At 56.8% G+C, this 564,194-nt stretch overlaps 9 protein-coding genes and 3 long non-coding RNA genes across 24 annotated transcripts; 5 read left to right on the top strand and 7 right to left on the bottom strand.

The window, feature by feature from the left end:
• Nucleotides 1-13,350: 13,350 nt before the first annotated feature.
• Nucleotides 13,351-23,058, bottom strand: LOC114805476. The gene is made up of 3 exons (XR_003753450.1): nt 22,867-23,058; nt 19,437-19,563; nt 13,351-13,573 (listed from the first exon to the last, which is right to left on the bottom strand). It is a non-coding gene; the product is annotated as an uncharacterized LOC114805476 (long non-coding RNA).
• A 170-nt stretch (nt 23,059-23,228) lies between these two features.
• SLC5A9 (solute carrier family 5 member 9) lies at nt 23,229-35,491 on the top strand. Its single transcript, XM_039914714.1, has 14 exons — nt 23,229-23,452; nt 24,195-24,266; nt 25,339-25,443; nt 25,792-25,956; nt 26,039-26,144; nt 27,013-27,093; nt 29,112-29,317; nt 29,882-30,017; nt 30,952-31,059; nt 31,460-31,613; nt 33,480-33,648; nt 34,360-34,575; nt 34,954-35,107; nt 35,343-35,491. The coding sequence occupies exons 1-14, from the start codon at nt 23,321-23,323 to the stop codon at nt 35,489-35,491; spliced, it is 1,953 nt and encodes a 650-aa protein (XP_039770648.1). The 5' UTR covers nt 23,229-23,320.
• Nucleotides 35,492-38,414: 2,923 nt separating this feature from the next.
• SPATA6 (spermatogenesis associated 6) lies at nt 38,415-52,475 on the bottom strand. Of its 2 annotated transcripts, XM_029082939.2 has the most exons (13): nt 52,384-52,475; nt 50,005-50,142; nt 49,144-49,192; nt 47,832-47,873; nt 46,974-47,098; nt 45,543-45,623; nt 44,783-45,052; nt 43,365-43,461; nt 42,752-42,792; nt 41,345-41,511; nt 40,569-40,674; nt 39,648-39,736; nt 38,415-38,631 (listed from the first exon to the last, which is right to left on the bottom strand). In XM_029082939.2, the coding sequence occupies exons 1-13, from the start codon at nt 52,432-52,434 to the stop codon at nt 38,448-38,450; spliced, it is 1,440 nt and encodes a 479-aa protein (XP_028938772.1). In that variant the 5' UTR covers nt 52,435-52,475; the 3' UTR covers nt 38,415-38,447. The 2 variants fall into 2 exon arrangements, with proteins under 2 accessions (XP_028938772.1, XP_039770622.1); XM_039914688.1 differs by lacking the exons at nt 38,415-38,631; nt 39,648-39,736; nt 40,569-40,674 and adding an exon at nt 40,710-40,799.
• An 8,208-nt stretch (nt 52,476-60,683) lies between these two features.
• LOC120638990 (cytosolic carboxypeptidase 6-like) lies at nt 60,684-80,973 on the bottom strand. The gene is made up of 8 exons (XM_039914713.1): nt 80,964-80,973; nt 80,337-80,426; nt 78,517-78,631; nt 75,031-75,142; nt 67,565-67,717; nt 67,206-67,368; nt 64,224-64,308; nt 60,684-60,953 (listed from the first exon to the last, which is right to left on the bottom strand). The coding sequence occupies exons 1-8, from the start codon at nt 80,971-80,973 to the stop codon at nt 60,854-60,856; spliced, it is 828 nt and encodes a 275-aa protein (XP_039770647.1). The 3' UTR covers nt 60,684-60,853.
• An 8,297-nt stretch (nt 80,974-89,270) lies between these two features.
• On the bottom strand, nt 89,271-203,010 carry BEND5 (BEN domain containing 5). 3 transcript variants are annotated; one of them, XM_029046571.2, is made up of 11 exons: nt 202,924-203,010; nt 194,992-195,114; nt 179,742-179,866; nt 147,963-148,057; nt 131,245-131,461; nt 112,982-113,021; nt 97,058-97,191; nt 96,456-96,846; nt 92,636-92,778; nt 90,112-90,325; nt 89,271-89,448 (listed from the first exon to the last, which is right to left on the bottom strand). In XM_029046571.2, exons 1-11 carry the CDS (start codon nt 202,955-202,957, stop codon nt 89,291-89,293), a joined length of 1,674 nt encoding a protein of 557 aa, XP_028902404.1. In that variant the 5' UTR covers nt 202,958-203,010; the 3' UTR covers nt 89,271-89,290. The 3 variants fall into 3 exon arrangements, with proteins under 3 accessions (XP_028902404.1, XP_028902405.1, XP_028902406.1); XM_029046572.1 differs by lacking the exons at nt 112,982-113,021; nt 131,245-131,461; nt 147,963-148,057; ... (1 more) ...; nt 194,992-195,114; nt 202,924-203,010 and adding an exon at nt 104,724-105,059; XM_029046573.2 differs by lacking the exons at nt 112,982-113,021; nt 131,245-131,461; nt 147,963-148,057; ... (1 more) ...; nt 194,992-195,114; nt 202,924-203,010 and adding an exon at nt 97,314-97,558.
• Nucleotides 203,011-215,296: 12,286 nt separating this feature from the next.
• On the top strand, nt 215,297-272,799 carry ELAVL4 (ELAV like RNA binding protein 4). 5 transcript variants are annotated; one of them, XM_029046604.2, is made up of 10 exons: nt 215,297-215,393; nt 224,138-224,316; nt 224,564-224,618; nt 250,173-250,413; nt 263,581-263,684; nt 266,469-266,622; nt 266,940-267,165; nt 267,766-267,804; nt 270,060-270,225; nt 272,570-272,799. In XM_029046604.2, exons 2-10 carry the CDS (start codon nt 224,195-224,197, stop codon nt 272,636-272,638), a joined length of 1,176 nt encoding a protein of 391 aa, XP_028902437.1. In that variant the 5' UTR covers nt 215,297-215,393; nt 224,138-224,194; the 3' UTR covers nt 272,639-272,799. The 5 variants fall into 5 exon arrangements, with proteins under 5 accessions (XP_028902437.1, XP_028902436.1, XP_028902439.1 ...); XM_029046603.2 differs by lacking the exon at nt 272,570-272,799 and having other exon boundaries at nt 215,298-215,393; nt 270,060-271,723; XM_029046606.2 differs by lacking the exons at nt 224,138-224,316; nt 224,564-224,618; nt 272,570-272,799 and having other exon boundaries at nt 215,299-215,393; nt 270,060-271,723.
• A 54,672-nt stretch (nt 272,800-327,471) lies between these two features.
• DMRTA2 (DMRT like family A2) lies at nt 327,472-330,607 on the bottom strand. Its single transcript, XM_029046617.2, has 4 exons — nt 330,421-330,607; nt 329,108-329,700; nt 328,211-328,532; nt 327,472-328,180 (listed from the first exon to the last, which is right to left on the bottom strand). Exons 2-4 carry the CDS (start codon nt 329,673-329,675, stop codon nt 327,478-327,480), a joined length of 1,593 nt encoding a protein of 530 aa, XP_028902450.1. The 5' UTR covers nt 329,676-329,700; nt 330,421-330,607; the 3' UTR covers nt 327,472-327,477.
• A 12,031-nt stretch (nt 330,608-342,638) lies between these two features.
• On the bottom strand, nt 342,639-480,790 carry FAF1 (Fas associated factor 1). Of its 2 annotated transcripts, none has more exons than XM_029083128.2 (19): nt 480,587-480,790; nt 465,560-465,628; nt 453,937-453,983; nt 447,920-448,173; nt 444,011-444,102; nt 443,262-443,353; nt 434,773-434,878; nt 406,125-406,211; nt 388,880-388,975; nt 387,032-387,158; nt 386,303-386,366; nt 384,541-384,622; nt 379,836-379,990; nt 366,633-366,769; nt 363,643-363,731; nt 353,490-353,570; nt 352,116-352,193; nt 347,874-348,089; nt 342,639-342,895 (listed from the first exon to the last, which is right to left on the bottom strand). In XM_029083128.2, exons 1-19 carry the CDS (start codon nt 480,773-480,775, stop codon nt 342,812-342,814), a joined length of 2,145 nt encoding a protein of 714 aa, XP_028938961.2. In that variant the 5' UTR covers nt 480,776-480,790; the 3' UTR covers nt 342,639-342,811. The 2 variants fall into 2 exon arrangements, with proteins under 2 accessions (XP_028938961.2, XP_039770663.1); XM_039914729.1 differs by having other exon boundaries at nt 387,032-387,155.
• A 3,263-nt stretch (nt 480,791-484,053) lies between these two features.
• LOC120638981 lies at nt 484,054-490,323 on the top strand. Its single transcript, XR_005661053.1, has 4 exons — nt 484,054-484,148; nt 488,026-488,171; nt 488,294-488,403; nt 490,110-490,323. It is a non-coding gene; the product is annotated as an uncharacterized LOC120638981 (long non-coding RNA).
• Nucleotides 490,324-491,648: 1,325 nt separating this feature from the next.
• Nucleotides 491,649-498,608, top strand: CDKN2C (cyclin dependent kinase inhibitor 2C). 2 transcript variants are annotated; one of them, XM_029046611.1, is made up of 3 exons: nt 491,649-491,710; nt 492,133-492,272; nt 497,070-498,606. In XM_029046611.1, the coding sequence occupies exons 2-3, from the start codon at nt 492,144-492,146 to the stop codon at nt 497,433-497,435; spliced, it is 495 nt and encodes a 164-aa protein (XP_028902444.1). In that variant the 5' UTR covers nt 491,649-491,710; nt 492,133-492,143; the 3' UTR covers nt 497,436-498,606. The 2 variants fall into 2 exon arrangements, with proteins under 2 accessions (XP_028902444.1, XP_028902443.1); XM_029046610.2 differs by lacking the exon at nt 491,649-491,710 and having other exon boundaries at nt 491,839-492,272; nt 497,070-498,608.
• A 3,080-nt stretch (nt 498,609-501,688) lies between these two features.
• On the top strand, nt 501,689-563,414 carry C18H1orf185 (chromosome 18 C1orf185 homolog). 4 transcript variants are annotated; one of them, XM_029046435.2, is made up of 9 exons: nt 501,689-501,727; nt 506,009-506,043; nt 506,360-506,519; nt 539,292-539,536; nt 539,979-540,057; nt 550,020-550,125; nt 555,406-555,535; nt 556,361-556,394; nt 562,438-563,414. In XM_029046435.2, the coding sequence occupies exons 3-9, from the start codon at nt 506,417-506,419 to the stop codon at nt 562,752-562,754; spliced, it is 1,014 nt and encodes a 337-aa protein (XP_028902268.1). In that variant the 5' UTR covers nt 501,689-501,727; nt 506,009-506,043; nt 506,360-506,416; the 3' UTR covers nt 562,755-563,414. The 4 variants fall into 4 exon arrangements, with proteins under 4 accessions (XP_028902268.1, XP_028902269.1, XP_028902271.1 ...); XM_029046436.2 differs by lacking the exon at nt 501,689-501,727 and having other exon boundaries at nt 505,992-506,043; XM_029046438.1 differs by lacking the exons at nt 501,689-501,727; nt 506,009-506,043; nt 506,360-506,519 and adding an exon at nt 524,348-524,440.
• On the bottom strand, nt 518,240-527,028 carry LOC103170167. The gene is made up of 2 exons (XR_485997.3): nt 526,973-527,028; nt 518,240-518,997 (listed from the first exon to the last, which is right to left on the bottom strand). It is a non-coding gene; the product is annotated as an uncharacterized LOC103170167 (long non-coding RNA).
• Nucleotides 563,415-564,194: the final 780 nt, after the last annotated feature.

The following is a 564,194-nucleotide window of genomic DNA, read 5'->3' as shown; positions in this document are numbered from 1 at the left end:
GAAAAGCCCCAAGAATTTGACTTTAATTGTTTTTTTAATAACCCCAAACAGCAAAGAGTGCCCCCGTCTTCCACGGTCTATAAAATGAACGCCGAGAGCCAAAAGAGCTCTTGGTTATCCCCCCAACCCTCCCCAGCCTCCCCCTGCCCCCCGCCCCCCCCAAGGAAGCCCAGCCCCCAGCCTTGTGGGAGGGGTGAAGCTGACTACAGGCCTCGTGGGTGGCCCAGAGTCAGCAGGGCTGGGGCTAGGAGGGCACCCTGCCCTTGCCCCCCACCCTTCTCCACCCTCAGAAGCCTATCTCTAGCTCTGGGCCTCACTTGGCTCCGTGTCTCCCTTTGCCTCTGTGTCTCTCTCTGCCTCTATGTCTCCCTGCCTCCCTGTCTCTGATCTCTGTCTCCCCCTCTAGATTCTAAGCTCATTCTCTGACTTAATAATGCCTGTCTCCCCCTCCACGCTGTAAGCTCGTGGTGGGCAGGGAACGTGTCTACTAACTCTGTTGTACCGTTTTATGCCCTTAGTGTTCATTCAATAGTATTTATTGAGCGCTTACTGCGGGTAGAACTCTGTACCAAGCGCTTGGGAGAGTACAGTGTAATAATAGACGGACACATTCCCCGCCTGCAATGAGCTTAGAGTCTAGAGGGGGAGACAGACATTGTTTCAGTGCTCTGCACATAGTAAGCACTCGATAAATACCATCGATGACGGTGAACTCTCAACACACCTCCTTGTCTTTTTGTCTCTGTCCATCTCTGTGCCTCTCTGTCTCAGGGTCTCTCCATTCATTCATTCAATCAATAGTATTCACTGAGCGCTTACTATGTGCAGAGCACTGTACTAAGGGCTTGGAATGGACAATTCGGCAACGGATAGAGACAAACCCTGCCCATTGATCTCTGTCTCTGTATGTGTCTTCCGCTCTCTCCCACCCTGAGGTACTACGACCCAGCCCGCGCATTTCGCTCCCCGAATGTTAACCTTCTCGGTCATTCATTCGCTCGCATTTATTGAGCGCTTATTGGGTGCAGAGCACTGTATTAAGCGCTTGGAATGCACAATTTGGCAACAGAAACAATCTCGGCCCAACAGCGGGCTCACAGTTGTACCTCGTTCTCGTGAATCTCGCCACTGACGTCTAGCCCACATGAGAAGCAGCGTGGCTCAGTGGAAAGAGCACGGGCTTTGGAGTCAGAGGTCATGGGTTCGAATCCCAGCTCGGCCGCTTGTCAGCTGTGTGACTGTGGGCAAGTCACTTAACTTCACTGTGCCTCAGTTACCTCATCTGTAAAATGGGGATTAAGACTGTGAGCCCCACGTGGGACAACCTGATTCCCCTGTGTCTACCCCAGCGCTTAGAACAGTGCTCTGCACATAGTAAGCGCTTAACAAATACCAACATTATTATCCTGCCTCTGGCCTGGAACGCCCTCCCTCCTCAAATCCTACATACAATGACTCTCCCACCCTTCAGAGCCTTACGGAAGCCACATCTCCTCCAGGAAGCCTTCCCTGACTAAGCCCTCCTTTCCTCTTCTCCCCCTCCCTTCTGCGTCACCCTGACTTGCTCCCTTTATTCATCCCCCCTCCTAGTCCCACAACACTTACCTCCATATCTGTAATTTATTTATTTATATTAACGTCTGTCTCCCCCCTCTAGACTGTAAACTCATCGTGGGCACGGAATGTCTGTTTAATCTTGTATTGTACTCTCCCAAGCGTTTAGTACAGTTCTCTGAACTCCGTAAGTACTCCATAGATACGACTGACTGATGAGAATATTAATAATGGTATTTGTCAAGCGCTTACTACGTGCCAAGCCCTGTTCTAAGTGCTGGGGTAGATACAAGGTAATCAGGTTGCCCCCGGGGTCTTTAATCCCCATTTTACAGATGAGGGAGCCGAGGACCAGAGGAGTTAAGTGACTTGCCCGAGGTCACTCGGCAGACAAGTGCCTGAGACGGGATTAGAACCCACATCCTCTGACTCCCAAACCCTAAAGCCATGCTGAGAAGCCGGAGCTGAGAGCTTCCTGAGGAAAGAGGAGTAGGGAGGGAAATTGCATCAAAATGGCTCTCCTGCCCTCTCACTTTCATTATTTAATTGACTCATTCAATCGTATTTATTGAGTGCTATGTGCAGAGCACTGTACTAAGCACTTGGGAGAGTACAATATCACAATAAACAGACCCATTCCCTGCCCACGGTGAATTTAGTCGAGAGGGGGAGATAGATATTAATATAAATTAATAAATTAACCATCCACTCCAGCCAGAGTGAAGGAGTTGGTCTTACTCCCCTTCTTCCTGCGCCCCCTCCTCCCCAAAACCGCTCCTTCCCAGCTTAACATCTCCCCCCGAAAGCCTTTCCCTGCCCAGGAAGCCATTAACCTGACAGGCATCTTGCGGTCGGAGAATTCGAAACAAAATTGCTCCGTTTCTCAAAGCTGTTGTCATTTCCATAATGACTTTTTCCTCCTCTTAAATAAACCTGGTCGACTCCCAAGGAGTGCGGTCGGTCGCTAGCCCGAGGAAAGAAGAGATGGAGGCTCGGGCAGGGAAGATTTGCACTCATCGTATCAACTGGAGCGAAATGACGAGCCAAAGCGGGGGGCTGAAATTAAGGGGACCTCGGATTTGCCGGGAATAACTCGGAGCGGGAGTGACCGTCAGTGGAATTTACCTGTTATAGGTCCTTGGGTGAGTCACTTGCTCAGGTCAATCAGCGTGGCCTAAGGGATACAGATCTGTAAAATGGGAATTAACCGTGAGCCTCACGTGGGACAACCTGATTACCCCGTATCTACCCCGCGCTTAGAACAGTGCTCTGCACATAGTAAGCGCTTAACAAATACCAACATTTTTATTACAGTACGGGCCTGGGAGTCAGAGGACCTGGGTTCTAATTGTGGCTCTGCCATTTGTCTGCTGTGTGACCCTGGGCAGGTCACTTCACTTCTCTGGACCTCAGTTACCTCATCTATAAAATGGGGATTGAGACTGGGAGTCCCAAGTGGGACTGGGACTGTGTCCAACCCGATTATCGTGTATCTACCCCTGAGCTGTACTGACCCCAGCCTGGCACATAGTAAGCACTTAACAAATACAAAATTATTGCTATGAGTGTTACTTAAATTCTCTGTGACTCAGTTTCTTCATCTGTAAAATGGGGATTAGATATCTGTTCCCTCTCCCGCTTACACTGTGAGCCCCACATGGGACCTGATCATCTTGTGTCTACCTCAGGGTCTAGTACAATGCTTAGCACACAGCAAGTGCTTAACTGCAAGCTCCTATTTTCTGGTATTTGTTAAGCGCTTACTGTGTCTAGCAGTGCACGGAGGTAGATGAAAGCTTTATTAGGTTGGACGCAGTCCCTGTCCCATATTTCCCACAGTTTAAATAGGAGGGAGTAGGATTTAATCCCCATTTCACAGTGGAGGAAACTGAGGCACAGAGAAGTTAAGTGACTTGCCCAAGGTCACACAGCAAGAAATTGGTAGAGCTGGGATTAGAACCCAGGTCCTCGTATTCATTCATTCATTCAACCATATTTATTGAGCGCCTATTGCGGGCAGAACACCGTTCTAAGCGCTTGGGAGAGTTCAGGGCAATAATAGAGGCGTTCCCTGCCCGCAACGAGTTTACAGTCTAGAGGGTCAGAGCAAATAGCAGGAAACATTTCTTCCCCCAGCAGGGGTGAACGCGGGAAAGACTGAAGTGCCATCCCACACCTGCTCCGCTCTCCCGGACCAGTGCCCGGCCGGGTCCTCGAGAACCACAGCTGCGTCTGGCGGCCGGCCACTACCCGCCTCGACTGGCCAACCTCATCGTCTCGGAGCCCCCGGGGCCCATCGAAAATAATTCACCTCGGCTCCTCGTTCCTCCAACGTGTGTACCTTGGCCAGAGCACGGGCGGGGGCCTCTCCCTCCACCGCCTCGTGTCACGGAGGCTTGTTTGATTTATTGATCTTGCGACCTTATCTTGGTGCCTTTGTTTGATTGCAAAATTGGGTACCAGTTCCCAGAATCACCCCGGCCCCCGACAGGGAGGCGAGATCAAATGCAAAGATTTCGAGGCCAACAACGATGGAGAGATGCCACGTTCGGCCGCCCGGCCTTTTGGAGATCATGGGTTTAGGGGCGGATGAGAGAGGAATTTTCCCGTCCACAGGGTCCTGGCGCTCCTGAGAGCAGGGTCGCGGCCCGCCCTATCCACCCTACTGTGTGCTTACTACGTGCCGGGCACTGTACTGAACGCTGGGGTGGATACGAGCAAACCGAGTGGGACACAGTCCCCGTCCCACGTGGAGCTCGCAGTCTCAGTCCCCATTTTCAGATGAGGTAACTGAGGCCCAGCGAACTCAAGTGACCTGTCCAAGGTCACACAGAGCAGACAAGTGGCGGAGCTGGGATTAGAACCCATGACTTTTTGGCTCCCGGGCCTGAGCTCTATCCACTAGGCCACGGTGGTGTTGACCGACCGATGGGCCCCGCCAGCCCGCCTGCGGCGGCCCCTCGGGACTCCATCCAAGCCCTCGCCCCAGGCCTGTGGCCTGCACTGGTCACCCACGACCCCGATGAGCCACCAACCCGATCATCAGCGACAAACCCTAATTAGTGGTTTCCAGAGGCAGCGTGTAATTTTGGACAATAAAGTCACCAGTCTTCCCGAGGACCCGCGGCTTCCGCTGGCTAATGGATGGAAAATCGTCTGGATCCCAGGAGGAGGAGCACGAATCTTCCAGGATGGAGGAGAGGGAGACGAGCTTCCCGGAGGAGAGGAGAGGGGCACTGCAGACCCCTACCCCAGACGGTCTTCCGGGAAGAGGATGTTCATTTTAAGAGCAGGGGGCTGGTCTTTTATCCCTCCCCACACCAATTATCCCTAACCAGAAGCTCATGGTCTAGTGGATTGAGCCTGAATCTGGGAATCAGAAGACCTGGGTTCTAATCCTGGCTCCGCCACTTGCTGCTGTGTGAGCTTGGGAAAGCCACTTCACTTCTCTGAGCCTCAATTACCTCAACTGTACGATGGGGATTAAGACTGTGAGGCCCATGTGGAAAGGGACTGTGTTCCATATTCATTCATTCATTCAATAGTATTTATTGAGCGCTTACTATGTGCAGAGCACTGTACTAAGCGCTTGGAACATACAAATCGGTAACAGATAGGGACGGTCCCTGCCCTGTGACGGGCTTACAGTCTAATCGGGGGAGACAGACAGACAAGAACAATAGCAATAAATAGAATCGAGGAGCAATAAACAGAATCGATATGATTAGCTTGAATCTACCCCAGTGTTTAGTACAGTGCCTGGCACCTAATAAGCACTATATCAAATACCATAAGGGGAAAAAAATCCTAATAGTCTAATGATAACATGGAGCAGCCCGGTGTAATCCCAGGGGATTCGGTGGTGGCAGGCAGGAAGCAGAAGAGTGGAGGAGGAGAAGGAGGAAGTGGTGGAAAAACAAGAAGGGTGGGAAGAGGAAGTGTGGAGAGAAGATAAATTACGAGTGGTGGGGGCTGGGAATGATTTAAAAAAACTCCCGTTTTCCCCAATAGAACCTGGAAAACCGAACTCGGCAAAATCCAACAGCCAGGCCTCTATTGGGGTTCAACCGGAGGCTGGGCTGGTGGATGAGGTGGAGGATGAGATGGAGGCTGGGCTGGAGGCTGAGGCGGAGGATGAGGCGGAGGTGGACTGGAGGAGGAGGTGGAGGCTGGGCTGAAGGTTGAGCTGGAGGTTGTTCTGGAGACTGGACTGGAGGCTGAGCTGCTGACTGTACTCCTGGAGGTGAAACTGGAGGCTAGACCGAAGCCCCTCTCCGCCGGGACGTGGCCTTCAGGCTTTTTGGAAACCCATAGCGTGCAGGGCACTGTACTGGGTGTCTACTCTTTGCAGAGTGACTGAAAAGGGCATTTAGTGCATATAGAGTGTTGTGCTGAGCACCGCTGCTGTCCTGACAGTTGCCGTGTCTGGCCCCCACTCTCTTGGCCCGGGTGCTGCAGGAAGCAGTTTCCACGGTGATTATCCATCTTGTCAGTCGGGTGGCGAGTTGACAACAGCCAAGGTGTTTAATGACTCGATGACAGTTCGCATGTGGGAGAAGCTGGAGGGGTTTTTCTTCTCTTCCGTCACGAAATTAAAATTCTTCCCAAATCTCAAGATGCCCTCTTCGGGCCCCCAGGCTGCCGGGGGTGGACCCCTCCCCCACAAGTTCAGCATGGGGAAGCCCACCCAGGGGCAGTTTTCCCTCACTAAACCCTCCTTTCCTCTTTTCATACTCCATTCTGCATCGCCCTTGCTGCTTTTATTCACCCTCCCTCCCAGCCCCCCAGCATTTATGTCCATGTCCATAATTCATTTATTTATCTTAATGCCTGTCTCCCCCGTCTAGACTGTAAGCTCATCGTGGGCAGGAAATGTATCTGTTATAATGCCATATTGTACTCTCCCCCAGCTCTTAGTACACTGTTCTGCACACAGAAGGCACTCAATAAATATGATTGAATGACTGAGTCTCCTGTCTCTGTGCCAAGATGGGGAAGCCATGGCATCCGAGAGCCACGTAAACTCGTTGTGGGCAGGGAATGTGTCCGTTTATTGTTGTATTATACTCTCCCAAGTGCAGAGTGCAGTGATCTGCACACAGTAAGCGCTCAGTAAATACAATTGAATGAATGAACTGGCCCATCTCTCTGGATGTTGAAGTTGGAGGATGAGGTGGAGGGGGAGAGCGGGATTGGCAGCGTGGAAGCAACGTGGCCTAGTGGAGAGAGCAGCGGCCTCAGACTCGGAAGAATCCGGGTCCTAATCCCTACTCCATCACTTGTCTGCTCTGTGACCTTGGGCAAGTCGCTTCACTTCTCTAGGCCTCAGTTACCTCACCTGTAAAATGGGGATTAAGACTGGGAGCCCCATATGGGACATGGACTATGTCCGATCTGATTATCTTGTATACAATCTAGGACTTAGTACATAGTAAGCACTTAACAAATACCATGAAAAAACAAATGTTTCCTGTCTGAAAGGAGCTTAAAGTCTTGGCGAGGGGAAGGCACCCAATACGGCACTAAGGACACACTAGGCGCCCAGAACAGCACTCTGCAAACAGAAGGTGCTCAGTATAGCATCCTGCAAATAGTAGGGGCCCAGGGTAGAACTCTACACTCAGTAGTTCCTCACTACAGTGCTCTGCACACAGTAGACGCCTAGTACAGCACTCTGGTCGATGCATCTGGTTAATGGATTGTGTTTCACCGGTTATGAAACAAAACATAATAATGTCACTTGCAGAGCACTTTCCAGGGTGTTTTCTGGGTGCAGAGTGTGGTGCTGGGTGCCTAGAGCGTGCAGAGCACTGTGCTAGGCACAGAGCACTGTCAGCCTCCTCTACCTTCAAATCCCTGCCCAAATCCTACCCTCCAGCTATGGGGGCAGGTTCCTCGGGGGGGGATTCAAGCCCTGGAGTCCATTCTGCAGGGAAACGTCTGAATGTCTTCCAACTCCGGCCCGATGGCTTCTTGGATTCCTGATCCCTTCTGGCCTTCCATTTTCTCCCCGTTACCCAAGCCAGGGCACTCGGCAAGTTCCTCCTCCTCGGCACGGGCCGGGATGCCTTTCTGCTCTCCTCTGTCCTTCTCCCCTGATGGGTCTCTGTCCCCTGAATCTGCCTGAACCCAGGTCTGTCTGTCCTCCCTCCCCAACCGCCCTCCACCCCCACCAAGCCCTCTGGCCCCCGGGCTCAGGAATAGCCACCTCCAAGCCCCAGAGCAGCGTTGGCAGGGGGTTGAGATCAGCGAGGGGCCGGCGGGGAGGTTGGAATTCCTCTTTCCAAAGTGCGGTAGGTGTGACTTTCCCCAGCCCGGCCCAGTGCCAGGGCTCGTGTTTGCACACCTGGCCGCAGCCCCCCGAAAAAGTGGGCTGTGGGCATAAATCTCCACCGGTTCCCTTTAGGGCAGATAGAGCACAGTTCTGGAAATCAGAAGGACCTGGGTTCTGATCCCAGCTCCGCTACTTGTCTGCTGTCTGACCTTGGGCAAGTCACTTCACTTCTCTGGACCTCAGTTACCTCATCAGTAAAATGGGGATTAAGACCGTGAGCCCCATGTGGGACGGGGACTGGGTCTAACCCGATTAACTTGTACCCTAACCCTAGTGCTTAGTACAGTGCCTGGCACATTAGGGGGCAACGCCGGGGAGAAGCTGGGTCACAGACTTGCCTGGGGGCCACCTGCCCAGTGATTCGGAAAGAGCTCAGGCCTGGGAGTCCGATGATCTGGATTCTAATCTCAGCTCTGTCACTGCCTGCTGTTGCCACCTTGGCCAAGTCACTGAATTTCTCTTTGCCTCCGTTTCCACCGCCTGTAACGTGGGGATTTAATACCTGTTCTCTCTCCTCCTGTGACTGTGGGCCCCAGGGACCATATCCAACCTGATCGTCTTGCATCGACAGTAGGAGAAGGTGTCAACAGAAATCCTGAAGTCCTATCAAGACCCTAGCTCCAGCCAGCAATCAATCTATCAGTACTATTTACTGAGCGCCTTCTATTCACAAAGTATTGCACTGAGTCGTTGGGAGAGTACAATACAGCAAGCAGACGTGATCTCTGCCCTCAAGGAGCTCACAGTCTAGCGGATGAGGAGGCAGATAACATATTTTATTACCGTTAATAATATTAATAACGACAATAATTATTTTGGTATTTGTTAAGCACTTGCTATGCGTAAAGCTCTATACCAACCTCTGGGACAGATATATGATAATTAGGTTGGATACAGTCTCTGTCCCACGTGGGGTCCACAGTCTAACTGGAAGGGACAACAGGTATTGAACATCCATTTTATAGATGAAGAAACTGAGGCACAGAAACACAGGTCACACAGCAGACATAGGGGTAGAGCCGGGTTTGGAACCCAGGTGTCCTGACTCCTGGGCGTAAACCGAAAAAAACAACGAAATGGACGATTGAATACACCCTGATTCTGTGCCTGTGAAGGTTTTCTAAATAGCAGAATCCCAGTTCTCCTAGTTCTCCTAATTCTCCTACGGAGCATGGGCCCGGGAGTCAGGAAGGCCTGGGTTCTAATCCTGGCTCTGCCACTTGTGTGCTGTGTGTCCTTGGACACGTCACTTCACTTCTCTGTGCCTCATTTACTTCATCTGTAAATTGGAGGTTCAGATTCCGAGCCCCACATGGGACAGGGGCTGTGTCCAATCTGATTAGCTTGTATCTACCTCGGCCCTTAGAAAAGTGCTTGAGACATAGTAAGCACCTAACAAATACCATTATTATTATTTTTATTATTAATAATTCATTCACGAAGTAGAATTTATTGAGCGCATACTGTGTGCACAGCACTGTCCTAAGTGCTTGGGAAAGTACAACACAACGATAAAGGGACACATTCCCTGCCCACAAAGAGCTTACAGTCTAGAGTGGGGAGAGGGACATCAATACAAATAAATAAAATGCAGATAATAATAATAACGGTGGTATTTGTTAAGCGATTACTATGAGCAAAGCACTGTTCTAAGCGCTCGGAAGGGGATACAAGGTGATCAGGTTGTCCCACGTGGGGCTCATAGTCTTCATCTCCGTTTTAATAATAATAATAATGTTGGTATTTGTTAAGCGCTTACTATGTGCAGCGCACTGGTCTAAGCGCTGGGTAGATCCAGGGTAATCAGGTTGCCCCACGTGAGGCTCACAGTCTTCATCCCCATTTTACCGAAGAGGTAACTGAGGCCCGGAGAAGTGAAGTGACTTGCCCACACTCACACAACTGAGGAGTGGCGGAGCCAGGATCACAACCCCTGATCTCTGAGTCCCAAGCCCGGGTTCTTTCCACTGAGCCACACCGCTTCTATATGTACGTGCTGTTATTGTTATGATTATCTCCCAGGTCCCCAGTTCTCCCAGTTCTCCCAGTTCTCCCAGTGGGGGCAGAATTCCTGGTGAGGGCGCAGCGGCCCCGGGAGCCGCATTCCCCGTCTGATCTCCCCGAGCCCGCGGCCTGAGAGCATCGGGGCGGGTTATTTATACATCCTGTCGCGCCGTTAGGGTGTGCATTATCAACTCCTGATTTGTGTATCATAAACACGGCCCCGAGATATCTGCGGCTAACGTACACAGAGAAGGAGGCCCACGCTCTCTCTGCGGGACCCCTGGACTCGCTGCAATTAGCTAGTGATTCACTCCCCACTGGCCCAGGGCCCAGGGGTTGGGGTGGGGGCACATTCCTTCTGTCTGGCTCAAAGATGGGGAGGGGACGCAGGGGACGAGGGAGTCTCGCGTTCCTCCCCTGCAGAAGGTCCAGCCCCCGGAGGGGCCGCTGCAGAGGGGAGCAGCCTGGAGGCAGGGGCAAGGCCTCGGTGACCCCCGTCCCCCTGGGTAGAGTCAGGTCTCCCATCGGTGTGTTGGCACCTGTGGTCAACGGCGGATGGCGGGACCGGGGCGAAGCCAGGGCGGGGGCCGGAGCTTCCAGGTGGAACTGGGGGGACGGGCCAGAAAACGGGGTGCTTAGCTGAACTCAGGTGCTCCACCCTGGAGACGCAGAGGAGGAGGCGTTGGATGGCTCTCCCGGTAGGAGCTTCCCCGGTCTGACGAGACCAGAATTCACATGGGAACGGCCGCCGTCCACCACGGTTTCGATGGCGTTTAGTAAACGCTACGGGCCCAACACTGTGCTGAGTCCTGGGGTTCAAGTGGGAGAAGCAGATCGGACACAGTCCCTGCCCCACTTGGGGCTCACAGTCGAAAGGTGAGGGGGAGCCGTTATTTCTTCCCCATTTTATAGGTGAGGGAACTGAGGCCGGGAAAAGTGAAGTGATTCGCCCAAGTTCGCGGAGCGGGAAAATAGTGGAGCTGGGATTAGAACCCAGGTTCCCGGTACGCTTTCTGCCAGGCCACGCTGCTTCGAAGCTGGCGATTTCTCCTCCCGAGGAGGGGACTGGGGCAGGAGGGGAGAAGGCCCTGGTGTTTGCCCTGGGCTGGAGGTCAGAAGCTAGAGCCTCTCGCCCCTTCCGTCTCCCCGTGGTTCCCCCTAGGCTCCCGGGGCAGTGCAGAGATGGAGCTGGAGGGGGGGGGGGCGATCAGGAGGGGCAGATCTGCTCTGAGTTGAGCTGAACGGACCCAGCAGTTTCTCCCCCAGTCCTACCTCTGACCTGGAACACCCTCCCTCTTCATATCTGACAGATGATCACCCTCCCAACCTTCAGAGCTTTACTGAAGGCACATCTCCTCTAAGAGGCCTTCCCTGACTAAGCCAGGGACTAATTCAAATCAATCATCTTTATTGAGTGCTTACTGCGTGCAGAGCACCTTACCAAGCCCTTGGGACAGCACAATATAACAATATAACAGATACGTTCCCTGCCCACGACGAGTTTAAAATCTAGAGGACTGTAGAGTCATGACTGTAGGGCATAGAGTCAGACACAAAGGCTGCTCTGGCTCCATCCCACCCCACCCCTCCCTTCTCCTGCCATCCTGGTGGAAACCAGGGATGTTGTTTTTGGCTTCCTGCTTTCCTCCGGTCACAGCTCGCCTGGCCCGTTTGGGAAAAATGGCTCTCTCACGTCCAAAAGGAGGGAAAAAAAATCCTCAGAAGAATAATAACGCTGATCAGCACCTCTTGGCACAGCCTCGGTGGGGGACTTTAATATGTCTTTCTTACCCCTCACCTCCCACCCACCTCTCACTCTCATCTCAACCCCCACAACCCTCTGTCTCCCTCTGGCTCTTTCCCCATCTCTGTCTCTTTTTTCCTGACTTTTTCTCTCGGCCTCTCCCCCTCTATCTCTTCCTGTCTCTCTGTCTCTGTGTCTTTTCCCCTGACTTGTTCTCTCTGTCGCTCTCGTTCTTTCTCTCTCCCTTCCTGTCTTTCTCTTTCTGTCCCTCTCTTAGTCTCTGCCTCTTTTCCCCTGACTTTTTCTCTCTGCCTCTCTCACACTCTTTCTCTGTCTCTGTTTCTTCTCTCCTGACTTTTTCTCTGTCTGACTCTTCTCGTTGCTCTAGCTGTCTCTGTCTGGCTCTTCCTCTCTCTCAGGCTCTCTCTCTCTCTCCTCGTCACCGTCCCCATCTCTCTCTGCCCTCTGAACTGGAATGATGCCTGGTGGAGTGGAGAGAAGGGGGTTAAGGACGTTAAGCCCTAAACGATTCAATCAATCAATTGTATTTATTGAGGCCTTAGTAGATCCTTCACCAAAATGGTCAAACCTTCGGAATTGCAGCCTCCCCGACCTCCCGCCCCCTCCGCCTCCCCAGGAAACGTGCCAGCTTCTCAGAGAGGGAGTGACAGAAACCACTTGGTCCCCCTGCCCCGGGGGAATTCCAGTTCCTGGGTCCTGGGAGGGGAGAGTTGGGGGGAGTGGGAGAGGCTTTTAAAGAACCAGCATGGCCTAGTCGATAGAGCTCGGACCTGGGAGTCAGAAGGACCCGGATTCTAATCCTGACCTCCGCCACTCGTCTGCTGTGTGACCTCGGGCGAGTCGTTTCACCAAAATAAGCCAGTAGCATTTATTGAGCGCTGACGGTGCGCAGAGCATTGTTCTAAGGGCTTGGGAGTGTACAGTATGACAGAGAAGCAGAGCGCTAGTAGATAAGAGCCCGGATCTGGTAGTCAGTAGGATTTGGGGTCTAATCCCAGCTCTGCCACTTGTGTGACAAGTCACTCGACTTCTCTGTGCCTCAGTTCCCTCATCTGTAAAATGGGGATTAAGGCTGTGAGTCCCATGTGGAGCAGGGACTGTGTCCAACCTGATTGGTTTGTATCTACCCCAGCGCATAGTACAGTGCCTGGCACGTAGCGCTTAATAAATACCATTTTAAAAAAATTGGGGAGAGAGGCAGGCACAGAGTGTGGGAGCCACAGTGCTCTCCCAGACGAACATAAGCAGAAGCTGGAGACTGGTGGGAGGGGTGTTGGGGGTCTGCAGCTACGGCAGCTCTGGTGGGAGGGTCTGGGCGGGAGCAGGGCCAGCGCTGCAGTCACAGGAGGGGAAAAAAGGCCAGAAAAGAGGCTTGAGACAGGCAGGGCTTGAAATCTTCATCAATCAATCAATCAAGCAATCAAGCAATCAGAGAGCGGTGTGGTCTAGTGGTTAGAGCCCATGCCTGGGAGTCCGAGAACCTGGGTTCTACGCCCGGCTCCGCCACTTGCTTGCGGCGCGATCTTGGACAGGTCGCTTAACTTTTTGGTGCCTCGGTTACCTCGTCTGTAAAATGGGGATTAAGAGTGATTCCCACGTGGGACAGGGACTGTGTCCAACCCGATTAGCTTGTATCTATTCCAGCGCTAAATCCAGTGCCTGGCACAATGCAAGCACTTAGCTACCATTAAAATAAAGCCAGTGGTATTTATTGAGCACTTACTGTGCGCAGAGCTTGGGAGAGTACAATACAACGGAGTCAGGAGACACGTCCCTGTCATCTCACAGGGAAACCGGGTATGAATCTGGAAAAAGTCTGGAGCTGGTGGCTTCCCAGGGAGGGATTTCTCTCCCGCTTTTAAACAAACAGTCTTCTCCAAGAAAACGATTTGTGTCTGAGACAGTAAATCCATGTTCTGCAAAGCAAACAGGGTTGTAATTAGCTCTATCCGGGAAGAAAATTAACTCTGTTTATCTTGGGCTAATTAATCATTGACCGGTAGAGTTTACAGCCCAGGGTTATAGGATATACAATGATGAGACATTATGACACCCATAGATCTCTCCTCTCTGCTTAAGAGAGGGGCGGGGGGTGAATTATGGGAGATAATATCCCAGGCCAAAGAGTTAGGGGGCTGGGTCGGGCTTGCTACTTGGGGAAGCAATAAATAAGGCCTGAGAGCTTGTCCTAAACTTGCTTCGCAGAGGAGGCAGTGTGCCTCAGAGAGAGGCGAGAGACCCTGGTTCTAATCCCAGCTATGCCCCCCCCGCTCCCCCAGGCTGCTGTGTGATCTTGGGTGAGTCGCTTCACCTCTCTGGGCCCCCATCTCCTCCTCCGTACAACGTCTTGTTTTGTTTTTGTCCGACTCTCACCCCCAGTTAGACTGTAAGCCGGTCACTGGGCAGGGATTGTCTCTATCTGCTGCCGAATCGTACATTCCAAGCGCTTAGTACAGTGCTCTGCACACAGTAAGCGCTCAGTAAATACTACTGACTGAATGAACGAATAATGGGGATGAAATACCGGTCCTCAGACCGTGAGCCCGTGGGGGACAGGGACTGGGTCCGTCCTGATTATCCTGCGCCCACCCCTCAGGTGAGCCCAGTGCTTGGCTCAGAGTGGGTCCCCTTCCAAGTACAGATTCACTGTGCCCACACAGTCCAGATCTCCGTGGGCAGTCCGTGTCTAGCCCGGTGCCCGACTCAGCTCTCCGGGGGCGGTGTCTAATCCAGTGTCCAGCCCAGCACCCAGTCCAGTTCCCCTTGGGCAGCCGGTGTCTAGATCGCTTTCCAACTCGGTTCCCGTAGGCGGTCAGCGTCTAGCCCAGTGTCCAGCCCAGCGACCAGTCCATCTCCCCGGAGGCAGCAGGTGTCCAGCTGCAATGACCACCCTCCACACCTGAGAGTCAACTTGACCCATAGAACCCACTGCCAGCAGGCCCTGAGGGGTCGGGGCGCCCAGGCCACCGAAGCCCAATCCGGGGTGCCTCCCCAGAGGAGGTGGCACCCGGGGAGGGCCACGGGGTGGGAGTTCTGCGGGTGCAGACGGCCACCCGGAACCCCCCCGCCGAGTTCTCAGAATGGGGGGGCAGGCCGTCCGGGAGGTCCGGGGGCCGCGGTGGTGGCGGGGCTCGGGCCGGGTTGCCGGGGACGTTGTGAAATCTTCCCTGGGGCCAGAAGAAAACTGAAAAGAAAGGCCAGAAATGGGAAAACTTCACACCGACCAACGGACGTCGCCTGGACGTGAGCCAACTAGAAGCAAATGCGTACAGGGAGGGAAACGGCCAGGCACGCACACAGGCGAGCCACGGGGAGGGAGCCCCACTCGGCGGGAGTCGGGGCGGTGGGTGGCCAAGAGGCCCGGAGTCCTGGGGGACAGGCCAGAGCCTCGCGGGGGAGTGGACGGTCGAGTGGACAGATGGGACTGTAATTTATTTATTTCTATTAATGCCTGACTCCCCCTCTAGACTGTCAGCTTGTTGTGGGGAAGGAATGTGTTATATTGTATTCTCCCAAGCGCTTAGTACAGTGCTTTTGCAGGTAGCAAGCGCTCAATAAATATGATTGAGTGAATGAATGAATGAATAAACGACCGTCCCCACACACAAACCCAAAGTCCGTGACAGAAGCTGCGAAATGGTGGCCCAGAAGACAGAGCCCGGGGCTGGGAGTCAGGACAGCAGAGTTCTAATCCTGGCCTGGCCTGACCTGCCCTGTGAACTTGGGCAAGTCACCTACACTCTCTGACCCTCACTCCCCGTCAATCAGTGGTATTTATTGAGCACTTACTACGTGCAGGACGCTGCGCTCAGCACAGCAGAGCTGGTAGACACGGTCCCTGACCGTGATAAGCTTACAGACAAGTCTTCCCCTTCCCGAATCCCCCCAGGTGTTTATCGCAAGGGGCTGACCCCAGTTTGGGCTCACGTTATCTGGGTCTCTGATGCCAGTCAGTCAACCGATCAATGGTATTTATTGAGCACTTACTGTGTGCAGAGTACTGTACTAAGCGCTTGGGAGAGTACACTCTAACACAGTCGATAAACACATTCCCTGCCCACAGTGAGCTTACGATCGATGAGAAGCAGCGTGGCACGGTGGGTGGAACATGGGTCTGGGAGTCAAAGGTCCTGGGTTCTAATCCCGGCTTGGCCCCTTGTCTGCTGTGTGATCTTGGGCAAATCACTTCACTTCTCTGGGCCTCGGTTTCCTCCTCTGCAAAATGGGAATTGAGACTGTGAGCCCCTTGTGGGACAGACTGTGTCCAACCTGATTTGCTGGTATCCGCCCCAGCACTTGCAGGAATCACATCTATTAACTCCCCTGTACTCTCCCACCTGTTCGGTACAGTGCTCTGCACACGGAGGGCAGGGACCACGTCTACTAATTGGATTATACTCTCTCGAGTGCCCCTACAGTGCTCTGCGCGGGGAAAGCATTCGACGAATACCACTGACGAGGGCGTGATTGATTCTCCCCAGAGAGAGGGAGACGGGGGCCACTGAGGAAAGGGCCCGGGGGAGGGGGGAATCCCGTCATCTTCTCCAACAGAACACGCCAACTCTTGGAGCCCGGCCTTGTTTTTCTGTTTTGAAGCCAGGTGACTTGGATGGGTTTTCTTCATACACTGGCTCCTTTATGAAGAGCCTGAATTAACGGCCGCTGCAAGGTCCCCGATGAGGAGAAGACGGGCTCGTTTTTCTGCCTCAGCTCCTTCCTTTTTTTCTTTCCTTGGACTCCCCATCTTTTATGGGCCGGGAAAGGGGCTTTCCCCGTCATTGGCTGCATCGCGGGCCTGGAGTCGTCCCCCCTAGCCCACTCCCCAACCCAATGCTGCTCTCTCGATCCTACCAGGCCTGGCAAAAGATAATTCCTTCTCTTCCTCCTCCTCCTCACCCTCCTTGTCCTTCTCCTCCTCCCCTTCTCTTCTTCCTCCTCCCACTCGTCCAACATCACTCTCCACCTGCTGGCTGCCCATTCCCTTACCCATCCCTTTGGGGCCTAAACCATCCTGCCTCACAGTGAGGTAGCAAAACTGCCAGGAATGAGCTGACGACTTTGCGTCTACCCTGGATTTTAGCACGGTACTTGGGGACCGTGTCTAATTCCCACCTGCGCATTCCGCCCCAGAGCTCAGTGCAGCCACCTGTCTGCTGTGTGACCCTGGGCAAGTCACTCGAGTTCTCTGTGCCTCACCTGTAAAATGGGGATTAAGACTGTAACCCCCATGTGGGACAGGGACCGTGTCCAAGCTGATTAGCCGGTATCCACCCCAGCGTTTAGAACAGGGCTTGGCACGTAGTAAGTCGGATCACGTTTGCAGGTCAGAAGGTTGGGGTGTCTGCTGCACCCTCCTTTATCCACCTATCAAGGAGGGCTCCCCTCTGGTCCAAATCCCCTGAAAGGACTCACCACCCCTGCCTGTTTTTGATTTAGGGGGTCTCTCTGGTCGGTACTTTTTCAATTAGTCCCGGGCTATTATTTACATCTGTTCTCTCACTCTGTGGTATAGCTGTCCATCCTAGGGCTCCTACCGATCTTATTAGGCAATGAGTAGTAAGAATATCAATAACTGGTTTTTTATGGTATTTGTTAAGTGCTTACTATGTGCCAGGCACTGTACTAAGCACAGGGATAGATACAAGCTGACCAGGTTGGATGCAGCTCCTGTCCCCCGGGGGGCCCATTTTACAGATAACTGAGGCCCAGAGAGGTGAAGAGACTTTCCCACGGTTCCTCAGCACACAAGTGGCAGAGCTGGGGTTAGAAACCAGGTCCCTGTGACTCCCAGGCCCTTGCTCTATCCACTAGGCCACGCCGCTTCCCGTGCTTGTCAGGTGCTGACTGTGTGCTACGCACTGTACTTACCACTGGGCTAGATACCAGATAATCAGGTTGGACACAGTCCTTGCCTCACATGGGGCTCAGAGTGCAAAGGGGAGGCAGACGGGGACCAAATTCCTATTTTACAGATGAGGAAATAGAGGCTTAGAGGAATTAAGGACTCACCAGCAGACCCTGGTCTCCTGACTCCCAGACTCACATGCTTTTCCCTGGGCCACACTGCCTCCCCTCAGTTATTTTGATTAATAAAATAACTGTCTCCCCCTCTGGACTGTGAGCTTGCTGTGGGCAGGGGATGTGTCTGCTATACTGTACGCTCCCAAGCGCTTAATACAATGCTCTGCACACAGTGAGCGCTCAGTAAATGCGATTCACTGCCCATGCGAAGACTCCCGTCCCTCTTCACCTCCCTCCCCATCACCCCCGCATCCTTCCCCAGAGCGTCTCCCAGTCCAGCCCACCCCTCTCCCGACTCAGCTCCCCTCCAATCCTCCCCCGACCCCCGTCCCGGGCTCCCAGAACCCACTAGGGGCGGCCCAGTAACAGCTGCACAAACACGACTTATTGCGGTGAATCTCCCCCGTTGGAATCGGGCGGCCAGTGACCGAGGGAAAGCAAACACGGGCCCAGCTTGTGCGTGGCCTTTCACGGGGAATCGGCCCGACGCGGGGAGAGGGCCGCCCGGAACACCGGGAGGGGGGCGGCCAGAGAGGGGCCCCACCCCGTCGCCGCCCCCCCCCCAGACCCTCTCGGCCGCGTCGGCTCCTGTAAGGGAGGCAGGGCGGCCCGGTGGGTGAGGCGGGCGGCTGGAAGTTGGGAGACTTGGGTTCCAGTTCCAGCTCTGCCCCCGGACTGCCGGGAGTCCTCGGGGAGGGAAACAGACACCTACACCACGGGGGAGGTATACGCACACACGCCCACAAATGCACACTGTGGTTATGTCAATCACACCACGGGGTAGGCACATACACACAGGCACGCACAGAGATACACACTGTGGATGTGTCAATCACACCACAGGGGGAGAGACACACGCACACGCAGGCACGCCGTTGGTGTGTCAATCACATCACAGGAAAGAACCGCAGACACCCAGGCCCACTCAGACCTGCAAACACACATGCAACCCCCGTGTACACATGCGCGGTGTCATCGCGTCACCCATACCGTGGGACAGTGTCGCACAAATACAGAGACAGAGACACACGCGCTGACAGTGAGTCACCCAGCGCAAGGAAGGATCTCACCAAGGTGCACACACCGATGCACACATACAGGCTCAAGCGCGTGCGCACACGGACACGCAGACGTATTCGGTGCTGAGCTGAGCAGGCCTGGCAGCCCCAAGATGGAGGAAGGGAGGGAGGAAGGGAAGGGGCTACTGGGGCCGGGCAGGTGGCTCCCTATTGCAGGCCTCCGTCAGTCAACCCCGCTACTGACTCTCCGCCCCATCCTGGGTCCACCTCCGCTCCATAACCACTGGTGTCCACCCTCCGCTGCCGCTCTGCCCCATCCTGTTCTCGCTCACTCCCACCACCGCCTGTGCTCCCGATCCAATCCCTGGTTCATCTCCCGGTCTCGATTCCGGTCCACGTCCAACTCTGGCCTTCAAAACCCCTCCCCTACTATCGCTTCCCCTGACTCGCCCCCAGTGACCCATCACAGACCGTCCCACATCCCTGATGCTCCCCTCTCCCTCCCCGCTTCTCTCCGGTGATCCGGCATGGACCGTCCAACGCCCTGACTCTCTCCCAGAGACCCAGCACGGATGCTCACCCGCCGATCTGTCCAAAACCCCTTGACCTGCGGGTGTTTCTGGTTGCCCGGCTCCCTGCGTGAACGGTTTCCCTGCGCTCACCCCCACTGGGGGAAGACAGGTTTCCTCTTGTTGGTTGTGACCCTCCCCGGCTCCAGCCGTAGTGGGGAGCCCCTTACCTGGACAGGGAGGAATTGGGGGAACGGCAACGCTCCATTCATCCTGTCTCCCCCCTTTCTGGTTCTGTCCCCCTCGTCCTGTGTCTGTGCAGGCCTCAGTCATCAGTCCCGAAGCCGTTCCAGCACCCTGTAAGAAGAATAATAATAATTATGGTACTTGTTAAGCACTTACTATGTGCCAGGCGCTGTTCTAAGCGCTGGGGTAGATACAAGTACATCAGGTTGGACACGGTCCCTGTCCCACATGGGGTTCAGTCTCAACCCCCATTTTACGGATGAGGTAACTGAGCCCCAGAGAAGTGCAGTGACTTGCCCAAGGTCACGCAACAGAAAAGTGGCAGAGCCGGGATTAGAGCACACGTCCTTCTGACTCCCAGCCCCGTGCTCTAAGAGAAGCAGCGTGGCTCAGCGGATAGAGCCCGGGCTTGGGAGCCAGCGGTCGTGGGTTCTAATCCCAGCCCTGCCGCTTGTCAGCTGTGTGACTTTGGGCAAGTCACTCAGCTTCTCTGCGCCTCAGTTCCCTCCTCTGTAGTAAAATGGGGATGAAGACCGTGAGCCCTATGTGGGACAACCTGATGACCTTGTATCTACCCCAGCGGTTGGAACAGTGCTTGGCACATAGTAAGCGCTTAACAAATACCAACACCGTTATTGTTATTATCCATCGGACCACGCCGCTTCCTCCGTACCCTCTGGTAGCCCTGCTGGCCCCCACTCTGGTCTGGCCTGTCCATCTCGAGCTGCGGCGGCACTGCCTGGAGCGGGCGCGGTGACAGCACTGTGCTCATTTGTATATATTTTGATTACCCTCTTTATTTTGTTAATAATAATAACGTTGGTATCTGTTAAGCGCTCACTATGTGCAGAGCACCGTTCTAAGCGCTGGGGGAGATACAGCGTAATCAGGTTGTCCCACGTGAGGCTCCCTGTCTTCCTCCCCATTTGACCGATAAGGTAGCTGAGGCCCAGAGAAGCGAAGTCACCCAGCTGACAAGTGGCAGACCGGGGATTCGAACCCATGACCCCTGACTCCCAGGCCCGTGCACATCCCCTTGATTCTATTTATCGTGATTAGGTTGTCTTGTTTCTGTCCGTGTCTCCTCGGATTAGACTGTGAGCCCGTCGTTGGGCGGGGATGGTCTCTATCCGCAGCCGAATCGTCCGTTCCGAGCGCTTAGTCCAGTGCTCTGCACAGAGTAAGCGCTCAATCAGTACTACTGAGTGAATGGATGATCCCAGGTGGGCAGGGCCGCAGGGGGTGGGTGAAGGCCGGAGGGCAGGTGGTTGCAAGGCGAACCCGGCTCTGCCACTTGTCAGCTGTGTGACCGTGGGCAAGTCACTTTGCTTCTCTGCTGCTGAGAAGCAGCGTGGCTCAGTGGAAAGAGCACGGGCTTTGGAGTCAGAGTTCACGGGTTCGAATCCCGGCTCGGCCACTTGTCAGCTGTGTGACTTTGGGCGAGTCACTTCGCTTCCTCTGTGCCTCGGTTCCCTCCTCTGTAAAATGGGGATGAAGACTGGGAGCCCCACGTGGGACAACCTGATTCCCCTGTGTCTACCCCAGCGCTTAGAACGGTGCTCGGCACATAGTAAGCGCTTAACAAATACCAACATTATTCTCTGTGCCTCGGTGACCTCATCTGGAAAATGGGGATGAAGACTGGGAGCCTCACGTGGGACAACCTGATGACCCTGGAACTCCCCCGGCGCTTAGAACAGTGCTCTGCACATAGTAAGCGCTTAACAGATACCAACATTATTATTATTATTACCCATTTGGCCCTAGACATTGTGCTTTCCGTGCTGTTGGATGGTCATCTCCCGCCCCCTGGTGGCCATCCCCCACATCGCTCCGGCCCGCCAGTCCTCCTCTCCTGGGCTTCGTCCCGTGGTATTTGTTCAGGGCTCCCTAACGGACACTGTACTAAACGCTGGGCTGGATCGAAGCAGATGGGGTTGGCCCCAGTCCCCGTCCCACGTGGGGCTCAGAGTTTCAACCCTCCTTTTCCAGATGAGCTACCCGAGGCCCAGAGGAGCCAAGCGATTCGCCCGGGGTCCCACAGCGCACCAGTGGCGGAGGCCGGATTGGAACCCGGGGCCTCGGCCTCTCGGGTCCGCGCTCTTTCCACCAGGCCACGCGGGGGCTTGGGTGGGGTACTTGGGGAGGGCAGGGGCGAAGAGGGCAACGGGGAGGGGGTCAGAGGGAGAGGTCACAGTGACTGCAGCACAGAAGGATCCAGCGGGCCCTGGTAGCCGCCGTGGTCTTCACAAAATGCACAGGCCAGCCATTTTCCAGGATTCCCTCCGGGTCCGTCCGTCTCGCGGGGCACCCTGAGAGCTTCTGGGTGAGGACCCCGGCCCCCACAACCCTCGGCCCCCCGTAAGCGCCGTGTCCTTTTTTCCCCCCAACAAGCTGCCTGCTTCCGACCCCTGCCTTCCCGCCAAGCTCTGGGAGGGAATATCCCGATCCCACCACGTTCCCGGAAGGAGTTTCACTCCAAGGATCACCGGTCTGTTGCCCCTCCTGTTTCTGCTGGGCTGGGGGTGGGTGCCGATGGCAGAGTCGGGATCCCAGAGCGCAGGCGGAAGCTGGGGCCCCGAGAGGTTAAGGAACTGGCCCGGGGTTGCACAGCGTGTTGGCAGGCCCCGGGGTGAGAGCTGGCAATGGCAAAGTCATTCCTGGCATCGTACTTTCCCCGGCCCTGTCCTCGTCCTCCTCTTCCTCCTCCCATCCAGATAACTCCCCGGGGTTTTTAATCCCGGCTCTGTCACGTGTCTGCCGTGTGACCCTGAGTAAGTCACTTCACCTCCCCGTGCCTCAGTTACCTCATCTGTAAAATGAGAATCGAGACTGTGAGCCCCGCACGCGTCCAACCCGATTTGCTCATATCCACCCCGGCACTTACTACAGTGGCTGGCGCATAGTAAGCACTTACAAATACCACAATTATTATAATCGCCCTTATAATTACCAGTGGAAGACCGTCAGACCGGTCACAAGCCAAACCCTCCGCTCGACTCCTTCCAGAGGGTCTCTGAAGCCCCGGGTCCCTCTCCTCCGGGCCGGCCTCTTGGATTCCCGCCGTCCCGCGCTGCCGTTCCAGGAAGCCGTTCCCTCTTCCGCCTCCTCGGGGGCTGGCTATGTTCCCCGGGCTCATTCGTCTCCCTCCTTTATCTAATCTTTGCCATCTTATCACTCCTCCTATCTCCCTGAGCAAAACCCCCAGTCCTCCCGGAAACCATCCTGGGGGCGGGGAGGGTGACGGGGGGGGGGGGGGGGGGGGGGGGGGGGGACGACGACGACTTGGGGCCACGTCCAGGTGGAAAGCCAATACGATTCCCAGTCGATTGTATCTATCGAGCGCTTACTGTGTGCAGAGCACTGTACTAAGAGCTTGGGAGAGTACAGTATAGCGGTAGACAAATTCCTTACCCACGGTGCCCCCGCGCCCCTTCCAGGCCGGTGGCCCATTCTGTCCTCGTAGTAGCCCCGCGGGGCAGCAGACACCTTGTCGTCGATGTACAGAGGAGGAAACGGAGGCCCAGAGAGGGTAAGTGGCGGGCCTGAGATTGCACCGCGGGGAGGGGCAGAGCGGGGACTCGAACCCGGTTCCCCGACTCCCTGCAGAGGAAATTCGGGCGGTGTGGACGAAGCCCTCATCCGCCTCCGCCCCGCCTGCCTCCCGGCCCCTCCCGGCCCCTCCCTGCCCAAACGGACCTGTTCCAATTACCCGGCGGCATTGGACCGGACTGGCGGGTTTAATAATTAAAGGAGCAGCAGGAAAAGGCGGAGGGCACCTCAAAGTCCAGTTTGACAGGCCGCCCGCCGGAACACCGAGCACCCGGCCCACCCAGATCCTGGAGTCCGGAGCCCAGACGCCCGCACGATGAGCTGGGGACCAGCGGGCAGGGTGGCGGAGCCCCCGGCCGCTCCACAGGGGCCCAAGGCCATCCTGGGCGTCTACGACATCGTAGTGGTTGTCGTCTATTTCATCTTCGTCCTCGGCGTTGGCGTCTGGGTGAGCCCGGGGCCCGGCGGGGCGGGGAGGAGGCGAGGGAGGGGAAGATGCAGAGGGGACGGTAGGGGAGGGGAGGACAGGACACCGGCCGGGTTCGCCACACGTGCAGGCTCCCCCTGCAACGGGAGGGATTCCGGGGAGACAGGCAGCAGGGAGCCTGGGGCACCCGGGCGGGTGGAGGGGAAGGAGAGGAAGCGGGGAGTGCCATCGGGCCCCTGGGTTAGCTCTGCCGAGCACTGATAACGTTTCTGCTCCGAATGGGATGTGGGGAAGGGGGAGAGGGGGAGGGATGACCTGCCAGATTGGAGAAAGGGGGATGGACGAGTCAACTCTCCTGTTAATTCCCGAGGACCTCCCGGCGGAGCCAAGCCCCAGAGAGAACAAGGCGGAGCGTGGGCTCTCTGAGCCTACTGGGGCGAGGGTCTGCTATCCTCATGGCTGGGACAGGGATCGTCCCATCCTGCAGGATGGACAGACGGGGGTCGTTCGGTCCCTCAGGCCAGACGAGGGTCCATCGGGAACCCCCGGCGCCCCCCCGACCCTAGGTTCTGGGGCTCACAGCACCGCTGGGGTGGAGCTGGAGGCCGCGGGAGGAGGTGGGGAAGCCTCGGAAGGGTCTCGGAGGCCCCACGCTGCTTCCCCGGGGCATCCGCAAAGGCTCAGAGGGCTGGGGTCGGGTCAGAGGTCGGGGTTCAGGGGTCGGGGAGGAGTAAACGTCTCCTCGTGGTCACTTCCTTCCCAGTCGTCTCTGCGGGCCAGCCGGGGGACCGTCGGGGGCTACTTTCTGGCTGGCAGATCCATGACCTGGTGGCCCGTAAGTCGAGGGTCGGGGTAAAATGGGCTGGGAGGGTTCCTCGCTCTTGCTCCCCATCAGGCAGAGCACATCCAGGGGTAGGCGGCCATCCCCCTGGGCAGACCCCTCCCCAGTGGGCCCCAGGTAAAGCACTCTGCATATAATAGACACTCAGTACAGTGCTCTGCACATGGCAGGCACCCAGTTCAGTCTTATTTATTCTGCATTTTCTGTGTCAACACTGTCCTAAGCGCTCGGGAGACTACAGTAGCACTGTACCCGCAGTAGGTGTCCAGTACAGTTCTTTAGACCGAAAGCTCGTAGTGGGCAGGGACTGCGTCTACCAACTCTATTAGATTGTACTCTCCCAAATGCCGACTAGAGCGCACGCAGCAAAGCAGCGCGGTCTAGTGGTTAGAGCACCGGCCTGGAAGTGGCTCTGCCACTCGTCCGTTGTGTGACCTTGGGCAAGTCACTTCTCTGTGCCTTAATTACCTCATCTATGAAATGGGGATTAAGACTGTGAGCCCCACGTGGAAACGTGGACTGCGTCCAACCTGATCAACTCGTGTCTAACCCAGTGCTTAGTACAGTGCCTTGCACATAGTAAGCACCTAACAAATACCTCTTTTTTTTAAAAAAAGGAAACTCTCAATAAGTACAATCCATCGATCGATTGATTGAAGAGCTCAGCACACACTAGGCGCCCAATAAATACTACCGAGTAAATGAATGACTCTGCCTCCAGGACTTACCTGTACCCTGGGCAGCAGGTCAGGCACTTTGCACTAAACACTAGAGAACCGTTTAGCACCCGTAGGCGAAATATCTTCCAAATGTAGTACCCTTATCCCTCTTCCCCTGCTGGGGTCTAAGTCCCTACTTTAGGTACGCGCAGAATTGGGATGTCCAAGAAAAACTATCCCAACTCCCAGCCCGGGCAGAGTCCAAAAGGGAGGCAAGATTTCCAGATTCCTCCCCCCGCAACGCCTCCCGAGCCCGGCCCCCGTCTCCCGCCCCCGTCCTACCCCCGTGCCCTCCCTCGCAGTCCGATCGGTGCTGACCCGGTGTCCCCCCGACCCCGACCCTGCAGATCGGAGCATCCCTGATGTCCAGTAATGTGGGCAGCGGCTTGTTCATCGGCCTGGCGGGCACTGGGGCTGCAGGGGGCATCGCTGTCGGTGGCTTCGAGTGGAACGTGAGGACCGTCCCCCCCCACGGGCCACGCCTGTGGGCAGCGGGAAGGCGGGGTGGCCGCTGCGCCCAGGCTAGTGGGAGGTTTGGACCCAGGACCCCAGGCCTCCTCCCAGCCCCAACTCCAGGCACCCAGATCCAGACCCCAGGAGCGCAGAGTGAGGGGCGTGGGGTTAGGGGAAACCGGGGACACAGGGACAACCACCCGCTGCCAGCCCCGAAGTCGACATCCCTGAGCTCCGGGCCACTTCGGGCCTCCAGACCCACTCCCCGAGCGGCTTTCTGCGGAGGTCTGGGCCGGGCCCGGTCTCCCGGGTCCACCCCTCCCAAGTCGCCGGGCTCCCGCCTCCAGGCCACGTGGTTGCTGCTGGCGCTCGGCTGGATATTCGTGCCAGTCTACATCGCCGCGGGCGTGGTCACGATGCCCGAGTACCTGAGAAAGCGGTTCGGGGGCCACAGGATCCAGATCTACATGTCCGTCCTGTCCCTCGCGCTCTACATCTTCACCAAGATCTCCGTGAGTAGCCGCCCCCTTCGGGGGGCACTTGAGGCGGGGGTGGTCAGAGCGGTCAGGTGGTAACGGGCGCATCTGTCTGCAGACGGACATTTTCTCCGGAGCCCTGTTCATCCAGGTGTCCCTGGGCTGGGACCTGTACCTGTCCACAGTCATCCTACTGGTGGTGACCGCCGTCTACACTGTGGCCGGTGAGTGAGGGTCGGGCCGGGCTCCGGCCTCGGGGGAGCCACCCCGGCCCATCTGTCCGTCTGTCCGCTTGCTCCCCTCCCTCCTGGGAGCCTCAGTGGAAGATCTAGAGGCTCAAGGTCAAGATCGGCTAGACGCTCCAATTGACCGCCAACTCCTCAAGGACAGGGATTGCGATTATACTTTCGTGTGTGTCACATACGCTTCCTCCCTCCCCCCCCGCCGACTTGGTGTCTAGCACAGCGCTCTGCACACAGTATTGCCATTGTCCTTGTCTGTCCGTCTCCCCCGATTAGACCGTGCGCCGGTCCAAGGGCGGGGACTGTCTCTGTTACCGATCTGTACATTCCAAGCGCTTAGTACGGTGGCCTGCACATAGTAAGCGCTCAATAAATACTATTGAATGAATGAATGGACACCCAGCATAGAGCTTTCCACACAGCAGAGGCCCAGGTATAACACCGAGCACACATTATACACTCAGCAGAGCACCGAGCGCACAGTAGGAACTCGGCACGGTGCCGACCGCACAGTGTTCTGCACATAGCGGATGCCCAGCGCAGCACTCTACCTCAGGAGGCACCCAGCACAGTAATCTGCCCGGGCAACGCCGGGGACAACGATTTTCCCAGAGCTCACGCCCTCTCCCCCCCGGAGCAGGGCACAGCCCCTCACAGACCCAGCGGACGCCGGCGGGGATGGTCCGGGACCCCCGTAATCGGCCGCTTCCTGTGACCCCCGGAGTGAGCGGGGGAGCCCCCGGCTAGCAAGGAGACAGGAAGTCCAGGCTCTGGACCCCACATCACATAAGGGGGGGGGTCCCCCCAAGTGGCCCCGGCCTGTTGTCCCAGCCGGTCACCGCTGTTGCAGGAGGGCTGACCGCGGTCATCTACACCGACGCCCTGCAGACGGTCATCATGGTGGGAGGAGCCCTCGTTCTCACCTTTCTGGGTAAGGAAGGACGCCCTCCAGCCCCGACCCCTGTTCCTCGACCCAATCAATTGTATTCACTGGGCGCCTACTATGTACTAAGCGCTTGGGAGAGGATAAGACAACAGAGTTGGTAGACACAGTCCTGCCCACAATGAGCTCACGGTGTAGAGGAGAAGTCGGGGCTGGAGAGGGAGATTGGGGAATCACCTGCGCAGACGGTGGTCGAAGCAGTGGGAGCGAATGAGTTCGCGTAGACGGAGAATAGGAGACCCAGAACTGACCCTTTAGGGACACCCACAGTCAATGTTGGTATTTGTTAAGCGCTCACTATGTGCCGAGCACCGTTCTAAGCGCTGGGGTAGACACAGGGGAATCAGGTTGTCCCACGTGGCGCTCGCGGTCTTAATCCCCGTTTTACAGAGAACTGAGGCACCGAGAAGTTGAGTGACTTGCCCGAAGTCACACAGCTGACAAGTGGCCGAGCCGGGATTCGAACCCATGACCTCTGAGTCATGGGTTCACAGTTACGGGGCGGGAGGCCGAGGGGGAGCCTAGAAAAGGAATGACCGGAGGGCCGGGAGGAGAAGCGGGAGAGCACGGTGTCAGGGAAGCCGAGGTTGGATAACGTTTCCGGGAGAAGGGGGTGGTCCACAGTGACGGAGGCGGCTGAGAGGTCGAGGAGGATTAGGAGGGAGTAGAGGCCGTTGGATTTTTTTTTTACGGTATCTGTTAAGCGCCTACCAAGTGCCAGCCCCCGTTCTAAGCACTGGGGTAGATGCAAGCTAATCAGGTTGGACACAGTCCCTGTCCCACGTGGGGCTGACAGGCTTAATCCCCATGTTACAGATGAGGGAACTGAGGCACAGAGAAGTGAAGTGACTTACCCCAGGTCACAGAGCAGACAAGTGGCGGAGCTGGGATCAGAACCCAGGTCCTTCTGACTCCCCTATCCATGTTCTATGCACTAGGCGACGCTTCTCGGGCAAGAGGAGATCATCGGTGAGCTTAGAGAGGGCGGCTTCCGGGGAGCGGAAGATGAAGAAGCCAGATTGGAGAGGGTCGAGGAGAGAGTTGGAGAAGAGGAAGCGGACGCATCGGGTGAAGATCAGACACTCGAGGAGTTTGGAGAGGAACGGAAGGAGGGAGATAGGGTGAAAACTGGAAGGAGCCTAGGGATCAAGGGAGGATTTTTTTAGGAGAGGGGAGACGTGAGAAGCAGCGCATAGAGCCTGGGAGTCAGAAGGACCTGGGCCCTAAACCCTGTTCTGCCACTTGTCTGCTCTGTGACCTTGGGCAAGTCACATCACTTCCCTGGGCCTCAGTTACCTCTTCTGTAAAATGGGGATTAAGACTGTGAGCCCCATGTGAGACCGGGACTCTGTCCAATTTAACCTGTATTTATCCTACCACTTAGTAGGGTGCCTGGAACATAATAAGTGCTTAACAAATACGCTAAAAAAACCCAAAAACCCCAACACTTGAGCATGTTTGAAAGCAGTGGGGAAGGAGTCACCCGAGAGCGAGCGGTTGAAAATGGGGGAAGCAGCTAGTTCAGAGGAGGTCGGCACAGCATGGGGTGGGGCAAGGAGGGATGGGGCTCTGTCAATCCCAGTCCAGCATTCCCAGACGTCCCTCTGCCGATGGCCGGCCCTGGTGGGCTCTCACTCCATTCCTTCAGTCATATCTGAAGGAGCAGCGTGGCTCAGTGGAAAGAGCCTGGGCTCTGGAGTCAGGGCTCATGAGTTCGAATCCCAGCTCTGCCACTTGTCGGCTGTGTGACCGTGGGCGAGTCACTTCACTTCTCTGGGCCTCAGTTCCCTCATCTGTAAAATGGGGATTAAGACCGTGAGCCCCACGTGGGACAAGCTGATTCCCCTATGTCTACCCCAGCGCTTAGAACAGTGCTCGGCACATAGTAAGCGCTTAACAAATACCAACATTATTATTATTATTATATCTACCGAGCGCTTACCGGGTGCATAGCAGCGTACTGAGCATTCTCTCCGCCTCTCTGTCGGTCTTCCCGCGTGGGGCAGGATTCCGTGAGGTGGGCGGGTATCCCGGGCTCCAGGAAAGGTACAGGATGGCGGTCCCCAACGTGACGGTCCCCAACACCACCTGCCACGTGCCCCGCCCGGACGCCTTCCACATGCTGCGGGACCCCCTCCACGCCGACATCCCCTGGCCGGGCCTCATCTTCGGGCTCAGCGTGCTGGCCACCTGGTGCTGGTGCACTGACCAGGTACCCGCCCCCGCCCTTCCAACTCCGCACGCTACGGAGAGCGGACACCGTCCCGGCCCTCCGGCTCCGCCTTGCCCCCTCTGGACCGTGAGGTCGCCGTGGGCGGGGAGCGTGGCTGCTTACTGTACTCCCCGTAGCACTTGGTACCGGGCTCTGCACACAGCGAGCACTCGGCACGGCGCGGTGGATAGAGCACGGTGGTGGGTTCTAATCCCGGCCCCGCCGCTTGTCGGCTGTGTGACCGTGGGCAGGTCGCTTGGCTTCTCTGTGCCTGTTACCTCATCTGTAAAATGGGGGTTGACCGTGAGTCTGGCATGGGAGGGAGACTGGGTCCGACCCCATTTGCTGGCATCCACCCCAGCGCTTAGTCCAGTGCCTCACACATAGCGAGTGCTTAACAGATACCGCTATTAAATACGACCGACTGACGGAAGCTGCCGGTCCACTGTGTGCAGAGCACTGGACTGGGCACTAGGGAGTGAGCGGCGAAGCGAGCAGACGCACCCGCCCGCTGAGCCCGCCTCGTGGCTGCCCCGGGGGGGCCTTTCCCTGCCCCTCCGCCAGGTCATCGTCCAGAGGTCGCTGTCTGCCAAGAACCTCTCTCACGCCAAGGGTGGCTCGGTGCTGGGAGGCTACTTGAAGATCCTGCCCATGTTCTTTATCGTCATGCCGGGCATGATCAGCCGGGCCCTCTACCCAGGTCTGGACCGCCTTGGGCGCGGGGGCTCCGGGTGGAGGTGGGGTGGTCGGTGGGGGCGGACGGGGATGACCGGATGGGGCGCGGGCCCCGGGAGTCGGGAGGACCTCTGTTCTCATCCTTCCCCCGCCACTCGTCTGTCGCTGTGTGGCCTTGGGCAATCACTTCACTGCGACCAACCTGATCGGGTTCTATCTGCCCCGGTGTTTGGAACGGGGCTCGACACCCAGTATAACAAACGCCGTCATTGTTACTCTCCGGGCCTCAGTTCCCTCCTCTGTGAAATGGGGATTGAGACTGTGAGCCCCACGGGGGACAGAGACTGTCTCCAACTGGATTATAACCCAGCGCTTGCAACATAGTAAAAGCTAAACAAATACCTTCGTATTATTACTCTTATTATCATTATCGCCCCATCTGCAGAGCCCTTGGCCAGGCTGACGGAAGTCAGCCCGCAATCCGCTGGGCCTGAGGGAAACGAGGGGGCGGGAAGAGGGGAGTGAGGATGATTCAGTGCAGCCCAGCCCCACTGCACCAGAAGTACAAGACTTATGGGCGGTGGTAGGAGCCGGCATCAGAACCCAGATCCTTCTGCCAGGCCCCAGCTCTGCCCACTAGGCCACGCCGCTTCTCCCAGTCATCACCTCCCTCTGCCCTTACGAGTTAATGAGAGACGGGGACTCATCTGCCCATTTAGCAGATGAGGACCGGAGGCCCAGAGGGGCCTGGCGATTTTCCCGAGGTCACCCCGCAGGCCGGGGCGGAGGCGGGACTCCAACCCCCATCTCCGAACCGGTGGCCCTGTGCTCCGCCCCCGGTCCCGCTACCCATGGAGGGAGGGGAGGATGGGGGACGGGGGCCCCTGGGGAACGGGTGGTGGCCGGGGGAGCGGGGAAGGGCCTCCCCCGACCCCCTCCGTGCCCCTCCGTCCCCGCAGACGAGGTGGGCTGCGTGGACCCCGAGATCTGCGCCGAGGTCTGCGGCGCCCGCGTCGGCTGCTCCAACGTGGCCTACCCCAAGTTGGTCATGGGACTCATGCCCACCGGTGAGACGCTTTCCCCGCTGGGTGGGCGGGGGCTGGAGGTCCCGGGGCGGGGGGGCAGCGTGAGCCCCTTTCCCGGGCCGGGGAGCCGGGGCGAGGGGGCGCGGGGGCCAGACGACCCAGGCGTGCCGTCGTCCCAAGAGCCCGGGCCTGGGAGTCAGAGGTCATGGGTTTGAATCCCGGCTGTGCCACTTGTCAGCTGTGTGACTGTGGGCGAGTCACTTCACTTCTCTGGGCCTCAGTTCCCTCATCTGTAAAATGGGGATTAAGACCGGGAGCCTCACGTGGGACGACCCGATGACCCTGTATCTCCCCCGGCGCTTAGAACGGTGCTCCGCACAGAGTAAGCGCTTAGCAAATACCGACGTTATTAACATCATTATCGTCCGGTCTTTGCCCGCAGGTCTCCGGGGGCTGATGGTGGCGGTGATCATGGCGGCGCTGATGAGCTCGCTCACCTCCATCTTCAACAGCAGCGCGACGCTCTTCGCCATCGACATCTGGCAGCATTGCCGCCGTCGCCGGGCCTCCGAGCGGGAGCTGATGATCGTGGGCAGGTGGGCCCGGCCTCGGGCGGGGAGCTGGGGACCCCACCCTGACCGGAGCCCCCTCCCCACGCTTCTCAAACCGGGGTCGGCTCACCGGGGGGGTGGCGGACCGTCCCCCGGGCGGTCCCTGCAGTCTGCTCGGTCCCTCTTAGGGGGGAGTCGGCAGCAGGGGGGAGAGGCTGGAGGCCAGCCTGGGCGGCAGGGGCTGACTGCGTGGTCTAAGCCCTCCATTCGGGACCAAGACCCTGTGCTAAACGCCGGGAGAGTACAACCGAATCCAAGACACCCGGAGTCCCACTCCGGGAACCCCGATCCCAGCCTTCACCGGGTGAACTGGCCAGTTCCCGCTCTTTAGGCCAATCGATCGATCAGTAGAATTTATGGAGCGCTTACTGTGTACTGTAGTGCTTGGGATCAGAAGAACAACTGTGGTATCTGTTAAGCACTTACTACGTGCCAAGCACTGTTTTAAACGCCGGAGTAGATACAAGATGATCAGGTCGGACAGAGTCCCTGACCCCCGTGGGGCTCACAGTCTTAGTCCCCATTTTACAGATGAGGTAACTGAGGCCCAGAGAAGTAAAACGGCTCGCGCAAGGTCACACAGAAGACACGCGGCAGAGCCGGGATTAGAACCCACATCCCGTGACTCCCGGGCCCGTGTTCTCCCCACAGGGCCGCGCCGCTAGGAGATACGATAGAGCAGGGTTGGTCAAGACATTCCCCGCCCGCAAGAAGTTTACGGTTTAGGGGATTCCTACGGTCTAGACCGGGCATCCCCCGGCACCTTGGTGTAGACGGGAAGCCCCCGCGGTGAATCCCGGACAGCCCCCGGGGTGTAGACCGGGCAGTCCCCACGGTGTGGATGAGGAGGTGCCGGCGGTGCGGACCGGACGGCCCCCGCGGTGCAGACGGTGATCTGAAATGGGTTCACGGTGCCCGCGCTGCAGACGGCGATCGGAAATGGGTTGGCCTTTCGTTATTTCAGTTCCCTCGTCCGTAAAATGGGGATTAACTGGGAGCCTCACGTGGGACAACCTGATGACCCTGTATCTCCCCCAGCGCTTGGAACAGTGCTCTGCCCATAGTAAGCGCTTAACAGACACCCACGTCATTATTATTATTATTTTCTTCCTCGAACCCAGTGCCAACTTCCGGACGGCGCCGTTATTTGCACGTGGCTCCGGCCCCGGGACCCACGGACCGATGCGGGTGGGGGTGGGAGGCAGGCGGACAGACCCACAGCAGTGGTTCGACCGTACCCACGCGGGATGAGGAGGCTCATCGCTCCCCCTTCCCCCCCCCCCCCCAACTCTTTTCTTCCGCGATATGGAGTTCCAGACCCGCAGATCCACAAGATAAAAGCAGGGACGCTTGAGAAAGTCCGCTGGCCCCTGTGTCCGGCAGTGCCTCCGGGATACTTGGAGGAACCGTGTGCCGGCCGCCCTTCTGTGCACCCACCCTCGGGGTTGGGGGGCACCATCCCATCCCCCGGGCTGTCCCCTCGCCACCCCTGACTCCTCAGCGATCCAGGCCGGACTGACACCCGTGACTCCCTCCATCCCCGACTCTCCCCTCGTGACCCAGCACAATCAGTCGTACTTACTTTGTGCAGAGCGCTGTACTAAGCATTCGGGAGAGTATTATATACCAGACACACTCCCCGCCCACAAGAAGCTTACAGTCTAGAGGGGGGAGACAGACATCAAGACCGCCCGACACCCCCCCCGGCCCGATTCCCCCTTCTCCATCCCCGTCACCTCCAGTCACCCCACGCTGTCCCCCCCGCCCTTCCGACCGGACCCTCCCCGCGAGGCGACCCAGCCCGGACCGCTCCTCGTCCCCCGCGGCCGAGACCCGCGTTTGCTCTCTCAGGGTGTTCGTGCTGGTCCTGGTGGTGGTCAGCATCCTCTGGATTCCCATCATACAGAGCGCCAACAGCGGACAGCTCTTCGACTACATCCAGTCCATCACCAGCTACCTGGCACCGCCCATCACGGCCCTCTTCCTCCTGGCCATCTTCTCCACCAGGGTCACTGAGCCGGTCGGTAACGGGTCGGGAGGGGCACCGAGCCGGAGAGAGCTGGTCGGCGGCCCCGCGGCGGCGGCGGCCCGACTCCGACCTCGCTCCCCCGGGCTTCTGATGGGACCCGAGTTTCCAACCGGGAAAGGACCCAGATGGCAGCCCTCTGGCCTATTTGCTCACTTAAGCCCGCCCCCTCCCGCTTCTGGGTGCTTCGTTCCCCAGGACTTTCTTTCTCATCATTCATCTCACCCAGCCGCGTGGCTTAATGGATAGAAGAGGGGGCTGGGCTTCAGCAGGACCCGGGTTCCAATCCCGGCTCCGCCGCATCTGCTGCGTGACCTGGGGCAAGGCACTTCACTTCTCTGGGCCTCAGTTACCTCATCTGTAAAATGGGGATCGATTGTGAGCCCCTTGTGGGACAGGGATTGTGTCCAACCCGACTCCGCTGTATTTACCCCGGCACTCGGAACAGTGCTTGGCACACAGTAAGCACCGAACGAGTACCACGTTTATGACTGCTATTATTATTCATCCTCACAACATCCGAAAGAGGCAGGGAGAATTCTCCCCGTTCCGCAGACGCGGAAACCGAGGCCCGGGGAGATTCCGTGACTTACCACAGATGCCGGGGATGGTCGGGGTGGGGCGGGGGAGGCGGGGTAGACCCCACCGGAGGGGCGGCCCAAGACAGGGTGGAGGGAGATGCCGTGGCCTTGATTTGCCCCGCAGGGAGCGTTCTGGGGCCTCATGTCCGGGCTGGCGGCCGGCCTGATCCGCATGGTTCTGGAGTTCTCGTACCCGGTGCCCGCCTGCGGGGAGGAGGACGTCCGGCCGGCCGTGCTCAGGGACGTCCATTATCTGTACTTCGCCCTGCTCCTCTGCGCCCTCACGGCCATCGTGATCGTCGCCATCAGCCTCTGCACCCCGCCCATCCCAGAGGAAAAGGTCAGGGGTCGCACGGTCCGGGCGGTGGGGGGGGGGGGGTCATTCATTCGGTTGTACTTTTTGAGCGCTCACTGCACGCAGGGCACTGTACTAAGTGCTTGGGAGAGTACGATGTAACAGTAAACAGACATTCCCTGTTCAAAGGTTTACAGTCCTGGCCCACCCCGGCTCCGGAGGCGGCCGTTGGGGGGAGGAGTCCCGGAGCCCCCGGCCGGCCTCCCCTCAGACCCGGCCTCTCACTCAGTCGTATTTATTGAGCACCTGCTTTGTGCAAAGCACTGTAATAAGCGCTTGGGAGAGTACAATACGACGACAGACACATTCCCCGCCCACCACGAGCTCACAGTCCCCCCCCCCCTCCCCGGCCTTGGCATCCAGCTGGCCCGCCTGACGTGGTGGACGCGGCACCGCCCAGTTCCCGCCGCCGAGCCGGAGAGCTACGGACCCGGCGGACCCTCGACAGGCGACCCCCACGTCGGGGCCGGGGAGGACGGGACCGAGGGAGACGGCGGGCGGAGACCGGCGGCGGGAGGTGAGGCCCCGGGCAGGAAAAGGGACAGGGGCGGGCAGGGGCCGGACTGGGCAGATAGTGGGGCCGGCCGCGTGGGCGTTCACAATTCTCTCCTTTCTCCCCTCTCCCGCCCACTCTCCTCGGGGCCGCCCCTTCCCCCGCATCTCCGGGACGCCCACGGGCTGGGTCCCGGCAGCCGGCCCTCGGCGCCGCTGCGGGGCTCTCTGCTCGTGGCTCTGCGGGCTTCCGGGGCCAGCGGGCCCGCGGCCGGACCCGGCGGCGAAGGCGGAGCTGGCCGAGAGACTCACCAGCATCGAGGAGCGGCCGCCGTGGAGGGTGGTGTGCAACATCCAGGCCGTGATCCTGCTGGCCATCAACGTCTTCCTCTGGGGATACTTTGCCTGACGGCGGGGTCCGGGCCGCCCGCCGGGGTCCCTCGGAACCGCGCCGGGAGAAGGGGGACCTCACACGCAGTCTCCGGGACGAGACCGACCGATCAGTCGACCGTACTTATTGAGCACCTACCGTGTGCGGAACACTACACCGGGCGCCTACCGCCCGCAGAGCACCGTAATGGGTACCTACCGAGTGCAGAGTGGTGTATTGGGCTCCTCCCACGGACAGAGGGCCGGACCCAGAGCCTGAAACCACGTCCTCGAGGAGTTCTCCACCCGGCGGGGGAGATGGTCACAAAGCCAACCTTTCGGTTTTGGCCCGGTGGGCTCTTGCCAAGACAGGGCCACCTCACCTCAAAGGACATTTGAGGTGTTGGACCACTCGGCGGTCCCGAAGACTGGCCCGGACCCTGGGGAACGGGCAGAGGGCCCCCACCCTCTCGGTTGGCTCGCCAGCCGCGGACTCCCTACATCCCCCAGCTCCTGGAGTCCCCACGGCCAGGATGGAGGGCATTTCCCTGATGGACACAGACAGGATCCCACTTGGGGCCAGAGAGCGTGGTGGAATCTTCCGGAAAAGAGACTGACCCGGGCTGCCCGGCGAGGCCCCACATCTTTGGCCCGAGGCTCGGTGGCCGGGGGGCAACGGGAGATCTGTGGAGGAAGCCCCCGGGTGATGTCTCTTCAACCTCTCCACGGAGAGATTACCGCCAGCGTCTCTTCTTTTCCCGGGGCGGGCACTTGCGGGACCGTGAAGCTCTTTTACGTATCTGTGTACACGCATCTGACCCGGTGGAGCAGGGGGTCAGGGACAGATTGGCCAGAAAGCAGACCGCGGGCCACAGGGTCCCAGGAGGGTGACCGCGCCCGCTCACTCCACCGACAACCCCCACGTCGGCATCACTTCTCCCATCATCTCTGACCCATCCGTCCACCAGTCCTGCCGCCTGGGCTCCGTTCCCACCTCCCGGGGCCCAGCCGGTGGTGACCACGGCAGGAGCCCCTCGGAGACCCCAGCGGCGGCCGGTCGGGGACATCCGGACCGGGCCGAGACGTCCGAGCTTCAGGAGGGATCCGCGGCGCTCCGGCAGGACACCCGGTTCCCGGAGACGACGGTCATTAAAACCCATCTCCGCCTGCCCGGGGCATCCACGCCGTGTTTCCCAGACGGGTCCCCCGGAGGGCCGATCCAAGCCAGGGAAGAGAAGGGGTGAGCCTCGTGCGAACGGCCCTGAGACCACGGCCTCTGTCCACGGCAGAGGACTGTGGGTCAACACCCGGAGCGAGGGAGCAGGCGGTGGGGGAGGGAGGGAAGCTGGCCTTCCGTCAACTGCTCCCTGCTCTGGCACCGAGTAAGACAGTCAGTTCAGTCATCAGTGCCCGGCCCCAGGTCTGGTCCAAACCCAATTCCCGGGCTGCCCGCAGGTCAGCAGGTGCCATCACCGGGGCCTTGCCTGTGCCCAAGCCTCCCCAGACCCCATGCCATAAACCCCCTCCTCCCCCCGACTCCTCACCATTGGCTTTGAGGTCCTCACTCAGCTCACCCCCTCCTACCTCACCTCACTACTCTCCCTACTCCAACCCAGCCCATTTGCTTCACTCCTTTAAGACCAACCTTCTCAATTCGTCCATCTCACTGCTGAGCCCTTGCCCACGTCCCGCCTCTGGCCTGGAACCTCCTCCCTCTTCGTATCCAGCAGACAATTACTCTCCCCAACTTCAGAGCCTTATCGAAGGCACATCTCCTCTACAAGGCCTTCCCCAAATAAGCACTCCTCTCCTCTTCACCCACTCCTTCCTGCGTCACCCTGAATCGCTCCCTTTATTCATCCCCTCTCCCGGCCCCACGCCATTTAGGTTCATAGATGTAATTTTATTTATGTATATTAATGTCCATCTCCCCCTTTGAGCTCGTTGCGGGCAGGAATGCGTCCATTATACCGTACCCTCCCAAGCGCTTCGTACGGTGCTGTGCACGCGGTAAGCGCTCAATAAATACGATCGAATGACTGACCTCCACCCATCACCCCAAGGCTACAAAATCTGTCGCTCACTCTCCTGCCGGGCTTCTCGCTTAACCTTCCCATCCACCCGTCAGAAGCGCCTCTCTCGAGCGCTCAAGACGGCACTCTGAACACAGCAGACGAAGCTTCTTGAGGGCAGGGAGCATGCCCGCTAAATTTACTGTACTCTCCCCAGCGCTTGCTACAGGGCTGTGCACACAGCAGGCGCTTCGTGAAATGCTCTGCACTCAGTACACGTTCCCGACTGCTTGGCGGGCCAGGTCTGGCCCTGCAAGAAGGTGTCCGGGCGGAGGGGCAGAGGAGAGGGTCCCCAGGACACATACTGAGCCGACCACCTGGGAGCTACGACCTCGGGTTGGGTCGGGGAGGCAGGAACTCGTCTCCTAAGAAATGCTATACCTCAGAAACTGGAAGGGAGTGAGAGTGGGATGACCGACTCGGGAGGGGCTGGGATGGACAGGGCCAGCGGGGGATGGCCGGGGCTGGACCGCCCGGCCCTCCCGCTGACCTCCCCGGGACCGGGGCCCGAGCCGCCGGCCAGAACCGGTGAACAGAGTATGATTTCTCCTCCTCGAAGCGAGAGCGGAGCAGAGGCGGAAACGGATTCCAGGTGAGACGACCGCTTCGCTACCCGGCCGCTGGAGCCGGGGGTTGGGAGACGGGAGGGGAGCCAAGGGGGCTCCTGCCCTCTCCGGATAGGAGAGCTGGGGCTTCCTGTCCTTCGCCCGCCCCGGGGCTCATTTCAGAGTGAGCGTTAACCTCCCCCTTCCGGCAGGGCGATCAGTGACAGACCTGTTATCCGCAGAGTCCCGGAGACCCCCTTCGCGGTCCTCTTCCTCCGCATCCCCCCCGGCTGGGCCGGGCAGGCCCAAGGCAGGCCGCCGGCAGGAAGAAAGGAGCCCACGCGGGTGGTCGACCACCGGATTCTTCATTGAGGGGCTCTCAGCAGGTGGCCTGCCTCACGGGACGCGTGGCGGAGGCGTTTCTGAACATATGGCCGTAGATCCTCCCCATGTTGTCTGCAAACACGGCTCGGTGGGCCTTCTTTTGGTGGGTGGCCTCCCGGCTGGTCTGCCACTCACTGCCGCCGTCCTGGGAGACGGCCGCCCACGGCCGCAGGGGAGAGCTGGACGGGGAGAAGGCGAGACGACAGAGAGGGAGAGACAGAGATGGAGCAGAGAGGGACAGAGGGAAAGAGGAAGAGATGAGGGTGGGACTGAAGATGTTTGAAAGCCAAGACCCCGGCTGCGGGGTCTCCAGGTGAGGGAGCGTGGGCCGGGTTAATAATAATGATAATTGTGATATCTGCCAGGCACTCTGTGCCAAGCACTGGGGTCGATAGTGTCTGAGACCGTAAGCCCCATTTGGGACAGACTGTGTCTGAGCTGATTACCTTGGATCCACCCCAGCGCTCAGTACGCCGCTTGGCATATAGTGAGCACTTAACAGAGGCACAATTGTTGTTATTATTTTTATGATACGAGATAATCAGTTTGGACACAGTCCCCCGTCCCCATGGGAGGGTCAGTGGAGTGGGGAACCTGGAATCCACGCGAAACAGGCCAGAAGGTGGCTCGGAGGCGGGGAGAACACCGTTGCCGGCTTCCGGCTGCTTCCGGCCCGGCTCACCCTGCCCGGGAGGACGGCACAGAGTGGGCGGGAAATGTGTCTGTGTCTATATGGTTATACTGTACTCGCCCAAGCGCTCAGTCCAGTGCTCTGCACACGGTAAGCGCTCGGTAAATACAACTGAATGAATGAAAGGTGACACGGACCATCTCGGGTTGAACACGCTGGACTCGTGGGAGAAGACCAAGTCTCCTGACTTTTGCCTCAAAGTGGGCTTTCGTTGCCCGAGGGAGACCCGGCCGAGGTGTCCGGCGAGAGACCCGCCAGGCGGCCGGTGGCCGAAACTGGGGGAGAGCCCCCGCCGCGGTGGCCGGGACTCGTCCGGGCCGGGAGAGTTCCGCGGAGCCCCGGCGGGGAGAAAACGGTCCCGGCTCGGAACCCGGGAAATGAATCATTTGGGCAGCCATCTGCTCCCACCCGCCTCAGCTTCACACACCTCGGCCTGACCCTCCGAACCGTTCGGGGGTGGGCGGGCCCGGGGACCCCTCCCGGGGAGGGAGCCGAGGTCCTTACCCGGATTCCGGGTACCCCGACCAGGAGGCACCCTTCTGCCCAACGCCACTGTTCAGGCCCAATTCCTCCTTCCCGGAGAGACTCTCATCCTGAAAGGATATCAGACTCCACTGAACTACTTTCTCGTCTCCAAAAGACCCCAGGATCCAAAACACAGTGATCGCACGTTCACCTCTGCCCGCCCCTCTCCGCATCGAACCGAAATTCCTCACCGTCGGCTTCGAGGCCCTCGGTCGGCTCGCCCGCTACAACCCGGGCTGCACTCCTCTGACGCCAACCGACTCACTGCACCTCAACCTCACCTATCTCGCTGCCGACCTCTCGCCCGCATCCGGCCTCTAGCCCGGAAGGCCGTAAGCCCTCCGTGACCCTCGGCGCTTAGCACGTGGCAAGCGTTTAACAGATGTTACTATTGTTATATGACAGACCACTGCTCTTCCCACCTTCAAAGCCTTATTAAGGCGCATCTCTTCCAAGAGGCCTTCCCTGGCTAAACCCTCCTCTTCTCCCACCCCCTTCTGCGTCGCCACGACTCGCTCCCTTTATCCTTCCCCCCTCCCAGCCCCGTAGCACTTAGGTACATATCTGTAATTTATTTCGATTAATGTCTGTCTCCTCCTCAAGACCGTAAGCTCGCTGCAGGCGGGGAACGTGTCTGTCGTTTCATCGTATTCACCCAAGCGCTTAGAGAGGTACTCTCCACCCAGTAAGCGCGCAATAAATACGCCCGATTGAATAAATGAACGAAAATCCCATCTCCTCCAAGAGGGCTTCCCCACCCCATTTGCCCTCCCGTCCATGTGGTCTAGGTGCTCGGACCTGCACCCCTTGAGCCTTTAGATACCCCATCCCCAACGCCACAGCGCTCGTGCCCACCACCTAACACCCTGGCCCTGCCCCCATCTGACGGCGGAAACTCACAGAGGCCGTCGTCGGCTTCTGCCACGCCCGGTGACGCCTCAGAACGCGTTGGATTCGCCGGTGGATCTCATCCGAGTTGGCGGGACCGGCTGAATGCGACAAGAACCTGCAGCCGGGGGACGCGGGGTGGCCGGCTTTGGGGAGGTGGCCGAACCCGCCGGCCGCCGCCACCTCTCCCCTCCCGGCGGTTCGCCGGCTCTCACCCTTGACCGAGTCACTCAGTTTCCTCCTCTGAGAAATGGGAGGAAGATCATCCCCGCTGACCCCGCTTCTTAGACCGGGAGCCCCGGGCGAGCCGGGGGCCGTGTCGGTCTGATTGGTCGGTCTCTGTCACGCAGCGCTTGGCTCAGAGTGAGAGCCGACCGCCCGCCGCCATCACTGTCATCCCCATTCCGGAGAGACAAGACGGGAACCATGATACGGAGGCCCGTTCCCTCACCGTGAGCAACTGACCTGGTGGGCTAGACACCGCGATCCACCTTTTTCTTTTTTTAATGGCATTTGTTAAGCACTTACCACGTGCCAGGCGGGGGAATGGCTGAACGGATCTCACTCCGATCACTGCCCTTCTCGGGGTGGACCCTCTCCCGCCGCCCTCAGCCCCGGCTGCCGAGCCCCCGCCCCTCTGCCAGCCTTCAGCTGGGACCCCCGGCTCGCGGAGCGGAGCGGCGAGACCCCAGTGACGCGGACCCTCTCCCGGGCTCCGCCCTCCCTCCGAACCTGCCCCCTGCCCCGGCGCCCGCCCCGCCCCACCCGCCTCTGGCAGACGGAGCTACCTCTCCCTGAGAGAAGAGCGATGGAGCACGGGACTCTGCGCGGGCTCCTGGGCCGCTGACCGACGGCCCGCTCCCGGCTGAGGAGCTGGGCTCGAGGTCCAGGGCTCCTCCCACCTTCTGTCGCAGAGGGTGGGACAAGGCTCGCCACCCCACGACGACCGGCGCGTCTGCGAGGGAGATAGACCACGTCAGAGATCAAGGCCGAAGGCAGTGCGGCCTAGCGCCGAGTGCCCTTCGGGGGAAGCTGCGTGGCCCAGTGGAAAGAGCACGGGCTTGGGGGTCAGAGGTCCCGTCCCGGGTCAGCTGTGTGACCGTGGGCAAGTCACTTCATTCTCTGTGCCTCAGTTCCCTCATCTGGAAAACGGGGATGAAGACTGCGAGCCCCACGTGGGACAACCCGATCACCTTGCATCCCTCCCAGCGCTCAGAACAGCGCTCTGCACATGGTAAGCGCTTAACAAATGCCATTATTATTATTATAGTGCAAAGAGGCCAGGCACGAGAGTCAGAGGACCAGGGTGTCAGAGGACCCAGGCTCCGATCCCAGCTCCACCACTTTGCTTATCTCACACCCTCTCTATTCATTCATTCAATAGTATTTATCGAGCGCTTACTATGTGCAGAGCACCGTACTAAGCTCTCTAGACTGTACGGTCATCGGGGGCAGTGAAAGTGTCCATTACATTGTTATACTGTACTTTCCCAAGCGCTTAGCAGGGTGTTCTGCACAAAGTAAGCGCTCAATAAATACGCCTGACCGCCCGACTGACTTCACTTCTCTGTTCCCCCCGTTTCCTCCTCTGTAAAATGAGGACTCAATCCTCGTCCTCCCTCCCACTTAGGCCGTGAGCCCTGCATGGACAGGGGCTGCGCCCAACCCGATGAACTCATATCTACCGCAGCGTTTAATGCAGTGCTGGGCGCATAGGAGGCACGAGTAGGAGTAACAGAGTTCCCTGGCAGCTCTTGCACCCGGCCCAGGTCGCCGATCCTCGCTGGCAGGGAGGGGATGCGGGTGGGAAGCGACTCGGCACGGTCACGGTCCTACTTGGAGAGGGCTCCGGTGGGCCCCCCCCCGGATGCCCTCTGGCTAGTCCCTCCTCACCCCCCCGGCCTGGCCGACAGTCTACGACGGCGGCGCGATTTTTTACGACGGCACTTGTTGAGCGCTCACCAGTGTGCCCGGCACGGTTCGGAGCACCGGGGGGAGACGCAAGTCAATCAGGTCGGACACAGTCCCCGTCCCCCACGGGGCTCACACTCTTCATCCCAATTTTACAGGTGAGGGAACTGAGGGCCGGACAAATTGAGTGAGTCGCCTAAGGTCGCAGAGCAGACACGTGGCTGAGCCGGGATTAGAACCCCAGGCCCGGTCACCCTCGGGCCGAAGCCGCCTCACTCGCTCACCCCGGCCTGCTTCGGTCGGTAGCCGTCCAGGAGGAAAGGGTCTGAAAAAGGAGACGAAAATGACTGCAATTAGGATGACTACCGATCCGTGGCGTTCACTGAGTGCATAATGATAATAATTATAGTATTTAAGCACTTCGTCATTCATTCAATAGTATTTGTTGAGCGCTTACTATGTGCAGAGCACTGTACTAAGCACTTGGAATGGACAAATCGGTAACAGGTCGAGACAGTCCCTGCCCTTCGAAGGGCTTACTTACTCTGTGCCAAGCACTGTTCTAAGCACTGGGGTAGATACAAGGTAATGAGGTTGTCCCACGTGGGGCTCGCACTCCTAATCCCCATTTTACAGCCGAGGGAACCGAGGAACAGAGAAGTGAAGTGGCTCGCCGGGGTCACGCAGCTGCCGAGTGACGGAGCCGGGATTGGAACTCACATCCTCTGGCGAACAAGCCTGTGCTCTTTCCAGACGTGGAGACGGAGGGAGTTCCAGGCTGGGAATCTCAGGCGGGAAAAGGACTGTGCCGAATCTATCTTGCAGCTACCCCAGTGCTTGGAAAAGTGCCTGACGAAGCCCGGGCTCCCCCGAGGGAAGACAAAATTTCCCACTCACCCCGGGAGGGTCCAGACGTGCAGTCTCTCGCGCTGTCTCTGGCGCCGTCTCTGGCGGGGGCGGCGAGAAAGTCGGCCGCGGGACTGGGCGGCTGCACCTAAAATCAATCAGTTCACGGTATTTCCGGAGCGCTTACTACGTGTGCAGCACCGGGCTGAGCGCTCGGTAGGGTACGAAACCAGGGAATCAGGAGACACGTTCCCCGCCCCAAACGAGCTTGCAGTCTAGAGATGAGCTTACAGTCTAGAAAGAAGGCATTTTTCTTCGGAGGGTAGTACAGCACGGCATAGTGCACAGAGCACGGACCTGGGTTCTAATCCCGGCTCCACCACCTGTCTGCTGTGTGGCTTTGGGCAAGTCGCTTCACTTCTCTGGGCCTCAGTTTACCTCATGTGGGGATTAAGACTAAGAGCCCCACATGGGCCAGGGACCGTGTCCAATCTGATGAGCTTATATAATAATAATGTTGGTATCTGTTAAGCGCTTACTATGTGCCGAGCACTGTCCTAAGCACTGGCGGAGCCACAGGGTCATCGGGTCGTCCCACGTGAGGCTCCCGGTCTTCGTCCCCGTTTTACAGATGAGATCACTGAGGCCCAGAGAAGTGACTTGCCCAGAGTCACACAGCTGACAAGTGGCAGAGCCGGAATTCGAACCCATGACCTTCTACTCCCAAGCCCGCGCTCTTTCCACCGAGCCACGCTGCTTCCCTACCCCGGTGTAGTGCCTGACAGGCAAGAAGCACTTAATACCGTAACAATAATAATAATGATAATGATCCGGACTCTGCCTTGTGTCCGCCGTGTGACCTCGCGCAAGTCATTTCATTTATCGGTGTCTCAGTCTCCTCATCTGCGGAATGGGAATTCAGTACCCGTTCTCCCTCCTACGTACAACATGAGCCCTTTCGGGGCAGAGACTGTGTCTGACCTCATTATCCTGTTTCTTCCCCAGCGCTCAGAACAGAGCTTGACACTTTTTACAGACGAGGTAACTGAAGTCCAGAGGAGTGAAATACCAGCCCAAGGTCACAGAGCAGACGAGCTGGCGGAGCAGGGAGGATGAGAACCCAAGCTTCTGACCTCCAGGCCCGGGCTCTTTCCATATTTGTAATTCTATTCACATTAATGTCCGTCTGCCCCTCGAGAATTTCAGCTAGCTGCGGGCAGGGGACGGGTCTGTTACAGTGTACTCTCCCAGGCGCTCGGTACAGTGCTCTGCACACAGTAAGCGCTCGATAAATACAACTGATTGACTTTCTACCAGGCAGCGTCGCTGCTCCAGCTGACCGCGGCGCCGGCAGCTGGCCAGGGGATCGGAAGGGTGGGCAGCCGGTCTAAGCTGGGAATCGGGGGGGCTCGGGTCCGGTGGGGAGGAGAGGGTGGGAGACCGAGGGGCGGAGGGGGCGGCCCGCTTACGTGTCTGACGACAAAGGGCGGCCGGGCGCTGTCCCGCTTGAACTCGAAGGGCCCCAGGTGGAGGTGTGCCAGCCGCCGGCCCGTCTCCTCTGCCAGCGCGCACATGCGGCGCCTCGTGTAGGGAGAGGGCGACCGCGACACCGAGGCCAGGGTGGGCCGCTCGTAGCCCCTCAGGGGCGACGGGGGCCGGCCGGGGGGGCCGGCCGCGGGGCCTGAGGGCGATCTCGCCCCGGCGGCTCCGAGAGGCGTCCGAGGGCGCGGCCACCGGTCCTGGAAGAGGGAGCGAGAATGACGGGGCCGCTGGTGGCCCAGAGACCCCCGAGGGCGGGCCCCGGGAGAAGCAGAAACCCCCCACCATCAGCTTCACGACCCTCCAGCCAGCTTTCCCGATTCTACCCATCCCCGCTCCTCTCCCACCGTACCCCAGCTTACGCACTTTGCTCTTCCCAAGCCGACCTTCTCACTGGGTCTGGTTCTTCTCTCTCGCCATCAACACCTCGCCCTCATCCTCCCTCCTCCTTCACATCCAACAGACCACCCGCTCTCCCCACCTCCGAAGCCCTCCTAAAATCCCCTCCCCTCCAAGGAGCCTCGTGTCGTGTCATTCAGGCACTCGGTGCAGTGCTCTGCACGTGGCAGCGCCCGATCAGTACCACGGATCGATCGATCGATCGATCGGGTCCTCTGGGGAGAGGAGGGTTTGGCGGGGGGGTAGGAGGCGAGGGAAGGGGGCCGGGCTCCCGGGACGGGCCCCTCTCACCTGGGCCGGGACCCTCCACGGCTCCATCGGGCATTCGCCGATGCTGGAGGTGGTGCGGAATTCCAGCTTCGGCTCCGCACCCTGGGGGAGGACGCAGAGCCGAGCGTCACGCGGAAGGTGAGGGCGGGGTCCGCCCGGGTCGAGGTCCGCGCTCCGCCCCGGCGATGACGGCAATAGTGATGACAAAAACGAAGACGGTCTTGGCTCGGCGCTTAGTAGGCGCCGAGCGTTGGGTCAGTCGGTGCGACTGATTGCTTACTGTGCGCGGGGCACTGTATCAAGCGCTTGGGAGAGTGCGGTAAAACCATAAAACGGACACATGACCTGGCCACGACGAGCTTACGGTCTAGAGGGGGAGACGGATATAAACATAAACTATAAATAGAAGTACTGAACTGGGTGCTGGGGTAGTTAATCAGCTGGGACACAACCCCCGCCCGGCGTGGACTTGGCAGCCTGAGCGGGGTGGACTGGCTTTGAAGCCCTGTTTTAAAGAGAAGTTAAGTGACTTGTCCAAGGTCACACGGCAGGGAAGGGGCAGAGCTGGAATTAGAAGGCGCCGTCCTCTGACTCCCAGGCCTGGGTTCTTTCCCCGAGGCCATGGAGCTGGAACAGAGGAGGTGGGAGACCGGGTTTCTTGTATCTACCCCAGCGCTTAATACTTACTAAGCGCTTAAGAAATAGCATTTCAGAAAAACCACCGGTGCTTTCGGCGGTTCGATAACATTCGACGATACGGCTTCGGTGGAAAGCTAGTTCTGCACTTCCCATCTGTCGGCAAACACGCGGAAGATTTTGACATCACTCCCCGGTAAAAATGTGCCTCGCTTCGGAGACGTCCCCGGTCTGATGGATTTCTACAACTTCAGGTTCGTTAACGACAAGCAGCCAAGAGATTCCTATTTGCTGAAAATTCATTTCTAATTGTTTACGACGAATCCGTTCATAGATCGTTGCCAGGCCTTGGCGGTTCCACCGTTTTCTCTATCAGTCGGGGCGATCCGTTTAAGGAGGAAAACGGAGAGCAGTAGCGTGACTAGGGGAAAGAGCACGGGCCTGGAAGAAAGCGGACCTGGGTTCGAATGCCGGATCTGCCGGTTGCTTGCTGGGTGACCTTGGGCAAGTCACGTCACTTCTCTGGGCATCAGTTTCCTCAAATGTAAAATGGGACACCTCTTCTCCCTCCTACTTAGGCCTTCCTTCAGCCCTCCTTTCCTCTTCTCTCCCGCCCTTCTGTGTCGCCCTGATTTGCTCCCTTCTGTCATCCCCTCTCCCAGCCCTCGAATTTACTGATTTATCTCCAGCCCCTTCTAGACTATAAACTCACCGTGGGTTACACCGTACTCCGCTGCTTAGTACAGTGCCCTGCACACGGTAAGCGCTCAGTAAACCCGACCGACTGGCTGGTTCCGGGGACCCCTAGGCCCTCACCCGTACGCCGGGGATCCTGGTCATGTGAACCTCCCGGGGGGCGTCACGCGGGCCGGATGGGGGCCTCGGCCCCGGGAACAGGAAGTCTTTCGTGTTCTCCGTGTACGTGGACAGGGTTTCTCCATCTGCAAGAAACAGCGGGCTCCGCGGGGGACACCGATCCAAGTCGCGCCCTTTCCACGGTGCTGGGCCCCCTCCTACGGGGAGCCACCCGCTCCCACGGGGCCCCGGTCTTTCCGAAGGAGAGCTCGTCCTCTGCTGTTTGGGGAAGGCGGGGGGGGGGGGGGTCACGCTCTCCACGTAGCCCCGTGGGACTCTGCGGATTCTCCTGAGCGCTTAGTACAGTGCTCCGCACACGGTCAGCGCTACCTAAATACGACCGACTGGATGGGGAGGGCCACGCGGGCCACGAGGCTCTCCGTGGGGGGCAAGGACCAGCCCGCGGAGCAGGGGAAAATACCTCTTTTCCCCTTTTCCCTCCTCTGCTCCTCTGCCCCCGCCCTCCACCTCCCCTCAGCTAAGCCCCCTTTTCCCCCCCTTTCCCTCTGCTCCTCCCCCCTCCCTTCCCCTCGGCGCTGTGCTCGTCCGCTCGATTATATATATTTTTATTACCCTATTTATTTTGTTCATGAGATGTCCATCCCCCTGATTCTATTGATTGCTACTGTTTTAATGAGATGTCCATCCCCTTGATTCTATTGATTGCTATTGTTTCTGTCCATCTGTCTCCCCCGACTGGACCGTCAGCCCGCCAGCGGGCAGGGACTGTATCTGTTGCCGAACTGTCCGTTCCGAGCGCCCAGCACAGCGCTCGGCACATAGTGAGCGCTCAATAAATACTACTGAATGAATGAATACCTGGAGGAACCAGCTGGACCAACTCGAACACAGCGGAATCATCTGGAAAGGGAAGAGACCGTTGGGTTCTCACGTGGACACGTCACGCGCGCCTCTCCCGGGCCTCCGGGCCGATCCTGCTCCCGCCCGGCCCCGGGGCTATCGGGGTAGTAGGCTAGACGGTGTCCGCTCGTTGGCCCAAGCCCTCGGCAGGCGGCGGGGGGACCCCGCGCCGAACCGGACGTCGCCGTTCCCGTCTGGGGGGCCGGGCTGGGAAGCTCGGGATCTAGGGTGCTGGGCCGGACACCTCCCAAGGGCAGTGCGCCAGACCGGGCACCCGGTCCGGGCAACGTGCCGTCCTGGACGTTTGAGAAGCAGCGGGGCTCGGTGGAAAGAGCCCGGGCTTGGGGGTCGGAGGTCGTGGGTTCGAATCCCCGGCCCTGCCGCTTATCAGCTGTGTGACTTCGGGCAAGTCACTTCACTTCTCTGGGCCTCAGTGACCTCCTCTGGAAAATGGGGATTAAGACCGCGAGCCCCACGGGGGAAAACCTAATTGCCGTGTATCTGCCCAGCGCTTAGAACGGTGTTTGGCACATAGCAAGCGCTTAACAGATACCAAATTATTAGGTGGTATTTAGTATTCTGTTGCCGATTGGTACATTCCAAGCACTCAGTACAGCGGTCTGCACACAGTAAGCGCTCAATAAATACTACTGAATGAAATGCTATCGAATGAATTTGGAAACTCTGGCTAGAAGGAACAGTCCCAGCGTGCTCAAGGGGCTCAGTCTCACAGAAGATGCATTAACGCCGACGGCAAACCCCTGAATTTCCGCAGCGACGTCTCACGCGCGAGGTTAATAGAAATAATAATAATTATTAATCATTAAAGTATTACTACGTAGCGGGATAGACCCAAGATCACTGGGTTGGACGCAGTCCCCGTCCCACAAGGAGCTCACGGTCAATCCCCATTCTGCGGACGAGGGAACCGAGGCTCGGAAAAGTCGAGCGAGTCGCCCAAGGTCACGCGGCGGCCCGGCGGCGGAGCCAGGATTAGAAGCCAGGTCCTCTGACTCCCGGGCCTGTGCTCTTTCCACTGGGCCACACCGCTTCTCAGTCAAAGCTCCCCCGCTCTCGCGGGTTCAGGGATTCGTTCAATCCTATTTATTGAGCGCTTACCGCGTGCCGAGCGGTGGACTGAGCGCTTGGGAGAGAACGACAGGACGATAACCGGACCCACTCCCTGCCCGCAATAAGCTTAGGGTCTAGGGACCCCAGCCCGGGGCCCATCACCGTCGGGGCGAAACGACCCCGGCTGCCGAGCTCTTACCTTCGAGTCGTGCGACCACGTCTCCGGGATCCCCGGCTTCCGGGAAGGCCTGGAAAGGGGAAATAAGTCACCGGAAGGATGGAGAGCGGAGCGGCCGGATCCCGGCCGGGAGCGCCGGGAAGGGGGCGGGATTCCCAGAGCCGCGGACCGGACAGCTGCCGCTCCGGGTCTCCTCGGCCCCACGTGGAAAGGGTCGGGTCTCTCCCGCCTACCTTGCCGATTTCCTTCTACGACTCGATCCGCACTTGGCTCCTCTCCTGCCAACCTGCTCCTCGTCCCTCAATCTCATCCCTCTGACCGCCGACCCCCTGCCCCCGTCCTCCCTCGGGCCCGGAACCCCCTCCCCTTTTATCTCACGGTCCGTCCCTCTCCCCACCTTCAATCGATCGGTGGTATCCAAGCGCTTAGCACAGTGCTCTGCACATAATAAGAATAACGTCGGTATCTGTTAAGCGCTCACTACGTGCAGAACACCGTTCGAAGCGCTGGGGGAGATACGGGGCGATCAGGTCGTCCCGCGTGAGGCTCACAGTTAATCCCCATTTTACAGACGAGGTCACCGAGGCACAGAGAAGCGAAGTGACTCGCCCACGGTCACGCAGCTGACGGGCGGCAGGGCCGGGAGTCGAACCCGTGACCCCTGACGCCGAAGCCCAGGCTCTTTCCACTGAGCCGCGCCGCTTCCCGTGCTCGCGCGGTAAGTGCTCAATAAATACTATCGAACGTAGGAATTTCTGCCCACTCCGGGTCCCCGCGGGTCATCCCGTCCCACCCGAGGGACGGGTCCCCGGGTCCCCCCGGGGTTTGGAAACCCGGCGGCCCCCCACCCCTAGCCCTGGGGGAGGTGCCCCGACCTCTGACCTTTTCAAACACCATCTCCGCGTTGAAGAGCAGGGGGAAGGCAGCGGGGACGCATCTTGTCTTCTGACATTGGCCGAGCAGGCGCACGATAAGACACAGCTCCTCTGGGCCCCTCAGCCTCGCGCCGGGGCAGGACACCTGCAGGGGAAAGGCCCGCCGAGCTGCAAACCTGGCGGGGGGGTGCTCGGCGCACACTACCGGGAGCTGCGTGGCTCGGTGGGAAGAGCCTGGGCTTTGGAGTCAGGGGTCACGAGTTCGAATCCCGGCTCTGCCACTTAGCTGTGTGACGGTGGGCAAGTCACTTCACTTCTCTGGGCCTCGGTGACCTCGTCTGGAAAACGGGGATTAAGACTGTGAGCCCCACGTGGGACAGCCTGATTCCCCTGTGTCTACCCCAGCGCTTACCACAGTGCTCTGCACATAGTAGGCGCTTAATAACTTTTTTTTAAAAAAAACTGGGAGAGCTTGGGGGGGGCCCCTGGGCGATCGCTCGCTGCCCCTTCGAAGCCTTATTAAAGGCCCATCTCCTCCAAGAGGCCTTCCCTGACTACGCCCTCCTTTCCTCTTCTCCCTCCTGACTTTTCCCCTTCGTAACATCGCCCGCCTCCCCGCCCCACAGCAGTTACGTCCATATCCGTGATGTTTTAATTTCTATTAATGTCTCTCTCCCCCTCCAGACCGTCAGCTCGCCGCGGGCAGGGAACGGGTCTGTTACGTTGTCCCCTCGCAGGCGCTCAGTTCAGTGCTCCGCACGCAGTGAGTGCTCAATAAAAAAATAATATTTATTTATTGTTATAATAAATAAGCACAGAAAGCGCTCGGTGAATGGATGAAAGCGGGGGAGAGTCTGGGGGCAGGGAGCCTGGGGGACCCTGTCGGGGGGAGGGGGGCACAAGGTGGGGCAGACGGCTCAGGAAGCAGCGCGGCTCAGTGGGAAGAGTCAGAGGTCATGGGTTCGACTCCCGGCTCTGCCACTCGTCAGCTGCGTGACCGTGGGCGAGTCGCTTTACTTCTCTGTGCCCCAGTGACCTCATCTGGAAAATGGGGATTCACCGGGAGCCTCGCGTGGGACGACCCGATGACCCTGTACCTCCCCCAGCGCTTAGGACAGTGCTCTGCACATAGTAGGCGCTTAACAAATATGAATATCATCAACACGGGCCCGGGAGTCAGAAGGACGTGGGTTCTAATCCCGGCTCCATCACGTGCCTGTTGCGTGACCCTGGGCAAGTCACTTCACTGGGCCCCAATTACCTTCTCTGTAGAATGGGGATTACGCCTGTGAGCTCGGGGACTGTGTCCAACCTGATGATTGTATCTACCCCAGCGCTCAGGACGGTGGTTGGCTCATAATAAGCGCTTAACAAATACCATTAGTATTATTAATGATGATAATCCTGGAGGGGAGGGGACACTGGGGGGGAGAGAACAAGGGGGTGGGGTGCCTGGAGGGGCTGGGGGAATAGTACAGTGGGGGGGGAAAGCCAGGGAGTGGGGGGTGGGCCTGGACGGGGGAGCACGGTGGGGAAGAGGGACACAGTGGAGGGGGAGCTTGGGGGGGTCCCGGGGAGGGGGACACAGTCGGGGGGGGCTTGGGGGGTCCCGGGGAGAGGGACACAGTGGCGGGGGGAGCTTGGGGGGTCCCGGGGAGAGGGACACGGGAGGGGGCTTGGGGGGGTCCAGGGGAGAGGGACACAGTGGCGGGGGGAGCTTGGGGGGTCCCGGGGAGAGGGACACAGTGGGGGGGGGGCTTTGGGGGGGTTCAGGGAAGAGGGACACAGTGGGGGGGGGAACTTGGGGGTCCCGGGGAGAGGGACACAGTGGAGGGGTGGGCCTGGGGGCCTGGGGGAGAGGGGGACTTTGGGGGACTCCCGGGGAGAGCGACACAGGGCGGGGGGACGCTCGGGGGGGGTCCGGGGAGAGGGACACGGTGGGGGGATGGGCCTGGGGGCCTGGGGGAGAGGGACACGGTCGGGGGGGACCTTGGGGGGTCCCGGGGAGGGCGACACAGTGCGAGGGGAGCTTGGGGGAGTCCGGGGGAGAGGGACACAGTCAGGGGGGTGGGCCTGGGGGCCTGGGGGGGAGGGACACGGTTGGGAGGGGGAGCTTGGGGGGGCCCGGGGAGAGGGACACAGTGGGGGAGGGGGACAGGTCGGGAGGAGGGAGCCTGGGGGTCCCGGGGGAGCACAGCGGGGGGAAGGACAAGCTGGGGGGGGGGAGAACAGTGGGGAGGAGGGGGTCCGGGGGTCGCCCGGGGGGGGGGGGGAGGGCCGGTGGAAGAGGGAGGGGGCTGTCGGAGAGGGGGAGCGATGACGAAAGGGGACCGGGCCGGGGGGGGGGGGGGGTCCGGGGGGTCCCCCGGGGGTCCGGGCTACTCACGCAGCGGATGTCCAGCAGCAGGACCAGGCGGAGCGCCTTCACCTTCCGCATAGCGCTGCGGTCCCGTCGTCACGGTCACCCGGCCCGGCGGCCACGTGATCCGGGCGGGGCTGGAGGGCTGGGAGGGCGGAGCCGGACCCCAGGCCTGGGACGCAGAAGGGCCTGGCTGCTGGGTCGATAAATAATAATGACGCTGGTATTTGTTAAGCGCTTCCTACGTGCCGACCGCTGTTCGAAGCGCTGGGGGAGAGACAGGGTCATCCGGGGGGGTCCCCACGTGAGGCTCCCAGTTAATCCCCATTTTGCAGATGAGGTCCCTGAGACCCAGAGAAGTGCAGTGACTCGCCCACGGTCCCCCAGCTGACGAGGGGCAGGGCCCGGCTTCGAACTCATGACCTCTGACTCCCAAGCCCGTGAGCTCTTTCCACTGAGCCACGCTGCTTCTCTATGGGGGGGGGGGGGTTCCAAGCCCCCCCCCCCTCCGCCACTGCGTGCCGGGTGACCTGCGGGTCACTTCTCCGACCCTCACTTTCCTTCTCCGTAAAATGGGGATGAAGACTTGTGAGGCCCGGATCGGGTCCCACCCGGTAAACCCGGATCTCCCCTAGCGCTCAGCACAGTGCCTGGCACCTACCGCCTGTCAGCCGTGTGACTGTGGGCCAGTCACTTCGCTTCTCTGGGCCTCAGTGACCTCATCTGAAAAATGGGGATGAAGGCCGTGAGCCCCACGTGGGACGACCTGATTCCCCTGTGTCCACCCCAGCGCTTAGAACGGTGCTCTGCGCGTAGTGAGCGCTTAACAAATACCAACATATACCAACACCTAGTAAGCGCTTCACAGATAGCACAGAACCAGAAAGGGGGCAACTAGAGGGTCACAGGCCGGGTGATCCAGGGTCATCAGATGGTCCCACGTGAGGCTCCCGGTCTTAAACCCCATTTCCCAGATGAGGTCACTGAGGCCCGGAGAAGCGAAGCCAACTGGCCCACGGTCCCACGGCTGCCAGGCGGCAGAGCCGGGATTCGAACCCTTGACCTCTGACTCCGAAGCCCGGGCTCTTTCCGCTGAGAATCGCTGCTCTCGATTCTATTTATTGCCGTCGTTCCTGTCCGTCCGTCCGTCCGTCCCCCCCCCGCTTCGACCGTCAAAGGGCAGGGACTGTCCCTATCTGTTACCGATCTGTCCATTCCGAGCGCTCGGCACAGTGCTCTGCACACAGTAAGCGCTCCATAAATGAGAGGACGGGTGACCACGGGTGAGTCGCTTCACCTCTCTGTGCCTCGGCGTCCCCCGCTGCAAAATGGGGATTTAGTACCTCGTCTCCTTCCCGCCTCGACCGTGAGCCCCGCGCGGCCCAGGGACCGTGTCTGACCCCATTCGCTCGCGCCTAATCCGGGGCCTAGGATAGTGTTTGGCACAGGGTTTAGCGAATCCCATGAGAAGATGTGGTTCCGCTCGGTCCGTCCCTGAGATTCCCCGGATCGGAGGCTGTGGGAGAGGCCTCCTCCCCTTCCCGGCCACTTGGCCTCTCCGAGTGTTCTCGGATCACCTCACCGACGGCCGGTCCGTGAGGAAATAGGGATGATGTTATTTGTTAAGCGCTTACTGTGTGCAGAGCACGGCTCTAAGCGCCGGGGGAGATGCGGGGTCATCAGGTTGCCCCACGTGAGGCTCACGGTCCCCATTTTCCAGATGAGGTAACTGAGGCCCAGAGAAGTGAAGTGACCTGCCCACAGTCACGCAGCTGGGATTCGAACCCATGACCTCTGACCCCCAAGCCCGGGCTCTTTCCACTGAGCCAGGCCGGATCCGTCGGATCACAACCGGCGGCCACGCCGCGTTGGCCGCGTCCCTTCCAACGGATACCGAAAGCCCCCAGTCCCCCGTCTCCCCTCCCCGGCCACGCTCCGACCCCAGACCGAAATTCCTGAAGCCTCGTTATCCCGCTCCGGAAATAGGGCCTTTTAATGGAAAGTCTGGCGGCCCCTTTCCGGATGCCTAGTGAATGGCACCGCCATAATTAATGATATTGCGGAAAGATTTATGGTCCTTAGGCATAGATAAAACAGAAATATCATTGCTTCTTTGCCTCCCCTCATTTTATCCTCTATGAAATTTTATGTGAAATAAGTCAAATGAAAAATGTAAGCTCTTAATCTTTTCCAGGAACCCTCGCTCGCCGGACGCGTTGGGGAGGAATGGATGAGCCTGTTTTATGTTTCGTTTTTGGGTTGGGCTGGAGGGGCAGGGGCGGGGATTAAAGGGGTCGGGCAGAATGGTCAAGGAGCCCCTGTGGTCTGAGGGATGGACAGACGCCCCGTCCAGCCTCACCCCATGGGGGCAACTGGTGGAGAAGGGGGCAAGTCGTCTCCTCGCAAGGGGTGTGGCTCCTGCGAGAAAAGGGCAGCTTGGACCATGGCACGGGAAAACCACATAGGCGAGAAGCGGGTGCCCCCAGGTAATCCAAAGAATTTAATAATAGTAATTAAGAAGAAGAAGAAGAATTATTATTATTATGGTATTTATTAAGCGCTTAACTATGTGCCAGGCACTATGCTAAGCGCTGGGGTGGATGCAGGCAGATTGGCCCCAGTCCCTGTCTCAGGTGGGGCTCACAAGTCTCAATGCCCATTTTAATAATAATAATGTTGGTATCCGTTAAGCGCTTACTCTGTGCCGAGCACTGTTCTAAGCGCTGGGGGAGATACAGGGTCATCAGTTGGTCCCACGTGAGGCTCCCAGTCTTCCTCCCCATTTTCCAGATGAGGTCACCGAGGCCCAGAGAAGTGAAGTGACTTGCCCACAGTCAGCTGCCAAGTGGCGGAGCCGGCATTCGAACCCATGACCTCTGACTCCCCCAGCCCGGCCTCTTGCCACTGAGCCATGCTGCTTCTCAGATGAGGGAACTGAGGCCCAGGGAAGTGAAGTGACTTGCCCGAGGTCACACAGCAGACAAATGGCAGAGGCGGGATTAGAACCCGGGCCCTCCGACTCCCAGGCCCGGGCTCCTTCCACTGGGCCACGCTGGCTCAGTGGAAATAATAATAATAATAATAATAATAATAATTATGTCGGTATCTGTTAAGCGCTTACTAGGTGCAGAGCACTGTTCTAAGCGCCGGGGGAGATACAGGGTCATCGGGTTGTCCCACGTGAGGCTCCCAGTCTTCATCCCCATTTTCCAGAGGGGGGAACTGAGGCACAGAGAAGTGAAGTGACTCGCCCACAGTCAAGAGCCCGGGCTTGGGAGTCAGAAGTCATGGGTTCGAATGCCGGCTCTGCCACTTGGCAGCTGTGTGACCGTGGGCGGGTCACTTCACTTCTCTGGGCCTCAGTGACCTCATCTGTCAAATGGGGATGAAGACTGGGAGCCTCCCGTGGGACGACCTGATGACCCTGTATCTCCCCCAGCGCTTAGAACAGTGCCCTGCACCTAGTAAGCGCTTAACAAATACCAACATTATTATGAAAAGCCCCCCCCCCCAAAATCAGCTCGCGTTCTGGGCCCTGGCACCGGGTGGGAAAGGAGACCCCCCCCCCCAGTTCTTAAGGAGCCCCCTCGTCCCCCGGGGACACAGATGGGCTTTCCGAAGGTAGCGAGCGGTGCCCGAGACGTTCGACATCTGCCGGAGAATCCGCCCACTTGCCCATTTCCCCCTCCTCTCTCCCCTGAAACTGAGTCACGATTCCCGCCGTGTTTCTCTGTGACTTCAAAACCATTCTGCTTAATGAGGTTCTAAGTCTTTATAATTAGGCCCGGAGGGGTACAGGGCCATGCCCTGAAGAGCAATAATTATTTCGGTTATTTATGGTCATAAAAAATTGAAAATAGGAAATTCTTCCCCAGAACGTGACTATTTATTCTTTTACATATTGCCCACCAGGCAATTACCCTATTAAGGCAGCGTTTTGTCGCTAAAGACATTAATTGAAATGTAAATTAAATGTAAATCGGCTAATTAAATTGATACGGAATGAACTTGTCAGGCAGGCCTCTGGGATCAGACGCATTTGGCTAATAAACAGTATTCCAGAGTCTTCCCGGATCGCTTCCGGCGTAAAGGTTTTCTGAAGGGCGACGTCCCAGATCCCGGCGTTCTGGGGTCCGCGAGGTGTCCCGGAGATTCAGGAAACAGCCACCCGCGTGGCCCCAAACCAGAGGCTCCACGGAATCCTCGTCTAGGTCCACGGAATCCCCGTCTGGAACATCCCCTTTTGTTCCTGGGGTCTGTAAATCCCCGTTCTTGACCAATCTAAGAATGGCACCTCCCGGGCCTATTTAGAAATTGCTCGCCATGGGCACCGCATGTGTCTGTTTCTTGTTATATTTTACTCTCCCAAGTGTTTAGGACAGTGCTCTGCACGCAGTGAGCCCTCAGTAAATACGATTAGCTGACCGACTATTAGAGATCACTCGTTTATTCGTATTCACATCTGTCTCCCCCTCTTGACCGTAGGCTCTCCATGGGCAGGGAACCTCTAATTCTGTTGTATTGTACCCTCCCAAGCACTTAGTACAGTGCTCTGCACGTAGTAAGTACTCATTAAATACCATGGATTGATTGGCCTCGCACTCCCCACCCCCGGAAAATCCAGAGTGGACCTTCCCAGGCTCAGAGAAGCAGCGTCCGTGGCCTGGTGGATGGAGCGTGGGCCTGGAGTCAGAAGGACCGGGTTCTAATCCTGTCTCCGCCACCTCCCCCTGCCGCCTGTCCCGCTGTGTGACCTGGGACAAGTCACCTCACTGCTCTGGGCCTCAGTTACCTCGTCTGTAAAATGGGGATGAAGATTGTGGAGCCCCCATGGGGGACGGGGACCTTATCCAACCCGAATAACTCATATCTACCCCGTGATTAGAGCAGTGTCTGGCACATAGTAAGCAACTAATAAATACCATAATCATTCATTCAATAGTATTTTCATTCAATAGTATTTATTGAGCGCTTACTATGTGCAGAGCACTGTACTAAGCGCTTGGAATGAACAAGTCGGCAATGAATAATAATAATAATTATTATTATTATTATTAATAACACTTCCCTTGCCTAAAATCTTTCGAGGTTAACACTTCCCCGGTCTAGAACCCCCCCTCCCCGGGTTAAAGCAACCCCAGTCTAGAACCTTCCCTGGCTTGCAGAGAAGCAGCGTGGCTCAGTGGAAAGAGCCCGGGCTGGGGAGTCAGAGGTCATGGGTTCGAATCCCGGCTCTGCCACTTGTCAGCTGGGTGACTGTGGGCAAGTCACTTCACTTCTCTGGGCCTCGGTGACCTCATCTGGAAAATGGGGAGGAAGACTGGGAGCCTCCCGTGGGACGACCTGCTGACCCCTGTATCTCCCCCAGCGCTTAGAACGGCGCTCGGCACAGAGTAAGCGCTTAACAAATACCAACACTATTGTTATTAAGAACATCCCTGATCTAGAACATCCCCGGAGTTGGAATCTTCCTGGTCTAGAACCCGGAAACAGCCCGGGACTGGGAGCCGGGAGACCTGGGTCCTAATCGCAGCTCTGTCACTTGGTTGCTGTGTGACCTGGGGCGAGTCACTTCACTTCTCTAAGCCTCAGTTTCCTCTTCTGAAAAATGAGGATTCAATACCTGTTGCCCCTCTTAGACCATGAGCCCTCGGTGGGACAGGGACTGTTTCTGACGGTGTCCAACCCAATTACCCTGTTACCGTTTATCTACCCCAGGCCTTAGAAGAGTGCCTGGCACATAGTAAGCACTTAAGAAATACCATAATAATTATCAGATTATCATCAGATCATCTTTTCTCCACCCCAGCCCTTAATACAGTGTTGAATTCTGGGGCGGGGGGGGGGGGGGCAGGTAGGGAGGCGACGGTTCCCGGGGTCGCTGAGGCCCAGAAGCAGTTTGCCAGCTCCGGGCTGAGGGGAGGAGGGGTCACCGCCTCGCCGGTCCTCGCTGGGTTTCTATGGTTTCACCGCATCGTCCTGTTTTCCACCGCTTGTGAAATACAACGGAATCGGCAGGCGGGTTCCCTGCCCCCCGACGAACCTCCAGGCAAGAGGTGGAGACGGACGTGAATGCGAATAAACGAGCGATTTCTAAGAGTCGGTCAGTTAATCGTATTTATTGAGGGCTTACTGTTTTCTACCACTTGCGGGGCTGATTGGCGTCAGCCACCGTCTGGGCTTCTGTGGGCCTATCCTGGCCCTGTCGCCCTCCTGGAAATAATAATAATATTGGTATCTGTTAAGCGCTTACTATGTGCAGAGCACTGATCTAAGCGCTGGGGGAGATACAGGGTCATCAGCTCGTCCCACGGGAGGCTCCCGGTTAATCCCCCTTTTACAGATGAGGTCGCTGAGGCACAGAGAAGCCAAGTGATTCGCTCACCGTCACACAGCTGACGAGTGGCAGAGCCGGGAGTCGAACCCGTGACCTCTGACTCCGAAGCCCGGGCTCTTTCCACTGAGCCACGAGCCACCCCCTCTGCCCCGACAGGCTCCAGGGACCCCTCCCGGGCCTGGTCATCCCAGTGAACCGCCCCCCAGCACCCCTGGGGCACCTGTTTATTCATTCTTCTCACTCAGAAGCTCTTGTTTTGGCTTTCCCCTGTTACAGTAATATTTTTCCTCCTGCTTTTTTTTTTCAAATGGTATTTATTAAGCCTTCACTATGTGCCAGACACTACACTCAGCGCTGGGGTGGATACAAGATAGGCACGAGCTTATCGGATGGGACTCAGTCCATGTCCCACCTGGGGCTCACAGTCTTCATCCCCATTTTACAGATGAGGGAATCGAGGCACAGAAAAGTGAACTGATCTGCTCATGGTCGCACAGCAGACAAGTGGCGTAGGTGGAATTAGAACCCAGGTCCTTCTGACTTCCAGGCGCGGACTCTATCCTCTAGGCCGTGCTGCTTTTCTATCCTTCCTGTTCCCCCTGCAAGGAGTCGAAAGGAGTCTGCCCTTCTCCCACGTGAAAGCTGCTCGAGGGGAGGGGCTATGTCTATTTCCTTCGTAGAAGGACAGCAACAATAATAACAATAATGATGTTGGTATTTGTTAAGCGCTTACTACGTGCAGAGCACTGTTCTAAACGCTGGGGTAGGTACAGGGTGATTAGGTTGTCCCACCTGGGGCTCACAGTTTTAATCCCCATTTTACAGATGAGGTAACCGAGGCACAGAGAAGTGAAGTGACTTGCCCAGAGTCGCACAGCCGACAAGTGGCAGAGCCGGGATTCGAATCCGTGACCCCCGACTCCCCGGCCCGGGCTCTTTCCACTGAGCCACGCTGCTTCTCTTGCTGTGTCCTCTGGGAGATTCATCTCTTAATAATAATAACGATGAGGGTATTCGTTAAGCGCTAGTAGGCTCCTAGTACATCTCTCTGCACGTAGGTGCCCAGTACAGTGCTCTGCCCATTGTCAGTGGCCAGCACAGCACTCTGCACCCAGTCGGTGCCCAGCACAGTGCCCAGAACCTATGCTGACCTCCACACTGCGCCTTCCTGGGCTCTCGAGGCCAACGACCTCCCTCCGGCCCACGAGAAGGAGGGAAGTAGGAGGAAGGAGGGCAGCAGGAACGCACCACGTGGACCGTGTTGTATTGTTATTTTGTCCTCTCCCGAGCGCTCGGTACAGTGCTCTACACCCAACAAGCGCTCGTTGTGGGCAGGGAATGTGCCTATTACTATACTGTACGATCGCAAGCGCTTAGCAAAGTGCTCTGCTCACAGTAAGTGCTCCAGAAGTATGATTGAAAGAATGAATAAATGTGATTGACAAACATGGGGAAGGCCTAGACGGGGGTAGTCCGGGGCAGTTGGTCTCTGTGCCTCCCCAGTGTTTCCCCTCCTTAATAATAATAACTGTGGTATTTCTTAAGCGCTTTCTATGCTGCCGGGGTACAGGGTAATCAGGTTGGACACAGTTCCCGTCCCACACGGGGCTCAAAGTCTTAATCCCCATTTTACGGATGAGGTAACAGGCACAGAGAAGTTAAAGTGACTCGCCCAAGGTCACACAGCAGACGTGTGGCAGAGCTGGGATTAGAACCCACGTCCCCCGACTTCCAGGCCCGTGCTCTTTCCGCTAGGCCTCGCTGCTTGTCCTCCTTCCCCGCTCCTCCCTCTCCACCCTTTCTCCTTCCACCCCGTCCCTCAGCTCCGGAGGGCCGTGGGGCGGTGCCGGCGGTCCGAGAGGATGGGGGGCATCCGGGAGGGCCCGGCTGCCTCCCGCATCGTTTCATCCCCGGATCCCGGGGGTCAGGCCAGGAGACCCGGGGCGGGGGGTGCTGCCGACGAGGCCGGGGGATCTTCAAGGACAACGCGCAGGGGAGATGTGAGTCTTTATTTTAGGGGGGGAACGAACCTCAGAATGCGTGAGACATGCGCGGGAGCTGCAGACCCGGGTAGGGAACCGACGAGGAGACGGGACGTCGGGGAGGCAGGGGGTTGACGGAGAAGGGACCCGCAGAGCCGGCCGGGCCTCCGGTCCGGCCCTAGGAGGGAGCGGATGGGTCTTGGCGGGTGGCCGAGCTCCTGCAGCCGCACCAGCGTCCGGGGGCCCCGGGGTGCGAGGGGCCGGGTGCCCGGTCCTGCCTGTCGACGGGAGAAGGAGACGGGGTGACACCTCACCGGCCGGAAGGATCCACCGACCCCCGCCGATCTGCCCCCCGGAAAGGGGAGGGCTCGATCCCGGCGAGGCGGGGTGGCTTGGCAGATAGGACACCGGGCGGGGAGTCGGGTGACCCGGGTCCCGGCTCTGCCCCGGGCCTGCCGGGCGACCTCGAGCAAGACGCTGAAGCTTGCTGGGCCTCAGCGGGCGCCTCTGGTAAATGGGGAGAAAATCCAATACCTGTCATCCTCCTCATCACGTTCAGGCCACGTTTCCGCTCCTCGAGGACCTCCAGTGGTTGCCCATCCACCTCCGCATCCATCGGAAACTCCTCTCCGTCGGCTTTAAGGCCCTCAACCGCCCTGTCCCCTCCTAGTTCGCCTCGCTGCTCTTCTACTACAACCCAGCCAGCACACTTGACTTCTCTAATGCCAAACTACTCACTGCATCTAAACCTCCTCCATCTCTTCGCCGACCTTTCGCCCGCATCCCGCCTCTGGCCCGGAGCGCCCTCCCTCCTCATATCCGACAATCCCTCTCCCCTATTTCCAAGCCTTTTTGAATTCACATCTCCAAGAGACCCTCCCAAGAGGCCTACACCCTCTCTGCCTTTTCTTTAATTGCCTTGGCCTCGCCCTGACTGGTTCCCTTCATTCATCCTCCCTCCCAGCCCCACGGCACTTCCGTACATATCTGTAATTTATTTCTCTCAGCCTCTGTCTCCCGCTCTAGGCTCTCTGTGGGCAGGGAATGTATCTGTTTATTGGTATATCGCACCGTCTCAAGCGCTTGGCACAGCGCTCAGTGAGCGTGATCGACCGACTCGCCGGTTGTTCCTCTTTCCCATCTATGAGTTCCTCTCTTCCTCCTCCCTGCGTCTCCGGGGTCGGTGCAGGGGGTCCCTCCTCTCTCCCGGTTGACGCTGCCTCCCCCTCGTCCCTTCCATCCCGCGCCCTGCCTCCAACCCCGGTGGTTCCTCAGGCCGGTGTACGGTGACCGGCAGCGGCCACGGAGCGGAATCCCAGTCTGGAGGTGCCACGGCAATTTGACAGAGCCACGAAATTCTGGCCGTGCGGACCAAGCACGCCCACCTTTACCCCGCTTGGCCCCTCGGGGTGTGCCCGCCTTCAGCTAGACCGTGAGAAGCGGCGTGGCATAACGGATAGAGCGTGGGCCTGGGACTCAGAAGCTCACGGGCGCTAATTCTGGCTCTTCCGCTTGTCTGCTGTGTGACCTTGGCCAAGTCACTTCACTTCTCTGGGCCTCGGTTCCCTCATCTGTAAAATGGGGATTGCGACTGTGACCCCCCCCCCCCCCCACATGGGACGCCTTCCAGGCAGGAATCGACCGTGTCTGCCAACTCTGTTGTACTCTCCCAAGTGCTCAGTACAGTGTTCCGCACAAACTGGTGCCGCTTGTACTGCTCTGCACCCATAAAACTACTGATCGAGTCCCGAAGCGAGACATGCTCCCCCAAGGCCCCCGTGGGAAGGAAGAACAGAAGAGACAGAAACTGGACCAACTCCACGGAGGAAGCGTTCTGGCCCCCACTTCCGTCCGAATCTAGCCTGAATTCTCCGGTCCAACACCCAGACGCCGATGTTTTGGTTTAATAACTTCATTAAAAAGTTTCCGGTCGGCGGATATAACAGTTAATTAACCTGAATCTATTAAACGGTTTAGAAGCTCTATCGTCCAGCTAATTGAACGATTTTTCCAACAGGCCGCGGATTTTCACGGCCCCTCGGCCGTTCGGGGTGCAGCGGGATGGCCGAAAGAACCGTCAGTCTCGTCGCCCTTCCTGCCGGGGGCACGGTGGGGAGAACGGAATTCTGTCTGGAGAAGCTTCCCGGCCCTCCTCCCTCCCCGGAGCTCAGCTAAGCCAGCGTGGCTCAGTGGAAAGAGCACGGGCTTTGGAGTCAGAGGTCATGGGTTCGAATGCCGGCTCCGCCACTTGTCAGCTGGGTGACTGCGGGCAAGTCACTTCACTTCTCGGTACCTCAGTCCCCTCATCTGTAAAATGGGGATGAAGACCGGGAGCCCCACGCGGGACGACCTGATTCCCTTGTGTCTACCCCAGCGCTTAGAACGGTGCTCCGCCCATAGTAAGCGCTTAACAAATACCAACGTTATTATTAAGGTACCTGACCCCTCACCTGGAGCTGGGAAGGAGCTCCCGCTGCTGCCTTCATGACCCTATCCCCTTCTGGGCCTATCGCTGTTTTCCGATCTGCCTCCGGGTCTCCCGGCCTTCCCGCAACCGGTTTCCCGGTCGGTACAATTTATAGAGCACCTACTGTGTGCAGAGTGCCGAACCGGGCACTCTCACGTGCAGAACGCTGTACTGGGCACCTTCCGGGTGCTGAGCACATCTCTTCCGAGAGGTCTTCCCGGACGAAGCCCTCCTTTCCTCTTCTCCCACTCCCTTCTGCGTCGCCCTGACTTGCTCCCTTTATTCATCCCCCCTCCCAGCCCCACAGCTCTTAGGTCCATAGCTGTCATTTATTTATTTCCATTAATGCCTGTCTCCCCCTCTAGACTGTAAGCTCACCGTGGGTGGGGTATGTGTACGTTGATTGTTATACTGTACTCTCCCAAGTGCCTAGTTCAGTTCTCCGCACACAATAAGTGCTCAATAAATACGACGGCTTGACCGCCCGGCAGAGCACTTCACCGGGTGCCTTATTAAGTGCTTGATGTGAGCAGAGCACCGTACTGACTGCTTGGGAAAGGACAATACGAGAATCAACGACGACATTCCCTGCCCGCAGTGGGCTCACGCTGTGGGCAGAGCACTGTACCGAGTGCCAACTGAGTCCCACGGCGGGCTCTGACCGTGGCCCTGGCGCGAAGACCTGGGACCCGGCTCAGAAAGCCCGGCCGGCTTCCCCGGCGGGGTCGCCGCCTCTGGATTCCCCTCACCGTCCAGCGGCCGGACGGGCTGCTCTCACTCACACAGGTCTGCCGGTGGAGATGCGCGCGGAGGACGGAGGGCCGCTGGGCCCAGGGAAGCCGTGTGTGGAGAACAGACGGCAGAAGAGAGCCGGGCAGCTGCCGGGGGCCCTTTGCGGAGGATGGACGGGAGCCAAGACCCGCGCGGCTGCCTGGCGGGGAACTGAGAGGACCACCTGCCCGCTGGAGGACAGAACGGATGCCAGACCGACCCCGCGAAGCCCCGCCCGGCCCGGCCTCGACGGGCAGAGCAGGAGATGGGGCGGCGAGGGACAGGCGAGGTGGGCGGCACTCAGACCTACCGGAAGGAGGGCGTCTCGGCCCGCGGCGGGGGCAGGCGGTAGTAATCGAAGAAGGTCTTGGCCACGTTCCTCCCCAGCCTCATGTCTGCCCGGCGCAGCTAAGGAGCCACTCGGGATTGTGTTGTGGGGCTGTCCGTGTGTCCGACTGCCCGCCTCCCAGGCCCGGAGGGCCCCGACCCACATCCAAAATCCCGAATGTGGGACCCTCTAGACCGTCAGCTCGTTGTGGACGGGGAATGGGCCTGTTTATTGCTTTATTGTACTCTCCCAAGTGCTTAATACAGTGCTCTGCACACAGTAAGTGCTCAATAAATACGATTGCAAGTGGGAGTGTGTGCAGGGCACCGTATTAAGCACTTGGGAGAGTACAATAGAACAGTACACAGACACTTTCCTGGCCCATAATGAGTTTTGAACCCTGTGGTGGGGGGGGGGCAAATTAAACCCTTGTGGTGGGGGGGGGTGTCCCTTGACCCTATGGGGGGGGGGTCCCCCGTCGGCCCCCCAGGATCCTGGTTCCGCAGGCCGCTCGGTCCTGTGGAGCCGGTCCATAACGGCGAGATTTATGGCGCAGCGAGCAGCGGGGCTCGGCAAATTCCCGTTATTTATCTCTCCTCTGGCGGCGGCGGAGAAAGCCTCCGCCTCCAGATTATTTACTGCAAATGGTCCAGGCGGGGAGCGGGGAGAGGGGAGGGGAGCCAGGGAGGAGGAAAATAGATTGATTGAAAATTTCCAATTAAAACGAGCTGTCTCTTAAAGAGATTTAGGGTCTTTGGAAGTAGAGCAAGCTAAGTCTGGTGGCCCAGACCCTTTTAAACCGGGGGCAGGGAGGAGATGCCAAAGCAGGAAAAGGAAAGAACGTTTCGCTCTGCTAAAATAACCTCTGTTCACAAGAGGCACCCATTACAGAGCTCTGTACGCAGTAGGTACCCAGCACAGCGCTCCGCGCACAGTAGGCACTCAGTATAACACACGGCGCACGTAGGTGTCCATTACAATGCTCCGCACACAGGAGTCGCCTAGTATAACACTGTGCGCCCAGTAGGTGTCCAGTACAGTTGCCTCAACTGTAAAATGGGAATTAAGACTGCGAGCCCTAGGTGGGACATGGACTGTGTCCAACCTGATTAGCTTGTATCTCCCCCAGCGCTTAGTACGGTGAGGAGCAGCAGCGCGGTTTCGTGGAAAGGGCCCGGGCTTGGGACTCGGAGGACCTGGGTTCTAATCCCGGCTCTGCCACTTGTCTGCCGTGTGACCTTGGGCAAGCCACTTAACTTCTCTGGGCCTCGGCTACCTCATCTGTGAAATGGGGATTAAGCCCGGACAACCCGATTATCTTGTAACTGTCCCAGTGCTCGGAACAGTGCTTGGCACTGAGGGACGACGGGTTTCCTGCTATCTGTTTTGACCCTGCCCCTCGCTGGCTCCAGCAGGGACCCCTTGCCTGGGTGAAGAGGGGGAAACTGGATATCGAATTTTGTAGCTCCAGGGTACTCTCCCAGGTGCTTTCACTCAGCAAAGCACTCTGCACAGAGTAGGTGCTCGCCGCTGTGCTCTGCACAGATGCTCAGTCGATGGGATTGACTGACGGATTGAACCGGGCTGAAGGGTGCCTCCCATTTTGCTTGCTTGCCCCTTCCTGGTGCCCCCAGGGTGGCTGCTGAGGTCCTGCCTGGTGTGGGACCCCACCCCTCGGGACCCTCGGGGGGTCCCGACCCTCCCCCCCGCCCGCCACAACCGAGAGCTCCGCCTAGACCCCTCCCATCCGGATACCATGGCGGTGAACCAAATCCAAGGCTGCCGGGGAGGTGATTTTAGGGTTCCGATTTAGTTTCTCCGTCAGTTGACCCGGGCACTTTTTACCACTGCAAGGAACTGTAAGATGTAAATTTGGACGTAGCTTATGGGGAACTCTCAGCTGTCAATCACAGCGTGGGCCGTCGGACCCCCAGGGAAGGGGGAGAGCGAGACCAGTGGAGCATGAGAGGCGAGAGGGCAGCAGCTGAAGAGGGCCGCGCCTTTCACCTCGCCACTCCCTAAAAGCCGCACGAGTTTGGGACCGAGAACAGGTGAGACCCTCCACCACGGTCGTAAGCTCTTGCTCAACGGATTCCCGTGGGCAGGGATCTAAAACTCTAGCACCCTCTCCCAAGGGCTCAGTACAGTGTCCTGTACGCGATACCCTGCTCCTTGAGGTCAGGCACGGTGTCTACTAACTCTACCGTCTTCCTCCAAGCGCTCAGTGCGGTGCTCTGCACACAGTAGGTGGTCCATAAATGCCACTGATTATTATCACTCGGGCATCGGGGCCGCCGTATCTCTCGGGTCTGCCCCTTGGGAGAGACGAGGGAGGGGAGCGGTCCAGGGTGGTGTCGGGGGGTGTTCCGTGACCCGAGGGGACTCTCTCCACCACCTGACACCCGAACCTCTCCCAAATCCAGTCGGCCCCTCCGAAGGCGGCGCCGGCAACACCTCAGGGCCGCCAAGACGGCAGCAAGGCGCACACCCTCGTGCGGCGGGTTCCCCGCTCCCCCGCGAAGGGCCGGCCCGCGCCGGCAGCCGCTCCGCCGGGAATCGGCACTGTGGCCTCGCGGATCGAGCCCGGGCCTGGCGATCGGACGGCCTGACTTCTAATCCCAGCTCTGCCGCTTGCCCGCTGGTGACTTTAGGCGAGTCACTTTACCTCCCTGGGCCTCAGTTACCTCGTCTGTCGAATGGAGATTAATACTATGATGAGCCTCATGTCCAACCCGATCACCTCGTATCCACCCCGGGGCCACGTACGGTGCCTGGCACGTGTTGAGTGCTTAACAGATACCATAAAAAACGAAAAATCAAAGCGACCCACGAATGGCAGAGCATCTGGGGTGGGCATCAATGGGTGCATCTGGGCTGGGAACCCTGGCGCTGCGGGCCCGGACTCCGGCCACCCCTGTGGGGAGGTTCCCTGGGCCCTCATCCCCACGGGGCAGAGAAGGATACAGGTGTCCTCGGTGTAGGGCACGGTCTCCCCGCTGCCCTCGGCCGCGTAGCCGCAGAAGGACACCTCCAGCGTGTAGCAGAGGGACATCTCGTCCAGGAGCCCGGCCAGGGACCGGCGGCCGGTGCCGGCCTTGGCCGCGTCGCGGTTGAAGGACGTGCCGGACTGGGAGAGGCAAGGCCAGGACGGGGAGGGCGGACGGTGGACACCATCCACGCGGACTCCGGGGGCCGGACCCGCCTGCCCCTCCGTGTCCCCGACGGAGGGATAGGGATAGAGGGACGCGGAGGGCGAGGGAGTTGGGGACACGGCAGTTGGTGGTGGGGGGGGCCGGGGGAGGCGAGGGGGGGCGGCCACTCACATAGGAGAAGTCTGGCGCGTTCTGGCAGAGGAGTCTGGGAAACAGGAGCTGCCTCTGGCATCGTCTCTCATCCTCGAAGACGTTCCCGTACATGAAGCTGTTTATCTTGGTGGAGTGGGCGTGGATGTCGATATAAAACTGCAGGCTCGTGTGCTGGGGGCGAGGGGAGGCAGGCGGGGGTCAGCACGGGGGGCACCGCCTCTCCTCCCGCCTCTCTAGATGTTGTACTGGGAAGGGGGGGGAGATAGGAGGACCAGAACCGGGAGCGAGCGCTGTCTCTGCTGAGGTTTCTGCTTTAATAATAATAATAATAATAATAATAATGTTGGTATTTGTTAAGCGCTTACTATGTGCCGAGGACTGTTCTAAGCCCTGGGGTAGACACAGGGGAATCAGGTCGTCCCACGTGGGGCTCACAGTCTTCATCCCCATTTGACAGATGAGGGAACCGAGGCACCGAGAAGTGAAGCGACTTGCCCAAAGTCACACAGCTGACAAGGGGCCGAGCTGGGATTTGAACCCATGACCTCTGACTCCAAAGCCCGTGCTCTTTCCACTGAGCCACGCTGCTTCTCTTTTCTGCTCTGCTTGGGTCACCCCACCCCCCCGACCCCCCAGGTGGGGAGCACTGGACCAACGGTGCTCTCCCAGTCATCACTCCAGAACCCACTTGTCTGCTGGGGGACCTCGGGGAAGTCACCTAACTTCTCTGTGCCTCAGTTTCCTCAGGTGTACAATGGGGATTAAGACTGTGAGCCTCACGTGGGACGGGGACTTTGTCTAACCTGATTAGCCTGTACCTACCCCAGCGCTTAGTACAGACATAAGCTCGTTGTGGGCAGGGAATGTGTCTGTTTATTGCTATATTGTACGCTCCCAAGTGCTTAATACAGTGCCCTGCACATACTAAGCACTTAATAAATACCACTGACAGATCAGTTGACTGAAGCTCATTGAAACCCACCCTCTGCCTGCTCCTGGTTCCCCACTAATCAGTCAATCAGTCAATCGTAATTCTGGACCACTTACTGGGTGCTAAATTCATTCGATCATATTTGGTGAGCGCATACTGTGTGCAGAGCGCCGTACAAAGTGCTTGGTAGAGTACAGCGGAAATTTAACGGCCTCATTGGCCCCACTTCTTCCTCCCATCCCAGTCCTGGTACCCACATCTCCACACGGCGCTTTTCACTTGAATTTAGAGCCAGTCTTCGGATCAGGAAGCCCGGCTGGCTGCATGGAGACATCTCCATTTCGGCCGACAGAGAGACAGACCGAGGGAGAGAGAGAGAGATGGACACACAAAGAGAGAGGAGGAGAGACAGACGAGAGCGAAAGAGAAAGGGGAGAGGGATAGAGAGAGACAGAGGAAGAGAGGAAAAGGGATTCGAGTTACCTAATTTGCCATTTTTAACGGCATTCTACCTGGTCAGACGTGAAAAGTCAAAATTTACATTTAAATGGAGGTAGTCAGACATTCCCTCTCCAAACCTGCGGCCCTCAGAAAGGCCCAGATTCCCATTTCCGCCCGGCTGGGGTCAGTTCTTGGACGCTGGCATCTGCGGCGGTGAGGAGAACCCGGCGTGGGGCGTTGGGGAAGCGGAGGAGATAATCTGACATCCACTTCGCCTCCCCCTCTTAAACTGTGAGCTCATCAAGGGCAGGGCCTGTGTCTAGTAATCCCTGGATGCTCCTTTTACAGGGATTATTACCCATCACACTGTCAACTCTTGGAGGGGTGGGATCGTGTTTTCTAACTCTCCCAACCACCCCGTAAAGTGCTTTGCACGTCGTAGGCACTCAATAAATACCACGCATCGATCAGTTGAAAGCTACCCTGATTCTACTGTAAACGCGTCGCGGGCCGGGAGCGTTCATGCATTTACTCATCCAGTCGTATTAATAAATGCTTACCGCGGGCAGGGCACTGTACTAAGTGCTTGGGAAAGTGGAATACGACAATAAACGGTGACCTTCCCTGCCCACAGTGAGCTCACAGTCTGGGGGCGGTGGGGGTGGGGAGACAGACATCAATACAAATGAATAAGATTACAGATAATAATAATGATAACAATAGTAGTGTTGGTATTTGTCAAGCGCTACCCTGTGCAGAGCACTGTTCTAAGCGCTGGGGGAGATACAGGGTGATCGGAGTGTCCCACGTGAGGCTCACGGTCTTCATCCCCATTTTACAGATGAGGTAACTGAGGCACAGAGCAGTGAAGTGACTCGCCCACGGTCGCACAGCTGACAAGTGGCAGATCTGGGATATATGCATAAGTTTTGTATAACAGGAAATGTGTCTGTTATATTCTCATATCGTAATAATAATAATACTTGTGGAACTATTACTAATGATAACTGTGGTATTTGTTAAGCGCTCACTACATGCCAGGCGCTGTACTAAGAGCTGGGTTAGATACAAGCAAATCGGGTTGGACACAGTCCCTGTCCCGCATGGGGTTCACAGTCCTAATCCCCACTTGACAGTTAAGGGAACTGAAGTACAGAGAAGTGAAATGACGTGCCCAAGGTCACGCAGCAGGGAGGTGGCGGGGCCAGGATTAGAACCCAGGTCCTGCTGACTCCCGGGCCCACGTTCTTTCCACTAGGCCACAGTTATTCAGGTCGGTCACAGTCCCTGTCCCACGCGGGGCTCACAGTCTTGATCCCCATTTTACAGATGAGGTAAGTGAGACCCAGAGAAGTTAAGTGACTTGCCCAAGGTCACGCAGTTGACACGAAGGGGAGCCGGGATTAGAACCCGGGTCCTTCTGACCCCCGGGCCCGGGGTCTATCCGCTCTCCACTGTACTCTCCCAAATGCTCTGTCCAGTGCCCTGCACAGAGTCAGCGCTCAATAAATACGATCCACGGATAGATTGATTTAGGTAACTGAGGTACAGAGAAGGTAAGTGACTCGTCCGAGGTCCCACAGTGTTACCGGCTGACTCTGTCCTCTTGCGACTCATTCCATAGTATTTACTGAGCGCCTACTCTGTGCAGAGCACTGTACCAAGAGCTTGGAATGGACAATTGGGCAACAGACAGAGACCATCCCCGCCCACTGACGGGCTCACGGTCTAAGCGGGGGAGACGGACGGACCAAAACAAGACAACTTAATCACGATAAAATAAATGAAGGAGGAGGGAAGGCGGGCTCCCCCGGCCTTGCTTGACCTCATTCATTCATTCAGGGGTATTTACTGAGCGCTTACTATGCGCAGAGCACCTCGGGGTGCGGACACCGGGAGCCCCCCACCCCGGGGAAGGTCTGTCCCCTTGAGAAGACCAAGGAGGAGAAACATCTGGCTCAAGGTCGGTCACGTCCTCCCTCCTGCCCGTCGCCTACTCCTCCATCCTCCCCGGCGGACCGCTCTGGCTCGGGGCTCCGGGGCCGGGCCGCACAGATTCTGATCTCCGCGATGACAGCGCTGCGCTCTATTGAGTTCCGTACGGTTGGCTAACATCTGCAACGCAGGATTTTATATAACACCTCCTCCGCCGCTCGCCCCCCCCGTGTCGTCGTTAACTGGCCCCTGGCCACCCCCCAAACCCCCCCCCCGGGTGGGGGGGGATTGTAAACTCCCTGTGGGAAGGCAACGTAGCTACCACCTCGGTTCTGTTGTAATAATAATGATAATAATGATGTTGGTATTTGTTAAGCGCTTACCACGTGCCAGGCACTGTTTTAAGCGCTGGGGTAGTTACGGGGTAATAGTAATAATCATGGTATTTGTTAAGCGCTTACTATGTGCAGAGCACCGTTTAAAGCCCTGAGGTAGATTCAGGGTAATAATAATCATAAGTATGGTGTTTGTTAAGCGCTTACTAGGTGCAGAGCACTGTTCTAAGCGCTGGGGGAGATACAGGGTCATCAGATCGTCCCATGCGGGGCTCGCATTTTTCAATCCCCATTTTTACAGATGAGGTAACTGAGGCCCAGAGAAGTTAACTGACCCGCCCCTAATATCGGCACCGAGAAGTTAAGTGACTCGCCCACAGTCACACGGCTGACAAGTGGCGGAGTCGGGATTAGAACCCACGACCCCTGACGCCCAAGCCCGGGCTCTCTCCACCGAGCCACGCTGCTTCTCCTATGTTGAAATCAAAAAGGGTGGCGTAGCCCGCTGTGTGACCTTGCGCAACTCACTTACCATCCCCGTGCCTCTAGCTTCCTCATCTGTAAAATGGGGATTCGATACCCATTGCCTCTCAGACCGTGAGCCCCGTGTGGGACAGGGACTCTGTCGGGTCCGATTATCCTCTATCTCCCCCAGCATTTAGTACAGTGCTTGGTACCTAATAAGTGCCTAACAAATACCACAGTTATCATTCTTCTTCTTCCCATCATTTACTTATTACATGTATTCTTTTTATATTTATATACTTTCATGTATTTTATTTATTTTTATATTTATGATACTTATTCATTATCATTTTAATGATGAGGATGATGGTATTTGTTAAGCGCTCACTCTGTGTCCCACACTGGTCTAAAGCCCTGGGGTACACACGGGCTAGTCGGATCGGAGACGGTCTAACCCCCGCATGGGGCTCACAGGCTGAATTCCCATTTTAATAATAATAATAATAATGATAACGTTGGTATTTGTTAAGCGCTTACTATGTGCTGGGGGAGATCCAGGGTCATCAGGTTGTCCCAGGTGAGGCTCCCAGTCTCCGTCCCCATTTCACAGATGAGGTCACTGAGGCCCAGAGAGGTGAACTGACTCGCCCGCCGTCACCCGGCTGCCCAGTGGCGGGGCCGGGATTCGAACCCACGACCTCGGACTCCCAAGCCCGGGCTCTTTCCACCGAGCCGTAACTGAGGCCCAGAGAAGCGAAGCGACTTGCCCCAGGGCCACACGGCAGACAAGCGGCCGAGCCGGGATCGGAACCATTTAGAACACGGGGCTGGGGATGAAGGTCAGGGGAGCCGGGTTCCGATCCTGGCTCTGCTCCTGGCCTGCTGAGAGACCTCGAGAGAGTCGTTCGTCCTTTCCGGGACTTAGTTCCCTCATCTGTGAAACGGGGGTTCAATCCCTGCTCGCCCTCCCTCCCTCTTTGACCGTGAGCTCCATGTGGAGAAGGGACTGTGTCTGATTCGATTATCCTCTATATGCCCCCGGGCTTAGCACAGTGTGGGTTCCGGCCCAGGGATACGGCTAATTGGGACAATCCAGGCCGGTTCGGATCCCCGTTGAACGGCCGTGCCTCTATTTCCCCTCCCTCAGCCCCACCCCAACTGCCGGAGCTGGGAACGGCCGGTGCCGAGGTGACCCGACCCGGGGCTGCGCCATTGCCCCGCACGATTGCCCCGCACGATCGCCCCACGCTCGGAGCCAGGCTTCCCCGACCCAGCTCGGCCGCTTCCCGTTCATTCCTCCTGGCACCGCTTCGTCCGGCCCGGCCCGGCCCATCCCGAGGCAGAGGCCGGGAGCCCGGCACCGGGGACGGGGGGCTGGGGGGGGATGGAGAATCGGGACGGTGTCGGTGAAGCGGACGCCCGGCGCGGACCATCCCACGCCCCTGGTTCTCCCCTCTCCATCCTTGACTCCATCCTCTCCGTCCCCGGACGGGTAGCGTGGCGCAGTGGTTAGAGCACGGGCCTGGGAGTCAGAGGGTCACGGGTTCTAATCCCGGCTCTGCCCCTTGGATGCCGGGTGACTTTCACTCCTCCGTGCCTCGGTGACCTCGGACTGTGAGGCCCGGGAACGCGTCCAACCCGCTCCACCCCAGCACTTAGTACGGTGCCCGGCGCAGAGTAAGCGCCTAACAGGCACCGTAATTATTCGTATCACTCTCCACGCTGTAGAGAAGCGGCGTGGCCCAGTGGGAAGAGGCCGGGCTTGGGAGTCGGAGGTCGTGGGTTCTAATCCTGGCCCTGCCACTTGTCAGCTGTGTGACTTTGGACTTCACCTCTCTGGGCCTCAGTTACCTCCTCTGTAAAATGGGGATGAAGACTGTGAGGGACAACCTGATCACCCTGTATCCCCCCAGTGCTTAGAACAGCGCTCTGCCCATAGTAAGCGCTTAACGAATACCAACGTCATTATTATTATTATCGTTAGCCCCGACTCCCCCTTCCCGCCCATCCCGGACCATCCCACACCTGACTCTCCCCTCTCCTTCCCTGACTCTCCCCTCTCGGTCCCTGACCCCCGGGATCGGTGGAGGGAGACGGACAGGTGGGGAGGGGTGGAAACGTCTGTTTCCCGTTCTCCTCGGCGCTGTTATGGCGGCTAATTTTCCTTAAATGATTTAAGGAGAGGGATTCGGCTAAGAGAACCGCGGTCCAGTTGTTATAGCAACCCCAGGCGGCTCTCTCGGCCGCGGTCCTTCCCTTAAAGGGGAAACGGGCCTGGCAGGCCGGGCCCACTCCCACCTCCCGCTCCGGGAGGCAGCTCCCCCATCCCCGGGGGTCTCTGTCCACGAGAGGGAGGCCAGGCAGGCAGAGACAGGCCCGGAGGTCACGAGGACCCGGGTTCTAATCCCGGCTCCGCCACTTTGTACGCCTCGTGACCTCGGGTAGGTCACTCACTTCGCCTCTCTCGGTTACCTCATCTGTAAAAGGGGGATTAAGGCCGCCGAGCCCTGTGTGGGACAGATCTCTGTCCAGCCTGGTTAACTTGGATCTACCCCAGTGCTTTGGAGCGTGTCTAGCTCATAGTAGGCGCTTAACAAAACCATAAACTCCCCCCCCCCCCCATAAATCTCAGGCCAAGATTCTGCACCTCCTCTTGGCGCCGTCTGAGAGCAGAGGACAGTGCCGAACCGGCCGGTGACAGAGACGCTCTTCGTTTGGAGCGGGGGAGCCGGGGGGGGGACGGGCGGACCCCGCCCTCTGTGGTATTCGGTATTTGTTAGCTGGTATTTGGTAAGCGCTTACTATGTGCACAGCACTGTTCCAAGCGCTGGGGGAGATCCAGGGTCATCAAGGTCGTCCCGCGTGAGGCTCACGGTTAATCCCCATTTGACGGATGAGGTCACTGAGGCCCAGAGGAGTGAAGTGACTCGCCCACGGTCACCCAGCTGCCAGGACCCGAACCCACGACCACCGACCCCCAAGCCCGGGCTCTTCCCGCTGAGCCGGTAATCAGGTCGCCCCATATGGGGCCCGCGGTTCTTAATCCCCGTTTTACAGATGAGATGACTGAGGCGCAGAAAAGTGAAACGATAACAGTAACGTTAGCATGTGTTAAGCGCTTACTACGCGCAGAGCACTGTTCTAAGCGCTGGCGTAGATGCAGGGTCATCAGGTGGTCCCCCGCGAGGCTCACGGCCTCAACCCCCATTTTCAGATGAGGCGACAGGCACAGAAAATGACTCTCCCAAGGTCACGCGGCAGACAGGCGGCGGAGACGGCATTGGAACCCACGACCTCCGTCTGGAATGATGAATGAGTGGATTAAATACCAGGGAACAAATAGCGATAAATACCCGCTCCCCGTACCGACCGCTCACCGGGTCTTTGGTCATGTGAACGATCTGCTGCTTGATGTAGTGCAGCGTAGGGTGGGCCCAGGGGGATGGATCCAGCCAGTGGCGATTCAGGTCAAACCCCATCAGGGAGGACCTGAAGAGACAGCGAGAGACGGCGAGAGACAGCGAGAGACATCGAGAGTCAGCGAGGGACAGGCCGGAGGACCATCCGCGGACCGAGGGTCTCTCTCCCCCCGGGCTCCGCCCGACCGAGGAGGGGATGATAATGTCGGTAGTTGCTAAGCGCTTACTAATGACGACGGCACTCGTTAAGCGCTCGCTACGTGCCGAGCACTGTTCTAAGCGCTGGGGAGGAGACAAGGCGATCGGGCGGTCCCACGTGGGCTCACGGTCTTCGTCCCCATTTGACGGATGGGGTAACTGAGGCACCGAGAAGTGAAGGGACCGGCCCACGGTCACCCAGCTGACGGGCGGCAGGGCCGGGATTCGAACCCGTGACCGCTGACGCCCAGGCCCGGGTTCTTGGCACTGAGCCAGAGGATCCCTCCCAGCCCCCCACCCCACCCCGCAAGTGCCTGTTGTTGCGTTATCCTCTCCCAAGCGTTTAGTACAGTGCACTGCACACAGGAAGTGCTCAATAAATACAACCGATCGATCGACTGATTGTTCCTGGCCGGATGCCAGTCCGCGTGGGGCTGTGGGGTCGTGGAAAGTCACAGGTCATGGGTTCAAATCCCGGCTCGGCCGCTTGTCGGCTGTGTTGACTTTGGGCAAGTCGCTGCCCTTCTCTGGGCCTCAGTGACCTCATCTGTCAAATGGGGATGAAGACTGGGAGCCCCGCGGGGGACAACTGATCACCTTGTATCCTCCCCAACGCTTAGAACAGTGCTTGGCAACATAGTGAGCGCTTAAAAAATGCCATCATTCATTCATCGTGACCCCTTGGGGCAGAGCCCAGCGAGGGGAGGAGGAGCTCAGACAGAAGAGAAGCAGCGGGGCGTAGTGGGTAGAGAATGGGCCCGGGAGTCAGAAGGTCATGGGTTCTAATCCTGGCCACTTGTCAGCTGTGTGACCTTGAGCAAGCCAATTCACTTCTCTGTGCCTCAGTTACCTCAACTGTAAAATGGGGATTAAGATGGTGAGCCTCTCGTGGGACGACCTGATCGGCTCGTATCCCCCCCCCCCCAGTGCTTAGAACTGGGCTCGGCACATAGTAAGCGCTTAACGGATACCGTTATTATTATTATAATTTTTAAGAGCGCGGGGCCCAGAGCCAGGAAAACCGAGTTCGAGTCCCGCTTCTGCTCCCAGCCCGCCGTGGGACCTAGGGCCAGCTCCTTGAGCCTCCATTTCCTCATCTGTAAAACGGGGACAAGATAGACGGCAAAAACGCCGTCGTCGCGACGGTTACTGGAGGGGAGGGGGTTTAGGGATTCTTTTCCTGAGGTCTTTGGACTTCTCTTCTTTCAGCTCTCCTGTTGCAGGACCCTGCGACCCCCCTCTCTGCCCCCGGGACCCCACTGCCTCCAGAAGGGGTCCAGTACAGTGCTCTACACACAGTAACCCCCCGATAGATAACCTTACTTTCTCAATCGAAGATGCCCCTCACGCCCCAGTCCTCCCCAAGAGCCCTGCCGGCCCCGGTAGGGGAAGAGGCGAGGGGGACCTCAAAGCCCCCGGCCCACCCTCTGCCACCCCCCCCACCGGCCACGTTGTGCTTTCCAAGCGCTTAGCACAGTGCTCTGCACGCAGCGAGCGCTAGATAAATAGGACTGAATGACTCCGGTGGCCCCCGCGGCTTGGGGAGCGGGGAGGACGATAGGGAGCCACTCGAGACTCATTTCTATGGCAACGAAAAGTGACTGTCATTAAATACCGGTTCCGCAGAGGCTGTACCTGGTAATTATAGATTTTCTTTACGCCCAGAAACATAAATAAATAAAAAATAAATGTATTCCGGGGTCCCTGTTTGTTTACATCGGGGCGGTTCCGCAGACTGCATCGTGACAAACGGCCGATTAGGGAAGTGTAAAAACCCTCGGCAGAGCTGGCTTGTGACCCCCACACCCGCCATTCCCCCGGATGCCAGGGAAATTCTGGAATCTCTGGGTTGGGGCTGGGAGGGACCGAGGGGACCCCCCCCCCCCCCATCTCCCACTGGGGCCCAGAGAGGTTGAGTGGCTCGCTTAAAGTCACCCAGCAGGCAGATGGCGGAGCAGGGATTAGGACTTCTGAAAGAGCACAGGCCTGGGAGGCCGAGGACGTGGGTTCTAATCCCCACTCTGCCACACGTGTGCAGGGCGACCTTAGACGAGTCCCTTCGCTTCTCTGGGCCTCAGTTCCCTCATCTGTAAAATGGGGATCAAGGCTGTGAATCCCGTGCGGGACACCGGTGGCGTCCACTCCGCTGATCTCGTATCTATGCCGGCGCTTACAACGGGGCCTGGCGCGTAGTAAGCCCTTAACGAAGATCACAATCATTATCATTTTCACTAGGCTCAGCACAGGGCTCGGCACAACATGGCCGGGGGGGAGGCAAGGACAGCGTGGACCAGGTCGCCGAGGCTCCGGGACCCTCCGGGCCCGGCTGGAGGGGAATAACCACAGCTCCGGAGAGCCCCCCCGGTCTTCCCGCCGCCTCATCGATCCTCCCCTCCAGCCACAGAATTCGGAAAATGCTTTCGCCCCATCCCCTCCCTCCTTCCCCCTCCTCCCACCATCCTCACTCTCCCCCTCCGGTTTCCCCACCCTTCCCGCCTGCCACATCCACCGGCCCGCCCGCCCCCCCCGCAAGCTGCATTTCATGAAAGACTAGAATGATAATGAACCATCGGCTTGGCAATTAAAACCAGAAGTGACAGGTTCTTTAATTAAACCTTCCTCTCTCCCAGTGGGCCCGAAACAACTCCAAACAAACCCACCGGCCCCGGCAGGGCACTGAGTCCCGGGGCGGCTCCCAACGCAATCCCACAACCGACGGGAACGGGGATGAGGTTCCGGGGGGGGGGGAGGGACGCGGGGCCGTCGCTCCCGGAACCGGGAAAAGGGGCGAGAAAATCTAGCTCCTCGGGCCAGAAGCAGCACGGCACCAGTGGACAGACCACAGGCCTGGCAGTCAGAAGGACCTGGGTCCTCCCACCTGTCTGCTGTGTGACCTCGGGCAAATGGCTCCACCTCCCTGGGCTTCGGTTACCTCATCTGTAAAACGGGGATAAGAGCGTGAGCCCCATGTGGGCCAGGAACGGCGTCCAGGCTGATCAGCTTGTATCCACGTCAGCTCTCAGAAGAGCGTCTGGCCCAGCGTAAGGGCTTAACAAGTACCTTAACGAATTAGTCAGGGTCAGCCCAGCGTGGGACGGGTTCTGTGACCGACCCGATTTGCTTGTAACCACCTCAGCGCTCAGTACAGTCCCTGGCACATAGTAAGGCTTAACAGATACCACAGTGATTATTATCACTTCAGTAAGTACTCAATAAATACGATCAGATGAAGGAATGAATGAATACCGGTAGTTGCCAAGGCAGACGCCATCCGGGTTGAGCATAGGGGCGATCTTGAAGACCAGCCGGTCTCTGAGGGCCTTGGCCACGGGGTGCTGGCCGACCAGGAAATCGATGATCCCTGGGGAGGCGGGAAACTTTCATTCAGTAGTATTTATTGAGCGCTTACTATGTGCGGAGCACTGTACCAAGCGCTTGGAACGAACAAGTCGGCACCAGATAGAGACGGTCCCTGCCGTTGGACGGGCTTACGGTCTGATCCGGGGGAGACGGACGGACAGGAACGATGGCGATGAATAGGGTCGAGGGGAAGAACGTCTCGTAAAAACAATGGCGACTAAATAGAATGGAGGCCATGTCCATTTCGTTAACAAAATAAATAGACAGAGTAATAAATATATACGGTTGACTTCTCGGCTCCAGTCTGGGCAGACTCCAACAACTCGGTGTGGGGAAGGCGGGTGGAGCCCGGATGTTCCCGCTGGGGAGTCCCGGGGCCGGGGTGGCTCACTCTAGGCTTCAAGGCTCTCCATCACCTCGCCCCTTCCTACCTCTCCTCCCTTCTCTCTTTCTACCGCCCACCCCGCACGCTCCGCTCCTCCGCCGCCCACCTCCTCGCCGTCCCTCGGTCTCGCCTATCCCGCCGTCGACCCCCGGGTCACGTCCTCCCGCGGTCCCGGAACGCCCTCCCTCCTCACCTCCGCCAAACTGATTCTCTTTCCCTCTTCAAAACCTTACTTAAAAATCACCTCCTCCGAGAGGCCTTCCCAGACTGAGCTCCTCTTCCCCCTCTACTCCCTCTGCCATCCCCCCTTTACCTCTCCGCAGCTAAAGCCTCATTTTCCCCTTTTCCCTCTGCTCCTCCACCTCTCCCTTCCCATCCCCACAGCACTGTACCCGTCCGCTCGACTGTATATATTTTCGTTACCCTATTTATTTTGTTAACGAATTGTACATCGCCTCGATTCTATTTAGTTGCCATCGGTTTTTACGAGATGTTCTTCCCCTTGACGCTGTTTAGTGCCATCGTTCTCGTCTGTCCGTCTCCCCCGATTAGACCGTAAGCCCGTCAAACGGCAGGGACTGTCTCTATCTGTTGCCGACTTGTTCATCCCAAGCGCTTAGTACAGTGCTCTGCACATAGTAAGCGCTCAATAAATACTATTGAATGAATGAATGAATGGATTGGGAGAACCAAATCATCGGGCGGACCCCTGCCCCCTTCACCCCCACACCTCTGGGGCGGGGAAGGAAGAGGAGACTCCCGCTCTGGCCACCCCCAGAGTGACTCTGTGGCCCACGGGGGCCGGGAGGGGCCCGGCAACCAGGCCCCACCACCTCCCACCTCCCTGTCAAATCAGTCCACCCCTCCAAGGACTTACGGAATGCTTGCTCCGGGTAGAGCACCCCACCTCCCTCCCCTGCCTGCCCCACGCTCCCCTCTTTCAGCCTCCCTCACCCCTCACCCCTTTCCCCAGCCCCCGGTCCCCCCGCACAGACGACTCGTCGCCTCCCCGTGAGGCCGCTGTGGGCAGGGGACGGGTCTGTTCCACTGCTTTGTCATACCCTCCCCAGCACTTAGTCCGGCGCTCCGCACCCTGTGAGCGCTCAGTAAATAGGACTGATCGATTTCAAGCTTCTAATGGGTCCCGACCGCCCCCGCGGGACCGGTCTGACAGGCGGAGTTGGGGCCCGAGGTGTTATCCGCTGCCGAGGACCCAGGAGGGCCCGGGCCTCGGGAGGCCGGAGGGGAGACCGGACGGTTCCGGCCCCCGCCGCTGCGTTGGGTCCCCTCCGGCCGGGCCGGAGCGGAGGGGACAACCCACCTTGGCAGACGAAGGAGGACGGGGTCTCCCCAGGATGGACCCGCGCCGTGATCAGCACCACCTTCCGCTCCTTGCCGGGATGTAGGTTTTCTGCCGGGAACAGGAGGGAACCGGTCAGACGGGGCCAGACTCGGCCGAGACGTCCCCCCGACCCCATCCATTTCTTCAGCGCTTCCCGTGTGCGGCACGCCGTGCTAAGCACTTGGGAGAGTATCGCACAACAGAGTGGTCGACATTCCCTGCCCACAGTGGGCTTACAGTCCAGAGGCACGGACTGTGTCCATTCTGACCCGCCCATCTCCCCCACAGGGCCGAGGGCTGAGCAGAGAATAAGCACGGAATCTGTTGGCTTTATCATTTTTATTTTTCATTCCTCCCCAAGGAGGAGACTCTTTCGGAAGCATTTCTGAAGATTCCTCCTCTCCTTTCGGAGCGGACTAGCTCTCTGCCCACCTCTTCTCCACCGAGCCCCGAACCTCATGTTTTATTGTTTGTTTTAATGGTATTTGTTAAACGCTTACTACGTGCCAGGCGCCGTACTAGGCACCGCGGGCGATACAGGCTGATCAGGTCAGACGCAGTCCACGGACCGCATGGGGCTCCCAGGCCGTGCACGACCCGATTTGCCTGTATCCATCCCGCCGCTTAAAACGGTCCCTGGCACATAGTGAGGGCTTACAAATGCCACCCTTATGATTATTATTAGTATTATTATTAATACCGTCTTAATCCCCGTTCTACAGATGAGGGAACCGAAGCCCAGGGAAGTGAATTGACTCGCCCAAGGTCACACACACAAAACAACGGCGGAGCCGGAATCAGAACCCAGGTCCTTCGGACGCCCGGGCCTGCACACTCTCCACTAGTCCGAGCCGCTTCTCTTAGGCCACGCTGTTTCTCTAATCAACTTTTCCGCTGACCGTAGCGGAATGCAAATCGGGCATTATATTTGCACGCTAATTTTATGGGGCCCTGGGTCTTCATAAACGTTAAAGTCCGGGCTACTAAAAATAAAACGTTTCTGAGGCTGCCCTTCTGAGCAGATGCTTCGGCCGGTGGGTAGAACAATCGGCGTGTCGCCGAGAAAGTGGGAAGGAGCGCTCAATAAATGCGACTGATGGATTAATTGATCGACTGATCTCTGGATCCCGTGGATCGGAAGCCGGGCCGCGGCTTGTGGCTTTCATTTGCAAAATCAATTTACTGCAGCAGATAGTTTCCCGGCTGGAGTGACATGAAATTAGCCCAGCGGCAAAGTGCCCCCCGGCCCCGGCCCCCTCCCTCCGTTTTTTAGGGTATTTGTTAAACCCTCGCTATGTGCCGGGCACTGTTCTAAGCACTGGGGCAGATACAAACTAATCAGGTTGAAAGCGGTTCATGTCCCACACCGGGGCTCCCCGTCTTAATCCCTATTTTGCAGATGAGGTAACGGAGGCCCACAAAAGTGAAGTGACTTGCCCAGGGTCACACAGCAGACAAGTGACCAAGCGGGGATCAGAACCCAAGTCCTTCTTATTTCCGGGCCCGGGCTCTAGCTGCTGAGGACTCCATCGACTGCCCTAAAAATATGGCTTTTAATTCCAAATCCCTCCTGGCATTTTCGCAAAAGTGCTGGAAATGCTACCGGGCTTTAGAGATTTCATTTAATGAAGGAGAAGTATTTCTATTAGAGTAGGCAATTTTTTTTTTTTAAAAATACGGCATCTTTTGGGGAGGGGGGGAAAGTGGATTGTTTTGAGGGAAAGAAGCCGGGGGTCTGGTGAGTTAGTGGGATTCTGGCCCCCCCCCCCCCGGTCCTCCAGACCCTCAGCCCCCAGAGCCCGAAACAGGAGGGAGAACAAAACCTCCTGGGAAGAACCACGGGCCTAGGGGTCAGAAGACCTGGGTTCTAATTCCGCCTCCACCGCCTGTCTGCTGTGCGACCTCGGGCAAGTCACTTAACTTCTCTGGGCCTCGGTTCCCTCCTCTGGAAAATGGGGATGAAATCCTACCCCCTCCTTCCTAATTCGTTCAGTCATTCATTCGTGCATTCAGTCGGATCTCCTGAGCGCTGACCGTGTGCGGAGCACCGTGCTGAGAATTTGGGAGAACGCAGTGGAACAATAAACAGAAACGTTCCCTGCCCACGAGAAGTCTACCGCCTAGAGGGACCCAGACTGTGAGTCCAACGTGGGACAGGGACCGTGTCCAGACTGATAGCCTCGAATCTCCCCCAAGCGTAGTAAGCTCTTAACAGGTACCACGATAAAATACCAGAATATCCTACTCGCGGCTCCTCAAACTCTGCCAACGTCCTCCCCGCTCACCCTTTCACAGCCCCCAGGCTACTGCTGTCCCCATCTTCCACTAAAAATTAAAAAATCCATCTCCTCCAGGAGGCCTTCCCTGATTAATCATTTATCTACATATCTTTACACTCTGTTGCTCCCTCTTACCTGAGATTCCTCTTCACGCCTGTCTTTCCTCGAGACTGTAATCTCTTTGAAGGCAGCGATCATGTTTTTCTAATTCTAGTATACTCCCACGAGTGCTCGGTACACAGTACTCACAGCGGGTACTTAATAAACACCATCGACTGCCTCGGGGACAGGAGCCCGGCAAGGGTTCCGGTGGCCCCCAACCCCCAGAAGTAACCCTGGAAGGGCGGGATTTTTGAGCGAAAGGCAATTCGCCTGTGTTTTTATAATTGCTATTTTTGCACCTAGTAAATGAAATAAATGATTGTTCAACCCCATTAAAGAATTTCCTAGCCGTGCAGCCTTAATGCGTTCATTACTCAGGTTTAATCTGCTATTCGGTACCAAGAGAGATTGTAAAATATAATTTAATTTGGAGGTCACGTGTCCCAAGCCGGGGCCACCGTATTTCACACGTTTAAGAGGAAGCCGGGTGCGGTCTCGAGAAGTAGGGCCGCTCGGGGAGTTGGACGTCTCTGTCTGGTGAGACTGGGGGTGGGGGGTGAGGAGGGGTCTCGGACCTGCCTGCCTCGTAACCTTGGCCAGCTGAAGAGTTTCTCTGGGCCTCCATTTCCTCCTTTGTCAAATGGGATAAAATCCCTGCTCTCCCTCCTTCACGGACTACAAGCCCCCTGTGGGAGCGGGACTCTGTCCGATCTAGATAGCCGTCGCCCCCCCCTCCTCCTGAAATGCTAACGTTGCTATCTGTTAAGCGCTGACTACGTGCAGAGCACCGTTCTAAGCGCCGGGGGAGATACAGGGTCATCGGGTCGTCCCACGTGAGGCTCGCGGTCTTCACCCCCATTGTACAGATGGGGGAACTGAGGCCCGGAGAAGTTAATAATAATGATGTTGGTATCTGCTAAGCGCTGACTACGTGCAGAGCACCGTTCTAAGCGCCGGGTCATCGGGTCGTCCCACGTGAGGCTCGCGGTCTTCACCCCCATTGTACAGATGGGGGAGCTGAGGCACAGAGAAGTGACTTGCCCACAGTCACCCAGCGGACAAGTGGCTGAGTCAGGATTCGAACCCATGACCTAACAATGATACTAGTAATGATAATAACGATGGTATTTGTTAAGCGCTTACTATGTGCCAAGCGCTCTTCTAAGCGCGGGGCTAGATCCGAGGTAATCGGGTCGTCCCACGTGGGACTCGCAGTCTTAATCCCCGTTTTACAGAAGAGGAAACCGAGGCGCAAAGCAGCCAAGTGACTTGCCCCACGTCACACAGCTGACAAGTGGCAGAGGCAGGATTAGAACCCACGACCTCTGACGCCCAAGCCCGGGCTCTTTCCACGGAGCCGCGCTGATAATCGTAATCGTAGAAATGATCGTAATTTCGACGATAGTATTTGTGGGGAACCTGCCAAGTGTCAATCGCTGTATTAAGCGCCGAGGTAGATACAGGCTAATCAGGTCCCACACGGGGCCCCGAGTCTAAATAGGAGGAAGAACAGGAACCGAACCCCCACTTCGCAGACGGGGGAACCGGGGCACGGAGGAGTGAAGTGACTCGCTCAGGGTCGCACGGCAGGTGAGCGGCAGAGGTGACATTAGAACCCGGGTCCCCCGACTCCAGGGCCGGGGCTCTTTCCACTAGGCCCCCCTCCTCCTGACAGTCCCGCCGCTGGACGGCCCCGCCCCGAGTGAGGCTGGTGGACCGGGACATGGCACCTGTGGGGGACAGGAGGGTCCGGGCCTAAAAGGTGGGACGACGGGACGGCCCCCTAGACAACAATAATAATAATTGTGGTATTTATTAAGCACTTACTACGTGTCAAACACTGTACTAAGCGCCGGGGGGGGGGGGGAATACGAGCAAATTGGATTGGACACAGTCCTTCCTCACGACGGACTCACAGTCTCAATCCCCATTTCAGAAGAGGAAACGGAGGCGCAGAGACGTGACCTGCCCCAGGTGACACGGCAGACGCACGGCAGAGCCGAGATCAGAACCCAGGTCCTTCCGACCCCCCGGGCCCGGGCTCCATCCACGAGGCCGCGCTGCCTCTCGGTCCTTTAGGGTGGCCCGGAGCCTGGCACCGTGCCGCCAACGCATGTTTGACGGCACCCCAGAGAACAGAGCGGCCTTCTTGATCCCCCTTTCCATCTCCTTGTCGGTCGGAGGGTGCTCGATCAGCCTGCCGCCTACTCAGTGGACGTCGGCGACGATCTTCGGCTGTGTAATGCCCACAGGGACACGGTTTGTTTTTTTGGCTTGCCCGGGGCAAGCTGATCGATCACCTCAGGCTGTTGGGGCTGGGTCTGTACTAAGGACCCGGGACTGTACTAAGCACCTGGGCGAGTAAAGCAGAGTTAGTAGACACGATCCCCGCCCTCGACGGGCTCAGGTCGTGGCGCCCGGCTGACCCGGTGAAGAGGTTTGCTGTCAGTCGCGGGTCTTCCCAGGTGTGGGCAAAGTCACCAGCGAAGTGTATATATATACTGCATATATTTTCATTACCCTATTTATTTTGTTAACGAAATGTACGCCGCCTTGATTCTATTTATTTGCTGTGGTTTTAATGAGCTGTCCATCCCCCCTTGACTCTATTTACTGCTATCGTCCTCGTCCGTCCGTCTCCCCCGATGAGACCGCGAGCCCGCCGAAGGGCAGGGACCGTCTCTATCTGTTACCGACTTGTCCGTTCCAAGCGCTTAGTACAGTGCTCTGCACCTAGTAAGCGCTCAATAAATACCACTGAAGTAATTCTTGAGTGACAGGAGCCTCCACGTCCGTTTCATAACGTCGGTATTTGTCAAGCGGTTTAATCCGTTCAGCGGGCGGCCTTCCCCGGGGGTGCAGAGCGAGCAGATCCTCCCTCCCCGGTCACGGCCTGTTAGCGCATCCTCCAGCGTGGCCGCGTCGGACGGGTTGGCCGGTCAGCACAGCGCCTGGCACGTAGTAAGCGCTTCGACAGATACCATAAAAAAAGGGTCGGGTCGCCGGGGGAAAGGCAGGGATGGGGAGAGGCACGGGTGTGGAATGGTCCGTGCTGGGTCACCGGGGGGGAGTCGGGGACGGAGGGGGGGGGGGGGTGGGATGGTTTACGCCGCGCCACTGCGGAGGGTCGGGGGCGTTGCTTCACGGCTGCGGCCATCAGACGGGCCGTAAGGAGCCGCGGAGGTCGTCGGCCTCCGGGGGGTCAACCCGCCTCGTGGCGGACGAAGGGCGGCGTTGGCGGGGTCGAGGGGTCACTTGCGGTCAGACGCCGGGCAGCCGGCGGTCGACGAGGCCCACCGGCTGGGCCTTGGGGCCACGGGGAGGGGCCGGCTCGGGGACAGGCCCCGTCCCAGCCGCTTTGGCTCCGCCGCCGCCGGCCCCGCCGTCGCCCTGGTCAGCCGGGAGTAACGGAGGGCGGTCCGGGGCGGGGGGGGGGCTCGTGGCCCAGCGTGCATGCTGATCGTTAGCTGTCGGTGCTGCCGCACGGGTTGCCCGTGGAAACTCCGCTATGGGAAGCTTCGTTCTCGCGCACCGCGATGGAGGCCCGAAGCTGAGGAGGGGCTGGGGGAGAAGGGAGAGAGGGGGGAGGAGGAGGAGGAGGAGGAGAGAAACGGGGGAACGGGAGGAGGGACGGTGGAGAGGAGGAGAAGAGGGAGGAGAGGGAGGAAGGGAGAGAGGGAGAGGAAAGGAGGAGGGAGGGAGAAGAGGAGGAGGAGGAAGGGAGGAGAGGAGCAGGGAGGGAGGAGGAAGAGGGGGCGATAACCGGAGGGTGCCATGGGGGTCACGGGAGGGGTTTCGTGGGGGTTTTTTTTAGGACAGAGGAGACGTGGGCAGGTCTGAGCCCCTGTGCTCATCTCCTGGGCGACAACTACGGGGTTAGTAGACGTGTTCCCTGCCCTCCAGGAGTTCAAAGTCTATTGCGTGCAAAGCACTCTACTAAGCACTTGGGAGAGTAAAATAGAGTCAGTAGACGCGGTCCCGGCCCTCAGTGGGCTGACGGACTACTCTAGGTACTGTACTGAGCACTTGAGAGAGTACAGGAGAGTTAGGAGACAGGATCCCTTACTCCCCAGGGTGATTCCCAGATCTTTCCCAGAAGGCAGTCTCGGGGAACCGGCCGGTGCCGGTTGTCCGGTTCCCCGATCGGCTTCGTCCCGGCCGTCGCGGAGGAGGAAGCGGGGAGAGACGGAGGGAGAACGCGGCATCTCTCCCCGTCTAGAGTCCTTCCCACGGGGGTTGGGACTTGAGCTTTCAGAGAGGGAAGGGGGAGAGGCGCGGGAAGCCACCATCCCCGGTCCTCGCCCCCGTCCCGGGCGGCCCCCGGGGCCGCGGGGTCCGGGGGACCACCCTCCTCCGGACACGGACTCTCCCGACGGCTCCGGGCGGTGCCTTCATCCGTTCGTTCATTCAACGGTATTTATCGAGCGCTTACTGTGGGCAGACCACCGTAGTAAGCGCTTGGAATGGACAATTCGGCCACAGACAGAGACCATCCCGGCCCAACGGCGGGCTCACGGTCTAAACGGGGGAGACAGGCGGCAGAGCGAGACAGAACCAAACAAGACAACGCCGTCGAGATAAATCGAATCAAGGGGATGTGCACCTCGTTAACAAAATAAATAGGATAATAAATAATATATACAGATGAGCACGGTGCCGAGGGGAAGGGGGAGCAGAGCCTCGACCCGGTCCCTCAGCCGTCCTATTCCCATCACCGCCGAGAAGCCGCGCAGTCGGTCAGTCGTATTTATCGAACGCTTACCGCCCGCGGAGCACTGCGCTAAGCGCTCGGGAGAATGCACTGTAACACACGTTCCCTGCCTACGGCGAGCTTACCGCCTACGGCGGGAGACGGACCTCATTATAAATAATCACAGATACGGACATGAGCGGTGTGGGACTCGGTTCAGGTAGAGCGAGGCCTGGGAGCCGGACCCGCCTCCGCCCCCGACCCGCCGGGTGGCCTTGGCCAAGTCACCTGACTTCTCCGAGCCTTGTTTCGTCCTCTGTAAAATGGGGACCCAATTCCCGTCCCCTCTCCTCCTCGGACCGCGTCCCATCCGATCATCCTGTCTGCGCCCCGGCGCTTAGCACCCGGCATCAGTCAACCGATGGTATTTACCGAGCGCTTGCTGAGGGCAGAGCACTGTACTAAGCGTCCGGGAGGGTACAGTACGAGTTGAAAGACACGATCCCCGTCCAGGAGGGGCTTACGGTCTAGAAGGGGAGGCAGACCTTAAAAATGCAGGTCGGGGAATGAGTAGAGCGCCAGGATCCGTACATGAGTGCCGCGAGGCTGGGGCGCCAAGCGCGTGGGCGACGCAGAGCGGGCGGCGGATTGCAGAAATGAGGGATTAGTAGTCAGGGAAGGCCTCCTGGGGGGGATGGGGGGGGGTGGGTCTGAGGAGGGTTTTGAAGGAGGTAGACCGCTGGATGTGAAGGGGGAGTCCCAGGCCAGAGGCAGGACACGGGTGAGAGGTCGGCGGCAAGAGAGACGAGATCGAGGTGCCGAGAGCGGGTCGGCGTGACAGGGGCCGAGTGTGCGGCCCGGGTCGGAGAAACGCGACCGGGGAGGTAAGATGGGGGGGGGGGGGGGCGTCGATCGAGTGCCTCAAAGCCAAGGGCCGGGAGTTTCTGTTGGCCCGAAATATATAGTTTATAGTTAAAAGCGTACTATTAACTTCCCCATTCCTAGGAATTCGAGCATCCTACACAGACCCCCATCCCCTGGATCTCACTCGGCACAACAACACGGCGAACGCCTGAACCCCGGGTCCGACGCACGTCTCCGCCAGGACCACCCCCGGCTCCCACTCCAGGGCCGGCGAGACCTCCCGGTCCCACGGAAGGCGCGCCCCGCCCGACAACCGACGCTCGCTGGCTGCCGCCGCCCCTCCAACCCCCCCCCCGGTCCCGCCGGGGCGTCGGCCGGATGTCCGCTGTGATCGCCCCCCGGGTGACCCGGGCTCCCCGTCCTCGCCACGGCGGAGGAACGCGCGCGTCCCCGCCGCCCCCCGCGCGGACAACGGTCACCGTCACTTTGGTATTTGTCGCCGGGCACCGTACTGATCACGGGGGCGGAGACGGGCAAATCGGATCGGACGCGGTCCCCGTCCCACGTGGGGTTCACAATCTTAAGCCCCCGTTTTACAGATGAGGTAACAGGCACAGAGACGTGACTCGTCCGCGGTCACCGACGGACAAGTGGCAGAGCCGGGATCGGAACCCGGGTCCTTCTGACTTCCAGACCCCACTCCTTCTCGGGGTTCAGGGAGGATATCGACCGGGGGGGACTCCCCCTTCGCGAAGCCACACGCCTCCCGAGCCCAGCTCGGGACAGACGGACGGAAAGAGGAAGAGGGCCCCCGGCCCGGGGGCGAGGCCGGCACGTCGTCCGGCCGGCAGCGCGCGCGCGGGCCCCAGTGGGTTTCGGGTCCCCAGGAGAGACGGAGAGAGACGGACGTGCGAGACGCAGAGCCCCACCGGCCGACCCTCCCTGCGGCTCGAGCGGCACTCAAGGAAGACGCCCAGCCTCTATGAAAAATCCAGAGTTTATTGCAAATTGTACTTTGCTTCCCTCCTTTCTTCATTTTTGCAGGATTTATTGATATCCATGATTTTTTCACAGATGTACTTGTTGACTTTGGAGAGTCTCTGTGCAATCTCCGTCTCGTCCACAGTTTCTTGTGCTATTCTGTCGTACAAACATTCTAGGAGGGGAGAGAAGAAGAGGAGGGCTTAAGGACAAAAGGCCAGACGGAGCGGCTTCTACAACGGGCCCCGGCAGCCGGGCTCTCTGGGATGGGCATCTGTTACGTTTTCCCCACCGCGCCGCCCTAGGCGCCTTCTCCTCCCTCCTGGAGACGGGTGAGAGGGTCCCCGGGTGGCGGGTAAGAGATCGCATCGCCCCTTAAGTCACGCAGCGGGCCGGCGGCAGAGCCGGGATCAGAACCCAGGTCCCCCGACTCCCGGGCCCGGGTTCTTTCCGCTAGGCCACGCTCTCCCGGACGCTCAGTACGGTGCCCCGCACGCGGCGGGCGTTCGGGTTATCCTACGGGTCGGCCGGCCCACCGCCAGAGCGCCCGGCCACCGGCGCCCGTGGCGGGTGCGCCGAGCCGTCGCCGAATCGGCGGGGGCGAAGGCCGACCCCGCGGGCCAGTGGGGTGGACTGAACTGAGCGCCCGCGGGGCGATTCCCCCGCCTCCCCTCGCTTCCCTTCCGTAAAATGCGGGCAGGGGAGCGGAGCCGAGTCCTCCCAACTCTGCCCTCCAACCTGCCGCCCCCGAAACCCGAGCGCCGGCTGCTGGGGACCGGGGCGGGGGGGGGGGGGGGGGGGGGGGAGAAAGGGGACCACCCCCAGGCCCGTGACCCACCTCTGACGATGCTCAGCTTGTGAGGGGACAGCGGGGGTTTGGGGACGGCGTCTTTCTTCTTCTTGGTGGCCACCCCGGTGACGCTCCTGTTTTTGAGCACGTCCGTCCCCCAGATCATGACGGCCAGGTTCTTCGTGTACTTGGAGTCGCCCTGGGTCACCTGCAGCTGGTGCCACTTCTCCTCGTCGACCCAGATCCCGCTCCCGAGGTGCACCTGGGACACAGGAGGGGCGGCGAGTCACGGGCACGGCTGCCCGGGGCCCGCCTTCCCGGAGACTCAGATTTCAGAGTCACAATGATGCCAACGTCTAGATTTTAAGCTCACCGTGGGCAGGGAAGGCGTCTGCTTTACCGTGACACCCTACCCTCCCGAGAGCTTAGCGCACAGGAGGCGCTCGATAAATACAACCGATGGACTGATTTCCCCATTCGGGGTTATTTTCAAAGGACGCCACCGGACAGGATGAGAGGAAGTGAGTGGATTCCAAACTGGGCCGCCACCCGGCTGTTGTTCTTGCCTGCTGGCCAGGCCAGAGGGCTGTCACGCAGTCGGCGGGGTGTGGGGGTGTGTGGTGTGTGTGTGTGGGGGGGTCTCTCTCTCTCTCTCTCTCTCCCGTGTCCGATTCCATCTCTTGCCTCGGTGGGTCCAATTCTCTCTCTCAGTCCACCTCCCCGTTTCTGTTTCTCTCTGCATCTCTCACAGTGTGTCACTTTCCGGCTGTCAGCTCTGCCCGTCTCACTAGATCGTCTCTCTTCCGGCCCCTCCACCTTTCTGTTTCTCTACCTCCCTCTTCGTCTCACCCACCTCCCTCTTCTCTCTCCACCTCTCCATACGTCTCTGCCTTAATCTGTTTTTCTTCCTCCACGTCCCCGCTACTAACTCTTCCCCAGCTCTGGCCGTGCCCGACTCACATCTGTCTCCCCGCCCGTCCTGGTGTCCACCGCCCTCTCTCCTTGCTTGTCTTTCCCTGCTTCTCCGCTTGCCTTTCCCGACTCCACCTCTCTCTTTTGTCTCTGTCACCTCTGCCATTTCTGTCCGTCTCTCCCCTTCCCTCCTCCATCTCCGCCTATTTCTGTCTCTCTGTCCGTCTCGAGCCTGTCCTCTCCCGTCTCTCGATGCCTCTCTGATCCACGTTTCCCTCCATCTGTTTCGCACTCTCTCCATCCTTCTGTATTTTTTTATCTCTGCCCGTCTTCCTGTAATTCCATATCTCCCTCTCTCACGGTCTCTCTCGCTTCGTCTCTCTCTAGCCCTATCTCTCTCTCGGTCTGTCACCCGCCTAAACCCCTCTTGCCCTCCCTCTCTCTCCTTCCGCCCAACTCTTTCCTTCGGTCGCTCGGCGTCCGACATCTCTTTTCCCACCTCCCCCTTCCTCCGTCTCCCGCTGCCTAGGTCGCTTTGGCATTTTTGGGCCAATCTCCCAATCTCTCCCTCTCTGTCACCTCTCTCCTCTCCCACAGGGTCTGTCTTCTGGGTCGCTGCAGGCCTCCCTTTTTCCTTCACTCCCTGTCTTGCTTTTGCCATCTCTCCTCTCATTCTTTCCCTGTCGTTCTATCCCCCTGTCTGGCCATCATCACTTTCTATACGTCCTCTCTCTCCCCTCCTCTGTCCATTTATCTTCTGATTCTGCGGTCCTCTCTCCCCATCTTCAACTCCGCCTCTCTTCGTCTCCACCTCTGCCCTCAGTCTGTCTCTGCGTGCCCCGCCCTCGCCCCGCAACCTGACCCACTGGGCCTTTTCGTTCTTACGAGGCTTTGGTCACCGACTAGGAAGAAGACCGTCCCCGTTGCGGGCGCCGCGGCTGGGGGACGTGCCCCTGGGGAAATAAGGCCAAACTCTCCCTTTCGCAGGCCACAGAGGGGCCCGCGGTCACGAGGGGCAGGGTGCCCCCCCCCCCCCCCAGCCCCTACTCAAACCGCCCCCAAACGCTGTCTCGGCTAAAAGGAAGCCCTCCCCAAGACCAACTTCTAACTCGATCGTACCCTCCGAGGTGCTCGGTACAGCGCTCAGGGCTCCTCGGGGGCCGGGAGCGTGTCTACGCACTCTATCTGACTCTCGACACAACCGCCCGGCCCTAAATCCAGACACCCCCCCCCACCCCGGCAGGGGTGTGTGACTCGTAGCCTCGGCAAAACCTGGGGATCAGGTGTTCCCGTCTGTCTGCCGCGTGACCTCGGGAAAGTCGCTTCGCTTCTCTGGGTCCCGGTAAGATGGGGATCGAGACCGTGAGCCCCGTGTGGGACAGAGACCGGGTCCCACCCGATTTGCTCGTATCCACCCCAGCGTTCGGTACAGTGCCCGATACACAGTAAGCGCCCGATGACCATAATTATGACTCTGATACCGCCCCTGAGGTCAATTTAAGCCTGTCACCGTGGCCGCTTCGAAGAACCGCGGGCAGGGGGACTCGGTCCGCGGCCCGGCCCGGCCCCGTTTCCTCGGGGGCTCCGTCCTTCACCGGGACGCCCGGGGTGGGGGGGATGTCGGACGCTTCCGTGCGCACGAGATCCGAGCCCCCGGTACCTTGCCGTTCTCTAGAATATACTTGTCCATGACGGGGACGGGAGCGGGGTAATAGGATGAGGTGTTGGCCTCGTCGCCGAACGTCTTCCGGAGGTCGGGCTCCAGGGATTCCGACTTGACTTTTTCCAGCTCGAGGGCGGGACCTGGGCAGTGGACAGAAGAGAGCCGCTGGGCTGCCGCCCCACCCCGACCTCACGGCAACCGTCCGTCCCCGTCGGCCCGCGGCGGAGGCCCGCGGCTTCCTCCGGCCCCGGATGGGACGGGAGAAGACCCCGGCCCCAGGCGGACCCACCCGCCGACCGAGGCGAGCGTAGACTTCGACGGGGAAGGAGGTGGCTCACGTCTCCCCGTCGGAGCGGCCGGGGTCGCCGGAGCTCAGCTCTGACCGCCTGACTGAGAAAAGGCCGAAAACCCGGGGAATACCGGGAAAGAACGGTACGGAACAACGGTCGCTTGGATTTAGCGACCGCGGCCCGCCCCCCCCCCCCCCGCCCCACCCGACTGGCGGTCGGAGAGGAAAGGGGCGGGGAAGACCGGGAACGGGAGGGATAACAATCGCGGTATTTGTTTAGCGCTTACCGCGTGCCGAGCACCGTGCTAACTGCCGGGGTAGATCATCGGGTCAGACCCGGTCCCTGTCCCACTTGGGGCTCGTAGTCTTAGGAGGAGGGAAAACAGGTACCGAACCCCCGTTCTACAGAGGAGGAAAGCGAGGTCCAGAGAAGCGAGTACAGTGCCCGGCGTGGAGTAAGCGCTTAAATACCATTCGGAAACCAAAGCGAGAGAACCAACAAAGGCGAAATGACCGGGCCGAGGTCACACAGCGCAGCGGGCCCGTGCTCCGTCCCGTAGGCTGTGCCGCTTTGAGAATTTCGAACATCCACCCCCGTGGACGCTGGGCGGGCTCCCCAGGGTCCGAGGACGGTCCCGCTCCCTGGGGACTCGATTCCCGTTCTGCGTAACGGTGACGACGACGCCGACGGCATACGTCGAGCGTCTACTCTATGCCAAGCACCGGACCGATCCCTGGGGTGGCCGCAAGATAATCCAGTTCCCCGTGGGGCTCACCATCTGAGTTGTGGGAGGGAGAACAGATCTTGAAGCCCCATTTTGCAGATGAGGGCACCGGGGCCCAGAGGAAGTCACACCGCAGGGAAGTGGCAGAGCCGGCGATCAGAAGTCAGGGTTTCTGATTCCCGGGCCCCGGTGGAAGGAGCGCGGGCCAGGGAGGCGGAGGGCCCGGATTCTAATCCTGGCTCCACCGCCTGTCTGCTGCGTGACCCTCGGGCAGGTGGCTTGACTCCTCTGGGCCTCGGTCCCCTCATCTGCCGACGGGGGATTCGACACCCGTGCGCCCTCCTACTTAGAAGGGGGGCCCCACGTGGGACTTGGCTATCTCGTATCCACCCCGGCGCTCAGTACGGTGCTGGGCACATCCCGAGCACTTACCAAAGATCACCATTATTATAACGGCACAGGTAAGGGCCGAACAGAAATCCTCCGTTGGGGCATTTCAGTGATCGTCGTGATTACTCCCGAGAAGAGAGCAGGTAGCCCCGTGGACAAGGCATTCTGGACTTGGACGTTGGTAGAGCTGGGGGGCCGGCTAAAGGAGCCCGGCTCCCCCCCCGTCGGCGCCCATCCCGCCACCTCAGCTCCGGCTCACGCCTTCCCGGACGCAAACTCCCCCGGACGCTGCCGAACTATCGGGGGGGCGCGACCGAGCCTCGCTGGTGCCGGGAGCTCCAAGCACGTCTAACGCCGCCCCGGGGCGGCCAGCGCAAACCCGGGAGGTCTCAGGGACCCCGGGAGGGGCGTCCCCACCCCCACCCCACCCGGCCGGCATCCATGGCTTCCGAGCGGCTGCCATCGCACGCGGAGCCTGCGCCGGTCCCTAAACGGGGCAGAAATCCAATCGGCTGCCGTTTCCCGGAGACCCCTACGAGGCCAACCGGGCGTAGATCACGGGGCAGATGGGCTGGGCGGGGAGTCGGGGGGGCCGGAAAGCTAGAGCTAGGGGTCCGCGCTGATCCCCGGGGATCCCACGCACCCCTCGCCCAGGGGGCATCGGTGCCCGGGGCCCGTTCCGTCGGGCGCGGGCCCTCCGGCCGCGGCCCGCCGATTCAGCGTTTCGCGGCCACCGGGCCCGGCTCCGCCCGGGGTGGGAGGTCAGGGGAGGCGGCCCTCTGGATTGAAAGCTTCTTACGGGCAGCGAGTGCGTCCGCGTACTCTCTCGAGTGTACGGCGCTCTGCGCGTCATAACTGCTCAATCAACACCGCTGATCGACGCACCGGTTTTCCCTCAGCCCAGAGCCGCAGCCCCGTCCCGCCATCGGAGGCCCAGCCCAGTGCGAGGACTTGGCCTCGCACGACCCCCCCGGTGCAGGGAAAAGTCACCGGCACGTGACCGGGGGGGGGGGGGCCGGGGGAGAGAGGGGGCTTCCCCGTGGCCAGAGGACGGAGCAGACTAAAATCGGCCCTAAGGTGTCGTGAGGTCGCTGCGGCCCCCGGGCCTCGGAGAGAAACCGGGGAAGGGAGAGGAGTCGGGAAGGCCCTCGCCCCCCCGTCTCTCGGCGGCCCCGGGGGCGTCTCCTCACCGGTCACGAGCTTCCTCTCCCCTCTTCCTTCCCGGGCCCTCGTCCCGGCCCCCTCAGCCACGAAACGGCGCCGAGCCCTCTCGGGAACGCCACGCTGCGGGCTCCCTTCCCGGGGTGCCGAGACCGGCCCCCGCACGGGATACGCCCCCATCCGCGCGCTCACTACCGACGAGCCGGGGCGGCTGCCAAAAGAAACAACGGAGTCCACCGCTGGAGCCCGAGGGCCGGGGGCCCCGGGCACGATCCCCAGCCCCCCGCGTTCCCCGCTGACCTCTGACCGCCCCGCCCGGCAGCCGCCGCGGCACTCGCGCGGGGCCGGGGTCTTCCCACTCCGACACTCCCTGCCAGGGGACGGTCCGTCTCCCCCGCTGGCCTGGCGGGCTCCTCGGGGCCGGGGGTCGGGCGTACCACGCGCCAAGCCCCGGCACCGGGTCAGACGGAAGGCTTTCGCGTCGGATCGGGTCCCCGACAAGGGTACGAGGCTCGCGGCCCAGGAGGGGGGAAGAAAAGGCGTCGCGTCCCCACTTCACGGGCGACCGGGGAGCTCCCGGGACCTGCCCAGAGCCACCAGGCAGGCTAGACCAGGCCCCTCTGGACTGGAAGCTCCCGGCGGGCAGGGGACGTGCCTACCAACTCTTTCTTTTAACGATATCTGTTGAGCATTTACTACGTGCCGGGCGCCGTTCTAAGCACCGGGAGCTCGGCGGGCTGGACGCGGTCCCCGTTCCACCGGGGGTTTCACAGTCTTACTCCCCATTTCAAATAATGATAACGTCGGTATCTGTTAAGCGCTTACTAGGCGCCGAGCACCGTCCTAGGCGCCGGGGGAGATACGGGGTCAGCAGGACGGCCCACGGGAGGCTCAGGGTCTGAATCCCCGTTCTACAGACGAGGGAACCGAGGCGCAGAGAAGCGAAGTGACTCGCCCAGAGGGAACCGGGGTCCCAGGGTCACACGGCGGACGGGCGGCGGAGCGGGATTATAACCCGGGTCCTTCGCACGCCCAGGCCCACCGTCTGCCTGCCAGGTCACGCCGCTTCCGACACATCGGACTCTCCCGAGCGGTCGGCACGGCCCTCCGCCCGCGGCAGGCGCTCAGCAGATGGCGTCCGTCGCCCGCGGCGCGACGCCGCGCACGCCGGAGTAGGGGCGGCACCCCGCACGCCACCGACGGGGGGGACCGACCGGCCGACGGGACGCCGGGAAGCGGGCCCGGCCCTTACCGCTGCCCAGGCGCAGGAGGAGCACGTCCTGCAGGCGGCGGTTGAGGTCCCTCAGCTCCTTCATCTCGGCCACGAGCGCCCCGTACTCCTTCAGCTTCTTGGCCTGCTGCACCAGCTGCCGCCGCGTCCGCTCCAGCTCCTGCTGGATGTGCCGCATCTCCTCCTGCTGCTGCTGGTAGCTCCTCACCAGCTCCTCGTACAGGCCCCGCGGCACCGCCGGGCCCCCGGCGCCCCCCTCCTCGGGCCCGGCCGGGTCCCCGCCCGCCGCCTCCATCGAGGCGTCCTCCGGGCCCGACCCGCCGAGGCTCAGCCCGTTCTGCTTCTCCAGGCGGGCCACCACCGCCTCGATGCTCTTCTGGGGCCCGTCGCCCTGCTTCCGCCCGTCCCGCCTCTGTGGGAACGCAAGCACGGGCCCCCGTCAGCGGACTCTCCCGGACCCGGTGAGAGCCCCCGGTCCGTTTCCGTCTCTGCCCCCCGCGCCGGAGGGGGAGCTCCCCGCGGGCCGGGAAGGGGTCGCTCCGCCGCCCCGGGCCTCCCACGTGTCCCCTCCGGGGCCCCGCGCGGGGAAGGGGCCGCGGGGGCCCGAGGCGAGACTCCGATACCTTGCCGTGCCTAAGTTCCGTATCGTCTTCCCCGTAATCTTTCGCCTCCCCTTCATCGTCCGTGTGATCGAAGGCGAGTTTGGGGATTTTAATTTTCTTCTGCATCACGCTGTTCTCGAGGTCGGTTTTGTCTTCTACAAGGGACGGAGAGAACAGGGGCGCGTCACGGGGTCCCCCGCCGGGCCCGCCGCCGCCCCCCGCCCCGCCCCCCCCGCCCCCCGCCGGCTCAGGCAAAGACCGGTTAAAAAATAACCACCTGCTCTCTCTCCCCCGGAGGGCGCGTGGCACGTCCGGGCGGGGCCCTGACACTCGACGCGGCGGTCTGCCCGCTCTCGGGGCTCCGCCGCCGGGAGACGCTCGGGGCCGGCTCCTTTTTAACCGGGCTCTCGCTTCGTCCTAAAAACCACGGCCGCCAACCGCCGCCTGTCCCTCCGCCGGGGCCGAGACCACAGAACGGCGGGCGGTCTCCTCCTCCTCCTCGCCGGGAGAACCTGGTCCGGGGCATCAAGTGAACTGACCCGGTGTGGGAGAGAGTAAGTCCCAGGGGGTACCGAGCGAGGGACCCGAGACCGGGGGCGGGGGGGGGTGGGGGTGGGGGTCAGAGGGCGGCGGGCATCCCCAGAGCCGCGGGAAGGCTGAAGGGGAACAGACGGGTACTCGACGTCGGCCGACGCGTCCGCTTGGCGATCTCCCCGAGGCCCCGATCCGAGGAACTCGGGCGAACTCGGACGGGCGGGGCGGCGGGTTCCGCTGCCTCCCTCGCCCGGCGTGGCGACCCGAAACGGTTCGGTGACACGGAAGACTCCGGATTCTCCCCCTGGGCTTCGAGAAGGAATCGGGGCGTTCCCCGGGAGAGCCCGGAAGAGGTGTGGGAGGGAGGGAGGAGGAAGGGAGGCGGGGAGGCGGGGGCCCGGCGGTCAACGGCCGAGCCGCTCGGACGGATACCTCTCCGCCCCGTCCGCGCTCTCCTCCTCCTCCGTCCCCTTCCCGACTTCCGACGGCGGGCCCCGGCCCCTCCCACGCTCCTACTACGGCGCCCCGCGCACGGAAAACGCTCGGTATCCACGACCGGCTGACCAGGTGCACGCGGCCACTCGCCCGGATGCGGCGAGAGGCCCGAGCCGTCCCGGGGAGGGGGCTCCCGGCCCGCCCGCACCCCATCGCCTCCGGGCGCCCGTCGGGCCTCGGCCGGGGGGGCTTCCGAGGACCCGACGGGCCCCGTTTCCCACGGCCCCGAAGATCGGGAACACGGGCAGGAGGACAGGCCGGGGAGAGCGACTTGAAGGCGCCGGGAAAATCCCGCCGAACGTCTCCCAGGGGAGGAATCGACGACCACGGGCCGTTCCGGCCCACCTCTCCGGGCCCGGGAGAGGGGTGGAGAGAGAGGGAGGAGGCGCCGACGAGGAAAAGGATCGGGCGTGTTCTCGGGCGGTCCGGGAACCGACGGGCTTCCCCACGAGCGCCGCGCGGGACCCCTCGGCCGCCGCCGGGGCGGGTTTGGAGGGACGCGGGGGGATCGCGACGGGACCGGGGGCCGGGAATCCGGTTTGGAAGAGGAGACCCGGACGTCGGGCGGCGGCACCCGAACCCGGCTCACGTTCCCGTCGGGGCCCCCACCGCTCCCCCTCACGCCCCGGAGGCTGCCGTCCGAGGAGGCTCCGGCGCCCTCCGTCCCGCCGGGCGACCGAGGCCGCCCCGCCGAGCCTCCCCGGCCTCCGTTTCCCCTTCCGTGAGGTGGGTGGAAAAGGCCCCGCCTCCTCCGACGCCTCGACCCGTCGCGCAAGCGGGAGGGGCCGAGCGACGGCAAAGGGCTCTGGGATGACGGGCGGTGCCCGTCGGCCGAAGGAACGGGCTGGGATCGGCCAGCCGAGAGATCGTAGTCCCGTCCAGAACGAGGATCTTATCGCATAAGCAGACAGGAGAGCGAGCGGCAGTGGCACCCTTCAACCGCCCCACCCCCCCCCCGGGGCGCCGGGACGCCGGGAGGGACCGGGCCCCCGTGGTCCTCCTGGGCGGCCCACAACACCGCCAAACGCCTGAAGCTCTCCCCCGGTCTCCCTCGGGAGAGCCCGGCCCGTGAGCCGGCCGGGCGGGCCGGGACCGGAGCCTCGGGCGGTTTGAGGCCGGGGCTTGGACGTTACCCGTAGAAGGACCCGGGAGGACGGCGGCGTCCGGGCCGGGCCTCCCTTCCGGACCGCCCCCGGCGGGTGCCGGGACGGCGGCCGGCAGCCGCCGAGGGCAAACCGGAGGGCGCCGGGGAGGCTCCCTGACGGTCCCGGACGTCTTCAATACCCCCAGGGCCAATTCGCTCCAAGTACCGGACGACGGCCAACCCGCCGCCCGTCACCCACCTACTCGGCGAGCCCAGAAACCCCTCCGGGCGCCTCCGGGTCGTGACTGGGGAGGAGGGCTGGGGAGACGGCACGAGGAGCCTTTTGGCACCCAAAACCACCCGCCGCCCCCCCCCGGACGCGCTGACTGACTCCGGCCCCTCCTCGACCATCCCCGCGCGAGGGTTAGGGCCCGGCCCCGCTTGCGCGGCCCCGCCGCGGGTGTCCGGTCTCCCCCGGCCGCCCCCCCGGCCCGTGCCCGGCAACCCCGGGGGATCGGAAGGAGCCCATCTCCCCAAAGGCCGGCGGAAGGCCCCTCCCGACGGGCCAGACGAAGGAGGAAGGATGTCTTTTACAGGGTGAGGAAGCCCGACGCGGCACGCGGCAAATGCAGTTGGGCGGTTAGTCGGGCGAGAGGTCGGGGCCGGTTCTGGGCCTCCGGCTCCCGAGAAGACGGGGCCGGGCGGGTGGCGGGAGCTTTCCGGGCCCCGCCCGGAGAACCCCGGGGCGGGGGGGGGGGCCGGGGCGCCCCGACGTCAGACGGCGGGGAGGAACCGGGGCCCGGCCACCGGGGTCACCGCCGGGCAGGGAGGCGGAGCCGAGGCGGAGTCCGCCGACCCTCATTCCGGCCCCGCTCGGCCTCACGCCCCATTATCCCTTCTGAGCGATTCTAAACAGGGTGAGGTGGCTTGTGACGAAAGACGGCTGGACCCCGCGGAACCGGGGAACACGGACTCGTTTTTCCACAGGGTTGTTTCTTTTCGGGGAGACCGAGAACGAGGAGGTGACAGCCAGCTGTCTCCGAGGAAAGTTAAAGGGGCGGAACGGAGACGGAAAGTGTTTTGGGGGGGGGGGGGTCTCGGATAAAGATAAGGGGACGCCTCCCCTTTCCCAAACCGGCCTTGAGGTTTCGGGGAAACGCCCCCGTCTGACTCCACCCCAAGGGGCCGCGCCCCGTCCCTCGCCCGTGGTCGCCGGGCGCGGGGGGCGCGTCGCGGCTCCGCTCCGAATCCGCGGGGGGCATCTCCCAACCCGGCGCGAGGGCGCTTCGAAGAGCGACGCCGGCCCGCGGCGCGGCGGGGGCCCCGGAGACCGCCTCGAGACCGGAGGCGCTGGGGCCGGGAAGGGATCGACCGCTCCCGACGGGTTCGGCGACCGCAGGCCCCAGCCCCGCCTCCCCGCGTCGCCCAGTTCATCTCCTCGGGGCCCGGGAAAGAGGCGCATCCCGCCAGGCGAGACGGGCGGACGGCGACGTCTTCGCCGGCCGCCCGCCGCCGCCTACCCCCGGCTCCCCGCCCCGGCGAAACGCTGAAAAACGCCTCCGTGCCCGACCCCCTCTCCGCCTCCCCCAACTCCTCCGGACCGGGCCCGCCGGTTTCCAAGCGATAGACCCCGGGGGCTCATCGGAGCCGAATCCATCTCCCCCTCTCATCTCGGGATCGGCGGGGCGGGGGGGACCGGAGCTGGCCGAATCCACCCCCGGGCGATAGAGATCTCGTTCGTCGGCCCAGGTCGGGGCGATGGGGACGCGGAGCCGTTCGGGGTTTTTCCCGGAACGCCCGGGAGAGGGCCCGAGCGCGTCTTCCCCGTGCCCCGGCGCCCGGTCCGGCGCCCGGCGGCTCCCCTGACGAATACCGTTTAACTCTTCTTCCTCCTCTTCCCCCGGGGGGGACACCGGACCCCTCCGTCGTGGGCCCCCGGTGCCGGGAGGAGGAGGACCGGGGCGACCCCCAAACCTCTCCTCGGCTCAAGCGCCCACCGGCGGCGCGGTGAAACCGGGACCCCGCATCCCGTCTCCGGTCGCCGCGAGGAAAACCGCGCCCGGCTGCCCGTCCCGAGCGCTCAGTCCGGCGCCCTGCGCGTAGGAAGCGCTCGACGACGAGTGAACGGAACTCTCCGGACCCTTCCCCCGGGGGCCGAGGGGCGGCGCGGGTCTCGCGCCCGTCACGGCGGCGGCTCGACGGTCCCTACCGAGCGCTTACTCTGTGCAGAGCGCTCATTCGCTCGATAATATCTATCGAGCGCTCGCGCTGTGTTCGTTAAGCGCCCGCTTCCGATCCTTCACTCGACGGTCCCTACCGAGCGCTGACTCCGTGCGGGGCATTCGTTCATTCCACAGTATTTATCGAGCGCTTACTCTGCGCAGAGCATTCATCCGACAGCATCTATTGAGCGCTCACGCTGCATCCGTTAAGCGCCCGCTTGCGACCGTTCCAACTACCGGGCGCCGACTCTGTGCAGAGCACTCGATAGTATCTACTGAGCGCTTACACCGTACCAAGCGCTTGGAATGGACAATTCGGCCACAGACAGAGACCATCCCTGCCCGGCCCGCCGGGGACCAAGCACCGATCTAAGCGCTGGGCGCTCTGCAACGCCGCCGGACCTGGCTGAGCGCTCACTGTGTGCCGAGCGCTCTTCAACGCCGCCGGACTTGGCTGAGCGCTCACTACGTGCCGAGCCCCGATCCGAGCGCCGTGTCCCGATCTAAGCCCCGAGCGCCGTTGAATGACGATGGGCCCCGTCGACTGCTTCCTAGGCGCCGAGCGCCGATCGAAGCGCTCGGCGCTGTTAAAGGACGACGGCATTTGCTAAACGCTTCCTAGGTGCCGAGCGCCGACCTAAGCGCGGAGCGCCGTTAAATGCCGAGGGGATGTAAGCGCTCGCGACGTGCCGAGCACCGATCTAAACGCCGAGCGCCGTTAAATCACGATGGGATTCGTTAAGCGCTCACTACGTCCCCAGCACTGATCGAAGCGCCGAGCGCCGTTACGTCACGACGGGATTTAAGCGCTCGCTGTGTGCCGAGCACCGATCCGAGCGCCGTTAAATCACGACGGGATTTAAGCGCTCGCTCCGTGCCGAGCACCGATCCGAGCGCCGTTACGTCACGATGGGATTTAAGCGCTCGCTCCGTGCCGAGCACCGATCCGAGCACCGTTACATCACGACGGGATTTAAGCGATCACTACGTGCCGAACACCGATCCGAGCGCCGTTACGTCACGACGGGATTTAAGCGCTCGCTCCGTGCCGAGCACCGATCCGAGCGCCGTCACGTCACGACGGGATTTAAGCGCTCGCTCCGTGCCGAGCACCGAGCCGAGCGCCGTCACGTCGCGACGGCCCCCGTCGAGCGCTTCCAACGCGCCCGGCGCCGCGCCGGTCCCCGCCGCGCGCCCGCCACGTGCCCGGCGCCGAGCCGAGCGCCGCGGGACGGTCCTCGTTCGGCCTTCACCGGGTGACGGGCGCTCACCGTGGCGCTGGCACGGGTTCGAATCCCCCTTGGCGGCTGCGGGCAAGTCACTTCCCTTCTCTGGGCCTCAGTCACCTCGTCTGTAAAAGGGGGATTAAGGCCGGGAGCCTCGCGCGGGACCACCCGGTGACCCCGGGTCTCCCCCCGGCGCTTAGAACGAATACCAACGTCACCGTGACGCCGGTCCTCGCCGAGCGCCGCCGACGTGCCCGGCCCCGCCGCGCCGGTCCCCGCTCGGCCCTTTCCGGTGCCAGGCGCTCACTCCGCGACAAGCGCTCGGGCCCGTCCCCGGGCGGGGCGGACCCCTCTCTGCCGCCCAACTGTCCCTTCCAGGCGCTCCGCCCGGTGCTCGGCACGCAGTCGGCGCCGGCCGGGCCCCGATGCAGGAGCGCTGTGCCCTCGCCGTGGGGTCCCTTAGGGGTGCCAAGCACCGCGCTAAACGGAGCGCTGTGCCCTCGTCGCGGGAGCCCTGAGGGGCGCCCGGCGCCGCGCCAGACGCTGTGCCAGCGCCGTGGGATCCCGTAGGGGTGCCAAGCACCGCGCTAGGGGGAGCGCTGTGCCATCGCCGTGAGGTCCCTCAGGGGTGCCAAGCACCGTGCCAGGCGCTGTGCCATCGCCGTGGGATCCCTCAGAGGTGCCCGGAACCGTGCTAGGCGCTGTGCCATCGCCGTGGGATCCCTCAGGGGCGCCCGGCACCGTGCCAGGCGCTGTGCCATCGCCGTGGGATCCCTCAGGGGCGCCCGGCACCGTGCCAGGTGCTGTGCCATCGCCGTGGGATCCCTCAGGGGTGCCAAGCACCGTGCTAAGCTCTGTGCCATCGCCGTGGGATCCCTTAGGGGCGCCCGGCACCGCGCCAGGCGCTGTGCCATCGCCGTGGGATCCCTCAGGGGCGCCCAGCACCACGCCAGGCCCTGTGCCATCGCCGGGGGATCCCTTAGGGGTGCCGAGCACCGTGCTAAGAACTGTGCCATCGCCGTGGGATCCCTTAGGGGTGCCAAGCATTGTGCTAAGCTCTGTGCCCATCGCCGTGGGATCCCTTAGGGGCGCCCAGCACCGCGCCAGGCGCCGTGCCATCACCGTGGATCCCTCAGGGGCGTCCAAGCACCATCACCAGGCCCCTGTGCCATCGCCGGGGGATCCCTTAGGGGTGCCGAGCACCGTGCTAAGAACTGTGCCATCGCCGTGGGATCCCTTAGGGGTGCCAAGCATTGTGCTAAGCTCTGTGCCATCGCCGTGGGATCCCTTAGGGGCGCCCAGCACCGCGCCAGGCGCCGTGCCATCACCGTGGGATCCCTCAGGGGCGCCCAGCACCACGCCAGGCCCTGTGCCATCGCCGGGGGATCCCTTAGGGGTGCCGAGCACCGTGCTAAGAACTGTGCCATCGCCATGGGATCCCTTAGGGGTGCCCAGCACCGCGCCAGGCGCTGTGCCATCACCGTGGGATCCCTTAGGGGTGCCGAGCACCGTGCCAGGAACTGTGCCATCGCCGGGGGATCCCTTAGGGGTGCCCGGCACCGTGCCAGGCGCTGTGCCATCGCCGTGGGATCCCTTAAGGGTGCCCAGCACCGCGCTAAGCGCTGTGCCATCGCCGTGGGATCCCGCAGGGGTGCCCAGCACTGCGCTAGGCGGAATGCTGTGCCCTCGTCGTGGGAGTCCTTAGGGGTGCCAAACACTGTGCTAAGTGGAGCGCTGTGCCATCGCCGTGAGGTCCCTTAGGGGTGCCAAGCACCGTGCCAGGCGCTGTGCCACCGCCGGGGGATCCCTCAGGGGCGCCCAGCACCACGCCAGGCCCTGTGCCATCGCCGGGGGATCCCTCAGGGGTGCCGAGCACCGTGCTAAGCTCTGTGCCATCGTCGTGGGATCCCTTAGGGGTGCCCAACACTGTGCCAGGCGCTGTGCCACCGCCGTGGGAGCCCTCAGGGGCGCCCAGCACCGCGCTAAGCGCTGGGGGCGGAGAGAGGTTTTTAACTGGTCTGGCCTTTGCGCAGCCCCTCCCCCCGCAGCCCGGCGGGTGGGGGGGTCGGTCCTCCCAACTGGACGCCCCCCGCCCCTCCCCCCCACCCCCCCACCCCCCCTCCGACCTGCCAGCGCCAGGATCTGGGCCTTGCGCAGGAGCAGGGCTCCCCAGCCGGGGGGGGCCCCGGCCCCCCACTCCTCCTCCTCCTCCTCCTGCTCCTGCTCCTCCTGCTGCTGCTGCTGCTGCTGCTCGGGGCGCGGGTGCGAATCCTGCCGCCGCCCGGGGCGGGGCCCGTCGGGGAGGCGGTAGACGGCGTACACCTTCTGGTTGTCGAAGTCGAGGCGGGAGCGGGGGCGGAAGCCCGGCACGCACGACACGGGCAGGGCGTAGCACACGTTGTCGTCCAGGAAGCGCACGAAGGCGTACATGGCGGGGCGCCTCCCCTCCCCCTCCCCCTCCCCCTCCCCCCCGCGCTCATTGTTCCCGGCCGCTCCCGCTCGGCGCATCGGCTGCTCCGGCCTGGCCCGGCCCGGCCCGGGGGCGGGGCCGGCGCGCAGGCGCGACCAATCGAAGGCCGGCGCCGCCCGCCGCTCCCCGCGCCGCCCGCCCGCCCGCGCTCCGCCCCGCCTCGGCCGGCGGCTGCTCCGGTCTGGAGCGGGACTCGGCCGCGCCCCGGGCGCCCGCCAGGCGCGACCCATCGACCGCCGAGCCCAGCGGGGCACCTGCCCGGCCCCGCCGGCCCGTCTTCCTTCGTTCGTTCGTTCGTTCCTTCGTTCGCTCGTTCGTTCGTTCATTCATTCATTCATTCATTCATTCCTTCCTTCCTTCCTTCCTTCCTTCGTCCGTTCGTTCATTCACTCGTTCCCTCATCCATCCATCCATCCATCCATCCATCCATCCATCCATCCATTCATTCATTCATTCATTCATTCATTCCTTCCTTCCTTCCTTCCTTCGTCCGTTCGTTCATTCACTCGTTCCCTCATCCATCCATCCATCCATCCATCCATCCATCCATCCATCCATCCATTCATTCATTCATTCATTCATTCATCCATTCCTTCCTTCCTTCCTTCCTTCGTCCGTTCGTTCATTCACTCGTTCCCTCATCCATCCATCCATCCATCCATCCATCCATCCATTCATTCATTCATTCTTTCATTCTTTCATTCCTTCCTTCCTTCATTCATTCATTCGTCCGTCCGTTCGTTCATTCACTCGTTCCCTCCTTCCTTCCTTCCTTCCTTCCTTCCTTCCTTCCTTCCTTCCTTCCTTCCTTCCTTCCTTCCTTCCTTCCTTCCTTCCTCCGTCCATTCACTCGTTCGCTCATTCATTCATTCATTCATTCTTTCATTCCTTCCTTCCTTCCTTCCTTCATTCATTCATTCGTCCGTCCGTTCGTTCATTCACTCGCTCCTTCCTTCCTTCCTTCCTTCCTTCCTTCCTTCCTTCCTTCCTTCCTTCCTTCCTTCCTTCCTTCCTTCCTTCCTTCCTTCCTTCCTTCCTTCCTTCCTTCCTTCCTCCCTCCGTCCATTCACTCGTTCGCTTATTCATTCATTCATTCTTTCATTCCTTCCTTCCTTCATTCATTCGTCCGTCCGTTCGTTCATTCACTCGTTCCCTCATTCATTCATTCATTCGTTCACTCCTTCATTTACTCATTCAGTCATGCATTCGTTCAGTCCTTCGTTCACTCGTTCCTTTGCTCCTTCATTCCTTCGTTCACTCATTCCTTCACTCATTCGTTCATTCGCTCGTTCCTTCGCTCCTTCATCCAGTCGTTCACTCATTCCTTCGTTCACTCGCTCAGTCGTTCATTCACTCATTCATTCCTTCACTCATTCATTCGTTCACTCATTCGTTCATTCACTCATTCACTCATTCCTTCGCTCATTCAGTCATTCGTTCACTCACTCATTCATTCATTCGTTCACTCAGCCATTCACTCATTCATTCATTTATTCACTCACTCATTCATTCATTCGTTCATTTATTCATTCGCTCGTTCACTCCTTCATTCATTCGTTCACTCATTCATTCATTCACTCATTCCTTCATGCATTTATTCATTCACTCATTCATTCATTCACTTGGTCATTCGTTCATTCACTCACTCGTTCGTTTGTTCGTTCGTTCATTCACTCACTCATTCATTCATTTACTCATTCGTTTGTTCATTTATTCATTCACTCACTCATTCATTCATTCACTCACTCGTTCATTCATTTCACTTGTTCATTCATTCACTCGTTCGTTCATTCATTCACTCGTTGATTCGTTCATATATTCATTTGTTTGTTCATTCACTCGTTCATTCATCCACTCATTCACTCAATAGTATTTATTGAGCGCTTACTACTTGCAGAGCACTGTACCGAGCGCTTGGAAAGGACGAATCGGTAATAGATAGGGACAGTCCCTCCCCAATGACGGGCTTACGGTCTAATCGGGGGAGACGGACGGACAAGAACAATAGCGATAAATAGAATAGAATTAAAAATTGAATCGATGCCTCCGTGTATTCATTCATTAGTTCGTTCGTTCATTCATTCACTCACTCATTCATTCACTCATTCATTCGTTCATTCCCTTGTTCATTCATTCACTCATTCATTCGTTCGTTCATTCAGTCATTCATTTATTCGTTCATTCATTCACACACTCATTCGTTCATCCGTTCATTCACTCACTCATTCATTCGTTCATTCACTCATTCATTCGTTCATTCACTCATTCATTCATTCATTCGTTCATTCACTCATTCATTCGTTCACTCATTCATTCGTCCACTCGTTCATTCATTCGTTCATTCAGTCATTCATTCACTCATTCATTCATCCGCTCATTCATTCATTCACTATTCATTCGTTCGTTCATTCACTCATTCATTCACTTGCTCATTCATTCATCGTTCATTCATTCCTTCCTTCCTTCATTCATGTATTCGTTCATTTGTTCATTCATTCATTTGTTCATTCATTCGTTCGTTGCTCATTCACTTGTTCATTCATTCGTTCATTCATTCAATAGTATTGATTGAGCACTGGACTAAGCGCTTGGAATGGACAATCGGGCCACCGAGAGAGACCCTCCCTGCCCGGTGACCGACGGGCTCACGGTCTAAGAGGGGGAGACAGGCAGCAGAGCAAAAGAGAACAAAACCGAAAAGAAGACAACATCATCGAGATCGATAGGATCAAGGGGATGGACCCCCCCCCCCCCCCCCATGAACAAAATTAATAGAGTAATAAATAAGTTATGCAAATGAGCACAGTGCTGAGGGGAGGGGAAGGGGGAAGAGCGGAGAAGGGAAAGGGAGGGATCGGTCTGGGAAGGCCTCCTGGAGGAGGTGAGCTCTTTTGCAACCGCACAGCGGCCCCGACCCAACGGCTCCGCCCGCCCGCCGCCGCCTCCGGGCCGTCCCCCGGGCCGTCCCCTCGCCCTTCCCCTAGTCCGTCCTCCGGGCCGCGCACCAGGACGCCTCCCGTCCCATCCCCCGAGCCGACCCCGAAGCCGTCCTCCCGGCTGTCCCGGCTCCACTAATAATAATAATAAAACGGTTGGTATTTGTTAAGCGCTTACTATGGGGCCCAGCACTGTTCTAAGCGCCGGGGCAGATACGGGGTCATCGGGGGGGGGGGGGGTCCCATCCCCAAGACGCGTGAGGCCCAGGGGCCGCCTGGCAGAGCTGGCCGAGTCAGCTTCGGAGCCAACTGGCCCTTTTTTCTTTTTAAGGGTATTTGTCCAGCGCTCACTATGCGCCAGGCACTGTATGAAGCGCTGGGGTAGACAGAGGCTAATCAGGTCGGACACGGTCCACGACGCACAAGGGGCTCCCGGTCGTAATCCCCGTTTGGCAGAGGAGGGAACCGAGGCCCGGAGGAGCAGAGTGACCCGTCCGAGGTCACACGGCAGACCGGCGGCGGAGCGGGGATCAGAACCCGGGCCTCCGGGACTCCCGGGCCCGCGCTCTCTCCACCGGGCCACGCCGCTTCGCGGGAACCCCAGTGACTTGAGCGTTAAAAAAGAAAGAGATTTCCCGTTTTTTCACGAGAAATTACGGAAATTGTTTCTGACAGCAAATTGCCCCTAATTAATTTACGGGCCCTGCTGGGAGAATGCACCGTATTGTTGATTTCTACATTCTCCGGGCTTAATTAGAAAAACTAAATTTTCACAAACTCTTCACTCCGGGGCTTCCCAAACCGGAGCACGGGAGAGACCTGGGTGGAAGGGGGCAGGGGACGGGGCGGGGCGACCGGTCTCCGGAGGGGGCGCGGTCTTCATCCCCATTTTACAGACGAGGTCACTGAGGCCCAGAGAAGCAAAGTGCCCAAAGTCACGCAGCCGACAAGTGGCGGAGCCGGGATTCGAACCCGCGCTCCGCCCGGCCCGGGGGCCTGATACAACGACAAGGAGGAGGCGCATCCCCTGCCCACGGCGAGCTTCCGGTCTAGACGCTGGGAGACGGGCATCGACCGAAATAAACGCCGTGACGCGGGCGTTCCCCAGCCCGAGTGCGCTCTAGAGGTCGATAATAATGAGGTTGGCGTTTGTTAAGCGCTTACCCTGTGCAGAGCACCGTTCTAAGCGCTGGGGGAGATCCGGGGTCGTCGGGTCGTCCCACGTGAGGCTCACGGTCCGAAGCCCCATTCGCCAGATGAGGGAACGGAGGCCCAGAGGTGTGAAGTGACTCGCCCACGGTCACCCAGCCGACAAGCGGCAGAGCCGGGAGTCGAACCCGTGACCTCGGACTCCGAAGCCCGGGCCCTTTCCACCGAGCCACGCCGCCTCTCTCCCGGTCCGACACCCTGTCCCCGCGGGGAGACCGGGAGGCAGGAGGGGCCGAGTGCCCCTACTCGGCGGTGGGTGCAAACGGGCCGGGCCCCGTCCGCGAAGAGCCCGGGCTCGGGAGTCAGAGGTGGTGGGTTCGAATCGCGGCTCCGCCACTTGTCAGCTGGGTGACTGTGAGCGAGTCACTTCTCTGGGCCTCAGTGACCTCCTCCGTGAAATGGGGGTGAAGACCGGGAGCCTCACGAGGGACAACCTGATGACCCTGGATCTCCCCCAGCGCTTAGAACGTAGTTATTATTATTACAGTCCTTTCCACCGGTGGCCCCGGGGGCGTTGCCTCGCTCGCGGGGAGGCAGGGGAGTCTAACGGGCAGAGCGTGGGGTTTTCGTTTTTGCTTCTTCCTCGTTAATATCGAAAGACAAACGGCTCGTCCCCCAGACGGCCCGGGAGCGGGTCTGAGCCAGCGGGCGGGGAATGCGTCTACCGAGACTGTTGTCCCGAAGTCTTCCGAGCCCTTAGTACAGAGCCCTGCGCCCGCTAAGTGCTCGATAAATAATAACGTCGGCATCTGTTAAGCGCTTACTATGCGCCGAGCGCCGTTCTGAGCGCTGGGGGAGATCCCGGCTCATCGGGTCGTCCCCCGTGGGGCTCCCGGTCTTCATCCCCATTTTCCAGGTGAGGGAGCGGAGGCCCAGGGAAGCCAAGTGACTCGCCCACAGTCACCCGGCCGAGCCGGGATTCGAACCCACGACCCCTGACTCCCAAGCCCGGGCTCTCGCCGCCGAGCCACGCGGCTGACCGAGTCCCGGGTCCTCGCTCGCCGGGGGCAGGGAATGCGTCTACCGACTCTGTCGTACCGGGCTCGTCCCCGGAGCTCGGTACGGCGCTCCGCGCGCGGTCAGTGCCGAATAAATACCGTCGATTGACTGGGACCTGGGTTCTCGCTCACTGGGGGCAGGGAGTGTCTCTACCTGTTGCCGAATGGCACGTTCCAAGCGCTCTGCACATAGCGAGCGCTCAATAAATACCACCGAGTGAACGAATGAACGTCGCTTGACCCCCCCCCCGCCCCCACGCAACGGGGTCTGCTACGGCTCCTCGGGCTGCGTGGAGAATTTCCCGCTTCGTCTGGCCGCTGGACGCCCCCCCCCCCAGCCGGCTCAGCCCGTCCCTCCCCGGCGCTTCGGAAGACGAGCCGTCTGTCTTCCGACATTAACGAGGAAAAGCGAAAAACCAAACCCTCTCTCCCCACCCTGCCCCGGTTCTGCCCCGGGGAGAGGCAACGCGAACGGAGAGTTTCCCGGGCGCGGGTGACGGAGGTTGGGCCCCGGCCAATCCCGCGCAGATTCTCCATTCTAAATCGATCCCGAATTCTAGTCCCGCAGCTTCATTTTTCCAGTCCGGTCTGGGGGCTGACTCCGGAAAGTAACTTAATCAACGGCGGGTTCGCCGAGCAATTAGGAGGAGGCAGACGTGGGAGCTCGGAGAGCGAGGGAGGAGGTGGCTGCCATCTTCCCTCGCATCCGAGGTTCCCCTCCCGCCGGGGGATCCTCCGTCTCGGCCGGTCGCCGATATTTATCGAGCGCTTCCTGTCACCGTACCGAGCGCTGGGGAGGGTGCGCGTAGACGATATGACAAGACGCGTTCCCTGCCCACAGGGAGCTTACGGTCTGGGGGGCGGGGGGGCAGACGTTAATGGAAATGAATCAGCCGCTCCATCTCAGATCCTGAAAGCTCGCTGTGGGCAGGGAACGTGTCCGTTTACGGTTCGGCTGTCCTCTCCCAAGCGCCCAGTCCAGTGCTCTGAACACGGTAAGCGCTCGACGAGTACGATGGGACGAAAGCCGGCTCCGCGGGAGGACCGGGCAGACGCGGTCGGGGCCGCGTCCCCGGGCGTCCCCGGGCCACGGTCCTGGCCTCCCCCGGGCGACACCTCCCGGCGGCCGCTCTGCCCCTCCACCCCCTCGCCGTCGCCTCTCTGCCCGCCGGTTGAGGCCGGCGAGGGCTCTCCGGACCTGACGAGACCATCAGTTACGGTGCGGGAAGAGACGCCGTCTCTTTAAAGGTTACCGGAAGGTTGATGGCTCTCTTACTGTCACATCCCGCACGTCCCCCTCAGCCTCGGAAATGCGTTTGACCTGTCTACCGATCCGGCGAGAAGCACGGACAGAAATGGATCGAGCTCGGCGGTGTGCGGCCTCCACCGGCTCCCCCCGTGCCCGCCCCCCGCGGGCGCCCGGACCCCACCGCCCTCCCGCCGGCCGGGGCTGGACCCCAGACGGGTTCGGGGAGGGCCGGGGGGGGGGCGGGGTGTCTCCCCCCCCCCCCCCCGGTGCCGACCCCCGGGCCGCCCCCGACCCGACGAAGGCACGGGGGCGAGGAGTCGACCGTCGATTCCGGACCGCGAGCTCGTCGTGGGCGGCGAACGGGTCCGTTACACCGTTGTACCGTGCTCTCCCGACCCCCTCAGTACGGTGCTCTGCGTATAGTCAGCGCTTGAGAAATACGACCGCCCGGCGAGGCCAGGCGACCCGTTCCCGTCCAAGGGGACGTGACGATAAAAACACTAGCGACGGCGGGATCGGCGCGGCTCTTACTCCGTGCCGAGCCCTGGACTGAGCCCCCGGAGGGATCCAGATTAACGGGGGTGGACGCGGTCCCCGTCCCGCAAGGGGTTCACGGAACGAGAGCGGGGGAGAGCAGGGATCGGGGGCAGAATGTCCGACGCCCCCGTCTCTCCCCTCTCCCTCCCCGACTCTCCCCGGTGACCCGGAACCGACCACTCCTCACCGCTGACTCTCCCCTCCCCGTCCCCGCCTCTCCCCCAGTGACCCGGCACGGACCACTCATCCATGGATCTAGCAACCGGTCTGCCCATTTTCCGAGACCGCCGGGCCGGGCGCCCGGCGCCTCCACCGGCCCCCGGCTCAGGCCCGATGGGGGGCCTCGGAGGAGCCAGATGCCGGTCGCCCTCCCGGCCTTCCGGAGCCCGGCGCCGTTAGGAGCCCGGCAGAAACGGCCTCGGGAGTTTTCCTCCCCCAATCCCCGACGGAGGAACGGCGATTAGGCCCGGGCCCGGGCCGGGACCACGGAGCCTTGCCTCGATCCCAGTCGACGGAGGATTAATCAGCGCGGACCGTCCGGCCCGGCCAGAGCCCAGCTGTTAACACCGAGGCGCCCCCGTCCGGGGCTCCCTACCGTCTCCCCTCCTCCTGCCCCCGGTCCCCTCCGCGGGAGATCGCGCCCCGGTCTCCGCCTCTGCCTCTCTCCAGGCGCCCAGCCCACCCTGGGATGGCCACGAGGGCGGAGTCGATCCACCCGTGGGTATTTATCGGGCCCCGGCTCCGCGTCGCGCCCGCTTGGGCCGTCCACCCATCCCGCCGGCGATGACCCTTCACGGGCCCCTCACCGGGTCACACAGCCACCGGGCCGAACGGTCACCGGGCCACCCGGCCACCGGATCACACGGTCCCGGGGCCTCCCGGCCCCTTCCTCCCACCCCCGCCGGCCCCCCGGCCGCTCGCCGCCCCCCCGCCCCCGCCGCCTCCCGCCGCGGAAGAAGGAGGGACGCGGGCTCGGCTCACTCACCGGGGCTGGTGATGGTCAGGAGGTCAAACGGCCGCTGTTGCTGGAAAACAAAACCGCAGGGGTCAGAGGTCACAGCGATTTGGACGGGAGCGCCGACGCTCGGACGGGCGGAGGCACAATCGCCGCGGGAGCCGGCGGCGGCGGCCGGGCCCGCGGAACACGTGGAACGGCCCGGCGGGCGGATGGGGGGGGCACAGCTGGAGGGGTGGGAGGGGGCACGCTGGGCGGGATGGGCGGCGGCGATCCCCCATCCCAGCAACCCACCGGTAATAATGCTATGCGTTAGACGCTCGCTACGCGCTAGCCGCGGCTCGGCTACGACGCAGTCAGCTCGGACGCGGTCCCCGTCCCACACGGGGCCCGCGGTGGGAGCGACAACGGGCGTTTGGGCCCCATTTTACAGATGAGGGAACTGAGGCCCGGGGAAGTGACTTGCCCGGGGGTCACGCGGCGGGCAAGCGGCGGAGCCGGGGTCAGAGCCCCGGCGCCCCGACGCCCAGGCGCGCGCTCCTTCGGCCGGGCCGCGCCGCTCCTCTGCACCGGAACCCCGTCCACGTGGGCCGGAGGGAAGGGCCGGGGCAGGGAGGAGACGGGGCGGGCCGGTGGGCCAGCGGTCCCGTCACCGGCCCCGCGCCCCCGAGGACGGGGGGCTGGGGGACGGCGGTCCCGGGACGCGGGGGGTCCCCGGAGGGCCGGGGCGGGAGGAGGCGAGGGAGCGCCGAGGGTGGAACTAGGCCGCGCTTCGACTCAACATATGGAACACGAAAGGACGGGGCGAGGCAGGCGCTCAGGCACGTTCCGCTCGATCCGCAGTGGAACGGGCGGTTGCTATGGCGACGGCAGGCGACGGCACGGGAACGGGGGCTGTGGCGTCCGGGCCGCCCGCTCCCCGGGAGCCGGCCGGGCGGCCGGGGCCCGGGGGGGTTGGGCCGGCGGGAGACCGGACCCACCTCCCGGCCCCGAGCGGCCCGGACCGGGGTCGGCCGGCCGGGAACGGGGCGGACGGAGCCCGCGTGGAATTGCCAAGTCCCCCCGCCGCAGCCGGGGCGGGGCGGGGTCAGGACCACCGGCGGGAGATCCGTCTTCCCTCGGTGGGGGAGCGAGCGCAGGGAATCCGTTCCCAAGGGGAGCCGGGAAACGGGAAAATCTGGAAGGTCCTGGGGGGCCGACGTCCGCGCCGGGGAGAGTCACGGGTGCGGGATGGTCCGTAGCGGGTCACCGGGGGAGAGTCGGGGGTGGCGAGGGGAGGCCGGTGTGGGATGGGCCTCGCTGGGTCCCCGCGGGGCCGGCCGGGGCGGGGAGAGGGGAGTCAGGGGTGCGAGACGGTCCGCGCTGCGACACTGGGGGAGGATCGGGACGGAGAGGAGAGGAGAGAGTCGGGGACGTTCTTCATCTGCCTCCCGATCCCCCGATCTCATTTTCCCAGAGAAGCAGCGTGGAGCCCGGGCTTCGGAGTCGTAGGTCACGGGTTCGCAGCCCCACCCTACCGCTCGTCAGCTGCGGGACCGTGGGCGAGTCGCTTGACTTCTCTGGGCCTCAGGTCCCTCATCTGTCAAATGGGGATGAGGACTGGGAGCCTCACGTGGGCCGACCCGATGCCCACGTCATTATCATCATCATCATTCTCCGAGACGGAGTGAGGAGCGGGACGGCTGGGGAATGAGAGGTGGGGCCGGGAAGCCCTTCCGTCACCGGCCGTGAAAACCCGGAGCTCGGCCCCGCTCGGACCGGCCGGTTCGGGCCCAGCCCGGGGCGGGGAGGCGGAGGCTCCCAGCCTCCTCTCCACGTTCCTCTTTTCCCGCCACTCCCAGCTCACGCTCTCGCTTCGCCGCCCCGACATTGGGCCCGGCCGATTCCAGCCGGGGGTGGGGCCTCGTAACAGTGATAATGACGGCTACGGTTTCTGTTGAGCGCTTCCTGGGTGCCGGGCACCCTACTGAGCGCCGGGGCGGACGCGAGCAGGCGGGGTTGGACGTGGGGGCTCCCGGTCTCGATCCCCGTTTTCCAGATGAGGTAACTGAGGCACGGAAGAGAAGTGACCCCCCCCCCCGCCAAGGTCACGGAGCAAACAGGCGGATCGGGACTCCCGGGCCCGTTCTCTACCCTCTGGGCCTTCGGTGCCAAGCACCGCGCTAAGCGCTGGGTCGGACGCAAGAGGATCGGGTCCCACCCGGGGCTCTGGCTGGGCTAGAGTGTAAACCTCGTGAAGGCAGGGGACTTTTGGCCCGGGTTCTCTTCTCTGAGCACCGGGTACGATCCCGAACGGCAAACCCCACCGGTCACCGGCCACCTTGGGAATGCCTTGGGCGAGTCGCTTCACTATGCCTCGGTTTCCTCCTGCTAGCCCCGGGTTTGACCTGATCATCGCGGACCTGCCCCGCCGCCAGTACGAGGCTTGGCGGTACCAAATCCCGTTTTCCTGTCTGTTAGCGGCATGGCCTGGTGGTTAGGACCCGGGCCCGGGGATCGCGAGGTCGCGGGTTCCAATCCGGCTCTGTTTTGTCTTCCGTGTGACCTTGGGCAAGTCACTCAGTTACCTCACCTGTAAAAATGGGGATTAAAGAAAAAAATGCGAGCCCCACGTGGGACAGACTCATCACCCTGTATCTACCCCAGCGCTTAGAGCAGTGCTGGGCACATAGAGAAGCAGCGCGGCTCAGTGGAAAGAGCCCGGGCTTGGGAGTCGGAGGTCATGGGTTTGAATCCCGGCTCTGCCACTTGTCAGCTGGGTGACCGTGGGCGAGTCACTTAACTTCTCTGGGCCTCAGTGACTTCATCTGTAAAATGGTGAGACCGCGAGCCTCACGAGGGACAACCTGATGACCCCGTATCTCCCTCAGCGCTTAGAACAGTGCTCTGCACCTAGTAAGCGCTTAACAAATGCCAACATTATTATTATTATTCTCTGTGCCTCAGTTACCTCATCTGTAAAAATGGGGATTAAAAAGAAAAGAGCCCCACGTGAGATAAACTCATTACCCCGTACCTACCCCAGCGCTTAGAGCAGTGCTCTGCACATAGTGAGCGCTTAACAAATACCATCATTATTATTATCATCTGTAAAATGGGGATTGAGACTGTGAGCCCCATGTGGGACAGGGACTGTGTCTAACCCGATTTGCTTTGTATCCACCCCGGCGCTGAGTACAGTGCCTGGCACATAGTAATAATAATAATGTTGGTATTTGTTAAGCGCTTACTCGGTGCAGAGCACCGTTCTAAGCACAGGAGAATCAGGTCGTCCCACGTGGGGCTCCCAGTCTTCATCCCCATTTTACAGATGAGGGAACTGAGGCCCAGAGAAGCGAAGTGACTCGCCCACAGTCACCCAGCTGACAAGGGCCAGAGCCGGGATTCGAGCCCATGACCTCTGACTCCAAAGCCCGGGCTCTTTCCACTGAGCCACGCTGCTTCTCATAGTAAGCGCTTAATAATAATAATAATAATAATAATAATAATAATGATGTTGGTATTTGTTAAGCGCTTACTATGTGCAGAGCGCTGTTCTAAGCGCTGGGGTACACAGAGGGGAATCAGGTTGTCCCACGTGGGGCTCACAGTCTTCATCCCCATTTTCCAGATGAGGTCACTGAGGCCCAGAGAAGTGAAGTGACTTGCCCACAGTCACCCAGCTGACAAGTGACCCTGTATCTCCCCCGGCGCTTAGAACAGTGCTCTGCACATAGCAAGCGCTTAACAAACACCAACATTATTAAGTGGTGGAGCCGGGATTCGAACTCATGACCTCTGACTCCAAAGCCCGTGCTCTTTTCACTGAGCCACACTGTTTAACAAATACCATCATCATATCATCATCATCATCCTTATTATTATTATTGTTGTTGCTATTATTGTTATTATTATTATTATTACCACCTCCAAATAACGGTAGACAGTTAACACCGGTCCCATTTGACCACCGCCCAGCTGCAACCCCGACCACCGCCACCAGGGGGTGCTCCTCGCTGTGACCGCGGACGCACATCGGCCATTCGCCCATGCGGCCAGCAGGGGGCGTGGGGTGGCGCTGCGCGCCCACCCCTCATTCATTCATTCATTCATTCATTCAATTCATTCAATCCTATTTATTGGTAGTCGGTATTTGTTAAGCGCTTACTCTGTGCAGAGCACTGTTCTAAGCGCTGGGGGAGATCCAGGGTCCTCAGGTTGTCCCACGGGAGGCTCCCAGTTAACCCCCGTTTTACAGATGAGGTCACTGAGGCCCAGAGGAAGTGAAGTTGGTATTTGGTATTTGTTAAACGCTTACTCTGTGCAGAGCACTGTTCTAAGCGCTGGGGTAGATACAGGGTCATCGGGTTGTCCCACGTGGGGCTCCCAGTCTTCATCCCCATTTTACAGATGAGGGAACTGAGGCCCAGAGAAGTGAAGTGACCTGCCCACAGTCACACAGCTGACAAGTGGCAGAGCCGGGAGTCGAACCCATGACCTCCGACTCCCAAGCCCGGGCTCTTTCCACTGAGCCGCGCTACTTCCGATATTAAGCGGTTACTCTGTGAAAAGCACTGGACTGAACGCTTGGAAAGGACGGCAATAAAGAGAGGCACCTCCTTGCCCACAGCGGGCCTACGGTCTAGACGGGGGGCGGGGGGAGACAGACAACCTCAAAACAAGTAAACGGGCGTCAATAATATAAAAATAAAATGAATGGTGGTATTCGTTAAGCGCTTACTATGTGCAAAGCACTGTTCTAAGCGCTGGGGGATACAGGAGATCAGGTTGTCCCAGGTGGGGCTCGCAGTTTTAACCCCCATTTTACAGATGAGGCCACTGAGGCACAGAGAAGTGAAGTGACTCGCCCCGAGTCACCCGGCTGGCGAGCGGCGGAGCCGGGATTCGAACCCATGAACTCCGACTCCCAAACCCGGGCTCTTTCCACTGTACCACGCTGCTTCTCTAATCATCATAAGGCTGGTATTTGTTGAGCGCTTACTAGAAATAAAAATATAAATAACTAGAATTATTTATAAATATAAATAAATGATAACGATGACGACGATGGCCTTCGTTAAGCGCTTACTGTGTGCGGAGCGCTGTTCTAAGCGCTGGGGGGGATACAAGGTGATCAGGTGGTCCCCCGTGGGGCTCCCAGCCTTCACCCCCATTTTCCAGACGAGGGAACCGAGGCTCAGAGAAGTGAAGTGACTTGCCCAAAGTCACCCAGCTAACATTATTATTAGTCTCTGTGCCTCAGTTACTTCATCTGTAAAACGGGCATTAAGACCGTGAGCCTCGCGTGGGACAACCCGATGACCCTGTATCTCCCCCAGCGCTTAGAACGGTGCTCGGCCCGTAGTAGGCGCTTAACCAATACCAACGTTACTATTACCTCGCACCGCAGTAGATACGAAATACCCGGGACGGACACCGGCCCGGCCGCGACGATCTGCGTCTCCGTGTGGGCACGGTGCGGAGCGGGCCTCGGACCCCGGTTGGCCCGACCAGCCGCCCGGCCCCAAACCTGCGGCATCATCTGCACCATCTTCGAGGCAAAAGACTACACACGAGGCACAACACACACACACACACACACACACACACAAACGCGCCTCAGAACCAGTCGGGCGTCAGCCGAACCTCGGGGCAATTTGCTTAAGGAAGCAGAGAAATAAGCCGAGCGAGTGCCGCGAGGAGAGCGCCGGGCCGGGAGCCGGCTGTGCGTAGGGCACTGTGCTGGGCGCTTGGTCGAGTCAGAGGAAGAGCGTGGCCCAGGGGACGGAGCACGGGTCCGGGAGTCAGAAAGACCTGGGATCTAATCCCCGCTCCGCCGCATGTCTGCCGTGTGACCTTGGGCGAGCCACTTCACTTCTCTGTGCCTCAGTTACCTCATCTGCAAGATGGGGATTAGGACTGTGAGCCCCATGTGGGTTAGGGACTTTAATAATAATAATAATAATGTTGGCTAAGCGCTTACTATGTGCCGAGCACTGTTCTAAGCTCTAGACACAGGGGAATCAGGTCGCCTCCCTTGGGGCTCACAGTCTTAATCCCCATTTTACGGATGAGGGAACTGAGGCGCCGAGAAGCGAAGCGACTTGCCCAAAGTCACGCGGCTGACAAGTGGCTGAGCCGGGATTCGAACCCGTGACCTCTGACTCCAAAGCCCCTGCCCTTTCCACTGAGCCAGGCTGCCTCTTTCTCCAACCCGATTGGCTCGCATCTAACCCGGTACGTAGTACGGTGCCTGGCACGTAGTAAGCGCGTTACCAAAGGCCACAGCTATTATTATTATTATCGTTGTTATTAGAAGGGATGTGGAAGACATCTCGGGGCTATCTGGTAGGCGGCCGATCCAGTCCCACCACGTCCCTCCCTCCGCCGGGATTTCGCCAACGATTCGTCCAGGCCAACGAGGCGGACACCCGGTGAGGCTGCCGGCCCCGGCCCCCGATTGCCGGGTGGGGGCGGGGGGGGCCCCCCCAGACACAGAACGGGGGGCGCGCCCGCCCACCCGTGGCCTCGGGGGGGGCGCGGAAAGACACCGCTCCCTCTCCGCGAGGATTGGCTCCCGGCTTCTTTCACGGGTCGCCGAGGAAATCTCTCCCTTAATGAGCGGCGGCGCTGATTTCGTCGCAGGGAAAGGCTGCTCGGAACGCACAGTCTGACGGAGGCGCCTGATGCGACCCGAGTGAGCAGGAGAGGAGCGAGAGACTGAGTGTGCGAGAGAGGCCGTACCTACAAAAACGTTCAGACCGGGTTTCCCCACTCCTCAGGAGCCTCCAGCGGTTGCCCATCCACCTCCACGTCAAACAGAAATGCCTCACCTTTGGCCTTAAACCACCCGAGCCCCTTTCCCCGTCCTACCTCACCTCACTACTCTCCTAACTCATCGCGGCTCACGCACTCTGCTCCTCCGATTCCAACCTTCTCACCGTCCCACGATCTCATCTACTTCACCGCCGACCCCTTGCCCGCGTCCCGCCTCTAGCCCGGGACCCCCCTCCCTCCCCATATCCAAGAGACGGTGACTCTCCCCCCTTCCAAAGCCTTCTTGAAGGCCCATCTCCTCCGAGAAGGCCTCCCCGACTAAGCCCTTCTTTCCTCCCCTCCCACTCCCCGATCTGCTCCTCTTATTCATCCCCACCCCCAGCCCCGCAGCACTTACGTACATATCTGTAAATTATTTAATCATTTATACGGATTAATGTCGTCCCCTCTAGTCTGTAAGCTCACTGTGAGCAGAGAATGTCCGTTTACTGTTATACCGTGCTCCCCCAAGCGCTTAGTACGCTGCTCCGCCCGCAATAAGGGCTCAGTAAAGACGACCGAACGCACGAATGAGGCTGACGCAGTAGTTAAAGCGGAATAGGGTGAGAGCCCGGATTAGCGCGGGGGCGGTTTGGCTGGAGACGAAAGGGTGGATCTTGGCAATGTTGTGAAGGTTGGTGACAGATTGAATCTGTGGGTTGAATAAGAGAGATGAATCAAGGATAACGTCAAGGTCACGGGCTCGCGAGACAGGGAGGGTGGTGGTTCCGTCTACAGTGACGGGAAAGTCCCGGGGAGGACGGGGCTCGGCTGGGAAGATGAGAAGTTCTGTTCTGGACGCGTTCAGTTCGAGGGGTTGGCGGGACTTCCAAGTGGAGACGTCCTGAAGGCCAGAATGAACGCGAGACCGCAGAGGAGGTGTCGATCTGGGAATCATCTCCGAGCAGAGGAGGTAGTTGAAGCCGTGGGATCGAAGGAGTTCTCCAAGGGCGCAGGTCTACAGGGAGACGAGGAGGGGACCCAGAGCCGGGCCTTGAGGGGACGCCACTTTCAGAGGGCGGGAGGCAGAGGAGGAACCCGCACGCCGAATGCGGCACTGGGTGGGTACCGTGGGCAGAACGGTAAAGGCAGACACCAAGTTCCCGCCGAGGTGGGAGCGGGAGGAAGCTTCGGGGCCGAACGGGGGCCGAGCGAGGGCGTCCGGGAGACGGAGCCGAAGAAACAGTCGAAAGGATGACCGGGAGTTGGCCGGAAGGCGAGGGCCGAGGAGGGAGAAGCGGGCAGGGGCGCGCTGCCGGGAAACACGGCACAGAAGCTGGGGGCTGGGGGGAAACCGAGGCCCAAGGTACCGAGGCAGCGGTGGTTCCCTAGCAACCGGCCGGAGGCGGGTCCCGGCAACCGTGCCTCTTGCTCCGTGTTGCGTGAACGGCCAATCGATCGCTCCTGTCGAACTCTCGCTTAGACGGGACAGGGACTGGGTCCAACCTGATCACCTCATATCTGCCCTAGCGCTCAGTATAGTGCTTGGCACGGAGGGGCCGCTCAGCCGGTAGCAGAATTATGACTCCTCAATCCACCGATGGTATTTATTGAGCGCTTACTACGGGAAGAGCACTAAACAAAGCGCTTGGGAGGGTGCAAAAGAATTAGTAGACACGCTCCCTGCCCGTAACTAGATCTATCTTCATCACCCTATTTATTTTGTTCAACGAGACGTACATCACCCTGATTCTATTTATTTGTTTTTATGAGATGTTCTTCCCCTCGACTCTATTTATCGCCATCGTCCTCGTCCGCCCGTCTCCCCCGATCAGACCGTAAGCCCGTCGGAGGGCAGGGACCGTCTCTATCTGTTGCCGATTTGTCCATTCCAAGCGCTTAGTCCAGTGCTCTGCACATGGTGAGCGCTCAATAAATACTGTTGAATGAATGAATGAATAACGAGCTTACAGTCTAGGGACGAGCTTATTAATCCATCGGCCTATCGGTCAATCCGTCGCATTTACTGGGTGCCCCTCGGGTGCGGAGCACCGTACCGACCGCCTGGAAGGGTACAACGCAATGGGAGACGAGTTGCCTGCCCGCAGTGAGCTTACAGTCTAGAGGGGAGACGGACATTAATATAAATACGTTAAATTCCAGATACCCCATCCATCAGGCGGCCCCGAAGAGAGGCGGTGATGGAGGTGGGACCCGCCCGGGGGAAGGAGGTGGGACGGGGTCCGGGATGGGGGGGGGTCCGGGGACGACTGGCCTGACGGGGAGCCCCCCTCCCCGACCCAGAGGCCGGCTCCCATCCTGCCGCAGGTCCCCCCGGAAGGTGTAGGGAGGCCGACCCCTCCCCCCTCCACACCACCTGCCTTTCAACCCACTCCCTTCTGCGTCGCCCTTGCTCTTCGACTCAGTCCCTTTCTTCAGTCGTCCCTCAAGTCCGTAGAAGTCCAGAGAAGCAGTCAAGTCCAGAGGAGCAGCGGGGCTCAGTGGAAAGAGCCCGGGCTTGGCAGCCCGAGGTCATGGGTTCGACTCCCGGCTGTCAGCTGGGTGACTGTGGGCGAGTCACTTCACTTCTCTGGGCCTCGGTTCCCTTATCTGTAAAATGGGGATTAACCGTGAACCTCACGTGGGACAACCTTATGACCCTGCATCTACCCCAGCGCTTAGAACGGTGCCCCGCACAGAGTAAGCGCTTAACAGATACCAACGTTATTAACGTTATTATTAGATCCCTCATCTTCTGTCTCTCCTGCTAGACGGTAAACTCTTCGGCTACCGACTCTGCTGTACAGTTGAGAGAAGCAGCGGGGCTCAGCGGGAAGAGCCCGGGCTTGGGAGTCAGAGGTCATGGGTTCAAATCCCTGCTCAGCCACTTGGCTGGGTGACTTGGGGCAGGTCACTTCACTCCTCTGGGCCTCAGTTACCCCATCTGTAAAATGGGGATTGAGACCGTGAGCCCCACGGGGACAACCTGATCACCTTGTACCCTCTTCAGCACTCAGGACGGTGCTTTGCACGTAGTAAGGGCTTAACAAATATCGTCATCATTATTATTACCGTACTTTCCTGAGCACCTAGTAGTGCTCTGCACGCAGAGAGAAGCAGCACGGCTTAGTGGAAAGATCACGGGCTTGGAAGTCGGAGGTCACGGGTTCTAATCCCGGCTCTGCCCCTTATCAGCTGTGTGACTTTGGGCAAGTCACTTCACTTCTCGGTGCCTCAGTTCCCTCATCCGGAAAATGGGGATGAAGACTGTGAGCCGCACGCGGGACAACCTGACCGCCCTGTGTACCCCAGCGCTTAGGACAGCGCTCGGCACGTAGTAAGTGCTTAACCAATACCATTATCATCATTATTAATAAATACGACTGATCGAGAAAGCTCCAGGCTGATGATAAGCTGTCCGGGCCCGCGTTGGGGGATGCCGGGCCTGGGCTGGGGGTCACCGGACCCACGGCGGGGTCACCGGGACGGTGTTGGGGGACACCACCCTCTCCCCGGCCCCCCTCGCACACGCACCGGAGCCGTAGCCCAGACGACAACGCAGCAACATCGCGGGGCTGGAAGCAATGTGTGGGTGCCGGGCCCGAGGCCTCCGAGGTCGACGTCCTTAATTGGACCAGGCGTGGGAAGGGCCGAGTTCCTCGTCGCGGGTTGCTAAGAGCCCCCGGGCCCTCGGCCGCTTCATCCGGTCCGCGTGGCGGTCGTCGCACGGTGCCGGGTCCCCGCTCCGTCCCTCCCGCCGGCCCTCAGTGTCGCGGGTCTCCCCGGCAACGTCTAAGCCTGCCCGGTGGCACGGCAGGAAGCTGGTCCGCCCGCGACGGCTCCATTTCTTCTCCCCGCGGGCCGGAACCCCTCTACGTGGGACAGTTAACTACTGTATTGTACCGAGCGGCTACTGCATGCGGAGTCCTACGCTGGGCATCTACCGCGTGCAGAGCACCGTGCTGTGCACCGACTGCGCTCAGAGGGCTGGACCGGGCCCCCGCTGTGTGGAGAGCGCGGTCCCCCTCCAGGGCCACTTACTGAGAGCCCCGCAGTCTGGGCTTCTCACCCTCTCCGCCCGGAAGCGCCCGGTCCGGTGCCGGATCCGGCCCCCGGGCAGCTCTCCGGCAACGGCGGGGCCGGGCCGGGAGCCGGAAGTGACCCCGGCGCCGGGCGGCTGGATCTCGGCCCGCCGGCGGGCGGTTAATTAAACCGAGCGTTAATCAAGACGGACCGCCGCCCCCTGCCCGACCCAGACCCCCAACTTTATCATCTCTAAATATGTTTCTCATCCTTTCCCTGCAAATTAGTTTTTGAAAGTGAATTTCAAGGTCTGGTGACTCAAAGGTTCACTAACTCAGTTTTCATTAAGTTTTCACAAATGATCTACTGTAGCATTATTCTTTTATAGTCCAGATTTAAGGCCCAGTATGAAAAGCAATTATGCTGTCAGAAAAGTGTATTTTGACTTATTAAAAAATCTGAAAGGTTTCAGAAAACTATTTATTTAGGTCCTCGTTGGGAGTGGCGGGAGAAAACGCTCTGCTGTCGGGCTTCCCGGTTCTCCAGCCGTTCTGCCAACGCCTTCCAGTTGCCTTTGCCCCCTCCTCAGAAACGTCCGGGGGTCGCCCATCCGCCTCTCCTACGAACGGAAACTCCCCGCTGTCGGCTTTAAGGCCCTCAATCAGCTCACCTCCTCTCCCCTCACAACTCACTGGTCTCCTACAACCCGGCCCGCACGCTTCGCCGCTCTAACGCCAACCTACTTCGCTGCGCCTCGATCTCGTCTTCTTCGCCTCCTGCCTCACGCCCACGTCCTGCCTCTGGCCTGGAACTCCCTCCTTCCTCATATCTGACAGACGGTGACTCTCCCCCGCTTCCAAGCCTTCTTGAAGGAGCATCTCCTCCCTGAGGCCTTCCCTGACTAAAACCCTCCTTTCCTCTTCTCCCGCTCCCTTCCGCGCCGCCCGACTTGCTCCCTTCATTCATCCCCCCCCGCCCCCCGTCCCAGCCCCACCCCCGTTATGTCCGTATCTGTCACTTATTTATATTAACGTCTGTCTCTCCCCCTAGACCAAAATCTCATTGTGAGCAGGGAATGTGCCTCTTATATCGTTATCTTGCACTCTCCCAAGCGTCCAGCACAGTGGTCCGCGCACGTGAGAACTCGATAAATACGACCGTTACATTGTTAGATTGAACTCTCCCAAGTCCTTAGTACAGTGCTCTGCACACAGTGAGCGCTCAATAAACACGATTGTTATACGGTGCTCTCCCAAGTGCTCGGCACGGTGCTCTGCACCCAGTCGGCGCTCAATAAATAGGATCGACCGCCTGACTGACCGACTTTCCAAGCTGCCCCATCCAAAGAAGCCTCTGACACGTTTCTGCAGAAGAGGAGACGAGGTCAACGGGGGTGGGCGGCCCGGCCAAGCGGCCCCCCCAACCCTCGCTCCCTCCTCCGAGGGCTTGGGCCCAGGTGGACGGATGGTCCGGATGGCCCCGGCTTCCAGAGAGCCCGGCGGCTGCATCCTCGGCCCGCCTCCTCGGACGGGCAACCCCCGGCCCCCGCCGCGGATGCACGGGAAATGTTTGCTTTGCATCCCGAGTCTGCGGGCATTAGATCGTCAATAAATCAAAATCATCTCAAAATAGGTTTGCATGATCCATATTATTACAACAGGGAGATAATTAAGCCGAAAAGTAATTATCGCATCATCGCTGTTTTCCACCCCGGCACCCGGGGCTGACAGAAGCCAGGCAGATCTGGGGTGGAGTCGGAAATAGACTCCGGGAAGAGGGGGGCTGGGGGGCGAGCCGGTGGGTGAGGGAGTGGGCTTCCCTCCAGCCCCAATTACGGCAGAAAATGCTGAGAGGCTGCTTTCTGCTTCTGCTATTGTTTTTTCCCTAATTATGTTCACCTTAAACGGTTACACAAGCTAAAAATACGCCCGGCGGGGAGGTGATCCGAAAGTGTTTAAAGAAGAAATTCAATACCTCCTCCGTAGATCCACCGAAACCTCGCTTCGCGTGAGGCATCTGTGACGCAGCCGCTACGGCAGGGCGGGCTGGGGTCCAGCCCGCCCCCGCCCGACCCCCTCACCCGGTCCGGCGCCCGCGGGCCTTGGGGGGGGGGGGGGAGAGGCAGCGTGGCCTACAGTTCGGAGCACCGGCCCAGGAGCCAGAAGGACCCGGCTCCGCCACTCGTCCGCTGCGTGACCTCGGGCGGGTCGCTTCGCAAAGAAGTGACTTCTTTGCGCCTCGGTTTCCTCATCTGTAAAATGGCGTTGAAGACTGTGAGCCCCCTGTGGGACACGGACTGTGTCCAACCCGATTACTTTATATCTACCCAACCGCTTAGTACAGAGCCTGGCACATAGTAAGTGTTTAACAAATACCATAAAACCCAAAACTTCGTCCTGGATGCCTGGAGCCGCTCCCAGGCCCCGTCCACCCGACAACAGGAGACCCCCGAGGGGGGGGGGTGGGTGCCAAGTCCTGGGTCGAAAAGAGCGGAAGAGTCCTTGGGTTTTGGGGGAGGGAGAACCCCCAACCCCCCCCTCCACCACCCCGGGGCAGGGCCCGGAGCTGGGAGATCTGAGTTCCCGGCCCGACCTCACCCCCGGCCTGCCGTGTGACCTCGGGCGGGCCGCTTGACCTCTCCGGGCCTTCGACCTCTCATCTGCGAAAAGGGGATAATTTTCTCTATCTCCCTCAGACTGTGAAGCCTCTCGTTCGCAGGAAGGACAAACGGAGCCTGATCTGTCCGTCGCGTGTCTACGCCGGCACCAAGTGCTTCGTAAAATAATAATAATAGTCATGGCATCTGTTACTATGTGTCGGGCACTGTACTCAGTGCAGGGGACGAGGAATACAATATAATTGGGCTGGGCGCGGTCCCCGTCCCACCCAGGGCTCCCAGTCTCAATCCCCATTTTACAGAAGAGGTAACTGAGGCACAGAGCAGTGAAGTGACTTGCCCCAGGTCACACAGCGGACCGGTGGCAGGGCCGGGATTAGAACCCAGGTGCTTCTGACTCTCAGGCCTGCTCTCTATCCACTAGGCCATGCTGCTTCTCGAATAAAACCTATGATCGTTATCACGAATATACGCTGCCTTGTTTGCAAACCGTGAGCTGCACTCGCCGTGCCTTCTACGGACGGCGAAAACGGAAAAGAAAAATGTCCAGTGGCTGAAATGTTTCAGGCAGCTGAGATTAAAGAGAAGAGCGAGCCTTGTTTTGTTGCGCCCAGTGCGGTCGGCGAAAGGTCTCTGGGAGAAGTCTGCCTGCCTTCCTGGAAAATAGCCAAAGAAACGCTGACCGGAAGGCTCGGTTAAAGGAGAATAATCGTGCCGTCTGTTCATCCCTTACTCTCAATCCATCCATCCATCCATGGTATTTGGCCAGTGCTTCCAGCGTGCAGAGCACTGGACTGAGCGCCTGGGAAAGTACAACACAACCGAGTCGGTGGACACGATCCCAACTGTGTGCCAAGCACTGAGCAAAGTGCCATGATAGGTACGAGATAACCGGGTCAGGCACCCACCCTGGCAGTCGGTAAGTCGGTCGATCATATTTAACGAGCGCTCAGTGGGTGCTGAGCACTGTACCGAGCACTTGGGAGAGTACACCGTAACAACGTAACAGTCACATTCCCTGCCCACAACAAGCTTACAGTCTAGAGGGGGAGAGAGATATTAATATAAATCCGTAAATGACAGATACGGACATAAGGGATGTGGGACTCGGGGCGGGGGGGACGAATGAAGGGAGCAAGTCGGGCGGCGCGGAAGGGAGTGGGAGAAGAGGAGAGGAGGGTTTTAGTCAGGGAAGGCCTCTTGGAGGAGATGGGCCTTCAAAAAGACTTTAAAGGCGGGGAGAGTCACCGTCGGATATGATGAGGGAGGGCGTTCCAGGCCAGAGGCAGGACTTGGGCAAGAGGTCGGTGGCGAGGTAGTGAGAAGAGAGCGGGGCATTATACTAAGTACTTGGAAAGTACAATTCAGCAATAAAGAGAGACAATCCCCGCCCACAGTGAGCTTTCAGCCTAGATGCGGGAGGCAGACATCAGAACAAGTAAACAGCCATCAATAGCATCGGTATAAATAAACAGACTTATAGATCTGCCTACCATGTGACCTTGAACCAGTCATTTAACTTCTCTGTGCCTGTTTCTGCATCTGTAAAATGGGGATTCACAACCGGTTCTCGCTGCTTTTTAGAGTGGGAGTCCCGTGTGGGACAGGGACCGGGTCCGACCTGATGATCTTTAACGCTCAGGACCGTCAACCCCTCCACGGCTAGCCCTGCGCGGACCCCAGAAGCCCTTCCGCTGCCGACACCCCCGCTCCGGCCAGACTTCGGGTCTGGACCGTGGCCGGCACCGCCTCGGACAGGCTGCCCCGGGGGAGCCGAGGGAGGGCTGACCCCTTTGGGCGCACCGGGGCTCGGGCCCGTGCGGGCTCGGCGGGGCAGTCGGCGGGCCACGGGGTCGGGGGGGGGGGGGGGGGGGTGTGGTGGGGACTCTGCCGGGCACCGTTGACCCCAGTCCGGAGCCGAGAATGGTCCCTTCTGGGGTTCTGGTTTCCCAGACCCGGGGATGTGGCCCAGCACTATGACCCAGCCCCACCCACGGCACCGATTCATTCATTCCATCATATTTATTAAGCGCTTACTGTGTGCAGAGCACTGTACCAAGCCGATCCTCTAAGACCACCTGTCCGGGAGCCCCCGTAGACCCAACCGACCCTCTCCCTCCTGGGTTTTCCCAGGTGGGAAGACCAGCCTCCTTGAGCCGGGCAGCGTCGCAAGCGGAGGACACTAAAATCCGCCAGGTTTAGGCTTCCACGCCGAAAGGTGCGATTTTTCTCTTTGGATTTCCATCGGCGCCTCCTATTTAATCTGTTATTTATTCTGCTAAAGTCCCGGATTCTTTAAGAGCAAAAGGATTAATGGTTTCCAATTCCAGTTTGGTGACCTTTATTCTACATTAAAATGCTTATTTGAGCACTGTGCCGAGCAGCCAGTAAGGGGTTTTCTGAGGAATATGGAAGGAAATAGAAAGTTTAACCCCCACTTTGCTCCGAGAGCCAGGAGCGTTCAAAATAGGTCTGGGCGCGGTATCGCACTGAGCACTTGGGAGACTACGACAGAGTCAGCAGACACGACCCCCGCCCTCAAAGGGCTTCCGATCTTGTGTGTGCGGAGCACTGTACCGAGTGCTTGGGAGAGTATAATAGAGCCGGGAGAAATGGAATTGACTTTATGCCGAACACTGCACTCCACGCTCAGGAGAAGGCAACAGAGTCAGTGACCCTTGCCCTCAAAGAGCATCTAATCTTCTGTGTGCAGGGCACTGTACTGAGTGCTTGGGAGAGTACAACAGAGTCAGTAGATACGACCCCTCCCCTAGAGTGCCGCCCTTGTAAGGGTGACCTGTTTCTCCCCAAGGGATAATTTTCCTCTGGAAGTTTCCCCATCGCCTTCTCACCACAGCTCAAAGGCCGGTAGCTGTTAAACAGTTGACTGTTCAGCCGTGGTCATTTTAGGGCGAGTCTCTGTGCCAGCTATTTTGCTTTAAAAAAGAAAAAAAGAACAAATCAACTCCCCCCTTCTGAGAGAGAAAATGTGACATTTGTTTAAATTTGAAGAAGAGCGATTCCCCTTCCTTTCCCCTTCACGACAAACACTCGAGGTAATTAAGGTTGGGAATTTTTATTTTGGCTTTGTTTTTAATTAACGTTTGTCATTCAGGATAGGATTATGTGACGTTTAATGGCAAACAGAAAATGATTTCTGGGCAATTAACAAAGTTACTCCAGGAGAAATCAACCTTTCTCTAAAAGGATGGAATTTCACGGTGCGTGGCCCGGAGTTTGCTCACCCAGGACGTTGTGCGGCTGAGAAAACCCGCACGACCCGGGTGGGATCGGATGAATTTGTGGATGAGCAGTTCGTGATGTGAAACGGCCATAAGATCTCTGCCCTCCTTCTCTTTTAAACTGCCCTGTGGAGCACAGACTGTATAGCACAGTGCCTGGCACGTAGTATGTGCTTAACAAATACCACAGTTACTATTATTATTATTATCATATACGTCTCCTGCACCCCAGGTCAAAGTCTCCTTTAACGCGACCTCCACACATTGAGTATTTAGTCCCCACATAGGGCGCCCCGGAATCCCCACACAGTAATGGGGAGGGAGAGAGGTGGGAAATGAACTGTGCCCAACCCGATTTGTTTGTATCCACCCTAGCGCTTAGTACAACGCCTGCCACGCAGTAAGTGCTTAACAACACCAGAATTATTATTGATAAGTGGGTGACGGCCGGTCACGTGCTCTCAACCCAGAGGTGGCCGCTCCCCGCTCCCACCAAAAGAGTCATCCCTACTCCCGCAGCGGGAGGCCAGGCGCGTCCCAGAGGGCCGAAGTGGCGGCCGGGCACTATCCCGCTGGTACTGACGCCACCGCCGATTCCTCCTCGAACACCGACAGGATTCGGACCAAAAACCAATTCCAAAGCCACGTCCATCCCCGACGAGCCCCCAGTCCCTCCCGGTCTCGGGAAGACCCGGTGCTGGGGGATTCTGCCTGTGCTCCCTGCCGGCCTCGTGAGAGAATCGAGTCCGTCTGTCGACTGTATTTATTGAGTGCTTACCGTGCGCAGAGCACTGTACTAAGCGCTTGGGAGAGCACAATATAACAGACATACCCCCTGCCCACGGTAAGCTTATAGGCTAGAGAGGGAGATGGGCTGTTTGGAGTGGGACTCTGGGAAAACGGGTCAGGTCGTTGGCCGAGAAAGAGGCTTCCGCTTCCCGGGCTAGGGCGGCGGGTTGGTGAATGAAAAATGTAACGTTCCCAAGTGCCTGTCTTGCTTCCTGTGCCTCCTCCCAAGCGCTCAGCACAGTGCTCCCGCTCAGGAGGACGGACTGGCACATGCCAATCCGGATGGCCAGCTGGCCGGATGACCATTTGCTCTTCCGAATGCCCCGTTGGGTCACTCCACACTCATTCTGCACCAGCGGACACGGGGGGGGGGGGGGGGGCACTCTGGCTAACGGCTCCGGTTCCCCAGTCCAAACCATCTGACTCTCTTCACCGCTACCAGGGGGGCCTGCATGGCCCGGGTGACGCGGTTCGGGGGGGGGGTCGGCCCGGCCCGTGGAGCGGGGGCCGGACCCCGGACAGGTAGCGGCGCCTGGTCCCCATCCCCCTCCCCGCTGGCCCGCACCAACAGCCTCCGCGGACCCCCGGTCCCACCGGCTCCCCTGGCTCCAAACCCCAGCTGGACCCTCCCGCTGAACCCACGGACCTGACCCGTGGACTGTATCGGAGTCCGCCCCCGGGGAGAAAAGGGGAACCGATCCCCCCAAAGGCCTTACAATTGTCCACCCCCGCTCTCCCACCGCCCCCCAAAATGCTCCCGGGAGCCGACGGCCGGGCAGGAGTTGCGGTGCACCCAAGTGGGACCGGGCCGGGGACGTCCCGCCGCGCCCTGCCCGCTTCTGCTGCGCCTCGCCCGCCCCAGCCCCGCCGGGCCCGTCGCCGCTCACCACGCTGAGGCCGAGCTGCTCGCACGTGACGTGGGGCAGACCCCTCCTCTGCAGCCCTTCCAGGCAGCGCCGAAGCCGCGTGTGCGTGTAGGGATAGCAGTACGCAAACTGGTACACGTCGTCGACCCGGTCGAAGCAGAAGGCAAAGGACAGGACGTAGTTCCCCCGGTGCCTCGGGCAGCGGTAATAGTAGACGGTTTTGAGCGGCAGCCTCTGCCTGGAAGAAATCACACCGGACACGGGGACATCAGTGGCTCTTCGGTAGAATCCCTCGAGCACCCATTGCCTGCAGAGCGCTGTACCGAGCACTTGGGAGAGTACGACACAGCCACGTAACAGACACACTTCCTGCCCACGATGAGCTTCCAGTCTAGAGGAGCCGAAGGCGAGAGACTCCTTGGCAATTCCCAGAGGAACTGACCGGACGTTGAGCCGGCGAGGGAAGCCCCGTGGGTCGGGTGGAAAGAGCCCAGGATTGGGAGTCGGGGAGTTCTAATCCCGGCTCCGTCACTTGCCTGCTGCGTGACCTCGGGCAAGTCACTTCGCTTCTCTGGGCCTCGGTTCCTCCTCTGTAAAACGGGGGTTTGACGCCCCTTCTCCCTCCCGCTTAATCCGAGAGCCTCGCGGGGGGCAGGGACGGTGTCTGGTCTGATTGCACCGTACCTACCTCGGCGCTCAGCACAGCGCTCGGTACGTAGTAAGCACTTCACAAATACCACAGTTATTAGAACTGTTATTATTCCAGTCCTCCTGGAAGCAGGGATTCATGAAACAAATTTCACCAGCCGTTTTAAAGTGACTTTGTGAACTTTATTTGTTTAAGGATTTAAGTACCCTTGAATCCTGCTTCAGACTTCTTTTCATCCGAAGCGGCACACATCTTAAACCCGAGGGGACCGTTCTGTTCACTGCGGATATCCGAATGAAGAGATTCTCCCCAAAGCCTCTGGACTGTAATCTCGCTGTGGGCAGGGGACGTGTCTACCAACTCTGTTCCACTGTGCTCTCCCCAGTTGGTTTTGGTTTGTTTATTTTTTAAAATGGCATTTAAGTTCTTACTACGTGCCAGGCACTGTACTAAGTGCTGGGCAAGATACAAGCTTGTCAGGTTGGACACGGTCCCTGTCCCGCCTGGGGCTCCCGGTCTTGATCCCCGTTTTACAGACGAGGTAACTGAAGCACGGACAAGTTAGGTGACTTGCCCAAGGTCACAAAGCAGACAAGTGGCAGAGCTGGGATTAGAACCTAGGTCCTTCTGATTCCCAGGCCCATACTCTTATAATCAGGTTGGTATTTGTTAAAGCGCTTACTATGTGCAGAGCGCCGTTCTAGGCACTGGGGCAGATACGGGGTCATCGGACTGTCCCTCGTGGGGCTCACCGTAAATCCCCATTTTACAGATGAGGTAACCGAGGCCCAGAGAAGTGAAGTGACTCGCCCACAGTCACCCAGCTGACAAGTGGCAGAGCCGGGATTCGAACCCATGACCTCTGACTCCCAAGCCCGGGCTCTTTCCACTGAGCCACGCTGCTCTGCGCCGCTACGGTGCTCCACACCCGGCAAGCGCTCAACAAATACTCTGACTGCTTGACCGATTCAAGGCTCGTGGTGAGTTTGTAATTGCCCATCCAATCCTTAAAAACCTCGGGCTCCTTCCTGCCCCCTAAGATTTCACGGCCGGCATTCCAGGAGCTTGCGGCATCCTAGCGAGTTATCGTGTGCGGAAACCTCTTCTCATGGCGTCTCTAAAACAATTAGAATTTCATTATGATATTGGAAATTTTAATACAGTCACTGTAATGTCAAAGGGGGCTATATTAATATTAATATTCTCGCGATCGGGCCGGAGCTTTTATAACGGTCCCGGAAAAAATGGTTTTAATCAATTATTGAATTCACTCGTGAACTACCTACCGGCCCCCAAACACATGGGAAATTAAAAACAAACTACTCATTTGAAACCCAAAGGTTCCGGACTCACGCGGCTTCGCGGCCGACTGGACGATTCGAGATCGTCGGGGGCCCCGGTGGGGACGGGGAGGGGCGTGGTGGCCGATGACCAAGCCAACCCTCGGCCCCCTCGGCTGCCCGACTCGCTGGGAGTCCCTCCGGCTGAGCCCCTTTCATTATTATCTCCTCCTTTCTTGGGAGGCGGCCGCGCGGCCTAGCGGGTGGAGCCCGGGGCCGGGAGGCAGGAGTCCCGGCTCTGCCACTGGCCCTCTGGATGACCTCTCTGGGGCCTCGTCTACCCAGCTGTAAAATGGAATCCTAACGGTTGCTTTCCGGGGATGTTGTGGGACTAGAAACGCGTGGAGGTGGCTGAGAAAGACCCCCGGGAGAGTACGACAAGAGCTCAGTACAGTGCTCCGCAAGGAGTAAGCGCTCAATGACCGTCGCCGATGGATGGACCGGTTCTCTCTCCACCGAACCGGGACGGCCGACTCTCCCCGTGGTCTCGGGGCCCGGTCCGGTCGGCAGTCCCTCCATGTTCCCGACGGAACGGGGCCCCGCGCCGGGCTCGGTCCCGTCCCACGGAACGGAGGCGGCCCCCGCCCCCTGGGCCCCCTGGCTGCCTGCGTTCCCACCTCGGGGAGGGGGGGGGAAATTAAATCAGCTCGTAAACAGTGGCAGAAATTCCAACCGAACGGTATTTTTAATATAAATCATTATCCCCCCCGGGCCGTCCGGATAGTCGCGGCAGCGCTGCTGTATTTATATTTTTTCATTAAAAATAAAATGATTAATCTCACAAGTTAATTTGCTTTACCCGTCACTACAGCAAAATTGAAATTAAATATTCGAGTGCTTGGAGATATTAAAGACTCGTTTATTGAGGGAAGCTTGTCATTTTGGGGCTGCTCTCCGGGTAACACGGGCCGGCGGCCGCCATTGCTGGGGTTCCTCCAGAAAGTGGCAAGGTTTGATTGGACCAATCGGTGGGCAGGGCCGTTGGGGTCCCGGTCCCTGGGCGGTCACCAGCCGATGATCCCGGGACATCCGCCCTGAGGGTGGGTGCTTCGTGGTGGGCCAACTGACACCCCCGCCCCTCCTCTCCCCAGCCCCGACTCTCCCCGGTGACCCAGTACAGACTCACGTGGGGCAACCTGATTACCCTGTATCTACCCCAGTGCTTAGAACCGTGCTCTGCACATAGTAAGCGCTTAACAAATCCCAACATTATTACTACAGACTCTCGGACACCCCGATTCTCCCCTCTACAACTCTGACTCTTCTCGGGGAGCCGGCACAGACCCTCCAACACCCCGACTCTCCCCCTCCATCTCGGACTCTCCCCCAGAAACACAGGATGGACCGTCCAACCTCCCTGATTCTCCCCACTCCACCTCTGCCTCTCCGAAGTGACCCAGCACAGACCATCAGGACCCCCTGACTCTCCCCTCTCCATCACTGACTCTCTCCCCGATGACCCAAGATGGACCATCCAACATCCCTGATTCTCTCCCAGTGACCCAGCACGGATCATCCAACACCTCTGACTCTCCCCTCTCCATTTCTGACTCTCCTCAGTGACCCGGGATGGACCATCAGGCCCATATGACTCTCTCCCTCTCCTTCTCTGACCCCGCAGCAATCTCTCCAGGCTCTGACCGTGACCTGCTACAGCGCTGACCCCGGGTTGGAACCGATCTGGACACTGGTCTACAGGGCGGAGAGCACCGTACTGAGCACTGAGGAGAAGACGGCCGAGGGGGGAAGTGAACTGTGACCTAATTTTCAGGAGGGAGGAGGTGATGGGGCACAGGGGCCCCGGCAAGGAGCAGCGAAGACCCAGAAGCCGTGACCCTCGCACGCTCGCCCATGCACGCGTGCCCGGGCACACAAGCCCCTGCCCACAGAGCCTCGGCAGCTCAGTCACGTTTCCGATCCGTCCGGGTTTGCGCCGACCCCGACGGGTAATGACCGCTCGCTCCCCGGTGGGGGAAGGGCCTGGTGCTTCTTTGTTCAATAAAGAATTCAGCGGCGGTGACGACGGCGAGCCCAGAGGGTGGAGGAGAAGGGATGGGTGGAGAGAGGGGGAAAGGGGACTGGGTTCAAGGGACGGGCAGGACTTGGGGGGCGGGGGGGCCATGGTGGAACTGAGGGAGAGGGGATGGGCGGGATTCAGGGGGATGGACAGGGCTTGGAAAAAAGGGGTGGGATCAGGGGGATTGATCCGGTCGATTGCATTTATTGAGCGCCTACTGGGTGCACAGCACTGAACTAAGCGCTCGGGAGAGTACAATGTAAGGAGCTTAGAAACTAGAGATAAATTTACAGTCTAGAGGCAATAAGGGAGAATCCGAGGGGCGACGAAGAGGGGCTTGTGGGGAGAGCGTGGATTTGGGGGCAGGGCAAGGCGGTCCAGAGCACCGTGAACAAGGAATATGGGGTGGACAGAGCAAGGCGCCGCTAAAAGGAATAACTGCGGCAGAAGTTGTGCGGCGAGATGCGGCGTAGCCTGGCGGAAAGGGCGCGGGCCTGGGAGTCAAAGCTCTCCATCGATCAAAACTATCTACCGAATGCTTACTGCGTGCAGAGCACTGTACCAAGTGCTTGACAGAGTACAACACGACATAGTCGGCAGACACGTCTCGGTGCTTCAGTTTCCGCGTCTGTTAAACGGGGATTTGGTGCCTGTTCTCCCTCCTCTTGGACTGTGAGACCCCCGTGGGACGGGGACTGTGTCCGACCCGACGACCTTTTGTATCTACCCCAGGTCTTGGCCTGAATTACACACTTAACAAACCCCCAAACCACTGGTTTGACTCAGCAGTCCCGGGTGCGAGTGGCTGTACCGGGCGCCCGAAGACCGAGACGCGTTCGCGGCCCGCGGAGAGCTCGGAAACATCCGAATTGCCCGCCCAGGTCCTGTTTGGGTTCGAATCCCTCAGATACAGCCCCCCGGTAACGAGCCATCCCAATTGACTGCATCTCGTGGACTTTAAAAGTGTCAGAGCAATTTACCCTTTAAAGAACTCCATAAAATATTTTATCACATCTCTGTCTTGGTAACTTTAATAAACTGCGGGGCCTTCGGGGACCGGCCTCCTTCTAAATGAACTGCCTTCAACTCGCAGCGCCGGGTCTTTATCTCTCGTCAGCTTAATTACGTCTTTAATTTTATTTTTACCATTTCTCAAAATGACCCACGCCAAGAATAGCGGCGATTGTTTAATTAAACCAACGAGCCGGGGCCTCTCCGGCACAACCGGAGCCCCGTCCCGTCCCGCCCGGCGTCCGAAGGGGAGCCGGCCGCTCTGGGGTTCCCGGGACTGACTCCCGGGGGTGGCCGGGGCAGATGCCAAGGGCTCTCGGGGCTGCCCCCCGGGGCTGACCCAGGTTTCCCAGGGCAGATTCCGGGGGGCTCTCGGGCCCGACCTTTGGGCCGGACCGGGGGTTTCCTGGGACCGACCCTCGGGCCGACCCAGGAGTCCCCGGGGCAGACGCCGAGGAGCTCTCGGAGGTGACCCTCAAGGCCGACCCAAGAGGAATCCGACATTGACCCAGCCACCGCCTGGCCGCGGGGAAGGGGGAAGGTTGAGGCTGACCCCGGCCGGGCTGACCCAACAGGTGAGAAGGCGCTACCGGGCCCGAGTCCCTGAACTCCCGGGCTGGAGAAGCCCCCAGGTGACCCCTCTCCTCAGGGTGGAGAGGTGAGGGGGATTTGGGGGCCTCCGCCCTAGCCTCACAGCATGTATCTATACAGACGATAAAGTAAAAAACAGATGGGGAAGGGCGGAGTGCAGGGATACATAGATATAAATATGTATAGCTGTATACGGTCGGCCATACACATACACACATATCAGGATGGACCGTCCAACATCCCTGATTCTCCCCACTCCACCTCTGACTCTCCGAAGTGACCCAGCATAGACCACCAGGACCCCCTGACTCTTCAATTGCAATTTTTTCTAGTTAGCTAGCTAGATGTATCCTTAGACTCGGCCGCTTCCCCATCTGTAATTTATTTTATTGTCTGTTCCCCCCCCCCCCCCCGCCTAGACAGGAAGCTCCCTGAGGGCAGGGATTCCGACCAGCTATATCGCACTGTACTTTCCCGAGCGCTCAGCACAGTGCTCTGCCCACCGTAAGTAAATATCCCCGACTGACTGACTGATCTCCGCGTGTGAGCCCAGCTCTCGGCGTGGGGCCGCGTCCGGAAGCCGAGCTGGGGGTCGGGGGTGTGGGGCGCGAGCGTGCCGAGTCCCCATCTCGCCCCCCCCCCCCCCGGCCCCCCGCCCCACAGTCTGCCCCCACACCGCCATCCCCACTCCCCACGTCTGCCTCCGGGTCTATTTTCGAAGACTCGTCACTGTACCGATCAACACTTCGCAACAAGAAAGGCGCGGGCAGACATATGTTCCCCAAGGCCCTGCCCCCCAAGTCTCTCCGACGGCTGCTACAGGCCACAAACGGGGCCGGGACCCCCGGACCCCGTCCCCCGTTCCCCCAGCCACTCCCCGGGACCCCCCGCCCCTCCCTGCCCCTCCCCGGGCCCAGGTTGATGCTACGGCAGGACCGGCTTCTCGCCTTATGGTGCTGCTCCCGGACAACCACAGCAGCCCGGCCTAGGCATCCAGCACAGAGCTTCGCATGCAGTGGGCGCCCAGGAAGCGGTGTGGCCTATTGGCTAGAGCACGGGCCTGGGAGCCAGAGGACCTGGGTTCGAATCCCCGATCCACCACTTATCTGCTTTGTGATCTTGTTTAAGTCATTTAACTTCTCTGTGCCTCAGTTACCTCATGTGTCAAATGGGGATTAAGCCCGCGAGCCCCGTGTGAGACCTGATTACTCTGTATCTACCCCGACGCTTTCTTTTTCTCTTTGCGGTATTTGTTAAGCGCTTACTATGTGCCCGGAACTGTACTAAGTACTGGGGTAGAGACAAGGCAGATGGGTTAGTGATGTTGGTATTTGTTAAGCGCTTACTGTGTGCGGAGCACTGTTCTAAGCGCTGGGGTAGACACGAGGGAATCAGGTTGCCCCACGTGGGGCTCACAGTCTTAATCCCCATTTTACAGATGAGGTCACTGAGGCCCAGAGAAGTGAAGTGGCGGAGCCGCAATTCGAACTCATGACCCCGGACTCCAAAGCCCGGGCACTTTCCACTGAGCCGCGCTGCTTCTGTTGAATGCGGTCTCACCCGGGGCTCATAGTCTTAATCCCCATTTTACCGATGAGGTGACTGAGGCTCAGAGAAGTGCAGTGACTTGCCCAAGGTCACACAGCAGACAAGTGGTGGAGGCAGAATTAGAACCCAGGTCCTCCTGACTCCCAGGCTCATGCTCTATCCACTAGGCGCTCAGAACAGTGCCTGGTACATAGTCAGCACTTGACAAATAAGCGCTCAATAAGTACTCTTGAATGAATGAAATACCATTAAAAAAAAAAAAAAGGACCCCGCTCGGCACACGGGAGGTGTCCAGAACGGTGCTCTGCAGGTAAAAGGTGCTCGATACACCCATTCATTCATTCAATTGTATCTAGTGAGTGCTTCCTTCGGGCAAAGCCCTGCACTAAGTGCTTGGGAGGGTATAATAACGCAACAAACAGACGCATTACCTGCCTACAACAAAGTCACGGCCTAGAGGACGCGTGCTCTGCACGGGGAAGCGAGTAGCGGCTCAATACAGTGCCCCGCATCAACTAAGGTGTTCCGCAAGTCCCGATGCCGAGACGACGGTGGTCTTGGGGAACTGTGGACCTCTAGACGCAGCCGCCATCAGAAAGGTGATCTAAATGTCTAACTGGCCCCTCTGCCGCGGTGGAACCCGGATTGTTCCCTCTCCTCTAAGACGATGAGAACCACCTATCTAATTTAGGCTTCGGTGGAATAGGCAGAGAGCCCATTTTCCCAAATTTCAGGAGAACCCTCTCCGTCATCATCGTTCCTCAGGTGAAAACAGAGTCTCTCTCATTCCAGATCCAGCAGAGGGAGAGCCGCCTGAATCTCTGTGGAGGAGCCGGACCCCGGTTCCCTCCTGGGACCCCCTCCCTCCGCCAGACTGCGCGGGGCAGGGGGAAGGGAGAGGGAGGGGACCCCTGGGCCGCCTCTCCTCTCCGACACTTGACCTCAGTTCTCATGCCGGGAAGGAAAATCGACCAGCAGGAGCTTGGAGAAAGGCGGAGAAAAGGAGCTGGGAGAAGCGGACGTGGGGCTGGAGGGGCCTGGGGGAAAGGTTTCGGGGCGGTCCCTGACCGGAGGGGTCAGGAGTCCCTGAAAGGAGGGACGGGGACGGTCCCGGGAAAGAGGGGCCGGGGCAGGTGTTGAGGGGGGCCTGGGAGGGGTTGCAGGGTCCCAGGAGGGAAGGGGCTTTTGGGAGGCGGGGGGGTGTCCCGGGAGGAAGCTGTTGTGGGCAGAGAATGTGTCTGTTGATTGTTATACTTTCCCAAGCACTTAGTTCAGTGTTTTGCACACAGCAAGTGCTCGATCAGTACAATTAAATGAATGGATGAGGGGTGAGGGAGTTCCAGGGAGAAGGCTGGCGGGTGGTGGGTCCCTGGGCCCGACGGGGCGGGGGTCTCAGATGGGAGGGGAGGAGCGTCCAGACCACCCTCTTCTCGCCAGATGTCGTCCCCGCTACCCGCAGCCACCCTGACCACCCCCAGCGGGGAGAGGAAACGCACTTCCGCGGCCAGGACCGCAGCAGGCAGGGAGGACGGAGGGTGGACCGGAGCCTCCCTGCGCTGCCGTCGGCTGGCCTGGCAATTGGAGGTTTGGCCGAGCGACTGAGATATTCATCTCTCAGGGAGGATGCGTAAAAGGTGAGAATGAGACGCCCGACTTTTCGGTCCGGAGCGGACCCGCACAAAGGGAATTCTCAGATTAAAGCGCTTTCCTTTTTTCAAGACGCTGCAGCCTTTTCTAAGCTTTATTAGAAAATTATCATGCCAGCTGTCTCTTTTTCCTGACTGTTATTCACACAATATGCCTCTCTCTGGTTTCTTTTCAGCTTTCCGTACATGTATACTAATGAGTTTTCTAGAACGGAAAACCCAGCGGAATATTAAAATTGCAAAGAGTGGCTCTTCGAGTTAATTTCGCCAAAGTGCATCACAACACAATATACTGTTGTAAGAATGAATATTCTAACAGGAACTCATTCATGGAAAAATTAATTAAAGAAACTATATGGCTAATAGAGGGCTTTTCTATCGACACATGGTAATCTAATCAGAATAACGACGAGGGTATTCATTAAGCGCTTACCGTGTGCCGAGCCTGTGCTCAGCTCTGAGAGGCAATCGTGACGCCCAGATGGGACCTGGTCCGAGCCCCCGTCGGAGCTTACGGCCTACTGATAAATGTTAATAATTACGGTACTCGTCAAGTGCTTACTACGTGTCTGTTCTGTGCGCTGGGGTGGATACAAGTTAATCAGGTAGGACACACGGTCCCTGTCCCACGTGGGGTTCACACTCAATCCCCATTGTACAAATGAGGGCAATGAGGACCAGAGAAGTTTAGTGGCTGCCCAAGGTCACCCAGCAGACTGAATTAAAATCCAGTTCCTTTTGACTCCCAGGCCCGTGCTCTATCCACTGAGCCACACCGCCGCTAAGAAAGAAGGGCACAGCAGGGATCATATCCCCACTCTACACGTGAGGAAACGGAGGCTCGGTGATCTTCCCGAGGGCCCACGGCAGGCCGGGGCAGAGCCGGGCCTCACGACCGCCGAGCCCGCGTCCTGCCTGCCGGGCTCCGTTGCTTTTGTTGGCGACGGCCGGAGTTGGACGAGGGCGGAGGCGAAAGGTCGAAAAGCATCTCCTCAGATCAGGACCCCAAAGCCGCCTGGGAAGAACGGTGCTTGGAACGGTGCCTGGCACATAGTAGGCGCTTAACGGATACCATAAAAAAAGAGAGAGAGAGTGATGCTGCCTGATCCCAATCAGGCTGGGGCACTTAGGTGTGAACTGTCGTTCTCCCCGCCTCTCCCTCCCTGCTTTCCTCCCCCTCTCCCTCTCACTTGAGCATAGTGGGAAGGGAAGAAAGCATCCTTTCGTGGTCCTAAACCTTCCTAGGAGCTTAGAACAGTTGCGGGGGGGGGGTGTGCAGGGAAGCACCCCCTTAGGGAAGCAGCGCGGCTCAGTGGAAAGAGCCCGGGGTTGGGAGTCGGAGGTCACGGGTCATGGGTTCTGATCCCAGCTCCGCCGCTTGTCAGCTGTGTGACTTTGGGCAAGTCACTTGGCTTCTCTGGGCCTCGGTGACCGCATCTGGAAAATGGGGATTAAGACTGTGAGCCCCACGTGGGACGACCTGATCACCTTGTATCACCCCCAGCGCTTAGAACAGTGTTTTGCACATAGTGAGCGCTTAACAAATGCCATCGTTATTATCACTGGGGGGGAGGGGGGGGCGGGATACGGTGCGGTGCAGTGCATCCAGCGGGGTCTCAGTAAGGACCCCTGAAGACACTGCTGGTGACTGCTTGTTCCTCGAGGGCAGCGGGCACGGGCCCAGCTTCTGGTGGACTCGAGGAATCGCTTTAGGGTACGGCCCTCCGAACTGGGGAGGCATCCAGTCCATAGCTGACCCTCCCGCATGCGGCTACCATCGGCCCCTCCCTCCTTCTGCTTCCTCGAAGGAATAAGAGCTGAGCGAGGCCCGGCCTCGGGGCCTAGTGATAGACCACGGGCCCGGGAGTCAGAAGGACCTGGGTTCTCATCTCGGCTCCTCCACTTGGTGACCCTGGGCAAGTCACTTCACTTTCTCTACGCCTTGGTTACCTCGTCGGCAAAATAGGGATTAAGATGTGAGCTCTATGTGGGACGTGGACTGTGTCCCACCCGATAAGCTTGTACTCGCCCCAGCGCTTATTACAGTGCCTGGCACAGAGTAAGCCATTTATGAATACCATAAAAAAAACCCCAAGATAAAGGGCACCTCTCAGACAAACACACAGACAGAGAGGCAAGCTCTTCTCCTCCCGTGAGGCCCGCGAAACTGATGTTCCGGATGCTCAAGAAATGGGGGACGGGAGGGCGATCCATCGGACCGCCCTGCCCCCTGACGAGACCCGGCCCGGCTTCCACTCGGGGGTGAATTTTTATCAATCCCGCCGATCTGGAAAAAAAGTCACCGGTTTGATTCATCAGAGTCAAGGAGGATTGCGTCAGCCTTGTCTCATTTGCCCTTAATTAACAGCCGTCGAATCCCCATATTAATTAGCAGAGCTGCTGGAGAGTTCATGCCGATCCCAGCGATGGCGGGTAATTAAAAGCCCCATTAATGATGGTGGTCTGCGGCGTTTGCCTAAACCCGTCCGGAGACCACGCCAAGGGGTTCCCTGGCATCTACGGTCCGTGTTCCTCAGTGGAGTGGGTGGGATGGACCCTGCGGGGAGCAGGGACGGGGAGCGAGAGGACAGAAACCGAGGCTGGCAGTTCCCAGGCAGGGTTGCGGGGGACGGGTGGGGGGGCGGCCAGCCCACTCTGATGGGGACGGGGCACTCCGGGGGAGAGGAATAACGGTAACAACAATAACCGCGGCATGGTTAAGTGCTTAATATGTGCCAGGCACTGTACTAAGCGCTAGAGTAGATGCAAGGTAATCGGGCTGGACACAGTCCCTGTCCCTCACGGGTTTCACAGTCTTAACCCCCATTTTACAGAGGAGGAAACGAAGGCACAGAAGTTAAGCGACTTGCCCAAGGTCACAGAGCAGTCGGTCAATTGTACGTATTGAGCCCTTATGGTGCGCACGCCGTACTAAGCGCTTGGGAGAGCGCACCACAACGGCAGGGAGACACATTCCCTGCCGACAACAAGCTTACAGTCTAGAGCCGACAAGCGGCGGAGCCGGGATTAGAACCCAGGTCCTCTGACCGCCGGGCCCGGGCTGTTTCCACTAGGCCTCGCTGCTTCGCGAGGAGCCGGAAGCCGGACTGACACGGCGCGGCTGGGACCGTAGCGACGCAGACACGATCCTCTCCGGTGACGCCACAATTTAGCAGAACCTCCTCCGGGGAGAGGGGTCCCAGCCTAGAGAGGCAGGATGCCCCGAAGGACCAAGATCGCCGGCAGGAACGTCTGTCAGGGCCAGGGCGGAAGAACGCGCTCTCCCTGCGGGGAATTTGGGCCCGGGCCTCACATCACCGAGGTAAGAAACGTGGTCTCGAGCAGGGCGGGAGGAACGGAGCCGTCTTCTCGGCCCAGTTCTCGAGCAGCCAGACGGGCTGAGTGAAAATCAATGAGCTAAACATAGGCGGACAGGGCCGGTGGAAGGCACCGGGGAAAGGCGGAGGGTCGAAGCCGCGTTCTCCGCCAAGGAAGGATGAGATGCCGGCCCTTCCCGACCGGGAAACGGGAGAGGTCGCTTCCCGACGGTTGCCCTCGCTGTAAATTTTGAGGGAGGACGGAAGCGGAGGCCAAGGTCAGTTGTTGGAGGACGGTTCTATCCCGAGGGCGGGGTCAAGCCCAAGAGACAGTGAGGCCCAGCGGACAGACCCTGGGCCTGGGAATCGGAGGACCTGGGTTCTGATCCCGGCTCTGCCGACTGCTTGGTGTGTGACCTGGGGCAAGTCTGGGACTCAGTTATCTCAACTTTAAACTGGGGGTTCAAAACCTGTTCACCCTCCTAATTAGACTGTGTGCCCCATGTGGGACAGGGACTGTGTCCAACCCGATTAACCGTCCCAGGGCTCAGAACAGTGCTTAACCCATAGTAAGCACTTAACGGATACCATAAAAAAAAAATATCACAGAGCTCACTGCTTGTTTTCTGTCCTTTAGACTTGACTACAGTTCTCTAGACTGTACACTTGGCACATAATAAGCACATAATAAGCGCTTAACAAGTACCACGATCATCGTTATCATCGGGGCCTCCGTCTCCCCATCTGGAAAACGGGAATGAGACTCGTGTGCCCCATCCCTGCTGGCCCGGGAGCCCCGTGGAAACGGGGGCCATCCGCTCTGCCGGCCTGCGTCTCCCCGGCTCTCGCCAGCTGGCATCCCCCCGGCAGGCCGCCGGCACCGCCCCCCACCACTCTCCGTGGTTCCCGGATGGGAACTCCCGGACCCGTCCGGGTCGGGGCACGACCCCGTGGGCACGGCGTGGCACAGACCAACCCGACGGCCAGAGTTGCTCCGTGCCCTGAGGCGAGGACCCGTGCCCTGGCAGCCCGTCCGTCCTTCTAACCCTTCTTCGGCCAGGCCGGGGCCCCGGGGACGTCGGTGCCAGGCGTAGGGGGCGTCGGCCCCACGTGCAGGGCCTGAGCCGTTCAGACCTTCATCGCCTGAGCCTTGCGACCCCTCCGACCTCAGTTTCTCCCCTCCAACTGGTGCACCTCATCTCCCCGTGCCCCATCTCCCTGGGGCTCCCAGCAGGCACCCGCCCGGCCCACTGCTCCGTCTACACCAGGCATCCGCCTGACCCGCCGCTTGGCACACAGCTGGCGCTTGCCCAGCCCACCGCTCTGCCCGATAGGCACCCATCTGGCCCACTGTTCCGTAGCCAGCGGGAGCCTGCCAGACCCCCCCCCCCGCCCCCGTCCTCCCACGATGGGCGCCTGCCCGACCCGCTGCTCTGCACGTAATGGGCACCCTCCCGGCCCACCGCTCCGCGAATGGTGGGCATCCCCCCGGGCCACGCTCCGCAAACAGCGGGTACCCATCTGGTCCGGCGCTCCCTGCCCCGCCCACCGCTTTGCACACAAGTGTCTAATACAGCAGGCTTGGGGCTGGTGATTCCCTTTCCCTGCCAAGGACCCCATCCCCATTTTACAGCTTAGGAAGCCGTGACCGGAGAGGCTCGGTGACTGGCCCGAGGTCACACCGCAGGGCCGGGCTGAGCTGGACCTCCTTTCCTTGGAGGTCCTTTCCTGTTAGTTCTCCAGCGGGCCTCCGTTTTCGAAGCTTCATCGCCAACGGGGAGAACCCCTCCGTAGGGGGCGGGGGGAGTGGGGCCGGACCCTTCCTCCAGAGCCGTGTGGCCGGCAGGGGGGATCCTCGTTGACCGGCCATCTCCGGCCTGCACCGGGCCCGTCTCTGCTCTCCGGTGACCTCCTGGTGTCCCGGTCTTCTTCGCGAAGCCCCCGCTGGAGGGAGCGGTGGCCGCCTGCCACTCGTCACCCACCCGCCGGGCTGGCCCGTCCGCGGCGGCGGTCTCTCCGCGGTTCACCGCTCGGCTGCCGTGTCCTAGACGCGGCGTCGCCGAGTCCTCCTGTTCCCCCTCCTGCTTCCTCCTCCTCCCCCGCTCACGGAGGCCTGACGCATGTCTCTCTCTTTCTCTCTCATTAGGCTTTAAATAAGACCCGCTTTAAATTTTAATTACCGCCGGGAGCCCTTCGGGCCCGGCGATGAGGTTTTTATTGACCGCGTTTGCTTGTCTCGGTCCGGTCCCCGGTCCCGAATCAAAGGACGGCGGATGGGGCCGAGACACCGGGAAAGGCCCAAAGGGGTGACCCGGTCCTGCCCGCCCTCTCCCCCCGTGGAGGGACGGTGCCCCTTGTCGTCCTCCCTCCCAAACTCAGGCCGAAACCCGGGCTCTAGCGCCAGAGAGATCACCTTCCATTTATACACGTCGGGGAAGGAGGGCAGGCGGCCCGGGGCTTTTCCAGCGCGACCTAATGGAAAGCACACAGGACCGGGAGCCAGGAGTCCTGGGTCCTAATCCCAGCCCCGCCGCTGGTCTGCCGGGCGACCTTGGGGAAGTCACTTCTCCGTGCTGCGGTTTCTCCATCAACGCACTGGGGATTCGATACCCGTCCTCCCTCCTACTAAGAACCCCGCGTGGGACAGGGTCAGGGTCACATCTACCCCGTAACCATGGCTTAAGAGAAGCCTAGTGGATAGAGCCGAGTCTGGGGGTCAGAAGCAAGACCTTGGGCGAGTCGCTCCGCTTCTCCGTCCTTCGGTGACCTCATCTATAAAGTGGGGATTACGACCGTGAGCCCCATGAGGGACAGGGACCACGTCCGACCCGATCAACTTGTATCTACCCCAGCGCTCACCAGGGCGTCTGCTACACGGCGAGCGCTTAACAAATATCGTTAAAAAAACACCATTCCCCCCGACTCCCTCTGGTCTGCCCATCCCCGGCCGGCGTCCGCCCTGTGGCGCGGGCGCCGATCCCCGAGGTCGCCGGTCCCTCCGGCCAGAGTCCGGCAGCCTCGGCCGTGGAAGACGCGCGCGCGCTTCCGACGTTTCCGACTTCCGCGGGGCCGGAAAACCGGGATCGAGACTGTCGGCCGCTCGGAGCAGTGGGGGGGGTGATTCCTCCCGGGACTGATCTGACCTTTCGATCTGAGCCCAACGGCCGACGCTCCGGCACCCGCTCGCTCCGCCCGGGTTTCCGGTGAGCGCCCTGAGCCGGCGCACGCGTACACGCACGCGTTCGCGCACGCCGCCCCTGCTGCACACCGGTGCGTGGGTATGTCCCTGCAAGAAGAGGAGCTGCACCGAGAAATAAAAAGCTCTCCATCTGAAAGAGCCCGGCCGCGAGCTATCATTTCCTACTCCATATAATAAATGCATTGAATACGTTAATACGGGTAGCTGAGTATTTTCTGCAGGACCACCCCTGACCCGGCTGGCTGGGCCTTTGTCGTGAGGGCCGAGGCCCCGTCGATCAGAATCAGATCGAAAGGGGAAGCGGGAAGGATTTCCCCCCCGCCGGCCCCGGCCCCCCCCCCGGGCCCAGGCTGGCCAAGGAACGGGGCAGGGAGGGGAAGTGCGGTAGCAATAAGGGAAAAGGACGATGATAACGATGAGAGCGAGGAAGCGGCGTGGCCTAGTGGAAAGGGCCCTGGCCTGGGAGTCGGAGGGCTCGGGTTCTAATCCAAGCTCTGCCTTTTGTCAGCGGTGTGACCTTGGGCGAGTCCCGTCAATTCTCTGGGCCTCAGCTTTCTCCTTTGTAAAATGGAGACGGAGACTGTGAGCCCAGAGTCGGGCAGGGGCTGCGTCCAACCCGATCACCTAGCACTTGCGACAGTGTCCGGCACACAGTGAGCGCTTAATTATCATCGAAAGCAAAAAGACATCCACCACCACCTCCCAGTCAAACCCTCTGGCGGGTTTCTGACCCCAGGTTATAAAGTCAAGCGAGGCGGCCGAGGTCTCCCCCCAGGCGGTGGCGAAAGCCGGAGGAGCGAGCAGCCACGAGGGCCAGGACTCCCCAGTCTCGGTCTCCGGGTCGATTCCTCCTTCCCCCTCCCCGGATGTCACCCCTTCCCGGAAGCAGACGCAAGGGCCTGGAGAGGCAGCGGGGTCTAGCGGATGGAGCACGGGCCTGGGAGTCGGAGGACCTGGGTTCTGATCCCGGCTCTCCCACTCTGCTGTGTGACCTTGGGCAAGTCACTTCACCTCGCTGTGCCTCAGTTCTCCCTCCCGCCTCAGTTACCTCATCTGTGAAACGGGGGTTGAGACCGTGATTCCCCACTTGGGGCAGGGGCTGTGGCCAACTCGATTTGCTCGTATCCACCCCAGCGCTCAGTACAGTGCCCGGAACATAGTCGGGGCTTAACAAATACCACACGAAATGCCGTACGAAGTTACTCAGAACCCCGGGCGGGACGGGGACCGTGTCCGACCGAATTTGCTCGTATCTACCCCAGCGCTTAGAACGGTGTTTGACGCACAGCCCCGAAGAACACCATCGAAAGAAAACAACGGCAGAATAAAATCAAGCCTCCCCGTCTTGATCTCCGGGTGGATTCCCACCCCACCCTCGATGTCCCCGGCTTCCGGGAGTGGGCCCGAGGGCCGGGACTCACCACTTTGGTCTGCTGCTGGATTTCACCACCGGCGTCATCCCCTCCCGATAGAGGCTCTTCATCTTGCTGAAGTTGACGATGTTGAAAATGACCCTCTGGAAAACAGAGACGAGGCGCGCCTTCGCTACAACACCCTTCGGCCCACCCCCGCCCCGGCTCCCCCGGCTCTTCCAGGGGAACTTCCGGCACGGAGTCCCGGACTCGATCCGCGCCTGGCGTTTCAAAGCCCCCCTCCCTCCCCGGCACGGCCCACCCCCCGGCCCTCGACCGACCCGCCGACCTAACGGACTGAGCGGCTGCGGTAGGCGGAGTGCTGTACTGAACGGCTCGGGCGAGGCCCAACCAGATTAAAGCTGCAGAGCCTTTGCCCTATTCCAGCACGTTGCTCGGTCGATCGGAGCCACTTCCTGCGCGCGGGCAGGCGGTGGGCTGGATGGGCGGGATGGAGAGGGCCAGCCGGGGGTTTGGGAAAGTGGTAGGTCTTGGAGGTGACGGTGGAAGGGAAGGATGGGATAGAGAAGCAACGCGGCCTAGTGGATAGAGCCCAGGCCTGGGAGTCAGAAGGACCCGGGTCCTAATCCCGGCTCCGCCACGTGACTGCCGAGTGACCTTGGGCAAGTCACTTCACTTCTCTGGGCCTCATTTACCTCATCTGTAAAGTGGGGATTGAGACTGTGAACCCCACGCGGGACAGGGCCTCAACTCGTATCCACCCCAGCCCTTAGTACAGGGCCCGGCGCATAGTGAGTTCTTAACGAATACCACAGGGATTATTAAGACAGATAGGGCCCACCCAGTCCCGGTCCCACGGCAGGGCTCCCACCCCCGTTTTACAGAGGGGGATACGGAGCCTCGGGAAGGCGGAGGAGCTTCCCCTCCGAGGGAACGGACACCGTGGTCCGGTTGCCGGCAATCCCCGCCCCAACACCGGGCCAGTTTGCCGGGGGGGGGGGGTCCCAATCCCACTCCCTTCTTCATCTCCCTGTCTTGCTCCGTCATTCATCCCCGCTCCCAGCCCCTCAGTACATACGTCCAGATCCGTCATTTATTTATTTCTATTAATTATCTATCTCCCTCTCTAGACTGTCAGCCGATTGCGGGCAGGGAACGTGTCCATCGTCGCATCGTACTCTCCCAAGCGCTCGGTACAGTGCTCCGCACACGGTGAGCGCTCAATAAATACAATCGACCGGCCGTCCGCGGTGACGGACGGGAGGGCGGCTTCCCACCGCCTTCCCCGCGGAGGCGCTCGGCTGCTGGCTGTAAGGCGAATCGCTCATCCCTTTCCGCGCAACGCGCCGAAGGAGCAGCGGTGGCTCCGCCGAAGCCGACGCTGCAATTATTTCAGCACTTAACTTTGTACTGACATCTGTAAGGGAGAGAGCTCCGCAGATTGATTAACAGTGATATTGCTTCCTACTTTCCCTCTGCCGTTGCTACAGTCATCGCCGTGCGGGCCATTTTGACGAAAACACGCCACTTCCGTACCCCGCCTCGGGTTTTGCTGAAAGAAAATATTCGATTCTCTTCCTCGGGACGATCGCTCGGCACTTAGCGGCGAGCGATACCCTGTCATTAGCCCGCTCGGTGTCTCTGCCGACGGGAGGGGGAAATGGAGGAGGAAGGGGCAAGGGGAGGGGATCGGGGTCTCCCCGGGGGTCGAGCCTCCCGGAGTCGGCGACCCAGATCTCACGCGTCCGTAAGGTCCAGCGCCGAGCTCCGGGGCCTGAGGACGTGGAGCGGGGCCAGGGGAGGCTGGACCCCCACGACCCGCCGCTTCTGCCTTCCGCCCGGAGCCTGGACTCCTGGCGAAGGCTTACGGGCAGACAGGCAGACATCTCCCCGTTCCAGGCCGGCCCACGGAGCCAAGGCACCGTCTGGCCTTCTCTAAAGGCCCCCCAGGCCCCCCCCAAACACTTCCACCGACGCCCTTTACGGACCGGATTCCACATCAGACAGCCAGATGGGAGCACCTTCCACCCCCGCTGATGATGCCCCGGCATCAGAGCTCTGCTGGCCGCACCACGCTGCCCCAGGTGGGGCGGGAAGAGGAGACTGGGCCCCAGCGGGATACCGGTGGGCCGCCCCAATGGGGTGGAGAGATGGACCGGAGCTGACCGAGAGCCAGGAGGGAGAGGGAAATGCTCGCATGGAGACACGGCAGAGTCAAGCCTCGGGCCACGCTACAACCCGGCTAGAAGCCGCGAGGCCATTCCCGAGGGCGGACCGGACCGGACTGGCTCGACAAGCTGCCGCCTTGGAAGGGAGCGGCTTTTCTCCGGCACAAGCTTTGTGAGGATCGGGACATGAGGAGGCAGAGGGGGAGGCGCCTCTGGGGGCTGCCCACGAGCACAGTGGCACAACAGGGGTGAAGGTACTTGCCAGTCATTCGATAGTATTTACTGAGCACTTACTGTGTGCGGAGCACTGGGGATGAAGACTGTGAGCCCTGTCTGGAACGGGGACTGTATCCAACCTGATTACCTTGTATCCAACCCAGAGCTTAGAACCGTGTCTGGCACACGGGAAGCGCTTAAGAAATACCACACACACACCCCCCCAAAAATCTGATTACACTGTATCTGCCCCAGTGCTCAGCTCACTGTGCTTGGCACCAAGTAAGAGCTTTCCAAGCAGCACAATTACTAACGGGCCACAGCGGCCCACAGGTGGGCACAGAAGGGGTCCGATGATGCCACGGGGAGACGGGAAGGACAGGGTTGTTCAGAAACATCAGCTGGGAGACCAGAGAGCCCGCTGGCACCAGCTCACACCATTGACTTTCTAGGCCACGGAGGTTCTCCCGGGAGGAGGGTCCTGGCCCACCGCACAGGCCCTCGGGCCCAGTCGGGGCCTCTGGGTCAATCACAGTTCTTGAAAGGGCTACGGAGACATCGAATAAGGGATACACCTAGAGTCCCTGGGACCGTGAGAGACAGAGAAAAAGAGACAGAAACAAACAGCGACATGGGGGAGGGCAGGGAAAGGTGGGAGGGCAGGAAAGAGGGAAGGGGATCAGGAAAGAGAGTGCGAGAGTCGGGAGAAAAGAGTGCGAGAGGCAGGGAAAGAGTGCCAGGGCAGGGAAGTGATAGAAAGACACAGAGACAGTCAGCCAGAGAGGCAGAGAAACGCATGTACAGCAAGAAACAGAGATTAAAAAAAAACTCAGGGACCCCAAGAGAGAAAGGGGGAGACTCGGGGGGTGGAGGGAAGACCCAGAGACCCAGAAACAGTGTCACCTCCCCAGAAACTCCCTCAGTCTTAATAATAATAATGATGGTATTTGTTAAACACTTATAGTGTGCCAGGCTCTGTACTGAGCGCTGGGGTGGATACAGGCAAATTGAGTTGGACACAGACCACGTCCCATGCAGGGCTCAGAGTCTCCATCCCCATTTTACAGATGAAGTAACTGAGGCCCAGACAAGCGAAGCGACTTGCCCAAGGTCACACAGAGGACAAGTGGCAGAGCCGGGATGAGAACCCACGACGGGAGTGGCTCGTGGCCAGAGCAGAGGAGAGCTCCGCAGAGCCCCTACTTCCTCCTCGAACGGCAATTCTGGGTTTGGTGCGGGCAGCGGGTCCAGGCGGGGACCACGAGATAAGCCCTCCAACAGCTGGAGGTGGAGAACTCCGCTCGGGCCAAGTCCTTGGACGGATCATCAGATCGTCGGATCCCGGCGGCAGTCCCGGCCGAGCTCCCCGGCTCCCTCAGAGATCCTGGAAATGCAATCCGCACAGCCGCCGACGGCGGGACGTTACGTTTCTATATCAGGTAAATTACGAGGGAGAAGGCGTGATGCAAAATTAAAAAGGACTTGGCTCCGCTTAACCGTTTAGTCCTCCGGGAAAGTTCCCAAGGCGGTCCGGGCCCGGGGTGGGGGGTCGGGGGGGGGGGGGGTCACGTTTTATGGACCCGACGGGGCTGGGGGAGAATTCTTCCAGCTCAGCGGACGTTGTTCCGGTTTGCGGGAGATGTCCATCCTGGTTGGGGGCGGGGAGGGAGGCCGGCGAGCCACTGGAACGCGGCCCCGTCTGCGGCCGTCGTGATGGATGGAAAACGGAGATAAAAGTCGCCCCGCTGCCCCGTCTGGAGATTGCAATCAAAGACGCATCGATCACCGGCTTCCTTTTAAAAGGAAGCTACGCAGGGGCTCAGATGCGGGAGAGGCTGCATTATTCTTAGCCGGTCAATTGCTCCTGTTTGGTTACGGCCAAGGCGTCTGAATTATTTACGGGGACGTTGGCGATGCGGGAGAGAGGGTGAGCCTAACTGTCGAGCAGGGAAAGTTCTGGGGAAACCGGAGGAGGAGAGCTTCGGCTCAGAGGGCGGGGCGGAAGGGGACGGGTGACGAGGAGCTCCACCTCCGGACCGGAAGCTCCTTGTGGGCAGAGAACGTGTCTGTTTATTGTTATTTTGTGCTCTCCCGAGAGCTCAGTACAGTACTTTGCACGTCATAAGCGCTCATTAAGCACGCCTGAACGCACGCCTGAACGAACGGGCGGGAAAGAAGTCCGACCCGTGGCTGGGTCGGGGTGGCTAGCTGCCGTCACCGGCGGTTCTCGCGACGGGCCGACGCCAGGCGGCTCCGGCTCCTGGTGACCTTGGCGCCTGACGTGCTTCCGTCTCTGGGCCTCGGTTTCCCCAACAGGTCAACGGGTCCGAACCTGGCTCTCTGGGCGCCCCCTCCCAGCTTCCCCAGGCCGATGGAGGGAGTGGACTGGGGCCGGGACAGTGGAAGCTGCTTGGGGAGGTGGGGGCTTGGGGTTTTAGGGACTGTGACGCATCTAGATCTCTCAGGGGGCCCAGCATGGACCTTCCCACACCCTGACTCTCCCCTCTCTGTCCCTGACTTTCCCCAGGGACCCGGCAGGAACCAACCCACCCCGACTCTCCCCTCTCCATCCCTAGAGTGACCCAGCCCAAATGGCGGCTAGGCGGAAGCTGGGCCTCTCCCTCCGGCCGGTGGCCCCCCTCCCCACCGCCCCGCCGGGTCCGCTGTACGTTCCGGCCCCTCGGAGCTCTCTCCTCCAGCCCTCCGCCTGCACGGCCTATTCCTGACGCGGCCTCGGCAGCCCCCACCGACGGCCCCCGTCGTCTCGATCGAAGGCAGCAGTGCGGCCTGGTGGAACGAACCTGGGCCCGGGAGCCAGAGGACCCGGGTCCTGAGCCCGGCTCCACCGCACAGCTGCTGCGTGAACCTGGGCAAGTCGCTTCACTTCTCTGGGCCTCCGTTCCCTCATCCGCAAAACGGGGGTTCAGTTAGGGTTCTCCCTCCTACTTACCCCATGTGGGAACTGATGATCTTGTATACTAATGATGGTATTTGTTAAGTGCTTATTATGCGCCAAGCACTGTTCTGAACCCTAATCGAGCGTTTAGTAAACGCTTAACAAATACCAATACCGCAGATGCGATCCTTTGCATCTGACTGGTCTTCCCAAAGTATTCTTTGCCCCCGGGGCCGTGCCGGGCCCCACGGACGACGGCCTCCTGATGCGGTCCGACCCAGCTCCCGCCCCGGCCTGCCCCGCAGGGTCTCTTGGGAAGTGACCTCGGAGCAGGAGGGAGAACAGTCTTAGCCGGAGCCCCCCACCCCTCAAAACGGCCTGGGCCACCCACCAGCAGAGAAGGGGGGGGTAGGATGGAAGCAAAGAAGCAGCATGGCCTAGTGGATACAGCACGACCCTAGGAGTCAGAAGGACCTGGGTCCTTATCCTGGCTCCGCCACTCGCCTGCCGTGTGACCTTGGACAACTCATTTCACTTCTCTGGGCCTCAGGTCCCTCAGCCGTAAAACGGGGATGGAGATTGCGACCCCTGTGTGAAATAGGGACTGCATTCAATCTGATTACCTTGTATCTACCCCGGCGCTTAGAACAGTGCCTGGCACATAGTGAGCACTTAACAAATGCATTCAAAAAAAATAGAAGGTAGGACCCTGGCCCTCTTGGGCAGCACAAAACCGGCAGACCCTGCAGTCTCTCCTCGCACAGCTGTGGCCATTCCGGTCACCAGGCCCGTCCTGGCAGTCGACCCCTTTCCGCTCGGAACTCGAGCGGCGGGCAGGGCTCGCCGGCCATGTCTGCGCCACGGTGACCATTGCTATTCGGCCATTCAGGTTTTGGAGAATCCCAGTGCCCCCTTGTAAGAGACCCAGCCTCATTTCTGCCGCACCTCGTGTCCAGTCTGATTATCTTTCTCGGCACCTAGTAAGGGCTTAATCCACGCCAAAACGAGTAGTACAGTGGTCTGTCGGGAAAGCCGTTTCCAGCAGCGGACGGGACACGAGGCAGCGCGATCGGTCCTTCATTGACAACGCAGAGGGAAACCGTTGCAAATATTTAGAATTCGCCGTCTACGGAACAGCGGGTTTGTGCAGTGCAAACTGGTTCCCGTGAGGTGCTGACGATCGCTGGCAACCGTGAGGAGATGGAGTGGCCTGAGGATGATCACTTCACGGGATCTTCCGGGGGAAGGAGCAGCGGTCTAGAGTGAGGAGAATCCGGTCCTGGGAGTCAGAGGACCTGGTTTCTAATCCTTGGTTTGCCACTCCTCCACCGACCTGCCGTGTGACCTTGGGTGAGTCACTTGAAATCTCCGGGATTCCTCATGTGGAAACCGGGGATGAGAGAGTGTGAGCCCCTTGTGAGGAGGGGACTGTGAGCGATCCAAATCCTGGATATCTGTCCTTAGTAATTCGCGTAGACTGTAGTAAGCCCGTCAACGCGCAGGGATTGTCTCTATCTGTTGCCAAATTGTCCGTTCCAAGCGCCTAGTTCGGTGCTCTGCACATCGTAAGCGCTCAATAAATACTATTGAATGGATGAACGGAGTAAGCGCTTGATAAACACCTTCCGCGATTCCCTCAGTAGAGGGAATTCCACTCCTGGATGGCTACTGCCAATACTCTGATGTCTGATTCCTCGTTGAAAGCAGGGAAGTTGTGTGGCCTAAGGTAAACAGCACAGGCCCGGGAGTCGGAGGACATGGGTTCTAATCCCAGCTCCGCCACTTGTCTGCTGCGTGACCTTGGTCAAGTCGCTTCACTTCTCTGGGCGCCATTTCCCTCATCTGTACGTTGGGGATTAGGACTGTGAGCCCCGTGTGGGACAGGGATTGTGTCCAGCCCGCTTATCTTGTATCTACTCCAGAACTTAGAACGGTGCTTGGCACACCATTATTATTATTACTACTATTAATAATAATAACTTTTGAACGCCAAATACCTGCTCCAGAGCGGAGACACAAGAGAAAGTGTCTGGAGCCCCATGTGGGACAGGGACCGTGTCTGAGCTGATTTGCTTGTACCCGCCCCAGCACTTAGTACAGTGGCTGGCACATAATAAGCACTTAACAAATACCACAATTATTATGATTATTATTATTATTATTAAAACACCCACTGGAACGGTTGCTATCCGCTGTCGGTATTCCCCCCGCAATATACGCACACGCCCAAAATTGCCTCTCCGTTCTTATCTAGTAATTGTATGTACCCTGAGAGTCTAAAACTGCATGAGCACAGAACTCTCAGTGGGCGTGGGAGCCAGAACCGTCCCGACCGTCACGAATGACACACTGTATTCTCTCTGAAAACCCTCCTGATTTATTACATTTACTTAGGGGCTGTCACAGCTGATTTTTACTAGACATTTTTTTTTTTTAACTTTCCATCAAGTCTGGGCTCTGCGGAGCAAACTGATAGGACGCAGTGACACGCTCCCCCAACCTGTCATTATTCCAAATGATTTCTTCTGCTCAGGTTGTTTTCATTTAGTCAAATAATTTGATTTTTCTATGTCTGCCCACATTCTATTCACAGGAGGCAGAGGGAACTCAAAACAATGTCTCCTCCATTTAATATGCAAGGAGAATGCCTAATAGAATCGTTTGCGGGATAATTAAAAGCCTGCTGATACATCTTATGGAAGTGTGAAACCCAGAAAGAACTGCATACGCCAAATGGCAATTGCTTATTTCTGTAGAATGAGTGCGGAGTAGGAAGGGTCATAATAGCCGTTTTGCATAGGGAAAACAGTTAACGGGGTTTTCTGAGATGAATAGCCTTCAGTGAGGCTGAAGTAAACTGGTTCTAAGCCACAATTAGCGCAGTAATAGTGAAAATTGCCGTATCTGTTAAGCGCTTACTAGGTGCCGGGAACTGTACTAAGCGCCGGGGTTGATACAGGACAACGAGGTCAGGCACAGTCCCTCCCCCACACGACGCTCCCAGTCAGAGCGGGAGTGAGAACGGGGACCGAATCCCCCTTTTACAGATGACGAAACCGAGGCCCAGAGAATATTTTTTTTGAAACGCTATTTGTTAAGCGCTCGCTGTGTTCCAGGCCCTGGTCTAAGGCTGGGGTAGAGTCAAGGTAATCCGGTTGGACACAGTCCCTGTCCCACAAGAGGTTCACAGTCTTAATAATAATTAAATGATATTAAATAAAGAAATAGTAATAATGTCGTATCTGTTAAGCGCTTACTATATGCTGGGGTAGGTACAAGGTAATCGGGCCAGTCACAATCCCTGTCCCACGTGAGGTTCGCAGTCTTCATCCCCGTTTTACAGATGAGAGAATTGAGGCACAGAGGAGCGAAGGCACTTGCCCGAGGTCATTCGGCAGACATATAAGCTTGGTACGGGCAAGGAACGAGCCTGCTAATTCTGTTGTATTTTATGCTCCCAAGCCCTCAGGACGGTGCTCTGCCCATAGTAAGCTCTCAATAAAAATGATTGATGAGGTGGAGCCGGGATTAAAACCCACATCCTCTCCCCCGGGTCACTCGGGAGGCAAGTGGTGAAGCTGGGAATGAGACCCAGGTCCCCTGATCCCGGACGTGCCCTCGGTGCCCTGGGCCACGCTGCTTCACTCAGCCCTCCCTCCGTCCAGGGCTCCAGCCGGGGTCGGGGGCGGGTGGTCCCAGCCTCCCGGGGGCCCCGTCGGGGAAACAAAAGGATCGCGGGGCTCTGCGCCTCAGGCCACGTGTCAGCGGCCTCGCCGTTGGGGCTCAGACGCCCCGTCCCGGCCGCGGCATCCTCGGGCGGCGCTCGGTGCCGGGCCCGTGGTATTCTGGGCCCTGCGGGCGCTGAGGGGTGTTGCTCCCGGACCCCTGCCACGTCCCCTCTCCCACCCCCCGAGCCTCCCGGGCCCCCTGAGAGGAGCGGGTCCTGTGGGCGGTGAACCACCGAACACCGCCTTGGCCTTCCGGCTCCGGACTCTCCAGACGTTAGGTCCCGGACTGCGGCCCCGGGGAAGGCCAACCCTCGGCCCACATACTGGCTCGTCGGGGCGGCGGGAGGGGTTTCTACCAAATCCTTCTCCCTCTCCTCTCCTCAAGAACTTCCAGTTGTTGCCCATCCACCTCCGCATCGGACAGAAACTCCTCACCGATGGCTTTAAAGCGCTCACTCACCTTGCCCCCTCCTAACCTCCTCTCGCTGCTCTCCTCCTCCTCCTACTAATAATAATGTTGGTATTTGTTAAGCGCTTACTCTGTGCAGAGCACTGTTCTAAGCGCCGGGGGAGATCCAGGGTCATCAGGTTGTCCCACGGGAGGCTCCCAGTTAATCCCCGTTTTACAGATGAACCCGGCCCGCACACTTGGCTCCTCTAATGCCAGCCTTCTCGCTGTACCTCCATCCCGTCTTGAGGGGGAGACGGACATTAATATAAATAAACCAGTAATCACAGCGATTACCACGGTTATAATAATAATAATAATGGTATTTATTAACCGCTTACCATGTGCCAAGCACTGGGGTAGATACGAGGTATTCAGGCTGTCCCACGTGGGGTTCACGGACTTAATCCCCATTTTACAGATGAGGTCACTGAGGCACAGGGAAGTTAAGCGACTCGCTCGGAGTCACACAGCCGTCGAGGAGCGGGGCCGGGATTAGAACCCAAGACCTCTGGCTCCCAAGCCTGGGCTCTTTCCACTGAGCCACGCTGCTTCTCATTAGAGTGCTCTGCACACAGTAGACCGGACTCTCCTTGAGGGATCACGTCTACTAACTCTCCCGAGCGCTCACTACAGGAAGCTCCTCGAGGGCGAGGCCCGAGTCAACTAACTCGTACTCTCCCGAGCACTCAGCACAGTGCTCTGCACACTCTGTAAGCACTCAGTAAATATCACCTCTCGATGCATTGGCTAATGGACTCCTGCTACAAGGCTACGGGGCTGCGCTCAGCCCAGCTGGGGCTAAGCTCAGCTGACCCTGGAAGTTTTCCAATACGCTTTTACCGCTTCGATAATTGGGTTAAATCTTACTTAACTTGACTCGCCTCCTTTTTGATGATATCATAGTTCCGAATGGAATGCTGCCAGTGCAGTAAATTGATCATTTAAAATAAGAATGATGTGTTTATACGAACGAGATGGGTCTTTTAGGTTTCAAACAGCCTTGCAACTAAGTTCCAAAATTTACTCTTAGCTCACCGTCCCTCAAAGGATATTCCTGTTTGGACATGTATGTGTGTATATATGCATACACATATATACGTGTATACATATATACACATATATATGTGTACGTGTGTGCGTATATATGTAGAGATAGAGAGAGAGAGAGAGAGAGAGAGAGAGGGATGGATGGATGGATAGATAGATAGATAGATAGATAGATAGATAGATAGATAGATAGATAGATAGATAGATAGATAGATAGATGTCTATATGGATGGATGGATAGATAGATAGATAGATAGATAGATAGATAGATAGATAGATAGATAGATAGATAGATAGATAGATAGATAGATAGATAGATGTCTATATGGATGGATAGATAGAGAGAGAGATGATAGATCAATAGATCGATCGATCGATAGATGATAGATAGATAGAATAGATAGATAGATAGATAGATAGATAGATAGATAGATAGATAGATAGATGATAGAGATAGATGATAGAGAGAGAGAAATAGACAGATAGATAGATAGATAGATAGATAGATAGATAGATAGATAGATAGATAGATAGATAGATAGAGATAGATGATAGAGAGAGAGAGAGAGAGACAGACAGACAGGTAGATAGATAGATAAATAGATGATAGATAATCTGCCTATATACACCTATATATCTATATCTCTAGATACATATATGCCTCTGGACTTGGGAATCAGAGGGCCTGGATCCTAATCTCAGCTCTTCCACCTGCCTCCTATTCAACGTTGGGCAAGTCACTTCACTTCTCTGTGCCTCAGCTATCTCATCTGTCAAATGGGGATTAATCGGCAAGCCCCACGGACTGTGACCAACCAGATTACCTTCAGAGCTGAGAACACTGCCAGTCACATAGTAAGCGTTTAACAAACAACATTTAAAAAAAAAAAACCCACTCCCAAAAATAGCAAGCTTTTCAGAAAAGATGAGCCTTAAGTGCCTGGACCGGATTAAAACTCTTAACGAATTATCCTTAGGAGACTGTTAATGGTTTTTTTTTCCACTTTGTTGGATCGCTAAAAATATCTATTAAAGGTTCCATACCTTAATAGCAGTTCAAGGTTCTACAGGATAATCAATTTTCCAATTTTCTGTTCCCAATTTTCTATTAGAAATCAATGGAAGTCCGCCGCCAGGCTCGGCTGGACTGGAGAATGCGCCTCGAGGAGGGACGGCGGAGGGCAGCTGGGGGGCATGGAGGAAGGCGCCCGGACGAAGGGAGGTGAGAAGCGGCGTGGCGTAGCGGAAGAAGCCCGGGCCTGGGAGTTGTCAGCCCTGAGTTCTAATCCCAGCATTACCACTGGCCTGTGACTTTGGGTAAATCACTTCACCTCATTTCCCTTGTCTCAATCACTCAATCAATGGCACTGTGTGCAGAGCACTGTACTAAGCACTTGGGAGAGTACAATATAAGAGGTGATGGACGCGTTCCCTGCCCACAACGAGCTTAGTCTAGAGGGGAGAGACAGACATTGATGTTCGTAAATTATAGCTACAGACAAGTACCGTGGCTTCGAGGTTGGGGTAATAAAGGATACAAAATGGGGATTCACTACATGTTCTCCCTCTAACCTAGACTGTTAGCCCCACTTGGGATGGGGCGCTGTCCGGCCCGTTTATCACGTATTCACTCCAGGGCTTAGCAGAGTGCTTGGCACACAGTATGTGCTTAACAAATAGTATTCTCATTTATCATTATTATTAGTAATAATTCGGTTTCCAAGATCTGCCAAAAAAGTCACCTCCTTTGGGAAGTCCTCCCCATCTCTCCCCAACTAACAAACCCATACACGATCTTCCCTCCTCCCCCGCTGCCCACCACTCCGATTATCCTATCCCCTCAGATTTTTCCCACTCGCTTTCCTGTTAGTGATATGTCGATTCACTTTCTGACCCTTTCTGGTGAATTTATGACTGCCCATCTCCCTCCCTACACCGTGAGCTCCCGGAGGTTCGGGATCGTATCGGTTATGGGATTTACTAAGCGCTCCCTACGTGTCCAGTACTGTGCTAAGCACACTGGGGCAAGTCGAGATCTCGTCAGACACAATCCCACGTCCCACTGGGGATCGTGGTCCACGTAAGTGGGGGAAAAGGCATTGAATCTCTGTTTTACAGATGAGGAAATAGAGGCCCAGAGTAGTTAAGTGACTCGCCCGAGGTCACACGGCAGGCAAGTGGCAGAGCCAGGAATAGGATCCAGGTCCCTCGATTCCCAGGGTTCTTTCCACAAAACTGCCCTGCTGCTTCAAGCAGCGTGGCTCAGTGGAAAGGGCCCGGGCTTGGGAGTCAGAGGTCATGAGTTTGAATCCCGGCTCTGCCAGCTGTGTGACTGCGGACAGGTCACTTCACTTCTCTGTGCCTCAGTTACCTCATCTGTAAAATGGGGATTAACTGGGAGCCTCACGTGGGACAACCCGATGACCCTGTATCTCCCCCAGCGCTTAGAACAGTGCTCGGCACATAGTGAGCGCTTAACAGATACCAACATTATTATCATTTAAAATAATAATAATCGCCGTATTTGTTATGTGTTTCCTTTGCATCAAGCACTGTACTAAGCACTAGAGTAGATACAAACTAATCGGGTCCCACATGGGGCTCACAGTCTGAGTAGGAGGGAAAGCAGGCATTGACTCCCCATTCTGCAGATGAAGGAACTGAGGGCTGGAGAAGTGAAATGACTCGCCCAGGGTCACTCAGAAGGCAAGTGGCGGAGCCAGGGATTAGAACCCAGGTCGTCTGACTTTCAGGCTCAGACTCTTTCCACTAGGCTGTGCTTCTTTTCAGGGTGAGCCACCCCCGCCCTTCCCCATCCTCTCCCAACAAATGGTCTAATGAGTAACCTGCAAACCACAGGCCCTTGGCTGATGACGTTCTTAGAGATCTCTGCCTCTGGGTCTTCCTTATCCATTTACACGCATGTGCACAAACACGCACACACCCACACGCAGGTACACGCACTCCATGCGGAAGGAGGAAAGTGTGCTGACAACACAGCCTACTTAGCATTCTTCCAAACGCTCCTTTAGCGACTGCCCTTTCCCAACCGGGGAAGTTTACCATGCTGGAAAATTTACTTTGAAAATTACGGCAAATAGAGGTCTGGAATTGTTCAAACCCACGGTTCCGTGGTTTGATTTACGACCGATCTGCCTGGGTTCGCTTGATAAAACATCTCTCCGTTGGCCTCCCGCCTCGGAGGACATTTGGTTTCGGATTTAATAAATTCGGATACCCCCGGCTAAGGTCCCCTTGGGGTGCGAATACGAACCCCCTGGGTCCCCGCTGGGGCGCGTCTGGGAAGGGTCGGGGAGTGGGGGTGGTCAAAGGGGAGGCCTGAAGCAGAGCAGTTGGGTGAACAGAGCCCGGGCCTGGGAGGCGGGGGACTTGGGTTCTAATCCTGACTCCACCGCTGGCCTGCTGCGTGACCTCAGGTGAGTCGCTTAGCTTCTCTGAGCCTCAGTTCCCTCATCTGGAAAATGGGGATCGAGGCTGTGATCCCCAGGTGGGAGAGGGAACGTGTCCAACCCGATTAGCCGTACCTACCCCAGCGCTCAGAACGGTGCCTGGCACATAGAAAGCTCTTAACGAATACCACAATTATTATTATTCTCTGGGCCTCGGTTCCCCCCCACGGGTAAAATGAGGGTCGACTATCTGTTCTCTTTGCGTCCGATGGGATTATCTTCAATCGACCCCGGTGCTTGATCCTTGGCAAACCCATAACGAATGCCACGACTATCATCTCCCCGCCCCGGCCGAGCCTCCGGTCGTCTCCACCGCCGGTGGGCTCGGCCTGCACCTACGGGGCCGTCCGGAGGTGCCCGCGTCCAATCCCCGGCCCGCCGCCGGCTCCCCCGAGACCGTCCGCACCCGGGGTCCGGGGGAACCGTCCCGCAGCCGGCGGGCGCCCGGCACGCTCATTAACGCGACGGATCGGATGGCTCCCTGGGAACTAAAAATAACCGGCGTGATTAGGTGAGATCAGCTCTCCCCAGGGCTCGCCTGTGTCTGGACTAATTGTGTCACCCGTGCGGGTCCCGCCCCACGGGGTGGGGAGAGGCAGCAGGCTCTCTCCAGAGGAGGAGGGTTGGAGATCTCCCCCAATCGCAAATCAGAGCTTTCTTGGAACGGCACCCGCTCCCTCTTGGGAGACCACCCCACCCCCCAGCCAGGGAATTGTTGTATCGTACTTGTATTTTCCTGTCCCAAGCCTTGGTACCGTGCTGTGCACACAATAAGTGCTCATTAAATACGACTGAATGAACTGCCCAACGGACGACAACTCTCCCCCCTCTTCAGAGCCTCAGTGAAGGCGCATCTCCTTCCAGACGCGTTCCCTGGCTTTACTCTCCTTTCCTCTTCTCCCACTCCCTTCTGCGTCACCCTGACTTGCTCCCTTTCTCCACCCCCCCCCCCAGCCCCACGGCGCTTATGTTCATATCCGTCATTTATTTATTTCTATTAATGTCTGCCTCCCCCTCTAGACTGTAAGCTCACTGTAGGCAAGGAATGTGTCTGTTTACTGTTATATTGTACAGTGCTCTGCACCCAGTGAGCGCTCAATAAATACGGCCGAATGGGCGAATGAATGAATCGGGATCCGAGGGGCGTCGAAGGCTCCGCTCTCGCGGGCGCTTTCCATTTTCCATCGAGCAGTGGGCTCTGCCCAGAGCGAGCCCTCGAGGAGCACGCCACCGACGGACCCATCGGTCGGCTCTCTGAGGCGGGTGGATTCGTCCCTGCCTGCCCCCGTCCCCAGAGGACGCTGTGAGGATACAGCGAGACTGTGGCCGGGGAAGGATAATCGCGCTCCAGAAATAGAAGGGATGGCTATTACTGCTAATGCCCACCATCCCAATCGAGGCACCGCGCTCATTTAAGAACCAAGAAGCGTTCCATCTCGTGTTTAAGCAAATTTCTACCCCGCAATTAAGGCTTCAGGCGGTGTGTGTGCTGATGTGCCGAGGTGCTGACGGGAGATGAGGGAGGAAAAACTGCGTTCGGTTCGGCTGAAACGCGACGACGCGCGGCGAGGCCGCGTCGCCGCAGAGGTTGGGGGGGGGGGATTCGATTGCGGGGAACCTCAGCGCTCCGGTCGCTCAACGCCTCCGTAACGAAGGCGGAGGTGTCCGTCTGCCCTAGTGTTGCCGGATACGAGACGTACTGTGGGGATCTGATACACACAGACACGTGTGTGTGTGTGCGCGCGCGCGTGTGTATGTAGGTATACCAATATGTGACCGGAAAAGCTAATGCGGGAGCCCTCGGTCCCAACCGTACTGTATACGCACACGCACACACCCCTGTTGTCTCCAGTTGCGTCTGCAGCCTGCACTGTCTGGCGCTGTTTTCGCCTCCCAGCCTTCTTGAATTTCCTGCTCACGATGAGCTTCTCCTTTCAGGTTCCTTGGCTCCCCCTCGGGCCTACTGCCCCCTGCCAAGCAGGCAGTGCCCTCTGCGAGGAGCGCGCGCCAGCCAGGCGATGGCTAGGTGGCTGAGCGTGACCAGGGCGGAGGCTTAAACTTCGCCTTCCGCAGGTTGAGCGTGACCTGGGCCGCGCCGCTGCGGCTGTGGTCCGTGGCAGGGCGGCCCGCTGTGAGAACGGCCCGCCGGGAGGGCAGCTGTCGGGCAGGGGCTGCACTTTTCACCGGCCCGCGTGCCCGCTCTCTGACCCGGGCCCCACCTGCCTCCACGGGTCCCTCGGCTTCGGGCCCAGGAAGCCTTCCCTCCTCCGGGGAAACTCTGGGTGACCGGACCCCAGTCTTGGGCGGCCAGGAGAGGCTCTCTGGCCAGGAGCGCGGGGACGTTTCCCCGGAGAGATCGAGGGCCGGGGCGTGGGCAGAGAGCCCTGTCAATCGGAGAGATCGGGGGCACGGTGACCCGTCGGCGGCAGAGATCGGAGGCGCAGGTCCCTGTTGTGGGCGGGGGCTAGAGAGCAGAGGGCCAGCCACCTCCCGGCAGCCAAAAAAAGCACTATCAGCCTCCTCGTTGACCTCCCTGCCTCCCGTCCCTCCCCACTCCGGTCCATACTTCTCCTCCTGAAGCCTTACCGAAGGTCCATCTCCTCCCAGAGACCTTCCCTAAGCCCTCCTTTCCTCCTCTCACTCCCTTCTGCGTCACCTTGACCTGCTCCCTTTATTCATCTCCCCGTCCCAGCCCTACAGCGCTTACGTCCGTATCCGTCATTTATTTATTTCCATTAACGCCTGCCTCCCCCTCTGGACGGTGAGTTCACTGTGGGCAGGGAATGCGTCCGTTACACCGTCATATCGTACGCAGTAAATAGGAGGAGGAGGACCCGACCCCCCGGGCTCCGGACCACGGCTTTGGTCTCGCGTCACTGCCGGCCAGCCGGCGTCCGGGGCGAACGAGTCAGAGGGCGGTTACGGCGGCCCGGCCGGGCAAGAGCTCGCCGTCTGGCCGGAGGCAGACGCGTAATCACAAGGCGATTACCGCCTCCCCGCCATCATCCCTGGCCTTCCAGCCGTCCGGCTCGTATACCGCGGGGGGGGAACGACGTTGTTCGCCCTCGTCTGGTTACGTCGAGTTTATTCTTGGCCTATCGGTGAATCCAGCTGTGCTCTGAGGCGGGCCTGGCCGGCTCACCTGGTGCCGGGCTGGGGACAGGGAATGTATCTGTCATATTACCGTACCGTACTCTCTCAAGCTCAAGGACAGTGCTCTGCACGAATTTTACCCCACTGCCTGAATTACCTCTGACTGAATCGGCAATTAGAGCGACTCGGCCTGGATGGAGATGGCCAGGGGACACACGCCAATGCCATACCTGCTCACCCCACAGGTACTCACTCATTCGCTCGCCGACACACCGCCGCGCGCCGACCGTACGCGCCGGCCTGCCGCCGCCCGCCGGAACCCCCCGGCCGGTGGCCGAGACTGACCGGCCGTTCGATCCCAGACCGGGGCGCCCCCTCCCCGTGTCCTCGCCCTTCGGGCCTCTCCAGAACCGCCCCCCGAGGCAGTCCGCGGACCCCTGGCCCGGGACCACCGGTCCCGCGGGGCCTGATGGGAGCGGCGCGCCCGCCGCTCCGCCTCCGAGGTTTTCCCCTCGACAGTCACGGTTTCATCGCTATCTTCGGAGCGTGAGTCAGCTGACTAAAAATAACGCTCCGCCACGTTAACGTATTTCCTTCCCCAGCGGCCTCCCTCCCCCGCGTCTCCCGACCGGCACGTGCCCCTGGGGGCTCAGGAGAGGGGCGCCCCCCCCCCCCCCGCGGCGCCCTGCAAACTTCCAGATGTGGGCCATCCCAGTGGTCACACGAGGTCTGACCAGCTGGCTGCCCCCATCCCTCCCTCCCTCCCTCCTTCCCCGGCTAACTCCCTCCCAGAACGGCGGCAGAATGGGAAGCAGCGTGGCTCAGTGGAAAGAGCCCGGGCTTCGGAGTCAGAGGTCACGGGTTCGACTCCCGGCCCTGCCACTCGTCAGCTGTGTGACGGTGGGCGAGTCGCTTCACTTCTCTGTGCCTCAGTTACCTCATCTGTAAAAGGGGGATTAACTGTGAGCCTCACGTGGGAAGACCTGATTACCCCGTACCTACCCCAGCGCTTAGAACGGTGCTCTGCACCTGGTAAGTGCTTAACAAATACCAACATTATAATTATTATTATTATGTCCCAGTAGCCCGCCTCCTGCCGATGGGCTGCCTCCCAGATTTCCCTGGATTTCTCCCCGCTGGTGGTTGGCATAGAGTGGGAGGTCGCGTCGAGGCCCACGAGCGGGCAACGTAGTCACCTGCAAACGGGCCACGTAGACGCCCGCGAGCAGGTCGTGTGGATGCCTGCGAGCAGGCTGCGTAGAAACTCACGAGCGGGCCGCGCGGATGTCCACGAGTAGACCGTGCAGATGCCCGCGAGTCAGTCAACCGTATTTATCGAGCACCCTCTGGGTGCGGAGCACTGTACTAAGCACTTGGGAGAGTACGGTGTAACAATATAACAGGCACATTCCCTTCCCACAGCGAGCTGACAGTCTAGAGGGGGAGAGAGACATTAATATAAATCAAGAAATTATAGATACGGACGTAAGTGCGCCAGGGCCGGACGGGGAGATGAATAAAGGGCGCCAGTCAGGGAGATGCGGAAGGAAGTGGGAGAAGAGGAAAGGAGGGCTCAGTCAGGGAAGACGTCTTGGAGGAGATGGGCCTTCAATAAGGCTCGGAAGTGGGGGAGAGTCATTGCCTGTCAGATATTCATTCATTTGTTCAGTCGTATTTATTAAGCACTTACTGGGTGCAGAGCATCGTACCAAGCGCTTGGGAGAGTGCAGTACAACAGTAAACGGACACCTTCCCCGCCCACAGCGAGTTTACAGTCTAGAAGGGGGGAGACAGACGTCAGTACAAATATAATCTGTACCGAACCCAGATGTGAGGAGGGAGGGCGGTCCAGGCCGGAGGCAGGACGTAGGCGAGAGGTCGACAGCGAGCAGGCCTTGTAGACGCCTGCCGGCCGGGCGAATTCCGATTCAGTGGAATTGGGCCAGGAAGGTGTGAAGAGGCCCTTGCCTCTCCCTCCTTGCCCCCACCTCCCCCGCCGCCTCTCCGCCTCCCCGCCCCCAGAGGAGCTGGATCGACGGAAGGGGAAATTAGACTTTAATCGAATCCCTTCAACGGTGGCGGATCGGTCCCCTTCATCTCCCTCCACTCCCGCGTGCCTGCAGTGGGCAGGAGAGTTTCCTCCGTGGCGATAATCGAAACCGGCTTTCATCGTTCGCCTAAATCCCTTTTAATTAATAAAGAGACTCTAAGTGCCTCTCCGCCGGCACCGCCGAACTACAACCTAATCCTCACAGATCCACAAGCTCCGTGGCCGGGGGAGAAAATCGGCGTGGCAACACTGCTTAACCGCTCACCCTGAACCAACCGCTGGGCTGGGCGCTAGACGCTCACCGTGGGCAGGGAACGTGGCCGTATCATCGTTGTACCGTACTCTCCCGAGCGCTCAGTACAGCGCTCTGCACACGGTGAGCACTCAATAGATACAAGCGACCGACTGACTGCAGCGCTGGCCCGAGCGTTTGGCACCGCGCCGCGGAAATAAGACTGCAAGGGGCTTACGATCTGGCGAAGAAGGGCGGGCAAGTCAGGTGTGAGGAAACGACTCCCCGGATTCCTCTGTCCTCACCTCCCGCTTGAAGAGCCGCGAGAGGCACGCCGGCGAATGAACCGTCGTTTTCATCTTGTAATTCGAAAACCACCACCCGATTGCAGAAAGATTGATTGGGTAATTGTTTGCTGGACGAGGCTCTGCTCATTGAGACGGCTGTCACATAATGTTTATAATTAAAAATTCCATTTTCTTCACACCCATTGCAAAGGAAAGCGAAATGTTTAATGTCTGGGAAAAGATGTCGTGTGAAGATCAAGAACCGAAACTCGGGCCCATTTCATGCCGTCCCCCCCCCCCCCGCCGCCCCCACCATATTGGCAGATCTTTGGAGTCGGCAGGTGTTCCCACTGCCGCATTGTTTGCTAATTATTTTTCAAAATTCTAGCGAGCAAAACTAATTGAAACTGTGCGAGGAAACGGAATCTGCTAATGTTTCATTTGCATCGCCCTGATGCTCCTCTTCCTCGGCAACGCGTTTTCCCTTCTGTCCCGAAAGAGACCGGAGAGTCTCCCTCGGCCGCACCGGTGCCGAAGCCCCGCGTGGGAACGAGATCGGTGAGACGGCGCCGAGGCTCAGCTCGCCTCCCCCGGGGGGACGCCGGGGTGAGCGGGGACCACGGACGCCAGCGGGAGACCCAGGCTGCTGCTCTCCGGCCAACTGGGACGGGGCCACCGACACCCCGGGGGGGGACACGCCGGCCGGGAGAGCCCGCGGCATCGCGGCGGATTGCCGGGAGCCGCCGGCGGCAGGCGGACCAGCCTGGCTCACCGCGGTCCGCCGGGAGAGCCGGGAGACCCTGGTGGCCGACGGGCCAGCCGGCCTCACGGAAGTAGCATTTGCAACCCAGCAATCAATCAGTCGGTCGTATTTGTTGAGTGCTCGCTGTGTCCAGAATGCGGTACTAAATGCTTCGGGAGAGGACGAGTGACGGAGTTGGTAGACACGTTCCCTGCCCACGAGGAGCTTACTGTCTGGAACTACGGTCTACAGCCTGTTTTGTGAACAGAAAAGGTCTGTGAAGAGTGAGGGTCAAGCAGGCCAAAGCCAGAACGGCACCAGACGCTGCAAATAGAATCCTCCCACGGCCACCGATTTTTTTAAGGGTATTTCTTAAGCACTTCTTACGCGCCAGGCACTGTTCTGAGCTGTCAGGCCCTCACAACCTCCCAGAGCACTGAGCGATAATAACCACGTGCTGTGCTATTCGTTAAGGGCCTTCTATACTAATTCTGGAATTTGTTCAGCGCTTAATATATGCCAAGGGCTGTACTAAGCACTTGGGGAGACAAAATCAGGTCCCAGAGTAGAAGTAGGAGGGAGTACGGGTATTGAATCCCCACTTTGCACACGAGGGTACGGAGGCACAGAGAAGCAGCGTAGCCTGGGAGTCGGAAGATCTGGGTTCTAATCCTGGCTTCGCCATCTGTCTGCTGTGTGACCTCGGGCAAGTCACTCCACTGCTCTGTGCCTCCGTTACCTCATCTGTAAAATGGGGATTAGGACTGTGAGCCTTCTGGGGGACAGGGACCGTGTCCAACCTGATTGTCCTGTGGCAACCCCAGTGCTTAGTACGGTGCCTGGCCCATAGTAAGGGCTTAACAAATGCCATTTAAAAAAAAAAGAGATAGAAGTTAAGTGACTTGCCCAAGGTCACACAGCGGGTAAGTGGTGAAGCCTGGATTAGAACCCAGGTCCTCTGACTCCCAAGCCCGTGCTCCTTCCACTAGGCCGAGTTGCATCTTGCGTCAAGCGGTGTACTAGGCTCTGGGTTAGGCACAAGATAAGTAGGTGGGACACAATCCCCGTCCCACGTGGGGCAGAGCTTGCATTGGATCCCCATCTAACTGATTCATTCGACAGTATTTATTGAGCGCTGACTACGTGCAGAGCACTGTACTAAGCGCTTGGAACGTACGATCTCATTCTATTCCCTCCTTTTGGAACTCCCTCCCTCCCCGACATCACCTGATGGAACAGACCGCTCCCCGAACCGCTGGGATCCTGGACCAGCCGGACAGACCCTCCCCCCCCGCCCCCAGCCCCCCACCTCCCGAGGAAGCTGCGCCGTGTGGCCTCTACCGAAATTTAAACCGGGACCGTGCCCCGGGACAGGGGAGGGAAGGTGAAAACGGCAAAACTGAATTAAGCAAAACATTAGATCAATTAAGACTAAACGGTGGTATAAAACATTAAGGTAAAACATGCATTAGTGTGACATTTGCATTTTTATGAAGTATGAATCACCAAGACATAATATATGCGGCTAAGTTTCAGCCAACTCCCTTTTAGAAGTCCCGTTGCCATGACGATGCTGAGATTACGAGGATGGAAGATATGGATTTTTTTTTTCATTTCTTTAAAAGCAGTTTACGTAAAAATGACCCCTTTCCATTTCCCTAATGGGACCCGGACCCCCGAAATCAAACTCGGCCACCCACAGTCAATCGTATTTACCGAGCGCTTCCTATGAGCAGAGCACTGTCCTACGCGCTGGGGAGAGTGTGCTCGACGCGTTCCCTGCCCACCGTGAGCTTACAGCCCAGAGGGGGAGACAAACGTTAATATGAATAAATAAATTACGGATACGCACGGAAGATCTGCGGGGCTGAGGAAGGGGGTGGATAAGAAGGTGTCGACCTGATGGCGAGGGACGCGGCGGGGAGTGGGAGAAGAGGAGACGGGGGCTTAGTCGGGGAAGGCCTCTTGGAGGAGGTGTGTTTTTAATAGGGATTTGAAGTGGGGAGAGATATCAGTCGGATACAAAGGGGGAGGGTATGCCAGGCCAGAGGCAGGAGGTCAGCAGCGAGATAGACAAGATCGCGGTACCGGGAGTAGGTTGGCATTAGAAGAGCGAAGCAGGAGAACAGCGAGGTGAGTTGGAGGGGCCAAGGTGACTGAGGACTTTAAAGCCGACGCTGAGAAGTTTCCGTTCGACGCGGAGGGGGATGGGTAACCAGCGGAGGTCCTTGAGGAGCGGGACTGAACGTCTTTGTAGAGAAACGATCGGGGCGACGGAGTGGAGTACGGACCGGAGTCGGGGGAGGCAGGAGGCTGGGAGGTCAGCGAGGAGGCCGATGCAGTGATCAAGGCAGGAGAGGATAAGAGCTTGGATTAACGCTGCAGCGGTTGGGATGGAGGGGAGAGGGCGGATTTTAGCGATGTCGGGGAGGTTGAACCGACAGGATCCGGTAACAGATTGAAGATGTGGGCCGAATGAGAGAGATGAGCCGAGGATCACGCCAAGGTTACGGGCTTGTGAAACAGAGAGGGCGGTGGTGCCGTCTAAAGTGAGGGGAAAGGCACGGGAAGGACAGGGTTTGGACGGGAAGATGAGGAACGCTGTTTCCGTTTCACGTGTCCCAGGGAAAGCCCCCCCTGGAGAAGGTGGCTCTTCAGAAGGCCGTAGAGGGGTGGGGGGGGGGGGCGGGGGACTTGGCAAAGCTGAGGGTGGTGATGCTTGTTTTATTATACGTTGCCTTATTATACTTTCCCGAGTGCTTAGTACAGTGCTCTGCACACAGTAAGTGCTCAGTAAATACAGTTAACTAACGCAAAGGTTCGAGCCCCGTCCGGGGGGCAGTTACCCACTTTCCGCCCCCAACCCGACCCGCGGCCCGGCCCCTAGAGCGAGGAGCGCCGTTCTGGTTCCCATAAAAGCCCCCGATATAGACACCGAATGAGCGAGAGGAACAGGCACGGGAAAAGCTGTCTCGGAGGACACGGCTGGGGTCGCTCAACCTGCAGCCGGGAAGGTGTCTTGGAACGGACAGGATGCGGGAGGGGGGCGGTGGCCGGTCGGCCCTTCCACGGCGGCTTCCGGAGGAGCTGGTGGCTGGGGGGCTGGGGAGCGGGGGAGGCGGAACAGAGACGACAGGCGGGAGCACAGGCTGGGTCGGGGTGCGAAGCGCGTGAAGTGCCACGGCGAGGAGCCCGAGCTGCATCGGCCTGCCGGGGCCCGGGCAGGTGCCTCCCTGCCCTCCCTGCCCCAGACGACCCGCCCAGCCTGCCCTCGTCCAAACCGAGTCCAGGGGGCACGTGGGGGGAGGAGCGGGGGCCGAGCGACCCGAGGATCCCAGACCGTCCCAGGAGCGGGCGGGACCGGGAATCGCCAGTCGACGACCCGAAGGGTCCGCCCTCCCCGCTCCCCTCTCCCTCTGCCCTGGCCGCCCTCGGGGAGACCGTGTGCTCCATCCAGGTTCATTTTATGTCTTAAATGCTTATCGCCTTGGCAACTGGGTGCTTGCGCGAGAACGGCACCTGAAGCTCTCGGGAAACCGGCCCCAGACACGTCCTCCTAAACGGAGCTCACTTCGACTGCGCCGCTAAAAACCGCCCCGCAGCCCGACCGAGCGTGAATCCGAGGGGACCGTCGAAGACCATTAGCCTCCCCGTCCCCAGTGGCCGCTCGACACCCACCAGGGTGCAGAGCGCCGGACCGAGCACCCACCGTGTGCACGGCACGGGGCTGAGCACCTGTAGAGCAACGTTCAGGTCACTCGCCAGGTGCAGGGTCCTGTACTGAACAGTTTGTCTGAGAGAGAGAGAGAGAGACACGCCGGGGGTGAGATCTCAGATCTGGGAGTGAAACCCTGGCTTGGAGAGCTCCTCTACGCGGGTGGGAGCGGCCGACCAGGTGGACGGGCGCTTGACGTTCCGTTCCGTCGGCCAGATGCCGTTCCGGCCCGTCAGGATGGACCACCGATGAGCCGGAGGGACCATCGGAAGACTGCACCGCCATCCCCGCCGGCCCCAGTCCGTCCTGGCACACACGGAGGCCCCCAGGGGTTCTGCCGGGCCGTCCCGTGGCGAGGAGGCCCCCGAGGAGGCGGTGCTCAGCCAACGCCGTCGCTAACAACCGACAACAGCGGCCCAGTCGATCCTCGGAGTCAGAAGGATCTGCGTTCTCATCCCCGTCCGCCACTTGTCTGCTGTGTGACCTCGGGCGAGCCACGTCACTTCTCTGTGCCTCGGTTCCCTCCTCTGGAAAATGGGGAATAAAGTCTACGAGCCCCGTGCGGGACGGGGCTGGTGTCCAACTCGATTAGCTGGTATCCACCCCAGGGCTTAGTACAGTGCCTGTCACCTAGTAAGCGCTTAACTAAAAACTGGAAGGGGAAAGGACAGAGGCAGCCCGCCCGCTGCCCGAGCGTGTCCACGGAGGGTGGCCGCTCGGCGCGGGAACCCTCTCCTTAACCATAATTCCTTCGGCAACCCCAGCTCCAGACAACCCCTTCTCCCCACTCCCGGGGTCCCTGACTGCCTCAGTTCCCCCCTCCCCCTCACCCCGTGACTCGGTGACCAGGGCGGGGTCGCGGTAACAGGGACGGTCCGAGGTCCCCCGCGGCCAGGACCCGGACCCTTCAGGGGTTCGCCGAGGCCAGGCGCAATCCTCAATTCCTCTCCCGGAGGGTGGGCGGGATCCGAGCCGGGGAGGAGGCGGCGGGGGGGAGGCTCGGGAGAGACTCAGGGGCTGCGAGGATATTCCTTCTCAATCCATAAATTAGTCATTTGCCATTGAAGAAGCAGCTCCGCCGGAATCTTTAACCACGAGAGCCTCGCTGGGGCAAGAGGCTAATGGAGTCTAATGTCCCCGTTTTTATCACACGAAGAAAAAGGAATAAAACCGTGGCTCTTCATAATGCAGGGGCTCATACCGCCGGCCGTGGCCAGAGGGGGTGACAGCACTGGCCCCGAGGGGACACAGAGGCAGAAGATACCACCGGCCGCGGCCTCAGGGGCTCAACAGTGACTAAGACCACCGGCCACGACCTCGGGGGGTCAAATAAGGGGCCCAGAAAGCGTTTAACAAATACCATGAAAAAAAGAAAGCCCGGGAGTGAAATGTGGCGACGGGTCCCCGCCCTCACCCTCTGTCTGAAGAAGAAGAAGAATTACCGGCGTTGCCGTCTTTGTTGAGTATATACATGTACACAGAATACAAGATAATCAGGTCAGAGGCTGTCCCTGTCCCACACAGGGCTCTGGAGTCTAAGGCGAAGAGAGAACAGGTAATAATAATAATAATGATGATGGCATTTGTTGAGCCCTTACTACGTACGAAGCTCCGTTCTAAGCACTGGGGGGGGGGATACGAGGTGATCAGGTTGTCCCAGGTGGGGCTCACAGTCTTCATCCCCATTTTACACGTGAGGAAACCGAGGCCCACAGAGGTGAAGGAAATCACTCCAGGTCCCACACCAGGCGATAACGACAATAACTGTGGGGTCTGTGAGAAGCAGCACGGCTTAGTGGAAAGAGCCCGGGCTTGGGAGTCGGAGGTCATGGGTTCTAATTCCGGCCCCGCCGCTTGTCATCTGTGTGACTTTGGGCAAGTCACTTAGCTTCTCTGTGCCTCAGTTACGTCATCCGTAAAACGGGGGTTAAGACTGTGAGTCCCACGTGGGACAACCCGATTACCTGCTATCTACCCCGATGCTTAGAGCAGTGCATGGCACATAGTAAGCGCTTAACAAATGCCATCATTATTATTATTAAGCACTTACTTTATGTCAAGCACTGTACTAAGCGCTGGGGTAGGTACAAGATAATCAGGACCCCCACATGAGGTTCACAGAGTAGATAGCGGGGAGAACAGATACAGAATTCCCATTTTACAGATGAAGGAGCCAAGGACCCAGAGAAGCGAAGCGACTCGCTCACAGTTACGCAGCGGGCAGGTGGCGGAGCCGGAATTAGAACCCAGGTCCCCTGACTCCCAGGCCTGGACTCTTTCCGCTGGGCCGTACCGCTTCTCAGAACAACCGGGGGCTTCCCGTACAGAAGGAATCTCCGGGGGTCTCCAGCCTGTCTCGGGACCCCGAGTTAGGCCAGGGGTCCGGTCCTTCCCAGAGATCAACCCAGGTCCCCGTGGCAAGGAGAGACTTCTCCCCCTTGCATCCGCCTCGGTTTCCCAAGTGCCCTCCATCTCTTCTAAGTCAAACACGAGTATTGATCCGCGGCAACTTCATACGCTTTCGGAGCGGCCGGCGGCCCGGAGAGGTCATCGCTTTTATAAATCTAATTTTATACCTGGCCGACAACAGCCATCACTTCCCCAAACTGCGAAATGACTTTCGGGTTGCGGGGGGGATTTTCTTTTTCTTCCCCGCCCCTCCGCGACGGCGGAGCGCTGACTCTTTTTTCCTTCCTCAAACGTCGGCGGCGTGAGCAAGCTACAGGATGTCGCTGGGCCCGAGCTCAGGTCCTTCTGACTCCCGGGCCCCTGCTCTGTCCACTGAGCCGTACTGCCTCTACTCAATAAATGCTACTACTAATATCCCCGTCGCTACTATTAATAATGTTGGTATTTGTTAAGCGCTTACTATGTGCCGAGCACCGCTCTGAGCGCTGGGGTAGATACAAGGGTTATCAGGTTGTCCCGCGTGGGGTTCACAGTCTTCACCCCCATTTTCCAGATGAGGTAACTGAGGCACCGAGAAGTCAAGGGACTTGCCCAAAGTCACCCAGCCGACAGGAGGCGGAGCCGGGATTAGAACCCACGACCCCTGACTCCTCAGCCCGTGCTCTTTCCACCGAGCTGCGCTGCTTCTCTACTACCGTCCCAAATCGGCGGCTGCAAGAAGGCCGGGAGACCAGAGGCGGGTCGGAGACCAGTGCCTGGCATGGCAGGGGGCCTAAAAGAACAGTCCAGCGCAGGGCGCCCTCCGCGGGCCCCTGGGGCGGGACGGGGTGCCCTCCCTGCCCCGGCCGCACGGGGCGGGGGGCTGGATCTCGCCACGAGATGCCCCGTCTCCGACCACGGGACCGCGAGGGGACCACCAGCCGCCCCCCGGCCCGCCTCGGCAACGCCGTTAGGGGAGCCGCCCGCCATCTATTATCATTCCGGGATGCTTCTCCCCGTCCCGGCGACGCGTCCTCTGCCGTGGGCCTAGAGGGGCGGGCTGATGCCGCCCGGGAAACGCGGGATTGATGAATTGTGAGAAATTGTCAAGGTAATGAATGGCTCTGTCTTGGAGTTCCTCGATACCGCCGAAACGCAATTAACTGAGGGAGGGAAGGAGATCCACCAGCCGGCGTGAGGAGAGCTGGGCCCGGTGGGGGTTGGAAAACAAAAGGGGGGGGGGCGGATAAAGCGAACAGGGACTTTATTCCAAACCGACGCGGAAATCTACGTCCGGGAGAGGGAGAGGCCGACGAGGAAGGGCGTCGTGGAGGAGAGTGAGCCACCGGAGAGCTCTCCATGCCACCTACCCCTCCCAGCCCCACAGCACTTAGGTCCCTATCTGTCATTTAATTATTTCTATTAACGTCTCTCTCCCCGTCTAGAACGTCAGCTCACCGCGGGCAGGGAATGCGTCTGCTGTATCGTTATACTGTCCTCTCCCAAGCGCTTAGGACGTTGTTCTGCACACAGTAAGCGCTCAAGAAATATAATCGAATGGATGGATTGAACGAACGAATGAATCCCCCCAGCTGGCCGTGCTCGCCGAGATGAAGGGGGGGCTGATCTTTCCTCGTCCCATCCCCGGGCCGCGCGTTCTGTTTCCAGGCCGGGGGGAACGGCCCCTTCCCCTCACGTGTCCCACGTGCGAGGTCTTCATTCGGGGGTCACTGACCCTCCTGCGTGAAACCGACTGAAGCGGGGGGCCTGGGGAGAGAGGGTTGGCCGGCCCCCGCCTCTCCCGCCGCGGCTACCGGAGGCGGCAACCGGAATCCGGAGAATCGGCGGTCGGCCCGGTGCCCCCGACCTCCTCCGTCCGACGGAGCCGGCCCGCCGGGGGGGACCGCCCGCCCCCGTCTGCTGCGGGCGAGAACCCAGGGGGGCCCCGGACGAGACGACGGCCGCGGAGGGGCGGAAATTGGAGAGATGAGAAAAGATGATGGGAAGGGAATGAACGTTCTGATGCCGCGCCTCCCCCTCCCGGCTCCGTCGGGCCGCCAGCCTCTTGGAAGCCAATATCCGGGAAGCTCTCGCTCCGCCTCGTATCTCGCCCGTAGATCTCCCAGCTGTCCGGAGATGCGCTCTGGTCCCTTTCTTGGCCCGGTGACGGGGTTAGGGTGGGATCCGGGGGTGGGGCCGGGCAGAGGGCCCGATGAGGTCACTCGGGGGAGATGGGGGAGCCAACGCTTCCGCCTCCGATTTCCCAAACCGACGGGCCACTGGATCGCTTCAATGGAGCGCATACCGTGGGCCCGGCACCGGTCTGAGCGCTTAGTAGACCCGCTCCCCACCCTCAAGGAGGTTACCGGGTACAGGACGCTGGACTGAGCGCCTAAGAGGAGACAGTAGAGTCAGTAGACAGGATCCCCGCCCTCGAGGAGCTTCTAGTACTTCACGCGGAGCAGTGGACTGAGCGCTTCGGGGAGAACTACAGAATTCACGATCCCTCAAAAGATTAACAGTCTGGTGGGGGAGGCAGAGGCTAAAATCAATACAGACGGGATGAAGCAACATACACATACACACGTGCAACGATAAGGGGGTGTCCCCAAACGCTCAGGTGGCGGGGGAGAGCTGGCAAGGCCTCTCCGGGGGCGCAGGGTGGGGAGGGGAGAGATCGATCAGAGAAAGCTTCCTGGAGGGCGCCAAGTTCTCCGGTGCGGAGCTGGCGCTTCCACCCCCCCACCCGTCCGTGGGCGGCCCGTGACCGCCGAATGGTCTAGGTCGGGGGGGGGGGGTGTCGCCCCTCACCTCCCCGGGCCAGAGGCGGGAGCCCGGCCCTCGGCTGTCCGGCCAGCCGGAGGGCCGAGCTCTGGCAGGGTCCACGTGTGGACCACACGGGTCCGGACGGGCGGCGAGAACGACGGCCGAGGCTCGGGTCCCGGAGCCGCCCGACGCACCCCTCGGTTTACGTAAGGTCCTATTCCAACGCAGCCCCCACGTTTCGTTCCTCCGATGCCAACCTTCTCACTGTCCCTCCACGTCGACGAGCTCACTGGCGAGCCCTCGCTCATATCCGGCCTCTGGCCTGGAAACGCCCTCCCCCCTCATATCCGGCACATAATGACTGTCTCCCTCTTCGAATCCTTTTTGAAGACCCAACTCCTCCAAGAGGCCTTCCCTGACTAAGCCCTCCTTTCTTCTTCTCCCACTCCCTCCCGAGTGGCCGTGACCCGCTCCCTTTATTCGTCTCCCCTCCCCACCCCACGGGACTTATAATCATACCCGTAATTTACTTATTTCCATCGACGTCTGTCGCCCTCTTTAGACCGGGAGCTTGCCGAGGGCAGAGAATGTGTCCGTTTGCCGTCATAATAATAGGAATGCTGGGATTTGTTAAGCGCTCACTATGTGCCGAGCACTGTTCTAAGCGCTGGGGTGGATACAGGGTCATCGGGCTGTCCCACGTGAGGCTCACAGTGAATCCCCATTTTACAGATGAGGGAACTGAGGCCCAGAGAAGTGAAGTGACTCACCCACGGTCACCCGGCTGACGAGTGGCAGAGCCGGGAGTCGGACCCGTGACCTCCGGCTCCCAAGCCCGGGCTCTTTCCACCGAGCCGCGCCGCTTCTCATATCCTGCTCTCTCAAGTGCTTAGTACATTGCTCTACACACGGCAAGCGCTCAGTGAATACGATCTATTGACTGACCGAGCGGATGCCCGGACTCGCCCGGCCCGGGCCTCGGACGGACCCGGAGAGCCGCGACCTCAGTGCTCTGAGAACTGGGCCGGCGCCTGACGCGCCCCACTGGGCCGACAGCTCGGCTCGGGGCCGGGTCCCGCGCCTGGCGGACGCTCAGCGGGCCCATCGGCACCTGAGCCCAGCTTCCCACACACCCTCTCTTCCCCCGGCGGTCGCTCGGTAAACCCACGGGCGCCTGGGCCCGGCCCCTCGCACGGAGAAGCAGCGTGGCTCAGTGGAAAGAGCCCGGGCTTGGGAGCCAGAGGTCTCATGGGTTCGACTCCCGGCTCTGCCACTCGTCAGCCGTGTGACCGTGGGCGGGTCACTTCACTTCTCTGGGCCTCAGTTCCCTCATCTGTAAAATGGGGATTCACTGTGAGCCTCACGTGGGACGACCTGATGACCCCGTATCTCCCCCAGCGCTTAGAACAGCGCTCTGCACATAGTAAGCGCTTAACAGATACCGACATTGTTATCATTATTATTATACTCTCCCTCCGGCCGTCGGCTTGCGGCTTTCTGCTGCTGTTCAGATCAACAGCCCCTGAGCAGCAGAGCCTCCACCGTGCCCCGGGCACGACCTATTTGACACCGGCCCTCGGAGAAGCAGCGTGGCTCGGTGGAAAGAGCCCGGGCTTCGGAGTCAGAGGTCATGAGTTCGACTCCCGGCTCTGCCACTCGTCAGCTGGGTGACTGTGGGCGAGTCACTTCACTTCTCTGGGCCTCAGTTCCCTCATCTGTAAAATAAGGATTAAAAGTGTGTGAGCCCCACGTGGGACAACCCGATGACCCCGTATCTCCCCCAGCGCTTAGAACAGTGCTCGGCACCTAGTGAGCGCTTACCAAATACCAACGTTGTTATTATTATTATAAAGGCAACCTGGCCCCTCTGGCAGAGATGCCCCTGACTCCGAGGCCCGGTAATAATGTTGGTATTCGTTAAGCGCTTACTATGTGCAGAGCACTGTTCTAAGCACTGGAGTAGATACAGGGTAATCAGGCTGTCCCACGTGAGGCTCACAGTCTTAATTCCCATTTTACAGATGAGGTAACTGAGGCGCAGAGAAGTTAAGCGACTTGCCCACAGTCACACAGCCATTTCCCTCCGCTCCTCCCCCTCTCCCTTCCCCTCCCCTCGGCACCGTACCCGCCCGCTCAACTGTATATATTTTCATCACCCTGTTTATTTTGTTAATGAAACGGACATCGCCTCGATTCTGTTCAGTCGCCATCGTTTTTACGAGATGTTCTTCCCCTCGACTCTATTTATCGCCATTGCCCTTGTCTGTCCGTCTCCCCCGACGAGACCGTAAGCCCGTCATACGGCAGGGACCGTCTCTATCTGCTGCCGACTCGTTCATTCCAAGCGCTTAGTACAGTGCTCTGCACACAGTAAGCGCTCGATATGAACGAATGACAAGTGGCAGAGCCGGGATTCGAAGCCCTGACCCCCGACTCCCAAGCCCGGGCTCTTTCCACTAAGCCACGCTGCTTCTCGGTGGAAAGGCCAAGGGGGTGACGGACCTCTGGACCGGAGAGTTCTTCCTCTTCCTCCCCCTCCACCTCGTCCTCTCCTTCCACCCAGACGGTCCCGCCTCACCTGGGACGCCTTTACGTTCTCCACGGTGAAGTTGAACCAGACGCAGAAGCGGGGGTTGCAGGTGTCGGGACGGATGAACAGGTCGTACTCGAACTCGGAGACGTGGTCCACCCGGCCCAGGTTACCTAGGGGAGGAAGACCGATGGGGTCGGCGGGGGTGGGGGGGTGGCGGCGGCTCGGTAGGACGGAGGAGGTGGCCCGCGTCAACGCGGAGACTCGAAGACCGCGGAGAATCGGCCCGCTCGCCACCCCTTCCCGCCGTGGGGCCAGGTGGCATCCCCGATGGCGTCGTGGTCCGGGCACACTCGCTGTCCTCCGCAAGTCGGGTTAAAAGTGGAGGCGACGGGGGATGCCTGGCTGTGTTGGAGCACTAGAGTGCTCGGACCAAGGCATCGGGCACTCAACCAAAAGAGCCCCGGCACGAGGGCGTCGGGCACTTGATCGCTAGAGTGCCCACACCGGGGCATTGCGCATGCGATCGTCAGAGCGCAAGGGCTTTGAGCACCTGTTCACCAATAATAATAACTGCGGTATCCGTTTAGCGTTTACAGCGTGCCAGGCACCGTACTAAGCCCCGGGGAAGATACGAAGGAATCAGATCGGAGGCAGCCCATGACCCACGTGGGGCTCATAGTCTTAATCTCCACCTGACAGACGAGGGAGCTGAGGCACAGAGAGGTGAAGCGACTTGCCCGAGGTCACCCAGCAGACGGGCGGCAGAGCGCTCACTCTGTGCAGAGCACTGTACTGAGTTCATTCGATTCGTTCAATAGTATTTATTGAGCGCTTACTACGTGCGGAGCGCTGTACCGAGGGCTTGGAACGGACAAGTCGGCCACAGGCTCGGGAGACCACACTAGAGCAATGAACGGACACGTTCTCTGTCCACAGTGGCCGGGGGGAGGGGAGCGTGGGGGAGGGCGGCCGGAAAGGCGACGGCCATCGACTTGGGCGCCGGCAGGGAGGTGGGGAGGCGCGCGGGAAAACGGCGGGGACGGCAGGACCCACCAGCCCGACCCCGAAGCCCTGGGACCCCTCCACCGCACCTCCAGGAAGCGCAGCTCGGGGTGTCACCAAAGAGCCCGGACCCGCTGTGGGCTCCGGGAGGCGGGCGGGAGGCAACCGTCTTTCAGGAAGCCCCGTGAAGACGATGATGGTGGTGGGATCTGTTCGGCGCTTACCACGCGGCAAGCACCGGTCTAAGGGCTGGAGGAGATACGAGCCAACGAGACTGGTCCCGGACCCCCATGGGGCTCACGCTCTTAATCCCCGTTTCGCAGACGAGGTAACTGAGGCCCGGAGAAGTGAAGCGACTCGCCCGAGGTCACACAGCAGAGAAGCGGAGGAGCTGGGATCAGAATCCAGGTCCTTCCGACTCCCAGGTCCGGGCTCTAGGCCACGCTGCTTCCCCGGGGGCGGGGAGGGGATTGGTTTCCCGTCTCGAGTGCCCCTCGAGCAGCTTTCCATCTGACGACGAGGGTGGGTGACGGGAGTCAGAGAGGAGAAGTGGATTTCAAAGGAGCAAGGCGCAAGCAGAGAGCCACTCCGGTGGACTCTACAATCCACTCAATCCTGAGACGGGAAGCGGGAAAACAAACGCTTCTGAGGCGTATCGTTTGGCGGGGGATTCCTACGGTTCCGGCGTCCGCTAAGCATTCGCTGATTCCACCACTCGCCTTCTGTGTGACCTTGGGCAAATCTCTTGAATCCTCTGTGCCTCAGTCTCCTCACCTATAAAACGGGGATTCACTCCTACTCCCTCCTACTACAGCGGTGAGTTCCCCGAGGGGCAGGGACTGGGTCCAACCTGATGACAAATAATAAATCGCTTGAGAAATTCCATTAAATGAATGATCGAATGATGATCTTGAGTCTTCCCCAGCGCTTAGCACTGTGCTTGGCACAAGTACCATTTTTGAAAGGAAAGGTGGACTGGAGTAGACACGAGAGAATCAGAGAGGACACAACTACAGTCCCACGTGGGGCTCGGGGTCTAAGAGGGAGGGCGAGCTGGGATATTCTCCCCATTCGACAGATGGGGAAGCAGAGGTGTGACATCACAGGTCAGGGGCCCAGCTGGGGCCCACACCGCTCTCTCCCCCGACTCCTGCCCCGGCTCCCGCCGCTTGTCCGCTGTGTAACCTTCGGCACGTCACTTCGCCTCTCCGGGCCCCCGTTCCCTCATCTGTGAAATGGGGATTGAGACTGTGAGCCCCGTGTGGGACGAGGACTGCGTTGGATCCACCCCGGTGCCTAGTACGGTGCCTGGCACGCAGTGAGCGCTTCACAGACACCGCAATTATCATTACCGTAAGAGGCTCGCCATCCGCCCTCTCTTCGCCCCAAACCAGTCCCCCGGCCCAGGCCCCGCCGATCTGCTAGGGCGAGGTGGATACGGGGCTGGGGGGGGGGGTCAGGGCAGTAATGATAGGGGAGCAATTGAGTCTCCCCAAAAACCCCTTCGGTTCCCTGCTGGATTTAAACAAACCCAGACTCGTACACCCTCTATCCCTCCCCAAGGGTGACCAGTAACCTCGATCTGGGCCAGCACAGCCCTCCCGCGAAGGCTTGGCCAGAATGGTTTCCGACGGACTGTCGGGGCCTTGAACGGAGAAAGCTTCTCGATGGGAAAGACGGTCCATTACGGGTGAGGACATTTACCGAGCGATATTTAAGAGGGGCGTATTTTTATCTCGATGTACAGGAATCGGTGCCCCAAGAAACCAAGCGCCGTCATCTTTCCTTGAAATGGATCGGGGCCTATTAAGCAACAACCAGCCATTGATTGGGTGATGAATATTTGATGTCTTCTAGCCCATCCTTCCGTCGAGCACACAGAGAGAGGGAACCCGTAACGCCGAAAGTCACTTCTCTGTGGGCGGTTAGGAGGTGCTTTCTGAACCTCTTTACATCCTCTGATTTACTTTTCCGGTCAAAAGAGAGAGGTGAAGAAATAGCGGTCTTCTTCAAAAGACATATCTTGTTTCAATTTTTCTATTTCGGGAAATTCCGTGGTTTGGGGTTTTCTCTGGTATCCGTTAAGTGCTTATTACGTGTCAGGCACTGTACTAAGCGCTGGGGTGAATACGAGGGAGTCGGATCGGACACGGTCCCTGTCCCACACTGGGCTCCCAGTCTTAATCCCCGTTTTACAGATGAGGTGACTGAGGCCCAGAGAAGCGAATTGACTCGCCCAAGGTCCCCCAACGGACAAATGGCGGAGCCGGGATTAGAACCCCGGGCCCTCTGACTCCCAGGTCCGTGTTTTAACCACTCGGCCACGCTGCTTTTCTCAGGTTCTTAGAGATTGTCCCTCTAGATTGTAAGCTTGTCTGGGGCAGGGAACACGTCCTCCAACTCTGTTAAAATGTACTCTCCCAAGCGCTTAGTACAGGGTACCACACATAGTGAAGCCTCAGTAAATAAGATGGACCGACTGGCTGTTAGAGTGTACGCTCCCAATCACTTAGTATAGTGCCCTGCACTCTGCACAAGTGCTCAATGAATACCACCGATTGACTGACTTATTGGAAATCACCTCTGTCTTTTCCATCTGCTTCTGCGAAATGGACAAATTTGCCGATGGACATAAATGAAGGAAGCTTCACGGGCGATAGGAGACGTAATGAGGGTTCAGTTGGACTCCTAGAAGAGGGGTCCACGCTGGATCCCTGGAGGGAGAATCTGGGATGAAGAGTGAAGAGTTGGGTGGTCCCCGGGGGAGAGTCTAGTACAGCGCAACGGATGGGATCCCCGCCCTTAAGGATCTTAAAGTCTACCGCGTGCAGAGCGCTGGATTGAGCATTCGGGTGAGGACAACAAAGTCAGGAGACACGCGCCCTGGACTCAAGGAGCTTCCAGTCTACTACGTGCAGGGCACTGTTCTGAGCACCTGGGAAAACACAATCGATCGTCGATCCGATCTCTTACCTCAGAGAGCTTTTAATATAATAATAACGACGGCATTTGTTGAGCGCTTGCTATGCGCCGACCACCGTTCTAAGCGCTGGGGTAGATGCAAGGTAATCAGGTTGTCCCCCGTGGGGCTCCCAGTCTTCATCCCCATTTTACAGATGAGGGAACTGAGGCACGGAGAAGTTAAGCGGTTCGTCCAAGGGACCCGGCGGACGAGCGGCGGAGCCGGGATTAGAACCCACGTCCGCTCTGGACCTGGAATCGTCCCCGGTGGAAGTCGGCGGTCCCGGGCGCCAGCCATGGTCAGCTGAGGGGGCGCGACTGCCGCGGGCACTCCTTATCCCGGGACACGGGGAAGGCAGCAGATGGGCAGCACGGCCCGGTGGCACGGCTCGGGGCTGAGAGTCAGAACCACCTGGTTCTGGTCACGGGTTTGCCGCTCACCCGCCGTCCTGTGGCCCGGGGCAAGTCCCCAAGCCTCTCCGGGCCCGGGCCTCGGCCTCCTCCTCTGTGACCCGCAGAGAGGCTCCGGGCTCCCTCTCTCTCTCCCCACGGGGGCCGGAGGCGGTGTCCGGCCCGACGATCCCGGCCTACCGCAGGGCTTGGCGACGTGCCCGGTGGGAGCGAGCGCTGAATCGGCACCACGGCTAATCACCTATCGTTCCCGCCGACTCGGGCGCCCGGGCCGGGCCCCCGGAGCGGCGCGGAGCCACCGGACCAGAGCGAGGGCACGAGCCCGGAGCCGTGGCGGAAAAACCCCAGCCGCGGCCTCCTGGAAGGGCATTTCTGGTCATTCGTGGGGTCGGTCACGTGGGGACCACGGGCTCGGGCAGAGAGGAAGACTCCCGGGCGGTGACAGGGCCAGGGCCGCGGGAGCCAGGACCGGAGCGGCCTCCGATCTGGCCGCAGCTAGGCCCGTGGGCGGGCGTGGATGCGCGGATATCGGTCGGTCAGTCGATAGCATTTATCGAGCGCTTACTGTGTGCAGAGCCCGTATTAAGCGCTCGGAAAAGTACAACAGCCGACGGTCTGGGGCCCGGGGGGAAACGGAAATCCAAACCAATTAGTGAATTCGGATACGTACGTAAGTGCGGTGGGGCTGGGAGGGGGGATAACAAAGGGAGCGGGTCAAGGTGACACAGAAGGGAGCGGGAGAAGAGAAAAAGGGGGGTTTAGATTGGGAAGGCCTCATGGAGGAGATGGGTCTTCGGTAAGGTTTTGAAGGGGGGGGAAGAGTAAGTGTCTGTCGTCTGACCTCGGTCCTCTCATCTGTAAAATGGAGATGAAACAATAATAACGTCGGTATTTGTTAAGCGCTTGCTACGTGCCGAGCACCGTTCTAAGCGCTGGGGGAGTTACGGGGTCACCAGGTCGTCCCACGTGAGGCTCGCAGGTAATCCCCACTTTACAGATGAGCTAACTGAGGCCCAGGGAAGTGAAGTGACTTGCCCGCGGTCACGCAGCTGACGAGGGGCAGAGCCGGGATTCGAACCCATGACCTCTGACTCCCAAGCCCGGGCTCTTCCCACTGAGCCACGCTGCTTCTCTGGAAGACCGTGAGTCCCACCTGGGACGGGGACTGTATCCAAACTGATCGGCTTGTATCTTCCCCAGCACTTAGTTCAGTGCCCGGCACATAGTCGGCGCTTAAAAACATCATCATTACCCCCAGGGGAGCGAGCAGGGGCCGGGCAGCTGTTTCAACCGGTCCTGCCCCTTGCTTCTGTTCCCTGCCACCTGTCCAGAGGCCACGGCCCAGAGTACGGACGCTGATGTCAAAGCACGATTCTGCCGCTCCGGGAAACGCTTTTAACTCAACGGGCTGAGAGCACCATCGAAAGTCCTCGAATCACTTCGCTCCTACGCTTCACGACCGCCCACCAGGAGCCCACGCTCAAGAACTCACGCAAATGACTCGAACCGCTCCGGGAACCAGCCAAGCGCCGTGGACCTTCAGCTGGGCCGGAGGAAGGCGAGTCCGCTTGTCCACCCCTCTGGCCGGGCGGAAGATTCTCCGTCGGAAGCACAGAGGGAAGCGAGGCCGCCGGGTTCCGCCAGCTAAGCGGCCTACTGCCCCATCGCCTCCCAGATGGACGACGAAGAGGAAGGAGAAGTGGTGTGGCCTGGGAGTCAGAAAGGTGTGAATTCCAATCCCGGCTCCGCCACTCGTCACCTTGGGTAAGTCGCTTTTTTATGCCTCAGTTCCCCCATCTCTAAAATGGGGATTGAGACGGATAGCCCCACGCGGGGCAGGGACTCTGTTCAATCTAATTTCCTTGTATCTACCCCAGGGCTTAGAACAGTGCCCGGCACATAGGAAGCGCTTAGCAGATACCAGGAAAAGAAAGAAGCGGGCGAATCAAGGAGGCGGGCGTGCCCTCGGAGGGGCGGGCAAGGAGCCGACACCGAGGTCCCACTGAAGGTCTAGAAAGTCATTTTGGCCTCCGATCTTCCAAAGGGCTGGTGGCTTCTGCACCACTTCCTCTATCACCGGCTACTTTCTGGCGGGAGAAGATCACCAACAGTCAGATCCCGGGCTGAGGTTAGAGCGGAACCTGGGCCACTGTCACACTGGCATTGGCTACTTCCTGATCACCCACAGGGGAGCCCTGGCTTGCGGTCAGGATGCTGGCGTCGCAGCCGGACTTCCCAGGGTGGCTGCGGGAGGAGACTGGACGGCAGCATTAGCCCCCCCCCCCCGCGCACACACACATCGCCTCAGCCCCGGCTCTGCTGCTCTAGGAGGAGTTGAAGGGGTGATCGGGGCGGTCAGAGTGGGGCGACCCCCTGGAAGCCGGCCGCTGGAGGCAGCCGGCCCCAGACCGCTCGCTGAGGGGGACCGGGGAGAGCCGGACGCCAGGCCGGGGGACACGAAACGGCGCCGGGCGCCGCGGGAACCGGCCCAGCGAAGGAGGATCTTTCCGGGCTCCCTGGAGGAGGGGAAGAGGAGGGGGCCGACTCAGTCAAGGAGCTAAATGGACACGAGACCCGCACCGCGGGCCCGGGTGGCCCGCGGTGCCCGGGGGACGTGGAAGGGCATGTGTGTTCTCCCCAGGCAGAGCTGCTCGGGCCCGGGGCGACCCGGTAAACACAGCCTCCGACGGCGCCTCATCCCCGGCCGGGACCTAAGGGCCAGCGGCCACCCGCGCAGAGGCCTGAGGGAGGCGATCAGCTGGGGAGCGGCTCTGCGTGAGGGCCACGAGACGGGGAGGAGAAAGCAGAAAACGGAAATCAACCGGGATGGTCCACGCTTCGGCGGGGTCCGGCCAGCACAGCGAGACCTGCCTCCGCTCTCACGTACACACTCTCCTCGTATCTGACAGTGACTCCTGAAGGCACGACTCCTCCACGGGGCCTTCCCTGATTGAGCCCTCCTTTCCTCTCCTCCCATTCCCTTCTGCGTCACCCTGACTTGGTCCCTTCATTCACCCCCCCCCCCGCCTCCCAGCCCCACGGCACTTACGTCCGTATCTGTAATTTATTGATTGATTTTAACGTCAGGCTCTAGACCGTAAGCTTGCTGTGGGCAGGGAATGTGACGGCTTATTTTTATATCGTACTCTCCCAAGCGCTTAGTACAGTGCTTCGCAACCAGTAAGCACTCAACAGACGCGATCGAATTTCACCGTCGGAGCATCTTTGAGGACGGAGGGGCGCCAGGGGCACCCGCCCGCCCAGCCAACCGGCCAATCCGGCAGCCACGTCGGGCGGGCCCGGGTTTCCGTCCCGCTCCGGCGCCGCCTGGCAACTCAATATTGACATTCCGAGCGGAAGTGGGATGCTCTCTGTTTAATATGACAATTAGGGCATTACCGTCAAGAGCCCGGGTCCCCTTTGCTTATTTAATTTCGCCAAATCGGAAAGCGGGGCTTCATTGATTTCGAAGAACCTCGGTGCTTTTCTCCCTAAATTAAACATGAATCTTTTCTCTGCAAATGTCAAGTGATATCGAAATGGCCTGTGGCAGATAAATGATAATTCATAGCGTTCTCTAAAGTCCCACCCCTTAGCCCCGTCTCTGACATTTGAGGGAAGGGGACGTCCCCGTGGTGCGGAGGGGCCGTGCCAGAATCGCAGGCCCGGTCCACCCGTGGGCGTACAGCTGGGGTTCCCCGTGGGGTCCGTCGATGAGTGACCGGCTTGAGGATGCTCATTTTCACCGAAATCTGCCCGTCTTTTTTTTTTTTTTAATAGCATCTGTTAAGCGTCTACTATGTGCCGGGCACTGTTCTAAGCGCTGGGGGTAGACACGAGTGGACATAGTTCCCGTCCCACTTGGGGCTCACGGTCTTAATCCCCGTTTTCCAGATGAGGTAACCGAGGAGCGGAAAAGTGAAATGGGGACTGCGAACTCCGTGTGAGACGGGGACCGTGTCATTAACTCGTACAGTGCTTAGTACAGTGCTTTGCCTTAACGAAAACCGTCGTCACCCTTCGAAGACTAGCATTTTCTAACGGATTGGCTGATGCTTGTAAATCAGAGTGAGTTTTCCATCTTGCTCACCCTCAAGGTGAAAATGTTGGCTTTTAATTCTCGGGACAGCCGGGCTCTGGGAACCTGAGCGGCTCTCCACACCTCTCCTCGTTAGGGATGGACCGAGGAGAGTCGGGGGGGGGGGGCGGACGGTCCGTGCTGAGTCTCGGAGGGGGAGACAGGGATGGAGAGGGGTGAGTCGGGGGGGGGGGTCGGGTGGTCCGCGCTGGGTCACCGGGGGAGAGAGGGGGTGGAGAGGAGAAAGTTAGGGGCGTTGGGTGGTTCGTGCTGGGCTCCTGGAGAGAATCACGGTTGGAGTGGGGACAGTCAGGGACGTGGAATGGTCTTTGCTGGGTCACTGGAGGAGAGCTGGGGGGGGGGGGTGGGATGGTCCGTGATGGCTGACTCTGGGGAGAGTCAGGGGGGTGGGATGGTCTGTGCTTGGACACTTGGGGAGAGGCAGCGATGGAGAGGAAGAGCAAGGCGTGTTGGAGGGTCCGTGCTGGGTGCCGTTACATGGCTACGTTGTACTCTCCCAACTACTTTGTAATAATAATAATAATGTGCAGAGCACTGTTCTAAGCGCTGGGGGAGACCCGGGGGGATCGGGTTGTCCCACGCGGGGCTCACAGTCTTCATCCCCATTTTGCAGCTGAGGTGACTGAGGCCCAGAGAAGTGAAGCGACTCGCCCACAGTCACCCAGCTGACGAGTGGCAGAGCCGGCATTCGAACTCATGACCTCTGCCTCCAAAGCCCGCGCCCTTTCCACTGAGCCACGCTGCTTCTCACGGTGCTCTGCAGATGGTAAGTGCTCAGTAAAGAGCACCAGCTAGCCTTTAACGAAGGCATCTCCACTGAAGCCAGCACTGTGCTGAGCGCCGCGGGGAGGGGCGGCCGGTCCGCAGGAGGGGCTGGTGCGATGGGTGTCTGGGACAAGCCCGTAGGGCAGCAGTCTGCACGCATAAGGCATCCACTGCAGTGCTTCGCCCACTACGAGCACCCGGTGCTCTCTACCCACAAGGTGGCCGTTCTGGCGCTCCGCACCTCACGGGGGCTCAGTCCAGTGCTCAGGACCCCACGGGGGCCCGGGACGGTGCTCTTCGCCCCACAGGATGCCAGATTAGCGTTCTGCACCCCACAAGGGCCCAGGACAGGGCTCCGCACCCCAAGGCAGCTCCGGACGGTACTCCGCCTCCTGCCGGGGCCCAGGCCAGTGCTCTGCAGCTGCCTAGGACGGTGCTCTGAGCGGAGTTGGCACTGAGTCGACACCGTTTTTTGACAGCTTAGTCTCAACCCCGTTCGATCCTAAAGACACCTCCGGTGGGGGCCGCAAGAGGAAGGGAGCTCACACACCTACTGCCGCAAATCCCCTTTTGCCCCCCTCGTCGCGCCCCATCCTTGAGGCCAGGCTACGGCTATCAGGCTCCATTTCCCAGCATCTCCCTCCAGCCCCCCCCCCGGACCGGGCGGGCGATATGCACCATCTAGGCTTCCGTGCAGCCATGATGAATGGGAGGCTTACTTCTGTCCTTGCTCTCAGCAAAATTCTTTCTCGTTGCGAATGGAAGTACGCAACCGTGTCCAGGAGCGGATTAATTCCGGAGCAAGGACCGGGCCCCGAGTGGCCGAACCCGGTCAGAAAACTCCGCAGCCCGGTCAAAGTCCTCCCGACACAGTCGCGTGAGCCTCTTCCACCGCCCTCAATCCCAGGGGTGCCATTTGTTTTCAGGTTCCCTCTCTGGACACGTGCGCTCAGTCCATCGGCCAAAAGGCAGAGCTTACTGAGCGCCCACCCTGGGAGGAGCACCGCTCTAAGCACCTGAGAGAGTGCAGGAGTTGGTCGACACGATCTCCGCCCACGGGGCGGTTTACGGTCGACTGTGTGCGGGGCACTTGGGAGAGCCCAGCGTGGCTCGGTGGCAAGAACGCGGGCCTGCAAGTCGGAGGGGGTGGGTTCTAATCCCGCCTCCGCCACTTATCATCTGGTGTGACTTTGGGCGAGTCACTTAACTTCTCTGTGCCTCAGTTCCCTCATCTCTAAAAAGGGTATCGAGACTGTGAGCCCCACGTAGGACAACCTGATTTCCGTCTCTCTCCCCCAGCACTTAGACTGGTGCTTGGCCCGTAGTAAGCGCTTAACCCTCATTATTATTATTCTCTGCACCTCGGTCCCTTCCTCTATAAAATTCAATCGTCCAATTTAGTCCGTGAGCTCTACGCGGGTCAGAGATGATGAGCTTATACTTACCGCCGTGTCGAGAACAGTGCTTTACACGCGCTGAGCTCTTAATGAGGACCACGATAAAAAAAAAAGTGGATTAAAAGGTGGCCGAAGCCCCATTTAGCCATCGAGGGAAACCCTCCCAGACCGGGGGGTGGGAAAACGAGAGCAAACCCCTCCCGAGCCCCTCAGATCACCAAGCCCTCGCCCTACTGGTCGTCGGCATCCGGACGTTATCTGCCGGATCACTCCCTTCTCCGCTTCCCGTTTAGCCGCAGGAGAGGTTAACTTTCACAGTGCTGACCCAGCGAGAAAGAAATTCATTTACATTAGTGCGGTAACATCAATTTCCCACGTAACTTTAGTAATGCATTTACTGGAAGGAGATTAATATCAATTGTATAAATCATTCACAGGCATTTTCCAGGGCGGGAGGCATCTGGGTAATGTCATATATGTTAGCTGATATCACTCTGGGCCTTCTGCATCCATTAATCTGGGCCCAAGGTTGTCAGGAGGAAAGAAAAAACGAAAACCTTCCAAAAAAATCAATCTCCCCGCTCTTGGTTTCTCCGGACTCCTGACCCAGAGCGAGGTGGAGGGCTGCTCTTCCGGTCACCCCCACCCCGCCGGAAGGTGACATTTTTGGAGACGGAAGCGGGCGGGGGAGGTCAGCGGGCAAAGGGGTCGCTAAGGGAATTTGCTAAGCGCTCACTACGCGCCGGGCGCTGCGCTAAGCACCGGGGTGGACCCGAGCGAAGCGGGTTGGACGCCGTCCCTGTCCCACGTGGAGCTCACGGTCTTCATCCCCATTTGACAGAGGAGGGAACTGAGGCTCAGAGAGGCGAAGCGTCTTGCTCGAGGTCTCCCGGCGGACAAGTGGCAGAGTGGGAATTAGAACCCAGGTCCTCCTGACTCCCTGGCCCGTGCTCTACCCGCTAGGCCATCTGGCTTCCGAGGCCCCCCCGCGGGCCCCACGGTCTCAGGGTGCTAGGGCAACCTCGGGCCAGGAACCGATGGAGGTCCAGGATCCCGGGCCTCCGGGCCTGCGGCCTCGCGAACTGGGCTCCAGGTCCCCACTCACCCACCCCGTCGGACGGCGGGCCGCGTCCGGGGCGCAGACCGTGTCTCCCTTGGCCGTCTCGTCTCTCATTCGTTCATTCAGTAGTATTTACCGAGCGCTCACTATGTGCAGAACACTGTACTAAGCGCTTGGAACGGACAATTCGGCAACAGAGAGAGACCGTCCCTGCCCACCGACGGCCTCAAAGTCTACTCCGGGGAGACGGACGGACGAAAAACAAGACAACTTGACGGCGATAAATAGAATCAAGGGGATGGATGGACACCTCGTTAGCAAAATTAATAGGGTAATAAAAATATGTACAGATGAGCACCGTGCTGAGGGGAGGGGAAGGGAGAGGGGGAGGAGTAGAGGGAAAATGGGGAAAGGGGGCTCTCCACAACGCTGAGCCCGGAGCAGAATGTTGGTATTTATTAAGCGCTTACTATGTGCAGAGCACTGTTCTAAGCGCCGGGGTAGACACGGGGGAAATCGGGTCGTCCCACGTGGGGCTCCCAGTCTTCATTCCCATTTTACAGATGAGGCAACCGAGGCACCGAGAAGTGAAGTGACTCGCCCACAGTCACCCAGCCGACAAGTGGCAGGGCCGGGATTCGAACCCATGACCTCCGAGTCCAAAGCCCGTGCTCTTTCCACTGAGCCACACTGCTTCCGTGTGTGCCTCACCAACGCCATGAGGAGAATGACAATCAGCATGGCTGACTGGACAGAGCTTAACAAATACCACAATTATAATATTAATGATACTAATGACCCAATGATTTTGCATTTACCCCGCTGCTTAGAGCAGTGCCCGGCACAGAGCAAGTGCTTAACAGATACCATCGTAATCATCGGCATGTTGACTATAATCATCGTCGCTATTATTATTAATAAGCGGATGACCTTGTATCGATCCCAGCGCTTAGAACAACGCCTGGCGAATAGCGCTTAAGGAACGCCCCAATTTTTCAATCATTATCATGAGTAATTATTTTCTTATTGATATACTATTACCGATAATAATGATTATAAAATTGTGATATTCGTTAAGCACCATTATTATACCAATAAGGACGCTGATGATTAAAAACACGCTATAATGTGATGTTAAAAGATATTAACGATAGCCTGATGACCCCGCATCGACCCCGGTGCACCGAACAGCGCCTGGTGCAGAGTAAGCACTTAACAAATACCACAGTTATTATTACTATTATCACTATCATTAACCCGATTACCTTCTATCTACCCCAGCACTTAGATCGGTGCCTGGCGCATAGTAAGTGCTTATCACTGTGGGCGGGGAACGGGTCTGTCTACCGTCGCATTGCAATAATAATGATAGTATCTGTTAGGCGCCTACTATGTTGCCAAGCACTCCAAGGGCTTAGCACAGTGCTCGGCACAGAGTAAGTGCTCAATAAATACGACTGAATGAATGAACGGGAGGCCGGGAAAAGAAAGAAAAACAGAGGGCTGAGGGCAGCCCCCCAAGGCCGGGCTGGGTCTCCACCTGCAGGGCCTCCCCCGTGGAGGCGTCGCTCAGCGGACCACCTTCCGAAAAGGCGACGCGCCCGATCCCGCCGATCCCGAAGTGGGATTACACCCTCGGTCTAACGATCCCCGTCGCTGCCTCTCAACCTGTCGGGTCCGGCGCCGCCGACCCCTTTCGGTAGCGAAAGCAGTCGAACGCGACGGAATGAATTTCTCGGCTTCGCCCATCGATTGGTTCCGTAAATTACGCTGCTGCCCCGTCTCGGAGCCGAGTTACGCAAAATCACAACAATCGTTAAACAGCAGTTAGAAATACCGATCGAAGCCAATCGCAGAAAAATATTTCACGCTGTGGGGCTTCAGGGTCTTCTTTAAAAGCCGGAAAGGACGCCTTCCCTTCTCTCTCCGTGGTATGGCTTTGCTGCCTCTTTATTTATTTTTTTTTTTGGCTGGTATTTTTAAGCGCTCGCAATACTAATGAGAATGGCAATAGCAATAATTTTGGTATTCGTTAAGCATTTACCATGCGCCAGGCACCGTACCAGGCGATGGGGTAGCTACGTGCTAATCAGGTTGGACACAGATTAGACGCGTGGCGTGGCTCAGTGGAAAGAGCACGGGCTTTGGAGTCCGAGGTCATGGGTTCGACTCCCGGCCCGGCCACTTGTCGGCTGTGTGACTGTGGGCGAGTCACTTCGCTTCTCTGTGCCTCGGTTACCTCCTCTGTAAAATGGGGATGAAGACCGCGAGCCCCGCGTGGGACGACCCGATTCCCCTGTGTCTACCCCGGCGCTTAGAACGGTGCTCTGCACATAGTAAGCGCTTAACAAATACCGACATTACTTAATTAGACCGATTAGACCGTGCGCCCGTCAGAGGGCAGGGACCGTCTCTATCTGTTGCCCATTTGTCCATTCCAACCGCTTAGTACGGTGCTCTGCACAAGGTAAGCGCTCAGTGAATACTATTGAATGAAAATTCAAATAAATCCTATCGAATGAACGTAGGGCTCACGGCTTTCGCCCCCATTTTCCAGATGACGGCACTGAGGCCCAGAGAAGCGAAGTGACTTGCCTAGGGTCACACAGCGGGCAAGTGGCGGGGCCGGGAGGAGAATCCGGGTCCTCTGACTCCCACGTCCGGGCTCTCCACGCCGCTATTTGATAAGCCAATCAAGGATGTCCAGCGCCGCGACCGTCAGTTTCTCTATTTGCAGCGTCACAGACCGGGACTGAACTCCCTCCTCCGCAGAATCTCCCTTTGTCCGGGGCCGAAGTGGGCGTTGGTTTCGCCGTCAGGAATCTGCCACCTTCGGCTGTGCTCGTCTCTCGGGAGAAGCAGCGCGCGAGAGGCAGCGCGGCGTAAGTGGATCGAGCCCAGACCTGGGAGTCAGAAGGTCACGGGTTCTAATTCCGGCTGCGCCACTTGTCTGCTGGGTGACCTTGGGCATATCGCTTTACTTCTCTGGGCCTCAGTTACCCCGTCTGTAAAACGGGGACCGAGACCGTGAGCCCCACATGGGACAGGGACTGTGGCCAACTCGATTAGCTTCCATCCACCCCGGCGCTTAGTACAGTGCCTGGCACATAGTAAGCACTTAGATACCATCACCATCACTATGATTATCATTATTACGGCCTAGTAGACAGAGCACTAGGATAGAGCTTATAGAGCTTGAGAAGCAGCGTGGCGCAGCGGAAAGAGCCCGGGCTTTGGAGTCCGGGCTCGTGGGTTCGAATCCCAGCTCTGCCACTTGTCGGCTGTGTGACTGTGGGCGAGTCGCTTAACCTCTCCGTGCCTCAGTTCCCTCATCTGTAAAATGGGGATGAAGACCGCGAGCCCCACGTGGGACGACCTGATTCCCCTGGGTCTACCCCGGCGCTTAGAACGGTGCTCGGCACATAGTAAGCGCTTAACAAATACCAACGTTGTTATTATTAGCTTACACCGTCAGCTCCTCGCGGGCAGGAAACGCGTCCACCAACTCCGTCCGGTCGCCCCTCTCCCGAGCGCTTAGCGCAGCGCTCCGCACCGGCGGCAGGCACTCCACAGACGGGACCGATCGATCGCGGGACTCACCGCTCTCGAAGGAGGCGTCGAAGACAAGCTGTCCCCTCCTGGGGGGCCCGGACCAGCCGGAGGGAAGGGCGGCGAATCTGCTCACGTTCCCGGTGACTATTCCTCCGTATCCCGCGGCCCTGCCTGGGAACGGAGAGGTGATTTCTCAGGTGTCCTCGTTCAGCGGAAGCCCAGGGGCACCGGCCACTCCACCTCACCCGCGGCCCCACAGCTCTCCCGTTGTCTCTTCATCTACGTTAACATCCAGCACCCGCCGCTAGAATAGAAGCCCCTCGGCTCCCCGGGCCCGCTCCCTCGGGCGGACCGGACGCTCGGCACGGCGTCCCCGCACAGAAGGGACCGGAAGCTCCTTGAGGGCGCGAATGCAGACGACTTCAGCTCGGCAAGGCCGGGCCCGCTCCCTCCAAGCGCACAGCGGGAAAACGGAGTGGCGATTCCCAGCCCCGGCGGGTCGCCGCCCCCCGTTGTCTGGGCACGAGGCCGTTGGAGCGGGGACGGCGGCCGTGACGCGCCGAGGAGCGAGGCTGGGGTTTGTAGAGTGCTCACTACGCGTCAAGCGCCGAGCAAAGCACCGGGGTCGATACGGATTAATCAGGTTGGACGCAGTCCAAACGGCGACCGATAAAAACGAGCATCACACGGCGGGGGGATCGGAGAGAGCCCGTCTCTGGCTGCGGCAGGCCCCCGATCAAATAACGCGATGATGAGACCTCGTTTCCCTCCGATCAGTCGCCCCGCCGCCGAGACGGCCGGGAGCGGGCTGGGGGAACGTGAGGGGCTTCGACGCCGAAACCGGCTCCGCCGCCGACGGACGGGGCACGAGGCCCCGGCTGTGGGCTTTCTCTCCCGAAGACGCCTCCTCCGAGAGGGCCGGCGGATTGCCGGAGGATATAACGCGGAGGAGCGACGTGCTCCCCGCCCGCAAGCGGCTTCCTCTCTACCGAGGGGAATATTTACCGGCAGACCGGCACGTCGGCGACGGGCTGGAGTCAAGAGGACCTGGGTTCTAATCCCGCCACTTGTCTGCCGCGCGAGCTCGGGCGAGGCGCTTCGTCTCGCGGGCCTCAGTTCCCTCGTCTGATAAATAGGGATTAGGACTGGACCGTGTCCGAGCTGATCATCTCGTACCTACCCCGGCGGTCAGAACAGCGCCTGGTACATCGTAAGCGCTTTAGGAATGCCATAAAAAAGCGGGGTGCCGTGGCCCTCCAGAGAGGGGGCGGGCATAAAAACGGGGGATGCCGAAGGGCTCACGTGGCGAGGCGGGGGCAGATTCGCTGGCGCCGTTGGCCGCTCCTCCGCGGGAGGGGGTCCCGAGCCCGAAATCCCCGGGCCGAGGCTCGATGACGGGAGACCCCAGGGACCGCCCCCCCCCCCCCCCAGCCACCGAGGGAGCACACACACGAGCGCGCGCCCTCCGCCATCTCCAGGAAGGAGGGTCGCGTCCCAGTAGGCCCGCTCCCAGAAGATCGGGTCCGCCGCTGCAGCTCGCTCCGCCCGCTCCCTTCCTCCTTCCATCCGCCACCTCCGCGGATTATTTTTAGACGCCTCGACAAAGGCCGAGAAACCGACCGGGAGTCGGAAACGCAATTCGACTGGGCTCAGACCCACAAGGGCCGGGGAGGTGGGGGGCCGGGGGGGGGGGGAAGAGGAAGGCGTCCGTGACCCCTGACCCCGGCCGGCCCCCCCCCCCCCGGCCGCCCTCCTTCGGGAGGGATCCGCACCCGGCAGCGGCCGTGCGATTCCACGTGACGGGGCGGTCGCCTTATAGCATCCGTTAAGCGCGGACTATGTGTCGAACGCTGTTCTCGGCGCGGGGGTGGGCGTAGGTTAATTAGGTCGGACACAGTCCCTGTCCCACGTGGGGGCTCGTGGTCTTAAGTAGGAGGGAGAACAGTCGCTCCGTTAACTATTCTCTCGGATGGGAGATCACGTTCCAGGCCGGCACGAAATACGTACAGATTGCAAGCGCGGTGACTCGGGCGAAATGATTGGAATTAGCAAAAATCTAGTTTCCGTCACGTTAAAGCACACCGGCCCGGAGGAAAGAGCCCGCACCTGGGAGTCAGAGGACCCGTGTTCTAATCCCAGCTCCGCAGCTCTTTCGGTGATCACGATTCCTACGATATCTGTTGAGCGCTTGCTATGTGCCAGGCACCGTACTAAGCGCTGGGTGGATACAAGTCATTCAGGCCGGCAACGGTCCCCGTCCCACACGGGACTCCCAGTTTTAAAGCCCATTTTACCGACGTGGTGACTGAGGCACAGAGAAGTGCCTTGCCCAAGGTCACACAGTAATAATAATAATGTTGGTATTTGTTAAGCGCTTACTATGCGCAGAGAACTGTGCTAAGCGCCGGGGGAGATGCAGCGTTGTCCCACGTGAGGCGCACAGTCTCAATCCCCATTTTACAGATGAGGGAACTGAGGCACAGAGAAGTGAAGTGACCTGCCCACAGTCACACAGCTGACACGTGGCGGAGCCGGGATTCGAACCCATGACCTCTGACTCCCCAGCCCGGCCTCTTCCCCCTGGACCGCGCTGCTTCTCTTAAGACAAGTGGCGGAGCCAGGATTAACGAGAGCCCTCCCAGAGCGGTGCTCTTTCCCCTAGCCACACTATTTCTCCAATTTCCTTGCCTGCCAAGTGTCGGTCGATCGTATTTTAATGTTGGCATCTGTTAAGCGCTTACTATGTGCAGAGCACTGTTCTAAGCGCCGGGGGAGATACAGGGTCATCGGGTGGTCCCACGTGAGGCTCCCGGTTAATCCCCCTTTTACAGATGAGGTGACCGAGGCACAGAGAAGTGAAGTGACTCGCCCACAGTCACACAGCTGAGAAGCGGCCGAGCCGGGATTCGAACCCATGACCTCTGACGCCCAAGCCGGTGCTCTTTCCACCGTGCCACGCTGCTTCTCTGCCAGTCAGTCGTATTTATTGAGCGCCCGCTGGGTGTAGACCACTGCACTAAGCGCTTAAGCGAGTACAACGTAACAATGTAACAGACACACTCCCGGCCTCGCCTAGTCATTTCGCTTCTCTGGGCCTCAGTTTTCTCCTCTGTAAAATGGGGATCCAACACTTGTTCTCTCTCCATCTCAGCCTGGGAGCCCCACTGGGACGGGGACCGTGTCCGACCCGGTTACCCCGGATGTATCTCGGCGTCGAGTGCAGTGCTCAGCGCGGTGCAAGCCCTTAACTACTTCAGCTGTGATTATTTTTCCAGGGTGTCGAGTTTACCGTCCTGGGGGCTTAGGCCAGCGTCCGGCCCTGCAGATGCCCTGCACGTCTTCCCGACGATGGCGGGGATGATGATCAGAAGAGACAGCACAGCGTGGTGGAAAGAGCCCCGGGAGTCAGAAGGACCTGGATTCTAATCCCAGTCCTTCTACTCGTCCGGCTCTGGGACCTTGGACGGATCACTTCACCTCTCTGGGCCTCGGCCTCCGCATCGGTAAAACGGGGATTTTACCGATCCCTGAGATCCCTCGGGGATCCCCGGGGATCCCCGAGCCCCACGTGGGATGTGGACCGCGTCCAACCCGATTGCCTCGTCTAACCCAGGGCCGAGAGCCGTGCCCGGCACGTGGTAAGCAGTTAACGGATAGGATTTTGAAAAATGCAGTTGATGTCCCTGGGGGGCCAGTAGCCATCTTAGCTGGCTATTTAGGGCTCCCGTCTTTATCTTAAGGAGCATTTGACAACGAAGCTCTCGAATTAGACTTCCGAGGAAGCCTCTTCCACGTGAAACAGAAACTCTTCGCATCTGACAAGGACACCCCACACCTTCGAAGCCTTATCGAAAGCACACTTCCCCCAAAAGGCCTTCCCCAACTGAGCCCTCGTTTCCTCTTCTCCCACCCCCGTCTGTGTCGCCCTTGCTCTCGGATCCGTACCTTTCATTCGCCCGTCCCTCGGCCCCGCGGCACTTCCGTCCACATCCGTCATTTACTTATTTATATCGGTGCCCGTGGCCGGCCCTCGCCCAGACCCCGATCCCGGGACGGCCGGTCTGTGCTCAGACTCCGATCTTGGGATCACCGGTCCGTACCCAAACGCCGATCCTAGAATCGCTGGTCTGTGCCCGAGCTCTGGTTTTAGGATCCTCGGTCTGTAGCTGAAGCTCCGATCCCAGGATGGCCGGGCCACGCCTGAAGTTCCGGCCCTTCGGATCTGGTTCCGATCGCCGGTCCGCACCCTAAAGTCCCTACTCCCCCAAGGTCCCCCCCGGCCTTCCTGCCTCCATCCTCACCCCCTGCCCCCCGCCCACGCTTCGCCCACACTGTGAAGATAATAACGATAAGAACCGCGGTACGTGCCGAGCAGTGATCTGAGCGCTGGGGGAAGATACGAGATCATCGGGTCCCACATGGAGCTCAGAGTCCCAGCAGGAGGGAGAACGGGGTTTGAATCCCCATTTTGAAGGCGAGGGAACTGAGGCGTGGAGGGACGAAGTGATTTGCCCAAGGTCACGCAACAGGTAAGCGAAAACCCGGGTCATCTGACTCCCAGGAGTGTGCTCTTTCCGCTAGGCCACGCCGCTTCTCTCCGGGGACGTTTCGCCAGCATCTTCACTGGACTCTTTGCTGCTCTGGCGGTTTTTCGAACAAATTAGGAGAGAAAAAATATAACGGAGATTCAGGGTCTGAGTGAGAATATGCCCTATTTCCAGTTACTTCAGAAGAGGGTTTAAAAATACAAACCTTGGATTGAGTAAAAATAGCTTTACCTGGTTCCCTAATTATTCTTTAATCAAGGACACCTCTGTAATCAAGCTTTAATTTCCCCATTTATCTAGTGTTTCCAAATCCCATTTTCCAACGGGCCGAGGTTACGTTTTACTGTATTAGGCAAAAGCAAGATGAAGAGCCCTCTGAGGGAACGTGATCAATCGTCTGTCTTCTTCCATTTTCCCTCCCCTTCGGCGGGGGCAGGGTGGCGCCCTGGGACCACCCGCTTTCAAGGCCGGACGGCGGCGTCCGATTTCCGGGCGGGCCCGCCACTCGCCGTGGCGGGCGGACCCGGCCAGGGGTGGGGAAGCTCAAGGGGGCCCTCGGCAGCCTCCGGATCCCCCCCGGGGCCCCGGGGCCTGGACCCCAAGACCCCCAGGCGGTAGCCTGGAGACACCCAGCTCAGCGAAGCAAAGCAGGAGAATGTATTATTGCTATCGTGGCACTTGATAAGTGCTCGCTGAGCACTGTACTGAGCGCCGGGGTAGACACAAGATAATGGGGTTGAACATCATCCCTGCCCACAAGGGGCTCACGTTTTAATAGACGCGAGTGGGATTTAATCCCCATTTTACAGGAGAAGCAGCAGAGGCACAGCAAAGTTGTTGTTATTGTTGTTACTATTCATTCGATAGTATTTACGGAGCGCTCACTATGTGCAGAGCACTGCACTAAGCGCTTGGAATGGACAAATCGGTAACGGATAGAGACGGTCCCTGCCCTTGGACGGTATGGATCTGCTAAATAATGATAACAATAACGATAACGTCGGTATTTGTAAAGCGCTTACTCTGTGCCGAGCACCGTCCTAAGCTGCTGGGGTAGACACGGGGGAATCGGGTTGTCCCACGTGGGGCTCACAGCCTTCGTCCCCATTTTACAAGTGGCCGAGCCGGGATTCGAACCCGTGACCTCTGACTCCAAAGCCCGGGCTCCTTCCACTGAGCCACGCTGCTTACTACGGGCTGAGCGCTGCGCTGAGGGCTGGGGTGGTTAGGAGATAATCAGGTCAGAGAGTCCCTGCCCCACACGGGGCTCCCGGTCTCTAAAGGAGGGAGAACGGGGTACCGAGTCCCCATTTCAAGGACGAGGAAACTGAGGCACAGAGAGGTAAAGTGACTTCCTCCAGGCCACACCGCAGGCAAGTTGTGAGGGTCCTCTGGCTCCAAGGCCTGGGAGGAAGGTAAGGGAGGCTGCGAGCGGGGAATGGGTCGTGTCTCCCACCTCACAACAGCGCTCCGCACGCCGCGGACCGGAAGCTCCTGAGGGCAGGGACCACGTCTATTCACCCCTCTGCGCCCTCGACAGCTCTCGGTACGGAGCCCGGCACACAGTTAGCCTTCGGTAACGTCCACCGACGGGCCGTTATTTTCAAAAGCCAAGCTCCCGCATCCCCAGCCCCTCCGGCCAAAGCGGGCCGGGGACAGATTTTACCGAGGAATTCGACCGTCCCCGGGAGAGTAAAGGGTCCTGGGGTCTCACTCGGAAAAGACCCCTGGCTCCAACGGCCGCGAAACGTTCCTCTCTGAGAGCTCTGCGCCCGGGGACGCGCCGTCCTCTAGGCTGTAAACGCGTTTGGGCCGGGATCGTGTCCCTTAATGTGGTTATGTCGTACTCTCCCGAGCGCTCGACACCGTACTCCGCGCCCAGTCGGCGCTCGATAAATACAACCGACCGGCCGACCGACCGACGGGGACGTGATGCCGATTTAAGCACCTGCTTCGGGCCGAGAACAGGACCGGGGTAGATGGCGCTCGGCGCGTAGCGTTTAACGGATGCCGTTAGCATTTTTTTAGTATTATTAATAGCAGATAATCAGATCAGACGCCCTCCCTGCCCCACGAGTCTAAGAGGGAGGGTCGGCGGGGATCTCTTCCCATTTTACGGGTGAGGAAAGAGGCCCGGAGAGGTTAGATGAGCTGCGCGAGGTCGCGCAGGAGGGCAGCGACGGAGTCCGGCCGCCCGCTTTCCCGTCCCCGGCCCGGTATGCCACCCGTAGCCCGGGGGCCACGGTGCTGACGGTGCCCAGGGACAACACCTGGGTCAGGTGAACGCCCGGCGAGCCCGTCTGCCCCCTCCCACTCTTACCTCCCTTCCCTCCCACGCCCCAGACACGGAGATCTCGCCCCCGACCCTCCCTGACCCCTTTCCTCAGTGCGCCCCGGAAGCCCCCCGCCGGTCTGGCAGCGTGGCTCGGCGGAAAGCTCCCGGGCTCGGGAGTCAGAGGTCGTGGGTTCTAATCCCGACTCCGCAGCTGCGTGACCGTGGGCGAGTCACTTCGCTTCGCCGTGCCTCAGTTCCCTCATCTGTAAAATGGGGAATAAGACCGTGAGCCTCGCGTGGGGCAACCTGATCACCCTGCATGCAGCCCAGCGCTTAGAACGGTGCTCTGCACCTAGCAAGCGCTTAACAAATACCGACGTTATTAATCCCGGCTCCGCCACCCGTCAGCTGTGTCGAGTCACTTCACTTCTCCGTGCCTCGGTTCCCCTCATCTGTAAAACGGGGATGAGGACCGTGAGCCCCACGTGGGACATCCCGATTCCCCCCGGGCCTACACCCCAGCGCTTCGAACGGCGCTCTGCCCACAGTAAGCGCTTAACGGACGCCGACGTTATTATCGGTATCTGTGAAATGGGAATGAAGAGCGTGATTCCCCAGTCCTGTATCTATCCCTGCGCTTCGAGCGGCGCTCGGCCCACGCTACGCCCACTGTCCGGCGCTTAGAACGGTGCTTGGCGCATAGGAAGCGTTAGAACAGATACCCTTTTAAAAACCCCCCAACTATCCTCACTGTCGTTATCGTTACTATCAGTTCCCCAGTCCCACTCCTCAACCGGCCTGACCCTTGACCTTCCCTGACCCCTTTCCGCCTCGCCCCCCGCAACAAGGCTCTGACTTTCCCCGGGCCCTCTCTCCGACGCCCCCGGGTCCCTCGACGGGTTCGGATCCCCGACCGCCCCCCCGCCCCCCCGGGAAGCCCCCCTCTAAGGGGGCTCTGCCCTTCCCCCTCCCCATCCCCGCCCCTGACTTTGGCCGCCCCCCATCCCCGGCTGCCTCTCTCCATCCTTCGGCCAGGCCCGCTCCCTGACCCGACCGTCCCCGCCCTCGACCCTGTGGGTCCCCTGGACGCCCCGGGTCCATCCAGGAGGGACCCCGAGGGTCCCCGGCCCCTGTCCCCGCCTCCCCGGGGGGACGGACCTGGCTGGGCCGCAGCCCGGCTCCTCTCTGCCATGTTCCCCGAGGCCCCTCTCGGCCTCGCTCCGCTCCGGTCCCGGGCCCGGAGACGCCGCCGGCGTTGCCAGGCAACGGGAGATGTCACGGGGGCGGGATGGGGCTTTCGGCTCCTCCCCTGCCCCCTCCCCCCCCCCCCACTCGATCCTATCAATTAATAAGAATGTTGGTATCCGTTAAGCGCTTACTATGCGCAGAGCACCGTTGTAAGCGCCGGGGTAGACACGGGGTCATCAGGTTGCCCCGCGTGAGGCTTAATCCCCATCTTCCAGATGAGGTGACCGAGGCACCGAGAAGGGCAGTGACCCGCCCACGGTCCCACAGCTGCCAGGAATCGAACCCACGACAAGTCCGGGCTCTTGCCGCTGAGCCCCTTCGAGCTCTTGCTGGGTGCAGAGCACTGTACTGAGCGCTTGGGAGAAGCAGCAGCGTGGCTCAGCGCCAAGAGCTCTGCTCTGCCACTTAGCTGGGTGACCGTGGGCAAGTCGTTTCGCTTCCTCCGGGCCTCGGTTCCCTCGTCGGGAAAACGGGGAGGAAGACTGTGAGCCTCACGTGGGACAATCTGATGACCCTGTATCTACCCCAGCGCTTAGAACGGTGCCCGGCACATAGTAAGCGCTTACCGGATACCAACAGTATTAAAGGGGGGAGACGGACATCAATCCAGATAAATAAAATGACAACTAAGGACGTGAGGGCTGTGGGGCTGGGAGGGTGGGAAGCGATAAATAATAATATCATTATATTATTACCTAATAATATATAATGATATATAACATATATATTATAGTATGATTTATAATTACATTAATAATAACAACGGCTATTGTTCTTGTCTGTCCGTCTCCCCCGATTAGCCCGTAAGCCCGTCAAAGGGCAGGGACTGTCTCTATCGGTTACCGCTTTGTCCACTCCAAGCGCTTAGTACAGTGCTCTGCACGTAGGGAGCGCTCCATAAATACGACCGAAGAAGAAGAAGAAGAAGAATGTTGGCATTTGTTAAGCGCTCACTACGTGCAGAGCACCGTTCTGAGCACTGGGGGAGATACGGGGGAGTGAGAACGACGGCAGCTGTTAAGCGCTTACTGTGTGCCCAGCGCCGTTCTAAGCGCTGGGGCAGATACAGGGTTGTCCCGGGTGGGGCTGACCGCCTTAATCCCCATTTTACAGATGAGGGAACCGAGGCCCAGAGAAGTGAGGTGACTCGCCCCAAGTCACACAGCTGACAAGGGGCCGAGTGGGGATTAGAACACAGCGCTCGGCACGTGATAAGCGCTCAACGAATAAATACCAACATTATTATCGTTATTATATTTATGGAGTGCCTACTGTGTGCGCTTGGAAGAGAACAATACAACAATAAAGAGACGCATTCCCTGCCCACCACGAGCTTAGCGAGGGAGACGGGCATTAATAGAAATAAATAAATGACAGATGTGGACATGAGTGGTGTGGGAATGAAGGGAGCGAGTCAGGGCGATGCAGAAGGGAGTGGGAGAAGAGGAAATGGCGGGGGGATTAGACAGGGAAGGCTTCTTGGAGGAGGGAGGGGAAAAGAACAGGATGCTGACCTGGATCGGAGGGACGCGGACCAACCGGCAGCACAGCCCAGTGGAGGTCAGCGACCCGGGTTCTAACTGCGACGGCGCCACTTCTCCGCTGCGCGACAATGGGGAAATCGCTTCGCTTCTCTCTGCCTCAGTTTCCTCACCCGTAAAATGGGGATTAAATGCCCCTTCTCCCTCCTACTTCCACTGCGAATCCCACAGTCCGGGTCCGACCTGATTAACCCGTAACTAGCCCAGGACGGGGAACAGGATTTGAAATACGGTAAGCGCTTACATACCAAGAGAAAACCAAAAAAAATCCCCGGTGCGGTCGGGGGTTCGAAAGGGTAGAGACGCGGTGCGGTCTAGCGGGAAGACCTCGGTCCTGGGGGGGGGGGGGGGGGGGGGGGAAGGTCACGGGTTCTAATCCCAGTTCCACCACGCGTCTGTTGTGTGACCTTGGACAAGTCACTCGACTGCTCCGGGCCTCGGTTACCTCGTCTGTAAAGTGGGGATTGAGACTGTGAGCCCCACGTGGGACGGGGACCGTGTCCAACCCGATTGGCTTGTATCCATCCCAGTGCTTAGGACGGCGCCTGGCACGTCGTAAGGACTTAACGATACCATTACTGGTATCGTTAATAATCCCGCGTCCACTACCGGCCTGCTGCGTGACCCGGGACAGGTCACATGCTCTGCACCTCGGTTCCCTCCTCTGTAAAATGGGGCTCGGGTACTTTTTCTCCCTCCTACCCGTGACGGGGGTGGGGACCGAGTCCGATCTTAATAACAGTCCATCCACCCCGGCGCTCGCTACGGCGCTGGGCCCAGAGCGGGCGCCTCACGAACGAACGAACGGAACGATTAGCCGTAATACGAGACGGTTCGGTTCGCATCCCCGCCTAAATGCCCGAGTGCCACCCGGGGGGGCTGGCAACCCCGGGACAAAGGGAGGCGGGAAGGAGCAGGGGACACCGGAGGAGGGGCGCGGGAGGCTGCGGCCGGCCGGGAATCGGAAGTTGTGTATGTAACCCTGCCTCAGTGGGCTCGGGGGCCCCTGGGTGTCTCTGCACCTGTTCCTCGCCGCGGCCCTGCCCCCACCACGCACCAGCCGCCCGCTCTCGCCGCCTCGGGTTCCCTCGGTCAGTCGTGCTTACTGGGCGCTTACTGTGTGCGGACCACTGTGCTAACCGCTTGGGAGAGGACAGTAACCCAGCCCACACGCTTGGCCCTTCTAGAATAGCGTATTTCCATCTCGTCTCTCTCGCTGCCGAGACCCGCACCCACGTCCTGGCTCTGGCCTGCAACGCCCTCCCTCCTCAAATCTGACGGACGATGACTCTTCCCCCGCTTCCAAGTCGGCCCACCTCCCCCGAGAGGCCCTCCCAGACTAAACCCCACTTTTCCTCATCTCCCACTCCCTTCTCCGTCACCCTGACTCGCTCCCTTGGCCCTTTCCCCCTCCTCCCGCCCCCTCGGCCTACATCTGTAATCTTATTTATCTGTATTAATGTCCGTCCTCCCCCCTCTAGAATATAAGCTTGCCGGGCGGGGAATGTCACTGTATGTTGTTACATCGCACTTTCCCGAGCGCTTCGTATAGATCTGTAATCTTATTTATCGGTATTAATGCCCGTCCTCCCCCCTCTAGAATATAAGCTTGCTGTGCGGGGAATGTCACTGTTTATTTCCCAAGCGCTTCGTGCAGTGCTCTGCACACAGTGAGCGTCCAATAAATACGACCGAATGAGGGGATGAACCCAGGTCCGAGTTCTATCCACTAGGCCACGCTGCTCCTCTTAATAATAATAATAATAATAATTATTACGGTATTTGTTCGGCGCTGACTACGTGCCAAGTAGAGAAGCGGCGTGGCTCAGTGGAAAGAGCCGGGGCTTGGGAGTCGGAGGTCATGGGTCCGAATCCCCACTCCGCCCCTTGGCAGCTGTGTGACCGCGGGCGAGTCACTTCACTTCTCCGTGTCTCAGTTCCCTCATCTGTAAAATGGGGGTGAAGACTGTGAGCCTCACGTGGGCCGACCTCATTCCCCGGTATCTACCCCAACGCTTACAACAGCGCTCTGCACGTAGCAAGCGCTGAACAAATACTAACGTTATTATCATTATCAGATACGAGGGTAGATACAAGGTAATCGGGTGGTCCCCCGTGGGGTTCACAGGCGCAATCCCCCTTTTACAGATGAGGTAACTGAGACACGGAGAAATTAGGTGAGGTCACCCAGCTGACAGGTGGCGGAGCCGGGATTAGAACCCACGACCTCTGACTCCCAAGCCCGTGATCTTTCCACTGAGTCACGCCGCTTCTCCTCTGAGTGCTCCTCGCCCCCGCCCCCCTGCCCTCACGTCCGGGGCAGTCGCCAGGCCCTCCCGCCTCACAGCCGGCTCCCCGAGGTCCCACCCCGGGCCCCCCACTCCTCCCCACCCCAGCAGCCTCGGGGACCTCCCCACCCCGGGATCCCAGTGAGGGGAGGGGGACGCCCGGTCCCAGACGTTACGGGCTTCTGACCTACTGTCTGAGCGCTCCCGGGGCACATCGCTCGGCTGGGCGGCCAGGTTCAGCGAAAAGCCCCCTCCCTCCGGATGAGAAGCAGCGTGGCCCCGTGGAAAGAGCCCAGAAGGACCTTGGTTTTAATCCCAGCTCCGCCTCCTGTCTGCTCTGTGATCTCTGTCTCCCCCCATTAATAATGTTGGTATTGGTTAAGCGCTTACTATGTGCCCGAGCACTGTTCTAAGCGCCGGGGTAGACACAGGGGAATCAGGTTGTCCCACGTGGGGCTCACAGTCTTCATCCCCATTTTACAGAGGAGGTCACTGAGGCACCGAGAAGTGAAATGACTCGCCCAGAGTCACACAGCTGACAAGTGGCAGAGCCGGAGTTCGAGCCCATGACCTCGGACTCCGAAGCCCGGGCTCTTTCCAGTGAGCCACGCCGCTTCCCCGTAGATTAGTCCATAAACCCGTCAGCGGGCAGGGACCGTCTCTATCTGTTACCGCTTTGTCCATTCCAAGCGCTCAGTCCAGTGCTCTGCACATAGTAAGCGCTCAATAAATACTACTGAAGGAATGAAAGTCACTTCACTTCTCTGGGCCTCGGTTTCCTCCCCTGGAAGATGGGGATTAAAGGCTGCGAACCCCTTGTAGGACACGGCCGGTGTCCGGCACGATTACCTTATATTTAACTCTGTGCTTAGTACAGTTTCTCGCACACAGTAAGCGCTTCGCACATATCGCGGTGATCAATTGTCCTCCTCCCCACTCCCCCCCAGGTGAATGACAGGTCCCCCCATCCATCCGTCCAACTCCTGGCCTGGCCCCGGCTCCCGGCGGGGGTCTCGGGACCAGGTGGCTCCTCCCGGGGAAGACCCCCCAGGGGCCAAACCCAGCTTCCTGCTGTGAATGGAAGAAAGACCTTCCCCAGGAGTCCTTGTTTCGTCGGCAGGTGCAGCCCGGCGCCCCACCCCCCGGCCCTCCCTCCCCGACAGACCCCCCCCCCCCCCCCAGGGTCGCCCGGCATCACGCAACAAGCGGGGATCGGGCGAGGCCGGCGGGTTCGAGTGGCTTGTTCTTAGGCCCTCGCCCACGGGCCGGGTCCTCTCAGAGAGGGCACCTTCCTCTCGGTTCGCGGTGACGGGAGGGCGGGGAGGGGCAGGGAGGCTGTCGTCGACGTGCCCGGTCTGGGCACAGATCGGTGTGGGGGGGGGGGGGGGCGCAGGGGACGGAGGATTCGCTCTGTGGACCGAAAAACCCAAGCGCCCCCCTCGCCGCGGCGCGCTCCGAGGACGCCCTCGGCCCGGGCCTACGGATCCAGACCCCGAGACGCCCGGCCTCGCTGCCCCGACAGGGTGAGTCGCCTCATTCTCACTAATTCTCTTCGGTGGGAGGGAGTGAACAAAGGGACGGGCACCCGCTGCGATCGCCGCCCCCCACCCCCCGATATCTCAGATAGCGAGTAAACGATGGAGAGGAAATCGGGGCCCCGGGGGACGGAGCGGGCCCTGGGGCAGAAGAGGAATCGGGGTGAACGGGCTAGGTTTCTCCGCAGAATGCTCCTTAATCAGAGGGGAATTCGATCTTGGCGAGGAGATGTTCCTTCGGTAACAGTTCCCCACCTCTGGGCTTCTGACCCTCTGCGAACTGAATACCGCGCGGTAGATCCGAAAGGAATTACAAAGCGTGTGCGTGTGCGTAAGGTCCTTATGAGCGGGGAACAGGTCTACCAACTTTGTTTCGCTGTACTCTCCCAAGTGTTCAGTACAGTGCCCTGCGTAGAGTAAGCGCTCAATAAAGACCCCGATTGTGTACGTGTGTGTGTGTGTGTGTAGACTGTGAGCGCTCTAGGTGGGCTATCGGTCTTCACGAGAGCCGATAAATCCGAAAACCACACAAAGGCAGAAGAGCTTCCACTCAGTGTAACGCCGGCAAAAATCCTTGATTTTGCCCTGAAGGACGCCGGGCTGGAAGGCTCGCGGGGACGGGATTGCGGAGAGCGGCTTTCCGAAGACGGGATACCCTTTCCCGAACGCAAACTGTCGGCGGAGACGCCGGAGTGCTTCTCGCAGATAAAGGGTTGAGGGGCTCAGAACGCGCGCCCTCCCCCAGTTCTCCCCGGAGGAAGCATCTCACCCGCTTCGGCCGACGGGCGAAACCGCGCGGCTGTAGGCCTCGGCTTAAACCCGGCCCGCTGAAATGACAGAAGAAGGGAACCCCGTCAAAAACCAAGTTTATTCAAATGGGAGCAAATGTCGGCTTGCTTTGCCAGGCCCGCAGTTCCAAAATATCCACTAGCTTGGAGAACTGCGAGATTCCCCAAGACTGTAAGCTCGCTGCGGGCAGGGAAAGTATCTACTAATTCTGCTGTGCTCTCCCAGGGGCTTAGGAGAGCGCTCAGTAAGTACTGATAATCGTGGTATTTGCTAAACGCTACGTGCCAGGCTCCGTACGAAGCGTCGGGGCGGATACAAGCAAGTCGGGTTGGACGCGGTCCCTGTCCCACATAGGGCTCACAGTCTTTACCCCCATTTTACAGACGAGGTAGCTGAGCCACAGAGTTGTAAAGTGACTTGCCCGAGGTCACGCAGCAGGCAAGGGGCAGAGCCGGGATTAGAACTCGGGTCCTCCGACTCCCAGGCCCGGCCTCTTTCCACTAGGCCGTGCTGCTCCGTCACGGAAGAGCTCGTTCACAGCCTCAGTCGCTCCCAAGGGACCAGGGCGCACGCCAGGAGCGTGAGAAGCGGCGTGGCTCAGCGGAAAGAGCACGGGCCTTGGAGTCGGAAGGCATGGGTTCGAATCCCCGCTCTGCCGCTTGTCAGCTGTGTGACCGTGGGCGAGTCACTTAACTTCTCTGTGCCTCCGTTACCTCATCCGTAAAATGGGGATTAACCGTGAGCCTCGGGTGGGACAACCTGATTACCTTAGAACAGCGCTCTGCATATAGTAAGCGCTTAACAAATACCAACATTATTATTATTACCGTGGCATGTTAGAAGTGGCTACTATGTGCCAAGCCCTGTACTAGGTGCTGGGTTCTTAGAGGAATATAGTTGGTAGACGTAGTCCCTGCCCACAACGAGCTTACGCTCTAGAGGGGGAGGCAGATACAAGTATAAATAAATTACAGATACGGGCATAAATACTTTTTTTATTGTACTCCCAAGTGCCTGGGACAGTGACCGGCCACACTAGGTGCTTATCACAGCACGCTGCCACTCAGCCACACAGCCTTCACCGAACTCCCCCGGAACCAAACGCTCGGGGAAGGCAAAACAAAGGAGCGACCGGCTCCCTGCCCACAATAAACTCTACTGGAGAAGGCAGCCAGAAAAATATTTACTGAAAGAATAATCGAAATAAATCACCGAACGTACAGTTGAGCAAACATGTTCGCAGAAGTGCCGAGGGGAAGCGTAAATATTTACAGGAGTGCAAGAGATCCCGACGGGTTTCTAAGCCTCAGGACACCGGGAAAGGAAGAGGGAAGGCAGGCTGGAGGAGGTGGGCTCTCGGGAGGGGCGTGTGGTCTGTCGGATTTGGGGGAGGCGGAAGTGGCGCTGAGCGAAGGGACGGGGGTGGGAGAGGGGAGCGTGGTGGAGGGTGAAGAGAGGGGATGTGTGAGAGGAGTGGGTGGAGAACCGCGCTTAGCGAAGGGGTTGATCCAGCGGTGGAATCAATAATAATAACAATAATAACGTCGGTATTCGTTAAGCGCTTACCATGTGCACTGTTCTAAGCGCTGGGGGGAGATCCGGGGTCATCAGGTCGTCCCACGTGAGGCTCCCGGTGAATCCCCACTTGACAGATGAGGTCACCGAGGCACAGAGCAGGGAAGTGACTTGCCAAGTGGCAGAGCCGGGATTCGAACCCACGATCTCTGACTCCCAAGCCCGGGCTCTTCCCACTGAGCCACGCTATCGCAGGCCGGGTAGTCGGGGATGGCGTCCAGGACGGTGCTACAGGGCTCCGTCCGCAGTAGGGACCCAATACCGAGCTCTGCCCACAGCGGGTACAGTGAGAAGCCGCGGGGCCCAGGGGAGGGAGTACGGGCCTGGGAGTCAGAAGGACCCGGGTTCTAATCCCAGCTCCTCCGCTTGCTCGCTGCGTAACCTCGGGCAAGTCGTTTCACTTCTCTGTGCCTCGGTTGCCTCGTCTGTAACATGAGGATTGAGGCTGTGAGCCCCATGGGGGACAAGGACTCTGTCTCACCCCCTTGTCTTGTATCCACCCTAGCTCTTAGTACAGTGAGGGGCAAATGATACGTTCTAATCATCATCAGTTCACGGGTTCGAATCCCGGCTCTGCCGCTTGTCAGCTGTGTGACTTTGGGCAGATCACTTCACTTCTCTGTGCCTCAGTTGCCTCAACTGTAAAATGGGGGCTAAGACTGTGAGCCCCACGTGGGACAACCTGATCCCCTTGTATCCTCCCCAGCGCTCAGAACAGTGCTTCGCACATAGCAAGCCCTTAGCAAATGCCACCATTATCAAATAATAAGCACTTTAAAAATGCCCCAGTTATGAATACGGTGCCCCGCTCCAAACACGTACCCGGCACAGTGCTCAACACCAACTAGAGAAGCAGCGTGGCTGAGTGGAAAGAGCCCGGGCTTGGGAGTCAGAGGTCATGGGTTCGAATCCCTGATCCGCCGCTTGTCGGCTGTGTGACTGTGACCAAGTCACTTCACTTCTCTGGGCCTCGGTGACCTCATCTGTAAAATGGGGATTAAGACCGTGAGCCTCACGTGGGGCAACCTGATGACCCCGTATCTCCCCCGGCGCTTAGGACAGTGCTCTGCACATAGTCAGTGCTTAACAGATACCAACATTATTATTATTAGGTACCCGGAACGGTGCTCTGCCTAAAGTGGGCACGCAGTAAAGCACTGTGCCTACAGTAGGTGCCCAATTCAGTGCTCTGCCCACAGAATAATGATAATAATGTTGGTATTTGGCACCCCACAGAAGGCGCCCCATAGAGCACTCCGCCCACAGTAAGCGTCCAGAACAGTGCTCTGTGTTCAGTAGGCGCCCAGCAGATACCGCTGAGTGAAAAAGGGTAGCAATAAACGCCTAACACGGCATTTCCAAGGCAGTCCACTATCAGGGGGAAGAGGGCAGGAGGAGCAGAAGCGGGCTGGGGAGATGAAGGAAGAGGTTTCCGGCTAAGGGGGTTCCTCCAAGGCCCCTCCCTCACCAGGCCACCGAGGCGGGAAAACTAATTCTCTTCCCCTCTTCGAAACCCTACTTAAAACTCCCCTACTCCAAGAGGTCTTCCCAGACTGAGCTCCCCTTCTCCCTCTACTCCCTCCACCGCCCCCCCTTCACCTCTCCGCAGCTTAACCCTCTTTCCCCCCCACCTCCCTCCGCTCCTCCCTCTCCCTTCCCCTCCCCTCGGCACCGTACCCGTCCGCTCGACTGTATATATTTTCATTGCCCTATTTATTCGGTTAATGAGCTGTACATCGCCTCGGTTCTATTTGGTTGCCATCGGTTTTTACGCGATGTTCTTCCCCTCGACTCTATTTATCGCCATCGTTCTCGTCCGTCCGTCTCCCCCGATTAGACCGTGAGCCCTTCAAGGGTAGGTCCCGTCTCTATCTGTTGCCGACTTGTTCATTCCAAGCGCTTAGTAGGGCGCTCTGCACATAGTAAGGGCTCGATAAATACTACTGAATGAATGAGAACCCCGGGCCACGCTCCCTGTCCCCTCACCCATTCTGTCATTTTATCCACTCAGTCGATGAATCGGTACAATCCCTCATCAGTTCCCGAGTGGAACCTCCTTTCTGACCTCCCACCCTCCTGTCCCTCCCCACTTCAGTCTACCCTTCACTCTGCTGCCCGGATTCTCTACGGAAAGGCTCTGAGCGCGTCACCCCCCTCCTCCAAAATCTCCCGTGGTTGCCTTTCCACCTCCGTATCCAACCAAAACTCTCCACTCTTGGCTTCCGAGCCGTCCATCCCCCGGCCCCCGCCTTCCTCACCTCCCTTCTCCCCTTCCCCATCGCGGCCCGCACGCTCCGCTCCTCCGCCGCCGCTCCCCTTCTCCCTGGGCCTCCTTCTCGCCCGGCCCACGTCCCACCTCCGGCCCGGAACGCCCCCCTTCAAAGCCTCACCTCCTCCAGGAGGCCTTCCCAGACTGAGCCCCCCTTTTCCTCCGCTCCCCCTCCCCGTCGCCCCAGCCCGCTCCCTCTGCTCTATCCTCCTTTCCCACCGCGCTTGTGTATGTCTGTGCGTATTTGTACTTATAATTCTATTTATTTTTATTAACGATGTGTAGAAATCTATGATTCTATTTATTTCTAATGATCCTGCCGACGCCTGTTTATGTCCGTCTCCCCCTTTCTAGACTGTGAGCCCACTGTGGGCGGGGAGCGTCTCGATCTGTTGCTGAATTGTACCTCCCAAGTCCTCGGCACAGTGCTCTGCGCGCAGTAAGCGCTTAACAAATACCAACATTATTATCATTGACTGAGCGCTTGCTCTGTGCAGAGCACAGTACTAAACGCTCGGGAGGGTACGCTGCAACGATAAAGACACATTCCCTGTCCACGGTGAGTTTATGGGGGGGACGGAGGAGTGCGGGCTGGGTTGTAGGAGAGTAGCGAGGTGACAGCTCGTTGTGGGCGGGGATTATCGCTCCCGATTGCCGCACTGGACCTTCCCAAGCGCTTAGTGCAGCGCTCTGCACGCGGAAACCGCTTAACAAATCCGACTGAATGAATAAAGGAAAGGTAAGCGCGGGCAAGGCGACCGGGTGCTTGGGTGGGGAGTTCCTGTTGGATGCTGGCTCAGTGGAAAGAGCCCGGGCTTGGGAGTCGGAGGTCATGGGTTCGAATCCCGGCTGGGCCGCTCGTCAGCTGGGTGACTGTGGCCGGGTCACTTCACTTCTCTGGGCCTCAGTGGCCTCATCCGCAAAATGGGGGTGAAGACTGTGAGCCCCACGTGGGACAACCTGATTCCCCTGTGTCTACCCCAGCGCTTAGAACAGTGCTAGGCACATAGTAAGCGCTTAACAAATAGCAACATTCATTAAAATGGGGATTAACGGTGAGCCTCACGTGGGCCAACTTGATGACCCTGGATCTCCCCCAGCTCTTAGAACAGCGCTCTGCACATGGTAAGCGCTTAACACACACCGACATTATTATTATTATGATGAGGGGGTGGATGGGACACCACTGGAGTTTGTTGAGGAGGGAGGGAAACACGTCCTCAACGTTTGGGCGGGGAAAATGATGCGTGGGGTGGAGAGGAGAGGGCAGATTTGAGGATATTCCGCGAAGCCCTCGACGCGAAAGGGACCATGTTTTGCCAGGCCTCAAATCTGAGGGCGGGGCCGGGAGGGAGGAGGGAGGAGGAGGGAGGCGGGGCAACCTCAGGCCACGCCCCTTCCCACTGCGCGTGCGCCCTCCCCATCCCCGCCCCCTCCTCTTCGGCCCCGCCCTCGCGTAGCCGCCCTGTAGGGGGCGTGGCTTCCTCAGGCCCCGCCCACGTCACCCTGCGCGTGCGCTCTCCCCCATAGTGCTGCCCGTTGGGGGCGGGGGCGGGGAGGGAGGGGGTGGAGCAACCACAGGCCCCGCCCATGTACCACTGCGCGTGCGCTCCCCCCCGGGGTGACTCGAGGGCGGGGCCAGGAGGGAGGGGAGGAGCAACCACAGGCCCCGCCCATCCCACTGCGCGTGCGCTCTCCCCCATAGTGCTGCCACCTGAGGGCGGGGCCGGGGGGGTATGGGGCGGATCAACTACAGGCCCCGCCCACATAGAGCTGCGCATGCGCCCTCCCGTAGGGCGGTCACCTGGGGGCGGGACCGGGGGGAGGGGGCGGAGCAACCATAGGCCCCGCCCACACTGCACTGCGCGTGCGCTCTCCCGTAGGGCGGTCACCTGAGGGCGGGGCGGGGGGGGCGGAGCAACTACCGGCCCCGCCCATATCTCTACTGCGCATGCGCTCTCCCGGTAGGCCGGCCACCTGGGGGGGCGGGGGCCGGGGAGGGAGGGGGGCGGAGTAACCACAGGCCCCGCCCATATCTCTACTGCGCGTGCGCCCTCTTCGGGGGCGGGGGGGCCGGGGAAGGGAGGGGGCGGAGCGAGCCTGGGTCCCTCCCGCCGCGCGTGCGCCATCCCCCACGGGGGCGTGGCCCCGTCGGTCCCCGCCCCCCTTCGCACGTGCGTGACGTCACGGGCCGGGCACGTTGGCTCCGACGGCGAGGCGGCCTCGCCCTGCCCCCCCCCCCCCCTCCCGCCCCCCGGCGCCCCGGGCTCGGCCGCCACGCGGTGGAGGAGCGGCCCGGCCTTCGTCGTCGTCGTCGTCCTCCTCCTCCTCCCGTCCGACCGTCGTCCCCCCGCCCCCGCGGAAAATGCGCCTTCAAGGCCAGGTAAAGACACCACGCCGCCGCCCTGCCCGGCCGGTCCTCGTGCGGCGCACGCGGCCCGGCGGGGGGAAGCGGGGCCGTTGCAGCGCGGCCTAGGCACCCGCGCCTAAACGGGCTGCATCCCGGCCTTGCAAACCCCCCCCCCCCGGTCGGACACACCCGCCTCCTGTCCTGGAGGGAGCACAGCAGGCATCGCGATGATGGCATCTGTTGAGCCCCTCCCCGGGTGCCGAGCACTGTGCTAAGCGCCGGGAGGGAGACGAGCTCGTCCTCCCCCCCCCCCCCGCCGTGGGGCTCCCCGTTTTCATCCCCGTTTTGCAGATGAGGCCCGGAGAAGTGAAGCGACTCGCCCCAAGTCACCTAGTTGACGAGGGGCCGAGGCGGGATCCGAACCCACGACCTCTGACTCCCAAGCCCGGGCTCTTGCCACGGAGCCCCGCCGCTTCTCAGTCCCCATTTGGCAGGTGAAGTCCCCGAGGCCCGGAGAAGTGAAGCGACTCGCCCCAAGTCACCCAGTTGACGAGGGGCCGAGGCGGGATCCGAACCCACGACCCCTGACTCCCAAGCGCCGCTTCTCAATCCCCATTTTGCGGGTGAAGTCCCCGAGGCCCGGAGAAGTGAAGCGACTGGCCCCAAGTCACCCAACTGACCAGCAGTGGAGTCAGGATTAGAACCCACGACCTCTGACTCCCAAACCCGGGCTCTTTCCACGGAGCCACGCCGCTTCACTCTTAATCCCCATTTTGCGGGTGAAGTCCCCGAGGCCCGGAGAAGTGAAGCGACTCGCCCAATGTCACCTAGTTGACGAGTGGCCGAGGGGGGGATCAGAACCCACGACCTCTGACTCCCAAACCCGGGCTCTTTCCACGGAGCCACGCCGCTTCACTCTTAATCCCCATTTTCCAGATGAAGTCACCGAGGCCCAGAGAAGTGAAGCGACTGGCCCCAAGTCACCCAACTGACAGGCAGCGGGGTCGAGATTAGAACCCACGACCTCCGACTCCCAAACCCGGGCTCTTGCCACGGAGCCGCGCTGCCTCTCTCCTAATCCCCATTTTCCAGACGGAGTCCCTGAGGCCCAGAGAAGTGAAGCGACTGGCCCAAAGTCACCCAGTTGGGTGGCCGAGTCGGGATTAGAACCCACGACCTCCGACTCCCAAGCCGGGGCTCTTTCCACTGAGCCGCGTTGCTTCTCTCGACACCTGCTTCGGGTCCCCGCTGCAGCTGCGGGGAGGGTCTTGATCCCCGTTTTCCAGACGAAGCCACTGAGGCCCAGAGCACTGAAGCGACTGGCTCCCAGCTGACACGGGGCCGAGTGGGGATTCGAACCCACGACCTCCGACTCCCAAGGCCGGGGCTCTTTCCACTGAGCCGCGTTGCCTCTCTGAACACCTGCCTCGGGTCCTTGCTGCAGCTGGGGGGGGGGGGGGGGATCGGCAGCACCTGCCCCGGGGGGTGAGGGGGGACGACACCCACCTGCTTCAGCCTCTCGCTCCATCATGGGGGGGGCCACTACGTAACACCTGCTTCCTGGCCTTGATGCAACGGGGAGGCGACACCTGCTGCGGGTTTTTTTGCTGCATGTGGGGAGGGAGACGCGACACCTGCGGCGCGGCCCTGCCGCGACTCGGGGGGGAGGCGGGGAGACGCGACACCTGCGGCGGGTCCCTGCCGCGACTCGGGGGATGGCGGGGAGACGCGACACCTGCGGCGTGTCCTCGCTGCAGCTTGGGGAGGGGCTCCCCTTGCCCCATCTCGGCGCCGAGGAGGGGACCGATTTGCCCAAAAAGGCGCCCCGAGAGAGGCTTCCCTGCCTCCCCTCCCTTTTCCTCCCTTCTCCCGCACCCCCTCGCCCCTCTCCCGGCCCCTGCCCCTTGGGGACCGAGGGTCCCGGAACGGGGACCGACTGTGGCCACCCTTTCCGGCCCCTCGAAACCAACCTCCTGAGAGGCCGGGGCCCGGGGAGATCGAACGCTCAGAACGGTGCTTGGCACGTAGTAAGCGCCTAACAGATACCATCGTGATCATCTCACCCGGCGGCCCGAGGGCCGGGGGGGCGCGGACGGCTCGGGGTGCGGGAGTGGGGCTAGGAGGAAACGGCGTCGTTCTTGTCCGTCTCCCCCGAATCGACCGTAAGCCCACCTGTTACCGATCTGTACGTTCCGAGCGCTTGGCACAGTGCTCTGCACGTAGTAGGCGCTCAGTAAATACCAGCGAATGAATCAAAAAAAGCCCCCACGGGGGAGGCCCCGGGTTTTCGGGAACCGAAAGCGCAAGCCGCGCACAGCGGCAGGGTCTCGAGGGTAGAGGGGATCGGACACGCCCCTGGTCGGGGCAGGGCGGCCCCCGGATTTACGGCGGCCTGAGTCTCTCCACGGATGAAATTAGGTTTCCCAAGTCATCGCCCAAGCTCCTCGGGCGCGCGCGGGGCGGGTCCGGGTTCGGGAGCCGCCCGGGAGAGCGGCTGCGCGGCTCGGTGGAAAGAGCCCGGGTTTGGGAGTCGGGGGTCGCGGGTTCGAATCCCGGCTCTGCCACTCGTCGGCCGTGGGGCTGTGGGCGAGTCGCTTCACTGCTCTGGGCCTCGCTTCCCTCATCTGTAAAATGGGGATGGAGACTGTGAGCCTCACGTGGGGACAACCCGATCACCCTGTATCCACCCCAGCGCTTAGAGCAGTGCTCTGCACCTAGTGAGCGCTTAACCAATACCAGCGTCATTATTATCATCACAAGGCAGGCGCAACCCCTGCCCCCGAGGGCTTCCAATCTAACGACCGACGGCGTCTCCTGAACTCCTGCTGGGTCCCGAGCGCCCGCCCAAGCGCTTGGGCGAGCGGAGCTCCTCGTCCTTGAGGCCCTTCTGATCATTCGGTAGCATTTATCGAGCGCTTACTATGTGCAGGGCGCTAGGGACGTGTAATCAGATGGGGGAATCCGTGGATCGGGTAGCGTTTACCGGGTGCCTTTACCAGGAGAACTCTTCGGACCCGCTGCGGGAAACGCTCGCAGGTGGGAGCGGGGGGAGGCGTGTCCGTGGGTCGGAGACGACCCGACAGCACGGGACGGCCACAAAAGCGCGCGCGGAGCGCCGTACCAGCCGCTACGACGCGGGTCGAGGGCCCGGATGCGAAAGGACGGCGTCCGGCACTCAGTAGGCGCTCAGAAAATACAGAGGCGGACGCCGGCGTCGCTCAGAGGGTAGGATATGACCGGGAGAGGCAACGAGGGACGCCGGCAGACCCGAGCCATCCCCTAAACGACGCCGGGGCGCGGTCACTGATAATGATGATAATGTTGGTATTCGTTAAGCGCTTACTCTGTGCGGGGCACCGTTCTCAGCGCTGGGGGAGACACAGGGTCATCAGGTCGTCCCACCTGAGGCTCCCAGTCTTCATCCCCATTTGACGGATGCGGTCACTGAGGCCCGGAGAAGCGAAGTGACTCGCCCACAGTCACCCAGCTGACAGAGCGGGGATTCGAACTCCCGACCTCTGACTCCAAAGCCCGGGCCCCTTCCACTGAGCCGCGCTGCTTCTCAGCTGCTGGACGAAGGCCTCCTGGATGACGTTGGCCCAGTCGCTTAACCTCGGGGGGCGCCTCGGTCTCCTTCTCCGTAAAATGGGGAGAAGAAGCAGCGGGGCGGAGCGGATGGAGCCCAGGCCTGGGAGTCAGAAGGGCAAGCGGTCTGATCCCTGCCCCGCCGCATATCCGCTCGGTGACCTTGGGCAGGTCCCTTGACTTCCCCGGGCCTCGGTCACCTCGTCTGTAAAATGGGGGTTGGGACGGGGACCGTGTCCAACCCGATTTCGAATTGGAGTTCGAATCCCGGCTGTGCCACTCGTCAGCGGTGTGACTGTGGGCGAGTCGCTTCTCTGGGCCTCGGTCCCCTCGTCTGTAAAATGGGGGCGAAGAGGGCGAGCCCCACGTGGGACGACCTGATTCCCCCCGTGTCAACCGCAGCGCTTAGAACGGTGCTCGGCACAGAGTAAGCGCGTAACAGATACCAACATCATCATCATCATTTGCCCGTATCGACCGCGGCGCGTAGTATAGTGCTCGGAGGGACTGCCAGCGTGGCGTAGCGGCAGGAGCGCGGGCTTGGGAGTCGGAGGACGTGGGTTCTAATCCCTCCTCGGCCCTCTGTTGCCGCTGCCTGCTGCTGAAGTCGCTTTTACCTTCTCGGTGCCCTCAGCGACCCCATCCGTAAAATGGGGGTTTAGTCCGTGAGCCCCGCGTGGGACAACCTGATTCCCTTGGATCTACCCAGGCGCTTAGAGCAGGGCTTGGCGCGCCGTCGGCCCTTGACAGGGACCGTGATTATCGGCTCCGCGGAGAGAGCCCGGGCGTGGGAGTCCGCGGTCGTGGGTTCGAATCGCGGCTCCGCCGCTCGGCGGCGGTGTGACCGCGGGCGAGTCGCCTGACTTCTCTGGGCCTCGGTTCCCTCGTCTGTAAAACGGGGGTGAAGACTGTGAGCCTCACGTGGGGCGACCTGATGACCCCGTGTCTCCCCCGGCGCTTAGAACGGCGCTCCGCGCGTAGTAAGCGCTTAACAGATACCAACGTTATTATTGTCGGTAATAATAATAATGTTGTTATTATTATTATTATTACCTAATGTTGGTATCTGTTAAGCGCTTACTCTGTGCCGAGCGCCGGGCCAAGCGCCGGGGTAGACACGGGGGAATCGGGTTGTCCCACGTGGGGCTCGCCGCCTTCATCCCCATTTTGCAGACGGGGGGAACTGAGGCACCGAGAAGCGAAGCGACCTGCCCCGAGTCACGCAGCCGCCAAGTGGCCGGGATTCGAACCCGCGACCTCTGACTCCAAAGCCCGGGCCCCTTCCACTGAGCCGCGCTGCTACTCTAGATTCCCCCCCCCCCCGGGAACAGGGTCTTTTCCTCAGCCGGGTACTTTTTCACCCTGAGCGAAAATGACGTTCTCCATTCGCGTTTTAGACCTCCGGTAAGTGTGCAAATGACTTTCTTAAATCTACTTGGAAACAGGTGGGGACTTCCCCCTCCTCCTCTCTCTCTCCTCCGTCCCTCCTCCTTCCCTCTGCCCCTCTGTCCCCCCGCCCTGGAAAGCCGTGATCTCGTTCCCATTTCTCAGAGACAGAAAATGAGGCACGGCGAGGTTACGTCCTGGCTCGGGGTCACCCTAGAGTTCATTCAGGAGTATTTATTGAGCGCTTACTATGTGCAGAGCACCGTACTAAGCGTTCCTCTCCCCCCGCCGGAGGGCCAAACCATTTGAGAGCGGCTTGCGCCTGCCGGGATCGCGTCCTCATCCTCCGTGACTGCCCGGCCGCCTTCATTCCCGCCTCTGCCGCTTGTCAGCCGGGTGACTGTGGGCGAGTCACTTCTCTGGGCCTCAGTGACCTCATCTGGAAAATGGGGATGAAGACTGTGAGCCTCACGCGGGACAACCGCATTCCCCTGGATCTACCCAGCGCTTAGAACAGTGCTCTGCACGTAGTAAGCGCTCACGTTATTATTATTATTCAACACTGTGGACCACCCCCTTCTCCTGGAAGCGTCCTGGGCTTCGCTGACTCTGTCCCCTCCTGGTTCTCCCCTTATCTTTCGGGCCGTTGGTTCTCAGTCTCCTTCGCGGGCTCCTCCTCTGCCTCCCACCCCCTAACTGGGGGGGGGGGGGGGGAGGGGCTCCTTCAAGGTTCAAATCTGGGTCCCCGTCCGTTCTCCATCCCCACCCCCTCCCTTGGAGAATTTGTTGGCTCCCGGGGCTTCGACTACCTCCTCCCTGCGGGTGAGGCCCAAATCTACGTCTCCGGCCTTCATCTCTCTCCAGTCTCGCGTCTCCTGCCTTCGAGACGCCTCCACGGGGATGGCCTCCCGTCACCTCAGACTTATCACGTCCAACACCGAGCTCCTCGTTTTCCCACCCGAACCCCGTCCGCCTCCCGGCTTTCCCAACCCTGTGGACGGCACCCCCATCCTTCCCGTCTCCGTCCGAGCCCGGAACCCTGGCGTTATCCTTGACTCCTCTTGGCCATCCCACCCGCATATTGGATCCGTCGCCAAATCCCGTCGGTCCCACCTTGAGAAGATTGCTAAAATCTGCCCTTTCCTCTCCATCCAGACCGCTCTCACGTCAATACACTCACTCGTCCTTTCCCGCCTGGATGACTGCGTCGGCCTCCTCGCCGACCTCCCAGCCTCCCGTCTCTCCCACCCTTCACACTTGACTCCGCTGCCCGCATCATTTTTCAAGAAAAACGTTCGGGACCCGTCACCCCCCCCCCCCCCCGCCTCGGGAACCTCCAGTGGTTTCCCGTCCACCTCCATCTCGAACACTAACTCCTAAGCCCTCCCCCACCTCGCCCCTTCCTACCTCACCTCGCTTCTCTCCTACAACCCAACCCACAGACCTCCCTCCTCCGGTGCTGCTAACCTTCCCGACCGGGCCCCCGGCGGTTTCCCCAAAAACAAAATCGGCGGTGAGATGTCGGAAATCAGCGGGCCGCGTCGCGCTACTCTGTTAGATGACGAGATCCTACCTTGTCTTTCTTCCTGGCCCCGGCATCTGTGCTTTTCCTTGTAGGTTTCCCGCTTTGCTTCCCATTTTAATTTTTTTCCACACGTCTACGGAGGAGGTGATTTTCTTCTCAGGAAGGACAGGGACCGGAATCCGAGCGTCCGTTCGGTTTTTCCCTTCCGCCTCCAGAGACGATCAGTTGTATAGAATGAGCGCTTACCGCGTCCAGGGCGCTGTACGAAGCACTTGGGAGAGTACAGTGTGACGGAGTCGGAGGACACGTTTCCTGTACACAAGGAGCTTACGGTCCAGAAGGGGACTGTAAGGGAACCGATCGTGCGTTCACGGGGTGGGTGGGCGGGGACCGACGGCCGCTGGTGCGGGGGACGGGGACGCCGGTTCCCGGGGCCGGGAGGGGAGCGGGGAAGGAGGAGCAAGCAGCCGACCCCCAGGAGGACGAGTCGGGGTCCGGGCGGAGGGAGGGGGCGGACGTGTCCCGCCCGGGCCGCCGGACCCCGAGGGGCCATCGGAAGGAATCAGTCGATGGATGGCAGTGAGCGCTCACTGCGGGCCGAGCGCTTGGGAGAGTACGATACGGAGGTAGAACGGGAGACGGTCCCGGAATGCGGTCGGCCGACGGGGTCCGGGTCCCGCTTTCGTCTTGGCTCGGGACCGGGGGCGGGCAGAGAGGCGGAGGGGTGTCAACCGAGGGATGGCCACGGTGCCGTTTTCTCAGTTCTTTCTGAAAAGCCTTCAAAGCCTTATTGAAGGCACGTCTCCTCCCGGAGGTCTTCCCCGACTAAGCCTTCTCTTCCTTCCCTTTAACCCCCTGCAGCGTCACCGTGGTTTGCCCCCTTGATTCATCCCCGCCCCAGCCCCACAGCATTTATGGGCACGTAGTCATTCAGTAGTATTTATTGAGCGCTTACTACGTGCAGAGCCCCGTACTAAGCGCTTGGAATGTACAGATGGGCAACAGATAGAGACGGTCCCTGCCCTCTGACGGGCGCACGGTCCGGGCGATATAGCGTATTGATTTATGGTAACGTCCGTCTCCCCCCCTGGACCGTAAGCTCGCCGTGGGCAGGGAACGGGTCAGTTATATTGTCATACTGTACTCTCCCAAGAGCGCTCTGCACGCAGTAAGCGCTCAGTAGATAGAGTTGACTTACCGACAGGCTGCCGATACTCGGGCCGGACCGCGCGGTCCTCAGGGAGAGAGGCGCCCGGGGCGTGTCCGTCGGCCGGAGCCTCGTCGGGGCCGGAAGAAGCGGAGCAGAGACTTGGGAGTTTCCCGGGGTCGGGCCGCGTCCTCTGGGAGCGGGCCACGGGAGGCACGGCGGGCACCCCGGAGCGCCGGGGCGAGCCCATAGGGTGGTGGGGCCGACTCCTCACCGGGCGGAGAGCAGCCGAAGCCGCCGTGTGCCATGAAGGGGGGCGGGCGGGGTCCGGGCGGAACCCCTCAGGTTGGCTCCCACACGTGGAGCGCGGGCGGAGGGGAGTACCGGCCGCCCCGCGATCCTCGAGCCTCGAGAAGGCGATCCACGGCGAGAGAGAGCCGGGGGCCCGGCGGTCCACGGATGAAGAGAACCGGGGCCCGGCGGTCCACGGCGAGAGAAAGATGGGGCCCGGCGGTCCGCGGAGAGAGGGTCGGGGCCCGGCGGTCCCGGGCGGGAGAGGACCGGGCGGGCCGCAGGGAGAGAGAACCGGGGCCCGGCGGTCCGCGGCGAGAGACGGATGGGGCCCGGTCGGCCCCGGAGAGAGCCGGGGACCCCGCGGTCCGCGCCGTGAGGGAGCCGCGGTCCGGGCTCCCGCGTCCCCCTCCCGGCCGACTCCCGCCGATGGAGTTGCCGTCACCGCGGCCGTGCAAACGGCGCGGCCGGCCTAGCCCTCGGACCGCTTCCGCGTCGGGCCGGCCGTCCGGGGCGGTCTCCCCTCGAAGGCGACTGGCGGGAACGGCGAGGCGGCCCGACGCCCCTGGGCCTCGAACGCCGTACCCGGGAGGGGCGGGGCGGGGCGGCTCCCCCACCCCGCGCCCACGCCCGCCGGAGCGCCCCTCCGTAGAGCCCCGGGAGCGTGACCCGCCGTTGCTCCGAGACTTCGGATCTGGGTCTCTCAGAGGGGGGCGAGGAAGAAAATGACGGCGATGATGATAATGCGGGCGCGCGCGTGTGAGTGTGTGTGTCGTTTCTTCAGCTGCGCCTTAATTACTAGACACAAGAAGCAGTTCAGAAATCTGGTCTCTGTTGTTGTAGAGGTCACCGAATCATTAACATCGTCAATCTGGCGGGAGCTAATTTCAATAGCACCTGATGTTGCAACGCCTCCCTCGACTTCCCCGGCCAATGGGATCCCGGCTCCGGCTGACAGATGGTCCCCATAAATGGATGCGAAAAGGAGAAGCCGCAAGCCAATTTCAGCAGAGCTCTGTTCGGTTGGTCTTCTCTTCTCCATCCTAGAACCGGGGGGCTTTGACACCGAGCCTTGGGTTTTTTTTTTTTCCTTCCTCCCCCCCCCTTTTTTTTTTTTCCAATTGGTTCGCTGCCCGAACGCCCGCCCTGTGCTCCGTGGATCGTTTGAAAAAAAAAAAAAAAATCATAACGATAATACAAACGAGAGGTTTTTTTTGATTTTTTTTTTTTTTTTTTTAAATCCCGAAACCACCTTCGCCGGTCTCAAAGAGGAGAAGAGTCAAAAGCCCGTGACAGCCACTATCTGCCGACGAGAATGGTGATGGTGGGTATCCGGAGATCTGCGGTCCTGTCGCCGGGGTGGACGCCCTTCGGGCCGGGTCGGGGGGGGCGGGGGGGTTCGGCCGTGTGTGTGTGTGTGCGAGATCGTGTCGGGTGTACGTGAGCGTGCGAGGGGGGCGGACGGACGGACGGACCGGCGCGCGCCCGGATCCACGCTCGGCCGCGCCGGGGTGGAGTCGGGGGGTCGCGGCCCGAGGGGCCGGGGCTTCGGGGGTCGCGGCCGGCGCGGCTCGGGGCTTCGGGGGGCCGCGGCGGGGGCGGGTCCCACCGTCGACCGTGTCTTTGTGCGGCCGGCGGCCTGCGGTTCCTTTAACGGCAGGCAGAGGGGCCAGCCGCACTTTGTCATTTTAAGGTCATCGTCGTTCTCCTTCAAACGGAAGGCTCCGCGATGGGGGCGTCGGGGCGGGGTGGGGGGGCGGCATCCCGGCGGGGGGTCGCGCCGGGGCGGGGGGAGGAGAAGGGCGCGCTCGGGGAGGGGGGAGCGGGCCGGCCCCGCCGGCCGTGCCCACGCGGCGGCGGGCGGGGGGCGGGGGCGGCGGCGGACTGCGCAGTTGGCGCGGCCGTCTCCCCGGACCCGTCAAGCCGGGCCCGCCGCCGCGCATCGCGCCTCCGAGCGTTCCCCGTCGTGACCTCACAGAGAGAGGCGGCGGCCCGCGCGAGCGTGTGGCGGTGTGTGTCTGTGTGTCCGGGGTGTGCGTGCGCGCGCGTGGCAGTCCGTGGCCGGTCCCCAGCGGCGGGGCTGGAAGGAGGGATGTCGGCTTTTACATAACGCTCCTTTCGCATCCGCCACGGCGCGTGGGGGCGGGGGGGGGGGACGACCGGCAGGGTCCGTCCCGAGGCCCCCAGATGGAATGGAGAGGCTTGAAGATGGTAAGCGGGCGCGGCCGCGGGCGGGAGGGGACGGGAGGAGCGGGCTCCGGCCGCGGGCCCCGGCGGGGGCGAGGGGGTGCCCGGCGGGGCGGCGGGCGGGTGGGTGGGTGTGGCGGGGGCCGGGGGGGGGGGGGGAGGGGGACGTAAAATCATAAATATCATCGCCGGCCATTAATCTTGTCACACGCCAGTTCCTCCTCCTCCTCCTCCTCCTCCTCCTCCTCCTCCAGCCGTCTCCGCGCGTGATGTCGGATGTTCCCTCTCCCGTTCTCCATTAAACGCCCGCCCCAGCCAGGTCGGTCCCTTCTGGCGGATCCCGGGTGCGGTGTCGTGTCCCGTCCCCCCCCCCCGCCGTGTCCCCCCTCCCCCCCCGGGCCCGGCCGCCCGCCGCAAGCTCCACGAGTTCGATCCACATCCCCTCCTCCTCCTCCTCCTCCTCCTCCTCCTCCCCCCCCGCCGCGGGTGCCGGTGACAATGGGGACCCCGCCGCCCGACGGAGAAACCGGAACGCCCTTTCTGCGAAAGCCGAGATCCTATTTTTAGGTGATCTTTCCCATCTCGCACCCCGACCCCCGGCCCCGGAACGGGGACGGAGACGTTGACCCCCGTCCTCTCCCGTTCACCTTGAGATTGGCGCAGAGCGGGCCCGGGAGCCGGAAGGAAGCGGCGCCGGCTCGGAAGGGATGCCGAGCGCGGGGGATACGGGGAGGGGTCTTGCGGCGGTGATGGTGGGGCGGCGGCGGGGGGCGGGGTGGGAGGCAGAACGCGGGGAATCCGGAGAGCCCCCCCGTCCCCTCCCTCCGCGGCACGGCCCCACCCCGGCCGACCGCCGACCCCGGGGTCCGGGGACCGGCCGGAGACAAAGCCGGGCCTCGGCCCCCCGTCCTCGCGGGCCCGTCTTTGTCTGAACGCTTGTCCCGCCGGCTGTAAAACAAATAAGATCACACCGAGGGGCCGGACGGAAAGAGAGCGCTCGCGGGAACAGCCGGTGAAAGGTTGTCAGGGAAACGGGCCGCGAGGAAGCGGAGAGGAGCAGGTGGCGGGGAGGTGGGGGCGCCGCAAACAGTGTAAAATAAAATAAAAAAAAAAAATAGCAAAAGGGGAGGGGGCCCGATCATCTCCGCCGCTCTTTGTGGCGGTCACAACTTTAATTATTTTTTATAAATAGGTGTTAATTACATCGCTGACTCCGGCTCACCGCGATTCCTCGGGAGCTATCTTTAAACATCTGTTCGGTCTCTCCTCCTCTGGAAGAGGGGGGCGGGGTGGGGACGGGGGGCTGGGGAGGTGATCTTTTCTCTTCCCTTTTTCCTTTCTTCTCCTCCCGCTGGGAGATTGTGCCCGTCAAGCAGGGCGTGCAATCCGCCGAGGCGATTTGGGGCCGGGGGGGGGGGGGGGGGGGGCGCGCGCGGCGGGGGCCGGGCGGAGGGAGGACGTAGATCGCATCGAACCAAGTTGACGGAACGGCGGAGCGTCCGCCGGCTCCCTCCTCCCAATTTTCCGGCGAGGGGCCGATTCGGACGGGGTGACTGGTTCTCCTTTCTCGATGGGATCGGCCCCCCCCCCCCCCCCCCCCGGCGGACCGGCCGGGGACCCCGGGCGGCCGCCGGCCCGGGCCTCGGCCGGAAAGGAAGGGAGCGCGGACATTCCCCCCCGTCCCCGCCGCTCCCCCCTCACCCCCCCCCGGCGGACCGACGGGCCTCCGCGGGGCCACGGTCCCGTCGGTCGACTGGTTTCTCGGCCGAGCGTCCACCGAGATGTCCGCCCCCACGCCCCCGCCCGGGCACCCACACCCGTTCACGTGTGCGCACCGGGGGCGGCTCCGGCCCCGGGCCGCGACGGCCGGGCAGAGGGAAGGCCCGGCCCTCGGGGGGGGCGGGGGCGAGGGGGAGACCCGGCCCCGTCGGCCCCCTCCTCGAGGAGGGGGACCGGGACGGGTGCCGGTCGGCCCCGGCGGGAGGTCGAGGTCAGGGCGTGGCGCCGACCCCCGGGGGTCCGCCGCCCCGCGCCGGCCCCCTCCCCTCTCTCGTCGGATGCCGCGCCTCCCCTCGGCGGCAGAGGGTGGGGTGTGGCCGCCGCCGGGCTCGGGGTGGACGACGTGACCTCCCGAGTCGGAGCGGTCACCTTGCCCTCCCTTCCGGAGAGAAAGCGGCAGAAGCCCTTCGTCGCCCGCCCCGTCCTCCGGGTAGGGGTGGGCACGCCCGGAGGGGCGTCGACGATTCTTTTCCGACATCCTTTCATTTGGGAGGCCGGGGGTGCGTCTTCCGGGGAGAAATCACCGCGCGTCCATTTGTAACAAAGACACGTGTTTCTGCGGCCGGTCTGTCTCTCTCCCCCTCTCCCTCTCTTTGTCTTAAAGATCTTATTGCGTCGCTTGTGCCGGCGGAGGGTGGGGGCGGGGCGGGGGGGGGGGGGGGGGCGCTCCGAGATCCCGGCCCCCCCTCGGCTCTCCGGGGCGAAAGCCCGGTCGGCGGCGTCGCCACGGCGATGGCTTTTGGAGACGCCCGAGATCGGCGGCGTTAGCGCGGTCCCGGCTCCGGGAGGCGGATCCCCGGCGCCGCGAGCCGGAGGAGAGCGCTCGGCGGAGATGCCCAGATGGGAAGACCTAGCCGGAGGTGAGGGCGGCCGGCGGACGGGAGAGGGGAGGAGATTTTTTTCATATACAATTTAAAAGGAAAGGGAAGGAGATTTGAAAGGAAAGGGCAGGGTCCCCGCCCGCCCCTCCCTTCTCTGTCTTCTCTCTCCATCCCTCCTCCCTCCCCGCGGGCCTCCCGGGCTCGATGCTCGAGTGGCGCCCTTCGGGCGCCCAGGGAGCGTCCGCCATCCTCCCCGCCCGCCGGCCCCGGTGGCCTTGGGCGGCGGGGGCCGACCGGCTCGGGTTCGGGCTCGGCTCGACGGGGCCCGCCGGGGGGATCGTCCACGTCCTCCCGGGGGCGGCTCTCGCTGCCGCACCCCGGGGCGGGGCGGGGGGTGGTCCTCGAAGCGTGGGGGCCCGGCTCGGCGGTCTTCAGGCCGCCGGGGTCACGGGGAGACTTCCCGCCCCCGTCTGCGCCATCGCGCGGGGCGGCCTCTCCGCCCCCACCGGCGGCCCGGCGGGGCGGCCCGGCCTCCCCCCGCCGACCGCCGGGCGGGGCGGTCCGTCCTTCCCCCGCCGGCCGACGAGTGGACCCGGCCCGCCTCCCTCGCCGGGCGCCATCCGGCCGTCCTCCCGCGCCGGCCGCCACGAGGAGCGGCCCCTCCTCCCCCACCGGCCGCCGGGCCGGGCCGTCCATCCTTCCCCGCCGGCCGCCGGGCGGGCCGGTCCGGCCTCGCTCTCAGGCCGCCGGGCGGGGCGGTCCGCCCTCATCCCCCCCACCCCCCCCCCGTCGTAGGGGGCGGTCCATCCTCCTCCCCCTCCCGAACCTGGCCGTCGGGTGCCGTCCCCTTCCCTTCGGCGGCGCTTTCGGCCGCCACGGGGGGAGCGTCCGACCGACCCCGGCAACCCGGCGGGGCGGGGGCGCGGGGCCGGCCGCGGCCGGGGCACCCCTCCGCCCGGGCGGCCGGCCCGGCCGCGGCTGCGCGGCGGCGCGCGGGGCGGCCGGCACCTCCGAGCCCCCGGGGCCCCTGCGAATGGTGCATTGCAGCATTTTGTTCAATGTCACATTCAGGGGTTGGGGGGGGGGGGAGGTGGGGCCGGGGGGGCGGGGCGCGGCCAGCCCCGGACCACGGGACGGGCCGAGGGACGCTGCGGTGGACCGTCGGTGGGCCCCCTCCGGCCCCGGGCCGGCCGGGGCGCCTCGCCGTCCCTCCGCCCCCGGCCCCGGCGTCACCCGGCGACTCTCGGCCCACCCCCAGACCGACTCCCAGAGAGGATGGTCTCGGGCTGGAGATGGGGGGGGCTCCTCTCAGCCAGAAGACCTCCCCCACTCCACCCGGCGGCCAGGGGGCTGTAGACGTCAGATCCGGAGGGGCCCGGAGCGTGATGTCGCATCCCCCGAACCCCAGAAATTTCCCCTCCGGCGGGCCGAGGTCGGCCGGTCCCCCTTTCCCCCCGGGCCGTGCGGCCACCCGGGGAGCGCGTAGATGGGCGGGGCGGGCACGGGGACGAGGGGCCCGCCCCCGGGCCTCCTCCCGCGGCCTTCCCTCGGTCCCCAGAGCCACCCGGGTGGCGGACGACGACAGCCGGTGGGAGGGGGGAAGGGGCGCGCCTGCGAGGTCACGGCTGCTCCGCGGGGGAGAGGGGACCGAGCGACGGGTCGGGGGTCGGAGGCGTCGAAGGGTCTCGTGAGCGGGCGGCGGTCTAGAATTAGCCCTCTGACGTGCGGAGCGGGCCCGCGCGCCGCGGAGAGCCCGGGGGGCCCGGAGCGGAGCCGGAGACACGGCGGCCAAGGCCGCGGTCCGCCGGGGCGCGGCCGCCGGGCCTCGGGGACGGGGAGGAAGCGGAGCCCGGATCTCCGCTGCCCCCAAACCCCCCGAGACTCCTCTGGCGGGGTCGTGTCCGGGGACCGGGGGCCCAAACGGCCCTCGGCCCGGTCGGCCCGAGCCCGGAGAGGAAGGTCGCAGCGAGGGGAGCCGTTAGGAGGTCGGACTGAGGATCGGCCGCGGGAACCCGATCCAGGGGCGGGCTCGGACGCGTTCCCCAAGACACCCCCAGAAACCTCCGGTCTCCGGGGCGCCGCGGACTGGTTCGGGGCCCGGCCTCGGGGAAGAAATCTCGGCTCGGTCTAGTGGTGTCGACGGGCCTGTGAAGCCCGAGGCCCCGGGGGGGACAAGGGGAGGCGTCCTGCGTGGGGTGAGGGGCGGCGTGGGGACCGGGCGTCGACGGGATCTGGGCCTTCCCGCTTCGAAAGCACACGCCGTCTTTGCCCACTGGGATCACTTGCAGACGTGGGGGGATCCCCTCACCCACACGTCGGGCCGGGAGGCGCCCGGAGGAAGCGAGTCGGGGGAGATAATTGCTCCGAGGAAAGAGAGAGAGAGAGAGAGAGAGAGAGAGAGAGAGAGAGAGAATCCCTTCCCAAGGGAACCTTGTACCCCACGGGCTCCGGAGGGGTTGGGGGTTGGAAGCGGCGGAGCCTAACGCAAGGAGCCCAGGCCTGGAGTCAAAGGACCCGCGTTCTCGTCCCGGCCCCACCTCTTGTCTGCCGTGTGACCTTGGGCAGGTCACTTCACTTCTCTGGGCTTCGGTTCCCCCGTCTAAGAAATGGGGGTGAGGCGCCCGTTCTCCCTCCCCTTTAGACCGTGAGCCTCATGTGGGACGGGGACTGCGTCCCCGCGGATTTTCTTGTATCCACCCGGGGCTTAGGACGTGAGAAGCGCTTGACGAATCCCACGCTTGCCGGTCCTCGGACGAGAGGGAAGGGTAGAGTGGTTGGACGGTCCGTTCCGGATCACGGGAGGAGAGTCAGAGATGGAGAGGGGAGAGTCGGGTGTGGCGCGGTCCGTTCCGAGTCACCGGGGGAGAGTCGGGAGCGTCGGGCGGTCCGTATCGGGTCACCGGAGGGGAGAGAGAGAGAGAGAGAGGGAAGTGTCACGGGTGTGAGATGGCCCGGGCCGTGTCGCTGGGGGAGGGTCAGGGGTGTCGGGTGGCTCGTGCTGGGTCACCGAGGCAGGAGTCGGGGGTGTTAAGTGGTCCGACCTGGGTCCCCGGAGTAGAGGCGGGGGGGGGGGGGGGACTTATCCCCAGTCCCTACTGGGCCTCAGGCGGCGGGATCTGGGCGTGGTCATTCCCAGGGTGGGTGGCGCCGGTCGGGCCGACCCCAGCGAGGGCGGCCTGGGGCCCTCAAGGGCAGAGCCGTTCAACCCTCCCTCTCTGAACTCCGTGGGGAGAGCGGAGAGTCGGGGAACCAGGCTTGGCCCGGGATCCCGGCCGGAAGCCGTCCGCCGCAGCCCGGCGGGGCCGGGGCCCTCCGGACGATCGGCTTAGCCCCGGGACCCGTCAGATGGTTGTTCTGGCGCCCGGCAGTAGTTGTTCTATCGTCCTCCTTCATCTCCGTCCCCTAAATAGATCGCCCGAGCCGGGGCTCCTTCTCGGACTGCGGGGAAAGTGGTGACTCAGGGGAAGAAAACACGGTTATCATCCTCGGTGATGTTTACCGAGCACCATCTGGGTTCCCGGTGTGGGCAGGATGCTGGCCTGGCCACCCGCTGTGGGCGGGATGCCGACCCGGGCGTCGACCGTGGGCAGAGCGCCGGCCCGAGCATCCACCGGATACACGACGCCGGCCTGGGGGTCCACTGGACGCGCGGCGCCGGCTTGGGCGTCTACTGGGCGCAGAGGGTGACGGGTCGGATCGTGAACCCGTGTCCCGGTCGGTTTCCGTAGCGGCGTGTGCGGTTCTCGGGGGGCGGAGGGGAGCGCCCGGGAGTGGATTAAGAGAGATCTGCGCCCGGGCTGTAGCTTCCTAGTCCACACTGTAAGTCTGAGCAACTAGTCCAGTGTGGCCAAACTCCCCCGGGCCGGTAGCCTGGCCGATGGGGGCTCGTACCCGATCTCGGAGCCGGGTCCCGGACGCCTCCTCTCGCCGGGTGGGGTTGTGGAAGGGCCGCGGGGTGAGCGTAACGTGAGTTCCGGCGGCGAAGGCGCGATCGACTGACTCCCTGTTCCCCGCTCTGGTTGTGAAGGCTCCTCGTGCCTGGCGCGATGGTTGGCACGAGTGGGGGAGAGGGGGTCCCGGGCCGTCCGCAAGACGGGCGACAAATGGAGGTGATGGGGGATGCCAGACTGCCTCAGACCAGTAGGGCGCTCGCACCAGGGCATCGTACGCTCAGTCGCAAGAGCCCTGGCACGAGGGCGCTGAGCACTCGATCACCAGAGCGTGCGCACCGGGGCATCGTGCCGTAGATCATTAGAGAGCTGGCACGAGGGCATCGAGCACTTAATTGCTACCACTGATGATAAAGGTATTCGTTAAGGGCTTACTCTGTGTCGGGCACTAAGCCCCGGGGCGAACACAAGCAGATTGGGCCGGGCACAGTCCCCGTCCCCTGTAGGGCTCCCGGTTTTAATCCCCATTTTCCAGAGGAGGTAACGGAGGCACAGAGAAGCGAAGCGACTTTCCCAAGGTCAAACAGCGGACGAGGGGCCGAGCCGGGGTTAGAACCCGCCGTCTTCCGGCTGGCGGGCCTGTGCTCTGCCCACTCCACCGTGGCACCGTACTAAGCGCTGGCGTAGACCGCAGGTAATCGGATTGCACACAGTCCGCGTCCCGCTGGGACTCGCAGTCGTGATCCCCGTTTTACAGATGAGGTAGCGGGGGACAGGGAGAAGTGACGCGACTTGCCGCGGGTCCCGCAGCAGAAGAGCGGTGGGTCGGGGATTAGAACCCAGGTCCTCCTGACTCCCAGGCCCAAGCTCTACCCACTAGGCCAGGCCCTGGCACAAGGGCGTCGAGCGCTCAACGGCCCGAGCAGTGGCACGAGGGCATTGAGAAGCGGAGCGCCGGGGCACGGGGTGCTGGCACACTGGCTCGAGGGGATTAAAGTCATTTCTCCTCCAAGGGGCCTTCCTCGATTAGACCCTCTTTTCCCCAGCTCCCTCTCCCTTCTGCGTCATCTCTGCCCTTGGGCTGCGACCTTGGGGACATTTGCTATTCGCCCCAGTCCTCAACCCCACAGCACTCCCGTGCGTGTCTTTAAGCGACGCATTGGGAGTTGTTTACATTACCGTCCGTCTCCCCCTTCCAGACTGTAAGCTCGTCGTGGGCAGGGATTGTGTCTGTTTAGTGTTATGTCGTACTCTCCCAAACGCTTCGTCCGATGCTGTGCCCGTAGTAAGCGCGCAAGAAATATCGCCGATCGATCGAGGGTTCGTTCAGTAGAGCCCCGGCCCGGGGGGATTGAGCGCCCGGCCGCGTAATGATGCTGGCGCGAGGACACCGGACGCTAGGAGCTCCTGCACCAGGGCACCAACCGTCTGATCACGCTAGAGTCTCTGCACAGGAACGGCAACCGCTTGCCAAAAAGACGCTTCCGGTCAGAGCCCGGGACTAGGGGCTACCAGCCCGTGCGGGCGGGCGGGGCGGCCAGGCCGGTCCCTCGGGGGCGGAGAGGGGAGGACCCAGCGACGGCTTGGCATCGAGGGAGTCGCCGTGAGATGGCCGGTGAAATTCCGCGTCTCCCGTCTGAGGCCCGGGCTCCCCCCCCCCCCCCCCGGACAAGGTGGATCGGAGTCGGTCTCTCTGGGGACCCGCCTCCGAGGGTGCTCGTTGGCTCCGGGTGGACCCCCCGGGCCCCGTTGGGCCGGGGCGGGGTGGGGGGGCCCCACTTCGGAAGAGCCGGGGTCGGATCTGGGAGCCCCCCTGCCACAACCCAGCCCGCACACGTCGTTCCTCTAATACTGACCTCCTCACTGTACCTCGATCTCATCCGTGTCGCCACCGTGGCTCAGTGGAAAGAGCACGGGCTTTGGAGTCAGGGCTCATGAGTTCGAATCCCAGCTCTGCCACTTGTCGGCTGTGTGACTGTGGGCAAGTCACTTAACTTCTCTGTGCCTCAGTTCCCTCATCTGTAAAATGGGGATTAAGACTGTGAGCCCCACGTGGGACAACCTGATTCCCCTATGTCTACCCCAGCGCTTAGAACAGTGCTCGGCACATAGTAAGCGCTTAACAAATACCAACATTATTATTACCCCTGGCCTGGAACGCCCTCCCTCCTCAAATCGGACGGATAACTGCTCTCCCCGCCTTCAAGGCCTCATCGAAGGCACATCTCCTCCAAGAAGCCTTCCCTGACTACGTCCTCCTCCCTTCTACGTCGCCCTGACCTGCTCCCTTCGTTCATCCTTCCTCCCGTCCCCACAGCACATATAATAATGTCGGTATCTGTTAAGCGCTTACTCTGTGCAGAGCACTGTTGTAAGCGCTGGGGGGAGATCCAGGGTCATCGGGTCGTCCCACGTGAGGCTCACAGTGAATCCCCATTTGACAGATGAGGTCACCGAGGCACAGAGAAGTTAGGTGACTTGCCCGCAGTCACGCAGCTGACAAGTGGCGGAGCCGTGACCTCTGACTCCCAAGCCCGGGCTCTTTCCACTGAGCCACGCTGCTCCCCGATGCTTCACGTATGTCTTTATCTGTCACTTCTCTAGGTACGTGTATTAATGTCCGTCTCCCCCTCTAGACTGTGAGCTCACTGTGGGCGGGGAGGGTGTCTGTTGTTGTACTCCCCCAATCGCTTAGTACAGTGCTTGGCACACGGTAAGCGCTCAATAGATACAGTTGAATGAATGTGCGGCCAGAGGGGAGGAGTAAGAGGAAAGTGAGCGGTGAGATGGTGGGGGGCGGGAGCGGATTTCGGGGCCGGGCACCGGAGAGGTCGGCGGAAGGCCGGAAAAGCGGCGGAGCTGGCCTCGGGGGAGGCGTCCAGCTGCGGGAGGGCACGGCAGGGACACCCAAGCTATTCCTGGGAGAATGGCAAAAGCGCCATACGGAACCAGGTTCCGCTTTTTTCAGCACACGATTGTTAGTTTTCGGAAAATCCCGATTTTTGTATTTCACGGTCCCACCCACCGCCCATTTTGCTTTAGCTCCCGATTTGATGTAGGCTCCCGGCGAGAGGTCATTTCAGCGGCTGGAGGCACCCGTCGGCACCAGGGGAGACATCCCAACCTGCAAAGCCACAAGACCGAGAGGGGGCCCGAGTGGGACGGGGTCGGAACACACGGCAGGAAACGCTCCTCTCCCCGCCCCCCCCCCCCCCCCGGGGGCGAGCACAGGGAATCCGTCCACACCGGGAGTGGGGCAACCGGGGACCCCGGCAGGTCCAGCAGAGCTTGGACAGATCCGTGGACGAGCGTTCGTCTCGGGTCGGAGGGGCGGAATCGGGGCGGTCGGATGGCCCGTTGCTCGTTCGCGGCGGGGAGAGTCGGGGGGGTCGGATGGTCCGTGCTGGGTCACTGGGGAAGAATCAGGGATGGAGAGGGGAGAGTAGGGTGTGGGAGGGTCCAGGCTGGATCACTGAGGAGAATTGGGGATGGAGAGGGGAGGGTCAGGAACGTTGGATGGTTTGCGCCGGGTCACTAGGGGAGAGTCAGGGATGGAGGGAGGCGAGTCAGGGATGTGGAGCGGTCCACCCCGAAGCGTCGAAGCGGGCAGCCGGATCCCAGTTCGGCTCGGCGGCCCAGTTCCGCCGTCGGGGTCGGAGTCCCGCCGGCGGCGGCGGTCCTTGCGTTCCTCCGGCCTGGCCCGGCCGCCCCTCCCTCGGTGGGTCCCGGCTTCTGCCCGACTGCCGCCCCTTTCCGCTTTCAGTTTCCCTCTGCAGTCGGGGGGCTTCTCTCCCGCCCCGTGAGGAAGAGCCGGCCCCGTCCGGTCAGATGAGGCTCGGGCGGCGGCTAGCCAGCTGGAGGGAGGTGGGAGTCCCTGTGGCCGGGCGGGGCTCGGGCTGCGGCCGGCCCGCCGGCGAGAGGCGGGGGTCTGGCCGGCCCTCGCAGTCCCGGACCGCCTGGACAAGGCTCGGGCTTACCCTGCTGGCAAGAGGTTGGGTTCGCCCGGCCCTCGGCGGCCCTGTCCGGGCAGACGCGTCTTGGCCCGCTGCTGGCAGGCGTCGGGGTCCGGCCGGCCCTCCCCGTCCCCGGGAGCTTCAGGTTGGACCCACTTGCCCTTCAGGCCGCCTGAGGGGTCTGCTCTTCGTGCTGATTTTGCTGGGATAGGGGCTTCTGGATTAACGATAACAATAATAATAACTGTAGTATCTGTAAGTCCTTACTGTGTGCTCGTCACATAGTGCTGGTGTACGGGGTAATCTGGTCGGTCACAGTCCCTGTCCTCTACGGGGCTCGCAGTCCAAGGGAGAGGGAGAACGGGTGTTCAGCCCCATTTTACAGGTGAAAAAACTGAAGCGGAGAGAAGGTGAACGACCCTTGGCCACCCAGCAGGCCATTTCATTCATTCATCCGTTCAACAGTATTTATTGAGCGCTTACTGCGTGCACAGCCTTGCGCACGGCAGATCTAGGACCCGGGTTCTCAAGTTCCCAGGCCTGTCCTCTTTCCTGGAGGCTGAGGCGGAATGAAGGAGAATTTATGTTTTAAGTAGTCCATTCTGGCATCTGAGTTTGGGCAGGTGCTGTGAGGATCTGGGGGAGGAGGGCAAGGGAGAGGGGAGCGAGTGTGCGTGTCCGTGTCCGGCCGTCTTTCTGCTCCTCAGAGAGCAAGGTGCCGCCCTCTCCCACGGGCACAGAGGGTCGGGCCCACAGTCCGGCCGCCCCGTTCACCATACGGAGCCTCCCCACCGCTCTCTGCCCGCCCAAGGTTACAGCACCCGGGGCGGGTTTAGCCTGAGTGCGGACGCTGGCCCGGAGGGCCACCGCGGCCCTGCCTCAAGCAGGGCCAGCTCCCCGGCCAGGGTTTCTGCGGCGTGGGCCGCTGGCGTCCGGCGGGCGAGGGCCGGGGGGCCGCGGTCTCGGCGCGGCAGTCCGGCATCCCGGGTTGCGGAAGAGCGGTCGCCGGGCGTCCGGCTGCCCTGCCGGGACCGACTGACTCCTTCCCCCGCCTCCGCGCCCGCTGCTGCCTGGCCCCAGCCGCGTCCAGCCCCACTCGGTGGATGACCGCGGGCCGCAGGTTGGCCCGGAGAGGTCCGCCAGACGGTCCCCCCGCGACACGTCTGCCCCGACCCGCGTCCCGCGGGCTGCCCCGGACAGACGAGACCGAGCCTCTCCCCTCCCCGGGCTTCCACTCCAGCCGGACGAACTGAGCGACAGAGAGTGTGCCCAGGCCCATCAAGAACCCAGAGACCGGGGCAAGGCTGAGCAGGTGGCGATGGACCGGGGAGGGCTTCCTGGAGGGGGAGGCCTCTCCCCGGCCGTAGGGACGGGGTGGAACCCAAAGGCAGAGCGGCCTAACTGAGCCTGGGAATCAGAAGGACCCTCGGTCGTGATCCCACTTTGCCTCTTGTCCGCTGGACGACCTGGGACAGAGTCACTTCTCTGGTGCCTCCGTTCTCTCATCTGTAAAATGGGGATTCAGTACCTGTTCTTCCACCTGTTCAGACTGGGCGACCTGAGGATCTTGGATCAGCCGTAGTGCTCAGTACAGTGCTTGGGGCGTAGGGCTTAAGTATCCCATTATTACTATAATTATCACTCCAGAAAATGGATGTCAGGATGGGATGACTTGGCTGGCAAATGTGCTTCCTCTCTCTCTCTGGCACACACATACACAACTACCAACTCCTTTTTCTTGAAAATTCAGAAACTTCATTCTAGTCATCTGATATCCTTCCCTGGAGGGAAGATTAATTAGTGAGTGATAGTGAGGCTTCTGACAACGGGCACAAGTGAGTCTGCTGCTAGTGATAAGTGGCGGGGCTTTTATTTTAAGTGCTCTTTCCTTCTGGAAATTGCATTTCAGCAAGGAAATCTGGTTCACAGTCGCCTGTTGGAATGGAAGCCGAGTGTCAGCATGTTCAAAATCCAGGGCGTTTCTCCCCCGCCCAACACGCCGTTCCACCCGTGGTTATCGATCGGTGGTATTAGTCGAACACTTCCCGTGTGCAGAGCACTCTGCTGAGCTCGTGGGAGAATCCAATACCAAAGAATTAGCAGACACCTTCCCTATCCGTAACGAGCTTCCGGTCCAGAGGTTCGTCGTTTCGCACATTGCTTGCACCCTGGGCGTCTTCCGTGCGGTTTACGTACACCTCACTGGCGCACCGGAGTCTGGTACGTGGTCGGCACGTGTCCCGCCATCACACTGGGCCTCCTGCACGTGGTCCGCGGACTTCCCTCTCGCCCACCGGGTGTTTCGCTCGGTGTTTCGCTCCCCCAGTCGACCAGGCGAAGGTCTGGGGGCCCGGAGCCCCGTGACTGCGGGTAGAGGTTGGCTAGGGCCGGGAGCGTTTTCAGAGAGCCAGCGTGGCCTAGCGGACGGGGCACAGGCCCGGGAGTCAGAAGGACCTGGGTTCTAATCCCGGCTCCACCGCTTGTCCGCTGGGTGACCTTGGGCAAGTCACTTCATTTCCCTGTGCCTCCGTTCCCTCGCCTGTAAAGCGGGGATTCGGCCCCGCGTGGAACAGGGACTGTGTCCAACCCGATTGGCTTGTATCCACCTCTGTGCTTGGCACATAGTAAACGCCCAACGAACACCACTATTCCTATTGTTATCATTTGGGGGGGTGAGAAATCCGCCCCAGGGAGAGCAGGCCCGGGGGCTCGGCTCCGCGCGGGATCGTGCCCGGAGGCAGGCGTCCCGGAGCCTAGAGCGGCCGCCCGTCTTCTGCCAGTTTCCGCTTGAGGGGGGCGCGTCCGTCGCCCGGTTCGGAGGCTTCCCAGCTGGCGTGGCTTCCCGCTCCTCCCTCGGGGGACCAGGAAGCTGGCAGGGGGAGGGACACGGATGCCCGGGGGCTGAGGCGGCGCGGCCCATTTAGAGGGCAGAACTGTGCCGAGACCCGGTTGCCTCCAGCACGCACCGCCTGGCACACCCCACCGCTTTAGCGCCCACCCCCACAGCCGTGTTTGATTTCTCTTCTCCAATCAGGCCGTTATCTCAGCGTCTCTCTCACTCTCCCCCCGCTGGACTTGAAACTCCTCGAAGGCAGGGAGCGTGACGTCTGCCTATTGCCTCTCCCAGGCACTTTGCCCTCTTCCAGAGAAGCAGCGTAACCCAGTGGATAAGCCTGGGCACCACAAAGACCTGAGTTCTAATCCCGGCTCGACCTTGGGCAAGTCACTTCCCGGGGCCTCAGTCACCTCATCTACGTGACGGGGATGGAGACTGTGAGGCCGCACGCGGACCGAGACCGCGTCCAGTCCGATGGCCTCGTATCTGCCCTGGCGCTTAGGGAAGTGCTTGGCGGGTAGTAAGCGCTTGACGGATACCACGATTATTATTACTATTGTTATCATTGGTTCGGTGCTCAGAAAGAGCTCAGCGAATACTGCAGATTTTTGACATTTCTTATGTTCACGTAGTATTTTAATAACAGCAGCGACCCCTGGAACCCACCCGGCCCTTTCATTTCTCCAAAAGCGCTTTCACCTTCCCGGTGTCGCTTTTTTTTCCTCGCACAGCTCCCCGGTGAGGTGAGGAGGGGCCGGTATCATTACGCCCTTTCTAAAGATGAGGAAACCAAGCGCTTAAGTGACCGGTTTAACCCTGAGGTTGGGCTCCCAGAGCAGGCCAGGGGCACAGCCGGGACTCGAATCCGGGCTCCCCGCCTCCTCATCGCCCCCCACCCGGCCCCCCGACTTCCCCGTCGCTGTAGACGACACCACTGTCCTCCCTGTCTCACAAGCCCAAAACCTCGGCATCGTCTTCGGCTCGTCTCTCTCATTTTCAACCCATGTCATTCGGCTTGTCACCGAATCCTGGCCATTCTACCTTCCCGACATCTCCAGAATCCACCCTCTCTTCCCCCTCCAGACCGCTACCGTGCCGATCCAAGCCCTCACCCTCTCCCACCGGGATAACCGCATCAGCCTCCCCGCCGACCTCCCCGCCTCCCGATTCTCCCCTCTCCCGTCCGTATTTCACTCTGGCGCCCGGATCCTTTCTCTAAAATGACCCCTCGGTTCCGTATTTTCCCACTCTTCCGAAATCTCCAGTGGCCGCCCGTCCATCTCCGCCTCGGTCAGAAATCCCTCACCGTTGGCTTTAAAGGGCTCGGTCGGCTTGCCCCCCCCCCTTCCTCACCTGGCTGCTCTCCTACTACAGCCCAGCACGCTCACTCGGCTCCTCCAACGCCTACCTGCCCGCTGTATCTCGAGCTTACCTGTCTCGCCGCCGACCCCTTTCCCACGTGCTCCTTCAGGTCTGGAACTCCCTCTCCTTTCAAATCTGACAGACCTCCCTCCTCCCCCTCCCCCCCCCCTTCCAGGCCCTTCGAAAAATCACGTTTCCAAGAGGTCTTCCCTGACCGAGCCCTCATTTCCCCCCCCGCGTCGACGCCACACTTGGCTGTGAACCCCTTACGTACTTTGATACTCGCCCCAGCCCCCGCCGCGCAAATATCCATCTCCTTAGACTCTGTCATTTCCCCACTCTGTAATTTATCGTAATGTCCGTCTCCTCCTGTAGATTCTAAGCTGCTTAAGGGCAAGGAGCTTGTCTTCCAACTTTTTTGTATGGTTCGTCCCCAGTCGGTCCATCAGTGGTATATATTGAGCGATTACTGTTTGCAGAGCACTGTACTAAGCACTTGGGAGATTGCGACAGATTTCAGGGGGCCGACGGGATTAAGTTGTCTTGTTTTTCGTCCGTCCGTCTCCCCCGATTAGACCGTGAGGCCGTCAGTGGGCAGGGATGGTCTCTATCTGTTGCCGAATTGTCCATTCCAAGCGCTTAGTACGGTGCTGTGCACATAGTAAGCGCTCAATAAGTACTGTAGAATGAATGAATGAATCGGGCGTGTTCCTGGACCTTACCTCTAGACCCTGCCCTCCCCTAGCGCTTAGTACAGTGAGCCGACGGCGGCGGTGACACACCTTGGTCGGAGAATCCAAAGACCCTGCGGCCGGCAGGTGGAGGTGGCAAATCTGGGGGGGGGATAGAGGAGCCCCGGGAGTTTGTTTGCCCCGCCGGGTCCTGATGAACCTGGAACGCACCTTTTCCTCCACTTGTCAGTGGGTCAGTCAGGGGTATTTACTGAGCGCCACTGTTTTGGAGGCACCGTGTTGAGTGCCAGGGAGGGCACTATACTGTTAATGGCGTGTACATCGCCTTGATTCTCTTTGCCGTTGTTTTAATGAGACGTCCATCCCCTCGATTCGATTTATTGCCATTGTTCTCGTCCGTCCGTCTCCCCCGCTTCGACCGTGCGCCCGTCAGAGGGCGGGGACCGTCGCTATCTGTTACCGATTTGTCCGTTCCAAGCGCTTAGTCCAGTGCTCCGCACCTAGTAAGCGCTCAGTAAGTACTGTTGAATGAATGAATGAACGAGCGCCGAGGAGGACGCCACAGAGTCGTCCCTCTCACCAGAAGGCCTGAGGAGATTCGAAAAGCGTTCTTCCGCTCTGGCAGCTAAGGACGGGTTTGGGGAGGGGGGTTCTCGGTCGCTGCAGGGGGGCGGGGAGGAAGTAATTCCAGCTTTCCCCAGCTCTGGTTTCCCGGTGTCTGGGTGAAACCCTCCCCCCAAGAGACCCTCCCTTTCCCTACCCGCGGCGGTGTCCGCTCATTGCTAGAATGGAAGCTCCTCGAAGGCAGGGATCACGTTTACTCGGTCCACTGCCCCGCGGGCAGCGGCCTGGAAGCTCCCCGAGGGCCGGGACCTCGCGTACTTTCTCCGCCGTATCCTCCCGAGCGTTGGGCACAGCGCTCGTCCCACCGTCAATGCCGGTGACCATCAGCCGTGTGACTCCGGGGAGGTCGCTTGACCTCTCTGCGCCTCCGTTACCTCGCCTGCAAAACGGGGGTCGGGACCGCGAGCCCCACGGGGGACAACCTGATCTGCTCCAGTGCTTAGAACGGCGCTTGGCACGTAGTAAGCGCTTAGCAACTGCTATCGCCGCCGTCATCCACCAGCCTTATTCACCCTGCTAACTTGCCCTAGTCGGCAGGGGCTCGAAATACCGCAGGGCGGGGTGGGGCTGGAGAGCCGCGACTGTCTGACCCCGGGACTTGGGCCCCTTGTGGCTGGAGCCGGGCAGAGGACACCGGGAAATCTCGAGTTTCGAGTATTTATCTCTCAAGAGGAGGGCTTCGCTCCTAAAGAGGATTGTGCTGGAAAATCTGACTAATAAAAAAAAAAGAACAAGGACGGGAGCCCGTGGCCTGTAAGACACTAAGCGGCGCGGGGTTGCCGGCTCAGCATCTGCCGCCACAGGCGCCCCGAGCGCCTGGCGGGTGCCGTGAGCACCTGTACGCGGCACCGGCGCGGCGCGCGGACGCCGAAGCCCCGATCCCTGACGTCTAGGGGCAGAGAGCCTGCTGGGTGACCTTGGCCCAGTCACTTCACCTCTCGGAGCGTCAGATTGTCCTCATCTGTCAGATGGGAATCACCCATTCTCCCTCTCCCTTAGACCGTGATCACCCTGTCGACCCGATTATCCTGGATTTACTCCAGTGCTTAGCGCGGTGCTTGGCCCCGAGTAGGCGCCTACCGAATGGCACAGTTATTACTATTGTTGTTGATACCGTTATGGTGGTCCAGTTATGGGGGCTGGCGACACCCTTTCTGAAGATAATCATGTTGGTATTTGTTAAGCGCTTACTATGTGCAGAGCACTGTTCTGAGCGCTGGGGTAGATACCGGGTAATCAGATGGTCCCACGTGAGGCTCACAGTCTTAATCCCCATTTTACAGATGAGGTAACTGAGGCACAGAGAAGTTAAGTGACTCGCCCACAGTCACACCGCTGAGAAGCGGCAGAGCCGGGATGCGAACCCATGACCGCTGACTCCCAAGCCCGGGCTCTTTCCCCTGAGCCACGCTGAAGATGTAACGCCCCGCCTCCCCCCTCACTCCTCGCCGGACGGCATGGCGTAGTGGAGAGAGCACGAGCCCGAGAGTCAGGAGGTCGTGGGTTCTAATCCCGGCTCCGCCACTGGTCTGCTGCTTGACCTAGGGCAAGTCACCTCACCTCCCTGGGCCTCAGTTACCTCATACGGAAAATGGGGTTTAACCGGGAGCCCCATGTGGGACAGGGACTGTGTCAAGTGAACGCCGAGTGAGTGAAGCTTTCGGGTTGGGGGGAGGGGGCCGGGGGGTGACCTTTGGGGACCAGGAAGCTTCCGATCGATCCCGATCCGAGCGTTCGGTCCAGTGTTCTGCACACAGTAAATCCTCAGCCAGGGGATTAGCATTTACAACCTCCGCCTCCCGGGTCTACGCTCCTCCCACCGGGCCACGCTGCTTCTCAGGCTCTGTGGGATCTTTCAGCTCGAATGGAGCGGAGGAGCGTTAAGTCTTGGGGTCTTGGGTGGGTTCTTTTTCCCTCTTCGGTGGGTTTTTCAGGGGGAGACAAAGGATTTGAGTTTAACCCGAAATTTCTTTCGATGCCCGTCTGACCCCGCTAGACTGTAAGCTCACCCCGGGCAGGGAACGTCTACCCAGTCTGTCGTTCTCTCCCAGGTGTGGAGTGCGGTTGCTCTGCACACAGTAAGCGTTCAGTAAGTACCATCGAGCGAGTGGGGAGACGAGGACTGCGCTTTTTCGAGGAAAATGATTCGGGCAGCAGAGTGAAGTGTGGACTTCACACCTCGTCCGGGAGGCGGGGAGATCAGCGAGGGGGCCGATGCGCCGGTCCAGGCCGGATGGGAGTCGAGCTCGGTTCGGCACGGTGGCCGTTGGGATGAAGAGGGAAGGGCGGATTCTGGAGATGTCGCAAAGGTCGAAGTGACAGGATTCGGTGACCGATCGGATAGGCGGTTGAATGAGAGAGAGGAGGCGAGGAAAACGGCAAGGTTGGAGGCTCGTGACAGTGTCATCTACAGTGGCGGGAAGGGTTTAGGGGGGAAAGATGAGGAATACTCTTCGGGGCGTGTTCGGTTTGCGGCGCCAGCGGGACATCCAGATGAAGACGTCCCAATATTAAGAAGAGGTTGAGCTTCCTCTGGGTCCCCGCTCTGGAAGACGGGGTCCCCACCCCGGGAGTCGGCCCGTCTCGGGTGCAGCGTCACCCCCTTATCTCGGTCACTCCGGTCGGCTCTTCCTGGCCACAGGGGCGCCGGGGTCTCTGCCCTGCCCGTCCCGGTGGACCCGGGGACCCCATTCGGCTGGCCCGGCGGCGATCTTGGGGTCCCCGTTTGGCCGGTTCTGAAGGTGCCCAGCAGGGAGGCGTGGGTACCTGGATCCCCTTCTCCCAAGCCCAGAGAAAAAGCCTGGGCAAGCCCGTGAACTGCCCCCCCCCCCCCCCCGAGCCCCTCAGCGCCCTCGCCCCTGGCAGCTGAAGGCTCTTCAGGGGTGTTAGCCACTCAGCTCCACCCCCACCCTCCCGTCCCCGCTGTCGTCGGACCCAGACCTGTCGTGTGTGAGGAGCTCACCGTTCTCCCTGGCGTTTTCTCCTCGAGGCCCATCTCTTGAAATACAACGAGGGGAACGTGAGAGGCTGAATGCGGTGCGGGCGGCCCCTCCGTCCCCCCTCCGTGACGCCCGGGCTCCGGACCTCTGGGCGGAGCCGGCGCCAAGAGCAGGACTGCCACAGACGTCCAAGTGCCCCGGCGGGAACACGCACAGGTGTACGTGTGATCGAGCGACCTCAAGTACGCACACAGACGCACTCAACGGGGGCAGGCGCTCCCTTGTGAGTCAGTCAGTCCTATTTAGCGGGCACTTACTGTGCGCAGAGCACTCTTTAAGCTCTTGAGAGGGGGCAATATAACAATATAGCAAACACACGTCCTGCCCACAACAGGCTTACGGTCTAGGGGGCAGTTTCGCTGCCAGCTCTGTGCCCGGAGTCGGGAGCGCGGTGGCAGGCAGGTCGAGTGGAGTCCCCGCCCTCGGTGCGGATCCGCCGGGGCCACCGGCGTCATGCCGAGCCTTGGCAGGCGGAAACCACGGCGGGGTGGACGGGGCCAGAATCCCAGAAGCACCGCCGTGGTGCCCGGCCGGGGCCACTTGCGCTCCGTGACTCGCTGCAATGGCAGGAGCTGCCAGTGGTCCGGCCAGTCGGTCATTCGATGGTATTTATCGATCATTTTCTGCGTCCCGAGCACTGGCCCGGGCCCTTGGGAGAGTACAGTAGAGTCAGTAGACCTGATCCCTGCCTGCGCGGAGCACTGTATTGAGCACTTGGGAGGGTAAGAAAAAACCAGACACGATTCCTGCCCTCGAAGAGTTTAGCGGTTACTGTTTGTGCAGAGACCATACCAGAGTAGAGCAGACACGGCCAAGAGAAAGAGTGCTGGGAGTTGGCGGATCTTGATTCTCTTCCGAGCTCTCCCATTTGCCTCCTTGGATAAACCACTTATTCACTCTTGGCCTCAGTTTCCTCATCTGGAAAATGGGGGTGAAAAGCCTGTTCCCCTTACCCCGTAGACTTTGAGCCCCACGGTAGGACTGATTATTCTCTGTGGGCCCCGATGCTTAGTTCAGTGCTTGGCCCAAAGCGAGCACCTGACATATACCGCGGTTACTGTTACTGTTACTCTACGGCCTTCACTCCCTGCTTTAGAGTCGTGGGCACGTGGACACCACGAGCAGCGGGTCACCGTCCCCCACCGCCGGCCCGTCCAGCCCAGGACCGCGCCTCCGTAGGGGCAGCAGGACACCGAGAGGGACCGCGTCCCGGTCGCCCTCCGGGATAACTGCTCACGTGGTCCGGGATCTTTCCAAACCACGCCAGGGTTTCCGCCCGCCCAGCGCCCTGTGGGAACGGATTCCCCACGCCTGCCCCACCGCGGGGGAAGACGGGTTCCCTGTTGTTTGTTCTGACCCTGCCCCGTTCCCACTCTAGAGGCAGAGGGGATTTTCGCGGTGGCCCTCTCCACTCCCTTCCTTCGGGACGGTTGACTGTCGGCCTTCGTTAGATTGAGTCTAACTCCATTGCGGTTTTCTAGGCGCTTGAGTACAGCGCTCTGCCCTCAGTGAGTGCTCAATAAATATCATCGATGGACTGATTTTTCTGAAAGAGGAGGAGGAGGAAGGGCTTGGGGGTTGGACGTTGCCTGAACTGGCCGAGTCGGGGCCGGTGACCTGCGGGGAACACGGGATGAGCCCGCCCGGGGCTCCCCGATTGGGTTGGAATGTGGCCGGTCACCTAGGAAACTGTGGGGGACGGGGAGGGGCGGTCCAGCTTCTCTTCTGTTCCGGCCACGGGCCGGTTTGGACCGTCCCCCCGTCCCGTCCCCCCCCCGCCCCCTCTTCATGGAGCCAGACACTCTCCCCCGCAAGGAAGGTCGCGAGCGGGCCGGATCTGTGACCCGGACTTGTCGGGAATCCCTAAACGGGCCGGGGCCGCCCGGTTACATGGTCGGCGAGCATCGGGGAGCCCCGGGGTGGGGCCGAGAAGCACCCGGCGGGGGTCGTTCTGCCACGGGCGTGTCTCCCGGTGGGTGGGGGTTGGCCCGTTTGACGGTGGGGGGGGTGGGGGGCGCCCGGCCGCAGTCGGAGCGAGAAGGGACTTGAGCTGAGTAGTTAGGATGTCGATTGCGGTAGCCGATAAGCGCTCGCTATACGCTCGGCGCGGGGATAGCTACGAGCCGGTCAGATGGGACCCGCTCCCCGTCCCCTGCTCACAGCCCAAGAGGCGACCGGGAGTCCCGAGAGCAAAGGCCGGGTGTGCGCTCCCTTCTCTCACTTCACCCCACCTCTCCCTCCTTGCCCTCCCACGGCGCTGTGCACGCGAGAGACGCCCGTTGGGGTGCTCTACCTACTGTAGTGTATACCCCGTATGTAATAATTGTAATAATAATGATAATTGTAATTATCGTTGTAGTGTTTGTAAGGCATTTACTTTGTAACAGGCACTGTATGAAGCGCTGAGGTTGATACAGTCAGACGCTGTCGCTCGCCCACACGGGGTTTACAGTCCAAGGGGGACGAACCGGGGATTCAATCCCCAAATTACAGATGAGAAAAAGCGAAGCCCAGAGAAGTTAAGTAGCTTCCCCAAGGTCATACGGCAGGCAGGAGGCAATGCCAGGATCCATCGATGGATCGACGGAATTTATTGAGCGCTTACTGTGAGGAGAGCCCTATACTAAGCCCTAGGGAGCCAACGATACAGTGGAGCTGGTAGACGTGATCCCCGCCCACAGCGAGTTTACAGATTAGAGGATGAGATTCACCCGTCCTCACGGTCTGGAATCCCGTCCAGACGCTCCCCGGACCCGCCCGTGTTCAATCACATTAAAGTAAATCACCGACGGGTACGTGCATAAGCGTGTGGGGCCGGGGGAGGGCTGATTATCGGAGGGCTTTAGGACTACGGACCCGAGTGCCCAGGTGACGCAGGAGGGAGGGCCAAGAGGGGGAAGGGAGGGTGTGGGAAGGGAAGGCCTCTTGGAGGAGGTGTGACTTCAGTCGGGCCCCGACGGTGGGTAGAGGAGCGCTCTGAGTGCCAGGCCAGAGGGAGGAGACGGGCGGGGGTCGGCACCAAGACGGGAGCGATGGAGGTACAGAGAGTAGGTTGGCATCGGAGGATTGTAGTAAGCGGGCCGGGTCGTCGTAGATCAGCGAGATGAGGAAGGATGGGGAGAGCTGGTTGAGGGCCTTAAAGTGGATGGAGCGGAGTTTCTGCTTGATGCGGTGATGGTTGGCCGGCCACCGGAGGTTCCTGCGGAGAAGGGGAGGAGTGTGAACTGAGGAGTGTTCTAGAACGGATGACCCGGACAGCAGACCGGACAGGGGAGAGACAGGAGCCAGGGTTACGATGAGTGCTCGGAACGACCCGCTGGCCGTTGGGACGGAGGGGAGGGGGGCAGATGCCAGAGATGTGGCCGAGAGAGAACCGACGAGATTCGGTGGCAGACTGGGTCGAAGGAGAGGGGCGAGCGAAGGATAATGCCAAGGTTATGGGCTTTTGAGACCGGAAGGATGGCGGTGGTGTCTACAGTTGTGGGGAGGTCTTGGGGAGGATAGGGTCTGGGCGAGAAGATGAGGAGTTCTGTCTGGGACACGTTCGGTGCGAGGAATTGATGGGACATCTAAGGAGAGATGTCCTAAAGGCAGGAGGGAATGCGAAAGAAGGAGAGAGGGAGGTCAGAAGAAGAGAGGTTAATTGCCACCACGTTAGACGAAGCACTCATCCTCTCCCGCCCCGATTACCGTATCGGCCTCGTTGCTGACCTCCCTGCCTCCTGCCTCTCCACACCCCAGTCCGTACTTCACCCTGCCGCTCGGATCTTTCTTCTTCCAAAATGCCAATCAAGATCTTCACCGTAGCTCGACTTGGTGCATCTCGCCGCCAGCCTCTCGCCCACATCCTGCCTCTGGGCTGGAACGCCCTCCCTCTTTATTATCCGACAGTTTATTCTCCCCACCTTCGACGCCTTACCGAAGGCCCGTCTCCTCCAAGGGGCTTTCCCCGACCGAGCCCTAATTTCCCCTTCTCCCACACCCTTGTCTGCCACGCTGACTCGCTCCTTCTTCTCACTCCCCCTTCGGCTCCGAAGCACCGATGTCCATACCTGTAATTTATTCATTTATATTAAACGTCTCTCCGCCCCTCTAGGCTGTAAGCTCACTGGGCGGCAGAGAATGTGTTTTACCAATTCGGTTATTCCGTACTCTCCCAAGCGCGTAGTACGGTGATGTGCACGCAGGCTCTCAACCGATTGATTAAGTTAGGGCTGGGGAGGCAGGTTTAGGAATCAACCCCCTAGAGATGATAGTTGAAGCCGGGGATTCGAATGAGTTCTCCAAGGGAGTGGGTGTAGACGGAGAATAGAAGGGGACCCAGACCCGAGCCTTGAGGCTCCCGCTGTTAGGGGGTGGGAGGCAGAGGAGGAGCCGGCGAAAGAGACTGAGGGCGAGCGGCCAGAGAGATGGGAGGAGAACCGGGAGAGCACGGGAGCAGCGAAGCCAAGGTTGGATCGTGTTTCCAGGAGGAGGGGGTGGTCGACGGGCAGCGGAGAAGTCAAGGAGGATTAGAAGGGAGTAGAGGCTTTGACAAGGAGGAGATCGTTGATGACCTTAGAGAGGGCCGTTGCCGTGCAGCGAAGGAGGCGGAAGCTAGATTGCAGGGGTTCAAGGACAGAATTGGAGAAGAGGAAGTGGAGGCGGCGGGTGGAGGCGACTCGCTCGAGGTGAGACAGAGCAATAGCTTGAGGGTGCCAAGGGGACGAGGGAGGGCTTTTTTTGTTCTTGTTTTAGGATGGGAGAAACGGGCGTGCTTGAAAACCCTAGGGTTAGACCCCGTGTCCCCCGACTCCCAGTCTTTTGCTCTGCTCATCAGGCCGCACGGCTTCTTGTCTCTATTATAATATCCGTTAAGCACTTAGTGTGGGTCGAGCACTGTCCTGAACTCTGGGGCAGATACAGATTAATCAGATTGCACACAGTCCCCGCCCCACAGTCTCGGTAGAAGGGGGAACAGGTATTGAATCCCCGTTTTACAGTTGAGGAAACTGAGGCACAGACAAGTTAAATGACGCACAGCGAACAAGCCGCAGAGCCGGAATTAGAACCCAGGTCCCCGGTTCCCGGGCCCAGGCCTTTTCCACTAGGCCACGGGTGGTATCGGGTGTCTCCTTGGGGCGGGGGTTGGTGCTTTGCCCACACCCGGGGCCTCGGACCGTTCCGCGTGGAAGATCCGCCCCCGTGCCGCTCCTCCCCCGGCCCCGCGGCACTCGGCTCCGTCGTGTTCCCGAAAGCATGATTTTCTCCCCAACTATTAGGACTTTCTGTTTTAATTACCATTTGGGCAGCGGGAATGGAGCGTACGGCCCTGAGAAGGGACCGTGTCCCGAAAGCGGGAATTAGCTCTTCATTAACCAGATGACGGGAGCGAGCCCCGCCAGTCAGTCGGTCAGTCAGGCGGGCCTATTAATTGAGCGCTTACCGTGTGCAGAGCCCCGTACTAAGCACTCGGAAACGGACGCATCCCCTGCCCACGGTGAGCTTACAGTCTAGAGGGGGAGACGGACGTTCGTCTAAATAAATCAGTTATAGACGTGGACACGTCTGCCGAATCCTCTGTCTCGATCACGGCCCGGGGGGGTGAGTTGGGGGCGTTTGATGTCGGCGTGTTTCTAGGCCTGAGGGTCTCCGGGGTGGGAGCTCAGGGGGTGAGGGGTTGACTGCAGTGAAGCTCTACGGCCGTGGTATCTCAGCCTCTCTCTCCCTCTCTCTCTCTGTCGCTGTCTGTTCAGATAATTAGCACCATGGAGCCTCAAGTGTCCAATGGCCCCACGTCCAATACGGCCAACGGCCCGTCCAGCAACAGCCGGAACTGCCCCTCCCCGATGCAGACCGGCGCGGCCACCGACGACAGCAAAACCAACCTCATCGTCAACTACCTGCCCCAGAACATGACGCAGGAGGAGTTCCGCAGCCTGTTCGGCAGCATCGGCGAGATCGAGTCCTGCAAGCTGGTGCGGGACAAGATCACAGGTAGGCCCGCCCCTCTGCCCGCGGGCGCTGGGGGGAGGGGAGGCGCGGGGCCCCGACGTTCGACCTCGGATGTCAGGAGGGGACGTGGCCTCCTCTCTCTAACCATAACAGTAATCCCTGTGAATCCCGTGGGGCCGAGCGCTGGGGTAGAGACGGAGTGATCGGAGCTGGATAGGGTCCCTGTCCCACACGGGGCTCACAGTCTAATTGGGAGGGAGAACGGGTACTGAGTGCCCATTTTGTAGGGGAGGAAATGGAGGCACAGAGAAGCTAAGTGACTCCCCTAAGGTCACACACGGCAGGCGAGGGGCAGAGCCGGGGTTAGGACCACGGTCTTCTGACTCCCAGATCTGGCCTCCTTCTACTCGGCCCCGCTGCGTCCACCCCGCTGACCCTCACCCCCCGCCTTGCTCCTGGACAAAGACCCTAGATTCTTACCAAGGTCTGCGGACCCACGTACACCTCCCAGGCTAAGATTTGGTTTGTCACATCCCGCTTCCTCTTCTTCCGGTCAGGATAGCGGTTAAGCCGCTGAACTCCGTGCGGAGCGCCGGGGTAGAGACGGGGTAATCTGGTCAGACGCGGGACCCCCGCGGGGCTCGTGGGGGTCTATGACGACGAAGAGCAAGGATCTTCTGCCCATTTCGCAGATGAGGAAAGGAAGGCCCAGAGAGGTTTTATTTAGGGGGAGGGGGGTTTTTAATGGTATTTGCTAAGCTCTTACTATATGCCGAGGACTGTACTAAGCACTGGTTACAAGGCTGAACAAGCTAATCAGGTTCGGGGAGGTGGACCCAGTCCACGTGGGGCCCAAAGTCTTCATCCCCGTTGCACAGATGAGGTCACTGAGGCGCAGAGCAGCGAAGTGACTCGCCCAAGGTCACGTAGCTGACAAGTGGCGGAGTCGGGATTAGAACCCGGGTCCTCTGACTGCTAGGCCCAGGCTCCCTCCACTAGGCCGTGCTGCTTCTCACTGAGGGACTTGCCCATTGACATCCAGCAAACCAGTAGCCCCACAAGAGCCCCTGCTAGTAGCGGTCAATCAATTAATGAATCATATTTATCGAGTGCTCCCCGTGTGCAGAGCACTTTACCGAGCACTGTAACAGAGTAACAGCAGTTCCGTCCGTGGTCCCAGACCTCCTCAGGGTGGGAGTCTTGGATGAGCCTTTTCCCCGGTGCAGCTAATCCCGGGACCGGTCCACGGGTCCGACTCTGCCCGCTTCCGACCCGTGGCCCCCGGGGGGGGGTTCAACGGGCTGGGTGGGCCAGGACCCCTGACCCGCCCCACCCAGCAAGGTCCTCGGGCAATCAGGGCACCGCCTCCCCCACCCCCCGGCACAGCGGGGCCCTTGGGAGATGGGGACCGTCCCCCCGCTCCTTCTGAGTGTCTGTGAGGTCCACAGAACCATCACAGAGAAGCAGGGCCTTATGCTGATTTCGGGAAGTTGCCCCTCATTTTGCCAAAAACCCGCGTAAGCGAGGCCGGATGCTCTCACCGCCCAATGTACCCACTGGGGAGTTCTCTACGTGTCTCCCACTCGGGACTGCAAGCTCCCGAGGGCAAGGAATGTGTCCGTCTGCCGTCGCATCGTGGTCTCCCAAGCGCTCTGCACGCAGTAAGCGCTCAATAAATCCAGTCGATTGACCGGCCCGACAGGGCTGCTGCCAGCCCCGGGGACGGCCCCTATTCCGGTCCCCAGAGCTCGTGACGTCCAGCGGGGGATGGGAGACCCACCCCCGGGCGCTCGGTCCCGGCCGCGGCGTCCGATTGGACCCCGGGTGCCGGGGGCGGGGGTCCAGGCGGGAAGCAAGGCTCGGGCGCGGGTTGCGTCCGGGCGCGGGCCCGGCCCTTTCCTTCTTCCCGGAATGGAAGCTCCGGGCCCAGACTTCCGGGAAGCCGACCGGAGAGATGGCGAGGGGCGGCGGATGCCCGCCTGTCTGCCCGTCCGCCTCCTTGCCCGCCCGCCCGCCGGCTGTGTTTAAGAAAGGCAGAGCCGCCGGTTGTAAAGCGTGCTTATTAAATTCTTCATTTACCCTGCCTAATTAATTCTAGCTCTTTAAATTAACAATGAAACTGGTCCCTCCTGTCCCATTCCACGGATACAGAGAATTCCGTCTGCCGGTCCAGGCGTCGAGTTGCACACCGGGGCCGGGGAGGTGGTTGGGCGAGTCGCTGGGTGTGGAGGTCGAAAGGGGCAACAGTGGGGGGGGGGGGGCGAGGGGGCTTGGGGCGGAAGTCGGTCTCGCCTGCTAAACGCCCCCCCCGGGGGGCAAGAGAGGTGGTCTCTCAAGGCGAGAATTCTCCCCGGGCAACGGGGAACGGGCGATATCGCGGGTCCGGTTTTGGAGGTCTGATTCCGGCCCTTCTCCTTTTCCCCTCTCACATCCCTCGGCCGGCCCTCACCCCCGGGGGTGAAATGGGATTCTGAGAAGCTGGGGGTGGAGGAGGGTGGCCGGAGAGGGAGAGGAGCAGGAAGCCTGGAGAGGAGTAGGGGGAGACCAGAAAGTGAGACAGGAGGAAGAGAGGTGGTGATGATAAATAATCATGCCAGTGCTATTTCCCCCTCCCGCCACATCTGACAGACCACCGCTCTCCCCACTTCCAGAGCCTTTCGAAAATCACACCTCCTCCGAGAGGCCTTCCTCGACTACTCCCTCTTCCTCCCGCACCGCCTGTGCATTTGGATCCGTTCCCTTTAAGCGCTTTCTGTTCACCCCGCGGACTCCGTAATTCGTCTGTTTATATCACCGTCCGTGCCCGCCTTTAATAATCACCGTGGTACTTGTTAAGCGCTTGCTGTGTGCCGGGCACCGCACTAAGCACCGGGGGGGGATGCAAGCGAACCGGGCCGGACCCAGTCCCCGTCGCTCATGGGGCTCGCGGTCTCAATCCCCGTCTACCCAGATGAGGCGACTGAGGCACAGAGAAGCGAAGAAACCTGCCCCGGGTCCCACAGCGGACAAGTGGCAGATCCGGGATCAGAACCCGGGACCTTCCGACGCCCGGGCCCGGGCTCTGTCCACTGCGGCGCGCGGCTGACTCTCGAGACACTCTTGAATTGTACCCTCCCGAGGGCTTGGGATAAACTCTCCGTACAGCAGGCGCTCGGTATAGACCATGGATTGATCGATTGGTGTCGGTCGGTTAAGCGATCGAATGGATCAAGCACCGCGGTGAGATACATAATCATCAGAACAGGCACAATCCCCCTCCCCCCAGGGGCTCGGGGCCCGAGCGGGAGCAGAAACAGCTACTGCATCCCCATTTTACAGATGAGGAAACCCAGGTCCAGAGAAGTTCCGTGAGTTTCCCGAGATCACCCAGCCGGCCAGTGGCGGGGCCAGGATTCAAACCCCAGTCTCCCGACTCCCAGGCCCCGGGCTCTTTCTAGAGAAGCGGCGTGAGGTCAGAGGTCACGGGTTCGAATCCCGGCCCCCGCGTCTCCGGGCGAGTCGCTTTCCTTCTCCGTGCCTCGGTTACGTCATCTGTAAAATGGGGGTGAAGACTGTGAGCCTCACGTGGGACAAACCCGACGACCCTGTGTCTCCCCCAGCGCTTCGAACGGTGCTCCGCACCTCGTAAGCGCTTAACAGATACCAACGTCATTATTATTTCCGTTAGGCTAAGCTGCCCCACTAAGCTGGAAGCAGGAGGGAGGAGGAGGAAGCGATGAGGGTGAGAGAGGTGAAGCCGCGGGAACTAGTCATCCGCTGCGGCAGCCCGGGCACTGCTGAGGGGTGACTTGCCCGGAGCTGGCTCCGTGCCCGGCCCCTCGGGGTGCCTCGTCTGCCCCGCCATCCCAGCGGGCCAGCTGCCGCCCCCACAAACCGTCCATCTGAAATGCCCCACCCGGGCCGAGGCGTCACCACGGTCAGCCCCCGCCTAGCTGGTGGGCAGAGTTCACGCTGAAGGTGACAGATCCGTGGGTGCCCGGGGGCGGGTTGGCGGGGGAGTGAGAAGCAGTACGGTCCAGTGGAAGGAGCCCGGGATCGTGGGTTCTGGGTTCTAATCCCAGCTGTCCGCCACTTGCCCGCTGGGTCACCTTGGGCAAATCTCCTCATTTCCCTGGGCCTCAGTTTCTTCGGTTGCAAAATGGGTATTCAAACGCCTGTCCTCCCTTTCATTCAGTAGTATCTATTAAGCGCTTACTGTGTGCTGAGCGCTTGGAATGTACAAATGGGTGACAGAGAGAGACAGTCCCTGCCCTCTGACGGGCTTACGGTCTAATCGGGGGAGACGGACGGACGAGAACAGCGGCAGTAGGTAGAATCGAGGGGAAGAACATCTCATTGAAACGATAGCAAATAAATAGAATCAAGGTGACGCACGAGCCCCATTTGGGACGGGGATCGGGTCCGACCCGGCTATCGCGGATCGACCCCCGGGGCGCGGTGCGGTGCTCGGCGCGGAGGAGGAGCAGCCCTATCCCTGCCCGCGGCCTGCCAGGCCTGTCTGTCGGCAGCCGGCGTCTCCCACCTGCTCTCGACCGGCACTGTGTCCACCCGGGCTTCAGGGTGTGGCCGGGTCATCGGTCCCGCCCTCGCCGCCGGCCCGGCTCGGCGCAAACGGCGACTGCCCACGCAACCTGCCGTAGTCCGGTCTCCGAACGAGGGGCCCCGCCCAGCGGGCCCGGGAAGCCACCCGCGGCCCAGAGCGGCGGGGTCGCCGACCCCCGTCCCGCCGACTGTTGGCGAGCGGGCCGAGGCGGCCCCGCCGGCTGGATAGATGTGTCTCCCCGGTCGGGGCCGGGTCTTGCAGCTAAACAGAAAGGTGGGCGCCGCGCTGCTCTAGACCGTCAATGCCGCCTAGAGCCGGGTCGCCCATCCTCACCACGCTCCGCGGGCCACGCGGGTTCTCCTCCTGCCGGTGCCCAGGCGGAGTTTTTGGGTGGCGCGCGGGGCTCCGATGCCGGCCGGGCAGTCTGGCCGTGCCCCACGTGGGCCCCGGGACCCCGGAGTCCACCGGGCCTCTCGTATGGGGCGGGGCGGGAGGGAGCTGCCTCGGTGGCCCTCCGCGCCGCGTGAGCCGCCAAAGCTGGATGAGTTTCCGTCAGGCGGTCCTATCTACTGAGCGCGGAACGCTAGACTGAGCGCTTGGGAGAGTAGAGTGTGAGAATAGAACGGATACGTTCCCCGCCCACAGTGAGTTTACAGTCTAGAGGAAGGGCTTCCGACCCCATCCCCACCCCGGTTGCCGCCTCTACCCTCTGGACCCACAATGTGGTGGACAGAACCGGTGTCATTTCCTGCCCCCCGCCACGGACCGTTGTGGGAGAGGAGTGGACGGGCGCCTTTGGCTCTGACCGCTCCCCGGGACGGACTCGGCCCGCCCCTCCCGGCTTCACCCTGCCCGAGATGGCGGGGGGCAGGCGGGCACCTTGGGCTCCGACCGGCACTTGGTTGGCACCCGCTAGTCGTGTTGGTGCCCAGGGCCCCCGGGACGTGTGGGAAACAACAGGGTGGTATTCCAGCCGCGGGGCTGGACTAAGGAGGGTCCTCGGCCCCTGGGAGGGCGGCCGAGTGACCTCCCGGAAACACGCGCTCGGAGTCAGAGTTGAAGTGGGAGCAGGAGTTGGTTTGGAAACGTGTAATCAGGTCCTGGCCGGCCTCCTTCAGAGCACAGGTCTCTGCCTTAATTAATGCGGCACTAAATGGAAAAACTTCATTACCGCGGACATCAGAGCGATGGCTTGCGAGAGCCCGGGCGTCCGGAAGCCGGCCCTGAATTAAGGGAATTAACTCCGCCCGGAGGAGGGAGTGGGGGAGAGGGGAGGAGGGGAGACGGCCGCCCCCCTCCCCCCGGGACGCGTGAGCGGGCCACGGGCCCGCGGACCCCGGACAGGAGGCGGACGAGCCCCCGGACACGCCGGTGGCCCCCGATAAGGGAGCGGGGAAATTAGAGTCACCTGGTTTTGGATGGTTTTTAAAGTGGTTTTGTGGGGAGGCAGTGAGGCCCGGAAGAAAGAGAACGGGGCCGGGAGCCAGAGGACCCGGACTTGGCGTTGCGGCTCTGCCCCCAGCCCCCCCCCCCCCCCGTGGCTTTGGTTCACCTCTCTGGGCCTCATTTGCCCCCTTTATTAAATGGGGAGAAGTTCCCCACTCTCCCTCCCTCCCTGCGTGGGTCAGGGACCGGGCCTGATCTGAATGTCTAATACGTGCTGTAGTGCTCAGTGCATAGTAAGTCCTTAATAAATGCCTCGGTTATTAACAAGAGTGATGAATCAGTGAATATAAAATTCAAAATAGAGTCAGGCGAATTAGCTCTGATTGGAGCCGCCTCCCCCCAGCAAGCGTCGTGGTAGCCATTCGGGCCAGGGCACGGTCGGGGTTGCCGGGGGGACTTTTTTCCGAGGCCATGGCGGGGCTGTCGTGCAGGCTGGCGTTTTTCGAGCACGGTTTTGCCTTCCGTCCCCGGGGCAGCGGGAGATCACGGCTGCGACCCGCGACCCCGTAGGGACACCGGCCAGTTCGAGTGAACAGGCTCGGGCCCGAAACCCCAGAGTCCGAGGCCCCGTGCCGTTCCGGTCCGGCGCGACCGCGGACCGGGAATGTTGCCTCTCTGGGCCTCTGTCTCCTCGTCTGCGAAATGGGAATAATCACACCACCCTCCCTCAGCGTGGCCTCGTGGAAAGAGCGTGAGCTTGGGAGTCGGAGGACCCGGGTGCTAATTCTGGCTCCGCCCCCTCCGAGCTGTGTGACCCGGTGCAAAGTATTTCACTTCTCTGGGCCTCGGTTTTCTCGGCTGCAAAATGGGGGGGGGGGGGTCGATCCCTGTTCTCCCTCTCCCTTAGACTATGAGCCCCTGGTGGGGCGGAGACCGTGTCCCACCCGATTATCTCCTATCTACCCCGGTGCCTAATACGGTGCTTGGCATACAGTGCTGGGAATGTCACTGTTAATTGACGCTGTTAATTAGAACAGTGCTCCGCACACAGTAAGCGCATAATAAATATGATTGAATGAATGAATGAATGAGTGCTTAACGAATACCGTAATTACGGCTCAGTGGAAAGAGCCCGGGCTTCGGAGTCAGAGGTCACGGGTTCGATTCCCAGCTCTGCCACTTGTCAGCTGTGTGACTGTGGGCGAGTCACTTCCCTTCTCTGTGCCTCAGTTACCTCATCTGTAAAATGGGGATTAACCGTGAGCCTCACGTGGGACGACCCGATTACCCCGTATCTCCCCCAGCGCTCAGAACAGTGCTCTGCACAGAGTAAGCGCTTAACAAATACCAACATTATTATTATTACTATTAAACCAGTGACGCGAAAGCGCTTTGGAAAAGCGGGAGTGCCGGACAATCAATCAGTGGTATTTATGGAGCGCAGAGTATGCGCAGAACACTGTACCGACCGCTGGAAGGAGTCCAGTACGACACTTTCCCTGCCCTTAACGAGCTTACAGTCCAGAGGGGGAGACAGATGTTAACGGACAGGCAGGTCGAGAGTGCGTCCCGAGCACCGACCGTGAGCCGGGCGCTGGACGGAGCGCTCGAGAGAGTACGGAAGTGAGTAGAAACGACCCCTGCTCTCAAGGAGCTGACAGTCTTCTGTGGGCCAAGCACTGGACTGTCAGCTGGTTGACTGTCACCTTATTGAAAGCACACCTCCTCCCAGAGGCCTGCCCTGACTGAGCCCTATTTCCTCTCGTCCCGCAGCGCTTAAATCCACATCGGTAATTTCTCTCTTTCTATCATCATCTGTCTCCCCCTCTAGACTGTAAGCTCGTGGCGGGCAGGGAGCGTATCTACCGGCGCTGTTATTTCGTAACTCTCCCGAGAGCCGAGTAGAGTGCCCTTCCCGCTCTTAAAGAAAATAAATGGTGGTATTTGTTAAGCGCTTACTGTGTGCAAAGCACTGTTCTGAGCGCTGGGGGATACAAGGTGATCGGGTTGTCCCACGTGGGGCTCACAGTTTTAATCCCCATTTTCCAGATGGGGTATCTGAGGCACAGAGAAGGGACTCGCCCGAAGTCACACAGCTGGCAAGCGGCAGAGCCGGGATTAGAACCCACAACCTCTGACTCCCAAGCCCGGGCTCTTGGCACTGGGCCCCGCCGCTCCCCCCGAGCGCTCAATAAATACCATCGACGGACTGTCGACTTCCCAGACGCAACCCCTGCCCTCGAGTCTGCGGGGTACTGCGTGCGGCACACTGTACTGAGCGCTCGGGAGAGGAGGAGCGGAGTCGGTGGACAGCATTCCAGCTGCCTCCGAGGCGCTCACAGGGTAGCCAGGGGAGAAAGTTGCCTGGCTTATCCGTTTATCTTCCAGATGCTCCGAGTGGTGATCTCCATAAATCCAACTAACGGCGGATTAACTCGTGCGGCCTCGGGGCTCGATCCTAGCAGGGTGGGGGGGGCCCCGGGGGAGGCCGATCGGATTAAAACCCCGCAGACGGCACCCGAGCTAATAGCGGATTCCGGATTCCGGGCGGTGGCGAGCCGCGGCAAGCGGGCGGAGTGGGATTAACGCCCGTGAGCGCAAACAGGTGTGGACGGCGTCATCCGGGGCCCTGCCTTTTTTTGGCAGGGCAGGATGGGGGAGGTTGGTTTTCCCCGGTGCTTTATTTTCGGGGGGGCTGGATCCGATGCTTTTTCTGGGGGGCTGGTCCTGTCCCCTTGTATGGGGTGCGCTGGGTCTAGCCTCTTATCTAGGGAGGCAGGGCGGGGCTGGGTCTGCTTTCTTCTCTTGGTGGGGGTGGGCTGGACCCGGGCCCCCTGCCTAGAGAAGAGTGGGTCTGGCCTCTTTTCTGGGGAGGGGGGCACAGGGTGGGACCCGTCCCCTGGTCCAGAGGGGGCTGGGGCCGGCCCCGCGTCTCGGCCGGGGACGGGGTCGGGGGCGGCCCAGCCGTGGTCTCTTGTCTCGGGAAGGGCTGGGCCCGGTGCCTTGTCTGATTGGCGGGGGTGGACCTGAAGCTCCGTCCGGGGGCTGGGCCTGCCGTCCGGTCCGGCGGACCCAGGGCAGGGCGCGCCGTCTCGGGGGCTGGGCCTGGGCTCTTCGTCTGCGGGGGCTGGATGTAGCTCCTCGTCTGGGGGCGGGCTGGACGTGGCGCCCTGTCTCGGGGGGACCGGACGAGGCACTCCGCCGGGGTTGGATACGATGGTCTGTCTGGGGAGATCGGGCCCGGCCTCTCGTCTAGGGGGGCCGGACCTGGCACTTCGGGGGACTGGGGCTGGCCCCTCGTCTCCGGGGTAGGGGGTGGGGGCTGGACGTGGTGCTTTGTCCGGGGGAGACCCTGGGCCTGACCTACTGTCTGCCCGGGTCGCTCTGTCTGGGGGATTGGGCCCGGCACCTTGCGGGACCTTGCTCCCCTTGGAGTGGGGGACAGTTGAAAGCCAGCAGCCCCGGGATCCGAAGTGTTTGCGTCCGGACCCGGGCCCGCCGGTAGCTGACCACGTGGGATGTTTGGGGGAGGTGGCGGGAGCTGATGGGGGTGGGTCAGGCAGAGTTGGACCTCTGAACATCTGACTAGTGCCCAGGCTGTTTTTATATATATATATATATATATACATATACACACACACAGAGTCTCTCGCCCCCCTCCTCTCACCCCTTTCCCCCCTTCCCCCCTCCCTTGGTGTGAGTGGCTTTAAAACCTTCAGTCAATCCCCTCGCTCTCCCTAGAGGCCTCCCGCAGACACTTTTCTTGGTTCCACTCCCATTCACTGTGTGCAGAACCCTCTAGTAAGTGCCTTATTTTTATTTATTTTTTTCGTATTATCTGTTTTAAACTTATTTGGCTCATTTTTGCCGTTGTGGCTGGGGTTTTCTCTTAAGCAAGGGAGTGGGGAGTGCGTTTTTAAGCACATTCACGTATACTCACATATTGGGGGGGGGGGGGACTGTTTTTATTTCCTTTGATTTAATGGTACCTGTTGAGCGCTACGTGCCTAACATCGTAGTGAACGTTGGGGCAGAGATGAGATAGGTTGGGCGCAGTCCCTGTCGGACACAGGTCTAAGTGGATGTTGTGGGAGGGTGAGAGGTTGAGGGGATTGTAGAGGATTCTTGGGGGGGGGGGTGAGGAGGGATGGGGCTACTGGAGAAGAATGTCGAACTGGGCCGGGGCCAGGGGAGCCGGGGACGGATGGAGGACTCCGGGCCGCGGGGGGTTGGGAGGGGACTGGGAGGATTGCGGGGCTGAGTGGCTGTTTCCAGGGGTTTGGCTCTATCTGGGTCTGCAGTGCAGAGAGATTTAGCATCCTCCATTCCCGAGGCTGGAGGCGTCTTCCCTGGCAGACGTCCCGACAATTTTCTGTGTGTCTCACTTCCCTGTTCCCCTGATCTGGGCGGGGCGGGAAGGGGAGGGCATCGCCCCGGGACCCCGCCGCGAACGAGTCCTCCCCGCGGCCCGTCGGAGCAAGGCCGCCCCGGCCCCGGGCCTCGGAAGAAAAGTCTGCTCGGGGAAGGAGCCCTTCGCTCTTTCCCGGTACACCCTCCCCCTTCACATCCGACGGACCACCGCTCGCCCCGGCTTCAAAGCCCCCCCCCCCGAAGTCACGACCCTTCCGGAAAGTCTTCCCTGCTTAACCTCTCGTTTCCCCATCCTATTCCCTCTCTCTTCTGGGTCACCTGTGCTCGTAACTGTGTACCCTCTAAGCATTTTGAGACTCACCCCACCTCGAGGGCCACAGCAGTCAATCAGTGGGATCTGTCAAGCCTATAATGCCTGCTCGATAAATAGCATGCGTTTTGTACTCTGCAAAAAAACGCACGGGAGGGTACGGTACATACGAGTCGACAGACGAAACCCATGCCCACAAGGACCTTACAGCCTGGTGGAGGAAAGAGGCAGTAAAATAAGGAACTGATGGGGAAAACGGGAGAGGGTAAGAGGTGTACTTAAGTGTTGTGGGGTGAATATCAAGTGCTTATGGGGACAGATCCAAGTGCAGGGGTAAAGCAGAAGGGTGGTGCTACCGGGGGAGATGACGCCTTAGTCGGGCAAGTCCTCTTGGAGGGTTTTGAAGGTGGGGAGAGCGGTGGTCTGTCGGATTGGAAGCGGGTGGGAGCCCAGGAAAGAAGGAGGACGTGGGCGGGGGGGTCGGCAGTGTAACAGACGAGATCCAGATGAGAGAGTACGTCGGTGTCAGGGGAGCGAAATGAGCAGGCTGGATGGGAGTAGGAAGTCAGTTAGGTAAGAAAGGTGGAGAGAACTGCTAGAGGGCCTTAAAACCAAAGGTAAGGAGTTGCTGTTTGATGCGGTGATGGATGGAGAACCACTGGAGGTTATTGAGGTGTGGGGAGATGTGGACTTTTTTTAAAGCGATTTGGGCAACGGAGTGAAGGACTGGAGCCCGGAGAGACAGAAGGCGGGAAGGTCAGCGAGGAGACGGATGCGGTAGTCGAGGCAGGAGATGATGAGTGCTTGGATCGGCAAGGAAGCGGTTTGAACGGGCAGAAAGGGGCAGACCCCAGAGGTACGGCAAAGGTAAACCGACAGGATTTGGTGGCAGACTGAAAATACGCGGGTCGAACGAGAGACGTGAGTCAAGGACGGTGGCAGGGTTACGGGCTCGGGAGCCAGGATGTTGGTGGTGTCTGTGGTGGAGGGAGATTCAGGAAGAGGACAGGGTTTGGGTGGGAAGATGAGTTCTGAGGGGAAGCACCTTATACATCTCCTTATACTTTACCGTGTCCCCTGACTGTAATTAATTTTAACGTCTACCTCCTCATTGGACTGGAAGCTCCTCGAGAGCAAAGATCGTTTCTACCAAGCTCATCGCTGCACTGAGCGCTTGGGAGAGTACAATACTCTGCACACACTAAGCGCTCAGTAAATTCCATCGATACCTTCTCTGTCCTGTTCTTCTCTCCCGAGCGCTTAGTATGTCGTGCACACAGTAAGCGCTTACTAAATACCGTCGGTAAATTGATTTTAATCGTCTGGGGCCCGAATCTCTCCCTTGTGACCGTGGGGTCCCGGCGGGGCCGGGTGGACGTGACCTCGTGGACAGAGCTCGGGCCTGGGAGTCAGAAGGACCTGGGTTCTAATCCCGGCTCTGTCGCTCGTCTGCTTTGTGACCTTGGGTCAGTCACTTCGCTTCTCTGGGCTTCAGTCACCTCATCTGTAAAACCGGGATTAAGTCTGCGAGTCCCACGTGGGACATGGACTCTGTCCAACCTGATTACCTCCGCTCTTAGAACAGTGCCCGGCACATAGTAAGCGTTTAACAGATGCCATCATTATTATTATTATTATTTGGCCAACAGCCATCGTGCAGCAGGTTTTAGGGTGAAAGGACCAGCCCTGAGGCCCGGGCATTGACCTGCACTTCAGCAAGGCGATGACACCCTCCCGTGAATGAACCCTCAGAGATCACCTAACGTCCAGAGCGCCGCGGTCTCTCGGGGGCGGATGAGGGGCCGACCGGCCGGCGGGGAGTCGGGGGGTGCCCAGGCCCTCGGCCGACACTCGAGCAGCTGAGCTCGGACCCCCAGACCAGCCTTTTCTCTGCCCTGGCCCCCTGTGGAAAGCTTCACCCATTGTCCGAGTCAAATCAGTTAATCAGTGGTGTTTACTGAGGCTTAAAGGGACGCTTAAAGCACTGAGTGCTTGGGAGAACACAGTGGAGTTAGTGGAAACGATCCCTGCCCTCCAAGAGTGGACCGTCTATGTAGTGAGCTCTGGGGAGAGTGCAATTAAAATCAGTAGATAGAATCCCTGCCCTCAAGGCGCTGCCGATCTACTGTGCTGAACACTTGGGAGAGAACAGTACAGTTGGTCAACACAGTCCCTGCCCTCTGTCCGTAATAAGAAGAATAATTGTGGTATTGGTTAAGTGCTTACTACTTGCCAGGGACTATACTAAGCGCTGAGGTGGGGACAAGTTTATCAGGTTGGACAGAGTCCCCGTCCCACATGGGGCTCACGGTCTCGATCCCCGTTTTACGGAGGCGGTAACCGAGGCCCAGAGAAGTGAAGTGACTTGCCCGAGTTCACACGGCAGACAGTGGCGGAGCCGGAATTAGAACCCACGACCTTCTGACTCCCAGGCCCGGCCGCTACCCCACCCTCCTTCTCATGCTGTCCTTCCGCGTCGGCGCGCCGGCGGGGACGTGGGACCGACCACGTGCGGTACGGACGCCCTCTCCGGCCGCGGGGACCCGCCCGTGGGCGCCCCGTCAGGCCTGAGCCCTCGCCTTCCTTTGTGTCTCCACAGGGCAGAGCTTAGGATACGGCTTCGTTAATTACATCGATCCAAAGGACGCCGAGAAAGCCATTAACACTTTAAACGGACTGAGACTCCAGACCAAAACCATAAAGGTAAGACTTCCCCTGTCGGGGTCCCGGCCAGAAGGGGCCACCAGACAGGGGTCTCCGCGCTCCCTCCGGGCTCGGCCCGCTCCCCGGGCGTTCTGTGAATCCTCCCCGGAGGAGGAGGGCGTCCCCCGGCCCCCCGGCCCCCCAGCTCAGCGAGAGGGAGGGCGATGGGAGCTGCGGGTTGTAAACGAGTCGCCCGAGGATGCCTTCCTCGGGAGACCTGGGGGGGTCTGGGGCTGGCGGGGGCCTGGTTTAGTGGGATCGAGGACCTCAAGGCGGAAGTCCTCAACTGGGCCACGGGCGGTCCCCGACGCTCCAGTGGTCCCTCGGGGTCAGCGCCGAGGTCCCCGGAGACCCTCCGGCGCTGAGGGCAGCAGCGGCCGGGCCCGGGGTGTCTTCCCCAGTAAATACATTTCTCCAGAGCGCTTTCGCAGCAGGGTTTCTATTTTGTCTTCAAAACCACCCTAGGAGACAAGAAGGAAAATCTTGCCAATCTCACCGTTGTAATAACCGTGGCGTCTGCTGAGTACTTACTAATAATAATTATGGTAGTTGTGAAGCGCTTACTATGTGCCAAGGGCTGTTCTAAGCGCTAATCAGGTAGTCGGGTTGTCCCACGTGGGGCTCCCGGTCTTCATCCCCGGTTTCCAGATGAGGTAACTGAGGCACAGAGAAGTGAAGTGGCTTGCCCAAGGCCACGCAGCAGCCAAGTGGCAGAGGCGGAGTTGGAACCCACGTCCTCCGACTCCCAAGCCTGTGGTCTTTCGGCTAACTCAGTCACGCCGCCTGCCGTGAAAGTGGCACACTTAGTATGTGCCAAGCACTGGATACAAGACAGATCAGATAGAGTCCCGTTCTGTCACCGGGCTCACGGTCTAAGGCGTCTGTGCCGGGTCACCGGGGGAGTCAGGGACGGAGAGGGGGGACGGGGTGTTGGCTGATCCACGCTGAGTCCCTGCAGGAAGAGTCGGGGACGTTGGATGGTCGGCGCTGGGTCACTGGGGAGAGTCAGGGACGGAGGGGGGAGAGTCGGGGCGTTGGACGGTCCGTGCCGGGTCACTCGGGGAGGATCGGGGGAGTTGGTTCACTGGGGGAGAGTCAGGGGTGTTGGATGGTTCACGTTGGGCCGCTGGGGAAGAATCAGGAGCGTGGGATGGTCCTTGCCGGGTCACCAGAGAGAGTCGGGGTTGGAGCGGGGAGAGTCGGGGGCATCGGGCGGTCCGCGCCGAGTCCCCGCCGGGAGAGTCGAGGGTATTGGATGGTCCACGCTGGGTCACTGGAGAGTCAGGGATGGAGTGGGGCGAATCAGGGGTGTGGGACGGTCCATCCGCGACCTCGAGCGTGGGCGTCCAGACGGGTGAGGGCCGCACGGTCCCTCAGGGTCCCGGGTCCCCGGGCGGTCTGAACTAGTCGTCTCGGGCTGAGCAAAGTCTGGCCGTCCCCAGGTGAGCAACGGCCACGAGCTCAGGGTAGACTTGGCCCCTGAGCCCGCCGCACCCCGCCCCGTCCGCGGCCTGGGGGGGGTCAGGGGCGGCGGGGAGAGGTCCACCCCGCAGGGGATCGGAAGGTCGCGGGGGGGGGGGGGGGGGGAGGAGGGAGGGAGGGAGAGCCCGGGGCCCGTCACCGACGTCAGAAGCCGAAAGGGGCCGAGGAAGCTTGGGCCGCTCCCCCGCTTTGCCCTCCCTGTCGAGTCAGCGCCCGTCTTTAGGGGCGGCGAGCGAAGAGTTGGCTTCCGATCCGCGGCGGGGGGCCGGGGGGAGGGGGGTGCGGAGGGGCAGGGCAGGAGAGCTTTATCTGCCCCCCCAGACTCGGGCCCCATGGCAGCCAGGCATGGCCGCTTCCCCCCGGAACAGCCTCCAGGCCCGGGCCGGCCGCCGCGGAACGGAGCCGGAGTCCAGCGGCCCACGACTCTGCCGCCCCCGGGTGTGCCCGTCCTCGCACAGAAACACGCCTGCCCACGCACACACCCAGAGAGGTGTGTCTGCACACGTCTGTCTGGCTGAATCTGTCTGCCTGCCTGCCTGCCTGTCTATCTAGCATAAATACCGAAGGGAGGACTGGTGTCCACAACCCTCTCGCCCGGAGCACTTCCGTCACGTGTCACGTAGACTCCGTTACTTCCTCCTCCCCTCTGTAGTTGATTTCAGGGTCTCTCTCTCCCATCTGACCGGAAGCTCCCGGAGGACGGGGATCGTGTCCGCTCACGGCGTCGTCCTCCCCCGGGTGCTCAGTACGGTGCTCTGCACACAGTCCACCGCAAGCTTAGGGTCGTCTCTCCCCAGCCCCGTCGGTCCTCTGCCAAGCGCTCATTCCGGTGCTCCGCCCACAGTAGACCGCCAGCTCCTCGAGGGCGGGGATCGTGTCGACCGACTCCATTTTAGCCTACTCTCCCAAGCGCTTAGCACGGTGCCCGGCACCCAGCGGGCGCTCAGGACGTAGCGGGGACCGATCGGTCGAGAGACTCGTCGCCAGTTAGAGCTTGCTTTGCTGGAGTGCATGCTCCCCGTTAGGCTTCTTAGAGGTGGAGCTTCAAGTCGGTCTCGAGTTCCGGGTGTGCTTCTGGGGGGTCCGGGGGCGAGGGCGATCTCGGAGCGAGGATCTCCGGCACCGGGGGCGGAGCCCCTCCGGGGCGGTGGGCGTCCGCAGCGACCCGTCGGCGGGGCCGGACGCCCGGGGGGGCCGGCGGCGGCGGCAGGTGCGGGTGCTCCCGACCCGGGAGGACCGGGAGGACGCCGTGGCCGCCGGCCGGCTGACCCGCCGCCCTCGCCCTTCCCATCTCCCCTGCAGGTGTCCTACGCCCGGCCCAGCTCGGCGTCCATCAGGGACGCCAACCTGTACGTCAGCGGCCTCCCCAAAACAATGACCCAGAAAGAGCTGGAGCAGCTGTTCTCGCAGTACGGACGCATCATCACCTCTCGGATTCTGGTGGATCAAGTCACAGGTTCAAAAATCTCTCCTTTCCCTCCCCCTGTCCCGTTCCCCGCCCCCCTCCTCCTTCCCTTCCTCCTTCCCCGTCTCCTATCCGATTTCCCACTCTTCCTGCCAGGTATTCCCCCGCCCCATCTCCTCTTCCTGTCCTGTGTCCTTCTCCTGCCCAGTTTCCTACTCCTCCTGCCCGGGCCTCCTTCCCCCATGCCCCGCTTCCCCCTCCTCCCGCCCCCTCTCCCTTCCCCGTCTCTCCCTCCTCCCGCCCCGTCTCCCCCTCCTCCTGCCCAGGCCCCCGTCCCCACCACGCTCTCTCCTGCTGCCTCACCCCAGGCGTGTCCCGCGGCGTGGGGTTCATCCGTTTCGACAAGAGGATCGAGGCGGAGGAGGCCATCAAGGGTCTGAACGGACAGAAGCCCAGCGGGGCCACCGAGCCCATCACCGTCAAATTCGCCAACAACCCGAGCCAGAAGACGAGCCAGGCGCTGCTGTCCCAACTGTACCAGTCCCCCAACCGGCGCTACCCCGGCCCGCTGCACCACCAGGCCCAGAGATTCAGGTAACCCACCCCTTGGGCGCCCGCCGCCGCGGCCGGCAGCCCCGGATGGTTCGGGCCGGATGCCCGCCTCCGGGGGAGTCCCCGGGCGACTCGCGCTCCGACGGGCTCTCCCCACACGCCCGCCGTTCTCCGTTTCCAAATCCGGCCGGCGCGGGGCGGGGCAGCCCGGTGGCCGAGGCGGAACCCGGGCTGCGGGGCTCCCCCGGACGCCGGGGCCCGGGACGGACCGACGCGCGGGGAGCCCGAGGCGGCAGCCGGCCCTCGTGCGGGGGAGGGCCGACGGCGGCGTCGGGGAGGGACCGGGGCCCCAGACCCAGGGGCCACGGCTGCAGCCGCAGGGAAAGGGAGAGGTCTGGATGACGCTCGCGCTGGGGGCTGGGCCGGGGGTCCCGCCCGGGAGCCCCCACCCCGCCCAGCCCCTCTCCCCCTCCTCCTCCCCCACCCCGAGAGCCGGAAGTGTCGGCGCAGTGAGAGGGCGTGGGGCTCGTCGGGCAATCTCTCGTGCCCAGGTGGCCCCGTCGGGGTGGATGTGTGCGCCGAGAGCGACCTCCCCCTTCCGTCCGAGAGACATTAACATGCAGATCCTCCTTCTCTTTCCAGGCTGGACAATTTGCTTAATATGGCCTATGGCGTGAAGAGGTAATCCATCCACCCCCGGACCCCGCCCGCCGGCTGGGCCTAGGCCTCGCCCGGCCCCGGCACGCTCTCTCATTTCATTTTTTGTTAGTTTGGGGGAAGGGGGGGGCGGGGCGCTTCACTAACTTTCATTTCTCCTCCTTTTTCTTTTTTTTTTTCTTTTTAAATTCCTTTTCCTCCCACCAGCATGCCGAATCCTTTTTTAAGTTTCGGAGTCGCGTTGGTTTTTGTTCATTGCGGGCCCGTGGCGGTCGGGCCGGGGGTCTCCGGCGCGTTCTCGGATTCGCAGGCGGGCCGCCGCTACGGGCCCCCGGAACCCTCCCCAACCCCGGCCCCCCCAAACTGCATCCGCAGTGCTCGGGAGCAAGTTGGCGCCTCGGCAAAGGGCTCGGGTTCGCGTGGGGCAAAAACCTCCCATCCAAACGATTTTTTTTTTTTTCAACGGCATCTGTGGAGCGCTTACCGCGTGCCAGGCGCCGTACTAAGCGCTGGGGTAGATGTAAGCTAATCGGATTGGACACGAGTCCACGTCCCACGTGGGGCTTTCGGTCTGAATCCCCGTGATATAGGTGAGGTGACTGAGGCGCAGAGAAGAGAAGCGACTGACTTACCCAGGGTCGCACAGCGGCCGACAGAGCCAGGAATGACCGGGTCCCTCCGACTGCCAGGCCCGGGCCCTATCGGCTGAGCCGCACCGCTGCTCCCCAGAGCCCCACTCTTTCAACCTTGTCGAATCTGGGGGGTGGGAGGGGGGCTCTGCCGGCCGAGGGAAGGGAAATTCAGAGCCTTGGCATCCGAGGCAGTTGAGACTCGGGCCCAGCCCCCCGCCTCCACCTGCCAGGCTGGCGTAGCCCGGGCATGGCGGCGGGCCCCGGGGCTCTCCGGTTTCTAGGTTTGCCAGGCACCGGAGACCCTTCTCTCGGGCTCGTCCGGGTTGTGTGGTAGGTGCCCCGGATGTTTCAAAAGGCAGCGGGGGCGGCGGGGCGCGGGCCACCACCGGCAGCCCGGGGTCTTAGATTTCCCCGTGGACGACCAGGATGGGGGGTGGGGCCGGGGGGTGTCGTAGCCCATGCTGGGGTTGCTGAGCTGCACCCTGCTCAGGGGGCTTGAGGACAGGGCACAGGGCCAGAGTTATCCAGCCAAGCCAGTGGTTTCACACCCCTTCCTTCCCAGCAACAGTCCCTTCCCCCCCCCACCCCGGGCACGTGGAACGGGTACACGCCACAGATGCACGCCATTTCTGTTCAGTGTGCCTCATGCAAACATTCCCAAACCCGTAACGGTGTCGGGGCCTTGCCCGGGAACGCCGCTCCGTTCCGGCCAGGACCACGGCCCCGGTCCGGGCCCGGGGAAGCCTGCGACTGAGCGGGTGAGAGGCTGCGTCGGAGGCACCCGTAACCTCCCGGGGGAACGCCACCGGTGCCGGACCAAGTCCCCCGAGGCTGGGCCCGTGGACAGCGGCGCCCGGTCACGGGGTGGGTCCAGACACGGGACGGCCCTCCGGAGCTCTGCCCCGGCCTACTCCTCGGTCAGAGTCGACGTCTCCGATAGGACCTCGACGTGGGCCGGGCGCCCGCCGCGTGCAGAACTCCGTACCGGGCCGCTACTCTTTGCAGAGCTCTGTATTGTGCGCCTACTGTTTGCGGAGCGCCGTGCCGGGCACCTCCTCCGTGCAGGGTATCATCCCGGGCACCGGATGCGCGCGGGGCACCGTACTAGAGCGCCCGCGAGTCGGAGACGGGGTCTGCCCTTGAGGGGGCTTACGGCCCGATGGCGGAAACGGGAGACAAATCGACCGAACTGTATGAATCCAGTGCGTGTCTGGCCTGGGGCCTCCCCGAGCTTGTCAACTCCTCAGGGTCAGGAACCAGGCCTCCTACAGGGATTGCTTCCTTCCGGGCACCCAGCACGGCGCCCCGCGTACAGCGGGCGCCCAGTACCGCGCTCCGCACCCAGCGGGTGCTCGGCGAACGGCGACGACGACGGGAAAGCGGCCGCGAGGCCGGCGGCCTCGTCCGATCCGATCCCCTCGCGTCCGTCCCAGCGCCGGGCGCGGTGCCCGGTGCTCGGCGAGCGCTTGGCCCGCGGCCGTGCCGTCGGAGCGTCGGGACCTCTCGGTGCCCGCCCGCCCGCAGGCTCCCGACGCCCGGCACGGCGGCGGGCGGGCACGTGCCCGTGTGCCGGTCCGGCGCCTAGAACGGTCCTCCCCCTCCCCCCCCCCCCCCCCCCCCCGTCCTCCCGTGTCTGTCCCCCGACAGGTTCTCGCCGATCACCATCGACGGGATGACCAGCCTGGTGGGCATGAACATCCCCGGGCACACGGGCACCGGCTGGTGCATCTTCGTGTACAACCTGTCCCCCGACTCGGACGAGAGCGTCCTGTGGCAGCTGTTCGGGCCCTTCGGCGCCGTCAACAACGTCAAGGTGATCCGCGACTTCAACACCAACAAGTGCAAGGGCTTCGGCTTCGTGACCATGACCAACTACGACGAGGCGGCCATGGCCATCGCCAGCCTCAACGGCTACCGCCTGGGGGACCGGGTGCTGCAGGTGTCCTTCAAGACCAACAAAACCCACAAATCATGAATCCCGGCCCCGGTCCCCTCCTCGGCCGCTTCCCCGGCCGGGCGCCCGAAACCACAGACGAACAAAAACACACGCACACACGCACGCACGCACACACACACGAACACGCGCGCACACACACAGACATACACACACGCACCACGAGGGAGAGAGAGAGAGAGAGAAACTAACTTTTCACGGCTTAACGTTTCAACCACAGACTTTATAAGCCTAGTGCAAGTTGGCTGAGTATTCAAACATTGGATATCCTGTGATGTACCAGGAAAGGATTTTATAATGCTTAGAAAACAAAAAACAAACGAAAAAAAACAAAACAAAAAAAAAAACCTTTGATGCATTGAATGTTCTTTCATAGCTGTCGTTGTTGAAGATAATATATACATAGATATAGCAGGGGGCAGGGACTTTGACCTCGCCCAGCTAATTTCCCACCTTCCTTGAAGGTGGACCTTTTTAAGATGACCATTTGCTCATTTGAAGAAGAAAAAAAAAAACAAACCAATTTTTACAAACTTAGTGGGATTCAAAGAAAGAAAAAAGATTTTTCTTTTTTTTCAAAATGTTGATTTCCAATCAGATTTGGTAGCTCCCTCCCTCTCCCGCCCGCCCCCCCCCCCCCCCACTCACGTTTAAAGAGGAATAATAAAAATTGCAGGAGACGACAACAAAAAAAAAAAAACGATTTTTGCAATTCTCTCTATTTTTCCTTTTTTCTTTTCTATCATGTGAAAACGGAACAGTCTTCTGTAGAGGGGACGGGGGGCGAGGGTGACTCTGATGACAGTAACAATTTAAATAACATTAACAGTGTTGCCAAAGAGACGGTCTCTTTGCGGAAAATGGGTTTGAAGAAAAATCTATTTTTATAAAATATAAAGAATTTTTACAAGAGAATCTGGATTTGAGAAAAAAAAATATTTTGACTGGCTAATTTAGGGGAAATTGACACCTTTGTCACATTCATACTGCACTGGTAACTTTTTAGGGATCGAGATGTGTGTTTTAAACTGGATTAGATTGTTTTTTGAAGGATGGGCTATAGACAGGATCTTTTCATAGCATGTAATAATCAAAATATGAAATACCCCCCCCGACCCCAGGGGAGGGTGCCCCGTGCTCACAGCACCCACGATCCCCACAGTCAAAACCCAAAAAGCAAGGAGATGAGTTGATAGAGGATTTTTCTTTAAGTCATCAGTATGGGATATCAGCAAAGCAAAAGTTAAAAGAGTTCCTTTTTTCTTTTGATCGAAAACTTCCTTAGTTTGGAGCAGTAGGTGCTACGAAATTCTTTACATATCTTAGTATCATAGTTAAATGTAATGTGTTTAGGAAAGAAAAAAAAAAAAAGAACATTTGCTTTGAATTTAAGGAATTTTCAAATTCACTTTGTAGCCCATGGCAGATATAATTGGGCTGTGTTGGTACATTTGAAACACTGTTTATGTTGCTTGAAACACTTATTTATTTAACTGCCAATGTGACCGATGCATATGGCCAAAATCAAATATAGCTAGTTTGGCCGGTCTACTTATTTGTTTACTTAAACTATGGGGAGAAGCATATTACTGTGTCATTTTGTTGTGTGTGTATGTGTATATATAATATAAATATATATATATAAAGTTATTTTTTTTTCCTTTGGTTAATTTATTCTAAGTTGTAACACTTTGCTAGTTTCGTTTGTATATGTCTTAAAAACTGTTTTCTTATGATACTTAAGTGGCAGGAGGTATCAAGGTAACTCGTGTAGAAATATCGTTTGATATATTGTCATGTTCGTCGTGAATATTTTTTCTTACTGCACAGTAGAAAAACAACAACTGGACCTTGATTTTCCGGCGATTCCGACGGACGGCGTAGCCAGAGCCAAGAGAACAAAAGCCGGCGGCGTCGGGGGGGGGGGGGGGAGGACCGGGGAGGCGGGGGCAGGAGGGGGCGGGAGGGGCGAGGCCCGAGGCGGTCGGTCCGGCCGGGAGGCGGGACCCCCGCGGCCCCCGGGACGCCCCCGTCCTAGACGTGGTTCCTCGCTATGCATAACCTAGATGATAGTTGGATTTTGCTATTGCTTTTCTTGTCTTGTTAGAGGAGATCTTTTCGAAACCAGTTTAGTCTCAATGGTAATAAAACGTTCTGGTTCTTTATTCCTTGTGTTGCTTTGTGCGTTTTTTCCCATGCTAAGCCCACCCGGTGCATGCAGACCACGAGGCGGCGGCGGCGGGAGCGGCCGGTGGTAGTGGCAGCAGCGTAGACAGACGTCGACGACGCCCGCCCCGCCGGGACCACGGGGTCGGCGCTCTCTTTTCCGTTTTTCCTTTCCACCGTCGGGTTTCCTTCCCGGGCGCCCGCGGGCCGCCCAGCCGGACCGGACCGCCGGGGCGGGGGGGACGGGCCGAACCCTCTTCTCCCCCTCCCCCGGCCCCCCCCCCCACCACCCCACCCCGTGGCAGGTCTCCCACGGCGGCCGGGGCGGGAGGCGGGGAGCCGACGCCTCGGGAGCGGGGGAGAGGGTCCGTCCACCACGACCCCAACGGGCGGCTCCGTGTTAACTTTGCTAGTTTAGACCATTTTGGAGGGAAAGTATTGTAACTGTTTCTTTCATTACCTTGTTGTGTTTGAATTATTTGTACTTTAACTGTCCGGACAATAAACGAAAGTGTGTAGAATGGCTATGGGCGTTCTAGATTTGTAACCGTGGTGCTGGATATTATTTCTTCACTCCTCTTAGCCCCGTCCCCTTCCCCCGGGGGGGGGGGGGAGACCCCCGAGCCTCGGGACCCCCTCCCCGCCCATCCCCCTGCCCTCTCCGCGCCGCTGGGCCCACGCGGGTGGCGGGGGGGATCCCGCCGGCGGCTCGACTGGGAGCCGAGAGGCTCGGCCCTCGTCGTCCGGGCTGGGGAGGGGGGGAGATCCCGGCCCCGCGGGGTGGGGGCTGCTACCCCCTGCGTTCCCTTCCCTCCCTCCCGCCCCGTCAGTGGGTCCGAGGTTCTGGCCGGCGCGCACGCACACACACGCAGTCGTGGGCTCGGTAATAGTAATAACGGTATCAGGTGCTTACGTGCCGAGCACGGTTCTAAGCGCCGGGGGTAGATACAGGGTAATCAGATCGTGTGTCGTGTCCCCCCCCCCCCGTGGGGCTCGCATTTTTCAATCCCCATTTTTACAGGTGAGGTCACTGAGGCCCAGAGAGGTTAAGTGACTTGCCCTAGGTCACGTAGCAGACGAGTGGCGGAGCTGGGATTGGAACCCACGACCTCTGACTCACAAGCCCGGGTTCTTCCCACTGAGCCACGCTGACTGCGGGCCAAGGTGGACACCGTTGCGGGGAGAAATGGGCTCCGGCCCCCTCTGCGGCAGAGCAGCCCCCTAGCCCGCCACCCTCCCAAATGCCCCGGCCCCATCCCTCGCCCGCCCCACTCTCCCGGAGGGCCCTGCGCCCGGGTCCCCCCGACCGGCCACCACCACACCACCCTCGGCGACGTCGGCCCCATCCCCCGGTCATCACCGTCGACACCAGGACGACAACTATTACGGTACTCGAGCGCTTACCGTGTGCCAGGCACTGGGGTAGATCCAGGCTAATCGGGTGGGACACAGTCCCTGTCCCACGTGGGGCCCACGCCTTTGATCCCCATTTTACAGATGAGGTAACTGAGGCTCAGAGTAGTTCAGTGACTCGCCCAAGATCCCACAGCAGACGTGGGGCGTCGGGGTTAGAACCCAGGACCTTCTGACTCCCGGGTCAGCGCTCCATCCTCTGCGCCGCGCTGCTTCGCGTCAACGTCCCCACTGTCATCATCCGTCACCGCAGAAGTGAACCGAACACTCGCGTGCGGGATGTTCGGCGCAGTTCTCCGTTTACAGTAAGCACTCAAATACCATCGATTATTTGCGAGCGCTACCGAAGCTGCTGAGAGCAGAGCGCTGTACTGGGCGCTGGCTAGGGGACAGGCGCTGTGCCGGGTGCCTGGTATCCTCTAAGCGCTTACTGTGTGCCAGGCACCGTTCTAAGCACTGGGGTGGAGAACAAGGTAATCGGGTTGGACACAGTCCCTGACCCAAATGGGGCTCACAGTCTTCATCCCCGTTTTACAGATGAGGGAACTGAGGCCCGGAGGAGTGAAGTGACTTGCCTAAGGTCACGCAGGAGAAAGGTGGCGGGGCCGGGACTAGAACAGAGGTCCTTCTGACTCCCGGGCCCGGGGCTCTACCCCCTAGGCCACACCTGATTCTTGCTCCAAGGCTGGCGGTCGCTCCGGTGAGGTGGCCGGCCCGGGAATCCCGAGCCTCGCTAATCTGACCCGGGCAGAGCCCCGCACAAGCTACAGCACAATTAAAATGGCAGCTGACGGGCAGCCATTTTGTATCACATATTTAAAGGAGGAATCAAAGGACGGTACCGGGGTCCGACTGGCTGTCCGGCCCCAAACAAAGCCTGCCCCTTCCCTTCCCCTCCCTCCCCCAGCCGCCGTCCAGGTCCGCGGGACCCGCGAGCCCCCTCCGGGAGCCCCTACCCTCCGGGAGCTCGTTGGAGTCGGGCAGCGGCAGAGAGGGCAGCCCGGACGGTCAGGGCGCTGGAGCGGCTGTGGACGGCGGGCGGCCCCAGGGCGGTCACCCGGTGCCCACCTCTTCTCCCCAAACATCCATCTAAAAAAACAGATCACCACAACCGTGACGATTACAGCCAAACAAACCAGAGAGCACTCGGAGCAAGTGGGCATAACGGGTTGGCGTCTCTGCCCCTGCCGGCGACACTCCTCAATTTTTCCTTGGGAAACGGATCGGAAGACAAACCCACCTCCACGGGACGCCCACCGGGGGCTGGTCGCTGACCTTCCGCAAGGAAGGATGTCACGGACAATAATAATGATAACTGTGGTATTGGTTTAGCGCTTACTATGTGCCAGGCACCGTCCTGGGGTAGCTGCAAGGAAATCGGGTCGGACACGGTCCCTGTCCCACGCTGGGCCTAGAGTTTTCATCCCCGTTTTATAACTGAGGCATAGAGAAGTGAAGCGAAGCCCCACCCCATCCCTTCCCAAGGTCACACCGCAGACAAGTGGCCGATCTGGGATCAGAACTCAGGGCCTTCCGACTTCCAGGCCTGTGCTCTGTGCACTGGCCCACACTGATTTCCAACACACACACCACACCACACACCCCCAGTTCTTTGTAGGAGGTCGCAGAAAACCCCATAGTTGCTCTGCACAAACGAAAACGTACCAAAGTCATCCGGATTGGATCAAACCAGGCGGAGGACAGAGTAGCTGCTAACCAGACTGCCCGGAATAAAATGAAGCGCTTAGTACAGTGCGTGGCCACAAAATAAGTATTTAACAAACATCACTGTTTGTTAATCCCCACCAGACAAGCAGCCATCTTAGTCACAACTCCTCAGCCTGGAAAGACACAGACCGGGAAGGGGCAGGTCGGAGTTGGCAGAACCAGGCGGAGGGGGTTGGACGGTCCCTCCTGAGTCCCCGTGGGAGAGTCAGGGATGGGGAGGGGAGATGCGGGGGCATCGGACAGCCGGTTCTGGGTCACCGGGGAAGAGTCGGGGTGTTGGCTAGTCGGTCCTGGTTCGCGGGAAAGAGAGTCAGAGATGGAGAGGGGTGAGTCAGTGGCGTGGGATGGTCCGCGCTGGCTCACTGGAAGAGGGTGAGGGATGAAGAGGGGAGCTGTGCCCCTCTGCCCCCCTCCACCCGTCCTTCTCCGCCGCCGGAGCTTGGGAAACAGCCAGGATGGGACCGAAGCAGTCCCTCCCCCGAGGCAGCGGAGCCGAGAGGAATCCGGGCGATCCCGCCAGTTTCCTGAGGACTGCGGAAGTCGCACTTGCCGTGGTGAAAATATTTACCTCGGCAATTAGCGGCTCCCGGCACCGGGCCGGTCATCGGCCCGGAAATGAAGCTAAGATTCCCTGCCTGCGGACTGGAGGAGGGGACGGGCCGGGGACGGGACCGACCCCGACGGGTTCCGCTCGGTGCCGGCCGCCCCCCGGGCCCGACGGGGTGAGGGAGGCCCAGCACCCACCCAGGTCGGGTCCGGCAAGGGCGGAGGAAACAGTCAATCGTATTTATTGAGCACTTACTGTGCGCAGATCCCTGTACCAAGTGCTTGGGCGAGGACAACACAGCAATAGTAATTACGGCATTTGCTAAGCGCTTACTATGTACCAGGCACTGTACTAAGCACTGGGGTGGATAAAGGCAAGTCAGGTTGGACACAGTCCCTGTCCCAGGTGGGTCTCACAGTCTCAATCCCCATTTTACAGCAGATGAGGAAACCGAGGTACAGAGAAATGAAGCGACTGGCCTAAGGTCACACAGCAGATTCGCGGCGGAGCCAGGATCAGAACCCACAACCTTCTGATTCCCAGGCCCGTGTTCTATCCACTGTGTCACGTGCAGACACATTCAGGATGGCAGCACCGGGCCTCAGACGCAGTCTGGATTTACCAGGGATTGTTGTTGACCCCATTCATTCTCCTGTTTTTGTCGGGTTTGGGGTGGGGTTTTTTGATATCTGTTAACCACCTACTATGCGCCAGGCACCGTTCTAAGCACTAGAGTAGATACGAGCTAATCGGGGCGGACACAGTCCGTGTCCCACCCGGGGTTCACAGTCCTAGTCCCCATTTTACAGTTGAGGGAACTGAGGCACAGAACGTCACAGAGCAAAAAGGCGGCGGAGGCGGGATGAGAGCCCAGGTCCTTCCAACTCCCAGGCCCATGTTCTAACCAGCAGGCCACGCTGCTCTTCTTGGTATCCGGTATCGATCGATTAATCACTACCCACTGTGCTAAGCACTGGGGATAAAGGAATCAAGAGACCCGATCTCTGCCTTCGGGAGCCCTCATGGGAGGGAAGAGGGAAACGACACAAGCCCTTTGCATACACACACTGCACCGGTGACGGTGGAAGTCCGGAAGGAGAAACAGATAATGATTATGATGGTATTTGTTCGGAGCTTCCGGTTGCAAGCGCTGCACTAAATGCCGGGGTAGATTCAAGATAATCAGGTTGGACACGGTTCTCGGCCCACCCGGGGCTCACAGCCTAAGGGAGAGGAAAAGCGGGTCTTGATCTCTCGACAAACGAGAAACTGAGGCACAGACGGCAACGATCATCGGTAAATGTGGCCCAGCGGAAAGAGCCCGGGCTTGGGAGTCAGAGGTCAAGGGTTCAAATTCCGGCTCTGCTACCTGTCAGCTGCGGGACGGTGGGCGAGTCACTTAACTTCTCTGTGCCTCAGTTACCTCATCTGTAAACTGGGGATTGACTGTGAGCCTCACGTGGGACAACCCGATTACCCTGTATCTACCCCGGCGCTCAGAACAGTGCCGTGCCCACAGTAAGCGCTTAACACATACCAACATTATTATTATTCTTATTAAATACTTTTGAGAAAACGGGCCAGCGGTACCGCCAGCAGACATGAGAGCTCAGAGCCACCAGAGGCCGGACACGGCTCGGGCAGGTGACGCTGAATCAGGGAAGGTTTCCTGGAAGAGACGGGCTTCCCAGAGGTTGGGGGGGGGGGGGATAGGGGTATGGGATGGTCCCATTTCAGGGGAATTGAGAACTTGGATGAGGGTGGAATCAGCACCCGGAGAGCCAGTCCAGAAACCGCTGCCCTGAGGGCCTCCCACCATCGGACACAAACACACTCACGCACACGCAGAGACCCCCGTGCCCCCAGCCGGCCCGACCTTCCAGCCGAAGCAGACGGGGTCCTGGCTCCGCTAGCCAATCGGCCAGCTCCGGCTTGGAAATCGGCACACGCGGCCCTTAATTAATTTTGGAGGCTAAGGAATCTGTGGCAAATACACAGCAACACGCCCCCTCACCACCATCTGCCGCGGAGAATTCAATGTGCGGCTCACAGACGAAATCCTGCAAAGTTGGTGTAAAAAGGTCCCTTGCCCGAATCTAAACAGGGGCAGGAAAGCCCCCCGGCCCCCCACCCCCGACCTCCCGCAAAGATCACGACGACGGTGACAGAGCGACAAAGCAGCCCATCTGGGAAGCTCCGGGGCTTCAACAGGTTGAGGGGAGTCGGTAGGCTGGGCCTGGGGGGGGAAAGGGGGCTCTCAGATTGTCCACCCTCCCGGTGGGGGGAGAAAGAGGGTGGGTGGGGGCATGACCCAAGGAAAAGCGCATGGGACTGGAAGTCAAGAGACCTGAGTTCCAGTCCTGCCTCTGCCCCGGCTCTGCTGTGCAATACTGGGCAAATCATTCCGCGTGCCTCGGTTTCCTCATCCGGAAACCAATCGGTAGTATAGACTTAAATTACTGTCTGCCTCCCCGTCTAGACTGCCAGCTCCTTGTGGGCAGGGAACGTGTCTACCAGTTCTGTTGCACTGTTCTCTGCCAAGTGCTTAGCACTCAATAAATACCACTGGTTAATTTCCCCGGCACTCGCCGAGTGCAGCGCACTGTACCGAGCACTTAGGAGAGGGTAACAGGGCCGGAAGACGGGATCCCAGACTTAAGAGAGCTCGCAGCCAGACGGGTAATGGGAATCAATCTCTCGCTCTTCCTCCTCGGCGGCGATACTTGGTGAGGATAAAATGAGGTCACTGACACTAAAGTGCTATAAAAAAGTGAAAGCGAAAGGTGTTGTTACTGTTATTGCCAATTCCCTCTTCCCAACAGCTGGGCCACACGCTGGCATCTGCTTGCCTCTCCCCTTAGGCTGTAAGCTCCTTGAGGGTAACACCTGTGTCTTCTATTTCCGCTCTGGGTTACCAAGAGGTTAGAACAGTGCTTTGCATATAGCAGACGGCCGGGACAGCACTCTGCCAACATTAGGTGCCCGGTCTATCGGTCTGCACACACCAGATACCCAGTAGAGCGTTCTGCGCATACGACATAATAATAATAATAATAATAATGTGGGTATTTGTTAAGCGCTTACTATATGCAGAGCACTGTTCTAAGCGCTGGGGGAGATACAGGGTCATCGGGTTGTCCCCCGTGAGGCTCACAGTCTTCATCCCCATTTGACAGATGAGGGAACTGAGGCACCGAGAAGCGAAGTGACTCGCCCACGGTCACACAGCTGACGAGCGGCAGAGCCGGGATGCCAACCCATGACCTCTGACTCCCAAGCCCGGGCTCTTGCCACTAGGTGCCCAGTGCAGCACTCGGCACACAGTAGGGGCCCAGTACAGTGCTCTACACACTTTAGGAACCCACTACAATTCTCTGAACACATTAGGGGCCCAGTAAACGCTCTGCACGCGTTAGGTGCCCAGTACAGCGCTCTGCACGCATTAGGAACCCACTACAGTGCTCTGCACACAGTAGGTCCCCAGTGCAGTGCTCAACACACAGTGGACACCTAGTACGGAGCCCTGCACACAACAAGCGTCCAGTGAATGCCGCTGAAGCAGAATGGCTCTGTGGTCCCTCGGTCTCCTCTCCATTCAGCACATCCCGGCCCGAAGCCGTCCGGGACCTCTGGCCGAGCCCGGGGGGGGCCACTCGAGCCACCCGAGGATCTGGCGCTTGCCGGAAGGCCGTGGGCCTCCGGGCAGCTCGGGAAGCACCCGTGACTAAGCCCTCTTCCTTCTCTTCAACTCCCTCTGTGCTGCCCTGACTTGCTCCCTTTCTTCGTCCCCCGTCCCGGCCCCGCGGTACTTACGTCCACAGCTGTCATTTATTTCTATTTATTTCTTGTGGTCAGGAAACGAGGCTGCTATCTATTCTCTCCTGAGCACTTAGTACAGTGCTCCGCACCCGGTGAGTGCTCAATAAATACGACAAGATATCAAGATGCCCGGCAAGGAGGAGCCTGAACCAAGCGGGGAGCCCCCGGGAGCCCCGAGAAGGTTGTGTCTTGGGCAAAATGCTGTGCCCCCCCAAAGTCGCAGTGGGGAAACTGTAAGCTCGGAGGGGGCAGGGAACGTGTCTGCTCATTGTTGCGTTGCACTCTCCAAAGCGCTCGGTACAGTGCTCTGCACACGGTCAGCCCTCGACAAATACGATCGACTGACCGACAAGGAAACCGCCGTGGCCGCCGTCGACATCTCACCGCTTCAGAGCACCGTTTCCTCCGTCATCGGGACGGTTCTCGCATCGCTCGGGGAAGACCCCGGAGTGGTGGCGGAAGGGCTCCCGGCGGCCTCATCTCTCTGCCGTTTCCACGAGGAGGCTCCCGGGGCAGGTTACCGCGGCTCGGAAGGCTCCCGGACGGATGGAAACCGCCGGCTGGGGGAACGTCGGTCTCCCGTCGCCTCTTCCCGCCGGCGGACGGAGCCGAGATGGCGGGGCCGGCAGGGAGCAGGGCAAGGGTGCGAGGGGGAGACACCGCCGGAGGGTCCCCGGGGCCGGAGGGCCCAGCCTCCGCCTGCCCGGCCTCCACCCCAGCTGCCCGGCCTCTGTCTTGCTCCTCTACCCTGTAAGCTCACTGTAGGCAGGGACTAGGTCTGTTCATTGTTATATTCTACTCTCCCCAGCACTTAACAAAGTGCTTTGTACACTGTAAGCGCTCACAGATACGGTTGAACCAACGGACTTCGTTGATTTCCTTATCTCCCACGCTCTCTCTGCGCAGGCCATCCTTATTTTATGGGATTTGTTAAACACTTACTAGGCGCCAGGCACTGTACTGAGCTCTGGGGTGGATACACGTTAATCGGGCCAGACGCAGTCCAGGTCCCACATGGGGCTCACAGTCTTAATCCCCATTTTACCGACGAGGGAAGTGGAGCCCAGAGAAGTGAAATGACTCTCCCAAGGTCACACAGCAGAGAAGCGGCAGAACCGGGACTAGAACCCAAGTCCTTCTGACCCCCCCGGCCCACGCTCTGTCTGCTACGCCGTGCCGATTCCGAGGACGGGGGAGCCAGTCCTGAAACCCTCCTGACCCTTTTCTCTGAGGATGCAGGCAGCCCACCGGGCAGACAGAGAGACAGCCCTTCCGTGGGGAAGGTCAGGATCCGGACCCACCGCGGTCCGTCAGTCCCAGCGGAGCCAGCCAGTGGGGCGGCTATCACTTCCGCCGCCGGTCCCCGCAAATTGGAACATTCCAGATTTCCCCCGTCAAATAAAAATGTCATTTGTCATGATCCGATGCAGTGCTAACAGAAACACCATACATAAAAAAACCACCTTCCCGGAGAGGAGATGATGGTTCACCTTGCCGGAAATCCATATTTAATTTGTTAATTTGAACTCTGCCAAAAAATCACTTAAATGAGGCTTGGATTTTTTTTTTTTAAATGTTGGAGGTGCCCTCCGCTGAGATGGTGTTTGTTAACCTTCTCTGGAAAAGAGATAAAGTGCAAGGCTATTTTCATCTGCCCCTTAATGTGGCAGGTTTGGGGTGTAGAAGAGAGAGTGTGAATGTGTGTGTATGTGTGTGTGTGTTTGCATGAGTCTGTGTTCCTGGGGAGGCCAGGCCCACACAGATGGTGAACACGCAGCGGGAACAACAGGGAAAACATCAACACCACCGGGTCATAACAAAAGTAAACAAAGACGAATGATAAATGGAATAAACTCTCCGCGCACATGAGGCGGCTGATGGGAAGAACTGATCGGGAAGGCGGGGCTTAATCGGGGAGGGCCTCCCACAGGAGGCGACCTGTCGGTAGGCAGCGGGACCTCCCTAAAGGTCTCCCCGCTCCTACCTTACCTCGCTAATTCTCCTTACGACTCCCTGGCCCGCACACTTCGCTCCTCTAACACCGACCTACACGCTGTGCCTCCATCTCGGCTCTTCTCGCCGCCGACCCCGTGCCCACGTACTGCCGCTGACCCGGACTCCCTCCCCCTTCCTATCCAGTCAATCGATCGTATTTTATTGAGTCCTTACTGTGTGCAGAGCATTGTACTGGGCACTTGGGAGAGTACAACAATACAGATACATTCCCTGCCCACGAGGAGCTTGCAGCCTAGAGGGGGAGGCACACATTAATAGCAATAAACTGCAGATATGGACGTAAGTATTGCGGGGCTGGGAGGGCGGAAGAATAAAGGGGGCAAGTCAGGGCGACGCAGAAAGGGGTGGGAGGAGAGGAAAGGAGCCCTTCGGCAGGGAAGGCCTCTTGAGGGAGATACGCCTTCAATAAAACTTTGAAGTGGGGGACGGAGCGGCCTGTGGGATATGAGGAGGGAGAGTGTTCCAGGCCAGAGGCGAGACAGAACTCTGTACTAAGCGCTTGGGAGAGTGTAATACGCAAGTCGGTATCCGACTGACCGCTCTCCCCATCCCATCTCCTCCGAGAAGGCTTCCCTGACTACGTCCGCATTTCCCCTACCCACCCTTCCCTCTGCATCGACTCCGCACTTGGCGGTGAACCCGTTGCTAATGACGGTATCTGTTGAGCGCTTACAATGCACCAAGCACTGTTCTAAGCTCCGGGGTAGATCCTCGATACTCTCTATAAATGGGTACAGAGCGAGCTCCGAAGGTGGGGAGAGGGTGGCCCGCCGAATGAGAAGTGGGAGGGAGTTCCAGGCAGAGAAGAGGGGGCGTGAGCAAGAGTCTCATGGTGGGAAAGAGGAGGAGGAACAGACGGGAGAGAAGAGTGCGAGCAGGGGGCTCGTGGGAGAGGAGGGAGGAGCGGTAGTGGGGAGAGAGCCGACTGAGGGCCGACGTGAGGAGTTTCTGTTTGATACGGAGATGGACGGGCGAGCACGGGAGGTTTCGGAGGAATGGGGAGAGGGGCGCAGAACGATGCTTTATGACACCCACCCTCCTCTCACTCCCTTCTTGCACTTGGGTTTGGTCCCTTTCTTCACCCCTCTACCCCACGGCATTTATGTCTATAATCCACCATTCATTTATTCCTATTAACATCTGTCTCCCCGCCTCTAGGCTGGAAGTTCACTGTGAGCAAGGAATGTGTCTACCAACTCTGTTGTAGTATCCTCTCCCGAGCACTCAGTTCGGTGCTCCGCACCCCCAAGCGCTCGACAAATACGATCGACTGATGGAGGGACGGACCGAAGCTCACCTTGACTGCCGGCGGCAGTGAGAAGAGGAAAGATTTCTCTTCCCCGGGCAGCTCGGGAGAGTCTGGGTTTGAGGGCTGTCGAGCCAGGCCCCAGCCCCGATCTCTTTCCCCATCACGCTCTCACTGGCCTGTGCGCTGACCATAGTCCCCGTCTGTCAATCACCCCGGCTCGATGAGGGGTTTTAGATCGTCCAAGGGCCCCAAAGCCACCCCGTCTCAGCCGTGTAATCCCGATTTCTCTGTGAAATACGAAATCTAACTGCTCCCGCTTGCCGTCGCACCAGATTCCCTCCGAAAGCGAAGGACGTCGCCGGACTGAAAATGCCATGTTTATTTTGACAACAAAATATTTGCCTTTTCAGCAGGCTGACCTTGTCTCTCACATTTCACTGAACCTGAAAAACAAGTCACTTTTTCTTAACCTAGAGCTTGTCAAAAACCAGAGATTGGGGCAGGAAGGGAAAGTGAGAATGGAGGGCCCGGGATTGAAAATACGTGCCAGGGAGGGGAAAAAAAAAAGGGAGAGAAGGGAGAGAAATCTTTGGAATTCCTAAGATGAAAAGAACTCTAGAATCAGAATGTTATTACCATAATTGTTCCTCTCTGTGTTTTAAGGACTTTGCCATCTTCTGAATCTAATAAACGAACCAACTGAAGCTTGACGGCTACAACAGTTTTTAATCTGTTTGGAAATTAGTGCAAACAATGAAGAAACGCTTCCCAATCCTCCGTGAGACTGGCGTGGTGCTGGAAGAAACGACGGGGCTATTTTTAACAAAAACGACGATCGCTGTCGAGAGACCCAAGAGATACTTCATCCGTCATGGAGGGGCCTCGGCTCGGCGGATCGGAGGGTCGGGGGAGGGGGGACCGGGGCCGCTCCGCCCGTTCAAGTGATAATTAATAATGATGATGATGATACTCGTTAAGCGCTCACTATGTATCAAGCACCGGTCCAAGCGCTGGGGTGGATACCAGATAATCACGGTGGACACAGTCCCTGCCTCACGTCGGGCTCGCGGTCCTAATCCCCATTTTACAGATGAGGCGCAGGAGGCGTGAAGTGACTTGGCCTAGGTCACAAAGCAGCCAAGTGGAGGAGCCGGGATCAGAACCCAGGTCCTTCCGCCTCCCAGGCCCGGGCCCCATCCTCTAGGCCACGCAGCGTGCAGAGTACTGTACTGGGCACCTACTGTGAGCGGAACGTTGTAGCGGGTGCCCGCTGGGAGCAGATCACTCTACTAGACGCTCGGAAGCCTAAGCTAGGAGAAAAGGACTCAGCTTCTGCTCTCCTCGAGGTCACGGTCCCCCGGGGAAGACCAACAGATCCACACGCTGCAAACATTGGGCAAGGAGCCAGAGTCTGCCGCTCAGCCCAAGGCAGCGCCCTCATCAAAGAGCAAAATCCATTTCCCCTGTTTGGCTGTGACCCCGTGGGCTCTGCCGGGGGGGAAGGGGAGGAGGCGGGAGCTTGCATATTAACCTTTCTCGGATTCGGTCTAGGAAAGAAGGGAGGTTTTTAGGACCGCCTGTTAGGAGGGATGGGGCGGGCGGAGGGAGTGGAAAACGAGCCCTTTCCACCGAAGGCTTTCGAGAGAAGAAACCAAACCCATCGGCGGGCGTTCGGTCAGCTGAGGCCGCCTGCGGGAGAACCGTCTCCCGGTCCCAAGACGTGCGACGGGAGCGGGACCCTGGCGGGGGGAAAACCGCCAACCTCTCGCCCTCCTCCTGCTTCCGGACTGGAGCGCCCTCCCTCCTCGTATCTGACGGTGCCTCTCCCCCCCACTTCAAAGCCCTATCGAAGGCCCATCTCCTCCAAGAGGCCTTCCCTGACTAAGCCCTCCCTTCCTCTTCTCCCACTCCCTTCTGTGTCAGCCTGACTTGCTCCCTTTATTTATCCCTCCTCCCACCCCCACGGTACTAACGTCCATATCTGCAGTTTTCTTCATCTCCTTATTCCTTTTAATGCCCGTCTCCCCCTCTGGACCGTAAGCTCGTTGTGGGCGGGGAAAGGGTCTGTTTATTGTTATACTGTACTCTCCCAAGCACTTAGGACAGTGCTTTGCACACGGTAAGCGCTCAACAGATACAATTAAATGATGAATGAATGAATGAATGGGAGAGCAGAGCAGGGAGAACTCACCCCAAGCAGACCGGGGCCTCGGCACCCAAGAGGAAAGGGTGTCAACTTTTCCTGCTCCAGCTGTGGACGCCTGCAGCTTCGGCCCTGTCTATCTCTCCCGCCGTCTCCCTCGGCCTCTCTGTCTCTGCCTCTCTGAACGTGGCCGAGTCTAGGTCACGGTGACGGGGAGAACGAAAACCGGGAAGGGTCCATTTCACTCCCACTGGAGGAACGGCATCTTTCCTCTTCAGGCCTGAGCCCAGGCTCAGGGTGACCGGGTGGACCAAGCCCGGGCCCGGGCGTCAGTTGACCTGGTTTCTAATCCCAACTCCACCAGTCAGTCGGTCGTATTAATTGAGCACTTACTGTGTGCAGAGTACTGTACTGAACGCTTGGGAGAGTAAAATGTAACAATGTAACACACCATTCCCTACCCACAACAAGCTTACAGTCACCCTTGCCTGCTGTGTAACCTTGGGCAAGTTACCTCACTTCTCCGTGCCTCAGTTACCTCATCTGTAAAATGGAGATTAAATACACCCCCTCCCGCACACACTCAGGCCGTGCGTCCCAGGTGGGACGGGGACTGTGTTCAACCTGATTATCTCGTCTCTGAGCCAGTGCTCCATACAACGGTTGATACTTAGTAAGCACTTAATAAATAGCACGGTGACCATTATTATCCCTGAGTGGCATCAAAGGGTCCCAGAGAGGCCTTGCCCCGCTCCGGAGCTGGAGATCGGCTGCTTTGGAACAAACTGTAAATCTGTCCTACGATCTTCCCATCCGGAGATCGAAGATGTCCTCCTCCCTGCTTCCGGACCACCAGACAGACCCATCTCCAGCCTTCCAATCGCAGCAGCCTGGAACTGATCCCCTGGGCCCTGGGCAGCGGGGAATTGGGGGCGTGTTTTAGGCATTTAGTACAGTCCTCCGCTTTCAGTAAGCGCTTAATAAATAGCACCGATCGACAGAGAGTCATGAGGATATTAAGTTCTTAGAGTGCTTAGTGCGGTGCTCTGCACACAGTAAGCACTCAGATACGATTGAATAATTATTATTGATATTTAGAATAATAGTTATAATGGTATTTGTTGAGTTGTTCTCCCCCGATTAGACTGTAAGCCCGTCAAACGGCAGGGACTGTCTCTATCTGTTGCCGACTTGTTCATCCCAAGCGCTTAGTACAGTGCTCTGCACATAGTAAGCGCTCAATAAATACTATTGAATGAATGAATGAATGAATGAGCGCTATGTGCCAGGCAGTGTACTAAACACTGGGGTAGATATAAGATAATCAGGTCCCACTTGGGGCTTAGAGTCTAAATAGGAGAGAGAACAGGCATTGAATCCCCACACGGTAAACACTCGATAAACAGCACCGATTGACAGCGAGTCACAGGCGGACTAAGCACTTAGTACAGCGCTCTGCGTAACGGTGGCGTGTGTTAAGCACTCACTCTTTGACAAGCGCTGTCCTAAACGCCGGGGTAGATACAAGACGATCAGTTCACAGGCAATCCCCGATCCTCCAAGAAGGCTCACAGCCTAAGTAGGAGGGGACTGAGGCATAGAGAAGTTCAACGACTTGCCCAAGGTCACACAGCAGATAAGTGACAGGGCCAGGCATAGACTCCAGATCCTCCGATTCTCAAACCCGTGCTCTTTCCGTTAGGCCCTGCCGCTTCCCAGTATTCTCTGCGCCGCCCTGACTTGCTCCCATTTTTTCTTCCCCCCGTCCCAGCCCCACGGCATTTACGGTCATATCTGTGATTGATTTATTTGTATTGAGGTCTGCCTCCCCCTCTCTAGACTGTAAGCTCATCGGGGGCAGGCAACGTGTCTGTTTACTGCTATACTGGACTCTCCCAAGCGCTTAGCCCAGTGCTTTGCATACAATGAGCGCTTAATAAATACGACTGAATGAGTACATCGATTAATCTAGCACTCACCCCGAACGGTAAGTGCTCAATAAATAACACTGACTGACAGGGAGTCGTGGGAGTGTTTGAATGCAGTATTAATAATAACAATATTTATGGTAGTCGTTAAGCACTTACTATGTGCCAAGCTCTGTATTAAGCGCCGGGATACATACAAGTTAATCAGGTTGGACCCAGTCCCTGTCCCGCATGGGGCTCACGGTCTTAATCCCCAGTTTACAGATGAGGTAACTGAGGCCCAAAGAAGTAAAGTGACCTGACCAAGGTCACCCAGCAGACTTGGGGCAGCCCCGGGATCAGGACCCAGTTCCTGCTGACTCCCAGGTCCGTGCTCTACCCACCAAGCCGTGCTGCTTCTCTATCCTACATGCAGTAAGGGATCGAGACCCCCCTCCACGTCCCTCTCCCATAGTCCTCCAGCCCTGCCCCGTCCAGCCGGCCGGTCAGCCCGGGGCCCACCGGAGTGGGCGTGAGGGAGCCCGGCTGGGCCCCGGTGAGGGTCCGGCCCGGCCGTTCCCGGTGGGAGAGCACCGTGGGCGCCGATGCCCCGCGGCCCGCCCGTCAGCAGGTGCCCGCGGGCCGGCCATCTGTTCTGCCCAGGCTCGCCGCCGCCGGCCCAGCCGCGGGGGGCCGCTAATGAACCAGGGCCTCCAGCTAACGAGCCGCGTGCGGCCGGCGCGGGCCAGGAGGGGCGAGGAGCCCCCTGGACAAAGACAGTGCCCCGGGCCACGTCTGCCCAGCTCTCCGACGTCCGTCCGTCCACCGCCAGCGGCGGCTTGGGGTCGGTCACAGAGTGGGAGGTGTGGGAGGCCGGCGGAGGAGGAGGGCAGCGGGAGCGCAGCGCAGCGCTGGGAGTGGTGTCACCCCAGCTCCAGTCCAGGCTCCACTCCTGGCCTGCTGTGGGACCCTGGGCCAGTCATTTAACCTCGCCCTGCCTCGGTCTTCACATCTGTAGAACGGGGAGACGATCCCCGCTCTCCCTCCCTCTTAGACCGTGAACCTCGTGGTGGGGACAAGGACCGGATCTGGTTCAAGAAGCAGCACGGCTTAGTGGATAGAGCCCGGGCCTGGGAGTCGGAAGGTCACGGGTTCCAATCCCCGCTCCGCCACGTGTTTGCTGTGGGACCTTGGGCAAATCACTTCACTTCTCTGGGCCTCAGTTACCTCATCTGGAAAACGGGGATTGAGACCCGTGAGCCCTGTGTGGGACAGGGACTGTGTCCAACCCAATTTGCTTGTATCCACCCCAGTGCTTAGGCAGTGCTTGGCACATAGTAAGCCCTTAACAAGTACCGTAATCATTCATCATTATTACTATTATGACTATCCTTTCTCTAGCCCAGCGCTCAGCACAGTGCTTAGCCTAGAGAAGTCAGTCAGTCAATCATGTTTATCGAGTGCAGAGCACCGTACTAAGCACTTGAGAGAGTACCGCATAACAGTGCAGGAGACACGTTCCCTTCCCACAAAGAGCTTAGAGTCTAGAGGGGCAGACGGACATTAACAGAAATGGTGCGATCGCTCAAGTACTCCCACAATTACCAATCTTCCTCACTTCCTGGCTAGATGCCCATTTCCCGGGCTGGGCAGCGGAAGGGCGGAGGGCAGCAGATCAGCCCGGCCCGGCCCGGCCCGGCCAGCTGCACCCGAGGGGTCTCCTCTCTCTACCCTCCGCCGGGGTGCAGCGGGGCAGGAGTGGACAAGTCGCTTAACTTCTCCGTGTCTCAGTTACCTCGTCTGTCAAATGGGGATTAAGACTGCGAGCCCCGTCTGGGAGATGGACTGTGTCCAAACTGACGAGCTTGTGTCTACCCCAGCGCTCGGTATGGTGTCCGGCACACGGTGAGCACTGAAATACCACAAAGACGGCCCGGCAGACTCCAGGCAGGAGAAGCGGACCCCTGACCATCCCCGAGGGAACGCTGTGCAGCCCTGACCCCGACAGCGCCTTCCTCTCCGCCCTCCAACCCCCACCAAGCCCTGCCTGACCTCCCGGTGACCGCTTCGTGACCCCACCCGACCCTCCTAATTCCCTAGACGCCCCCCAACCCTCCCCGCCTTCTATGTGCAGAGCACTATACTGAGCTCCTGTTGGGCACAGAGCACCGTACCGAGTGCTGGAGAAGACACACGCAGCAGCCGCAGAAAACTCTGGAGGCTCTCAGAGTCTCCCAAGGGGGACCCATCACCCTGACCGGGCCGGCCCCGGCCCCTCCCCGACCCTACCCCCATCCCTTCCCCCTCCCCGTCCCAGGCTCCGTGGAGGACACCCACGGTGGAAACAGAGGCAGGGCGGGAGGGCACCAGGGTGCCATCCGGCGGAGCCCGGGCAGGGGGGACGGTCTGTGGGAAGACCCCCAGCCCACGCCGCTTGTTTAATTAACACCAAGACGGCGGTTCCACCCGAGCTGAGAATCCCGTTAATTTATGCATCCCTTAATGACGCTCATTTAAATACTGTCAACTTCTCCCCCGTTTAATATTCATGGCTCGGCCTCAGCCGAGCTCAGACTGGGATGGCTGGGTTTTGTTTTGTGTGTGTGTGTGTGTGTGTAGTATTTGTTAAGCGCTCGCTATGTGTCAGGCACTGTACTAAGCACTGGGGTAGATACAAGCTAATCAGGTTGGACCCAGTCCATGTCCCTCATAGGGCTCACGGTCTTCCTCCCCATTTTACAGAGGAGGTAACTGAGGAACCAGTGAAGCGACTTACCCAAGGTCACACAGCAGACACGTGGCCCAGCCGGGTTCGCGGGGAAGCCGGGAGGCTTGAGCCAGTCGTGGGTCCATCAATCAATCGATCGGTGGTATTTATTGAGCTCTCACTAGGTGCACTAGCTCTCACTAGGAGCTCTCACTAGGTACGTGTTGAGCTCTCACTAGGTGTCCTAAATGCCTAGGAGAGCACGGTACAAGAGAATCAGCAGACACATTCCCTGCCCACAATGAGCTTACAGTCTAGAAAGGGAGACAGACATCGATACGAACAAATAAGCCATTGCATTATAGTGACTCGCTCCCATAATAATCAGTAAGTCCGTCCGTGGAGTGTCCCGAGCTCCCAGTGCCCTCCGAGGCCCGGGCGGAGCTCGGCCGGGGACCGAGCCAGGCTGGAGGGCCTGGGCAACGTGGACCGTTGGCCGCTGGGGTCCGGGACCCTTCCCGCCAGGCGGAAGCGGGAAACCTCGGGGCTGAACGACAGAATTGGTAGACAAGTTCCCTGCCCGTAACGAGCTTCCAGCACAGGGCTCTGCACAGAACGGGCGCTCGGTGAAAACCATCGACCGATGGCGGCATGGGTCGACCGGTCGATGAGGGAGCGACCCCTGGGGCCAGGGTCCCCGGGCCCCAGGACCACGGTCCCACGCTGACCGGCAAGGGCAGCGGCTGCCGCCTCGGCCCGACCCAGGGCTGGGTTCTGGCCGGCGGCAAAAGGGCCAGGGAACAGTGGCTCCTCAGCTGCGAGCAAAATGTAATTTCCCACGCGCGCCCTCATCCTCGTTTCGCTGGGGCGAATTTAAACTCCATCTCCTCCGCCCTAATGACAGGAAAGACCGGCTAATGACAGAGAGGGCTCGGCAAGGAGCAGAAAAGGCCACGTGAGCGAGCGTTCGTGAACCGAACCGGCCCGGCCTGGCGTGAACTCCCGGCGGTGGACCCGGTTCTAGTTCCGGCCCCGCCGCCCAGGGTCACGCGGCAGGCTGCTAAGTCGCTTAACCGCTCTGGGCCTCAGTCTCCTCATCTGTAGGGTGAAGAGAGGTGAAGACAGGCGAACGGGGTGAAGGGAGGTGCCCTCCCTCTTCGGCTGCGAGGCCGTGCGGGACGGGGACTGTGTCCGATGGGGTCGTCCCGATTCGACCCCAGTGCTTGGCACAGAACAAGCCCTTCTACGCCGGACTCGGTCCACCCCGCCTCCGACACACGCGCGCCTCCCCTCCCTCCCACCTCCGCCCCACAAACGACCGCCCAGGCCCGGGTCCAGCCGGGGCCAGGATGCCGCAGGACGGCCCGGACGCGCTGACCCCGGACGAGAAAGGCTTCTGACCGGCGGCGGGCAGAGACGAGGCGGACGGCTCCCGGTCGGTCTCCTGCCTCGCCCCCTCTCCCCCCGCCCCCCGCCCCCCACAACCGACACCGTCTTTCCGGAAAGAGCCTGGGCGCGGAGTAGCCATGTGTTCGCCGTAATGGATACCCCCCGCCCGAGGAAGCTTTTTAAAAAAAGAAAAATACGATTTTGTCTGAATTAATGATGAGCTTCTGCGGCCAATTACCCCGGCTAAGTGCTCCACCTCAGAGAACGAGTCCCAGAAAGGGCCGGGGAACGTCGGAAAAGCCGGCCCGATCCAGTCAGAGGGTCCCAAAGGCCTCGCGCAGGAGTCTCCCCGGGGCCCCGCCTCTCAGGAAACAGATTTCCAATTAGTTTATCCCAGACAGCCTGGCTTCTCCAGGCTGCAAATTGTGTTACTGACTCGCTCCCATCTGGGCCCTTGTCCTGCCCTGCGAGCCCCAGTCAATATGATCTAATCAACTTTGCAACGGAGCATTGTCTGGTCGCCCCCGGCGAGGGCAGGGGGTGGAACAAAAGCACGCTCCACCTGCTCCCGGCCGGGGCCCGGACCGAACCCCCGGGATGGGCCGCTCGCCCGGGGGATCTACCCCCTTCGCTGGGCCCTGGTCCCGGGAGCTTACAGACGGCCAGCCCCGCTGCGGTCCGGCCGGGCCGGGGCCCCGTCTCTGATGGGGGCCCCCGAGGTTGGGCGGAGCTGTGGGCCGGTCGCCCTCCCGGACACCTGCCTTTGTGCTCGGGGATGGACCGTCTGACGCGCCTGACTCTCTCCCGTCCACTTTTGACTCTTCCCCCAGTGAGCCAGCTCGGATCATCCCACACCCCCGTCTCTCCCCTCTCCATCCCTGGCTCTCCCCCCAAGCACGGGCCATCCTAAACCCCTGACTGACTCTTCCCTCTCCGTCCCTGACTCTCCATTAATGACCCAGCAGAGACCATCTCACATCCCTGTCTCTCCCCCAGTGACCCAGCACAGACCCTCCCACCCCCTTTACTCTCTCCTCTCCACCCCCCGACTCTCCCCCAGTGACCCAGCGTGGGTCACCCAACACCCCTGACTCTCCCCACTGTGATCCAGAGTCCTGATGAGGCCGTCTACATGGAGCTCATTAACCAGGAAGCGAACATCTCTCTACCATCTCACTTGGCGAGGTGCGAACCTTATTCTAAAACCCAGGGAATCCAAAAATAACCCTGATAAACTTCTCCTCCACTGTTCTGATATTTTCTAGGATGATGGAAAGAGAGGTAAACGATCATTTATGCCAAACGGTTTTTTTGGTTTTTTTACTTCTCTCCCAAGTGGTCACTACGCCCCTTTTTAAACTACTGGTGTCCAAAATACAGCACTCTGCACACAGTAGGTACCTAATACATACAATTGAATGAATGAATAAATGAATGAAATGCCAAATGAATCAATCCAAAATTGAAGGGGGAAATCAGCTGGGGTGCTAAATTCCTCTCCCCTGCTTCCCCTAGAGAAGTAGTATTCACGGTATTTATTGAGCACCCCCTGGGTGCACCCTCGAACTTGGATTTTGCACCCTTTAGCCACCCCACCCTCGGCCCCAGCAGAGCACTTATGTACATATCTATAATTCATTTATATATATTCATGTCCATCTCCCCCTCTTGACTGTAAGCACCCCTGTGTGGGCAGAGAAGATGCCTATCGACTCTATTATATTGTACTCTCCCAAGCTTTTAGTACAGTACTCTGCACACAGTTAAGCGCTCAATACCAACGACTGATTGGGAGCAGGGCACTGTACTTGGGAGGTACAAAATAAAGAAGGGCCATGTCTTCTGCCTCCAGGGAGCTTCCACTCTAGGCGAAAAGATGCGGAGGTGGCGTCACAGGAAGGGCTCAGGAAATACAATTGATTGATTGGGTGCAGTGCACTGTACTGGGCACTTAGAAAGTACAGAATCAGGAAGGGTCACGTCTCCTGCCTCCAAGGAGTGTCCTCTCTAGGGAGGGACGGAGGCAAAAGGATGTAGAGATTCATTCAATAGTATTTATCGAGCGCTTACTACGTGCAGAGCACTGTACTAAGCGCTTGGAACGTACAATTTGGCAACAGATGGAGACAATCCCTGCCCGATGACGGGCTCACGGTCTAATCGAGGTAGAGATGGCGACGGGGGTCTGGTACGAATGAGGTCATCGGACCTAAAGGTGGCTGATGCTGAGAAGGATGGGAGAAGGCTGGTTGGAGGAAATAGGCTCCCGTGGAGCTTGGATCGTGGGGAGCGAGGGAATTCCGAGCCAGGGGCTCTTCGGAAACACTGACTGGGGCGAGGAGGGGAGGGACTGAAGGTTAACTCGCCCCTCCTGGAGCCCCTCCAGTTGCCAAGGTAACCTCTCGGTTCCACCGTTCCTAACCTTCCTCAGGAGGCAAATCCGGGGCGAGGGGAGTCCCCGCACCCCGGGAGATTCACCCTCCCCTTCCTTCTGGCATCCCCCTGCCTCCGCACGCAGCTCCCCTGGCCTGGCCTGCAACTGTGTCCGCTCTGGCTCCGGGGCGTAGGGGAGGGGGGCTCGCCAGGCATCACCGTGGGGATGGAGCAATGCCTCTTCTCCCCGCGCCCCGCCTGTAGTGCCAGAAGGCAGGCCGGGCAACCCACGTGGTCGTGCCCGGTGGTCCGGGCCCAGGTCCGGGCCTACGTCCAGGGCCGTGTCCAGGCCCAGGCCCAGGCCCAGGGTCATCGTTGGCTGGCCGGGGCCCTCTAGCGGCTCCGGGACAACCGGTCCAGAGGCAGGGATTGTTTCCGGCCGAGCCGCCGGGGCCGGGGGAAGCGGGGATGGACGACGGCCTGCCCTTCCCGCGGCCCAGTCCGCGTCTGTCCTGTTCGTGGGAGCGGACGGAGGTCAGTTCGCGAGCCCCACCCGAACACGTTCCCGCCCCGTGGCCGCAAACCTACACCGGGGCTGGTGAGGTGTGCAATTGTTCTCCCCCCGATTGAACTGTCTCCCCCGATTAGACTGTGAGCCCCTCAATGGGCAGGGACGGTCTCTATCTGTCGCCGAATTGTCCATTCCAAGCGCTTAGTACAGTGCTCCGCACCTAGTAAGCGCTCAATGAATACTCCTGAATGACAGGGCGCCTCCCCCCGCCACCCAAGCCAGACGGCGGGGCGGGAAACCACCCTCCCGTGATCGGCCTCATCTCAACTCGGCCGCGGAGGGGAGATCGGGCGATCAGCCCGAGGTCACCAAGCGACGAGATCCATCCCGGAGTGCTTCCGGTAGGAGGAGGAAGAGGAGGGGAAGGAAGGGGGCTTCAACTGGGTTTCGAAGGACAGGGGTGCTTGCACTTGGTTCTGTGACCTTCAGACATTTGATATTAGTCCCGCCCCCAACCCCACAGCGCTTACGTATGTTTCTTTAAATTATATAGTATAAATTACTTATTCCTTCATGTTAACGTCTGTCTTCCCCTCTAGACTCTAAGCTCATTATGGGAAGGCGTAGTGCCTGCTCATTCCGTTGTCGCATTGTACTCCACCGAGCGCTTACCACCCTTCGACTGAGTGACCCTTTCCACACTCAAGCCTTTCTGGTCCCCATCGGCCATCTCGGTGGTTGGGAGGGGCTGGCTCATCATTTCCTGGACCTCTATGGCTTATTGTGATATCTTTGCTCACTTTGGGAGCTAACATTCACATTTCTCCTCCATTTCCTCCCCCTACTGTAACAGCCACTGGAGACAAACAGCCTGGCCTTTCCACTAGAGCTCGGGCCTGGGAGTCATAGGAACTGGGTTCTAATCCAGTCTCTTCCACTTGTCTTCTGGGTGACCTCGGATGGGTCACTTAAGTTCCTCTGAGCCTCAGTTTCCACATCTGTAAAATGGCGATTCGCTACCTGTTCTCCCTCTTTCTTATAAATCCCATGTGAGAGAGGGACTGTGTCTAACCTGATGATCCCGCACCTACCCCGGTGTTTAGTACGGTGAACAGAGTAAGCACTTAAATACCATAATTATCATCACTGATGCCTTCAGGTCTGCCCAATGACCACAATTCCTCAAGGACAGGAACCACGTCTTTCTCTTCCATTGGGTCCACGGCATCGTGTTCGACCCACGGTGCTCAGCCAATAATAAACCCCCAGGACAGCAAGAGCCCAGCACGGTACTTAGCCTCGGCAGACACCCAGTACAGCGTCCATCCCACAGTAAGAGCCCGATAGAGCATTCGGTCCACAGTAGGTGCCCAATGTAGCGCTCAGTCAACAATAAGCACCCAGGAGGGTGCTCAGCCCACACTCAGCATCCAGTACAGTCCCCTGCCTCACAGTTGGTGTCCAGCTCAGTGCTCTGCCCCGCATTAGGTGCCAGGCACAGTGCTCTGCCCTACAATAAGCATCCAGGACAGTGCCCTTCCCTTCAGTACTAAGAATTTGGGAAGAGTACAACATAACAATATAATATAAACATTCCCTGCCCACAGCGAGCTTACAGTCTAAAAGGGGAGGCGGACATTAATAGAAATAAATCAATTATGGATACGGACACCTACGAGGTGTAGGGCTGGGAGTGGGGATGACTAAAGAGAGGAAGATACGGTGATGCAGAGGGGAGTGGAAGAAAAGAAAAAGAAGGCTTAACCAGGGAAGGCCTCTTGGAAAAGATGTGCCTTCGGTAAGGTTTCGGTCGGGGTGGAGGGAGAGTAACGGTCTGTCGGACGTGAAGAGGGAGGGCGTTCCAGGCCAGAGGCAGGACACGGGCGAGAGGTCGGCGGCGAGATGGACGAGATGGCGGCACAGCGAGTACGTTGGCGCTGAAGGAGCCAAGTGTGCGGGCTGGGTTGTAGTAGGAGAGTAGAGAGGTGAGGTGGGAGGGGGCAAGGCCATTGTCTGCTTTAAAGCCGACAGTGAGGTGAGGAGTTTCCGTTTGATACCATTAGGGCCCAAGAGAGGCGGCTGGGTCCCCTCCCCATCCCAACCCAGAGATCGCCCCCGGCTCGGACTTCCGCCCGGAGCCCCGCCCTGCCGGACCCTGGTCTGGGCCTCGACGGCTAAGGGACCGTTTCGGATCAGGACAGAGGGGAAGATCACATTGGCCCCAGATGAACCCTAACGAAACCCCTGAGCTAGCTCTCTCTGTGATAAGCGTCGGAAAACCAGGATACGCCGTTCTTGGAGAGGGGGAAGTCGTATCTCCTTGCCCTTTCTGCCGAGAGGAAGGTTACCGGCGGCGGCAGAGATCGCTGGCGGAGTCGTTAAGAGAGATCTGCATTTTTTAAGAACGCCTTTGTTGCAGAAACGTCGGGATGCAATTTCTCCAATCTCCTTTTTGAGGCTGTAAAGAAAAAGTACCTATTTGTTCTATAGCGCCAGCTGCATCCAATCAACTAAAAAGCTGCACACCATAAACCTTCCTCCACAGCTCTGTGAGGGGAGGAGGAGGCAGGGCCATAAAAATTCATCAGCGAGATGAGCGCAGGCGAATCAGCCTCCCAGCAACCAGCCAATCACTCATCCTGTGGCATTTACAGCACGTCTCATTCCCTGTTCCTTAAGGACAATTGATTTTCCTGATTCCATTAGCATAACGGCACGGAAAATGACTGCAGTGCAATATTTCTGGAACGTTCCAGTGAGGGGCCGGGAGCCAGAGTGTGAACCATCGTGAGGGACCCAGTCCGCCGGCCTCTGGGTGCGTGTGTCCGTGTGTGTGCGTGTCCGTGTGCGTGTGTGTTTGGGGGTCGGGGAGAGTTTGCATGCACCCCCGGCGGTGGGTGGCAGGACCGACCCTGGGCCGGGGGAGGCTGGGGGAGCCCGGTCATTCTAATAATAATAATAATCGTGCTATTTGTTAAGCTCTTACTACGTGCCAGGCACTGCACTAAGTGCTGGGGGTAGATACAAGATAGTCTCTCCCACATGGGCTGCTCGGTCTTAATCCCCATTTTACAGATGAGGTCACTGAGGCACAGAGAAGCGAAGTCACTTGCCCAAGGTCACACGGCAGACAAGTGGTGTAGCCGGGATCACAGCCCAGATGCAACCTCAAAGGAACAGTGTTTCCGGAAGGAGAGGGGGCGGGCGGACGCCGTCCGGAGCCTTGAGGGTCCCGGTCGACGATCCGCTGGTGCCTCTGCGGCTTCCTGCCGGGGTCTGCTTCCGGCCGCCGCCCCAGGGTGGGAAGACCCGAGAAGATGAGAAGCCAAACCTGCACGGGTCTTTCCACGTGGCGGAGACCGCGGGGCTGGGAGTCGGAGGCCGGGTTCTGGCCCTGGCTTTGATGCTGGCCTGCTGGGTGACCTTGGACAAGTCGCCGAACCTCTCTGGGCTCAGTCAGTCAGTTGATTGGATTTACTGAGCGCTTACTGCGTGCAGAGTACAGTACTAAGCACTTGGAAGAGTGCGATACAGCAATAAACGAACCTATTCCCTGCCCACGATGAGCTTACCGTCTACAGGTGGCAAAAGACATTACTAGAAATAAAGAAATTACTGATCTGCACCCAAGTCCCCTCTCAGGATCGTACCTGGAGAGTTTCCAATACTCTACCGGTCTCGGCTACAGGAGGGAGAGTCGAGGGAAGGCCTACCCATTCCATTCCTAGCTTGGGCAGTGCCCAGAGAGTGCCAGGCAATCCGCTACAAGTCAAAACTCACCAGGGCTGGGCAGCAGCGGCACGGGAGAGATTCGAGGGTGAGACTCAAGTCTACTGCGTGGAAGACGGTAAACCACTTCCGGATTTTTACCAAGAAAACTCTACGGATTCACTACCAGAACGACTGCACATGGAGATGGGGCGTTCTGGGGGAGATCTGTCCACGGAGCCACTACGGGTGGGAGACGACTCGCCGGCATAAGACAAGACCTAGATGTGGTGGGGCTGGGAGGGGAAATGAATAGAGCGAGCAAGTCCGGGTGACGCAGAAGGGAGTGGAAGAAGAAGAAAGGAGGGCTTAATCAGGGAAGGCTTCTAGGAGGAGGTGTGCCTTCGATACGGCTTTGGAGGGTGGGGAGAGTCACTGTCTGTCGGATTATGAGGAGGGAGGGCGTCGCAGGCCGGAGGGAGGATGTGGGTGTCCTCTGTGTAAGACGGGGATGAGATCTCCCTCCCTCTTAGGCTGTGAGGCCCGACTCGGGGCAGGGAACGGGTCTGCTCTGATCCTCCTGTGTCCATCCTAGCGCTTAGCATGTGGCACGGAGTTAGCGCTGAGTCCCTGGCACTGTCATTATTAAGTAGACCGGCACAAAACCATCCAGAGCCCCCCTTCTTTGTTTAGCTTCCAACTTCAGGTAGGACAGATTGCCCCATCTGGACATACTTCAGTGCACGTCTTCCCCGCACCCGGCCCCGCCGTTAGAGCGGAAGCTCCTTGTGGGCAGAGAACATGTCTTTGTGCTCCTGTTGTTCTTTCCCACGTATTCTCCGTGCAGCGGCACAGCCCCCAAGGAGACGCTCGGCCCAGCTCCCTGAAACCGATGGACATCCGATACAGTTCACCACCGCTTAGAGAGCACTCAGTGTAATCTCCCTCGGTCGATGGACACCTAATACAGTTCACGATAGCCCCTGGGTACTCAGTACAGCCCCCTGCAGCCAAAAGACCCCCCCCGGTTCAGTTCACTGCAGCCGGTGGGCACTGTTTACAGCTCCGTGCTACCAGTGGACACTCGGCACAGTTCACTACGGCCGGTGGGAGCTCAGAAGACGTGACCACAGCCCCCACACGCGTGATCTTGCCCTCCGGTCACTGAGCCTGTTCTCAGGGCCGCGGCTCGCACGGTCGGATTACCCACAGCCTGTCCTCAAACAACGCTCTGCCCACTCAGGAAACTTGAGTCTCACCTGGGCTCGCCCTCCCTCCCTGAGGCCATCAGCCGACCGGTGGTCTGTACCCAACACCTACCGGGCTCTGAGCACACAACACCACAGAAGCAAGACCCCTCCCTCCGGCCCTCGAGGATCCCACCACCCCGGAGTTCCCGATCCGCTCGGCGGTGTCGGCTTTGTGTTGGGGGGTTGCGTTGCCCGGCCCCGCGGTCTCTTGGGGGCCGGGGACCAGAATCCCTTGGGACAAGATTGCGTTTCTAGCAGCAGGGACCCTGGGGATTCCAGAGAAATATCAAGTGATAATAGTAATTATAATAGCGGTCGTCCCCGACGCCTCCCCCTACACCCAAAGTTTCAGGCCGGTGGCCAACTCACGACGGGCACTGGCCAATTTTTTTGTTTCCGGATAAGCGGGCAAGACCTAAGGAATGCTCCCTGGTGCGCAGGGAGGAAGGACTGAATGATGGTACTCGTCAAGCGCTTACTGTAGTCCAAGCACTGTTCTAAGCGCTGGAGGAGATACGAGATAATTCGGTTGGACAGAGTTAATGTTGGTATTTGTATTTGTTGGTATTTGTTAAGCGCTGACTATGTGCAGAGCACTGTTCTAATGCGCTGGGGTAGACACAGGGGAATCGGGTCGTCCCACGTGGGGCTCACCGTCTCCATCCCCATTTTACAGATGAGGTAACTGAGGCCCAGAGAAGTGAAGTGACTTGCCCACAGTCACACAGCTGACAAGTGGCAGAGCCGGGATTCCTGTCCCACATGAGGTTCAGACAATCACTCTCCCCTGCTACAAAGCCTTACTGAAGACATCTCCTCCGTGAGGTCTTCCCTGATTGAGCCCTCCTTTCCTCTTCTCCCACACCCTTCTGCATCCCCCTGACTTGCTCCCTTCATTCATATCCCGCCGACCCCACATTACTTACGTCCATATCCGTAACTTCTTTTTATTAATGTCCGTCTCCCCCGCTAGACCGTAAGCTCGCTGTGGGCCGGGAACGTGTCTGTCATATTGTTATATCGTACTCTCCCAAGTGCTTAGTACAGAGCTCTGCAGGTGTTATACGCTCAATAAATACCATTGACCGACTGACGCTGTATCCCACACACCAATATCCCACATCCCAGGGCCACAAACCCAGGCCGATGCCTTCCGGCACACCACACCGCGGCATGCGAGAAGCACGAGAAGCAGCATGGCACAGTGGATAGAGCACAGGCCTGAGAGTCAGAAGGTCATGGGTTCTGATCCAGGCTCCACCACTTGTCTGCTGTGTGACCTAGGGCAAGTCACTTCACTTCTCTGGGCCTCAGTCACCTCATCTGTAAAATGGGGATGGAGACTGCGAGCCCCACATGGGACACAGACTGTGTCCAACCCAATCTGCTTGTAGTACGTGGTAGAGTGCCTGGCACCTAGTAAGCGCTTAACAAATTACCATAATTATAATAGGGTATAATAATGATTATTATCGTGGCGGGTTGGGGGGAGAGAGTAAACCTCGGTGGGCAGTGGGCAGAGACACGCCTCTCTCCCCCACCCCCCGCCCCCCGACAAAGCTCCCCGCGTCGGCCGCCCAGCGGGACCAGGCTGATTTAGCATTCTCCTAAGACGTTAGCTTTCCAAGGTCGTCTTGAACGGCCAATTGATTTAGCCGGCCCCTGCGTTAGCGGTGAGACAGAGTGATTTACCCAAGGTCACGCGGAGACGGAGCTCGGCTGCGGGCCCGGGGCCGGGAGCCCGGAGCCCGGAACATCCGTGCGGTTGGTCGGCCCCGCCGCCGCTCGGCCGGCGCCCGCGGCCCCTGCCCCTTCGGAGGTGGAGTGAGATGCGCCAATGACGCAAGAAGCCTCGTGAGTCTTCTGGGGTCGACCGGCCGGGACCCCACCCGGCGGCACGGCCTACTGATCCTCTGCTGCGGGTAGAGCACTGTGCGGGGCGCTTACCGGCCGCAGAGCACTGTGCTCAGCTGCTACCAGCTGCAGAGAGCTGGTCTGGGCGCCTACTGTACGCAGAGCGCTGGACTGGGCAGCTATCATGCAGAGAGCAATAGATTGGGTGCCTACCACGCGCAGGGCACTGGATTGTGCACCTACCGGGTGCAGAGCACTGGAATGAGCACCTATCGGGTGCAGAGCACTGGACTGAGCGCCTATTGGTTGCAAGGCACTCTACTGTCAGTCAGTGACTCAGTCAATCATATTTATCGAGCGCTTACTGTGTGCACTGTTCTTGTCTGTCCGTCTCCCCCGATTAGACCGTAAGCCCGTCAAAGGGCAGGGACTGTCTCTATCGGTTACCGATTTGTACATTCCAAGCGCTTAGTACAGTGCTCTGCACATAGTAAGCGCTCAATAAATACTATTGAATGAATTGAATGAATACTCAGCACTTGGGAGAGGACAATATAACAGACCCATTCCCTGCCCACCGAGAGCTTACAATCTAGAAGGGGAGACAGACAACGATGTAAATAAATAAAAACTTACAGCTGTGGACATGAGTGCCGTGGGGAGCGGAGGGGGATGTGAATAAAGGGGGCAAGTCAGGGTGACGGAGAAAGGAGTGGGAGAAGAGGAAAGGAGGGCATAGTCAGGGAAGGCCTCTTGGAGGAGATGGGCCTTCACTAAGGCTCTGAAGGTGGGGAGAGTCAGTGTCGGATACGAAGAGGGAGGGGGTTCCAGGCCAGAGGCAGGACGTGGGCGAGCAATAGGCGGTGCGATGGACGAGACCGAAACATGATGAGAAATACGGTTATTGGATGCTCCCACTCTGTGCCTAGCACTGTCCGGCACACCCACCGTGTGCACAACTCTTGGAAGACTTCCGTTGACATAAAAGTCACATTCCCTGCCCTTAAGGTGCTAATAATCAAGTTACCTAGAACGGTACATCGTATCAAACGGGTACAAATAAATGCCGCGACTATTTCCAATCCGATGGGGGGTGACGGGCGAATCGAAATGATTTTCGAATCACGGGGAAGAACGGTTGGTACTTTCGCAGCTTTTAAAACCTTCCGTCGGGTCCGGATCTTGATGCTTCGGGTTTGCCAAACCATCCATCTCTCAAGGACACGATAGCCTTGTTGATTTGGCTTGTTGCCGCATCTACATCTTAGCATCGTCAGTATTTACCGAGGATCTACCGTGTCCAGAGCACTGCATGACGCACTCACGAGCAGCATAATAATAATCATAATAACCATAATCATGGTATCGGTGAAGTGCTTACTATGGGCCAAGCACTGTGCTAAGCACTCGGGTGATAATAATGGTGGTATTTGTTAAGCGTTTACTGTGTGCCCACGCGCTGCCCTTAGTAGAACCCATGACCTTCTGACACCCAGGCCCGTGCTCTATCCATTAGGCCTCGCTGCTTCAAAGTTTCTCCATTTTGGAAGGGCTTGAAAGTCGCTCAGACGCCCACATCTTTCATGCCTCTGTTGGAGTGGAAGCCACTTGTGGGCAGGGACTGGGCTTCCGTTTGTTCCCGCTGCACTTTCCCAATGCTCAGTACAGCTCATTGCAGCTTGACAAATGCCACTCCCACTCTTCTGCCAGACCCCGAGAACCACCACGTTGACGGTATTACACTTACAATAATAATCACGGCATCTGTTAAGCATTCACTACGTGTCGAGCACGCTTCTAAGCTCCGGGATAGATCCCACGCTAATCGGACCAGACGCAGTCCCTGTCCCACCTGGGGCTCACATTCTAAGTAGGAGGGAGGACTGGTACGGAATCCCCGTTTTACAGCCGAGGAAATGGAGGCACAGAGAAGTGAAGCGACTTGCCCAAAGTTACCCAGCAGGCAAGTGGCGGAGCGGGGATCAGAACCCACGTCCTCTGGCTCCCGGGCCTGGGCTCTTTCTATTAGACCACGCCGAGTCCTCACCGCTCCTCTTCCAGCGTTCCCGGCTGTTACCGTCAAAGTGGGGACCCGATACCATCCATCATCTCACCTGGCTTTGTTCTTCACAATTCAGTCAACTGGGAATATGGATTAGGCACTTGCTGAATGCAAGAGACTGTACCGAGCACCTGGGCGAGTGCAACCGGACATGTTCTCTGCCCTCCAGGAGCTTATACGCTGATAGGGGAGGCGGGGATGGCCACGCCCACGGTCCCCGGGGGGCGGCTCCACTGGGAGACCGCAGAGCCCCCCACCCCACCCCCAAAATCCCAAACAGCAAGAGGGCAGACGGCCGGAGCCGGGAGTGGAATCAGACGGGGCCTTTCCCATCCCTCCCTCCCCACCTCGAAGCGCTCCTAAAAAGTCACCTTCTCCAAGACGGCTTCCTTGATTTGCTGCCAGGTGGACCGCTGCCCCCTCCCACTCCACCCTAGCACATGTCCCCAGAGAATAAGCTCTCCGCAGGCAGGGGACCGGTGTCCCGCTTCTGCTGCAATCTTCCAAGCGCTCGGGATAGCGCCGTGCACTCGGTACGCTCCATAAATCCCCCTGATCGATTGTTGAGGCCAGTGCAGTGTTCTGCACACAGTAAGCACTCAAATACGAATGAACGAATGCACCTCCCCCATGTGGACGTGAATATGCGTGCAGCCGCCTTGGTGGACACGCGTGTGCATGCGGGCCTCCCCCCCACGCAGATGTGCATGTGCACGCGGCCTCCGGCACGGCCGTTCACGCAGCTGCACAGACACCCGCGCACGCTCCCTCCGCCGCCGAACTGCGGAAAGGAGAGCGTTAGCAGCCTGCAGCCCCTCGCTCATCCATACTCTCCCAAGGACTCGATCCTTACCCGGTGAAGAAACCGAATTTATTTCCCTTGGCCCGGGGGCCTGGCGTCACGACAGAGCTCAGGAGAAATCCGAAGAGGGAGGAATCGAATCGCCCTTCCGGTCCCCACCCTGGAAGTGGGTCCCCTCTCCTGCCATCCCTTGGCTCTTCGGGAGGGGGGAGGTGGTCATCACCCCCTTTCTCACAAGAACAGATCAGGCTGGGCCCCCCGCCACCAACCTAGGGAGCCACTGAACCCGGGCAGATGAAGGGTGGGGCAAGGGCAGAGGTAGGGAGAAGGCAGGACGCCCCAAGCTGGACCAGCAAGGTGGGGGTAGGGTTCCTCCTGCCCCCCAGGGAGTGCCAGCGTGAAATCCTGGAGAATCAGGCCCACCTAGGGCCCTCACGCGACAGATGCCACCTCAGTGCCCTGGCTCTCTTGGCCATTTGCTATACGCCCCCTGGCATGAGCCACTGCGGGCCCTAATTCAATCAATCAGTGGTATTTATTGAGCGCTTATCAGGTCAGAACACTGTACTGAGTACTTAGGAGAGGGGGAGGACTTGGGACAGTACGGTAGAAAAAGTAAACACGATCCCTGCACTCAAGGAACTTAGAGCGTGCAAGGGAGAAACACATATGGCTATATTACAGGTAGGAAGAAACAACAGAGTATAAATACGTGTCTGGCACATAGTAAGCACTTAAGCACCATTTTGTTTTTAATGACACTTGTTAAGTGCTTCCTATGTGACAGACACTATACTAAGTGCTTGGGTATATAATCAGGTTGGATAAGGTCCATGTCCCACATGGGGCTCACAATCTTAATCCCCATTTAAAGATGAGGGAACTGAGGCACAGAGAAGTGAAGCGACTTGCCCACGGCCTCGCATCGGGCACGCGGTGGAGCCAGAATTAGAACCCAGGTTCTCTGACTCCCCGGCCGGGGCTATTTCCACTAGGCCAAGCTGCTTCTATGAAGCAGTATGGTGTAAATGCACATACACAAGCGTGGTGGTTAAAGGTGTGAGGACGCAGGGACTCTGCCGTCACAGATGGAGAAGCAGCATGACAAAGAGGCTACAGCCCGGGGCCTGGGAGTCAGAAGGTCACTGGTTCTAATCCCAGCTCTGCACTTTTCTAATGTGTGACTTTGGCCAAGTCACTTCACTTCTCTGTGCCTCGGTTAACTCATTTGTAAAACGGGGATCGAGACCGTGAGCCCCACACGGGACAGGGTCCACTCTGATTTAATTGTATCCACCCCAATGCTTAGTACAGCGCCCGGCACGAGAAGCAGCGTGGCTTGGCGGCAAGAGCACAGGCTTGGAGGTCAGAGGTTGTGGGTTCTAATTCCGGCTCCGCGCTTGTCAGCTCTGTGGCTTTGGGCAAGTCGCATAACTTCTCTGGGTCTCAGTTACCTCATCTGTAAAATGGGGATTAAGACTGTGAACCCCACGGGGGGACAACCTTGTATCTACCCCAGCTCTTAGACTAGTGCTTGGCACTTAGTAAGCACTTAATACCATCGTCATCATTATTATTATTCTCTTATCAAATACTAAAATCATTATCATCAGAGGTGGTGAGCCAGGCATTGGTGGAGGCGGCTGTCTCCCACGGCCGGGATCCGGGAGAGCAGCCCCGGTTCCGAACCCCACCCCCAACCCTATCATTCTCTCTTGGATGAAGAAAGGCTGCCCTGAGGAGGGCCGCTGGCACTGAGCCTACTGCACTCCAATCTGCTGTGGAAAACTTCCACCACTCCAATTCCAGCTAAAAGCCACCACTTCGGTCATCTGCTGAGTCTCCTTGGAAGGGTCCCAGGTCCTGAGCACCGCTAAAAGGCACACCCAGACCCCGAGCTCCGAATCAGAAACATAGTCCTCGGTCAATCGATCCATCCCCTCAAGACTGTGAGCTGGCCCTGGCCAGGGAACCTGTCCACCAACTCTGTCGTAACATCCTCTCCCAAGCCCTCAGTACAGGGCTCTTGCCCAGAGCACACACTCAATAAATACCATCGATTATTGGTCGGTGGTATTCACTGAGCACGTACTGCGGGCAGAGCACTATACTCAGCACTCCCTGAGAGAACAAGATGATAAGAGTAGTTAAACGTGATCTCTGCCCGCAAGGAGTCAGAAGGAGGGAGGGAGGAGACAATCCAGTGAGGGGGATAAGCATTAAAATAAACTACAGATACTGGTCTTGGGTGGATAATAATAATTGTGGCATTCTGTTAAGCGCTTACTATATGCCGAGCACTGTACTAAATGCCAGGTTAGGTATAAGATAATCAGGTCCCGCGCAGGGCTCACATTCTGAGTAGGAGGGAGCGTGGGTACCGAATCCCCATTTTGCAGATGAGGAACTGAGGCACAAGTGAAGTGACTTGCCCCAGGTCTCAGCCGACAAGTGGCGGAGCAGGATTAGAACCCAAGTCCTCCGACTCCCAGGTCCATGCTCTTTTCACTAGACCGCACCGCTCCCCGTCTCCCCTCCCTAACCCACTGCTTCAGTGAAGAATCAGTCCTTTCCGCTGGTCTTAACTGAAGCAGCGCCCGCACAATCGATCAACTGGGATCACTCTGGGGAGAGCACGGTACTGCCAGGGTACAACCAAGTAAGCAGACACGATCCCTGCCCTCGAGGAGCTTAGTGGGGGTGATGGATGTGAAAATTAATTACTGATAGAAGAAACAAGCAAGTATGAGGATATGGACCAAGTGTTGTGGGGGAGAAGGGGGTGGATTGGGTCCCTAAATATGAGTACGGACTCAAGTGGGGAAATAGGGTGGAGAAAAGCGGGGTTAGGGAAGGCTTCCTGGAGGAGATGTGATATTAGGAAGGCTCTGAAGATGGGAAGAGTCATGGACTGTAGGATGTGAAGGGGGAGGGAATTCCAGGAAGGAAGGAGAGCGGGAGCAAGGGGTTGATGGCAAAAGAAATCCTAATTCTGAATCTCTGTCAGCCAGAGGGACTCATCACCCAGGTCAATGAACCAATCAATCAAACAATCATCTTGGGGGAGCGATGGGTGAGTCTCAATCTGAGATCCTGCTCGGAGGAGTTGACGCTCACGCCCAGTGCCACTCACGCTCTCTCGTCCCTGCCCATCAAGTTCCCCGGGGGCGCCGGCCAAGTAGGCGGGCAGGGGTGCAGCGCACATCGCAGAGCGCACGACCCACCTTTGCCCACGATAGCCGGTCGCCGGAAAAATCGAGGCCGGAGACAGAGCTGCGACCAACGGCAGGATTCAATAAAGGTTAAAGACGCTGACCCTGCCCGGGAGGAGTCCGCAGGGAGGCAGACACGGCATAAACCACTGACGGGAATAAAAAGAGACTGGAAAGACAGGCGACAGGTGAGAAAATGAGTGCTTAAATAACAGAGCGCAGAAATTGCACATACCAAAGTGCGGAGGTGGGAGTTGGAGGCCGAAGGAGAGTGGCAGAGATGGGGTGCCAGCCTCCAGGGCCACCGGACAGGAGGCCTTCTGCAGGGGCCGAGATCAGGGGAGGGGATGGGGGCGGGGAGGTTGCTGCTAATTGCCCCCCACTGTCCACTCCACGGTCCCCATCCCGAGCCCTGGATTTGGGAGGCGGAGAGAGATTCGGGATGGGGTGTGGAGAGTGTTGGGGTGAGTGTTTAGCTCCCCGAAGGGGTGGCAACGGAGAGGTATTTGAAAGGGAGTCTCATTAAAGACCAAGTCGTCTAACTGGGAGATCGCTTATAATGGGCTGCCCTAGAGGAGTGAGAGAGCAACGGGGGGGTGGGAGAGAGAGAAAGGGAGGGAGAGAAGGAGGGAAAGGAAAACGGAGAAGGGGGAGGGATGAGGGAGAGGAAAATGAAGTGGGGGGAGCGGGGAAAGGCAGGGGAAAGGTGGGAGAGAGAGAGAGACAGAATGAGAGTGAGGAGAAAGAGTGAGAAAGAGCAAGAGAGAGAGAAAAAGAGAGACTCTGGGCTCAGAGTGAGAGCAGATCTCACTGTGGAAACAGCAGCCAAGCCTAACCCTGATATTTGATGAGCTTTGGTGACACTGGCATAAGGAACACCAAAGAAAATGCCAGGTTCTATAAAGAGATAACATTTAATTATATTGGCTTTTAAAAACAGGCAGAGTCTGTACTTTGCTGTCCTGGTACAGCCTCTGCCCTGACTCCTAGAGAATTCTATTGTTCAAAAATTCTTCATACCCTACGAAAGAGCCTGGGGGACGAGAGTGTGAGAGAAAGACCGACCGGGGGGCGGGGGGAGAGGTGAAGAGGGGGAGAGACTCTATGAATATTTATAACAGGTCACTTCTCCCAGAGCCACATTCAGTCTCGCAGCATCACAAAACTGAGTTACCATGAAATAAACTTTCTTAATTAAACCAATTCAATGTCTTCCCGGTATGTAATTCAGAAACGCCGACAAACCCCGATCGCAGAAGTCGCCTTTAGCTTTCGGCCGGCCGCGGGAGACCAGAGAGCGGTGGACGGTCCCCGGGGTCCGGGACCGGACGGGCTGCTGTCCACGGTGCTGCCCCCGCCGACGGCCAGAGTGGTCACCCACCGGGCCCCGCGTGCCGTTCGGGCCCCGCGTGCCGTTCGGGCCCCGGGCGCAGAGGAGAGAAACATCTGGACAGGGACAAGCCCGGGGCTCAGAAGGACGGGGTTCCGATCCCAGCTCTGTCAACTGCTTGCTGTGGGACCTTGGGCAAGTCACCTCACTTCTCTGTGCCTCAGTTTCCTCAACTGTAAAGCGGAGGTTCGACACCTGGTCTCCCCTCCGACTCAGACCGTGAGCCCCAGGGTGCGACGGGGCCTGGGTCCGACAGTCCGGCGCTTAGCGACGGTGTCGGACCCATAGCAGGCATTTCAAAATGAATTAAAAAGAGGAAGGATCCCCTCCGGCTGGCAACCGGGTGTACGGCTGGGGCCCGTCCGCATTCTGACGGCCCACCGGGACACTCCCAACGATGCTAAATCATCTAGCCAGGCGGCCCTGTTCTCCGGAGTGCTCCGCCCAGCGCTTCCCGCTCCTGGACCAGATTTTAACCCTAGGGTCCTTCGGGGCATGGGGGCCTCCAGATTCAATCCCATTTTACAGGTGGGCCCAACAAGACCAAGATGACCATCGACCTGAGTGGGGGTGGCTTGTGGGGAATCGGGAGAGATAGCATTCAAACTGCCAGACTGAATTCCAGACCCGCTCACCTGTCACCTCTAGGCTGTAAGCCTGTGGTGGGCAAGGAATATGTCTGTTTATTCTTGTACCGCCCTCTCTCAAGCGCTCAGCACAGTGCTCCGCACACAGTAAGCGCTTAATAAATACGGTTGACTGACTGACAGAGTGTCGGAAGCCAGCTCCGGGTCTCGAACGGTATGGGTGACCGCCCCCTGGACCACCATCTATGTGAACACCGTGGCTCCGCTGGCGGCAAGGAGTGTGGCCCAATGGATGGAGCCCGGGGAGTCAGAAGGACCTGGGTTCTAATCCCGGTTCTGCCGCTTGTCTGCTGTTTGAACTTGGGCAGTCACTGCGCTTCTCTGGGACTCGGTTTCCTCCTCTGTAAAATGGGGATTAAGTGTGTGAGCCCCATGTGGGACATGGACTGTGTCCAACCGGATTAGCTCGTCTCTATCCCAGCGTTTAGTACAGTGCCCGGCACCTAGTAAACTCTTAACAGATATTAAAAAAGGAGCTCTACACCAAAGGAAACGGGGTGCTGAAAGGCTATTTCAGGGGGGTGATAATAATAATAATTGTGGTACATTAGGTGCTATGTGCCAAGCACTATACTAAGCGCTGGGGTAGAAATAGTCCGGGTCCCAACTTGGGCTTGAAATCTAAATAGAATAATAATAATTTTATTATTATGGTATTTGGTAAGCGCTATGTGCCAAGCACTGTTCTTAGCACTGGGGTAGATACAAGGTAATCAGGTTGTCCCACGAGGGGCTAACAGTCTCAATCCTCATTTTACAGACGAGACGACTGAGGCGCAAAGAAGAGAAGCGGCTCGCCCGAGGTCACGCAGCAGACAAGCGGCGGAGCGGGGATGAGAACCCCCGGTCCTCTGACTCCGGGTATCGAATCCCCATTTTACAGGTGAGGAAAAGGAGACGCAGAAAAGTTGAGTGACTCGCCCCAGGTCACGGGGCAGGCGAGTGGCAGGGCCAGGATGAGAAGCCAGGGCCTCCGACGCCCAGGCCCGGGCCTCTTCCCTTAGGCCTCGCTGCTTCTCCTCTCCGCCCCCCTCCAACAAAACACACGCAACACTCCGTCCCACCTATTCCCCGAGTTGCCATGGGAGAAGGAGCATGGCGCAGCGCAGAGAGCCCGGGCCTGGGAGTTGGTAGGCCGTGGGTTCTAATCCCGGCTCCGCCACTTATCCGCTGCGTGACTTTGGGCTGGTCCCTTCACTTCTCTGGGCCTCAGTTACTTCATCTGTAAAATGAGGATTAAGACTTCGAGCCCCACGCGGGACGACCCCATCACCCTGTCTGTATCTACGCCAGCGCTTAGAACGGTGCCGCTTAACAGATACCACGATTATTATTATAAATAATGTCGGTATCTGTCAAGCGCTTACTATGGGCAGGGCACTGTTCTACTATCATACCCTTCAAGGAGCCGGGGTCAAAAAACAGGGGCGTCACCACGACGCAATGGGCTGGGGATCTTGGGCTGGGGCCTCGGAGCTGACCCCCCTGCCCCAAAACCTCCCCGACACCTCACTCTCCCCGCCGCCCCGACCCTCCTTAACGATCCCCAGTGCACGCCTGCCTCTCTCCCCACGGGAGACCGTCCCGTTGGGGGTGACGTGCTCTCGCCGGCGCCCGGGACGTTGCCCTGCACGGTGCGGGGTGTTCCAGTACGGCGGCCCCACGCTGGCCAGACTCACCTGGGGAAGTGGGCTTCCGCCGGGGTCCCGTCTCCGTCCATCCCGGCCGGGGGGACCCCCGCCCCTCTCCTGGGGTGCCGCAGGGGCAGTCAGGGGCCGAAGGGGTTCCGGGCCGGGGGGGTCCCCACCTTTGGGGCCCGGAGGAGGGGGCTTCCCCCCGCCCGGGCCTCGGGCAGCCCGGGAAGGCCCGCTGGGGGCCGGGGTCGCCCCCGGGAGAGGCCCACGGGGACCGGGTGCTCGGGACCCGCCCCCACCCCGGGACCCTCGAGGGCCCAGCGAGGGGCAGGGGGCGGGGGCAAAGGAGGGTGGGCGTTTCCGACTAGGAATGGAGGGGAATGTGGGGGGGGGGGCGGTGAAGGGGAAAAGAGGCCGCATCCCCCTCCCCTCTCCCCGGCCCCCTGGAGCCACTATCGATCTATCGATCGATCGATCGATCCCCCCCCCCCCCCCAATTGGGCGTCGTTCCCGTGGCCGGCGAATGGCGTGCGGGAGCCCTCTCCTGGCCTCGTGGGACCGGATCGGCGTCCAAACCGCCTCCGGCTATTTGCGGCCAGCCCCCCGCCGCCCCAGCCCACGGGGCCTCACAGGAAAGAGCACGGGGTCGGGAGGCAGAGGCCACGGGTTCTAATCTCGCCGCCGCCGCCTGTCAGCTGGGTGACTTGGGGCCAGGCACTTCCCTTCTCCGGGCCTCGGCGTCTGCAAAATGGGGATGAAGACGGGGAGCCCCAACCTGATTACCTCGTATCCCCCCCCCCCCCCAGCGCTTAGAACAGCGCTTGGCGCATAGTAAGCGCTCAACAAACACCATCATTATTCTATAGAAGCGGCGAGGCTCAGTGGAAAGAGCACGGGCTCGGGAGTCAGAGGCCACGGGTTCTAATCCCGGCTCCGCCGCTTGTCAGCTGGGTGACTTGGGGCCGGGCACTTCGCTTCTCTGGGCCTCAGTTCTCTCAAATGTAAAATGGGGATGAAGACTGGGAGCCCCAACCTGATTACCTTGTATTCCTCCCCTCCACCTCCAGCGCTTAGAACAGTGCTTGGCGCATAGTAAGCGCTTAACAAACACGATCATTATCCTATAGAAGCAGCGTGGCTCAATGGAAAGAGCACGGGCTCGGGAGTCAGAGGCCACGGGTTCTAATCTCGGCTCCGCTGCTCGTCAGCTGGGTGACTTTGGGGAAGTCACTTCACTTCTCTGGGCCTCAGTTACCTCATCTGTAAAATGGGGATGAAGACTGTGAGCCCCACCTGGGACAACCTGATTACCTTGCATTCCCCCCCCCCCCCATGCTTAGAACATTGCTTTGCACATAGTAAGCACTTAACAAATACCATCATTATTATTAGTAGTATTACTGGCTCTGCTCTTACTTGCTGCGTGACCTCAGGCAAGTCTCTTACCCTCTCTGGGCCTCGCCGTCCTCATCCCTAAACGGGGAAAGCCATCCCTGCCTCACAGGCCGGTTATGAGGGTCAATGAACCCTCTGCCTGGACAGGCCTTTGGGGAAGAATCCCTGAAATGTCATCATTTCTCTCTGCCTCTGACTCTCTCTGTCTCCCTATGTATGTCTCTCTCTAATTTATTTATTCATATTAATATCTGTCGCCCCCTCTACACTATAAGCTCACTATGGACAGGACGTTGTTATAGTGTACTCTCCCGAGCGCTTAGTACAAGCTCCGCACAAAGTAAGAGTTCAAGAAAAACGATTGAATGAATAACTGATTTATCCTGTATCTTCCTTCGTGCTTTGTACAGTGCTCGTCTCATATTAAGCATTTCACAGATGCTAGTATTATTATTGATATTAGTAATATTATCATCATCAGGTTTCTTGGAGGAGATGTGATTTTAGGATGGCTCCCCTTCTCCCTCTTTTCTTTAAAAAATGGTATTTGTTAAGCACATACTATGTGCCGGGCACTGTAAAAAGCACTGGGGTAGAAACAAGCTAAGCGGGTAGGACACAGCCCATGTCCTACGTGAGACTCACAGTCTTAATCTCCATTGTACTGATGAGGGAACTGAGGCACAGAGAGGTTAATAATAATGTTGGTATTTGTTAAGCGCTTACTATGTGCCGAGCACTGTTCTAAGCTCTGGGGTAGATACAGGGTAATCAGTTTGTCCCACGTGAGGCTCACAGTTAATCCCCATTTTACGGATGAGGTGACTGAGGCACAGAGAAGTTAAGCGACTTGCCCACGGTCACACAGCTGACGAGTGGCAGAGCCGGGATTCGAACCCATGACCCCTGGCTCCCAAGCCCGGGCTCTTTCCACTGAGCTGGCTTGCCCAAGGATATACAGGAGACAAGCGGCAGAGCTGGGATTAGAACCCCGGTCCTTCATTCATTCATTCAATCGGATTTACTGAGCGCTTACTGAGTGCAGCACACTGTACTAAGCGCTGGGAAGAGTACAATACAACAGTAAACAGACACATTCCCTGCCCACAACGAGCTTGCAGGCCCGCCCCCCCACCTTCGCCTCCCCATCTTCCTCTTGTCCTCTTTCCCTTTGGTCCCCTCTGTCTCTTCCCTTCTTCCTCTTCTAGAGAAGCAGCGTGGCTCAGTGGAAGGAGCCCGGGCTTAGGAGTCAGAGGTCGTGGGTTCCAATCCCGGCTCCGCCACTTGCCAGCTGGGTGACTTTGGGCAAGTCACTTCACTTCTCTGTGCCTCAGTGACCTCCTCTGTAAAAAGGGGATTAAAACTGTGAGCCCCACGTGGGACAACCTGATCACCTTGGATCCCCCAGCGCTTAGAACAGTGTTTGGCACATAGTAAGCGCTTAACAAAGACCACGATTATTTTTTTCCTGTCCCTTTCCCGCTCCCCCTCTTCCCTGGAATTTCGGCCTGGAATTTCTGCTGTTTCCCAAGGAGCCGCTGCCCTCTTCTGGTCAGATGTTGGAAGTGCCACCTCTACCTGAGCGGGGGCGGCGGGTCGGTCAGTCGATCGTTAGTATTAATTAATGTTGGTATTTGTTAAGCGCTTACTATGTGCAGAGCACTGTTCTAAGCGCTGGGGGAGACACGGGGGAATCAGGTTGTCCCACATGGGGCTCACAGTCTTAATCCCCATTTTCCAGATGAGGTAACTGAGGCCCAGAGAAGTGAAGGGACTCGCCCACAGTCACCCAGCTGACGAGTGGCAGAGCTGGGATTCGAACTCATGACCTCTGACTCCAAAGCCCGTGCTCTTTCCACTGAGTCATGCTGCTTCTATTTATTGAACGCTTCCAGTGTACAGGGGCACTGTACTAAGCACTTGGGAGAGGACCACATAACAATAGAAAAGGCACATTTCCTGCCCCCGACGAGCCTACAGTCTAGAGGAGAGTGGGGAGAGTAGGCTCCTAAGGCTTCCGGGTGGGCCCTGAAGCAGGGGATTGGCTTGATTTCCCTCCTTCTGATCCCCCTCATCCCACCCAGATGCCACCAGGGAAACGACGAGCCACAGCAGAGGAGCCCCTGGAACTCAGTACCCGGCTCTGGTTGATTTTGGTGTTGATTCAGCACTTCCTCTAGGCTGCCGAGCATTGTGCTGAGCTCATTCATTCATTCAATAGTATTTACTGAGCGCTTACTATGTGCGGAGCACTGTACTAAGCGCTCTGAATGTACAAGTCGGCAACAGATAGAGACGGTCCCTGCCGTTTGACGGCCTTACGGTCTAATCGGGGGAGACGGGCAGACAAGAACAGTGGCAATAAATAGAGTCAAGGGGAAGAACATCTCATCAAAAACAATGGCAACTAAACAGAATCATCAGCTCCGACACAGTCCCTGTCCCACGAGGGCTCATGATCCAGTCACAGATACGACGAGGACGTCTACGAAACTCTCAGAGTGCAGAGGAGCGAGGTGGAAGGGTAGGGCCTGGGGGAAGAAAACTCAATCAGGGAAGGCCTCCTTGAAGAGGTGTGATTTCAGAAGAGTTTCGAAGCCTGGGGGGAGAAGCAGTGTGCCGGATGAGAAGTGGGGAGGGAGTTCCAGCTAGGGAGGAGGGCACGAACAAGAGGCCAGCCGGTGGGAGAAATGAGAACGGGGCCCAGTGAGTAGGTTGACTTGAGAGGAATAGAGAGTGCGAGCTGGGACATAGTGAGAGAAGAGAGTGGATGAGTAGAGAGGAGCGAGCCAGGGGTCCGGAGTGTCTGCTTGAGGCAGAGGGGAATGGGCGACCACTGGAGGTTTTGGAGGAGTGGGGAGATGTGGCAGAAAGACAATTTAGAAAAATGAGCTGGCAGCAGAGAGAAGTACCGACTGCAGAGGGGAGAGTCCGGAGGTAGGAACAGTGCTTTGGCTCCTCTACCGACACTGACACAAAGCATCCGGCGCCCCGTCTCTCTCTTCTCCAACCCTGACTCCCTCCCAGTGACCCAGCACGAACTCTCCAACACCCTGACTCTCCCTCTCCATCCCTGATCTTCTCCCAGTGACCCAACACAAACCATCCAGCCCCCCCGACTCTCCCCTCTCCATCCCTGACTTCTCCCGGAGACCCAATTCACACCGTCCGGTACCTCTGACTCTCTCCATCCCCGATTCTCCCTCCTCGCTCTATTTTAGGAAGGAAAGACCCAAAGTCCCCAGAGAACCTTCCGTGAGGACCGGGGGGAGCAGGATGGGAGGAGTTCATGGGCCCCAACCCGTCCAGAACCGAAGTCCCAATGAGCTCAGTCTGGTCCTTGCACCCTAGACAGGTTAGGAACCTCCAAATAGAGACAACACAGTGTTGGGGAGGAGCCTTGACTTTTCTGGGCGATTTTCAGCAGCCAGCAGGACGGGCGACTTAAAGTCTCCATCGAGCCCAGTTCATGGCACAAGTTTCCTCCGGTCTCCTCAGCCCCGGACCAAGTCCCACAGTTGCTTGAGGCCGTAACTCAGCCATGAATCACTTTCCACATATCTTGAAACATTCCAGTGGCTACAGGAAAAGGTCTTAAATTAATTCCAGGCTAAATGTCATTTAAGCTGCCTGTGATATACATGAATTAGAACCAATTATCATAAACCCACTAGCGAGGGCCGAAGATAAATGCACAAAGAGGGAAACCATGTAAACAAGGTCAGTAAAACTGTCTTATGCATATTTAAAGGGAGCTAGAAACGGAGGAGTATCATAAACTTGATAAAAATAACAGCATATATAGGCTAAACTTCACTGCTGTAAAACTCAGGTTAAAAGGGGGCCATAAATATTTTAGTCTCTTATCTCCGACTCTCTCATTAAAGATTTAGCTCTCTACCCGTCGTCTCCCATCTCCTGCATCTTGTGCAGTCTGGAGGCACGAGGCCACCAGCCGTGACTCCCCACGGAAAAGCCTTCACGGCTTTCCACCGCAGCTGCCGGAGAGATTCGGGGGAAAACAGGACATAAAGAGCAGGCACCTCCCTTCCAATCCCCCCGTCTCCATCCCCGGGGCTGGGACACCCTCGGACCCAGACTGCAGACGTCAGTTTTGGAAAAATGATCCAGGCAACAGAGTATGCAGTGGGAGGGGAGAGGCTGGAGGCAGGGAGGCCAGGGAGGCCAGGAAGGAGCGTGGAGCTGAGTCGGGACATGACAAGTGCCTGGACGATCCTCGGTGCAGTTTGGCTGGCAAGAAAGGGGTGGATTCTGGAGGTGCTGCAGATGATAATAACAATGTTGGTATTGGTTAAGTGCTTACTATGCACAGAGCACTGTTCTAAGCACTGGGGTAGATACAGGGTAATCAGGTTGTCCCATGTGAGGCTCACAGTCTTAATCCCCATTTTACAGATGAGGGAACTGACTGATTAAATGTGATCAATCTTCCTTGGAAGATAGTAAGTGCTTAGGGAAGCAGCGTGGCTTAGTGGAAAGAACCTGGGCTTGGGAGTCAGAGGTCATGAGTTCGAATCCCAGCTCTGCCACTGGTCAGCTGTGTGACTGTGGGCAAGTCAGTTAACTTCTCTGTGCCTCAGTTCCCTCATCGGTAAAATGGGGATTAACTGTGAGCCTCACGTGGGACAACCTGATGACCCTGTATCTCCCCCAGCGCTTAGAACAGTGCTCTGCACATAGTAAGTGCGTAACAAATACCAACATTATTATTATTGGCACATAATAAGACATAATACCTGTGATTATAATAATAATCTTATTTTATCCTCAAAACGAAGATTAAGTCCACCTCTCTCTGATTTAGACTGTGAGCCCCATATGGGACAGGGACCGTGTCCACTCGGTCACCTGAAACAGCCCGGCGTTTAGAACAGCGCTTGACACATAGTACGCTCTTAACAAATACCAAAATTGCTATCATCATCATTAACAAATACCTTGATTATCACGCGGAGTCTGGAAGAGAGGGAGGCGTCGAAGTAAACCAAGACTGTGGGATTGAGGAGCCGGGGAGGACCCTTGGGGTCGCTCCGAACTTTGGATCCACACAAGAGAGAGCGGCCTTGGGCCCCCCCGGCAGTCAGAGCCAAGGAAGCCAAGCCCCAGGTCGGCGAGCGGCTCGTGACAATCCTGAGGACAGAAAGGCTACCGCTGGCCTGCCGTGTGACCTTGGGTAAGTCACTTCACTTCTCTGGGCCTCAGATTCCTCATCTGTTAAAGGGCGATTCAAAACCTGCTCTCCCTCCTACTTAGACTGCGAGCCTTTCCCCGGGCAGTTCACTATTTCGCAGATGGTAAGCGCTTAATAGATACCACTGTTAGTAATGATAATTAGTATCATTAATTCTTATTATTCTTGTTGCTCATTATTATTTGGAGCCGCCTTCCTTCCACTCAGAGCACGGGGAGGCTTCGGCGCTGCTGATCCGCCTCTAGCCACACGGGGGCAGCTCGAACAAGAGCCTGCAGAGCAGATTTATCTTTATTTTATATTCGTGCTAGAAAATATCCACATATCTTAGGTAGTTTTTCCAAGACGGTAGAATAATAACAGTAATAATGTTGGTATTTGTTAAGCGCTTACTATGTGCCAAGCACTGTTCTAAGCGCTGGGGTAGATACAGGGGAAGCGGGTTGTCCCACGTGAGGCTCACAGTTAATCCCCATTTTTACAGATGAGGTAACTGAGGCCCAGAGAAGTGAAGTGACTTGCCCACAGTCACACAGCTGACAAGTGGCAGAGCAGGGAGTCGAACTCATGACCTCTGCCTCCCAAGCCCGTGCTCTTTCCACTGAGCCGCGCTGCTTCTCAAGAAACGATGCTGCGAAAGCTGACTTGTAGCGCCCCTTGTATGTTAAGCCCCCACACACATCTCCACATACACACGTCTACACATACATGCACAAACGGGCACAGACGCACACAGTCCTGGAAGTGAGACTTTTGAGGAGCTGGTGAGGGAGCTGAGCCCTTCCCTATTCTCTCCTTGCTCTTGGATTTGTACCCTTTAGTCAACCCCGATTAGACTGTAAGCCCGTCGTTGGGCAGGGATTGTCTCCATCTGATGCCGAATTGGACATTCCAAGCGCTCAGTACAGTGCTCTGCGCAGAGTAAGCACTCAATAAATACTACTGAATGAATGAATGAATCCCTCGCTCAGCCCCACAGCAATCATGTATGCATCAGTAATTCATTTCTTTATATTAATGCCTTTCTCCCCCTCTAATTGTAAGCTTCTTGTGTGTCTACCACACTCTCATATTGTACGCTCCCAAGCGTTCAGTGCAGGGCTCTGTAATAATAATAATTATGGTATTTGTTAAGCGCTAGATTCAAGGTGATCCACATGGGGCTCACAGTCTTAATCTCCATTTTACAGATGAGGCAACTGAGGCCCAGAGAAGTTAAGTGGTTTGCCCGAGGTCACACAGCAAGCAAGTCACATCCTCTGACTCCCAAGCCTATGCCCTTTCCATTAAGCCACACTGCTTCTCGGTACTCAGTAAGTGCTCAGTACGTACGACTGATTGAGTGATTGATTTGGGAAGTCTAAGGATGGGGGCGTTGGGAGGGAGAGGGCCTCCCCAGCTGACCCCGAGGGTAGAATGGGGGTCTAGGCATCCCGCAGCCGTCTGACCCCGAGAAGGCGGCTTCAGCGGGAGTCTAGTTGGGGAGGAGGTGCCCTGAGGTGGCTTTAATAATAATTATGGTATTTGTTAAGCGCTTACTATGTGCCAGGTACTATTCTAAGTGCTGGGGTGGATACAAGATAATTGGATTGCACACAGTCCCTGTTTCACACAGGGCTCGCAGTCTTAATCCCATTTTTCAGATGAGGGCACTGAGGCCCAGAGAAGTGCAGCGACTTGGCCACACAGCAGACAAGTGGCAGAGCTGGAATTAGAACCCATGACCTTCTGACTCCCAGGCCTGTGCTCTATCCACTAGGCCATCCCCGTGGTCCCCACCCCCCGAGACCCAGAACCTTCGATCCCCGCCCCTCTCAGAAATCAGAGCCCCTGACATCCCTCGATGCAGAGAGGATGGAAACGGGGTCCTGGTGCAACCAGCCAAGTGGGGCGATGATCTCCTCTGGGCCCCCAGGGCCGAGTTGGGGGGTCGCCGCCACCCCGCACAGCTGCGACGCCCCTGTCCGAGCCCCACCGGGGTCCGGAGAGGACAGAATGGACCGGCAGGGCCCAAAGGACCATCTCTACTCCCCGCGCAAAGATGGGATTCTCACTCCCTCTTCCCCTCCCTGCCCCCTCCCTCGGAGGGTTCAGGATTCCAGCACAGGGGAGAATGGGAATGGGAATAAGAATGAGAAGCGGCTTGGCTAGCGGAAAGAGCACGGGCTCGGGAGTCAGAGGACGTGGGTTCTAATCCCGGCTGCACCACTAGTCTGCTGGGTGACCTTGAGCAAGCCACTTCACTTCTCTGTGCCTCAGTGACCTCATCTGTAAATTGAGAATTAAGACTGTGAGCCCCATGTGGGACAGGGATTGTGCCCAACCTGATTAGCTTGTATTTAGCCCAGTACTTAATTCAGTGTTTGGCACATAGTAAGCGCTTAACAAATGCCAGAATTATTATTATCATTGGGGAAACTGACCCCCATGCGCGTACAAAACGCACATTCACTCTCAGAACGCCCTCTCTGACTGACACGCTCACCTCACCCAAGGACGTCCAGACCCAGGAGCCCACAAAGATGACAGCAGCTTCCCAGGGGGGTTGGGGAAGGGGGGTGGGCTACACACCACACCAGGGCCTCAAACTCTCTTCCAGGACTGTGTCCGTGTGCCTGCGTATGTTTGTGTGCGTACGCGTAGACGTGTGTAGGTGTAGATATATACAAGGGGCATTAAAAGTCAGCTTTCACAGGATCATTTCTTTTACTGTCTTGGAAAAACCACCTAAGGTATTTGGATATTTTCTAGGTCAAGATATAAAATAGAGATAAATCTGCTCTGCAGGCTCTTGTTCGAGCTGGCCCCACGTGGTACCAGCCCCACCAATTGTTACAAGAGGCCTACGGTCAGGACGAGCGGGGTCCAAAGGGTTGAGACAGATTCGTGGTTTTTGAAAAGGCCCTCCCGGAAGCAGTGGATCCCAGAGACTGCGATCCCACGGTCCCACGACTCGAAAGCGAAAGCTCGACACCGGGAGCTGTTTCACCCCAACAGTGATAGGCCTAGGCTGGGGCCCCTAGACTGTAGACTCGTTGTGGGTGGGGAATGGGTCTGCTTATTGTTCTTTTGTACTCTCCCAAGTGCTTAGTACTGCACGCGGTAAGAGCTCAATAAATACGATTGAAGGAATTGAGGGAATTTGCGGAAAAGTCCCTACCCGCACTTGGGGAGAGACAGGGATGGAGAAGGGAGAATCGAAGGTGTGGGATGGTCCGTACTGGGTCTCTGGGGAGAGTCAGGGTCAGAGAGGGGAGAGTCAGGGGTGTCGGAGGGTCCCTGCTGGGTCCCTGGGAGAGAGGCAGGGAGTGGGGTGGGCGGTCCCCGACCACGGGGCAACCTGGAGGGACAACAAGCACATGGTTTTTCTGAGCATCTTGGGGCCCTTGTTGGAGACGGAGTCCTGGCCCGGATGGTCCGTGGGGCTGACCGGGGGGAAGAGTGGGGGGTCTTGGGTCCTTAGGTTCGTGATGTGCAATTAGGGTAGAGGGTGAGGCCTGAGCTCCACTCCTGCAGGCCTGCAGGAAGGTGGAGACCCTTCGCTGTCCCCAACCCCCTCACCCACCCACCTCCTCCTCAGCTTTTCTGCACACACCCCCACCGAGGACGCCGTCGGCACAAATGGACCTTCACTCGGTTAGTTCAATACCCACTCCTCCACAGATCCTCCTTCCCTCTCCCTTCCACGCCTGCCGGGACATTATTTCAGTACCCGGCTAGATCGTAAGCTCTTTTGAGGGGAAGGGATGGTGTCTTCTAATGTTTCTCCCTCCGTCAAGCTCTCAGTACAGGAGCCCAATAAATGTGATTCTGATCGATTGATTTTGAGACTCCCGACCCATTCGGGCCGGTAGCGTCCGGCTGGAGTCGCCAGGATAGCCCAGGTGAGGCGGGATATTTCTGCTCGGCATCCACCCGGTGCAGGCTCTGAACCGGACAGTGTGGATCCAGGGTCGCCGCGGGCACGGGGGGCGGGGGGGCGGCGGGACGACACCAGTGAACAGTCATGACCCCGTGGAGGTCACAGCGTGGCCTCGCCGTCGATGTTCCCAGGGCAGTCACTACGTAGTGGACAGAGCCCGGCCCTGGGAGTCAGAGGGTCATGGGTTCTAAACCCAGCTCCACCTCCCGTCTGCTGTGTGACCTTGGGCAAATCACCTCACTTCTCTGTGTCTCAGTTACCTCATCTGTAAAATGGGGATGGAGACTGTGAGCCCCACATGGGACAGGCACTATGTTCAACCTGATCTGCTTGTATCTACCCCAGTGCTTAGTACAGTGCCTGGCACACAGTAAGCGCTTAACAAAAACCATTATTACTATTATTGTTAATAACTTTGAATGCTGTCATATGTATCTCTGTGGGAACGAGGCGTGTAGGGCAACATCTAGGTGACAGTCCTGTAGTGCATTTTCCCAGCACTGTACTGAACGCCATTGGGTTCTGAGGATACCCCGAGGGCCCATTGCCGTACTGGGCATTACTGTGGGCAAGAACCCTCTACCGGGTGCCTACTGAATGTAGAGCCCTGGACGCCTACTGTGTGCAGAGCACTGTACCGAACACTCCTGGGCACCTACTGAGTGCAGAGCATTGTACTGGGCACCTGTTGTCCGGACTCACCAAAAGGAAGCGGGCGCAGTGTCCAAGGTCTCTCTAAATCACCACCCCTTCCACCACCCCCCCTCCACTCCCTGGGAGAGGAGAGAGGACCCTGACGCCCCCTCGCCCCCGAACGATGGCAAAGGGAGGGGCTCCGGTGCCGCTGCTCTCGAGTCTGGGGGCGGGAGGGGGTTGGCCTCTCTAAATCAAGCCGGACCGCGGGCAGATTGAGCCCAGGAAGGTCCAGGCGATTGAGGGGATGGTGCGGTCCCCCCCCCCCCCCCGCCCCACCTTTAGAGGGGTCTCCGGATTGCCAGATCCAGCCCACTTCCTTCCCGGCCCGGCTTTCCTTGACTCCCCCCGTCCTCTGGGGCTACGCTGTCCTGAATGCCCCCCGTCCCCGAGGTTCAAGCTTGGTTTGTGCTGGTGGGTGCTGGTCTGCCTCTTCCCATGTTCCTCACTGCTGGGGTGGTGTGGGGCAGGGGCAGGAGGCCGGGGGGGACGAGGGGGCAGGGTGGATGGGGCAGGGGGCGGGGAGGTGGGGGAGGGGTGGATGGGGGCAGGGGGCGGATGAGCTGGAGGCGGGGTTGATAGGGTCAGGGAGCGGGGAGATGGGGGCAGGATGGACGGGGGTAGGGTGGGGGAGCCGGGGGTAGGGTGGACGGGGGCAGAGGGCGGGCGGATGATCTGGGGGAGAGGGAAGGGCGCGGGGGCTGGAGTCTGGGGAGGGGTAGAAGCGGGGGGCCGGAGTCCCCCCCTCGTTTCCCGGCCGTCGCAGGGGGCTCCCGGACCCCGGCATTCGTTCTTCCAGCCCCGGGCCGGGGTCGGGGGTCGGGGTCCTCCGAGGGGGCAGGCTGGGCCGGGGTGGGGAGAGGGGAGAAGGCTAGGCGGAAGGGCAGGCGGACGGGCAGGCCGCCGGACAGACGGACGGACGGACCGGCAAACGGGGAGGCAGGTGGACGGACAGGCAGACGGGCAAGAGGACCGACCGACATACGGACAGGCAGACGGACAGAGAGGCAGGTGGAGAGCCAGACGGACGGACAGGCGGACGGACGGACAGACGGGCGGGCAGAGCAGACAGGCGGATGGACAGGCAGAAGGACAGGGGGACGGAGAGACAGGCAGACGGACAGACGGGTAGAGAGACAGGCCCGGAGTGACCCCGACTCCCGGCCCTGACCCCCGACGGAGGGCTGGGGCCCGGACGGCCTCCCTCGTCAGCCCGGCCCAAGACTCGCCCCCCGGTGGTTTCCCACGGCTCGTCGGGGCGGGGGAGACGGGATTTAGCAGGGGTCATCCGTCCCCCGGCCCTTCCGTCCTGCCCAAATCTACCTCCCCCCCGCGAGCCTCCTCGGCCCCCGAGACCCCGCCTTTGCCCCTTTTGCCCCCCACGGCCCCCGGACATCCAAGAAGAGGGGGAGGAGGCCGCCTGCGCTCAGGCACCACGGACCGGGGGGGGGGGGGGGCCCCGGGGGGGAAACAGAGTCCCGAGCAGAGCAGAGCCGCGGCCCAGCGGATAGAGCCCGGGGCTGCGAGTCAGTGGACTTGGGTTCTAATCCCGGCTCCATCGCTTGTCTGCTTGGTGACCTTGGGCAAGTCGTTTAACATTTCTGGGCCTCAGTTCCCTCCTCTATAAAGTGGGGATCAGGAGCGCGAGCCCCATGTGGGATCCGGACTGTGACCGACCTGATTAGCTTCTATCAATCCCAGCGCTCAGTTCAGTGCCCGGCACACGGTAAGCTCTTAACAAATACCAAAAACAAGCAAACGAAATTAACCGAACACCTGCCTCGGCTAGAGCGCGGGGAAAGAGGACCCGCAGAGAGGGGAGAGAGGGAGACCGAGGGCCCGCCCGGCCTAGCGCGGAAGGCTCTCTCTTCGCTCCCGCGGGGGAGATTTCACAATTCCGTACCCTTCCCCTCGCCCCCCGGACTGCTGAGCCTGGGCTCGGGGCTTCCTTTTCTTCCCTCCTGCTTGGGTAGGCTCAGCCCAAGGACGCGCGAATCCCCCCACGCCCGCGACCTCCCGGCCTCCGGCCGCGCCTCTCGGCGAAAGTGGGCGGCCGAGCCCCGGCTGGGGCAGGAAAACCGCTTTGGCGCCTCGCCGGGGGAATTCCCGCTTTTCTTTGGGGTTGCCCTGATTTTCCTGAGCGGTCCCGGGCTTTTCCAGGCTTTCCAGCGGATTTCCCATTTCTCCTGCGCACATCTCAGTCGCTTTGCCGTCGGGCTCGGCATGTTTCCCCGCTCTCGTGGACGCTTCTCACGGATTTCTAGATTTCCCAGAGCATTTTCCGTCGGTCCCGGTGGTTTCCCGATTGTCCGTGCATTTCCCGTGGGCTTCCAGAGGCGGCCCGGTTTCCCTCGGTGACTTCCCCGGCTTTCCTAAATTTTTTTTTTTTTTCCCCGGGAAGTTGTCCTTCCCGTTTTTTCCTCGGTGACTTTCTCTTTCTCCGCCGGTCCGGCTCCCCCTCGGCTCGGAACCTGCCGGAGCGGTCGGGGTTCGGGCTTCCCGGACCCTGGTCCGGCCCGGAGATGTGCGGGGGGTTCGGGCTGTCCGGGGGGGCTGGCCCTCGGAGCCCCCCGGAGGTCTGACACTCCGGAAAGCGCGGGAGCCGGGGGACGGGCCAGGAAGAACGACTTGGGCCGGACCAGGGGGAGGGGGACCTTGGGAACCAGGGGAGAGAGGCCTTGAGGGGGGTAGGGAAGGGGTCTGGGCGAGAGGGGAGGGTCCCGAGAGGCGGGGGAGAGAGGCCTTGAGGGGCAGGGAAGGGGCCTGGGGGGGGGGGGGCAGGGGAGGGGAGGGCGACTGGGGTCGAGGATCCGGGTACCGCCAGCCCACGTCCAGTGGGTGTCCAGGGGGAGCCGGACCGCGGAGCCTGGCGGGGGTCTTAAATCTCCGATTCCTGCAGCTACGGCCTGCGTGCGTTTCCAGCCTCTGGTCTGTCCGTCCAGCTCTCTGGGGCCGTCCGTCCGTCCGTCTGCCCGGCCGCCCCGAGCCGGTCCTTTCCCCCTTTCCCCCTTCCCGCGCCCGGGGCCCGTGGGCCCTGGGGGCTGCCCCGACAACAGGACACACGGGCCGTTGGGAGCGGCCTAGGCTGCGACCGCATTTATGTTTATAGACCGGACAGACAACGCACACCGAGCCCGCCCAGGAGCTCCACGCTCCCGGCCGGAATTTACAAAGACGGGGGACAGATTCCACCGGCGCCAAAGTGCTCCGCAGACCCGGCTTCGGGTGACAACCGTAGAGACAGATATACATATAGATCTAGATATATATATATATATACATACTCCGTACTATACATAGATAGGGTGTATAGATATATACATATATATAGACATATGTATATCTGGGTCCGCTTTCTGTCCCAAGGACACCGGGCTCCAGGAAGGGGATGTGAATTCCAAATGTATATTTCTGTTAGAACGACTTCCGATTCCAAATGCTCCCAACTCCCTCCCCTCGCGGGCCGGACCGAACCGGACCGAACGGAACCGAGGCGCACTGGAGTCCGGGGCCCAGTCGGTCCCGCTGAATTCGCTTCCAGACCCAGAGGGCGAGTGGGGGACCCTGGCCTTCCCTGGGAGGGGGTGGGGGCCGGGAGCGGGAGCGGGACCGGGATCGGAGCGGCCTTCCTGCCGGGATTCCCGCTTAGTCGGTACTCCGTGCGGGGCCGGGGGCGGGGAAGGACGGGGAGGAGGAGGAGGAGGAAAGGGGGAAGGAAGAAGAGAAAATAGAGAAGGGGATGGAGGGGAAGACCAAGAGGGGAAGGGAGAAGAGAAACGAGATCGAACTAAGGGGATGACGAAGCGGGGAGGAAGGGGAGAAACAAGAGGAGGAGAGGGAGAAGCAGGCGAAGAGGGAATGGAAGAAGAGAAACGAGATGGGAGGAAAGGGAGGAGGAAGAGGAGAAGAAGAGAACGAAGAAGGAGAGGAAGATGAGAAACACGATGAGAGGGAGAAGGGGCCAAAGAGGAGGAGGAAGAGGAGAAACGAGAGGAGGAGAGGGAGAAGAGAACCAAAGAGGAAAGGAAGAAGAGAAACGAGATGGGAGGAAGGGGAGGACGAAGGGGGGAGGAAGAAGAGGAAACAAGATGGGAGGGACAAGAGGACGAAGAAGAGGAGGACGAAGAGGAGAGGAAGAAGAGAAACAAAATGGGAGGGGAAAGAGGCCGAAGAAGGGGAGGAAGAGGAGAAACAAGAGGAGGAGAGGAAGAAGGAAGGGGGAAAGGAAGAAGAGAAACAAGACGGGAGGAAGGGGAGGACGAAGAGGGAGAGGAAGAGGAGAAACGAGAGGAGAGGGAGAAGAGGACGAAGGGGGAGAGGAAGAAGAGAAAAAAGACGGGAGGAAGGGGGAGGACAAAGAGGGTGAGGAAGAGGAGAAACGAGAGGAAGAGAGGGAGAAGAGAACGAAGGGGGAAAGGAAAAAGAGAAACAAGACGGGAGGAAGGGGAGGACGAAGAGGGAGAGGAAGAGGAGAAACGAGAGGAGAGGGAGAAGAGGACGAAGGGGGAAAGGAAGAAGAGAAAAAAGACGGGAGGAAGGGGGAGGACAAAGAGGGTGAGGAAGAGGAGAAACGAGAGGAAGAGAGGGAGAAGAGAACGAAGGGGGAAAGGAAAAAGAGAAACAAGATGGGAGGAAGGGGAGGATGAAGGAGGGAGGAAGAGGAGAAACAAGAGGAGGAGAGGGAGAAGAGAACGAAGGGGGAAAGGAAGAAGAGAAACAAGATGGGGGGAAGGGGAGGACGAAGAGGGGGAGAAAGAGGAGGAAAAAGAGGAGGGGAGGGAGAAAACGAAGGCAGAAAGGAAGAAGAGAAAGAAGACGGGAGGAAAGGGAGGACAAAGAGGGGGCGGGAGCGGAGAAACAAGAGGAGGAGAGGGAGAAGAGAACGAAGGGGGAAAGGAAGAAGAGAAACGAGACGGGAGGAAAGGGAGGACGAAGAGGGGGCGGGAGCGGAGAAGCAAGAGGAGGAGAGGGAGAAGAGAAGGAAGGGGGAAAGGAAGAAGAGAAACAAGACGGGAGGCAGGGGAGGACGGAGAGGGGGAGGAAGCGGAGAAACAAGAGGAGGAGAGGGAGAAGAGAAGGAAGGGGGAGAGGAAGAAGAGACACAAGATGGGAGCAAGAGGAGAAACGAGATGGGAGCAAGAGGAGGACCGAGAAGGGGGGGGGGGGGGAGGCGAGAGAGGAGGAGGAGGAGGGGAGGGGCCGGAAGAAGAGTGAGGAAGCAGTGCCCAGAGGCTCCGAAGGCCGCCTCGCCGCCCCCCCCCCCCCGAGTCCAGCGTCCGTCCCGTCGGCGGGGCCGCCCGCTGCGGAGGGAGGGGGCGGCCGGCGGGGGGCCGGGGGGAGGGGGGTGTCCCCGTCCCCTCCCCTATTGCTTCTCGGGGTTGTGGTTGACCAGGGGCCCGTAGAGGCCGTTGCCGTAGGCCGGCTCCTTGGGCCCCCCGGAGCGGTCCCGCATGAGGTCGCTGAAAGTGTAGTCCACGTGCGGGCGGAAGCCCAGCGCGGGCACCAGGCCGGCCGTCGAGTAGGGCGCCATGAAGGCCAGTCCCCGGCCGTGGGCCGCCGAGTAGGCGAGGCGCAGGGGGCTGAGCCCCAGGGGCGCGCCCAGCGGGTAGGCCCCGGCCTCGGCCCCGAAGTGGGTGGCGTTGGGCTGCAGCGGCGAGAAGGCCGAGCGGCTGCCCAGCGCCCCGATGGCCGGGGGCACGGCTCCGGCCGGCAAGGGCCGCGGGGGCGGCGGCGCCGCCGGGCCCGGCCCGGCCTGCGGGGGCCCGGGCGCGCCGGCCCCGGCCCCTCGCCAGCTGTCCTCGGCGCCCTTGTCCGGGCCGGGCCCCGCGCCGCGGTGGGGGCTGAGCACCTGCTCTATGGCCTGGACCACGTCCCCGCCGCAGCCCTGCAGCACCAGCTCCAGCACGCCGCGCCGGTGGCCCGGGAAGACGCGGGTCAGCACGTCCAGCGGGGTCCGCTGCCGCGGGGGGACCCCCGCCGCCCCCGCCGCCCCCGCCTCGCCGGCCGCCGCCGCCGCCGCCGGCTCGTCCCTGTCGGCCTCGGAGCCCGAGTCGCAGCCCAGCGCGCTGGACGACGACGACGACGACGACGAGGACGACGACGAGGAGGGCGAAGAGGACGAGGCCGAGGCCGCCGAGGGGGCCGGGCTGTCCGCGCCCCCCGGGACCGGCCCCGCCGCCGCCGCCGCCGCCTCCGGCCTCGAGGCCGGGAAAGCCCCCGCCGCGTCCCCCGCGTCCCCCGCCCCGTCCCCGGCCTCCGAGCCCGACCCGGCCCGGCCCTCGGGCGACGACGGGCCCCGCGCCGAATCCTCCCCGCCCGGGCTCGGGGGCTTCGGGCCCAACGGCGGGGGGCTGCCCGCCCCACCCGGGCCCGCCAGCAGCGTCTTGGGGAACAGGTCGAACTTCTGCAGCTTGGACTCTGCCGGGAGAGAAACGGAGGGCGGGTTAGGGGCCTCCCCGTGAGAGCCGCCGGGCCCCCGCCGGTCCCGCTGCCGGGAGGCGCTCGACGGAAGGACCCAGAGGGCGGGGGCGAGGGCGAGGGCGAGGGCGAGGGCGAGGGGGGCGAGGGCGAGGGCTCGTCCGGCCCCGTCCCGCCCCTGGACCCCGGCCCACACTCGGCCTGACCGGCTGGCTCGACGCCCACCCCTTCCCGATGGCGGCCCGGCCGCTTGCCCCCCGGGCCCGGGGGACAGGGATGCATGCGGGGGATCGCCAGCGCACTGAGCGCCGCCCCCTCCCCAGACTCCATCCCCTCTGCCCTGACTGCGAATCCACCGCCCCCCGGCCGCAGATCCCTCTCTTCTAATTGCCACCCCCTTCCTAGGCTGCAAATCCCCTTCTCTTAGCGGCAGAGCTCCCTCCCCCGACTGCAAGACCCCCCCCCCCACCCCCCGGCCCCGGGCTGCGGGGCCGGGGCCCGGCTGCAGATCCCTCTCTCTTCTGGCTGCCACCCCCTCTCCCCTCGCCGCCACCCCGTCCCCTGGCCGCAAAAGCCCCTCTCCCCGACCGCGCGTCCCCCCCCGCCCCCTCCCCCCGGTCGGCGGTCACCTGGTCCTGCGGCCGGGGGTCCGGAGGGGGCGGCGCCGTCGGCGCACACGGAGCCGAAGACCTCGTAGGCGGGGCGCGGCGGGAGGATGCCGTTGGCGGCGGCCAGGGCCAGGCCCTCGGCCGTGCCGTAGAGCAGCTGCAGCTCCCGGGCCTCGCTCTCCTCCTGGGCCTGCTGGCGGCGGAGGGCCACCTGGGCGGCCATGACCCGCTGGCGCTCGGCGATGAGGGTGCACTTGGCGCAGAGACAGTCCTTCCAGCGGCAGTAGCGCTTGTGGCCCTTCAGCGCCGACACGACGCCGTGGTTGCGGCACCGGGCGCACTTGGGCGTCCGCGGGTACTTCTCGGCCGCCCGCAGCAGCAGCGGCGGCCCCCGCAGCAGCCCGCCCGCCACGCTGACCGGCAGGGCCGCCGCCGCCGCCGCCGCCGCCACCGACGCCACCGACGCCACCGACGCCACCGGGGCCACGGCGGGGCCGGCCGGAGGCGCGCCGGGCAGCTCCGACCGCAGCTCCATGGCCCGTCTCCGACTCCGCCCGGGCCTGAGGGGGGGGAACACGCGGACCGGCCGGCCGGGCTCAGCTGCGGGGAGGGGACGGGAGGGACCGACCGGCCCCGTCTCTCCCCCCCGCCGCCCCCCCCCGGGCCTGCGGGGGCGGCAAGCTTCGGGGCGCCGAGGACCCGGGCCTGGGGCCGAACCCCCGGCAGGGCCCGAGTGGGGGAGGAGTTCCCGACGGACGGGGGTAGCCCCCCTCCTCACTCGACAAGCCCCCCCCCGCCCCGCCCAGCCCGGGGTGTGCGGCCGGTCCTTGCCAGGTCCTTTCGCCTGCTCCCGTTCTCAGATCTGACTCCTTTTCTGGGGCTGGGGGCGGGTGGGGAGCCCCGGGTCGTTTCACCTGCTCCCGTTCTCAGACCTAACGCCTTTTCCGGGGCGGGGGGCGGGGGCTACTTTCATTCATGCGATAGTATTTATGGAGCGCCCAAGGGTTCGGGGCCGCTGGATGGGTCGCTCCGATCTGGACTTCGGAGGGCGTCTCTGAAGTCTCCCGGGCCGAGGCAGATGGAGGAGCCCGCCCGCGCCCCCCCATCCCCTCGACCGCCCGTCCCCTTCCCGGAAAAGTCCAGGGCTGCCCCCGCCGTCCCCATTCCTCTCGAAATCCGGCTTGAGGGGTGTGGGGTGGGGTCGATCCGGCGCCCACCTGCGAGGGCTGGGCGCCCCCCCCCCAAAACTGGGAGCCCCCTCCCGAGACCCCCTCCCTTACCTGCGGCTCGGAATTCCTCAGCGGCCGCGCCCGGAGCGGCGACGACGGGCGACTTCTCCGGAGCCCCGGGCCGGTCCCGTCCTCGGGGAAGGCTCCGCTCCTCCAAGTCCGACCGGTCACTCCTCTCCCGGTCCGGCTCCCCCGGGCCACATCTCCCCGCGCCCGCGGGCCTCCCCCGCCCCCCCAATTAGACCAGGCCAACCGGACCCCTCCGGACGGGGGGCTCGCGGCGGTCCTCCCTCGGAGAAGAGGGAGGGAGGGAGAGGGACCGAGTCCCCCCCCTTCCCCGAGCCCGGTGCGTCGGGTCCTTCGGCCCGGGCCGGAATAGCCACCGATGCCAGAGCCTCAAAGAGCCGCTCGCCCGGGCTATTGTTGCTCCTTACGTTTCCATTAGACGGAATCTGACAACAATGTAGCGCTTGCGATTGGACGAGGAAGACAAGCGGCCCTGTGATTGGCCAGGCCTCGCCCCCCCCCCACCACCCGACCCCCTTCCCACCCCCGCCCCCGGCACCCGGGAAGGTTCGGCTCCTACCTGAGTCCGCCCGAAGATTCCCAACTCTTGGAAGTTCTCTCCCTCACCGCGCTCTTCGGCAAGGGGGGCGGAGGAAGGGGTGGGGGGGGAAGGAGGCAGGAGGAGGAGGAGGAGGAGTGAGGGAAAGAGGAAGGAAGGAGGAGGAGGAGGGAAAAAAAGAGAGAAAAGAGGAAGGGGGTAAAATCAAGGAATAGCCTGGCAGGAGTCCTGAATCGCTTTTAAAACTCCGGGACAAGTAGATTCCTTGAGGATGAGTGAGTTGGTGTGAAATGGGATTACTTTACTAGGGCTAGGGTTCGTGGCTCTATATATCTGCGTGTGGGAGAGAGAGACGAATTCCTCCGTTTTTAGAAGTAGGCGTCGCTGACTCCAGCCGTCGCCAGCGGATTGCAGTGAGGGTTTTGGGGTTTTTTTTTTTTCAGTGTCAGCGGTCACTTGGGGCGGGAAGGAAGTTGGGAAGGATGGCCGGGGGGCGGGGAGGGAATCGGGGCCCGGCGTCTGTGGGTCTTCATGTTTTTTTGGCTTTCTCTGGTCGTGATGCGATTTTTCTCCCTTTTCGTTTCTGAAGGTTTCTAATGGGACCGATTCTGATAACCTCATTTCTCACGCCCCCCCCTTTCCTAATGATCCCCTTTCCAATGACCCTTTTTGTCCCTTTTCTGGTTTTCGACCCGCAGGTGTGGGTCAGAGCCCCGCTGCCTGGGGCGGTGGTCGGGGTAAATTGACTTTTTTTTTTTTTTGGCTTGTAAAGGGGATAGGAAGGAAGAGAGAGGAGACAAGAAGACACCCCCACCCCCGCCGCCGCCATTCTTTTCGTTCTTCCTGTCGTTCTCTCCCCAGTGTTCGCTCCATTTCTCTTTCTTCTCTTTAATTCGTTTTCCGTTTCCTTCCAAATGCGTTTCCTGTCCGGGGATTCAATCCCGCACTTTTTCTTCTTGCCCCCGATTCTTCCCCGGGCCTAAAGGCGGGCTGGGTTGGCGACTGGGTCCGGGTCCGGACCGACGGCGTCTACGAAGGAGTCGCCAGGGCTCGAGTTGGGTTTTCCCTTTGGAAAGGCAACATCTGGAAGGAGCGCAAGTGGAGCCCAGCGCGTCCGAAGGCATCCTCCTGCCCGTCCACCTGGGCCGGTCCCGGGGCTGCGGGCCGCCGTCCCGTCTCGTCCTCGTTAGATCGCGAAAGCGGTTGTTCCGGAGGCTTCCGCCTTCGTAGCCGCGCCGGTCGGGGCCGGGGAATCCAGCAGAGAGAGGGGCAACAATCGTTACCGGTCACCGATAATCAATAATCATCGTCGCAGTAGCTCCTTCGCCCCGTTCTCGGCCCGCGTCAGTTTTTGGTGGCTAAGTGGAAGGAGCAAGGGCTTGGGAGTCAGAGGACATGGGTTCTAATCCCGATTCCTCCAGTTGTCTGCTGCGTGACCGCTTAACTTCTCTGTGCTTCAGTTACCTCAACTGGAAAATGGGGATCGGGACTGTGAGCCCCAAGTGGAACCACCTGATTACCATGTACCTACCCCAGCGCTTAGAACAGTGCTAGGCACATAGTAAGCGCTTAACGATTACCGACACTATTATTATCATTATGATTTGGGGCGGGGGGCTCCCGGGGAGCAGGGGCTAAGGAGTCAAGGGCTGGGGCCTGGGGGCCGCTCGCTCCCGGCCACGGGGGTCCACTAAGCCCCCTCGAGCTCCGCCTCCCCAGTAGCCGGGGAGTTTCTCGTTAATTCGGGCCCAGACAGGGTCGAGGACGGAATTCCCCTCGTCGGGTGGACCCGAGCGCGAAACCTTTCTGGAAAACGAACCGACAGATGAAGGGGATCCGAGTTCCTTCGGGCAGACGGGACAGCAGTTCTTCCCTCCTCCCCGCGGTGCGAGAGCCGTTGGCGTCCCGGCCCCAACCCGGCCCGAGGGACCCACAATCACGCCCCGTCGCCTACACAATCGATCACCCATAATTGTACCCGGTCACACAACCGCCCCCCCCCCCCCCGCATGCCCCCGGCTGCACACAATCAGGGGTGCCCTTCCCGGCCTGGTTTCCCCCCGTGGATCCAAGTAGGGAAGGGGGTCTGTTAAACCAGGGACAAGCCCCCGAAACTAATCCTAACCCTGCGCTTCGTCCCACCGGTTTGGGCCCTAGCCGGATTTCCCCACTCCCCCGACCCCTGCGTCCCCCCAGACAAACTCCCCACGGACTCCCAAATTGGGGTATTCTCGACAGGGGCTCGGATCCGGTCCACCAGCCTGTCCGTCTGACTTTGGCATCTCCCCGTTTTCGTCTCTCTGCCCCGGCAGATCTCTGTCTAGGTGAATGTCTCTGTCCGTTTCACGGGCTGCGTGGGTTTCACCGTTTGCGGGTTTCGCCGTTCGCGGGTTTGGTCTGAGCGCGGGGCCGGGGGGCCGGGGCAGGGTGAGGAGGGGGCCGGTCCGAGACAGGGAAAGAGTCGGGGGGGGGACGGGACCGGGAGGGGCCAGGAGACCATCCGAGTCGGGGTGTCAGCGAGGCCAGTCCCGGCTCGAGAGGCGACCGACCGACACCCCTATTCGTCGCTCATCTCTCGGGGCTGGAAAAGCCAACGGGGTCTCCGCCCCGCCCTTCCTCCCCGTCCCCCCCTTTGTCCCACTCGGGACACCGGCGCCCCCGGAACCAGCCCCCGGGACCGGGGTGGGCCCGACCCCTAAAGCCGGCCAGAAGTCAGAACCGGAGAGACGGAGCGAGGTGGGGAGACAGAGACAGAGAGACGGAGATGGGGAGACAGGCTGCGGGCCCGGGGTGGGGGGTTTTGGGGGGGGGGGGGTCCAGGTGCTCTTTCCTGCAGCCCCCGCCTTCAGTTCTGGGGAAGGGGAGGGCAGGGCCGACCCGGCCTGGGTGGGGAGGGGTTGGAGGGAGGGGGGGGACATTGACTTTTTCAGTATTTACTTACTGAATCAAAGTCAGCAAATGCCATCTGTTTCCCTGCTGCTCGCGCCTCCACTTTTAATTATCCGCTCAGCAGCCTAATAGAGATGATATTAAACTAAATCTTTTTGACATTAAAAGTAATTATCCCCAAACCAATATTACAAGAATGAAAATTAGCCTCCCGCCTCCCCCTCTCCCAAACCCCCCCGGTTCCGTCCCTGTCGGAAGACCGCCCTCCCCGTGAGCCCCCGCCCTCCGGCCCGGCTCGGTTCGGCCCCGTCGGGCCCGGTTGGGCCCGGCCGGGACAACCGGCGGCCCCACCCCAGCCCGCGGGGCCGAGGAGAAAAGCAAACAACGAAAACAGGGGCGGGGGGAGCCAGAGGAAGGAGAGACGTGGGGGCAGACACACCCATTCCCAGAATCGCAAATACACGGGCAATCACACAGACACACTTCACAACACACACGACACACCCATTCCCAGAAAGACAAAAATCACGGAGAACGACACGGACACACTTCAGACACACACACCCATTTCCAGAATACACGGAGCATCACACAGACCCACTTACTTCACACACGCAACACGCAACACACCCATTCCCAGAATGACAGATCCACGGAGAATTCAGACACCCACACCACAGATTCAATTCATTCGATCGTACTTGTCGGGCGCTGGCAGTGTGCGGGGCACTGTACTAAGCGCTTGGGAAAGTACAACACAGCAATAAAGAGAGATGATCCCTGCCCACGACGACAAATAAACGGAGGATCACACAGACACACTTATTTCACACACATACGCAACACACCCAGACACTGACCTACACACACACACACACACACACGGATACTCGCCCCCATCTACAGTACATTCACACACACTCGGAAACACATGCACTCACTCGTGGACACACACGATCTTGTATCTGTCTCTGTCACACACACACGCCCGCAGGCACCGCGCGGTGTATCGAGCGCTCGCACATAGAGGGAAACATCAGGTCCGAAAGTCACGTTCTGTCGCGATTGTCGGCGAGGACGTCCCCTGTCCCCGGGAAGCGCCGGGGCCTGAAGCGGGGGTCGCGAGGAGATGGGGGCGAAGGTGGGTGTGTGTGTGTGTGATGGGGGAGAGTGCGTGTAGAGGGGGAGAGTCTCCCTTCTCTTCTGTGGATCGCCAGCTGAGCTCACAATCGCAATCGCGATTGCGGTTCCCACGGCAGAACCAGCAGCGCGGGACCCTTGCGTTTCCACCGAGGCCCCTCTTGGCTTCCCGCCGCGCCCCCGGATCCCGACCCCCGCAACCACCCGGCCCTTCCGCGCCCCCCAGATCCCACCCGAGGAGTGTGTGCGTCGCGGGGGAAGAGAGCTTTTACACTTCTCCCAGCCGGCCTTCCCGGAAAGCGCCCGGGAATGGGAGGGAGGCTTCTTCCCGGAGCAGCCGGTCCTAGCCTCAATTTCCGAGGACGAAAGGAGTTTCCAGAAATTGCATTAATAATAATAATAATTAAGGTATTTGTTGAGCGCTTGCTATGTGCCAAGCACTGCTCTGTGAGCACTGGGGTAGATACGAGGTCATCAGGTTGTCCCACGTGGGGCTCACCGTCGTCATCCCTATTCGACAGATGAGGTCACTGAGGCACAGAGAATTATAATGATAATTACGGTATTTGAGCGCTTACTGTGTGCCAAGCACCGTTCTAAGCGCTGGGGTCGATACAAGGTGATCGGGTTGTCCCACGTGGGGCTCACGGTCTCAAGCCCCGTTTTACAGGCGAGGTAACCGAGGCACAGAGAAGTCGAGTGACTTGCCCCAGCTGATGTGGCAGAGCCGGGATTAGAACCCACGACCTCTGGCTCCCAAGCCCGTGCTCTTTCCGTGAAGTGGCTTGCCCAAGGTCCCACAGCAGACAAGTGGCGGAGGCGGGATTAGAACCCACGACCTCCGACACCCATGCCGGGGCTTCCGCTACTAAACCAAGTTATTCTAGGGGCCGAGCTCGGAGGATGGGCACCGGGCCAAAACGCTTGCTCCGTTGCAGGCAATCCGAGTACTGGTGTGGACAAACCCGGTTCGTTGCCCCCGGTGTTGTCAACCGAGTAGGTTGCTCCGGGGTAGATAACGGGGGTAGTTTTTAAGGGGAGCCCAGGGTTTGGGTCTCCAGGGGGGCGGGCCTCCAACCCGAGGATCGGATCCCAGGAAATTCGGACCCAGGCGTCCCGGATCAGCCCCTGCTCTTTTCTGTGGGAGAAACCGGGGTGGGGAGGGGGGCAGAAACGGGGGTTGGGGGGGGGGGGTCCCTGGCCTCCGTTGCTCCCCACCGCCCCGTCCAGAAACGGGCTCAACCAGACCTCGGGGAATGGCCAGACTGCGGGCGCTTCCGCCAAGGGAAAGGAGGCGTCGTGGCCGGGGACGGAAGGGGCCGGGAGGAGATGAAGAGGAAATAGATTGACCGGGAAAAACCCCTCCTCGGCCGCGCCGGTTTAACCGGAGCTTAGTGAGCCGCCCCTCGATCCGTCCGGCCGAGGCTCTGAACCCGACAGGGGCACCAGGAGGCTCGGAGGGGTCGTGTACCGGACACCGGCCCTCGTGGCTTCGGACAGACCGCTCCAACACCCCCGACTCTCTCCCGGGGACCTAGCATAGAACGGCCCAAACCCTGGATTCTCCCCAGTGAGCCGGCACAGACCACCTGAGACCCCTGACTCTCCCCTCTCCAACCAAGACCGACCCCAAGAGAGCCAGCGCTGACCACCCGAGACCCCTGGACTCTCCCCTCTCCATCTCGACTCTCCTCCGGGGATCTGACATGCACCAACCAAACGCCCCTGACTCTCCCGTCTCCATCCCAGTGACCCCGCACGGACTGTCCAACTCCCCTTTCCCCCAGTGACCGATCTCCTATCGATCGTACATATTAAGCACCCGTGCTTTAGACTTCAGTAAGCTCCGAGGGGGAAGGGAACGTGCCCGCTGATTCCGATACATTGTACGCTCCCTAAGCACTCGGTACGGTGCTTTGGACAGACTGAATGCTTAACAGGGACCACTGGTGGATTAATTTGGGAGAGTATGAAAGAATGAGTAGAGGGAGTCACTGTCCTGCAGGATTTTTCATTCAAACTCTTCCCCGCTCCATCCCCGATTCCTTCCAGGGACTTAGCATGGGCCGTCCAACAGGTCCTCGTTTTCGTTCCCTCAGACCGCGAGCCCTCCAATGTAGGGGAGAGGCCTGTTCTCCCTCGCACTTAATTAATAATTGTGTTTGTTCAGTGGAATTTGTATTTGTTAAGAGCTTACTATGCGCCGAGCACTGTTCTAAGTGCTGGGGAGATACAAGTTAATTAGGTTGTCCCACATGAGGCTCACGGTCTTCATCCCCATTTTACAGATGAGGTAACTGAGGCACCGAGAAGTTAAGTGACTCGCCCAAAGTCATACGGCTGACAGGTGGCGGAGCCCCGGGATTAGAACCCACGAACTCTGACTCCTAAGCCCTGGCTCTTTCCACTGAGCCAGACTGCGGTGCTTACTATGCGCCAGGCACCATATTAAGCGCTGTAGTGGATACGAGCCCATCGGCTGGGACACGGTCCCTGTCCCACGAGGGACTCCCAGTCTTAATCTCCATTTTACAGGTGAGGAAACCGAGGCCCGGAGAAGTGAAGTGACTTCCCCAAGGCCACCCAGCAGACAAGAGGCAGAGCCGGGATGAGAACCCTTGACCTTCTGACTTCCAGGCCCGTGCCCTATCCATACACCATGCTAAGACTGTGAACCCATGTCGGACTTGGTTATTTTGTACCTACCCCGGCGCTCGGTAGAGTGCTTAGCACAAAGGAAGCATTTTACAAAAACCACTAGCATTATTTTTTACCATCAACTCGAGACCATCCAGCCCATTCCTTCTCCCTGCCTCCGCCCCTCAACCTTATCTAAATGTGGCCTGGGGAACCCCCAGTCCATCGGGGGACAATTGTTTATAGTCATGACTGTCTCCCCCTCTAGACTGTAAACTCGTGCGGGTAGGGAACTTGTCTATCAACTCGGTTGTATTGTACTCTCCGGAACGTTGAATGAAGTGCTCTGCACATAATGAGCACTCAATAAACATCAATGATGACGACGAAAGCTCCCCTTCATCCTCGACCTGTCCCCGACCCAGCCACTGCTCCTCCTCCTCGCCACGACTGAGACCTAGCTCTCCCCTCCCGCTCTCCCGTGGGGGGCTCATCCTCTCCCACTCCCCCCATTCTTCATATTGCAGGCCGTCATGACCCATTTGGACTTCCTACCCAACCTCCTCGTTCTTGAAGCACAAATCCCCACCCCCGACACCATCCCTCTACCCAACCGAACCTCCTCCTCGTCCCTCAAGCCCCCATCCCTCGGTTGATCTCGTATCACTTCCCCACCGGGCCCCGGATCACCTCTGTCACTCCCCCCGTCCTACTCCATCACAACCTGGGTTCTAATCCAGGCTCTGCCACTTGTCTGCTGCGTGACCTTGGGCAAGTCACTCACCTTTTCTACGCCTCGGTCATCTCATCCGTAAAATGTGTCTGACCTGATTATCCTGTATCTACTCCGGGGCTTAGTACAGTACCTGGCACATAGCAGGTGCTTAATAGATACCATGAAAAGTAATAATTACTATAATGATGCTGCTGCTGATGGTACCTATTCGGCATTCGCTACCATCCTAAACACGGGGTAGACTCGAGCACGGTGTTCCCAGTCCCACCCGGTCCCACAGAGGCTCACTAAGTGGGAGGGATGCTCTTGCACTTGTGTGGGAGCAAGCCGTAGGTGGGAAATCGAGGCAGGGGCCAAATTTGGCCACTTGAAATTCCGTCTCAGAATCTGCTACAAGCCTGCCCTCTCTTCCTCACAGACACCCATGCCCACTGCCCCTCCCCCAACTATTTCAGACCTCTACTTGCCTCCTGAAATTCCCTGTGGCTCCATCTTTTCTCTCTCTCTCATCCCTGATGACATTATCAGCTACTTGGCTGACAGAAATGAAACCAACAGGCCTGAGCTCCCCTAATCTTCCCCTCACTTCCCGGCTGCCTCCTACGCCCGTGGCTGTCTCTCAGGAGGAGCCCTCAATCCAACCGAGGTAATTTCTGAGCGCTTACTATGTACAGAATACTGTACTAAGCGTTTGGGAGAGTACAATACAACAGAGTTGGACGTGTTCTGTGCCCACCACGAGCTTACGACCTAGAGTAGTCTCCGGCCTGTTTTCACAATCTTCTCCCCCCTGGGGTGGCAGAGCCCAGGGAAGAGAGATTCCAGAACGTTTCCCGCGATGACAGAACCCGGGGAAGGAAGAATTTCAGAATCGTTTCCTGGGATGAAGGAGCCCGGGGAATAAACATCCTAGAGGTGCCCATATTGGCTGGGGGTGAGGCAGATAGGCCTTTTCAGAGATCGGGGGGGGGGCCCTAAGGATCATGAAGAGGGACGTGGCAAGATTCTGCACTCCCCTGCTGACCCCGGGGCCTCAGTCTGACCTCCGAAGGGCCTCTTTAGAAGTCAAGGGAGAATATGAGCCCCGAAGGGAAATGATCCACAAATTCTGTTCTATTGTACAACATATATATTATATATATATACTTTATATATATATACATATATATATATAAATGCAATATATTGTATTGTATAACTGAGCTGGAAGGCACATTCCCTGCCCACAACAACACTACAGTCTAGAGGCTGTAAATAAATTTGATTCACTGACTGGTTGATTGACTCAGAGAGCAATGGAGGTTCTTGCCCTGGTCCGGAAAAGGGATCGTGGTTTTAGCGAATGGGGCGGGGCCTTCTGAAAACAGTCTTCTATGCCTCACCCCGGGATGCTGAACACCCCCCCCCCCCAATTCCCATCTCCCCTCTCCCCTCCTCCAACCCTCCCACCCAGAGGGGAGAAATTACACTTGGCGGGAGGCGTCAGTCAAGTACATTTCAGGAGCAAAATTTGTGTAACTGCAAATTTATTTTATGTCTCTAATGTCACTGAAAAGGTACAATTTATGAAAGCCAAAGTCTCATCCTGCTACATTAAAAAAAAACAGAGTTCCATAAAAAACGCTCCCCCCCACCCGCCTCAAACTCAGAGCGGGGGAGAGGACGATGAAACCCTCCGGTCTGGCACAACCTTGAATTCCACTCCACGGCGGACCAAGGCAACGCCCGGCGAGGCGCCCCGGGAAGCCCTCCACCGCCCGGTGAGGGGCAGGGGGAGAGGGGGAGACCCGAGGGAGCCGGAGCCAAGATGTTGAGGGTGGATTCCGAGCGGTGGCGACGACGAAACCTCCACCTTCACTGGACGCAGCAGCAGCGGCGAGAACCCGGGGCGGTGGATCGAGGGACTCAAGGCCCTTTGAGTGGAACACGGTAACAGGCGGGAGGGGTGGGGTGGGAGGAGGGAGAGACAGAACCGAGGGGGTGGGCGGCCACACAGCAGACTCGGGGTACAATGGGCATCGAAGGGCAGTGGACACACCGCACATGGCACTAATATTGCTACAATGCAAAACAACTCACGTCACGTCTTGGCGAATGGGATCGTTCACTCCTCCGCTGGTTCATAAACAGCTTGTGGTTTTCCTCAATGGTACCAGTGGGGGTTGGGGGTGGGAGGGGGGCCCAACCCATTCTTACCGTCAAACGACTCCTGGGATTAGAATGTTTGGAAGCCCCCTCCTCCCCGGGCACCCCCGGCCATCGCCGTGTGGCCACAGGGGTGGGAACGAAAGGGACAGCAGAACACCCCCGACCTGGGGTCAGAGCCACGGAGCCCAAGGCAAATATCCGAACCCCTTCGACTGACCGTAGGAGGGGAGAAGAGTGAAAGATGGGAGAAAAATTCCGAGCCGGGAGAGAGTTCTGCCGGGGAAACGGCCCCGTGGCGCTGTCCAGAAACCCAGGGGACAAGCTCACTGGAGGTCCGACGTCAGCATCTCTGCCCCAAAGCTTTTGGGAAAAGGGAATCGCTTCTGCTCTTTGGAGCAGAAGCCGGTCCCGGGGGCCTAGCCAGGGAAGTGCTGCCTCGGTCTCTAGCCCCCGCAGCTACTCTCCCACTCAACTGCACCTCGGTGCTCGCCCACGGCTCTGCTCGGCTCCGTCGGGGAGGAGGGAAACTGGCCCATCCCACCAGACCTCGGCCCGCGCACAGTCTGGCCGCCTGCCTGCCCGGGCCACGGGCGGAAAGATCTAGGGGCCGGAGGTGGAGGGCACCACCCACCCCGGGCACACGCGCTGCCGGAAACGGGACCGGACCCACCTTCCCGGCAGCCTCAGGCACGGTCCCAGATCCGTCGGAGAACGACCGGTCCACCGGTCCAGACGCCTTCCGGTGAGCTGGATCTGTGGGCTGGGCGGAGGCCTCTCCGAGGGGGGAACGAGGAGATTGACCATCGGTCCGAACGCCTACCGATGGATCGAGAGTCATCTCCTGGGCTGAGGCCGCGATGAGGAGGGGTACTAGCAATGCGCACACCAATGTGGACTCCGGGATAATGACGGCAACAGTAATTATATTAAAAAAAGAAATAATAATCATAGTAGTACTTGGATTATCGGGGTGGCTTCCATAGTGCTTCTGCACTACCTCTTTAAGCCTGAAGATTTAACAAGAGGAAAAAAATATATATATTGTAGATACAGATTTAGGACCCAAAGCCACTAACACGATCTGAGCGTTCGGCTTCTCCCCAGAGGCTCTTGGTAAAGAAGGAAAGGCAGTTCGCTCCGCGAGGCGGAAGCCAGGCAGCGGATGTGTGCCTATCAGCCCGAGGACCCGGACCTCTTCCACCCGACCCCGGGACCAGAAGGACACCTGATATTTCAGGTGCGAGATGGGGACCGATGCAGAAAGTTCCTCCAGACCCCATCCCTTGAGGTTTTGGGGTTTTTTTTAATCATTTTGGCAGAGGGTCTGAAGGCCAAACAAGGGGCCTTTCAACCTGCAGAGGAAGGAGATACATACACACAGAGGCAGCGGGGGTCAGCGAATGACGGCAGGAACCGGACACATCTCTCCAGGACCACCGGGTCTGGGGCCTGGCCGGTTTCCACCGCCCACCGGGTCCGCTTCAGCAGGCCTCCGGAGCCCCCCGGGGTTGGGGTCAGGTCGCCGGCCAGGCCGTGGCTACCATTATCTAAATATTCACATCATGCAACAGGCAGTTTCACACACTCCCCCAACTGAATCAGACCTGGGACTCGGAGTCAAGCCAGTAAATAAATACCTCACACGTACGGCAAACTCTAGTCTTCAAACAAACCCTTCCACCTTAGCAAAGCAGTCAGAGAGTAGCAACAACCAGTATCCGCTTCCCACTAATACACGGTCTCGTCTCCAGGGCTGGGATTGGCCCGCCTGCATTTCCGCTAGAGCACGGTCTCGTCTCCAAGGCCGGGACTGGCTCGACTGCATTTCTTGCCGCCTTCTTGGCTGAAAGGGCCGAGCCGAAGTCAAACCCGGGCCGGTCATCGAGTGCTTGAGGCCAGGATCCTAGGGTCGGCGGTACGGGACCCAAACGCGGCATCGAGGGGGCCGAAAGAGGGCCCGCGTGTCGCGGTGGCGGGACCGGCGGGGGTGCCTAAGTAGCGGAAATCCCATTTCCCAAACATTCCCACCAAAACAGTGCATTAACTAGGTAATGAAGCCGGATGGAAGGTGAACCAGAGAGCTGCGGTGATCACGTCCGTGACAGACTGCTACGCCGCCGCTCACGGCTCAAGGGTGGAAAGCACAGGCTCATGGATGGGAAACTTTAAGTAGCTGTGTTTATTGTTTTTCGGGATTTGCTTGCAAGAGACAGAAAGCTGTGACATTGAGTTAGGTGACAGTACAAGGTGGTTTTGCTAGAAGCCTTGTTCTTGGTGCTGTGCCTCTGACGTGTCCAGGAGTTACTAGTCCTACGATCAGATTTTGTTCATTCTTTTGCTTCTAGGAAAAGGGTTTCTTGAGGGAACAGCTTTACCTCCAACAACGACTCATTTGGGTCCAACTGGGTCACCTGGAATGAGAGCGGGACAGAGAGCGCGAGACACAGAGAGAGAGAGATCACGAGGGGTGAAGCATCAAAGGGCCAGTAGAAGGTGGAAGCTAGGACGGTCGCCCGCTGATCTCTGGGTGTTGCGAGGGGCCCCCCGGGCGCCACCCCAATGCCGGAGGAAGCAACGGTGATCCTTGCCGATCCGAGCAAGGACCGATCGTTATTTGTTGGCGAGTGCCCCGATTTTCTACAGCGCCCGGGGACCGCTGGCCACCTTCCACTCTCCCCTTGCCCTTCCCCGGGGTCCTGACTTCGTGCCAAGGGTAGAAAAGGGAATGCTGAGCGCCGCCCTCTCTACAAAATGGCTCCCGGACTGTTGCCTTCCAGCTCCGAGCCTGCTGGGAGACTGGGAGTGAGGAGAGAGGAAGGACAGATGGTAGGAGAGGAGAAACGGAGAAAAGATGGGATCAAGGATGGAGACGGGAGTCGGGGTGAGGGACGGTCTGAGCTGGGTCACTGCTGGGGACGGGTAAGGGACGGGGGAGGGTGAGGGGTGTCGGATGACCTGTGCTGGATCACCGGGGGAGAATCAGGGACGGACAGGGGGCAATCAAGGATGTCGGGCGGTCTGTTCCCAACCGTGAGGACTGGTATCCAGGAGGATAACGAGCATAAAGTTCCTCCCAGCGTCCTGGTGTCCCCACTGGAGACAGAATCCCGGGCTGGAAGGACCGAGGGGCTGAGCCAGGCTGATGTAACTACTTCTGGCCTTGTGTTGATGAAACAGAGGTTGGGGAGACGGGGGACAGTGATGCAGAGAAGCCCAATCTGGACAAGGATGGGCCCGGGCACCGACTGCATGATAACCGGCCCCCCTTCGGACCCACGACCGGTCACGGCCCAACTCCGCTGAGATGAGCTCTGGTCAAGAATCATTCCATAAATCCCGCTGGCCCACACTGGGGTTCATTCTCTGTCGCGGGGAACTGGCCCCCCACCAGCGGTAAGCGGATATCGGTTCGCTAGGCAGAGTCCGGTTCCCCTGTTGTGCAACGAGATGTCAGATTCCTGGCGGATTGGGGAATTCGGAGCATCGAGCGTTGAACCATGACGTAGATTCTTGTGGGAATCGTGTTTAGCTACCACGGGTGAATCCAGCAAAATCACTAGGTCAGATTTCGGGCCCACCAGCCTCAACAGGGGTTTCTAGCACTGATATTATTTGTGGCAATTAAGTCTATTGGAGCTGGGGGTCTGCGGAGCCAAGGTGGTGTTTACCGCTGCGGGAGATCGGCGCGGGGCCGTCAGCCAGGCGGTGATTACACCGTCGGCGGGGGGACGAGGGCGCCGCCTGCCGCTGCTTCTCTCGGGAGTCAGCGGTGGCGGAGGGGCGAGAGAGAGGGACGGGGGGCTCACAGGCTCACGGCTGGGACCCTCCGACACGTCCGACGGGCCGTGCCCCTCGGCCGAGGCGATTCCGGGCTCGGAAAAGGGAACGGCGGCCTCGGAAGGACCAGTCCACGGCTCTGGGTCCGGGAGCCGCCTGTCCGGGCCTGCGGCTTATTTCCTGCAGCTCCGTGCTGCTGCGGCTGCAGGTGCAGGGTGGGGAAAACCTAGGGGGCCATGCTGGGAGAGATCCAATGCCACGTAGGGACACACACACACAAGGAACACCTGAGACCCCAATCACATGCCGCCCCAAACGGATGTTCTTATCCGAGGGAAGGAGCGGACACGGTTCCAGCCCACAGATTTCATCCAAACACTGAAGCTTTGAACACGAGTTCAAAGCGCCGAGTCCTCCCTGCTACACGAAGACGTGCCTTTGTGATGTATTCTGATGTAGTTACTGATCCAATTACCGAAACAGCAGGGGACCGCTGCATCTTCTAGGTACCTGATGCGGCGCTTAGACTATCTTAAATGTTACCTAAAGCTCTTGTGTGGCCATTTTGATTTTCCATTTTGCCCAGCAAAAGCACGGAACCCCCGGTCTAGGAAGGATTTCTTCCCCTTGCTGGCGCAGAAGGGCCTGGTAATGCCAGCCCCCCCGGAGCGGGCCATTCCAAGCTGTCTCCCAGTGGAGGGGAGAAGCATCAGGACGGGGAAGTCAGTCAATCGTATTTATTGAGCGCTTATTCTGTGCACAGCACTGTACTAAGCACTGGGGAAAGTACCATATAACAGACATATTCCCTACCTAAGCCTTGTCGGGGGAAGGGGGGCGGCCCAGGGTTGGGGACCAGGAGGTAATTACTGGGCTCGTAGCCCCCCGATCCTCCTCAACCTCTCTCTCTCAACGAATGGGTGGCAAGAGTTGTACGTATTGTACGCTCTCAAGTGCTCAGCACAGCGGTCTGCACACGGTATGCACTCAGTGAATGCCACTGGTTGCCCCTGAGCCCTGGGCCCTCTGCATCCGTCAACTCTGTCCAACATGGCTTCCGCTGGGGACCGACGGGAACTGTTCCGTCCCGGTACCGGGTCACCCTGGCCTCTGAAACGGGGACCACCCAGAAAATTCAGGAAGAACTCCAGCGGGCTCGGGGGCAGTGGGCTGTACTAGCCCACCAGGTCCCGTGGCGAGACTGCCAAGCCACCCACCGAGCCCACACTGGCTCACCGAGGAGCCCCTCGCCAGCAAGGTTAAGGAGAGGTGATGAGGACCCCGCTCCCTCCCCACGCGAACCCCCGGCTGCCCGGTACAGCTCGGGCGGAGCCTGTTGTGGCTGCTCTTTCAGGGACACAGATTCTTTCCTGTTTGTTTAAGCTGTGGTGGGAACGGGCTAATTAGGAGGGTTTAAACAGTCTCCCCACAAGAACGGAGCAAACTGGTTCTGAATGATTAAGCAACGTCCCCGACGCACCGGCACAGGCCGAAAGGCACCGGGTCCTCGGCCCGGGCTCGGACGGTGGGAGGGGACACCGTCCGGGCCTCAGCTCGCTGGGGGCTCCGGATCCGGGAAGCACGGGGCCAGCCTCGCGTTGCCCGGCTGTCCGAGAGGCGCCTCTCCCTTACGGCTTCTCACGGACTCTCGGGACCAGACCCCTGGGTGCCGGGGGCGAGACGCGGCTCCAAGGGGTCGGAAGGGTGCGGTAGGTGCCGGGCGGGTCTGGGCACCGTGCCGGCCCCAGGCTCTTTGCCTGCGCTTCTCTGAACAGGCGCCGCATGCTCCAAGTTGGGAGGGTAGCTCCTCTGAAACCCCGATGGCCACCCCCACGGTGACTCCTGGCTCTACCTTCTCCCGGCTCCATTTCCCCCGGTCACGTTCCACCCCTACGGTCCGGAGCCGATGCGCCCTTCCCTTCTCCAGCCGGACGAACGGCCTAGGGCCGAGTTAAGGCAAATGATTTCATTTCCCCCCCCCCCCCCTCGAATCTGAGCTAGAACGGGCAGCTGTGAAGGCCCGCCCCCTCTAACAACCCAACTCTCCTCCCTTCCAGGGGTCCGGGGTGGGTCCCGAGGACAGTCCTCTTCGCTCAGTGGCCCCCCAAGGGCCGGGGGAGACGAGGCCTCAGAGCCCGACTCCACTCAACAGCCGAGAACGACGCCCCGAGCCCCGTCCGGCCCGGCGGGGACGTCGACCACGTGTGTGGGGGCGGCTGCGTGTGCGCGCGCTCTGAGAGCCTCCGGCTGTGGGTCGGCCCCCGCTTCTGTCCCCGAGAGGACTCAGGGTGGGATTGTGGTACGGAGTGTTTAACCCAGAACAACCTGACGACCTCGTATCTACCCCAGAGTTTACAACAGTGCCCGGCACCTAGTAAGCGCTTAACAAATACCACTGGAAAAAATAAACAGGTAAACGGACTAAGGGGTTGGGTGCCCGCTCCTGGAGCCACCTGTGGCGAGCCGGGTGGGGTCTCCGTCGGGGCGAAATCTCCCAGTTGTTACTGATCCCTTGGTTTTGGTGACAGTAAGATTACACGCCGGGAGGACGCAGAGGCAATCTGTGATTAGCTGGGTTCCACAAATGGAACGCAATGGGATGAAAGCAACATGTCTTAGTGGAGAGGGCATGGGCCTAGGAGTCAGAGGAACCGGGTTCTAATCCTGGCTCCGCCACTTGTCTGCTGCCTGACCTGCTCTGTGCCTCGGTCTCCCCATCTGTAAAATGGGGATTAAATCCTCCTCCCTCTACTTGGACTGGGAGCCCCAGGTGGGAGAAGGACTGTCCCCGATCTGAATATCTCGCATCTACCCCAGCGCTTAGTCCAGTGCCTGGCACACAGTAAGCACTTAAATACCATTATTATTATTATTATTATTACTTGGACTAAGGAGCCCCATGTGGGACGGGGCCGGGTCCAATCCGAATATCTTGCGTCGTTCCCCACTGCTTAGCACAGAGTTGGGCACGTAAGTGTTCGGTTAATACCACAGTAATAGTTGTTATACTACTCCTTCCGGCCCCAGCTGCGGGCCTGGGTCATGGGGCTGCCAGGAGGCAGACGCCAGCGGCGGCGCCGCACGCCGTTACAGGATGACCTGCAGCGGCACGTTCTCCCAGAGAGGAGGTGCTGGAAACGGGCAGTGGCGACAACCGAACTCCCGCCCTCCCTCACTGCCCTCCGAAAGCCTCCGCTTCTGAACGGGTTCCGGCGGGAGGCGGGGCAGGGGCCAGGCGCGGGCCGGAGACGGGCCAGAGGTGGCAAGACCCGCGGGGACCACGAGGCCCGGCTGTCATCACGAAGGCGGGGCTTCGGGCTGACGTGCTCTCTAAGCGCTTGGGTTTGCCGGTAACCTAAGACGGCTCCTACCAACCAGACGCTAATCCTGCAGCTGCAGGTGCCCGCACCCCAACCGCTCCGCACCCGGGGCCCGGGGCCGTGTTCAGCCGGGAAGGTCCCCGGTTTACAGCGCGACCTCCTTTCTGTACCGGGAAGAGTAGGGTACGCCAGACTCACGGTCCCCGGCACCGTGTCTCTGCCTCCCCACGCCGGGGCCCCGACAGTCTAGACCTACCACGCCCCTCCGCGCCCTTTGCCGCCTGGCACTCACGTCTCTGCGGGGGAAGGTGCTGAGCAGCTTGAACTCGTCCCAGGGGAACCCCTTGGAGGCGACGAAGTCGAAGACCACCTGCAGCTTGCTGCTGGCCAGGAAGCGCCGCTCCAGGAACTCTCCGCTGGGGGTCCGGATGCGGAGTTTGCTCACCGGCTCCGTGCTCTCCTCCCGGGGCTCCGGGGGCAGGGACTGCTCCAGGGAGAGTCGGATGGCCTGCGGAAGACAGACGCGCGTCAGGCTCCGGGCCCGGCCGGGGTCCACCGGCCTGAGGCGGAAAGGGCCTGCTGCCGTCTTGCTCCTGGACACCGAGAAGAAAGCCAACGTGCCCCCCTTCGGCGGGGCCCTGCCCCGCTCACCCCGAGAGGCTCCCGCGGTGGCCCAGTTGCGGAGTCAGCCGGGGGCTCGGCCCCTTCCCGAGCGCGTAGCTCAGCACGCGGGAAGGGCTGAACGAATGCAGTAACTGTGAACACCGTCCCCAGGGCCGGCTCTCACCGGACACCGGTGCTCGTGATCAACGGGGCTCAGTTGGGTCCAGTCGCCTCGCTGACTTCAGGCGGTCCCGAAACCCCTCCGGGTAGTCAACACGTCACCCCTCCCGTGCCGGCACCAACCACGTGCACCCCCTCATCCCGCCCTTTACCTCACTCACCCTGGACGGGCCCTAGGGGAATTGTAAACTCCTCGAGGGCAGAGACCGTGTCTACTACCTACTGTACCTTCCCAAGTACTCAGCCCAGCGCTCTTTTCACAGTAGACTAAGCTCCTCAAAGACGGGACCGCGTCCTCTGACTTTACTGTCCTTTTTTATTATGGCATCTGTTAAGCACTTACTATGTGCCTGGCATCGTATTAAGCACTGGGGGAGATACAAGGTTGGGCACAGTCCAAATCCTACCTGTTTTACAGGTGAGGTAACTGAGGCACAGAAAAGTGAAGTAACCTGCTCAAGCAGACAAGCAGTGGAGTCGGGATTAGAACCCAGGTCCTTCTGACTCCCAGGCCTGTGCCCTATCCTAATGGCCACGCTGCTTCTCTACTCTCCCAGGCAAGTGGCCGGGGCTCTGCACGGACCAAGCAATCAGTAAATACTACTGACTGATTGACTCGGGCAAGACTGCTGGAGAGACAAACGGGATGGAAACCACCTCTCCAAAAAACATTCTGTTACTAATGAACTCGGACGTCTGTGCACGCATAGACTCGAGCGCCGCAGCGGGTCCGACGGGACTTCTCCCGGGTCGCCTCACGCCCCAGCTCTGCCGGTTCTATCACGGTTCAGTTCGGAAGGGATTTCCACAGGTCTGCCGGCTGGCCGGCTTTCAGGAACTCCGACGACTAACGCCGGTAAAGTGCTCTTCTCGCTCTCCCTGCGGGCCCAGCACCAGCCAGACCGGGCAAGTTTGCTCGGATCACGGACTGCTCTCGCGGCCTAGCAGCTGTCTTCCGCTACCCTCTCAGCTGGATGCTAGAGGCTATCCCGAAGGCGGATGTACATAGGGCAGAAGGACAGAGGGACGCTGAGGCAGGGGGTTGGGGGAAAGTTGGGCTGGAGGGCCAGAGGGGCATTAGGACAGAGGGGTGGGGAGACAGGACAGAGGAGAAGGGGATGGCGAGATGGAAAGGAGGAGGGGCAGAGGGATGAAGGGAGAATCAGATCGTTTTGATCTGGGCTTGAGCACTTTCAACCTTTGCTCAGGCCTCCCTCCCTCACCGGGGAACACCTTCACTTGCCTTAACCACTCGCCCACCACCTCTCTGGCTCCTAAAAACGCACCTCATTCAAGAGATCTCCCCCACCGGCCCTCAGTCACTTTGCCTTCCCTTGCCCCGATCGACTCATTTGCCATTGACTGATCTATCCATCTATTTACAGCTCCTTCCGTGCTCTTTTAACCACTGTATGTTGGCCAACATGTGCCTGCTTGTCCTCCCTCACGCGACTGTAAACTCCCTGGGGGGCAGGGGCCGGGGCTTACGCTTCTTCCGTACATTCTTCCAGGAGCTAAGGGCCTGGTAGTTGCGGAATAGTGATGGCGGTGGAGTAAGTTGGGGGGGTTCCCAGACCCACACCATCTACCGGCCCTCAACTACTCCGGACCACCACGAGCTAGCCCCAATCCCATTTCCTCTCTCCGTCTTGACGCTCCTCTGGGTCGGCTCCTGGCCCCAGCTGGCTCTCGCCAATGCATCTCTCTGCTTCTTCAAGCCCCGTCTCTCAATCGGTCTTGGAACGGGGCTGGTCGCTCTAGGCACAAGGTTTCGGCTCGGTAGAGCTCGACAGGGCCGGTGTCCTTGTGCTTCCCCAGGTTGGCTTCCTCTGAATCACCACCTGCCTCCCTCCTTTCCATTCTGACGTTCTGTCACTCCAAACAACAGCAGATGCTATATTATTTACTGAACCCAATCGATTCTATTCCAGAAGAACCAAGGACAGTAGCTCGTTAGTGGCCCTACCCTGGTGTTCCCCGGCCTAGTCTGGGTTTTCTCCACCCTGCGACAATTCCCGCCCGAATGAACGCGCTTGGGGTCGACCGCGAGATGGGCCTCCGCGTCAGCTTATTTAGTTGACAGAACAAGGACGCTTGCTTGGTGAATGGAGCGACGGTGGGATTTCGGACGGGCTCCTCGGACAAAAGTCTCGTGTAGGCAAACGCTGTTTCAGAACGCTAGACTCTAGGTAACCTATGCTCTCCCAGCGCCGGCAGGGCCGGTAAACAGCACCAGGACCCTTTCTTTTGTTTGGCTAAACAAAAAGGACTTTTATCATTTCCATCATCGCAGTCTGCATTAAACGAGGAAACCGGTGTGATTTGGAAAGGGGAGACTGGTTGTGCAGCTTTTCTCGAGCGGATGAAAGGCAGAGGGGAAGATACAATGGGGCCGGGGAGGAATATTGTTTCGGGGTGTATATACAATTACATTTTCCAAGAAGAAGAGAAAAGGCACAGCTCGTTCGGAAAATTAAAGGGCAAGCGGGCAGATTTCAGTGTGTCTTATTGGTCTCGGGGGCGCAAACGTGCGGAAGCGACACTTCAGTCTCTAGGCCCGGGCCCCTCCCTGAAATAGCGTGGCTCAGTGGAAAGAGCACGGGCTTTGGAGTCAGAGGTCATGAGTTCGAATCCCGGCTCTGCCACTTGCCAGCTGTGTGACTGTGGGCAAGTCACTTAGCTTCTCTGTGCCTCAGTTCCCTCATCTGTAAAATGGGGATTAAGACTGTGAGCCCCACGTGGGACATCCTGATTCCCCTGTGTCTACCCCAGCGCTTAGAACAGTGCTCGGCACATAGTAAGCGCTTAACAAATACCAACATTATTATTATTAAATAAATCGGCAGAGTCCACAGAACCACCACCCCGTGCCACAGCGGGTGATTACTGGCCACGAGGCTCTGGCCGGGCTGGCCGGTGGGGGCTGCGGATTTGCGTCCTAGCCGGGGGCTCCACTGCTCCTTCCCGTGCAGGCAGGAAAGAAGGGAGAAGGAGGGGAAGCAGCACGGCCTAGTGGCTAGAGCACGGGCCTGGGAATCAGAAGGACCTGAGTCACCTAATCCCTACTCCACCACCTGTCTCCTGGGTGACCTTGGGAAAGTCACTTCACTTCTCTGTGCCTCAGTTCCCTCACCTGAAAAATGGGGATCACGACCGTGAGGGACGACCTGGACCGTGTCCGACCCGATTACCTTCTATCTACCCCGGTGCTTAGAACGGTGCCTGGTATATAGTGAGTACTTTACAAATATCACAACAAAAACCCAAAGAGTTCCGCCAGCAGCTAGGGGAGGAGGTAAGTCACCTGAGGAGGGAACTAATGCCCAGGGCGGGTTACATGTGCTTGGGGAGGGGGTGGGACAATAGGGTGACCTGGCCCGGGGAGAGAAGTCAGGGGCCCAGACTGTCAACACCAGACAGCCCGAACTGCAGTAAACCCCTCGTTTACTGGATGCGAGGGAGGCAAAGGGCTAAAGGAAGAGAAAGCTGGGGGCAGTGCTGGCCGGATTTCTGCCACTTCCCACATGGGAGCGGGAAAGGTTCCAGAGGGGACTCCGGATTCTCTTCCTTGTATGGCTCTGACGTGGCGGCCCCCAACCCCATGGACCAACGTCATTAGGAGGGCACATCGTGAGATCCGCCTACGGGCCGCTTCGATGTGACCGCACGGGGATGAATGCCAGTCTCTCCAAGGACCGGTTTGGGAACGGCAGGGACCTCTAAGATGCGTCCTCGGAAAGGGTCTACTCACCTCCCGCTCTTCCTCCTGCTCCTTCCTGATCTGCTCCAAGCGGAACTGTTCGGCGATTTCTCTTTCCTGCGCTTCCCTCTGGAAAAGAAGCGAAGGGAGAATGCAGACTTTAGGGAACGGGGTCAAAAATGAAAGCAAGTAACAATGCAAAGCAGGAATGGGGGCTCCAGATCCCAAATGGTCCTTCCTTCCCCTGCCCGCTGGTTCTCTGGGGACCAGCAAAGCGCTTAATAAATACAGATGACTGACAGAGTGTCGGAAGCCAGCTCCGGGTCTCGAACGGTATGGGTGACCGCCCCCTGGACCACCAGCTATGTGAACACCGTGGCTCCGCTGGCGGCAAAGAGTGTGGCCTAATGGATGGAGCCCGGGGAGACAGACCCCTGCATCCCCTGACTTCCGGAGGCGGGGGCGAAGGGGGCGGATACAACCACAGAGTCAAGTCCGGGACCAATATACATCCCTGGGATGCCGGGATTCTGTTCCCGCACCAGAATCCCCCCATCATGAAAACACGTGACCACAAGCGACACCCTCCTGGCTCCGCCCCACGGTCTGTCCGGCCCAGGACTCTGCTTTCGACAGCAGCACCGGGACCCTTGGGGGAACCAGGTGGGTGCTGGTCTTGCCCCTGGGGACCCACCCTCATGATTAGGGGTGGACTCTCTCCATCCCTGACCCCCATCTTTCCTCCTCTTCTCCCCTTCTCCTCCACTCCATCCCTCCTCCCCATTCCCAATCCTGGCTCAGAGCTGGAAGGCCACTGGTCCTGAGGCCATTTTATAGGAAGGAAAATATAACGTTCTGTCCTGGCTACTTGGCCAGGGCACACTGTCAAAGGTGGATTCGAATTTTATGACATCCGGGGTGGATGGGGGTGGTTCTAATCCTGGCTCTGCCACTTGCCTGTTGTAAGACCCTGGGCAAATCACTTGACTTCCCGGTTCCTCAGTTTCCTCATCTGTCAAATGTGGATTCGATACGTGTTATCCCTCCTACGTAGACCACAAGCCCCATGTGGAACAGGGTCTGTGTCCAACCTGGTTCTCCTGTATCTTCCCCAGCGCTTGGTACAAATGCTTGGCACGTGGTACGAGCTTGACAAATACAATCGATATTATTATCGTTACTAATAACGTTAGCTATGGAAAACCTACACACCGCCACAGTGAGGATGGCGAGGGTAGGGAGGGAGTCTGCCAGGTAGTTGGATCTCAGATCGATCCCATAATGGGGAGGTTTCGAGCAGCCGGGCCCCTGCCCCTTCCACAAAGGCTTTGCTTGCAGGACGGTGGCCGGGGGAGGGTCAGCACAGGGCCCGGTGGGGCGGGGGGCGAGCCGGGTGTGTGCACAGAGCCAGCCCTCACTCCTCACCTTGGCTCGGTCGGCCTCCAGAGAGAGGCGGTAGGCCTCGTCCTGCTCCCGCTTCACGCTCTCCCGGGCTTCGCGCTCATCCTGAAAAGCCAGCAGGCACCACATCAGCCACCCCACAGAAACCCAGTGATCACCGTACCCCTCCGCCCCCCAAACCGCCCGCCGGCCAGGGGGGCAGCCGCCCTCTGACCACTTGGCAGGTCGTCAGAGCCAGCCAAGCGCTGGGTGGCACGTGAGGGGTGTGCAGCCACTCGGAGCTCCCTGGACTCCACGTTCTGTTCCGTTGTCGGTTAGGGAGACTGACGGGTTTCCCCCTCCGCAACCCTCAGAGCCTTTTGGATCAATCAATCGATCAAAGGTATTATCTCCTCCGGTGGAATCCGTACACATTAGACTGAAAGCTCCTTGAGAGCCGGAACCGGGCCTTTTACTTAACAGTGAGTATTCCCACTCAGTACTGGGTACTCTGTACCTGGGGAAGCACCCAGTACAGTGCCCTGTGTAAAAAGCACGTGGTAGGCGCCCAGAGCGGGTGCCCAGCACAGCGCCTCCGCTCACGGTCGGCATCCGATACAGCACTCCGCATCCAGTCGAAACCCAACGGAGCATACGTGCCCTGGGTGGATCTGGTTGTGATGCTTTTTGTCCTTCTGGACACCCATCTTTATAGCTAGGAATGTCTCCCCAGGGAACCAGCACGGATGGTCGCCCACGGATCTGTCCGACCCACCCTGACCCGCCGGTGTTCCTGGCCTCCCGGCTCCCGGTGGGAACGGATTCCCTGGGCTCGCCCCTGCCGTCCGGTCTGACCCTGTCCCGCTCGGGCTCTAGAGGGGACCCCTCACCCCGGTGGTGGTGGCTACGTGGGGAACAGCAATCTTGTCTCTGATCTAAAACGATGAGCCCCACGTGGGACAGGGACTGTGACCGACTCAATTTGCTTGTAACCACCCCACCGCTTAGTACGGTACCAGATGGTAGGCGCTTAAGAAATACCACTGTAATAGCACTATTATTACCATCCACCCCTTCCTTAGCCTGACTCCCATCTTGTCCCTTTCCCAGCTGGCATCTGTCCGACAAACAGAGTCCAGAGACATCTAACGGCCGCTCTCTCGGCCTCTCCCTCCTCCTACTCTTCCATCCTCCCCTCTGCTGGTGCTCCTCCCGGCCTGGGCCGGCCCCAGGGTTCCCGGGGCGGCGGGAAGAGCTAGCGAGGTCGGCCCCTCCGGCGTGGGCCCGGAGGTGATCTCGGGGGCGACTCCTCTGGATCGCTCCACGGCCCGTAAAAAGCAGTGATCTACAGGCAAGGTGGCCTATTCGATCCACGTCGGGAGAGGGAATACGGAAATGGCAGAAGCCGGGATATTCTATTAGATGATGCTTCTACCAGGACTGAGCTGGCATGTTCGGCACGGGTTTCTCAAAACCATCTTGACTGGAGCTGTCCATTACGGACCCAGAGAGAAATAACGACGCTGCCAATTACGGTGCTGTTGATGGGCTTAGTCTCTGCCAGGCACCGTGGAACTTCGGGTTAGGGTCAAGCTGGTGTAGGATCCGAGTCTCCCGGTGGCATCTGAGAGGGCTTCGCAATCGTGGAGCCTCTGCCTGGGCACTCAGGGATTCCACGTAACCGCCCGCCAGCCACGAAACAGAGAGAGAAATCCGTTCAAAAGGCGAGTAGGTAAACCTCTGGGCCTGCAGGCAAACCTGGCTGGAAACAGTAAATAGCTCGGCAACTGCATATCCAAATAACCCCCCGCTTATCCTGGGACAAAGTAGCGGGGACCCAGTGGCTTCTTTTCTCTGGATCGGGGATGTTGCCACTTGAAACGCTTCTGAGGAGGGGCTGAGCTCTTTTTCTTCCTATTACGTCGCACGAATAAACTAGTCAAGAGGCAGTCTGGCAGAACCACGAAGATTTGCTCCATCACAGTTATGCCCTAGTCCACACGCAGCGAGCATCCCCAGTCGCCGGGTTCTAGGCCGGGGAGGGCGTTGAGAACTCTCCCCACCTTGAAGAGCGAGGGGGGGTCGACGTCATTGCAAAAAAGCCTGGGCCTCTCCGACGTCTCCCTCCGGATGGTCTCCTCTGGGCCCGATCCCAGCAGGGTTAGCCACGGCACCTGGGCGGACCCTAAAGCGGACGGCGATGGCGGCGCGGCTGGGGATGGAATGGAGACGCTGGCCGGTCTCTGGGACCCCGACATCTCCAGGGCAGGGCGGGGAAGTGGTCCTGGGAGTGTGTTGCAGGGGGACACACACCTGACACTAGCAAAGCACTCGTGTCCTGCTGAAAGGGGAGAGTTTGGCTCCGCGAAGCGGGGTGGCCTAGTGGACGGAGGACAGGCCCGGGAGTCGGAAGGACCTGGGTTCTAATCCCAGCTCTGCCACTTGCCTGCTGGGTGACCTTAGGCGAGTCACTTCCCTTCTGTGAGCCATAGCTACCTCAGCTGTAAAATGGGGAGTAAGACTGCGAGCCCCATGTGGGACTGGGACTGTGTCCAACCTGATTTGCTTGTATCCTCCCCAGGGCTTAGAACAGTGCCAAGCACACAGTAAGCACTTAACAAATGCCACAGTATATATATATATTCAAAGAGACGTGAAATCCATGGGCCCGGGGCCTCTGAAGTAAACCCTCCTACCCTGCTGCCTCCCAGGGACTCCCTGAGAACGTGAGTCAGGATGGTCAGGGCAGGCCAGGCCGGGGAGAGCAGGAGGGGCGGGGAGAGGGAAGGCCGTGAGGGCAAAGGAGCCGCTGTGGCCCCGCTGCGGCCTCCGCTTTGAGCGGAACTCCAGGCCCGGGGCCCAGCAACGACCAGACCGGGGAGCGTCTGGGCGGCCCGGTTTCGGGAGGAGAGGGAGAGAGAGAGCCGGTGGGGCCAGAAACTGTTTGCTGTGAGGCTCCTGACAGCTATCTCGTTTAACTCCTTAAGTGCAATAAACATCTCCGGCCCACGGGCAGAGCTGTGAATGAGTGTTTTAGCACGCAAGCGGCGAAGCAGCGCCTTCCTCATCGCAGGGGTGGCGGGGGGGCCGGCCCCGCCAGGAGCTAAATCCCGGGCTGGACCAGCGTTCCGGGGTCTCCTGAGAGTTCCCGGAAACCGGTTCCCCGGGCCAGAACCCTCCACATGCGGCGCACAGAATCTGTCTCGCTTAGCCCTGCTCGGGTCCGCCGAGCCATTGGGCACAGTCCGGAGCCCGTTCCCGGGAGGGAGGACGCATCGTCACCCCAGGCAGAGGCCCGCCCGGTTCCGGAATTGGCTGCCGGTCCCTCCCCGCCTGGGTGTCCCCACCCTCCCCCCCCAGGCGTTCTCCGCTCTGAGGAGGGTGGGACTTGGGGGTAAAGCTTGTCTGGCCATGGCTGGCTCCACACCCGTGTCCCCCCGGGAGTTCCGCTCAGCTTGGGGGTGCTGGCCGGGAGACCGCGAAGCACCAACGCAGATTTTGGGCCCGACCGGTGGCCCGGCGTGGCCGTGACTCTGGCGTCCCTGCAGAGTCCCTGCAACTACCGTCCTGTGTCTGGGTGCCGGGAGACAGGCTGGGCTCGGGAAGAGACCCGGGTTCCCCAACGGAATCGAAATGAAAAGAGGCATAAATTGCGGTATTTCATTAAGGGCTTACTACGTGCCAAGCACTACAGTGACCGTCCCCGTCCCACGTGGGGGTGACGGTCTAAGTCGGAGGGAGAACAGGTATTTAATTCCCATCGCTAAAACCGAGTCTGTGGGTGCCAAGCCCTCTACTGGGTCCCTAGCCCGTGCAGAGGACTCGGGGGGCGGATTCAGAGTAGGGAAAGCGACTCCCTTCTGGCCCGGGGGGACCTCGCGCGTCACCGTCTCCGGGCGCGTTCCGCCTGCTCCGTCGGACCGGCGAGGCGCATCCTCCGCCCGCCCCCACGAGGAGCCGCCCGGTCAGCCCCGGTCCCCCACGCCCGACGAGGATGGGTGGGGCCCGCTGCCGGGGGCGTCCTCACAGTAATGAACTCCGACAGCCGGGATTAAGCCTAGGCCGCGCTACGCGGGGAGTGCCAACGGGTGCCGCCGTCCCCCGGCAGCTCCGCCCTGGATGAGCTTGTCAAAGAGGGTTACTGTGATCCTCGCGGGGACCCCACCGTGGGCCACGGCCAGCAAGCTGCGTGCGCTCAGGGGGCAGGGAGGTGGAGAGGGAGGGAGGGAAAGGACGGGGTGAGGGGAGGAAGGGGAGAGAGGAAGTGAGGGAGAGAAAGAGGGGGAGGGAGGGAGACAGAGAGATAAGGAGAGACAGAGAGATAAGGAGAGACAAGGGGAGAGGCTCAGAGCAGGTTGGCTGAGCTGCAGGGCCACGGTTTAAGGTGAAATCTCTCCTCGTTAGTTTCACATGTGCCAGATTGGGCGTCTTTCCCTTAGTGCCAAGCAAGAATGAAACGATCATTCAACGGGCAAGCTACGAGCCAATAAGTGCAAACAGAGGCTGTGGACATGACTTGTTAACACTGTAAAAAGTGTTAAGCACACACAAGCCGACATGCTAAATTATGGCAAACGGTTCTGACTTCTGACAAGCCGACGGGATATACGGACCATCGGGGGGGGGGGGGGGGGGCTACGGCCTTTCACTCTCGCTCCAAGCGGAGGACCCCTTTTAAATGGGGGAGGGGGGCCTCTGGGGGCTGAGGGAGAAGGGGCAGAGGAGAGTGGGCCGCAGAGCCAGTCCGGGGAGTAGCGCCGGGGGAGAAGCACGTCAACTGGGAAATGGGACCTCAGATCCTGCCCACTCCCAATCGCCACTTCTCCTCCAACACCCCCGGACCCGTTGTTCTGCCCCATCCCGAGAGGTCTGGGGGGGGGGGGCTCTTCGGCCCTGGCTTTCATTCAGTCGTATTTATTAAGCGCTTACTGTGTGCAGAGCACTGTGCTAAGCACCTCGGGCTACCGGGGGAGGGCTGCCCGCTCCCCGCCTCCGAGGGCTTCCTGGCAACCCCGTCCCAGCCTGCATTGGAAGCAGGGCAGCCCAGGTGCCCGGCTCACCAATTCCCGACGATACGCCTCCTCCCCGAGCCCCAGGGGAGGCGGAGCAACACTAAGGCAGTGTGGCTCAGTGGTGCAACCTGGGGGCTGTGAATGCGTCCCCCAACTCCCCGCTCCCACAGTATCCCTCCCAAGAGTGGCCCTGAGACCCTTGGAGGGGCAGGACCGTGTCTAGGACCACCTCCAATATGGACCACGAGTCACTGGGAAACAGGGCAGGAATTCTGCTATTCAATCTCCCCTCTTTAGAAATCTCGTCGTCGGCTCACGGCTCTACTGGGGCCCTCGCTGGGTGCACAGCGCTGCCCTGGGTGTTTTGGAACGGGCGCTTCAGACAGGTAGGTTGACAGCGAAGGGCCACGAGGAGGTCGACTATGGAGGAGTAAAGGAATCAAGCTAGAGAGAAGGGGGGAGAAGCCACGCAACAAACCATTCAGAGTTCTGAGGGAGATCTCTGCTGACCGATGCAAAAGGAAGGGGAAGTTTGAAGACTAACCACTTCTAGCACTGACCAAACCTGTCCACCCACCACAGTGATTGCGGCGGACACTGTTCCTGTCGGCGAACACTGTTCCTGACCGGCGCCCAGTCCCCGCCAGGAACAAAATGCAATTTGCGAGGAGCAGAGCTCTCGGCCTGTCTCGTAAGGAAATTTTCAAGCACAATGGGGTCTTGGTCTAGCCAGGCGGTTGGAGGGCGGCGAGGAAAAAGTGTCTCAGTAATTGGAGTTCTGTTCTCAATCGGGTGGCCGCCTCCGGCAGTAACGAGCAAGAGGCCTAGCTCCATTTCTTTTTCTTCTCTTGCAGGTTCCCCAGCCCCTAGCATGCCGCCCCGTGCGTGGGACGCGCAGAGTCCGGCGCTCTGCACACAGTAGGGGGGGGTCCAGTACAGTGCTCTGCACATAGCAGGTGCCCAGCCCCGCTCTCGGTACACATTAGGCGCCCAGTCCAGCTTTCTGCACACAGTCGGTGCCCAGCACACTGCTCTACCCACAGTAGATGCTCAGAACAGCTCTCCTGCCCGCAGAACACTGCCCTCTCCACAGTAAATTCTCAATAAACGCAGGCACCGCTGGCATCGTCATCCCCTTTTCCCATCCCGGGCTAAAACGAGTTGAGGATGGCGAGCTAAAGTGAAGGCGATAAATGGATTCGCTTAGGAACTCAGTGACTTCCTACCTGCGCCCCTCTCCTCTCTTTCAGGAGTCACTGCTTCCCCGGATGGCCTTCCTCCTCCTTCACCCCCCTGGTGGGCCACGCGCCCCACCTTGCCTCCCGCGCAGGCGGGATGGCCACCTGAGTCCTGGGGAGGATGGGTCAGATCCCGGTTGTCCCCTCTTGTCCACCGTGGGCCCCCCTTCCGCTGGGAGCAAGTCCCAGTTGGCACCCCGGCTGGCCGACCCAAACCACCATGGCCAGTGAGGAAGAAGGGCAGAGGTAAGAGAAATCCCAGCTGCTGCTGCTCCCGCTGTCCCTCCCCACCAGGCCCTGCACCGGTTCCTGCTAAAATTCCACCTATTTCTACAGCCGCCTAAGCTGTTCTCCTGCCCGCCGGTCTCGCGTCCCTCAAGGGCAGCGGGGTTAGAGGGCATGGCAGGTGCCCGGAAGCAGGGGCTCGGCGAGAGGGGAAGTGGAACGCAGAATCCTGGGGCTCCAGAACCCCCCGGGCACATGGGCTGAGCTGCCCCAGACGGCACCGGCCCGACCCTGGCGGCCTTTCCGTCTTCAAGATCAGCACCCCAGGGAGACAGGCTTCCTCCTCCCTCCTCCTCTTCCTCCCTACGAGGCTCTGTTTGAGGGAGGGCCGTCTAAGACAAGGGCCTGCCCCGCCCGGCTCACGTGAGTCACGTGAACCACGGGAAAGTGGGGTTCCCAGATGCCGAGAGGAAGCTCGCTCCTCCGGCACCGTTCCCGCTGAGCCTCCGTGCCGAGCGGTTGCGGGAAGCGGGCCGCGGGCCCCCGGCCCCGCCGCGATCTGCCTCTGAAAGGTTGGCCGCCTCAACGCCGGCCGACCGGCCGCGTGCTCCCCGGGAACAAGAGCCTTCTTTGTTTGTCTTTCTGCGGTGACATGTTGCTGGTGTGTTAAGAAAACAGTAACAGAAACCGGAATCTGGGCTCCGTTCCCTATTGTCCGGCCTGAAAAGAGCCGTAGGTCTCGCTCCCTCGCAAGGAGGCCGGGGCGGGATGGCGATGACGAGCCCAGAGAGAGACGGAGGCTCCCGGCCCCGGCGCGTGCGGGGTCCCCGCGGGAGCGTGTCTCCGATCTCAAGGCCGAGGCTCCCCGAGAGGCACCGGCAGCGCCCGCGGCAGGACACGCGCCACCCACCGCTCCGCCTCTCCTAATGCCGCCAGTGAGGATGGGGTTCCCTCGGGGCAGGAGCGGGGCTGCACGCCCCCACCGAGTTTTGGGGCCCCAGATTCCGGTTCTGGAGGATTCCAGGAAGCGGAGCCGGGGCCCAGACGCCCCCTCCTCGGGACTGCGTAGGTCTCACCTTTGGTCGCGGATGCCTCCGGACTCGGGAGGCCTCTCCGGCTCCAGCCGGGACTTGGGGCCGAGCAGTCCTAACTAAGGGGAACCCCGACCCCTCCCTCTGGGAGCGGAGCCGCTCGAGAGGCAAGAGCTGACTCCCCAAAGGGAAACCAAGGGAAACCCGATGGGCTCCTCTCTGGGCTGGCTGGGTGGAAACAGAAGGGATCAACCCAGGAGGCCTGGTTCGCCTCGGTGACCGGGGCTTAGGGGTTGGCGGGGGAGTGGACCCCCAGGAGGGTCGGGGTGTGCGGCCTCGACAAGCCCAAAGGAGAAGGCCGTCCAACCGGGAGCTTCCAGGTGCTGTTGAGTAGCACGGTCCCTAATAGAGTCATGGCTGCTTTGGCACAGCCTCTGGCCAGGGAGCCTCTCCCATAATCCTCCCAGTCCGGTGAGCGACGGAGAAACCGAGGGTGGAAAGGTTAGTAAACACTCCTGGCCACGAGAGAGCGGCTCTATTATTAAGAGAATTTAAGATGACGTTTACTTAATAAAGGCTTCATCTAGCCAAGCTCCCACGCCATGCCCGCTCGCCAGGGAAGCCGCGGGCCGGAACCGAGTACGACGGGACGAAACGAGAGCCGCAGCGTCCGCGCCGTGAAGGGGAGTCCTCCCGGCCCGCGGCCTAAATCTGCATCGAGCGGGAAGCCCGAGCCGGAGCCTTTTGCAGAGTCTCTTTTGGGGAGACCATTCCCACTTGCAAACGGAAACTTCTCTGAGCTCCATCCTTCGAGGCGGGAGGACAGACCCCGGAGAGCCCATGAAGGGCCCCAGAGAGTCCTTCCCGCTCCAGAGAGAGACCCCTCCTTAGGAAGAGACCTCCCTGTGACCGGAATGAAAACTTGCGCTCGAAAAATGGAAATCCTTACAGCTTGCCGTTAAAATGCAATCAAAAATTCAATTATATCGCTCCTCGGGTTTTTCCCGTTACCCTCATATTAAAATCTGTGCTCAGCATTAAAGGAATTAAAGTCAATTTCTTTACCAGCGAGCTAGGGGAAGCCCAAATTAAGAGAAAAGAATGAATGGGGACATATGCATGCAGACAGTGTGCTTTCAGATTATTATATAGCGTAATCAGTAAATCTGGGACTAATGAGACACAAGATTTAAACGGCTGAAGAGCATGTTTAGTGAATTATTGTCAATCAATGTCTGTGCGGCAGGATCACAATAATCTTGAATGGCAACACACCTATTATTACAAATTCCTAACTAAGCACTTCATTACTTCAAAATGTCACTGTCAATTTTGAGAGTAACAGATAAACATGTCTTGCTACAGACGTGACTGCCCCTTCTTCGGTGGGACTGAAACGCCGGCTCTTTTGGGAGACTCCCCGGCACGGCTCTCGGGCCGTCGCCGGCCTCCCCGACCCCGGGTCTCCCTCGGGGCGGCCCAGGTCCGGGCTGTCGGCTGGCCGGCCTCCTCCGGGGACTTCTTCCGAGTCTACGCGTGGCCCGCTGGTATCCACCCCCAGCCACCACCCCGGTCCTTGCGGATTCCCGACGATCTGTGGCACCGGGGTCGACAACCCGTTCCTTAAGCCCTGGCTCACCCGTCTCTCCTTGTCCCTCCTGTCACCGTTAGTATATGACTGTGGTGTCCGTCTGACTGCTCAGTCCATGCAACTGATGGTTTGCCTGGGGGCACCGGGGCCGCAAGGAGTGTAAAGCAGCGCCCACGTGGTCTCGTATGCCACGCCGGCAGCAGGGTGGTCCGGCCGAGAGTCAGGAAAGGATCGAGGGTTTGCCGCCGCCGCCGCCTGGAGTACGGCTACCGGGAGCCGGGTGTTGAGGAATAGGCGTTAATGTCTCTGCCCCAATCAGGACCTGAGCTTGGGAAGGCAGAGGCCCGGGCTGAGTGAGCACACTCGTTCTGGGTGAGACGGGCCCATGTTTGAAGGGTGACCTCGCTGCACGGGATGGAGTGTTCCCTTCTAAGCAATTCACTGAAGCCGGGAGATCGAGGAAAGGGGAAGCGGAAGTACAAACCCGGAGCGGCCGCCTCCCACCGGTGCCCGGGACAGGACTGGGCCGGTTGCCCCCTTCGTTGCAGCGGTAGGGGTGGGCAGAGACTGAGACCCCACGTGATCGAGGACCCTCGGGGACCAGCCCTGGGGAGGAGGAGCACTGTGGCCCTCTGTAACCAAGGACTGTTTACCCGGGGCAGCCTGGAGCAGCGAGGAGTCTTTGCGCCCACCTCGGAACTCCTGGTATACCATCCTCAGCCAATTAACCAATCAAACCATCAATCGATAAATCGAGAGCACTGTACTAGGCCCGCCACGCTGCGATGCCGACGTGCCGACCGTGCGCCGGCCTGCTGTTTGCGGTCGGCTGCCTGTGAGCCGCTCCCTAATTCAGTCTTCCCCGATTCTGACCGAGCCCCGGGTGGGCGGGGTAACATCTGGGCCGACTGCGGGTATCTACGCCAGCGCCCGGCGTGGTGCCGGATACAGAGCGGGCACTCAGCCGACGCCGGGGCCGCGGGCCGAATGAAAACCCGTGCCCGAGGCCCGGCAGGCTGAGTGCTGACTAGGAGGTCCCATCGTCCGGCCCCAGAGTCTTCCACGAGCCCCCGGGAGGCCTGCAGTGGCCTCTGACCATACCTCGTCCTTTATGTCTTCCTGCTGCTGGGCGGTGAAGATTTCCACGGCTGCCATGAGCCTCATCATCAGCTCATCCACGGCTGTGTTTCCTAGCAACGCAGAGAGGAAGCCGAACTCGATATTATTAAAGTTATTAAAAAAATGGAAAGTCATTCCGGAATTAATCAGAAAGGAATAACTAGTGTTTAAAAAAAGTGCAGATTAGAAGGCTAATATCTAATTAGAATATTTTTAATTTGTCTTCTCACTGAAAAGTTTTCAGTGGCCCCCGGAAAAACCCAGGCAGAGCAGCGGAGGATGGGGGGGATTTCCGAACATCTGGATGAGAGTATCTGCTGGGTGGGGGGGGACAGGGTGACCGCTCGCTCCTGTTGCAAAAGAAACTTTGAGCACCACGATGACCATTGACCAATAATCGATATCCGAGTGATTTTTTTCAAGAGCCTGGGCGTCGGAGGGCCTGAGTTCTAGTCCCAACTCTGTCGCTGACCTGCTGTGTGACCTCGGGCAAGATGCTTAACTTCTCCGTGCCTCAGTTTCCCCACCTGTAGAATGGGAAGTAAATGCCTGATCTCCCTCCAGCTTAGACTGTGAGCTCCAGGTGAGACAGGAACGACATCCTACCTGATTGTCTTGCATATACCCCAGTGCCCGGTATCAGGCTCGGCACACAGGAAGCACTTGGCAAATATCACAATTATTGCTTAGTTTTCAAGCTTCCAAAGCAGACGACTCAGTGATGAGAATTCACTGGCTAGCAACTTCTTCCTTAAGTTCAGGCCCCGTGTTTCCAGGGCTGTCAAAGAACAGTGGGCTGAGGAGGCTTTTTTCATGAGATCACCGGCTCAGTGGAAAGAGCCTGGACTTTGGAGTCAGAGGAGAGGTGTTCGACTCCCGGCTCTGCCACTTGTCAGCTGTGTGACTGTGGGCGAGTCACTTCGCTTCTCTGTGCCTCAGGTACCTCATCTGTAAAATGGGGATTAACCGTGAGCCTCACGTGGGACGACCTGATTACCCTGTATCTTCCCCAGCGCTTAGAACAGTGCTCTGCACATAGTAAGCGCTTAACAAATACCAACATTATTATTATTATCAGGGGAATTGATGGCTTAATTAAATTTCGGGGGCCCTGGAAGACCGACCCGTAGTGTGGGATTTCCCATGGGTATCTGTGCCATCACTCACTACCCATCCCAAAGGAATCCACGGGAATCGATTCCGGGAAACACATTTTTGGGGATCCCAAGGTGGCTTAAGCCCCATCCTGCTTCGTCGGATTCCCTGCTGAATGGTGCTGGCGATCCCGCTGCCATTATTCAAACAGGGTAGGGATGGACAACGCCATCTTACTCAGCATAAATGCGCCCACGAGCCGATCCAAAGGTGATGGTTTCTGATCCCAAACGCTTGCGGTCGGATGTGAGGCCACAAAAATCACAGCAGCCAAGATGCGGGCAGACCCAAGGCAGGCCACAGCTGGGAAGCAGTGTGGCCTAGGGGACAGAGCCCAGGCCTGGGGGTCAAAAGGACCTGAGGTCTAATCCCGGCTCCGCCACTTGTCTGCTTTGTGTCTTTGGGCGAGTTACCTCATTTCTCTGTGCCTCAGTTATCTCAACGGGGATTGAGACTGGGAACCCCCTGTGGGACATGGACCAGACTATTTTGTATCCGCCCTGGTACTTAACACGGTGCCTGACACAAGGTGAGCACTTAAAAATACCACACACATGCAAAAAAGACCAGAGATAGGTAGGCCAAGGCAGGTAAACTCAGGGCAGAGCAATATTCACAGAGGCCCCAGGAGAGCCCCTTTGTGTCTGGTCTCACTCTTGGAGGTGTTAGAACGCGAGGGCAAAAACTCTTTGAGGAATTTCGAGGGTCGCGGACAGAAAGTCTTTGGTGGTGGGTTGGCCATTACATGATTTTGAAAGCAGCCTTTTCCCGGTTCTAATTCTTTTTAGACCAGTCTAACGTGCCTCAGCCCTGAGCTGAAGGGGGTCATCACTCAGATCGACAATAGGAACATTTATGTCCATTTCCCCTATTTATAAACATTTCTATGTCTGTCTCCCCCAGTTAGAATGGAAGCTCCTCATGGGCAGGGAAGGCCTCTTGTGCTTCCTTTGTACTTTCGCAAGTGGACGATACTTAACAGGTGCTCAGTAAGCTCTGTTTCTACTAAACCAAAGTTTCTTACCAGTAGAAGCAGCAATAGTGACAACAGTGGTGATGGTGAACAAAAATCCACTGCTACCTTTGCGCAAGGAACATGTGCTAAAGGCAGTCATGAGCGCAAACAATCAACCTTGGGTTTTGCAAGAAACAGATTCACGCAAATAAGAGACGCTGCGCTCACGATGGATATCTGAGGTAGTGATACAAAGCACACAGATTCCGTTTCCACGCAAAAGTGAGCCCGTACAGTCAATTCGGATTATCCCATCCAATCAACGCGGTTCATCAGCTGCCCAGAGGGGCCCTCGCAACATAAAATTCCATCCCAACTCCTACAACTTAATTAACGAGATCTTTTCCAGTGAAACTTTCCACTACCTAATCCGTCAATCCTCCGACAGTATGTGCTGAGTACCTATTGTTTGCACAGCACTGAAATAAACGCTTGAGAGCCCATAACGGAGTAAGTAGCCAGGACCCTTGCCCTCCAGTGGGAGAGACACTGAAATCACAAATGGGAGGAGGAAGAGAGAGAGAGAGAGACTGCAGATATGTGGAAAATCCACGGTGCCACAGTCGACGGGAGTTGGATTTTAGTGTAATTTTATGAATTTTGTTTGCGGGGGAGGAAGCATTGATCCTCTTCGGGGAGAAATTCCAGAAACTGTAAAATTCGAAATGTGGGAATCGGAGTAGGGATTCCATCGTAACTCTGTTCTGCGGGGGCACCGTGCCGCTTTACCTAGCGCCCAGTTCAGTGCTTGGCGTGTAGTAAATGCTTAACAAATACTATCATTATTTTTTATCATTATTACCTTGGATGACATTCAGCACCTCATTGGATGATCGCTTCCCCATGATGATAAGAAAAAGTGGAAACTGATCTGTCTTTTGGGTCCGGATGGTTTGAGCTACGACACTCCCAAAGTGTCTAGTGCACATCGTCAGAAACCTGGGAGGGAAAAGAGAGACAGTCAGTGTCCATGTCACAGTCTTTCTGCATGGAATTCCCCCAAACCCCAGCATTTAACTCACTCATCAATCAATACATCAGTCAATGGTACTTATTGAGCGCTTACTCGGCGCAGAGCGCTGTACTAAGCAATTGGGAGAGTTTACATCCTCCCGTTTAAACTGAGGTGGGGGAGGCGTTTCACCTGATAAGAGCCCGGCCTAAAATTTGGTGGACAGAGACCAAAGCGGAGAATTCCTCCTTTGGTAAGAATGCGATCCTAAACTCTCGGGGTTGCAAACCTTCCGAGTGAGAAGTGGCGAGACGAAACCGATCTGGGGTGCCGGTCAGAAAACCGAACAAAATCAAGTGAAAAAAATAATCAGAGGTCTGCCCAGGGGAAGCCACACGCGACGATGAAGGTAAAACATCACTACGGCCACTCCGAGAAACTGGACTTAGCGCAGAAAAAAGAGAGACAGGAAAAAAAAGATGGAGAAGTGTTTTCATTAGTCTTCGTATGAAAGAATTGTACTTTTACAATTGTATTTCCTCCTGGAGTGGAGGGTCTTTTAGTTTCGCACCTAGTCGTTGGCCTAAAAACAATAATTTTAAGCTTTTGACTAAAAAAACGCTCTGAGATATTAGCATACAGAAGTCTAGCATTAGTATTCTTCACACGATCTTGAATAAATGAAAAAAGTGATAAAGCTTTTCTCTTCCATTAGAGGACTGTTTGAAATTAGCATTTCTTTCAAGAGAAAAGGGTAGCTTATGATATGTTTTCAGATCTGATGGTAAAAAGTAAATGTCATAATAATAATGAATTATGAAAGACCAAATGCAAATATAGAATGCTTTAATAAGATCCAATTTAATAAAGTCTGTAAAAATAATGGACTTTTAATAACACAGGTCACAAAAGGCAAAACAGTGGAAATTCTGAGGACTAGCCACTGGTACGGGCTTATTAATTCTTAATTATGTCCATGAAAGGCAACTTAAATCGTGTGTTTTCTCATGCCTTATGATAATATTTTAGGTAACAACTGCTATGAAATGTATGTTTTAGCTGATGAGTAAAGCCTCGTCGTCACACGCGTTCGAAGGGAATTCTATTTGAAAAGACAAACTGCATTAAAATGTCATGTGCTCAGACTCATTTGATAACCAAATTCAAAACAGAATCAAACCTCTTAATTTTTAAAACCAATATATCGCTTGCCTGTGGCACATCCCTCGTCCCGGAATTTTCGGTCGGTCCCGGAGAGGGGCCGACGCCGCGGAAAGGGCCGCCCGGTCGCGAGCCGGAGTTGGCCGGGAAGCCGGGGGCGACCGGCCCGGGGCCCCGGTGGCCAGGGACAGGCCGGGGGGAGCCATGGCAGCGGCCTGGGGCCTCTCGGGCTCGTCCCGTTCCAGGGAGAACCGCGAGGGCTGAAATCCGCTCTGAGCCTCCGTCCCGAGCTCTGTCGACCAACCCATCCACAGTTCTTGTTGAGTGCCTACTGTGTGCGGGGCGCTGTGCAGAGTGCCACAGAGCGAGCGGAGAAAATCCCTGCCATCCGGGAGCCTCTGGATCAATGGGGGAGGCGGATGCATGCGGAATAATTTACAGATAGGCGAAAGAGGTGTTGGAGAAGCACGGAGAGTCAATTCCTAGCTACCAAAGAACTACGGGGAAGTTTTGAGTGCAGAAGGGCTGAGAGGAGGCTACCTGGGGAGAACAGAAATGAATCGGGGGAAGCTCCCCCGAGGAGACGGAGTTCCCGACGGGCAGTTCTGGTGGGGTTCATGCACGTGGCTCTTCAGCACAGCCTCGCGTGGAGGGGGTGTTTGGAGGTGCAAGCTTCAAATTTCACCTCCGTTTCTTCCCTCAGACATCTTGGAGGGCCACCTCGGCTAGGAGCCGATCCTGCAGTAATTTTTTAAATGAAAGGAAATGAGGCTTTGTTGCTCTGACAGGATGGGATACCAACTCTGTTGTATCGGACTCTCCCCAGCACTTAGTACAGAGCTCTGCACGTTCTAAGCACTCAATACCTACAAGTGACTGACTGATGAAAGGAGACACCGGGAGCCGTCTAGGCCAGCAGCAGTCTGCCGAGCGACTCCGGGCCTTCACACACACAGGAATCTAGTTCGGCAGCCAGGGCTCTCAATCAATCAATGGTATTTACTGAGCGCTTACTATGTGCAGAGCGCTTGGGAGAGCACAATGCCACAGAATTGGCAGACACTCCGGAGTCGGGTGGCGAGGCCCGCCCCAGCGCGGGACCTCCAGGCAGAGTCTTTCAACCTGCTTCCCGTCCCCGGCTGGAGAAGAGCACTGTCCGACTCAGGTCCCCCGGGTTTCCAAAGACAGAGTCCCAGAAGTGGGTACGCGTTCCGTGAATGGCTTCATGGAGTTTGAGGCAAATTCAAAACAGCCCAGAGAGCGAGGCTCAAGCCTGGGAGAGCGATGCCTGGGCTCCGGTTTCCGGAAAAGGAGGGAGGCAGTGGGGTGCCCGGCGATGACCGTCGGTTCTCCGAGCCTGGGCCGACGGCCACGAGGGCCCAGCCGTCGCCAGTGGCCGCCTCGACGATTCTCGATTCTTGATGGTTCTGTGGGCGGCCCCTCAGAACCCTGGAGTCCCCTCCCGGAACCCCGCAACTTTCCCTGACCCCCCGGTGGTTCTGAGTTTGGCTCGGCCCCCGTTCAGTGCGGCCTGACAGCCAGTTGCTTCTTCCTCCGGAGGAAGCATCCTGGATCCCAAACCTTTTAGAGGTTGTCTTTTGAGTCACCGCCCCATCCCCAGAGTAAGTCTTCTCACACAACGCAAAGAACTCCACAAAAAATACAGTCTTCTTCCCCTCATCAGACGGAAATGAATATAATAAGTGGTGACTTAGTCACCCACCTGCCTGGAGGCGGTGGCGGGCGGGAGGGGGGGTTGGCCCAGGTGGTCTCTGGCCTTTTCAGTTCTATGACCGTGCGAGACTGTGTTCCCGAACCAAAACCTTTCAGCGTCAGAAAATACTAGAAGCTTCTTTAGTCGGGCAAAAGGCCGCGCCTGTTTCAGTTGCATTCAGAAAAACAAAAGAGGAGGAGCCGAGGAGAAGGGGTGGGGGGCAGCGAGAAGCCAAAACAAATCGGAAACAATGTGCCTCAAACTCTCAACACAGTAACAAAACGGACAATACGGAGATTTGAAAGGGATTTGGTGACGTCCTTTGGTTATATAAAGACATCTTAAACTTAACAAAGCTTCCGAAACCGTGCCCGTTCTCGGGCTTGCCACTGGAGTGGCATCTTGGGCCTAGAGGTGAAGAGTGCGGGGCTGATATCGGGAGACCCAAGCTCCGGTCCTGACTCTGCCTGCTGGGTGGCCTTGGGTAAATCACCTCTCTGGGCCTCAGTTTCCTCATCTGTAAAATGGGGCTGAGATACCTGCTTCTTCTGTTAGATAGGACGGGAAGAGGAACTACCCAAGCGCTCAGCATGGTATTTGGTACCTAGTGACAGCTGAATCGAGACCATCGCTGTCACAGTGTGACGGAGCCAAAGACGAATTTGCAGGGGTCGGCGGGCAGTTCTCGGTAAGCGCCTTGTTCGCGGGGGTGCTCTGCGACGTCTACCCTCCGAATCTGCCTTCTCTTCCCATCCCCTTGGGCCCCCGCCCATCAAGCCGCACTGTTGCCTGCGGGATTGGGATGGAGAGCAGCCCCTGCTCTCTAAAGGGGGAATTTTCTACGTTCCAGGTGGGAACTGGGAGAGAAAAGTCATCCCTCTCTAGACTAAGCTTGTCTATGAACTCTGTTCTACTGTACTCTCCCAAGAGCATAGCAAAGTACTCTGCCCATAGTAAGCACTCAATAAATACGACTGATTGGCTGACTGATGGATTGGTTTAAAGAGTGTCTTGGGAAACCTTTCTTGAAAATTCCTGCCGGTTCACTCCCATCCTGACGGCCCCCTCAACTGCTGCTTATCAGGAGACTTACACCACCCTCACGCACCTCCTTTCTGCACTGCCGTCTTACGGGGCCAGAGACATCATTCCGGGTTTCCCCTTCCCATACCCTCTCAAAACCTTATTGAGGGCCCATCTCTTCCAAGACACCTTCCCTGACTTAAGCCCTCCTTTCCTCTTCTCCCACTCCCTTCTGCTTCGCCCTAACTCGCTCCCTTTATCCCCCCCCACCCCCACAGCATATCTGCAGTTTACTTATTTATAATAATGTGTCTCTCCCCCTCTAGACTGTAAGCTCACTGTGGGGAGGGAATGTGTCTGTTTATTGTTATACTGTACGCTCCCAAGTGCTTAGTACAGTGCTCTGCACACGGTAAGCGCTCAATAAATACAACTGCCTGACTGCAGCTCTATCATTCAGCCACCCTGGTCTGGAGGAGCATCTAGATCAGACAAACAGGGACAAGGGCAAGAGGGAGCAGCTGACTCCAGCCCCCTTCTCGCTGCTTTCCCGAGCTCTTCCAGGCCACGTGCCCTTCCTCGGTATGCAGACCTCGGTTGGGCCCGGAGAGTCAGTCACCGCTCCCTTACTCGATGTTTTCTAGCACAGAGAGAAATCCAGTTGCCCAACTGGAAGCATCTTGAGGGGGGGGGCTGGTGTGATCGGGCAAGACTGTGGGCGTTGGGGGGAGAACTCCGGAGAAGTGAGACTAAGAAGCAGTGGAATAACTGGCCAGGATTTCTGGGCCCAGACCTTTCAGAGGACTGACTCCATGGGCGCCTAGCCCAGAGGGGGTCTGGCCTTCTCCGTTTCAACGTGGAGATGGCACCGGGGTTGCTGTGTCCCCAGCGCTGCTGCCGAAGACCTCGGTGGGTGCCCCCTGGGGACAGGGGTGCTCTCACTGGCCGGGAATGCAGGGCCCACCGCCACGAAGTCAGGGAACTGAAAACTGGACAACTTCTCCACCTCTGAATGTTTGCTGGCTATCAGGAAGCCTTCCGCCCAGAAACAAGATTAAGGAGAAAACCCAGGCGTCTTGACCCCGGACCACTGTCCGTCTGGACCCCGGTTCCTTCACCGTTGATGCTGCAATCAAATCCACTCCCCTTACAGGGTCAACGGTGCCGGCCCTCCCACCTCTTCTCCGAGCAGCTCGGAGAAGCTCGGTGGGGGGGGGGGGGGTCGCACCCACGAGTCTCATTTTCCTGCCCCTTCTGGTCCAGGAGCCGACTCGCTAAGATTATTTCCCGAGTCGTGCTCTCACGGCAAGACGTTTCGGAGGAAAAAAAGTCTCAGTGAGCAGAGAATCTCTTTCTTTCCAGGTCAGGATGGACCCAGAACACTCTGCACAAAAGATCGAGTTTCGACTTCTGACTGTAGCCTCGATGTGAACCCTGACCTTAAGAACCTCGAAGGCCTTTCTTTGACTGCTTTCCCCACCTCAAAGCTGGGGTGAGGGGCGGGACGGGGGGTGGGGGTGTTAATCACTTTTGCCGAGACTCCAATTCCCAGCAGAGTATTGTGAGGATTAGGCAGAAAACGTTTGGAAAGATAAACACATAAACAAAGACTGGTACCGCAAACAGATGGAAAAAAACAAGGGTGTTTTTGAGACTTCTTCCATTTTCCGAACCGGGGTAAATCCTAGGAATAATGTCAGATTTGACACTGATTTCACTGTGTTGAGGCCAGAAATTTTTCATTTCAGAAATGACATAACTTGAAAAAATGTCTTTTTCTGGCTTAACTTCAGGCTCGTAAAATATGCGGTATTTTTTAGGGTCATACGGCAACCACATAGTCATGAGGTTTTCTTATCCGGGGCCGGTCTACTGGAGGCTTAGCATCTGGAAAATCAAAGGCCCAGTTGGCGGAGGAAATACGGAAACGACACCTCATCAGCCAGCGCCACACTCTCGTGTGTATCTATGTGCTGACTGAGCTCTTAGTTAAATGAAATCAGCTAATTGCTTCCTTTCTGATCAGTCGTATCTCGCGTATCTCGGTGCCCTCTGTTTGACCGATTGCTTTTTCTGGAAATTTCTACCTGCTCGTTCCCCCCATTTGATTGCAAGCTCCTCAAGGGCAAAAACTGGGTCCTTTTCTCCTATAGTATGTTCTCCATAGCGTCGAGTACAGGGCTATGTAGGGGTCTGGTACAGTGCTCGGCCCACAACGGATGCCCGATGTGGCTGTTCTGTAACCCGGAGGCATCCGCGACAGCTCACTGAAGACAGGAGGCACCCAAGACAGTGCACACTACCTAGCAGGCGCTTAGCGCAGTGTTCTTCCCACAGTAGGTCCCCGCTTTGGGACTCTGCTCACGGGAAGCATTGGTCCCGCTGCTCTACACCCAGGAGGTGCTGAACATACCGCGAAAGGCAGCCAATTCAGTGTAGAATGCTTAGCGGGCAACCGGAAGAGCGCTCTGAGCACGGGAGGTACGCAACCAACGCTGGCGACAGGCGGCTGCCCAGGGAACATGAACCGTATTGGCAGAGTTGAGCTCTTTCCTTTCTACACCCATCTTCCCCCGTGGCTCAGTGGAAAGAGACTGGGCTTCGGAGTCAGAGGTCGTGGGTTCGACTCCCGGCTCTGCCACTTGTCAGCTGGGTGACTGTGGGCGAGTCGCTTCACTGTGCCTCAGTTACATTATCTGTAAAAGGGGGATTAACTGTGAGCCTCAAGTGGGACAACCTGATCACCCTGTATCTACGCCAGGTTTAGAACGGTGCTCGGCACGTAGTAAGCGCTTAACAAATACCAACATCATTATTATTATTATTAACCCTCCCGCACCAACGCGTGGTCAGGGTGGAATGGCTTGACACGCCAAGACTGAACGCTCAGTGAAATTCTGAACGCATGGATCAGGTGGTCAAATGCAGTCTCTCCTCCAGACGAGCACTCCAAAGGGGCCGACGCGCTCGCTACCCCTCGGACCGAGATGGGAGGGTACGGCGGCCATCCCACACCCGGGGCCCTCCTTCCGGGCCCCTGCGAGCCAGCGCCGAGTGAGTTCCAGAGGGAGGACCGGGTGGCGGGAAAATCCGGCCCCAAAACCGGGAGAGAACAACGTCACCCTCTTGAGGACGGAGCCTCCCCTCCGAGCTCTCAGGGCCCGTCCCGCCCTCGGCCCACGCTTTCCCACGATCGCCCCTGACGGCTCTATCTGGCGGAACCGGGTATCTCCCGGGCAGCGATAATCAGATTAGCGTCGGAGGAGCCTCAGACCCCGTCACCCACATCTTCCGACCTGCGCACGAGCTGGCGGGAGTTGAGGCGGAACACCTGAAAGCGGGGCTTGCGGCTGCAAAACTTCTAAGTCGCGTTCATAAACTCTTCGGAAACGGCCGACTCGAAACACTCGCCAAGTGGATCTTTCGCCAGGCCGACTGGCTATGTCGGTAGAGCTTCCAAGTCAGGTTAACAACCCCCCGTTCGGCGCCGAACTTGAAATCTCGGAGTTTATTTTGAAATGGGTTAATTTACTATTTTAAAGTGGGCGAAGAAAGTATTATAAACAGTTTAACCCTCATCGGTATACAGACCTGCTTGTTCCCAATCTAAAGAGACAATCGCCTTTTATCCGTTTCTTTTTGTCCTCTGTTTCGGTGCTATTAGAAAACTATTCACCAGTCCCCCTCCGAACAAAGCCGGGCAGTAATTATGACTCGCTGACAAAGAGATGTGAACAATTACTGAGCCCATTTTGGAACCCTAACCCTAATAAAGTCATTAGATACTGCCCTCGCCGTGATCTCTCTAAAAGCTTCTGAAGTTACAAGAACACACGGCATTGTCTGCCGGCACAATCGCTTGCCCGCACAGCGCAAACCTTGAGTTAAACCATGCTGCAAATTGATCTTGACATTCTGTTAAGAGCGCCACGAAAATCAAAAGCGGAGGAGAAAAGGAGAAAATGAGTGTGCAGGGTGTAATCACGGATCAGGAGTGAGCGCTCCCCCTCCCCCCCGGCCCCCGCCCCACTGAACGGGCCTCAGAGAAGTCCACCACCCCTTCCAGCGTTGGCTACCTTCATCTTCAAAGCGCTAACGAGGCCCGGGACCCGCTGCTTTCCCTTTAAGAGTCCCGAAGGGGAAGACCGTGGGGACGGAAGAAGGGAGTTTCGGGAATTCCTCTCTGGGGATGGAAGAAGGAAGTTTGGGGAAGTCCTCTCTTGGGCCGGAAGCCCCGGGCGGCAGACAGCGGGGCCGGTTTTGCCCCCACCCTCGGCGGAGCCCCTCCCGGCCCCAGCCCCCGGGAAGCCGCCCGAGACCATCTGTGGCGGGTTATTATGTTGGTATTTGTTAAGCGCTTACTATGTGCCGAGCACTGTTCTAAGCGCTGGGGTAGACACAGGGGAATCAGGTTGTCCCACGTGGGGCTCACAGTCTTAATCCCCATTTTACAGATGAGGTAACTGAGGCAGCGAGAAGTTAAGTGACTTGCCCAAAGTCACCCAGCTGACAAGTGGCCGAGCCGGGATTTGAACCCATGACCTCTGACTCCAAAGCCCGTGCTCTTTCCACTGAGCCACGCTGCTTCGCTTGCACCCCCGAAGCCTAGCCGGGCCTGACCCGGGCCGTGCACCTGGAGGAGCCGATGGGAGAAGAGGGGGCTCAAGTGGGCCACGGCCAAAGCTGGGGCGGGGGGCTCGTGGAGGAAGCAGAGAGGCCCAGTGGGAGAGCCCAGGCCTGGGAATCGGGGGACCGGGGTTCTGATCCCGGCTCTGCCACTCGCCCGTTGTGTAACCTTGGGGGAGTCACTTCAATTCTCTGGGCCTCAGTTTCTTCATCTGTCAAATGGGGATTCAGTACCCGTTAGTCTGTGAGCCCCTTGTTGAGCAGGGACCGCGCCTGTGCACCGTGTCTGTCTCAGTCCTTAACGCAACGCTTGGTACTAGTAAGCGCTTAACAAATACCACAGTTATTATCGGTAATAGTATTTATTAAGCACTCGGAAGCAGCGGGGCCTAATGGAAAGAGTCCGGGAGCGGGACGATTCTAATCCCAGCTTAGACCGTGAACCCCACAGGGGACAGGGACTGTGTCTGATCTAATTAACTTGCGCCTACCCCAATACTCTTAGGGGGCTGTCCGACTGTTTGGTGACCCTGCCCCGCCGACCCCGAGAAGCAGGCTGGGGTGAGGACTGAACCGGCAGCGGGCGGGGGCCACACACTGATGATCCGGAAGAACATACGCCTCAAGTCCGTAGGGCCTTTACGGGCAGGGATGGTGTTTTCCAACTTCTTTTTAAAATGGTATTTATTACGTGCTTACTACGCGACGGGCACTGTTCAGCGCCGGGGTAGAAACGAGTTAATCAATGTGGAAACAGTCCAGGACCCACATGGGGCTCACAGTCTTAATCCCTATTTTACAGATGAGGTAACTGAGGCCCAGAATAGTGAAGTGACTTGCCCAAGTTCACCCAGCAGGTGAGTGGCGGAGCCAGGATTAGCACCCAGGTCCTTCTGATTCCCAGGGCTGCGTTCCATCTACTAGGCCACGCTGCTTTATTGTACTGTTCTCTCCCAGGTGCCTTTCCCTCGGACCCCTGGGGGAAAGCGAGATCGTGGATGCGGGGCTGCCCCCAGAGAAGCTGTCAAGGGAAAAATCCCCGCCGAGGCTAGATGACACCGTCTGTAAGCTCACTGTAGACGGGGAATGGGTCTGTTACATTGTTGAATAGTATATATTAATAACACGTATTAATATATATTCTGTTATATATTGCACACAGTAAGCGCTCAATAAATATGACAGACTGATGGACCCCGTCCTTGGCTGGCAACCGCTCTGGCTGCCGGTGAAAGGAAGCCTTGCTCCACAGCGACTCCACATCCCCAGATTCAGAGTCGCGGCAGCCGGGGTGCAGGACGACAGCCAAGAATTGGGGGGCTCCTGCAGCTCTCTGGGGTCCTCGAGGCGGGCTGCCCTCACGCCCAAGACCAAGGCCGGGGACACCCCCCCCCGCCCCCCCCCGGCCCGATCAAGCTCCGGCTCGACGAGCCGGTTGTCCGGACGGCCCGGCCTGGGGCTTCCCGCGGCTGCCGGGAATTTGGGACGTCGGCCGCCGCCGGTCTGCGCGAGGCCTTCGTCGCCGCCGCCGGTGGCCCGCTGGCCATCTAGCAGCCCCGCGCTCCTCGGCCTAGGTGTCCGCTGCCTCTGTCTGCCGCACCCCAACCCCGGGACACCTTCAGCCCCAGGGACGGCGCCTCGGCCGGGCTCTCGGGACACCGGCCGGTATACGGGACGGGGCCCCGAGCCCGACAGGGTACTGGACTGCTGTGGACGCGGGAGATGATGAAGAGCCCTGCGACTACCCTCCACATCTGGCGCGGGGAAAGTCTTCTGCCTCATCCGCGTCCCCGGGGAACCCCGAACCGACGCTGCCGCTGCTGTCGCCCCCGATCCACTGTCAAGTGAACCCGAACGCACTCCCCAGTGTCCCTCCGAGCATCCCGGGACCGGGGAGTGCTGGGCAGCTGGGCAGTGATGACTGGATGAGCGGTTCCACACGGGGGAAGAGGGGACCCGGGACCCACACTGGGGCAGGACCTCCAGGGAGGCGAGCCCACTGACCCTCCCCACCCTCAGCAGCCCACCCGTACTGGCCACGACCAACGAGTAGTGGCCACTGGGGGAGGGCCTCCCGCTCAATAATAATATTCGTATTTGTTAAGCGCTTACAATGTGCAGAGCACTGTTCTAAGCGCCGGGGGAGATACGGGGTCATCAGGTCGTCCCACGTGAGGCTCACAGTGAATCCCCATTTTACAGATGAGGGAACTGAGGCACAGAGAAGCGAAGTGACTCGCCCACGGTCACACAGCTGACAAGCGGCCGAGCCGGGAGTCGAACCCATGACCTCCGCCTCCGAAGCCCCGGCTCTTTCCACTGAGCCACGCTGCTCGATCAGGGCTGTAGGGGAGGCAGCCACGTCCAAGGCCCAGAAGTCGCTACCTCCCCCGCCTCTTCCCTTCCAACCCCCGGGGAAGATGCCATCTAGTTTAGACTTTTTAAAAAAATGGTATCTGCTAAGCGCTTACTATGCGCCGGGCACTGTATTAAGCGTTGGAGAAGACACAAGCTAATCAGGTTGGACACAGTGCCTTGTCCCAAGCGGGGCTCAGTCTTCATCCCCATTTTTCAGATGCGGTAACTGAGGCCCAGAGAAGTTAGGTGACTCGCCCAAGGTCATACAACAGACAAATAGGGGAGTTGGTATCAGAACCCAGGTCCTTCTGATTCCTGGGCCCTTGCTCTATCCCCTCGGCCACGCTGCTTCTCTTCTTCCTCCCGAGATCCTAGCGGGCTCTGCACAGCTCGCCGGCTCGTCCCAGCCTCCGGAGGCGGGCGGTGGACTCGGGTGGACCGTGAAGCCCCAGGGCAACCCCCGGCCGCTCCCGTCCCGTCCCCCCCAGGGACCGTCGGGATTTCGGCCTCCCGCCCCGCGCCGGCCATCGCGCCGGCGGGAAGGGCCGCGGGAGCGGAAACCCGGGGTCCAAACGTCCGGCTGCTTGGCCGCGAGGCCTCCGAGAGGCTTCGGTTCTGCAGTTTGAAAAGTGCCATCAGGAGTTAATAGGACACAGCTGTACCGGCGCCTTCTAACAAGCTGCTTCTCGAGCCTCGCTCACCACAGGTGTCTCTGGAACCTGCAAACTCTGATTCCGAGTGTATCAAAGTTGTGCTACTTAATAGACTTCTTTAGTAAAACATAACAAAGCAATTACACGGCTGTTGATTGTCAGTCATAAAAAAAACCCCTCAAACACTGTTTTTCAAAAGAAACTACACTGCAATTTTTTTCATTGTACAATCAAAGGAGCGGGGGAACTAAATGGAGGATGGAACAAAATAACAGCAGGTAGCCGGCTGAACTTAGCCACTACAGATGGTTTCGAAATGGTGTTTCCTTCTACCTCAAGTTGGGAAATAAAAGGGGAGGAGGAGACCCTTGTAGCCAGTGAATGACAACACCAAAAGATTTAGCCAAGTCTCCAGTCCCCGTATTTTGCCTCGTGAAAGGCCTTCTACGCTGCATTTTTATGTTTTTCTGCGTCGCTTTTCATCACCTTTAACTGAGTGTGAATAATAACCCAATTTAATTTAAACAAATAAAGGTGCGAAAGGTCCCGGCCGGAGGACAATGAACATCTCCCGGGCCAAACTAAGTCAGCCCGCTCAGTCCCCGGGGCCGTTTAATTAAGGGAATGAAGTATTCGATAGGAGGCCCTGCCGGAGTTTCCCTGGCGGGAGGGGCCCGAGGACCCTGGGGAGATGAGCGAAAGCCCCGCCGTCGGACAGAGGGCGATCGGGGCCCGTTCCCGCTGGGCCCGCCGTCGTTTCCGCCCGGGCCACGCCTCGGCCCCCGACAGCCAGTCCCCCGGGGCTCCCGCCCCGGACCCGGCGGCTTGCGCCCACGCGCTCCGGACGGCGGCGGCTGGGGGCGGGGAGGTGGGGACGGGCCTGCGGCCGTGCGTGCAATTCAACGCGGCGAGCTACGCTGGGGACGAGAAGCTCCGACGAGCCTGACTCCCCAGTCACCCGGCGGCCCCTACGGATCCTGACGACGAACGAACGGAGGGGACTTATCCCGCGGGGCCGGAGGAGGGAATCTCTCCGGCGAGACTATGGATGCGGCGCTGGCTGTGTGCGAAAGAATGTGTGCAATAAGGCGATTACATCAATTAGCATATGCTAGAGTTAAGCCATTAGCAACAGCACCGGGCCGGCCTGCAATACGCTCCGCTTTTCTCCCCAGTTATTCTGAGTAAACTCACCATTAGTTATCGGAATTAGACACGCCCCCGCGAGCCTACGTCTCGAAGGGATTTCTTGGCCAAGGCCCGGGGACCCACGCTGGCAGCGGACGATGGCCTCCAGCTCGGGAGAGAGCCCAAACCGGGGCGCCTCCCCTCCCTTCCCACCCAGCCGGGAAGCTGGCCGGTCGGCCCCTCCCGGACGGACGCCGTGGCCATCCCGGAGGATCTGGTCGGGGAAGGAGCGGTGGGGCCCGGGGAGCCAGGCAAACAATCCCACGGTAGATTGCCTTTCTTCCCAGGGTGGCTAAAGCCCACCTCGTTAAGGCCCCGAAACTACATTACCGTGCTCTGTTGGCTTCTTTTGTCACGTCCCAGCCCCAGGTGATAAAATTCTGACTCAGATAGGAAACAATGGATTCGGCACAGAGCATCTGTGAGCAGAACACGTTGGTTAATACGCTTTCGTCGTGGTGGAGGTAGATAGCCAGAAGCTTTCTCTGCAAAAGGAGAAGGGGTAATTCAGTTAAGACGCGTCCTCCGGCTCAGGGTTCCTTCCCTCACTGATTCGGTAAAGGCAGGCGGCCGTGAGGCGCGGAGCAGAGATGTAACGTTTTGCCTCTCCGCAGGACCCCGCGGCTCCCGTTCCCCGGGCTCTCTCCCATCGCGAGCGGTCTCGACACCCGCCCCGAGCTGCCCTCGGGTCTAGGGCCGGCCACCACTGGCTTCCGGCCGCCGGGATGGCCGTGCTGCCGTGGGGTCGCCGGCCCGCAGGCGGAGAGGACGCCGGGGCCGTCCTCCACGCTGGACGAGGTCCGCGGGCCACGGGGCGCCGGGCCTTCTGAACCGTTCGGCCCTACAGAGCGGGAAACCCGGGAGGGTCCGTCAGCAAGCCTCCTCGGAAGCAACTGGGGTAGGATTTGAACCCGTCCGGTATTTATTTATATTAACGTCTGAGGCGCCCTCGAGACTGTGAGCTCGTGGTGGGCAGGGAATATGTCTGTTTATTGTTGAATTGTACTCTCCCATGCGCTTTGGACAGTGCTCTGCACACAGTCAGCGCTCAGTAAATACAATTAACTGACTGCCTGATTGATTTGGAAGTGAGAGGAAATAGTTAAAAATGAAGTTTTAGGATTCCCAGATGGTGGCTTGATTGTCCTAAAGAAAAAGCGCCCTTTAAAGGAAAACCGAATTCTTTTAATCACAAGATGAATTGCTCCCAGCTGAAATGTCTTTCGGAAAACCCAACCCATGAAATTGGGTGCTTGGGAAAGGAAGCTTTTTTTTTTTTTCGGGCCCTGGCCCAGAATGTTCTGGGCCTTTTCTTAGAGGAAACACGTCCACCCTGCGACCGCGGCGAAACCTGTGGGACACGGGGAGTCTGTGCCGCTGACCTCCGACACCAGCGTCCTCTCTGACCGGTGGACCAGGTGAATTTGAGAATGGGAACAGAGGGACCGGCCCCCGAAAGGCCTGCCTTGCAAGAATTTGAATCAGAATCCCCCACCAACTGGCCGAAAAAGCTGACGCTGGAAACTGGCTGCCCCTCGGGGCCCCAAGTGCCCACGTGGGATGGAGGCGTGGGGCACGACGCATCACGGTGGAGGGTTTTACTCCGAAGGGGATGGGTACAGATGGGCTCGGGACAAATCCCTCCTAGTGGCCGACCCCACTGTCCCTCTCTTTATCCAAAACGAGGCCGTGGGGACAAACAGCCAACACAGGGGGCCCTGACGGAAGGGATCGCGTCTACCAACTGCACTGCACCCTCCCAAGTGCTCAGTACGGTGCTCTCCACCAAGTGAGCACTCAGTAACTATCGCTGATCAAAGAGGTGTGGAAAGCGATGGAAACGGGGGCCAGCTCCCCAGTCGGCTCCAGAGGAGGTGACTGCCTGGAGTCAGACCAGAGGGAAGGAGGTCTGGGTGCCCTGTCCTCCTCAAGAGGCCCTGACTTGGATGCGTTTGCTTCGGCCACCGCCAGGCGAGCCTGCCGGAGAGGTCGGCTCTGACTGTGCTCGCCCCGGCCCCGCCCGCCCGCGGCTCGATCCCAGGCCCAGAACCCTGATTTAGCTGCCGGCTGCCCTGATGAGGCCCTGCGCTCGGCTCGCCCGCCGCCCGTCGGCCAAGAAAATGGCGGGGCCACGGCAGATCGGGAGGGGAAAACGGAGTCGGAAACCCGGCTCCTCCTGGGACTCCCATGCCAAACCAGCAAGGCGTCAGCGGGCCTCTGTGGACCCCGTCCGCCCACGGGCACCAGGCTGCCCGGGGCTATCTGAAGGCCACTGAAATATCCAGTCTCCAAGAGGTTGTCTCCCGGCCCGGCAGTGGCGAAGGGAAATGTGGACGCCGGCCGCGTCTCCACCGCACCTAAGAATCCGGGGGAGTGCGGGTGGGTGGGGGCGGGTCGGGGGAGCGCGCGTGTGCTCCAGTTGAGCCGTTTACCCAGAGAGTGCCCCGATTCCATTGAAATGCCTCTCAGGACGGCATCCACATGTGCCAGGAAAGGCCACTAATAAGCCTGACATGCCGAGTTCCGTATAAGTGCAGTCGCCGATGTTGACTGAAACTAAACTTGAAAATCCAGGGCGCTAATGCCCAATATCAAGCAATAAAACAGCATCTCTTTGGTGATATTTAATTTCAAGAGAAGAAAGAGACAGGGGAAGATCAGGGACCGACGGTTTTGGAGGATCAGCCATTCTGCATTTCAAAGCACCGGGCCCTGCAATATCCAGGTTACTGTGCTAGAATCTCCACCATTATCCAGCAGTTGTAAGAGAGGGAGGGCACGGGTGTGTTTACTCAGTGATTAGGGTCTTAGAAAGAACCTTCGGCTCCTAGGGAGAGCCAGCTCTCACCACTTATTCATTTGGGCTACTGCACAAAGCCCAGGAAGATTAAACATCCATGCTGAGCAGACAAGCGAATGCAGGCGGTGAAAAAGAAATAAAAATTCTTGAAAAACTCTGAGATGACTTCATTATTTTTCCACAAGGAAACTTTAGGAAAGTGTTTAGTTAGAGAAAAACCCACATTGACCCCTCTCTAAACCCTTAATCTCCCCTTTGTGGGGCCACCGCTTTGTGGTAAGCGGGGGCTCTGCCCCCCTCTTTCCCGGGAAGCTGGGAGAAAGAGGCTCGAGAAACAGTTTTTGTTCTGTGGACGCACAGGCCCCGGACACTGTTAAACACGGGATGCCGGGAAAACACACCCCAAACTCCGTTCCCGTTGGGGGCCGGCGACCGGAGGCCGCGGGCAGAGCCGAAGTCGAGGACGGTCACTTTCTGGGCAAGCCACGGTAGAAAGGCCGAGGCAGGGAGGGGACGCTCACCTACTTACCGATGCTCACGAGTAAAACTCACATTTGTAGAATGTGCTACTTGGGGGAATTCCCAGGAGTGGAAATGGGGTAGAGGGTGGTGGAGGAGGGGCTGGAGAAAGGTGTGGGGAGATGCAAGCCTGGGCAGGAGATCGGGGGTGGGATGAAATGGGGCAGCAGGACGGAGAAGGGAAGGAGGTGGGAGAGAGACACCGAGGGAGAGAGGGAGGCAGAGAGACAGAGGGAGAGTGGTGATGGGCCTAGGCAGCCACTCTGTCCAGCGCTGCCGCTTCCGGGCGCCATTTGGCCGCGCCAGATCCAGATCCCGGGAAGCGGGTGCCCTGGCCGGTTCTGACACGCGCTGGCCGAACCGCAAGCCCGGCCCGGGCCCCTCAGGGCGCAAGGGTGATCCGAGCGGCCGGGGGCCGCCGGGGGGCAAGGTGACGGTGGCGGCGGCAGGCCCGGCTGGCGGGGGCCCCGAATCGCGGCAGTGGGAAGCAGTTTTCATTAAGATGGATTGCGTGTGGCACCGTGAGAAACACTTTATCAAATGTAGTGTTTTACTCCGCGATTAACTCCACTCCGGCTGATGAGGCTCCCAAATCCTCCATAATCCTGCCACTCCAATAAACATTTAATGAGTATATAAGTTCAAAAAGCCTAGCAGAGGATTTAAACCTTCAATCTTGTTTTTATTTACTCTTGGAACTCAATTTCTCTCCTCAAGTGAGGAATGCCAGTGCTCGGAGCTGGTCTGTTGTCCTGGTAAAATTAAGTGCCTCCCAGAGTTTAAATTAAACATGTGGCAGGCATTAAGGGGGAGGAAAAAAAGAATATTGTCACTTTCCATTCAGTGAGATGTTGTAACATCCGTCACTTCCATCCCAAAACGGACAGTCGTGAAAGAAAATTTCCGATATGCCTTTCGCCCGAGACTTTTCAACAATAAAACAGGAGGGTTCTGCTTTTGAAGTCTCAAGAACTGAGAGACGGGATTTTTCTTCATTTTCACAAGAAAAGGTTGGGTCAAAGATGCCACCAAGTAGCTAGGGGCCGGGGCGTCGGAGGTGGAGCCCGGGGAGAGGAGCGCGGAACCTGGGGAGGCCCCGGACACGACGAGTGGCCGGCAGAACCTTCGATTCCCTTCCTCCTTTTCCATCCTGATGAAACTTTCCAGAAAGGGAGAACAGAACCAAGTGAGGGTGCCCTCGCCCGACTCCGCAAAGAGATGGATCTCTCCATCCGCCTCTTGGCTGTTAAGCGCCGTTACCTGGACTTGGCCCTTTCTTCGACTGGAAACCCGCTGAGGGTGCGGCCGGACCCGCCCTCCCACATCCGCACCGCTCACCCCCGGCGTCTGGCACCCAAAGCTCCCTGGGTTCCCCTCTGGAATGGGAGTGTTCAGTGGGGGACAGCTGGAATTCAGCCCTGGGATTCTGAATTCCCCTCTGTCTGCCCGCTGACTCTCTGGGAGGCCAGGCCCCCCATTTTCCCGATTCATCCATAGGGCCCGGGGGACGCTGACCAAGCCCACCGTTCCGCGGGACAGTCGCAGCAGTCCCTTAATTGGGTGAGAGGTCCTTATATGCGTCCGGCGACACAACGTCGGCTCGGCCCCCCCCCGCCCCGGTCATTAAGCGTGGAGGCCGACCACCAGTTTGACGCTCTGGCTTCCGACCTCTTAACCTAGTCTTTAGCTGAGTGGGTAGGTGGGGAAGGTACTTACATCTCGGGCTTTTCCATAGAAGGCTTCTTGGAAAGCAGCTTCTAGTGATCCGATAAAATAAACAGGATGGCAATCGCCGTATCTATTTGAAACAGCAATGAAAATTCATTAAGGGAGGCCGCAGTTCTCATCTGGTTCTTTTCAATAAACAAAGCTCAGAAGGGATCGGGCCCCCGGGCTCGTCGGCTTGTCGGCCCCGAGTCCTACGACAGCCCCCGTCCGCTCCAGACTAAGCTTCGCTGGCATTCGATCATCAGGCTAACAAGGTCTGCGTCTTGAAATCCATGAAAATCGGTGAAATCCTAACGAGTGTCTCTGTGTGTGCGTGTGTGTGTGTGTGAGTACACTCAGCAGACAAGTATCAGTAAGTGATCTGAGGCAATGCCCTAAGTAGGCTCTACGACTGACCCTCTTGAAAACATCCCAGGATTAAACAGCTCCAGGAGGGAATCTTATTAAAATCGCCCGACTCACATAACCCGGCACGCTCACCCACTTTGGGAGAAGATACAGTTCCCCATTCTTCCTAACTGTGCTTTTCCATCTTATTCTGTCATGCCGTTTTTCTGAAACCTCTGAGGTTTGCCCAGACTCTCAATCCCAGTGGGGCTCACTGCACCGGACTATATCACGCTACACCGTGCTGCCCCACGGCACTGCACCACGCCGCAGGGCACTGCCCCACGCAGCTCTTAGTGAGCGGGACGGCGGCGGGGACTGGTGAACTGGCATCAGCATTTCTCAGGCCGCGGGTCTGGCTTCTCTGAGGCCCCCAGGGTAAGGATGGCTGGTGGTGGTTCCCTGAGCCCTCCGCGCTGACCACCACAACCCTAACCGGCCTGGCTCCCTGGAGGAAAGGGGCCACCAACGGAGGCCCGAGCTTGCCGAGCCAACCGCAGAGCTTTGCACCCGGTTTTGAGACACCGTCACATCTTCAAACGCACACCCTCTCATTTTTTAAAAGTTCAGATTTTTGACTCTCCGCTGATTTCCCACTCCAGTTCGCTCGATGGGACCGTCAGGAGGCACCCCCCTGGCCCGAGAGCGTCAGAGTCCACTCCCCTGTCCCAGGAGTCACGCTCCTGAATGGCTGACGTGCTAACTGTGTCAAGGCAGAGCCAAAACGACAGGTTTGGGCCATTCCCTCTTACTCTGCTTCTGTGACGCGCCCCCGCGAGCAGCCTGCTGGGATCGTCGGAGAGTAGTTTTGGTACTTGGACTTTACGATGCCTTAGCGAGGGGCTCTTAAATGCGGTCGATGCTGGCTCCGGCAGGGGCTTGGGTTTGGGCTTGTCCCGAGACACGACGCGTGGGTGTCCGGCCCGGGATGCCATCGCTCTGAGGGGTGAGTGTCCTCCCCGCCCTTCACCTCTCCGTAGCTAAACCCCCTTTCCTTCTGCTCCTCCCCCTCTCCCGTCCCATCCCCTCAGCACTGTACTCGTCCGCTCAACTGTATATATCTTCATCATCCTGTCTATTTTGTTTAATGAGATGTACATCACCCTGATTCTATTTATTTGCTATTGTTTTAATGAGAAGTTCTTCCCCTTGACTCTATTTATTGCCATTGTTCTCGTCTGTCTCCCCGGATTAGACCGTAAGCCCGTCAGAGGGCAGGGACTGTATCTGTTGCCGATCTGTACATTCCAAGTGCTTAGTACAGCGCTCTGCACACAGTAAGGGCTCAATAAATACTACTGAATGCATGAATGAGCAGTTGTGAGTGGCCCTCATGACCATCCACCCTCTCACGCTTGCCTACCTGGAGGAAAATTCAGCCGTAAACTGCAGTAAGGCGTCCCCTTCATTGTCGGCATTTTCTGGCACTGAGAAAAATACATAAAACACACACACACACAAACCCACAGCGGGTCACCCCAAAGGCAAGGTCTGTGTGTGTCCCATACGGGGCACCAGAAAGAGGGCCCCGGCACCGGGGGTGTGACACAGGGACACCGGACTCTACTATTTGTGGGTCTACTGGAGTACTGCGGTGTGTGTGGCCACCACGCCAGAGTTGAGGGCTCACTGCCCCTCTAAGAGTCTCGGTCCTGCTGGGTGGAGAAGCCACCGCTCAGGTGGCGGGAGGAAGGGGAGGAGGGTTGGGAAGGAAGGACAGGATTTTTCTCTCAGGATACCAAGGCCGCTGGAAACCAAAACCACCACTTTTATTTAAATGGCACAGTGGGATGGCAACGCCAGACTGTTTTCGTAGAGTTCTCGACCGCAAGGTCCAGTGTGAAATTCAACGGAGCTGGCCCTGACGCTCTCCCAAACCCTCCATGTCCAGAGGAGAGGAAGTGTTCTCATGGGGATGGTTGATTCTTCCCCGTGGACCTCGGCCCCCGCCACCCCGGGCGGATGGCACCTCATCGAGTGCTCTGAGCTCTCTATGGAGGGTGCCCTTCCACGTGGGCTCCGCTCCGATGCCGGGTCACCGGGCCCACCCGTGGCTGGCACTTTATGTGCTCTGACAGCAGGCGGTACTCACTCATTGGCGACTTTCTCAAGGCTGAAGACGCCGTCCCGAACATTTCTCCGTCGTCCACCCCAAATTCGGTGGCGTCTTCGAAGTCGTCTCCGTCGCTGTCACTGACCATGTGAACGTCGGTGCACTGCTAGTCAGGGGGAGTCTGGGTTAGTTCTTTCCCCTGCCCTCGGGCAGGCAACGACGAGTCTACAGGGTGTTTCCCGGCCGGGTGTGGAAGGAGACAATCGCTAACTGGAGACAACTAGCCCATTCCCGAGGCCGGCGCGTGACGCCACGGTTTGAAACGCGAAAGCAACTCACTCTTTCGCTTGAAAGGTCAGAAAGCCGAAAAACGGGCTAATGCCGTCCCCACTCCTAAGAACACGCGACCGTCTCGGAGATGGACGGGTGGAGGAGACAACGGATGGGGGAGAGATCTGGAATGACTCCTGTCCGAGCTACAGAGCGCAGAGGAACCAACTCCAAAAAACACAGTTGCCCCAAATGTCACGAGAGACTAGGCGGTGTCGAGGATTCCTGCGACATCAACAGCTCCCACCTGAGGTATCGGAGAAGTGGGTTTTGTTGAAAAAAGTATATTTCCAGAATGAATTATTGAAATGTCTGGAAGAACGAGTTCCTTAATTATGCATAAGCAACTCCCATTCTCTCCAGATTTTCTTATCAGACATTTTAGAGGCTAGGAGAGCCTTTTTTGCAAAAATGAGATCAACAATCTATTTTCATCGATGTTTACTGATGAGAACCGAGGGCGCTGGAGGGCCGGCTGATGTCCTAAAATCCTTTCGTCCTTGGGAAGGAATCAGTTCGCTTTGAAACAAAGTTCGACCTCGTGAACTCCATCTCTTCGGGGGACCGAGTCTTCCAAGCAATCAGGCAATGGGATTGAAACTAGTCCTCCGATAGAAAAAAGCCAGTCATTTGGCAGAGGGAAGCCCGCCCGTGGAAAAGCGCGTCCCGTATGGCAAAAGAAAGAACACTCCAGCCCTGCCTCGGACCCGAGACCTTGTGGCGGCCCCCAAAATAGCGTTAACGAGGGAGCCCTGCAGGGTTACCGCTATCCGGGCCCAAATCCCCCTGGTGTGCAAGGGCCCTGGAGGCCCCAACCATTTCAATCAGATTCTGGGGGGCAAGGGGGTCCCTGTTCGGTTTTAACAGGTCAGAAGGCAGCTCAAGGTCTTAGGGAAAGGATACAAAATTGAGGGCCAGAAACCACGAGGGCACTTCTCAGATCACTAACCCAATGACAATTTTGGAAAGCAACGTGATCCCATCTTTTAATGCGGTAACCCGACACCAGTGGCCTTATCAGGAAGTGGTGTTAAACTACATTCCGCGCCAGCCACGACAGCGCGACGGTAAAGTCTCGCTCGCAATCTTGGCCGGCAGTTAATCCCAAGGTGGTTTTTTCTCGACTGGATCTAGCACGGTCTAATGGCCCGGGTCCCCGGGAGAAAGGATGCTCGGGGAAGTGCCGATCAGCGTAGTGTCAGGTGAAAAACGGCGCTCAGCTAGGAGGGTACCCGCGGTTCTCCAATTTGGCCTCGTGCGGTTCTGTCACACATCGCGGGACCACAACGGGTCAACGGAGAATGGATTCTCCTGAGCGACTCTCGGCCGGCATCCAGAGAGGCACCCTCCGCTACGGACTAGGAAGGTGGAGGACGTAAACGTTCCGGAGAGCAGACCGCCACCGTCCACTGTTCAAAGGCCCGAAGTTGTAGCTGCTGCATCCGGTGGGGACGCCGTCACCCTCCGCGTCCCACTCCCGCTCGTCCCTTCCCTCCCGCCGTGGACCACCCACAGCACCCGGTCACCCCTCCCTGACACACCGGCGAGGGGTCTCACCTCCTCCGACTGCTCTCTGGTTTGTGCGGGGGAGGATCTCCGGCCCACGGTGAGTCGATGGCAGGGGTAGGTGAGCCCCGAGGCAAGGAGACACATCTGCAGAAAAAACACAACCCTGATCGACTCGGGCTAAACGCGAGCGGCACTCCAGCGGCTGGGCTGGCTTCTCCCACTCCTCCTTTCAGCCGAGATATTCGAGTGGCAAGAGGAACCCGTGCTTTCTTGGAAGTTTGGACAGTTAAATAGCTCCACGGGTGCTTATACGTGTCGAGCCCTGTTCTAAGTGCTGGGGAAGATACGGGATGATCGGCTCAGGCACAGTCGCTTTCCCATACAGGGCTCACAGTCTAAGTATTATTATGTCTTACTGATGTCTGTCTACTTGTTATTGATGCCTGTCTACTTGTTTTGTTTTGTTGTCTGTCTCCCCCTTCTAGACTGCGAGCCCGTTGTTGGGCAGGAATTGTCTCTATCTGTTGCCCAGCTGGACATTCCAAGTGCTTAGCACAGGGCTCTGCACACAGTAAGCGTTCAATGAACGCAACTGAATGAATGGAAGTGAAAGGGAGGACAGGTATCGAATACGCATTTTACAGAAGCACAGAGAGAAGTGAAGCGAAGTGACTTGCCCAAGGTCCCACAGCAGACAAGTGGCGGAGCCAGGATTAGTACCTAGGCCCTCTGACTCCCCAGCCAAGCTCTTTCCACTAAATCACGCTGTTTTACTAATAATAATGATAACTGTGGTGTTTGCTAAGTGCTTACTATGTGACAAGCACTGGGGTGAATACAAGATAATCAGGTCCCACGAGGGGCTCACAATCTAAGGAGGGAGAAGAGGAGCTGAACCCTCATTTTACAAACGAAGGAAACGAGGTCCAAGCTGAGCTCCTTGTGGGCAGGGAACGTGTCTACCAACTCTTTGCTCTCTCCCACGCGCCTAGCTCAGTGCTCGGCCCACAGTAAGCGCTCAATAAATACCCTTGATTGACTGGTCCCCCGTCCTCGGTGCTCCGTATGCGTAGACTGTAAGCTCTTTGAGGGCAGGAATCACGTCTGTTAACTGTTGTACTCCCCCAAGTGCTCAGTACATTGCTCAGCATACGGTACACTGTAAAGTTTCTTGAGGGCAATAAGGATCACGTCAACTGTTATACTCTCCCACGCACTCGGTACAACGCTCCACACCCAAAGACCGTAAGCTCTTGGAGGGACGGTGTCTAGTATCTTTATCGTACTCTCCCCGTCGGTACGGTGCTGTGCACGCAACAGACGTAAGCTCCTTGAGGAAAGCAGAGATCGTGCCTACCAACTCCACTGTAATCTCCCAAGGGCTCGGTACAGTACTCGGCACCCGACAGATTATAAGCTCCTGGAGGGCCGGGATTCTGTCTACTAACTCCACTGTACTCTCCCAAATGCTCAGTACAGTGCTCCGCGCACAGCAGACTTTCAGCTCCCGGAGGGCAGGGATCATGTCTGTAACCCACTCCCAGAGCTCAGTCTGGTGCCTTCTATGGAGAAGAGGCTCTGGAGGTATAATCACTGGAGGTATAATCTGTCCCTCCCGATCCTGGACCCCCCCCGAGCCTCCCGGCGCTGCCCAGGTAAAAGCCCCCGTGCCCTCCCGAACGAAACGCCCACAGAGCACTAGACCCCGAACAGATCGCAACCCCGAGGATGCCACGGGGACCACCGGCCCGGCTGGGTACGGTGCGGGCACCGGGCCACCAGGCCCCCCGGGGTGACACTGCTCTCACCTTGATCCCCACGGGGACCCTACCTAAGTGCACGGCACTTCATTAAGTGGTGGAAATCGTCAGCTGGAAGGTGGTGCTCCCTCCCTTCCTCCTCCCCACCGGCCCCCGACCCGCTAACCCGGCCCCCGGGCAAGCAGTCACTCGGAGCCGACGAGGTAAAGGGTACCGAGGGATTCATTACGGTAACACTAAAATCATACAAAGGCAGAAATCGGTCGGAGAAAATTAAACATCAAGCGACGACATTATGTAGCCAACGGCAAGAAAACCCTCCAGGGCTTGAAAGGGAAACCGCTGCATGGGAGTGTTGACTTACGCTAATAACCCGGTAATTTGGATCTTATTTTGCCACCACTTGATCTGGAATAGCTGTATTCCCGGTGGCGGGGTGGGCAGCGGGTGGCTAACCAGTCATCGCTGCTAAACTGCGATCGAGAGTCGCAAAAATCCCCAATAAATACTTCCTACCGGAAAGCCGGGAGAGGATCCTTTGAGTTGTCAGTGCCGACTTCAAACTCAAATGAATTAAACCGGAACCAACAGTGGTGTGGGCTACCTCCTGACCTCAAGACAGTCAATGATGGCAATCGGAACGGCACGGCTGAGGGCTTTCTGCATAACAAGGCCAGTAAGAATCGCGCGTTTGGCTAACTGCAAATTATATTTCTGAAATCCCAATCACAACCGAGTTAGCATCCAGAATCAGAACGAATGTAGGCGTACCAGACGGGTAGCAACTCTCAGCAGGTAGCAGTGTCCCTCTCCTTTCGTCTGAAAGTTGCTCCGGCCCAGAGAGGGAGTTCACCCGGGGACCCCAATTTAGCACCCAAGAACGAAAGCCAGAGAAACGTCCGCAGCTACAGAGGGAGGCCGCGGTGGAAACGGGAAAAGATTTGAGAGTCGCAGAATTCAGGAGAAGAAAACTCGGGCACGGCAGAGCTCAGGAAGAGAAGTTCCAGAGTTGCCGAGTCCAGCGGGCTCCAACCAGAGAGCGTTCACACCAATTGCTGACTCTCCTAGATGCCTGGACACAAGTTCGGGGAATGAAGACTCTGTGAAAATTAATTAGTTGGTGTTTGTACCGGGCTTTTAGCCTGGAAAAACCACTAATTAAAAAAGCATCCCTTATTACTAGCCTACACTGCCACGTCGGCCTCATTTTTGGGCAGAAAGCCTGGTCTTCCGCCCCTGCGCTCAACACCCAGAGGCCGGACCCGAAGGCCCTTGTCCAGGGGCATCACCGTGACAACGGCGTCCTGACCCCGCGGTCCGCTGTTCCGCTTTGGTTGCGGACAGGGAGGGAGGGAGAACGGAAGACGGACACCGGGGATCTGATCAGCAGCATCCACGGGGTGAGAGGGACGGGCCCTTTGGACACGGGCTGAGTTTTGCTGCTCTCTAACTCCTGCCGGAAGAAACAGGCTTGTGCTTCGACTCTTCTCTGGTCCATCCGACTGGAAAACTCATTTGGAAAGGAAATGACCCAGATCTTTCCAAAGGGCTCTCGTTCTGGGATGCAACCCTGTGCTCCGTGCAGCTGGGTCTCGGGCTGTAGGGCTGTCAGACGCCACAGAGGCAGAGAGAAGCCGAGGCCTTCGCGTGGGCCCTCCAGCAGCCAAAACGTGGGCAGCTGGGGATAGTTCACCTGTGTTGACCCCGCCCGGGGCGGAGAGGAGTCGACCGCCCATTCCCTTCAACGTCGGAAGCAGCACGGCCTAATAGATACAGCATGGGCCCGGGAGCCACGGGACCTGAGTTCTAATCCCGGCTCTGCCACTAGCCTGTTGTACGACCTTAGACAAGTCACTTCTGTGCCTCCATTTCCTCAACTGAGAAATGGGGATTCAATACCTGTTCTCTCTCCCACTTGGACTGTGAGCCCTGACGGGGACTGTACCCAGACAGATTAACTTGTATCCGTCCCAGCATTGAGAACAGTGCTTGACGCACAGTAGGTGCTTAACAAATACCGCTTAAAAACAACTAACCAACCAACAACAACAACAAAAAAAATCAAGATGGACCCGTCTCCATCCTTTCCTGCCCGAGTAGTAAATTTAGCTCACTGTCCCGATCTGATCCGGACGGATCTTTCTCCACGTCTGCCTCCTCCCAGTAGATCTGGAGCCCCTTAGGACCAGGGACCCTGCCTGAATTAATCTCCACATGCTCTCCCAGCTCTTTGCAGAGTGTTTCCCACCCTGTAAGCGCTTAATCACCGGTCTTGATCACGGATAGATGTATAGGCCATAAAATCAATACTCAATTACTCATGGGCTAATTAGCCCCGCCTTCAGCTTCTCCTCCACCCGACTGTGGCTATTACCCTCCAATTAGCACCTCTGCTAGCAGGTGGGCAGGAGTGGGACGAGGAGGCGAATCGCCGGCTGATTTTACTCTTTTTTAATACTTCGGATAAAGACCAGGTGAGGGAAGAGTTGGAACCTGTCGCTAAAATAACCTTTTCGGGCTGCGGTGTGGAGGGGTGGCTGGCTCCCCTCCCTGCTCCCGGTCACCCCGGCCACGTCGGCACTCTGCCCGCAGAACCTGCCTCCGCAGCGCACGGGGAAAGATCTGCTTTGGCCGTGGGCGTGGAAACTCAGCTCGGCGTTTAAACGACCGACCCGTCGCCAAGCAGGTCACTTCCAGAGATGGAAGCCGGACCTGGGTCTCGCGGTCACCTCTCCGGCGACCCGTCTGGGACAAAGCTTCTCCTCTGTCCTCTCCTTCTATCCGCCGGCCGCTTTCTCTACGAACCCAGATCGCTTCGGCTCCATCCCCTGCCCTGCCCGGTCTCCTTATTAATGTCTGTCCCCTCCTCTAGACTGTAAACGCGTTGAGGATGGGAACATGTCTGCTTATTGTTGTAGTGAACTCTTCCAAGGGCTTAGTACAGTGCTCTGTACACAGTAAGTGCTCAATAAATACAATTCGTTGGCTTCCCTCAGAAGCTCAGGAGTTCTTTCCCAAGTCGGGCTCCAGCTTGCTGTCCTCGGTATTTTACGAGTGGCGAAAAGGTTCTGAAACCTGTGATGGGTGGGGGTCATCCTGAAGAGGCTAGAAACCTAGACTCCTGTAATTGTATTTTCAAGTAGTAAATCCAGAGGAACCTTACACTGGGAAATCAGGGATCTCTGGGAGTCCTGGGGTTTTTTCTCTTCCTCCTCAGGCTTTAAAACCCAAAGATTACAGGAGCCATCAAATTAACTCCGTGAACTACTGTCTGGAAGACGACAGATTCATTTAAAATCTAAAAATCTATTGAGCCAGTTTTAAATCATTGGAAATAATGGATGGCTCTACGGTGGGCGGTGTGTCATCGGTCCGTCCGCCTAACAGCCAGAAATGGCAGCCTTTTTATGTAATCAAAAGCAGATTAGGATTTCATCCCAAACTGGACTCCCAAAGGATGGGGGGGACCTCTCAACACCTACTCTCCCCTCCCCATCCCTGACTCTCCCGAGTGACCCGGCCAAGACCATCCAACGCCCCCGACTCTCCCCTTTTCATCCATGATTCTCCTCTGGTGACTTTCCCAAGGTCACCCAGCAGGCCAGTGGCAGAGCTGGGATCGGAACCTAGGTATCTTGACTCTGACTCCCCTGCTCTTTCCAGTAGACCACACTGCCCGCCCTATGAAACTTCCACCCGTGAACCGATTCAATCCCTTCATAAGAAAATGATCTGAGACGAAGTGACCAGGTTTTCTCAAATCCCAAGGGAGTCGAGGGGTGGGGCTCCTGGGGGGTGGGGCCGGATGGTCCTAAGGTCACAGCGCAGTCATTGGTTAATGGTTCCGTTGGTCACTGCTCAGGAACGGATGCCTAGAATAATAATTATGGCATTTATTAAGCGCTACGTGCCAGGCTCTGTATTAAAGTGCTGTGGCGGGTACAAGCAAATCGTGTTGGACACGGTCCCTGTCCCATGTGGGGCTCGCAGTCTCAATCCCCACTTTACAGATGAGGTAAATGAGGCCCAGAAAAGTGAAGTAACTTGCCCAAGGTCACACAGCAGACAAGTGGCGGAGCCGGGATTAAAACCCAGGACCTTTAGACTCCCAAGCCAGTGCTCTATCCACTATGCCATGCTGCCAACTCTTGTGTACCATACATTTCAAAGCACTCAGTACAGTCCTCCGCATACAGTGACTGCTCAATAAGTACCACTGACTGATGAGAGATGCAAAACATTTTCCCTCTTTTCCCCTTTTTCTCCATCACCTCTAGAGGATCGAGTTCTGCACATCAGTGGAACTGAAGATGCACATCGCTCTTTTCCACCGATGGTTGCTGTTAAGCACTTATTATGGGCCAAGCTCTGTACTAAGTGCTGCGGTCAATACAACGTAACTAGGTTTGACGTATTCTCTGTCCCAAATGGGGCTCGCAGTCTAAGTAGGAGGGAGTAGGATTTAATCCCCATTTTACAGTTGAGGTAACCGAGGCGCAGAGGTGGTGAGCGACCTGCCCAAAGTCACCCAGCAGACAAGTGGTGGAGCTGTGATTAGAACCCAGGTCCCCTGACTCCCAGGCCTCGGCTCTTTCCGCTCAACCGCGCTGCATCTCTGGACTTCCCAGAAAGTCCAGGAAGTCACTCCCGGGACTTTGCTTCCCCAGCCAGGACACCGACTGGATCACGGTTGCCAGTACCCTTCTTCGGAAGTGTCAAAGTCACCGAAGGATACAGAAACTTTCAGAATGTGATGCTAATATATTTATTTCTCTTCATCATTCAATACTGGGAGAGCCGGTACCAGGTAAAAGAACAAAAACAGTGATTACGTGGTCGCTTATTCACAGTTAGCTTCCATCACCCCAAATCCTTTCAACCTTAAAAAAGCCACACCCACTCACGTTTAGCCCGTGAGCCCGTCAGTGGGCAGGGATTGTCTCTATCTGTTGCCGAACTGTACATCCCAGCGCTTAGTACAGTGCTCTGCACATAGTAAGCGCTCAATAAATACGACTGAATGAATAATTGAACCCTTCCTCCAGGAGGCAAAGACCTATCTTCATGAACTCAGAATCGAAACTCCAAAGGCTGTGTCACTCTCCCAACTTCCCCAACGCTCTACTGGTCAAAAGTAGGCCCCTTCCCTGAACAACGCTTCCGCATTTCCCCTTCACACGGACCCGGGGCTAAGAAAGGACTCACGAAAATATTTTTTTTCCGGGGGAGGGTAATTTACATTAAAAATTCTACAAAATAGCGTTTCACTGAATTTAATATGTGTTCGCAACACTAAACAGCAGCTAATTCAGCCTCATTAGCTCTTCTCTTATCAAACCATGGGAGAGATTTTCAGAAACGAATTCATTATCACATCTGAATACTAATTAAATTAAAACAACTCCTTTTATTCTTTGAAGTTTATCACCTATGAGAAAATGGAATGGGGTCACAACTCTCATTTCCCCCTAGCGGAGCACGACTCATCGCTTCACCCCAAGCCCGTCTGGATAGCGGGATCAGCCGCGGGCGGGACGCGGAGGTGCGGCCATCGAGCCGAGAGAGCCCCCATCTCGGGCCACGTCGTGGAGCTCTTCCTTTCACGGACCGCTCTCGAGGCGTCCGGCAAGCCTGGGCCCCTGCCAGCTTCGTCGAAGCATCTTGGGAGGCTGCGTCCGGCTGACAGGGCCACCAGGAGGGCTTCTCCGGGGCTGGCTGCCACAGATCGTCATAAAAAGCGGCTCCTAGACCGGTCTGCCCCACCGGCCAGGACTCTGCCGCAGACCAGGGCACCGGGATGCCTGGAGGAACCATGTAACGGTGGCCCCTCTGGTTACCCACCCCCATGGTAAAGGCTGGACCACTTAACTCCTATAACTCTCCCCGTCCATCCCTGACTCCACGCCAGTGCTCCAGCACGGACCTTCCAACACCCCTATAACTCCCCCCGCCCATCCCTGACTCTCCCCCAGTGCTCCGGCACGGACCCTCTAACAACCTTGACTCTCCCCCAGTGACCCAACACGGACGCTTGCCGGTGGATCTGTCCATACTCCCCGGGCCTGCCGGTGTTTCTGGCTGCCAGGCTTCCGAAGGGAACGGATTCCCCACGTTCACCCCAGTCCAAGTGGGGGAAGGAGGGGGATTCTGCTCCGATCCTGCCCTTCTCTGGCTCCAGTGTGGGGGTCCCTCGCCCTGGCCGGGGGTGGGGAGGGGGGGGAGAAAGAGGATTGGGGGAACAGAGTCAATGTTTACCCTGCCCACTCCCGTCCTGTCTGTGACCTTCGGCCCTGCCCCCTCTCAACCTGGGTCCATTCAGACCGCAGAGCCCCGACCCCTCTCGTCTTTGCTCAGGTAGAAGCTACCGCAGCCGGTCAGGATAACGAGTTACCAGAGCGACGGGGAGGTACAGCTGGAAGATGAGCTCAGAAGGAGCGTGCGAGCTGGGGAGTGGTGGCTGAAGAGGGTCACCTCAGAAGGGGGGGAGAACGGTGGGGACTCCTCGGACCCAGAGGTCGAGAGTTTCAGTTTGACGTGCAGAGAAGAGGGGCTGTGGAAGATCTGTGAGCCTTAATATACTTTCGGCTGCAGCTGGCAAAATGACTTCCGCGTACAGAGCGAGTGCACGGGAGGAAAACGGGACGATGAACCCTTTTAGGTGAGTGCCTTCCACCGCGGGCGGAATCCAGCGGCCGGAGGGAAGTCTGTCGCCATGGACAAACGTGAATCTGGTGGCCTTAACCGGTCTGGGGTAAAAATTATCTCCAGTCTTACTCGGGCCTCACTAATGGGCTCCAGATGTTCCCCGGGCAGACCAGAGATGGGCAGGCCAGCAGCTCAGTGACAGTGAGCAGATGGAGTCCTTTGGGGTATAGGATTTGTATCTAGAACGAAACAGGCCAGGCGCCCCGATCCACAGATCAGACGAAAGGTGAGTCTAGTTCACAGAAGTCCTACATCCGCAGCCAGGGGGAGGACGGCGGGTGAGTCGGGAGGCCGGGGAGGGCGGGCCAGCTACCAGGGAGAGGTTGGACCTGTGATCAGAGGGGCGGCACTGCCTCACTTTTCGTGCTTTAACGCTGCTGAGTCGTTCAGTAATTTTCCATCTCACTTTGATCCGCTTTGCTTTCAGTTTTGACCTTCCCTTGCGTGTGGGCTCAGCCCGCGGCCCTGGGTCCACCTCTCGATGGACACCCGCGTTTAGTACTCTCCCCAAGGCGCAATATGGCCCTCTGCACGCTGAAGGCGCCCGACGGTGAGTGACTCTTCCTGTCGAGAACAAAACGACCGTGGTCCTGCAGTGCCAACCGCCAACGGCATTTCCGAAAGGAGGGCCTGCCACCCCTCCCTCACCCGACCGGCCGCTCTCGTCCATCCCCGCCACACCCCATCCGGCCGGTCCGCCCGCCCTTCTGGACCCAGCCGCTCGCGGGTGGGAATGTGGGGTGGGATGGTGCTCCGTAAACAAAAAGTCTCAGTCCTAAGTGGAGTCCTGCCCCTTTCGGGGGAACCTCAGCTCTGTCCCGGGAGACGACGCGGGCCCGGGTCCCCAGTCCGACCACACCCTGAAGCGAGACGAAAGCCCCCTGCCCGGCCTGACCTCAGCCACCACTCACACCTCACATTCCACGAGCGAAAGACCGAAAGAGCCTCTGACCATCTTCGCCCAAGGAAGTCAGTCCGGTTTCGATCTTTTCCACCCTTTTTTTAAGCCGACAGAGGAGCAGCCCGTACCTTGGGGGTGCCGGGCCCCGTCTGGTCAATGCTAGCTGGGTGAAAAGACCCCTTGGGAGGAGGGGCCTCGGCTTCTAAAAGCAGCAGCTCCCATTTCATCTCCCGCAGCGCGCTGCTGAGATAATTACCGCTGACAGCTTTGTTCAAGGTTCACTTCCCTTTCGCTGCGATTTTTCTCCGGCTCGGAGTTCAGCGGAACCCTGGGAAGGGCCCACCCTCACACCTGTTGGGTTTCTTCATGTTACGCGGACCAGTCTGGACCTGTCACTTCAAATTAGCATCGAACCGGGGGCGCTAACTGTGACAATTACTTATCGCGGGTTTAACTTTAAAAAAAAAAAAAAAAAAGTTTCTAATTCAACCGCAAGAACAGTGTCACAGTGTGTAATTTAAACCCGTTAATGCAGGTGCCGCGGAGCCAGAGACCGGGTCCCATGACTGGGCTCGGCAGAATTTCAGAATTACGGAGGAATGCTACCCCTTTCTGAGCCCTCTCCCAGCTGGGACCAGAAATTCTACCCAACAAATTACCGCACCCAAGACACGGCTCCCCTCCGGCCCCTCCCTTCAACCGGATGTTCTCCACGCATCTCTCAGGATATCCTGGGGGACGTCCCAGGCCGCTGCCAAACGGCCGGGGTGCCCCGCAGGCGTGGGTTCGAATCCCTTCCCCCAAATCATCCCTCTAAGACCGTAAGCTGGTTGTGGGCAGGGAGCGGGTCTGTCTACTGTTGCACTGTACTCTCCCAAGCACTTAGCACAACTGGTCGGCACACGGTAAGCGCTCGATAAATCTGGCTGAATGAATGTCTCAACTGACTGATTATTCAGTGGTATTTACTGAGCACCTACTTTGGGCAGAGCAGTGTACTAAGCACTTGTGAGCTGAGGCAGACAAGGTCCCTGCAGGGCTATAATTCTGTTTATCTGTTTTGGTGCTGTTGACGCCTGTCTACTTGTTTCGTTTGGTTGTCCGTCTCCCCCTTCTAGACTGTGAGCCCGATGCTGGGTAGGGACTGTTTCTACCTGTTGTCTAATTGTACTTTCCAAGCGCTCAGTACAGTGCTCCGCCCACGGGAAGCGCTCAATAAATACGACTGAATGAACAGTCTAAAGACGGAGGAAAGCCAAGGCTTCTGAATCGATACTCTCTTGGCAAGATTGGAGTGGCTCGCCGTACTCCCTGCCCTTCCTGACACTAGCGCGTTCTCCTTATATTTTTTTTATGGTGTTCATTAAGTGCTTATCCTCCATGCCGGGCAGTAGGGGTAGATACAAGCTAATCAGATCGGACGGCCTCTGTCTCACATGGGGGCCCCCAGTCTCAATCCCCATTTTACAGATGAGGTAACTGAGGGCCAGAGAACTGAAGTGACTTGTCCAAGGTCACGCAGCGGACAAGTGGCCGAGTCAGGATCAGAACCCGGGTCCTTCTGACTCCCAGGCCCCTGTTCTATCTACGAGGCCACTCCGTCTCTCCTTAGTGAGGAGAGCATAAGAGTTCCCAGTAAACTCAGAAAATTCTCACAGAGTTCAACCGATCCTGCGAGATAGCACTTATTAGACACCTCCTGGGTGCAGAGCACTCTACTTAGCGCTGGGGAGAGCAGAATGGAGTTGGGAAATACGATCCCTGCCTTTATGGAGCTTACAATCGAGCGGACCGAATGGACACTTCGGTAAGTTGCAGGCGAAAGTGGGAGGATACAGAGATGGGAACCTAAGCGCTTAGGCAGGGTATGGCTACCCAAGTGCTTAGGTGGTTATTGCTACCGCTCTCGTCCGTCTCCCCCGATTAGACCGTAAGCCCGTCAGAGGGCAGGGACCGTCTCTCTCTGTTACCGATCTGTACATTCCAAGCGCTTAGTACAGTGCTCTGCACACAGTAAGCGCTCAATAAATACTATTGAATGAATGCATGAATGAATGAAGGGCTGAACGGATCAACCAATTGCATTTATTGAGTGCTTACTGTATGCGGAGCACTGTACTAAGCGCTTGGGAGAGTACGGTACCCCAGAGTTGGTAGACGCATTTCCTGCCCCCGAGGAGCGCACGGTCTCCACGGGGAGCTAACGGTCTGGAGGTCCACGCGGCTGTCGTGAAGAAAGAAGGTGGGGAGATGAGGAATGAATCGGAGGCGGCCTCCTGGAGGAGAAGCGGCGTGGCTCAGTGGAAAGAGCACGGGCTTTGGAGTCAGGGGTCATGAGTTCGACTCCCAGCTCTGCCCCATGTCAGCCGCGTGACCGTGGGCAAGTCACTTAACTTCTCTGTGCCTCAGTGACCTCATCTGTAAAATGGGGATTGCAACTGTGAGCCCCACGTGGGACAACCCGATTCCCCTGTGCCTACCCCAGCACTTAGAACAGTGCTCTGCACGTAGTAAGCGCTTAACAAATACCAACGTTATTATTATTGTATGATTTCAGAAAGGCTTTCGGGCGGGGGGAGAGTGGTGGTCTGGCAGATGTGAAAGGGGAGGGAATTCCAGGCAGGGGACGGGGGGGGGGTGAGCATGAGAGAGGAGTGCTTCCCTGCCTGAAGTGAAGAAACGAAACCAGCAGAAGCCCCCGCCTTTGCGAGACCGGGACGGCAGTGTCCAGATGCCTGCAAACGCGGCCCGAGAATCGAGCGATTCTTTTCTCTCTCCACGCAACCCACAGGGACAGCACGACCGAGCCCGTATTTCTGACCCAGGGTAGCACCCCCCGACTCTAACAGGCTACTCGCCGCTCGTCAACTCCGCGGTCGGAGTTGGCGGCAGCGATGGGGGGGAGAGGCGGGCTCCAGGGGCTGGCCCGGGCCACGGCCGGCCGCCGCCTCGCGGTTCCCGTGGTTGGCCCCACCCGGGCTCTCCCACAGTTGAGGGGATGAGCCTCAGAGCCCGCTCCGCATCCCCAGAGTGCGCCCGCCAGCCCCCCGGCACACGGCTGCCCGTGGTGAGATGCCATTTTCCGCACAGCGGTGGGCCACTCTTTAGAGAGCGGACACAAGAGGGCCGGATCTTCATCCGGCAGCATCTCGCTCAGGGGGCCAAACCGGGCAGCTCTGCTCCCAGGGAACGGCTGAGACGCCGACGGGTATGCTGGGAGCGCGGTGTGGTGGGCAGGGTGCCGCGAGAGGCCACTGGGGAGGATGGGGTGTTGGCCCCGGAAACGAAGTCGGGGATCAGAGGGCACTGTCCGCGTCCTTGCGTTCGCCAGCACTTCCTGGGGAAGTCCCAGGAGCACGTCGGGGGCAGACGGCGGTCTGGGTGGCGGCGGCCAGTCCCAAGCAAGACGGAGAAGCCTCAGGCCGGGCCCCGAGCCCAGCCGGTGCAGGCAGGGAGGACTCGGCTCGGGAAATGGGACGAGGAAGGCCGGAACCGGCGTACGAGGAGCTGGATAAGAAGTCGGCGGGGACGAGAGGGTCAGAGTCGACGCGCTGAGAGGGTGAAGGAAGAGCCTGACCTGGTGGTGTGGCTCAGGTAAGGGTTCGAAGGGGAGAAGGCCCAGCCAGGGCTGGGATCCCCGCCCCGAACGCCCACCGTGGGCGGTTGGACAGGCTCCTTGGGGGAACGTGTTGGAACCACAGCTCTGAGGCAGAGCTTATGTCCATATCTTTAATTTTTACATTAATGTCTGCCTTTTCCTCCACACCGTAAGTCTGCTGTGGGCAGGGAATGTGTCTGTTTATTGTTGTATTATACTCCCCCAAGTGCTTAGTACGGTGCTTTGTACACAGGAAGCACTCAATAAATACAAGTGAATGAATGATTTCAGTCGGGGACCACGCTGGCTTGACAGGCACCGGCCGGGTAGCCACAGAGCGGACACGACTTTCTCTGGGCGTCCCGGCCCGGAGCCGAGGACAGACACTGCCGGCCGGGGGCCTCTCGGACGGGGAAGCCCGCTGGGCGGCCCGCCGGGGAGGGTGGGTGACGAAATGTCGCTCTGAAAATGTCATCCTGGTTTGGCACAGTCTGAAGATTACCCTTTTGGGTCTGATTTCCAAATATTTGAATTTTATGAAAGATCTCCTCTACGGAGAGGATGGGGAGGTTGGAAACAGGTGTCGGAAACGACCCCCGTCGGCGAAGCCCGGGGCTTGGCCGGCGCGGGCCCCGGCTGACCCGTGGCCTCTCCGGCCCGGGGCACGTGCCGCCCCTCCAGATCTCAGTCCAGGTAACAAGGCGCTGGCGGTGGCTCCGCCTCACACACAGCCGCCCCCCGACCCTCTTCACGTTACTCCCTGCCCAAGCCCCCCCAGCCCCCTCCGCCCACTGGCAAAGTCCGAGGGGCTTCAGTTCACAATCCCGTCTTCTTTGCCCGCTCCGCTCCAGGCCGGGGTCACCATCTGTCCTCGGCGACCCCCACGCCAGAGCCAAGCCGTACAATCAAGCGACGGGACTGGACGTCAGGGCCACCCTACCCCAACTCTCGTCTCCGCCTCGGTCTCTCTCTCATGCAGAGAAGGTTTCCCGCTAGAGCGGTGGTGTGGGACGTGTGTTAGGGTCGCCAGCAGGGAGGGGACAATGGCGGCTCCCGTCCGGCCCGACGCCGGGAATCGCCGGACTGGGACACCCGGAGAGGTCCTCGTCGACCGCTGACCGTCTAAACTGGCCCGGGCCACCAGCCCCGCTGCTTCACCGGGGACACCTGCCGTCTAAACCGCGCCAGACTTCCGTCCGCATCACCTCCGTCCCCCGGGGCGGTCCGGACCCCCAACCCCGCCGCCTCGCCCGGGCCGCCCGGCCAGATCGCCCCAAGAAGAAGAAGAAGAACTTTATCGAGTCGGCCCGGTGCGAGGAAATCCCTCCGGGAGCACGCTCCCGCCTTCTCTCTGGAGCGGCAGAAAGCTGCTATCGTTTTCTGAATTACAGGAACTCTAAAAGGACACTCTGCTCAAGCTGCCGCTGAATGTCACCTGAAAAGCAATCACAAAAGGGCTCTGTCTTGGCTTATCTCTGAGCTCTGTCACTACGGCAACCAGCGGGGAATAAGTATCTGCGGGTCTATGAATTTAAGAATCCCATAAAAGCCGGGGCTAAAAAGGCATGTGCAGCCTCTCAGAGATTGACTGCATTAATACATTAGCAAATACTGTGAAACACTGGATAAATGTCAGCAATTATGGAAAAAGCGTCTAATAACGATATTCGTTGCCTGTCAAACCCCCGCGAGGTTTGATATGTAACTGCCACTCACAGCTGTCTGTAATTTTATCTCTTTTATACATCTGAATCCACGGCATTCAAATTTGTACTTTGAAAGTAATAAACTGTAAAGCGGTTCATTCCGTGTTGATCACAACTGTCAACAAACGTACAATCAAAGGACAGAAATACTTTCGCTGGCACCGGGAGCGGGCTGTGCCAACTGTTTCCTGTGGATGTTTATTAAAAAACAGAAAGACTGCACGAGACGTCTCGGCGAGCAGGTACGTTAAACAGTGTCACGGTGGGGATCGGCCATCGACCGTGCCATCGGCGCAGTGAGCTAGCACGGTGGGGCCGGGGAACCGCCCGGGTCGGGGGCTGAGCCCAAGCCTCCTCCTCCTCCTCCTCCTCCTCTTCCTCCTCTCCGCCATGCTGGGAAAGGCCGAGAGGAAAAGCCCAGGGTTCGGCCCGTTGAGACCATTTCTGGCCCCGTGCAGGGCAGGAGGAGCCGCGGCTTGGGGCCGAGGGCCCGGCGGGCGGGCGGGTGGAAACACCTCTAACGCCAACCGGTTCGCTATACCTCCATCTCGTCTATCTCGCCGCCGACCTCTCGCCCACGTCCTGCCTCTGGCCTGGAGTGCCCTCCCTCCTCATATCCGGCCGACGATCACTTGCCCCACCTTCGAGGTCTTCCTGACGGCCCATCTCCTCCAAGAGGCCTTCCCTGACTGAGCTCTCATTTCCTCTTCTCCCACGCCCTTCTGCATCGCCCTGATTTACTCTCTCTATTCACCAGAGCTCTTAGGTCCAAATCGGTAATTTGCTGATTTCCATTAACGTCTGTCTCCCCCTCTAGACCGAAAGCTCGTCGTGGGCAGGGAATGTTTCCCTTATATTGTTATACTGCACTCTCCCAAGTGCTTAGTACAGGGCTCGGCCCGCAGCGGGCGCTCAGTAAACACGACTGATGTTTGATGGAACACGTGGGCCTAAGCACGATCTCTTGCTGGGAGCGTTTCGGATGCCCACTTCTCGGGGAGAGTGTATGCTTGGCCCGAGTCCATGCAGTGCTCCGTAGTTCATCTACAAGCACAGGAGATACTTTAACTCTCTAGGGAGAAGAGGAGAGCATGCTTTAAATGGCCACTGACCTCACCCGGGGGCCAGAGGACCAAGGCAGGGCAAGCCACCGCCGCCTGGAGATTGCTTACTCAAACCAGGAGGCCGGGAGGCCCGGAGAAACCCCGACAACAGGCCACCTCTCCTCAGGCGGCTGCACTGGAAACGTGCGGAGGCTGGGCTTGGGCACCTCCCTCCGGAAAGGAACCCGAGGAACCGGGTAGCCTTCTCCCTGCTTCCTTCCCTACATGGACACAGGCCCGTGCCGGGCCTCCTGACCACGCTATACGGGCACACTCTCTCCCCGCATCTCTCGGTACCAAAACCCAAAACCCTACGGCTGCTGATTCCCTTGTCAAACACTCTTGCCCCCACATCCAGTCTCCCCCGTAGCTGGCGCAGAAAAATCAGCACCTTCGCCTCGGGCGGATCCAAGTCACAAGGTTAACCGCTTGGGTGGGAGCATCACCAACCCTCAAACTCCTGAGCGATCCTGCCCGGTTCTCGGTACCTCTTACAGCCCGATCCTGCGGGTCTTTAGCATCTCCTGGATATTCCTCTTCCAGAAACCTAAGCGCATTCTTACCCAACCAGTGGTTTGGCTCCACCGAACTAGTCAAGGTATTGCCAGAGTGGAAGCTCCTGGTGGGCAGGGAACGTATCTCATTCTCTTTTCGACTTTCCCCACACACTCAGTACAGCGGATTGCATCAGGTGAGCGCTCAGTACATACACTTTCTACCCACTCCGGCCCATTTCCGAGTTAGCGCTCCTCAGGAAGGAGGACTTCTGCGGTTCACTTTGGCTCACCCGCCGGTGGCTTCCTGGTATTAGCTGCCTGACACCCGGTCCCAAGGGAGCGGGTGATGTCTCGACGCCTCCGTGCCTCCTCCGCGTCCTCAGGGGGCAACCGCGGGCAGCAACGAGGCACGTCCCATCAACTCCCAGCCCCCGGCGAGTTGGCCCGCTTTTCCTCCGGAAAGCCCCCGACCTCCAAGGGACACAGATGATCCCACCCGACCTCGACGTGGAATAATGCATCGTTTGTAAATTGGGACCGTGTCCTAGGTAACCCGTCCACGCGGCCGCCCCACGGCGTGTTTGCCCAGAGCACCAGCAACTGGACACGATGTAGCTGCCACGTCCACGCTGCAGGATGGTTAAGATTCTGCCCGGTCCAGGAACTAGGTTCCCTACAGAAGTTTCTTCTGTGAGAAGCAGTGTGGCCTAGAGAAGTGAGTGTGGGCCTGGGAGTCAGAAGGATCTGCGTTTTAATCTCAGCTCTGCCACCTGTCTCCTGTGTGACCCTGGGCAAGTCCCTTCACTTCTCTGTGCCTCAGTTACCAGATCTGTAAAATGGGGGTTAAGACCGTGAGCCCCACGTGGAACAAAGACTGGGACCAATCCCATTAGCTTGTCCGAACCTCAACACTTAATACAGTGCCTGGCACATAGTAAGCGCTTAACAACACACACACGCAAAAAAAAACCCCACCTTAAATACCATTAAAGAAGGGGGTGGGAAGAGCGCAGGGTTCCTTACCGAGTCATCGGTGGCTGAGGGCGGCCACCCTTCCCATAACTGATGGCGAACTGGGATGCTGGTGAGGTCGTACACATTCCTCTTCACCTGCAAGAGAGACATCGATCAATCCTGTTTCTTGAGTGCTTACTGTGTGCAGAGCACTGGCCCAGGCCCTTGAGAGCGTGCAATACAGCACGGTGGGGAGACACATTCCCTGCCCGCGAGGAGCTTACGGCAAGGCGAGTCCTCATAACCACGGGCCGCTGGCCACCTGCGTGACCGGCAGGACTCGAAACGTAGAGGCTGCCGGTTGCCTCTGTTCGAAGGGAAATGCACCTTTTGTAAAATCCCACCAAGGCCCGCTACGAGTCGGACAGACCGAAGTCCGCATAAACCGAGAGAGTGGGCCAGCTAAACCGGATAACCCTTCCCAGACTCCTCCAGTCCGTGCCTTGACCTCGCTCACGCCCGCTTCCTGACCCGACCCCTCGGCAGGGACTGAAACACGCTAGAGTTTGTGACATCTGAAAATGAAATCACGTGTAAAACGAAGGAGAAAAACACTCTCTTAGGGGACTCTTTTTCTAGTTTCCGTGTAGTTTACGGTCCCTGAGCAGAAAGGATCCCAAGTGCCTGGAATTGAGGGAGTTAGCCGGCAGAGAGAGGGCAGCGGTGGGAAGGGTCCAGGGACCGAGAGGGTCCTAGACAAGGGCCCGGCCTCGGCCCGAGGCCACCACACACACGATTTTTCTCCCATGGGATCCGGGCACTCGCTCCCCTGGAGAACCTTTAAAATAATAATATCTAGGATATTTGTTAAGCGCTTACTATGTGCCAGGCCCTGTATTAAGCACTCAGTACATCACCCACAACGCGAGACATGTGGTAGCATTCTTGTTGCCAGGCAAACTGCGGGCGAGGAGCAACTTGGCCTAGTGGAAAGCAGTCTCAATTCCAATTTTACAGATGAGGTGACTGAGGCCTACAGAAATGAAGTGACTTGCTCAAGGTCACAGAACGGACAAGGGGCGGATCTGGGATTAGCACCCAGGTCCTTCTGATTCCCGGGCCCAGGCTCTGTTCGCTAGGCCAGACTGCTTCCCACTTCTCTCATCCTCTGACGGGAACTCTGAGGGGGGCAGGCGGGGGGGTCCGGCCGTGTAGCGAAGCCAGTCCTCCTATTGGCAGCCAGTTCCACCTGACCGGGATGCAACCAGCGAAGCCAAAGCCCCCAACCACCCAGGGCCGGCTGGGGCTCGGTGCGGATGATGCTTCGCCACGGAGAAAACAGGGAACGTTCGTTCCATTTTTAAGAACAGGGAGGTCTGAAGTGTCATCTTGTCTAATCAGAGCACTCTGTGTTACATTAGTCTTTTTGGAGATGCACCTAACTCTCCCCTCTGGCGAAAAAGAGAGCTGTGCTCACCGGGGAGGGCCGGGGCGCACGTGAATCTCTTTTTTATCTCCCTCGAGAGGTGAAAAAAGGGAAGACACGGCTCCGATCCGATCCCCGCTCGGTTTCTGCAGAGCAGCATCCCTTCACGGTGGCTTAGTAGAAAACCAGCCTGCCTTGGCAGGGGGCTGCTGGGGCTACTTTATTCTCCGTACAAACACCCTGCGATGACCTGCAGGTGAATTCTCCCTAACTGCGATTTCAAAGAGTAAGTTACCGTCTCCACCTCCCCACCATTAGCTACTCTGGAACGCGAAATGAAAAGTGTTGCTTTCCCCCTCGCCACTTCGGGGCTGGCTCGACGCAGCCCGGGAGGAACTGTGGCTGGTAGACAAATCCCTGTGGTCTTGGATTCCTGGAATTCTGATTTAATTCCAAAATACAACACTCCGGCATCCTGAAATGAACACTACTTTCCCTCTTTCATTAACTCATCGGCAACGGCGATGAATTCAATAACATTCCTCTGCTACTCCGAGCCGGAGAGGCGTTCTCTGGCCAGAGCGTTATGCGGGGAGAAAGCACAATGCCAGACCGATGTGCTGCGCAAACGTGATCAAAGTGGAAGCGATCTCACCCCGTGCACGAGTATTCTTCGCATCGTTCCGGCTGAGCGACATCTGCTCGGAGCCCCGTGTGCCCGGGAGAGCCGTCACTCCGGGCCGGCCTTCCTGGTAAGGGCTGGGGCCCGGCCCCTCGGTCCAAAGCCTCCGGACTACGGGTGGCTAAATTCACGAGGGTATTTGGAACTGAAGCCAAAGCAGTCGGTTGCGCTTTAATCCGCAGCTACCGCCCGGCCCTTTAGGGAAAAGAAGTTTGCTTTTCCCCACAGAATTTCAGGCCAGTCGCCGTTGAGCAGGTTTTCCCAAGGCTTGGGAGAGAAAACGAGAACGATGTCACGGCGAAATGCCGGGGCGGTACAGAGGAGAAGACGTGTTGACTGATGGAGATGTCGAACACCCCCCCATTATCTTTATTAACTGTTCTTTAATTAACATTTAAAGTTTCAATTCTGCGGGGAAGAGAAAATCCAAAACGCACACAAAGCAAAAGTAAAAAATGATTGGAAAACCGGCATTAGTATTCCGGGCCAGCGCCACGGCACGACACGGCTGGGCCCAGACGGATTTCGAGTCGGCTCGGGAACCGAACCAAGAGCCCAGTGCCCGGCCTCCGGTGCCCGAGGGGAGGTTGGGACCCGGCCGGCCTGTCCGCCCCCTTCGTGGGCTGGGAATTCCACCCGGGGGGAAATGCCGTTTCCAGGCTCTGGGCCACCTGGGCCGGCCGCGGCCTCCCACCATCCCCTCTGGTCTGCTCAGCCCCGACTGGCGGACAGGAACGCTCTGCGCCGTTCCCGGGATTCACCTGACTACTCGCTTGGGAATTCCCGGCAATATGCCAGCTCCACCTAGGTGGCTCCCGGCTCCGTGGATTGGTTGATTGCCCGGCCGGGCAGGCGGCCGGCCCGCTTCGTATGCGGCTAGAAAGCTGCCCGATTTCTCTGGAAATTTCCAAAGAGGCTACTCGCGAGAACGCTCCGTCTTCTACACTGCTTCAGACGAGGCAGCTGAGTCTGATGCAGGAAAATGAAAAATGCTGAAGCCACTAGAAGAGAAGCAGGATGTGCGTGTGTGTGTAGCGGTGTGCGGGGTGGGCCAGACGGAGCTCAGTCTCCCTGCCCTATTTATTTCGAATCAGCAATCAACAATCAGTGAGCCGGGAGCAGGTGGAAAGTTCAGTCTTCCCGTGAAATTTTCCATTTCCTCGGGTATTTTCCTTGACAAATGCGGCACTGCATAAGAGGATTCCCTTCCAATTGATCGGTCATTGCTAAACCGCAAACCCTGCCCCGGCGCAAGGTGGAAGGGAGGGGGAGAAGGGAGGGACCCAGGAGGAGGGAGAAATCAAAATTTTTCATTTTAGGGAGACAGCTATTTTATGTCCCACGGCATCTAACTGTGTCCCTCAGTTTCAACAGAACTTTCAGAGAATTTTGTAGAGAAGATCTCTTTGTGCCTAATGACAATGCCCATGAACGCAGCTAGCTCCCATCCTCACTCGAGAAGGCCCTAAAAGGTATTTTTGAGGAGCAGGTGGCAAGACAGCCAGGTGTCACCGGGCCACCCATCACTCAGTCAAGTGCTGCGGACTGGGGGTGCCGGGGTCGGCCAAAGAGGTTTGCTGGGGGGCTTGGGGGGCAGTGACAGAGGAAAACAACTCCAGGCAGGGTGGAAGGAAGGAAAGGCAGAGCGAGAGCTGGGAGAGCCCAAAAAAAGAAATCTGAAAAGGCAAATGGAAAGGCCAGTAAGAATTCACATTTAAAAGAAATCGGTCTAGTTAAATGACACCCCCAAAAACCTTATTAAAATTCCACGTCCTCAAAGGAGCCTTCCCTGACTAAGCCCTCATTTCCCCTGCTCCCGTTCCCTTCTGTGCCTCGCTTGAACTTGGATTTGGCACCCTTCATTCACCCCTCAGCCCCACAGCAGTTGCGTGCAGGTCTATAATTTCTACTTACGTCCGTCTCGCCTTCTAGACTGTAAGTTCTCTGTGGGCACGGAACAGAGTTCCATGTTCTCCCAACTCTGTCATTCGGTATTCTCCTAAGTGCTGAGGGCAGTGTTCCGCACACTCTAAGGGCTCAATGAATACCACCGATGCATCGACTGACTGAAAAAGATCGGTTCAGCGGGGAGATGTAGATACGCTGCTAGTTCTGTTTATAGTGCGGGGAGAGCTAGTAGCCCCGCTTTTGGACAAATCAGTTAAATCGCGAGCTCCTCAAAGCACGGCACCCCGGGAAAGTTCAGCAGAACCGACCGGGGGGCCTGGGAGCAGCGTCGGACGAGAGCCGCCGCCATGGCTTCCTGCCACGCTGGAGCTGAACTGCGGGAAGAAGCAAGAAGGCCGACGGAAGCCTCGACTCCCCGGTCTCCCCAAGCTTCCCACGGCCACCCCCGGGGACTCCGGGTGGAAAAACGGAGGCTTCGGTGAAGCTGCTCCCCACAAAAACCCCACCCACCACCTCTGCACTTCCTCACCACCTAAGTCACCCCCTCCCACGGCGCTTCCGCCCATATCTTTAAATTATATATTTTACATTACTTCTTTATTCATATTACCGCCTGTCTCCCCCTCTAGACTGTAAGCTCGCTATGGGCAGGGAAAACGCCCGCTAATTTTGTTGTAGGGTAGATACGAAGTAATCAGGTTGTCCCACGTGGGGCTCGCAGTCTTAACCCCCATTTTACAGATGCGGTAACTGAGACACAGAGAAGTTCAGTGGCTTGCCCAAGGTCATACAGCAGACAAGCGGCAGAGCCAGGATTAAAACTCACATCACGCTGGGAAGCAGCGTGGCTCAGTGGAAAGAGCCCGGGCTTGGGAGTCAGAGGTCATGGGTTCGAATCCCAGCTCCGCCGCTTGTCAGCTGTGTGACTGTGGGCAAGTCACTTCACCTCGCTGGCCCTCAGTTCCCTCATCTGTAAAATGGGGATGAAGACTGTGAGCCTCACGTGGGACAACCTGATTACCCTGTATCTACCCCAGCGCTTAGAACAGTGCTCTGCACCCAGTAAGCGCTTAACAAATACCAACATTATTACCTCTCATCCCCATTTTAGAGTTGAGGAACCCGATTCCCAGAGAAGTGACTTCCCCAAGGTCACACAGCAGGAGGGTGTCGGAGCCAGGCTTAGAACCCGGGTCTTCCGACTCCAAGGCCTGTGCTCTTTCCCTGAGGCGATGCCGCTTCCCAATACGACAGAGTTGGTAGAAACGATCCTTGCCCACAGGGAGCTGACAGTCTTCAGGCACTCAGTACTAGAGATCGAGTTCACTGATTCGAGGCTCCCAGGTTTCCAGTTTGGGCCTTGAGGGCACAGGAAATGGAGTCTGGCACAGGAAATGGAGTTTGGTCCCGGAGCTCCACAAAACTCAGTGACCTCGCTGAAGCTTCCATGACCCCCTGCCAGGGTCCCCGGGGCCCTTCCTTGCCTCGGGCCACGGTGGGTCGGGGTGGGTCCGGCGGTGATGCCGGCGGGCCAGACCGGCGACCCCTGGCGCAGAACCAGCCTGGGAAACCGTCGGGTCACCGCCCATCCCCGGGCCTCGGCCCGACGTAACGCGGCCCCGTCCGCCGCAGAGGCGAAGGCGATCTGCCCATCCGGCTGAAACCACCCCCACTCCACACGCACGGTCCGACTGCCCGGTCGGCCCGGACGGCTTAGGCCGAGAACCATTTCTGCGTCGGACCGCCCTCCCGCTAACAAGCAGTTCTCCTCTCTGGACGGGCTGAACCCTTGCCTTAAAATTCCTCCCATTGATTCCTTAACAAAGCTATTCCTTAGCTCATCCCTGCCAGAACCTGCTCCATTCACAGACATATGGGAAAAGACAGGAAACAAGCCCGCAGTCCAGGGACTTGGGCTATTAGTGCTCCTCCCATCAGAGTCCTGCCTATTCACCGCTCCACCTCCCCAGTTTAATCTAGCATTAAGACTCAGTGACCCCACACTAAACTTAAAGCGGATCCTTCCTTCCTCCCATGCCTAAATTCAGAGACTTTTCGGGCCGGGGATGCCCTCCTGTATTAGCCGCTCTCCAGGGTTCCCTAATCTCGGCTCTGAACTCTGTCCCGCTATAGAATCGAGAAATTGCTGTTTTACATCTCTTAACACGGAGACGCCCACAAAAAGACCGTGTAATTTACTTAATACGATAAAGGGACCCGTCCTCGTGGAACACATCGCCCGCGGGCGGGGTGAGCGCAGGACCCGTCGCCGCTCCGGGGTCCGGGCTGGGAGGGGGAACCCGGACCCGTCGGATGTTCGGTTTTTGCCCGGTGTCTGGGGTACGGTAGGCGAGCGACAGGAAGCCCCGTGTGTCCGGCTTCCCATTTCACCGGGCGGGCGGCACTGGACCCGGGGCCGGCCAGCGACGCGAGAGCTGCCGGTTCCGCCACGTTTTACAGAGCGAGAAGGTCGAGAACCTCGCCACGTCTGCACTGAATTATAAGTGGTTTTCCGGGATGAGGCCGGGGGTGCTGGAAGGAGGCGAGAGATGCGGTGGAGAACCCGTGCTCTTTGAACACCCAGCAGTTTCCAAATCGGCCTCCCATGGGTTTTCCCATTGCCACGAGCAATCTATCGCGGCGAGGTTGGGTGGGCTGGCTCGGGGAGAGCCGGGGCATTTGGCCGCTTCGACGACAAGGTTGCGCCACTGACAAGAGCTGCCCGGAGGAACTGGGCCAAGGGTGGGGGGAAGCAGCGCCCAGGAGCGGGGAGGAATTCAACCAGGGGAAGGGGTAAGATCCTGGCTCCGGTGTGCTGACAGAGTTGGGACCGGTGCTGCACATTTCACCCTGGAAGGAGGCACAGGCATAATCACCCGGGCGGACGTACTCACTGGCTACACTGGGAGCTGCTTGGGGGCCAAGGACCGTGTCTCATTCCCACCCGGGTATTTCGTTTCCCCCAGCACTCGGGACAGTGTCCTGCACCAAGTCAGCGCTTACTGATCAAATTGGGTCACTGAGTTGGGCACTCCAAAGACAGATGCCGACGACGGTTCTCTGGAGGCTGCTGCCGCCTCCGAGGGAGAGAGGCGACGAGGTCATTAAAATTCCTAGGGCCAGGCCTCCCCAGAGACAAATTCCACCAGGCCGACCGGCACCCCGCTCCCGCAACTGTGGACAAGCACTATAGGCCGCTGGACCCCAGACTTCCTCAACCCACCCCGTGGGCAAGCGCTGGATCCCCAACTGATGGAGGAGGGCGGGCGAGGGCGCAGAGCTGATAAAAACTGTGGTATTTGTTAAGTGCTTACTATGTGCCAGGCACTGTATTAAGCACCGGGGTAGACACAAGGTAATTGAGTTGGACACAGACCCTGTCCCAAGTAGGGCACAAAGTCTTAATCCCTATTTCACAGATGAGGGAACTGAGGCACGGAGAAGTGAAGTGACTTCCCCAAGTTCACACAGCAGACAAGGGACTGAGCTGGGATTAGAACCCAGGTCCTCCTGACTCCCAAGCCCGGGCTCTGCCCACTAGACTGCGCTGCTCCACTGACCACAGAGTCTGTTTCCTCGAGGATCCATACAAATAAGGTAAGCTGGTGTCTGTTGGGAAGGGCGGTGACACCAGCCATCTCGCTTCCCCGGGAGGCAGAGGAAGGTAGTGGCCAACATCTCATCTTCTTCCGGACCACCAGAAAACCCGGTGGTCTGTACTGTCCAACCCGGGCCGCGGGATTCCGTGTCGGGGTTGTTTCCCTTAGGAGAAAACCCCCGCACCTACCCGGACTCGCGGGCTTTGAGATCCCAGGACGACGGGTGCCACAGCCCCGATAGCTCAGTTCACTACAGATGCTCCGAAATGGGCCAGCGGCCGATCCCACCTCCTTCGAGGAGTCTTCCCTAATTAATCGCCAGCATCTCGAGTCGTGTCGAGCCGACAGCCGCCCCTAGCGCTTCGGCACGTACGCTCATCCTCAGCGTGTACATCTAATCGCTTGTCCGCTTGAGGATTCATTCCGTTCTTGCCTCGGGACACGTTCATGCTGCTACCTGTTCTGTCCCTGCTAATCCTCCTGCTCCCTTGACTTGTAAATGATTTCCGCCGGCCCGCCTCCCTCGTTCTATCGCAAGCATCCTGAAGGCAAGGGCGCTGTGTTTTGCTTTCAAGCGCCTAGTACCTCCGCACACAGTTGGCGCTCAGTAAATACCACCAACTGACAGGGTCCGACCGGTCGACGTAACAGCCCATCACTGGTTGGAAGGCCGAGGAAGGCACAGAATGACTGCAAATGATGGAAAACGTTCGAGGGAAAAGATACGACTGCGAACGGAGCCGAGGAGCTTGAGCCAGCCGGCTAGTCAACCTCCACTCTGTCAAACTCCCGGCCGTCATCCCTTCCCCACCCTCTGCCCCTTTTTGGAAAGCTACTGACCGTCCGGGGAGCACCGTCGGCGGCACGAGTAGAACGGGGGGCTCAGTCGGTTCCGGCTGCCTACCTCCGCTAACGGCCTCCCCCGGGCACAGGTACGAGGGCTGGAGGGGTCCACGCGATTGTGCGCTGCTGAAATCACAATGTCGCGTTCATGAAGTCAGGGGCCAACAGATGTCAAACGTCAATCTGAGGGCAATTTCATTAGTGTTTGACCAGGGCACCGCAGGGAATTCTCTTGCCGGGGCGACAGTCCTTGCAACGCCAGTCACTCATGCGTTCGGAGCAGCGGCAGAGGGCAGTCTGAGGCGGGCCGCTTAAGAAACAGGACTAACGGGAAGCCGAACTCACTATCGGCGCACTAATATTATATTTCCACACTTGCGAAGCCAGAGAACCCATTTCCCTGAAACTCGGTCCAACGCTGATCTTACCCAACCACGTTCGTTCACTCACGCCCGGCACTTGGCCAGGACCACGAAGCTCGGTCAGACCTTTCTGGGCACGTGGACGTAACGAGCGGACGCTGACTGATTGGTTTTCTTCCTACCACTCTGCAGCAGGGCTTCTTGCTCCAATAATCAGTGTGCTATTTGGTTAAGCCCTGACCATGTATCAAGCACTCTTCTGACTTCTGGGAAAGGGGCAAGGTGATAGAGTCGGACACCGTCTCTGTGCCTCATGGGGCCCACAGATTGAGGAAGGGGGAGAACGGGTAGTGAATATCTAGTTTACAGATGAGGAAATGGAGGCGCGCAGATGTTAAGTGACTTTCCCAAGGCCACGCAGGAGGCAGGTGGGGGGAGAGGGGACCAGTTCTCAGGTCTTTCGACTCTCAGGCCTGTGCTCTTTCCACGAGGCCACACTGCTTAGAAGACATGATCCTTGCCCTCAGGGAGCTTATAGTCTAGCAGGAGAGAACAGACAGGTGAATAAATTACAGTTGGGGGAGGGAACTGCACAAAGAAGATAAGATATGTACCTCAAGCACTCTGGGGGATGTGGTAACAAGCCCTTGGATGGTGGGGAAAATCGCAGCTGGGGGATGCCTGAAAAGGCCTTCAAGATGGGGCGGGCCTAGGTCTGAAGGGGACGTAAAGGGGGAGGGAGTTTCAAGCAGGAGGAGGATATGAGCAAGAGGGGGGTGGTGAGAGAGACTAAAAGAAGAACTGTGTGGCAATTAGCCGGAGAGGAACTATAATTGTGAGCTGGGGGCTAGTGGGAGAAGCAAGTGGAAAAGTAGGAGGAAAAAGCGCCCCCACTGAGGACCTGGAGCTTCTCCTTGATGGGGATAGAGATTGATCAATCAGTGGTATTTACTCTATGCAGAGCACTGTATTAAGTGCTTGGGAAATACAGAAGAGTAGGTAGAAACGATCCCTACCCACAAGGAGCTTACAGACTAGAGGCAACAACTGAAGGTTTCTGAGGAGCGGGGGCAGAGTGGGAGAAATAATAATCATAATAATGTTGGTATTTGTTAAGCGCTTACTATGTGCAAGAGCACTGTTCTAAGTGCTGGGGTAGATACAGGGTAATCAGGTTGTCCCACATGAGGCTCACAGTCTTCATCCCCATTTAACAGAGGAGGGAACTGAGGCACAGACAAGTGAAGGGATTTGCCCACAGTCACACGGCTGACAGGTGGCAGAGCCGGAATTCGAACCCAGGACCTCTGTCTCCCAAGCCCGGGCTCTCTCCACTGAGCCACGCTGAGAGAGCGAGAGAGAGAGAGAGAAGTATGTAGTATGACATTTTAGTAAAAGGATGATTCTGGCAGCAGGGTAAAATCAGGCCCAGAGAGGGAAGAGACTGCAGGCGGGGAGATTATTAGCAAGATGATACCGGAGCTGATGCAGTAGTCGAGGTGGGAGATAATTAGGTGCCCGGACTAGAGCGCTGACTATCTGGATGGAGAAAAAGCACAGGCGAGAACCGGTGGCAGATTGAATATGGAGGTTGAGAGAGAGGGAGGAGTCAAGAATAATGCAAGGTCGCGGGCTTGAGACTCGGAGAGGATGGTGGTGGTGTCGACCCTGATGGAGACCAGTTGAAGGAGACGATTTGGGAGGGAGGGTGAAGAGTTCGGTTTTGGACACGTTAAGCTGGAAGTGCCTGTGGGACAACTAGGCAAACACATTCTGGAGAGAGAAGGAGACGTAAGACTGCACGGAATCAATCAATCGATCGTATTTGTTGAGCGCTTTACTGTGCGCAGAGCACTGCACTGAGCATTTGGGAGAGTACGATACAACAATAAACAGACACGTTCCCTGCGTACAGTCTAGCGGTGGGGGATCACACCTCTGCTATACCCTCTCCTCCATGCCTCCTTGCTGCTCAGGGGGAAGCCGAGAAGCAGCGTGGCTCAGTGGAAAGAGCACGGGCTTGGGAGTCAGAGGTCCTGAGTTCGAATCCCGGCTCTGCCACTTGTCAGCTGTGTTGCTGTGGGCAAGTCACTTCACTTCTCTGCGCCTCAGGTCCCTCATCTGTAAAATGGGGATTAACTGTGAGCCTCACGTGGGAGAAGCTGATGACCCTGTATCTACCCCAGCGCTTAGAACGGTGCTCGGCACATAGTAAGCGCTTAACAAATACCAACATTATTATTATTAAGCTGGTCAGGTTCTCCCTCCACCCCAATCTCTCTCTCTCCCCGATTCCCTTCTCAGGCCCTTCTCTCGGCCCGGCCACGATGGGTGATTTGGCCACTCCCTGATGTGGAGTAAGGATGGGATCCCAGAGGAGAATCAATCAATCAATCAGTGGTATTCAGTGAGTGCTCACTGTGTGCAGAACACTTGGAATAGTACTCTATAAACAGACACGTTCTCTGCCCACAAAGAGCTTACGGTCTAGTGGGGGTGAGAGACATTAATATAAATACGTTACGGACTTGCATGTAAGGGTTGCGGGGCTGAAGGTGGGGTGAATATCGAAGGGGGGGAGCCTCGTGCGCGATCGCGACTCTGTCGGCAATCCCTCCCTCCTCATATCCGAAAGACAATTACTGGACCCCGCTTCGAAGTATAATTGAAGGCACGTCTCCTCCAAGAGGTCTTCCCTCACTAAAGGCTCCTTTCCTCTTCTCCCACTCCCTTCTGCATCACCCTGACTTGCTCCCTTTATTCATCTTCCGACCTGGCCCCACAGCACTTATGTCCATATCTGTAATTTATTTATTTATATTATTGCCCATCTTCCCCTCTAGACTGTAAGCTCGTTGTGGGCAGGGAACGTGTCTGTTTACTGTTCTCCGGTACTCTCCCAAGCACTTAGTACAGCGCTCCGCACACAGTAAGCGCTCCATACGACCGGCTGACTCCCTGCCGTACGGAATGCGTTTCACCTCCCGCCGAACAATCGGCACCCGGCAACTTTTAGAATTAAAATGTAGGACACACGACAACCAGATATAAAATGCAAAATATTGCTAATTGCTATGTATGTCCCTCTGTATTTACACTGCACGCGCGTTCCGAATGCAAACACTCGAAGACAAACACATCCCGACCGTGCTCGAACCAGAAGGGCCGGGGCACGCGCACTCTGCTCTGGGGAACGAGACTCAGAAGTACGGTCCTGTCCGTCCGGCCCCCGTGGGCTTTGCCCTCCCGGCCCTGGTGCTCAGGGATCCGACGGGGATCCACCAGCCCACCCGTCGGGAGTTCAACCTTCCGCTTCCCGCTCCCAGCAGAGCGCTTTCCTTCTCCCTTCAAAATTTTGCGGGCCCCCTTGACATGACAATTACAGTATTAAACCAAGAGAATTATAATAAGCACCTAAAGATTAAGAAACATGTTAAACGTAATTATAGCCTTCTGTCTAGAATTACTAATGAAAGCTCTGTGGAAACGACCCTCCCCCTGGGTTAAGAGAAATGTATATTACCGCTCCGAGACGGGAAGTGAACGGAGTGTTCTGCGAGTCGTGGGTTATAAGCCCAAGAGGAGCCCCTCAGGCTGAGCACAAAGCTTAGAAAATCTAAAACAACGTAGCATCTGGCTTCCTCCACCGCCTTTCTTCCAGGGCGCTCGGAGGAATTCCCCAACAGTGAGTGGGTGGCCTAATGGAGTCAGAAGGACCTGGGTTCTAGTCCCAGCTCTGCCTCGTCTGCTGTGTGACCTAGGGCAAGTCACTTCACTTCTCTGGGCCTCAGTTCCCTCATCTGCAAAATGGGGATTAAGACTCTTAAACTTATGGGACACAGGGACTGTGTCCAACCTGATTATCTTGGGTCTACCCCAGTGCCTAAAACAGTGCCTGGCACAAAATAAGCGCCTAACAAATTTCACAATTATTAATATTATTACTGAGAGGAATGAAGCCTACCGGTGGGGCTTTCGTGGAAGGAGAGAGTGGGGAAGCCACGGGGAGTGAGAGTCGATCGAGGTCCTTAAAGCCACAGGTCGGGACTGGCTGTTGGATGCATGGGGGAATGAGAGACCACTGGAGATCTACGTGGAGTCGGGGGACTTGGGCTGAACGAGAAGCCAAAATAATTTTCCCGGCCCTGCCACCTGTCAGCTGTGTGACTCCGGGCAAGTCACTTCTCTGTGCCTCAGTTACCTCATCTGTAAAATGGGAATTAAGACCGTGAGAGTCACGTGGGACAACCTGATTACCCTGTATCTACTCCAGCACTTAGAATAGTGCTCTGCACATAGCAAGCGCTTAAATACCAACATTATTTTCCACAGCCCACAGAAGGGCAGGTGGAATCAAGCCCGGCAGAAAGCATGGGGTCAGGAAGGGGCGCGGTTGGGGCCCAAGGTTGTGCTAGTGGGGAAGAGTCAGATCAAGGGGATCACAGAAGAACACCCCACAGGTAGCCCAGCCGACCGGACTACCGTTTCTCCTCACTCGCAAGCCCGCCGACTGTTCCTCCAGAAGCTCCGTGTTCTATATTCCACCTTCGCGGCCTGTCAGAAAAACTGGCTATTTGTTTCATCTCTTGCATTAATCGGAGACAACACCCGGTTCTTAGCCTTCTGAGCATATTAAAGGACAGAGTCTCTCGGATTCCCTTCCTTTAACCTGAAAAATCTGGAAGTCTCCGTCTCAGGACTTGCTAAAACACACGATTCTGTTTCTGATTCTGTTTCATTTCTGGATGGACTTAAGTGTGAATTTTTCTAAAGGTATTTGTTGACCGCTTACTTACACGCACCATAAGGAGCACTGGGACAGATACAAGGTAATTTACAGTCCAAGTCCCCCGTGGGCTCAAAGTCATAATCCCCGTTTTATTATTATTGCTAATAATAATAAATGTGTTATTTGTTAAGTACTTACTATGTGCCAAGCACTGTACTAAGCACAGGGTAGATGCAAAACAACCAGGTCCCACATGAGGCTCACGGTGTAAGGAGGAGGGAGAACAGATATTGAATCCCTGCTCCGCAGATGAGGGAACCGAGGCACAGAGAAGTTAAGTGATTTGGCCAGGATCACACGGCAGATTAGTGGCGGAGCCGGGATCAGAACCCAGATCCTCTGCCTCCCGGGCCCCTGCTCTTTTCACTGGGCCGCGCTGCTTCTCATTACTGATTCCCAACCTTGGTACTATGGCTATGTGACTGTGCGCATCCGATCGTTTCTTCGGGTTCGTCTCTTGGTAGAGGGCTCGTGCGTCCTTCTCTGCCGTCAGAGAGAAAACTGGCTGTGAACAGTGGATGGGCCTCTGCCGTGTCTTCCCCAGGACTTAGTTCAGTGCCTTGCACCCTTGCCGTGAATTCTGACGGCACCTGCTCAATAGTTTCAACCGTGAATGTTTCTGCAGGCTGGCCAAAGTGATCTTTAAATGTCATCCCTTCATTAGTGTCCCTAACGCCGGAGCAGCCTTCTGCATTCCTGCCTGCGCTGCGCTCCCCCGCCCAGGCCAGGAGCTGAGGCAGAAAAAGGATTTATCGAGGGACAGAGCGCACTTGCACCCAATCAGAACCGTCTGAACGTTTGGGCAGTTGGGATAAACCAGCAGGAACACCTCCTGATGTTCCTTTTCGGCCACCCCCGAGGTTCCCGGTCTCGACGATGGGCTTCTGTTTGCCGCAGGTCAGTCCGTCAGTCGAATTTACTGCACTGTAATAAGCGCTTGGGAGAGTACGACAGACACGATTCCTGCTCGCGAAGAGCGAGGCTGAGGCGGCACCTCCCAAGCCATCTACCTGCCCAGACTGAGGGGCCACTGAGGCATCGAGGGATCGTGGCCACCTACTCTATTGTATTGTACTCTCTCAAGCCCTCGGTAAAGTGCTCTGTGGTTTAGTGGCTAGAGCACAGGCCTTGGAGTCACAAGAACCTGGGTTCTGATCCCAGCTCCACCACGTGTCTGCTGTGTGACCTGGGTAGGTCATTTCACTTCTCCGTCCCTCAGTTACCTCGTCTGTAAAACGGGGATAAGAGTGTGAGCCCCATGTAGGACAGAGGCTGTATCCAACTTAACTAGTACTTACAACAGAGCTTTTAAGCGCTTAACAAGTATAATAATAATAATACGCCACTGATTGATTGATTGCCTGACTATACTGGACAGCACAGGTAGGTTCAGCAAACGCTCCACAAGCTCAGCCACCTTAAACCATCCGTCACCACGTGCCAGCCATACCGTGACTGAAAAACACTTCAGGAGCAGGCACAACCCCAACCATCCCTCTTTCAAACCGGAAATTGAACACAAAAGTGGGATTTGCAGTCCCTCGGCTTCTGAGACCCCGGGTGCTGCCCCTGTCGGCGCCCAGGCAGGCGAGCTTGTGTCTTGCTTTTGATGGCGATAATGGCATTTGTTACGCGCTTACTATATGTTAAGCACTGTTTTAAGCTGCAGGGTAGATACAAGTTAATCTGGTCAGGCACAGTCCCTATGCTGCACAGGGCTCACAATCAAAGTGAGGCGATGACAGGTATTTAATTCTCATTTTACAGATGAGGAAACTGAGGCACAGAGAGGTTAAGGGATTTGCCCAAAGTCACACAGCAGGCAGCAGGCAGAGCCGGTGCTGCCCCCCGACGCTCCCACACCCCTTTATTCTGCGACTGGGAGCCCCTTGGGGGCCGGCAACTTTGTCTGATCACCCTCCAGGTATTTCTTCCCAGCGTTTACTACAGCGCTTGGCACATAGTGGGGTGGGGGCTTCATAAACACTCTTCCTGCTACTGGTGTTAGACCCGCCTTGGACCGTCGCTGTTCTTGGAACCAGGAGAGCAGAAGGAAGAAGTTGAGCGTTGGGAACCAGTCCTCCCCACCGGCCCCGCCGCCGCTGGAACCAAGGAGATCCAACTCGCAGCGGCACAAACCGTGACACCCCCGGTTTGGGAAAACTATCTCCGTTATTTTTCTCAACGAGCGGATGTCACATTCTCATCTCCTCTATTTAGACGCTTCTCTGTGCCTCGATTCCCTCTTAATCCTCAATGGGGATTAAGACTGTGAGCCCTATGTGGGATAGGGCCTGTGTCCAACCTGATTAGCTTGTATCTACCCCAGCACGTAGAACGGTGCCTGGCACATAGTAAGCACTTACCAAATAATACTATTTATTATTAGTAGTAGTAGCAATTGTAGTATTTTGACCCTCTGCCACTGGCAAGGCCAGCATGGCAAACTCTCGCCAAGAAGGCATCGCGTTGGGTCTCACCCTCTAACACAACCTCCGGACACTTCCCAGGTTGGGCTGGGCTGAGCCTGGGAGTGTCTGTCTTGGATACTACCTAATTCAATTCCCGTTGTGTAACAATGACCTAATGAAAAAAAAAAACCTCCCGCCTCACTGGGCACGGATTTTCAAGGTCTGTTTGGTTTGTTTCCCTCCCCACTCCCATTCCCCCGACTTTAACGGGGGAGAGGAAACTGCAGGGCGGGAACGGGGGGACACAGAGAGTGGAATGCTGAATCACAACTTCACAGACCTCTCCCACTTTTATATAACTGTCGACTAGATTAGTAAACCTGAGCATTTTTTATTTAAAAAAAAAATCAAGAAAATACATAAGAAGAGTCATAAAAAAGGCACCTAACTGCATGTTTGGGGTTTTTTTTAAACAAGTTCAAGAAGAACAAAATAGAACTTCGTCAAGAGATACATGTGGAACTGGACTTTATTTTTTACTGCGACTTTTTGTTTTTGTTAAGCACTTACTATGTGTCCAGCACAGTTCTAAGCGCTGGAGCAGACACAAGTTAATTAGGTCAGACACAGTCCCTGTCCTACATGGGGCTCACAGTCTAACTAGAAGGGAGAATACTTTCCCCTTTGCCCCTTCTCCCCTCGCACTATTTTAATTTATTGGGCTTCCCTCAGTTAACCGGGAAGAGGAGGGAGAAGTGGCCCAGGAGAGAAAACGGGGTTCCCACGGGCCCCCTGGCCAACTTGAAGGATTTGGGGTCTGCTTGTTTTTGCATAGTGTGAGCATTGGGAATGACATTATATGGACTAGAAACCGTCATGAGAGGCAAAATGGGTTAACCATTTGGGTTAATGCAGTGTGGCTCAGTGGAAAGAGCATGGGCTTTGGAGTCAGAGGACATGAGTTCGAATCCTGGCTCTGCCACTTGTCAGCTGTGTGACTGTGGGCAAGTCACTTAACTTCTCTGTGCCTCAGTTACCTCATCTGGAAAATGGGGATTAAGACTGTGAGCCCCACATGGGACAACCTGATTCCCCTGTGTCTACCCCAGCGCTTAGAAGAGTAAGCGCTTAACAAATACCAATATTATTATTATTATTATTATTAATGGGTTAATGTCATGGAGGCCTGACACCAAACCCAGAAGGGAGCTCGCCCCTCAGAAATAACCGAACCACCCCAGTCTCTTCCCCCACTGGGAGGTTACTACCCACTGGACCCCTCCCTCCCAGAGCAGGCCTGCTCTTTGCCCGTTAAGGAGGTTGGCGGGTGGTTTTCCAACAGCCGCCTTCAGCTCCCAGGTGGTTCAACGACCCTCTTTTCCTTTTATTTCTCCCTAAGCTTGTTGTGGATAGGATATGAGTCTGTTATAATATTATACTCCCAAGCACTTAGTACAATTATAAGCACGCAGTAAGGGCTCAATAAATACTGCTCTTATCCTTATTCTTCCACTGCTCCGACGTACGGGACGCCTGCCCTGATCACGGGCGGAGGCCAGGAAGCAACGCGACAGACCGGAATCCGCGCCGGGGAGACGGAGACCGTTCCCGTCCCGAGCTGTGAAGCGGCCGAACGGTGAGGCCGGATCGCCTTCCTGCCACTTGGCGAGCGTTCATCTCAGTCGCTCCCCGCTCTCACCTGTACCCGTCCTTCCCAGCCTACCTCATGTTCTAAACTTCCCTCGCCCTGCCACTTCTCTCCTCCCTTCGCCCAGAGTATCCGCGTTGGGGATGGTTGTTGTCCCAGAGAGACCGGCTTGGGGGAGGGGGCGGGGGGGGAGTGTAGAGCTTGGTGTAGGTCCAAAAAAAATTGTGATCAAAATACATAGTTAGCAAATTGTTTGGCTAAATCTTTCATGTATGATGAAAGATTATTACCACAATTCATTAGCAAATTACAGACTTTGAAACGCCGGCAGACAAATATTTGGCTCCGAATCAATCAATCTGAACCAGCTGGGTAGAAATTCGCACAACTCCAGGGAGCGGGGAAGCGAACGAGGTGCTTTCTCGTTTCCCCTCGCGTGAAACATCGGGGGGAAAAGAACGATCGCTCTTGAAAACTGCCCACCTCCCGGTCTCCCTGCGCGATTCAGGCTCACGGTGCTCTCACTTTCCGTCGACTCGCCAACGGTCCGTTTCGGCCCACCGCCTCTCCTGGAAGGACAGCGCCCGGCAGAAATACCCGGGGCCCCGGACTGGCCACCGCGCAGTTTATGCTAGCCGGACGATTCCTGACAGGAGGTGCTCGGGCCCGTTAGGCTTTGAGCGGGTGGGGGGGCGGGGGAGGGTGTCCCAGACTTGCTAAATAAGCCGGAAAATGAATTCTGGAGTTATTCGAGGTCTACGATATTCTTAACATTCCTCCTCTGAGCCTCCCCAGCCTAGAGAGATGACCCTGCTCAGAGATGCTTGTTTAGGCTACGTCTGCTTGGCTTAAGCTCCCAAAGCCATAGATGGGGCCAGCTGCACTTGGGAGCAACTTAAAACAAATTTCATCTTGGTGGCACCTAATCCAGAGCCTGGTACCAGAAGCGGGAGAAGTCAGTGTCAAAATTAAACAATGCCGCTTGGTGAGGAACAGATGCTTTTTCCTTGCAGCTGTAAAAACCCCAAAACAATCCCGGGCTCCGCTGTCTAGTCACGCAACCGCGACAAAGCACGGCATACATTCTGCCGCTATTTGCAAATGTTTGCCGGGAGCTTTGCGGGCCCTTTTTTAAAAACAGTATCAGGGACTTACTGAGGGAGATTACGGCAAATTTCGCCCCGTACGAGAGCATGAGGGTTTTTTTAATTTTGTGCCCCTGGCTCTACGCGGGTTTCCCGAGGAATGACTTTCTACCTCGGCACTACCCCGCCACTGCAAGGGCACCTAGGGGAGGCCCGGGAGAAGAGAAAAACCTGTATTAACAGAGGCATAAAGAGGCTGAGGCCGGGCCTTGGCGGGGACTGAGAGGCCCAGAGAGCCCAAACATACAAGGGGTGTTCTTGAAGGCACCAGATGACAGTAACGGGGGAACTGACCTTCGGGAGGGGAACCTGTCTGTTATATCGCTTTAATGGACTCTTCCAAGGGCTTAGTACAGTGCTCTGCACGCAGTAAGCGCTCGATAAATACCGCTGACTGACCGACCGGGAGACTTCCCGGTCCTCGGGGGGCCTCTCCACCACAACCACCCCTCTCCCCCCACAGTCCGCCGAGCGGCAGCGCTATCCCATCCCCAGTGAGCCGACGGACGACAGTCTCACGCCAGGACACCCCCTTTGGCAGCCGGGACTTTTCAAATCAATATCTCGGGCCCCCGGCGCCCTCCTCGGCCCTCGCGTCCTGCATACGGCGGCGGGCACCTCTCCGCTCTCGAGGACTGCGGGGTTAATATTTTAACACCGACATAAACAAATCGTCCCTCGCTCAGGGGCTCCCTGAGTGGATGCGTCCAGCCCCCGCCAGGGACCTGCCGGGGGACACCACCAACCCAACTCCACTCCCCGCTAATTGAGGCTCCCTCTTTGAAGATAGCTTTTATTGTACCTACAAGGCACAGGACCAAGAAGCCCTGCGTTTATTTTAAGGAGTTGCTTGCCGTAAGAAAACGATAAGTTTTCCTTTCTCATTCAAATGGGTTCTTAGAAAGCTTTTATTTTCCAGAATATCAATTCATTAACACTTCGCTGCTTACAAATATCATTGGATGTTTTGATGGGTGAGGCGGCTCCGAACGGAATCTGAATGAACAAGATGAAAAATAACGACCAAATTAATCCGAAACGGTCGCATTTTCCTCAATCGCCTGGATGGGCCGTTACCCTCTTCAAGGGCGAGACTGCTGCTTAGGGACACAAAGTCCTAAAGATCGCTCAGCACTTCTCCATTCTATTGACAATGGAATTAAAACATATCGACTTTCCCAAGGCATTATTCTTCCATTTTCCATAAAGAGGCTATTCAGGCTATTTATTTAGGGGGCCTGGGATCAATGCCGGCAACCGGGCTGGAATGTTTACCATTAAGACTTTAATTAATCGCACGGCGATAAGAATGATTCAGTTTTTACTGGTGACCAGCATTTTTCTGAGAGCCAAACTACCTGCCCTCAAAGGGGGGGGGGTGGCATGAAAAGAGGAGGGGGAGAAGAGATGGTGGAGGAGGGGAAGGAGGAGAAGGAAGAGGAGTAGTCCGTCCCCCCCCCCCCCAGTGCCTACTTATCTGGCACAGCAGAACCCCTTCCACTTGAGAAAAGTTGGAAAGGCTTCTCCCACTGTTAGACGAGAAGCCTGCTCTGCGGGTCTTGACTTGTTTGGGACCCCGAGTTCCCCTCCGCCCCCCGCCTCGCTTGGATCCGACGCCGGCGGGGCCAGAGCGTTGCTCCTCTCCGAGGCCAGGGGCAGGCCCGGGGGGTTGCAGGGTCGCGGGGCAGGGCGGAGGAGCGTTGCGGGGTGGGGGGCAGAGGGTCAGGGGGTGGTGGCGTGTGGTGGCGTGCACGGGGTAGGGCCCGGGCGGTGGGGGGCGAGGAGCGGGGCCGGAGGGACGCTGCCCCAACTCAGCCACCGGCGGGCTCTGGCCGGGAACGTCAGCCCTGGCCTTCCTCCTAACAGCCCTCCCTGGACCGGTGCCAACCGGGGAAAGCCGATCCCGGCAAAAACTTCTTAATTAAACAATTCTATTTCATGCTTAATAGAGTTTAATTACGCATTTTATGAGGGCACAAACAGAATTTTGAAAGTGATTTTTGGTTACTCTGTATCTCAATAGAAAGCCTTTTAGACTAAGTTTTTTTCCTCCCTCGCAACTCCAGCCCCCAATTCATAAGCCATTTTAAAAACACATTTCATTTTCATTTATATAAATATATATGCATATACATACGCATATATATATATATAAATATATACACACACACACACACACACCCCAGAGTCGTCCCAAACCAAAAGCTAGCAGATGTGTGACTTCTAATTAGTTATAATAATCTCAGCTTCAATGAGATTGGAACGAGCCTTTCTTTTCTTTGGAAAATGAAAAAAAGCTCACTTTCGAATTTTAAAGTGTCAGAGTGCTTCAAAGTCCATCTACCAAACACCGGCTTTGATGAAAATTTTAGCCATCTACAGTGAAAACGTTATGAGAGGAAAATATTAAATTATAATTATCCTAAACAGACACAGTCTTGTGAAACCAACCCACATTCACATTAAAATACAAAGCGTTGAGGAGAATGAATTTGATTCATCCCGAGACACAAAGCTTTACCCCGGTAAACTCAGTCAACTGTTGCTCTTGCTTTTATATTCATGGTGCTTAAATAGCGCACTTTAAAACAAAAAACACTCCAATTGGCTTTTCATGCGTCCACCCTCCCCAAAAATAACGCACTTGAAAAACTCCAATGATATGAAAAGCTTCAAGGCCCCCTTTTCTCCTTTTCATACCCTTTTTTTTTTATTTCTGTTTGCAGTAATCTGCCTCTCCCTTTCTCATTGCTACAGAACAAACGAGGAGGCTCCGCACTTTGAAAGGGGCTCAGTGTGCAATGGGTCCCCACTAGAATTAATTTAGTTGCCCAAATCCATTGAGCGCGGAGGGGTTTTTTTTTTTTCCCCCTCTTCTCAAATCATTTTGAGCCGAACGCAGCCTCCGGCCTTTGTAATTCTAGTAAAGCACTTAAAGTGCACAGTAGGCGTTCATCAGGACCATCTGGCCAAAAGCAAAACAAGCTGCTGATTTTGCCTTTGAATAGAATGAAGCAAGTGTGAATTAGTCTCTTCAATTAGCACTATTACAACCTGTCAAGTGCATATTGTAAAACAGGATTATTACAGTATTGGTCACCAGTGCAATTATTTACTCTCTGCCTTTTCTTGCATATAAAAATGTCTATGTTTATTACTTTCCGATAACTGAACGGGGTTCCTCTAACCCGGGCATTTAAAAAAAAAAAACACCAAAAAACCAACACCCCCGCTAAGACCCAAAATAACTGGTTTACGGAACAGGTTCTGTCATGAAGATTTGAAATCGGGTCCTCGGCCCCGAGGAGCGAAACGGCCACTCGATTTTGCTCATCGCCGTTTCGGAAACTGATGGGGTCCAACATAGCTTCCCACCCTTAATTAGGAGGATGAAGTTAGGGACGCGTTCGCGAGGAGGAGATCTAACCCCGCCGTTCCCTAAGGGGCGAGTTTAGTCCCAACCTCGAGAAACGGTGCTTGGGGATTTATTCTGGGGGGCGGAACTTTTCCAAGCGAAGCCGACTTGCACGGCCCAGCCGCAACTTCGAACGCAAAACCAGCGCGCAGCTTTCCCGGAAAGTCGCTTCACTTTTCTGGGCCTCAGTTCCCTTCAAAGGGAATCCCAATCCCCCCTCAAATCTGCAAAAGGGGGGAGGGGGGTCGAGACTGCGAGCCTCGTGTGGGACCGGAGCTGTCTCCAACCCCCTTTGCCCCAGCGCTTGGTACAGGGCTCGGCACGGAGTGAGCGCTTAACAAATACTACATTATTGCTCCGATTATTATTAATAATAATAGAGAAGCACCGTGGCTTGGAGGAAAGAGCGCGGGCTCGGGAGGCGGAGGACGTGGCTTCTAATCCCGGCCCTGCCGCTTGCCCGCTGTGTGACCTCGGGCAAGCCGCTTCACTTCTCTGTGCCTCGGTTCCTTCATCTGTAAAATGGGGGTGAAGGCAGTGCGCCCCACGAGGGGCAACCTGATGACCTTGTATCTACCCCGGCGCTTAGAACAGTGCTTGGCGCGGAGTAGGCTTTTAAATACCATCGCTATTATTAATAATAATTCGCTTCGCTGGAAGCTGGAGCGGGGTTTGACTTCCCGGCCCCGAGTTGGAGATGAAATGTCTGCCCAGACAGAATGATCGTTTCTGGCTTTTAAAAAAAATAAAATCAGATCGCCCCCATTCGATTGCCTAATTAGGATTGGCTTACTCTAATTCCAGGTACGGTAAACCAAACACATGGGCGCCATTTCTTCCCCGCGCCTCCAAATCCGCCGTGAAACTGGAAGAACTTTTAATTAACCCAGCGGGCGGGCGGGGGGCGTTTTGGTGGGGCCCCGGCCGTTGCGGGGGGTGGGAGTGGGGAGGATCGGGGGTGCGACCCCCCCACCCCACCCCCGCACATCCCCGCAGGTCCTGCGTGGGCAGCAAACCCTCGGCGCCCTTTGGCGGGGTCGGGCGGGCCCCCGGGAGCCGTCCCTCCCCTCCCCGGGTCGGTGTGCCCCCTCCCCAATTGGGGCGGGCAGCCCCCTCGGCCGGTCCTGCCCCCTCCCCGCGTTGTAGAAAGGCGCGCTGGGGCGGGCCCCTGTGCGGTGGCTCCCGGTCGCGGCCTGCACCGCATGGTGGCGGGTCGGGGGGCACCGTGCCCACTCCAGCATTCGCCCCCCTAAAACCGGCATTCTCTCCCCCCCTTGCCCCGGGTACCGTTGGCACGGAGCCCCGGCCGCCTTCTTTTTTTCCCCCCCGCGCCCAGCCTAGCAGGAGCAAAAAATAAGCGCCAAACCCGCACGGGCAAGGCGGGCGCGAAATTACGGGGTGCCACCTTCCTTCCACTCGCTCCTTGCGGTTGCCAGGGAGTTGGGGCGCCGGCCTGACCCACCCCCCCCCCCAAAAAAAGGGAGCGAGGTAACGAAGAGAAGGCGGCTAAAGCCTCGTGTTGGCTATTTTTCCCACTCCCGGGGTCCGGGTGGGAAAAATCACCGTTCCTGGAAAGCGAGCGACCAACGCTCTTTCTTTCCTTCTCCCTCTCTTCCCGACGCTTCCATGACCTCCGTTCCCATCTCCAACGGCATCCCGATCGTTGGAGGGGAGGGAAATTGGGACGGGTTTGAGCCCCGGGGCCTAACTGGGAACTCGCACAATTTCCCAAACCCTGGCGTTTTCCTAACACCCGACCGCGCCCTGCTCCCGGAGCGGGGATGCAAAATATTTATCGAAACGGAAAGCTCCACCGCGCACACCCACCGACGAACGTTAGCGTTTCGTTCTCTCGTCATCTTTTACCCTTCCTCGTTCAAACCCGATGCATTATTATTTTTTTTTTTAAAAAAAGAGTCACGTCAATAAAAACGTTCGACGAACCCGATTTTCCTTACGGGCCGGAGAAGTCGTTTCTATCCGCGGCGCAAAATCGCCTCCGGAAACTTAAGCAGCTTTTAACTGCAACCCGTCCCCCACGGGGCGATTGGATTTTCTTTTTTCCCTAGCGCTTGGCACATAGTAAGCGCGTAGCAGATATCATCATTATCCCAGGGCGCACTCCGATCTCGGCCGGTCCTGCGTGGTTTGTAGGGGTTGGGGCGCAATAGCGAGGGCGGTGGGATTCCCAGCGCAACCTTTTAATAACGATCGTGTCTGTGGAGCGCTTACTATGTGCCAAGCGCTGCTCTAAGCGCTTTCCCTCCCTGTACGGGGGGCCACGGCAGCGCGGGGCGCCCGTTTTAGGGGGGGCCGGGACGGTGGCTGAAACCACCAACTTCCCAGAAATAGTCAACGGGGTCTCCTTATCCCCGCCGTTTCCCTACGGAAACATTTCTTTTTTTAATTAATTAGTGCTGCGGGCAGGCAGGGCGCGGAGACCGGCCGGGCCGGAAAAAAAAAAAAATACCCTCCCGGAATACTTAAACGATGCTTGGAAAAGGATCTGAGCGCGCACACACACGCGTATATCTAGCTATAGATATACGCCTATAAATCTACACAGATCTAGCTATAGATATACGCCTATAAATCTACACAGATAAATATATGTTTATTACTTCCAAGTCCTCGCCCCGCAAAAAAATCTATTTGCCAATCCAAACGGCAGGCCCCGGGGAGACAGCCGCCTGCACGGTGGCGCCCAACGGAGCGCCGCCGGGAATCTCAAAATCTTTCTTTCAATAATTGATGCGGGGCTTTCGGAATCCTTCCGCATAGGATATCAGGTGTGCGCGGGCCGCATTAACACTGCTTAAACATTTCAACTTGTCAGTATGGCCAGCTCGATTCGGGGAAATATTTGCAGTTATTTTCCCCCCTCGAAACAGTAATAAAGGCAAAATAAATATATGCCCCCGCTTTATAATCACCCAACATTAATGAATATTTTATGTCTTTTTAAATCTCCCTGTTTAATTTAAAAGGGTGAAATTAAGTCTCCCTCCTGCGCGGTGCCAATTATCTGCAAGTCAAACAATAACTTGGCCATTATGCTCCTTTTTTGTTAATAGAGGAGAAGCTAATGGGAAAACCGGGCCCGGCGTTTTCGGGAAGGAGACGGTCAACGCGGCGCGTCCTGCCCCCTGCCGGGAGATCCAGGGAAACTAGGCCACCGATAATTATTATTATTAATAATAATAATAATAATAATAATGCTGGTATTTGTTAAGCGCTTACTATGTGTAGAGCACTGCTCTAAGCGCTGAGGTAGATACAGGGTCATCAGGTTGTCCCACGTGAGGCTCACACTTAATCCCCACTTTACAGATGAGGGAATTTAGGCCCAGTGAAGTGACTCGCCCACAGGCACACAGCTGACAGGTGGCGGCGCCGGGATTCGAACCCATGACCTCTGACTCCCAAGCTCGGGCTCTTTCCACGGAGCCACGCTGCTTCCCATAATAAAGCGCTTCCTATGTGCAGAGCACTGTTCTAAGCGCTGGGGGAGATCCAGGGTCATCGGGTCGTCCCACGTGAGGCTCCCAGTCTTCATCCCCATTTGACAGAGGAGGTCACTGAGGCCCAGAGAAGTGAAGTGACTAGCCCACAGTCACCCAGCTGACAATAATAATAATAATAATAATGTTGGTATTTGTTAAGCGCTTACTATGTGCAGAGCGCTGTTCTAAGCGCTGGGGGAGATACGGGGTCATCAGGTGGTCCCACGTGAGTCTTCGTCCCCATTTTACAGATGAGGGAACTGAGGCACAGAGAAGTGAAGTGACTTGCCCACAGTCACACAGCTGACAAGTGGCAGAGCCGAGATGCGAACCCATGACCTCGGATTCCCAAGCCTAGGCTCTTTCCACTGAGCCACGCTGCTTCTCTCAAGGGGGCAGAGGCGGGATTCGAACCCATAACCTCTGACTACCAAAGCCAGGCTCTTTCCACTGAGCCACGCTGCTTCTACCATAGTTTGGGGCCACAGACACACTGTGCTGGCCTCTAGACAGAAAATCATGCCCGCCTGTTACCAAAGGAAAAAGAGAGATCGGCTGGACTTGCCCGGATCTGCTCCGGCTCAATTCCGGGCTCTCCCCGGCACACTTCTGAGGGAAGTCGCTTCTAACCCCACTGACGGAGCGGAGGGGATAGAAGAGCTGGGCCTCTCCCAGCTCTCGGGTCCCGGGGATATAGTATATCAGATAATAATAACAACAATGTGGTATTTGTTAAGCGCTTACTATGTGCCGAGCACTGTTCTAAGCGCTGGGGGAGGGAGATACAGGGTCATCAGGTTGTCCCCGGGGAGGCTCGTGGCCATAATCCCCATTTTCCAGATGAAGTCACTGAGACACCGAGAATAATAACAATGTTGGTATTTGTTAAGCGCTTTGTATGCGCAGAGCACTGTTCTAAGCGCTGGGGGAGATACAGGGTAATCAGGTTGTCCCACATGAGGCTCACAGTCTTCATCCCCATCTTACAGATGAGGGAACTGAGGCACAGAGAAGTAAAGTGACTCGCCCACAGTCACACAGCTGACAGGTGGCAGAGCTGGGATACGAACCCATGACCTCTGGCTCCCAAGCCCGTGCTCTTTCCACTGAGCCACTCTGCTTCACTTGAGAAGTCAAGTGACTTGCCCGAAGTCACAGAGCTGATGGGTGACGGGGCCGGGATTCGAATCCACAGCCTCTGGCTCCCAAGCCCGTGCTCTTTCCACTGAGCCACGCTGCTCCTCTCTCGACCCCACGCAGGATCTGCCCTCCCAAAAGGGGACTGCGGTGTTCGGGTGCCGGTATCGGGGCCAGAGGGGCCGCTCGCTCAATGGGACTTTGCTTCGGTTGCCGCGGTGAGAGCAGACATGGGGTCACGCTGATTTTTAAATTCACTTTCCCTCCTTCGCCAGTGTTATTGCTAAAACAACCGTGTCACCTCGGCAAATGTGACGATTTTGACACATAACTGCAACAGTGTTCTTTTTGGTGATACAACAGAACAGCTGCTCCTTCCAAACGTGCCTTGGGCGGGGGCGGGGGGGGGGGGGACCCTCGTTGATGGGATCGATGGAATGGCCAATTAGAAAAATCTTTTAAAAGAAACTGAAAAAGATGAAACTGAAAGGTCAAGGTCTCGATTCGTAAAACACTTTTAGTGGTGGTGACCTTTGAATTCAACAGTTCATTCTGTGTGTGGTGGGGGGGGGGGGGGGAAGGGAACCAATTAGCTTAAAAGTATTTAAAGCCCTCGGGTTTGGGCCCCCAAATCGGACACGATAATGTTTAAATTATGCAGAATCACAGCTAATGTTGTTTGAATTTACGAATGCTTATTAAAACTACCTAGAGATTCCTGGGGTAGGGGAGAAGGGTGCGTGTGATTATTTTTCCCAAAAGAACGGCGGGTCTTTATTTCCTGTAATAAACCCAAGCCGGGGCTATATCCCGAAGTTTATAACGGAAAATAAAAAACAACAACGCACAAACCTAAATGAGATCACAAGCAAGGCCACGTTCTACATTCCAACAGGAAGGGGAACCCCAGATTCCTCACCCCCACAGATATATCTGCCACGTCCTTCGGTGTGGCGGGGACCACGCGGGGTATTTTCCGGGAGAGGCGGGCGAGAAGTGCGACGTTTGGGGAGGTCGGGGGTGAGTGGGGAGGGGTGGGGGCAAATGGGGGAGGGGGTGGAGGGAGGGCGGGAGGACGACAGGTCACCTTTCCACAAGAGTGTGCTTTGCAAGAGTGCCCCCTGCTGGCTCGACACTGTCGGCCTCGGCCCGGGGTGGAGGCCTGGGTTCCTTGGGGCCACCCCCGCTCCCTCCCCGGGGCAAACGGTGATGACGGCAAGGGTGGGGGGCCACCGGAGAAGCGGCACCCCCGGAATGTCACTTGCCAGGAGGTAAAATTCCACTTCCCCACCTCTCCTCATCTTCGTTTGGCCCGAGATTGGAACCTGCACCGCTCGGGAATCGCTTCCCCTTATGGAGGTTTCAAGTCCTCATTTGAATGTAACAGCAATAATAACGTTGGTATCTGCTAAGCGCTTACTATGTGCAGAGCACTGTTCTAAGCGCCGGGGGAGACGCAGGGTGATCAGGTTGTCCCACGTGAGGCTCACAGTCTTCATCCCCATTTTGCAGATGAGGTAACTGAGACGCAGAGAAGTGACTCGCCCACAGTCACCCAGCTGACGAGTGGCAGAGCCGGGGTTCGAGCCCACGACCTCCGACTCCCAAGCCCGGGCTCTTTCCACTGAGCCACGCTGCCTGCCTTCTTTTTTAAGCAATGCCAACTCTCCCGGGTCATCGTTCACCCTCATCTACTGTACCCTTCGATGCTCCGGTTAATTAAAACGGGGGCCCGGTCGTGAGAGGGAGAACGTGTCTCCAGGGAGAGTGGACCGGCGGCCCTCCCTCCCAGGGTCAGCGCCGGCTCTAACGAGCCGCCTGGGCTCTCCCTCCGCCAGACACGACTCACCTCCTGGATGGTACTGCTTCCTGAGAAGTTCAGGTTGTACTCCCGCTGGACCTCTCGGTGGGTGACGATCAGCATGAAGTTCTGATTTAATGACTCCTGCAGGGCGCTGAAAGGGTGGAGAGAAAAACAAGGAAAGCAAGGGTGAACATGTTCCTGCTTGCTCTGCCGTCGCCGCAAAACCCCAAGGGTACCCCGGCCTCTGCCAGGCCTCCTTAGACGTGTCCGGGCACAGTGTGATCGTCTCGGCCGATCCTCCGGGCCGGAGCGCAGCCGAGTGACCGGGGTGGGGGTGGGGGAACCTGTCCCGTTAACTCCTCACGCCCCACGGTGGAGCCTGGAACTTCCCGGCTCGGCGTCGCGGGCCGTCCCGGCCGGCTTCCTGCCCTGGGACATCCCATCGTCCTTGGCCCCGGCGCCTCCCGGAACGGGCCCCGAGAGGCCGCTTGGGGCCGGCCTGGCCACCCGGGACCCGGTAAACCGCGGGGTGGGGCAAGGGAGAAAGGAGCAACGGACAGTGGCGGGGCGGGCAGCTGGCACCGACCGGGGTTCAAAGCGCGGGGGGGGGGGGGTGACGTGAACCCCCGTGGGCTTTTTCCAGTCAGTCTTCCAGGCTGCCGGGGGCTTTAACGAGGAAGCCATCCGTGTCCCCGGGGTGACCGGGCAGGCTCTCATGAGAGGCCCCATGGGGGAGAACTTGGCGGGTGGCCTGAGGAGTCAGGCCCTCTGCGAGCCACGCTCCCCTCAACATCCTCCCACAACACCTCACGTGGGCAGGATCCCTCCGGCCGGCAGGGGAATGCAGCCAGGAGCACTCCGGCACTGGGATGGCCGGGCCTGGAAGCGGTACATGCCCACCAGAACACAGCCTCTCCACGCCGCCGCCTTTGGGCCGGGGTCGCATCAGCCGGCACGGAAGACCAGGTCGGGGCTCGGTCCGTTTCGGGAATGACACGGGCCCGGGCTCGGTGGCACTAAGGGCGGAGGAGGGCGGTCCCGGGGGTGTTTTCCGACCAGTCCGCCCGGCGGCATCTACGCCGAGGGAGGAGACTGAATAAATACCATTTCTGTTCTTTCTCCCTGAGAGGTCTGGCACGATGGGTTACCAGGGGACGGTGTGCCCGAGGGCTGTACCCAGGGGTGCTCCGTATTTGACAATACTCTTTCCACACTGGGTGAGCACACCTGCTACCGAGGACTCTACAGCTGAGAGGGTAGTGGATTTTGGTTTGCCACTCTGGCTTTAATGTAGCTGTTATGTCGGTTTGTTGTTGTACTGTACTCTCCCAAGCGCTTAACACAGTGTTTGATAAATATGAATGAATGAATAAATGGTGGGTCAATAACCAAAGTCAAACACAACCCGTGGTAGCGAGCAGCCCGGCCTGTCTCTGGGCCCGGGTGGTGCCATCCTCCATGGCAGATCGGCCCCCGTGGGGTGGCACGCCTCCGTCAGGGCTTGCGAACCAGGACACGTATTTAGCGGCCCCAGGGGATACGAGCAACATTCTAACGCACCCTTGGAGTCACACTGGTAAACCTGGGAAGTAAATCAGCGTCGCTTACTCTGCCGTCGTTGCCGAGTGACCCCCGGAGACCCCGGCCAGGTCTCCACGTAGGCCCCCGCGGCCTCTTCACGTCCCACGCTTTCTCTTTCTCCACATCCCACTCCCCGAGGAGGAGGAGGGGAAGCGCAGGGTAAAGGAAGACCCCGAGCCTCAAACGTGATGCAAAATTTCAAAGGTAATGGGAGTTTTCCTCCATTTGGAATGGATCAAATTCCAACAATATACAAAAATCTTGGCAGAAGAGACACCGAGATCTCACCCCTAGCCCCGAACCACTCCTCAGGCCACCCACGCCTCAGGTGTAGCTCTCCCAGGACACAGGAAGGGGCCCATCCTCTGTGTGTTGCCTTCATCGCTGGGTGGAGTGGCTTTAAGGACATAGAAAAGGGATCACCGCCCCAATCTCAGTGAGAAGGAACATTTAGAAACATCCTCGCTACCTGAGCTGCGGCGGGCCCCCGGCCCACCCGCCTCCGTCCTGATCCCGAGCCAGTCTGCCCCGCTCAGGAACTGCTCCATCAATAAACACGACTGATTCATCCATTACTGTCCGGGTACCTGCGTTCTGGTGCCAGTGGATTCACCATTTATTAATGAAACTATTCCATGGGTTTCCCGGCTCCGTCAAGCCCAGCGGGACGGTGCGAGACTATAGTCCGGAGCCGTGCCCATCCCCAGCCACGGCAACTCACATGGCACTGCCTTTTCTCGGTCCATCCGTATCTGGGGGGACGTGTGAATGCCAGATCCTTGGCATTCTGGCTCAGGGTCTGGTTTTCCCCAAGGGCACTGAAAAGGAGGGCTCCGGGTCTGGCTCTCAGAAACAGAACGGTCAGGCGGTCCACAGCCGAGTACACTGACCCGGCCCTCGCCGGAAAGGTGGACGGACAGGAGGCCGAGCTGTGAAAACGGCCACCAAGTAGCCACACACCCGTCGGGATCTCGCTTAGTACGGCTCTCGCTAAGTGCTAAGATCAAATGCTCAATACAGTGCTCTGCGCACGGTAAGCGCTTAATAAATAGGATAGAATGAATCTCGGTGATGGAAAGCGAGGCGTCCCGGCCCTGCCGGCCGGGCAGACTGGCCACCTCCTGAGGCTGAAGAAGAGAAGCACTTCGGAGACGGGGTGACCCACCGCCAGGCCTTCGACCACGGGCCCAGGGCTCTGTTGAAACGCTGCGGGTGGAAGAGAGAAAGAGCCAAACGTCACGGGCCTCAGATCTACCCGGCAGTGAGGACCTCGCTGCCTGGGCCCACGTACACAACTGTTCTCTCTTTCACGGACGAGATGCAGTGGCACCGGGCTTGCCCGTCCTGAGGATGATCCGCTTCCCTGCCCTGTTCCGAGGCTGGGGGCAGGACCTCCCTGCCCTGCCCTATCGCCAAAAATGTTAAATGATGCACATACGCTATATAATGCAAACACACAAACACACACAGACAATGCACGCATGCATGCATACTGACCATAAAGCCTGCACTAAAGGCCCACCTGCCTCGTAACGATGCGCACAGTCTATGCTATGAATTTCACCTCTGGGCACCATCAGAGTTGTTCAGTGACTCCAGAGAAACAGCCCAGGCAGGAAAAGTTGGGCTTCTGTGCTACGATTTTCGATCTTGTCTGGGACTGACAGGCCGCCCGCTTTAAGGATGACAATGTCAATAAAATGTGAGTGGGGTAGATATGAATCCAGGCTATTTTATGAGGAACACACATCGGGTGTTCTTCCTGCCGACCTATCTAGACTTCTTTGGAGAAATCCCACTTCACTCGATTCTTTAAATTGTGGGAGTCAAGAGGAGAAGGGCTGACTAACCTCTGGGTTTTTGGTTCCCCCATCCTCTGAGGGAAACCCCTATTTTCGTCTTCTAGGGAGTTTTTCACACAAGGCCTAATCCTAGAGATGATTGACTTGAAACATCCCTTCCTCTTTCGCTTTCAACAAGCATAATTTGTGCAATGATGGTTCTTTTCCAAGTCTGATGATCCTGATATATTCAATTAAAATGTAAATCTCAGAAGTTATTTTCCAGATTGCCTTTTCAGATTTCTACGGCTCTGATATAAAAATTACAATCTTGGAATTTTTGAGTTCTTAACCAGTGCTTTGCAAATACCTTTTACAGAGTGCCATTACTTGGTGAGAAACCTAGCCATCTTCATTTCTATACCAAATGTCCAGAATTACACAAACCATCGTCAACAGAAGCCCAAATTTACCATCATTACCGATTATTTATATTAAAACAAAATACGAAATCAATATGTAAATGTAATGTTTGTTGGCGGTAAGGCGCAGACATGACAGATTAGGCTCAAACAGCAATCAGCTGGGAAAATCTGCTAAATATGTAAATGAGCGGGGGCCCTGGTGTTTACATTCAATTGGGTTCTAAACTTCGGGATTTTTAAACGGGTCTCGTGAGCAGACAAGAAAAAATAAAACACAGATCTCCCTAATATTAACCTTCCCCGAAAGGGGAAAGTCAGCTGACGGTGTGACCGGATCCCGTCCGGCTAAATTGCCACATAACACTACGGATTTGAAGCTGCAGATTACATCATTCTTAATTAACACTCTGCTACAGATGTTAACATCCTCCACGACACCATGTCACGGCCACCACCAGCTCTGTAACAATTTTCAAACCGCGTTTAACAATGCTTGGCCTCTTACTCTGCAGCTCCTTTTAATTGCTTCCTCTGTGTGCGCGCGAGTGGGCGCGCGCGCTCACACACCACAATTAAACATTTTTAGGGAAACAGAATTTCTTTCGGAGAAAAATACGACGCTTAAGACAATAAGGTCTAAGGGGTCCTTTCGTATCTTCTCTCTCTTCAGAGACACCTCTAGCTAGCTGCGTGACTGAAATGAGCAGTAGGGATGAGATGGCTTTGTGCCCTATCACAGGGCTTCCGGCAGCGTGAACTACCATGTGATTTCGTCGGCACGTCGGTAGCCGGACCGCACCTCGGTGCCGGGGGCTCCAACCAGGCGTGGAAGCCGCCCCCCAGATCATGATGACCATCGGGCTGTTTGCCTACCTCAAGTTCTGAATCTTTCCTTAACAGTAAAGGAATCCTTCAACACCCACCACAGAGTCCAGGAGGTTTGAGATCCAGAATCACGGCTTTCGGTCTTTCCCCCACCCCGAGAATCCAGACATTTGCAGGCGCTCTTCTGGATGAGCGGCGAGCTCCGGACGATCCACCCCGGGCACGGGGGTCGGTGGGCCACCGCTCCCGGCCCGGCCCAGGAGCCTCTCGTCTCCCCTTCTACATCGCGAGCTCGTTACGGGCAGGGAACGTGTCCGCTGATTCTGTTGGATTGTACTCTCCCAGGCCCTTAGTACGGCGCTCAATAAATACCATTGACTGACAGGCCTCTTCCCTGTTTTCTCCCTGAGCCTCAGGGTCCAACCTCGGGCTCTGTCCCTCAAAGGGGGGGCTCACAGCCAGGGTGCAGGGCCATTTGGGAGATGCCCACGTGACCCACGGGGCCACCGTTAGCTCCCTCACTCTACCGCTCCAGGGCGAATCCTCCTCCAAGTCGACAACGCCGCCGACGGGCCGGTCGTGCTTTTCAACCTCCCCCGGGAAAGGGTTGGATGGGTGGCGGGGTGTGGCCAGCGTCCCACACCCTTTATTTTCAGAGAACTCCGATACGGGTAAATGGGATTCGTGCCCTTAAAAAGGGAAGAAGAGACGCTTCACCAGCCCAGACGGTTCCCGTACGGTGCTTTGCCCGGCCGACTCCAGTGCCTGGGCTGGTCATTTTGGAGCGAGGCAAAGAAAAGACGATTTCTCGTTCTATCAGACCAGGTGACCGGGCACCCTCTAGTGGCTGCGAAGACGCGCCGGCCCGGGGTTCGGCGAAACGGATTCACCATCCTCAGAAGAAACAAATTTGGAAAGCCGTCTTAATGACCCCAGTGGCCTCCCTCCCGGAGGCTCAGGAGAAACCAACCTGGATAGCCGTCTTAACACCACGGGTGGCCTCCCGCCCGGAAACCCCCGTCGACAGAGCCACGGGGGATGACCCAGCCCAGCTGGGGGTCCCAGAGCAATCGGGGGGTACTTCCTGAGCACTTACGAGGGGCAGGGCAGTGTATTAAGCGCTCGGGGGAGTACGACGAAAGAGACTGAGCGGACCCGCGCCCTGCCCGTAACGAGCCTACAGTCTAGAGGGGGAGACGGACACTACTATGAATGATCTGTAATAAATGATTTAAAGATAAGTTCCTAAGTGCTGTGGGGTTGGGGCAAATATCAAACGTCCAAAGGTCACAGATCCCAGGGCGGAGATGACACAGAACGGAGAGGGGGCCGGGAAAAAAAAAGAGAGCTTCAACGGGGAGGGTCTCTTGCAGGAGATGTGACCTTAGTAATGTTTCGAAGGTGGAGAGAGTGGTGACCCGATGTATATGAAGCAAGCCCTCGATAAACAGGATTGATCGATTAGTACAGTAGTCTGTACATAGTATGCACTCAGTAAATAACAAATACCAACATTATTATTATTATAATTCCATAATTCCTGATTCCATTTATTTGCTATTGTTTTAATGAGATGTTCATCCCCTCGATTCTATTTATTGCTATTGTTCTCGTCTGTCCGTCTCCCCCGATTAGACCGTAAGCCCGTCAGAGGGCAGGGACTGTCTCTATCTGTTGCCGATCTGTCCATTCCAAGCGCTTAGTACAGTGCTCTGCACATAGTAAGCGCTCAATAAATACTGTTGAATGAATGAATGAATGATTAAATGCCAGTGAGCTCACCGGGGCTTTCCCCTTCTGCGGGTCAGTCAGTCATTCGTAGCCGACCACATTCATTGAGCGCTCCCTGGGTGCAGAGCACTGTACTGAGCACTTGGGAGAGTACAACAGAACAACGGAACAGACCCGTTCCCTGCCCGCAAAGAGCTTACAGTCTAGAGGGGGAGAAAGACGTTCACATAAATAAATTACAGACAGAATGCCCCTCTCTTTGCAGCTAGGGATCGGCTCGCAGAATGGGGAGACCTCACCAAAGACAAGCACCCCCAACTCAATTCCTCCCGAAGCTTCTGCTTCGTTAAGGGCAACAACGGCAATCACGATCACCGGTGGCCGCGCGGCCCATCGCTGGGCACCCGGGAGCCAACGGGAAAGCCAAGCAACCCATGGCTCGATCCACGGCTCCGCAGGTAGCAGAGCCCTCTGGACGGAGAATAAATTAGCGGTCTCCACAGGTGGCTGAAATAATTAACGGGACGCAGGTGCATTTGCATATGATTAGCATGGGCCATTTGCATATTCTTCACTTCTCCATTGGAAGGGGCCCTTTCGGATTACAATCTTACTTCAGACTGGCCTCAAGTGGGCTGTTCCTTGTTCCTTCTCTCTTGGGTCACGTCTTCGCCCTTCTTCACCCTCTCGTTCTCTCTGACCCGGCGGCCGGAGGCACGGGGAGGGGAAAAAGTGGTAATGGTAATAATAATTATGGTATTTAAGCGCTTTTAGACTCTGAGCCCGTTACTGGACAGGGATTGTGTCTATCTGCTGCCGAACTGTACATTCTAAGCGCTTAGTACAGTGCTCGGCACATAGTAAGCGCTCAATAAATACGACTGAACGAATGTATGTGTGTCAGGCACTGTGCTAAGCGCTGGGGTGGACCCAAGTAAATCGGGTTGGACACAGTCCCTTGTCCCACGTGAGCCTCACAGTCTCAATCCCCATGAGGTAACTGAGGCGCAGAGAAGTTGAGTGATTTGCCCAAGATCGCGCAGCAGACAAGTGTCGGGACAGGGATTAGGACCCATGACCTTCTGACTCTCAGGCCAGGTCTCGATCCACTACGCCAGGTTGCTTCTCACGCAATAGTATGTACTGAGCGCTTACTAGGTGCAAAACACTAGTAAGCACTGGGGGGGGGGGGGGGGGGCGAGAAACTCACCTGGCCCCAAGCTACATCCCAAAATTATCTGGCCAGCCAATGGAATTGTCCGGAAACTTGGGGCCATCTGAAAGCCCTGGCCACCACCTGGTCGGCCTGAGTTCTGGGATCCTCGACTACCCAGGTAATAGTAAAAATAAGAAGAATAACTGTGGTATTTGTTAAGTGGCTACTATGGGCCAAGCACTGTTTAAAGCACAGGGGGAGATACCGGAGAATCGGGTCGGACACCGTTCCTGTCCCAAACAGGACTCACGATCTAAGTAGGAGGGAGAACAGATGCTGATCCCATTTTACAGATGAAGTAACTGAGGCACAGAAAAGTGACTTGACCAAGGTCACACAGCAGGCACGTGAGGGAGCCAGGATCAGAACCCAGGGCCTCTGACTCCAGACCCGTGCTCTATCCACTAGGCCATGCTGCTCCTTGTGTAGTGCGGTCTGGCCCATTCCAGGGCGGGGACGGCCCACTGAGCCCCAAACCTCTTCCCGGTCCCAAGCGGAGAAGTCGGAGTTGACTGAAGCCCCGGCTGAGCCGTCAGCGGGTGCGGTGGCCCCCCAAATCACTCCCAACGTTCATCACCTAAACAAGCCCAAGATGCACCGCCCCAGGAAGCCCTTCGTGCTCAGGGGGCCTGGAGGGACCGACTCTGTGGGCAAGGCAGGCAGAAACGGCTACTCGATCGATTTCAGAGCCGTGGGGACTTGACCGAACATGATACCGGCAGGTGGCCGACAACTTCCCCATTTAATGACGTCGGAATTTCGCGTACCCATTCAGTCACCCCTGCCCGCGCATCCACCCGCCCGCCCGCCGAGGGAGAGGTGGGTCTCCCGCCCCAACGGAGAAGTGACGGTGCTGGGTCCGAGGGACCACGCGTACTTCCCTGTCTCAGTTGGGGTCACAAATGCCAGTTTCACCCAAATGGCAGCCAGAGACTAAATTGTCTGGCTTGAGCTCCGGGAGACCTGAGGGCTTACCCGGAATGGCTTGCTGAAGAAGGCGGGGGCAGGTCTGGCGTCAGGACATAGAGACTGTTGTTTTTTGGCAAGTGTAGAGATTTGAGAACCGTCTGCGGGAGAGAAAACACAGGAAAGCATCCACCTGTTTCTGAGGCTTCCCCATTCATCCCTGCCTGGCGTCGGTTCCAGTGCAACCCTCGGGGGTTTGACTTTAGCTCCATCTCGAGCCCACTCGACGAATCGGGCGGGGGAAGGGGTGGGGGGGAAAGGGCAGGGGTGCGGGGCAGGCCCCGAGCAAGAGAGTCGACCCCTCGTGCCTCGGTCTCTTGGCCCCGAGAGGGGAAGCCTGAGACGGAGGCTGTGCAAGCTGTGGGGACCCTGGACGGGGTGGAAACAGAAAGGGGCTTGGAAGCCCTCTGCCTCACATGCCGATCTCTGAGAGGAGGGACCGGCGGCCACCTGCAACGAACACACGCCACAACCGACGGGAGCCTGGGCGGGCTGGGCCGCAGGACTCCCGGGCCGACTGGGGACCGCACCGTGTCCCCGAGGGCCGGGCTCCGATCAAAGCGGATGCTCTGGGCTCAGGTCCGGGCTCCCTCCCCCGCTGGGTTTCGTGAGTTGTTCGTTTGGGGGCCCATCAATCTTTCCCTCGCAAAACAGTTCATTTGTGACTGCCTTAAACCCTGTTCGCGATCAAGAAAGGGATCATTAAAATCCATCCGTTGAAACACTTTCTCTGATCGCTCAATGAGGAGGCCACTTACACTGTCTTCTACGTCGCCCGTCTTCCAGCCTTTCAGCAGCATTTTAGACACAGGAACCTGAAGTTCATTTTCTAGAATCTGTTTGATCTCTCCTGCAAGGAGAGGGGAAGAAGGTGAATACATTACCAAAAAACTAACACACACCCTATCTTTTCCATATTCGTCAGCAAAACCTCTGCGAAACAAACCGACACAAGACGATAAGCGATGTCAGCCCCGGTGGGTGGGCTCCTCGGTCCATCCTGCCCAAGACTCCGTCCGTGACAGTGTCACCCGAGGGCTTGGAGGAGCCCTGGGCTAGCTGCCTTCCTGGACACCCACCCTTGTACTTAGGAACGGATCGTCCAACTCTCCTCACTTTCCCCTCCCAATACTTGACTCACTCCAGTGATCCACCAACACCTGTAACTCTCCCCTCTCCGTCCCAACTGACCCTCCAGCGACCAGCATGGACCACGCAACGCCCCTAACTCTCCCCTCTCAAACCCCACCTTTCCCTACGGTGACCCAGCACGGACAGGCATCTCCTCTCACCTCTTTAGTTAGCCATGGCTGCCATCTGTGTCAAACACTGTCCTAAGCACTGAGGTAGATAAAAGGCAATCAGAAGACACCCGATCCCTGTCCTACAAACGGTTCCCAATCTAGGTGGGAGGGAGAGGAGGATCTTCTCCCTCTTATAGAGAGGGAGGCCCAGAGAGGTTACATGACTTGACCGAGGGCAGCACAGGAGGCCAGGGGCAGAGTCAGGACCGGACTCCGGGGGGACTCCCGGTCCCGGGTTCCTTCGACTAGGCCGTGCTGCCTGAGCCCTGCCGCGCAATCGGAGATCTTATTTCTACCTCCTGAATTTCGGTGTTGGCTCCCGGCTTCCACTGAGAGCGGGTCGGTTCGGGCAGAGAACCGAAGTCGTAGAAACAGCAAGCTCTACGCAACGCCGAGGGTGAGATGGGGTAGGCGAAAGGTCAGTAATCCCGGGAGCCGCCCCAGTGTGGACCAGCACCCAGGATGCCATCCCGCCTACTCCCCGGGAGGCCTCTGGGGAGATCGAAGGGATCCCGTTGCTGCCGGGATCACGGGGGGCCCCCCGTCCTCCGGGCCGAGGACCCCGGCCACGATCGGGAAATCCCAATCACGCCCAGCCGACAGCAACGGCCGCTGCCGGGGAACTACGCTGCCCGAGAGGGCCCGGTCCCGGGCTTCGGGGGTGGGGACGGGATTTCCGGATGGGGGGGGCTCGGTCCCTCTCGGGAAGGAGGGCCTTGGTAGAGGCCAGGCACTACTTTTGGCTGTTTTGACTCATTCATCTGAGGACTCATGTTGCCATTCAATCTTGTTTTCTGATTCTGGTAGAAAAATGAGTCTACGAGCCTTTCCTGCGGTGGCCACTAGGTGGCGGGACCGGTGGGCCACTTTGCAGGCAGCAGGGGTCCTTGAAGGGTCCGATAATAATAATAATAATAATAACAATAATAATAATAATGTTGGTATTTGCAGAGCACTGTTCTAAGCACTGGGGGAGATACAGGGTGATCGGGTTGTCCCACGTGGGGCTCCCAGTTTTAATCCCCATTTTACAGAGGAGGGAACTGAGGCCCAGAGAAGTGAAGTGACTGGCCCACAGTCACCCAGCTGACGAGTGGCAGAGCCGGCATTCGAACCCATGACCTCGGACTCCCAAGCCCGGGCTCTTGCCACTGAGCCACGCCGCTCCGTGACCGCGGCCGCCAGAGGGGTGCCGGGGTCCCTTGGTCCCCGCCCTGTGCCCCTTCCTGCCCCTCGGCGGGCCGCTCTCTGGGGCCGGGCAAGTAGGAAATCAACAGCCCACTGAGGCAGGCTCCGCCTGCTGACCCTTGCAGACCAAATGGCCCAATTCGGGGACCTGGAATGGGCCCGGCCATTTGACCAGATCCCCGGGCCCACGACCGTGTATCGACCCCAACCCCGTGCTCAGAGAAGAGACTGGGGGGCTGGGGGAGGGAGAGATGGGTGGAAGGGCACCCACTTCAGGTGGGGGGCAGGGAGTGGGCCTGGCAGCTGGAGCCAGCGCCCGGAAGGGCGGCGTGATGGGTGACGCTCGGGCAACTGAGCCCAAGCGCTAAGTACGGAGCGCCTGGCACACAGTGAGCGTTCAGTAAATACCATCGAATGAATGAAGTGAGCCGGGGGCTGCTGCCAAGACACCTACTGGCATCCTGGCTCCGCTACGCTGTCAGGGCACCGTTACGCTGTTTAGGTTGTATTTACCCCAGCACATAGAACAGTGCTTGACAGATATTATTATTGCGGCACGGCAGACGCGGGCGGAGCCTCACATAGTCCAAGCTGGACTGTTTTACCAAATCTGCTTATGCCGCCACACGCACCTATAAAGGCTCGGAGCCCAACAGGCAAGAAGCACGTGGCCTGGGGGAATAGAACATGGGCCTAGGAGTCAGAAGGACCTGGGTTCTAATCCTGGCCCCGCCGCCTGTCTGCTGCGTGACCCTGGCCAAGTCACTTCACTTCTCGGTGCCTCGGTTGCCTCATCCGTAAATTGGGGATTCAGACTGTGAGCACGTATTTTCTATTACCCTATTTATTTTGTTAATGAGATGAACTTCACCTTGATTCTATTTAGTGCTATTGCTTTAATGAGACGTACATCCCCTTGATTCTATTTATTGCTATTGTTTTTGTCTGTCTCCCCCGATTAGACCGTAAGCCCGTCAATGGGCAAGGACTGTCTCTGTCTGTTGCCGATTTGTACAGTCCAAGCGCTTAGTACAGTGCTCTGCACATAGTAAGCGCTCACTAAATGCTATTGAATGAATGGATATGGGACAGGGACCATATTCAATCTGATTAACTTGTATCTTCCCCAGCGCTCGGAACAGTGATTGGCATATAGTAAGTGCTTTGAGAAATATTATTATTTATGAGGCCTTTGGACTCCGAGGCCCCCGGTATCGCCTTAGCCTGGGGTGCTCGGTGGGGTCAGGCGTGGCCGTGGCCTCTCCTTCCGGCCCTTCCCACCGCCATCCTGCCAGCCCAACACCGGTGCGGGGACAGGGCTGGGACCCCAGTGCCAACCCAGGCCATCCGGTTTTTTTTATGGCATTTGTTGAGCCCTTACTACGTGGCAGGGACTGAACTAAGTAATGGGGTTGATACGAGTTAATCGGGTTGGACACGGTCCCCGTCCCAGATGGGGCTCACAGTCTCAATCCCCATTTTACAGACTGAGGCACAGAGAAGCCAAGTGACTTGGCCAAGGTCACACTGCAGACGGGTGGCAGAGCCAGGATTAGAACGCGGGTCCTTCTGACCCCCAGGCCCGTGATCTATCCACTAGGCCAGCCTGCTGCACATCCAGAGATCCAGCGTAGCGCTCGTCCAAGGGTCTGCCAGCTGAGCCCGGAGCCAAAAGAGAAAGCGGGCAGAATCTGGCTGCGTTTTCACTCCCCGGTTCTTCGAGGCACAAACTAGGGGTGACCATCCCATACCACGCACAGGGAGGATGAAAGACTCGGTTGGGCCTTTCAGACGCTTTCCCCTCCTCGCCCCCACTCAGCCCTGTCTCGTGCTCTACCCTGGGTCCAAGTTGGGTCCAGTTTGGAGGTTGGCAGACGCGCTCTGACACGAGGAGCCGCCCGACCCGGCCATCCCCCTGCCGCTGTGGGGAGGACACAACCTCCGTCGCCGCAACGACCGCCGCCCACCGTGAGCCACTCCACGGCGACGGTCAGCACGAAGGAGAGCGCGAGACGCAGACCGCCTTCCGGGAGCTCTTGCCTCAGTCTCGGCCGCGGGCTCAGGGCAGGAGGAGGTGAGGCCGGGAGCCCAGAGCCGCCCGGGGTGCGTCGTGGGGTCGGGGCTGCGCCACCTCCCACCCCCTCTCCGGGAGGCCCCACGTGGGGGGAGTCTTACCCACTGTGCAGTTGTCCTCCAGGACCACGTCGACGTTCCGGTCTCTGTACTCAACCCTGAAGTCCAGCATCCGCGGTTGCCTCTCCACGATCTGTCTGGACGGCACGACGGGCCGGAACGCGGACGAGGAGGAGGACGAGGAGGCGGCGGGGGGAGGGTGGCAGGAGGCGGATGAAGAGGGGGGCGCGGCGGCGGAGGCCGTGTGTGCCGCGGGGCCGTAGGCGGGTCCTTCTGCCGTCTCCCCTCCGTAGTCACTACGGAGACACGGTGGAAAGGAGAGTCGGTGCCAGGCTCTTCTCGGAGACAGCTCCGCCATCGATCCGTCAACTGACGGCGTTCCCTGGATGCCTACCGAGCGCCGGGCACCGTGCTGAGCACTTGGGAGAGCACCGCGGGAGACAGACACGGGTTCCCAGCCCCGGAGGACCTGTCGATCGACTCTCCTACTTGTTCTAAGGAAGGGTCTGCGGGTCGAGGGCCGCCACCCAAACCGCCGCCGCCGTCAGGATCTGAGCGCCGGCCTGGGGCCCTCCCGGGTGCCGGGAGCTGTACTAGGCGCTCGAGGGAGTGAGAGCCGTTGCTCCTGACCTCGAGGAGGCTGGCAGATAACAACTCTAGGGGTACAAGTAGGAAGGGGAGGAAGAGCTGGGAAAGACAAAGCTGGAAAAATTGGGGGTTGGTAATCAATAACCTCATGATGGAGTGGGAGTAGGATTAGGAGCATCAATTTCACATCCCCTGCGTGTAGAACTCTGTACTAAATACCGGGAAGAAACCCCGCGGGGGAGAGAATAAGCCTGGCCCTCCCCATACAAAGGCTAAGGGCCCTGATGGGGTCACCTGACCAGGGGATAGGGTTAAGCGGGGAAGGCTTCCTGGAGCAGGTGGACTTTCAGGGCAGTTAGAAGCAGGGAGGGACGTGGTTGGCACACGGGAGGTGGCCAGGAGCTAAAGCCAGGGGGCAGGGGGAGAGTGACGGGTCAGAGGTAGGAGAGCCTCTGTGTTTCGGTTCAGCTCTGACCTGCCACAGTCAGTAACGTGCTCCTGGCCCCTTCCCAACTCGCCAAAGAGAGCTGACTCCAAGTCAGGGTCTGGCCTGGCAGTGGGGCTGGGAGGCAAGACGCCCTGGACCATCCCTGCCCGAGGGGGAAGAGACCGCCGTCCTGCTGCTCCTCCTTCCTCTCCCTCCCCTCGGTCCAGGAACCACAGTCCTGGCAGGGGAGGGCGGTTGGCCGTTGGCTCGCGTCGCCGGCCCCAGAGCCACCGACACACAGAAACGGCACTGCACATCACCACCCATTTCCCAAGTTCTCCGAATTTTCCCAAAATACGTAGAGGTGCCGTTGGGGGGGGGGGGGAAGAAACGAAAAGAAAAGAAACATTTTCCGTCCCCGAGGGGCTGCTGGTTGGTCGGTCCGGCTGAGGTAGGCAGTTAAGAAGAGAAAGCGTTTCCCGACGAGAGATCGGAAACGGCACGAGTCCCGCACCGGAGCAGCTGGAAGGCGGATTCTGAAGAGGCGGCTTGTGGTCTGAAGCAAGCACGCGTCCCTCACAGTTACTCTCCAACCAGCACCCGGCGCGTGCTCGCACACCCTCTGCGGCCCCTTCATGTGACCCGCAGGATGCGTGTGCACGAGCGGCGCCCGCACTCGTGACGCATATACGTTCGGCGCATCCACAAGGTACGCACCCAGAGCACCCCCATTCCCTAGGTCGCTTTTGCTTCTCCGGTGGCCGAGGTGACAGGAGCACCGAAGGCGTCCTCAGGGCTGGGCCGGGGCAGCTCAGATGCAGCCTCTCGGGTTCGGCATTCACCGGGTAACCTCTCCCTGTCCCCCACACCCCCCAGGTTCCAGTGGACGGGCTGATTGGGGGTCCCGGGAAGGGGGGCAAAAATCACACAGCTATTTTGGAGCTGAACTTCAGCTCCGCCTTCCTCTCCAAACCACACAGGCTCTTGGAAGGCCGTGAACAAAGCAAAGTAAACAGGAACTCTGCACTTGTTTATTATTTCAGTTTCTAAAACCGGGTCCAACGGTAAAGTCTCTGGGCCCAGAAAACAGAGGCTCCGAAGACCAAAAGAAGCTGAGGGCACGTTCCAATTCGAGTTCTGGCGGTGGGCGGGGGGGAAAAACGGCTCTCCACACCTACTTTGCCTAAGAGGGCATTTTCCTACCCTCCTGGCTGAGAAGACACGAGTAGCTACGCTCCAAGAGGACCAAGCCCGTCCGTCCGTCCGTCGCTCCCTCCTCCTCGGGGGTCCCCAGTGAGCCACAAACAATGGATAAAGGAACGCCCCGTGGGCCCCGGCTCATGAAATAAATATGAGTTGATGAATGCTTGCCACCCACTGAGCCAATGAGGCGGATTACACTATTTATCCGAAAGGTTAATTTTGAGAAAGCGAGAGTGGCCACCGTCCCCGCGGGGTGGGCGGAAGAAGAAAGCGGCCCGGTGGGGTCTCCTGCCCGGAGAAGCCGGGGCCCCGGACTCGAGAGATCACGGGCGGGCGGCTGGACGTTTCCGGGCCGCGGGATCGTCAAGGAGGGGCGAGTTTGGAAAGAGGAAGGCTCTGGGAGCCGGGGCCTGGCCATCGGTCACAATTGGCATCATCAGCCCTCCGAGGGGAAGGGATCGGGCACTCTCTGGGTGAGTGCGGGCACGACTTCATCGTAATTCGGTGGAATCGGCCCCAGAGCTAAACCTTCATCACCATCACTCGCCGTTTACCTGCTGGAGACCCAGAGCACTGCACTGGGCGCTTGGGAGCCAACTCCAGGGTTACGACACCGCGGCCCGACCCTCAGCGGGCGTCCAGTCTAACGGGTGACCTTCAGCAAGTCCCTGGGCGTCTGCGCCTTGAATTGCCCATCCATCAAACGTTGTTGATAATCATACTGGCCCCTCCCCACCTTTCTGTTCCGGTAAGTCGGAAACATCTCGCTCCGGACTGGGGGAACAGAGGCCTTGGTGAATGACATTTTCCAAACGTTTTCAACTGCCCCGTTCCTCCAGGCCTCCTCTCCGGGCCAGCGGCCCCTCCCCGCTCCAAGAGTCCACAGCGCCCTACGACAGTGCTCAGAGCGAATCCGGGGCTGACCGCCTCCACAAAACCCACCTGTGGCCTGCGGCGTGGGAGCCCCCCCACCATTCAGATGGGACGGGGGCCTCCCCGCGGGAAGACTGCTCCCAGGAGAAGCCCGGCTCCATTTGCCAAAAACTCTCCGGGCACTCATTTGAGCAGGTCTTCGGATTGTAATCAAAGAGCGAGAGCTTCGTTTTCGGCTGTGATGATCCGGAGCGAGCAATCAGGGCCAACTGGCGGACACGCACAAATAGTCCACTGCAAGGGGCAGCTGGCGGCCGCCGGGTAAACAGCAAACACCCTCCTGACGGCGTGCGTGCGCCGTATTCCCCTCCGTTGGCCACCCGCGTTCACAAAGCGGAACGGGCACTCGCAGGGCTGCCCTCTGCTAGTACAAAGGCCCCTCTTTCCCTCCCTCCCTCCCAATAGGCGGGCGTACCAGAGCCGTTCGCCGCTATGGAAAAGTCACGGCCATTTCAGATCTGAAAAGCTCTCAAAGAATCTGCTTCGACTTGGGGAGAAACAATGCAAGAGTAACATTTCCGAGCAGGGCCCAACGGCCGAGGCCAGGCCCCGCCGATGACTGGTTTGGCTTTTTCTTTTCCCCCTCCCTATCGCTCGTCCAATCTGGCAGGGGGCCTGGGAAGGCAGTTCTGGACTGGGGGAATTGGGGGCATTTTCTCTAACGCACCTAGAAGAAAAGCGAGAAAGATGGTGTCACTCACTTGACCCCTCAGGTGACGACCTACCTTAGCGGTAAACTCCAGCTACCCGGTCCCTGGACTGGCAGCTGACCGTGAAAACGTGCGCACACGCACACACACACGAGCAAACACACACATCTTCCCTTCCCCATCCCTCCTCCCTACCACCAAAAGGTAATAACATTTATTCAAGGACGAAAAGTGGATTTAGCTGTCCTAGGCTGAGGAGAGTTCCGAGGGAAGTGGGCTCAGAAGGGGGTGGTGGCCCGAGGTCTGACTGGGGAGCCAAGGCCCCGGCTGGGCCTGCCTAAGGGCCTCAAGCCTCTTTCTTGAATGGAAGAGGGAGAGTTGTGCGCCGTGGGAGACCCGGCCCCGCCCCACCCGGGGAACGTATAGCGCTTAGTATCCAGTAAGCTTAGTATAGCGCTCTGTACTCAGTAAGCGCTCAATATACGACCGACTGAACGACTGACTCGGTGCTATAGGGAATGCAGCCCTATCAGGCGGGAGGGTTTCGGCGAACGGCGAAGCCACAGTCGGATTCACAGGCGGGGGCCCAGCCGTGGGCGGAGGCTTCGGGGGGATTGGCAAACCCACCGGACCTTCAGAATGAGACTCAGGGCTTGGGGTCACAGGACATCACTGCTCTCCTCTGCGGGGACAGCTGGACTCTTGGAGTGAGGAGGGGCCGCTGGCCTGGAGAGGATCAGGTTTCTGGGCCTTACGAGTCCCAGCGCGCAGACCCAAAAGCCACGTGACTACGGCTGGGAGGGCGAGCCGTCTCCTCCTCCAACTCGACAGGTGAGTTGGGGTCGGTGGGAGCTGGCTCCTGAGCCTACCTGAGGGGGGAGGGCAGCTGAGGCCTTCCTGAGGCCAGTCTCCAATGGCGACCTGGGGCTACGCTGTCCTCGGTAATAATTATTATTAATAACAAGGATTACAGTGACGACGATGACGATAACAATAACGGCATTTGTTCAGGGACGCTACTTGCACCTAGCAGGCGAGGAGAGGCACAGCCTCCCCCTGACAGAGGGCAGGGGCACGGTGACGAGGGCCACCTATGCGCGCGGTCGGTTGACCTTTTCGGCAGCTGGCACTTCAAGTCCCATCAGCGACCTCACAGCTTTTCTGGTCCAGCCGTGCAGTAGCACGGCGACTGCCAAGAGCCCGGCCACGTTGGGCTGAACGGGGACCATCTAGACCGGGCTGGGAGCCGCTCCCCGAGCAGGGGGTGAAGAGGGAAACCACGGCAGTCACACCCCTCTGGATATCATTCCTTCCAACAGAGGAGAGTTCAGCGGGGACCTAAACAAAGGTGGGTGGGAGCTTCGATGAAGGGATCACAAGGTGATCCAAAAAATACCGCTGCTTTGACCAACATGTGTGCACACATGCACACGGGCCACACACAGACACACAGGGGCCACACACACGCTCCACAAACATAGCAAACACACACACACACACAAATCCCCCAACCTACGCACGACTGAGCATCAGTCCATTTAGTGATTTCTCTAGCGTGGCTGTTACCATGAGGGCCAACTGGTTCTCTTCTCCCTTTTCCTGCCCGACGGCACATCCAGCCACTCTCCTTGTCTGTGGGTCCCCCTGGGGATCTGGAGGGTGGAGCTGCTCCAAGAGGGTCCGGTTCTCCTCTTCCTCCCACGAGCTAGCCCTTCTGCAGACTTCGCGCCGGCCCACCTGGCTGTCCCAGAGATGGGGCGCACGCACTCAGGGAGACGCTGGCTGCTGCACTCTCCCTGACGCGACGCCCTGTGTCCGCCTACTCGTCCTGACACCGTATCACTCCCAACCCAGGGGATGAAGACGGACAACAGGGATGGGGGGAAGCCACGGGGCCTCCGAGCATATCTGCGCCCGATGGTCTGGGGACCTTCGTGTCCCCCGCCCTCATCTTGGCCAGGAAAAGAGCATTGCAGGAGTCCCCACACCGACAGTAGAAGGAAGGGGCCTTGGCCCAACAGCCCGGAGCCTCGGCTGGGTCTAGCTGAGCTCCGGGGGAAGGTCCTTGCTCAGAAGGAGAGTCTGTCTCTAATGACAGTGCTCTCTGAGGAAGCCTTCAAGATGGCAATGATCGCGAGGCTGGGAGAGCGGCACATGGGTGGAATGGGCCTCGCGGGAGCAGGGTCATCTGACCCGCTACCCTCACACCTCGCCGCCCGGCCCCACCTGCGACCCTCGGACCACGTCTCCGCACGTACCTTTGCAGGAGGCCGTTCTCCTGTGGAATCACCCCGTTGATAGCTGCCTGCAAACAGAGCACAGAGAAGAATCCACTGAAATCATCACTGAAATGGATGTGGGCCACAGGGGATTTGAGGTCCAGTGTGAAAACGGGGACAGCTGAGCCTCCCCAGAACTGGCCCCTATTCGAGGGGCTGGGAAGTCAAGTTGGTGATGACTTCCCGGTAGCCAGCCCTTACCAGGCCCTCGCCCCTCCACCCGACCCCCATGAGGTTGACGCCGGGATACCCAGAAAACCAAGAGAAAGCCAAATTGGAGCCCCTCAGCCCTCGTTTGGCCACCCCTTGCATTCTCCCCAAATGTCTGCCAGCCTTTTCAGAGGCATACGGGACCCCTCTTCCGGCTTGACCGCATCACATCATCCCAACACCGCCGGGGCAGGCTGGCCCGGAGCCATCCACTGGTCCCGTGTGGCCGAACTGGGTTCACGAGCATAGGCCGGGAGGCTGCCCACGGGGTTTGGCCCCCGAGACCCCACGCCAGCAGAAGGGTCTTTTGCTCCTCCCCCGGGGGAGGGACGGGCAGGAAGCCGAGGAGCAGCCCGGGGTGGCGGTCAAGACTGGACACAGAACAGTCTCGAATTTATTTTGTATTTGCCACCTAATATCTACTCTCACCTGATTGGACGGACAATTCCTCAAAGACAGGGGTGGCATCTTTGGCCTTTTCTGTATATTTTGCAAGCCTCAGTCCGGCACTCTCCACAAAAGCAGCATCCAGTAAGCACGGCTACTGTTCGATGCCGATACTTTAAATACTGAAATTTTGTAAAAATGACTCTCCCCGGGAGACTGCTGAGAACATCCACCACTCTCCCCCTTTCATTAACGGAATATGAAAATGTGACTTTCACAGTCCCTTGAGCCCTGTCATCCTAGTGCTGATTAAGTGTATGAACAAACAGGTGTGAGCCAAGGCCCTTGGTAAGAAATCCCAACGTGAGATCTGGGAACAAGGGCCAGGACCCCTCTTCCCGGAGACGAGTCGGGGGGGGATCACAGAAGGCCCCACCTGTGGCCGTCGGGGCGCTGGCCTAGAACGCCGTTAGAAGGGCATGAGAAGCAGGAGTGGCGTTAGCCACTCCTCAAACAGATCCTCCTTTGAACAGACGTAGAAGGACCGGCCGCCGCGGAGATCTGGAAGTAGAACAAAGTCTGGCGGGTCTCTGATCCGTTTCCTTTCCGAGCTCGCTCCCTACACACCAACGGCCCCCGGGAGAACGGTGCCAATTGTTTTTCCCGAAATCAGCGGAGCCGGCCAGGCGGTGCTGGGAGATTTCGAACACTGAATTTTAGACGTGTGGGCTGCGAGCTGGGGGCCGGCGCGCTCGGGCTCCTCTATCCACGGGGCGGTCGAGCCCCTGGCCGACATCCTTCTCCAGACTCCTCTGGCGTAAGCACAGTGAGAGGAGGCAACGCTGTTTTATTCAGTGTCTCCATCCTCCTCGGAGCCCGACTCCTCCAGCTCTCCTGGGACTCAGCCCGGCATTCTGCACGCAGTAAGCGCTCACTAAATACCACTGAGGGTGACGAGGCACAGGTTAGGACCCAATCATCAGTCAACCCACATTACCCGAACCACCACTTTGATGGCGGTTGCTCAGTCATCTGCCCGGAGAGCCCCTCCCCTCCAACCCCACTAAGCCCCTCTGCTCCTGGAGGAGACATCTCTGGAATGAAAGGGGGCGGGGGTCAATATGCAAAACTAGCGAGGATCCCCAAATTCCCCACAGAATAATGGAGGCTCCCTAAAACCGCGGCAACCGATCCCAATTTGGCCTAGGCCAGCGAGGCGCTTCAAGAGTCAGTTTTCCCGAGTACCACAGGCGACATTTGTTTTAAAAAATAAATAAATAAAAAATCAATATCTAAAGGAGCTTGTGTCCGTACTCTCCTGAACGTCCCCGGCCCCCGGAGCAAACAGCCTCGATTAATCACGGTTGGGTTTACTTCGCTCAGCTGTAATAATACAGATTTCTTTCCAGTCATTGAGCCTGCACGGTCGGATTCCGTCCAGGAATGTGTAATTTCTTTAAATGACTCCACAAGGCGGTCAGCCCCTGGAAGCCCTCTGCTCTTTCCAGAGGACGGGTAACCCAAGCCCCCACCGAGAGCCCCGCGCTTCCGCGGCACCGGAAGCCTGCCCCCTCACCGACGGGGAGGGAACCGGAGTCTCGGTCACTGGGCGCTCAGCGCTGACCGTCCACCCGATGGAGCCTGTCAGCTCGTTGCGGGCAGGGAACGTGTCGTTTATTGCTATATTGTAATCTCCCAAGGGTTTAGTATAGTGCCCTGCAAACGGTAAGCGCTCAATAAATATTATTGAATGAACTGTACGGACTAAGTGCCCGGGGGCGGGGCGCTGCATCGGGCACCTGGAAAATTCAAGACCCAGAAGAGGCCCGGCTCTCTGTCCACAGGATGTTTCCACTCTGGGATCTTGAGCCAGCTCTGGGAGCAGCAGGCCAAAACCTCAACAGCCAGTCCTGTGTCCGAGGCACCTCCCCCCAACTCCCAACAGAGCTGGACCACCGCCCCAACCTCCAGAGGGGTCCTTGGGTCAGGAGAGCTCTGGGAATGAGGCAGGTGGACAGGCCAGAAAGATTTCTAGTGACATCCCGGCTGAGGGGAGACCCGAGGGGAAAACTTCATCTCCCTTCCCAACGGCCTGGGCCACAGCAGAGGTCTTTGCTCCACTGTGGGTCCTGCTTCTGGGAGAAACGGCTACCCCACCTAAGGCAGGGTCCCGGCTTTGGATTTCCAGTCTGGTAGGCCCCGGCTTCCCCCCAAACCTGCCTCACCCCTGTGGTCCCCTGGAGCCCGAGCGTCCTCCATCCTGCCACAGACACCAGCATCAGGTGCCCCTCCCTCGGGGCCCCGATCGAGAAAAGGTGGCCGGCTCCGAGGGGCGGGATGGGGCCCGAGAGCTTCTAACCCACCGAATCCAGTGGATGGAGAAGGTTCCTCTCCAACTGCCAAGGCTCGACAAGATTTCTGGGAATCAGGAGACCCGGGTTTCTAATTCCAGCCCCGCCACGGGCCTGCTGGGTGACCCTAGGCAACTCTCTGGGCCTCGGTTTCCTCCTCTTCTGTAAAACAGGGCTGAGATCCCTGCCGAAGATCCTCCAGGGTCGGCGAGTGGATGGACACCACATCCACCCGGCGTCAAACAGGCAGTCACTCTCCCCTCCTCTGCCATTAGGCACAGAAAGGGTGGAGGACCCAAAGCTCCGGGCGGCGGGGACGACGGGCGCGCCCCTCCACGACATTCTTCCCGTCTCTACTGGGTGGCTTCCCCGGGGCCGGGTGGAGCCTGGAGGCAGGCGTCCGGAAGGGCTCCGGGCCCTTCTCCGGGGACCGGCCAGGGAGGCTCATCGCCGCTTCCGCTCTGGAGGTGCCAGATCCGGGAACGCCGCGGGAAACGGACCAGGGTTGAGGCCCCCGGAGCAGGGACCCCACCCTTGGCCGCCGCCGGCCCCCAGGCCCTGCCAACCTGTCAGGTGCTGCTTTTTGGGTGTGCTGAGAGCACAAAGGCCTCTCTATTGCGAGAAATAGAGGAGTTTCTTCATAAATAGGGAGGGGCGGACGTTTATTCGCCCGCTGCCTGCTTGATGACTCTGCGTTTCTCGCTGGCAGCTGGGCAAGGAAAACAGAGAGGGAAAGGAGTTCGTTTCTGTAGGAACCCGAATTCCTACTACGATTTTTATAAACAAGGAAGAAAAAAGCCATTCGGGTCCCAGAGAGGGAAGGGGGAAGAGACGCGTCGCTCACATTCCTGTGTCCCGTCTATCCCCACGCGGCCCTTCGGAGGAGGAGCCGCCCCACGCTGACGCGGCTACGAGCCCGGAGGACTACGAGGGTGACCCTACAGCTCGGGGCAGGCTCCCGTCCGCCTAATTCTTGCCCGTCTGCCCGGGCACGCGCCCCAGGTGCACTACGGTGGACCAGGCAGCAGCCGCAGAGCCCCCAGCCAGGGTGGGCTACGGCCCGGCAGCCTCTAAGGGGGAAGCAACCGGGAGAGTCGCCAAGGCCCCCGCACGGAGGGGCCGCTGTCGACTGAGCCGACGAATCCCAGGAGCAGCGTGGCCTAGTGGAAAGAGCCCGGGCTTGGGAGGCGGAGGGTGTGGGTTCTGATCCCGGCGCCGCCGCCGGTCTGATGTGTGACCTTGGACAAGCCACTTAACTTCTCTGGGCCTCAGTTACCTCATCTGTAAAATGGGGATGAAGGCTGTGAGCCCCACGGGGGACAACCTGATTACCTCGTATCTACCCCAATGCTTAGAACAGTGCTTGGCACGTAGTAAGCGCTTCGCAAATACCATCTTTATTATCTTCATTATTATTATTACCCACCCTTCCCTGGGCGGGGAGCTAAGGGGGCATTTGCCCGGCTTGGCCGGGGGCACCGGGCACCCCGCACCCTCCCCACTGCTAGGCCTTGCCAGGATGGGGATCCAGGACGCTGGGGGAATCCCAACCCCTCTGGCGACACAGGAGCACAGGAGCAGTGTGAGAGTTGATGCGGCAGCCACCTCAGGGGTTCCAGAGCTGGGGCGCCGGAGGCATTAACCCACTGACTCCCGCTCGGAAAGGGGACCCCGGGCCGGGCTGGACAGCCTCCCATTATTATTATTATTATGTCATAATAATAATAATAAAGGCATTTCTTAAGCGCTTAATTGCTAGAACAGCGCTTGAGAAACTGCTGGCCTCCCTTTGTACGAGGAAAATCGGCCTTGACTGGCTGAGTCTGTACCGCGTTTCTACCGGCGAGACCCACCTCCACCCAGAACAGTCCAAAAGGAAGAGCCGCACGGCCCATCAGAGAGCCCAGGCCTGGGATTCGAATCCTGAGTTCGAATCCACGCTTCGCCACTTTCCTGATGCGTGGGCTTGGCCAAGTCACTTCTCTGAGCCTCAGTTTCCTCGTCTGTAAAATGGGAACTCAGTGCCTCTCAGAGGGTGGGGGACGGGGGCTGCGTCTCCTCCAGTAAGCTCACCGTGGGCAGGGAAGGTCACTGGCTCTCGTTGTGTTGTACTTTCCCCACCACTTAGCACAGTGTTCTGCATACAGTAAGTGTTTAATAAATACGACCGAATGACCTGACGATCTTGAATCTACCCCAGAATCTGGCACAGAGTAAGCCCTTTACAGATACCGCCATTACTATTGATAATAATTATTATTATCAGTAGAGGATCCTGGGAAATGTAGTCTTCAGAAAGGATAGGGTCACTGGGATGGGGTTCTCCATTACTTCAGAGCCCTCCAGTCAAACAGAGTTCCATCTCTCCCGTAGACCTGGATTTTGTTTTTTAAAATGGTATCAAGTGCTCACCGTGTGCCAGGCACTGTTCTAAGCACTGGGGGAGATACAAATTAATCCCACATGGGGTTCACAATCTAAATAAGATGGAGAACAGTTACTGAACCCCCATTTTGCAGTTGGGAAAACTGATGCCCAGAGAAGTTAAGTGTCCCAAGGTCACACACCAGGCCGGTGACAGAGCCAGGATTAGAACCCAAGTCCTCTAGCTCCCAGGCCCGCACTCTATCCACTGGGCCACGCTGCTTCCTCAACATCTGTAAGATACAGCAACAGAGTGAAATATACAACAAAAAGAGAGCTGTCTTGGGACCAGGGGGAAAAAGCAGCGTGGCTCAGTGGAAAGGGCCCGGGCTTGGGAGTCAGAGGTCATGGGTTCAAATCCCGGCTTTGCCGCTTGTCAGCTGTGTGACTGTGGGCGAGTCACTTAACTTCTCTGGGCCTCCGTTACCTCATCTGTAAAATGGGGATTAACCGTGAGCCCCACGTGAGACAATCTGATTACCCTGTATCTCCCCCAGCGCTTAGAACAGTGCTCTGCACATACTAAGTGCTTAAATACCAACATTATTATTATTATTTTAAAAAAAGGACAAAAAGAATGGAAATGGGAAAGTTAATAAGTGGGGAGAAGTTGAGAAAATTCGCAAGAATTAAAACACAGAGGACAGATCAGTCTTGGATTTTTTTGACCGTTTGATCAATACTGAAAAGCAAGATCTTGATTGAAAGTGCAATTTGAAGGAAAAATGCAAAAATAAACTATTATTAGGCTATCCATGAAAAATACTACTGTGGTGGAACTTTGAAATTTTAAAAACAGGTGTTGAAAAACCACATATTTTCTCTTCTTAAAGCACAGAACAGTTTTTGTCAGCTCAGTCTTGGAATGGGTGTCTGAGAGGAACTGCAAGTCATCACATTTTACAGGTGTGCTAAGCCACCGGTTTTACTGCAATTACCCCAAGCTTTGAACCTCTGCCAGGAGCAGAAATAAAGAAGGTAAATATAGTCATGAGGCATGTGTGGCTGCACAAAAACACCCTAATTTTTAACATTCATTTTTGAAATCAAGATGACTACTCCCTTGCCTTTACCCTGAAAATAACCTATAGGGAGACCTCTAATCTGAAAGGACATCCACCTCCAAAATGAATCCAGATATTTGTTATTTGTCTCGCAGCTATCAAAGAGTTACACACACAGGCACTCAATTCCCGGAGATTAAGGGCTTCACAAGTAACGTCACACCCATGAGCCGTGCGATACTATTTCCTTAAAAACTGTTTAACGCTGTCCTGTTCGGACAAAACTGTAAACATTACCATAGAATGTTTCCCATCATTATTTGCCCGCTAATATAATTATCGCCTAATCATTTCCTTCTGGGTGATCGGGGCCTGAAGTAACCTCAGTGTAACTAAAAACTGACATACCGAATGGTTCTTTAAAGAGAGTGAAAGAAAAAGGAATATTTAGCACTGAGAAGCCAAGCCCGGGCAGATAAATCAAACAGTCGTATTTACTGAGTGCTTACTGTGTGCAGAGCACTGTACTCAGAGCTTGGGGGAGTAGTATATAAGAGAGTTGGTAGATACTTTCCCTGCCCTCTAGACTGTATGCTTGTTGTGGGTAGGGAATGTGTCCGTTTATTGTTGTCTTGTACTCTCCCAAGTGCTCAGTACAGTGCTCTGCACGCAGTAAATGCTCCATAAATACAACTGGATGAACGAATGCCCACGAGGGGCTTACAGTCTAGAGGGGGAGCCTTAGAAGGAGTGGATGGACAGAGGGGGCTACCGGGGGGCTGCCCTCGGCCCTTCTGCTGGTGTAGGGGGGATCGTGGAGAGACGGGGGCAGGGAGGAGGAGCTGAAGAGACCAACTCCGCCGGCTGCCACGCTGCGCCCAGGTCAAGCGCGCCCTTCGCTGGTCCGATCCACCCTCGCCAATCGCAGAGATTCCAGAAGTTGTCACCCCAGGCGGGTCTTCCTGCTCCGGCTGACTCCCGGCCCCTTCCCTCCCACCGGACCCCCCGACTGGCAGAGCCCCGAGCCTCGGAGGGATCGTGGGTGGACGGGAGAGTCGGCCACAGAGAGCGCCGATGAAATTCTCTGGGGGCAGGGGGTGGGAGAGGCCACGCGAGGAGGGTGGGGGAAGGGGCCGCTGCCGGTCCGGCGGCTCTGAGGAGCCCCTGGGTCGGAGCGAAGGCCACCAGGCCCTGAGCTGGGCCTTCTCGCTCGAGCCCCAGGGTCAGTTCTGCCGGGGCGGGGAAGGGGAGAGTCAGCATTCCAACATGGACGCTGGAGTACATATGATGATGATGATGGCATCTGTTAAGTGCTTACTCTGTGTCAAGCACTGTTCTAAGCGCCGGGGGAGATACAAGGTAATCAGGTCGGACACAGTCCCTCTCCCACCTGGAGCTCGCAGTCTTTCTCCTCATTTCACAGACGAGGTGACTGAGGCCCAGAAAAAGGAAACGACTCGCCCAAGGTCACCCAGCAGACAAGCGGCAGAGCCGGGATTAGCACCCGGGTCCTTCGGACTCCCAAGCCATTATAGGGGATAGGAGCGTGACCCCCGATGTGGGATGGGGACTGCGTCCAACCTAACTTGTACCTACCCCAGCGCTGAGAACAGTGCTGGACACACAGTAAGCGCTTAACAGGTACCACAATTATTATTCTTATCCACCAGGCCACGCTGCTTCCTTCGTGTATCTGCAGCCCACTCCCAAGGCGCACGTTCCTCAGAGCGGATTTCTTTTAGAAAAGAGGAACTGCTCTTCAAACGGCTGCCGCCTCTTGGGCAGGCAACGAGCGGTATCTGTGGTCGCCCGGCAGAACCGCTACAGATGCGTAATTCATTTGCTGTCTGCCTCGCCGAGGGAGGAGCTTTGAGAGCTTCTTGAACCCCAGCCAAGAAAATCCCCCGAAGAAACTTCGACCTCTGGAATAAACTGCCTGCAGTTCATAAGGAAACCGCAGCCGAAGGCCACTTGGGCAACGGCCCGCCAGGGAAGCGGTGGCCGCCGGGGGGTCGGAGGGCCGGAGGGGAAGAGTCTCCGGGGCCCGGGAGGAAGCGGAAAATGCAGGCTGGCAGATGTGCCCGGCTTCACGTTGCGCCCGCTCCGAGGCCCGACCCTGGACGCGCATTCCCACAACGGCGGCAGGGAACGTCCTGGGAGGTGGGAACGGCGACCACCTGCCCCGTCACCCGAGTCAGTCGGTCGGTCAGTCGATCGTATTTATTAAGCCCTTACTGTGTGCAAAACACCGTACTAAGCGCTTGGGAGAATACAATGAAACAATAAATAGACACGTTCCCTGCCCGCAGCGAGCTTATGGCCTAGAGCGGGAGACAGGCATTAACAGAAATAATTAAGTGACAGCTGTGGACATAAGTGGTGTGGGGCTGAGGTGGGTTGGGGGAATAAAGGGAGTAAGTCAGGGCGACACAGAAGGGAGTGAGAGAAGAGGAAAGGGGGGCTTATTCACGGAAGGCCTCTTGGAGGAGATGGGCCTTCAATATGGCTTGGAAGCGGGGGAGAGTCGTCTGTTGGAAACCACCGGATGGAGGTGAACGGCCGGACCAGCCTGCTGGGCCAGGGAGTTCCGGGGGGGGGGGGGGGGGGTCCCCTTAGCCTGGGTCCGTGGCCTCCATACAGAGTCGGGGGTGGGGGCCCAGCCCAGAGTCCGACAGCACTAGGGAACAGGGAACCACCTCGACCGCAACACCCTACCACACCCTTGGAATGGATGGAAGTCCAAGCGACCTCAGGCAGGAAGCTTCTTGAGGACAAGGATCGTGTTAACCTACTCTATTGTCCTGTCCCCTCCACACCCAGTAAGTACTCAAAAAATGCCACCGACTGAATGATTCGGAGGTGACCTGCACCAGGACAGACTGCAGAGAGACTGCCTGGGACCCTCTCCCTCTCCACAAGCCACACCCTCCCAAAATCCCACCTCCAAGAAGCCTTCCCGACTCACCTCTCCGCAATCTATCAGCCAATTTTAGCCCCTGTGAACTTTAGTTCTATCAAGGCTCAGCCTTCGAGCGCACACGTGTGCTCGATTATTTATTCTGGTGGCTCCAGCCTGGCCCCTTCTAGACGGTAAGCTCGTTGTGGGCAGGCAACATGGCTGTTCTGTTGTCGTACTGTCGTCTCCCTAGTACAGTGCCCTGCACACAGTAAGCACTCAATAAATATGAGCGACTGAAGTATGTTTATCTTTGTCTCCCCGTTAAAGTGTAAGTTCCTCGTGGACAGGAAATGGGTCGCTTCCTCATCTGGAACCCCCCCAGGTACTTCAGTGGTGGACTTCCCCAAGTGAGCACTCGATCACTGAGACTATTACAACTCCAACAACAGCTGTCTGTTCCAGGGGGTCCCGGGGACAACCAAACCATAGGCTGGAAGCAGCTGAATGGGCAAATGAAACCAGGCTGGGCCCTTTGCTCCTAGACAGAACAGATGAGCCTACAAAGCGCCTCTGCTTATGCAGATTCAAGGGCAAAGACATTGCTGTATCTGCCCTGGTCTTCCGAAACACTCAGCTGGGGATGATGAGTGAAAAGAAAAGGCAGAAGAGGCAATCCAGACACCAACAAAACTTCAAATGGCATTTAAAATTTTTTAAAAAGTCTCTCCCAAAAACCTGTAAGAAGGAGAGAAGAGGAGAACACAGTTCTGGACTGCTGCCCTCGTGAAGGAGGAACGTGCCTACCAATTCCGTCGTAGTTTACTCTCCCAAGCGCTTAGTACAGTGCTCTGCACACAGTAAGAGCTCAATAAGTACAACTGATTGATTACCAATTCCTACTACAATGTACTTTCCCAAGTGCTCAGTGCATAGTTTGTTTTATGATATTCAAGCGCTATGTTTCAGGCACTAAACCCATCACCTGTGTTCAATAAATATCAGTGATTCATTGATTGATTCGGCGGCAGGAGTTAACGAGAAGGGCAATACGCTCAACGGCGAAGCTTTCCCCGTCCATCGTTCTTTCCATCAGAAATATGGCTGAGAACCCTGCCACCCCCAGCCGGCCCCTTCCCCCTTCTCCTATCCCAACCCATAGCTGAAGTCAACGACCCACCCTGCAAGACAGCGGCCAATATAATATTTAACAGTCAGGCGAAGCTCTTCGTGGGCAGGACCGTGCGTCTGACTGCTGGGGTGCTTTCCTGAGTGCTCGGCACAACACTCTGCACCCAGCAGCAATTAGCGCGTGCCACTGCCCGCTCCGGGAGAGTCTCACGGTGCCGCTGAAGTGAAAGGCCCAGTCCCTTCTCTCCTCACAGAGTCTGTTTTGAGGGAATCCCAAGGATCTTGGAAGAGATTAAAGAAGACAAAGGAAGGGGGTCTGCGGGATCTTCTGCCATCCAGAAGGATGTCCTTCCGATTAAATTCAAAATGCCAGGGGAAGCTCTGCTCTCCTCTTGTGGGATCCTATAGGCGCCTTATTATTATTACGGTATTTGTTAAGTTTTTACTGAGTGTCAAACACTGTTTTAAGTGCTACTAAGAGAAGGTGCCAGTAGAAAGTGCCAAACTGCTTCAGAAGCTGCGTGGCCTAGTGTATAGAGCAGGGGCCTGGGAGTCAGAAGGAACTCTTTCTAATCCCGGTTCTGTCACTCCTCTGCCGTGTGACCTTGGGCAAATCACTTCATTTCTCTGGGCCTCAGTTACCTCATCTGTAAAATGGGGATGAAGACTGTGAGCCCCATGTGGGACAGGGACTGTGTCCAACCCGATTTACTTGTATTCACCCCAGTGCTTAGTACAGCGCCTGGCACAGAGTAAGCGCTTAACAAATACCATAATTATTAAAAAGCACTATTATTATTACAAAGAGTGGGGGCTTCACTCACCAGGTTGGGCAGACCAGGCCATCGGGGGCCCGGAGAGCAAGCTGCCAGGACCCAGCAGCTCCCCGGCAGCAGGTGGAAGGAAAACTCTGCAGGGGATCAGCCTGGATGATCCTTCCTCGGAAATGGGTCACAGCAAAGGTAGACCCCGGACAGAAACGCCACGACGATACATTGCCGGAGTGACGGAAAAACCAAAGACGTCTCCCATTCCCCGTGCAGGGTAGAGAACCTTCAAAGGGTCGTTGCATCATTCGTTGTGACTTTTCTCCTCCCTCCCCAAGCACGACGGAGATCCCTCCCACAAACTGGACAGGTGAAGTCGGAACTCACTCTCTCTATTGATTAGAGGCTTATGTAAAGCAGGAAAGCACTTACCACCAAATCCCAGTTATTTTGTTCAAGCAACGTAATAGCTTCATCAATATTTTCAATACCGGTGCAGGCCTAAAAAACAAGGAAAAGAAAAAGATAATTTACATTTGATTCTGAAAAGTAAGGATTCCTGAAACTTTAGAACACCAGGGACATAAAAGTTTGAGGTTTTAAGACTCCCCTCAAAAAAGTAAGCCAATACAGATTCAATGTTCCTGAAACACGCTCATCCCAAAAGGTTTGACTTGGCATCAAAATAGACTGAATAATCTTGAAAATCCGACAGGGATGGGCACTGCTGGGTTACAGAATCTCCAGGGAGCTTCACTCGCCTCTAGTTAGTGCTGTTTATCTGTAATTTATTTATTTATATTAATGTCTGTCTCCCCCTCTGGACTGTGATTTCGCTGTGGACAGAGAGTGTGCATGTTTATTGTTGGACTGTACTCTCCCAAGTGCCTAGTACAGTGCTCTGCACACAGTAAGTGCTGTACAGTGCTCTGCACACAGCAAGCGCTCAGTAAATACTGCTGGTGATCACGAGTCAACGTTTGACCCGCATGCTGACAGGACAAGATGCGTGCTCATCCCTCCCGTGTGAGCTACCGAATTTTGTCACGGCTCCCCACATTTTGCCACGGCTCCCCATTCAAGCTGAATCCCCCTTGACGATCCGCCAGCTGGATTCTGGTACCGCCACGATGAGCCTGCCCCGACCTTGGCAGAATCGTTCTCCCTCTGTGATATATGTCAGAGCCGGGGCCTGGGTGCCGATGGGGCGGGAGATGGAGGGGGATGAACCTTATTCCTCTCGCTCAAGGCAGAGACCCTGAGGGCCAGAGAAACAGTGACTTGCCGAGGGGGCCAGGGACCCGCAGATACGCATGCACGCAAGAAGCTTCTGGGCTCTCGGCCCCCTTGACCTAAACACCTTCCGCCCTAGGGGTCCGGGCCACCTCTTCACGCCGCTCTAATGCGGCCTCGCTTCTAAGCCAGAGTCAGTCCCCAAAGGGATCAGGCCCAGTTATTTCTCACAGGGCCGGCCTCTTCCATGATGATTCAGGTGAGGGCTATTTAACCACAGCCGACTGAGGAAATACTGTATGAAAAGGTGGTGTGTGCATGTGTGTGTGTACGCGCACACAGAAGAGCACACTCAAAAGCCTCCAGAGAAACCCTAATGAAGATCAGGTGTCCCAGGCCAACATCTGCTCCACCACCAGATACTCCTCTGTGACTACCTTATTGTGCTCGTGGCTACGATGAACAGTCATATTTGTGTAGGAGGAGCATACTTCGGCCTCAGGACTCCAGGACCCGAACAGGCCCGTATGCGATCCCAATGCCTGAACCTCCATCCGTGAGGTTTCCGTGCTCCCCCAGGATGAAGCCGGGGTGAAGGCCCAATAGCCAAACCCGGGATGCCAAAAAGTCACCTCACAGAATGGCCCAGGAAGGGTCACGTCGGCAATCTCCCAAAGAGAAGGCGGGATGGAGGCCAAAATAGGGGGAGGTCAGGGTCACCCTCAGAGCAAGGGTTCCTTAAAGAGGAGCCAGTCCCTGGGGTCCCCTCAGCAAATGAGCCCCAAGCCAATCTTGAGAGGCAGCCCCTTCTTGCCCCATTTCACCTTTCCCCTTCCCCACCCCTCTGGGGCCCGTGGAGGGGACGGAGGAACAGATGTGACAGGTGAAATAATAACATCGATAATAGCTGTGGTATGTGTTAAGCGCTTACTACGTGTCAAGCACCATACTAAGTGCTGCGGTAGATACAAGATCATCACGTCCTACGTGAGGCTCACAGTCTAAGTAGGAGGGAGCACTGGTACTGAATCGCCATTCTGCAGGTGAGAAAACTGAGCCACGGAGACTTATCCATGGTCTCGCAGCAGACGAGTGGCAGAGGTGGGATCAGAACCCAGGTCCTCTGAGTCCCAAGCCCCGGCTCTTTCCTCTAGGCCGGTGTCACCACTGCCAACTCCTGGAAGTTGGCTAGCCGGCTAGCGGCAGGGGCTATCCCAAAACCTGAGCCACCGCGTTCCTGAAAACCCTCCAGGCTGGTCAAGGGACGACCAAGCACAAAAACACCCCTCTGAGGCGCGGCCTCGGGGGGGACGGGGCCGATGGGTGAAAAGGGGTCCCCAGGACCAGCAGAGCTAAAACCTTCACAGCGGCCCAACAACTCCAGCTTTCCTACGAACAGGATCTCGAGCTCTTCACGATCGTCACATTTTCTACTAAATTGGTCCCGGGGAACTGGTTTTCCTTCCGCCCCATAATTACGGGACTCTTCGGGCGGCAGTTTAAAGCGAAACCAGGCCAAACCCCACACGTTGTTAGTAAATATGCAGTTTTTCAAGAAAACGGAACTGGGCGAGGGAGACCGGCCTTGCCATCTGGGAGACTTCTGGCTGGAGCTCCCTTAGACTGCGCTGCCCTGGCCAACCTGGGTTCATTCGGCCGCCTGCCCCGATCCCAGTCCCTCCCGCCCTAGCTGGTCCCCTGGGGTCAGACTGCAAAATGAGGATGAAATTCTGGCACTTCTTGCCGCCTTAGAGAGAGCCCCACGTAGGACAGGGACTGTCCAACTCGATCATCTTGTATCTAGTGTTTGGCACATAGTACGGGCTTAACTAATGACACAGCACAGTTATGACTACTATCGGTGCCCCGTGAGCCGGGGGCCAAAATGAAATGCCACAGAAACCTGACCTAGTGGACATATCACAGCCGATACTGACCGGTGAGATGACATCATCACCACCCCAAAACACTGGGCGAAACCCTACGCTGCCAGGGGCTGAGAGTCATCCCGTAAGAAAAACACTGTGCAAAACCAGTGCCACCAAGGGCCAAAAGCCTTCTTGGGAGAAAAACACTGCAGAAAGTTCCTTTTTCATCACTTCAGGGAACGGAGATGGCCAGGAAAACAGAAACCCAAAAATAATCCCAGGGTCTCATTTCTGCCCCTAGCCGAGGTTCCTCCTCCACCACCGAACCCTTTCCAGAGTGTCAAACAAAAAGCACATTTTACGTGCCCGGGGGGCTTGAAGGCGCCTGGCCACCCCAGCCCTCCGTCCACGACAGCTTTTCGGGAGGTGGGAGCAGCTAAAAGTCAGCAGGGAGAAGAAACAGAAGGGCAAGCTCCCCCCTGGAAACCTTCGGATCACGGTCCCATTCGCCTGGGGAACGACAGCAGGCCCATAAAGGGCTCCACCGTCGGGCAGGTGGAGACGGACTTCCAGAAAGACAGGGACAGCGCAGTTGCTGCATCACCCCGCTCTGGACCACCGGCCCAACTCTGGACCGGCATGGCATCCAGCGACCCCGAGTGAGGAACGCCCCTCTGGCGGGTCGCCGGCGCGGGGGGAAAGTCTTGCTCCAGCCCACGTGTCTGGGGTCCCCTCCCCAGTGCTTAGTACAGTGCTCGATCCACAGCGGGCACTCGGGGAGTGGCATTAGCCACTGATTTATGCTTTCAGGTACTGGGCTATACGTTTTCTCCTTCGATAGGTCCACGACGACCGCAGAGAGATTAAAGTTTCCCCCAAAGTATCATTTGGTACGAGACTGTTCTCCCACAGAACTGGTTCCTTCGATAGTTTTCATTTCTTTTTCCTAGCCACAAGAGGGGGCACAAAGGTACAAATTCGACAACGAATTTCAACCCGTCGGGTGCCCGGCCCAGGCTGACATTGTTTTATTGCTCCCAAATTGAGAAAATGTCTTTGAAAAGACACAACCCGGGGCTTTACTGGTGGGCCGGCTGTCCCAAATGGGGGTCTCCCGCACCGAGGCGGGAACACTACAGGCAGACACCCCAGGCCGCCCCACCCATCCAAATCCGAAAGGAGACAGATGGGGGGGGAGACCACCAGGGGAATTATAACAATAATAGTAACAATAATAACAGTACTTGTTCAGCGCTAAGCGCCAAGCACTGTTCTAAGCACTGAGGTGGATACAAGTTAATCGGGTTGGACACAGTCCCTGTCCTAAATGGACCCCACACTATTCTTGCTGTGTGACTGTGGGCAAGTCACTTAACTTCTCTGTGCCTCAGTTCCCTCATCTGTAAAATAGGGATGAAGACTGTGAGCCCCACGTGGGACAACCTGATTCCCCTGTGTCTACCCCAGCGCTTAGAACAGTGCTCTGCACATAGTAAGCGCTTAACAAACACCAACACTATTATCAATCCCCATTTTACAGATGAGGTAACTGAGGCCCAGAGTAGTGAAGTGACTTGCCCAAAGTCACAACGCAGATACGCGGCAGAGCTGGGATTAGAACCCAAGCCCTTCCGACTCCCAGGCCCGGGTTCTATCTACCAGGCCGCAATGACTCTGTTTTTAAACTTTACGTCTGCCTCTTCCGTTTGAGGGTAAGGTCTTTGTAGACTGGTCACTTGTTCGTTTTCATTCATTCAATCGCATTTATTGAGCGCTTACTCCGTGCGGAGCACCGTACTAAGAACTTGGAATGTACAGTTTGGCAATAGTTAGAGACCATCCCTGACCGACGACAGGCTCACGGTCTAAAAGGGGGAGACAGGCCGCAGAGCAAAACAGAACAAAACAAAAACAAGACATCATCAAGATAAATAGAATCAAGGGGATGTACCCCTCATCAACCAAGTAAATAGGGTAATAAATAATATATCCAAATAACCCGTGAACCCTGCCCTCCAGCAGCTTACGCCAAGTTCCCCGGGACAGACAGCTCCTCCAGACGGTCTTCCCTGATTATCCCTTCCCCACCTTCAGCCCTTCCACGTCACCCCAGCTACTGAGTACTCACCTCTTGCCCTGCACAAACCTATTCACTTCATTCTTTCCTCGTACCTGCCATTTCTTTGACCATCTGTCTCCTTTGACTATGTTCGTTTTGATCTGAGCACTCCCCCATTTGTCGGCCGTGTGACCCAGGGCAGGTCACTGCACTTCTCTGGGCCTCAGTTCCCTCATCTATAAAATGGGGATTAAGAGGGTGAACCCCATGTGGGGCATGGACTGTGTCTGACCTGATTACCTCGTATCTACCCCGTGCTCAGAACAGTGACCGGCACACAGTAAGTGCTTAACAAATACCATAAATAAAAATAGATAGAACAGAGTTCTGCACATTGTAGAGGCTCAGTAAATATCACTGATAATGGCTCCCTCCCGGGCCAATTAGACCATCCACTAATGAGTCACTTCCTCCGCGAGGGAGGCCACCCTGGGTCCCCGACCTTACCCACCAATGAACTGCCTCTTCCGTGAGGGAGACCCCCCACCTACCCTCCACCCCCGACTCTTCTGCCCCTGATCCCCAGGGTTCTCTGGTCCCTAGGGGGTGGAAGGAGCTCTCGAAGTCGCTAGAGAGCCCGCCCAACCCTGTCATTGTGTGGATCCAGCTGACTCACCCCTCCAGTCACTCACCACCCGCCTCCACCGTGAACGGGAGGGGAAGCTGCCCTTTGGCCTAACAGAGGAGTACCGGGAGCCACACGGGCAGAAGCCCTAGGGGACCGGAGATGCCACCTGTGCCCGCTCATCACCGTGGGAGCGGTCAGTCTTTGTGGGCCCCGAGCACGTGCAGAAGACGAGTCGGAAATGGTGACAGACTGCCAAGAATCCTCAGGACCCCCACCCCCAACAGCTGTCAACCTTTTTATTAGGCACTTACTGTGCACAGAGCACTCTACTAAACGCTCGGAAAAGTACAATATAACAACTGAACAGACACATTCCCTGCTCGTAACGAGCTGACAGTCCAGAAGGGGAGAGAGACATTAATACAGATAAATAAAATTATAGATATGGACCTAACTGCAGTAGGGTTGGGAAGGCGGGAGCGACACGGCTTCAGGACGCTTCAGGAGACCCCAGGACATTTCAGGACGCTCTGGCTCCTCCCCGGCCTCCAAAATTTCTCTCCGATTCAAACGGCACTCAACTCTCCAACAGCTTAGGCGGGAGAGCGCCAGTGCGGACAGTTAAAGGAAGCTTTCATTCTCAGGGAGAGAGCTGAACAGCTACACGAAATACACATTTTCTGAGAAGGGAAGGCACAGGGGGAGCAATTCCAGAGTGTCATGGCTGGGGCCCAAAAAACCAGCCTCTTGCAATGGGCCCTCCAGAATGACCAAGGCAGGTACTGGAAAGAGAGAGGGAGGAAGGGAAGAGAAAGGAAAGACAGAGGGAGACAGGGAGGGAGGGAAGAGAAAAGAAGGAGGGAGCGGGATGAAGATCAAGCAAGGTTAAGGCCTAAAGCCGCAAGGGAGGGAGCACTGGGGGATGGAGCCAAGGCTGGGGAAGAGGCGATTAGACTGTAAGCCCGTCAAACGGCAGGGACCGTCTCTATCTGTTGCCGACTTGTTCATTCCAAGCGCTTAGTACAGTGCTCTGCACATAGTAAGTGCTCAATAAATACTATTAAATGAAATACTATTGAATGAGGGGGTTTCCTGGGCGGGACCCAAATTCCCAGGCAGGGCACCTCGCCTCCTGCCCAGCACAGGGCAGACACACCCACCCAACTCAGTCCTCTAGACTGGAAGCTCATTGTGGCAGGATCTGTGTCTATTGTGTTGTGTTGTACTCTCCCAAGTGCTTAGTACAGTGCTCTGTCCACGGCCAGCACTCAATAAATACGACTGACTGATCAACTCGACTGTATTGCTCTCGCCCAACCACCAAGTACACGGTGCTCTGCACACACTAAGTGCTCAATAAATGCTACTGATTGGGCCGAATGCACCTCCAACAGAGAGGAAACAACTTCCCCATTTCTTCAAATCCCCGGGGGTGGAGGAACACGGGGTAGCAGTGTGGCCTAATGGAAAGAGCACGGGCCTGGGAGTCAGAGGACGTGGGTTCTAATCCCGGCTCCACCACGACTGCTGTGTGACCTTGGGCAAGTAGCTTCACTTCTCTGTGCCTCGGTTTCCTCATCTGTAAACTGGGGATTAAGGGATTAAGACCGTGAGCCCCACGCGAGTCAGGGACTGTGTCCGACCTGATTACCTTGTATCTACCCCAACACAGTGGGGGCAGAACAGTGCTCGGCACAAAGCAGGCGTTTAGCAAATACCAAAACAGAAATAATAATGTGGGCTCTGCTGGGCGCAAGCCCGCTGCTGTAAATTCCCTGGTGAGAAAGAGTCCATCTTCTGCCGTGGAAAGGGAGATTTAAAATACCTGCTCAATTCTACATTGCATCACTCCCGGAAACACAGGTCTACTCGTCTGGAGCAACAAAGCAGACCGACTCATTACGTTTTCCTTTGGCCGTGACAGCGCTCTGGGTTAAAGTTTGTGGACAACTGCATTTCTGCCTTTTATCTTTACATGGTTTGCTTCAGCCCGCTGCCGCTGCCCCCAGACCACCTCCGAAAAGCTCCCAAGATGTGCCAGGAGTCCAAAACCAAGTCTTCCAAAAGCTCCTTGTGGGCAGGGATTGTGTCTACCGACTCGATTGTACTCTCCTCTCCAAAGCGCTCAGTTCGGCGCTCCGCACCCGTACGCGCTCAATAAATAGAAGCAGCGTGGCCTATGGTGGGCAGTGGGCCTGGGAGTCAGAAGGACCTAGGTTCTAATCCTGGCTCCGCCACTTGTCTGCTGAATGACCTTGGGCAAACCACTTTACTTCTCTGTGCCTCGGTTACCTCATCTGTAAAATGGGGATTGAGACTGTGAGCGCTATACGGTACCGGGACTGTGTCCAACCCTATTTGCTTGTATCCTCCCCAGCGCTTAGTACAATGCCTGGCACACAGTAAGCGCTTAAACACCACAATTATTATTATTATTAATTCCTCTCAAAAAAACCTATTCCCCTGTGTCTCGCTCTCATCTCTCTCATCACTGACTCAACTCTCTCATCAGTGACCGCCTGCTCTCACCCTCTCTCCCGTCCGGAGCCCCCTCCCCGACCAGCAGACCACCACTCTCGCCACCTTCGGAGCCCTTCCCCATCTGCAGCCCATCCCCATCTTGCACACTCCAACTGCCTAAACCACCAGAGTCCCCATGCACATCAATCAATCAATCAATCATCAATTTCCTGAGCCCTATGGTAAGCGCTTGGGAGAGTCCAATACCACAGAGTTGTCAGATACGTTCCCTGGCCACAGTGAGCTTACAGTCTGGAGGGGGAGACGAACATTAATATAAACTACGGACATGGACATAGGTGCTGAGGGGTTGAGGGTGGAGTGGAAAAAGGGTACAAACCCAAGTGCAAGGGTGATGTAGAAGGGAGAGGGAGTAGAGGAAATGCACAAGTCTCCAAAGTGCCTGATCTCCCCAGTAGGGCAACACCGATCCCCTAATCCCATTGTTCTCTCCAGAGGGCTCGGTACAGTGCTCCGCACCCAGCGGGGGCTCAATCAAGACTAGTGATCGATGGAATCCAGCTGCACGGGGTCTCTCGGCGGGACCAGGCCACAAGGCCAGAGGTTGGCCCACTCAGGTTCGGAATGGCTCGGTTTAGGAATCACTTTCTCACCCCGGAAACTGAAAAAAAAAAATCCCCCAAATAACAACAACAGGATCTGGACCATTCGCTGAATGCATCTCTTTGTTACATAAACCCATTAGCTTTCTTTCTGAAAAACGTTAGAAAAAACCCTCCTGATTCATCAATGCTCGCCTGTCCTCGTAAGCCCAGGAAATACCTCCAACACCCCCTCCCTCCTGGCTCCTGTCTGCCAGAACTGGAGGTGGACCTTGGTATTCATTCCTTTACCACAAACATACTCCGCTCCCTCTTGAAATGATTAACACTACTTACTTTCGGAGCTGACTTTGGCAATCGGTTCCCCATTCTAACCACGGTGAGAAGGGTGGGGAGTAGGGGACGGGGTAGAGGGGGAGGCAAAAAAATTCTACCTGCAATCACACTCGTTTCTGAGCTGAGCTTAGAACAATAAGCCTATATGGGTCACGGGCATCCTCGCCTCTACGCATTTTGCCTTTGAGATGGCAACTCTGAATTGGTTTGGCGTGCCTCCTTATCTCAAAACATTCTCATTCTTATCAGCTGGCCCAGAACGTGGGACTGGCTTCTCCCGGTGCTTATCTCCTCCGAGTTTGGGGGCCTGATGAACTCCACCGCTTTCACGGTGAAGAACTCCCCCGAGAAGGACAATTCATCACAGACCTTCCCTCCCGGGGACAGTTCTTTTTAGCGATTGACCCCATTCCCCAAGACCCAGGCCCGACGCCTAATATTGTGATCTCGGGGAAACGAGGTCAGGGCTGCGGCGGGCGGGGAGCGACCAGTTCTACTCCTTCCAGAGCCACTGGTCACTGGTCCTCTGTGGGCCGGAGCCTCCTCATCTGGAAAATGGGGGTGACAGTGCTCGCTTCTTCCTACTTTACGGGGGTGCTGTGAGGACAGAATGAGCTGACTGATAAGAAAATGGATGGCGTCAAGCAAATTCAAGATGGTATTGTCAATAGACTGTGAGTCCCATGTGGGACAGGGACTGTGTCCAACCTGACTTGTAGTGATGGTATTTAACTGAGTGCTTACTAAGTGCAGAGAACTACATTAAGCATATGGGAAAGTACAGTATCTACTCCAGCGCTTAGTACAGTGATCGGCACATAAGAAAGGCTCAACAGGTATGATGAGGAGGAGGAGGAGGGGGATTACTGAGCTGGCCCTTTCTTTGAAAGAGCCCCCAAGCCGTTGCCACTAAATTAACTGACAACGTGGGACATAAAAGAATCTAGCTTAGTAGCAAGAGCATGGGCTTGGGAGTCAGGGGATGTGGATTCTAATGCCGACTCTGCCGCTTGTCTGCTGTGTTACCTTGGGCAGGCCACCTCACTTATCTGTGCCTTAGATCCCTAATCTGTAAAATGGGGATGAAGACAGTGAACCCCATGTGGGACAACCTGATTACCTTGTATCTACCCCAGTACTTAGAACAGTGATCGGCACATAGTAAGCACTTAAATACCAGAATTATTATCAATCAATCAAATGCATTTATTGAGCACTTGCTATGAAAGCTAGTCTCTTCACTGTAACCCCACTGTGGGTAAAAAAGTGTCCAATACCTTGTTATATTGTACTCTCCCACTGTACTAAGGTAGAGTACTCTGCACACGGTAAGCGATCGACAAATACGATCGACCGACTGACTGTACTAAGCGCTTGGGAGAGAACAACACAACAATACAACAATATTCCCTGCCCACAGTGATCTTTACCCCCATTTTAGAGTGGGAAAATGAGGCAGGGAAGGACGAGTTGGCTTGCTCCTGGTGGTCAAGACTGGCTTTGTTCCCAGACCCTCCGCTCTCCCAGGCCGGGGCCCTCAAGCTAACAGGTGGCCCACGATTCTTCCTCACAGTGAAACTGGAACCGCTGTCAACAAATGGATCGTTTTCTGCCATACTGTCACCGAGTAGAAACCGGTGCACGGGAACCAAGACCCAAAGAACAATTTGGGCTGGTGGAATCAGGCCCATACGGCTACTAGTGGCGAGCTGGGAAAGAGGTTTCCAACTCCTACTCCACTCCAAGGCTGCTGTTTCAGGTACTTCAAAGAAAAACAACAACAAAAAAACACCACCACCCTCTTCCTTCTTGGCCACAGTCTTTCCCAGTCTATTGCCTACACCACTCTTTTCTATCCAGGAAAAAAAAACACCACACTTCCACACGGAATTCCCCATGCTCTGAGGGAGCGAAATGGATCTGGAATTGGGGGAACAATTCACAGGGTCCCGGGTACTGGGCCCGTTTTCTCTATCTGTGTGTTGCTGTTACACGGAAATGTTAAGACAAAGGGTTTATCCATTTAAGAATGCAAAATGCCTTGAGGAGAAGCACCTGCCTTTCATCTGTTCTGAGATACCTCCAGCATGAGCTGGACATTATCAATTGTATCTGTTGAGCGCTTTCTGTGCATAGAGCACTGTACTGAGTGCTTGGGAGAGTACAACAACAGAGTTGGTAGACGTTTCCTGCCCACTATGAGCTTACAGTCTAGAACCCTAATAGATGTCACCTAATAAACATCATAAAGTTGCCGGCAAAACCTACAGAGGGAGAAAGCTGTTCAAGCAAAAAAAGTGCATACATTTGTGTATGTTTTGCGGGTTTCTGTGTAATTGACATTATTTGCATTATCGACGCAGTTCTGTATATACTTATGTATATTTATAGGCAACAAACTCCTAGTGACATAAAAACAGACATGACATAAACTAGGTTCTTGCATAAGTTAGGCTCTCTCTGATTATGAGCCCGATGCAGGGATTGTCCGATCTAGTTGTATCTCCATACCAGCACTGTGTTTGTTCTGCACATAGTAAGTAGTTAATAAATACCCAGTCATCATCACCCAGTTGTTACACTTTTAAAACAGGCCTAAAATTCGCAATTGGCTTTTTGGGCAATTATTGCACTGCGGAGTCCAGGAGGCCAGATCACAGAAGCAGGGGAGAAACAGGATGAGTAGCTGGGACACAGGGGACTGGATTTTATGCGGTTTTCAGATGTATCCCAGGGAAGCCCCAGGGAAGTGTGGAATCCAGGCTAGTTTCTGACTGTTTCTATAGCTTAAGGCACGTATTCTGGGTTGTGGCCTGAAAACCCGGGCAGAACCGACTGACTAAAAATGGACTTGTGGATGCTGAATTCAGACCTTCTGACAGTGACAAGTAATGGCCAACCCAAAGAATTTAAGCCAAGTAAAAGACGTGTGTGATATCATCCAGTAAAATCCCACTGGGAAAGACACCTCATTTCCTAAACAGGAACCAGAGGGGGTGGGGTGGATAATTAACTGGGATGAAAGGGATGTATGTTGCCAAACCTTTCTGAAAGTTTATACCTGGTAAACTTTCCTGGGTAGGCAAAAAATAGCTTGTGAACAGGCAAAAATGAAAATGTGTCTGAAACTCCTTTTCTGGGGGATGAGAGGGGCTAACCTTTGGAAGGCAAAAATGAAACTGGCAAATTGCAGACTCTGAAGCCAGGGGTTGGGTCTACCTATGATGGTGCATCTTACTCTCCCAAGTGCTCACTACAGTTCTCTACGCAAAGGAGGCACTCAATAAGCACGATTGATTGACTGACTGCAGGGTCTGGTGACTCCCTTTATCAAATCAGCCCCTGCTATAAGCTATTTGTAGAGACCAAGGTGGCAAATGGCTAACAAGAGGGAGAGCGCAGTCTGGGAAGGCCTCATTCATTCATTCAATAGTATTTATTGAGCGCTTACTATATGCAGAGCACTGTACTAATCGGCAAGAGAGAGACAATCCCTGCCCAATAACGGGTTACTATGTGCAGAGCACTGAACTAAGCACTTGTAATGTACAATTCGGCAACAGATATAGGCCATCCTTGCCCAACAACGGACTCACAGTCAAAAAAGGGGGGGGGGCAGCAAAACAAAACAGAACAAAACAAAACAAGTCGTCTGGCGACAAAACAAGTCATCTGGCGACAAAACAAGTCATCTGGCGACAAAACAAGTCATCTGGCGACAAAACAAGTCATCTGGCGACAAAACAAGTCATCTGGCGACAAAACAAGTCATCTGGCGACAAAACAAGTCATCTGGCGACAAAACAAGTCATCTGGCGACAAAACAAGTCATCTGGCGACAAAACAAGTCATCTGACGACAAAACAAGTCATCTGACGACAAAACAAGTCATCTGACGACAAAACAAGTCATCTGACGACAAAACAAGTCATCCGGTGGAGGTGAGCTCTCAGTAATAATAATTGTGGTATTGGTTAAGCGCTGACTGTGTGCCAGGCACTCTTCTAGTACCCCAGCGCTTAGAACAGTACTCAGCACATAGTAAGCGCTTAACAAATAGCATAATTATTATTACTGTTATTACTAAGTGCTGGGTTGAATACGAGCAAATCAGGTTGGACACCATCCCTGTCCCACATGGGGCTCACAAGCTCAGTAGGGCTTTGAAGAGGGGAATTGTACATTCCAAGCACTTAGGACAGTGTGCATAGGAAGCGCTCAATAAATACAATTGGATGAATGAAGAAAAAGGAGAACGGGGAGAAGCCTGGCGGCCTTTATTCATTCAATAGTATTTACTGAGCGCTTACTATGTGCAGAGCACTGTCCTAAACGCTTGGAATGTACCATTAGGCAACGGATAGAAACCATCCCTGCCCCACGACGGGCTCACGGTCTAAACGGGGGAAACAGACAGCTGTGTGACTTTGGGCTGGTCACTTCACTTCTCTGGGCCTCAGTTCCCTCATCTGGACGACGCGGATGAAGAATGTGAGCCCCCCACGGGACAACCTAATCGCCTTGTACCCCCCTCCACCCCCCAGGGCTTAGAACAGTGCTGGGCACATAGTAAATGCTTAACAGATACTATTGCCAGGTGCTTGGAATGGACAACTGGGCAACAGAGAGAGACCATCCCTGCCTAACAATGGCCTCACGGTCTAAAAGGGGGGAAGCAGACGGCAAAGCCAAAGAAGACATCATCATCAAGACAGATTGAAACAAGGGGATGTACAGTTCATTTACAAAATAAATAGGGTCAGTCATTCATTCAATAGTATTTATTGGGCGCTTACTCTGTGCAGAGCACTGTACTAAGCGCTTGGAATGGACAACTGGGCAACAGCGAGAGACCATCCCTGCCCAACGACGGGCTCACGGTCTAAACGGGGGCAGGCAGACGGCAAAGCGAAAGAAGGCAACATAATAATAATAATACTGATGGTATTTGAGAGCTTACTATGTGCAAAGCATTGTTCTAAACGCTGGGGGGATACAAGGTGATCAGGTTGTCCCCTGTGGGGCTCACAGTCTTCATCCCCATTTTACGGATGAGATCACTGAGGCAAAGAGCAGTGAAGTGACTGGCCCAAAGTCACCCAGCTGACAAGTGGTGGAGCTGGGATTTGAACCCATAATAATAATAATAATAATGTTGGTATTTGTGCTGAGCACTGTTCTAAGCACTGGGGAAGACACGGCGAGATAGAATCGTGGAGATGCACAGCTCATTAACAAAAGAAATAGGGTCATTCATTCAGTAGCATTTACTGAGCGCTTACTCTGTGCAGAGCACTGTATTAAGCGCTGGGGACGGACAATTGGGCAGCAGAGAGAGACCATCCCTGCCCGACGATGCGCTCACGGTCTAAAAGGGGGGCAAAGTGAAAGAAAACATCATCAAGATGGAATCATAGAGACGTCCACCTTATTAACAAAATAAATAGGGTCATTTATTCAGTAGTATTAATTGAGTGCTTACTCTGTGCAGAGCACTGTAGTAAGCGCTGGGGACGGACAATTAGGCAGCAGAAAGGGACCATCCCTGCCCGAAGATGGGCTCACGGTCTAAAAGGGGGGCAAAGCGAAAGAAAACATCATCAAGACAGACAGAATCATGGAAATGTCCACCTGGTTAACAAAATAAATAAGATCATTTTTTCACTAGTATTTACTGAGCGCTTACTCTATGCAGAGCACTGTAGTAAGCGCTGGGGACGGACAATTGGGCAGCAGAAAGGGACCGTCCCGGCCCGACAACGGGCTCACGGTCTAAAAGGGGGGGGCAAAGCGAAAGAAAACATCAAGATGGAATCACAGAGATGTCCCCCTTATTAACAAAATAAATAGGGTCATTTATTCAGTAGTATTGAGTGCTTAGTATGTGCACAGCACTGTAGTAAGCGCTGGGGACGGACAATTGGGTAGCAGAAAGGGACCATCCCGGCCCGACGACGGGCTCACGGTCTAAAAGGGGGGGGCAAAGCGAAAGAAAACATCAAGATGGAATCACAGAGCTGTCCCCCTTATTAACAAAATAAATAGGGTCATTTACTCAGTAGTATTAATTGAGTGCTTACTCTGTGCAGAGCACTGTAGTAAGCGCTGGGGACGGACAATCGGGCAGCAGAAAGGGACCATCCCGGCCCGACGACGGACAGTGTAGTGTAGTGAAGAATGTCGAGAAGCGTGCAGAGCGTTGCGGGGAGGGTAGAGGGTGCCCCGCGGGGCCTGTCCCGGGTGGGGCCCTACCTGAAAGTCGGCCAGGATCATCTCTCGGTCCATGTTGGACGCCATGACGGGGCGGTCCGGGGTGTGGGGCCCGGTGCTCCGCAGGCCGAGGGCGGCGGGGGCGGCGCCGCTGGCTGCTCCCCGCGGGCCTCGTTGGCCGGCGCCGCCGCCGCCGCCGCCGCCACCGCCGGCGCACGTTTTGCCTGTCATTGACGTCGCAAAGCGCCGCTTTGCGGCCGCCACGTGACCCCGCGCGGACCGAGCCCGGCGCCTCGCCGCCGAGAGGCCGGGCGCGAGCCCGCGCGCCTGCGCGGAGGCCGCCGGGCGGCGCGCGCGGGCCCGAGGGGGGGCCGGGCGCGAGGCCGCGCGCGAGCCCAGGGGGCCGGGCGCGAGCCCAGGGGGCCGGGCGCGAGCCCCCGCGCCTGCGCGGAGGGCGCGAGCCCCCGCGCCTGCGCGGAGGGCGCCAGGCCGCGCGCCGCCTCCCCCACCCCGGGCCTTCCAGTTCGTGCAGTCCTGATGATAATAATGTTGGTATTTGTTAAGCGCTTACTAGGTGCCGAGCACTGTGCTAAGCGCTGGGATGATAATAATAATAATGTTGGTATTTGTTAAGCGCTTACTAGGTGCCAAGCACTGTGCTAAGCGCTGGGGTAGACACAGGGGAATCAGGTTGTCCCAGTGGGGCTCACAGTCTTCATCCCCATTTTACAGATGAGGTAACTGAGGCACCGAGAAGTTAAGTGACTTGCCCACAGTCACACAGCTGACCAATGGCCGAGTCGGCATTCGAACCCATGACCTCTGACTCCAAAGCCCGTACTCTTTCCACTGAGCCATGCTGTTTCTCTGCTAATGAGGTGTCCATCCCCTCAGTTCTATTTACTGCCACTAAGTTGTCTTGTTTTTGTCCATCTGTCTCCCCCCATTAGACTGTAAATCCGTCAAAGGGCAGGAATGGTCTCTATCTGTTGCCCAATTGTACATTCCAAGCACTTAGTCCAGTGCTCTGCACATAGTAAGCGCTCAATAAATACTATTGAATGAATGAATGAATGATAATAATAGGGGTGTTTGTTGAGGGCCTGCTATGTGCCAAGCACTGTTCTAAGCCCTGAGGGGGGATACAGGGTCATCAGGTTGTCCCGCATGGGGCTGACAGTCATCCCCCATTTTTACAGATGAGGGAACTGAGGCCCAGAGAAGTGAAGGGACTGGCCCAAGGTCACACAGCTGACAAGCGGCGGAGCGGGGATTAGAACCCATGACCTCTGACTCCCAAGCCCCTGCTCTTTCCACTGAGCCACGCTGCTTCTCATAGTAATAATAATGTTGATATTTGTTAAGCGCTTACTATGTGCCGAGCACTGTTTTAAGCACCGGGGGAGATACAGAGTCAACAGGTTGTCCCCCGTGGGGCTGACAGTCTTCATCCCCATTTTTACAGATGAGGGAACTGAGGCCCAGAGAAATGAAGTGACGTGCCCAAGGTCACACAGCAGACAAGTGGCGGAGCCGGGATTAGAACCCATAACCTTCTGACTCCCAGCCTCATGCTTTATCAACTACATCATGCTGCTTCTCATGATGACTGAGCCCTCTGCTCTCCCTACCCTCCCCTTCGCCCCGACTCACTCCCTTTGCTCTACAGTACTTTGTGTATATATGTACATATCTATACATTCTGTTTATTTATATTAATGCTATTGATGCCTGCTTACTTGTTTTGATGCCTGTCTCCCCCCCTTTTAGACTGCAAGCCAGCTGTGGACAGGGATCGTCTCTGTTGCTGAATTGTACTTGCCAAGAGCTTAGTACAGTGCTTGGCACATAGTAAGTGCTTAACAAATACCATTATTATTATTATTATTATTATTCAGGTCCTCCTGGTCGGTCGCCTGATGGGCAGCCGGTTAGTCCAGTTGTGCTTAGCACAAAGCCGGTCCGGCCACCTCCTCAGCGCTGAACGCTCCGCCTCTCACCTGAGGGAGGAAATGTCTTTTTCCCTACAGACTCACCACAGAGACACCCAGATCCCTGAGAGGTCGGCGTGGCCTAGTGAAGAGAGGACGGGCCTGGGAGGCAGGAGGACCTGGGTTCTAATCCCAGCTTCGCCCCTGGTCTGCTGTGTGACTTTGGGCAAGTTATCTAATTTCTCTGGATCTCGGTTACCTCATCGGTAAAAATTGGGGGTTAAGAGTGTCAGCCCAGTGTGGGACAGGGAGTGGGTCCAACCTGGTTAATTCGTATTTACCCCAGTGCTTAGAGCAGTGCTTGGCCCAGAGTAAGTGCTTAACAAGTACCATTATTATTATTATTATTAAAATGGGGATTGAGACTAGGAGCCCTTTGTGGGAAGGGGACTGTGTCCAACTCTATTTGCTTGTATCTATCTCTGCATTTAATACAGTGCTGGGTGCTTAGCAAGTACCATTATTATTATTATTGTTATTAATATGGGGATTGAGATTAGTAGCCCTATGTGGGACAGGGACTGTGTCCAACCCGATTTGCTTGTATCTACCTCTGCGTTTAGTACAGTGCTGGGTGCTTAGCAAGTACCATTATTATTATTATTGTTATTAATATGGGGATTGAGATTAGCAGCCCTATGTGGGGCAGGGACTGGGTCCAACCCAATTTGCTTGTATCTACCTCTGCGTTTGGTACAGTGCCGGGCACATAGGTAAGCACTTAACAAGTACCACAATTATTATTATTTTTTTCTGTCAATCAATCGTTTGCACTGAGCACCTGCCAAGCACATTACTCATCCCCTGAGAGAAAATAATAGAGTTGTAGAGGTGAGCCGTCCTGGAGGAGTTTACAATCTGGCAGGGGACACAGACGCAAAAAACATTGCAGAAGCAATGGGCGTTGAAATATAGATATATAAATGTCGTGGGAGCGGGTGTAGGTGTTGTGGAAGTGCCGATTTGGCAGAAAAGTCGGGAAAGAGGGTGGGGTGGGGATGAAGAATGTGGGTCCCATGTACTGTGTCCAATCGCATTAGGGTGTATCTACCTAGTGCTTAGTACGGTGCCTGGCACATATTAAGCACTTAAATACTATTTTTTTAAAAAAAGATTTAATCAGGGAAAGCCTCCTGGAGGAGATGTGATTTCAGAAGGGCTTTGAGGATGGGGAGAGCAGTGGTCTGCTACCAAACCACCTAGAAACGCACAGACACCAAGGCCCATACAAGCACAGAGACACCTAGAGACGCACTCAGGCACAGATTTACCCACAAAAGCTCTCAGACCCAGAGACATACAACCAGGCAGACGCACAAAATGATCACAAAGACAAACACCTACCGGTGACCCACCTCCACAAATACACAGTCATATCATGGATACACAAAGACAAACAACCTTAGCTCACACTCTGAATTTCCAAGTCCAGACCCAGGGGTTGAGTTAAACATCCCAGAATGGAAGCTGGGACCTGACTCCGTGTTTTTTTGTTTGTGGATGGGTGTGTAGGTGAAGAAGACACGAAGCCAGAAAATGATTTAGGGGGGAAGAGTTTTTGCTTGGGAAGTAAAATGCATTTTTCATACCGTGTGTTTCAAACAGGAAAGCAGGTGTGTTCCCTTCCTCCTCTTGTTCACCCTTTATTCCATCTCCTTCTCATCTCCCTTTCAGTTGAATAGTCAGTCCACTGTATTTATTGAGTACTTACCGTGTACTAAGCACTTTTGGGAGAGTACAATACAACAGACAGATTCCCTGGCCACATGAGTTTACAATCTAGAGAGGGAGATGGATGTTAATATAAATAAATTGTAGATATATGCATACGTGTTGTGTGTCTGGGACGGGAATGAATAAAGGGAGCGAGTCAGGGTGACGCAGAAGGGAGTGGGAGAAGAGGAAAGAAGGACTTAGTCAGGGAAGGCCTCTTGGAGGAGATGGGCCTTCAGAAAGACTTTGAAGTCCGGGAGAATCGTTGTCTGTTGGACATGAGACGGGAGGGCGTTCCAGTCCAGAGGCAGGATGTGGGCAAGAGGTCAGCGGCGAGAGAGACGAGATCGAGGTACAGTGAGAAGGTTGGCACTAGAGGAGCGAAGTGTGGGGGCTGGGTTGGAGTAGGAGAGCAGCGAGGTGAGGTAGGAGGGGGCAAGGCTATTGACTGCTTTAAAGCCGACGGTGAGGAGTTTCTGTCTGAGCTGGAGGTTCTTGAGGAATGGGCAAACAAGTCCTGAACGTTTTTGTAGAAAACTGAGCTGGGCAGCAGAGTGAAGCGTGTCCTGGAGTGAGGAGAGACAGGAGGCTGGGAAGACAACAAGGAGGCTGATACAGTAATCAAATCAGGAGAGAATGAATAATTGGATTAACATAGTAGCAGTTTGGATGGAGAGAAAAGCTCGGATTTTAGCAAAGTTGTGGAGACTGAACCATCTCCCCTCCCCATCTAGTAAGGATATTTATTTAGAGCTTGCAAGCCCGGGAAAGCAGCATGGCCTTGTAGATAGAGCCTGGGCCTGGGAGTCAGAAGGACCTGGGTGCTAATCCCAGCACTGTCGCTTGTCTGCTGTGTGACCCGGGATAAGTCACTTCCCTTCTCTGTCTCTCAGTTACCTCATCTATAAAATGGGGATTAAGATTATGAGCCCCATGTGGAACATGGACTGTGTCCAACCTGATTAGCTAGTATCTACCCTAGAGCTTAGAACAGCGCTTGACACACAGTAAGCACTTAACAATAATAATATTGTTGATGTTGTTTTTCATATTTAATTATAATTCATTTTGATTATTAATAATGTTATAATGATAATAAATATGCCACTTGAGTGTGCCACAAAGCCAAACAGAATAATAACCACGTGAGTCATGGAAACTGTTCTGTAATAATAATAATAATGGTATTTAAGCACTTACTACGTGCCAGGCACTGTACTTGGGGCAGGGTGGATACAAGCAAATGGGGTTGTAAGTGCTTAACAAATACCACAATCGTTATTGTCAAGTGTTTAACACATACCATCAAAAATCAATAGAAAAATCTGAAATTTCCCTTTTTTCTTTTTTAAAAAAGCACCTCTAAGCAATCCTGTCATTTTGAGATAGAAGATGCTTTTCTGCACCCGTCTGAGAGATCGGACAGGTCTGACCCTGGACATCATCTCCGGTGGCCTCCAGCTGGGCCCGGAGCAGCCTCTCCAGTGCAGAGCTAGATGGGTGCTTATACAATGGCCCTGTGATCCGTGTGGTGCCATGCGGTGTAACCCAAAGCCGGGGCCTGGTCGGGAATCTCAGGGTGAAATAGCAAACCACATTGGCTGGGGTCTAAGCATCGCTCAGTGTCATTCCGCCCTTTCCATGAAATACGACAAACTTCTTAGGACTCTCTTGGAGATCAAGCCAGATGAAGTCATTGCTCCCTGAATGGGTGGGATTAGTCCAGCTCTGAGAATTTGGAGGAAATTCCGATCTTTCCAACACGCCTTCTCCAATTAACTCCATAAACACAAGACAATTCAACCCATCAGCCACCTCCGTCATCCCGTCCCGCTCCCTCCCCGCCCCGACTCCCCCCGACATTATGGTGGAAGTCCCCGTGGGCACAGAATGGGTCTCGGGCTTCTATTGTATTTTTCCTGCCTTTAGTACAGCGTGTCATATCCAGTGGGTGCTCGGTATTAATAATATTCATAATTATGGTACTTGTTGAGCGCTTACTATGTGCCAAACACAGTTCTAAGCGCTGGGGTAGGTACAAATTGATCAGGTTGGACATAGACCCTGTCCCACATAGGTATCACATGCTTAATCCTCATTTTGCAGGTGAGGTAGAGGAGGCCCAGAGAAGTGAAGTGACTTGCCCAAGGTCACACAACACACATGTGGCAGAGCCCCGATTAAAACCCAGGTCCTTCTGACTCGCAGGCCCATGCTCTAACCACTAAGCCCCACTACTTCTCAGTATATACCTTGGCTGTTGCTACTGCTACTAAGCCAGGAGAGACCAGAGTAATTAGATTCAGTCAATGAAATGAAGAGAGAGTGTTCCCTCCTTGGACCTGCCGGGCCAGGGTAGGCTGTCCAGCCTCTGGGGGGGTCTTGTCACAGCAAAAACTGCAGAAAGGAACAAGCTGTGACTCCGGCTCCATTCCTTAGAGCCCCCTCCCAGTGAGATATGAAAGCAGCGTGGCCTAGTGGATAAACACGGGCCTGGGACTCAGAGGACCTGGGTTCTAATCCTGGCTCCGCCACTCGTCTGCTGTGTAAACCTTAGGCAAAAAAAAAAGAAAAAAAAATCCCCAAAACCCAGACCTAAGAAACTTCTTTCACTTTTTTCCAGGCCCTCTTCAACAATAGCTTCTCTTCCTTTCTCCTTCCTCCAGATACACATGCTGTGTATTATTATCATTATAATTAATATTATCATTATTAATGATAACAATAATAATGGCATTTGTTGAGCACTTGCTAGGTGCCAACCGCTGTACTAAGTGCTGGGGTGAATATAATTTCATCTGGTCAAACACAGTCACGGTCCCAAGTGGGGCTCACAGTCTGAGGGGGTAGGTAGAATAGGTGTTTCAAGTCCATTTTGCAGATGAGGTCTTGAAGCACAGAGAAGTGAAGTGACTTGTCCAAGGCCACACAGTGGACAAGCGGGAGAGCCAGGATTAAAAGCCCAATTTCGAGAGATCTGCTATACTTAACATTCAAGATGACAGAAACTCCTTTAGATAAGTAAAAAATCCTCATTCTTACATATGGAAACTACCTAAAAAAAAAAAGGCTAAAAACTGTCATAAACTGGACTAATGCCAATTCTCATCAGTCAACAGGGTTGCAGGGCCTGACTCTCAGGCCCAGGCTTTTTTCACTAGGCCTTGTAAGCTTCCCATGAAAGCTATTTCTCAAGCCCACTGACAGTTTACTGACTCAAATCTTCAGAAGGGAAAGGGCCCATTCCATTCATTTTGATATTTACTCTAGACTGTAAGCTCATTGTGAGCTGGGAATGTATCTGTTTATTGTGGTGTCGTACTCTCCCAAGTGCTAGTACAGTGCTCTGCACTCAGTAAGCGCTCGATAAATACGATTGAACGAATGCAAAATGAGGATTAAGACCGTAAACGCCTTGGGGAAATGGCCCGTGTCCAACCTAATCATCTTGTATCTACCCCAGTACTTGATATAGTGTCTGGCACATGGTAAGGGTTTAACAAATACCATTTTAAAAAATGCCCTCCGGTCAGTCTTTAAAAAATGCAAACTGCATTCCACCCCTAGGCCCCTTTGCCAGAGGATGGCTCCACTTGGAGGAATCCAGAGTCTAGAATGTACCGATTTGTACATTCCAAGCGCTTAGTACAGTGCTCTGCACACAGTAAGCGCTCAATAAATATTATTGAATGAATGAATAGATTCCCCCTCTAGACTGTAAGCTCCTTGTGGGCAGAGAGCTGGTCTTCCAACTGTGCTATAATTATACTCCCTCAGGCGCTTAAATAATATGATTAATTGATTGATCGGAGGAAGAGAACCCACTCAATTGCAGAACCTGAAGGAACCCTACAACCGAGGAGGTGAATGCCTAAACTAGGCAGGGCAGATGGATGTCGTGCTTCCCTTACAGACCTCTGAGGGTAAGGTCTCTCAATCCCCACCTGATATTCATTGCTTAGCACCCTGGTAGTTATCACCATTTCTTCCTCCTCTCCATTCCACTTCCACTAAATTGAGACTCAAGAAACACTCTCTCCCACAGAAATGTTTGCCCAAATTATAGCCAACCTTGCTCGTCATAAAAAGCCACTGGCGAAGAAAAGTTATTTCCCTCTGACAGAAGAAGAGTTATTTCCTTCTGAGAGGCTGCGGGTGAGTCTGCACACTTAGAGCAACTCTAAGGTAATACCATATAACTTCTTCATAGCCCTTCAAAATTAATACCAATCTACCTGGTAAATTTGACAAAAAAGGATTTTTGAGATTGAGAGATTAGCTCTACTTAACATTCAAGATGACAGAAATTCCTTTAGATAAGTAAGAAATCCTCATTCCTACACATGGAAACTACCTAAAAAAAAAGGCTAAAAAGCAACTGTCATAAACTGGACTAATGCCAATTCTAATCAGTCAACAGGGTTGCAGTTTTACATGCCCATCAGCTGAAGTCAAGGGTTACAAGTAAAATCCCCACAAGTCAAATGTAAAATCTGATTTATTGCTATTAACTGGCAAAAGCTATACCTCAAGGTTCTCCTCCTTTGTGTAAATAAAGATGAGAAACCAGAACAGCTTCCTATTGCCCTATGTTACAATTCCAACTTTGTCATGCTCAGGCCTGGTTTATTCCGTCATTCTGTTAAGGGGCTTGAATTACATTTTGCTTTCATGATTCAATATTTTTAATGGCATTTTTTAAGCACTTATTATGCGCCAGGCACTGAACTAAAAGCTGGGGGGGATAGAAGATTTTAAACTGACACAGTTCCTGTCCCATGAGGCTCACAGTCTTAATCCCTACTTTACAGATGAGGTAACTGAGGCATAGAGATATTAAGTGATCTGGGAATATACTATTTTGGATGTTGGAGATTCAATGCAGCTGGGTTTCACAATCCTCCTGGGGTAGGGGGACAGAAGGGTGGGTGAGTGTTCACAATGGGTGCAGATATTCCTGGGGAGAGGGTCGGATGTAATTCCAACAGCTCCTGGCATCCCAGGCCTGAGCTATATGGCTTGCTTTTCATTTTTTACACCAACCCTGAGGTGCTTCATGCTTCAACCCTGGGTGCTTCAATCAGTGGTATTTATTGAGCGCTTACTATGCCCAGAGCACCATACTAAGCACTTGAAAGAGTACAATACAACCGATTTAGCAGACACGTTTCCTGCAGACACGTTTCCTGCCCCAAATGAACTTACAGCCTCGAGGACAGAAAGAGATAGAAAGCAGTGTTCGAGTCATGCTACTTTTACCCAAAAATCTTTTATCAAGCCAGCAGGGCACATCGCTGATGCCATCTGGCCCAAGGAGGTTAAGGATGTCTTCTCTTGCCCTCTGAGGTTGAGGGGGTCCAGCCTGGGCTGAGGTGATTAGGGAAACCTTCTCCTGATCCCTGAATTAGGGGTGTCCGGCCCGGGCCTAGGTGGTTAAGGAAACTTTCTCCTGATCCCTGAGCGAGGGGTGTCCGGCCTGGGCCTAAGTGGTTAAGAAAGGCTTCTCCCACTCCCAATGAGGGGGGTTCAGCCTGGGCCTAGGTGGTTACGGAAATCTTCGCCATCTCTGAGGGTGAGAGGGCTGGGCCAGGGACTAGGACAGAAGCAGCGTGGCTCAGGGAAAAAAGCCCGGGCTTGGGAGTCAGAGGTCATGGGTTCTAATCCCGGCTCCGCCACTTGTCGGCTGTGCGACTTCGGGCGAGTCGCTTCTCTAGGCCTCAGTGACCTCATCTGGAAAATGGAGATTAAGAGTGTGAGTGCCACGTGGGACAATGTGATCGCCTCGTCTCCCTCCCAGCGCTTAGAACAGCGCTTTGCACACAGTAAGTACTTAGCAAATACCATTATTATTATTATGTTAGACTCCTGCTCTCTGAGGACAAAGGGGTGAGGAGGGGGCTGCCGCCCTGCGAACTTCAGCCGTGATGCTCGGAGGCTCCCCGAGCGCGACCCCCACGGTGCACGTCTCAGAAGGAGGCCGGGGCTTTGCAGCTGTCCAGGCGCGGCAGGAGGACGACGACGAGGAGCGGAGCGGGCCTCGGGCTTGTCCGAGGAGCCCCGCAGGACCCCGGAGAGCAGGTGCGCGGGTGGGCACGGCGGCCACCACGCCCCCGAGCTCGCCGCCGCCGCCGCCCCCTCCCGAAGCAGCAGCGGGAGAGGAGGCGGAGCGGGCGGGGCAGGGCGGGGCGGCCGGCAGGGGGCGTGCGGGGATGGGCGGGGGGACGGAGGAGGAGGAGCGGCCGGCAGGGGGCGTGGCGGGGCTGTGCGGGACGGCCGGCGGGGGCGAGGAGGCGGGGCGGCCGGCAGGGGGCGGGCGAGAGGAGGCGGCGCTGTGCGGGGCGGCCGGCGGGGGGCGGGGGAGGCGGGGGAGAGGAGGCGGGGCTGTGCGGGGAGGCCGGCAGGGGGCGGGAGGAGGGTGAGAGGAGGCGGGGCGGCCGACAGGGGGCGTGGCGGGGCTGTGCGGGGCGGCCTGCAGGGGGCGGGGCGGCCGGCAGGGGGCGTGGTGGGGCCGTGCGGGGCGGCCCGCAGGGGGGCCCGCAGGGGGCCGGGGGAGGGAGAGAGGAGGCGGGGCGGCCGGCAGGGGGCGGGGCGGGACTGTGCGAGGCGGCCGGCAGGGGGCGGGGCGGCCGGCAGGGGGCGTGGCGGGGCCGTGCGGGGCGGGGGAGGTGGCGAGGGAGAGAGGCGGTGGGGCGGGGCGTCCAGCAGGGGGCGGGGCGGGGCCGTGCAGCCTGCAGAGGGCGGGCGAGGTGGTGAGGGAGAGAGGAGGCGGGGCGTCCGCCAGGGGGCGTGGCGGGGCGGGGCGGGGGGCGGGGAGAGGGGACGGGGCGGAGCGGAGCTGCTCTGGCGCCGCAACTCGGCGGGGCCTCCTTAAAACCCTGCCGTTAAAATGGGGGCGGGTTTTTCAACTCAAAAAGCGCTCAATTTTTTTTCTTTTCAAAAAAAGCTGATGAGGTTGAAAAAAAAAAAAAAAAAAAAAAGAAGACGGCGACGAAGAAGAAGAAGCCGGGCCCCGGCCCCGCTGCAGCAGCCGCAGCAACAGCAGCCCCAGGAGCGGCGATTGTTTGTGCTAAAAGAGAAAAGGGGGCAGGGAGAGGCCGGGCACGGCGGAGCACGGACCTGTCAGCGGCCGGGGGGCTGCGGGGCCCGGCGGGGGTCCCCCCGGTCTCGGGGGGGGGGGCGGGGGAGCTCCGGTTCCAGCTGCATCGCCGGCTCCCCCGAGCCCCGGCGGCTCCATGCTGACCCCGGCGGCGGCGGCAGCAACCCAGGAGGCCGTCCCGGAGGAGGCGCCGAGGAAGCGTCCCGGAGCGTCGGGCGTCCGGGCCGGGACCGGCCTCCCCGGGGCCGTCGGGGCGACCCCCGCCCGCCCCCAGCCCCCCGGCGCCACGGACACCTACCCGGTCCCTCCGGAGCCTCGGCCCTCTAGCTATGGCTGATGAGAGCCCAGTGGCCAGTGGCCACACGGGTGGGTGGAGAAGGAGCTGTCCGGGCGGGGGCTGGCCTTCGGGGGGGGTCTTGAGGGTCGTGGGAAGGGGGGATGCGGCGCTCCTCCTCCTCCGCCCCCCCCCCCCCCTGGCGCTCGGGCCAGGACCGTCCGGACCCGGGCCTCCCCTCCTGGAGGCCCCCCCAGGCCTCTCCCCAGGGTTCAACCGAGGCAGGGGCTGAGTTCCCTCCAATGGCTGAAGCATCACGTGTGTCAGCCGAGGGGCGGGCTCTTGGCAGGGCGTTTTTTACGAGTATTTACTACCACCTCTACTCCAGAAGATTAACCAGCCCAGTCCTTGGGTCGGGCGTCCCGTGCCATCATGCAGCCCGGTTAGGGGGAGACGGGGGGGAGGAAAGGGGGTCGGAAAAAGAGGACTAACACGCTTCTCCTCACCTCGCCAGGACCCTGAAGGATGGCCGAGCCCCAGGGGAACGAGCTGGCCACCGCGGCGGCCAGAGGAGACCTGGAGCGGCTCGCCCATCTCTTGCAAACCAATGTCAACGTCAATGCCCAGAATGGATTCGGCAGGACGGCGCTGCAGGTCGGTAGCCGCACCTCGGGGGGCGAGACCTCTCGGCCTTGGCACTTTTTTTTGCCCCTGGCCGTGTTTTAAGATCTTCCAGGGGCTCCCCGCGTCCCCCACCCCCCCACCCCAAATGACGTACTTTAAAAAAAAATTAAACCCGTCCAATGCGGGACCCGGGAGCCCTGCGGGTTTCAGTCCTAGCTGGGGGGGGGGGGCTCGGCGATGGCCTTGGGCCCGGGTCCTTAAACGCATGGGCGAACTCGTCCTAATGATGATTACTGCAAGTAAACAAACGGTGATTAGTGGTTTTTTGTTGTCTCCGTACCGCTCACCATCTCCCCCCACACCACACGCACTCAACACCTCTATCACCCCCTCCGTCCGTCCCCCCCCCCCCCCCCATCCCGCCCTCAATAATTGGCTTTAAAGCCGGTTTTCCCGACGGGTGGTGTTTGGGGAAGGCGATACTTTTCCTTGGGATTCGCCCAATTCGGGCCAACGACCTTTTCTGCCTTAGAAGCCGGTAGCAGAGACGCGGGGGTCGGGCGCCTTCCCCCCAGCTAGCCGCTGGACGGATAAAGCAAATTTTTTTTAAAAAAAAAAAGGCGAATTTTTCCAGTCCCTTCGGGAATCCGGGGTTCCCGGGACCCACTCCCACTCATTTCTAGAATTTAGATTGAGAGGTCGCAGTTGGAAGACGTCCAAAGGTGAAATGTTGTCCCTGATGGGAGGGGTCGCCGGGGACCCCCGCCCCTGCCCCCTTTGGGGAAGGGGCATCACACGAGACTTGAGACCGGCCTGGCACCTTTCGGATGCCCCGGTTCCCGGGCAGCCCACCACCCACCTCCGTTTCGAAAACTTCGCCTCGCCCCGTGCTCCTGGAGGGTTTTATTATTCGAGAAATGCGGGCCCGGGGGTGTCGGGAACCTCTATAGGATAAAATTCGCAAAAGGACCCGTCCTCCTTCACGGTGGTACCTTAAAGCACTGGCGAGCTCAGGTGAAGGGACGGGGGTGGAGGGGGGCGAAAAAAAAATCGATCCTTTTCATGTCTTCCCTTCGGCAGCTTGAGGGGAAGAAGGGGTGGCGAACCAGTTCACACCCCAACCGGGACAGAGGAGGGGAAAATTCCTATTGCAAACGCAAACAGACTTGATCTAAATCGTGGAGGGGAAAGGGTCCGGTGTGGATTTGTCCTCAGAGGGCGACTGAATACGGTCGGTGGCATCGCAGGAAATAGCGGGCTTTTCTCCTGCAAATCCTCTGTGAATCCCTCGTGGGATCCTTTCCCCCCTCCTCCCCACAGCCTGCCACCCTGATCAGATGAACAGTGCCGATCGAACGGCGATTCAAATGCCCATTTTCTACCGTAGTCGCCGAATCCTAGCTAAATTAGCGAACCACAACAAAGACAGAAACGGGGGAGGTTATGTTTATTTTCGGTATGTATAATCTTGAAACACGTTGTGGGTGGCGACAGCTCAAGAAAGAACTTTCTATCAAAACAGTTTCCAATATTGCGAGTATTTGCTGGGAGAGAAAGGAAGACGCGTTTCTTTGCACAATTACGTTTACTTAACCTTAATTTGTGGAGTCCTTTTCCTTCCCTGGTGTGGGTTGGTGAGCCCGGGTGCTTCTTAGGCCAGTGGAGTTCATCTTGCAGGCCTCAGCTGTGGATTGATTCTGCCACATGTTCTCGGACCCATCTTGGTTCTGGCTCCTTTTGTTCCCCTTTTCCCGTCTTTTCTGCCTCTTACCCAATCTTAAAACCCAGCCGAGGCCACCGGTGTTGGTCGCGCTATTTTTAATGCCTTTAAAGTGTTGTTTTAATGAACTGCGTTTTAAAAGCTCCTCCACTAACCTTTAGAGGGGTCTAAGTAACTCACGAAATTGAGCCAAAGAGGAGGGGGGGAGAAAAAAAAATCTAGCTGAAAACCTTGTTAATATGGTGACCATTTCACCTAGCAGGTTCATAATATTTCACATTTCTCCTGAATTTTGTCCCGAGTAATTAATTTGGAATTAGCAACTCCAGTTTGGTGTTTTTTCAGAGGTAAATGGAAATCCTTCATTTACCTCTAGATTAATTTAAAACATAGCTAATAAGGTGAATGAGCACTAGTGTGATTAAGTTACTGCAGATGCTGACATTTTCGTAGCTTAGTGAAATAGAAACATGTTTTCCTCTTTCATGGGTCTATATTTATGTCTGTATGATGCAATAATAGAACACCTCCTAAAATCCAGATCATGAGAAGCGTTTTATGTAGGCCTTAAATCCCAGTGAAATGTACTGAAAACGAACAAGATAATTTTTTTTCGGGCTATTTCTGTGAAAATTGGCAGCTTTGAATTTTTTTGGGGGGGGGGAGAGAAAATTACTATCTGACAAGTCACCTTTTCCGTGAGGCATGTCTAAGGAAAATTTCTAATGGAAGGGAAATGAGGAATATTTTGATGGGACATAATCTACAAAAGATTGAAACAATTGATGGGGATACGGAAGAATTAGAAGCATAAGTTAAGGTGATATTTTGCTTTTTAAAATGGTCTCTTCGCCAAAGCAGGTGGTTATTGAGAACTCTGAAAAACACCCGGCACCGTTTTAAAGAAAAAAAGGTGTGGGGCGTGGCGGGGCAAGCACCTACCTGTTTCTTTTTAAAATCTTTTAAAGGACCGGCGGGGAACAGGGTTTTCACCCCAGCAATCCCCAAGATGAACACGAACTCCATGGAAATAGAATTTTAAAATCCATTAGAAATGGAGAAATGAATTGTGCTTAACTGAAGGAGTTGGGATCATTAAAGCCCCCTTCCAACATAAAGGATAGGCGTTTCTAATTTATCGACTCTAAGTGCTAATTAATATAAAGCTTTTGGTCTGGGAGAAATAAAAGTACAAGTGCATTTTACAGTCGTTTGTGTGAGGGTATTTTGAAGCACGGCTTTATTGTGGTTGGCACTCACACACACACAACCGATGAAGGGCTTCAGGAGAAATCCAGGGCTTTTTTTTTTTCTTAATCGATACGCCCGTTCCCAAAATGATATCTCGAATTTTGATCTCCTAACTAGCGGTTTCAAAGAGTAAAATGTGTTGAAAGAGTCCCGTTTCAGAATTACCAGCCTCCTCCGTCTGGGTAACGGAAGGTGCACGACCCAGTGTGTGGATTCTCAGAAATAAAGGCGGCTCGATCTTCTTTCTGACTGTCCCCAAAGTCAGAGTGTTCCCCACTGCCTCCGGGGGGTGATTTTCAGGGAGCCAGTTTCCCGACCCTTAATTATTTCGAAATGTTTCTGAATCTCCTTCTCCAACGGGTGGCTGGGTGAAGGCGAGGTCGGTCCGGAGCCCGATTGTCTCCTTGAGGGGTGGTGTTCGGCGACCCCCGAGCAAATTTGCCTGGGGGTGAGGGGGTCTCTCTGCGGGGGGCGGGTTCTTGGGGTGGGGGTGAGCGATCTCAATCTATCAATCGTATTTATTGAGCGCATACTATGTGCCGAGCACTGTACTAAGCGCTTGGGAAAGTACAATGCAGTCATAAAGAAAGACAATCCCTGGCCAGACCCCCTTATAATAATAATTATTATTATTATGGTATTTGCCGAGCGCTTGTTATACGCCAAGCATTCTGGTAGATACAAGGTCATCAGGTTTTCCCACGGGGGGGCTCGCAGTCTTAATCTCCATTTCACAGTGAGGGAACTTGATGCAGAGAGAATAATGATAATGATGGTATTTCTTAAGCGCTACTAGGTGCCAAGCACTGTTCTAAGCGCTGGGGCAGATACAAAGTAATCAGGTTGTCCCACGGAGGGCTCGCAGTCTTCATCTCCATTTTATCGATGAGGGAACTGAGGCACAGAGAATAATAATAACGATGATGGTATTTCTTAAGCGCTACTAGGTGCCAAGCACTGTTCTAAGCGCTGGGGTAGATACAAAGTAATCAGGTTGTCCCGCGGGGGGCTCGAAGTCTTAATTTCCATTTTACCGATGAGGGAACTGATGCACAGAGAATAATAATAATGGTGGTATTTGTTAAGCGCTCACTAGGTGCCAAGCACTGTTCTAAACGCCGGGGTAGATACAAAGTAATCAGGTTGTCCCACGGGGGGGCTCCCAATCTTCATCCCCATATGACAGATGAGGTCGCTGAGGCACAGAGAATAATTATTATTATCATTGTGGTATTTGTTAAGCGCTTACTAGGTGCCAAGCACTGTTCTAAGCACCGGGGTAGATACAAAGTAATCAGGTTGTCCCACGGGGGGCTCACAATCTTCATCCCCATTTGTCAGATGAGGCCGCTGAGTCACAGAGAATAATCATTATTGTCACTGTGGTATTTGTTAAACGCTTACTAGGTGCCAAGCACTGTTCTAAGCGCCGGGGTAGATACAAAGTAATCAGGTTGTCCCACGGGGGGCTCCCAGTCTTCATCCCCATTTGACAGATGAGGTCGCTGAGGCACAGAGAATAATTATTATTATCATTATGGTATATGTTAAGCGCTTACTAGGTGCCAAGCACTGTTCTAAGCGCCGGGGCAGATAGAAGATAATCAGGTTGTCCCACATTGGGGGTGGGTGGGGGGGGGGGTTTGCTCACAGCCTTCATCCCCCATTTGCCAGCTGAGGTCACCGAGGCCACTGAGGTCACCAGCAGCAGCCGGGCGATGGCCGGGATGAGAGCCCAGGTCCTGATGATGTCCCCAGCCCGCGCCGTCGTCCACTAAGCCGGGGGACTCGGGTGGGCAGCCCACCCACCCTCTGTCCCGTCGTGTCTCCCCCCTCCCCCCGTCCCACCCCTGTAGGTGATGCGTCTGGGCAACCCGGCCATCGCCCGGCTGCTGCTGGTGGGCGGCGCTGACCCGGACCTGAAGGACGGGACTGGCTTCGCGGCCCTGCACGACGCGGCCCGGGCGGGCTACCTGGACACCCTGCAGACGCTGCTGGAGTTCCAGGCCGATGTCAACGTGGAGGACCGCGACGGCAACCTGCCCCTGCACCTGGCCGCCCGCGAAGGACACCTGCCCGTCGTCCGCTTCCTGCTCAACCACACGGCCAGCAAGGTGGGCCACCGCAACCGACACGGCGACACCGCCTGCGACCTGGCGCGACTCTACCGCCGGAGCGACGTCGTCAGGTTCATGGAGGCCACCGCCAAGCCCGGACAGTGACCGGTGACTGACCGCTCCCTCCCCCCTCTGCTCCAGGACCGGACCCACCCCCTCCACCCGCGGCCGGCCACGGCCATCGCCACCCGGAGAGCCGGGCCCACGCGGGGGGCCGGGGGGGCTTCCGAAGGGGGCGAGGGTCTCCTCATTACCAAGGCATCCTCAACCCACCTCTCCGTCTGCTTCACGCTCGACAGTCGCGGATTCCGACCCCGCAGCGGTGGAGTTTTTTTGGGGGGGGGGGGGTTCTTTGTCTGTCTGCCATGTGAATATATTTAAGTGACACCAAAATCACCAGCAAAAACACACCCAGAGGCGTATCATGGGCGCGCAAATCGCTTAGGGTTTCACTTTGAGTGTGTGCCTTAGAATTTTTCGCCGACCCTGACTTCTCCCGGACGAGTCTCGTTTTTAAATTGCGTGTGGGCCCGTCGCCCTCCTTCGGATGATGCCGGATTAAAAGTCCTTTTTGCTTGGCGAATAAAAAGGTTGGTGATATTAGCCCCCCACCCCCATCCCACGACCCGCAGCCGGCTGCCTGACCAAGCGTTCGATGTGATCGGTCGGGGAGAGATTGAGTTTGGGGGGTGTTTGTTTTTTGACAGACAGTCTTTCCTTCCATTTGTTCTTTTCTTTCTTCCCACTGTAGCCGCTCATCTGATCTCTGACAGGTTTAACCGGGGTGGCTTAGGCCTCTGTGAGAACGTTGAAAAAAGACCCCATATCGCTCCCCCCAAATTTGAACGATTGCGGAGGGTTGTGTGTGTGTGTGTGTGTGAGAGAGAGAGTGTGTGTGTGAGTGTGTGTGTGTACCCACAATCTGCTTTTTCTCTTTTTCTTCCTAGGCAGTTTCTGTAGTTCAAGGACGACTAGATAAATCCATCTCTTAGAAACCGTCTATTTTAGCTGAAAAGGACAGTTTAAGCCACTACCTAGGCAAGTTCTTTTAAACTATTCTCCTTTTCTGCCGTCTGACTGTGTAAAAATGAGTTACTCTTAGCCAGGCCCTACCAAAATGAAATATACTTTAATAGAGATGTTATTTCCCAAAGGTAGAAGCCGCCGGTTTCTCTTTTCTTTACCATTAAAATCCTAAATTATCAAGTCTTAAAGCGCTTTACAGATGGTGTTTGCTTGAAGCAAGCTTAGCAATAAACATCCCTATCGCAAATTACACATCTTGGACGTTTCATACATAATTAATTTTAACAGCCAAGGAAAGATAAGTCGAATATGCAAAGACCTCAAAATGACACTTTATTCAAGATAAGCGTTTTCAGAGTCCGACACCTACTTTTTAAAAATTTTCAGGTAAGATTTTTTGGTTAAATATCAGTCCTTTCTTTTCTTTGAAAAAGATAAAAGCATCGAATTTGCAAAAATGTTTTAAGCCCTGACTGGATTCCTGGTCTCTTTCATTCTGATCAAATTCTAGGTTAATAAGGCGAGTTAAATTCCCTCCTAGAAGCGTGATGAGAATTTATGGGGAAAACATTTGATTAACGAATTTACTCTCCCTTCCCCTACTCCTTCCTCTCCCCCCTGCCCCTCCACAAAGCTGTCACGATTCACCCCGTCTGTGAGTTGACTAGAAAACATTTAGGATTTCGGGCGAACCCGGTCCCCTCCACGGGAGGAAGGGGCGGCAGACGATCAATAGGAAGGCGACTGTTTGGACGATCCGGCTATTAATAATCGCTCTAATCACTGACCAGAGAGAGGCTTTGGATCCAAGACGTTTTCCTCTCACCCAAAGGGACTTCGCCCGCGTTCACAACAATGAGGCGCCAGCCCCGTCGGTGGGGTCATTTGATTCTATCAGCTACTTGAAATTAAACTAAACATATGTCCAGTTTGGAGTGTCCACAAAGGCAGACCCTGAGTGGAGCGTGGATCTGTAGGGCAAACAGTACCAACCCCACCACAACAACAGCAAAGAAAACTCTCTTTCGTTTTTGAAAGAGAGCCGAAAAGTTAGCTATGGGGCCGGAGTAAGCGGAGTATTTTTTTAACCAGAAGAACATTATTTTCAATAATTAAACTAAATTCCTTGGACAGTATCGGTTTGCGCAGGGCATAAAGCCCGTTTCTGAATTTATACAGTTGAGTTGACTTTGCAAAAATCTTTTAATGGCAAACTTTCATAGCAAGTAAGATGTTCATCAACCTCCCCCCCTCCAAAAAAAAAAAACAACCCCCAAAAAAAACAAGTGCCCATTCTTAGAAATTGTAAAGGCAGCTGTAATCTAAAGGAAGCCACAAGGTTATGAAGTTAAGAAAGAATGCTGCATTTTTTTCAATGATCTGTTTTCGCGTCGGTGGGGGTACCAAATTGGGACGGAGACTTTACTTTTCTTTAGCTGTTAGGATTTAACTCGTCATGAAAAATCCCTGCATCGATCTCTCTTTTCAAAAGGAAACGTTAACCAAAGACGTTTAAAAGTGAGGGGCACCGTCCTTGCTAAGAACTATCAAAGCACATTCCCCGATTTTGCAAACGTAGTATAATAATAATAATAATAGTCGCGGGAGACCACTGAGCGCGGCTAAAAAGAAAAGCGTTTTACTTCCTTTGGCTGTCTGACTTCTGCACTGCCGACGCTGCTGCTGCTGCTGCTGCTGCTGCTGCAGCTGCTGAAGGGGACTAACGGAGGGAATAAATAATTTCCAGGGTAGAGGGTGGAAACGCTAATAAATAGAAAGCTGGAAAACTAGAGGCGACTTAGGGAAGAATACCACCCCAACGCAGCATCGCCGAAGAGGGATGAAAACAGAAATGCTTCTTCGGATGCCGTTCTTTTCAAAGACCGAGGCTTTATGGAAAAAAAAAAAAATCATAGGGTCGGCTCGGCTCTATCAGCTGTAGATTTTTCCTCTCCTCCCGACTCCACGACCTGCCCATCCCGAAGGAACCCAGCGATTCTACGGTCGGAGGGGACTCAACGTCCACCGCATCACCGTGAGGGGAAAAGGGAGCCCGGGAGGGCGGGCGAAGGGGAAGATCCCAAAGGCGTTCAGGCGAGGGAGCAGAGAGGAGACCTCGCTCGGGACCATTTCCGCGGGAGACAGGTCCTGGGGGCCGGGAGGGGGGCCTGGGAGCCGGGAGGAGGGTCTGGGAGCGGGAGGGGTTGCCAAATTGTACATTCCAAGCGCTTAGTACGGTGCTCTGCACCTAGTAAGCGCTCAATAAATACTATTGAGTGAATGAATAAATGAGGGGGTCCTGGGAGCGCGGGACGGGGTCCTGGGAGCCGGGAGGGGGTCCTGGGAATGGAAGGGGTCCTGGGAGCCAAGCGGGGGTCCCGGGAGCGGGGAGGAGGTCCTGGGAGCCGGGAGGGGGTCCTGAGAGCGGGGAGGGGGTCCTGGGAGCCGGGCGAGGAGGGGGTCTTGCAGAGTGGAGGGGAAGAGAGTTGGGGGGGGGTCTCCCAGATCTTGGGCTGCGTCCACCATCCCCGGCGGAGACACGACCCTGGCCGGGGCGCGGAGTGGGAGCTCCGGGGAATTGGGTCTGGGGGCTTCGAGGTCCCCCAAAAAGCCGGGGCGGGAGTGGGGGGGAGGGGAGAGGGGCCGCCCTCCGGGGTCCGGGTCCCAGAAGGCCGTTTGCGCCGGTGACCTGCGGCCGGGGAGACCGGGGCCCCGGAGACCCCGGGGCCAGCGGGGGACCAGAGGGGGACCAGCGGTGTCCAGCGGTGTCCAGCGCCTTCTCGGACCCCGGGAAGGCCCCGCGGCTGGGAGCCGCGCCTTGCCTCGGGCCTGGGGGGGGGGGGGGCTGGGGGCGGGGGAGCGCGGGACCGTTAGTTTGCGCTTTTTTTTTCTTCCCCCCCTGCTACGGTTTCTTTTCTTTTCTCTTCCTGTCCAAATATTTTAAATTTCCGCGCCTTAAATAACAGTCTTCTTTTATTTATTTAGTTTCCTCCGCGGGTTCGGCGGCTCGTTGGTCTGGGCTGCGCCCCCCTTGCCCCCTCCCCTCCTCCTCCTCCTCCTCTTTTTTCTCCTCCTCCTTCTTCTCCTCCTCCTCCTCGTCGTGGAGCTCCCGCCCCCCCCTCCAGGACCTGTCCTGACCCCGGGCCAGCCCGGGGGAAGGGGAGTTGGGGACCCCCGGGGGTGTCGGGGTCCTTCCAAGCGCCCCCGGCCCCTGGTGTTCCGGGGGAGGGGGGGACGGGGACGGGGAGAGGAGGGGGCGGCTGGTCGGGAAGCAGAGGAGCAGCCCCGAGGCCGGAGCCCCCGACCCTCGCACCCCCGCATCCCGCCCCCGCACCCCCGGAGGTGACCTTGATGGCGCCCTGGCCCTGGGAGTGAGTATGTGCGGGGCCGGCGAGGGCTGGGCACTGCTGGGCACGGCTGGGCACGGCTGGACACGGCTGGGCACGGCTGGGCAGGGGAGGAGGAGGCCGAGGAGCTTGGAGCTTGGGCTGCGGGCGGTGCGGTGCTGTGCTGTGCGCTGCGGCTCCCTAGCTCCGGGCCGGCCCGGCGGGTCCGGTCCTGGGCCGCCTCCGGCCTCGGCCTCGGCCTCGACGGTGGCTCCACGTTTAAGACGGGGAAAGGGCAGAGGGAGCCGCCGCCTCCCGCCCGGACCTCGAAGGGGAGGGGACGGGAGCGGGGCGGGGAGGGGACGGGACGGGAGGACACGGCAGGACAGGACCGGACAGGACAGGACCGGACCGGAGGGGGGCGATGAGACCAGAGGACAGGGGAGGTCCCGGGGGAGGACAGGACAGGGGAGGCCGGAGGGGGGGACAGGACAGGGAAGGCCAAAGGGGAGGACAGGACAGGGAGACCGGAGGGAAGGACAGGACAGGAGAGGCCGGAGGGAAGGACAGGACAGGGGAGGCCGGAGGGGAGGACAGGACAGGGAAGGCCGGAGGGGAGGACAGGACAGGGAAGGCCGGAGGGGAGGACAGGACAGGGAAGGCCAAAGGGGAGGACAGGACAGGGAGACCGGAGGGAAGGACAGGACAGGAGAGGCCGGAGGGAAGGACAGGACAGGGGAGGCCGGAGGGGAGGACAGGACAGGGAAGGCCGGAGGGGAGGACAGGACAGGGAAGGCCAAAGGGGAGGACAGGACAGGGAAGGCCAAAGGGGAGGACAGGACAGGGAGACCGGAGGGAAGGACAGGATAGGGGAGGCTGGGGGTCGGGGGAGCAGGACGCCGAGGCCGGAGAGTAGGGGAGGACAGGACGGGGAGGCTGAAGAGTAGGTCAGGAGAGGCCGGAGGGAGGCCGGAGGGAAGGAGAGGACAGGGGAGGCCGGAGGGGAGAAGAGGGTGGGTGGAAGCTGGAGAAGAGGAGACAACGAGGGGAGGGAAGGAGAGGTCAGTGGAGGCCGGAGGGGGGGAGAAGCCCGGGGAGGGGAGGAGAAATGAAAGGAGAGGCCGGGGGAACGGGGGCAGACGAGGACAGGGGAGGAGGACGGGGGAGGACAGGGGAGGACAGGGGAGGACAGGGGAGGAAAGGGGAGGACAAGGGAGGACAGGGCAGGGGAGGTGAGGACAGGACAGGGGAGGAAAGGACAGGGGAGGACAGAACAGGGGAGGATAGGGAAGAACGGCACAGGAAAGGGGAGCATAGGGGAGGAGAGGACAGGGGAGGGGAGGACAGAACAGGGGAAGACAGGATAGGGGAGGACAGGACAGGGGAGGACAGGGACCGGGGGAGGGGAAAGGAGCGCAGCGGGCCGGAGACGACCGGGCTGCGGGGGTTTGCTGGAGAACGGTGTCCGGCTCCAAATGACCCCTCTGTCCGTCCGCTCTCTCTCTCTCTCTCTCTCTCTCTCCTCCGGAGGGAAGCGTGGGCCGCAGGTCGGCCGGCCCGGGGCCAGGGGAGCAGGGGGTCCGGTGGCCGGAGGAGCCCCAGGGCTCTGCGTCCAGCCCGAGCCGGGCCAGGCCTCGCGTCCTCCGGGCCGGCCAAGCCCCGGGGGACCCGGCCCCGTCCGGCCCGGAGGCCCGGAGGTCCAGGAGGGCGATGTCGGCTAATTCTGGGTTGGGTTGCCCTCTCCCAAGCGTTTAGTACAGTGCTCCGCACCCGGTAAGCGTCCAATAAATAGGACCGAGGGACCGACTGACCAAGCCTGGGGAAAGGCGGGCGAGGGGGACCAGCCCCGGAGCTGGCCAAGCAAGGCCGGCCTCCGGCCCTCCCCAGACCCCCGGGAAAAGGTTTCTCGGTCGGAGCCGGGGGCCGAACTGCGGCGCCGGGACCGACCTGCGGCGCCGGACTCTCCCTCCGGGCCGCCCGGCCTTTCTGAGTCCCCCCGTCTGTCCATCCTCCAACCGTGGGATTTCTCTCTGCTTCGCTCCCAGGGACGCCTCGAGAGTTAACGCGCAAGACCGACATCACCCATGACATTTTAAGTCATATTTTAAAAATTGGGATTTTCTTTCCGGGTCCGTTGTCACGGATAGGTTAAAGACCCAAACGAGCGGCTCTTCAATTTTCTAGAGGCTCTGTCAATGTTTTCTTAACCCCGGTCCGATTGTCCGATTAAAAATAAAAGGCGGGGGTGGCGGGGGGGAGGGTTGATGTTGCAAGTCGCCCGCACAGAATGACAGTGTCTAGGTTTAAATTTTGTTTTCGTTTGATTTTTAGCTCAGAAATGACTGGCTCTGTTCCCCAGGGCCCGTTATTTGAACTGGACACATAGGCGAACTGATGGGTAGAGGTAGCCAGCCCTCCATCTCAAATCCCAGTAACAGGTCTTCTCCCCACCCGCTCCACGGCCCCTCCCAGGGCCTTTAAAGGTCAGGAAGGGGCTCTTTCCCCTTTTTCAAACCTACAAGTTTGAGTCCATCATTCATATTCAGTGTAGAAGGGTGTTCAGCAATAATTAACCTTCAGTACGGTTACGTGGTGTGGGCCACAATAGCCTTTTACTCAGTGATCTTCTTTCTAGAACTGTTGGGAATTCACAGTGGAACCCAAATCCTGCTCTTTGCTTTCCCCCGTGTAGGAGGGTTTATTTTCAACAAGAACGATCCGTACCAGAGCTGGTGGTCAGAGCAGAGCTAGCACCTCATGCCTAATGTCCGTCCTCCCTGTCAGCTTAGTGTGGGCAGGGAATGTGTCTGTTTGTTGTTGTCTCGTACTCTCCCGAGCGCTTAGTGCAGTGCTCGATACACAGTAAGCACTCTATAAATTCGATCGACTGGCTGATGGTGACTTCACTGAGCATCCAGGCTCTAAAAGACAAATAAACAGGCGATTTTTCAATAACCTGAACCGCTTTTGCGATGTTTTCAAGGAGAGAATAAAATGCTAGCCACAGCACAGGCCTACAAGAGCTGAACCCCAATCAGCAGCACTCCTGCGATTCTGTGCTCCACGGCAATAAGTCCAAAGGGAGTGTAGAATAAGACCACATAGCCACGAGTTAATTTAGGCTACTGCTACTTCTTAATAATTAATGTTACCTAAATATGAATTCTCATATAAGCCATACGGCATACGATGTCATTATACTTTTTAACTGTCATTTACTTAATCTGAAATATAGCCTCAGCTGTGATAGAGCATGTTCACAACAGGGTCCCTTTTTCACTTTAATGTTAGTTAAAATACTTTAAGGGAGAATAAATACCTCTTTATTCAGCTGGCTATTTCATCAACCCCATTAGTTATTTTGGACCAACTTTCTCTTCACATAAGAATGCAGCAGGGGATAATGCTCGGCACAATAACTTTCTGTTTCATCATGAACACAGTCGAAGTAGTAATAAGAAACAAAAATTCTCCTTCATACACTGCAGGGATTCAAGGGGAAGGGGGCAGGTTGAATTTGGGGCATGGAATGAGATTCTGGGACACAGAGTTTACCTCGATTTGGGGACAATCACTTACTCTATCTCCATCCCTCTGAATGAAAACGAAAGAAAGTCATCCTCTGTGGACCTTAGGTGGGAGAAGCCCTTTTTGATGTGTCTGTAGAAAAAAGTGAAATCAGCACCTAAACAATATTTTTGGAAAATGATTTTTCACCTCTGAAATTCAGCCGGGGCCTTTGGGGCTCAGGCTGCAGTCCGAAATACCTTCTTTGTTCATTTTTGATTACGGGATTAGAGGGTGAGGGTGAAAACAGAAAAAAAGAAAGAGTCAAAAAGAAAAGGACAACAGCATACAAAGGCCACTAATGGGGGCATCGAGAAAGAGACAGACAACCTAGTCATGGATCTGCAAGTCAGACCAGTGCAGAGAGAACAGTGGGGTGCGAATAAAGGCTAGGAAAACTAGAAGGTCAAAATTAATGGACAAAGCCTGGATCGAGAAACTGGGTCAGAAGAGGGGTAAGAGCAGCAGAAAGTTGAAAATGCTGTTACTAAGAGGAAGGAATGGAACCACTGTGTGTTGGAAAGACACAAAAGGGAAATGAGAAAGAAGGAAGGGGGCAGGGACTAAGCCTTTCCACGTAGCAAATGATATCGAGCACAGCCTTGATGTTGAACTCAGAATTAAAATACCTCTAGTTAGTTCTCCCATCTTTTTTTAAAAAACCGTTATTTGTCAGAGTCATGCATGTGGCCAACAAATGCTGTTAAAGCCAGTTCTACCAATTTACTGCTAATTGTTGCTATTTTCATTTTGATGTAGCTCAGTGAGTCAAGGAATTAAAGTCCGTGGGATAGGTAAGATAACTTTCATTTTCACTTATGATCAGGGTCAAGGTCCCCACTTTAAGATCTCCCACCTGAAAACCTAGAAGCTTCTAGATGCTGTGCCTAGCTGTAACTAGCATATTGTTTTACATTCTTGCCCCAAATACTTTGGAAGTGTTCTCTGTAAGCATAGTTCTTCTAAAATGAGCCATTTTTTTCCCAAGATTCAAGACAAATCCCCCCCCCCATCACCCATAATTAAAGCAGTCAGGTTACATCCATAAAAATAAATTGCAATGATGCTAAAAAAACCCAGCAAGAATAATACACATTTTAATTGTTTCAGGTACCTGTGTCTGCAGGCACTTTAACATAGTTTAATCGTGATGGGCACCTGGCCCAAATGAACTCAAAAGCAAGAGCAAAACAAGGCAAAAAGGAGAGCAACCACAATATCCCTCCAGCTTGTCATAGGTGGGAAAGGAAAACAAATTATATCTCCTGGGGTAAGTCATTTAACCTTGCTTTACCAATTCTAGCACCTGATTTTCTTATATCTACCCCAGCACTTAGTATAGTGCTTGGCGTATTGTAAGGGCTTAACAATCAGTGCTTAGTACTGTGCCTGGCACAGAGTAAGTGCTTAACAAATACCAGTAAAAAAAGAAAAAAACAAACCAAATGCCACAATTATCGCTATTATTTTCTACTAATAAATCAAGTAATCCTTCCTGGGATAATTAAGTTATCCTTGCTTTTCCAATTTAAGGACTTGGTTATCTTTTATCTACCCCAAGAGTTTAGTAAAATCCTTGGCACATAGTGATTAACAAATGCTATTATCATTATTATTTTCTATCAGTCAATCGAGAGTATGTATTGAGCACACGATGTGTTCAAAACACTGAACTAAACTCCATTTTTTCCATTTGGAAAATAACGTGGCAGCCAGATGAAAAGTTATGGAGCAAATATCTGTCTTCATTTGATTATTGCTTTATTTGTGTAAATATGCATGGAATTTTATAACCAGGTAATAAATTCAAACCAATATCTCTGTTGAATTTTTCCAGCTGGCTCATTACCACTTTATGTCACCTGTCGCCCCGGGGGAAGGGCGTGGGAAGATGGTAGCCACTTGAGGATTCAAGTAAATTTGGTGGTGGTTGAATGTGGATCAGGAGTCAAGTCTCTCAGTCAGTTGTATTTATTGAGTGCTTACTGTCTGCAGAGCCCTGTAGTAAGCACTTGGGAGAGTACAATATAACAATCACTTCACTTCTCTGTGCCTCAGTTACCTCATCTGTAAAATGGGGATTAACTGTGAGCCTCACTTGGGACAACCTGATTACCCTGTATCTACCCCAGCGCTTAGAACAGTGCTCTGCACATAGTAAGTACTTAACAAACAAATACCAACATTATTATTATTATTATTATTAGAACAGTGCTCTGCACATAGTAAGCGCTTTACAAATACCAACATTATTATTATTATTATTATTAATAAACACACACATTCCCTTCCCACAACGAGCTGACAGTCTAGAGGAGCTTGTGGGTACCAGGCCCGGCTGCCAAGGAGGCGTCTATCCTCTGCTCGAGGTGACTTTGGGTGAGCATAAGCAATAAATAAATTAATCGATTGGTAGATCAGTCATATTTATTGAGTGCTTACCACGCATAGGTTACTGTGTTAAGCACTTGGGAGAGTCTAATACAGCAGAGTTGGTAGACTCTGCCCTCAAGGAGTTTTCAGCCTATAGCGGGAAGCAGACATTAAAATAGGGGATAGGGGAAATAGTAAAGTAAATCAAACGTATTAAAGGCTACAAATGACTTCTTTTTTATGATATTTGTTAAGCGCTTACCATGCGTCAAGCACTGGATCAAGGACCAGGGGTAGATCTAAGTCAGTCAGGTGGCACACAGTCCCTGTCCCCTATGCGGCTCACAGTCCAAGAAGGTGGGAAGATGGGTATTCAATCCCCATTTTACAGATGAGGCAACTGAGGCACTGAGGAGTTAAGTGACTTGCCCAAGGTCCCAGAGCAGGCGATCGGTGGAGCCGAGATTAGAATCCAGGTTCTAAAAAAATTTTTAAAAACCCCAACAACGTATTAAAGGTTACCAGTGACTTCATTCTGTCACCACGACTGGAAGACATGCTCAGACCGTGGTCTTGAATGTCCACTAGAAAAGAATGAAAGAGAGGAGTCAAATACACCATCATCTAGAGTTCTGCTGTAGCTCAACCCCCTCCCCGCACTCAACATCACTATTGCTACTGATTGACTTCTGTCGTGAAATTCACCAGATCCCTGAGGACTCCGGGTGCATTTAACCTTAAATTTAAAGCACAGAACTTAGATTCTAGCAGAAGAAAGCAAAGAGACAAGTCACTTAAAAGAGCAGCAGCTACGGCAGGCTGCGCTGTAAGATCTTGCATCATACTCAGTGGGTCAGCAAGTGAGCTTCTTGGCAGAGCCAGGGGTGAAATGAATTCCAAAGACTTTGCTGCTGGGGGAAACACCCTGTTTCCAGTTGGCCAAGGTGAAAGACGGACTGACCGAGGGAACTGCCCTGACTGCTCTGAAATGAAGGGCGGAATCGAAGACAGATGGAGGGGTGATTCGTACAGACCTAAGGATCGGTGGCGTCTAAGGGAAGCAGCGTGGCCTAGTGGGACAAACACCGGCCCGGGAGTCGGGGGATCTGGGTTCTAATCCTCGCTCTGCCACTTACCCCCGCATGACCTTGGGCAAATCACTTAACTTCCCTGTGCCTCACTTCCCTCATCTGCAAAGTGGGGATTCAATATCTGTGCTCCCTGTGACTGAGAACATCTCACGTGGGATAAGGGACTATGTCCAACCTGATTTGCTTGTATCCAGCCCAGCGCTCAGTACAGTACCTGGCACATAGTAAGCACTGAACAAATACCATAATAATAATGTATAATCACATATGATATATAATACGATAATTATATACTCTATTATTTAATGATATATAATAATGACATTATTATATACAATATATATCTTCTTCTTCTTATTATTATTGGCACATAGTGGTACTTCTCTCTTAAGACGATCCTCCTATTTGTAGCTTTCTACTTCAGTGTCGTCTTTTTTTTAATGGTAGTTGTTAAGCGCTTACTGTGTTCCGAGCACTGTACTAAGCACTGGGGTAGATATGAGATAATCAGATTGGACACAGTCCCTTTCTCACATGGGGCTCACCGTCTCAATTTTTTGGCAATGGATGCCTAGCCAGTGCCAGCTCGAGCCTGCTGCAGGGGAGGGTGGAATGGACTGGGTTTGAATTTCCCCATTTCGGGCCTGGCTCAGGAACCAGGAAGCCTGACCTAGTTTGGGTGAAGGTGAGTGGTACATCCCACCCACTTACTTTGGCTTCCGCTTGTTTCTGAGGTGGAAGAGAGAGTGAGCGGAGCTTCCCTTGAAATGCTTTCATCCACGTGAAACATCAGCCAATCAATCAATTAATCAATCAATCGTATATAGAGCACGGGCTTTGGAGTCAGAGGTCATGGGTTCGAACCCCGGCTCTACCACTTGTCAGCTGTGTGACTTTGGGCAAGTCACTTAACTTCTCGGTGCCTCAGTTACCTCATCTGTAAAATGGGGATTAAGACTGTGAGCCCCACGTGGGACAACCTGATTCCCCTGTGTCTACCCCAGCGCTTAGAACAGTGCTCGGCACATAGTAAGCGCTTAGCAAATACCAACATTATTATTATTATTATTATTATATACTGAGTGCTCACTGTGTGCAGATCACTGTACTAAGCGCTTGGGAGTATACAATATAATAGAGTGGGTAGGCACAATAATAATAATTATGGCACTTGTTAAGCACTTACTATGTGCCAAACACTGGGGTAGATACAAGTTAATCAGGTTGGACACAGTCCCTGTCCCCTCAATGGGCTCACGCTCTTAATCCCCATTTTTTACAGATGAGGTAACTGAGGTACAGAGAAGTGACTTGCCTGAGGTCACACAGCAGACAAGTGGTGGAACCGGGATTAAACTCATGACCTTCTGACTCCCAGGCCCGCGCTCCATCCACTACACCATGCTGCTTCTCTTCCCTGCCCTCAAGGAACTTACAGTCTAAAGGGGAGACAGACATCAGACGTCAGAGAAGCAGCGTGGCTCAGTGGAAAGAGCCTGGGCTTTGGAGTCAGAGGTCATGAGTTCGAATCCCAGCTCTGCCACTTGTCAGCTCTGTGACTGTGGGCGAGTCACTTAACTTCTCTGGGCCTCAGTTCCCTCATCTGTAAAATGGGGATGAAGACTGTGAGCCCCACGTGGGACAACCTGATTCCCCTGTGTCTACCCCAGCGCTTAGAACAGTGCTCTGCACATAGTAAGCGCTTAACAAATACCAACATCATTATTATTATTACGTCGATATAAATGATTTATAATAATTTGTCCGAGTCACACTCCTCTCCTTGTGATTCTGGTAATTTCAGTGATGTTTTCCCAGGCTGAAACGTCCCTTCTTTTCAGGCTGTCCTCAGAAGGAAGCTTTGCCCCACTGACCTCAGGGGGCCATCCCACCTCCGCTCACCTCAGTGGGATGTTCCCCCCTCGCTCACCTGGGCAAAGAATGCCACCAAATAATCCAAGGGCTGGGGTGCCATGGGATTTCCACAGTGATAAAACTCTACTTTTTGTTTGGTTTTCAGTGCCCTAACTGACCAGGTCCTGAATTAGACTGGCCTTTTGCCTGCTGCCACACACTGCAATAACGATTTAAAAGGAGAGTCAACAACAGCTCCGAGATCTCATTTCTGAGTCGTGGCAGATGGTGCTGAGCCCACCATCCCGCAGTTGTAGTTTGCATTGCTTTTCTCCAGGAGCGCTTCCTGGCCTTGGCTCCCACCGAAGCTCACCTGCCATTTTTCAGCCCATTCACTGAACTCCATAATGATAATAATAATAATAATAATAACTATGGTATTTGTTAAGTGCTTACTACATGCCATGCACTGAACTAAGCGCTGGCACAGATACAAGCTAATCAGGTTGGACACGGTCCCTGTCCCACATAAGGCTCACAGTCTTAATCCCCATTTTATAGATGAGGAAAGTGAAACAGAGAAGTGAATAATAATGTTGGTATTTGTTAAGCACTTACTATGTGCAGAGCACTGTTCTAAGCGCTGGGGTAGATACATTGTAATCAGGTTGTCCCACGTGAGGCTCACAGTTTTAATCCCCATTTTACAGATGAGATTACCAAGGCCCAGAAAAGTGAAGTGACTTGCCCAAGGTCACACACCAGACAAGTGGTAGACCGGGGCTTAAAACCGAGGAACCTTTGACTCCCAAACCCATGCTCTAACCACTAGACCTACGGTCTGTGGCTAGTGTCACTCAATCAGCCAATCAAAGGAATCTATTGAGCGCTTACTGTGTGACAGTCACTGGACTGAGCATTTGGGAGAGTCCAAGAGATTTGGAGTCCACAGGACCAGGTTACAGCCTGTACTGCCCTTCCCCACCTCCTCCCAGGAGCGAGAGGGAGAAAGAATTTGCTTCACCGTTTCTAGGGGCACTTTTATTCTTTATTCTCAGCTCAAGAATAATCACAGATGGTGACCTGCCTTACACATTTGTGCCATTATCCATTTAAACCTTTGCTCTGTTTACTGCTGGTTTCTCTGGTTTTCTTCATTAGATTCCCAAGGGAGCAACTTTCTTCATTTGATGAACACAACTGCCAAACAGGGCACAGTTCTGAACTTGAAACAAAGTAACCTTGTGAAATTATGGAACAAAATGGCTTCGAGTTATGCTGATTTGTCAAAATTACCTTTTCCTTTTGCCATATTAGCAAGTTTGTCTGTGTCCAAGATTACACATCCAATCACATTCAGGATATTGTCTTTTTTGAATGTGCCATTAAGGTTCTCAATTTAGATAGACACTTTTAGTGATTCAAGAAAAGAAAACCCTATAAAGGACCTAGAATATCCGAGAAGCAGCATGACCTAGTGGATAGAGCATGGGCCTAGGAGTCAGGAGGATCTGAGTTCTAATCCTGTCTCCGTCATTTGTCTGCTGGGTGACTTTGGGCAAGTCACTTCTCTTCTCTGGACCTCGGTTACCTCATCGGTAAAATGGGGTTAAAGACCGAGCCCCATGTGGGCAGGGACTGTGACCAACCTGAATAACTTTTATCTACCCCAGCATTTAGGAAAGCGTCTGGCACAATGTTAAACGCTTAACTCTATACCATAGTCCATTTTAAAAAACCCTACATATTTGTTGTTCTTGCTATGCATTTACTTATCTACCTGTATCTAGTATTTATGCCTATTTTCACCCTCTTTTACTTATTTTATACTCAGCTGTCTGTTTCTATTTGTCTTTTCCATTTGCCTGCAAGAAATAGCAGGGCCTAGTGGAGAGATCACAGGCCTGGGAATCAGAGGACCTGGGTTCTAATCCCAGCTCCTCCACTTGTCTGCTGTGTGACCTTGGGCAAGTCGTTTCACTTCTCTGGGTGTTTAGGGATTGGGGATTAAGACTGTGACCCTCATGAGGGATAGAGACTGTGTCCAACCTGATTAGCTTGTATCTACCCCAGAACTTAGAACAGTGCTTGGCACGTGGTAAGCGCTTAACAAATACTATCATTATCATTATTATTTTATCTGAGAGTTCTGTGTGTCCCTCAAGCTCCCAACAAAAGTTTAATAAATGTTTTTAATGAGGAAGAAGAGGACAATCACTACATAATACAGGCATAGATACACACTCATATAGAAATGTGTCTTTGTATGTGTGGGTGTGTACCAAGTCCCTGCCACTGAATAGTGTACAGTATTACTCATATTTGCATTTTTTTCAAATCTTAGCCAATTCCACTGTGTATTCAGAATAGTGCTGGTGTGACTAGTTTTGCGATTTAATGAATGTTACATGGTTCTTATACTCTATAATCAATCACTCAGTCACTGGTATTTATTGAGGACTTACCATGTGCACAAGTGCTTGTAAGAGCACAGCACAATTGTCTACAATCATATTTTAATTTATAAAAGTGCCTCTAGGTTTGCAAGTTAAAGCTATCCTTGCTCAAAGCCTTCATACTTGAATATCTTCTCCCGTGTTCTGTGGGCAGGGGGGTCTGTGATTAGGCCCAAAGAGAAGACTGTCTTCCTCTAAAGACTGTAAGCTCCTTGCAGTCAGGGATCGCTCTGTCCCGAGTGCTTAGTACAGCGCTCCACTAACAGGAAACACTCAGCGAACACCACTGACTAACTGGGCAGGGAATGTGTCAACCAGCTCTGTTGTACTGAACTCTCCTAGTGCTTAGTACAGTGCTCTGCATCCCGTAAACGCTAAATACCAGCGATTGATTGATTGATTATAGAGTACAAGAACCATGTAACATTCATGAAATCAGAAAACAGGTTGCCCCGGTACTAGTCTAAATACACGATGGAATTGGCTACGATTTGATGGACTGATTGACCCAGCCAGCCATAGGGAAGGGGCCACTCTAGAAGGCACAGCTGGCACCCAGCCAAACAACCTGCTTCTGGGAGTGTGGAAGGTGAGGGTTAATCCTGGAATCAATCGATCAATCAATTGATCACTGACTCTATGGAAAGAACTGCGCTAAGCACTTGGGAGAGTACAGAGCAACAGAGTCGGTAGACTCGTTCCCTGTCCACAGCGAGCTTACAGTCTAGAGATTTTGAAATATCGAAAAGCACCGAAACTTAATTCGGTTGCAGTTTCTTGGGTTACCTGGAATCTTTTATATCCCGTTTTCACCTTTTATTGTGGGGAGCGTGTTGATGCTCCCCCAATTTTTATCAACCCTCAAAATGATTATAAATCTTTCGTTAAGAAGGGACACTTCAAAATCTAGGCTGCAATTTCCTCATATTTCTTACTTTTCCAGTTCTGAATTATGTTTATTTCATGTTCAGCTCTAATGAGGAATAGAACACTCCAACATTTTCTAGGCTTCTGTTCTATAGCAGTATTAGACTAAAGCATTTTTACAAATTGAGTGTGAGGTTGCACTTCAAATCAGTGGTTATTTAGCAGGCCAAATATTACCTTTTACTTTACAGTCATTTGATTACACAGTAGCGAGTGAATGATAAAGATTCAACTCCAAGGGTGCCGCAAAATGACAGTTTTTCACATTTTCATGCTTAATAGGTGCTTTGGCTCTTTAAAATGCATGTATTTACCCAATTCTCTCCTCCATGAAGTGACCATGGACTGTCAGAGAACTGCGAGTGGAGAATCAGTCTTCCCACTAGGTTGGAGCACAGGGCTCTAGTGTTCCCTAGGCTATATATAGCTGTCCTTCTGGTTCAAAGATGACGCCATTGATGGCGATAGTTTTATCCAAGGGTGGGAGCGGCTGAAGAGACTGAGTCAAAACTGACCATCCTTTCCACGCTGGATGAATGTGGAAAGCGCTCTAGGAGGTGCTGTTGTCCTTGCTTTCTGCAGTCCCTCGTGCTGTTTTAAATCTGCTTCCTGGGTATCCCAGATTTCCTGAACCTTAGCTCCAGAAGACCCTCTGCGTTTAGGATGATAACGCCCAAGGAAGATCATGAGGAAATTTATGCACACCCAGATCTGCAGGAAATACAATCAATCCATCGATTGACTGTATTTTTTGAGCGCTGTGTGCAGAGCACTGTACTCGGCGCTTGGGAGAGTACAGTATAACAGAGTTGGTAGACACGTTCCCTGCCCACAGTGAGTTTACAGTCGACAGATGAGTTCTCAATCTAGAGACGAGTTTAAAGTCTAGAGATGAGTTTATAGACATGGTGACTGAGGTTAGCTCCTCTGAGCAGCTAGAGTCCTTTCTTTGGTTACCTATAATAATAATAATGTTGGTATTTGGTAAGCACTTACTACATGCCGAGCACTGTTCTAAGTGCTGGGGTAGTTACAGGGTAATCAGTTTGTCCCACGTGAGGCTCACAGTTAATCCCCATTTTACAGATGAGGTAACTGAGGCACAGAGAAGTGAAGTGACTTGCCCACAGTCACACAGCTGACAAGTGGCAGAGCCGGGAGTAGAACCCATGACCTCTGACTCCGAAGCCCAGGCTCTTTCCATTAAGCCATGCTGCTTCTCCGGAGACCTTCCCCACCCAAGCCAGAGATTCTAAGGAGAATTCTTTTGGGATCAACTGACCAACAAGGAAATGCGTTTGACTCCTGAAAATTCAATAGGAAAATGATCTGGCATTTTCAGCAGTGTTTCCAGTGTCTCTGATCTCGTGTGCCATGAGTGGGGGGATGGAGGTCTCCTCCTGCTTCTGGTAACTAACATCTGCTGTTCGCCTTTCTAGCTGTTCCCCCAAGTGTGGGCCCTGATTCCCAAACAGGGACAGGCAGTACTGTCCCATCATAAAACAGGGAGAAGCAGAATGGTCTAGTGGACAGAGCCTAGGCCTGGGAGTCAGAAGGTCCTGGGTTCTAATCCTGACTCCGCCACTTGTTTGCTATGTGACCTGGACTTGACTTCTCTGGGCCTCAGTTCCCTCATCTGTAAAATGGGGACTAAGACTATGAGCCACGTGAGGAACAGGGACCGTGTCCAACTTGATTAGCTTGTATATAGTCCAGTGCTTAGTACAGTGCTTGGCACATAGTAAACATTTAACAAATAACATTAAAAAAAAAGGTTTGAGGGAGCTGGAGCCTCACCAGGACAAGGACTGACCTACAGCTGGGTGAAATCTCCTTCCCTAATAGTTGGGTTCAGGGGCTGATGGACACCTCCAGAGAAGGGAGGGGGAAGGGTTTCCCCCTTCTCACTTAGGACCAGGGGCTGAATCAGGCCAATGTAGAGGTGGGGTCTCAGCACATTTCATTCCAGAAAATTTGGCCCTTCACTCTCTTTAGGGAATGTAAACAAAATCCGCAAAAGTAATTGTAGAGTACAAATTTCTGGTGCCATCAAAAACTTACCCCCATCTATTTATTGTCTGTCTCACTGAGGGATACCCTTGTCAAAGAGATATTCCTTTTTTTTAACTTTTCATTTAAAATTTCCCATGCCGATCAATCAATCAGAGGTGTTTATTGAGTGTCTACTGCATACAGAGCAACCCGCTAGACTGTAAGCTCGTTGTGGGCAGGAAAGGTGCCTACCAACCCTGTTGTATTGTACTCTCCAAGCACGTACGGTGTTCCGCACAAAGTAAGCACTCAGTAATTGCCACTGATGACGTACTGGGTGCTTGAGAGAGTACAATATGATGGAGTTGGCGGACATGATCCCTGTCTTGAAGGAGCTCCCTATCTAGTGGAAGATCTTACAATGCCATCAGTTGGTTAACACATGGATTTTCCTTTAGATGTGTCTTCCACTCCTGGCATTTTTGTCCCTCTACTGACCCCTGCTCCAAGCAAACGTTTGCTTGTGGAATTTGAAATTCTTGATTTTGGTGACGAAACAGTCGGTTTCTGGAGGGACGTGGTCTTTCTGTTCTCCGAAGAGACACGGTGTTCTTTGTGGGGGAGGGGGAGCTGGGGCCAGAGGAGAAGGCCCCAGACTGTAGACTGGAGGCAGAATGAGAACCTAGGGCCTTTCTAGCATCACCTAGGAGTCTGACGAGGAAGGGAACCTCAAACTGTGGGTATCGGGGGGACCCAGAGGAACCAGAAGGGGAGATCTGAAAGCTACAAATGCCTTGCAGGCCAAAAAGTTTATAATCTTCCTCCATAGCACTGATTGGAGCTCCAGGAGGAGGAGGAGTCTCAAGAGGTAGACAGGAAGAGGAGGAGGGTCCCAGAATGCTAATTTGACATTCTTCCCCATTACAACCCTGCTTGTGGCTCAGTGGTTAAGGGGAAGCTTGATATATTTTGGGAGAAAAAGCTCAGTGCTTTAAAATGTCTGACTTGGGTGGAACTAGATCAGCTTCCACAGCTATCGCCTCAGGAAGATTGGGTCAGCTGGTAGAGTAGACTTCACCTGCCCAAGGACCAAATCTGTAAGATCATTTTGGAAAAATAAAGTTTGCTTCCCAAAAAAGCCTCTAGAGGCAAAAGGAGAGTTGAGTTTAGCTGGAAACAGAAAGTAAGGGTGCCCAAACTTCCTACAGCTGCTGGATGGAGTTCTGCTAGGGATCAATCAATCAACAGTATTTATTATTATTATAATTACTAAACATAATTAATAATAATGTTGGCATTTGTTAAGCGCTTACTATGTGCAGAGCACTGTTCTAAGCCCTGGGGGAGATCCAGGGTCATCAGGTTGTCCCACGTGAGGCTCACAGTTAATCCCCATCTTACAGATGAGGTAACTGAGGCACAGAGAAGTGAAGTGACTTGCCCACAGTCACACAGCTGACAAGCGGCGGAGCCGGGAGTCGAACCCATGACCTCTGACTCCGAAGCCCAGGCTCTTTCCACTGAGCCACGCTGCTTCCCGATAATATTAATATTAACGTGAACTCCACGTAGGACATGCCCTGTGTCCAACTTTTTTTATGGTATTCGTTAAGCACTTACGGTGCGCCAGGCACTGTTCTAAGTGTTAGGGTAGATACAAAGTAATCAGATTGGACAACTTGATTAACCTGTATCTACTGCGGTGCCTGGCGCATAGTAAGCGCTTAACAGGTGCCATTATAAAAAAGGCAAATGGCTAGCTCTTGGCCCTCTTTGTCAATCATGTTAGCTAGGTGTTCTTTTAGGATTTTTAGGATTTCTCCTGCTACTGTTCATCCTGGGGTCATTAACTACCCCTGCTGGCATGGCGGAGCCCAGCAAGGCAATGCTCTCTTCACCGGCCAACGCAAAATAAATTGCTTCTACTGCTTCCTTAATGTCCTGGAGACTTCCAGTTTAGGTCTAAGTCAGGAAAGTGAAGGTTGAGTTGATCATCGAGAGATTTCCAACTCCAAAAAGGCTCGTTTCAGCCTCTTTTTCTTGCTATTCCAAGTCCCTTTGTTGTTTGTCGCACAATTCCCTGCTGATTTTTCACCGAAGGAAGAAATGAAAATGTTCTACTGATCATGACATTTGACAGAGATATTTATGAAGGAAAAAACTCATCATCCCTCACTGATTCGACTAATGCAAAGCAAGTATGTTTTTATTTAAAACATTTAGCTGTGTGCAGCAAACTGCCAGTTTTAAATTTTTGTTCTTCTTTTATGGCGTTTCATTTTTTTTTGCAAGTTTCACCTCATCTTGTCTATTTATTACCAGTAATATTCTGCATGTTTCAGAACCAAGACAATTCTTAAACTTTTGATTCAAGTAATTTTACAAGGTATATTTTCACAGTGAATCTACTTTGGAACTCTCCAACTGTTCTATTAAGAACTGACAGTCCCCGGCCCATTTGTTACGTGCTTAACAAATATCACGGTTATTAATTATTGTCAAAAAATCTAATATGGAAAAAAGACACTTTGGACCTACTGTCCAGTTACCTCTTGCCATACATCTTGACAGTCCAGTGAGAGTCACAAGAATGCTTAAGGTGTATTTTTCACTGAATTAATATCAGAATCCTGGCCTGCCCATCAAACAACACAGAACTTCTGTAATTCCAGAGTTTTATTTTGCTTGTTGGTGGAAACTTGTATGTGTAGCTAAACCAGATAGGCAAGTACATCAATATCTCCAGGATGCTGAAAAGATTGATGCATGGGTATTCCCTCCACTCAGCTCAGTGATACTGAAGTTGGGCAGAGAGCAGTGCTTGAAGTCCTTTCTCCTGGAGGAGGGTTTGCACAGCTAAGATTTCTTCTTCTTCACTCAACGTTTCCCCTTCCTGATCTCTTCTGTTCTGCACCGCAATGCCACCTTGCACGAAGGCATTCATCAGGAACCGAAGGTCAGATGTTTGCATCGGCACCCTGCTGGACTACTTCCTACAGAGAGCTCTGCAAACCATACCTCAGCACATCACAAATGGGTTCCGTCTGGCTTCCACCTGTAGTTTAATTCATCATTAGAGAGAAAACGTTAGCCTCATTGCTTGTCCGGGCATTCCTCTTTCTGACATGGATTCAGCAATAATTTATAAAATAAAAAGATTTTCAGTTTGGAGAATTTGGGCTGCATAAATTGAAGGAAGCACACACTGAAGAAGCAGGGCCTAGTGGATCGAGCACAGGCCATGAAGTCAGAAGGAACTGGGTTCTAATCCCCCCTCTGTTACTTGGTTGCTGTGGGACCTTGGGAAAGTCACTTCTTTCTTCATGCCTCAGTGCCCTCATTCGTAAAATGGGGATTGAGACTGTGTGCCCCATTTGGGACATGGACTTTGCCCAACTGGATTAGCTTGTATCTAATACAGTGCCTGGCACATAATAAGCGCTTAACAAATACCATAAAAAAAAAGAATGCGCATGCCAATGGGCGGCAATTGTGATTCTATTTTCATGTTGTTAGAAGCCAGCATCCTTTGTCATATTTTCATAGCTTTCTTCCTCCCCCCCCTCCCCGCCCCCCAGTTGCCATTATGAATAAGCCCAGAACTTTCTACAGCAATTTAAGCCGAAAAGAATCTGCTTTGGGAAGCAGTAAACCACAGCTGTCATTTCACAATGTTCATTACAGATACAAAACAAGCCGCTTTTGGGAACCTTCTCCATTCATTTTGGTGCTTGGTTTGAGGGAAAGAACCTAACAGCGGGGGCTTGGGACCATCAGATAAAATGTACTCAATATCACAGAGCTCTGGTATAACTACTACCTGGGTTCCTCATTTCACTTGACGGAGGAGCACCCTATCGTCCCTTACCTCTTCTGGATCTGATAAAGACTCTGACTCAATATTGACTGTCTTCTGATCTTCCTAATATATGAACTTGAAAAGGAGCATGGCCTAGTAGAAAGAGCAAGGGCCTGGGAGTCAGAGGACCTGGGTTCTAATTCCAGCTCTTGTCTGCTTTACAACCTTGGGTGAGTCACCTAAATTCTCTGCACCTGTTACCTCATCTGTAAAATGGGGATTCAACCCTCCTCCCTCTGATTTAGCCTTTGAATCCTATGGAGACACATCTGATTGCCTTTTCTCTACCCCAGCACTTAGAACAGTGTTTGTCACACAATCAGGGCTTAGCAAATACAATTAAACACCCCCCCCATCCCGAGAACCTCATCATCTACATAGGTACGGAATTCACAGGTAATGCTCGACAAGCACTCTCCTCAATTTTTTAGGAAAAGGCCTGTTTTTGGTGAAGGGGAGCAGGTGAGTGTTGGAATATTGGCTTTTCTTTATGAATTTTGTTTTGAAAAATCCAGAAGAGACGGCTCGACGTTTCAAAATCCATTCAGGAAAACAGGGTCTTGTTTCTGCCGTGGATTTAGTCAATCCCTTCCCGCCTGGCTTGCCAGGCTAATTTCCTCTTCCTTTCCTAATCCATGTGATAGGAAAGATTGGGAGGAGGGAAGACCGCGCCCACTGACACCTGCCCAGAAACTTCCCCTGTTCTGGCCATCAGAGTCATCAGTGACGCTGATGGAGTATCGACTTTGGTTGTAGGCCATTGTGCTAAGTACCGAGACACACGTAACCCCCCCCCACACATGACAGTCGATCATTCAATCACTCAGTAGTATTTATTGAGTAATTACTATGCTCAGAGCACTATACTAAGCTCTTGGGAGAGTAGGTATATATTTTTAAATTACACATTATAAATGATTTGTTTTTATTGATGTCTGTCTCCCCCTCTGGACCGTAAGCTCATTGTGGGCAACCAGCTCTGTTGTATTGTAATAAAAATAATAATAATTACGGTATTTAAGTGCTTACTTTGTGCCAGGCACTGTACTAAGTGCTGGGGTGAATACAAGCAAATTTCTGGTTGAATTGCAAGTGAATTGAAGGCAGGGATAATATTTTTTCCTGATACTATACTCTCAAAGTGTTTAGTAAAGTTCTCTGCACATAGTAGGAATTCAATAAATATTACTGATTGATGGATAAGGTTTGCTACAGCCCAACCTAAAACATATAGACACAGCAAAATAACACTAAATCTTTTCTTAATGGTATTTCTTAAGCGCTTACTATGTTCCAGGCACTGTTCTAAGCGTTGGGGTAGATACAAGCAAATCATGTTGGTACAGTCCCTGTCCTACGTGGGGCTCACAGTCTTAATCCCCATTTTACAGATGAGGTAACTGAGGCATAGGGAAGTTAAGAGACTTGAACAAGGTCACACAGCGGACAAGTAGCGGAGCTGGGATTAGAACCCAGGTCCTTCTGGCTGCCAGGACTATGTGCCTGTATCCATCAGGACCCACTGCTTCACATAATTAGCATTTCCAAAGAACAAAAATTCACATTTATAAGGACACCCATTCACTCTCTAAACGGCAATAAATCTTATAAATTAAGCACGACATAGCATTTTTGGTTTTTTTTAAATGAGAAATAGTACAAAGAGATTCAAGTAGAAATAGAAGCGTTCATTTTGACATTTTCAAAACTATTCATAATCCATGGGTCAATTCTTTCTCGAAGATCACAACTTGGGAGATGAACAGAAAATATCCTCTTTTAGTCTGCACATGATATTCAGTCTAGCCAGGGGCTAACACCCTGGAGATTTGCTTTTGAATTAAAAATGAGTTTGCTGTGTTAAGAGAAATGACGACTAAATCAGAATGAAGTTTGATAGAGGTGAGTACAAGGTAGGGGCGTAGGCAAGGTCAAAATGGGGGAGGAAGAAAGACAATTTTTGAGGTGGAATTTTAAAGCGATTCAAGCTTGCCCTGGGTATGCCAAAAGGTGGAAAGTTATTGTTGGGAGGAGGCAGAAAGTGACCAAGAACGAGATATGAAAATTTAGCTCTGAGAACACGGATGAGTGTGGTGACTTTAAGAGAGAGAGAGGAAAGAAGAAAATTTGCTCAGACGAAGAACATGTGACTGACTGGATTGGATCTAGATAGAGGACTGTGAAGAATCACTAACCGATCAATCTATCAGTGGTATTTATTGAACACTTACTGTTTGCGGAACACCGTACTGAGGCTTGGGAGGGCACATTACAACAGAGTTGGAAGACACATTCCCTGCCCACAGCGAGCTTACGGTCTAGGAGGGGAGACAAACAGTGATGTAAATAAATCATTTATGATATATAATTTATAGTAATACCCTTAAGTGCTGTGGGGATGAGGGTAGGGTGAATGCCAAATGCCGTAAGGTCAGAGAACCAGGTGCACAGATGACGCACAGGGGAGAGGGAGCCAGGGAAACGAGGGCTTAATCAGGGAAGGCCTCTGGGAGGAGGTGTGATTTTAATCTCTGAAAGCTTTCATATATAAGCAGCGTGGCTCAGTGGAAAGAGCCTGGGCTTCGGAGTCAGAGGTCATGGGTTTGACTCCCGGCTCTGCCACTTGTCAGCTGTGTGACTGCGGGCAAGTCACTTCACTTCTCTGTGCCTCAGTAACCTCATCTGTAAAATGGGGATTAACTGTGAACCTCACGTGGGACAACCTGATTACCCTGTATCTACCCCAGCGCTTAGAACAGTGCTCTGCACATAGTAAGCGCTTAACCAATACCAACATTATTATTATATTAACGTCTGTTTCCCTTCTAGACTGTAAGCTCGTTGCAGGCAGGGAATGTGTTCATTGTTATATTGTAGTCTTCCAAGCTCTTAGTACAGTGCTCTGCACACACAGTAAGCACTCAGTGAATACGATGAAATGAATACATAAATGAATGAAAAGGTTTCAGGATGCAGGGGTGGGATGAAACGGCGCAAGAAAAGAGTTAATTCATGCTCGGCCTGAGTTGGCGGTGAGGCATCTAAAGCATGATGCCCGGCAGACAATAGCCTGTGTAGGACTGAATCAAGAGTGAGAGGCGCATTCGCGAAGCATTCCACATTTTCAGTCCACACCACAGCACCCCATCTTGAAAATCTTCAAAACTCCCTCCCTCCCCCAACTCCCAGAGCCAGTGACAGCTTAACACAGGACGATCTTTGTATGTGCATGGTGTGGTTGGGACCATTGGTCTCTCATTGACCAGCTTCCAATACGAAAGACAAACAAACACACAAAAACACACACAAATCTATATATAAGATCCACAGATGGGCTGGTAAGCTACGGAGGTTAGGAGGAACAGACCACAACAGGTCTTTGTGGCAAACTGCATCAGGGATACAAGCTCAACGCCTCTCTGTTGTTCAGCAGCCCCTGTTATAAATGCTTTCCTTTCTGTGATTTTCCACAATGCTACCGTTGAATTTTCAGGCCTGTTTTCGGTATGCCTTACGTCGCCCTCGCACTTTGTTTTTGCCACGTGAACGCTGTGCAAGCATTCTGAGTGTAGGACTCAGTGTGACTCTAGGCCACCACCCAATCTGGCTGCCGGATTTCCCACCGAAGATAGTTACCCCTCAAATAGATTTATTCCAGGACCCCTCGACCTCAAAGTGAAAGTCAAATCAACCAACGTACAGTCACTCTGCTGGGAAGCAGCATGACCTAGTGGAAAGAGCCTCGGCCGGGGAGTCAGAAGGATCTGGGTTCTAATACCGGCTCTGCCACTTGTTTCCTGGGTGACCTTGGGCAAGTCATTTCACTTCTCGGTGCCTCAGTTACCTCATCAGTAAAATGGAGATTAAATCCTCCTCCCTCCAATTTAGATTGTGAGCCCCATGAGGGATAGGGACTGTGTCCAATCTGATAAATTTCTGTCTACTCCAGATCTGATTACCTTTATCTACCCCAGCTCTTAGTACAGTGCCTTACCTCAGTTATTATTATTATTATCATTACAAGGTCCTTTGGACTACCAGGCCCATGCTCTAGCCACTAGGCCTCTCCGCTTCTCAACCAGTGGTATTTATTGAGCGCTTACTGTGTGCAGAGCACAGTACTAAGCTCTTGGGAGAGTACAGTGTTACAGGGTTGGTAGATCCAGCTAACGTTCACTAATGTCCACCCTGTTGCCCTTCTTATAGCTGCCCACAGCATCCATCTTTCTGCTAGTCAACTTTTACAGTGAATAACCTAGAGTGGCACTATGAATCGTCGTGTTTTTCCTTTTTACAAACGTGAAGGAAATCTTAGAAACTATTTTTGCACTTAGATTTGCACCCTTTATTCACCCCTCCCTTAGGCCCAGAGCACTTATGTTCATATCCATAATTTATTTATTTATAGTATTGTCTATCTTCCCCTCTAGCCTTTAAGCTCACTGTGGGCAGGGAACCTGCCTACCAACTCTGATGTGTTGTACTATCCCAAACACTCTGCATACAGAAAGTGCTCAGTAAATACGATCGATCGATTGATTTCTGAATGGAAGAGAGAGAAAATGAAATTTCAAAAAATGATTTTGACATCTTTTCACCCAAATCACTCTCTATGTCCAAATGCCAACCAGAACTCCAGGTAGGTGTATGTGGAGGAAGGATATTTCTTAATTTCCCGACAGTGTGGATGCAAGATGCAGATGGGGGATCTGGGTTTATAAATTTTTCTCAGGGACAATCAAAATGTTTAAGTTCTAAGATTTGTTGCTATGGCGTTTCACAACTGTTGCTCAAGTCTTGTGCAATATAACAATTATGAAGTTAGTGGTTTTTTTCTTAGCTTTTAAAAAAAGGTCAAGAAAAGGAAATGCAAATCTTACAGTAATGGAAATTTTGAGATGCTAATTGAACCCTCAGTTAAATACCCGAATCAAAATGTGTATAAGTGTTTAATTGGCCTACCTTGCATCCCTAGCTATTATATAGACTTTTGAATTTCACGGACGCATGATGTTAAGGAGACTTTAAAAACCTTCGTTTTCTATTTTTTAACTTAGGCGTGACCTAAATATATACCATCACCCCAGCATTACCAAAGGTGACAGCTAAAACTATCTAAGAGCTTAAACGAAGTGTTATTTGAACTTTTTTCTATTTATGTTTTGCTTTTTAGGTGCAATTTAAATGGCAGTTCTTTCTAGGGGTTAGAGGAAAATCCAGTAATGATAATGCCACAATTACCACATTATCTGATATAAATAGTCGCCCATAAATCAACGCATATCTAAATGGGGAACTCATATCCTACAGGATACCACTAGAGTTCCAAATTGTTTCCTGTTAATATTCTGCACATGTGTTACAACTACTTCGGCTCCGCTTTGCATTAATTGCGGCTGAAAAAAAAAAAACACCGCAAAATGACACTGTCCCACAACAAGCATGTGACCGCCTCTAAATCAATATTTGTCCGTTATTCAGTGGGACTAGAAATAGACCATCTGCAATTTCCAACTCTGTTATATTCTACTCTCCCAGGGGCGTAGGACAACGTTCTGCACACAGTAAGCGTGCGGTAAACATCGCTGATTGAGTCCAGCCAGAAGGAATATATTTCAAGTCCTCAGAGTTGAGAAGGGCGTGAAATCTTTCCAGCAGCACAGTAACTGCTCTTTCGGATGTCCAGTGATGAATCAAAAGTGGAGCAGTGTCAATGGGTTTTGTACTCGCACTCACAAACACAGACACACACCCCCACACACAAAGAACTGCCCCTTTCTTGGTTGCATTGTACCTAGGTGGGAGTTAATATTACTACTAATAATACCTACAATAACAATAATAATTATGGTATTTGTTACACACTTACTCTGTGCCGGGCACTGTCCTAAGCACCGGAGTAGATACAAGCCAATCAGGTTGGACACAGTCCCTGTCCCACATAGGGCTCACAGTCTTAATCCCCATTTTACAGGCAAGGTAGCTGAGGCACAGAGAAGTTAAGTGAGTTGCCCAAGGTCACCCAACAGACAAGGGGCAGAGCCGGGATTAGAACCCAGGTCCTTCTGACTCCCAGGCCCGTGCTCTATCCGTTAGGCCACGCTGCTTCTCTCCACAGTTCCATCTCCACAGTGCATGTGTTTGACTGCTGGGTTATTTAGGGTTCCACATTTATATGCAACTTTCTATTTGTAACATGTTCTGCACACATTTTATTAACTAATAGTATAAATGCAAGGTATTGGAAAAGCAGTGTGGTCTAGGGGAAAGAGCTCAGGATTGGGAGTCAGGACACTTGGGTTCTAACCCCGGCTGCCCCATCTGCCTGCTGGGTGGCTTTGGACAAATTGCTTACCTTCCCTGTGCCCCAGTTTCCTCATTTTAAAATGGGGATAAAATAGCCGCTCTCCCTCCCGCTTAAGGCTGTGAACCCCATATGGAAGAGGGACTGTGTCTGATTGCCTTGTATCCATTTAAATGTTTAGCACCGTACTCAACACATAGTAAGTTCTTTAAAAATACCATTATTATTATTATTTTCCAGAGTAAGACATTGTGTTAATAATAATGGTATTTATTAAGCACTTACTATGTGCGAGTCATTGTTCTAAGTGCTGGGGTCGATGCAAGCAAAGCAGTTGGGGCACTGTGGTCTCTATCCCACGTGGGGTTTACAATCTTAATCTTCATTTTTCAGATAAGGTAACTGAGGCATAACGAAGTTAAGAGACTTGCCCAAGGTCACACAGCAGACAAGTGGCAGAGGTGGGATTAGAACCCAGACCCTTCTGATGCCCAGGCCCGTGCCCTGTTCACTAGGCCATGTTGCTTCTCAGTGTATTTTTCTTCCTCCTCCCCCTCTCTTTCTGCCCACCTTTCCTGAAGTCTCTAAATCACGCTCCTCTTTCCTGATGTTCCTCAGCTCTTAGGTGGAGCTATGGCTTTCGCCCTTTGTCTTTCTATTCTGTTTGTTTCCTCTCTCTGTCCTTCCTCTTCCCCTTTCAGTCTCCCTTTGGTTCATCTTGTTCTTCTTGCCTTGGTCTCCTGGGTCCCCCGGCTGCCTCCATCCTCCGCCCCCACCTTCCCCTCCTCCCCCTGGGAGCTTGCTGGGTGTGTGGGCAAAGACCTCTCCCCTCCGACAGCCCCCAATCTCAGAGTGGAGAGGACTCACCGGGCCATGGCACTCGCAGAGCTTCGTCCCTCCTTGCTCCTGTGTGGGCAAGGCTTCCACGAATGGCACCGGCCAATCGCAGCCTGGGCTCCAGTCCCCAGGTCAACAACTCTGACAACAATTTAGGAAGCAGCGTGGCCTAGTGGAGAAAGCCCAGGCCTGGGAGGCAGAAGGACCTGGGTTTGAATCCCGGCCCTGCCACCTGTCTGGTGGGTGACGTTGGGCAACTTTCTTCACTTCTCTGAGCCTCAGTTACCTCTCTGAAAGGAGAGATTAAGACCGTGAGCTCCACGTGGGGCAGGGACTGTGCCCAATCTTTACCTACCCCTTGTAGGTAGAGGCCCCAGCGTTTAGAAAAGCCACTGGTTCATAGAAAGCGCTTAACAGATACCATAAAAAAAGCGGCAAAGCTGAGATTAGAACTCAGATCTCCTGACTCCCAGGCCTGCATCCTGTCCATTAAGCCACCTGTGATGTTCGTTAAGCGCTTACTATCTGCCAGGCACTGAACTGAGCCCTGAGGTGTAAGATAATCAGGTTGGACACAGTCCGTGTTCCACATGGGGCTCACGCTTTTAATATCCATTTCACGGATGAGGTAACTGAGGCACAGAGAAGTACCCTATTTATTTTGTTAATGAGGTATACATCCTCTTGATTCTATTTACCGTGATAATGTCGTCTTGCTTTCGTTTCGTTCTGTTTTGCTCTGCCATCTCCACCGATTAGACTGTGAGCCCGGCACTGGGCAGGGATGGTCTCTATCTGGTGCCGAACTGTCCATTCCAAGCGCTTGGTACAGTGCTCTGCACCTAGTAAGAGCTCAATAAATACTATTGAATGGATGAATGAATGAATGAAAGTGACTTTCCCAAGGTCACACAACAGACGAGTGGCAGAGCTGGATTTGTACCCAGATCCTCCGACTCCCAGGCTTGAACTCTATCCACTAGACCCCCCCAGCCCCCCGGTCTTTGCAGGAGACCTGGCACCCAGGGGGTGGTTGTCAGATTGGAACCACGTGCCAACTTTACTGGACGCAACGTGTAGAAGCCACTTTGTCGCTTAGCGCTTTGGACGGCACAACTTTTTTGTAAACATATTAACCAGGGCTCCATCTTGTGGACAATCCGTTGCAAAGCCAAAAACACAAATGTGGATGAGGCGATCGATTGGGGAAAGTCGACCTGAACACGAAAAATTCTCCAGAAATCAAATAATAATGATAATAATTTGGTAGTTGTTAAGCGCTTGCTATGTGCAGAGCACTGTTCTAAGCGCTGGGGTAGATACGGGGTCTTCAGATTGTCCCACGTGAGGCTCACAGTCTTAATTCCCATTTTACAGATGATAATAATAATAATAATAATAATGCTGGTATTTGTTAAGCGCTTACTATGTGCAGAGCACTGTTCTAAGCGCTGGGGGAGATACAGGGTAATCAGGTTGTCCCACATAAGGCTCACAGTTAATCCCCATTTTACAGATGAGGTAACCGAGGCACAGAGAAGTGAAGTGACTCGCCCACAGTCACACAGCTGACAAGTGGCAGAGCTGGGATTCGAACCCATGACCTGTGACTCCCAAGCCCGGGCTCTTTCCACTAAGCGACGCTGCTTCTTTAAACCGTGAAGTTCAAACCAACCAAGTAGCACTTTGTCAATCGATCAATCATTTGGATGTATGGAGAGCTCACTGTGCAAAGCACAGTACTAAGCGCTTGGGAGAGTACAATATAACAGTGTAACAGAGTTGGTAGATATATTCCCTGCCTAGAAAGAGCTTACTGTCTAGAGGGGGAGACAGGCATCAATATAAATAAATTAATTCCCGATATGGACATGAGTTGAAGAGTGAAGGGAACCCAGAAGGGTGAAGGGTGAAGGGTGACACAGAAGGGAGTGGGAGAAGACGAAATGAGCTCTCCTTGAAAATGCAACTGTATCATGGGGTACATTTCCCCAGAGATTTTTGTTATAAATTAGGATTGTTTTCCAAAACCTCTGGAAAAATAATACGCAGGGTTTTTCTGTGCTATCTGTGGTAATATTAAACATCACTAAAGTATGACTTACTATTGGTTAAAGGAATTCAAAGCAAAACATTACCGCATTTAAAGATTTATACTATAATAATAATAAGCATGGTATTTGTAAAATGCTTACTATGAGAAGCAGCGTGGCTCAGTGGAAAGATCCCGGGCTTGGGAGTCAGAGGTCATGGGTTCGAATCGCAGCTCTGCCACTTGTCAGCTGGGTGACTGTGGGCATGTCGCTTCACTTCTCTGTGTCTCAGTTCCCTCATCTGCACAATGGGGATGAAGACTGTGAGCCTCACGTGGGACAATCTGATGACCCTGTATCTCCCCCAGCGCTTAGAACAGTGCTCTGCACATAGTAAGCGCTTAACAAATACCAACATTATTATGTACCAAGCACTATTCTAAGCACTGGGGGACATACAACATAACCAGGTCAGATAAAGTCTCTCTCCCACATGAAGCTCTCACTCTAAGGGAGAAGGAGAGCAAAGATAGTTATTCCCATTTTGCAGAGGAGGAAACTAAGGCACAGAGAAGTTAAATGGCTTGCCCAAGGTCATAGGGAAATCAATCAGTCGTACTTACTGAGCGCTTTCTGTGGGCAAAGCACTGTACTAAGCACTTGGGAGAGTCCAGTAGAACAGAGCTGGTTAGACCCATTGCCTGCCCACATCAATCTTACAGTCTACAAGTTATAGCAGGTAAGTGGAGCAGCTAGGACTAGAATCTAGTTCCCCTGATTCCCAGCCCTGTGCTCCTTCCACTAGGCCACGCTGTCTTTGCAGGTGTTTATAGAACTCCTTTTGCTCTACCCCTCTCCCACCCCGGAGCACTTGTGTATATATGTACACATTTATCATTATAATTCGATTTATTTTTATTAATGATGTGTATATATCTATAATTCTACTTATTGATAATGATGCTACTGATGCCTGTTTACTTGTTTTGATGTCTGCCTCCCCCCTTCTAGATTGTGAGCCCTTTGCGTACAGGGATTGTCTGTGTTGCTGAAGTGGACTTTCCAAGTGCTTAGTACAGTGCTCTGCACACAGTAAGTGTTCAATAAATACCACTGAATGAATGAATAAAGAAGCCTTTTCTGCTGATTAGCAGAATGGCTTAATGGAAAGAGCACGGGTTGGGGAGTCAGAGGATGTAGGTTCTAATTCAGGCTTCGCCACTTTGTTATGTGTCCTTGGGCAAGCCACTTAACTTCTCCGTGCTTCAGTGACCTCATCTGTAAAATGGGGATTAAGACTGCGAGTCTTATGTGGGACAACCTGATGACCTTGTATCTACCCCAGCACTTAGAATAGTGCTTCGTGCATAGTAAGCGCTTAACAAATACCATTATTATTATTATTTTCAGCTTCAGTGAATAATTTCTTCCATTCTGTAAACTCTTCTGCTAGATGTAAACTCCCCGAAGGCAGGAATCAGGATTCCATTAGACTGTAAGCTTCTCGTTATCGACGTTCGCATGAAGCAAAAACTCCTCACTCTTGGCTTCAGAGCTCTCCATCACCTGGTCCCCTCCTACCTCACCTCCCTTTTCTCCTTCTACAGCCCACCCCGAACACTCCGCTCCTCTGCTACTAAACCTCACTGTGCCTCGTTCTAGCCTGTCCCGCCATCGACCCCCGGCCCACGTCCTACCGCTGACCTGGAATACCCTTCCTTCTCACATCTGCCAAACTAACTCTCTTCCCCTCTTCAAATTCCTACTGACAGCTCACCTCCTCCAGGAGGCTTTCCCAGACTGAGCCCTCTCTTTCCCTCTGCCCCTCCTCCCCTCCCCATTCCACCTATTCCCTTCCTCTGCCCTACCCCCTTCCCCTCCCCACAGCACTTGGGTATATTTGTATATATTATTTATTACTCTATCTTATTAATAATGTGTATACATCTATGATTCTGTTTATCTATTTTGATGGTATTGAGCCTGACTACTTGTTTTGCTCTGCTGTCTGTCTCCCCCTTTTAGACTGTGACCCCACTGTTGAGCAGGGATTGTCTCTATTGCCAAATTGTACATTCCAAGTCCTTAGGACAGTGCTCTGCACACAGTAAGCACTCAATAAATATGATTGAATGAACGAATGAATGATTTTACACAGGCCAATCTGCACAGAACTCTGTTCTGGGCACCTGCTGTGGGCCGAGCAGTGTATTGGGCACCTGCTGTGGGCAGAGTACTGTACTGGGCACCCGCTGTGGGCAGAGCACTGTACTGTGTGCCCACTGAACTCAGAGAGCTGTATCAGGCACTTGGGGGCAAGCAACAGATGTAAAGAATGAGGTTGCTTCTTTCACTCTTAGGACAAGTACTCACGCTGTGGAAACTTGGAAACTTAACACCTCATCCTCTGAACTGCCAAACAGTCACGGCTTGGATCGGTGGATCTTGGATCACTCACTTGAATCTGTGACCTTTGGGTATTTGGTATTCACCTCACCCTCAGCCCCACAGCACTATGTACATGCCTATAAATTATGTATTGCATTTATTTGTACTGTCTCCCCCTCTTCAGGCAGGGAATGTGTCTACCAGCTCTGTTGCATTGTATCTTCCCAAGGGCTTCTACAGTCCTTTAAAGCACTCCATCACCTTGCCCCCTCCTATCTCACCTCCCTTCTCTCCTTCTACAACCCAGCCCGCACACTTCCCTCCTCTAGCGCTAATCTTCTCACTGTGCCTCCATCTCGCCCGTCTCGCCGCCGACCCCTTGCCCACATCCTGCCTCTGTCCTGAAACGCTCTCCCTCCTCATATCCGACAGACAATGACTCTCTCCGCCTTCGAAGCCTTATTGAAGGCCCATCTCTTCCAAGAGGCCTTCCCAGATTAAGCCCCATTTTTCCTCATCTCCCACTCCCTTCTGCATCACCCTGACTTCCTCCCTCTGTTCTTCCCACCTCCCAACCCTACAGCACTTACATCCATATCTGTAATTTTATCTGTATTGATGTGTCTCCCCCCCATCCCCATACTATAAGCTCATAGTGGGCAGGGAATGTCACTGTTTATTGTATTCTACTTTCATATCATATTATTTATTGTTTATTATTATTGTTTATTGTATTCCACTTTGTATTCTTACAAGCACCGAGTACAGTACCCTGCACACAGTAAGCGCTTGATAAATATGACTGGATGGATGGATGAATGAATGAATGTAGTGCCCTGCACACAGTACACGTCCAATAAATACCATTGATTGATTGAGATTATTGTGACACATACTGGGACTGGGAGGGTTTCTCCACAGACCTCACAGTCCCCCCTTCCCCTACGCAGGGATGGAGAATGGGGTGTGGGGTATATGTTTATGTGTGAACAAGGGTGATTTCCCCTGGCGTCGCTGCGGGCCAGGTCCAAACGCCTCAAGAGCCACGTGGCCATGGAGGCCATCTTGGTGCCCCAACTAGGCCCAGGACCGGAGTGCTAGGCCGGAGGCGCATGCGTGGTGGCTTTGGCCCTCCAGTGAGAGGCATGAGGTGGGTTGTGCATGTGCAGTCTTTGGCCCCCAGAGTGCGAATCGTCCACGAGGCATTTTGGACCCGCAGCGAAAAGGCGGACTCGCGGGGGAGACGCGCCAGGCGGAAGGAACATGCGCAGTTGCCCCGGAACCAAAGTGAGAAGCATGAGGCACGGTGCCTCCACCCAGAGGGAAGAACACAAGGCGAGAGGCTTGTGCAGGGCTTTCCTGGACCCCAGATGGGAAGCTGTGCTGTACCCTCCCTTTCCCTCTGCCCCTCCCCAATCCCCCTAATCATTCATTCATTCAATCGTATTTATTGAGATCTTACTGTGTGCAGAGCACTGTACTAAGCATTCATTCATTCAATAGTATTTATTGAGCGCTTACTATGTGCAGAGCACTGTACTAAGCGCTTGGGATGAACAAGTCGGCAACAGATAGAGACAGTCCCTGCCGTTTGACGGGCTTACGGTCTAATCGGGGGGGATGGACAGACAAGAACAATGGCAATAAATAGAGTCGAGGGGAAGAACATCTCGTAAAAACAATGGCAACTAAATAGAATCAAGGCGATGTACAAGTACACCCTCCCTCTGCTCTACTCCCTTCCCACAGCACTTGTGTATATTTGTAAATATTATTTATTACTCTATCTTATTAATGATGTGCATATGCTATGATTCTATTTATCTATTTTGATGATATTGATTTCTGACTACTTTTTTTGCTGTCTCCCCCTTTTGGGCAGGGATTGTCTCTATTGCTGAACTGTACATTCCAAGTGATCAGCACAGTGCTGTGCACACAGTAAGCTCTCAATAAATACGACTGAATGAATGAATCACGAGGTAGGAGGCCTCTGTGCGATTGTGCCAGACCCCAAAGAAAGGAGGGTGTGGCGCGTGCGCAGTGGTCCCGGGCGCCAGAGGGAGACGGGCGAGGCGCGAGGCGCATGCGCAGTGGCCCGGACCCTAGAGAGACGGGCGAGGCGTGAGGCGCGTGCGCAGTGGCCCGGGGCGCCAGAGGGAGACGGGTGAGGCGCGAGGCGCGTGCGCAATGGTCCGGGGCGCCAGAGGGAGACGGGCGAGGCGCGAGGCGCGTGCGCAGCGGTTCCGGACCCTCGAGAGACGGGCGAGGCGTGAGGCGCGTGCGCAGCGGTCCGGGTCGCCAGAGGGAGACGGGCGAGGCGCGAGGCGCGTGCGCAGTGGTCCCGGACCCTAGAGAGACGGGCGAGGCGCGTGCGCAGTGGTCCCGGACCCTAGAGAGACGGGCGAGGCGCGTGCGCAGTGGTGCCGGACCCTAGAGAGACGGGCGAGGCACGAAGCGCGTGCGCAGTGGTCCGGGGAGCCCGAGGGAGAAGGGCGAGGCGCGAGGCGCGTGCGCAGTGGTCCCGGACCCTAGAGAGACGGGCGAGGCGCGAGGCGCGTGCGCAATGGTCCGGGGCGCCAGAGGGAGACGGGCGAGGCGCGAGGCGCGTGCGCAGTGGTCCCGGACCCCAGAGAGACGGGCGAGGCGCGAGGCGCGTGCGCAGTTGGTGCAGGCCCGGGGTGGGGGGGGTGGCAGGAGGGCGCGGGGCCGTTCTCGCCGCCGGCGCGTGGTGCGGCGGTTGGGAGGAGGCCGCGGCGGGGAGGGAAGGCCGGTGGTCTCCCGTCGGCGTCACCTCAAGGGCCGCGGCCCGGCGGCCCGGCCGGCGCCCTGGCCCTTGGCCTAGCCGGCCTCTTGTCCTGCCCCCTGCCCCGGGGCATGCTGGGAGCAGCCAACCTGCCTCTCCTCCTGCTCACCCTCGAGGCCGCAGCCCTGGGGCCGCCCCCACCCGGCCCATGGCCCCAGCCGCCCTCCGCAGGTCCGGTGCAATCCACTCCTTTAGACGAATGTCTGTCTTCCCCTCGGGGGTAAATCATAATGATGGTATTTGTTCAGCGCTGACTATGTGCCAAGCACTGTTCTAAGCATGGGGGGGGGGGGGAGCAAGGTCAGCAGGTTGTCCCCCACAATGCTTCTCTTAATGGTATTTGTTTAAGCACTTACTATGGGCAGAGCACTGTTCTAAGCGCTGGGGGGGGGGATGCAGAGTGGTCAGGTTGTCCCAGTGGGGCTCACGGTCTTGGTCCCCATTTTACAGATGAGGGAACTGAGGCACGGAGAAGTAAAGTGACTTGCCCAAGGTCACACAGCTGCACAGCTGGCAGATCTGGGAATCGAACCCATGACCTCTGACTCCCAAGCCCGGGCTCTTTCCACTGAGCCACGCTGCTTCTCATATCTACCCCCGTGCTTAGAACAGTCCCTGGCACATAGTAAGTGCTTAACAAATACCATAATTATTAATTTTAATTCCCCACCCCCGACTATTAGCAGCCGTTGGTAAGGAATGTGGCTGTTGATCGTTTTATTGTCCTCTCCCAGGCACTTAGTACAGTGCTCTGCACAGAGTAAGCTATTTATTTTGTTAACGAGATGTATATCTCCTTGATCCTATTTATCTTGATGATGTTGTCTTGCTTTGTTTTGTTCTGTTTTGCTTTGCTGTCTCCCCTCTTTAGACTGTAAGCCCGTCATTGGGCAGGGATTGTCTCTATCTGTTGCCGAATTGTCCATTCCAAGCGCTTAGTACAGTGCTCTGCACGTGGTAAGCGCTCAATAAATGCTATTGAATGAATGAATGAAAGCGCTCAGTAAATACGATTGAATGAATGAATAAGCGATGCCCAGGCAGGGCACATTTCTTCCCCTCACTCTCTCTCCACTGACCCCCAAGCTGGCCCTGGGCCACAGGGACACCCCCATTGCTCAGCTGTTTGGAAAGTTTTGAGTGGATTCCCCTCAAGCTTAGGGACAGTAATGGGAAAAAAAATACAAAAACAACTCTACAATATTATTGAAAATTTTCTCCTCGGCCTGTAACATTCTGTCAGGGAAGAAAGGAGTCTTTCGGTTCCATGGAAATGAAATTTAGATTTCATAATTTTAATTTTATATTTATATTAATATCTGTCTCCCCTTCTAGACTGCAAACTCGTTTATGGGCAGGGGATGTGTCTGTTATTGCTATATTGTAGTCTCCTAAGTGCTTAGTACAGTGCTCTGCACACAGCGCTCAATAAATACGATTGAATGAATATAACTAAATGATTTGAATGCATTGGAATTTAGATCCAGAAAGTCCTGTCTTTTTATAGACTTTTTTAAAAAAATGGTATTTGCTAAAGGCATACCATGTGCCAGGTGCTGTACTAAGCGCTGGGGTAGATGCAAGCTATTTAGGTTGGACACAGTCCCTGTCTCACGTGGGGCTCTCCGTCGCAGACCACATTTTACAGATGAGGTAACTGAGGCCCAGAGAAGTGAAGTGACTAGACCAAGGTCACACCCAAGACAAGTGGTGGAGCAGGGATTAGAACCCAGGTCCTTCTGACTCCCATACCCATGCTCTATCCAATAGGCGATGCTGCTTCTCAACACCCTTATTTAACTGTGGAAATATTAGGGAAGGTATCAAGTCAGTTTTGAGCTCACTAAATTCTGCTCACTAATTGTGCTTTCTCAGTTGCTTACTACAGTGCTCTGTACATAATAAGCACTCAATAAATGCCATTGATTAATTGACTAAATTGCTGCCCTAGCCTGCTCCCAGTCGACTCCAGTAAGTGTTACTGTTATGATTCTGAAATATATATAACAGAATTTAGTAATTAAACACTTTGTGCCAAGCACTGTACTAAATTTCAGGTGGATTGCAAGATTATCAGATCAGGCATCCCTCGCTATTCCTCTCCTCCCTGGTGACTTCATCTTCATATTAATGAATTTATTCATTTTTGGACTACTTTTGTTACCGTTTTGGGTTTTCTTTTATGGTATTTGTTAAACACTTACTAAGTGCCAGGCATTGTACTAAGCATTGAGTAGATACACAATAATCAGGTAGGACAGTCCCTGTCCTACATGGGGCTCACAGTCTTAATCCCCATTTTACAGATGAGGTAACAGGTGCAGAGAAGTTGTCACTTGCCCGAGGTCTTACAGCAGACAAGTGGTAGAGCTGGGATTAGAACCCAGGTCCTTTGACTCCCAAAGTCATGCTCCTTCCATTAGGCTACACTGCTTCCCTTTGTTTTAGGATATTTGTTAAGTGCTTACTGTGAGTCACTCACTGTTCTAAGTGCTAGGGAAGATATAAATTAATCAAGTTGGACATAGTGCTTGCTCCACAAAGGGCTCCCAGACTGATTTTCCTCCAGTTCCCATTGTATGTTTTCTATTTGTGTCTGCCCACTTTTCCCCGTTAGGCTTAAGTTCCTCAAGGGCAGGAATCATGTCTTTGACTTTTATCGTATGCTCGCAAATGACTAGTACTGTACTCTGCACACAGTAAGTACCCAATGAATGATGAGGCAGTTTTGTTTTCTATGTAATCGAAGCCAAGTTCTTGGGTTTTGAAATATCAAATTTATTTGACGTATATGGTAAAATTAGGAATTTAAGTGCAACGTCTAGGACAGTGCTCTTTATACAGTAGGTGTTCAATATATGCTGTTGACTGACCAAGAGGACCATCTATTGGAAGAACACAGCGAGGTGGTTGGTTATTCAAAATAGCTCCTTCATGAGAAGTTTGTAAAGAATTAACATCCCCCGGCAAAGGCTAGCCTGCTGGAGGAGGAGTGATAGGAAAACCAAGGCAAACTGGAGGTAGATTTTTCCACAGCTGGAGAGCGCACTCACTCCCTCCTTCCACTGTTCTGTCTTCATCCTCTCTGGTGCGGGGCCTGGGAACCAGTGAGATGGATTCACTTTTCCTGATAAGGACAAGCACTCATAAGGGCCAACTTGGGATGGGGGAAGAGTGGGGAGACCCCAAAGGGCATTGCCCCCATAGTTTGAACTGTGAACTTCGGCACTTGAACTGCCTGGCACATAGTAAGCAGTTAACAAGTACCGTAAAACAAAAAAGAAGCAACTCAGGGAAGGGCTAAACCACCCAGGCAGCGTGCTCTCTATTTGTTGAAGATCTCTGGAGATAGAGACTCTACAGTGTCTGTTGGCAGCTTGCTCCAGGGCTTGAGACCCTTTCTATGCCAGAAGGTCTTCCCGGAGGCTTGTTGAACTCTCTGGATCTGAAATTTTTCTTCTTCAGTGGCTCCCGGGAATGGAGCCCCTCCCTCCGTAACCCTAAACACGGTAATCAAGTCCCCTCTGGGACGTCTCATTACGTGCCGCTGCAGACTCTGAATATCCGGGTGGGTGCGGAGGGGCCTGGGCCAGGCGGCAGGGCAGTCCCAAGTCGGCTGCGCCGCCACAGCCCAGGACGGTCACCCGGCTGAACTCTCCAAGTCCTGGGGCAGCTCCGGAGTTCCCTGCTACCGCAGGTCCTCCTCGGGCTTGGGAAGGCCGAGGAGGAGTCCACTGTGAACTGGCCCTCTGGGGTAGGGGATCCAAGGGTCACCCTAGACTTCAGAAACGGTCAGAACCACCTCTGAAGTCTTGAATCTCTCAGATGTTCGTTCATTCATTCATGTAGTTGTAGTCATTGAGCACTTACTGTTCGCAGAGCACTGTGCCAAGGGCTTGGGAGAGTACAGTAGAACAAAAAACACACCCAATCCCAGCCCACATCAAGCTGACAATCTAGGGGGAGGAGACAGACGTTACTATAAATAAATTACAGCTACGTACATAAGTGCTGCGGGGTTGGAAGAGGGGATGAATAAAGGGAGCGTGTCAGGATGACGCAGAAGGGAGAGGGAGAAGAGAAAAGGAGGGCTTAGTCAGGGAAGGCCTCTTGGAGGAGTTGTGCCTCGATAAAGCTTTGAAGGCAAGGAGAGTGATTGTCGGATATGAGGAAGGAGGGCTTTCCAGGCCAAGAGGCAGGATGTGGGCGAGAGATCGGCAGCGAGAAAGATGATATTGAGGTGGGCCCGGCCCTCCGCAACAGCTTCCTGAAATAGAGGCAATGGCCAATTGCCGATAAGTCCAGATTTCCCCGAGGAGCACTCCCAACCCTGCCCCGGCCCCACCACCCCGAGGTGCGGAAACACCGGGTACCTTAATCAGTCAATCAATCGGGTTTATTGAATGCTTACCGCGAGCAGAGGATGGTCCTAAGAACTTGGGAGACTACAGTTTAATAGCGTTTGTAAACACGTTCCCTGCCCACAGAGAGCTACTGAAGCAGAAATATGGCCTCATCGGTAGAATTCCAAATCCTGTCCTACAAATGGCCATTCAAGTGAGTTTCAAAATAGGGAAACAAAGCAAAGTGAATAAAAGCTGTAGAAATTGGAGTCGATCCAGCAATCATTGTTGAGTAAATTATTATTCGCAAAGATGGAGCTAGGTGAGGGGAAAAAAAAGTAAAAGAAAACTTCAGAAAAATTATATTTCAAGCCTTTATATCATCATATTTATAAAAGCTTATGATCTTTTAAAAGCACAAAAATGGAAAGAAGCAGTTGGAAGGGCCAACCAAGAAAAGCAGCTGCCAGGTAGTTCACTAAAATGGGGAAAATAACTTCTCCAACCTTCCTGGCCACTATACAACAAAAACCAATGGAAATCCCAAAGGGCAACTGGGTTATGGAAAATAAGGGTTTTTTTTTTTTTTGCCTTTTTTTTTTTTGGTATAATGGAGAACACGCCCACAAGTGATGGGAGCTCAAGGATTACTTGAATAGAGTGGCTAAAATAGAGTTTGAACTAATTATTTTATTTGTATTTTTTTAATGAAGGGAAAAATGAAATCAATAATTTTAGAACTGTTGAGGAAAAGTTAAGATGTATATTTCTGATTACAGGGACACCATCAAAAGGCAAAGAATTTAAAATGAAATTGTGGTCATCCTATATAGTGGAATCTTCTAAACTTCATGAAAGAATAGTAAATAAATTTAGAAGAAAAATTTATGCAACATTGAAACTGAAAGGAAAACAAATATATGAACCCAGCATCCTTAAAGTATCTGAAGTTAAAGCCAAAGCCTTTCATTTTCCAAGTGTCGGGAGCAGTTCGCCAGGAGGAAGTCTATTTGAAGTTATAAAAGTAAGTTCTGTGAGGATAGCACCGGCAAAATCTAATATGCACTTAATTCACAGCCACCTGTTACATTAGTGCAGTTTTATCAGAGGAGGAAAGCACTAACAATCCCTTTGATGGAGAACTGAAAACCGTCATAGTCTTTTAGTCTTAGATGGCCATGCACTATTTTCCAAGTTGAAAGTTATTGAAAGTTACCTTTGTAGCAATAAAAATTGTTACCTTCATTAAGTATTCATCAGTCTCAGCAGGCTTGAGTAAAGATAACGTTTTCAGGCATTTGGGGCAAATGATCAAACCCATTCTAATAAACATGTGTAGTGTGATAGATTTTCCAGTATTCTTCTAAATGGAAACTTAGTAAAAAAAAAAAAAAGTGTAAAAAAATGAAGTAGTGATTACAGACTCGATAGGAAAAAAATTACCAATTACTGTGTTATATTTTCAGAGGTTTGCTCCTCAAGCGTCCTCACATAACCAGAGAAAGAAACGATCAGCGCATAATGAAACTGTTGTGATCTCCGTAGGTGAGTTGATCAATCTTCTGTTTTTTCCTCTCTCCACCCTCAACCTCTTTTTTTTTTTTTTTTGCTATGTAAAAAATTTGTAACCCAATCCCACAGGGTTGCCGGGTGGGTTGTCTGTCTTTGCCCTTGTCAAGATGGGGACAGATGACTTGGTATTCCCACCAAAGCCCAGAGAAGAAAGCACCCAGGAAGAGTGATGAAGGTTGAGGAGCTTTTGCTATTGCCTGGAAGTCTAATAAAATTTAAAAAAATCAAGGAGGGTGGGTGTTAATTGTTTCCCAAAAAGAACATTCTCCTTACTCGCTCAGTTGCTTCCTCCAGTGGCACAGATGTGTTTTAAAAATCAGGTCCTAAAGGGATCTTTCACAGGTCTCTTGATCCTCAGTAGAGAATTGGGTCTTTCTTTGAAGTTAATAGGTCGGTTATAGTGCAACTGGGAGACTGGAACTCATCTCAGGCTTAAAATATTAGCTCTCCTTCACCTGGCCTTACAAATATAGCCTGTGAAAGAGCCTCATCTTGGCAGGGGCAGGGGGCGGGTGAGAAGAGAGAGAAACAGAGATTTACTGTTAATATTTCAATATAAGTTCAAGAAATCAGGGTATCTAAGAAGAAATAGAAGTTTGAGTAAGATGCATTGTTCATGCCCTTGTGACCCTTGGGCATTTGAAATTTACCCCATCCTCAACCCCATAACACTGATATAAAATATTTAAATTATAGATTATAAATAACATTTCTAGTAATGTCTGTCTTCTCCTCAAAGCTGTAAGCTCATTGTGGGCAGGGAATGTGTCTGCTAACTCCATTGTATTGTACTCTCCCAAGTAGTGAAGTACTCTGCACATAGTAAGAATTCCATAAATACCTTGGATTGATGAAAAACTGGGTTAACTTATAAATACAAGTAAGCAGTTACTTTGTAACATTTAGATGCAAGAAGCTAGAGAAATTCAAAGACGTTGCACTCTCTTTCAGACTTTTTTGAGTCATAGAAAAACTCAATCTGAAAGGGCCCTGTTCCACTGCTATCTTGTACATCATTCTTACCTTCCAGGGTTTATGCAAGGCAGACCAGACTTCTTGGATCTTGTATTTCTGAACTGATCTATTTGACTTGGAATTTCTGAAATTCAACAGCAGGTAGAAAAGCTTTTTCTATGGTTCTTTACTCAAATAGTTTTCTGCCCTTCCTCCATCTCAAACAAGAAAAATGTGAATTATTTTAAATAAATGGGCTTGTTTCTGGTTTTGAAAATCAGGAATAAACAGCACTGTGATATTTGTTAAGCACTCACTATCTGTTGCACACCATGCTACACGCTGGGGTAGTCACAGGCTTATCAGATCGGACCCGGTCCAGTCATCATCGTTTTTGATCGTCCTCATCACAAAACCATTTTCAGGCAATAATCTCCTGTCCTATGAGGTTGCTGAAGATTCAAGAGTCAGTCGGGCAGTTAATCGTATTTGTTGGGCGCTTACTGAGGCAGAGCACTGTACTAAGCATTTGGGAGAGTACGAATAGCAGACACATTCCCTGCCCACAATGAGCTTATACTCTAGAGGGGGAGACAGACATTAATAGAAAAAAATAAATGAGAGATATAGACATAAGCCTCAGCTCTTCCTTCGTGCCCCGTTGTGTGTGGTGGGGAATGCCCGTGTTGAGTCCAGCTGCCAGGACAGGATGCTGCGGGCGGGGAGAGATTAGCTCCCTGCCTTCAGCCACACGCTCTTCCCAGTGTCCGCCCCCTCCCTGGTGAATGTCCACTGGAGGGCTGCCATGGGGCAAGAATGGGCACCAGATGAAGTGGGGGGAAGTTGTACTTCAGGGCCAACCTACATCTCTTTGTTAGTTGTTTGAGCACTGACTAAAATGACCTACAGGGCTTGAGTCATACTCTTCCTGTGGCTCCTCTCCCTCCCCCCGTCCCATGGACCCCTTGTATTGAGAACTGCCTGGGAAACACTTTAACCAAACTGACCATTGTTTGAAAACAGCTTCTGCCAGTACACTTTATGAAATAACAAGGTTTGCCCTGAGCCAACTTGCAGCGTTTCCCAGAGGGCTGCCCCAGACCACCCAAATTTCTGGATTCCGGTCAGAGTGCAAGGGAAGTGGTGGTAAATGTCAGTGGAGTTACTTTGTAGAGTGCTTTACCCTTCCCAGACTTAAGATTTCTCTGTCCCCAGTTCTAGCCACTCTTTCATGGGGAAAGTAGAGTAGTTTGGTCTCTCCTAAAATCGATCATTTGATCGACGGGTTTATTGAGCATCTACCATGTGGGCAGGGTCAGCTCCAGGGTCCCAACACACTCCCCAGCTCTCTCGCTACAACCACCCCAGGGCCGGCAACTTACTCCACATGTAGGCCCTGTGATTCTTCTTCTTGCCAAGGACTTGAGTAAATCCCACCCGTCCCCTTCCCTACCCCCTCTCCCACCTCCTCTCCCACCTCCACTCCAGCTGGTCTGAGGCTAAGCAGGCAGCAGTGAATACATCGTGGAGGGAGCTTAGGTTTTTAAAGAGTTGAAGAGACCCCTGAGTCTATAACCAAAGACAGCTTGTTGAAATGGTGAGGCCACTTAATTTAGACAGGGGTGTGATGTAGATTTTGTTGGCCAACGAGGAGTTCATGGAACTTTGGCAGTCCCTGCAACACAGCGAAGGAGCTCTGTTTTCCCCAGCACCATCTAAAATCTTGGAACTAGAAGGTCTTGCATCAGTTTTCAAAGTGGCATTTCTAAAGAAGATTGAACAAGAAGACCATAACAGAGAGAGGAGTTTGGAGGTGCACATAGCTATTCAAAAGATGTTAGCCTGATGCAAGGTACACAGAAAAGAAGAAGGTTGCCGTTCAACATTCGCTGACAAATTCTTCCCCACAGTATAGAACAAAAACAAATATAGTTAAGGTCTGTTTTGTTAAGTCCCTTGTGGGCTTACAATCAATCGATGGTATTTATCGAGGACTTACTATATGCAGAGCACTGTACTAAGCACTTGATAGAGTACAATAAACCAGACATGTTCCCTTCCCACAACAAGCTTGCAATCTAAAAAGGGAGGCAGACAATATAAATAAATATCATACAAGCATCTGTAAGTCAATCTCCTTCTTATTATAGAAGAGCAAATTTAATAGTCAAGGAACTTTGTTTAAATGAAGAGTCGATTGGAATCCGTTTGATTCAAATACTGATCTTAAAGAAGTAACTCAAATTGTTGTCTTGGGAAACCGGCCAGTGTTTCCCAGTTAAGGTCATTATGGAGAACGGTGTTTTGTTTTGTTTTAACGGAATTTGTTAAGCACTTACTGTGTGGCAGGCACTGTACTAAGCACCGGGTTAGATACAAGCTGATCAGATTGGACACACTACCTGTCCCACATGGGGCTCACGGTCTTACTCCCCATTTTACAGATGAGGTAACCGAGGTAACTGAGGGACAGAGAAGTTAAGCGAACCCGCCTAGGGTCACAGTCCCACAGCAGACAAGCAGCAGAGCCAGAATTATAACCCGGGTCCTCTGACTCCCAGGCCTGTGCTGTACCCTCTACGCTGCTTCAAAATTCTCCTCTGGTTGAGCCTGTTCAAGAGTCCCCAGGATACAGCCACCCACTTACGGGAGTCAGTCAGTCAGTCATTCATATTTATTGAGTTCTCACTGTGTGCAGTGCACTGTACTCAGTGCTTGGGAGAGCAGCATGGCTCAGTGGAAAGAGTATGGGCTTGGGAGTCAGAGGTCACGGGTTCGAATACCGGCTTTGCCACTTGTCAGCTGCGTGACTGTAGGCAAGTCACTTAACTTCTCTATGCCTCAGTGACCTCATCTGTAAAATGGGGATTAAGACTGTGAGCCTCACGTGGGACAACCTGATTACCCTGTATCTACCCCAGCGCTTAGAACAGTGCTCTGCACTTAGTAAGTGCTTAACAAATACCAACATTATTATTATTATTACCATATTACAGACACATTCCCTTCCCACAACGAGCTTACAGTCTAGAGCCAGAGAAGAGACAGCAACCTCCCTCCCTTCCTTCCCTTAGCCAAAGATTGCAACAGCCATGCACTTTCTTCTTCCATCTTCAAAGGGAGAATTACCCCCAGGGGGTGGCAGCAACTTGGGTCACCTGCCCCTCCTTTCTCTCAGGGCCGATCCTGAAAAGACCTTGGAGAGGATTTTCAGCTTTCCTGAAATGTGATCATCATCATCATTAGTATCACGTAGGCACTTAGGAAATTTACAGGAGTCTAGGGTATGGTCTCTGCCCGCGGGGCATTTGCCTTTGCTGCTGAATCATTGCACCCTTGGGCACTCCTCCAGATGGCCCTTTGCGGCCTCGGTGATGCCCAGGAACGTAGCAGAATGTCCTTAGGTTTGTCCAGGTAGAGTCAGATCCCCCCCCGGACCCTTGTTAATCTGTGAGGAAGCAGTCCTTACCAACATAGGTTATGTTGCATTGCATTTACAGTGCTTCTCCTCTGAGGATGTCAGAGCACTGATAGAATCGTAGGGGGCCGAGGAGAGAATGAGAACTCGAAGCACCACTGGAATACACCAAAATGGAGTACACCAGGAGCTAAAGACACCCTATACCCTAATGGAAAGGAGAGGAGTAGGAGGGAGAGCGAGGATGTGGTAATTAGTGGGGTGAATATGATCTGGAAGGCAAACTTTGCTGTTCGGGGGAGCCGGGGGCCGCTGGGATTGCTCTCCCCGATTCCAGGGAGCCTCAACTTGGCATTTTTTCTTCTAGCCCAGCAACAGATGGTGTCCCAGCCCTCAGAGCGTCGCCTTTGGTTCCCTCCCCCACGGCCAGCGCTTGCTGCAGGAGCTCTCCTCTCGGGAATCTCCCCTATGCGTTGACTTGGCAAACATTAATCACCTGCTTTGTAAGCACTAAACCTCCATCTAGCAAAGCAGTGGTTTTTCCTGTCTGGCTACCCAAGTAATTTACTGAGTCATTTTAAATACCTTTTCGCTTCCTTTGATAACCTCGCGGTCTCTTTCAGTTTGCAAAATGGCCCATGGAAGTTCTGTTGTAGATCAGAAAGTCTATCCTTTAATATATGGTTCCTAAAAGTTGGTTTTTCTAGGAGGAAGACTGTTTTCATAAGAGAAGGAAGAGTATATGCAGCCTGTAATTTTTTGTCCCTCTCACCGTCATTAGGTCATGGGTTAATATACGCTAATTGCATTATAGGCCTGCCAGTCATTGATTCTCTTTTAAAAATCTGTGAAATCTTTCTTTGAAATCTGTTGGGCTACCTGTATTGCCCAATGCTCATTTTCTCTGTTATTTTAATTTTAGTATTTGATGGTATTTGTTTCAATGTTTACTACGTGCCAGATGCTGGGGTAGATACAAGTTAATCAGATTGGACACCGTCCCTGTCCTGTATTGGGCTCCCATTCTTAATCCCCATTTAACAAATGAGGAAACTGAGGCTCAGAGAAATGAAGTGACTTGCCCAAGGTCACACAGCAGACAGGTGGCGGAGCCGGAATTAGAACCCAGGTCCTCTGGCTCCCAGGCCTGGGCTCTATCCACTAGGCCATACATCATCCATCGGAATCCATCTAGATCCCCCTCCCCTCCCTATCGCCCCCAACTCGCTTCCTCTGCTCTACCTCCCTTCCTGCCCCACAGCGCTTGAGTGTATATATGTACATATTTATAAATCTATTTATTTTCTTAATGATGTATATATATATATATATCTCTATAATTCTATTTATTTATATTGATGCTGTTGAGGCCCCTGTACTTATTTTGATGTCTCTCTCCCCCCTTCTAGACTGTGATCCCGTTGTGGGCAGGGATTTCTATTTGTTGCTGAAATGTACTTTCCAAGCGCTTAGTACAGTGCTCTGCGCACAGTAAGCGCTCAATAAATACGATTGAATCTAGTGACCTTTCTCCAAAGCTTCTCCAAAAAGAAGCTGGGGTTCCCTGAGACCCCATTTGTGAACACTACTAGCATCCCCTGGCAGAGACCCCACAGTCTGGGTCTGCAAGGGGCAAACCTAGTAGAGGGGAGAGAACATCTTACAGACTTGCCCAGGTCTTAATAGTGCACCTCACTTCTCTCCTACAACCCAGCCCATATACTTCGCTTCTCTAGTGCTGACCTTCTCACTGTGCCTCCATCTCGCCTGTCTCATCGCCAGCTCCCGGCCCACGTCCTGCCTCTGGCCCGAAACGCCCTCTCTCCTTAAATCCGACAGACAATGACTCTCCCCCCCAACATCCCCCACCTTCAAAGCCTTATTGAAGACACATCTCCTCCAGGAGAACTTCCCAGACTAAGCCCCACTTTTCCTCATTTCGCACTCCCTTCTGCGTTGCCCTGACTTGCTCTGTTTGCTCTTCCCCCTTCCCAGTCCCACAACATTTATGTATATATCTGTCATTTTATTTATTTATATTGATGTCTGTAGCCCCCCACTCTAGACTATAAACTCAGGGCAGGGATTGTCACTGTTTATTGTTGTATTGTACTTTCCCAAGTGCTTAGTACAGTGCTCTGCCCACAGTAAGTGCTTAATAAATAAGATTGAATGAATGAGTGAACAATGATAGCTGGCCCATTGGCCAGCAGATGTCAGAAGGGAAGACCCCAGGTGAGCGTGTTAAGGTTAAAAAGGAAAGGTGGGCATTGAGGTCACGTAGAAAAAGCCATTGTCTCAGGAGATGGGCCTGGGAGTCAGAGGCCCTGAGTTCTAATCCCAGAACTGCCCTTGTCAGCTGTGTGACCTTGGACAAGTCACTTCACTTCTCTGCACCTCAGTTCCTTCATCTGTAAAATGGGGACAAAGACTGTAAGCCCCTCGTGGGACATGGACTGTGTCTAACCGGATTAGCTTGTCTCTTCCCCAGTGCTTGGTACATAGTTAGCCCTTAAAGAATGCTATATATATGTATCTACATAGGAGACTGGCCAATAGCCAGCTGTTGCCTGGGGGTGCTAGTTGACTCTGCACCAGCCTTGCCAACCTGCCTAATCTCTTGGTCAAACATGCCTTTTTCAACCTCTGGGTAAACTTCTCACTGAGTACAGAGCTTCACCTGGTGTAGGGCTGAAGATATGCTTGTGAGATGAGAAGGAAGAGGAGGAAGAAAAGGAGAAGGAAGAGGATTGCCATCTTGTGAGGCTACTCAGGGCTGTATTATTGCTCCAGAGCAGAAAGGGATGGGGGAAAGGCCAAAGCCCACAGTCCTCTACACTGTAAGGTAGTATTGGGCAGGGAACATGTCTGCTAATTCTGCTGTATTGTCTTCTCCTAAGCACTTAGTACAGTTCTCTGCAGTCAGTAAGTACTCAATAAATACCACTGATTGATTGTGATCGTTCAGTGGAGCAGGTGGATTCCTGGAATCCACGAACTCCAGGTTCAGAGGAGGTGCCCTGTGATTTCTTCCTTTCCATCGCTGCCCATCCAGCGGGAAAAATGGCAGAGTGTCATGCTGCACTGGCCACCCAGTACAAGGTGAACCTTCTGTCTTGGAGCTGCTCACAACTCTTAAAATATTGGTCTTTTCCTGCATGACAAAATCTCTGCCAATACCTAGCGTGGCTTATCGGAAAGAGCGCGGACTTGGAAGTCAGAGGATGTGGGTTCTAATCCCAGCTCTGCCACTTGTCAGCTGTGTGACTTCGGGCAAATCATTTAACTACTCTGTGCCTCAGTTACCTTATCTGTAAAATGGGGATGAAGACTGTGAGCCCCACATGGGACAACCTGATCACCTTGTGTCTATCCCAGTACTTAGAACTGTGCTTGGCACATAGTAAGCGCTTAACAAATGCCATCATCATTATTATTATTATTACCCAATCTCCCTGGGCAGAGTAAAACAAAATTAACGAAGGCATCTTCTACCCAAACATGGTCTTAAGGAATTGACTAAACCCCCACCTACCTGGCCTGCAGGTAGGATCTCCAAACGACCTAATAACATGAGCTGTTCTTGCAAGAAAGAAGTATAATCCAGTGTGGTACCTGGGCAAGTTGTGTAAAAGTGAAATGGATTGGAGGCGTACTCTGAAATATGTCAAAAGGGATTGCATTTTTGCAGATTTAAATCCTCAGTAATCAGTGGGGATGATGCATCTGGTTTCAGGAAGGACTTCACACTTCCAAATTCAGAAGGGCAACAAACTCCCAAAACTTTGTGGAGATCACATATGAGAAAACCATTGCAAGAATTGGGGAGAAATCCTTTCACTGAACCGGTCAGTTTTGAGAAGAAGCATGGCCTAGTGGAAGAGGCATGGGCCTGGGAGTCAGAGGCATGGGCCTGGGAGTCAGAGGACCTGGGTTCTAATTCCGGACCTGCCATTAGTCTGCTGTGTGACCTTGAGCAGGTCACTTCAGTTCTCTGTGCTTCTGTTACCTTGTCTGTAAAATGAAGATTAAGACTGTGAGTCCCATATGGTACAGGGACTGTGTCCAACCCAATTATCTTGTATCTACCCCAGGGCTTAGTACAGTGCCTAGTACGTGGTAAGCGCTTAGCAAGTACCACAATTATTTGAGCCATCCTGAGCCCTGAAAAGGCTCAGGAAAGAACAATAAAGTGATTCAGGGAAACACTTCCGAGGAGGATAGGTTCAATCATTTTGGGTCGTTTTGCCTCCCGGGGAGAAGGCTAAATAACTGTCTTCAAGAAATGAAGGGTTTTACAGGGAGGAAGCTGGCCAGTTGTTATGCGTGACCACAAACGACTGAGCCAGAGGAACTGGGAAAAAAAAATGAAACCTCCGTCCTTAGAAATCTTTAAGGAAAGGCTAGCCAACTGGGTGTCGTGGATGTCTCAGTCATTCTGCTTGGAGGTGGGGTAGGAGGTTGGAGGGGGGTGGGGAGGGAAGAACAGAACAGAGGGCCTCTTGAGTTCTCTTCCAGCTCTATTATTCTGTGAGTCCCTGACTTGTGTAGTCACACAGTTAAAACCAGCGAAGAATAATGAAGCTTAGAGGGGTAGATGTTAGTGCCCTCTTGGACAGGAAACGTGACTACCAACTGTGTTGCATTGTCCTCCCCCAAGCACTCACTAACAGTGCTCTGCCCCGGGGAGGCGCTCAGTACTTTCCACGCGAAATGGCCGAAGTCTTTGTGAAACCACGTTAGAAATAATTTCACGTTGTTTCCCAATCAAAAGCCTTTTCTTCTCTGAGCAGTCGTGAGGAAACCAATCACTCACTGCAGTTTATGTATTTATCGATTTCTTTTTTAGCCAAATTAAGGCTCAAAGCAGTGATTATAGGAAAAGCCGAGGCTGACAGCAGAGGTCAGATTTATCCAGTGGATTGCCTCACGCTAGTAGGGAGGGACTGCCTGTCTGCAAGCCCAATTTCATGGAACTGGGGGCTCTGCACCCCAGCCCCCTCCCATCAACCCTGGGTCCCGAGGGCTTGTCACAGCTACTGCCTTCAGAGCGGGGAAGGGGAAAACAACCTCCCACTCTCTCTCCAGCCCCAGGGGAAATGGTGAGTCACTCCCCAGGGGTAGGAGGGAGGGAGCTGCAGCTGTCACTGGCTCTCCTCCTCATCCTCCTCCTGTCCATCCTCTTCTCCTCTTCCTCTTCCTCCCGGGAAGCAGAAGCAGCGGCAGCAGAATAATTGGGGATATATGGGGGCTGCCACTTAGCAGGGGCCTGGAGCGAGGGCGGAAGGAATACAGGCCCCTTCCCTCCAGCTGACGTTCGCACACGCCTTTTACCCAAATTTAAGTCGTTTTCATCTACACAGGGGGCAAATCAGTTGGTTTAGTAGCACTGTAAACATCTTGGAGTCATTTAACATGAAACAACAGGGTCCAGAACATCAATCTTGTGTTGTAATGGATTTTGTCATGCTTTGTCTGGTTTTAAATTGTTAAATCAATATAATTCCTCCTACCTTGGAGATATTTGGAGGCAATGAACCTTTTCTTATTTTTGTTTTTGCAGACTTTTTGAACCATTTAACCTATGCTTTGATAGTCGGTGTTGTTATTGTTGGAATTGTCTTCTTTGCCTTGGCATTAACGATGTTGATTCTGCTTTATAAACAAAGGTAAGATTAGGACGTCTTCATCCCCCCAGATTTATCAAGTTAAATTTATAAAGTGAAACAGAGAAGTAAGAGAAGAAAAGTTGGAGAAATCGAAAACGAGCACTGCCTCCGTGGATCTCTTTCATCCAGGGGCACAAGTTCTAATTTCAGTTCCCCAAGCCAACTACCACCCAGCCAGGCAGCGTCCTAGTCAACAAGCCCCCAGAAGGGATGAGGTTGTTAGGATGTAGGAGGGAGGGAGTATGTGTATGGGGCTGGGGGTGTCAGGAAACAAGAGGGGGGACGTTTTAAAGGAGCCCAACAGTAGTTTTGATATTTGTCCCTCTTCACTTGGCACCTCGGCCAGGCCTGCCTGGGTTGAACTTTTGCCCCAGCTTTATAGGGTGGCATTTGGCACCTTCCTAGGTGTGGCCAAGCTTCAATTAGTCACCTCTTGTAGGCGAGTCAACTGCCTGCCACGCTCGGTCATTTGGCCTAGGAGACCCGAAAGAGACAGTGGCTTCATTCGTTCATTCAGTCGTATTTATCGAGCACTTACTGTGGTGTAGAGCTCTGTACTAAGCACTTGGGAGAGAACGATATACAATAAACAGATGCACTCCCTGCCCACAATGAGTTTACAAGTCTAGAGGGCTCTAAACTGCTTGGTGGCCCTGGGAGGCCTCTTCCCCTCAGATCCCTTCTGAGGGGTCCCAGTCCATCCAGAGACGTGGGTGGGCTTGGGGAGGGTAAAGGGAACCCAAATTGACTTTTGATCCAGCGCTACAGTGTCTCACAGTGGGGTGAGGGTGAGGCTTCAAGGGGTAGGGCAACTGGCCCCCCAAGAAAGAGGGATGGGGAGGGAGGCACTGAATCAAGAAAAAGAAGACAAACAGCCACAGACACTAAAGCCAGGACAACACAGCCTTACTCTGAAATTAGCTCTTCAGCGGGAGGGAGCCAAGGTTGCCCCTTTACTGCTGCAACCGTAGTCACCCTCTGGGTCTCGGCCCCATTTCTGCCACCTGCTTCCTTCCAGAGGTTCCACTCCAGCCCTGTGCTTGGCTCCTTTAGGCTGGGTACAGGGCAATGAGGTAGAAATCTCTGAAGTGTCCTCAGGGGGTGGGAACACCTAGCCGAGGCGGTGACAGTAGCGCCGCAGGGCGTAGTGGGGCATGAAGCCATGGCTGCATTGTTTCTGCCCTTGTCTGTTGCTGCTGCCCACCCTGGAAACCTGCCCTATGACCTCCCACCCCCACATCCTTGCAAGTGGGAATTTGGTGGACCTGCCTCTTTTGTGGGTGGCCAGATTTGGGGTCTTCCTTCACACACACTCCAAACACATGCAGACTCACAGACACCCTTTGTGGGGCTCCTGAAAATTACCTACAGTTAGCGTTCTGCACACAGTAAGAGTTTAATAAATAGAATTGAGTCAATTATGCTGTCCTGCCCACCTTAGGAATCACGTAGCCACGGGGGTCCAGAAGTCATGCAAGCTCTCCTTGGAGGCCAGCATGAGGCTCGGTGGACTCACATCTGGAGATTACTAGGTGTATAAAGCATCTTGGAATCTCCAGTGTGGTCTGGGATCCTCAGGACTCTCTTAAGACAGTCAGAGCCTCAGAAAGCCCTTAATTAATTAATGATGGCATTTGTTAAGTGCTTACTATATGCAAAGCACTGTTCTAAGCGCTGGGGGTGATACAAGGTGATCAGGTTGACCCAGGTGGGGCTCACAATCTTCATCTACATTTGACAGATGAGATCACTGAGGCCCAGAGAAGTGAAGTGACTTGCCCAAAGTCACACAGCTGACAAGTGGGGGATCCGGGATTAGAACCCATGACCTCTGACTCCCAAGCCCGGGCTCTTGCCACTGAGCCACGCTGCTTCTCCAGAAGCCCTTGAAAGCAGCACCCTGCTTCTTCGCAGGCCTCGGAGTCAGAAGGACCTGGGTTTTAATCCTGGCTCTGCCACTGGTCTGCTGTGTGACCTGGGCCAAGTCACTTCACTTCTCTGGGCCTCAGTTCCCTCATCTGTAAAATGGGGATTAAGACTGTGAGACCCATGAGGGATAGAGACTGTGTCCAACCTGATTAGCTTGTATCTACCCCAGCATTTTGTACTGTGACTGGCGAATAGTAAGCACTTAACAAATACCACAGTGATGAAGGTGATGATGAGGATGATGATTATTACTATCCTGGGGACTTAGTGGGTGCAGAGCACTGAACTGGGCACCTTCAGCTTGCAGATCGTGGTTCTGGGCACTTGAGAACGTAGAAAAGGAGACCCATTCCGTGACTCAGAGCTGAAAGGACACTTGCTAGCACTCCAATAAGGGCAGGCTCGGTTTCAAGTTATGTTTATTGACTAGATCCCGAGACAGATGGAATTTTTTTTGTATTTGCTAAGTGCTTACTCTATGCTATGAAGTGTACTAAGCGCTGAGGGAGATACAAAATAATCAGGTGAAACCCAGACCCTGTCCCACATGGGACTCACAGTCTAGGTAGGAGGGAGTAAGATTTAATCCCCATTTTACAGATGAGGTAACAGGCACAGAGAAGTTAAGTGCCTTGCTTAAGATCACACAACAGATAAATGTTGGAGCTAAGATTAGAGCCCAGGTCCTCCTTTGACTCCCAAGTCCATGCCCTTTCCCCTAGGCCATGCTACTTCTCTAATGCTAGAGGAATCTTTTATCGAGTTACACTCTGTGTCCCCTTTCGACCCAAGACCAAAAATCCAATGATCCCTTCTCCCCAGAAAAAGAAAATCTCATCCTATGAATGGATGATGTAAACATTTCTTTGCCTAAGACCAGGCAGCTAGATCAGATGATCTCGCAGAATTCCTCCCAGCAATGGCTCTATTCCATCTGCCGGCCATACGTGCCTAGTGGAAACTGCCCAGGCCTGGGACCACAGGACCAGGGTTCTAATCCTGCCTCTGCCACCTGCCTGCCAGGTGACCTGTAACAAATCACTTCATTTCTCTGTGCCTCAGTTTCCTCATGGGTTCTCCCTCCCTTCTACTGTGAGCCCCATGAGGGACAGTGCCCAACCAACCTATCTTCTATCTTCCCCAGCGCTTAGTACAGTGCTTGCCACATAGAAAGTGCTTAACAAATACCACTATTATTAGGATGTCATCTCCAATTTTTCAGCCTCCACCACTACCATTCCCAGGCAGATTAAGCAGTATAGCTTCTCTGCTGATGCACCTTTTCGTGCCTCAGCTTACTCTGTGGGAAGGCAGTTCAGGGGTCTGGCTATGTCCTAGTGTTCTTGGACCTTATTTCTCTCCAGTCTCTTCAGAAAGGGTGCCTATATTGGACAGGCAGGTTTTCTGAAGATAATTTTTCCATGGAACAATATTCTCCTCACCCATTCAGTCCAGAATTAGCCCAGTGCTAAGCCTCAAACTAATTCCAAGGGTCTGTGGCAACTCAGACCAAACAAGCTTTAAGAATCAGGAACAGAACTGTGGGAACCTGATATTAGGACCTTCACTTGACAGACCGACCAGTAGACGGACTGCATTTCAAGGTTTTCCATCTGCACACCTGGCCCCTGGCACCTCACTGCCTCCGTGGACGGCTTCAGAGTCTAAATGGGCTGGCTGTAGGGGCAGTGACAGAGATGGCATAGGGCTGCCAAGCCCCCGCAGGCAGGGTTGCCAATTGGAAAAAAATTGAGCCACAATGAAGAAGTTTATATAATGACCATCCATCCCTCCCAGCCCCAACAAATCATTTTTCGTTATTAGGCTAAATTTGGACCCAAAAGCGTTTTGGTAGAAAATCCACCCATCATCAGCTGGCTAACAGCGGGTACACTAAAACAAAAAAAAACCCTCTACCTAATGCACTCACTGGTGTATTTCACTCTCAGTATAAAAGATGGGGGAGAAAGTGTGTACGTGTTTGCCTGAGGCAGGGCTGGGTCAAACAACTAGGAACAGGTTGGGCTGCAAGCTGCGCTTAATAATAGTAATAATTATTGTATTAAATATTTACTCTGTGGCATCCACCGGGCTAAGTGCTGAAGTAGATACAGAGATAAATGAGCTCAGGCACAGTCCCTGCCCTGTCCTGGGCTCCTAGTGCAAGGGGGCGGGAGAACAGATATTGAATCCCCACTTTACAGATGAGAAAACTGAGGCACAGAGAAGGATTTTACCCAGGCAAAAGGCAGGTAAATGGTGGAGCAACTAAAGACTTCTGGTGGCTGTAATTTTTTATTTTAAACTGCAAAATGCAGCCCTTTGAGTCAATCCCACTATAGGTCAGTAGGGAGTCCTTTCTGAACTACCAGATTGTAAAAATCAAACCTCAAAAGGAAGACCTTGCTCCATTTTCTTGTAATTGACCACTTCTTTCACAAAGGTCCTCTCGAAGCGGAACTTTTTAAAAATGTCCATTTGCTTTTCTTAGAAACCTAGTCCCTGAGTTGGAATAAGGAACAAAGAGAAATGTCAGGGGAGAGAAGGGAATGGGGACCACGTGCCAGTTGAAAAGGCGGTGAAGTGGGGGTGGCGGTGGCGGGGCCTTCCTGAGGTTCATGGGGACATGGGTACCTTTGGCAGTGCACTCTGTTGGTCATCAGCTGAAATCAGCCAGCAGAGGTGGCCCTGACAGCCCGTCTGATCTGCCCTTTAGTCATTTCTCAGCTTGTCTTTGGTAATGGGGGCCACTAATTAAGTGAAATGGTGAGAGGGAAAGAGGGAGAGAGACTGGCTCTCTGACTGAAAACAGTGCCCTTGATTCCATAGTATCTCTATCACTAGAGAAACGAGGTCTCTAAAAATAGATATTGGCAGTAGAGGGGGTGGAGTGTCAGAGGCTGGCGTGGGGGTGGGGGGAAATAGTTGGTGTAGATGTCGCCTTAGGTTTTGGAACCTTGGTTTTGGAGGTGAGGCACAGTGCTTGTAAAAGTCCTGCAGGAGAGCCAGGCATTTGATCAACGCCTGCAGTGGGTGACCTACTGCTGTGGGAGATAGACGGGAAGGACAACCAAACTCTCTCACCATCGTAACAATTCCCATGGTATAGACAAGACGAGCGTCAGTTCAGAAACGTAAAAGGAAGCACACGATGAAGCAAAAGCAAATTAAAATATATGCACACAAAAATGCCATCTAAATAAGCATAATTGAAACATGGACGAGGGTTTTTTTCCCCGAGTCACTGGAGACCTGCATCCAGTTAAATATTATAATGGTTAAACTGTGTTTGGAAATACAGTGATTAGTTTTCTTTTTAATTTAATGACAATGTCTTTAAACATCTTTCAGAGAACTCTTTCAGCTCTCTAGTGGTGGACTTAAAAGAGAAAAATTAATGAAGAAATCATCAGATTCAAAGATTGAGTCTCACTTTCAATGTGTTTCTCTTTCTCAATGTTTTCATAATCCAACAGTCCAGGTAAAACGTGTTATCTGAAGTCTAGCCCTTTAAAAATCCTTTTGCTGTAGTAGTGCTGTGAGAGGAATTATTTCATAAATTTTGGACGAGCTACTGCAGTATTTAAATATGACAGTCAATGATATCTATATTTCAGTAGTATTCCTTTAGACTGAAATCTCGTTGTGGGCTGGAGCATGTCTTCCGACTCCATTTGTATCGTACTCTCTCGAGTGCTTAGTATAGAGCAGTGCACTCGTAAGTGCTCAACAAATACCAAATCAAATCTACGTGATCCCACTTGCCGAAACCCAAGATGCCTTTGCTCCGGCACCTCCTTCTCTTCCTCGTCCTCCAGTTTCCCTCCTTTGCTTGTATCCCGCAAGGCCCAAACTTAAGAGCTTGGGTGAAACTCCAAGGTGCCAAAGAAGATACCCGTTGCCTTAAGATGCCTGAGGTCCCCTTGCCCCTTGGGGAGTCAGTGACACTTTGTAGGTTGCTCATCCCAATTCCTGGGTCCTGCCTCTTGACTCCTGTTCTCCCTGTAGACTTTAGAGGAAGAAGCAGACCAAAGAGTGAGTTATAAAGGCCTTGGGCTTAACCCCTTTTTGCCATTCTCAGGGAGAATAATAATAATTATGATAATAATAATAACCATACTTGTTAAGCACTTACTATGTGCCAAACATACGGTATACATGTTCTCTGCCACAAGGAGCTTACATGTTCATGTCAGAAGAGAATTCATTTGGTTTTCTATTAAAACAGTTTTGTGTTTGCAGACTAACTCAGTGATTATACATATATATATATATATATATATTTTATTTTTTTTATCTGTGACAGGACCGAAGTGAAAAATCACCAGCACCGACAAAAGGTACTCATTCTTTTTTACTAGAGAGATACTTAGATTCACGAAAGAATTAGATTCACAGAACCAGCCTGCATTTCCTAACCATCCCCGGCTGGAAAATCAACAACAGTAAGGGACTCAAAATGTTAAACCGAATGGAAAATTACATTTTCAAGTAATAGAGAGATTTAGTAAAGCCGTTAGCAGAATTAACAGGGGATAAGAGTTCCAGGCAATTTATCAGCAAATGAAAGAACTGTAAGTTACTGTAAAGTAAGTTATTGCAAAGTAATTTCCGATTTCGTGTGTTTCTTGAATGAATGAATGCCAATGTAAAGGAGCTCATCCCTGCCTGGTAATGATAACAATAATAATAATAATTATGGTATTTGTTAAGCACGCACTCTGTGCTGCACTAAACTAAGCACTGGGGTAGATACAAGATCATCAGGTCCCACATGGGGCTCACAGTGTGAGTCGGAGGAAGAACTGCAAAATGGAGTTGAGGGAAACGGAGGCACAAATAAGTGATTTGCCCAAGGCCACCCAGCAGGGAAGAGGCAGAGCTGAAATTAGAACCCAGACCCTCTGACTCCCAAGCCGTGCTCTTTCCACTAGGCCACGCTGCTTCCCTAAGACCACCGAATCAACAAAAGATGAAACCTTTAGGCTGAGAGTCTGGCATGTGGCTTCTGGTCTCTGATCCCCTACAATTCACTGTGTGACTTTGGGTAAGTCACTTAATCTCTCAGTGCCTCGTCATGTCCAACTGTACAACGGGGATTTTAGTGCCTCTTTCTGACCCAAGGACATTACAAAGATAAAACGAATAACATAGTCGATGCTCAGAGTGGGCCACCATCCAGTCTTCGTGGCGTCCCGGCACGTCTCAGAATGTAAGGGAGAGAAAAATGAGTCTCTTCACTAATTCAGTGAATGACTACTTAAATAAATCTAGGCTTGTAATTAGATCTGGGCTCCCCTCCAGCTTGGAGTGCCTTTGAGGATCAGGTCAGGTCCCCTGTTCAACCTGGGGCAGTCCGCCGAGTGAGACCCACCCAACTCCAAACTGAGAGCAGAGCTGGGGTGGGGTGGGGGGTGGGGGAGAGCCACAGGTCTGGAGGTGAGGGAGCTAGGAGGCCTGGGTATCAAGGTGGGAAGTGCAGTTTCACAGTTCTTAATCTCGATCTGATTCATCTCAGATACGTTCCTCCACAAATCTGGCCTGGACCCTCAATTCTGAGCTCTCTGGAGCAGGTTCCCGGTAGCCCCAAGAGCATAAGCTGGTTCGACTGGGTCAGTCCAGTTCTCCTCATATTACCTATCTAGCCAAGCTTTTCTGCTTCCCAACTCTGATTAAGAATTCTATATATACCATTTAATAATACTAATAATGGTATTTGCAGTGTGGAGAGGCAATATGACCTAGTGGATATAGCACTGGGAGTTAGAATGACCTGGCTTCTATCCTGGCTGGCAGAACCTGTCTGTGGTGTGACCTTGGAAGAATCACCTAACTTCTCTGGGCCTCAGTCACCTCATCAACAAAATGGGGATTAAGACATGGAGCCCCTCCATGGGTCACCAACTGGGTCACAAAAAACCAAAACTCTACTACTGGATTAGAACCCAGGTCATCTGACCCCCAAGGCCTGGGCTCTTTCCATTAGCCACATTGTTTCTCCCACACCTGCTTTATGAGAAGTTTTTCTTTCGTGTGTTTGGGATTTAAGTTTCCGTGGATGCCATCTTCCCCCGCCCCATCAGTGTTGCTGTGGTCGGATTCATTGTTCTTCCTGTCCACCTTCTTTGTGTCCCATAAATTTCAATCACGACCCCCTCCCAGTCTTCACTGGTCCAAACTGAAGTCCTAATCTTTTAGGTGTGACCTCACGCAGAAGCTACCCCATCCTGTCGATCATCTTGACACTCGTGAGTGAGGATGTTAGGAAATGCACCACAGTTAAAGATGTGACACAAGTTTTGTTCAAAGAAGAAAAAAATAGATGGTCATTTGGTTCACATGCAAGAAAATGGATGAACTTAACAGTCCTAATGATTCTTATAAGCAGAAAATATCCAGTTCACTGGGAAGAACCGTGATAAACAATTATTTAGTCAGGGAAAGATAGAGAAAAGCAGAAAATATAATTCTGCCATTTTGTGAATCTATAGTACTTTAAGAGCTACAGTACTGATTAGAGTTCTGGTCTCCATGTAGTAGGGAGGCTGTAGTGGTTCCGGAGCAGATTTAGAGCATGACATGATGGTCTGTTGAAGGATGTGATCTTCACGCTGAATTTTATTTTATATTTTGAATTTATTAAACGCTTACCATGTGCCAGGTACTGTGCTAAATCCTGGAGTAGATGCAAGATAATCGGGTTAATAATAATAATAATAATGTTGGTATTTGTTAAGTGCTTACTATGTGCCGAGCACTGTTCTAAGCGCTGGGGTAGACAGAGGGGAATCAGGTCATCCCACGTGGGGCTCACAGTCTTAATCCCCATTTTACAGATGAGGGAACTGAGGCACAGAAAAGTTAAGTGACTTGCCCACAGTCACACAACAGGCAAGTGGCAGAGTCAGAATTAGAACCCAGGTCCTCTAACTCCCAGGCTCTTGCCCCGTCCACTAGCCGACGCTGCTTCCCAGCTCATAATTTGAAGCTCTTTGAGAACTTCGAGTTGCACTGAATTGAATACTTTCTGGTAATCACTGAAGGAAAAAGAAACTGGGATTTGTTATTCTCAAAGTTTTAGCTGGCCAAGGAAATGGATGTGGTCAATGGTTGAGTAACCAGAGGAGAATACAGTGTGTTCTCTGTTGGAATGCAGTTCAAGGCCATTTTTGATGCCGTCTAGTTTGCCTGCAGTGAAGACTTGGTGCATGTGGGAAAAACACATTTTTAGACGGTAATTTTTCTGGAGGTCTTCAGAGCCATCTTGCCTCACCAGGAATGTGATCTCAGTTCTTTCCCATCCCGTTGAAGCAGACTCGTTCACGTTCTGTACCCTGAATCACGATGCCAGTGATGGAAATAGAGACGTACCTCCTTCTTGGAGTTTTCATGGCAGTTGTTATTCCTTTATTCCTCTCCTGAGTATTTTCTGAGTTCCACTCTGTGAGGATCTATCCGCCTCTTTCCAAATTACTTCAGGAGGAGTTTCAGGCTAGCTCTGAATTTTCTGAGGCTTTGGAAAGAAGGGGTCGTTAGAGACTTTTGTCTCCAGACTCCAGCCATTTACTTCTTTCAGTGCTACGAGGATATTCTTACGTTGCTCAATATCTACTTCAACTCTCTTCAAGCACTTATTTTGTTTCTGCTCCTGCTCTCAGCTTTTTCTTTCTGAAGTCTGCAGTCTTTGCTCCTCTTCTCTCAAATGCCCTGGAGAGAGCATCCTTGTCCACTGAACTTTGGCCATCATTTTCAAGTTCTCCTCTTTGATCCCTTGTTTCTTTCCTGGAGCTATTTTTTGCCCCCTCGAATTAGCAGAGCCTTTTGGGGTATTTCCCTGGGAGGGTTATCCTCGGTATACTTTGTTTGCAGTTCCACTTCCAACCCTTCTTCACTAAATCAAGACCTCTTCATCGATTTCTGAGCTCCTAGGGTTTGGTCTTCCTCTCAGGGTCAGTTTACTTTATCAGCTGCAGGGCTCGAACCCAAGACGGCCCTTTTTCTTGCCATCAGAATGGGAGTATTCTGGCCCTGGAATGATTCCTTGGGAACTTTTCCTCATTCCCCTAACATTGTGATTCTTATGGGGGTGGGGGGTAGGGTGGGGGGGGGGCTATGTTTGTGGTGTATTGATGGTTGGCCTTGGCCACAAAGGCGAGCAATCTCATTTTGCTCTTCCAGACTTACCAGTGAGGTATTCCTGGTCAACCACTTCCTGTCCTTGGATAGCTTTAAAGTTCCTCAGAACCACGCTGCACACTGACTTCATCAGAAGCCCTTTTCCCATGTCCTCATAGGATCCTTCAATTTCCCAGGCTCTTGTTGAGTTGTGCTCACCTTCTGTGTGACTTTTCTCATGCTGAGAAGTCTGGTGGCCAAGAGGAGAAGCTTCACTCTTGAAATCCTATCCCCAGCTTCTTGGAGGAGCTTCTTTTTTTTAATGGTATTTGTTAAGCGCTTACAATGTACCAGGCACTGTACTAAGCACTAAGGTGGACACAAGTTAACCGGGTTGGATAGAGTCCATGTCCCACATGGGACTCACTATCTTGATCCCCGTTTTACAGATGAGGTAACTGAGGCCCAGGAAGTTCAGTGACTTGACACCCAGCAAACAGGTGGTGGAGCCGGGATTAGAACGCAGTTCCTTCTGACTCCCAGGCCCGTGCTCTATCCACTAGGCCCTGCTTCTTCTATGTGCTTTTGGGCAACAGATCCAATCCTGCTGTCGCAAGCTCTGTTGCTCTCCGCCGACCCGATCGCTGTTGTTTCTCTGTTGCCGCAAATTCTTCGGGTCACCTGATTTCACATGCACCCACCCTTCCTGGTTTCTCCAAGTTCCAATGTTACGAGCACATCTGCGCGTCCTAGTTAGTTCTAGATGGAGCGTAGAGATGTTTCCGGCCCTCTTGCTCTTCCGCCCCACGCCGCCGGTCCAGATGTCAGGCATTGTTGCTTGGGCCATAAAAGGGAGTCGGCTCCTTTTTCCTCCAGGTTCTGCTGCCCGGCATGGGGATTGTGTCCCATGCCTTTGAGGCAGAATATTGGGTTGCCAGTCTTTGTGTTGGTTGGAAGCAGGGTCCCTGCCTTCCCCTGGAGCCAATCTGAGCTTCAGTGGTAAGGGGGAGAGTTGAGCTCCCAGCTCCCCAGGCCCACGCTGGACACCATCAAGACAGTGACTGGGGCAGGAATTTTTTTTTTAATGGTGTTCTTTAAGCGCTTACTATGTGTCAAACACCGTTACAAGCACTGGGGTAGATACAGTTAATCAAGTTGTGGATATATGTATATTGTGTATGTATCTATAATTCTATTTATTTATATTCATCCTTGTTTACTTGTTTTGATGTTATATATCTATAATTCTATTTATTTATATTGATACCTGTTTACTTATTGCATTGTCTGTTTCCCCCTTCTATTCATTCAGGCGTATTTATTGAGCACTTACTCTGTGCAGAGCACTGTACTAAGCGCTAGGAAAGTACAATTCAGCAACAAAGAGAGGCAATCCCTACCCAACAAAGGGGGGGCACAGTCTAGAAGGTGGGAGACAGACACAGTCCCCATCCTTCTGACTTAGGTTCTAGTCCCGGCTCTGCTTCTTGTCTGCTGTGTGACCTTGAGCAAGTCAGTTTACTTCTCTGGGCCTCAGCTCCCTCATCTGTAAATTGGGGATTAAGACTGTGAGCCCCATATGGGACAACCTGATCACCTTGTATTCCCCCCCCCCACCCAGTGCTTAGAACATTTTTTTGCACATAGTAAGCGCTTAACAAATTCCATTATTATTATTTATCCCAGCTCTTAGTACAGTGTGTGGCACATAACACTTAACAAATACCATTAAAAAGAAAGGAGGGAGAACATCCCGATGAACCAAGTGGTCCGGCCCCAGTGCATACTCAAACCAATGCTGGGGTCACAGTGTAGGATTTGGGGGATGATTTTTTTTAAATGGTATTTTTTAAGTGTTTACTCTGTGCCAAGCACTGTACAGCATGCTGGGGTAATATAAGATCATTAGGTTGGACAAGGTCCCTGTCCCTTGTGGGGCTCACAATCAAAGCAGGAGGGAGAATGGGTATTGAATCCCAGTTTCGCAGTTGAGGAAGCTGAGGGTCAGAGGAGCAAAGTGACTTGCCCAAGGTCACAACACAACAGGCATGTGGCAGAGCCGGGATTAGAACCCAGGTCCTCCTGCCTCGCAGGCCTGCTTCTTCCCACCAGACCGCACAGTCTCTCATAAGGCCACACTGCTTGATTTAATACCCGTTCTGAAGATGTTTTTCATGACTAAGTCAGCTCAGTGTAAAAACGTAGTTAATAGAAGCTACAAGACTAACTCATGAGTACCTACTGTTCACGTTCGATCTATTTTTACAGCTATTAAAGCTCCTACCACAGATGAATTATGTTCCGAAACAGAAAGGATCATCTGTGACACCTCAAATTCAGAGAGCAGCTCTACTGTAGGAAAAAGAAGCTTGACCATAAGCTCAGCGTCATCCTCGCAGATTTCGTGGTCTAGCCAAAGTATAGAATTAAGTAGTGATTGGTTTTCAGATGACTCACAGTCACCCAATTTTCCAGTGTCCCTTTCAGAAGACACACTCATGGAGAAAGTGAAACTGTACCTGGCAAGCATTAATCTCGAAGAACATACCGGCAGACCTCCAAATGCCAGTCAGACCTCACCTTAGTGGGGTGCGTGCCAAGAGCAAAGCTCTAGTGAAAGATTTTCACAAACCAAAACAAGGATTTCAGAATCAGCCTTTTGAAAGTGGGGCTGACAAATTTCCTGCTTATAAAACCTCGCCTCCAGCGACATCTGCCGAAGACAGACTCCACCATTACCAGTGTTTGAGTCTCCTCGCCCTTGGCGGGCCTGGATCCAGGCCCTGCTCATCTGATTCTTGGGCTCAGAATAGTCACACTGACCAGAGTGGTCGTGGCTTCCATGGTCGTGAAACGGACACTCCTTTCCATTCCTCATGTGAGGGAAGGCAGTGAACGGGAAGGAAGCTACGCTACTCAATAGCAAAACCAATCACTCTAAGTAGTCTGCAGCACAGATTTCACTTGCCAGCATTTCGGGTCCTTTCGTTTTCATTTTTTCAGTTTAATTTCTCGGCAGGAGTGCTTGCCGTCAGCCTTTTCTTTTCTCAGAACGAATAGTAACATAACCCGTCAGTGACGAGACCCCGAGTCCGGTCGTTCCTTGCCTTTGGCCGACAAGGTTATAATTGTTGCTGTTTTACCGTCTTGGGCCGAAACAAGAGACTTGCAATTGTGGGGTGACAAACGTAGAGGTCCGTAGAGAAGAAAGAGTGTCATTATAATATACGATGAGCCAGAATGCAGCTGTTCTCTTTGCATTATTTTTTGTTAAATACATGCTCTTAGGACTTAATTTGCAATGAGAGCGGCACCAGGCTCCACACGTGCAGTGCGAAATGCCAGGCCAGCAGGGCCCCATATACGATTATTATTGTTAACCTCGATTGAGCCCTCACAGACTGCAAACTGCTTTGCTAAGTGCTGGGCTAATCAATCAGTCAGTGGTGTTTATTGCCCTGTATCAAGTCCTTGGAAGAATCCAGTCAACCGAGAAGCAGCATGGTCTAGCAGAAAGAGCACAGGTCTGGGAGTCGGAGGACCTGGGTTCTATTCCCCACTCTGCCTTATTGCTTGCTTTGTGACCTTGGGCAGGTCACTTCACTATTCTGTGTCTCAGTTCCCTCAACTGTAAAATGGGGATTAAATACCTGTCCTCCCACCTACTTAGACTGTGAGCCCCGAGCGAGACAGGGACTGTAACCAATCTAATTAACCTGTGCCTACCCCAGTGCTTAGAGCTGTATTTAACACATAGTAAGCGCTTAGCAAATACCATAAAAAACAAGAAAAGATACGATCTCTGCTCTTAAGGAGCGTACAATCCAGCCGGGAGGCGGAGACTAAAATAAATTAGAGCTGGGGAAAGCAATTGAGTACACAGATGTACCCAGGTGTGCTGTGGGAATAAGGGCACCCTTCTGCACAGGGGTGGGGCACTTAGGGGGACTCAAGCACGTAAGTGATGGAGTAGGAAGGGAAAATAGGATGGGGAGATGAGAGATTAGTCAGGGAAGGCTTCCTGG

This window comes from Ornithorhynchus anatinus, chromosome 18 (genome assembly GCF_004115215.2).
Source record: "Ornithorhynchus anatinus isolate Pmale09 chromosome 18, mOrnAna1.pri.v4, whole genome shotgun sequence".
Taxonomy (NCBI): domain Eukaryota; kingdom Metazoa; phylum Chordata; class Mammalia; order Monotremata; family Ornithorhynchidae; genus Ornithorhynchus; species Ornithorhynchus anatinus.
The sequence above is the reverse complement of the archived record's forward strand: the minus strand, read 5'-3'. Positions and strand labels throughout refer to the sequence as shown.

Excerpts from the sequence above, each read along its gene's own strand:
- SLC5A9 (XM_039914714.1), top strand. The coding sequence starts at position 23,321 with ATGAGCTGGGGACCAGCGGGCAGGGTGGCGGAGCCCCCGGCCGCTCCA. Across the intron at positions 30,018-30,951 it reads CAGCCGGGCCCTCTACCCAG|ACGAGGTGGGCTGCGTGGAC; the intron begins GTCTGGACCGCC and ends CCGTCCCCGCAG. Across the intron at positions 34,576-34,953 it reads CGCCCATCCCAGAGGAAAAG|CTGGCCCGCCTGACGTGGTG; the intron begins GTCAGGGGTCGC and ends CTTGGCATCCAG.
- SPATA6 (XM_029082939.2), bottom strand. The coding sequence starts at position 52,434 with ATGCGGAAGGTGAAGGCGCTCCGCCTGGTCCTGCTGCTGGACATCCGC. Across the intron at positions 47,099-47,831 it reads GGTCCAGCTGGTTCCTCCAG|ATGGAGAAACCCTGTCCACG; the intron begins GTATTCATTCAT and ends TGTTTCTTGCAG. Across the intron at positions 45,624-46,973 it reads CCAGGATCCCCGGCGTACGG|GGTGCGGAGCCGAAGCTGGA; the intron begins GTGAGGGCCTAG and ends GTCCTCCCCCAG.
- LOC120638990 (XM_039914713.1), bottom strand. Across the intron at positions 78,632-80,336 it reads GTCCTCCTTCGTCTGCCAAG|GGATCATCGATTTCCTGGTC; the intron begins GTGGGTTGTCCC and ends CCGCCTCCCCAG. Across the intron at positions 75,143-78,516 it reads GTCTGCCTTGGCAACTACCG|GTCCTCCCTGATGGGGTTTG; the intron begins GTATTCATTCAT and ends CTGTCTCTTCAG.
- BEND5 (XM_029046571.2), bottom strand. The coding sequence starts at position 202,957 with ATGGCAGAGAGGAGCCGGGCTGCGGCCCAGCCAG. Across the intron at positions 179,867-194,991 it reads CGACGCCTCCTTCGAGAGCG|GTAACCTGGGCCGGGTGGAC; the intron begins GTGAGTCCCGCG and ends TTCCTCCCCTAG. Across the intron at positions 97,192-112,981 it reads CCTGACCATCACCAGCCCCG|AAGACAAAACCGACCTCGAG; the intron begins GTGAGTGAGCCG and ends CGTCCCTTGTAG.
- ELAVL4 (XM_029046603.2), top strand. The coding sequence starts at position 224,195 with ATGTTGCAACGCCTCCCTCGACTTCCCCGGCCAATGGGATCCCGGCTC. Across the intron at positions 250,414-263,580 it reads GGTGCGGGACAAGATCACAG|GGCAGAGCTTAGGATACGGC; the intron begins GTAGGCCCGCCC and ends GTGTCTCCACAG. Across the intron at positions 266,623-266,939 it reads TCTGGTGGATCAAGTCACAG|GCGTGTCCCGCGGCGTGGGG; the intron begins GTTCAAAAATCT and ends GCCTCACCCCAG.
- DMRTA2 (XM_029046617.2), bottom strand. The coding sequence starts at position 329,675 with ATGGAGCTGCGGTCGGAGCTGCCCGGCGCGCCTCCGGCCGGCCCCGCC. Across the intron at positions 328,533-329,107 it reads ACGCGCGGTCGGGGAGAGGG|AGTCCAAGCTGCAGAAGTTC; the intron begins GCTTTTGCGGCC and ends CTCTCCCGGCAG. Across the intron at positions 328,181-328,210 it reads TCTTCGCCCTCCTCGTCGTC|CGCGCTGGGCTGCGACTCGG; the intron begins GTCCTCGTCGTC and ends GTCGTCGTCCAG.
- FAF1 (XM_029083128.2), bottom strand. The coding sequence starts at position 480,775 with ATGACAGGCAAAACGTGCGCCGGCGGTGGCGGCGGCGGCGGCGGCGGC. Across the intron at positions 453,984-465,559 it reads AAAATAACTGGGATTTGGTG|GCAGCTATCAACGGGGTGAT; the intron begins GTAAGTGCTTTC and ends CTCTGTTTGCAG. Across the intron at positions 444,103-447,919 it reads GGAGGACAACTGCACAGTGG|GAGAGATCAAACAGATTCTA; the intron begins GTAAGACTCCCC and ends CTCTCCTTGCAG.
- CDKN2C (XM_029046610.2), top strand. The coding sequence starts at position 492,144 with ATGGCCGAGCCCCAGGGGAACGAGCTGGCCACCGCGGCGGCCAGAGGA. Across the intron at positions 492,273-497,069 it reads TCGGCAGGACGGCGCTGCAG|GTGATGCGTCTGGGCAACCC; the intron begins GTCGGTAGCCGC and ends CCACCCCTGTAG.
- C18H1orf185 (XM_029046435.2), top strand. The coding sequence starts at position 506,417 with ATGAACTCAAAAGCAAGAGCAAAACAAGGCAAAAAGGAGAGCAACCAC. Across the intron at positions 540,058-550,019 it reads AACTGTTGTGATCTCCGTAG|ACTTTTTGAACCATTTAACC; the intron begins GTGAGTTGATCA and ends TTGTTTTTGCAG. Across the intron at positions 556,395-562,437 it reads ATCACCAGCACCGACAAAAG|CTATTAAAGCTCCTACCACA; the intron begins GTACTCATTCTT and ends CTATTTTTACAG.